We start from the raw sequence: 576716 nt of genomic DNA, 5'->3' as shown, positions 1-576716 counted from the left end.
AAGCCAATTATGTCCCACCAAAATCACAATTTTAAGAACAAAGAGAGGAGTTCACCCCTACAAATTTCATGTAATTAGGAAAAGGAAATGGATGCTAGGCAGCTAAAAATGACAAAAACAGAGGGTATATATATCATCTATTACATTACATTACATTACATTACATTACATTACATTAACTGGTTCCTCCTCCTATTATCCAAAGCAAAGCTTTCCTGTTTGGGATAGAACAATGTAGAGCTGGAATTCCACTGATGAAGAACAAATCTGTACTAAAGCATTCACTACCAAAAATGGCTATCTACATATAAAGATCATAACCATAGAGGAAAAAATGTTTCCGGCTTTGATGGGAAACTTGTTTATCTGAGATTCAAGTCAACAAGTATGTAGAGCGTAAGATATATGCCAGATGCCACTGGGAAATACAAGAATGAGTAAAACACAATCTTGCTTACAAAAAAAAAAAATCAGTGGAGATTATTGGAATTTCAGACAGGGATGTTGTGCAGTCTCATGGAAACAAGCACACGTTTCTGCCCTGCTGTCTCAAACGTTTGTTTTCTGAAGGTCTTAGGGTGTCAGCACTGCCTTCTTCCTTTGTTCTTCATGAAATTAAAAGCTAGACAGATCCCGACTAATGTTGCATATTAGCTTGTTGATCATAATTGCCTATTTAAATTAACACACATACTTACCAGGAAACATTTGAGGGGAAAAAATTCCTTCAGGGGTAAAGAGTTCAATGCAATTTAAAAAAAAAAAAGGAAGAGAAAAAATTATAGTCTGGTTTTCCAGACAAAAGACAAGGTAGGTAAAGTAAAAGAATTGACTGCCTGTAGACTGGGGTCTTCCTGACCCTCCTTGAGTCCACTCACTCCTAGAATCACTAATATCCCTATTTCTAATGTTCACACTACATACAGGAAGTCAGGTAGTAATTAGTAGCAAACTCTACCTGGCTTCCAGGGTTGTTCAAATCATCAGCAAATACACTGTGGACTTCTAACCAACTGGATAAAATATTGCAAAACATTTTTTATCGGACAGTTTTTAAATAAACAAACAAAAAATACTCCAGGTGACAGATACAAAAAGGGAATTCAGAGTCAGAAGCTGAGCAGTTGCAGAAGATTTATAGAAATACCTTAACCAATCAGAGCTCTTAATTGGGCTAGATCCTGGAGCTTCAAAGCCTATATCTGGCAGAGAATCCATGGTTTACGGTCATGCAAATGGAAGCTGGAATGAGATATCTACTGAAATCCAAGAAATAAAAACACACTTCTCTGTTCATGAAAGAAGAAACAGAAAATTTCTTTCTAATCACTATCTAGAGAAACAGTCAAGAAACTTGCTGTACACTAACAGCTAGGAGAGAAAAAAGATCCACTCTTGAGAAATTAGAATCCCAAGCTGCATCATACATATGTGTGAGGTTCTCGCTTATTTAACCCATGTATTATACATTTATACACCAAGAAATTTGCATAAAAACCAATCCAGAATCAGTGAAAGCCATTTGGCTCCGACAGAGGCAAATGCAAAGTAAAGATAATCCGCTAGTCAAGGAGATTATTTATATCCCCTAAAATATAATCACAGCGAAGATTTTGGCATGTGTTTTTCCAGGCCACATTTTTCTACGGATTAAAATACCCACATCATACAAATATAGAGTCTGTGTGTTGGTGGAAGAGGGTCATTCTTACTGCCATCTTGAATTTTGACATCGAAATTTTCTCTTTTGTTTTTACTTCAAGTTCTGGAGATACTGGATTGCCTTATCGTGTTGCTTTATATTGATTCCTTTCATGATCATGAGAGAATGTGTCTCTCATAATATAAATAATAACAATAAAAAGGCAAAGTCTAATTCATACAATGTAAAAAGTTAGCTAAAATTTTTTTCCTTGGGAATTCATAATCTGTCCCTTTATTCTCACATAAAATCCATTAGAAGTCAAAAAAATCTTCAAGCTTTTTTTCTCCATGTAGAACCTAATTTTGATCAAATATAAGAAAGTAGGTTTTATGATTAGCTGCTTCCTAAGCCTTGACTTTTACTTTAATCTTTACTTGTGTTTTGAGGATGCACACTTACAGCTGGTTCTAGATGCATCTCCCTTCCTCTCCATTGTAGAGGGATAAAATAAAATACCTCAATTTATAATCCATATTTTTAACATAATTTTTGTTTATACCACAATCACTGAATTTTCAGTCAAATTTTTTTCCAAGGAATCTCCCCCACCCCTCCCTTCTCTTTGCAAGGCCACTGTTTGATCTGGTTAAGTTTTTATATGGAAAATATTTTAAGCAGCTCCAGTTGCTGATTTTACAAAGAATAAAAACAGAAATGATAGGAGCATTTGGCAAGAACCCTTAGACCTGAGCAGCAACCCACTGATATATTCCTGCTGCAGAAGTGATTTGTTTTGTTTCATGAACTTGTACAAGCGACTCTTTCTTTTTCAGTGCAAACATAGTTACGAAAGGAAAAAAGACCAGCACACTGTGGAGAGCACATACTTGGTTCTTTAACCAACTTTTAAAAATATGTTTTATGTCAATATCTAAATTACATAGAGCAAGCTGACACGCTCTCTTTTCCTTTCGTTTATGAACTCTATTCTGAAAGTGGATGTGAAATAATCCTTTTGCTTGTGCTTCTGGATTGGCTTTGCTGAGTCAGGTATTAAATATGACTGGTTCAGATGTCACATATCGATGCAGGGCATAAATGTCGGTGTTTAGATGGAGAATAATTGGATTCATATCTGTGTTATGTTTTCAAATTGCTGGGTCAGTTCTGGGTCTCTTGCTGTAAATTCTTCATCACAGACCCAAGTAAAAGGAATGTGACAGATTTAATACCTTGAATAAGTTATTAACTGTAAGGATGCATAAAACAGTGGCACTGCTGAGCAGAGACCATTACACTGCTCATAATTCTGTAAATGAAAATTAAAGTTTTTTTCATTTTAGTGAAATATTTTTTTCATTAGCTCTCTTGCTTTACTCAAGTAAGTTCTTTATGTTTGATCTAATGTAATCACTTTTATTTGGCCATTGAATTTATGAATGTTTAAACTCTAACATCCAAGTGTAAGAGAATGAATTTGATAAGAGAAGGGAGTTGTTTATAATGTTTCACTTCCCAAAATGTCACGTGGCAGCCAGGTGGCTACTGTTGACTGCAACTGTGATTTTTCATGAGAACAATATCTAATGTAAATCCCATTATAGAGACTTCATGAAATATCACCATTTATCGTCATAGCGTATTTGCCTTTTTGTTATGGCCTAAAAGAAAGAGAACTGAAATCTAGCCACACCTATTAATTTTAAAATTATTTGAAAAAGAAAAAAAAAATAAGAAAGAAGCCAAGAAGTCAGGAGGAGGAGGATGGGTGTTTTTCATACCTCCCAGCATCAGCACTAGAATCTTTAATGGTGGCTGGTGCTGGAGAGCAGCTTGGGTTTTTCTGTGGTAGAATAACAGCAGTGGTTCTCTTATGCCTGTGTTACCAGGCCATCCCCACTCCAAGAAAATTCTTCATTTCTACAGCACCTTTTATCATGCAAGCTCAGAGTGGACAGGGTAATTCAACACAATTACATTCACTTGGCCATCCATTTTATTACTTAAACATTGAATACCTCCTATTGAAAAAGTCAGTTGCTGCCAATAAAGAGCTGTACTGTAAGTTATGCAAGAGTTTCTCAAACTTGGCTTATTCAACACCACCTTCTGTACTTATTTAGCACACACTTTTACAGGTACTCTTCCGAGTACTTTATGAATACTAGTCCATTTAATCCTCACAGCAATCCGATGTCCTCTTTTATTGCCACAAGAAATTGAGGTTCACAGAAATAGAGTAATTTGCCCAAGACCACACCTTCACAAATTTTGCAGTGTCCACATCTCATCTACACATTATTTATCTACTAATTTTCTTTAAGTGACTTTTTTCTCCTTAAGTAAAAGTGTACTTAAGGAGTCTTACTACTTCCATAAAGGGACAACAAATATTACCACGAGCTTGATATGGTAATTATATTTTCAAATATACATTAAAATAAATACATATATCACATCACACCCACTAGGATGGCTGCAGTCAATAAAATGGAAAATAACTAGTGTTGGTGAGGATATGGAGAAATTGGAACCCTCACACTCTGTCAGTGGTAATGTAAGATGCTGTAGTTACCATGGAAAACAGTTTGGTGGTTTCTAAAAAAGTTAAACAAAGAGTTATTATGTGAGCCAGCAATCTCACTCCTAGATATATTGCCCAAAAGTTTGAAAATAAGGACTCAAATACTTGTACATGGATGTTCATTGCAGCATGATTCATAATAGCCAAGAAGTGTAAACAACCCAAATGTCCACTAACTGCCGAATGGATAAACAAAATGTGATACATCCATACAAATAAATTTCCAAATAATGGAAAATTATTTGACCATAAAAGGGATTGAAATACTGATACATCATACAAAACTGATGAACCTTGAAAACATTATGCAAAGTGAAAGAAGCCAGACACAAAAGGCCACATATTGTACAATTCCGTTTATAAAAAATATTCAGAATAGGTAAATCCATAGAAACAGGAAGTAGATTCATGATTATCAGAAGATATCTGGAGAGAAGAATGAGGAGTGACTGCTGAATGCCTATGGGGTTTCTTTTTGAGGGGATAAAAATGTTCTGAAGTTAGACAGTAATAATCAATGGTCAGTTTTGTGAGTATACTAAAAACCACTAAAATCCACACCTTTAAAAGGGTGAACCTGATGATATGTGAATTGGATCTCAATAAAGCTGCTATTTTAAAAATAGAAAATAAAAGAGAAAGGTTTCAAAGGATGCTTCAGGGATACTGCAAATATCTTCTTTCATTTGTAAGGCAACCATTTCTTGTATGTGAATAAGGATTTTCCAGGTACCATAAGACAGAAACAAAATACAGAATTAAAAAATGGATGGAGAGCACGGTTTTTAAAAATACACACATATTACATTTTTAAAGATGTGTTTGTGTTCCACCTAAAATAATTTCATATGTACTGCCGGAGGTAAACGCACAAAGATTTGGCAAGCACTGTTGAATATCACAGTGGTCAGCAAGCTTGGGTTTGAAGCCCAATTCTAGCACTTACTATGTGAGCTGGGAAAGTTCTTTAATGTTTCTAAAACTTGATTTCTTCATTTGTAAAATAGAGATAATTCCTGGGAGTGCCAATATCAGGGAAGCCTGGCTCATTAACTTAATATGGTAACATGTCTTGTTTATAGCCTAGAAAGGCAACGTGCTAAAAACATTATGTGTAATGTCATTATATGCTCCTAAAAACTGTATGGTCCAATTTAAATATAATAACCAAGTGTATAGTCTTCACTGTGCACAATTCCTCTAGATACTATTGAAAATCTAATGTTTTCTAATGTCATACCCATTAAAAGGGTTATTGACACAGAATTATTGCCTTCTTCAAATTCCTTAAATTCAGACTCTGTTGTCTGACAGATCACATTTTGTTTTTAAAATTTTAATACATCAATTTATGGTAAAGTAAAAAGATTGTATCATTCTACACTCTAGTAAAGCTGTATCAAAAAATTATTTGTATTCTATTTATATTTATGTTCTAAATTTACAAGTTGTGGGGATCTTGTATGTACCCTCAAAAGGATTACATCTTAGAATGCTGAAAAAATTTGCTCAAAAATCTATAAACTTGCCAAAAAGAAAACATAAATAAAGTACAGAAACTATTACTCAACTCTTAATTGACACTGGGGTCTTGGTGTATCCTATTGGCTTCTGAGAGACCCACTCATGTACAACAGCATTCATTAACTAAAAATAAATTTCAAATGTGCAGATTCAGTGACAATAATAATAAACAAATGCCAAATTACTACGATATATTATACCCTTGCACCAGCAATTGAAATGAGCTTGGAGTCTTTGAAAGTCCATGTAGCAACAAAAGTATAGCCCCCAACTGGATCAGAAATGTGAGTGTGAAAACACTTTTTCTTTTAAAGAGTCTATGTAACAAGTCCTGAAGTAATAATTCAAGTATTAAGCATACTATTACTCCTATCTCTTAGTCTCATATTTGATTGAATGCTTAGGACTCTACCTCACAGGGAGATGCTATGTCAACCAGTCAACTTTGCAAAGCAATCAAGGTTACCAAAACAGATTATGTTTATAAGACAAGGTCAAAAAGAACTTCAGCAACTCTTAGCATCTGAGTTAATCCCTAGTTTAATTTTTTCAAGTGTTTCCAGTCGGTCCCTAATTATTTCTATTTAACTCACCCTTTACACATGCAGAGCCAAGTAGAGTGAATTGGGCCCATGGGTTTTACGTTTTTATTAAAAGACAGAGGTAACATTTAACCAAGTTGAATTGTGGGTGGCAGCTCACTGCATGATTTTTTTCAGAGGAAATTTGACTGAACACATGGAGCTGCGCTGTGCAACCAGGTCACTATTTGCTTTACAAGTAGGTTTATATAAAATGGTATTTGGCAAGTATTCACCAAAACCCCTCACACTGTCTCACAGCTGAATTATTGTCCTTTCTGCTACCTTTCAGTTAGCAAAATAAAAAGGTCAGACTCATGACACTTTTTTGAAAAACGCAAATGTGAGTTCTGTTAGCAGTAACTATTTGTAACAAACTTCCATTTCTATTAACCACATTAGGACAGTGATATTTTCCTACATACATTCTGTGAGCTCAATAAATGCTCTCTGACAAAGCTGAGCTCTAATATATGTGTGTATGTATGTGAGAATATGCAAATATACAAATTGCCAGGTTGTTAAATGTCTGTTTATATGTTTCCACAGAAGTGCTACTCTTCACAAGTGCCTAAAATGTAAAGGTATATAGAAATAGGTATAAAGATCCAGGTATAGAGACACTAAATTACAATCAAATTAGAAAAGTAAAAGAAGTATATGTGTCTTACAGTACACACACTAATGGGGAAAACATTCTAGTTCGAATTTTAATTAACAGCTTAAAATTTAGAAAGTATTATCTGCTTTCAGTTATAAAATACTGAGTATATTTATTATTCAACTTACAAGTATTCCCAGATTTTATTAATAGGCTTATATTAGATTTGTTTTCTGTAAATTAAATCAACAAAGAAAATTAGCAACAAGCAGGGACTCCTAGGAAAACTTTTATTTAAATTTTTAAAAATTATAAATTTAAAAGTTCTGTATAGAAAAAGAAGAACACATAAGTAAAGATACAAAATGTACTAGGAAAAAAAAAAGTATGACATGTATGACAAACAGAAAAGTAATATAATAAATACGTAAAGAATAAATTTAAATCTATAAGAAAAAGATAGCCAGGCGCAGTGGCTCAAGTCTGTAATCCCAGCACTTTGGGAGGCCAAGACGGGTGGATCACGAGGTCAGGGGATCAAAACCATCCTGGCTAACCCGGTGAAACCCTGTCTCTACTAAAACACACAAAAAACTAGCCGGGCAAGGTGGCGGGCGCCTGTAGTCCCAGCTACTCAGGAGGCTGAGGCAGGAGAATGGTGTAAACCCTGGAGGCGGAGCTTGCAGTGAGCTGAGATCCGGCCACTGCACTCCAGCCTGGGCGACAGAGCAAGACTCCATTGCAAAAAAAAAAGAAAGAAAGAAAGAAAAAGATTAATATCTAAATTAAAATGTGGGCAAAGGCCATGACTGGGCAAGTCACAAAAGAAAGAATTAAAATGTCCATTAAATATGTAAAAAGATATTCAACCTTACTTGTAAATGAATTGACAGAAAGCAAATTTTAAAAGAGGAGAGAAACTTTTTGCCTAGAAAAGTCCCAAGTGTTTTTAAACTGGTAATATGAAGAGAGTTCAAAAAACTCATGGAAAATGCATATTATAAAGAAACTATACGTGGATTTCAAATTTTTTGCACTCATACTAACTTGTAACATACCTGAACAGTATCTAGTTTAAAGCACTAAGAAAGATAAGATATCAGTTTGAAAAGATCCACTATCAGAACAACATGATTCTGCTAAAATTGAAGCATGAACAAACATCAAATTTATGGTGAAGCTTGGGAGGAAGAATGGGGAAATCACTGATGGGATGAAATGGTGTGAAGATGATGCCCACAGAAGCAGACAATCCACATCAATTTGAGAGAAAAAAATTAATCCTTTTGCTGCCCTAATTGAGGAGGACCAACAATTAACAGCAGGAACAATAGCACCACAGATATCTCAATTGGTTCAGCTTACACAATTCTGACTGAAAAATTAAAGTGGAGCAAATTTTCTACTGGATAGGTGCCAAAACTATTGCACCAGATCAGCTGCAGACAAGAGCAGAGCTTTCAATGACAATTTTAAATAAGTGGGATGAAGATCCTGAAGCATTTCTTCAAAGAATTGTAACAGAAGATGGAACGTGAGTTTACCAGTACAATCCTGAAGAGAAAGCACAATCAAAGCAATGGCTACCAAGAGGTGGAAGTGATCTGGTCAAAGCAAAAGTGGACCAGTCAAGAGCAAAGATCATGGCGTATTAGTCTGTTCTCACACTGCTATAAAGAACTACCTGAGACTGGGTAATTTATGCAGAAAAGAGGTTTAATTGACTTACAGTTCCACAGGCTGTACAGGCAGCATGACTGGGAGACCTCAGGAAACTTACAATCATGGTGGAAGGTGAAGGATAAGCAAGCATGTGTTATCATGGCAGAGCAGTAGAGAGAGAGAAGAGGGAGGTGCCACACACTTTCAAACAACCAGATCTCATGAGAACTCACTATCATAAGAACAGGAAGGGGAAAACTGCCCCCTTGATTCAGTCACCTCCCATCAGGCCCCTCTCCCAACACATGGGGATTACAATTCAACATGAGATTTGGGTGAGGATACAGAGCCAAACCGTATCACATGGCAACAGTTTTTTGGAAGGCTCAAAGCATTTTGCTTGTTGACTTTCTGGAGGGCCAAAGAACAATAACATCTGCCTATTATGAGAGTGTTTTGAGAAAGTTAGCCAAAGCTTTAGCAGAAAATCGCCCAAGAAAGCTTTACCAGAAGAGGTCTTCTCTGCTCTGCTCATTCCTCTCATCAAACAAAGACAATTTTGTAAGAATTTCAATGGAAAATCATTAGACATCTGCCTTACACTTCTACTTGGCTCCTCCTGACTTCTTTTTGTTTCCTAATCTTAAAATATCTGTAAAGGGCACCTTTTTTCTTCAGTTAATAATGTGAAAAAAAACTGCTTTGACATGATTAAATTCCAAGGTCACTCACTTCTTTAAGGATGGACTAAATGGTATCATTGCTTACAAAACTGTCTTGAACTTGATGGAGCTTATGTTGAGAACTACAGTTTATATATTTTTATTTTTATCTTTTAATTCCATCTTTCCATGAACTTTTTAAAATATAGAGATGGGAGTCTCACTATGTTGTCCAGGCTGGTCCTGAACTCCTGGGCTCAATCAGTGCTCCCACCTTGGCCTCCCAAAATCTTGATATTACAGATGTGAGCCACCACACTCAGCCTCCATGAAATTTTGGATCCCCTCATACATAGTATTGGTGATATTGGTCTCAATACAAGCACTCTCATTTTGTGAGTCAGGGTACAAACTGACTATACCTTTCTGGAGGGCAATTTGGCAATATTGTGTTAAGACGTAAATATGCCTACCCTTTGATACAACAATTCCAATTTGAGGAATTAATCCTAAGGAAATCATCAAATTAATGATCAAAAATACATACATATACATGTTATGTAAATATAACATAAGTGTGTGTGTGTGTGTGTGTGTGTGTGTGTGTGATGGTATTGTAAGATTCCATAAAACTTGAAAAATCTAAATCTCTAAAAAAAACAGGGTAAGTTAAATAATTTATTATGGCACTCTCAAACAATGAAATGAGCAACTATATTTAAAATGAAAATGTAGAATTACATTTATTAACAAAAATTGTAAGGTATATTATTGAGAAACTAAGTTTTAAAACAGTTTTGGTCTTTTTTTGCAAGAAATGTGTGTAACAAAAGTTTAGAGTTATGCTAAAATAAGAACATTAGTTGTCTCTGGGCAATGAGATTTTATCTAATTTTTTTCTTGCTACTATTCTGTGTAGTTTAACTTTTTGGCAGTGTATGTATTATGTTTATAATCAGAAAAAGATCTCAACTTTATCTTATTGATATTCTTTTCACCAATTCCCCAGTTTTAGGAGCAGCAAAAAACATGACCCTACAAGTCAAACTGTTGACTACTGAACCTTCAAATTATTAATTATTGCCCTAACAATTCCCTCCTCTCTATTGGAAATATTCAATTTCTAAATTGCAATGTCTAACTTTCCCTTAATCTGTTGAACACAAGAAATCAATGTGACTGACAGAAGTGACAGGTAATGTTTCTTTTCCTTTCCCAACACTTCTAGCACAGTTCTGCTGGAAATACATACGGTATTTATTCAACAAACACTGCTTCAATTGTAGTATTACAAGGATCCTGGAGACTTTCCAGTGCAGTCCATGGTAATCTGATTTCAGTTAAAAAACTAAATTGTTGGATTATCCAAAATAATAAAATAAATTATACTTCCCTGAGGTTTCTTCTACATCTCATTGATTAACACAAAACAAAGCTACACTATAATCTACAGGAGGATTTTTCTGATTCGCAAATGACATAATTTATAAAACAACAAAGCCATCAGACTGATGGGACTGTTGTTTTTCTACATTACTTAGCAATCATGAAGCATGGCAATGTGAATTTTTTTGAACTTTTATAAAAACTTCTTAGAAGAGTTGGACTTAAAGATTACCGTTCAGAATACTACCCTTCAAGACCTTTCCTCCTCATCCACTGAGAAGATACCAGCTAGAGTACTGGGAACTCACTAAGCAGACCAAGTGGAGGGCAGTGTTTTTAGGTATCCAGGTGGTGAGCAGCGCATGGGAATGTTCATCTAGTAGATTTGCACCCTAATATCTTTTAACATAATAAATGCAGCTGATTCTCCATATCAGTGGGTCCACATCCATGGATCAAACCAACTGCAGATCAAAAATATACAGACAGAAAAAAGTTGATGGCTGCATCTGTACTGAACATATACAGACTTGTTTTCTTGTCATTATTCCCTAAATAATACAGTATAGCAACTATTTACATAATATTTGCATTGCATTAGGTATTACAAGTAATCTGGATATGATTTAAAGTATTTGGGAGGATGTATGTAGGTTGTAAGAAAATAGTATACCATCTTATATGAGGGATTTGAGCATCCCTGGATTTTGATATCCAGGGGGGTCCTGGAACCAATCTCCCACAGATACCAAGATGCCACCATGCAAAAATTATGCTATCTATTCTGTATAGTTTATCCATTCTGTGTAGTTTAACTTTAACTAGTATTATCCGTTATGCACCATTCATTTTTAAAACTGGATATACTGGATTATAGGATCTGCAAGCCATTAATATACTGGATTACCTTGCCAATTCTTTGCCACTGACTCATCTTTCACTAGAGAACTCACTACATTGCAGAGTTTTTATATCCTTATCAGTAATGTTAAGAAAATATGTAATCCTTGAAGACTTTTGTTGAAATTGCTAGACTGATCGCTAAATAGCATGATGTCATTTGAGGCTCTGTTGCATTTATCACTGTGCTCTTTGGTGAGGGAAGAGTTCTTTGTTTTCATCCAAAATTTTGTTTTTCTAATTTGAAAGTCATATAGGCTGAAAAACACATTGTAGCAAACCATAAAGGTATAAAGAAATGAAAACAACTCATACTATACCATTCTCAAATAGGATGAGTATGTTTTACATGTCTTGTAGCCAAGTGGTTAAGAGGGCAGGCTGGTGAAACCATAGTGCCCAGGGTTCAAATCCCAGATTTGCCAGTTACTAGTTCTGTGCCCCTAAGCAAGCAGCTTTGTGATTCAGTTTCTCAAGAGAAGGGAGGAGGGAAATATTAGAGAAGAACTCTTAATGGGTGGTTATGAGACTTAAATAGGTTAATATATGTAAGTGCTTGGAACAGTGCCTGGCACATGGTCTCATGTTAACTATAGCTGTTATTTCCATTTTGAATTAATACATTAAATATATAGAATATACACATATGAAATCATACTGTTTGGCATCCTGCTTTTTCACTTAACAAATTATCTTGAGCATCTTTTTTTTCCTTTTCTAAAATTTTTTCATGTAAATTAATATAGAATTGTGCAATCATTTTTAATCACTACATAGCATTAAATTGCAAAGATGTATAAAATTCTGTAACCAATCAGAGGAAACCATTGTAAAGGCTCTATTCCATAATATAATCTCATCATGAAGATCAAATTGGGTTATTAAGCAAAAAAGGTGAAAGTATAGTCTGCTACTAAATCTTTGAAGTTTTTTACTAGCTTCACAAATTAGTGTCAAGAGGAAAAAGGGGAGTGGGGAAGAGGCAGAGGGGAAGAAGGAGGCACAAAGTGGTTTTTTAAAAAGACAGTTCTTTTGAAACAAAAAACTAATGTGCAATCCTTATAGTTCTCCTGATTGTTTATCCTCAGAAAATAACATCAAAGGCTCTTCAAAATCTCCTAAGTTAGTACCACTTGCTTTGGCTGATTTCATTACCTAAAAGATCTTACTTCAGATTGTTTCAGGGGAAAAACTGTCCCTCAATTAACCCTGATTGTCAGCAGTACATGAAAAATAACCATGAAACAGAGCTATTTTTAAACTGAATTTTATAAGAAGGGGACCAAACAAGACTGATCTCAGATATTTGGGGTATGAAATACAGAGACCTTTTCAGTATATATTTCTATTTCTATATAGAACTTTTTTTTGTCATGGGAGACTATAAAGTTTATAATCTTACAGGACTTTTTATTGCTGATGTATAGTATCTACAATGCTGATGTAGAAAAAAAAATAATCTTCTCTGCCTTGTCACCCAAGGTTTGAGTTCATGGTCATATCAAACTTCCATACTAAACTTCCAAGTTTTAAGGCCACCTTATTATACTCTGGGGAGGATTCATATGGCCAGGAATATCATTGCAACAATCTTAAAGACCAGTCCAAAAAACCCTCTCAGTTTCAGAAATATTTCAAATCTCTTCCACATTCCTCAAAATCACAGGTTTGTGCTAAATCTGAAAAAAAAAAATTATACTACTCTTTTTTCTATATGTGAAGATAACTTTATTGATCAACCTTCAGGCCCAGTGCTTTGGACTTGACCAGGCTCATTCACATCTGTGATGGATTACAAAGGACAAGTGTTTTCAAGGCTAGAATTTAGTTTGTGACCATGGAATAGAAAACCTTAGTTAAGGGAGATCAAATGTTAAGCTCTGGTCTTATTTTTATGTATATATACCAACCAGTGATTCTTAAACTAGCCATGATTAAGAATCCCCTGGGAGGCCGGGCGCGGTGGCTCAAGCCTGTAATCCCAGCACTTTGGGAGGCCGAGACGGGCGGATCACGAGGTCAGGAGATCGAGACCATCCTGGCTAACACGGTGAAACCCCGTCTCTACTAAAAATACAAAAACTAGCCGGGCGAGGTGGCGGGTGCCTGTAGTCCCAGCTACTCGGGAGGCTGAGGCAGGAGAATGGCGTGAACCCGGGAGGCGGAGCTTGCAGTGAGCTGAGATCTGGCCACGGCACTCCAGCCTGGGCGACAGAGCGAGACTCCGCCTCAAAAAAAAAAAAAAAGAATCCCCTGGGAAATTTTCAATGCAGATTCTCAGGTCCAACCCCAAACCTATAGAGTTGAAAACTACAGGATCAAAACCCAGGATGTATTTATAACAGTTTAACATATTTTAATATATATACTTATTATGTATATTATATATGTGTTATATATATACATATTTCCTCAAGAAATATTAATGCAAGACAGCACAAATCCATCTATGGACTGGAGTTTGGGAGGTACTGCTCTAACTACCTAGGTTAGACAGTATATTCATTTAGACAAATATTTCTAAGAACTTATTGTGGTTAGGTCTCTGGTGATACAAAGGAAATAAAGTGTGAAATCCCTGTAAACAAGCTACTGGGCCAGCATTCCAGCATTCTCCAAAATGTTTTCCATGAGACGTTTATAGGTATTACATTCAAAAAGGGATTATGATCAAATAAATTTGGTAAACTCTAGATTAAGCACATTTAACACATTTCTTTACTTCAGAATTTTTCAGGGCCTTTAATATGTTGTGTCTTTCCAAGAAGGAAGTCAGACTTCTCTCTACATGGAATTCTTTTTTTCACAGAGTATGTCTTAGAACAAATTTTCCAAAGAATATGGTTTTGGAAGTGTTGAACTAGATTATCAATTTCTTACGGACAATGATCATGACTTTCTACATTTTTAAACTCCTGTAGCACCTAAAGAAAGATTACCAGTACATGGAAAGTCAGTTGGTCAAATGAATTCTCACAATCTGAAAGGTAAATTTATTATCCAAGATGTTAAGGAAATGGAGGCTGAAAAAGTATTAAAGATTACCTGTGCCTACAGAGTAAAGCTGTCATTTATTCCATTACTTTTTTGAATTTCATTTCCTCTTTTGGAGTGTTGGCTCATATTTATGCCCCCAGTAAAGCAATGGCTTACTTGTGAACTGCCAGTTTGTCTCTTACTAACATTTAAAATTAGCCTTCATAGATGCTAATAGTTTTACTCAGAAGAAAGCTGGGTCTGTGGAATGATGTTGGAACTGTGACAGCAGAAACACCATAGGAGCTTAGCATGCCGCAAAAGGTGAGAATGGCACACATATGCACCAATTTTTCTTATCAAAACATATCAGCACTTGTACAGGAATACAAGAAGAATATGAGGAGAATAATCACAGCATCGGGGAAATAGCATGCTAGTCTTGTAGCTACTTCCAGCATAAGGACCTTGCTGGGCATTATCTGCCAGGCTGTGGTGCAGGAAACCATTATACAGCACGGAAAAGTGAACTTGGCAAATGAAGGATAAGAGGAAAATCAAAAGAACAGTTTCTGTCATCAGTTCTCCTTTTCCAGGACTGAAGCAAACTTGTTTGATATTTTTAGTTTGCTTGATTCTAAATGGCATGAAAATGCTTCCATTTCACTGGGGGAGGGCCAGCTGGAGTGAAAATCAAATGGCTGAGAACTGAGGTTTTATGTTTTATCTTTTAATATGAGAAAGAAAAGAAAAAACACTCTATCTCAGAGTGGTTAGAAACCAAATTGTTTTTTATGGTCTGCATCCTGCTTTGATGAAATGGGGGTGGTTTTCATGATGTCATCCACATGGTTTAAATAAACAGTATATTAAGGTTAACAAGCTACAATCATAACAGAACTAGTAGGGGATTATAGCTGGGCTAATTTGATCAATTACTTTCAGTTCCAGAGGTCTCTAGATGAGACAGAAGCCAGTATACACATTTTGGCAGATAAAAAATTAGTTTGGTCAACACATACCCTAATGGTAATGAACATTCTTTCAAACTTCATTTTTCATCCCCGAGAGAGTAGAATCCCACTAATGCCAGTCACTGCCACTCAAAACCAGCCAAAAAGATAACGGTATTTTAGGCGCCAGAAATTTGCATTCCATGGGGTAGGCTAGGACTAGTCTTTTGGCTGCTCCATTTTGTCTGTGTTATATTTTAAGTTTTCCTCTCATTATTTTTCTGTTCAAAATTAATTGAAACTAGGAATAACTATCTAAAGTTTGTTTTTTAGGGCTTTTTGTTTTGTTTGTTTTTGAGATGGAGTTTTGCTCTTGTCACCCAGGCTGGAGTACAATGAGGCAATCTCGGCTCACTGCAACTGCCACCTCCCAGGTTCAAGTGATTCTCCTGCTCAGCCTCCCAAGTAGCTGGGATTACAGGTGTACACCACGACACCTGGCTAATTTTTTGTATATTTAGTAGAGACAGGGTTTTGCCATGTTGGGAAGGCTGGTCTCGAACTCCTGACCTCAGGTGATCTGCCCGCCTCGGCCTCCCAAAGTGCTGGGATTACAGGCATGAGCCACTGCACCTGGCCAACTATCTAAAGTTTTTAGTCATTGTATGCTATGCCTTCGACAGTTGATATTTTCTTTCTTCTTCTTCTTTTTTTTTTTTCCATAGCATGTTTGTTTGTTTGTTTGTTTACTTTAAGTTCTGGGATACATGTGAAGAACCTACAGGTTCATTACATAGGTATACATGTGCCATAGTGGTTTGCTGCACCTATCAGCCCATCATCTAGGTTTTAAGCTCTACATGCATTAGGTATTTGTCTAAATGCTGTCCCTCCCCTGCCCCCAACCCCTGGACACGCCCTGGTGTGTGATATTCCCCTCCCTGTGTCCATGTGATCTCATTGTTCAGCTTCCACTTATGAGTGAGAACATGCAGTGTTTGCTTTTCTGTTCCTGTGTTAGTTTGCTGAGGATGACGGTTTCCAGCTTCATCCATGTCCTTTCAAAGGACATGAACTCATTCTTTTTAATGGCTGCATAGTACTCCATGGTATATATATGCCACATTTTCTTTATGCAGTCTATCATTGATGGGCATTTGGGTTGGTTCCAAGTCTTTGCTATTGTAAATAATGCTGCAGTAAACATACGTGTGCATATGTCTTTATAATAGAATGACTTGTAATCCTTTGGGTATATACCCACTAATGGGATTGCTGGGTCAAATGGTATTTCTGATTCTAGATCCTTGAGGAATTGCCACACTGTCTTCAACAATGGTTGAACCAATTTACACTCCCACCAACAGTGTAAAAGTGTTCCTATTTCTCTGCATCCTCGCCAGTATCTGTTGTTTCCAGATTTTTTAATGATCGCCATTCTAACTGGCATGAGATGACATCTCATTGTGGTTTTGATTTGCATTTCTCTAATGACCAGTGACGATGTGCTTTTTTTCATATGTTCCTTGGCTGCATAAAAGTAAACAGTTTTTTCTTAACTTTTTTTTTTTTTTTTGAGATGGAGTCTCGCTCTGTCACCCAGGTTGGAGTGCAGTGGCATGATCGCAGCTCACTGCAAGCTTGCCTCACAGGTTCACACCATTCTCCTGCCTCAGCCTCCCAAGTAGCTGGGACTACAGGCGCCTGCCTCCATGCCTGGCTAATTTTTTGTATTTTAGTAGAAACGGGGTTTCACTGTGTTAGCCAGGATGGTCTTGATCTCCTGACCTCGTGATCTGCCCATCTCAGCCTCCCAAAGTGCTGGGATTACAGGCGTGAGCCACCTCGCCCGGCCATCATCCAGGTATTAACCCTAGTACCCATTAGTTATTTTTCCTGATCCTCTCCCTCCTCTCACCTTCCACCCTCTGAAAGGCTGGAGTGTGTGTTGTTCCCCTCTGTGTGTACATGTGTTCTCATCATTTAGCTACCAGTTGTAAGTGAGAACATGTGGTGTTTGGTTTTCTGTTCCTGTGTTAGTTTGCTAAGGATAATGGCCTCCACCTCATCCATGTCCCTGCAAAGGACATAATCTCATTCTTTTTTATGGCTGCATAGTATTCTATGGTGTATAATGTACCACATTTTCTTTATCCAGTCTATCAATATGGGAATTTAGGTTGATTCCATGTCTTTTCTATTGTGAATAGTGCTGCAATGAACATAGGTATGCATGTGTCTTTATAATAGAATGATTTCTATTCCTTTGGGTTTATACCCAGTAATAGGATTGCTGGATCAAACGGTATTTCTGTCTTTAGGTCTCTGAGGAATTGCCACACTGTCTTCCACAATGGCTGAATGAATTTAAACTCCCACCAACAGTGTGCAAGCATTTGTTTTTCCTCCACAACCTCACCAGCATCCGTTATTTTTTTACTTTTCAGTAACAGTCATTCTGACTGATGTTAGATAGTATTTCATTGTGGTTTTGATTTGCATTTCTCTATTGATCAGTGATGTGGAGCTTTTTTTCATATGCTTGCTGGACACATGTATGTCTTCTTTAGAAAAGTGTCTGTTCATGTCCTTTGCCTACTTTTTAATGGAGTTATTTGTTTTTTTCTTGTAAATTTGTTTAAGTTCTTTATAGATGTTGGATATTAGACGTTTGTCAGATGCATGGATTGCAAAGCTTTTCCCCCATTCTGTATGTTGTCTGTTTATTAAACAGTTTTATGTCCATAGAGTATATGAAGGAACTGAGCAATGAGCTTTAGATACATGACTTATCAGCTTTGTAAGATGCTGAATACAAAGAAATGATTTTTAGTATGTAAATAGAAGAAATGAATGATAAAGAAAAACAAGCTATTTAAATTGCACAATTGCTATTTAAAAGGCACTAGCTTGGTGGTACGGGGTACAAAATTGTGTAAGTCATGGATCTGACTTGATTGTCTCCTAGGGCAGATACCATCCACACCATGAATTACAACACACAGCAGATATGACACAGAAGAGTGACAAAAATTTGACTTCTCATTCCAAAGTCAAAAGATGACAAGACCTCATTTGGGGGCAGGAATCAAGAAAAAATTCTGGGATGAGCTTTCATTTGCGATGTTCAGGCCATGATATAGACATTTTTGCATAAGGAATAAATCATAGGTAGCATGAAGTGGGGAATTAGGGAATGCCCAGGGAATGCTGAAAAGGACCTTTTGGTTTGCCCAGAGAATTGTGCTCCTAAAAGGCAGAGATCAAGTCAAAAAAGTAAGCTGTAATCACTTTTGAAGGACTTTGGATTCCATGGGATTTGAATTTGGACAAAATAGTATAGGGAGTTGTTGAAAGTTTTTGAGAAAAGCCTATCAGAGTGAGAAAAATTATTCCAGAAAAAATAACCATTCTCTAGCACATTTGAGAGAGCTCAGAGGTGGGGAAAATCAGAAGCTGTTATCACAGTAAGTCTAGTTGAAAGATAATGAGAGTCTAAATTGGGCTGGTAGCAGTGGAAAATGAAGAAAAACACAAAGGTTTTATACAAGCAGAATCTATAGGCCTCAACCACTTGTTGTGGAATAAAAAAGATTGAGGAATTTTAAAAAGTGGATTTCAACCTTGGGTGGATAAAAAATGGTGGCACCAACAGTAGTAACATGAAAAATGAGGGACTCTTTTGGTGGGTTTGGTTAGGTATCATTGGAATTTGGGTGCTCCAATCACATCTAAAAACTTATAAAAACTTAGAAAGAGTAGTTGAGGGGAGATATATTGAGGAGTTTGAGAATCTGTTGAAGCAGAAGAGAGTGTGAGTCCCCTCCAGAAAGAATTTTGGGTTCTATTTAAGAAATATTTAATGAGTTCCTAATAGTGCCAGGGACTGTGCCGGGCATGGTAAGGAAAACAAATACACAAAACAGATCCCTTAAAAAGCTCAGAATCTAGTAAGTTTCTCATTCTGGTTCTATCACTTATTTGCTGTATAACCTAGGGAAATGAACATTTCAGGATTGTTCAGCTTGCTTCTATTCTGGGAATATTGCCGTGTACATGCTTAACCACTTAGGTGGTGGCGTTAGATTTGCCAGGTGTAAAATTTTTTAGCATCATGGGGAGCTCATGGGAAATGCTATTATGAACAGTCATAAGTGCTAGTGGAGGCAAGGAATTAGGTGATAGCCAAAATCCCAGTCAGAGTGAAGGAGCACAACACATGGGAAACATTTAGAGAAGTCTCTGAGGTTAGAACCGAAGCCAAAGCCTTCCACTAGTGCGTCACTTTCCGACAGTGCAAGCCAGCAGTGGCCTTGAAGCACTCCCATGCTGAGCTTAAGCACTGGATCCAGAAGCCAGAGGAATAACATAGACATTTCTAAAAGGAACCTTGTATAGTAGGGGACAGTAGAGAAGTGTGAAAATGGCAGACATCTTCACACTGTGCTGGTGTTTAGTTATTCAATTGATACTTATTGAGTACTTACTGTGTGCTCAGGGCTACTTTCTGGGTGTACAAGAGTGAGCAAAGCAGACAGGTTCCTGCCTTAGTTCATTTGCATTGTGATAAAGGAATACCTGAGGCTAATTTATTCAAGAAGCATGGCGCCAGCATCTGCTTCCTGTAAGGACCTCAGACTGCTTCTACTCATGGAGGAAGGCAAAGGGGAACCCATGTATCGTATGATGAGAGAGGGAGAAAGAGGGAGGAGAGAAGGTGTCAGGCTCTTTTTTAACAATCAAATCTCCTGGTAACTGATAGACTGAGAACACACTCATTACAATGAGGACAGCACAAGGCTTTCCATGAAAGATCAGCCTGCATGACCCAAACACCTCCCACGAGGGCTCACCTTCAACATTGGAGCTCAAAATTTCAACATGAGATTTGGAGGCAACAAACATTCAAACTATATTGGTCCCTGATATCACGAAGTTTGTAGGCTAGTGAGGAAGACAGCTATTAATCAAATTTTTACTTGACTGTAATAGGTGCTATAAAAAAGAAGGATACGGTTCAAGGAGAACCTCTAAAAGGAGGGCTTTCATTTAGATTGAAGTATCCAAAGAGCTGTTCCAAGTGAATTATGTTTGAGCAAACAGGGGATGGAGTTGGCCTTCAACAAAGTCCTTTATTGAAGTGAGAGATGAGAAGTGGAATGCCAGACAGATCTTTCCCTATTCCTGGTCACTAGAGCATCCAATTATAGAATCCTGAAGGAATAAAATATCAAAAGGTCCAAAAACACCAAAGGTGAACCCAGTGACCCAAATATAGAGAGAACAGGAAATTATTCAAAGTCTAGTCATGCTTATTACAGATGCTCTAGCGCATAGTGGTAAAAACCCGAGTCTGGTATCAAACCAAAACTGAAGTCTGGCATTAAACCCCATGTGACGTAGACAAATTAGTAACTCTCTGTAAGCCTCAGTTTCTCCCTCTGTAAGGTAGAAATAATAAGAGTCACATACCCCTGTGACTGTTAAGAGAATTAAATAATTCATAAAACTTGTAGCACAATTTCTTACACTACCCTTCAATAAATGTTAGGTGTTATCACCATCTTGGATAAGGATTTTTTACTGAGATATACAGTGATCCAGATATCATAAAATTCACCCATTTAAAATGTGCAGTTTGGTGCTTTCAGTACATTCACAAAGTTGTACAACCATCACTATCTAATTCCAGAACATTTTTATCAGCTCAAAAATAAGCCTCATATCCATTAGTCACTCCCTTTCCCCTTCCCCTCCAGCCCCTGGCGATCACTAACCTACTTTCTGTCTCTATGGATTTGTCTATTTCAGACATGTCATATAAGTGGAATCATATAATATATGGCCTTTTGTGTCTACTGAGCATAATGTTTTCAAGGTTCATTCCTGTTTTATCAAGTATTCATACTTCTTTCCTTTTTATGGCTGAATGATATTCCATTGTATAGATATAATGTATACATTATTAGTATAGAAGTTTTTGTGTGAACATATGTTTCCAGTTCTCTTGGGTATATATCCAGAAGTGGGACTGCAGGATCCTAAAGTAACTCTGTTTAACTTTAGGAGGAAATGCCAAACTGTTTCCCAAAGCTGTTGCATCATTTTACATTCCCACAAGCAAAGCATGAGTATCCCAATTTTTCCACATCCTTACCAACACTTGTTATTGTCTGTCTTTTTTATTTTAGCCATCCTGGTGGGTGTGAAGTGGTATCTTGTTGTAGGTTTGATTTGCATTTCCCTAGTGACTAATGATATTTATTGAGCATCTTTTTCATGTGCTTATTGGCCATTTATGTATCTTCTTAGAAGAAATGTCTATTCACATCTTTGTCCATTGTTTAATTGGGTTATTTGTTCTTTTATTGTTGAGTTGGATATGACTGTTATTTTAAAACTTTTGGGCCGGGCGCGGTGGCTCAAGCCTGTAATCCCAGCACTTTGGGAGGCCGAGGCGGGTGGATCACGAGGTCAGGAGATCGAGACCCTCCTGGCTAACATGGTGAAACCCCGTCTCTACTAAAAATACAAAAAACTAGCCGGGCGCGGTGGCGGCGCCTGTAGTCCCAGCTACTCGGAGGCTGAGGCGGGAGAATGGCGGGAACCCGGGAGGCGGAGCTTGCAGTGAGCCGAGATCGCGCCGCTGCACTCCAGCCTGGGCGACACAGCGAGACTCCGCTCTCAAAAAAAAAATAAAATAAAATAAATAAAAAAATTTAAAAAAATAAAACTTTTGGATACACTAAGGAAACTGCATTTCCAGCGAGAGACACACCACGCAGGACTGAAAATGGTTAGTCTAAGGGGATTCATGACAGATTTGAGAAACCATGATGAACAGAATTTCCAGCCAGAGAATTTCCAGCCAGACCCTTTCATCAACAGGAATGATTCCAATATGAAGGTGAACCACTACAGGATCCAGTTGGCCCCAGTTTCACTCTGTCATCCAAGCTGGAGTGCAGTGGCATGGTCTCCACTCACTGCAGCCTCAACCTCCCAGGTTCAAGTGATCTTCCCACCTCAGCCTCCTGAGTAGCTGGGACTACAGCAATACGGAGAAGGCATCAAAAACGTACTTCGTTCATCCACCAACAGTATGAAGAGCTAGAAGCTCTGTTTAGCCAGACCATGTTCCCAGATAGAAATCTTCAGGAGAAACTAGCTTTGAAACTCAACCTACTGGAGTCAACAGTAAAGGCTTGGTTCAGGAACTGGCAATTCAGATTGAAGCAGCAGCAATCAGCAAAGCAAGCAAACCAGATCCTTCCATTCAAGAAGAATGTGCCCACCTCCCCCTGAACACCCCCCAGTCTTTATGCTTTTTCTCCTGTGGTTTCAGATTTCTACAGCTCCCTTCCACCTCAGCCCTTAGACCCTTCCAACTGGGCCTGGAACTCTACCTTCACTGAAAGTCCCACAAGTGACTTCCAAATGCAAGATACTCAATGGGAGAGGCTGGTGGCCCCAGTTCCTGCTTTGTACTCTGATGCCTATGACATATCCCAAATCATAGAACTGTACAATCTTCCTGATGAGAATGAAATATCCAGCTCTTCTTTCCACTGTCTGTATCAGTATCTCTCACCCACAAGGTACCAGGTAGCAGGACAGGATTTCTCTCTCAGCACTTTGCTGGTCCAGCTGTAGGCCTATCTCCCACACAAACCTGGCCCAGTATGACAAGCCAAAGCTTTGAAGCCTACAGTCTAACAGACAGCCTGGAATTCCAGAAAACCTCCAATATGGTAGACTTTGAATTTCTCTGACCAGAGTACTAATAAATATGGACCATTTAAAAAAGAGGTCTTCTTGCCTCTTGTACATGACTATTGTTTCCTTTGTCTCATTTTAACCCAAACATCTGCGTCTATGTCTCTGATTTCCATGGAAATGTTGTAAAAAGAGATTTCCAAGTAGAGCTGGGCACTATGCAATCAGCCCCACAATTCTCCCTGAGAAGCCTTCCTAATCCCTTACATGGCCAATGAGACTCCAAAATTCCCCTCCCAAAACTATCCTGGAGTTTCTAAAAGTAGGACAGTGGTTTTGGGGGTTATCCACTTTATTTTTTTAAAACTAGGACTCACTCTGTCACCCAGGCTGGAATGCAGTAGTACAATCATGGCTCACCAAACCCTTGACCTCCTGGGCTCAGGTGATCCTCCCACCTCAGCCTCCTGAGTAGCTGGGACTACAAATGCCCGCCACCACACTGGGCTAATTTTTTGTTTGTTTTTTGTTTTTTGAGACAGAGTCTCGCACTGTCACCCAGGCTGGAGTGCAGTGGCAGAATCTTGGCTCACTGCAACCTCCACCTCCCGAGGTTCAGGCGATTCTCCTGCCTCAGCCCCGTTAGTGGCTGGGATTACAGGTGCATGCCACCATGCCCAGATAATTTTTGTGTTTTTGGTGGAGACAGGGTTTCACCGTGTTGCCCAGGCTGGTCTCGAACTCCTAACCTCCAGTGATTCGCCTGCCTTGACCTCCCATGGTGAGGGACTGCAGGCATGAGTCACCGAGCCCAGCCAATTTTTTTATTTTTTGGGGACGTAAAGTTTTGCATGTTGCCCAGGCTGGTCTCGAACTCCTGGACTTAACATCATCCACCTGCCCCAGCCTCCCAAAGTGCTAGGAATACAGGAGTGAGCCGTCGCACCCAGCTGGGTTATCCAGTTTAAAAGAATTTTTTTTTTTCAAGGTAACCAGAGAAGCCATCATCCACTTTTCTCTCTGTATCATTCTGATTTTAGTATATATGTTGCGGAAGTGAGTATACACTATCATCCACTTTTAATGACAGAAAGTTATAAACTTACCTTTTGTTTCCAATTTTTAGGGGTTTTTTTGTTTGTTTTTTGTTTTTTGTTTTTGTTTTTGTTTTTTTGGAGACAGCACTCTGCCTCCAGGCTGGAGTGCAGCGGCACCATCTTGGCTCACTGCAGCCTCTGCCTCCTGAGCTCAAACAATCCTCCCACCTCAGCCTTCTGAGTGTCTGGGACTATAAATGCATGCCACCATGCCTGGCTAATTTTTGTATTTTTAGTGGAGAAGTGGTTTCGCCATGTTGCCCAGGCTGAATTTGGGGTTTTTTTAAAAGGGGGCTTTCAGTCCAAATTTGAGGGGAAATTACCATCACCACTAGTTTTAATATAGTATAATGAAAATATATATATATAGTAAAATGGTCCAGACATAATAAGAGGTGTAAAAACTAGCACAGGAAGAAATAAAAACAGATTTTTGAAGGTGAGATGATAAACTCGCAAAATTAACAAAATAAATAGTCAAACTTTTAGAATGACATTTTAGCACATTTTCCAGCCACATGATCATTCTACAAAATTAATATCATTTCTGAACACCAGTAATAAAGAAACATAAGGTAAGTACCTCTCAATAAAAAATGTAAAAGTACCTAGGAATTCACGAAGAAAATTAATACCTCTGTGGAGAAAACTTCAAAACTTAAAAAAGACATAGAAAATGTTTTGAATAGGCCGGGCACGGTGGCTTACGCCTGTGGTCCTGGCACTTTGTGAGACCAAGGCGGGTAGATCATGGGGTCAGGAGATCAAGACCATCCTGGCCAGCATAGTGAAGCCTCGTCTCTACTAAAAGTACCAAATAAATTGGCGGGGCATGGTGGCGCATGCCTGTGGTCCCAGCTACTCGGAAGGCTGAGGCAGGAGAATTTCAAGGATTGAAATCACGCAGTGTGTTCTCCAAACACGATGGAATGAAATTAGAAATCAATAGTGGAAGAAAATTTGGGAAATTCACAAATATGTGGATATTAAACAATACATTCCTAAACAACCAATGGTTAAATGGGAAATCACAGTCTGAGCAACATGGCAAAACTCTGTCTCTGCAGAAAATGGAAAATTAGCTGGGCATGGCAGCCAGAGCCCATGCTCCCAGCTTCTCAGGAGGCTGAGGTGAGAGGATCCATCCCCCGAGCCACAGAGGTCGAGGCTGCAGTGAGTAGTGACTGTGCCACTGCACTCCAGCTTGAGCAACACAGTGATACCATCTCAATAAATAAATAAATAAATAAATAGAAGAAATCGTAAGTAAAATTGGAAAACACTTTTAACTGAAAAAAAAAAAAAAAACGAAGCACAACAAACCAAAACATGGGATGAAGCTAAATCAATGCTAAGAAGGAAATTTATAGCTTCAAATACTTATATATATATTTTTTAAAGGTCTCAGATCAATAAGTTTTATACAGGAAGGAAGCTGGCATAGTTTTACTAATATTTGTCAAATTAAACTTTAAGGCAAAACTTTTTTATTGAGATAGAGCCTTGCTCTGTCGCCCAGGTTGGAGTGCAGCAGTGTGATCTCGGCTCACTGCAACCTTCACCTCCAGAGTTCAAACGATTCTGCTGCTTTAGCCTCCCAAGTGGCTGGGACTACAGGTGTACACCACCATGCCAGGCTAGTTTTTGTATTTTTAGTAGAGATGGGGTTTTGCCATGTTGCTCAGGCTGGCCTCAAACTCCTAAGCTAAAGTGATCCTCCCACCTCAGCCTCCCAAAGGGCTGAGATTGCAGGTGTGAGCCACTTCACCTGGCCAAAACAGTTTTTTAGAAATAAAGTATATTAGATAACAACAAAAGGAACAATTAACCTGAAATATATGATAACTCCGAACTTGTATATACTTAACATATACCCAAAATATATGAGGCAAATTTTAACAGAAATGAAAGTTCTTAAGAAAATTTCACCAATACATAATCATAAGGTGGTATATTCATACAACACTCTAAATAATTGATAATAACAGTCCAAAGAAAGCAGAAAGAAGGAAAGCCTAGAGCAGAAATAAATGAAATAGAGAATAGAAAAGAAATAGAGAAAAAAATTATGAAATCAAAAGCTGGTTCTTTGAAAAGCTCAACAGGCTGGGCGCGGTGGCTCACGCCTGTAATCCCAGCACTTTGGGAGGCCGAGGCGGGCGGATCACAAGGTCAGGAGATCGAGACCACGGTGAAACCCCATCTCTACTAAAAATTCAAAAAATTAGCCGGGCGCGGTGGCAGGCGCCTGTAGTCCCAGCTACTCAGGAGGCTGAGACAGGAGAATGGCCTGAACCCGGGAGGCAGAGCTTGCAGTGAGCCGAGATCGCGCCACTGCACTCCAGCCTGGGCCACAGAGCGAGACTCCATCTCAAAAAAAAAAAAAAAAAAAAAGAAAAGCTCAACAAAATGGCAAACATTTAGCTAGATTGACCAACCCCCAAAAAGACTCAAATTACTAGAATCAGAAACAAAAGTCAAGATTTTATTACCAACCTTATAGAAATAAAAATTATTAGAAAGAAATAATATGAAGAATTGAACACCAACAAATTAGATAAATGAAATGGACAAATTCCTAGGAAGATACAGAATACCTCATTGACACCACAAGAAATAGATGTTGCGAATAGACTTTGCTATGGTATGAATGTGTCCCCCACAGCTTAATCCCCCAAGCAACAGCACAGAGAGGTGGGGCCTTTAAGAGGTACTAGGCAGAGCCCCCATGAATGGATTAATGCCATTGTTGTGTGAGTGGGTTAGTTATTTCAGAAGTGGGTTCTCTGTGTGTGCGTGTGTGTGTGTCTCTCTCTCTCTCTCTCTTCCCTCCTCCTCTCCCTTCCTTCTGCCATGGGAGGATGAAACATGAAGGCCCTGGCCAGATGTGGCCCCTCCATCTTCCATTTGAGGCTGGAAGACTTCCCAGCCTACAGAACTGTAAGAAATAAATCTCTCTTCTTAAAAAAAAAAAAAAAAATTGTTTACTTCCACTGATCCTCGAAAAAATCAGCTCTCCAAGAAGGAGTAGATCATTGTTACTTGCTATCTGCCTTAGCAAATAGCAGATGCCTCAGAATTGGGAGGCATGGAGGTTCTTTCATGACTAGAAAGAGCACTACAGACATGGTCTCCCTACTCTCATCTCCCCTTCTCCAAAGCCTCGTCCTCTTCCTTCCTCGTGTTGGAAACTCTATCTAGCCCCCTCTTTCTCACCTCTGAGCACTCATGTGTCAGTCTCATGGTGCCATCCTGAGACATTTCCCTATATAGGTAGAGTCCTGAGGAACAGGAAACTAGAGACAGTGAGAAGGAGCATGCCAGAGGTGTTTGGCCCACGACCTTTTACAAATATAGAGCCTGGCAGATGGCAGCAAAAAGTACAAACACCTTCCCTTCTCTGATCTCTTGTCTCAACTCTGAACCTTGTCATTACTGAGGCTGGCAGAGAGGCACTATGAGGGGGGAGATCCCAGAACCAGTGATGGAAAGGGAGTTCTTACCCTGTCAGAAATTCTGTGGCCTTTAAGCAAGTTACTTTCCTTCTCCAAACTCGGTTTTCTCCCCTTGCAAAGTAAGGGTAATAACACATGTTCTGCCTGTCTTGCAAGATTTTTGTGAAGATAAAATGTGCTAAGGTATGTAAAAGGGCCTTGTAAAATGCTATATAAATGAAAGTACTATTACCCAGGAGTAAGAACTCAACTTGTGTATAGCATCACAGTTGTAGTTGAATAAGTTCCAGGATATTAAATATCTTTATACATCACTTCTGGGTAACTTGTGCAATATATACTTTATATATGGAGTGTAATTTTTCACTTGGGGTATTGTTTTACTGTGTAAGTCCTAGTTATTTACAGAGGCTTTATTTGAAAATGAGCTAACACGTTCAAATTCCCCACATTCAATTTATTCACACATAGACATGTTAAATAAGAACTTCTTATTTTTCTGCTCTGATATTTCATCAAACTAAAATAAATGTTTAATATTATATATTTTAAGTATTTCAATATCTGGACTAGAATTGTTGTATAATTTATTCTGAGCACTTATATAGTGCCAAGTAGTATGGTAAACATTATGTCATATAATACTTACCACATCCAAATGAGAGTGTAATCATTATTCCCACCATTTCTGAGAGGGGAAAACTGAGACTAAACAAAATCACATCACCACCTGGTAAGAGACTAAGCTAGGATTGGAAATATAGTGTGCTTGACCCCAGATCTCACCCTCTTAAACTCCATGTTTGTAATATGCCAAGGAGAAAAAGAACACTGAAGAACTGGAGGGTGATTCTTCTGTGTGCATTTGGACTATTTATTTCCACATTTCATTATAGGATTACCCTGGGCAGAACCCACAAAAGAAAACAAACCAAAACAATTGGAGAAGACAATTAATATATGAACAGGGTTGATTCTCATATGAGATTTACTTAAGAAATACAAAGAATTTACTGAGAGTAAGAATTGTTAAACAAAGATATAAATTATTAAAGGAAGCTACAATATCTACTTTTCTGAAGGGTGCTAAGCAGAGTAAATCTCATCTTTTATAGCCTCTGCTACATTCAATTAGGAAACTAGAGTCAAAGCAGTGAATAACAGTTAAATTATAGCCAACATTAGCATAGTATAGCATATGAATGTTTATAAATTAAAAAATAAGATACTAAGGAGAAAAAAGGGAAAAACTAAAAATCCCGTTAACGCCAATAATGTTACTAAGAAAAAAAGAACAAAAAAGACACTTTAAAAGTTACTAAAATTAAAAATAACTGAGGTTACCCAATGTTTTTTATACCTCTAAATACAGTGTACAAATAAGTCAATGAGTCTTTAAAACCACACCAAACACACACACACACACACAGACACACACACACACCAACTTTTAATCAGGTCATACAGAAAGCACCATGGGTATTTGTTTTGTATAATGATATGCATTAACGTTAATAAAGGAGTTAAGTATGTACCTTATATGATAAATATGCAAATATATGATTTTAAATGGTTTTCAGCAGTAAGGGTGGATATTTGTTGTAGAAACAATAAAATCAATTCAAACTAAGTTCTATAAATATACTTAGTGTCACAGTCACCCTACACACACTACACTAACTCCTGCATATCAGACATCTTACATCTTTTATAGTCTTGATTTTGCTCTTTTTATTTTATCTTTATCATCTTGCCAATTACAAACTTTGCTGTTTTTAAATTATCCACTTGGGTACGTGTACACCATGGAATACTATGCAGCCATAAAAAGGAACAAGATCATGTCCTTTCCAGGGACATGGATGGAGCCATTATCCTCAGCAAATGAACGCATGAACAGAAAACCAAACACCGCCTGTTCTCACTGTAAGTGGGAGCTGAACGATGAGAGCACATGGACACATGGGGGAAACAACACACACTGGAGCCTGTTGAGGGTAGGGGAGGGAGAGTATCAGAAAGAATAGCTAATGGATGCTGGACTTAACACCCAGGTGATTTGGAGGTTCTGTGTAGCGATCCACCATGGCACATGTTTACCTATGTAACAAAACTGCATGTACTGCACATGTACCCTGGAACTTAAAATTTGAAGGGGGAAAAGAAAGGAAACAGCACACTGAAAAATCTTTTAAAAATTAAAAAAATAAGTTATCCACTCGATTCAGCCTTTAAAAGAGAGGAAATGAACTGACTTTTATAAAGTAAAAGTTAAAATATTTATTGCTTTCAAGACACCAGTTTAAAATAAAAACAGGCAGTGGGAATTTTTTTTTAATTGAATGCTTTGTTCTATTCATTTTACCTGTTTCATGTTCAATGCTGGATGCAGCAAAAGTGAACAATGAGTGTAGAACTGAACCTCTAATGAGTTACCTAATTCTTTTCCCAGAAAGTTAGACTACTTGTTTGCCCAGCAAGCCATAAAGAAGATTTTTCTGAAATCTTTCCAATTCAATACTTTCTTTGTGTCAACTGTAGTTTCTTATTTCCATTCCAGATGGAGAATTAAGTTTGAAAGACTGTACAGAGTATTCTTTCTCAAAGTGTGATATGCTATGTTGTTTGATGAATGTCAGGAGCATATTAAACATAATCACACAGTAATGCATTTACCGTGGAAGCAGTTGAATCATTCAAATAGTTCCAACAAACCCATTGCCTCTGTGAATAAGAATTGGTTCTATCAGCACTTCAAACAGGCCTAGACTTAATTGGCATACGAAAATGCAGGTGACTCATAACTAATTATCAATAGGTAGGAAACATTTTCACAGATGGTTTTCAGTCTACTAAAACATGCACTTTGGGGGACACACACACACACACACACACCCCTTAAGAATTTGAATCAGGGATAAATCCATTCTAACATTTTCCAGTTTAATGACCCTTCCAGATATATTTAGGTGTAGAAAGAAAAATCTAATGCTACATTTTGCATGTACATAGCCTTCCCAAATATATTTTAGTAAAATAAAATTGACACTAATGAAAGAACAGATTTCAAATGTAGTCATTGGAGACAGAAAAAAATAAGACATAAATTATCTTAAGAAAATAGTTACGTTACCTATGTCTTCTCTACAATTTGGTTTACTCTTCAGTTGGGGAGTTGGGAGAGTGTGTTCCATCGAAAGTGTTCATTAAGCACATGTTCTCACATGAACTCCTAAAACAAGAATTTAAGTGCCTTTCAGTGGGAAAATATTATTCTCGTTGCTCATTTCCCTTCCCTATCCAAGCCATACCTCATAGGTATTATAGTTCCTGGTTTCCAATTTGCTTGTTTGAGACAAATGATGCCAGAATTCAGAAAATCATTTGGGGCCACTCAAAACATTTATAAAAAGGGCTTATAGTTAACAAAACAAACTTTGTCATCACAAACTTTAATCGGAATAAATGAAACAACAAATCTCTTTGAGCAAACGGGAAGACAGATAGACTTAGAACACTTGGCTTTGCTGCTTTGCTCTGACGCTTCATGAGGGAGTGGGAAGAGAACTGGGCTAGAAATCAGATGACCTAGATTTTTGTCCTGGCTTCACTGCCTCTTGGCTCAGTAGACTTGAGAAATCATTTATTCTTTCCAAGCCTCTGTTTCTTCATCTGTTAAAAGAGAAAATAATAGAGACAACGGTACCTATTCTGCTTTCTTCTCAATGAATGACACTTCAGAACCAGTCAACACTCCCAAATCCTAAATCTCTTCTCCCAGTGCCCTTTACCACTGGCTCTAAATAAAGTCTGGATCTCAGGTAAGAACACTTCACTCAGACTAGTGTTCCTCCAGTCTTATTTTAGAAAAAAAAATCCTGAGGCTGGTGGTGTTTGGCTCATTAATTGTCTACTTCTGTCTTTGCTATTCTCATCAACCTCCCTTGTCATTCTTCCTCCATCACCAAAGCCTTGGCTCTGGTTCACCACCTGGTTCTGCAATGCAAGTCTTCCTGTCATCCTGATGACTTTAGCTGTAATGTTCAAGAATTCATTCAACATGTTGAATCAGGGCTGCTCTGTCTATAGAGTAGTCATTCTTTTATTCCTTTACTTTCTTAATAAAGTTACTTTCACTTTGAAAAAAAGGTGTTGAATCAGGAACAAGAAAAGGGTGCCCATTCTCACCACTTCCATTCAACATAGTACTAGGCATAGTAGTGTAGTCCTAGCCAGAGCAATTAGGCAAGAAAAAGAAAGAAAAGCCATCCAAAATTGGAAAGGAAAAAGTTAAGTTGTCTCTGCTTACAGATGACATAATCTAATATATAGAAAACCCCAAAGAGTTCATAAAAACGGTTAGAACTAATAAATAAATTCGGTACAGTTACAGGATGTGAAATCCACATTCAAAAATCAGTAGCCTTTCTATACACTAGCAATGAACCATCCAAAAAAGAAATCAAGAAAACAATCCCATTTACAATAGCATCCCCACAATAAAATAGGAATAAATTTAACCAAGGAGGTGAAAGATCTATACATTGAAAACTATAAAACTATGAAAGAAATTGAAGAAGGCACCTCAATGAACAGATATCCCATGTTCATAGACTGAAAGAGTTAATATTGTTAAAATATCCATACCACCCAAAGCAATCTACAAATTTAATGCAATCCCTATCAAAAGTCCAATGGCATTTTTCACAGTAAAGTCTGGATCATACAGAATGATGGATCATAGGGATCATAAATTCATATGGAATCACAAATTTATTTTAACAGTCTAGAAATCTGCCCAGGTCACATCATTTCTTAAGTATCCCCATGTTATTTCCAATTCTACATGTTTGAAATTCAACTCATGATCCTCTCCAACCAAACTAGGTACTCGACAGTATTCCTTTTTTTCTCTCTCTCTTTTTTTTTTTTTTTTAAATAAGAGACAGGGTCCAGCTCTTCTACCCAGGCTGGAGTGCAGTGATATTATAGCTTACTTTAGCCTCAAACCCCTGGGCTCAACGGATCCTCCCATCTCAGCCTCCCTGGTATCTGGGACCAAAGGCACATGCCACCACACCTGGCTAATTTCTTTGTAGAGACAGGGTTTTGCTATGTTGCCTAGGCTGGCTTCAAACTCCTGGCCTCAAGCAATCCTCTCACCTTGGCCTCCCAAAGTGCTGAGATTACAGGCATGAGCCACCACACCTGGCCCCAGTATTTCTTTTCTTTTTTTTTTTAATTAAAAAAAAGTACCATCTTTCTCTTTGTCCTGCCTGAATTGGTTTTCTTTTCTCCTTCACCAAATTAACTCACCCTTCCTTCAAATTTCAATTCAAACATCTCTTCTTTAAAGAAAACTTCCTGAACCAGCCTGACACTCATCACGTTAAAACTGTATTTATGGCCGGGCGCGGTGGCTCAAGCCTGTAATCCCAGCACTTCGGGAGGCCGAGACGGGCGGATCACGAGGTCAGGAGATCGAGACCATCCTGGCTAACACGGTGAAACCCCGTCTCTACTAAAAAAATACAAAAATCTAGCCGGGCGAGGTGGCGGGCGCCTGTAGTCCCAGCTACTCGGGAGGCTGAGGCAGAAGAATGGCATAAACCCGGGAGGCGGAGCTTGCAGTGAGCTGAGATCCGGCCACTGCACTCCAGCCTGGGCGACAGAGCCAGACTCCGTCTCAAACAAACAAACAAACAAAAACTGTATTTATTTGTATGATCATTTGATTAATGCCCATCTCTCCCATTATAATCTAAGTTACATAGAAACAAAGACCATATCTGATTTGCTAAGCATGATATCCCCAGTACTTAGCACTGTTCCTGGTATATAGTATGTACACAATAAACCCATTGAATGTATGGTTATAAGATAATTTAGTGTTTATGTGGCAGATTCTGCTTCCTTTGTCTCAGAAGTAATCATCCTAAATGTTTTTAATTAACCTAAATCACTCTAAAGACTTAGATAAGGCCAGGCGCGGTGACTTACACCTGTAATCCCAGCACTTTCGGAGGCTGAGGCGGGTGGATCACCTGAGGTCCTGACCAGGCTGACCAACATGGAGAAACCTCATCTCTACTAAAAATACAAAATTAGCTGGGTGTGGTGGCACATGCCTGTAATCCCAGCTACTTTGGAGGCTGAGGCAGGAGAATCGCTTGAACCTGGGAGGCAGAGGTTGTGGTAAGCCGAGATTGCACCATTGCACTCCAGCCTGGGCAACAAGAGTGAAACTCCGTCTCAAAAACAAAAAAGACTTAGATAAGACCTACATGTTCATTCCTGAAAACAGAAAATTGCTGAAAATAGACTGATTACATATGGATCACAGCCTTAACATGAGGCCAACTTCAACTTCACAAGGAAAAGAAGTAGTAATTAGTTAAGTACAAGAAGGTAGTGAGGCCGGGTGCGTGGCTCACATCTGTAATTCCAGCATTTTTGGAGGCCAAGGCTCGCAGATCACTTGAGGTCAGGAGTTTGAGATCAGCCTGGCCAACATGGTGAAACCCAATCTCTACTAAAAATACAAAAAAAATGGCTGGGCACCACTGTGCATGCCTGTAATCCTAGCTACTCGGGAGGCTGAGGCAAGAGAATCACTTGAACCTGGGAGGCAGAGGTTGCAGTGAGCCGAGATCATGCCACTGCACCCCAGCCTGTGCAACAGAGTGAGACTCTGTCTCAAAAAAAAAAAAAAAGGTAGAGAAGTGAAACAAGAACAGAGCATATAGCCATGCTGATATTCCACGTTGCCACAGAAATATTGTCCAAAAAAAAAAGTTACGTTCACACAAAACCTCAAAGCTTGGTTGTCACTAGCTATGTCTTGCTTCAAAACTAAACTCTCTGGGCCGTGTCTAGTCAAGGCTCTCAACCATGAAGAGATTACAGCATCACACTTGTATCTTTCCCCTCTCACCCTGAAAATGCTTTTGTATATTTTATATACTAGAGAGATCACAAGGCATACGAGAAAACACAGGATGCAGACAGGGTAAAATGCTTAAATTTAGAAGTGGAAATCATGATTTGTCATTTACTTATTTCTGCAGTATTTCAAAATATGAACCACAAGGTGTATGCCACTACTGTTAAAAATTGCAATACCTCTCCAGGCACAGCTGCATTTTCCTAAACAAAACAAAAAAAATTGCAATATTTGCTTGCTATTATAAAAATAATTTAACTCTATGGATTTAGATAGAAACTAGATGTGGGACAGGGCCACTAACCTAAAGAAAGATTTGTTTAGTCTGCATAAGTAACAAGTCAGAAATCTTTCTAACACTGACAGGTAATCAGTATGTCACAGCTTTCCCCCATGAGGGGAGACAAAACTTAATGATCATTGACTCTACCTGAAAACAGCCAAAATCACATCAACAGATGGGTGACTGTCAATTAGCCATTTGTTAACCAGTGTGGATTTCTTGGCAGCTCTCCCACAACCTCAACAAAATGAAGAGAGGAAGTCATGAGCAAAAACGAAGCGATGAGTTCTCCTGAATCTCATTTTCAATTTTTTATAATATTTATATTTTGATAGAAAAATAATTGGGTGGGAAAATAATAACATGAGAAAACGAGGATAGTGTCCAACGTAAGTTAGGACCCTTTCTCTAAAATTTTTATGGGCTTCAGAAAAGTTATCTTTCTGGTTTTAGATCTGCTAATATCAGAAATATCAAAAGAAGAGACTACATCCCTAAGTAACTCTATCCAGTAATTAAACTTAAAAACATACTATTAATTTATAGTAAAGCTTATTCATTGTTTTTCTTCTGATAGCATTAATTTTCACTCCAGTTTTTTCATTAGAACATTAACAGATGTTAATGGTCAAGGACAAATCCAAAGATTTAAAATAGAGAAAAACTATCTTCAAGACAAACATTCTTCATCTTTAGGCTAAAATGTATGAGAATCACCAAGATGCTTGTTAAAAATGCAGAATCCAGGACATGCCTTCTATTTCGTAAAACTAAAGTATGGTTGAAGAATATGAATTTTAATTAATACTCCAGAAGATTCATCTGCTGAGGCCACTTTAAGAAAAATTGTCACAGTAAAAAAGAAATTGATTATTCTTATTATTAAGATATGTAAGATTAAGAAAAGGAAAACCTGAGCTTTTAAAAATTCAAGATACAATATTTCAATATCCTCTGTTTTCTCCTATAACCGATTAACAAGACATGACCATCTATATAGATTCTAGATCAAGTGTTTCTCAGGCTTTAATTTTTATAATTGTCCCCTGGGGATCTTGTTAAAAATGTTGATTCTGATTCAATAGGTCTGGAGTGGGGCCCTTGGTTCTGCAGTTCTAATAAGCTCCCAGGTGATGCTGATGCTGTTGGACTTCAGATTATGTATGGGGTACCATGGTTCTAGACTTGAATACTCAAACTTCAGCACACATCAGAACTACCAGAAGTACTGGTTAAAACATGAAGTGCTATCTCCACCCAAGTTTCTGATTCACATGGCCACGGAGGCAGAGACTGGACAAATGTAGATGCAAGTCAAGAAACACTGGCAGCCACCAGAACCTTGAAGAGGGGGGGAAAAAAGTAAAAGAGAGAAAAAAAAAACCTCCCCAGAGGGTAGTCCAGCCTTCCTAACACCTTGAGTTTAGGGTAATGCCTGAGAACTGGCATTTCTAACAAATCCACAAGTGGTACTGATACTGCTAGTTCCCAAACGACACTTTGTAAATTCCTGTTCTAGGCCATATTCTTGGGGAAGTCCTATCATTAAATAAATAAATATATATATATATATATCTTTCAGAACCCAGGTTTTCTGTCTTCTCAAACTCATTGGAATATACTGGCAGATGGCAAAACCTTAATATCACCACAAATCATAGAAAAGTTCACAATCTCTATCTTCTATTATTTCCTCTTCTTTGGTCTTCTTGGAAACAGGAAAGACATGAAAGGTAAAGAACGATGCAAGTCTTCAATTGAAAACAGATGGATAAGGACTCATTTGGGGTACAGACAAGCAGAGGTCATGTACCTGGAATTGATATTTCAGTTTGCTTTAATACAAAGCCTCAAAATGACATGTCACTTTCCTCTAAACTATGTAACCTAGTGAGAGGGAGCCCTTGTCAGATAGATGTCTCTCTAGGGAGATGCTCATAGGCTAGGGAATGGTGAATATGGGCTGATAAGCCCTTCCCACTTCCTTCATGAGACCCTAATTAGCCCTTTTGGCTGGAAAGTTATTTCTGTAATGGGGCATCCCAGGATCTGAACAGAGTTCACACTAGTCACCTCCATGACACAGCTGAGCAGTGCATGGAATGGTACAAACATGCTAGGAGCTTCCCCAAAGAATTTGAAATTCTGACATTTTCCATTCCTATGAGTTAGAGAACTAAGGGTCAAAGGACAAAATGTATTTTGTCCTATAGGGTTAACCCATAAGACATTATCAATGTTTACCTTGGCTTGAATTCATTCACGTAGTCAGTACATATTTCTGACCCCGTTATATGTCAAGCACAGGTGTAGGCACTGGAGAGAAGGCAGCGAACAAAAGTAACAAGATCTCGGCGTACATGGAGCTTATACTGAAGGAGGGCTGGGAACTTGTAAACAAGTGAACAAGCCCATTTCAAAGAGTAGTAAATGATGTGGAGAAAATAAACAAGAGTGAGATGATAAAGGAACAGCTGTTTCTTTAGATTAGATGGTAAGAAGTTTCTCCGAAAAGATAATCAGTGAGCTAAGATGTGAAAGATAAGAAAATGCCAACTGTGAGGCTGGGCATGGTGGCTCAGGCCTGTGATCCCAGCACTATGGGAGACCACCGCAGGCAGATCACTTGAGGTCAGCAGTTTGAGACCACCCTGGCCAACCTGAGGAAACCCCACCTCTACTAAAAATACAAAAATTAGCCAGGCATGGTGGTATACACCTGTAATCCCAGCTACTCAGGAGGCTGAGGTGGGAGAATCACCTGAACCCAGGAGGCTGAGATTGCAGTGAGCCGAGATCAAGCCACTACATACCAGCCTGGGCGACAGAGTGAGACTCCTCCGTCTCAAAAAAAAAAAAAAGAAAGAAAGAAAATACCAACTGTAGTGTTCATCAAATGACTTAGTCACAGTCACTTATTATTTTCGTGTATGGTTAGGGCATAGGAGGCAATTTTTTGATAGAGGAGGAGCAGGGAGAAATTAGGAGTCTAAAGAATTGGGTGCTGCTTGGGAAACAGGACTGGACGTGTTAGAGCTGCCATAGAGGCCTTGGGTTGCCAGAAACTGCAGGAGGGCAATCATTTTTCTGGCCACATTCTGAGCCACACTTCTCAACTATTTTTAAAACTCATACACTAGAAATAGTCAGGCCCCGGCTGGGCATGGTGGCTCACGCCTGTAATCCTAGCACTTTGGGAGGCCGAGTTGGGCAGATTGCCTGAGGTCAGGAGTTTGAGACCAGCCTAGGCAACATGGTGCTATCCTGTCTCTACTAAAATACAAAAAATCAGCTGGGCATGGTGGTGGGTACCTGCAATCCCAGCTACTCAGGAGACTGAGGCATGAGAATTGCTTGAACCCAGGAGGTGGAGGTTGCAGTCAGCTGTGATTGTGCCACTGCACTCCAGCCTGGGCTAACAAAGCGAAACTCTGTCTCAAAACAAAAAAAAAGAAAGAAAAGAAAGAAAAAAGAAATAGGACCCAATCTGGTGACTTCTAACCCCAGCTAAGTCATTGCAGTGGTGAAATAATTATTCTCAGCTGTCAGCAGCTCTGAGGCTCAGCTCCACTGGTACACAATTCAAAGACTTGGCAGGTGTTCTCAATCTTCTCATTTCTGAAGCAGCGAAGAGCATCCCTGAACTTTTGTCAGTCTGGACAACATGGTCAAAGGTTACTGAGGACCCTTGCTAGGAAGATCCATGCCTAAGGTTGTTCAAGGAATTCAAAGGAACAGTATATAGTATCTCAAGCTCTCAGCCAACCACACCCAGCCTCCAATTTCTCCCACCTCCACATCCCTCCTCCCCAATTTCTTTCTATTATGCATTTCAATAGATTCCACATTAAAGGCAAGTAGAGTTTCTTAGTCATTCAAAAACAATACCTTACTTGACTCCTATATTGCTTATTAGTTTGCCAATCTTAAAGTCTATATTTATAGTCAAAGGTTATGATGCACAATGTTCTGAAAGGCTTCCATTCGTAAGTGGAGGGTACACGAGGGTTATGGGTGATGCTTGTGAGTCCCAGGGCTGTCCTTAGTTAAATGTGTGAAAGCAGGACATTTTGATAAGGTCCTCATCTTTCTGCCTTCCTCTATAATTCTTTCTTCACCCATGGGCTTTCCAGAGCTCTCTTCTGGGGAACCTGCAACCGTATTTGTCCTCTACACACTATTCCCACTCTGAAATTTTTTTCATTATTCTTTCTGCATCACAGTGTACCATTCTCTTTCCCATTCTCTCAAATTCCCATTTAATAACTGGTTAATCTGAAAATCTAATTCTAGAACAGTGCTATTCAACATGTGGTTCCCCTCCCAGCAGCATCAGTATAAGGTGGGAATTCATAACAATGCAAATTCTCTGCCTGTAACTGACCTAATGAATTGGGAAGTGGGGGCTCATAGTCAGGGCCTTTACATGCTCTTCAGGTGTCAGGTGATTCTTGGGCATACTAAAGATGATGACTGTCACTTTAAAGTGTTGTGTATTTGCTTTTTTTTTTATTTATTTTTTATTTATTTATTTTTTTTTTTTTGAGAAGGAGTCTTGCTCTGTCGCCCAGGCTGGAGTGCAGTGGCCGATCTCAGCTCACTGCAAGCTCTACCCCCTGGGTTTAAGCCATTCTCCTGCCTCAGCCTCCCAAGTAGCTGGGACTACAGGTGCCCGCCACCTCGCCTGGCTAGTTTTTTGTATTTTTTAGTAGAGACGGGGTTTCACCGTGTTCGCCAGGATAGTCTCGATCTCCTGACTTTGTGATCTGCCCGTCTCGGCCTCCCAAAGTGCTGGGATTACAGGCTTGAGCCACCGCGCCCGGCCTTGTGTATTTGCTTTTTAAAGGGGTCTTTTACGTCTTTTTCTCAAAACATGACAGTGTGAAAATTGTGGGAACCTCTGTGTGGGAATAGGGTGGTCCATTGTGTACTGCAAAGCATATTGTTAAATTCACAGTGGCTACCGGGAATGGTGGCAGGGAAGCTAGTTTCAGACAAAGACCTCTGAATGTACATTCAGAAGCCATCAGAACATTCCACTTGAAATGAGATGACAGGTAGATTAGAATACTGCGGCGCTCAGCTACAGCCCCAATGTTCAGCAGACAGAGAAAAAGAGCTCCTAAAACATCCTCCCTCGGGATGTTAATGGCCCACCTCTAATCACACATCATTTATTGAATGTGAAAGGAGGTCTGATATGGGCAAGGTGCGATGACCTGGTAATTTATTTTACTTCTTGGTGTCACAGACATGTTTCTGTGGGCTCAGCAGGTCAAAGAGCTTAAAATGTTATCTAGAATAAGACAAACATGAAATTTTCCTCTGGCTTTATTCCATTTTTTTACTTAATGATTAATTAAGAGACATTCCTTTACTTAAAAAATTTGAGATGAGGTTGTACCAACCCTTAAGGTAATTCATAAAATCTAGTGTCTGCACAATTAAGCTTGCTTGGGAACCCATGGGCCAAAATTTCCAGCTGAGGAGAAATTTTTCCTAAAACGTATGCATCCCCCAAATCTTTCCTGGGCAGTAACGTCCTCCTGGGCTTAAATTTCCCATCAGGACTCAGCCTTCCCTGTAAAACCTGTTAGAGTGATGTGTCTCCTGGCTGGCAGCGTTTGAAAGTCAAGCAAACAAGCCTTCCAGGGCTCACATTGAGTTAAGAAAACATTTTCTGCATGACATTTAGGGCCAAATTAGGGACCAAAGTCCTCATTCTTTTACTCAAGACTAAGTTTATGTCTCCGCAGGCAGTGTGAAATGAAGTGTGGAGAAATGATCTCATGAAATAAATTAATTTAGACAGGATGCCTGGTTTGTTAGTACCCCACGGAGTGTATGTGTAAGTGTGTGTGCATGTGCATGTGTGTTTAACAGCAGGTTAGGGAAACAGTAACACTAAAGAGATTAATGGAAAGCGCTCTGCACCAGCAGTAGAATCCAGCTTTTCCTCTGGGCCCTACCACTTACCAATCATGCGAGCTTAGGCATAACTCCCTACGTCTCTGTTTCCTCGTCTGTTAGATGATCTTGTAAGACCCGTTCAGCTACCACCCAGGGTCATGATAAGCAGAAGGATAATTAACAAGAGTAGTCTGTATTGATATATCAAAGTTCAATATTACTGCCACTAAGTATCCCCTCTAATATTTGCACCAGGTTCTGTAGAGACACATGGTCATTATTCTTGGGTACACACTGACACACCACAGCTTTGACCTTTCAATCTCTCCCACCAGGACCTTCGAGCCACACATTTACCAGCACTAGATGAACTCACTATCTCTGTAATGATCCCAACTATAGCTGCCTCCAGAACAAGATATCAGAATAGGAAATTGAATCTGAGCTTCTCCCATGGAAGGCCAGGGCATTAATCATGGTGAGCACACTGGGGGTTTTTCATCTGAGCTGACTGGTTGGGTTCATAAAATCTCTTTCATTTTTCATCAGGAGATTCCAAGTTTTATATATTTATTATCCCTCTCATTATTTCACAGCCAGCAGCATATTTTACTTGTAGCAGTGCCTAACTTGAAATAATTTTGGAAACCACAATGCTTATGAGGCATGGCTTACTGGGGCACCAGCAAGCAAACCTTGCTCTTTATTAACAGACTGGGTGAAAGATTGCTTACATCTGCACCCTGATGTGCGCTGCCATTTCAGCTTTTTCCCCCTAACAACAACTACTGAACATGGGGATAATTTAACCTGGGTTTCCCCACCACCCCCCATCTCCACCTTGTCAGTTTCAAGGAAGCTGGTATAAACATAATTTATGTAACTCCCCCTCTTCATACTGTAAGGCATTGACCATTGAGTGGCAACAGCAATAACACTTATTTTCATGGCAAATGTGTTTCAGTGAAATATAGTACATGGTTGCCTCCACCTCTTTCAAGCCACAGTCTACCCTTAAGAAATTAGTGTCCATGGGTGGCTGTCAATATAGATCAACGTAAGGGGAAAAATATGTTCACTGAGAAGTTCTTTGGCCTGTGACTATAACACACAAGGAACATGGTGATTACAGATGGATTTTTGCCTCTTTAAATGTTTCCATTCTTTTCCTACACTGCCTCCTCTGTGAGTTCATTTGGCTCATATCTGACTTACTTGACTATTAAAAAAGTGAGTTTAGGTCATTCAAATTGTATAAAATACAATTGGAGTCTCTACCTTTAGAAGTAAAATGTTTCTATATCTCATTTAGCATTGTTGTTTATAAATTTAATGAGATGATTGAGTTAATACATTTCTCTAATAGGGAAGATATGGGTTATTCTTCTGAGTTCCCATTCAGGCAACAAGACGAAAATACATGGGTACAGAGAGATGGGAGAAGGAGAAGGAGAGAGAGACACTGTTAGAAGAGAAGGAGGAGGAAGACATGGACAAGGAATAAGGTAAGAGTCCTGCTTTTCCACTTTGGAATCCAGGACTGTAAGAGTCTTACAGCGAGGGACATTTAGTGTTTCATGAATCATATCCCAGCATAACTCCTGTGGCTCAGAAGGACACTGACATTCAGCCAGACCATCTCTTTTCTTTAGGTCCTCTCAAAAATTAATGACAACATACTGTTTCAAAACCTCAGGAAAAGACAATCCTGCAATGTTCTTATTTTGGGCCCACAACTTGGTTGTTGAGCCATTTTACTCCAGCACCTAGCACAATGCCCTGAACAACTGAAGAATCATCTTGGAGTGATGAATAAGTGAAAGCAGAATGTTTCTTTGGGTCTGATCTAAGTAGTTTAGGGGCACTATGATGTGGTGGTTATGATCCCCAACTGAAACCAAATGTGGTCTCAAATCTCAGTTCTGCCACTTCTTTGACCCTGTACTTTGTTGCACCTCAGTTACCTTATTTGTAAAATGGGAATATTAGGATTATTGTAAAGTTTGTTGTTATTGTTGTTGCTTTGGTTTGTTTTGTTTTTTGACATGGAGTTTTGCTCTTGTTGCCTAGGCTGGAGTGCAATGGTACGATCGCAACTCACCACAACCTCTGCCCCCATTGTTCAAGTGATTCTCCTGCCTCAGCCTCCCGAGTAACTGGGATTACAGGCATGCACCACTATGCCCAGCTAATTTTTTAGTGTTAGTAGAGACAGGGTTTCTCCATGTTGGTCAGGCTGGTCTTGAACTCCTGATCTCAGGTGATCCGCCCACCTTGGCCTCCCAAAGTGCTGGCATTACAGGTGTGAGCCACTGCACCAGACCGGGTTGTGGTAAAGATTAATTAAGTACAATATTCTTTGTATAGTGCATAACATATAGTAAATGCTATTGAAGTGATTGCAGGGCCACTGGGTTGCATAGCTCTAAGGAACATTAGTCACAGGAAAACCTATGTGAATGCCCCACCCTAGAGTTATGCAGGGTACAACCTGCGAGCTCAAATAATAGCGCTGGTATTTTGCTAGCATTATTATTACACTCTGCTTAGGCTCATTTCTTCTTTTTCCTTTTTGTTCCAATATCCACAACTTATGTAGAAAAACACGAATATGTGTTGTCTGAAGTGCAAAATAAGAGAGAATTTTTATGCATGAGAAAGCCAAAGCATTTTCTGTACTGTGTCTTCTTAGACGTTTTCCTTAACCAAGACAAGCACAAGGAAAAGTCAGAGAATGAGAGCGTATTCATTCAAGTAGCTGACCACGCACTTGGTCCAGGACCAAATCAGTCTCTTGAGGTAAAGAGCCCGCATGCTTATTAGCCTGAACACTATTCTGTGATATCCTGGAGCAAATGCGCAGTGTAGAGAGAGGTACAAAAATGGCTGCCCAGAAGTATGTCTGGTGTAATGTCCAGATTCCATCTCCAGAAACCGAGAACCTCTAATCACATAAACCAAAGAAGAGAAACCAGGCACGGTGCCATTCCCTTCTGTTGGGGCATGGAGTTTTCCTCGTCAGAAACACATAAGGATAACTGCCTTGAAAGCATAGAGGAATCAGCTCCCATCCCCATGAGTTCTAGCTGCTTCTTTTCTCTCAATCCTTACCTCAGTGTCCTTACACGGCTTATGAGGACAGCTTCACACACACACACACACACACACACACAGACACACACACACACACACGAACCAAGTTAACTTTACAAACTCAAATGACTTCTTCTCATACAGAATTTCTGCCTCCAAGAAAGAAGCCTTTAGAACTCATCTGACAGAAACCCTCTCAGAAGGGGAGGTTGTTTTTCATGTTTACCACAAAGTAATCAAATAGCTGCTCACAAAATTCCAGTGAGGAAAGATGTACTACCAACCAGACGAAGGATTCTGTTCCTCTTTTTTTTTTTTCTTTTTTTTTGAAACAGGGTCTCACTCTGTCACCCAGGTTAGAATGCAATGGTGCGATCTCAGCTCACTGCAGCCTTGACCTCCCAGGCTCAAGTGATCCTCTGGTCTCAGCCTCCCAAGTAGCTGGGACTACAGACACGCACCATCATGCCAGCTAATTTTTATATTATTTGTAGAGACGGGGTTTTTGGCATGTTGTCCAGGCTGGTCTCAAAATCTTAAGCTCAAGGGCTCCATGCACCTCAGCCTCCCAGAAATGCTGGGATTCCAGCCATGAGCCACCACGCCTGGCCTAGAACTCATTTTTTAACTTCCATTCCTAGATCTTTAAAGAAAATAATTGGCCTTCCTGTTAAAATTTTTATACAAAGATGGCTGGATAGATAAGGATTATAATCCCTAGGGCCTGCAAAGAAAAAAAGGAGAACAGGAGCAGTTTCTTTCATCCCCTACCACATTACTATCCTTTGCCCCCTCCCTGCTGAAACACTTGCTGCACTTTAGCTGGGCACAGTGGCTCATACCTGTAATCCCAGCACTTTGGGAGGCTGAGGCAGGTGGATCACCTGAGGTCAGGAATTCAAGACCAGCCTGGCCAACATGGCGAAACCCTGTCTTTATTAAAAATACAAAAATTAGCCGGGCATGGTGGGGGCGCCTGTAATTCCAGCTCCTCGTGAGGCTGAGGCAGGAGAATCACTTGAACCCCAGGGGCAGAGGTTGCAGTGAGCCAAGATTTCGCCACTTCACTCCAGCCTGGGAGAAAGAGCAAGACCTGAGATTCCGTCTCAAAAAAAAAAAAAAAAGAAAAAAGAAAGAAATATTTGCTGCACTTTAAGCACAGAGTTAAAACCAAACACTAAGTCTTGAATTGATCTCAGGTTGCCATTGCCTTGCCTGAAGTCAAAAAAATAAGAATTTATTCTTATTTCACCAACATGGTGAAACCCTGACTCTACTAAAAATAAAAAATTAGCCAGGCACGGTGGCAAGTGCCTGTAATCCCAGCTACCCAGGAGGATGAGGCAAGAGAATCACTTGATCCCAGGAGGCGGAGGTTGCAGTGAGCCGAGATCGTGCCACTGCACTCCAGCCTGGGTGACAGAGTGAAACTGTATCTCAGATAAATAAATAAATAAATAAATAAATAAATAAATAAATAAATAAGAAAAAGAAGGAAGTAGGGGAAGAAGGAAGGAAGGGAGGGGAGGAGGAAGAGAAAAAAGGGGAAGTAAGACATTCAGTATACATGGATTACTTTCTGTAGCAAATAATAGAAAATACCACAAAAAAATCAGCTTTTCAGGGTGGATGTACCAAGGTCCACTAGAAATTTCTTCTTCTTTTTTTTTTTTTGTAACAGAGTCTCGTTCTGTTGCCCAGGTTGGAGCCACCAAGTCCAGCCTCACCAGAAACTTTCTCCCTACTCTGCATCCTTGGCATACCTTCATGAACAAGGCCCTGCAGTAGCTGGTGCACCTCCAGAAATCACATCCATGTTCCAGGCAAAAATGAGGCAATTAGGCCTAAAGACTTGTCCTTGAAGGGCTTTGTCTTTTTGTTGGTGAAAGGAAGCCAGTCTCAGTAGACTTCTCTCTATATCTCATCGGCAGAACTCTATAAAACCATCAGATCTCATGAGACTTATTCACTGCCTCGAAAACAGTATGGGGAAATTGCTCTTATGAGTCAATTATCTCCCACCGAATCCCTCTCGCAACACGTGGGAATTATGGGAGACACAATTTAAGATGAGATGTGGGTGGCGACACAGCCAAACTATATCATTAAGGAACTTAGAATTGGCTGGTGTCAAAGCTACACAGAAGAATGCAAAACCATTTAGGATGCTGCTCACATCCTAAGACTTCACAGTTGTAAAGAGACATACAACAATTCATTGCAGAATTCCTCGTCATTGTAAAAAATAAAAGCAGCCCAAATGCCTACCAAAATTAGAATGAAAAATAAATTTTGTAATAGCTGTATCACAAAGTACCAAGCAACAGGTTAAAATAATTAAGTTTATTATATGTACTAACAGGGAAAACTCCTCAAGACATATTATTAAGTGAAAAACAAGCTATAGAATAACAGCCATTTCATACCAGCTATATTAAAGATATCTCAAAATACTCTATATTTTATCAGGAATTATATATGTACAGACAATGATCTGGGAGGATGCACACTAAGCAAATAGTAGTATAAACATCATCTAGGAAGGAGATCTAGTTTCTAGGTGCTAGTCAAAAAGATTGTATCTATATCGTCAGAGTTTTAATTTTTACTTTAAGAATGTATTCATTCACTGCTTGTATAATCAAAATTAACTGTAAATATTTCAATACCTTTAAAGTAAAATATGAAGTACATTGACATACTAGTTGAACTTTTATACCTATAATAGAATGAACAAGAATATTAAATAAGTGACTGTTAAAAGAGTTATGCAATATTCTTAAATTATCCTAAAATACAGTTTCATAAAAATTACTACCATAGGTTTCACTTTCATATTTTATCAATTTATTAATATTTTCTAAAAGAATATTTTAGAATATATTAAGTAGAATATATTCGAAATATTTAGGTATTTAGAAGTATCTAAAATGTCTCTGACCACAGGAAAGCATTAGTACTGTGGTCACATTTTTGTAGTAGCATGAAATAAGTAGGGCATTTCTAGCTTTAAGAAATAGCAATGGGGCCAGGCACTGTGGCTCATGCCTATAATCCCAGCACTTTAGGAAGCTGATGCAGGCGGATCATGAGGTCAAGAATTTGAGACCAGCCTGACCAACATGGTGAAACCCTAGCTCTACTAAGAATACAAAAATTAGCCAGGCGCAGTGGCATGTGCCTGTAATCCCAGCTACTCAGGAGGCTGAGGCAGGAGAATTGCTTGAACCTGGAAGGCAGAAGTTGCAATGAGCCGAGATTGTGCTACTGCACTCCAGCCTGGCAACAAAGTGTGACTGTCTCAAAAAAAAAAAAAAGAAAGAAAAGAAAAGAAATAGCAATGAACACAGGAAGATGATACAATACGCAACTCAGTGTGAGTCATGAAATTTTACTTAGTTTACACAGGTCCTTATGTTGTGGCAAAAAATATTAAAATAAGGTTTTAATGGAACATTTCAAAGCTATTTGATTTCCTTTCTTTTTTCTTGATTTCTTAATCAAGAGCACAACTGCAAGTCCCTTTTTCCCCATAACAAAAATATTTCTGACTCAAAAATTCTGTGAGAATTTCTGCTCACTCTACCATTTCTTAAATATGAGTTTTACCTACACTGTTTCCTATATGAGATGATCTTGATTTCAGCATAAAGGAGGTTTATTTAAAATACTGAGACAGTAACTTCCATGAATTACCTGTCACTATGGGGAACATGGAGATGGAAGACTAGATCAAGCCTGCTGAGATTCAAACTTGTTCTTCCAGGAAAATCAGATCTGAACTTAACAATTATACACATGAATAGATGGGAGCAGCCAAAAGTCATTTCTATTTAATGCAGAAGGCGTTAGAAAACGTATGAAGTAAATTTGCCTACTTAATTATATTTGTTTACACTGACTCTGAAATGAGTGTGGTTTGCATTCCTGAGCATATATGGATTGATTTCAGAGAAGGTGCTCAGAAGTGAGACAGGGATACACATGGTTTTAATAATGACTATGGATATCCTATAAAGTACGTAATCCACATAAGGATAATAAAAGACCTTTTAGTTCACTCAGTTATCTAGTTAGACAAATATAAATTCTAGCCAGGCTTCCTTTGTCCACTTAGCACACTTCTCGGGGGCCCCCTTCTAGGTCAGTGAGTTTAGGATCCAGGAATACACACTCATTGTTATCCCAGGTAAAACATCTTTTATAATCAATGAATCATCAAACACAGTGAAGATCACTCGCGTTGTTGATATTTTTCTGCGGGATGTTCTTTTTTTTTTTTTTTTTTTTTTTTGAGAGGGAGTCTCGCTCTGTGGCCCAGGCTGGAGCACAGTGGCCGGATCTCAGCTCACTGCAAGCTCCGCCTCCCGGGTTTACGCCATTCTCCTGCCTCAGCCTCCCGAGTAGCTGGGACCACAGGCGCCCGCCACCTCGCCCGGCTAGTTTTTGTATTTTTAGTAGAGACGGGGTTTCACCGTGTTAGTCAGGATGGTCTCGATCTCCTGACCTCGTGATCCGCCCGTCTCGGCCTCCCACAGTGCTGGGATTACAGGCTTGAGCCACCGCGCCCGGCCGGGATGTTCTTAATACAAGCCCCAGGAAGACAGGCAAGCAAGAGTTCAGTCCGCGTGAGTTAAGGACAATGATGAATCCTCAGAACCAAACATTCCGGCCATCTTGTCCCTCCTGGCTTCATTTTGGTCCTTTCTCCCTCTGCTTCCATCCATCACTGAAGTATTTCCCACAAGGAGCCAGGTCAATTCCAGCTCTCCTAGGACATGACACAATGGTATCTTAAGGGAACGGTCTTCTCCTAAAGATTTTTTAAAGCTAAAAAAGAACATAACTAAACACATCAAGAAACTATATTTTCCTTTCAACTTTAACTTAACTTCAGATTATTCACCAAGGCTCAAACTCAAATCAAGTTATATGTGGTTAGAGTTGGAAAAGAACCTGACAATCATCTAGTTCAAAACATTCAGGCCGGGCGCGGTGGCTCAAGCCTGTAATCCCAGCACTTTGGGAGGCCGAGGCGGGTGGATCACAAAGTCAGGAGATAAGACCATCCTGGCTAACACGGTGAAACCCCATCTCTACTAAAAATACAAAAAACTAGCCAGGCGAGGTGGCGGGCGCCTGTAGTCCCAGCTACTCGGGAGGCTGAGGCAGGAGAATGGCGTGAACCCGGGAGGCGGAGCTTGCAGTGAGCTGAGATCCGGCCACTGCACTCCAGCCTGGGCGAGAGGGCGAGAGTCCGTCTCAAAAAAAAAAAAAAAAAAAAAAAATCATTTTCAGGTGGGGAATGGAGTCCAGAGAGAACAAGCGATTTACCTAAGTGCACTCTGTGAGTTGATGGCCCAGTTTAGACCAGAATCTTGGTCACCTTGAGCCAAGGCCTCAAGAATTCCATGAACACCCTGACAAAAAAAATAAAATTAGGAAGTTAAACCTTCTTCAGCAAATATTATATATTACAATATAAACCCTAAGACAATTAGTTTGAGAACTATGTCTGTTTGGGATTTTTCTTTAGTTCAACTCTTTGCCCACCTCTCATATCCCTTTAGTGAAGATATTTGTGAATGATAATATTTCAAACTTTCTTTCCTAATCATAAACATCTATTTATCTGGATAACCTAGTCTCTTATTTTTACATTATATTTGGATTGAGTGTATGAATATTTGCAAAAGTAATATTTCTTGGACTATTTTTTGGGCCTCTTTAGATGTCCTGCTGTGTGAACTATTTGAACTAGAATATGATCATAAGTAATGGGACTCTTTCCACTGATAATATGGTTTCCATTAGAGCACAGTCTCCAGTTAAAGTTGAAAACTTTATTAGTTGAGTTACTATTGAATGATAAAAAATACTTTGCATTTACACAAAGAAAAACATATTGGAGTCCAGTTAGTTTGACAAAAGTATGATATTTGCAGAGAGAGCCAAGGATTATCCACGCAAAAGGCCAAGTTAAATAAGACACAATTAGATCTCATTTGGCCTCCTACCTCTCAGGATTCATAAACTCACATTTTTGCAAACGTGGGGGAATAAATTTCATCCTAATTGTATCTTATTTCTCTTGGCCCATCTACATTACTCACACTCTTCTGACAGGAGCTTTCAGCAAATATCACATTTTTCTGCGTCTTGCTGACCTTTTTTTCAAACTGGCTTTTCCTTTTCCTTATTAAATGTTTTTGAACAGATATCATATTTTATTTTGTTTAGAAAGGTAAAATAAAGGGTGAGAATGTATTCATCTACATGGCTGTGAGAAGAAAATAGACATCAACAACAGAATTTTTAGAAAAACATACTCCCAACCGGTTCTGAAGATTTAGACTTTGCCACTAAGAATGTACACGGCTACTAAACCTATGCTGTTCCACTCTGTGGTGTGCTATCAAAGGAGGCTGAAAAAATTCAGAGAAAGGAATTAAAACCATCAAGACTTTTCTTTACACAATGAAAAAATTTAGACCAAAGGTTAAAAGTTCAAAGGTGCTATATTAGTCCGTTTTTACACTGCTATAAAAAACTTCCAGAGACTGGGTAATTTATAAAGGAAAGAGGCGTAATCGACTCACAGTTCAGCATGGCTGGGAAGGCCTGAGGAAACTTACAATCATGGCAGAAGGCAAAGGGGAAGCAAGCACCTTCCTCACAAGGTGGCAGGAAAGAGAATGAATGCAGAAGGAACTAACTACCAGTTATAAAAAACATCGGATCTCATGAGAACTCACTATCATGAGAACAGCAAGGGGGAAACTGCTCCCATGATTCAGTTACCTCCACCTGTTTCCCCCTTGACACGCGGGAATTGTGGGGATTATAGGGATTATAATTCAGGATGAGATTTTGGATGGGGACACAGTCAAATCACATCAGGTGCTGAATGTCAACTGACCCGAAGTGATAAAACACATTACTACACTTCAAGACGACTTGAAGTTGCCAGGACTCCCCTCCAGGATGCCTTACCCTCCTAGCCATTGTCTCCACATCAGTCCCCAGCTCTGCTGCCTCTTATCTAGTTTTTCTGTTCTCAAGTTGCCAAGATGCTCATGAGAAAGACACAAAGTGTGTTGATGGGGCCTACTGCAGGCTCATTCACTCTGCTGTTGGGTAGGAGACACTCCTGGGCTTTGGCGACACGCAGGCCCTCATCTCCAGGCTCTTACAGGCTGCCCCTGGCCATCTCATCCATCCTCACAGCCTCATGTGTCTTCTCTTGGTGCCTTATGCCACAGCTGCCTGTACTGAGCTGGAAAGTCCCCTGAGTGTCATAATCTCTAAATCTGAGTATAAGTTCCACCACTTACCAGCTGAATAACCACGAGCAAATTATTAAATTCTCTGCTTGTCACTTTCCTCCTCAGTTAAATCAGGGTAATAATCTTTATTATGCAAGGCTAATAGGAAACAATTATATATAGTATACATAGTATAGTGTCTAGGACGTCATAGAGTAAGAAGAAGAAAAACTTCAACATGACTTGGCCAATTTTTCCCCTGCTTTCTGTTTGACTCCTTAATGCATTTCTCACAGCAGCTACTCCAGAGCTGGGTGTGGTGGCACGTACCTATAGTCCCAGCTCTCCAGAAGGCTGAGACCAGAGGATCACATAAGCCCAGGAGTTCAAATCCAGCCTGGGCAACATAGTGACACACCTTTTCTAGAAAAAAAAATATTATTAAAAAATTTTAAAGAAGCTACTGCAGAAAGCTTTCATAGCCTTAAGATTCTCAGTTTTCGTACTCTCAACTGATTTAATCAGTACACATTGAGATCAGCCATCTCATGCGTGGTTCCTAGCCTCCTCCTTCTGCTGTCCCAACACCCTCCTCAAAGCCCAGAGCTGCCCAGCACCTTCGCTCAGATGTGTCCCTGTAGCTGTCTCAGAGGGAGAGGCATCTTTACACTGTACCCAGGCTTCCTTCCTTCCTTGGTCTTGTCTCACACCTGTTGTTTCTATCATATCTTATTTTCTTTATCTCTTGTATGTTAGTAAGTTAATGAATATTTATTAATGTAGGTTTTCTTCCCATTCCACCAGTTCCTTCTCCACTCTACAGTTCTTCAAGTATTCTTATTCTAAAATACATCTCTGGGTTCTTCTCTCCTCTTGAGCTAGTACTCTGATCTTTTGCCACCAGGTCCCCACACACTGCAGCAGCAGATAGGGATTGGGAATCAGGCTTCCCCTTCCCTTTACCAGCTGTGTGTCCTTAGACAAATCACTGAATCTGTCTGTGCCTCAGCTTTTTCATCTGTAACATAGGCGGGAGGGAATAGGTTTGTTTTCATGACTAAATGAGTTAATTCATCCAAGCACCTAAAACAATGCTTACTTCCTTCATAATAAGTGCTCAATAAATGTGGGTCTCCTTGCCCATTGCTTATACCCCCCACCTTCTTGCCACTCCTCCTCCATCCCCAGAGGCTGGAGATTTATTTCTTAAGGATTCTAATGGCTTCATAATCTCAAAATGGAACATCATTTCCCACTTTCCCTCTCATTCTTCTTAACCATTCTTGCAGCTTTGACAAAGCTAACATCCCTCCTACTGGAACATCCATTGTCTTGGGACAAGAAAGGAAATGACTGATACGTTGTTCCTATGACCCTCTCCTACTCAGGCCGTGAGACTTGACACTAGCACTGCTCCAAGGGGGCAAGAGGGAAGTTTCAGGAAGGAACTAGCAACAGACGCTAATTTGGGTCTTTTAGTCAAAAGCCTTTTTTTTTTTTTTTTTTTTTTGAGACAGAGTCTCGCTCTGTCGCCCAGGCTGGAGTGCAGTAGCGCGATCTCTGCTCACTACAAGCTCTGCCTCCTGAATTCACACCATTCTCCTGCCTCAGCCTCCCCAGAAGCTGGGACTACAGGCGCCCGCCACCACGCCCGGGTAATTTTTTGTATTTTCAGTAAAGACGGGGTTTTACTGTGTTAGTCACACAGTGATCCACCTGCCACACAGTGATCCGCCTGCCTTGGCCTCCCAAAGTGCTGGGATTACAGGCGTGAGCCACCACGCCAAGCCTAGTCAAAAGTCTTGGCAGAAAGTTTGTGTGATTCTTCACCCCTTGCCTCAATTTGGTCCTCCGAGTTGAGGAGGGAAGGAAATCCAGAGGGAAATACAAGACAGTTAAGTATGGGAGCCCTTTGGAAGGAGATATGGAACATATCCCCGACCTACACCCATCAAGGCTGAATCTGCAAAGAGCAGTAAACTGGAAATAAAACCATCACAGGATGACACAGGCCTCCAACAAAATTTTTTATGGCCCCAGAGTGTCACAGTAAAGCAACAGGAAGTTTCCCAGGCTCCTCATTCCCGTTTCCCCAGAGGGATAAGGAAATACTGAGTGTAAGGCCAGAAAATCCCTAGGGGTCTCATGGGCGTGCTGAAAAGACTCCTCTGTGGAGGGCAGCATAAACCACGGGACTAGAAACTCTCGGGGACCACAAATATCTCAGAGGATGCTAGTGAGGAGAGAAGCCAGCTACCAAAACCCATGACCATGGTGCCAGTGTGAAACCCTACCAGGGCAGCCCCACATCTCTTCCAATGGCCCACAAACTACATACCACACAGAAGAAAAAACGATAGGCAAAACAAAGCCCTACCTATACTGTCAGCTCCCTGAGGACAGAGACCATCCTACTGTTCTTTGTCTAGCTTAGTGCTTTACAGATACAGATAAATAAATTTCAGCTGAATTCACTGATTACCTTCTTTCCTTTTCTGTCACCCTGAAATGGCACAAAAATCATCCCCCCCATCTTTTTTTCCTTATCTCTTCTTAAATAATGTATTTAAAAGTATTATTGGTTCTGGATAGATGAGGAAAGGCTATGAGAGAACAAATTTAAGCATCAGAACAGGACAGCTAGAAACTAACTGACTCTGGAATCTTCAATAAATAAGTAGCTTGAACCACTAGAGGGAGTGTGTACAGGAATGAATGAAATAGGATACAAATTGTGCTATAATATTAATTGAGAACCATAAATATATGACCAGGCAAGAGTCTTCTTTAAAAAAAAAAAAAAGTAAATACTTTTAAAAGATAGGCTGTATGGAATATGTCAAATCAAGCTATTTCTCACCAAACAAAAGCAAAATTTAAACACTAGTTTATGCTGTGAACTTTTAAAAATATTAAATGTAGGCATTTTCAGTTCTGTGCCATTCAGTCCTAAATGGCAACTTAGTACGTGCTAACCAAGTCAACAGCTCAATCTTACGGTTGTATTTTAGAACTTTTCAATAAAAAACCATACATTAAATGTATCGCGTTCCTCATTTCACAAAATTTCAAGAGAAACTTCAGTGAGTCATCATTTTACACTTGAAGAAAAACAGACCCAGAGTAGTTCATCAAATTATCCAAGGTCTTATATCTAGCTAGCAGATGAACTTATATCAAAAACTTTAGGCCTATATGGATAGAAAAGTGTTTTAACAATCCAGAAAGGGAGTCACTCAGCAGATTCCCTTTGTAAGACTTCTACCTTTGTTGTGTTTGTTCTTGAGAAGAAATACTCATTCTTTAGTGATTTTTCAGATCAAAATGGCTCCACACCAATCTGGCCAGGGTTCTCAAGGTTACAGAAATTTTGATGCATTTACACAGCTATTTCCCCAGGTATGCATGAGCTCCCAGGAGGACTGGGAAGGTCAGGTTCTAGGGTCTATCACCATCCCCCTTTGTTTTCTTCTTAATTCTGGCCCTAGGCATTCCTTCTGTCAATTTTAAGCATCTGGTCATTTTACTCCACTGGCTTTGTTACCTTTCCTTACAACTGGGCTTTGGTCTGAGCTACTTCAGTCTATCCCAACAGATTTCCCTAACTTGAGTCTCAGGAAAAAAAATTTGGGGCCTTGATACCTTCCCTGTCAGAGAAGCTCTGGAATTCTTAGGCAAAGTAGTACACTCACTCTACATGCTCTATATTCTGGAATTGTCAGGATGGAGAGACATCCTAAGAGAGAAAAAAATGTGTGGTTACAAACTTTGGGTAGAGCAATGTAAATATCCTGCCTTACTTATAATAAAAAAGGAAGATTACTCAAATGATTCTGACCTTATGACAAAATTACTTCATATTGACTTGCTTTCTCCACTTACAACATAGCAGTGCCAGATACAGTATTAAAAGTCTCAGCTCCCCAGCTGCCCACTGCATGTCGATATGGGATGAACCTAATTTTACATACCATGATACATACAGAAAAATTCGGGAGTAAAGGCATCAATATTAATAGCTGCTCTATTTAGACAATTGGGCAAGTATTTTCCTCCTAAATAATTGGTAAACTTATGTATTTGTTAAAAAAAGGGTTTTGGCTGCAAGTAATAAATACTCAATAAGGCTGGCTTAAACAAAGAGTGGTTTATTTTTCTCATAAAAAAGCAGTTCTTCCAGAGGTTGTTCTGGGGCTTGGTTCAGTGGCTCAGAGGTATTATCAAGAATGGAGACTCTATATCTTTCTTCTATTATCCTTAGTACATTAGCTTTTCATCCTTAGGCTTTCCCAGAGGCCCCAAATACCTCAGCCTATATCTCATTGCCAGAACAGTGTCACATGACCACCGCTATCTGCAAGCAAAGGGGAATGGAATTACTATCATTATCTTAGATCCAGGACCAGGGCAAATGGTTAGGATAATTTTGTTGTATACAATCTGTGTGTGTCGTTCCACCTCCAACAGTTGCTATGCACTTCTTGGGGCTGCCCTGATCAAACGATGTCTCTATAAGTGAGAGGAAAGGAAAGAATAACTATTGGATAGGCAATTAACAGCACTGGCCACAGCTTTCTTCTATAATCTACCCTTTTCAAGTTCCGTCATAGAGGTTCAACATGATTTTTAAATATGCCTACTAATATGTTATTGATTTCTGTCTCTGATGAGTACAGAAAGTCATCAGTCCCTAGGAAAGAGTCAAATCCTTTTTTAAAATGTGTGTGAGCATCTTTCCCCAGAAAGGCAGACTTTTCCTTCCTACTCATTTCTCTATATATTTCTGAAAGTATGCAATTTCAGTGGTCGTCATTTAGTTATATTTGCAATTTTTTTCAATTTTCCTGAACATTAAATCAACCACCTACTCTTTTCTGTGACAGAATCAATGTGTGGATTCTCTGATTAACTTTAAGATGCCCTTCCCTGCTACACATAAAATTCTGTGGGTACTAAACCAATGAGCCTTTTCCATTCTCCATGATAAAATTTAGTCATTGTCATGTCAATGGAAAAAACTTTCTCTGAAGCTTGGTATTTCAGTATAAACAAAACAAGCAACCTCATACACTTCTCCCTTCTTTTATGTCCCTCACATATACTGAAAGAAATCTCACTCAACCATAAAGTGAAATATCTGCTAGCACTCTCCAGACAGTAATCATTCTTCCATATTATATGCTGCTGATATAATATCCAACCTTATCAGTTGACGAAGGGATTTTTTTTTGTCTGAGACAGAGTCTTATTCTGTTGCCCAGGCTGGAGTGCAGTGGCATAATCTCGGCTCCCTGCAACCTCCACCTCCTGGATTCAAGCGATTCTCCTGCCTCAGCCTCCTGAGTAGCTGGGGTTACAGGTATGTGCCACCACGCCCAGCTAATTTTTGAATTTTTAGTAGAGACGGGGTTCCACCTTGTTGGTCAGGCTGGTTTTGAACTCCTGATCCACCTGCTTCGGCCTCCCAAAGTGCTGGAATTACAGGCGTGAGCCACCGTGCCCAGCCGACAAAGGGATTCTGTTAATTGTTCTTTCTGCTTTACTTCTGATCATAATAATTATCTTTACTATCATAAGTACATTTAAAACTTTAATAGTAGTATAATTTATACTTACTTTTTCTATAAGGATCAAAGCTTTCAATAAAGCATCTGTATATCTGTCCTGCCTTAAACTAGCAATTTTGTCCTGGAAACATTATTTTACCATTGTTCTTGGCATTTTCTATTGGTATACCAACAAAATTGCTATTTTTCTTGAAATACATCAATGGCTTTATGCCACTATATAAAAGTTTCATAAGTGATAATGTGCCAGGAATTAGGAGCAAATGGACTGCCAGTCTGATTAAATCTAATATTCAAATATTTAAATTATTTATTTATTCATTTATTTTGAGACAGGGTCTCACTCTGTCACCCAGGCTCAGGTTGGAGTGTAGTAGCATAATCATAACTAACTCTAACCTCAAACTCCTGGGCTCAAGTATTCCTCCTTCCTCAACCTCTGGAGTAGCTGGGAGTACAGGCATACACCACCATACCCAGTTAATTTTTTTTTTATTTTTTGTAGATATGAGGTCTCACTATGTTGCCCAGGCTGGTCTCAAACTTCTGGCCTCCAGCAATCCTCCCAGCTTGGCCTCCCAAAGTGCTGGGATTACAGGCATGAGCCACTGCATCTGGCCTTTTTATACTTCTGGTTCCCACCCTCTTTTATTCCAACTGCCTGTGTGAAATCATCACAGTTACTAATTTATTTGTCTCAGACCATAGTCACATTTTATAGTGACACGGATCTGGAGCTGTGTTTGTCACTTTTGATCCATTTATTCATTTTTATGAATTGAACATATGACAATATACAATAATGACTATAAAAAGACAAACTTAGCACATGGATAACAAGCACATTGTATGTAAATATGCCTCACTTGATGAACTGACTAGCACAATTCTTGTCATACACGCACATTTTTAAGAATGTCATACTTGAGATACAAAAGATTCCTGCGAAAATGTTAAATTTCAAAATTTACAAAATGTATATGAACAAAATTGTTCCATTTTTCCCCCTGAAGTCTTCACACTGTCTGTGGAAAATTTCATAGGCCACTGAGACCCCCCAGTAGTCTATGGACACTTAGGGAACATTAAAAAATATTTGGGCTCCAGTTGTTCCAACCATAGAAAGAGGAATTTGAACTCCAAATTTATGGTCATTTCTGACTTGAAAGTTCTATACCTCTCATTTGGTTACATTTAAAGGAAAACTATTCCTATAGCAAACAGCAAAGGATGTTATTAGATTCATGAGCTTGACTTTATAGTTTATCCCTCTTAACTTCTTTCATTTTGACTTACTCATTAACCATAGGCACAATTCCAATTTCCCACCTGCCTAGAATCTCTGAAAATTCAAAAAGATGTCAAAGCACTTTCAAAATCTGTCAAAGTTTAGGCTGTGTTAGTATTGAGTTGAGTTCATCACAAATGCTCTAGACTAGAAGACAGAAAGAAGACCAACATGTAGAAGCTACAAAGTAGTGTTTTGTTTGTGTGTTTGTGGAGAGGGGGAGAAAAGGAGATGTGGAGGACCCACAAAAGCTAGTGCTCTCTAGGAGTGGCAAGGAGCTTCTAGAAAAAGCAGAGAGCTTTTTGGAGGTATTCAGCGAAACCATCAGTGGTAATCTACCTAGGACTCTATAGAAGGATTCAACACTAAGAAGGAAGGTAGGGTGATCTCTAAAGTCCTTTTAAACTCTAAGATTCTACTACAAGTAGAAAACAAAACAAGACCTTTGTTGTAGCACTGGACTCTATAAAGTTTCCATAAATAACAGTATTATCACAATAGAATTGATTGTAATCAAAAGAGTGAAGCACTCATTTCTACATAATGGATCATAAAAATAGTACTGATTAAAAATATTAACACTGTATATATTAAAATCCTGTTTATAACAGCACAATATTGTTCTTAATTTCCTAAAACAAACCCCAAGGGCTGTGGCACCTAAATAATCTCTAACAATGAACATATTCCCTTAATTATTAACACTAGCAATTAAAATACAGGAGAGGCAAATTGATCTTTTTTCTCTAAGAGTTTTATCTATTTCTCTAAAGGACAGCTAAAATTATCTAAGCACCATAAAAACTGGTGAAATCCTAAAAGGAAATTAGCAATTTCCAAGGTAAATATAAATTACTTTCTTTTGGACTCAATCTTTTTTTTGTTGTTTTGTTTTAGACATTTTATTTCTATTTTCTAGTTTAAGCTGTAGCTGTAAATACAAAATAAAGCACAGGAAAAATGTTCCACAGTATTTTTCTCCAAAAAAGACCTAAGATATTTCAGTACTTTAACTCCAGCTCCTAATGTCCTAGTCAAATGTTATTACAGAATTTTTGCTTTTAACAGATATTGGAAAACAAGCCAAGGCAGAAAATATCAGATACAGTGAATACAATGGTAGTAATAGTCAACAAAATGTTCCTTTTGGTAACAGATTACCAACCAATAAAAGCAAATTTACCGAGATAAAAACAAAATATCTGAATTTTTTTTTTCTTTTTTTTTGAGACGGAGTTTCGCTCTTGTTGCCCAGGCTGGAGTGCAATGGTGTGATCTAGGCTCACTGCAACCTCCGCCTACTGGGTTCAAGCAATTCTACTGCCTCAGCCTCCCGAGTAGCTTGGGTTACAGGCACGCACCACCACGCCTGGCTGATTTTTTGTATTTTTAGTAGAAATGGAGTTTCACCATGGCCAGGCTGGTCTTGAACTTCTGACCTTAGGTGATCTGCCCGCCTCGGCCTTCCAGAGTGCTGGGATTACAGGCGTGAGCCACCGCGCCCAGCCCTGAATTGTTAATTGTTAGAGTCTGGTGCTATAGATTTGAGATGTCATGAATTTGCTTATATATATATATATATACACACACACACACACACAATATATACTATAGATATAGTATATACTGTATATATGTGATATATACACTATATATAGTGTACTATATGGTATATATGCTATATACCATATAGTATACTATATATAGTATATATACTATATAATTTATATCGTATATAATGCATATATAGTATATATAGTAATAGTGTATAATACACTATTAGTATAGTATATATAGTTTATAATAGTATATATTATATATATGCACTATATGTAGTATATAGTATACAATAGTATAGTATATATAGTAACAGTATATATCATATACTATTAGTATAGTATATATTACATATATCATTTAATAGTGTGTATAGTAATATATACTATTACTCTGTATATACTATTGTGTGTGTGTGTGTGTGTGTGTGTATATACTATTTACTTCTCACATGACTCTAAGCAGTGTTTAGGAAAGTGGGTTAGAAACCACATGCTGAGCTCCCAAAGATCTGGTGACACCCATGTCTTGCCAAATTAATGGAAATAATTTCTATTTTTTGCAGAGATCTACACAGGGATTGCTCCCTTAAAGAAACTATATAACTTGGGGCCAGGCGCAGTGGTTCATGCCTGTAATCCCAACACTTTGGGAGGCCGAGGCAGGCAGACCACGAAGTCAGGAGATTGAGACCATCCTGACCAAAATGGTGAAACCCTGTCTCTACTAAAAATACAAAAATTAGCCGGGTGTGTTAGTGCACACCTGTAGTCCCAGCTACTTAGGAGACTGAGGCAGGAGAATCGCTTGAACCTAGGAGGCAGAGGTTGCAGTGAGCCGAGATCGCACCACTGCATTTCAGCCTGGCGAAATACACATATATATGTATTTCTAGCTTGCTACCATGGGTAAGAAAATAAAAACAGAGAAAATTGGACATTTTAAAAGAAAAAAGTATGCTACGCCCTGTATATAATGATCATATTGCATTGTTTGAAAGGTGAAACAATGATTATGTTGCTAATAACTGAAAACTTCTAGATAAGAATTTCTGCCCCAAATTATCTTAAGATCCCTCTTTACCTTAAATGCGATGAATATTTCTCTTCTAGATGCACAGAGATTGAATAAAACAGAAAGATACTATATGAATATTGGAAAATATTATTTAACAAAATTAAATTCCATAAATACCTATGCTCCATGTGGCTCAGTAACTCCTAATACATGAATGAAAAGCACTATTTCCTGATAGGAAATGCTTTCCCCCGCTACGGATACAATTACTTAAGTCCATAATACCTTACATTACCAAGCTACCTGAATAGAAGCCAAAGCTGCTGCTATAAAGATTACATTGTAAAATAAGCAAAATTTGTTGATTTGTAACTATTTTGAAGTTTAGTCTAATCGCTTAAATTTTCCCAATTCCCAGGCAGTATGCAAAGATTCAAAAAGTACTATTTATTGGATGTCAAAGAGGATGTAGTTTTTTATTTTATTTATTTATTTATTTAGAGACAGGGTCTCACTTCATCACTCAGACTGGAGTGCAGTGGCACAGTCTCAGCTCACCGTATCCTTCACCTCCCGGGTTCAAGTGATTCTCCCACCTCAGCCTCTGAGTGCCTGGTACTACAGGCACATGCCACCATGCCTGGCTAACTTTTGTATTTTTTGGTAGAGACTGGGTTTCACCATGTTGGCCAGGTTGGTCTCAAACTCCTGACCTCAAGTGATCTGCCCACCTTGACCTCTCAAAGCGCTGGGATTACAGGTGTGAGCCACTGCACCTGGTCAGGATGTAGCTTCTTAAACTGAGATCTAGAAGTGGCTCCTTAGAACTTTTTTAAAAACATGAAAATGAGCCAGGCACAATGGCACATGCCTGCAACCCTAGCTACTCAGGAGGCTGAGATGGGAGGATCACTTGAGCTCAGGAGTTCAAGATCAGCCTGGGCAATATGCAAGAGCTCATCTCAAAAAATAAATAAAAAATAAAGCATTAAAATAAGCATATGCTCAAGCCTAAAGTAATTCCAAAAGGCCTGACTCCAAATTAGGCCAGAGATCTATAGAAAATTAATCAATTATCAAAAAAAAATTAAAGCTACTGCATATACTTTCTTCTCACTTTGCTCCTTTGGGATTGACGTTCAAAGAAATCTGATTCTAGAGGGAATGGGACTCCTATTCAATTTGCTAGAAGTCACTTATATGCATTAGAGAGCAAAAGCCAGCTAGAATCTGTTGGAGATTTTCTGGGATTACCTGAAGATTTAAGAATCATGGCATACGGGAAAAACTACAAACTCTGAAGTTTGTACACAAAGTTCAAAGTTGCAGTTTTCTAGGTTTATGTGATCTCTTTGGGTCTCAGTATTTTTTGTTCTCATTTAAAAAAATGGATATACTAATGCCTCAAAAAATTAAAGATAATATATTTAAATGTATAGAATATGAGGGTCACTCTCACTTATTATATTAAAAAGAGATAACAGAAAGCCACTTAAGGAGCCTTAAGCAAAATTATATTCACAAACTGTTTTGAAGTCAGAGATATTAGATCAAATTGTAAAGTACATGAGGTTCTAATCCTATTTAATTAATTACATTAGTATGTTTTAGAGATGACATGTACCCGTAAATCTTGAAAAACTTTAAGAAAAATGTTTGTTAATGGCAGAAATAACTATTATAGGCAGTAAATGGTAAAGAAAGGTAATATATTAAAAAGTAAAAGTCTTATTGGTTCACTTTTAAACTTCTAATAAGGACCGCAGAGAAGACATACTATGAAATTTAACATCCAAACTAAACAATCTAATAAAATTACTGAACGCATACTTGACTGAAGGAAAATAAACATTATTTGTAATCAAGAACCGTATCTGAGTATGGTAATAGAGATGCTGAAGAGAAAAGCAACATGGAAAAAGATGCATTTTATTATCCTCAAATATACAATGTTCTCCTGGGTGTCATGATCTTCCTCCTTCCTGGACCAGATTCTGTAATTCTACCCTAGTGACCCTCTAGCCCTTAGCTTTCAAACTGCAGAAGAGTGGCTCCCTATATTTTTGTGTAACATTATTGCAAGGACTCCAATGTCATGGTGTTAAATATATATGACATAATTCAGTAGGGCAGCTCTTAGTAATTTTACTCAAAATCTTCTTGCTCTGCTAAAGAGGCTTTGCTGAAAGACAAATCCTGATGACTGACAGCATATGGCACTCAGATTTGTCTATCCTCCTCCCTACGTAAACTAGAACTTGTATCCTGAGTCATGCTCACATGTCTGGAACTTCACCCACAGAAACTCTCTTCTGGAAGAACTTTCATTAAATTTTGCCAACAGCCTTCTGTAAGATTGCTCCACTCTAAGGTCAGAAATGCTGATTTATCTGAGCATCAAGCAAGGACTCACAGGAGTACTTTTCCAGGAAGCTCTTCAACCCTTATGCAAGTAAGCTTCCAGTCCATTATTAAATAGATAGTTCCAACCACGTCTGAGATGCCAGATTCAACCACTTCCTGCACTGCAGAGAAATCACTGTTAGTGAACAAAAAAGTGAAAAACAAAAAATCATGTTCTATCTTATAAGAGGCAGCTATACACGGACATGTAGAGAGAAACAATAGACATGGGGAACTCCAAGAGGAGAAAGGGTGGGAAACAAGTGACGTTTAAAAAATTATCTATTGGGTACAATGGTCACTATTCAGGTGATGGATACAGTGGAAGCCCAAACTCCACCATTACACAATATATTCAGGTAACATACCTGCACATGTACCCCCTACATCTATAAAAATTTCTTAAGATTAAAAAAAAAAATTAAGGCAGAATTCATGTACTTTGGGATTATCCATTGGGTGTTGGTGAGGCACAGATAATCCAAGCCCTCCCTAACAAAATTTTAATGCTCTTCTTTTGTCATAATCAGGAGACTGATTTTTTTTGTTTTTAATTTTTTTTTGTGGAGACAGGGTCTTGCTTATGTTGATCGGGCTAGTCTCCAACAGCTGACCTCAAGCTATCCTCCTGCCTCAACCTCTCAAAGTATTGGGATTACAGGAATGAGTCACTGTGCCTGACTGAAGCTGGATCTTAAAAACACTGTAGTTCTCTAAAAGTATAGAGCCAGTATAGTGCTGTAGCCAAAAGGTAAAGCTGTGCTTTGTCAGAATAAGGTATTGAACACAAAACAGTAGCTCATTCCAGTATTGTCAGATATGGAATACTGTATACAGTTCTGGTTGCTAAACTACAACACAGAGTCAAGGAAAATAAAATTCCAGGGAAGGGTGAGTAAGAAGTTAGCAATATATAAGTTTGGCCAATAAAGCATATGAATGCAATCAGAATGCTTTCAAAATCCAACTCAGTTACGTATGAGGGGAGGAAGAATCTACTCAATACCTGTGATTACCTCCCAAGCCTTATCAGCATTTTATTTGTTTTGAGAAAAATGCTTATTTTGGGAGGAGTGCAGTGGCTCACGCCTGTAATCCGAGCACTTCGGGAGGCCAAGGAGGGTGGATCACCAAAGGTCAGGAGTTCAAGACCAACCTGGCCAACATGGTGAAACCCCATCTCTACTAAAAATACAAAAATTAGCCGGGTGAGATGGTGGGCACCTGTAATCCCAGCTACTCAGGAGGCTGAGGCAGGAGACTCACTTGAACCTGGGACGGGGAGGTTGCAGTGAGCCAAGTTCATGCCACTGCACTCTAGCCTGGGCTACAGAGTGAGACTCAATCAAGGAAGGAAAGGAAAGGAGTGGGGAGGGTAGGGGAGGGGAGGGAAGCTTATTTTGAGACGGTTTTAGACTTAAAATAGAAAAAATGTATATAAGTAGTACAAAGACTTCACATATACCCTCCACCCAGTTTTCCTAAATGTTAATATCTCTCCTAACCACAGTAAAATTATCAAACCCAGAAAATTAACAGTGATAGTACACTATTAACTAGTGTACAGTATTTATTCAAATTTCACCAATTGTCACACTAATATCCTTTTTCCTGGTCCAGGATCTGACACTGCACATAGTTGTCCTATCTCCTTTGTCTCCTCAGTCTGGAGACTTCTGTAGCCTTTATCTTTCTTGACCTTTACATTTTTTAAGAGTATTGGTGGCCGGGCGCGGTGGCTCAAGCCTGTAATCCCAGCACTTTGGGAGGCCGAGACGGGCGGATCACGAGGTCAGGAGATCAAGACCATCCTGGCGAACACGGTGAAACCCCGTCTCTACTAAAAATACAAAAACTAGCCGGGCGACGTGGTGGGCGCCTGTAGCCCCAGCTACTCGGGAGGCTGAGGCAGGAGAATGGCGTAAACCCGGGAGGCGGAGCTTGCAGTGAGCTGAGATCTGGCCACTGCACTCCAGCCCGGCGACAGAGCGAGACTCCGCCTCAAAAAAAAAAAAAAAAAGAGTAAAGGCTAGTGTTTTTTTGTTTTTTGTTTTTGCTTGTTTGTTTGTTTTTGTAAAAAATCTCTTAACCTTAGTTTGTCTGACATTCCCTCATGATTAAATGCAGTTTATACATTTTTGGCAAGAATGCCTGGCTGCAAGGTAGAAATATATATATAGAAAAATTACAAAAAACAATGCCCACAGAAGTTCTGTTGAGCCCTTCTCAGTGCATCTTATCTAAAAGAACATGATGCCAATGTGTCTCATTACTGATGATAACTTTGATTTCTTGTTTAAAGTCAAGGTCTACCAAGTTTCCCCTCTGTAATACTTACTGTAACTAATGAGTATTTCATGGAAAGATACCTTGAGCTTCTGTGAATATCCTTTTTCTCATCACTTTCACTCATTCATTTCAAGCATCCATTAATAAGTCTTACCTATGCTATCTATTACTGAGGTGTTTGTCAAACGATGATTTTCTATTTTCTCATTGTTTCTACTTTTTTTGGCAGGATCTCACTCCATCACCCAGGCTGGAGTGCACAATCACAGCTTACTGCAACCTTGACTTCCCAGGCTCAGGTTGTCCTCTCACCTCAGCCTCCCAAGTAGCTGTGATTACAAGTGCATGCCACCACACACAGATAATTTTTGTATTTTTCATAGAGATGAGAGTTTGCCATGTTGCCCAGGCTGGTCTCAAACTTAGGAGCTGAAGCAATCCACCCACTTCAGTCTCCCAAAGTGCTGGGATTACAAGCATGAACCACCATACCAGGCCTGCTTCAACGTTTATTAATTGGGATTTTGAAGTAAGAAAAAACTGTGGATTGGGCACAGTGGCTCACGTCTGAAATCCCAGCAACACTTTGGGAGGCTGAAGCAGGCAGATCATCAGATATCAGGAGTTTAAGACCAGCCTGGCTAACATGGTGAAACCCTGTCTCTACTAAAAATACAAAAATTAGCAGAGCATGATTGTAGCAGGACGAGCTGCAGACAAAACTCCTCAGACACTGAATTAAAGAAGGAAGAGGTTTTTTATTCAGCCGGGAGCATTGGCAGACTCCCGTCTTAAAAGCCGAGCTCCCCGAAAAAGAAATAGTTGGCCTTTTTAAAGGCTTACAACTTTAAAGGGTCCACGTGAAAGGGTCGTGATAAATTGAGCAAGCGTGGGAAACATGACTGGGGCCTACATGCATCAGCTAACAGAACAAAAAGTTTTACAATGCTTTTTTTCATACAGTGTCTGGAATTTACAGATAACACAAGTAGTTTAGGTCAGGGGTTGATGTTATTATTACTACTTTTTTTTTTAACTCCTAGGGCCGGGTGGTGGTGCCAAGTTTGTCTGGCTATTTATGTTACTTTTGTTTCTTTCTCTCTTTCCTCCTGTCTTGTGAACTAGGCAAGGTGGAGGGAGGAGGGCAGCAGGAGTAGTAGTGGTCTCCTTCCTTATGATGGCGGGCTGTAATCCCAGTTACTCAGGAGGCTGAGGCAGGGATTATTGCTTGATCCTGAGAGGTGGAGGTTGCAGTGAGCTGAGATCATGTCACCTCACTCCAGCCTGGGTGACAGAGTAAGACTCTGTCTCAAAAACGAAAAAAAAAAAGAGAAAGAAAAAAGAACTGTCTACTTATTTGTTTATTTAGTATTTATTTATATCAATATAGACTCATGAATGTTTATTTTATTTTACGGTTTATAATCAATTACCTAAAGAAATTTTTTTTTGCTCATTTGTTCCAGATTTGGCCATTGAGTATTTTTCCCAGTTAGCTCCTATATCCTTTTGGTAAGACTCCACATCACCTTTTGAATACTTCTTACTTTCTGGCTGTGGAGATGTTTCAAATTCTTATTGTGCTTTTCTTGCTCTTGCCCTGGAGTCAATCACTTCTTCAAATGACCATTTTCTGTTTGTGCAGAAAGGGAGAGAGTTAAGCAGAATATTTTTAACTCTAGAGTCAGTCCTGGGCTTTTTCAAGTCTCTTTCTGATTCTACTACTTGGATATACTTGCCAGAAAGTAAGTTATTTGAAAAAAAATTAAAAGGCTTACAGGACCATTTTTAAACTTTGGCTGAGGCAAACTCGGATGTAATTTCCACATCTAACTTCTGGTCTCCTTGTTATTATAGTTCCACATACATCAGAAATAAAGTTCCCTTGGAGACTGGAGAACTCCATCTACCATTTTAACAAAATATTGAATTATGTGATTCTTGGTAGAGAGTAACAAAAGTCTTCTTTTTAAGGGAGTTTTTTCAATATTCAGAGAGTTCCAAAAGGCTAGCTAGATCTCTAGTCTGAGTATTTGGGGGGATAAAATATTTCAGACCCACTGAAGAAAACTGAGGAGCCAACATAACTCATTATTGTAGGGTTCCAGACATCAGACTTTTTAGAGAAATATGATTTAGATTCAGGTTTAATGTGACAAAGATTGCTGGCTCTTTCCAATATTCATTCTCCTTTTTATTTATTTATTATTTTTTTTTTTTTTTTTTTTTGAGACAGAGTTTCACTCTTGTTGCCCAGGCTGGAGTGCAATGGCGTGATGTCGACTCACTGCAACCTCTGCCTCCTGGGTTCAAGCGATTCTCCTTCCTCAGCCTCCCAAATAGCTGGAATTACAGGCACCTGCCATCATGCCTGGCTAATTGTTATATTTTTAGTAGAGACAGGGTTTCACCATGTTGGCCAGGCTGGTCGCGAACTCCTGACCTCAGGTGATCCACCCACCTCAGCCTCCCAAAGTGCTGGGATTACAGGCATGAGCCACCGTGCCTGCTCCTCTTCTTTCTTAATTAGTAAAGCCGCAAAATTTGTCAGAAGTATGTGAACCAGAGCAACTGCATCTTAAATAGGAGCTGGGTAAAATGAGGCTGAAACCTACTGGGCTGCATTCCCAGACGGTTAAGTCATTCTCAGTCACAGGATGAGATGAAGTCAGCACAAAATACAGATCATAAAGACCTTGCTGATAAAACAGGTTGCAGTGAAGGAGATGGCCAAAACCCACCAAAACCAAAATGGTGACGAGAGTGACCTCTGGTCGTCCTCACTGCTACCTTCCTACTAGCACCATGACAGTTTACAAATGCCATGGCAATGTCAAGAAGTTATCCTATAACACTAAAAAGGGGAGGCATAAATAATCAACCCCCTGTTTAATATATCATCAAGAAATAACCATAAAAATGGGCAAACAGCAGCCCTCAGGGCTCCTCTGTCTATGGAGCAGCCAATCTTTTATTTCTTTACTTTCTTAATAAACTTGCTTTCACTTTGCACTGCCAACTCACCCTGAATTCTTTCATGAGTGGGATCCAAGAGCCCTCTCTTGGGGTCTGGATCAGAACCCCTTTCCTGTACCATAGCCACCCAGAGTAGTAGAGCTATACTTTCCAAGCTTCTTTAAAGCCAGGTGTGACAGTGTCACCATGGTCTGGTCAATGAGATGAGTAAGTGACATTTATAACTCCCCAGTGATATTCTTAAAAAAATGGGTCATGTCCACCACTTTCCTTTTTTCTTCTTCCTCGTGACTGAGACATGGACATTCTAGCAAAAGCTAGAGAAGTCATCTTAGGCAAAAACATGGAAGTCACATGCTAAAGAGGTCACACATTAAAGACGACAAGCTACAGCCTTGACATCATGCGCTGCCATGTTAGGTATGGTCAGCTTACACTTAGATTGAAACATGAGAAAGAAATTGACTTCTGTTTCTCTTAAGTCACTGTTATTTGGGGATCTTTGTTACAACAGTCAAACCTATATCTAACTAAAATAGAAGGGGGACTTCTGTAACAAAAGACATGCGTAATATTAATATAGCAATGAACAGGAAACAGCAAATATTCAGATAAGCCAGGGTGGAAAGCTGGTGACTCTTGCTATGTCATAACAAAACCTTGGCTAAACTGTTACCTGCCACACATTGGACAGTAAGCAATAAACTGTCAGAGTCTGTGACTCTAAGGCAACTAGTTGGAAAAATTCAGAATCTTGATGTGTGTTGGCTGCTTCCTGCCACTTGAAGCAAAATCTTACAAAAGAGATAAAGTCTGAAATAGCTTCCCCTAAGGAAGGATAATTCTATTTTATGAAAAGAGGCATTGTCTGTCTTGCCTGAAATATAAACTGAGTGAAAGTGCAGTAATTTGGATGCTCAAAGTTTTAAAAAATGTCTTTTTGGTTTTTTGTTTGTTTTTTGGAAATAGGGTCTTGCTCTGTCACCCAGGCTGGAGTGCAGTGGTGCAAACACAGCTCACTACAGCCCCAGCCTCCTGGGCTCAAGCGACCCTTCTACCTCAGCCTTGTGCCACCACACCTCGCTAATATTTGGGGTAGAGACATATTCTTACCATATTGCTCAGGCTGGTCTCGAGCTCCTGGCTTCAAGCAATCCTCCTGCCTCAGCCTCCTAAAGTACTGGGGTTACGGGTGTGAGCCATTGTGCCCAGCCAAAAAAGCCAATTCTTCTTTACCGAACACTGAAGCAAGAATAAGAGGTAGCTCTCAAGAACAGCTGTAAGTGGAAATTAGAATGTGGCCTCCCAATAAAATGGAGAAGGAAGGAAGGAAGAGGAAGGGAGGGAGGGGAGGGAGGGAGGAAGGAAGGAAGGGAAGGAAGGAAGGAAGGAAGGAAGGAAGGAAGGAAGGAAGGAGAGAGAGAGAAAGAGAGACGGAGAGAGAGAGAGAAAGAGAGAGAGAGAGAAAGAAAGAAAGAGAAAGAAAAAAGAAAGAGCCGGGCGCGGTGGCTCAAGCCTGTAATCCCAGCACTTTGGGAGGCCGAGACGGGCGGATCACGAGGTCAGGAGATCGAGACCATCCTGGCTAACACGGTGAGACCCCGTCTCTACTAAAAAAAAATACAAAAACCTAGCCGGGCGAGGTGGCGGGCGCCTGTAGTCCCAGCAACTCAGGAGGCTGAGGCAGGAGAATGGTGTAAACCTGGGACGCGGAGCTTGCAGTGAGCTGAGATCCGGCCACTGCACTCCAGCCTGGGCTACAAAGCGATACTCGAAAGGAACAGAAGGGAAGGGGAAGGAAGGGGAAGGAAGAGGAAGGGAGGGGAGGGGAGGGGAGGGGATCTTGGGCCCCTTCAAGCTGGGAGCCGCTCAGGGCAAATGTGCCTCTCATTCTATTCAAAGTCATCCCTCCGCTCACAGAGATAGGTACATATTCTGATTGCCTCCTTTGGAAAGACTTATCACAAACTCCAAAGAATGCAACCATCCCTTACCTGTGACCTGGGAGCACCCAGTCGGCGGGGACGCGGGGCGGGACTTGCTTTGAGGTATCTCTGCCTTCTGGATGAAACTAATGTACTTCTTACGTACATTAATTGGTGTCTCATGTCTCCCTAAAATGTATAAAACCAAGCTGTGCCCTGACTACCTCGGGCACATGTTGTCAGGACTTCCTGAGGCTGTGTAATGGGCGTGCCCTCAACCTTGGCAAAATAAACTTCCTAAATTAACAGACGTGTCTCTGATTTTCTGGGAGAAAAGGGGAGGGGAGAGGAGGGGAGGGGAGGGGAGGGAAGGGGAAGGGGAAGGGAGGGAGGGGAGGGGAGAGGAGCAGGGAGGGAGGGAGGGAGGGAGGGAGGGAGGAAGGAAGGAAGGAAGGAAGGAAGGAGAAAGAGAGAGAAAGAGAAAAAGGAGGGAGGGAGGGAAGGAAGGAAGGAAAGAAAGAAAAAGAGAAAGAAAGAGAGAGGAAAAAAAGAAAGAAAGAAAGAAAGGAAGGAAGGAAGGAAGGAAGGAAGGAAGGAAGGAAGGAAGGAAGGAAGGAAAGGAAAGAAAACAAAAGAAAGAAAGCGGGGAGAGAGGGAGAGAGGGAGGAGGGGGAGGAGAATGTGGCCTGCAAATCTTTTTCAAGCACCTTTGATAAAGTCCCTGACAGTGGGTGAGTGGCAACTCAGTCCAAATATCAGATGATGGCTGTGGCCTCCCACTCAGTCCATTGTTTGTTGTTGTTGTTGTTGTTGTTGTTGAGACAGAGTCTTGCTCTGTCAGCCAGGCTACAGTGCATTGGCACGATCTCGGCTCACTGCAACCTCCACCTCCTGGGCTCAAGCAATTCTCCTGCCTCAGTCTCCCCAGTAGCTGGAATTACAGGTGTGTGCCACCACGCCCAGCTAATTTTTGTATTTTTAGTAGAGACCGGGTTTCACCATGTTGGCCAGGTTTGTCTCGAACTCCTGACCTCAGATGATCTGCCCGCCTCAGCCTCCCAAAGTGCTGGGATTACAGGCGTGAGCCACCGGGCCAGTCCATTGTTTTAAATGACCTGAAGATAGCAACATTAAAATTGAGAGGGCAAATGGACAGAGCACAGAGGGCAATAAATAGGTCAGATACTTTAGTTTCAAAACTGTATTAGGGTCAGATCTATGTTTGTGGTTACTTGTACCTGAAATCAATGATGCAAGTAAACCAGAAAATTTAACTGGGTGGTCAGGGAGTAGGATATATTATTTCCAAGGAAATAATAGGCCTGTTGTTTTTTGGCTTCTGCTCCTGTATTAGTCAGAGTCCCATTAGGAAGGACTCAAATTCTGTAATTTGAGGAGAGTTTAAGGAATTATTTGTGGCCGGGCGAGGTGGCTCAAGCCTGTAATCCCAGCACTTTGGGAGGCCGAGACGGGCGGATCACAAGGTCAGGAGATCAAGACCATCCTGGCTAACACGGTGAGACCCCGTCTCTACTAAAAAAAATACAAAAAACTAGCCGGGCAAGGTGGCGGGCGCCTGTAGTCCCAGCAACTCAGGAGGCTGAGGCAGGAGAATGGCATGAACAGGGAGGCAGAGCTTGCAGTGAGCTGAGATCCGGCCAATGCACTCCAGCCTGGGAGATAGAGCAAGACTCCGTCTCAAAAAAAAAAAAAAAAAAAAAAAAAGGAATTATTTGTACATGGTAAGAAGAAGTAGCAGACAGAAAGGGAGCGTAGGTCGCCCCTTCAGCTTGGAACAGTGGGGTGCTATTACCACCCTTTAGTGAGGAGAGAAAACAGTTACTGAAACTAGCAGACAAAAAGAGATGCCTGACAGGCAACAAGACCTTTGCTTGAGGGACACCACAAGCCTAGGGCAACCCTGTGAAGGAGAGAACCAGGGGAAGAAATACCCGAACCTTTCTCATTCTTCCCTTCCTCTGATATTCCTCCAGGGCTCCCCGTTGGGGGAACCCGACTGAGAACAGAACAAGGAAGTTCTATTGAGGTAATCCTGTCAGTCTCCCAGAAAAAAGATTAGGGTAGAGAAGGAGAAAAATAAATAATCTAGAGCAGTAAATAAATAATATTCCACATATCCCCACCTCTACACCAGCAGGAAAATGGGGTACAATGCTATGCAGCCTTTAAGAAAGGTTTATTCTCCAATATCCACCACAGATGAGGCCATGGGAGATGATGAACAGAGAGTTCCTCCTAGAAAACAGAACAAGATGTTGCCGTGTGAAGATCCATTCCCAGGGAAGGGGTCCTAGCAGTTTCTGTTCATCTGGACCAGTAGCAGCCTCTTTCCTTTTCCAAAGGGGAGTCTTAACTGTGGTTATTTTGTTGTGAAGGAGACATAACTTATTTTTCAGTTCATAAGTTGCTAGGCCATGAGGAAACATACCCAGACAAAATGAGAGCATTACACATAGACTTTGCTCAAGATGTGGTAGTTAGATAGGACTTTTGAGTTATCTCATCTTTGATAGGAAATGAAATAAATATGCTTCGTTTGTGAGAAAAAGCATGTGCACAGATATTTATGTAGTTAAAGGCACTGATGTGGCAGAGATTGTTAATTATCCTTCAATATCTGTTCTCTCCATCTTTCTTTAGAAATAGAATCCCAAGATTATATCTGGGCACATGGCCATCAGTCTCCTTTGCAACCAAATTTGGTCTTTTGACTAAGTCTTGGCCAATAACATCTAAGCAGTAGTAATGTTGAAATTCATTCTTATGTCCTTAAAGTAAAGGAAATGCTCTCTGCTTCCCTCTTTTCTTCCTTCCTACTGACTATGATGCGGACGGACACGTGCAATAGTGAGAGCAGTCATATCGGGCTATAGATAGAAGCCGCATGTTGGACATGGCAGAGCAATGAAATTGATGAAACACGGGTCCCAACATTATGAAACCACAATTATTCCCAGACTACTTATTCTTGGATGTTATTTAAGAATAAGGCCGGGCGCGGTGGCTCACGCCTGTAATCCCAGCACTTTGGGAGGCCGAGGCGGGTGGATCACAAGGTCAGGAGATCGAGACCACCCTGGCTAACACGGTGAAACCCCATCTCTATTAAACAAAATACAAAAAATTAGCTGGGCATGGTGGCAGGCACCTGTAGTCCCAGCTACTCAGGAGGCTGAGGCAGGAGAATGGCATGAACCTGGGAGGAGGAGCTTGCAGTGAGCCAAGATGGCGCCACTGCACTCCAGCCTTGACGACAGGGCTAGACTCCGTCTCAAAAAAAAAAAAAAAAGGAATGAAAGACAAAGTCTCAATTATTTTGAGTATACATTACAGAGGCTGAAACCTCTACCTTAACTAATACTTAAACCAGGATGTAACTAAAGAGAACAGGAAATGCAGTCACCCTGGAGGAGGCCAAGAAAAAGGAACCTACTCAAGATTTAGAGATGACTATGCCTTCTCTCATACCCAGAACACTCTCCAGGACCATGACCATTTGGGAGCATATTGCAAATATATGTTGATATGAAAACCCTAGACATTTCCTCATTGGAATTGAATGTGAAAGAACCTATCAGCTACTCAATCCAGGTACTTACCAGATACTTACTTTCTGCTTCTAAACTGAGGTGGTCTCGTATACAAAAAGGGCCCAGCATGGCCCTAAAACTAAGAATTACTTGGGCAAACAGCAAATTCTCCCTTCTTTGAGGGGACAAAGAGTGATTTTCTTTTTCTTTCTGGCATACAAAGAGCATAGAGGGAGGAAAAAATACATTTGGAAATGACAAAGAGTACTTTATTGAGATTGGAGAAAATAGTGTGAAACCCAGGGCAAGGAAAGAGTCTCTACAATGACCAGTGATTAAGTGAAGGGGGAAAGGAGGAAGAGGTAAGCAGGACTATTACCAAGAGAGGCATGGTAGAAGCTGATTCAGAGAGCTGAGCCAACTGTGTAATTGAAACCAGAACTGGTTAGGATGAAAGTACAAGTTTAAAAGTGAGATCACAAAACCAATTCCAAGTAGCCACAGTGTTTATATGTAGAGATGGAATAGATCCTAAGAGCCTTAGGAGATCTCTTGCCTGTTTTTTAAGCAAGACTCATTCTAATGCCCAGCAGGGACACTTGAGGGCAATGAGTAAGTACAAACCCATTTGATCTTCCTATCAGATGGGAAATTCCCATATGCTTTATATAGTTTGAAGTTTTCTTTTGAAATGCAACTATGGAAATGAAATTAAGAAGCAACTGTTAAAGTCTTGCACTAGAAACAATGAGTTTTATTTGACTAGGGAGTTTGTTTAACTAAGGTAATTTGGATTACCTTAAATACCCAGAAAGGAAGACGATCCCCTCAGGGACTCAGGGCCTGTTAGTTGTTCACCAACAGAACTAAAACTAGAGAGGCGCAGTTTGGTAAATGTCTTTTTCTTCTTATTTCCTTGACAAATGTTTGCCTGTTTGACAGAGTCCGTTACTCATTTTAAAGGATGCTCGTTGCCAGTTTCCTAAGTATACTATTGTTAAAAGATGAGTGCATTTTTGGAAAACGTCAATAAAATTGTAAGTGAATTTTAAGACTGTAAGATGGAAATAGTCTATGCAGATGTTGTATATTGATTTCTAAAAATATTTTCTTCCTAATGACTGTTTCTCAATTCTGGGTTTCGGGATCTTTTCCCTCATCTATATTAACTGGAAAATTAGCACAGGGAATTTAAGTAATGCTATATGAATTCTCAATGGTCAGTTGAACTGAATCAGAAGGCCCAATTTGCTATCTGCTAATGAAGAAATTAATTATCTCTAATACTACGTCCTATCTATATGGTCTTGTACAAGTTTCTCAACCTCTCTGTTTTATTATATTTAAAATGAGAATAAACAGGGCACGGTGGCTCATGCCTGTAATCCCAGCACTTCAGGAGGCTAAGGCGGCGGGATAGCCTGAGGTCAGGAATTTGAGACCAGCCTGGCCAACAAAGAGAAATCCCTTATCAACTAAAAATACAAAAATTAGCTGGGCTAGGTGGCAGGTACCTGTAATTCCAGCTACTTGGGAGGCTGAGGCAGGAGAATCACTTGAACCCAGGAGGTGGAGGCTGCAGTGAGCCGAGACTGCACCATGCACTCCAGCGTGGATAACAAGAGCGAAACTCCCTCTCAAAAAAATAAAATAAAATAAAAAATAAATAAAATGGGAATAAAGGCCGAGTGCGGTGGCTCATGCCTGTAATCCCAGCACTTTCAGAGGCCTAGACGGGTGGATCACATGAGGCCAGGAGTTTGAGACTAGCCTGGCCAACATGGTGAAACCCTGTCTCTACTAAAAATAAAAAAATTAGCTGGGTGTGGTGGCACATGCCTGTAATCCCATCTACTCCAGAGGCTGAGGCAAGAGAATCACTTGAGGCCGGGCGCGGTGGCTCAAGCCTGTAATCCCAGCACTTTGGGAGGCCGAGACGGGCGGATCACGAGGTCAGGAGATCGAGACCATCCTGGCGAACACGGTGAAACCCCGTCTCTACTAAAAATACAAAAACTAGCCGGGCGACGTGGCGGGCGCCTGTAGCCCCAGCTACTCGGGAGGCTGAGGCAGGAGAATGGCGTGAACCCGGGAGGCGGAGCTTGCAGTGAGCTGAGATCCGGCCACTGCACTCCAGCCTGGGCGACAGAGCGAGACTCCGCCTCAAAAAAAAAAAAAAAAGAGAGAATCACTTGAACCCCAGAGACAGAGGCTGTAGTGAGCCGAAGTCGCACCACTGCACTTCAGCCCGGGGAAACAGTAAGACTCTGTCTCAAAAAATAATAATAATAATAATAATTACATTAAATAAATTTTAAAAATAAGGCAGGGCACAGTGGCTCACGCCTGTAATCCCAGCACTTTGGAAGGCCGAGGCAGATGGACAACGAGGTCAGGAGATCAAGACCATCCTGGCTAACATGGTGAAACCCCATCTCTACTAAAAATACAAAAAATTAGCCAGATGTGGTGGCACACGCCTGTAGTCCCAGCTACTCAGGAGGCTGAAGCAGGAGACTTGCTTGAACCTGGGAGGCGGAGGTTGCAGTGAGCCAAGATCGCGCCACTGCACTCCAGCCTGGGTGACAGAACGAGACTCCATCTCAAAAAAATAAATAAATAAAAATAAAAAAATAAAATGTCTTTTCTCATCTACATGGGGAAGCGCAATTGAAAGAATACCATAAACTCTCAAATGCTGGTGGAATCTAAGCCTTCAGCTTAGGTAGAGCTGCCTCCAGAACTCAGCCTCTCCAACTCTTTCTCTTATTCAACCCCATTCTAATGCCAGCTTCTCTTCTTGCCTTCTGAGTTCTTACATTCTCCTTGCCTTCATTCTCCCTGTGTAAGAAATGGGGATTGTATTATCTACCTAATGCAATTGGTATAAGGGCAACCTGGAAAGCTCCTGGTGCAATGCTTAGCATATGATCAACTCAATAAATCCAACTAGAGATGAGCAAAAGCAATCGGAGGCCATCTAATCCACTTCTCTTATGCAGTTGAGGAACCAGTGCTGAGAAGTGAGGAAACTGTGCAGTTAACGCATGGAACAGCAGATTTAGATCCCAGGTCTCTTGGCTGTCAGGACTCTTTCCACTGCAGATTGCGGCAGTATCGAAAAAAATAAATGATCAAGGGGGAAATCATCAAGCTGTGTTTGCCACTAGAGTCTTTCAGTGAAACCAGTATGAGAATGAAGTGAGGGGCAAGGGAGGGAAGGAAAAACAAAATAAGCTCTTTTCCTCATGGTTCAGTGGGCTATTATAGCTATATACATCACACAAATCTTCTAATGAAGGTTTTATTACCTGATAAATACATTCTGATATATCACATAATGGAAGATTATCCAGCCACCAAAAAGTCTGAAGCAGACCAATGAGCACTAGCATAGAAAGGTGTGTCCAATATATTTAGGTGCTGCGTGTTATCTACAACACGGTCCCATTTTTGTTTCATGTATATAAGTCTTATGGTAATAAGTCTGGAAGGACATCATCCAGATCATTAGCATTGGTTATCCTTCCACATAATAAAGACCTTTCCTTTTCTATGTTATTTCTGTATCATTTAAATTCTCAGATTTTGATCATTAGGAAAAAAAAATCTTTTTTAAGTAAAAAAAAAAAAACTTTTAAAATAAAGATCAATTGCATGAAAGTACAATTATTCAGCATTACGAAAGACTAAGAGCTTTGGCAAGAATAATGAAAATATTCAGCCCCTTTCTTTCTTAAAGATTATTGCTGTCTGATAGCATTTCCTTTATGTGAGCAATATGAGCAAAAATAAAAAATAAAAATAAAACAACAGAGGCAAGCAGTTATAATGGAATATCTTTTCCCAACATCCCTAACTAAATAAAAAAATGCAAAGCAGGCTATCTTGGAAGCAAGTATAAAAATGCTTCCCAGTCCCATATCTAAAAAGGAAATAAATCCAAATTGTGTCTCACAGCACATACACAATAGCCCTGTAGTGTTTTAATCCACTGTTACTTGGTATCTTAGTCCTGAGTATCTTAACCTTGTCTGGGAATGCCCTGAAATATACCAAAAGGTATATATAAGTGCATATGTGCAGTTTTCTGGGGAAAGGAACTATAATCTTAGTCCAAACCCATAAATATTAAGAACCACAGTATTCATGTATTCACACACATTCATTCTATAGACACTTGAGAATTGTTTTCCTCTGTGCATTGTTATACATGCAGTGGGAATGTTATTAGTCACTCTACACACATCATTTCTAATTCTGCCAGCAAAACTGCAAGTAAAGATTATCCCTTTTTTACTAATGGAGAATATGGAGAATTAAAGGTGTCTACAAATTCTATTTTTTCTTTTTTTTTGTGAGTCGGAGTCTCACTCTGTTTCCAGGCTGGAGTGCAACGGCGTGATCTCAGCTCACTGCAACCTCCGCCTCCCAGGTTCAAGTGATTCTCCTGCCTCAGTCTCCCGAGTAGCTGGGAGTATAGGCATGTGCCACCACACCCAGCTAATTTTTGTATTTTTAGTAGAGACGGAGTTTCACCATGTTGGCCAGGATGGTCTCAATCTCTTGACTTTGTGACCTGCCCGCCTCGGCCTCCCAAAGTGCTGGGATTACAGGTGTGAGCTACCATGCCCAGCAAAAGTGTCTGCAAATTCTTTGACACTCCTTCCATTGAGAGTTGGGGCGCGATGCTCCTTCCCCTTAAGTCTAGATGGGCTCTGTGACTACGTTAACTAACTGAATATGTTGGAAGTGATACTGTGTCAATTTCCAGACCCAGGACTTAAGACACAGGCATTTTCCAGTTAATGTCCTTTGGAATAATAGTTCTTCAAAGCCAGCCATCACGTTGTGAAAAAGTCAAAGCAGCCCCCTGGAGATGCCCACACAGAGATGAACTGAGCTCACCAACCTGCCAGCCACATAGATGGGCTGTCATGGAAGTCGATGTTCCAGTCCCACTCCAGCTGCCCCAGATGATGCTGTGTGGCATAGAGAAGAGCCATTATCCCCAATGAGCCTGTGGTTGGCAGAATAATGGGAAGATGTACATATCCTAATTCCCAGAACCTATGAATATGTTACATTACATGGCAAGGGTGAATTCAAGTTGCAGAGAAAATTGCTAATCAGCTTACCTTGAAGTAGGGAGATTATCCTGGGATATCCCAGATGGACCCAATGAAATAAAAAGGTGCTTAAAAGAGGAAAAGAGAAGTAGGAGAGAAGGTCAGAGTGATTCAGTGGGAAAACGTCTTGACCAGCTGTTGCTGGCTTTGAACATGGAGGAAGAGGCTGTGAGCCACGAAATACAGGCATCCTCTAGAAGCTGGAAAAGGCAAGAAAACAGATTGTCCCCCTGGATCTTCCAGAAAGATACACACCTCTGCTGACACCTTGAGTTTAGCTCAGTGAGAACTGCGTTGGATTGCTTGCCCACAGAACTGTAAGATAACAAATTTGTGTTGTTTTAAGCCATGAAATTTGTGGTAATTTGTCACACAGCAATAGAAAACGAACACAGAGCCCTTTTCAAATTGCACATTTGTAAGCAAAATGAATTATAGTTCAAAAACCACTGTGTTTTGGGTTGATTTGTTCCTCTGTGATTGATAACTAGAACAATAAAATTAAGCTTGAGATAATCAATCTTTCCAAGTGACCCAAAAAGTTCAATTACTTGGCTCTGGTATGACATTTTTCACGGTGAAAACCTTCATGGTCAAAATTTCACTAGCCGGCCGGGCGCGGTGGCTCAAGCCTGTAATCCCAGCACTTTGGGAGGCCGAGACGAGCGGATCACGAGGTCAGGAGATCGAGACCATCCTGGCTAACACTGTGAAACCCCGTCTCTACTAAAAAAAAAAAATACAAAAAAACTAGCCGGGCGAGGTGGCGGGCGCCTGTAGTCCCAGCTACTCGGGAGGCTGAGGCAGGAGAATGGTGTAAACCCGGGAGGCGGAGCTTGCAGTGCTCTGAGATCCGGCCACTGCACTCCAGCCCGGGCCACAGAGCGAGACTCTGTCTCAAAAAAAAAAAAAAAAAAAAAATTCACTAGCCATTCCCTCTCCCAGGCTTCCTGGACACCACTTATCTCCTTGCCACCCTCTGAATCTGCTCTCCCAGGGGTTTCAAGTGCTCTCTTTGCACCAAACCCCACGTGGTCTTTTCTCTGTCCTCATTCTCAGTGGTGATGTTGTTGACCACCACTTCTCTTTCTTTCTCCAAGAAGAGGTTCTTACTTCAAGGTCAGCACCTTAAAATCCAAACATATCATTCTTGAAAATAATGACTACTTGAAAAGTTAATACTACATAACAGCAAAATTAACGACTTTTTAGTAGGCTATCAAACATTTTTATGAATGCCTAAGCCTCTTGTTTTAACTTACTTGAAGATGTTTTACAGATTTAATTTTCTATGTTTAAGTATCTCTTTTTCAGTGGAATCATAAATGCCCTGTTAAATTAGTGGCAGTGAAAGTAGTTATCCTGGAAATAATTATATTCAGCAATTAAGTTTTACAACAAAGCTATTTTAATCAGCTGAAATAACACTATTCACTGGTCGTTATACTACTAGATAAGGAGAGTTACATTTTCAGGCAAGAATAAGATCACTTCAGTTCTTCAAAAGGAACTTTCAGAGTAAGTCTTCCACAAAGTCTCCAAAGTAAAGTGATAATTGACTGGAAAATAGGATCATTCTCCTTCATTCCTCCTCATTTGTTGAAGACCACCATCTCTTGATGTTTTTAAAGATTAACGATTTAAAGAAAGCCCATTTCTCCTGGGTGAAACCAGTGAGAGATGTTTCAAATCCCAGAGAAACTCCCTCTGGCCTACCAATCCAAACGCAGATTAGGTGCGAGCATGTTTAACTTTCGAATATAATGAACCAAGTAGCCTTTTGAGTCAAATCTCTGTGATAATCCCAGAAGTGTAGCTGTGAGTCAGAAGAGATAGCAGGGAAAATATATCACAAGGTGCTATTTGTTAAAAAGATAAACATAACTATCGAGTGTTTATAAATATTGCTCAAATATGAAGCAAACATGAATGTATTTCCCTGTAAACCAAGTCTCCATTGAATTTTTGTGTTCTTATTGCAATACCAGATAAGGAGAATTGATACAGTGTGAATCAAAAATCAAACAAAAAGAGGATTTGAAACTAGGCTTTCGGCTGGGCACGGTGGCTCAAGCCTGTAATCCCAGAACTTTGGGAGGCCGAGATGGGCGGATCACGAGGTGAGGAGATCGAGACCATCCTGGCTAACACGGTGAAACCCCGTCTCTACTAAAAAAATACAAAAAAAACTAGCCGGGCAAGGTGGCGGGCGCCTGTAGTCCCACCTACTCGAGAGGCTGAGGCAGGAGAATGGCGTAAACCCGGGAGGCGGAGCTTGCAGTGCTCTGAGATCCGGCCACTGCACTCCAGCCCGGGCCACAGAGCGAGACTCTGTCTCAAAAAAAAAAAAAAAAAAAAATTTCACTAGCCATTCCCTCTCCCAGGCTTCTGGACACCACTTATCTCCTTGCCACCCTCTGAATCTGCTCTCCCAGGGGTTTCAAGTGCTCTCTTTGCACCAAACCCCACGTGGTCTTTTCTCTGTCCTCATTCTCAGTGGTGATGTTGTTGACCACCACTTCTCTTTCTTTCTCCAAGAAGAGGTTCTTACTTCAAGGTCAGCACCTTAAAATCCAAACATATCATTCTTGAAAATAATGACTACTTGAAAAGTTAATACTACATAACAGCAAAATTAACGACTTTTTAGTAGGCTATCAAACATTTTTATGAATGCCTAAGCCTCTTGTTTTAACTTACTTGAAGATGTTTTACAGATTTAATTTTCTATGTTTAAGTATCTCTTTTTCAGTGGAATCATAAATGCCCTGTTAAATTAGTGGCAGTGAAAGTAGTTATCCTGGAAATAATTATATTCAGCAATTAAGTTTTACAACAAAGCTATTTTAATCAGCTGAAATAACACTATTCACTGGTCGTTATACTACTAGATAAGGAGAGTTACATTTTCAGGCAAGAATAAGATCACTTCAGTTCTTCAAAAGGAACTTTCAGAGTAAGTCTTTCCACAAAGTCTCCAAAGTAAAGTGATAATTGACTGGAAAATAGGATCATTCTCCTTCATTCCTCCTCATTTGTTGAAGACCACCATCTCTTGATGTTTTTAAAGATTAACGATTTAAAGAAAGCCCATTTCTCCTGGGTGAAACCAGTGAGAGATGTTTCAAATCCCAGAGAAACTCCCTCTGGCCTACCAATCCAAACGCAGATTAGGTGCGAGCATGTTTAACTTTCGAATATAATGAACCAAGTAGCCTTTTGAGTCAAATCTCTGTGATAATCCCAGAAGTGTAGCTGTGAGTCAGAAGAGATAGCAGGGAAAATATATCACAAGGTGCTATTTGTTAAAAAGATAAACATAACTATCGAGTGTTTATAAATATTGCTCAAATATGAAGCAAACATGAATGTATTTCCCTGTAAACCAAGTCTCCATTGAATTTTTGTGTTCTTATTGCAATACCAGATAAGGAGAATTGATACAGTGTGAATCAAAAATCAAACAAAAAGAGGATTTGAAACTAGGCTTTCGGCTGGGCACGGTGGCTCAAGCCTGTAATCCCAGAACTTTGGGAGGCCGAGATGGGCGGATCACGAGGTGAGGAGATCGAGACCATCCTGGCTAACACGGTGAAACCCCGTCTCTACTAAAAAAATACAAAAAAAACTAGCCGGGCAAGGTGGCGGGCGCCTGTAGTCCCACCTACTCGAGAGGCTGAGGCAGGAGAATGGCGTAAACCCGGGAGGCGGAGCTTGCAGTGAGCTGAGATTCGGCCACTGCACTCCAGCCTGGGCGACAGAGCGAGACTCTGTCTCAAAAAAAAAAAAAAAAAAAAAAGAAACTAGGCTTTCATTATTAGGAAAGTAAAAAGGACTTCCAAGAACACTTGGGGAAATCTATCAATATACAAAGATGTAAAAGTCACTGGGTGACAGAGTAACTGGTCTGTTTCCCTACAGGCTGCACATCAAATGTAATTCCAGGAGTGAGCTAATAAGGATACAAACAAATTATTTTGTTGGGTTCCCCCCCCAAAAAAAATGAAAACTGTGAAGATGTAAAATAACTGTACCAGTTAGCACTCTGTAGTAAATGATGGAAAATTCAACTCAAACTTGCCTAATTAATTAGAGAAATGTATCGGTTCATGTAGCTGAAGGCTCAAGGACTAAACTTCAGGCGTAACTTGATTCAGGGGCTTATGCAAAGTTATATAAGGTCAGTTAATCTCCAAATTTTGATTTTGTCATTCTCTGAGTGTTGGCTTCATCCTGAGGCTATCTCCCATTGTGACAGTAGCAGTGTCAAGCCTCATGTCCTTACATCACTGGATTCTGTGGAAATGTGAATGCTCTTCTTTCTCAGGAGCCCAGCCAAGGTCTCCCCAAGTCTCCCTGTCTCTGACAGGGTTAGATGCCCATCATCAACCCCATTACTTGACCAGAAGAATGGGATATGCTCATTGGTTTTCCCAGTTTCTGCCCGGAACCGAGGAAACAGTCACACCCACACAAATATGGCAGAACATAGCAGGGTAGTTTCCCAAGGGAAATTTAACATACTCAAAAGTGTGAATGTTTGTTAGGCAATAGTGTCCACTATAATATACTGGTATCAGATGTTAGTACGAGACATTTTTTATTGATACATGATATGTGTACAAATTTATGGGGTACATGTGCTATTTCATTATAAGCATAGAAAGTGTAATAATCGGCCGGGCGCGGTGGCTCAAGCCTGTAATCCCAGCACTTTGGGAGGCCGAGACGGGCGGATCACGAGGTCAGGAGATCGAGACCATCCTGGCTAACACGGTGAAACCCCGTCTCTACTAAAAATACAAAAAACTAGCCGGGCGAGGTGGCGGGCGCCTGTGGTCCCAGCTACTCGGGAGGCTGAGGCAGGAGAATGGCGTAAACCCGGGAGGCGGAGCTTGCAGTGAGCTGAGATCCGGCCACTGCACTCCAGACCGGGCGACAGAGCAAGACTCCGTCTCAAAAAAAAAAAAAAAGAAAGTGTAATAATCAAGTTAGAATATTTAGGATATCCATCACTTCAAGCATTTATGATTTCTATGTGTTGAGAACATTTCAAGACCTCTCTTCTAGCTATTTTGAGATATGCAATACATTGTTGATAACTAGTCACCCTACTCTGCTATCTAGCATTAGAAATTGTTCCTTCTAACTGTAGGTTTGTATCCATTAACCAACTTCTCTTCATCTCCCCTTGCCACACACGCACACCTTTCCCAGCCTCTGATCATTATCATTCTCTCTCCCTCCACAAGATCAACTTTTTTAGCTCCCACATGTGAGTGAGAATGTGGGATTTGTCTTTCTGTGCCTGGTTTATTTCACTTAACGTAATGACTTCCAGTGCTATCCATATTGCTGCAAATGACAGGATTTTATTCTTTTTATGGCAGAATAGTATTCCATGGTATATATATCATCACATATATCATATATATATATATGTATCATCACATATATATCATATATATATATATGTATCATCACATATATATCATATATATATATATGTATCATCACATCTTCTTTATCCATTTGTCCATCTCTGGACACTTAGGCTGATTCCACATTTTTGCTATTGTGAACTGTGGCTGCAATAAACATGGAAGTGCAGGCATCTCTTTAATATACCGATTTTATTTCCTTCAGATAAATACCCAGTAGTGGGATTGCTGAGATCATATGGATAGTTCTATTTTTAGTTATTTGAGAAAACCTCATACTGTCTTCCATAATGGCTATACTAATTTACATTCCAATCATGTGTAAGAGTAGTAAAAGACATTTTGAGTATTGTCTGTATATGTTTAAATGAGAAGTAAAGTCATTTAGATTTATAAGATGGTCTGATATGCAAGTATAAAAAATATTCAGCTCAGCCACTTTGATACCTAATGAGATAATGATTTTGTTGCTCTTTCATTCTCTGTGTGTTTTTTTCAACTTTGTCTCCCACAACATCCATCCATGCAAACTTTGCTCTAGTCTCATCCATTGGCTGATCTGGATTGCTTACTTCCATACCTTGATCTTCCCATTTCTAGTGCCTGAAATGTTCTTTCCCCTCTTCATTCTCTAATATCCAAATTATCCTTTTCCAAAGCCTGATTCATAGCTACTTTATGAAGCAGTTTAGAAATAATGACCTTTTCTCCTACATTTTCTCATAATTTTTAGGTTAAAATTTGCAATTTGCTACCAATTCCCACTCTCTAGATCATGGACGATATTCTTTTCATGGTAGAAGTCATGCCAGCTGACCTTAATATGATCCTAAATTTCTTCTCCATAGAGCACTCCTGGAAGTCCCTATCAATCAATCAAAGTTTGCTCATAAAATGAAACTTATTGGCCGCTTTGCATGAACACTGGGTATTACATTCTTATTCTTTTCATTTATAACTCTAACAGCTTGTATGTTATGAGTATATAAAGCTTTGTCCCTAGAAAATGCTCAATAAATGGGCCGGGCGCGGTGGCTCACAGCTGTAATCCCAGCACTTTGGGAGGCCAAGGCAGGTGGATCATGACATCAGGAGTTCAAGACCAGCCTGGTCAAGATGATGAAACCCCATCTCTACTAAAAAAAAAAAAAATATATATATATATATATATATACAAAAAAATTAGCCAGGCATGGTAGGGGCACTCATAATCCCAGCTACTCGGGAGGCTGTGGCAGAGAATTGCTTGAACCTGTAAGGCAGAGGTTGCAGTGAGCCGAGATCATGCCACTGCACTCTAGCCTCGGTGACAGAGCAGACTCTGTGAAAGAAAGAAAGAAAGAAAGAAAGAAAGAAAGAAAGAAAGAGAGAGAGAAAGAAAGAGAGAAAGAGAAAGAAACGAAGGAAGGAAGGAAGGAAGGAAGGAAGGAAGGAAGGAAGGAAGGAAGGAAGGAAGGAAGGAAGGAAAATGGAACAGAGGGCAAAATCTAACAGTAAACTAAATGATAGTAGTAATAGGTACAAAAGCTAATTATGTGTTAAGGATATACACGTCTGTGATGAACATTTAAAATGTGAGAACTCCAAGTTTCCTTTCCCCAAACAATGTTTTCACAAAATGGGAAATAAAATCTAATGTACATAAAAGCTTTCCCTGAGGAAATGGTTTAAAGCAAAATACTGACATTTAACTATTCTTGATCCTAAGAAATAAAATATTTTAGCAGACTCATTTATTTAGAAAACACAATCTGCGGTAGGTGATGTATTTGAGGAGAGGGGAAAAAAGAAAAAAAATCCACCCTCACAACCAGATCTCGTTGGGGAATGATTTCTGGAATTGTGAACAATTGTGTATATTTTTAGCTACGGTTTCAGATGGCCTTATTTAGTGTTGGGAATTATAGCATTTTATAGCCCAGAAGTGATTACATAAAATCATGTTAAAGTGATTATAATAAGAACTACGTAGGCAGTAATGTTTGCTGCTCTGCAGAACACTTTGCCCAGGAGACTCTTTAAAGCTGAATGGAACAAAAATGTTGGTAGTCATATGAGACCTGTTCCTCCAATAAAAGTCCACACTCACTAGCAACCACAACCTGGCAACATTTTCGTTGAATCTCACATCTCATCTACTACTGAACATCAAAACAGCCAGTTACATCCTTGTAAAACAGGACAGATTAACAATTTAGCAGCCTAAGTGTCTCTTCCTTTATCCCCCTATCATTTTAAAAAATTTTTATTATGTTTGTTCGTTTGTTTGTTTGTTTTTGAGACGAAGTCTCGTTCTGTCGCTCAGGCTGGAGTGCAGTGGTATGATCTCGGCTCACTGCAATCTCCATCTCCTAGGTTCAAGTGATTCTCCCGCCTCAGCCTCCAGAGTAGCTGGGATTATAGGCACCTGCCATTACGCCCGGCTAATTTTTGTATTTTTGTAGGGACGGGGTTTCACCATGTTGGCCAGGCTGGTCTTGAATTTCTGACCTCAGGTGATCCACCCACCTCGGCCTCCCAAAGTGCTCGGTTTACAGGCGTGAGCCATCGCGCCCGACTGCCCCTCACCCCCTCTCCCGCCATTTTTAATTTAAAATGGTCTGATTTGAAAACACTGGTTTTTAACTCATCTAGGACAGTCAGTGAAGGGAATATAAAAACATAAAAATTACAGATTTCAAAACGTCTTTTTTTTTTTTTTTTTGAGACTAAGTCTCCCTTTGTCACCCAGGCTGGAGTGCAACGGCGCGATATTGGCTCACCACAACCTCCACCTCCAGAGTTCGAGCGATTTTCCTGCCTCAGCCTCTCGAGTAGCTGAGACAACAGGCGTGTGCGCCACCACGCCCAGCTACTTTTTTGTATTGTAGTTGAGACGGGGTTTCACCATGTTGACCAGGCTGGTCTCGAACTCCTGACCTCAGGTGATCCACTCACCTCGGCCTCCCAAAACGTTGGGATTACAGGTGTGAGCCACTGTGCCCGGCCTTCAAAACGTCTTTCAAGTCAAGCTACATAAAACTTCCAAGTTTTAAGCAGTTTTTAATATCAAATAATTAGTTCCTTGTCATTTTTCTACATTTATTATTAAGAAACTTCTAAGTAGGACATTCATCATGGTTTTCCTACACAAACAGCATTTCAGTGTATCCATGTAGTTGATTAGAGACCTTTTATTTTTTTTCAGATGGAGTCTCTCTCTGTTGCCCAGGCTGGAGTGCAGTGGTGTGATCTCAGCTTACTGCAAGCTCCGCCTCCTGGGTTCAAGCCATTCTCCTGCCTCGGCCTCCCGAGTAGCAGGGACTACAGGCGTCCATCACCCCGCCCAGCTAATTTTTTGCATTTTTAGTAGAGACGGGGTTTCACCACATTAGCCAGGATGGCCTCAATCTTCTGACCTCGTGATCCGCCCGCCTGGGCCTCCCAAAGTGCTTTGCAGAAGAATCTCAACTAATAAAGGCAGAAGGAATGATAACACAATCCCCAACGAAATAATAAATCTAGTCATTGAAACATCAATGTGTACTAACACCACTAGGTGAAATGTTCATGGCGAACTTTATAATGGATAGATCAGATTGATAATACCTGAACATATTGATTGATCTCAGCATTATTAAAAGTATGTTAAGCAAACTGTATGTGATAAACTGGTAAATGTTTTATCTATTGCTGCATAATAAACTACTCCAAAACTGAGTGGTTTGAAACAACAGTAAACATTTATCATCACCCACAATTTCTCTGTGTTAAGAATTCTGGAGCAGTTTAACTGGTGGTTCCAGCTCAAGGAATCTCATGAGGTTGCAGTTTAGGTGTCAGCTAAGGTTACTGTCATTTGTGGACTTTGACTAGGGCTAGAGGATCCATTTCCAAGATGTCTCACCCATATGGCTGTCAGCAGGGGGCCTCAGTTCTTCACCACATGGTCTTCTCCATAAGGCTGCTTGAGTCTGCAGCTGTCCTGATTGCCTTCCCCCAGACTGAGTGATCCAATAGGGAGAGAGGAAGAAGTCACATGCCTTTTATGACTCGGCCTCCTGAGTCCCATGTCATTATTTCTGCTATGTCCTATTGGTTCACAAGTCCTTCCTCCTAGTCATTGTGGTAAGGGACTACACAAGGACATGAATATGAGAAAGTGAAGATTACTGGGGCCATCTTGGAGGCTGGCTACCACAGATAGGAAGTAATCCTATGAAGTATTCTTGCCCCATCCTCTGTAAAACAATTCTGAGATCTAATCCAACCTGTAGGTCTAACTACCCATTAGTTATAGCAAATGGGAGGCAAGAGGAATGGGTAGAGGAACAAATTAAACCACACCACGGGGAAGCAATCAGTCTCTTCCACAATGTGGGACTATTTAAAGAGCAAGATCTAGCCGGGCGCGGTGGCTCAAGCCTGTAATCCCAGCACTTTGGGAGGCCGAGACGGACGGATCACGAGGTCAGGAGATCGAGACCATCCTGGCTAACACGGTGAACCCCGTCTCTACTAAAAAATACAAAAAACTAGCCGGGCGAGGTGGCGGGCGCCTGTAGTCCCAGCTACTCGGGAGGCTGAGGCGGGAGAATGGCGTGAACCCGGGAGGCGGAGCTTGCAGTGAGCTGAGATCCGGCCACTGCACTCCAGCCTGGGCGACAGAGCCAGACTCCATCTCAAAAAAATAAAATAAAATAAAATAAAATAAAATCTCCACAATTTTAAGCCACAGAAAGTTTGGGATAAGTCACAGCAGTTAGCATTACGCAGAAGTTCCTGGAGGAACTGCAAGGTGGTTAGCTGTGTTTCGGGATGAGGCGGGTTTGCAACTGTGGTTCTAAACTTTCATGAACTTAGAGTCTGTGGCAGGAGAGAAGATGAACTGCGATGCAAGGGAATGGTGGGGGAGGTAGGGCAGTCAAGTGGGAGCAAATTGCAAAAGTCTGCACAAATTGGTGATAATGGTCTCTTCTGGGGAAGTGGCAGCAAAACTAGAAAGGAAGGAAAAATCCTGAACTGGTGAGTGGCCACAGCCTACAGTAATCTGCAGTTGCTTCCTGTCAGATCCCCCCTACTTCCTGTGTAACTTCCCTTCCCGGAGCAACACTTTATTTTTGCCTTTTAGTAAATCTGTTACTATTCCAACTCCAATTTCCTTAACTTTGTAAAAGTTTTTTGTTCTGTTGAAGAGTTTAAGTTTTGCTTGTGAGGGTGCTGAAGAGGCCAGGGCAGGGAAAGAGGATACAAGTTGTTTTTGCTCTTCTTTTTAATCTATCTTTGCAGTAGGAATATTTCGACAGTCTTTTAAAGCATATGATACATGTTGGGAAAGTTGGAGAAAGTCACTGTATAAATATGAAGTGATAATTATGCGGCTAGAGCAGGGATTACAAAAGAAGACAAAGAAAGACTTTGATTTTTATAACTCAAAGTTATAACTTTTTAATCCTCACATTTTAAAAGTACTTGTATTTCAGTTGAACAAAAGGACTCACAGCCAATTTTAGAAGGTTGTTTAAAATGTTTACATCTTCTCAGGCTTTCCTGGATGGAAACATTAGCAATTTTTAAAAACCTCCAAATTATTCATGGAGAAGAATAAAGTATTGTCTAAGGAATTGGAAAGCCTCAGAAGAAATCATCACAGAAATTGTTTTATCAAATTCTTGCTACTAAAAGATTGTATTTTATCCCAAAATAGAATGGAGTTTCCTAGCTATTCATGGCTCAGAAAAAACAAATCATCTTGTTGGTTGGCCTCAGATATAATTTGTCATTAAATATGGGAGTGAAGGAAGAGGAAAAGTTATCAAGTTTCAGTGCTCGTAACTGAAATAAAGTTAATTATATGACTGTTCAGAACATATAAAAATACCTTATTGTATATGTAACGCTTTTGTTTGGGGAATTTGTTTTAATTTCTTTCTGTACCTTCTACAACAAGGATGTCACAATGATTTCAAATAAAGAAGTTAAAAATCTGAACCCCTATGAAAATCAAAGCACAAGTTGTAAAATTCAAAATGATGTCAAACTGATCACTTGGGGCTATATAGAACCATAAAACCTGATTTAATTATACCTGGGTGCTCAATAAAGAACAGTTTCTTTTTTAAAGAACCCGTATTTTCTTACCAAAGGCCCCTGTTTCCTTACCCCACAGTGAGCCAGATTATGTGTGGCCATGAAGGATCTGTGCTGTCTCTGGGCTGAAGGGTGGAGGCACCCAGTAAAATAAGTATTACTGCTGCTTTCTAACTTCTTGCCACTTTTAGTGTGGCCCCTGGACCAGCAGCTACCATGCTACCTGGTAGGTATTTTCTTTAAGAAATTCAGGTTCGGCCGGCAGGGTGGCTCACTCCTATAATCCCAGCACTTTGGGAGGCCAAGGTGGGCGGATCATGAGGTCAGGAGTTCAAGACCAGCCTGGCCAACATGATGAAACCCCATCTCTACCACAAATACAAAAATTTGCTAGGTGTGGGGCACGCGCCTGTAATCCCAGCTACTCAGGAGGCTGAGACAGGAGAATCGCTGGAACCTGAGACGTGGAGGTTGCAGTGAGCTGAGATCATGCCACTGCACTCCAGCCTGGGTGACAGAGTGAGACTCTGTCTGAAAGAAAAAAAAGAAATGCAGACTCTCAGGGTCTACTCAAAACCTACTGAATCAGAAACTATACTTTAACCAGATCTCCAGGTGATTCATATGCACACTATATTGTGAGAAGTATTGTTCTAGAACACACAAGAATATTTCAGATTCTAATGCTCACCTTTCACTTCAAATCTCACCTATTTGATGTTTCCATCTGGTTCTCTGCGATGTTTCCTCCTTGGCCATGCCCTCTAGCCCTGAGGTAGGTGCTACCACTACACCTGGCCTAGGCTTTCAGGATAATGAATCTTGGCTCAGATCCTAGAACCTAAGGTTGTGAGCCCCTTGAGGGCAGGGAACAATTTGAAAGAATGTCTACATCCATTTCAGGACCTGCCACATAGCAGAGACTCAAGTATTTTTTGAAGAATTAATAAATGATAAATAAGAACATGGCCTTTGATATCAAATTAAGGTAAGTAGAAAACCTGACTCTTCCACTTACTAGCTGCATAACCTTGAATAAATTACTTAATTTATCTAAACTTCACTAAAATGGGAATCATAATCCTATCTCAATGAATTCTACTGAGGATTAAAGAAAACTGAATGTACCTAGCATTATGTGCATATTTCATCCTAAGGGGTCTAGGTTTTTTCATGTATTAATAAAATAGTACTATGTTTTTCCATTTTTAACTGTTGTCTCCTTCCTGTCTTAGTTTACGTAGGCTACCATAACAAAATACCTTAGACTATCAAAATTTTTACCTTGGATTTTCCAGCCTCCGGAACTGGGAGAAAATTAATTTGCTTAAGTCTGCAGTCTATGGTATTTTGTTATGAGAGAGCCTTAGCTAGAAACTGAACCTGCCAAAATTTTTACCTTGGACTTTTCAGCCTCCAGAATTGGGAGAAAATTAATTTGCTTAAGTCATGCAGAGTTCAGGTTCTAGCTAGGGTTCTCTCCCTGGCTTACAGTCAACCTTCTTGCCTTCTCCTCACATGGCAGAGAGAGAGAGAGCTCTTTTCCTCCCCTTATAAAGACACCAAACCATTAGGATTAGGGCTCCACCTTCATGAACTCACCTACTCATAACTACCTCTTAAAGGCTCTATATCCAAATACAGTCACATTGGGGCTTCAACATTTGAATTTTGAGGAGACACAATTCAGTCCATTGTATCTGCAATATGTAGCATTGCAGTGTTAACAGTTGTAACAAAAAATGTCTATGTTAGATTTACATTCCTTATAGCAATGCTATTATTTCTTTGACCGTATAATGTCCTGATATTCCCTTTATTTCAGTTTTTCTGTTTTCTTGGCATTCTTTATCCATCTTAATATAGAGTCTATTTGGGTCTCTCCTCTAATAATTATTACCATTTTTTTCTAGAAAGCTGTTTATTCTTCTAGAAAACTGTTTTTTTCTAGAAAACTGTTTTTATGCTTCTTAAAATCCTTAAACCTTTGATTAAGTCAATAAACTGCCAGAAATGCAAGCGACACTCATAAGCATTTTCTTACGGTGCATCAAGATAAAAATAGGTTAAATATATGATTAGAAAAATTCTTTTTTTTTTTTTTTTTTTTGGTTTTTTTTTTGTTTTCTTGAGACAGTTTTGCTCTTGTCTCTTGTTGCCCAGGCTGGAGTGCAATGGCATGGTCTCGGCTCACTGCAACCTCTGCCTCCTGGGTTCAAGCGATTCTCCTGCCTCAGCCTCCCAAGTAGCTGGAATTAGAGGCATGCACCACCACGTCTGGCTAATTTTTGTATTTTTAGTAGAGACGGGGTTTCACCATGTTGGCCAGTCTGGTCTAGAACTCCTGACCTCAGGTGATCCACCCACCTCGACCTCCTAAAGTGCTGGGATTACAGGCATGAGCCACTGCACCCAGCAATTTACTTTCAAAAGGATTATGCAATCTAGCATCCTCTCCTTTACTTTCTGAATTCATATCTGACTTTCCTTCTGCTTCTTTATTCCAATGCAAAACTACATAGTTCTTTAAAAAGAGCCATTACCGGCTGGGTGCAGTGGCTCACTGCACTCCAGCCTAGGCGACAGAGTGAGACTCCGTCTCGGGAAAAAACAAAACAAAACAAAACAAAACAAAAAAGAGCTATTACCAACTGGGTGCCGTGGCTCATGCCTGTAATCCCAGCACTGTGAGAGGCTGAAGCAGGCGGATCACTTAAGGTCAGGAGACCAACCTGGCCAACATGGTAAAACCCTGTCTCTACTAAAAATACAAAAATTAGCTGGGCATGGTGGTGGGTGCCTGTAATCCCAGCTACTTGGGAGGATGAGGCCGGAAAATTGTTTGAATTCAGGAGGCAGGGGTTGCTGTGAGCTGAGATCAAGCCACTGCACCCTGGCTTGGGCGAGAGAGAGAGACTTTGTCTCAAAAAAAAAAAAAAAAAAAAGCCATTACTATTTTCAATCTGCGACTAACAACAATTATGAAGAATATGAACAGCCTTTCCCCTTAGTCCTTAGATGCTAGTGTATTTTTTGACTGCCATGATCATTTGAAAGCCATGCCCAGCTGAACTCTTAAATATTTCTAAGAACCTCATAGAGATAGACAAAGCATTTAACTCAGAGAAGCACTTAATTAAAGGTGTTTATTATTCAATAAATATCTAGCTCATGCATTGTGTTTGGTAAGAATAGAAAGATGAGAAAAACACAGATTCTTCCCTCTGGGTGTTGGTTGGCTAGTGGGAAAGACATACATATGAACAAAAATAAAATATCATTCATTCCTCATGAATGCATCTGTAAGATACAAATGACTGGTGGTATTTCAAATATGCTTGGACTGGGGATATAAATTCACACTGATGGCAGGAGAACTCCTCAGTAGTATTGTCTAGGTTTGCTACCTTCATTTCCTCTTCTCCCATTTTGTCTTGAATACATGCCAAGCAAGCTTTAATCCTCACAACTCTACTGAGACAGCTCTTGTCAGGGTCACCAGGTGCCTAGGTAATCTCAGAGTGCACGTGGTTTAAATTTCACTGTGACATCTCACAAGTGTGTTTCTCCACCCTGAATCTTTCCTCATCTGAACTCTAGACCATTCATTGGAGTGTAAAATAAATGTTTCAAAATTATATATAAAACTGAATCCTCAATTTTCTTTCACAAATCTTCCTCCATGGCCATTCTTCCATCCTACTATTCACCTCATTGCTCAGGCCAAAAATCAAGAATCATCCTTCAGTCTTCTCTTGACCTTACATTCTTCAAAATGTTCATCAGCAAATTCTGTCGACTCTACCTTGGAATAATATTCCAAACCCAACACCTGTCACCACCAATGCTCCCACTGCTCCAAACCATCACTATCTTTGCCTGAATCCTGCAATAGCCTCTCAACTGTTCCCTCAGCTTCCATTCTTTCCCCTTTGCAGTTGATTCTCCACACAGCTGCCATAGGCATTCTGCTATTATGTCAGCCAAATCGTTCACTCCTCTGCTCCAAAATCCTCTAATAGCGCCCCATCTTACTCACAGTAAAAGTCAATGCACTCAGTGGCCAAAGATCCATGCAGTCTAGAGTTGCTACCCCCACCCCTTGAACTCATCACCAGCTCGTCTCCCCACCCTGATTGTGATCTCACCTCACTGGATTCCTTGCTATTCTTCAACCACACTAGGCATGCTCCCGCTTTAGGGCCTCTGGCTTTGCTGTTCTCTGCCAGATCTCTATCTGCATAGCTTGCTCCTTTAGATATGCATAGCTTGCTCCTTTAGATATGCATAGCTCACCTCCTTTAGATCTTTGTTCAGATATCACCTTTTCAGACAGGACTTCTGTTGTAGACATGTTTCAATAAAAGAATCAGAATTAGTTGAAGAGAGAAGTAGAGAGAGAAAATGAATTTGTTACATGGATTTGACTTAACCAATTGTAGGAGCTTATTAACCAGACTCTGTAAGGCTGTTTTCTTTGCATTTGATGCTGGAGTTTGAAGTCCATAGATTAGAGAGTAGGAAGGAGAGATGGACATAAACTTGAGGAGAGCCTGCTCAGTGGGCTGGAATCCAATAGGGCACGCTGGACCCCCTATCAGTTCTCATTGCCTCCAACCTGTTGATGGGGCTATCCTACATAAGAAGCCAGCCCACTTCATCACAGAACTAAACACACACCCGGCCCAGGAGTCAGAGAATCTGAAGGAGGATGCCGGGGAAGGTGAGCAGTTGCAGGCCCTGCTACTGTGCGATATTAATGAAGTGAGCCAGTAGAAGGGCCACAGCATTACCTGTTCTGACTTTCTAATCATGAAAACAAAATGGTGGCTGTTCCACGTCTTCCCTCCAAATATTGCACAAAAAAACACACAAGAGAGACATAGTTCAGCCTAGTCAAGTTACACATTACAAAGCCACCACTCCTTTTATGATTGCTCATTCTAAAATTGCAGCCCTGCCTCCAGCACTCAGTATCCTTCTCCTCTGCATTATTTCTTCTCCATGCCGCTAGCATTGCATATATTTTACTTGTTTGTTTTATTTAGCATCAGTCTTGCCCCACTTAAATGTGAGCTTCATGAGGATAGGGATTTTTTTTTCATGTTTATTCACTGTTTGGTGTCTGGTTCCCAGAAAACTGTCTAACACACAGTACATATCCGCAAATATTTGTTGAATAGAAGAATAAAGAAATTATGTAAGCATTTAGATGAAAATTTTAATAGCTCTATAATTATGATTATTTGTCAATAAAACATTTACATACAGATTTTCTAAACAAAGAAAGTGAGCATTACAGATATAGGAAATAAATTCACAACCTGTACAATAATAAAGGAGCTAAAGAACTAGTGGCCTATCACTTATTTTCACTCCGTGTTCCTTGGGAACAGGGAACAAGTTTATAGACAACAGCAGAAGAGCAAAAAGATTTTGTAAGATCTGTCATGTAATATATGGAATAGTGAAGATAAGACTTTGTTAAATAAAAAGGGCTGCCTATCACCAGACTTCTCGCATTAAATAATTAGGCACTTAGTAAATTTACTTGGCTGCTGCTTTTCTTTCTTTTCGTCTTTTTTTTTTTTTTGAGACAGGGTCTGGTTCTGTCACCCAGGCTGGAGTAGAGTGGTGCAATATCAGCTCACTGCAACCTCCACGTCCCAGGCTGAAGCCATCCTCCCACTCCAGCCTTCTGAGCAGCTGAGACCTTTGTAATAGCCAGCTTAAGGTGTAGCTGCAACCCTTGCAACAGCCAGCTTAAGGTGACCTCTCAGGGCAGTTAATCTGTCATCTCTGTGGAAGTGATCAGTTTTACTGTAATTACTACAATGAGTCTTGAGTCTAACGAATCAAGAATCAGCCTGGAAGGCAAGAATCTTCCACTAAGTCATGTGGGAGATCGGAGGTACGGTCGAAGGGTGAAAGACCTCTGAAATATCCATTGGTCGGTTTGTATGCTGACCAGAAGGTGCCAACACAGTCCTCCTCATGGGAGACATAGGTGAGAGGCATGGGAATGGTGCACTGAACTCTCAGAGCAATAAAACTGTTCCTACAGCAACAGGCCTTGTGGTGAAATACTACAGGGTATGAATTCTTAGACTGGGCTTCACAGTATGGCACAGGTTACTGGCAAACTCTTCCCTCAAAGAGGGCTTTGACCAGGGTCTCACAGGTTTATTTTATTTTTATTTTTATTTTTTGAGGTGGAGTCTTGCTCTGTTGCACAGGCTAGAGTGCAGTGGCATAATCTCAGCTCACTGCAACCTCTGCCTCCCGGGTTCAAGCGATTTTCCTGCCTCAGCCGCCTGAGTAGCTGGGATTACAGGACCGTGCCGCCATGCCCGGCTAATTTTTGTATTTTTAGTAGAGACAGGGTTTTACCATGTTGGTCAGGCTGGTCTCAAACTCTCGACCTCATGATCCCAAACTCCACCTCGGCCTCCCAAAGTCCTGGAATTATAGGCATGAGCCACTGCACCCAGCTGACAGGTTTATCTTATTACTTATTATATTACTCTTGCAACCTTATAACTTTACATGTACGATTTATGTGTTCTCTTTAAATGTTGGTCAGTGATAGATTTAAAGGAAGATCAATAAAGGAAGGAGAATGATGCCTGAGAACTTTGGAACTTAATTTTTTAAATGTCAAGCTAAGGAAATCAGACAGGGCACCTAGGAAATATATCTTAAAGACCAATTTGCATCCTACATGCCTGTTATCAAATGGATACCTCCTTTACCTAGCTATATTGCTCTTACTCAACAGCCTAATAAACTGGAAAGTAGTAAAACTAAATGTGTACCTTATTGATAAGCCATCAAAAGTATTATAATATTTCACCTTTCTCATAAAATACGTGCAAAAAAATGTATTAGGATATTAACATATAAGCTTACCTCTCTAGTGGGATGAGCTATGAATCCAACACAAGACGATTCCTTTGGTCTTTTCTAAGTAGCATTCTAGCATAGAACTACAGAAACACACACACACACATATATATATATATGGCAGTTTTCATAAACAAGGATTTATCCTTGAGCCTTTCACACGTCTTTAGTTCTCTTTCTAGGGTTTTAAAGTAGCATAATTTATTTATAATCCCTTAAAGATCTTAAAGAAAGAAAGAAACAGCATAACAGCATCAACATTCTTTAAACAAAGCTCATTTTTTCATTCCTGGAAACGTGATAAAAATTAAAATTACTATGAAATAATCATGTTTTTCTCCCAGAATTGGGGCAGTATTTTATTTAGCTTTGAGTTCTGAAAGTTAAGGCTAGTGCCTGGCGTATCACAAGTGTTTTATAAATGTTTTTAACCTGTGTTGTGCCATGAGGCCCAGTCCAGGAATTCATACCTTGTAGTAATTTACTGTTTGGATGAACGGAGGCAAGATGGTGCACTTCTGGGTTCTTCATCCCTCCAACTTTTCCCGCGCGCGCGAAAATGCAGCCGGCGACCCGGGAAGGTGCAGACGAACTAGGCATGCGCCAGGTGATGTCAATCCGAAGAGACCAAGATTTACCTGGTTGCACCTGCGGAACGCCCCCTGACACGCCCGTGCCCCGCCTATTGCCCTCCCACTCCTAGAAAAGCCGCTCCGGAGGGACGCCACGCGCAGCCTTCCTCAGTCCTCCACTCCTGTGGGATGTCAGGACTGGAGGAACTCCCTCCGAGAGCCCCAGCGGGGGGCTCTGTCGGCCTTCTTTGCCGGAGGCCGACAGACCTCTTCCCCACACCTTAGGTGACCAAAATAAACTTGCAGTTTTGCTCCTACACTTGCCTACTCGCTGGTTCTTTTGTGCCCGCTCTGGTGGTCTTAGAAAAACAAATCATTTACCACAAGGCATATTGCTGGAGGAACTGTTTTATTGCTCTGAGAGTTCAGTGTTCAGCCATTTCCATGCCTCCCACCTACGTTTCCCAAGTAGAGGACTGTGTTCGCAACTTTTGGTCAGCATACCAACTGACCAACATGGCGTATGACTATATGGCATATACACGAAATATGTAGCTATATGCCTTTGTTGTTATTTAAAGGCATACTCTAACAATTATCAAATGACTGTAAATGTACTACACACATGGCTTACACCAAAATATCTGAGATAGTGTCAGCAGCACATTGTGTTGATTAGAATGCTTTCAGCTGCAAGGAACAGAAAGGTTTGTCTTACTTTGTTAAAACAATAAGAAGAAATATTTTCACATGGTAAGAAGTCACGAGGTAGGGTGGGTTCAGGGCTGGTAAATTCAGCAGCCAAATGATATTTCCAAGGATGCTGATTCTTTTCATGCTTCTGCTCTGCCTCTTCAGCATATCAGTCTCGTCCTCAGACTAACTCCCCAACCCCTGCCAATGGATAATTCCAGGAATTAATAGAACATTCAGAGACAGAAGGGAAAGTCCGAGTTTCCTTTTAAGATCACGGAAAACTTTCCCAGAATCCACCATGCACACATCCATCAAACTTCTCCGCAAGTCTCATTGGCCAGAAGTGTGTCACATGCTTTTCCTGAACCAATCATTGTCAATGGTGATGATTGGTTCAGAGCAATCAGGATTATCACATTCCCACACCTGCCAAGATGCAGAATATGTGGCCAGGTGGAAGAGAAGGACACTTGAACAAAATGAGGATTTTATAAAGATGGAGAAAGGGGAATGGCCGTTGGGCAGGCATTCAATGCATCTACTACAGGAGTAAAAATACAGCTTTCCTAAATCTTTAATTATAATGAATATATTAGTCACAATTAAATTTTTAGCAATATTCTTTTTTGGCAGAATTTTATCTTTTTATTATATAGGGAGAGTTGGGGTCAACATCTAGGCACGGATGGAGGTGAGACTGTGGAGATCAGCTCATTCATTATAATATTAGCAGCAGGAGAAAATGAGAAGGCAAATAGGGGGTCAGAAAACGGAGGCAGAAGGGCCTGTGGCACTTAGAGGAGACTCTTCTGCCATCTGCAAGTGTGAGTGGGCTTTTGCTGGACAAAAGACATGATCTGGGATGAACTGTTTGCCCAACCTTGGGAGTCTGCTGATTATTGGCTGTATATGTAACCTGGAAGTTTCTGGTTCTGTGAATTGAGCAAAAAATCTACCCACAACATTTGGAAGTACAAATGGGAAATACAAATGGTGTCTCCTCAGAGAATAATGGTAGGAGCAGAGATCTCAGAGCAACCCTGCTCTGAACTGACTTCCAGTGGGCTGGGGTTGGTAAAATGGAATGTTGTCAAAAAGTTGTTCTCAAGAGTCTTGATCTCAATGGTGGCATATAAGGATATTATATTGTATGGTATTATCTCTTATTATGTTATACTGTGTTGTGTGGTGGAATTTTATATACTATATATCTACGTTTGCACCTACACCCACATATGCACCCACACACACCTGTATGTGTAAGAAAAAGGCAAGGAAAGAGGGAATTGGGAATGCGTTGTGTCACTTGAGCAGTTTTGGCCAAAGGCAAGAGCTTCAGGGAACTCCTCTCCTGGTTCAGCTGTTCCAGCACAAGGAGTGCCTCTGCAGTGCTCTGCAATCCTTCAGGAACCCATTGTGCTTTCTCTCTCCAGTTCTTCTTTCTCGGGGTCTAAAGTGGCTTCCTTGGTGTGACTGTGGGATCCCTGCCCTCCACACAGTCCTCCTCTCTCTGAGCAGTGTGGCCCATTTAGGTCTCCTGTAAGTTTCCTGTGAAGTCCCGGACAAGCTACTTTTCTCCTCAGTATGCTTTGTCCTGCCAGCCAAGTCATGTCCCATTGAGGTCATGGGAGATGCAGTCTTTTACACAGACATTTGCAAATGAGGGCTCAAACTTGAATCCACAAGTAGGTGCTGGTGGCAGAAACTTGCAGGCGTCTGTTCCCATCTTCTGGCACTCCCCACCGCAGCATCCGTTCCACACCTTTCTGGCTTGCAGAAACTCTCTGGTCTCCTTTGAGTTTCTGTCTTCCCTGGGGTTCAATGGGAGGCACGACATGTGTGGACCCTGGAGCTAGGGGTGGCTAGGAGCCTCAGATCACCCTGGATGTTGCATAAATGGTCAGGGGTCAATGGCACTGGCAGGAACCTCCAAAATGTGTCTCAAATCCATCAACTTCTCTCCACATCCTGGGGAAGGGTCCATCCTTTCTTCCTGGACTATTGCTGGTATCTCTTAACTAATCTCCTTGCTATTGCTCCACAATCTGCTCTTCATATTATAGCCAGAGTGACAGCTCCACATGGCTGGGGAGGCCTCACAATCATGGCGGAAGGCAAGGAGGAGCAAGTCGCATCTTACGTGGATGGCAACAGGCAAAGAGATGTTAGCAATATTCTTTTTTTTTCTTCTTTTTATTTTTTTTTGAGATGAAATCTCGCTCTGCTACTCAGGCTGGAGTGTCGTGGCACAATCTCGGCTCACTGCAACCTCTGCCTCTCGAGTTCAAGTGATTTTACTGCCTCAGCCTCCCAAGTAGCTGGGATTACAGGCCCGTTACACCAAGCCCGACTAATTTTTGTATTTTTAGTAGAGACGGGGTTTCACCATACTGGTCAGGCTGGTCTAGAACTCCTGACCTCTGATGATCCACCCACTTTGGCCTCCCAAAGTGCTAGGATTACAGTCATGAGCCATTGTGCCCAGCCAGCAATATTCTTAATTGCCCTATTATAATGTAGGAAGACATTTCTGAAACAATTAAGATGTTGTTTTCCAAAAAAAAGTTTTAAAAATGCTTATTCACTCTTTTCTCTTTTTGTATTGTTAGCAGAAGTCTTCAAAATTATCTCACTCATTTTAGTTCATATTATTATGTACTCACAATATTTTGTTTGTTTTCTTCACTGAAAAGCATTTTTTAATCCACACTTTTCTATGTACTTAGAATACAATTGTGAACAAAATAGACCAAAATTCCTGCCCTTATGGGGTTTACCTGGTGTTACCAGTAAGATATGCCTCATATGAAAGGCATTTTAATAACGGATAATAATTTTAAAATACAAAACATCAATTTTATAGCCTGAAAGAACAACCCAGTTTTTTGAAAGTTATCCTGAAAAAAGAAAAAAATAGGTAAACATGGATGCAAAGGATGCAAAAGTATTCATTAAGTAGCTGCTCACCACAATAGTCTATAACAGGGAAAAACTGAATACAGTCTAAATGTTCAAAATCAGAGACCTAGCTAGGAGAGAAAATTGAGTGTCTGTATAGATAATCATTAAAAATAATTATGCTAGGCCAGGCACAGTGGCTCATACCTGTAATCCCAAGTTTGGGAAGCAAAGGTGGTAGGATCCCTTGAGCCCAGGAGTTCAAGACCAGCCTGGGCAACATAGTGAGACCTTGTCTCTACAAAAAAAAAAAATTTAAACATCAGCCGGGCATGATGGCACAGACCTGTAATCCCAGTTACTTGGGTGGATCGCTTGAGCCTGGGAGGTCAAGGCTGCAGTGAGCAGTGATTGTGCCTCTGCACTCCAGCCTGGACAACAGAGCAAGAACCTGTTCCCCATCCCCCCCAAAATTATGCTGTTTAGTTATTATTTAGAATATTGAATAGTCATTAAACTTAATTGTGTGAACTAATATTTATTTGTAAAACTGTTCATGATGTGATGATACTAAACTTAAAAGTAGTATGGAAACAAAGCAGCATGGAAACTCTCTAATAACTTCTTTTTTTTTTAATTGAGATGGAGTCTCACTCTGTCGCCCAGGCTGGAGTGCAGTGGTGTGATCTCAGCTCACTGCAGCTTCCACCTCCAGGGTTCAAGCGATGCTCCTGCCTCAGCCTCCCGAGTAGCTGGGATTATAGGCACACGCCACCACGGCCTGCTAATTTTTGTATCTTTAGTAGAAATGGGGGTTTAACCTTGTTGGCCAGGGTAGTCTCAAACTCCTGACCTCAAGTGATCCACCCGCCTAAGCCTCCCAAAGTGCTGGGATTACAGGCAGGTGTGGGCCACTGTCCCCAGCCTCTAATAACTTTTTGTTACATATGAATAACACCAAACTGTTTTGTTGTTTGTTTTTCAGACAGGGTCTCACTCTGTTACCCAGGTTAGAATGCAGTGGCATGATCACAATTCACTGCTTCCTCAACCTTCTGAACTCAAGAAATTCTCCCACCTTACCCTAAGTAGCTGGGACTATAGGCACACACCACCATGCCCAGATATAAAAATTTTATTTTTTGTAAAAACTGGGTCTCACTATGTTGCCCAAGCTGGTCTCCAACTCCTGGGCTCAAGCAATCCTCCCACTTTGGCCTTCCAAATGTTGGGATTACGAGCATAAGGCACTGCACACTAAACTATTAACAGTAATTTTTCCCAGATGTTATGATTTGGAGTGAGGTTTTTACCCCGTTTGCTTTCCAGATTTTTTTTTTTTTCTTTCTGAAATGGAGTTTAGCTCTTGTTACCCAGGCTGGAGTGCAATGACATGATCTGGGCTCACCGCAACCTCCACCTCCCGGGTTCAAGGGATTCTCCTGCCTTAGCCTCCCGAGTAGCTGGGATTACAGGCATGCGCCACCACACCTGCCTAATATTTTTGTATTTTTAGTAGAGATGGGGTTTCTCCATGTTAGTCAGGCTGGCCTCAAACTCTCAACATGAGATAATCTGCCCACCTCGATTTCCCAAAGTGCTGGGATTACAGGTGTGAGCCACCATGCCTGGCATGTTTTCCAGATTTTTATTTTCAAACATGTATTGACATGATAAATTAAAAGGGAGCAAATTAAAGTCATCAATGATGACTTGAAAGTCTCATTATAATAGCATCAACCATTTATTGAGTGCTTACCATGTGCCAGTCAATGTGCTGAGCACTTAACATTTGTTAGTTCACTTAATCCTTTCAACATCCTTATAGGGTAGGCAAGCCATGTTCTCCATTTTCTCCTCAGGCTGTAAATGATAAATTTAACCATTTATTATGTTAAATATCTTGCCCAAGATACAGACTAGGAAGTGGTTCCCCCTGAATTCAGTCCAAAGTAGCCTGACTCAGAGACTGTTTCTGTTTGTTTGTTTGTTTGTTTTAAGATGGAGTCTCGCTCTGCCGCCCAGGCTGGAGTGCAGTGCTGCAATCTCAACTCACTGCAAGCTCCGCCTCCCAGGTTCACGCCATTCTCCTGCCTCAGCCTCCCAAGTAGCTGGGACTACAGGCACCTGCCACCACGCCCAGCTATTTTTGTTGTATTTTTAGTAGAGACGGAGTTTCACTGTGTTAGCCAGGATGGTCTGAATCTCCTGATCTTGTGATCCATCTGCCTTTGCCTCCCAAAGTGCTGGGATTACAAGTGTGAGCCACCGCCGCTGGCCAGAGTCTGGTATTTTAACCATTGATGCTTTTCTGCCTACAAATACAGAATGTTAAAAGCAGGTTGGATATGGCAGAAAATCAATGAATTAGATCACAAAACTTAGGGAAAAATATAAAGAGATAAGCAGAACTCTATCAAGAAAGCAAAATGACTAGAAGCTTCCCCAAGGTAAAATAAAATGATCTTTTTTTAAAAACCTAAAAGCTGCTTCATAAACATTTATTGAATTAATAAATATGTAAAACACTACTGCTTTAAATTATTGGCTAAAAATTATTTAAAGAATAACTTTCTTTTTTTTTTTTTTTTTTTTTTTTTTGAGACGGAGTCTTGCTCTGTCGCCGGGGCTGGAGTGCAGTGGCCGGATCTCAGCTCACTGCAAGCTCCGCCTTCCGGGTTCACGCCATTCTCCTGCCTCAGCCTCCCGAGTAGCTGGGACTACAGACTCCCGCCACCTCGCCTGGCTAGTTTTTTGTATTTTTTTAGTAGAGACGGGGTTTCACAGTGTTCGCCAGGATGGTCTCGATCTCCTGACCTCGTGATCCGCCCGTCTCGGCCTCCCAAAGTGCTGGGATTACAGGCTTGAGCCACCGCGCCCGGCCTAAAGAATAACTTTCAACTTTTCAGTTCATTAATCAGTTGTGGAAATATCCTGTCCATTGCGTCTTTTATTTCCCCCTTCCTTTCTGTTGCTGAGGTTAACTCTTTAATAACCAGAGAGACAACAAATGTGTACTACCTGCTAATTGACTACTATTCTACTAAGAATGATTTTATGGTGAAAAGGTTAAGACTATTCTAATAGAAAATAATTTTTTTAAGGTTTTTGTTTTTTTGTTTTGTTTTTTTTTTTGTAGTTTTCACCCAGTGCAAGAAATCATCAAAAGACAAATGGGATATACACTAATAAACAAAACAAACAGGATCTCTCTACTAACACAATTTATAGTCACCTAGTTGGAAAGAAAGACCATATATGGCTCATGATTAGAGAGAGCTGTTAGAGAATTGTATGAGACACCTCCTGTGTACCACTTCTTAGCCTCTTTGCCTTGCCTCTTAATCCTGTCACAGCTTTGGTGACCAGTAGCAATTTCTACCAGCCTTCATGCTCAGCCTGTCAGCAACAGCACCTCACCTCAGCCTGTTTTAAGTACCTCTTACTCCCTATCCTGGTGTCTCTCTTACACCATCGCAGAGGACATTCACAGAACTCACTTAGCACTCAGACGAATACAACTGAATACAACCGCACATGTGTGAGTCTTCTGCTCCCCAGGGGAGCTGCCCTGTAGACACGGAATCACCCACCCCCTCTTGCCCTCTGGCTAATTGTGTTCACCCAATGAGAGGCATTGGCAGGAGATCAGTGAACCAAAAAAAAAAAAAAAAAAAAAAGGATCATTTCTTCTTTCATTCCTGTCCTGTTTCAGCAGAAAGTTCCTGTGGAGACTCTGTCCCTTTATAACTACAGCTCCTGTGGGCAATCCCTCTTGCTTGCCTCAGCACCTAGCAGGCCTTTTCCTCCCCTGGTCCCTTCAGGCAGGGCAGTGATAACATTCCATTGCTGCTAGTCCCTGGATGGCTCAACAATCCTTGCTGGTTCCCTTAGCTCTACGTACATCTCTGTAAATAGCCCTTTTACTAAATTATCTTCAAAATCTCAATTTAGCATTCCTTCTGTTACAATTACAGACAGTCTTTTAAGAGCTAATCAGCTACCTCCTTTGTAAGAAAAGTACAGGCAAAAAGAATACAAGTAATAAATTAGCATAGTTTAATCAATGAACTCTATTCTAGAAAGCTGAAAGAAAGAATCAGGTTGAAGAAAGTGTATCATAAGAAAAAGATATTGGGTCTGGGCATGGTGGCTCATGCCTATAATCCCAGCACTTTGGGAGGCCAAGGTGGGTGGATCACCTGTGGTCAGGAGTTCGAGGCCACCCTGGCCAACATGGTGAAACCCTGTCTCTACCAAAAATTACCAAAATTAGCTGGGGGTGGTGACGGGAGCCTGTAATCCCAGCTACTCGGGAGGCTGAGGCAGGAGAAATGCTTGAACCTGGGAGGCTGAGGACGCAGTGAGCCAAGATTGTGCCATTGCACTCCAGTCTGGGTGACAGAGCTTGACTCCATTTCAAAAAAAAAAAAGAAAGAAAGAAAGAAAAAAGAAAAAGATATTGGTTGGGCCAAACATGGTGGTGCATGCCTGTAATCCCAGCACTTTGGGAGGTCAAGGGGGTAGGATTTCTCTAGTTCAGGAGTTCAAGACCAAGCTGGACAACATGGTGAAACTCTGTCTCCATAAAAAGTACAAAAATTACTCAAGCATGGTTGCATGTACTTGTAGTCCCAGCTACTTGGGAGGCTGAGGTGGGAGGATTGCTTGACCTTAGGAGGTCGAGGCTGCAGTGAGAGGAAATTGTGCCACTGTACTTCATCCTAGGGGAGAGAGTGAGACTCTGTCAAGGAGGAAAAGAAAAGAAAGAGAGGAAGGGAGGAAGGAAGAAGGAAGGAAAAGAAAAGAAAGAAAGAAAGAAAGAAAGAAAGAAAGAAAAGAAGAGAGAGAGAGAGAAGAAAGAAGAAAGAAGAAGAAGAAAGAAAAGAAGAGAAGAAAGAAAGAAAAGAAAGAAAGAAAGAAAAAGAAAGAAAAGAAAGGAAGGAAGGAAGGAAGGAGAGAAAGAGGGAAGAAGGGAAGGAAGGAAGGAGGGAAGGAAAGAAGGAAGGAGGGAAGGAAAGAAGGAAGGAAGGAAAGAAAAAGAAAGAAAGAAAGAGAAAGAAAGAAAGAAAGGAAGAAAGAAAGAAAGAAAGAAAGAAAGAAAGAAAGAAAGAAAGAAAGAAAGAAAGAAAGAAAGGAAGGAAGGAAGGAAGGAAGGAAGGAAGGAAGGAAGACAGAAAGAGAAAGAAAGAGGAAAAGAAAGAAATTGAGCTAATAAATACAAGACAAAAGTTTGATAGGGAAATGAGATAAAGATCATTCTTATTTCTAAAGCTGAAGGTACAATTACAAGGCTAGTCAAAAGAAATCTAAATACAAGAAATGGACTTGTATTTATTGTTTTTGATGTTTAACCTAATTAACTGTTATTGTATCCACATAAACAGTTTCTAAACATGTTCCTGGGAAAAGATACAGTGAACTAGCAATATTATTCATTCTAACAATATGTGTGTCAGCAATTCACATGTTTGAAATGGTCATAAACAATGACTTCAAATCTAAATACTATTAGCGTAGGTCACTTAATTTACGAACACTATGATAAATAAGTGAGCTTTTAGTAGACACTAACGATAGGCCAGGCCCTGTGCTGATGTGTTCATGTATATCGTCTCCATTTATTTTCTTTAAAACTGCTGGAATGTGCAGTTGTCAACTTATTGGATGCTCTCTTTCTCAGAATCCCCTTCTCTGTGTTGTTCCAAATTAGGGTCGGACAAAGCACTTGTTTAAGATTTGGAAGGCAGAGCAAGCAACAACAGTGACTCTTGGGAGATTGTCAGACACAATAAGAAACAGGTGGCCGGGCGCGGTGGCTCAAGCCTGTAATCCCAGCACTTTGGGAGGCCGAGACGGGCGGATCACGAGGTCAGGAGATCGAGACCATCCTGGCTAACACGGTGAAACCCCGTCTCTAGTAAAAACATACAAAAAACTAGCCGGGCGAGGTGGCGGGCGCCTATGGTCCCAGCTACTCGGGAGGCTGAGGCAGGAGAATGGCGTAAACCCGGGAGGCGGAGCTTGCAGTGAGCTGAGATGGGGCCACTGCACTCCAGCCTGGGCGACAGAGCAAGACTCCGTCTCAAAAAACAAAAAAAAAAAAAAAGAAAGAAACAGGTGCAGAGGTGCCTAGCAGATCCCAACTTGTCCTCTCTGTCCCGCATGCCTCGTCCTGCTCATCTGCCCAACTGTTGGCACTGCTGACCAGCTGTGGTCCCAGGCTCACCATGCAATGCTTGCCTGTGGACTAACACAGCTTATATCTTGGATGAGAAAATATTTTCTCCTGTACCACCTTACTCAAGAATCAAATCCTTGAGGTAGGGGGTGGGAATTCAGTCAGTCTAGCTTGGCTTACTTGCCTTCCCGTGAGGACAAGCACTTATACAAGAGATTGCATATTGAGAAATAGGTAACTCTTGGGAAAGGAAACTAAGGCCAGAGAAAGGGGAATAGATGCTAACGGGCCAAAAATAACAAGAACATCAAGTGTCCAGCCTATGCATTTACCCACTATGTTCTGTGTCACTGGCTAGCTAATAATAATAGACAACATTTATCCAGCACCTTCTCTGTGCCAGTAACTCAGCAATTTATATGTACTATAATATTTAATCCACACAATGATCATAGGAGGTAGGTACTTTTCTTTCTCTATTTTACAGTGAAGATAGATAAAGTTGGCATTTTGCTGACTAGAGGTGGATCTGGTTAGAGGTTTCACTCTAATATCAGAACTACTAGATTTTCAACATCAATTTTGCTAATTTAGGGGAAATTTTGCTGGAATTTTTATTAATCCATCAAGCAATAATCCCAGTACTGCTAATTTATATTGTAGTGACTAACTATATAGCATAAATCTCATCCTTCATTCCATAGGAGAGTTCTAAGCTGCATGAGATATTTTATTTTATATTATTTGTTAAAGTTAAAATTTTAAAAGCTACTTTTTCCTTAAGCTTTTAATTATAATTTATAAATTCTATATTCTATCTCGTGAATCCTAACTCTCACTTTTAAGGGAGCTTTTTTATGTTAGTTAATCTAATGCTTTAAAATATTTTTTAACTGAACTTAAAAGTATATCACTTTTTTTAACTTTTAGTATTATAATTGACTCACAAATCTCTAGAAATCAGTAATTATTTTTTAACAGCTTCATTAAGATGATTCACATGCCATACAATTCATTCATTTAAAGTATAAAATTAAAGTGTGCAACTCAAAAGTATACAATTAAGTGACTTTACTATATTTCTAGAGATATGTAACCATCATCACAGTCAATTTTAGGACATTTTCATCACCTCACAAAGAAATTCCTCACTCCTTAGTCAAGTGATTCTTATAAATTAGTTAAGTTAAATTTATAAATAAGGTTAATCTTAAATTCTGTTAATTGTTCTAATACTCCATGAACTTAGTGAGATTTTAACTTAAAATCACAGTTATAAAACCATTACCCAATTACTCATTTTATTTATTTATTTATTTAGAGATGGAGTCTCGCTCTGTCGCCCAGGCTGGAATGCAATGGGGTGATCTTGGCTCACTGCAACCGCTGCCTCCCAGGTTCAAGTGATTTTCCTGCCTTAGCCTCCTGAGTAGCTGGGATTACAGGTATGTGCCACCACACTCAGCTAATTTTGTATTTTTAGTAGAGACAGGATTTCACTATGTTGATCAGGCTGGTCTTAAACTCCTGACCCATGATCCACCTGCCTCAGCTTCCCAAAGTGCTGGGATTACAGGTGTGAGCCACCGCACCCGGCTACTCATTTTAAATTGGAATCATGGGCCCCTTCTAATAGGCCAAAATACCTAAAACATTATAAACATCTAAGGACAGATTATTCCTTAATAAAAAAATTTAATAACATGGTTTTGATTTACTTCATCATTTTTGCATTTAATTCCAAATCTTCCCTGAGCTAAAAATATACCTACCCACTAAAGAAAAATTATGTCAAACAAACATAATTTGAGATTTGCTTTCTAGAGCAAGTTTGGGGAAATATTTTCTTCACTAGATGAAAATGCATACCAATAAGAGATTTTGGCCAGGGTTGGAGATCTAGAACTAGAAACACACTCAGAACAACTTATCTCATAATGGTGAGTGACAAGTCATGCCCAATTTGACAGACACTATATCAAGAGAATTGGCCTTTGGTGCCTTAGTGGCAGCTGAAGGAAGCATGTATGGAATAACATAGAAGAGAGAGAGGCCCAAGTAATATAGTGGCAGGCAGAGCCCAGAACCTTGTACAAAAATAAATTTTATATGGTTAAAGAAGCTGAGGAATTTTAGGACAGGAATGTGTGATCTTTTGTATTGTAATTACTCTGTATTGTTGTCATCCGTCCTTCAGCAGAAGTATAATATGGTTATGTTTGAAACATAAAAGGAGGACAACTGGATAGCCAAGAGTGATGTAAGGGATGTAAGGAAGCATCAGCAATGTAAGCATTGATGCAGGCAGCAATGTAAGTCGATGCAGATGCAGAGAGCACTCCCCTCTCCAAAATATCCTTGGTTTATTAGAGAGGGCTCTGACTGCCTTGAGTGGGATGGAGGCTTGGGCCATGTTATTTGCATATTGTAGGAAAGGGTAACGAAAGGACGAAGGACTTCAGAACCCCCAGGCAGCAGAGGCTTGAGTTAAAGGAGAATGTAACCACATGCTTCTTAAGGAAAGTCTGTTCCTTAAAAGTAAATGAAATAGAGAAAAAATATGGAGAAGAGATGATGAGCTATTTCCTATCATTGTTTCTAAGAAGTCATTGAATATCAAATTTATGCTGAGTTACAGAATTCTACACAGTTACATTCAGCTACTCAGCAGCTCGGCAACCAAAGAAAAGGATTCCTACATCCTCTTTTTTGACCCATGCTGATGAAAGAAGGTTTCAGCCCCTCATGTCATGAGGGAGGAAATGAATCATTTGGCTGCTCCAGCACCTACTTAGTTCCCTTGAATTGCATCAACAGCCTCAAGAATGTTGAATTTGGGTCTTTGTAACTAAATGAAATGTTTTGTCAATTTTTCGTAAGAATTGTTTATCTTCATAACCCTCTGATTTGGCTTTATAAAAAGACTTTTAAACAGCGTTTTATGTGGGGCTCATGTAGCCCCAAACGTCTGATCTGTTTGGTGAAGGCAGTCAAATCACTGGCTAAAAAATAATAGAAACAGGTAAACTGGCTACTTGTCATCATGAAGACTCAAAAATTGGGCCTTATTTCCCACTTTTAATAAAGATACTTTTAATATTAATTACATAAATAGCCCTTTGTATGTAAACCAGGCTATTTGGGTTTGGCACCTTGAGCCCCTAACTATAAGACAGATTTTTGAGAAGTGGTGTCACTAACCTTTATTTTCCTCTCTGCCTAGGTGTTTTGTTAGTAAACGGATGCAAAAGAAGAAGAGTGAGCTGTGCTGCATGCCAGTGTGCCCTAGCTGCTGGGAGCTCTTTCACTCGAACCACCATGGTTGTCCTGGCCATGCCTGGCATTTGTCCCACCTAGAAAGCCACCAACTCCTCCACAGAGAAGTCTGTGAATGCCTAGAGGGAGAAGTTGAAAAAATGTGAATCGCAATTAGTAACTCTTCACACAACCTCGGTAAGCCATTAAATTTACCACAACTTAAATTTTGGTGGCATTTTATACCTAGCTCTGCAGAACAATTCTTGCTATTAACAGACTTGACAGTCCACTGAATATCTGTGTGGCTTCTCAACTGCTTTGGGGATAGGCGGTGTAGATGGACAATTACATTAATTTCTGCGTGGGAAAGAAGAAATATTCATGCAAGATTGAGCAGAACTATCGTAATGAGTTTGCTTTGTTCTTTTGCTGAGGAACACAGCATCCTCTGCATTGCCCTTCTTCATATGAAAAAGTGTTTCTCCACAGAGTGGAGAAGTTGTTTTGGGCCTCGGTATAGGCCACGTCAGCTACACAGTGAAAACCAAGAAGGTGGCATTCCTTGCAAAGAAAGGAGATTCATTTTCAAATTGCTTCTCGACTTTCATGTAAATTATGCTCAATATTTTTTTTTTTCTTTTTTCTTTTTGAGACGGAGTCTTGCTCTGTCGCCCAGGCTGGAGTGCAGTGGCGCAATCTCCGCTCACTGCAAGCTCCGCCTCCCGGGTTTACGCCATTCTCCTGCCTCAGCCTCCTGGGTAGCTGGGACTACAGGCGCCGCCACCACGCCCGGCTAGTTTTTTGTATTTTTAGTAGAGACGGGGTTTCACCGTGTTAGCCAGGACGGGCTCGATCTCCTGACCTCGTGATCCACCCGCCTCGGCCTCCCAGAGTGCTGGAATTACAGGCGTGAGCCACCGTGCCTGGCCTTTTATGCCCAATATTTTATCACAATGACAATATGATCAGCTTTCTGCTTCAGAATGTGTTGAGTTTTTTCCCTATCTTTATGCAACTGTGAAGTACATATGAAACCAAGTGGGTAAATGTAGTGTTATGGGCTGAATTATATTCCTCCCAAAGTTCATGTGTTGAAGTCCTAACCCCAGTTCCTCACAATGTGACATTATTTGGAGATAGGGTCTTTACAGAGGTAATAAAGTTAAAATGAGCTAATTAGGGTGGCCCCTAATTCAACATGACTGGTTTCCTTATAAAAAGGGAAAATTTGGGCAGAGCACAGTGGCATATGCCTGTAATCCTAGCACTTGGGGAAGCAGAGGTGGGAGAATGACTCGAGCCAGGAAGTTTGAGATCAGCCTGGGTAACATAGCAAGACCTCTTCTCTACTAAAAAAAAAAAAAAAAAAATTAGCCAGGTGTCGTTGCACACACCTATGGTCCCGGCTACTCAGGAGGCTGAATTGAGACAATACTTGAACCCAGGAGTTAGAGGTTGCAGTGCACTGTGATCACGCCACTGCACTCAGCCAGGGTGACAGAGCAAGACCTTATGTCAAAAAAAAAAAACTTTTTTTTATTAGTTGGGCATGGTGGCGCCTGCCTGTGGTGGCAGCTACTTGAGAGGCTGAGGCATGAGAATCGCTTGAATGCGGGAGGAAGAGGTTGCAGTGAGCTGAGATAGTGCTGCTGCACTCCAGCCTGGGTGACAGAGCAAGACTCTGTCAAAAAAAAAAAAAAGAAAGAAAGAAAGAAAGAAAGAGCGAGCCAGGTGCGGTAGCACTTTGGGAGGCTGAGACGGGTGGATCACGAGGTCAAGAGATTGAGACCATCCTGGTCAACATGGTGAAACTCCGTCTCTACTAAAAATACAAAAAAAGTTAGCTGGGCGTGGTGGCCCGTGCGTGTAGTCCCAGCTACTTGGTAGACTGAGGCAGAAGAATCGCTTGAACCCGGGAGGCAGAGGTTGCAGTGAGCCAAGATTGCGCCACTGCACTCCAACCTGGTGACACAGCAAGACTCTGTCTCAAAAAAAAAAAAAATTAAATATTTTAAAAATAAAATTATGTCACCAACATATTCATTATAAAATTCTGATTAAACAATCTCATCAGTCATAGCTGTTCTTTTGGACTCTCATTACAGACCTTAATGAGGCAGTGACATTATTAGAAATGTAACATTTTCTGGATATCAGCAAATACCACAGAAAGGCTGTCCCTCTTCTTTGGTCTTGTAACTTGACCTTCAAGCTCTATAAATTCCTATTCTTGAAACCTCTGGGCCTTGTGACTCTTAGATGACTACATATTAACTTGCTTTTGCCTGCTTATCTAGTATCTTTTACTGCTAACATGAATTTATGTTCATCTTTTCTCTCTGTCACCCTTAAGTCCTTTGCTGGCTAATCCTTCGACTCTCACCATCATTTCTTTTTCTAAAACGTCTCTGGACAAGCCTTTAGCTCATTAAGCTGACTTTCCAGCACTTTCAACATTGTTATACTTCTGTTTAAGTTTTCACATATCATAAATTTCATATTGTAAATTCTTTGAGGGCAAGAACCATACATTTTATTTATTGGTTTATCCTAGGCACCCACTGTGAGGTAGGTAGCCTTTTCCATTTAATTGATTACATCTATATCATTTTACATTAGTGGTATGTAATTATTGTGATTTATGGTGCTTTCTACATTTCTACAGATCGAATACAAATCTTTTGTTAAGAAATAAACACATTTACTTATGGAGTAATATTCATAAACATAAAAACTGGTTTTGGTTTTTGTGTGAATATCTGTTGGTTGATTTTTATTTTTGATTGCTACATTTGACAAACCTATGTCATTAAAGAATTACGTTATCATTTAAGACCTTTAACCATGTGACTGCTTATCTCACATGTTTACACTTGAAACTATTCACTGTGCAGTCAAATAAGCAAGTAATGTAGATATTATCTACAGAAAGAATTCACCTGGGATACAGGATGTGACAAAAACAGAGGGTGAGGACGTTTTATTGTTGTAGACTTTCCTCATTGAGCTGGAGATTTTCCCTTTTCATTTAACACTAACTTGAATAGACTGAATTTTGCATAAATACAGACACTTTAATCTTCATTTCTGATGCAACTCAAGCACATACATCACTCTTGTGTCCCATACATCTGTCCACAATGTTCACAATGTTTCTGTTCACAATGTTTCTGGATAGATCTCCTGGTCATGGTGCATGTGATTCTGTTTGCTGTGTGATGCTTCACTGTTCTGATGAGTCCTGTGTCTTTGTTCTTTATGCGTTTGCATCTCTGCAATTATGCTCTTGAAGATATTTCCTAATGGGCATTTGGCCTGAAATATAGAAGCAGCCTCATGATCCATTTAGCGAAATGTCCTGGGATGATTTGAGAGAGGTTGGAGAGATTTCAAGGCAGGTAGGTAATTGGGAATCTAATGAAAGAGTGGTGAGTAGGAGGGCCTGATCTAGGATCCGATAAGAGGTACAGTTTCAGGGATTTGCCCTGGAGATAGTGGAAGGTCCCTACAGAGCCAAGAAAATAGGTGGAAAAAAAAATAAAACAACATGTGGAAGAGATAAATGAGAGCCCATTTCTCTGGAAATGGCTGCAAGAATGACACAGAAAACTGGCTAGTGGGGATGAAGGTGAGTTTCTCTTTTTAGGAATGGTGAAGGAGAACACAGGTGCCCGAGAGTCCTGAGCATAAGGAGGCCAGCAATCCTGCCATCTCCTCAGACGTGTTGTGGGGCCCAACAACATGGCTGACAGCCAACAGCACAGCCAGAATGCTCAGAGCTTCACATCTCGATTAAGTAGCAATTGCAGCAATATTTCAAATTCCTTATTATCAGGGAGCGATCTAATGCCTGATCACCTTTCTTTACTGGGGAGAGACAGCAAACTACAAACATTGGGTGATGAAGGGGTGGCCTGCCCCTCCACACCTGTGGGCGTTTCTCGTTAGGTAGAACGAGAGACTTGAGAAAAGAAATGAGACACGGAGACAAAGTGAGACAAAGTATAGAGAAAGAAAAAGTGGGCCCAGGGGACCGGCGCTCAGCATACAGAGGACCCACGCCGGCACCCGTCTCTGAGTTCCCTCAGTATTTATTGATCATTATCTTTACCATCTTAGAAAAAGGGAAGTGGCAGGATAATAGGATCATCGTAGGGAGAAGGTCAGCAGTAAGACATATGAATAAAGATCTCTGTAACATAAGTTTAAGGAAAAGTGCTGTGCCTTGATATGCATATGTAAACATGTCCATAAACCTTTTTAGTGCATAAAGACAGCATTGCACTAGCAAGTCCCACCTTCAGCCCTAAAGCGGTTTTCTCCTTTCTCAGTAAACAGAACATACAATCGGGTTTTACACCGAGATGTTCCATTGCCCAGGGATGGGCAGGAGACTGATGCTTTTCTCTATCTCACCTGCCAAGAGGCCTTCTTTCCTCTTATACTAGTCCTCCTCAGCACAGACGCTTCACGGGTGTCAGGCTGGGGGACGATCAGGTCTTTCCCTTCCCACGAGGCTGTATTTCAGACTATCACATGGGGAGAAACCTTGGACAATACCTAGCTTTCCTAGGCAGAGGTCCCTGCGACCTTTGGCAGTGTACGTGTCCCTGGGTACTTGAGATTAAGAGAATGGTGATGACTTTTCACAAGCATACTACCTTCAGGCACTTGTTTAACAAAGCACACCCTGCACAGCCCAAAATCGGTTAAACCTTGAGTCACCACAGCACATGTCTCTGGCGAGGACAAGGTTGGGGGTAGGGTCACAGATTAACAGCATCTCAAATACAGAACAAAATGGAGTCTCTTATGTCTACTTCTTTCTATATAGACACAGTAACAGTCTGATCTTTCTTTTCCCCACAAATGGAGTTAGAGCTAGAATAGAGAACTGGCATTTCTCATACAAGTGCTAATCTGAGTAAAATTATATAGAACGCTTTTCTACTCTGCAGGATTTTACACAAATTTATTAAATTTATGAAGCTTATTTTAAAATAGGGTTATTTCTAAATACTATATAAGAATACAGCAAAATGCAAATTCCTAGACACCATTACATGGTATCACTCACTATAATATCCTAAATAAATGCTAACTTTTGTTAAATAGAAACTGTAGGAGCCCATTTTTTGGACTGAGCTCCTATACCAGGCTCCATCAGATGAAACTAAAAACCAAAAGAGTCACTCATGTCAAAGTTCCATGTCACCAAACTGAAACTGATGTATCTGGCCTTCTGAGAAATTGGTAGAGAAAGATCAGGCCAAATTTCCCAAACAGGCCAGTTTCAATGGGCATAAAAATGAAATTCCCTCTGCTTTAATCCTTACCAAAATAAATAAATAAATAAATAACCAGAAGTAACCAGTGTTAGTCAGTCAGCTATTTTTCGATTGTTCTGTCTTCCTGTTCCTGCCTTACAAGGGATATAATTTGGAAACAACCAATCTGCTGTTTGTTCTTTGTTTTTGCTTTCAGCCCCTTTCTGTCCATAAAACCAAGCTCCTCTACTCACAGCTCATGGGGAAACTTCTTCTATTTTCTAGAATGAGTGTTGCCCATTTCTAGAATGATGACTAAAGCCAATTAAGACCTTTAAGCTAAGTTGTTGTAATTTCATATTTTGACATATAAAAAATCTACATATATATATATATATATATATTTTAAGACAGAGTCTTGCTCTGCCACCCAGTCTGGAGTGCAGTGGCACAATCATGGTTCACGGCAGCCTCAACCTCCTAGACTCAAGTGATCCTCTCACCTCAGCTTCCTGAGTATCTGGGACCACAGGCATAAGCCACCATGCCTGGCTAATTTTTTAAACTTTTTTATAGAGACAGGGTTTCACTATGTTACCCAGGTTGATCTCAAACTCCTGGGCTCAAGCCGTTGCCCTGCTTTGGTCTCCCAAATTGCTAGAATTACAAGTGTGAGCCACCATGCGTGGCCTATTTTGACATTTCTTTTTTTTTTTTTTTTTTTTTTTTTTGAGACGGAGTCTCGCTCTGTCACCCAGGCTGGAGTGCTGTGGCCGGATCTCAGCTCACTGCAAGCTCCGCCTCCCGGGCTCACGCCATTCTCCTGCCTCAGCCTCCCGAGTAGCTGGGACTACAGGCGCCGCCACCTCGCCCAGCTAGTGTTTTTTGTAGTTTTTAGTAGAGACGGGGTTTCACTGTGTTAGCCAGGATGGTCTCGATCTCCTGACCTTGTGATCCGCCCGTCTCGGCCTCCCAAAGTGCTGGGATTAACAGGCTTGAGCCACCGCGCCCGGCCTTATTTTGACATTTCAAATCAAGTTGAATTTCCAGTCTTGAGTAGGCCTTCCCTTTTTTGTTTTGTTTTGTAAGATGACTCCTAGGCTCTTGATTAGGTTTATCCACAAAATTCCATTCAAGCTGCTACCATATTTTCCTCTGAATGTGCCTGTAGAAAAGGAGATTTGACTGCTTTTTGCTTTCAAACCTCCAGAGAAAAATCTCTTTTGCTATCCTCTTGCTTCTTTTAACTTGTGGTCAAAGCAAAAGAACAACAACAACAAAACAAAACAAAACACAAACACATACAACACACACACACATGCAGAGGTATGTCTTTACAATCTACTTTTATCTGCACACATCCTTTCTTCTTGTTACAGTGGAAAGTGGGAAAAATGTTTCTCCAGCAACCTAAAGCCAATCCCTCACCTGTGTGCTGAATTCCATCCCCTTTCACCCTTTCAGATTTAAATAATCATGGTGGAGCCTTAGGAAGGAAAACTCCACAGCTGATAAATATTCACCTGTAGAAAACTATTGACACAAGAGGATGTTAACAATGTATTCTTTTTTTTTTTTTTTTTTTTGAGACGGAGTCTCGCTCTGTCTCCCAGGCTGGAGTGCAGTGGCGGGATCTCAGCTCACCGCAAGCTCCGCCTCCCGGGTTTACGCCATTCTCCTGCCTCAGCCTCCGAGTAGCTGGGACTACAGGCGCCCGCCACCTCGCCCGGCTAGTTTTTTGTATTTTTTAGTAGAGACGGGGTTTCACCATGTTAGCCAGGATGGTCTCGATCTCCTGACCTCGTGATCCGCCCGTCTCGGCCTCCCAAAGTGCTGGGATTACAGGCTTGAGCCACCGCGCCCGGCCAACAATGTATTCTTAAATGAAAAAAGTCAGGTTGTACAACAATATGTATATTAGAATAGCATTTGAAATAGATAATACAGATACATAGATAGATAGAAAAGACTGAGATAATGTATATATGAGTAGTGATTATTCCTTAATAGCAAGATTATGGGTGGGGATATGTGGGTCTGGAGGAGTGTCTGCATTTTCTAATTTGTATGCACATAGTTTAATTGTGTTTGGAAATTAAAATTAAATACTCAAAGAGGCAAATCATGAGGGTAGCTGTTCACTCCCACTATGAATAAAGTCAAGTCTCCGTCTGGAGCTTTAGGCTTTGAGTCTTATCCAAGAGTACCTATTTGAATAACATCCATACAATGTACATTATAAAAACAAACAAAATTATACTTACACATCCAAGGATCTGGAAGACATAAGATTACATATCAGCTGATTTTAAAATGGACTTTTCTAGTTCCAGCGGCAGAGTAAAAAATGGGCTTGTTTTTCCTCTTGATCAGTGGTTCTCAAAGTGTGATACCCCAACCAATAGCATCACTCTTATGTAGACCTTTTAAGAAAAGTACATTCTTGGCCCTATCCTCCCCCAGATAATTTGAACTAGAAATGCTGAGGATAGAGCCCAGAAATCTGTGTTTTCTCAAGTCCTGCAGGGGATTCTGATGCCCACTGAAGTTTGAGAATCATTGCTCACCGTAAGTTGACTTCTACACAAAGACATAGTCCCATAGAGTGTGGAAAAAGCATAAACAAATTGTCATCTCCCCGTGCTGTCATGAACAAATGGGACAGAAACAAAATAATCCTTAACTAAGAGAAGGCTAAGGGTTAGTTTCTCTCACCACTCTGGGCAAATGGAAAAGATGGATGGGTGGAAGCATTCCTACAGCCAACAAGTCTTCAGGAAAATTGAGCTTGACCATGCCATAACAAAAAGGTCAACATGGGCCGGGTACAGTGGCTCACGCCTGTAATCCCAGCACTTTGGGAGGCTGAGGTGGGTGGATCATCTGAGGTCAGTAGTTCAAGACCAGCCTGGCCAACATAGTGAAGCCTCATCTCTACTAAAAATACAATAATAACAATAATAATAATTAGCTGGCATTGTGGCATGTGCCTATAACCCCAGCTATGTGGGAGGCTGAGGCAGGAGAATTGCTTGAACTTAGGAGGTGGAGGTTGCAGTGAGCTGAGATCATGCCACTGCACTCCAGCCTGAGCAACAGAGTGAGACTGTCTCAAAAAAAAGAAAAAAAAAAGGTCAACATGAATTAACTGGTAGCCAACTGGGTATGTGCTCTACTGTGTGATGCTGTCCCAGAGAGGCGATTATTAGACACTCCTCCCATTGGGCTGGCTAGATATAGTCCTCTTATTGACAGGGACAGGAAACTAGAGGCACTGCCCAGTCACATCAAGAGAAATCAGGCATCAGGGAAAGGCTGCCAGGCAAAGGGGACTCTCCCTTTTAAAAATATATCACACCCTAACATTTTAAACAGAACACTGGTACTTAAAATGCTGCATTTAATTGAGTTCCATTTGCCTGTTTTCTATCTAAAGGATATGGTTTAAAACATTTTAAGGGAGAGTCATTACAATTAGTATTTGTCTGGAGGGGCATGTCCCAGCCCCATCCAAAATGGCTATCCTAGGAAATCCTTATAAAAGCAAATTGGTAACTGTAGTAAAAGAATATGCCCATAATTGCACCTTAATAGAGTTTTAAAATTTGGGAAAAAAATTGTTAGTATAATCTCTACCAATGACAATATAATTTATCAGATCATTTTAGGCTTATTTTGTGTAATGTATTCATTAAACATTATGTCATAATTAAATATAAAGATTATTTAATTAGAATATGCCCTTAAATATGGAGGGCAGCTAGGGAACATGTCAAGGCTATTTCTTCATTGGTAAAATGACAACTTTAATACAAAAACATACTAAAGAATAAGATGTTCTCACTACGAACACTTTAAATAATAGTGAACAAAAATGTCACAGTCTAGGCCAGTCGTGGTGGCTCACACCTATAATCTCAGCATTTTTGGGAAGCCAAGGCAGGAGGATCACTTGAGGCCAAAATTTCAAGACCAGCCTAGGTGGTAGAGCAAGACTTCATCTCTATGAAAAATAAAAAGTCACAGTCTAAATCTATGTAAATAACATACTGACTCTATGTATAACATTCATTTTCCATTCATGCAAATATTTTCCATTTACTCCATATTTGCAAAAATAAAACTATTTTTAAAATACTTCCTTAAAATTATACCACCTCCTTAAAATTATACCTTCTTCTTTATTTCCTCGAATGCCTATATTTACTTTCAAGTAATAATTTCTTTTTAAGTTTTAGGCTTTGCTGGAGATTATTTTATGAAAGGATTAGATATTGCCTTAGGAAACTTTAAAAAATAATTTTATGAAAATTCTTTCCAATGGATACAATTTTTCTCTGTTTCTAATTTGCTAGTGCAATGGCTTTTTTTAAGGTATGCAAATATATGAAAATGATTCTTTTAATAGAAGGAGAAATATCTATGTTCATTATTCTTGTTTCATGAACCCTGTTCTGACAAGGAGCTCACTCCAATACCAGAAATTGAGTTTCTTGGTAAACTCAGAGCTATTTTGAAATTTTACTTGTCTAATAATGATGCCTTGAAAGAAACATAATTCCCATTCAAATGCCATCAGGCTCACTGATTTTTGAGATGATTTCAGTGTGATATAAAAACAGTAAGATCTGAGATTCCTTTGTTAGTTTTAGCCTTCCAATAGATCTTATACATGCTGGCTTGAAATAACAATACTGAAATACTGAGCTCTTTCATGATCACATAAAAACATACCACTGTTATTTCCACCCATTTTAATAGTTCTTGGTGGGGCTGGGTGCAGTGGCTCACGCCTGTAATCCCAACACTCTGCCAGGCCGAGGTGGGTGGATCACTTGAGGTCAGGAGTTCAAGACCAGTCTGGCCAACATGATGAAACTCTACTAAAAATACAAAAATTAGTCGGGCATGGGTGGCACATGCCTGTAATCCCAGCTACTCGGGAAGCTGAGACAGGAGAATCGCTTGAAACTGGGAGGCAGAGTTTGCAGTGGTGAGCCAAGATCCCGCCACTGCATCCAGCCTGGGCAACAGAGTGAGATTTTGTCTCAAAAAAAAAAAAAAAAAATACTTTATGGTGTAGGAAGAGCAGATTAAGCAGAAAGTAACAATGAACCTCTAGCTCCATATGCCTTACCACCTCCAGGCCACCATTCTGTCTCATCTGTCCAGAATTTAAGGATTGAGATTTTCATATTGGTTATGAACATTATGTTGTCAATTTTTTCAATAATCCATTAAGAAAGTTACTATTTTTATTATCCTCACTTTATAGATGATGAGACTGAGTCACAAAAATTCCAAAGCCTGCATGATTCTCCACCAGACAATATTACCAGAGATAGAGGAATCCCAACCCATTTACGTTCATGGAATGCACAACTACCAGTTTTAAACTATGGAATGGCCTGCATACACTCTTCTTTCCAGACTTTGATTTTTTAAAATAGTATTTACATTTCAATAATAGCAACCGTGATAAAGAAGAATTCTGCTTCTCAGCAGTGATTTGTAGTTGTATTATTTAGGATTAGATTTGGCTGAATGTGACAGAAGTTCTCAAATGATGGCTTAAGAAGATCGGAGTTTGTTTCTATCTCATGTAATAGCCTAAGGCAGGCATCTCTGGGCTGCTGCAGCAGATTCTCAGAACCAGGGACTCAGGCCCTGCCTACTTTGTTGCTATACCAGGACCAGGTTTACTTTATGGTCCAAGATAGCTGCTGGAGCTCTAGCAATTACATTTGAATTCTAGCCTGCAGAAGGAGAAAGTGTGGGAAAGGGAAGCCTTCTTTTTTTAAAGACATTTTCCAGGAGTTACACGTATAACTCTGTTTGTATTAAATAGGCAGGCCATACTTATTCACATGGCCACCCCTGGCTGTAAGAAAGGAGGAAAAGTTCCCTTTGTTCTGGGTTGCCATGATGCCTGCCAAAACCTGGGTGAAGTAAGGATGGGGTAGGAATGGATTCGGGGAATCAACCCAGTCTTTGCCACAGGAGAGGAAAATGCATTCACGTTGGATGGACACAGGGTGAACTGGGGGTCATGGAATACTGGAGAGCATGTGCTCACAGAGATATGGGTTACATGCAGCCAGATTTAAAGAGAAGCCAGAAATCTAAATTTTTATGTGAGATTTCTTGATTCTTAAATATTGCCAGTTGAATAAAATATATAAAAAAGTGCAGACCAAATAAAACCCATCTGTGTCAAGCCTGCAGGCTAACAGTGTGCTTCCTTTGATCTAAAAGAATGGACTCTGTTTCTCTTTGCGATTTACTATTTTCAATCAAACAACAAATGTTGATTGAGGACTACAGTGTACAAGGTACCATGTCAAGGGTGACGAAGGACAGAAAGATATAACCTTTCATTGGAACAAGAAACTCTCTGATGTCTCCTGTCTCCTACAGGGTTCATGACTAGAATTGAAAAAAAGAGGTTGCAGTAAACGACTTTTTAGTTTCGCTTCATTTTGTTTTGGTTTGGGTCCAGTTTCTTTACCTAGCCCCTAACACTGTGTCTTATTTCCTTAGGTCTTTTCTCAATGTTTAACAGTTTCCATTCTCATTTTAACTCACTCAAGTAAATGAATCTGTTCCTGGAATTCCGTACTTCTAAAATATATCTCTTGGAAATACTGAGTCTTCTCTTCCTTATTTTGTTGCTAATGTTTGGGTTGACAGAAAAATTGTTTTAAGCCTTTCTTTACACGTGCGAGTCCTTGTAAAGTTAACCATATATACACACATATCGTAATTCATGTCAGAACTTGACTTATTGTCCTCAAACGGATGTGTGATGGGACAAAAATTATTAATATGTAAATGTCTGTAACATTCATTCCTGCTCCTCCCAGAAGTAGAGAGTGAGAGGTATTGGTGGCAAAGACCAAAGTCACCCCATCAATTCTCTTGGGAAAAGCAGTGAGTGGAACACCAGCTAGTCTTCCCCTGCCCTAAGGTGATGAGTCACTCGACATTCCTGGTGTCCTCTGGTGCTGTCATGACTGGGAGATGGGAGTCAGGACCAGCTCCATAATTTGCAACGCCCAGTGCAAAAGGAAAATGTGGGTCCCCTTGTTCATAATTATTAAGAATTTCAAGTCGGTTACAGCAGAGCGTTAAGCTAAGCATGAAGCGCTTCTAAGTGTGGGTCCTGTGTTGCTGCACAGTTGGCGGTGACTGTAGTGGTGCACTACTGGACACTTCTGGCCAGGGGAGTGGGGAGCAGGTGGGCAGCAGGAAAACACAGGCTCAGAGATGTAGGGTGAAGTTTTTGTTTCCAGGGAATTTTGGGGTGACAGAAGCACAGCGGCAGTTTACAGTATGTTTTTTGTTTTTGTTTTTTTTTAACAGAGGGGGAATCAGGGTTTTCTTGTTTCCTTGTTTGTTGAAGTGTTCCTATGATGTGCATGTCCCCCTTTACGGTGTTCAAGAAATGCAGCTGGGGCGCGGTGGCTCACGCCTGTAATCCCAACACTTTGGGAGGCTGAGATGGGTGGATCACCTGAGGTCAGGAGTTCGAGGCCAGCCTGGCCAACATGGGGAAACCCTGTCTCTATTAAAAATACAAAAATCAGCTGGGTGTGGTGGTGGGCGCCTGTAATCGCAGCTACTCAGGAGGCTGAAACGGGAGAATCAGCTTGAACCCAGGAAGCGGAGGTTGTAGTGAGCTGAGATCCCGCCACCACTGCACTCCAGCCCTCCAGCCTGGGCGACAGAGCAAGACTCCCTCTCAAAGAAAAAAAAAAAGGAAATGCAAAAGAAGAAACAATTATTATATTATTATAGCAGGGCGCAGTGGCTCACGCCTGTAATCCCAGCACTTTGGGAGGCCGAGGCAGGTGGATCACGAGGTCAGGAGTCTGAGACTGGCCTAGCCAACATGGTGAAATCCTGTCTCTACTAAAAATACAAAAATTAGCAGAGCGTGGTGGCGGGCACCTGTAACCCCAGCTACTCTGGAGACTGAGGCAGGAGAATCAATTGAACCTGGGAGGCGGAGGTTGCAGTGAGCCAAGATTGTGCCATTGCACTAAAAAGAAAAAGAAGAAGAAACAGTCATTATGAAAAGATGCTTTAGTCTGCAGCACTCCGCTGCCATTCAGGCACTGAGGCATAGGAGTCGCACTATACAATGGACCCTTGGACAGTGCAGGGATTAGAAGCCCTGACCTTCCTCCTCCACAATACAAAATTGGCATATAAGTTGCGACTCCCAAAAACTTAACTAATTGCCTCCTGCTGACCAGAAACCTTATCAATAACATAACAGGTGATTAACACAAATTTTGTATGTTATATGTATTATGTGCTGTATTTTTTTTTTTTTTTTTTTTTTTGAGACGGAGTCTCACTCTGTCGCCCAGGCTGGAGTGCAGTGGCCGGATCTCAGCTCACTGCAAGCTCCGCCTCCCGGGTTTACGCCATTCTCTCGCCTCAGCCTCCCGAGTAGCTGGGACTACAGGCGCCCGCCATCTCGCCCGGCTAATTTTTTGTATATTTTAGTAGAGACGGGGTTTCACCGTGTTAGCCAGGATGGTCTCGATCTCCTGACCTCGTGATCCGCCCGTCTCGGCCTCCCAAAGTGCTGGGATTACAGGCTTGAGCCACCGCGCCCGGCCTATATGCTGTATTCTTACAATCAAGTAAGCTAGAGAAAAGGAAATGTTATTAAGAAAATTGTAAATAAAAGAAAATATATTTACTATTTATTAAGTGCAAGTAGACTGTCACAACGTTCTTCATCCTCATCATCTTCTTGTTGGATAGGTAGAGGAGGAGGAGGAAGAAGAGGAGTTGATCTTGCTGTCTCGGGGTAGCAGAGGCAGAAGAAAATCCAAGATTAAGTGGATCCACAAAGTTCAAACCCATGCTGTTGAAGGGTCAAATGTATAACCATTTCACAGTTCTTAGTAATGTCACTGATTAAGGGTTGGCCCACACTTTTATAGTAATAGGAATTTATTTGTTTGCATTTATGGCCTGTGAGGAAAACAACAACAACATTATACTTGGCCATCTATATCCCTTCTTCCCTCTCCGCATCCTTTCCTTCCTTCATCCAGCCCTCTTTTCTTCCTGCCCTCTCTTCCTCCCTTCCTTTCACCTTTCCTTCCTTCCTTTGCTTTCTTTCAAACAATTGTGAAGCCTTTCATTATTTTCCAGTAAGAATCTTAAAATATATTCACTTAATGATAACCAATCATACTTATTTAAGCAATCAAATGATTATTTTTCCCAATACCATTGCAAAGAAGATCATAATAAATTCTAATTTGTTCAAGGCTGCCGTCCTATATGTAACCTCCCTCATCAGGAGCTGTGTTCAAAGATAAGGTCCCTCCCTTCACTTTCTATATATTCTCTAATTTTTCACAGAAAGTTCCCTCAACCCTCCTGTCTTGAATAATAGGTCACTCTACCCCCTAAATACAGCTTGTGATGGGTTCCAAATACCACTTTTATACTGTCACTTTTTTTTCTTAAGAGATGGAGTCTTGCTCTTTTGCCTAGACTGAAGTGCAGTGGCACAATCATAGCTCATTGCAGACTCAATCTCCTGGGCTCAAGGGATCCTCCTGCCTTAGCCTCCCAAGTAGCTGGAATTAGAGGTGCGTGCTACCACACCTGGCTAATCCATCAATAGTCTTGGAAAAAAAATCCTCCTTCTTTGAAATATATGACACCTGCTATCTCTCCTTGTCATTGGAAACCACACATTTCTGCTCACTCCTACTGAGAGGCTTTAAAATCCTTAGTTCCCTTGTTCTCCACCAAGATCATCCTTAAAAAGCCTAACATTGAATCAATCCAACTATCCACCTCCACTCCTACACCAACACTGCTAGGCTACTGGAGAAAATCTCATAAATGTAGAGATTATTGGCCGGGCGCGGTGGCTCAAGCCTGTAATCCCAGCACTTTGGGAGGCCGAGACGGGCGGATCACAAGGTCAGGAGATCGAGACCATCCTGGCTAACACGGTGAAACCCCATCTCTACTAAAAATACAAAAACTAGCTGGGCGAGGTGGCGGGCGCCTGTAGTCCCAGCTACTCCAGAGGCTGAGGCAGGAGAATGGCGTAAACTCGGGAGGCGGAGCTTGCAGTGAGCTGAGATCCGGCCACTGCACTCCAGCCTGGGCGACAGAGCAAGACTCCGTCTCAAAAAAAAAAAAAATGTAGAGATTATTTCGATCATATTGTCTCCACCTCATGTAGGCTTTCAATACTACTTGTCAATCCTTTATATGTTCCTAGTGAATGTTCTCTCCAATTCTACACACAATCTACTGAAAATGCTCTTCCTTATACCACCTATACTGACACTAATTTCTTTTCTCTTAGTAATTAACTTTCCACCTATCCCCAAAAAATATTGCTTTTGGGTATTGACTTTTTCCATTTCTTGCCCCTATATTTACAAACAAGTCTATAAATACATCCACTGAGTTACACTGATTGCATTCATCGCCCCAGTTAATGACCTCCCTTTTCCACACCCTTTGCCCTACAGTATTGTAGTCCCTTCTCATTCTGATCCTGTGCTTGCCCATGTAACTTCCTTTTGTGGAGGCTTGAAGAAGTGCTTGCATATTTCTGCCTTCTGTTTGGAGCTCAGTTAGGACCTTGAACAGAAGCCCAAGCTAACCTGCTGGAGAATGAGAGCACATGGAGCGCAGCTGAATTGTCCTAGCCAAGACCTTCCTAGTCTAGCCAGTCTCAGCCAATCTATCAGCTGACACAGAGCATGAACAAGCCTGAAGACAAGATCTGCCAAATCTGGTCCAGTAGAACTGCCTACTTAATCTGCAGACTCATGAGAAATAATAAGCAGTGGTTGTTTTCAACCACTACATTTTGGGATGGATAGTTATGTAACAATGGCTGACTAATACAAACTCTCACCTTCAACTCTCCACTCTCAGAGGAAGAATCCTTTCTCCTTTTTAAGACAAATTTATTTATCTACTTGCCCTTTATCCCATTCCTGCGTTTCAGATCTCATCCTTTTGATTATCTCTCTATATATTGCATTTTCATCCTCTTTCTCCCTTTTGACCTCTTTCCCTTATATATTAATATAAGCATGTTCAAATCTTTCCCATTAAAATAAAACAAACACACAAAAATAAACCTGTGTCTTCCACAAGTTATTGACCTATTCTGTCATTCTTTTCATTTATATTCCTTGAAAGGATAATAATTTATACTAGTGCATTAGTTAGGGTTCTCCAGAGAAACAGCACCAACAGGATGTATATATTTATAGAAAGAGATTTATTTTAAGCAATCAGTTTATGCAATTGTGGAGGCTCAGTGAATTTAAAATCTGATGATGAAGGCTAGCAGGCTAGAGACTTAGGGTTGTGCTTCCCAGACTATCTGGGCCTTCTCATGTAACAGTAGCTCCAGCTACCAAATTTTTATCTTCCACTTAGCTCGCTCTTCTGAGCTTCATTTCATTCATTCTTTCACTGAGGGTGTTAATAGGGTATCTATCTTAATGAATGCAAAGCACTATGGGACCTCGTGGCAACTTTTAAAATGTCCCCCCAAAACCCTGCCTCCTGTTATTCACACCCTTGTTTTACTCTTCCCTTTGAGTGTGGGCTTCCAATGAATAGAATACAGCAAAAGTGATGAGGTGTTACTTATGAGATTAGGTTACAAAAACACTCTGGCTTCTTTTCTTATTAATTCCATCTTACACTGTCTTAGAACTGTCTCCTTGTGTCTTTCTCAAAAGTCTTTGCTCTGGGAGCAGCAAGCAGACATGTCGTGTGGGAAGCCTTACGAAGAGGCTTATATGGAAAGGAACTCAAGTTTCAGGCCAATAGTCAGAAATAACGTGAGGCCTGCCACCAGCTATGCTAGTGAGTTTGGAAGCATGTCCTCTCCAGTTGAGTCTTGAGGTGACTGCTTACCTGGTCAACACCTTGATTGCAGCCTTCTGAGAGACTCTGAGTCAGGGGCACCCAGTTAAGTTGTGTAACTAATGAGCTGGTCAAAGGGATGTGGACAAAAGTGGTGTGTGCAACATCTGGAATGTGCCCTTAAAAGGAAGGTAACATCATTGTTTCCCTTTGACTCCTTTTCTGCTGGCTGGAATGCAGTGTAATTGTTGTGGTGAGTTGACTTGAACCGTGAGGATTCTTGATCCACAAAAACCATGAGAAAATAAATATTTATGGTTACAAGCTGCTATGTGTTTATGTAGTTTGTTTTATAGCAATAAATAACCTATACAGGGCTGGCTACTCATCCTCAAATAATGAATGCTCCCTGACATCAATGATCCCTCATCCATTAGGGGTGATAGAACAGTGTCTGTGACCACAGCACAACATGGTAGGTGTTACAACATACACAACAACTGGTGGGAGCATAAAGAGAAGAGAATTTCAATTGTACTTGAAGGTGAAGTGATTCACGCAGTGGATTTTATTTTGTCATTGAATGAGGAGGCTAAATCATTTGATGAATATGAAGAGAAAAAGATGGTGGGATACTTGAGGAGAAAATGACTTTTTAGCACCTATGCTGGGAAGAATAGTTGAAGGAATTGGAAACGAAACAACTAACGGTATTTAGGCAGTGTAGAAGTAGGGACTGGAAATAATGGACTTATATGATCTTCAATCGGAGGTTGGGATTTATTATGCTAAATACTTTAGCAATCTGGATATAAGATTAGAGAAATTGATGGCTGAATTTGGGATTTCAGAGAAGGTGAAACAGAAAAGCAAGGAACCAAGGAAGATGAGCTGAGAAAAACAGCAAGACAATTATTGCAGTTCTGGCTCATAGAGTTTAGACTGACTAGGGAAAGAAAGATAATCAAAGCTTCTGAGAGTTTAGGGAAAAGGCACCTGATTCTGATCCCCCACAAATAACTGAGACTAAAGAGCCAACGCTGTGTTTGGTTTAAGCCTAGGTGATGTATTCCCTCCCTGAGATGGAGAAAACTCACAGCTGAGAATAAAGTTCAGGTATGCTACCATGAAAACCATGAATGCACTAGCAGAGACCACTAGTTCTCTACTTTCTTCTAGGGTAAGTGAACCCCTAATTTTTGGGGGGAGAAATAACAACTGCACTTCCTAATGTTTCCTGTAACTAGAGACAGCCATGTAGCTAATGAGCTGGTCAAAGGAATGTGGACAAAAGTAGTGTGTGCAACTTCTGAACTGTGCCCTTAAAAGGAAGGTGACGTTATTGTTTTCCTTTCACTCTTTTTCTGCTGGCTGGAACGTGGTGTAACTGTGGTGGTGAGTTGACTTGAACCACGAGGAAGAGACTACATCCCAGGGAGAGCAGAACAACGGAAGGGGCCCATATCCCTGAATGATCTCATAGAACCTTCACACCAGCCCTAGTCCTACATGAGGGACAATTAAACTTGTTCATTTTTCAAACCACTTTTAATGTGGGTCTCTGTAACAAGCATCAGGACCTATATTCACCTATTTCAGATGTCCACTAAAAAAGATAAGCTGGGAATATATATGACCATAGCATAAGACAGAAAGCAGTAAGCAATAAATAGAGGCACACGTAAAACTTAAGGATGTGTATACTAATCACCTCAAGTCAGGCTGGGAGCTTTCATAAGAGGTTGACGTTTCTGACCCATGACAGACTCCAGACTTTCCATAAGGTGGTAGAGTGCAGGACAGGGAATGTGACTATGTGCTCTTAAGAATCATCCATTGATTTTCCTATCATTTTTCTAGACCTTTTGACTTATTGTGAAAAAAATTATGTGGCTCATGATAAAATTGGAGTGAATAGCAGACCATAAATTATTCAGGGCCCTTTCGTTATCTAGAGCTGCAGTCACTAAGTAGGTAACCACTGGCCACATGTGGCTAATTATATTTAAATTAATTAAAATTAAATAAAATTTTAAAAGTTCCACACACTGGCCACATTTCAAGTGTTCAGGGGTCACAGGTGGCCAGTAGCTACTGTATTGGACAGCACAGATAGGGAACATTTCCATCATGTCACAAAGTTCTATTGGACAGTTCTAGAGAGCTCTAAGAGACAGTATGTGTCTCTCGCCCACCAATACTCCATCTCGCCCTCGGCCTGTGTGCAATCCAAGCCTAGAGACTGGTCCCCAGGCTCTACCACTTCCTACAGAAGATTTAAAAACTGGTAGTGCCAACAGAAATCATTTAGCCTGGTCCCGCCAACAAGGTGTTGTGGTAATAAAGTCCAAGATTCTGTCACATAAGTCGGGTCAGCAAGTCGGCGGCGAAAAGAGGGCTACGTCCCGAACTTGCTGGGAGGAGGCGGGACAAAAAGGCGGGGCGAGAGCCTCGCGCTCCGGGTGGGCGCTGTCAAGAGGCCGGGGGCGGGGCCGAGCGCGGCTGGGCGGGGCGTTGAGGGGCCGGCCGGGGGCGGGGCAGCTGGCGGGTCGGCGCGGGCCCAGCCGTGCGTGCTCACGTGACGGGTCCGCGAGGCCCAGCTCGCGCAGTAGTCCGGGCGAGCGAAAATGGCGGCCGAGAGGGAGCCTCCTCCGCTGGGGGACGGGAAGCCCACCGACTTTGAGGATCTAGAGGACGGAGAGGACCTGTTCACCAGCACTGTCTCCACCCTAGAGGTGAGACCGCGTCGCTGTGGGTGCTGCGCTGCGTCGCTGTCGCTCGTCTCACCTTTCCCCTGCCCCGACTTTTCCCTCCCCACCCCCCGGGTTTGCAAGGACTGTCTAGGGGTGACACCTGTGACGCGAGCCCCACCTCCAGTGCCTGTCAGAGGTCTGTGTCTTGGGCTAAGCGCAAGGCCTTCTCAGGAGAGCAGCCTGCGACCCGAGGGTGCCGACCTAATCCTCTGAGGGGCCGGGACCGAACCGAGAATGGCAGCGGCCCTTTCCCAGCTCAGCTGGCCTTCCTCGGTGTCACTTGCACCTCCTCCTCTTCAAGCCAGGGAAGGGCTTGCTCTGCATCCCAGTAAACCTCCACCGAGCTCTCCGGGGGCTTCAGTAGCCGTTTTGGAGAGGTGCTCGCTTTTCCTTTCCCGAGGAAGGGTGTGCCGCTGCCAGGGGAGTGCAATGAAGTGAGCGCTGAGGGGCAGCCGAGGGGCTGTGGGAAACGATTGGGTGCCCTTTCCCGGGAATGGCTCTTCACGAACTGAGGGTTCCTCTTGAGGGAGCTGTTTTCCATTTGGACTGTTAATTAGGTAAATACGTTTGCCTGTTGTTGTTGGTCTTTAGTTCCTAGACTTTTAAAAGGTCACAGTGTTTATAAAATGTAAAAGTGAAGGCAGGATTAGTCCAGGAAACTACTGTTGTGTATGTGTGTGTGTGATTTTTTTTTTCTAAGTTACCTAGGGAGAAATAGAAACAGATGTCCACTCCTTTTTCCTCTTTTCTCGCTTGATCAGCGATCTCTGAAGCTGTGTGTTCCTGTTTTTGTCAAAGGAAACACCCTCTGTAAACTTTATTGGGCCCTCCTGTATCCAGTTCACATTTGAATTGCTTTGCGTTTGTTGAGAGCACCCACACTTCACAGCCTAATTTTAAGTGTGTGTATGTGAATTAAAAATGTACGAAATTTCCCAGAGGATTGTTTACCATGGGCTGTACTTGCTTATGAAGTACTTTTAATAAGCTTTCTTGGCTTATTCAACTCTGCACCCAATCCATTGGAAATTACTGTAAAAATTCCATTATCTGAAATTCAGTTACCTGAAACTGGAAACCCGGAAACCGTTTTCAGCACTGATCACATTCTGCTAATTGCATGTGCAGTGTCCCAGCCAAACCCCACGTTCCCTCAGGTTATAGGCTTCCTGCAGCTAGTGTTAGTTTCCTGATCCATCTTTGTGTCTCTCACAAAATCTTGAACATGTGTATTTATTAGGTTGGGACAAAGTAATTGCGTTTTTTGCCATCCCTTTTAATAGCCAAAAGCCGCAATTACTTTTGCACAAGCCTAATAGTAAATGTTTGCCTGAGTTAAAACCAGCACCTCCTAAATTAATAAAAATTACTTTGCAAAATATATTTTTGGGGATTAGTATCCTTTTAGCCCTTTATACTTACTATACAGCTACTTTAACATGTACGTGTGTTGAAAGTGTCTGCAGGATCCTAAGACCTGTATTCCTTTTGGAGGATACAGTTTTTCTACCAGCGAGAATCAGAACAAACTTGATTGACCCTAGTGTGAACTAGAATACTGTGAAGGCTAAGCATTCTGTTGGAGGTCTTTTAGAGTTGAGTAAAAAGAACTATAATCTGTATTTCCCATGTGAATGGAACTTTTTAAAAACCAGAGCGTTATAACCTTTCTTCCGTAAGTCTGCGAAGTTTGTTTATGAATAATTTATCTTGGTTAACGCACGTGAAAGTTGTAAACACATTTGTTTTTGATTGTTCATCTCAGCCCCTTATTTAATATACTCATTTAGGTTACTAATTTTCAGAAGGTGGTGTGGCTATGAGATTTGTAAAGTCAGATTTTTTTTTTCTTTTCAAATTTGGGAAGAATATATAGCAGTATTTCCTAGTATACCAAAACTGCTTTAAAGGAACGTTCTTTCAGTACTTCACTTTTCTTTTAAACAGTGCTTCTCAAACTGTGGTGTGCCAGAGTATCCACAGTATTCATCTTTAAAATGCAGATGGCTGTGCCTCACTGGAAACAGCATGTTTAATAAAGTGTTCCAGATCCGTGTTTTGCAATCTTTATAAATAGGGATCTTGTTGAAGTGCAGATTCTGATTCTGTAGGACTGAGTAGAGCCCGATATTCGGCATTTTTAACAAGCTTTCCTGATATCAGTGCCTCTCGTCCATAGACAACATTAAGTTGCAAGGCCCTAGGTAATTCTGATATAGATCATCAGTTCTAGAACACTAGAATTTATTCCTCCTATTTGGCTGTAATTTTGTATGTTAACCCATTTTTGACTATTGGCCCCTTCCCAGACTCTACTAATCACTTACTTTCTACTTCTATAAGATCGACTTTTTAAACTTTTACATAAGTTTAATCATTTGAAGAGTTGCCAGACTGGTTTCCCAAAATGGGATGAGTTGGAGGCACTTTTTAAAAAAATTATTTTATTTTTTCAAGTTCTGGGGTACTTGTGTAGGATTTGCAGGTTTCTTAATAGGTAAATGTGTGCCATGGTGATTTGCTGCTCCTATCAACCCATCACCTAGGTGTTAAGCCCAGCATGCATTAGGTCTTTTCCCTAATGCTCTCCCACCCTCCTCTGACAGGCCCCAGTTTGTGTTGTTCCGAGTTGGAGGCACTTTAAACAGTCTGAGGTTAAAGGCCTGAAGAACAAAAGTGCAAATAATAAAGGAGAAAAGAGAACTGATGTAATAACAGATTAAAAGATAATATTCAGAAGACTTATAATGCCTCCCTTCAGATGATTCTTAGAGGAGGGAATAATAAGTTTATTTCACTTGAGGGTATGTTATATCAGTGAAGATAGCATTAGGCAGCTAGGGATGCTGGATGGACTAGAGATGTAGCTTTGGGAGTCTATCTTTTTTTTTTTTTTTTTTTTTTTTTGAGACGGAGTCTCGCTCTGTCGCCCGGGCTGGAGTGCAGTGGCCGGATCTCAGCTCACTGCAAGCTCCGCGGGAGTCTATCTTAAATTTATGGAAAACACTAAACCGGGATCTTTGTGGAAATCTAGTCCTCTTCTAGTGGAGTGTATGAACCAACAGAAGTCAATATAATAAATACAACCATGTGAATAAATACCTGCTATACCAGGTGATATATGTGTAATTAAATATCTGCACAAGGTACAGAAACAGGTGATATATGTGTAATTAAAATATGCACAAGGTACAGAAACAGTGTAGAAGACTGGAGTGACTTGATTGTGTGGAGATGATCTTTGAGGCCCTAAAAGTGGTTGAGAATTATCAAGAGAAAGTAGAATACGACGAGACACTTTTGATAAAGAGGAACTGAGAACAAGTTTAATATCTGCTGTTCTAACACAACAGGTAGTAAAAGTGTATGTAACTTGTTTTCTTTTCTTTTCTTTTTTTTTTTTTTTTTGAGATGGAGTGTTGCTGTATCCCAGGCTGGAGCGCAGTGGCTCAATCTGGGCTCGCTGCATCCTCTGCTTCAGCCTTCCAAGTAGCTGGGATTACAGGTGCACACCACCACACCCGGCTACATTTTGTATTTTTAGTAGAGATGAGGTTTCACCATGTTGACCAAGCAGGTCTTGAACTCCTGATCTTGTGATGTGTCCACCTCGGCCTCCCAAAGTCCTGGGATTACAGGCCTGAGCCACCGTGCCCGGCCTTGTTTTCTTAATTCTGTTTTCTAATCCTTGGGCCTCCAACTTTAAATGTATGAATTTTTTGAAAATTTCATTATGAATTATCTATGTTTCAGAGGGAAAAATTTGTGAACAGGTATTTAAATGCATTAAGCATGGAAAATTACTATAAAGAGATTTGTGAAGAAGCATGATTCTAGTTGACCACTTTCTCTTGAAACCATTAAATTTAAGAAGTTTTGAATGAATTATTTTTAGATCCTATAAAAATATGTTATTCTATGAAGTTGCTTGAGAGAGGGATGCTCAACTTTTCTTGAAGAGATTTTCTTAGCCTCTTTCCAGCCTCTGGCAACCACTGATCTGTTTTCTGCCTAAAGTTTTGTCTTTTCTAGAATGTCATATAGGTGGAATCATACATTATGAAACTTTTAGAGTTTGGCTTTCTTTAACTTAACATAAAGCATTTGAGAGTCATTAAGTTTGTTCTATGTATCAGTTGTTAATGACAGTTTGTCTGTTGATCAGCCGAAGGACATTTCAGTTGTTTCCAGTTTGGGGTATTTATGAATAAAGCAATATAAACGTGTACTTACAGGCTTTTGTGTGAGCATGAGTTTTCAGTTTTGCAGCGTACATACAAAGTAAGGTGGCTGGGTTGTGTGGTAAATATAAGCTTAACTTTAAATAAACTGCCAAACTATTTTCCAAAGTGGCTGTACCATTTTTCATTGCATCAATGACTAAGAATGACAGCTTTTCCATATCCTTGTCAGCACATGTTATTATCAGTTTTAATTTTAGGCAATGGTGAGCTTAAGGCTGGTCTTGCTAACAAGAACTGCATGTGACATTTTTAGGAATTTTATGAACTAGTTAATAAACCGCCGTTATTACAAGTTAAATACAATGAATTTAAAATTAAATATATACATATGTAAAGTTTATAAATGTATAAAATTTTTATTAATGTTATAAACATGTAAAAATAATAAATATACAAAACTCCTCACTAATTTCTTTACTACATTTCCCTATTACCTATGCTCTTGAGATTAATTATGTCTGTATGGTGGAAAGTATGTGTCTTCCCAACTCTACCACAGAAATCAGCAAAAGCTAAAAATCTGGATGTTCTCCTCTGCAGATCTGATTGCTAAACATTTGCCAACACACCACTGACTTTTAGCCATTCTAAGAGGTGTTTAGTGTTACCTCGTGCCTTTAATATATATTCCCTAACGACTAATGTTGCTGAGTATCTTTTTATGTACATAACATCTGAATATTATCTTTTTTGGTTATATGTTCTTTTACATATTTTGCTTATTATTTTATTTTAATTTTATTTGAGACAGAGTCTTGCTCTGTCGCCCAGGCTTGGAGTGCCGTGGTGTGATGTTGGTTCACTGCAACCTCTACCTCCTGGGTTCAAGAGTTTCTACTGCCTCAGCATCCTGAATAGCTGGGATTACAGGCCCCACGCCCAGCTAATTTTTGTGTTTTTAGTAGAAACAGGGTTACACCATGTTATCCAGGTGGGTCTCGAACTCCTAACCTCAGGCAGTCCACCCGCCTTAGCCTCCCAAAGTGCTGGGATTACAGGTGTGAGCCACCATGCCCGGCCTATTCCATACCCGGCTTATTTTATTTTATTTTATTTGAGATATTTTATTTTATTTGAGATTTTATTTTATTTTATCTGTTGCCCAGGCTAGAGTGCAGTTGGTACAATCTCTGCTCACTGCAACCTCTACCTCCCGGGTTCAAGAGATTTGCCTTCCTCAGCCTCGCTAGTAGCTGGGATTACAGGCGCCCACCACCACGCCCAGCTAATTTTTGTATTTTTAGTAGAGACGGGATTTTGCCATGTTGGCCAGGCTGGTCTTGAACTCCTGACCTCAAGTGATCTACCTGCCTCAGCCTCCCAAAGTGTTGGGATTACAGGCATGAGCCACTGCACCTGACCTGTTTTGCTCGTTTAAAATACTGAATTTTGAGAATTATTTATTCTGAAGTTCTGAATTTTTTTTTTTTCCAGTCAGTGACTTGTGTTTTTTGTTTTTTTGTTTTTGTTTTTTGTTTTTGTTGAGATGGAGTCTCGCTCTGTCGCTAGGTTGGAGTGCAGTGGTGTGATCTCAGCTCACTGCAACCTCCGCCTCCCCAGTTCAAGCGATTCTCCTGCCTCAACCTCCCGAGTAGCTGGGACTACAAGCACGTGCTAGCGTGTCCAGCTATTTTTTTGTTGTTGTTTTTAGGAGAGACAAGGTTTCACCATGTTAGCCAGGATTGTCTCGATCTCTTGACCTCGTGATCCACCCATCTTGGCCTCCCAAACTGCTGGGATTACAGGTGTGAGCCACCGCGCCTGCCTAGTGACGTGTGTTTTTGTTCGATTAACAGTATCTTTGTCAGAGCGGATGTTTAACATTTTGGTAAAGGAAAGCTGTCTTTTCTTTTTTTATTGATAGTATTTTAGATGTCACATATATGAAATCCTTTGCTAACTTTAACCCGCAGTCACAAAGGTTTTGCTTTTAGTTTCTTCCAAACGTTTTATAATTTTACATTGTACATTTAGGATTCATGTTGAGTTAATTTTTGTATAAGATATGGGTTGACATTCTTTTTTTAAAATACAGATATTTAATTATTCCAGCACCATTTGTTGAAAGTCTAGCCTTTCTTTATTGGGCTTTTTCAGAAATGAACAGACCATGTATGTGTTGTGGGTTGACCTATTTCTGTATTGTTTCATTGATCTATTGAGAATCCTTTCCCAGTCTGCACTGTCTTGATTACTTAATCTGAATCTTGAAATCAAGTCAAGTGACTCCTCTGACTTTGTTATTTTAAAACTTGCCTTGGCTATTCTAGTTCTTTTGCTTTTTCTTACAATTTTAGAATCAACTTGTCGATTTCTACTGAAAAATCCTGCTGAGATTTTAATTGGGATTGTGTTGAATTAATAAATTAGTTTCAGGAGAATTAACCCATTAACAGTATTGAGCCTTCAAGCTAAAAGCATAATCTGTCTATTTATTTAGTTAGATCTTACTTGATTTTCTTTCACTAATGTTTGTAGCTTTTAGCACACAGATCTAGCACATATTTTGTTATGTGCTAGATCTGTACGCTGAGTATTTCGTATAAGTTTTTAGTGCTTTTGTTTCTTTACTTTCTGTATTTCCCCTTTGGTTGCATATTGACCCTGTATGATAGCAACTGTTCTAAACACTTACTAGGTTTAGTATGTTTTTGTAGTGTCCGATGATTTTCTATGTAGATAATCATATTGTTTGTGATTGGAGTTTTATTTCCTTCTCTCAGTCTTTATACCATTTTTTTTTCTCTTGTCCTAATGGCTGGGTAGGACCACCAGTGTAATATTGAATAAAAGTGGTGATAGTGAATATTCTTTCCTTTTTCTGAGAGTTTTTATCCATGAATGGATGTTAATTTTGACAAATGCTTTTTCTGCATTCATTATGATAATCATATAGCTTTCTTCTTTAGTTTATTCATAAAGGTAGATTATATTGATTTTTTTCTTTTTTTTTTTTAAGCCCCACCCTCAGAATGATTTTCAAACTGATTCAAAAAGGTTGAATCAGCATTGCATTCCTGGGATAAACCCCACACAATCATAATGTATTTATCCTTTTTATATATTGCTGGATGCAATTTGCTAGATTTTGTTTAGGCTTTTATGTCTATGTTCATGACAGATATTTGTGTTTTCTTTTTCATATGTCTTTGGTTTTCATATCGGAAATGCTATCTTCATTAAGTGATTGGGCAAGTGTTTCTTCTTATTCCATATTCTTGAAGAGGTTGTATGGAATTAGTCTTACATCTTCCCTACATGTTGATAGAATTTACTAATGAAGTCATCTGAATTGTAGTTTTGTGTGTTGGAAGGCTTTTTTTTTTCTTTTTTGAGATGGAGTCTTGCTTTGTCACCCAGGCTGGAGTGCAGTGGCGCCATCTCGGCTCACTGCAAGCTCCGCCTCCTGGGTTCACGCCATTCTCCTGCCTCAGCCTCCTGAGTAGCTGGGACCCACCACCACGCCCGGCTAATTTTTTGTATTTTTAGTAGAGACGGGGTATCATCATGTTAGCCAGGATGGTCTCGATCTCCTGACCTCGTGATCCACCTGCCTCGGCCTCCCAAAGTGCTGGGATTACAGGTGTGAGCCACCGTGCCTGTGGGAAGGGATTACAGGCGTGAGCCACCACGACTGGCCTGTGAGAAGGCTTTTAATGACAAATTCAATTTTTAAAATACAGGACTACTTCATGGTGAACTTTGGAAGTATGTATCTTTTAGGGAATTTATCCATTCAGTCTCAGTTGTGAAATTTATGGGCATACTGTTTTTCATAGTACTTATCCTATTATCATGTCTGTGGAGTTTGTGGAGGGTAAACTTTTCTTTTTATTGATGATACTGGTAATTTACATCTTCTGTTTGTTTATGTATTTTGATTTGGTAGAGGTTTGATATCCTCTTAGGATCTTTTCAAACAATTAACTGTTGCTTTCATTGATTTTTCCCCCTATTGTTTCTGTTGTGAATTTCATTGATTTCTGCTCTTTGTTTTCTTTCTTCTGCTTGCTTTGTGTTTAATTTGCTCTTCTAATTTTTTTTATTAATTTTTTTTTTTTTGTAGAGATGGAGTGTCACGCTATGTTGCCCAGGCTGCTCTTGAACTTCTGGCCCCAAGTGAGCCACTTATCTTGGCCTCCTAAAATGCTGGAATTATAAGTGTGAGCCACTGCACCGAGCCTGGTTTTTTAGTTTCTTATTAAAGTAGAAGTTTAGATCATTGTTTTGAGACTTTTTTCTCTACTCTTGCTGTTTAGCTATGTATTTCCCTCTAAGCACAACTTTGGCTACATTCCACAAATTTTGATACTGTGTTTTTGCTTTCATTCAGTTTAAAATAATTTCTAGTTTCCCTCGTGACCTCTTATTTGATCTGTGAGTTATTTAGAAGTATATTATTTAATTTCCAAAATTTGAGGATTTTCCAGATAGCTATTACTGATTTCTGGTTTCATTTGGTGATGGTAAGAGAATGTTTTATGCCTTTCATTTTTTTAACTTGTTAAACTTTGCTTTATGGCCCCAGAACATGTTCTATTATGATAAATGTTCTGTCTGCACTTTTGAAAAGAATATGTAGTCTGTTTGTTGGGTGGAGTGTCCTATAAATGTTAGGTCAAGTTGGTTGATACTTTTCTGTCTTTCCCTGTTACCTATTTACTTGTTTTATCAATTACTGAGAGAAGAGTGTCGAAGTCTCCAAGTATAATTGTTTATTTTTAATTTTTATTTCTTGTTTTAGTTCACTTAGTTTTTCCTTTATGTATTTTGAAGCTCTTTTGTTACATAGATGCTTAGGATTGTTTTGTCTTCTTGGTAAATTGACCCTTTTATCCTATAATGTCCCTTTTTATTGATGATAATATTTCTTATTCTGAAGTGTACACACTCTGATGTTTAGCACAACAGCTTTCTTGTAGATTGTCTGCATGACGTATCTTTTTTATTGTTTTACTTTTAACTTATTTAATATGTCTTTAAAGCAGGTTTTTTTTAGGCAACATATGTGTAGTTATTTTTATATCCAGTCTAGCCATCTGTGTTTCCTAATGGGTATGTTTAGGCTATTTATTTAATTACTGATGTGGCTAGATTAGATCTACCATTTTATTTGCTTACTGTTTTTCTCAGTTTTTTTCCTTTTCTCCTTTCCTGTGTATTACTTTATGTTTATTAGTATTTCATTTTATCTACTGGATATTTGTTTAATATCATTATATTTAAATATATTTTTTGGTGGTCACCCTGCAGCTTAAAATATACATACCTGAGTTAGTATTATATACTTCACGTAAAATGCTAAGCTTTACAACCACATAGGTTCATTTACCTTCCCTCCTTTATGCTTGTAAGTCATTGCTGCCCACACCAATAGCATAGTTTTGCAGTTGGCGCCATCCTCAGGAAAAGTCAAGACAGAATACAGGAAAAAAATGGCAAAACGGATGGATCCTTGTAAGGATGGGCTATTTTTTACATTTTGGCTCCCTCCTTAGTCTGCCTGCTATTTTTTTACTTTTATATTGTTGCTTTTTGTATTCTATCCAGAATTTTTAGTGTCAGTCTGTGGGGGAGGGAGGCTTTAGTGGTCCTTGTTGATCTTGTTTGGAATCCAAAGTGCCACTTTTTAATTGAAGAGATACTAGCAAAAAATCTTAAAGTTTTTTATCCTGCTACTACCAGGTGATGGTGTGGGGGAATAAAGGAATATTCATTTAGTAAGAATACAGATGTCTACTCAGTTGTATATCTTGGACAACTGTAGTTCTGATCATGCAGAACCTGTGCCACAGGCAGAGAAGCCATCAGTATTCTTTTCCACCATCACTTTCTCGTTTGGCAGTCACTCTCCATACTCCTTTCCATCCACTAGAAAGCAGCTCTTTTCCTATTCAGTAGGAACCTGGAAGAGGCATGGAGAGGCACAACAAAGATAAGTAGGTTTTTACAACCTTTAAAAAGTGACAGCTCTCTTGGCTGGGTATGGTGGCTCACGCCTGTAATCCCAGCACTTTGGGAGGTCAAAGCAGGTGGATCACTTGAGGTCAGGAGTTTGAGATCAGCCTAGCCAACATGGTGAAACCGCGTCTCTACAAAAAATACAAAAATTAACTAGGCATGGTGGTGCGCGCCTGTAGTTCCAGCTATTTGGGAGGCTGAGGTAGGAGAATTGCTTGATCCTGAGAGGCAGAGGTTGCAGTGAACCAAGATTGCACGACTGCACACCAGCCTGGGGGACAGAGCAAGACTGTCTCAGAAAAAAAGAAAGAAAAAAAGTGACAGCTCCCTGGCAGTTGAGCAGGGCACTCCAAGCTGCTGATTGTTGGACACTCGAAGGAAGTAGATTCCTCATAGTCTCTCTGTAGTGATAGGACTGCTCCCCAGCAGCCTCTACTTGAGTTGCCCACTGCCCACATCATTCCCATTGTGCAGTCTGCTCTTGGGCTCTGGACTATGAGGTGAAAAGGTTGTTCTTGTTATATAAACATGTTTGTTTTTCTTTCTTTGTTTCTGGTGTCAAAACTATGAGTACCCAAGGTATTAGCAATATGAGCATTCAGTTATGATAAGAATACATTATACATTGCGAATAGTTTATGTGTATTATAGCTGTATACTGTATTATAATCTTTACTTCAACGGTCATGTCTATTTTAAAGAACTTAAGAGGAAAAATAATCTGCTTTATTTATTCAGATATTTGCCATTTTTGTTGCTTTTCCTTTACCCAAAGTTTGCTCTTGTAGTTTTTCTTTTTAGCATAAAGAATTTCCTTCAGCATTTCTTTTTGAGCAGATCTGTTGGTGATGAATATTCTTAATTTGTACTTCATCTGAAAACTTTGTTTCACCTTCAGTCCTGAAGGATGTTTTCACTGCTTATAGGTTTCTGGGTCAATAAGTCTTTCAACACTTTGAAAGTGTTCTTCCACCGCGTTGTAGCCTTTGTGATTTCTGATGAGAAATCCACAGTTGTTTGAATTGGTATTCCCCTGTGAAAACATGTTGTTTTTTCCAGCTGCTTATATTTTTTCCCCTATAGCTTCTGTTTTCAGCAGTTTGAATCTAACATGTGTAGGCATAGTATTCTTTGATTTTAGCCTCATTGAGGTTTGCCGAGCTTCTTGAATCTGTACATTTATATCTTTCACCAAATTCGGGAAATTCAGCTGCTGTTTCTTTAAATATTTCTGCAGCAATCTTTCATCCTTCCTTCTGGAACATTTTGGTATTGTCCCATAGGTCTTCGAGGCTTTGTTCATTTTTTCAACTTCTTTTCTCAGGAGAAGTTATCTTTGTTATTCAGATTGGATATTTTCTATAGATTTATTTTCAATTGCACTAACTCTGCTCTGTCAATAACAGTAACAGCCCATTATTCTCTTCAGTAACAGCTCATTCTGTTATTGCACTTATGTGGACTTTTTGTTTTAGGTAATTTTTTTTTTTTCAATTCTGACATTTTCTTTTCTTTCTTTTTTTTTTTTTGTAGCAGCTTTCTTCTTTTGCAGCAGCTTCTGTTTCTTTGCTGATAGCTGTCATTTCATTCACTTCAGATATGTTTACCTTTACTTCATACAACATAGTTAGAAATGCTTTTAAAAGTTTTAAAAATAATACATTCAACATCTGGGTTATTTCTAGGTTGACATCTGTTGATTGTAAGATTTGGTCATATTTTTTGGACTCTTTATGACAAATAATTTTGGACTATATCTTAAACATCCAAAATGTTATGTTGTGTAAACTCTGCATCCTGTTATAATCCTTTGGAGACTATTGGGATTTTTTGTTTATTTTTTTGTTTTGTCAGGCAATCAACTTGCTTAGGTTCAGATTACAAATTCTGTTTTGCCTTCTGTAGGCAGTGGTTCTAATCTCAGTTCAGTTTTCAAAGCTTTTGCTTCTTCGGGTCTGTCTCATGCAGGCACCACTCAGGTCTTAGTCTGGGACGTTGACAGTGACCCAAGTATCAATTGAGTTTTCCAGTCTGTGAAAATTGCTGTGCTGTTTGGCTACACGTGTGCTGCTCAGGGTTGACCCTGAGATTTGCACACATTCAGTCTCAGAATTAGGGGATCCCCTTTTCTAGGTTTTTCTCTGGGATTTTCCCCACATTCTTCAGTTTACAAGACTGCCCCCTGCCCCTGCCCCCCTTCCCCCCCTACACATACAAAAATTAGCTGGATGTGGTGGCGCATGCCTGTAATCCCAGCTACTCAGGAGGCTGAGGCAGGAGAATCGCTTGAACCTGGGAGGTGGAGGTGGAGGTTGCCGTGAGCCAAGATTGCATCATTGCACTCTAGCCTGGGCAATAGAGTGAGACTCTGTCTCCAAAAAAAAAAAAAAAAAAAAAAAGCACAAGAATAGTCATTAGCTTATATGAAATATAAATGTCTTGAGAAGTCACATTTTCAGTTTGATGCGATAGAAATTTTAGAATAATTGGTCTTAATTCAACTAGTAGTAAATTCTCTTATAGTAAAGCAGTGCTTTGAACTTCTTGGACATGCAGCATGTTTTCAGGATCTATTGAGTCATGTGGAATTTTGGTATTTGGGTATATCTGCCTCCACCAGGATAAAAAACAAACATGTCAATAACAAAAACAAAATTAGGGATTTTTGAAAATCAAGGGGGCTGGGCGCGGTGGCTCAAGCCTGTAATCCCAGCACTTTGGGAGGCCGAGACGGGCGGATCACGAGGTCAGGAGATCGAGACCATCCTGGCTAACACCGTGAAACCCCGTCTCTACTAAAAATACAAAAAATTAGCCGGGCGTGGTGGCGGCGCCTGTAGTCCCAGCTACCCGGGAGGCTGAGGCAGGAGAATGGCGTGAACCCGGGAGGCGGAGCTTGCAATGAGCCAACATTACGCCACTGCACTGCAGCTTGGGCGACAGAGCGAGACTCCATCTCAAAAAAAAAAAAAAAAAAAAAATCAAGGGACATGATATGGTTTTGGTTCTGCTGTATATGATTGTAAAATATTAAATTTGGTTTTTGTTAATTATGACTTAGTATGACAAACTAGTACCTCTAAAAGGGATGACTAGAAAAGGTTTTCTGGCCAGTGGCGTTGGCACACACCTGTAATCCCAGCACTTTGGGAGGCTGAGGTGGGAGGATCACTTGAGCTCAGGAGTTCAAGCTGGGCAACATGGTGAAACCCCATCTCTACAAACAAACAAAAAACAAAAATTAACCAGGTTTGATGACGTACACTTTTAGTCCCAGCTACCCTGGAGGCTGAGGTGGAAGGATCGTTTGAGCCTGGGAGGTCAAGGCTGCAGTGAACCAAGCTCACATCACTACACTCCAGCCTGGGCCTAGAGTGAGACCCTTTCTCAAAAATAGGAAAAAAAAGATTTTCTTTTTTAAATCTTAAGTGACTTTTTGTTAAGAAAGATGATGAGTTAAAAGTGTGTTATTAGTTCATTCTTACTCTCAGAGGAGGAAATATAAATAGCTGTTCTTGTTCTTTCCTCCATTCTTACCAAGAGAATGTTCTATTTCTGTAGTACATGGTGACAGAGTTACAACAGCTAAACATGCCAGTCCTTTACCTATTATTGTTCTTTTGTAACAGTCAAGTCCATCATCTCCAGAACCAGCTAGTCTTCCTGCAGAAGATATTAGTGCAAACTCCAATGGCCCCAAACCCACAGAAGTTGGATTAGATGATGACAGAGAAGATCTTTTTGCAGGTAATTGTCATGTCTTTATTTTTTAATAATGGTCAATTGCAGTATATTTTCTATTAGATAGAAAATATCTAAAACAAAACTGAAATTCTGTGTAAAGTGTTAGTGGCAGCTCGTGTAACAACTTAGAAGGATGGGGAATTTCCAATCACATCACTGTATGAAAAATGTGCACTGTCCAGAGAAGCAAAAACGTGGTTCTTTCTGGCTGTAAGCATTTGAGAATAAATTGTATATTATAATTTGATTGGGGGCAGTACTTAGATGCAAAAGACTAATGATTGTGATACTCATACTTTGGGAAATAGCAATGATTGTACCTTTTTATTGCTTACAAGTTGTCACAAAGCAAAATTAAACTATGAATTTAAAAATTATCCTATATTTATGTTTGAAAGCTGTTTTAATAAATTGCTGTACCATTTACCATCTGTTCTATTTGACCCACTTTTAGGTGAATAAATTGATGCTTAAGGGATTTGTTTTTGATACAGGGGCAGGATTTGGTGTAGTTCATCCTAACTTAAGAAAAAAAGGACTCTTTTTAACAATTTTCTGCTTTAAAATTAAAATTAATGTTTTAATATTAAAAAGCAACATCTTCCTTAAAATTAATGACACAAAAATGAAAATGGTAAATTTTATTTTGTGTGTTTATTATTTTTTTTTTATTTTTTATTTTTTTTGAGACGGAGTCTCTCTCTGTGGCCCAGGCTGGAGTGCAGTGGCCGGATCTCGGCTCACTGCAAGCTCCGCCTCCCGGGTTCACGCCATTCTCCTGCCTCAGCCTCCCGAGTAGCTGGGACTACAGGCGCCCGCCACCTCGCCCGGCTAGTTTTTTGTATTTTTTAGTAGAGACGCGGTTTCACTGTGTTAGCCAGGATGGTCTCGATCTCCTGACCTCGTGATCCGCCCGTCTCGGCCTCCCAAAGTGCTGGGATTACAGGCTTGAGCCACCCCGCCCGGCCTATTTTGTGTGTTTAATGGCCTGATTTACCTGAACTGGCTTTCACTGAGTTAAAACTTAATATGAATGGATTCTTTTGTGGCTCATAAGCTTGGGATTTTCACACTAAACATTTTAACTCGTAAGATTGGGACTTCACACTAATCTGTGAGATGTGCTTCCCTCAAACCTTGCTGTAGTATTGGCACATTACCCATCTCACATGAAAAAGGAAAAAGAAAAAAAGATTAAAAAATGAATAATTATATTCTCAACTTTCATGGTGGTTCAATATCTGTGTTTTTGTGCAAACATGCTTGAAGATACAATCCTCCATCACAAAAATCCATATAATTTACACCTTGATTCAATCCATGAGAAGTTGTCACTGCAGATGAATTCACGTATTTTATTATATCACAACATTAAAAGTATGATACCACATACCATCATGTTCTCTCTTTAAAATTTTAAGCCACCTAACAACTTAGAGTTAAAATCACAGTTAACCAAAGTTGTAATATTACAGTATTTGTTATTATGTCCTTTCATGGACTTTTTTCCAGGCAATCTTTCAAAGTTGTTTCATGGTATTTGTATCTTATGCTAAAATATGACACAAATTCTTTCTCTATTTATCAAGTACTAATCTAAAATTCTGTGTATTCCTTTAATAGTATAGGGTCATACAAAGAGGTTTTAAATTATCCATTTTCTTAAAGACTCCTTCACCCTATAATCTCAGATTTCTATGTAGATGAGTATGTTTAAACCTTACTGTAACAACAGAACTGTGTCTGTGTGTGTTTGTGTACATGCGAGGTTTTTTTTTTTTTTTTTGACAGTATGCACAGCTGATCAAAGAGTTAGCCAAGTGAGGGCTATACAATGATATTTGCCCACTTAGCTTGGTTAGAATAAAAATTAAAAACAATTTTTAGGTAGGTTCTCACTCTGTCACCTAAGCTGGAGTGTGTAGTGGTCCATGATAGCTCACAGCAGCTTTGAACTCCTGGGCACAAACAATTCTCCCACCCTTGCTTCTCAAGTAGCTAAGTCTACAGTCATGTGCCACCATACCTGGATAATTTATTCATGTTTTGTAGAGATAGGATCTTGCTATGTTGCCCAGGCTGGTCTTGAACTCCTGGCCTCAAACAGTCCTCCTACCTGGGCCTCCCAAATTATTGGGATTACAGGTGTGAGCCACTGAGCCCAGCCAGAAAAATCTTTATAGTGTTTTATTCTACCTAGCAGTCTATACTAAATGCTGTGAATCAAATATGGTGAATATCAGTGTTTGTTTTTAAAAAAGAGAGAGATGGGAACTAAAGAACAATAAACATAGTCATCTGTCTCCTTTGTTAACCTAAAAATAGAAACTTTTTCTGTGATTTAGCTTTCATCTTAAACTCAGCTGTATTTGATAATGACATCATTAAGTGACTGAAGACCTAATCTGATCATTTTTATATGAACGAACGAATATTATGCTTGATTCTTATTTATAATACATTTTAGCAGGTGTAGCATTCCTCCTTCTATGGAGGACTATGGTTCTAGGAAACTGTAATAGGAAGCAGCATATGTTACTGGGATGGTGAAAACTATTGTTCAGTAATGAGAAAACTATACTTGATTTGTTCCTCCTATACTAGAGGAAAGAATATAGATATTACTGTAGTGACATTGACATAATCAGTTTATACATATCTCAAAGCATGTCTCCAAGGAACATTTAATCTTTATAGTTAGCACCTATGAAGCATCTTCCTGAACCTTTAGGTCTGCTTTAAATTAAACCTTGTGAATTTGTAATATATTGGTTTAATTAAGCTAAAAGGTGTCATGAAGAAAATTTAAGACAGATTATATATTAGTATGTTGAATCTAAATCCTACAGTTTTTGAATGAAGCAGCCTGTTAGTGTAAATAACACAAAACTCAGTATCAGTAAAGTAAAATGTGATTAAAAAGTTTAAATGACTTCATCTCTACTGATTTCTCAGTAAAGTTACTATCTCTCACAATATTTTGCCTGTGAGTCTGTTGCCAAATAACAGTGTCTCTTTCAGATTCTGGGGTTTTTGTTTTCTTTGGTGCTTGTTGTTTTGCTTATTGTTGTAAAGATCTCACACTTGTAGCTTTGATATACTGCTTTTTTACTTTATCATATTACTCATTGGTTTCATTTCTTTACAAAAAGAGTAATAAATACCAGCAATCATCACAGCCTGAAGTAGCGTATAAGCTTTATTTTGTTTTGGTAGGCTTATCTGTATCCTGTTTCAACATCTATAGTCCATTTTCCTTCTTCTGGTTACAGTAGTTTGAAAGATTTTCAGTTATTGATCATTTTCGCTTTTAATATGAAAAAATAAAGAGATCATTTATACTAAGTAAGGATCTCATCAATATGAGATTACCAGTAAGCATAGCTTGATAAAATGTTGACATATATAACCTTATTTCAGGTAAATATGCTATTACTGCTATACCTTGAGGTATTAAGATTAAAATGGTTCACTGACTATCATTACCACCATCTTGAACCTCTAAGAATCTAAGAACCTCAGGTTAGAAACCACTGGCCTGGTCCTGTGTTTTCCTTGAGGTCCTGCCTGCCTTTCCTAGTATCAATTCTACAAACCAGCAAAGTTGTGGTTTACATTATGGCCATCAATTGTAATTTTCCCTTTCCTGGCTCTGCTTTTTGCATATGCTATTATTCCATTTTCATTGAATTCTTCCTTCATTTTTTCTCTACCCATTTCAGTCTTCTCAGATCTATTTTGTAAACTGTTCCTGATTTTTGTCTCCTGTCTCAACTCAAATTGTAGTGGTTGTTCTGTGGCTTATGTAGCAATTACATGTTCTATAACCTTCTTTTCATTGTTTGCCTGGCTATTATTTACGTCTTTTATTATTATTTAACATCCCACATGCTTATGTCTTGTTTTCCCCAACTAGATTATAAACTCTCTGAGGGCAGGTATGATATTTTACATTTTTGTGTGTTTTTCTGTTGCACTTAGCAGAATGTTATGTAGCCTGTAGACATTCAGTTTATTGATTTGGTTTGATTTTTTAAAATTATTAGTATTAGATTTTTCAAGTGAGTGGGCATTTTAATTTAAAACCTGAACACCTGTTTGTTTTGTGTCATATTTGTGTATCCAGTTAATATCCAGTAATCTTTAGCAATTAATTGCTTTAGATTACTAACTTTGTAGCTTTTCCTAACCAGTTTTTTTTTTTTTGAGACGGAGTCTCACTCAGTCGTCCAGGCTGGAGTGCAGTGGCGCGATCTCGGCTCACTGCATCCTCCACCTCCTGGGTTCACGCCATTCTCCTGCCTCAGCCTCCCCAGTAGCTGGGGCTACAGGTGCCCACCATCACACCCGGCTAATTTTTTTGTGTTTTTAGTAGAGACAGGGTTTCACCATGTTAGCCGGGATGGTCTCGATCTCCTGACCTTGTGATCTGCCCGCCTCGGCCTCCCAAAGTGCTGGGATTACAGGCGTGAGCCACTGCGCCCGGCCTCCTAACCAGTTTTTAATCCAAATTAAAATAGTTGTGGGCGGACTTCCACCATCAAATTTGTGTTTATATGTATAAAATAATCATAATATTAGTGTAAATAAATATTTGAAAGCTAAGTTACCACAAGTATAAGATGTTACAAATCCAAACACAAATGTGGCATCATCTACATCATTGCTTTTCTTTCAGCCTTATCCCTACCACTAGTATAATTAAGCTAACTTAATAGGATTCTTTCTAAAACCAACAAAGTTACAGTTGATTTTAAAGTTGTGATAAATAACTAAGGAAGGATGCATAAAATTCCTTTATCACAATTATTTTTAAATGACATTATTTTTTATTTGTGGGTAATATAAAAATATTTGTTATAATCCATTAACTGCTATGTAGAATATTGGGGGTTTGCTTGCCAGTGTTCTTAACTAACTTGTTTAATCTATGTCTAGAAGCCACAGAAGAAGTTTCTTTGGACAGCCCTGAAAGGGAACCTATCCTATCCTCGGAACCTTCTCCTGCAGTCACACCTGTCACTCCTACGACACTAATTGCTCCTAGAATTGAATCAAAGAGTATGTCTGCTCCCGTGATCTTTGATAGATCCAGGGAAGAGGTACAGGAAAATGTATTCTAAATTAATATGTAAATATATACCTTTTTTTTTCCCAACCCAGCATCACTCTGCTGTTAGTCAGTTCTAATCAAAGCCTTTCAGACATTTTGGGAAAAGAATTTTGGACTAAATAAGTTATGGGATCTGGCTTCCATCTCCCCCACTCTACCCAGTGACCTGGGCATATCATTTACCTTGTTAAGTGAAGGAGTTTGTCATTTCTGATTTTATGATAATAGTGTGTGTTTCTCTGGGTTTCTCTGTTGGTCAGATGATATATAAAAGTGCTTTGAAAACTGTTAATCACAATAAAGTGATATTTTGTGTAAATTTATTTGATAAAATTTGTAATAAATACTACTAATACTTAAAGGTTGCTATTGAAAAAGACGGGAGAGGCCGGGCGCGGTGGCTCAAGCCTGTAATCCCAGCACTTTGGGAGGCCGAGACGGGCGGATCACGAGGTCAGGAGTTCGAGATCATCCTGGCTAACACGGTGAAACCCCGTCTCTACTAAAAAATACAAAAAGTTAGCTGGGCGAGGTGGCTGGCGCCTGTAGTCCCAGCTACTCCGGAGGCTGAGGCAGGAGAATGGCGTAAACCCAGGAGGCGGAGCTTGCAGTGAGCTGAGATCCGGCCACTGCACTCCAGCCTGGGTGACAGAGCAAGACTCGGTCTCAAAAAAAAAAAAAAAGAAGGGAGGATGTATATCAGTTAAACGTACATTCTTATGATTTGGCAGTAATTTCTGACAAGATGAATTGGGAAAATAAAAATATGGAGGTTATTTTAATGGCAAAATTATATATTTAAAAGTCATTCATGGAAATAGTGTCATTAAAATGACCATGATTAAATAACCACATACAAAAATATGAATAATCTCGCAAACATAATATTAAGGGAAATAAGGCATAAAAGAACACTGATGTAATTCTAATATATGAACTTTAAAAACAGGTAAAACTAAGGTGCAGTGTTAGATGTCAGGGTAGTGGTTATTTTGGCAGGTAAAGAATGGGTTGTAACTGGAGGGGAAGCATTAGAGGGCCTCCTGAGCTGTAGTGATGATGCTTATTTATGATCTAGGTTCTGGTTACAAAGATGTGTTCACTTTGTGAAGATTTATTGAACTGCACACTGAAAATTTATATACTTTTATGTAATGATTTTTTAAAGTTTTATTTTAAAAATATCTGTACAAGAAGACAACATTGAAATAAAACAATTATGGTTCAAAACACTTTTCATTTAGATACTGTTAGACTATTAATAATTGCCTTGAAAAATTTGCAAAGTTGAATAATCTCTGAACTTTGTGCTTGAGAATAACAAAGCTTTCCTGCAGAGCTAATGTGTGAATTGCTTATTTTTAATGGCATTTACAAGGGCCTCTCTGAAGTCTCGACATAGGGTTATCATTTTTCCCACTTACTGCTTTTTCATTGAGGTTTATAATGCTTTCCTTGGCCTCCAGAAGAACATGTGTTTATTAGATAATTCGAGAAATCTTGATACTAAAGTTGCTTTTCAGTATAATCACTTCTGCTGGTATGTAAGGTTCTACTGATAAAAGTAATGAGTACCTACCTCCTTGGTATTAAGGGGTAGAGATAGAACTTTGAAAAATGCTAGTATTAAAATTAATTAAGGAGATAATTTTTTAGTAATCTGAATCTGAAGATTCAGTATATAGAACAAAAAATCCCACAATATTTGTACAAAAAGACTAAAACATTTTTTTCTGCATCTGAGGAATTAACACAAGATTTTGGGCTGGGCGTAGTGGTTCACACCTGTAATCCCAGCACTTTGGGAGGCCGAGGTGGGCAGATCACCTGAGGTCAGCAGTTCGAAACCAGCCTGGCCAGCATGGTGAAACCCTGTCTCTACTAAAAATACAAAAATCACCTGGGTGTGGTGGCAGACACCTGTAATCCCAGCTACTTGAGAGGCCGAGGCATGAGAATTGCTTGAACCCAGCAGGCAGAGGTTGCAGTGAGCTGAGATTGAGCCAGTGCACTCCCACCTGGGCAACAGAGTAAGACTCTGTCTTTAAAAAAAAAAGAAAAACTTGTTACTTCTCCAGATGGTCTTTTTCGTGTGTGTGTGTGTGTGTGTGTGTGTGTGTATTTTATTTATAAAGTCAGGAAATGTGAAAGTTTTTATTGTTTTTCAAAAATGGAGTGCTGAGTGGCTAAATTATTTGTTGTGACAGTGACTGTTACAGAAAATAGATGATAAAAATTAGTGTAATGACAATAATTTAAATTATAATTTTTAATGCCAAAAAATAAATTATACTTTCTAGATTGAAGAAGAAGCAAATGGGGATATTTTTGACATAGAAATTGGTGTATCAGATCCAGAGAAAGTTGGTGAGTCAATATTTATTATATTTTGTATTTGCTTTATATTAGTTTGTTGGTTTTGTATTGTTTTTCTTCATACATCAGTATAGTATTAAATGAGTTTTATTTTTATGCATGTGATTTTAATAGTAGTGTTTGACTTTTTTTGTAGGTGATGGCATGAATGCCTATATGGCATATAGAGTAACAACAAAGGTGAGCTTTTTGTGCTTTTAAAAAAACTATTGAGCCCTCATTATGTGTAGTATAAGGATATGGCTATGATTAAGGTAGAAGTGATCCCTGTCTTTATAAAGGTTATCACCTAATAAAGATTGCCAAGAAGTAGGTACAATGAGTTGTGAGTGGTTTGATTTGTAGTGTTCAGTGAGAGTATGCAGGATGGGACCTAATTCAGACCTCAGGATGCCTAAGCCAAGACATAGATGTGGGAAATGATGAGGAGGAGTGGGGAAAGAAGAAGAATGCTTGTTCCAGGTGAGGAATGTGCTTGTGCAAAAGCCAAAAGTCAAGAAAGCATTGTGCTTTCTAGAATCTCTTAGAAGTGATGCATAATTGAATTGTTTAGCAGTAAGACTTCGTGTATTATGAGCAGCCACATTTTAAGGAGTTTAGCTTCATCCTAAGTATAATGAAGAGCCATTAAAGAAGTTCAGAGAAGAGTGGCACAATTAGGTTTTTGTTTTAGGAATATTTCTTTGGCCTCAGTATGAATTGGGAGGGTCAAAGTAGAGGTCAGGATTTCCAGTTACAGGGACACTGCAATGATTAAAGGATTGTATGCCTTCAAATCTTAAAAGGAGTGTCTGTCACAGCAATTCTAGCTGTGAGCAGTAATACTTTATACTAAGAAAATGGTTCTGGAGATGAGTGAAGTGTCTTCTTGAGTTACCTAGGAGGTAGAATTGACAGGACTTGGATATAAGTGATGAGGAAGGAGAGGGATGCCTAGGTTATTGACTAGAGGGACTTTGCAGCTGAGTGATCCATGGAGAAAGGCAACACGGGCAGGAACACAGTGAGGATGGGGATGACAGTTGTTAATTAATTGGGTAAATATTCATTAAGCACCTACCATAGTGTCAAACTTTGTTGCAAGCACTGGGGTAGAGTAGTAAACAATGCAGACAAGGGTGGCATCTTATAGAACTTTTGTTCCAGCAGGGGGAAATAGGGTAAGTTTGAAGTGCCAGTGAGATTTAAGTGGAGGGGTATTTGGATATATTGGACTGAAGCTTTGAAAGATACCTGGGCCAAATGTAAAGATTTAAGAATTGTTAGCATACATAGAGTGAATAAGATCAGTTAAGATAGAATAATGCAAATACTTTTTTGTCCTATTAAGGTTCTGTAAAATCTATGGTTTAGGTTTTTTTTAGTTAGATACTCTGCATTCTTTTGCAAAGTAGATATATGTGTGTGTTCACAATTATGTATAACTTTAATTTGTGGAATAATTGCTTACTATTCAAAATTTGAAATACCTCTTCTTCACTTATAGACATCTCTTTCCATGTTCAGTAAGAGTGAATTTTCAGTGAAAAGAAGATTCAGTGACTTTCTTGGTTTGCACAGCAAATTAGCAAGCAAATATTTACATGTTGGTTATATTGTGCCACCAGCTCCAGAAAAGAGTATAGTAGGTAAGCACAAATGTTTCAAAAATTAATTTTTGTTACTGTTACTAGTTCAGTTTTAACTGGATAGATTTGTGGATTTCTTAATCATTCACTGTCAACATTTTATAATATGTAGAGATAACTGAATTTAAATATTTCATTTATACTAATCATGCATGGATTGAAGAATGTATTGGTAATAGTTTTATTTTCTAACACTTGAGGATTTTTGTTTATGTAATACAATAATGTTAAATACTGGGTTGAGGCCAGGTGTGGTGGCTCACACCTGTAATCCCAGCACTTAGGGAGGCCAAGGTGGGAAGATACTTGAGGTTAGGAGTTCAAGACCAGCCTGGCCAACTTGGTGAAACCCCTGTCTCTAGTAAAATACAAAAATTAGCCAGGCATGGTGGCATGTGCCTGTAATTCCAGCTAATTGGTGGGCAGAGTCAGGAGAATCACTTGAACTCAGAAGGCAGAGGTTGCAGTGAGCTGAGATCACGCCTGGGCAACAGAGTGAGACTCCGTCTCAAAAAAAATTGGGGTTAAAATTTACCAAGTTAAAAGCAGTTGGAAACCCTAACCTTTTAGGGTCATTAGATTACCATTTTACTGAGTCACAATCAGAGAATACTTATTCTTAATATGTTAACATTTTTCTAAGGGATGGAGGTGTTAGACCCTCAGCTATACACTAGCCTTGGCTCATACAAGAGCTGTTTAAACTCATCTTAGTTCATTTCGTACCTCAATTTAGAGTTTAAAAACACTTCTACTTTTTTGGGGGGTGGGGTGGTGGATGGAGTCTCACTCTGTCATCCAGGCTGAGTGCAGTGGGGGTGTGATCTTGGCTCACTGCAACCTCTACCTCCTGGGTTCAAGTGATTCCCCTGCCCCAGCCTCATGAGTAGCTGGGACTTTAGGCACACACCACCACACCTGGCTAATGTTTTTTGTTTCTTTAGTATAGATGGGGTTTCACCATATTGGCCTTGCTGATCTTGAATTCCTGACCTTGTGATCCACTTGCCTTGACCTCCCAAAGTGCTGGGATTACAGGCGTGAGCCACTGTGCCCGGCCACATTTGTACTTCTATAAGCAATAAAGACTTAGTTAAGAAACTGCAGAAAATTACAAAAGAGGAGGAAACCTCCATAGGCCCACCATTAAAAGACACCTGTCATCTCAAAATTTTGTAGTATTTTATTCAATGCTTTTTCAGTCATAGGTTTTTATTTACCTTTTTCTTTTTTTTTCCTTTAAAGTAATTATCTTCTCTGTATTGTTCACAGTTTTAGTACATGTGCTACCAAAGTGAGCACTACCATTACTTTTCTTTATACTTAGATTAATCTGAAAGTGTTTTTTTTTTTTGAGGCAGAGTCTCGCTTTGCTGCCCAGGCTGGGGTGCAGTGGTGTGATCTTGGCTTGGTCATGGTGGCTCACGCCTGTAATCCCAGCACTTTGGGAGGCCAAGACGGGTGGATCACCTGAGGTCAGGAGTTCGAGACCAGCCTGGCCAACACAGTGAAATCCTATCTCTACAAAAATACAAAAATTAGCGGCCGGGCGCGGTGGCTCAAGCCTGTAATCCCAGCACTTTGGGAGGCCGAGACGGGTGGATCACGAGGTCAGGAGATCGAGACCATCCTGGCTAATACGGTGAAACCCTGTCTCTACTAAAAAATACAAAAAACTAGCCGGGCAAGGTGGCAGGCGCCTGTAGTCCCAGCGACTTGGGAGGCTGAGGCAGGAGAATGGCGTAAACCCGGGAGGCGGAGCTTGCAGTGAGCTGAGATGCAGCCACTGCACTCCAGCCTGGGCGACAGAGCGAGACTCCGTCTCAAAAAAAAAAAAAAATTAGCTGGGCATGGTGGCTCCCGCCTGTAAATCCGAGCTACTCAGGAGGCTGAGGTGGGAGAATCGCTTGAACCAGGGAGGCCGAGGTTGCAGTGAGCCAAGATTGCTCCATTGCACTCTAGGCTGGGCAACTGAGCGAGACTCCATCTCAAAAAAAAAAAAAAAAAGATTTTTGCTGATTTTTTTTTTTTTTCCCCCAAGCTGGTCTCAAACTCCTGGCCCCAAGCAGTCCTCCTGTCTGGCCTCCCAAAGTGGTGGGATTACAGACCGGAGCCACCATGCTCAGCCAAAATTTACTGATTTTTAAATTATTGTTTTTACTTTTTTAAACATTAGGTTTATAAAGCAATGTTATTAGTACCTGTTATGGTTTCAAAACCTAACGTATTTAGATGAATTTGTTATATTCTTTTCTTTTTTTAATTCAAAAATTGAGTTTAGTGGTTCTTTAACTTTTTGGTCTTTCAAGACCCCTTTGTATTCTTAAAATTTGTTCAGGACCCTAAGGAACTTTTGTTTATGTGGGCTATATTTATGGACATTTCCTTTGAAAACATTTTAAAATTTTTATTTATTGTTTTAAAAATAACAATAAACTCATCATATGTGAAACCTTTGTGAAATAAATTCTGCAAGACAAATTTAATAAGGGTGGCTTACTTTTTTTTCCTTGTACATTTTTGCAAATCTCTTTAATTTCTGGCTTAATAGAGGATAATTGTATTCTTATATCTGATTCTGCACTCAATTTGTTTTGAAATAACACATCATATTACCTTTGTAAAACTACACTGAACGCTCATGAAATAATGAGAGTAAAAAAACCGAAATAATAGTTTAGTATTATGAAAATAGACTTTGTACCCACCCACCTGTCCCCCTTAAGGGTCTCTGAAACCCTCCAGGTATTTGAACCATATTTTAGAACTGCTAATCTTTAATAATCTTATTTCTTCTACTTTAGAACTGCTAATAATTTAATAATCTTATTTCTTCTACTCTAAACTATTGTAGTGGTATTTTTGGCATCCTGTTATCTCTGTAGAGAACTTGTTTTATTTATCATAGTTGTTTTTATTAATGTCTTTTTTTGACTTCATCATGCAACATTTTTACATACCAAAAGAGGTAAAACAACATATTATTTTATCTCATTTTGGTAGCTGTATATGCTTAGTTAATCCTTACATGTTGACAAAAATATTTTAAAAACTAAATTTTCATGCCTAAGGTTATTATGTTTCCAACTGATTTTCTGCCTTAATAATCTTCAGCGTTCTATGAATTATTACAGTATAATAAATACCTCATGTAAATTCAAAGTAGAAGTTAGAAACTAAATCCTAAGAGCATCCTTTTCTGTTACTGATTCTGACTGGCTCCAAATGTTAATAGGGGACAGTGACACAGATATATTTATGTTATCCACGTATATGACCAGCCTAGCCTATATAGCAGTGGTCCTGACCAGGTGCAGTGGCTCATGCCTGTAATCCCAGCACTCTGGGTGGCTGAGGCGGGTGGATCACAAGGTCAGGAGATTGAGACCATCCTGCCTAACACGGGGAAACCCCCGTCTCCACTAAAAATGCAAAAAAAAAAAAAAAAAAAGTAGCCGGACGTGATGGCACGCACCGGTAGTCCCAGCTACTTGGGAGGCTGAGGCAGGAGAATGACTCGAACCTGGGAGGCAGAGGTTGCAGTGAACCAAGATTGCGCCTCTACTCTGCAGCCTGGGCGACAGAGTGAGACTCCCGTCTCAAAAAAAGAAAAAAAAAAGGCAGTGGTCCCCAACCTTTTTGGCACCAGGAACAGTTTTCATGAAAGACAATTTTTCCACGGATGGGGTTGGGGTGGGGCATGGTTTCAGGATGAAACTGTTCCACCTCAGATCATCGGCACTAGATTCTCACGAGGAGCACACAACCTAGATCCCTTGCACGCTCAGTTCATAGGGTTCACACTCCTTTGAGAATCCAGTGCCACTGCGGATGTGACAGGAAGCAGAGCTCATCTGCTGTGTGGCCCACTTCCTAACAGGCCATGGACCAGTACTGGTGCATGACCTAAGGTTGGGGACCCCTGGATTAAAGCATAGGAATAACTACCATTCACGGAATGCTTACTGTGCTGATGTACTGTGGTAAGTACTTCAGGTACATTCTGTCAGTTGATCCTCTCAGCAACTTTATGAGGTTAACTTACTGTCTTTATTTTACAGGCAAGGAAACAAAGGTTAGTCAAGGTTAGGTAACATGGTCCAAGTCAGTGACAGAGCTGAGCTTTGAATGTAGGCTTTCTAACTCCAGACCCTCTATTCTTGATCACGATTCTATTCTGAATCCTAATTTCAATATGGTTATTTTACCACAATTATAGTTAGCTTGAATTTTTTACCTAAAATAGAAAACTTGCCAATTTTTAAAAATAACATAATGCTTGTGTTATTGTAGAATCATCTAAAGTACATTTAAGCCTGATCAACATAGTAAGACCCCCATTTCTACAAAAAAAAAAATTGAAAAATTAGCTGGTCATGGTGATGTGCACCTGTGGTCCTAGCTACTCAGGAGGCAGGCAGGAGAATCATTTGAGCCCAGGAGTTTGAGGCTGCAGTAAGCGACGATCAAGCCACTGCACTCCAGCCTAGGTATCAGAGCAAGAATACAATTTATTTTATTCTTATAGTAGCTGGGACTACAGGTGTGCCACCATGCCCAGCTGATTTTTTGTTTTCTTTTTTTTGGTAGATAGGATCTCACTATGTTGCCCAGGCTACTCTCAAATTCCTGGGCTTAAACCATCCCCCCCTACAGGGATGGTTCAATCCCAAAGTGTTGAAATTACAGACATGAGTCACCACACCCAACTGAAATACATTTAACGTGGATTAAGTTGTTTAAAACTTCTTTTTTTTTTTTTTTTCTTTGAGACGGAGTCTCGCTCTTGTTGCCCAGGCTGGAGTGCAGTGGCGCCATCTTGGCTCACGGCAAGCTCCGTCTTCTGGGTTCACGCCATTCTCCTGCCTCAGCCTCCTGAGTAGCTGGGACTACAGGTGCCTGCCAGTGTGCCCAGCTAATTTTTTGTATTTTTAGTAGAGACGGGGTTTTGCCGTGTTAGCCAGGATGGTCTCCATCTCCTGACCTCATGGTCTGCCAGCCTTGACCTACCAAAGTGCTGGGATTACAGGCGTGAGCCACAGCGCCTGGCCTGTTTAAAACTTTATACACACACACACACACACACACACAGACACACACACACCACCCCACCATTCCAAAAAGGATTTCAGGCAACTACATGTAATACAGTTTATATAGAGAGAAATTATCAGGAAAAAATTAAATGTAGTCAAATAGTAATATGAAGCCAAGCAAAACAATTTCTTCAAAGTATGGTAAAGTCTTGAACAATTATTAAAGGTGGGTGACAAATTGATCTTTGAACTTCTCATTACATAGCTGGTGGTTTTCAAGTAACGTACACTTATAGCGGGGGCGTGGAAAAAGAGTCATAACTTCTCTTTGCTGGGAAGCTTTGTAACTGCCACTGAAGGGAGAAGAGTCTTCATTAGCACATAACTTACTACTTTGGTAGGACCTTCATTGGCTTAAGAACACTATTCCGGCCGGGCGCGGTGGCTCAAGCCTGTAATCCCAGCACTTTGGGAGGCCGAGGCGGGCGGATCACGAGGTCAGGAGATCGAGACCATCCTGGCTAACACGGTGAAACCCCGTCTCTACTAAAAATACAAAAAACTAGCCGGGCGAGGTGGCGGCGCCTGTAGTCCCAGCTACTCGGGAGGCTGAGGCAGGAGAATGGCGTGAACCCGGGAGGCGGAGCTTGCAGTGAGCTGAGATCCGGCCATTGCACTCCAGCCTGGGCGGCAGAGCGAGACTCCACCTCAAAAAAAAAAAAAAAAAAAAAAAAAAGAACACTATTCCATTTAAACTATTAGAAAAGGACAACAAAGTTGAAAAGTATTAAAAGTTAACTGGTTAAGGTAGGTTGTTTGGGGTTTTATTTATTTGTTTATTTATTGGTCACAACGTCCCTTAATGATTACCTCTAAAAAGTAGAATGGATGGAAGGTCTTTAACTTCAGTGAAGAACTACCTAGTGGTGAGATTTTTTTTCAGGGAAATAGAGTTTGTGAAACAATTCACATCCCATATCCAGTAGTCCAGTCAGAGGGAGCTTTAGGTGTCTTAAGTTTTCCTTTTCAAGCCATTGCATTCCATTGGAATTTTAAACAAAACATTAATAGGTGATTAATAATTAATGTGCCAAACTGAAGATGTACCAAACTGAAGAATTGTATGGTTTTACATAATCCATTTTTAAAAGACTTTATTGGAATATAATTTACATACCATATAATTTATCCATTAAAAGTGTCTAGGTCGGGTGTGGTAACACATGCCTGTAATTCTAGCACTTTGGGAAGCTGAGGCAGTTGGATTGCTTGAGCCCAGGAGTTTGAGACCAGCCTGGGCAACATAGCAAAACCTTGTCTCTACAGAAAATGAGCTGGGTATGGTGGTGCGTGCTGGTGGTCCCAGCTACTCAGGATTGCTTGAGCCTGGAATATAGAGAGGCTGCAGTGAACGTTGATCATGCCACTGCACTCCAGCCTAGGTGACAGAATGAGACCGTGTTTCGAAAAAGAAAAAAAAAGGGTATCCAATTCACTGGCTTTTAATATATTAAGAGTTGTGCATACATTACCACAGTCAATTTTAGAATATTTTTATTACCCGAAAATGGAATCTGGGATCCCCTAGCCATCATCCCCTAATGTCCTCATTCTCCCCAGCCCTAGGCAGGCACTAATTTACTTTCTTTTTCTAAATATTTACCTATTCTGGACATTTCTTGTAGAGGGGATCATGCAGTAGATGATTTTTTTGTGTGTGTGACAAATTCCTTCCACTTTGAGTCATATTTTCAAGGTTCTTTCATGGTGTAGCATATATTCAATACTTTGTTTCCACAGAATACATTTTTGAAAGGAAAAAGAACAGGAGAATAAAAGAGAAAAATCTGCAGTCTAAAATTTCCCATACAGAAATAATTAACATGACTTATTTTTTAAATCTGAAGTTATAAATGACTCTGTGAAAGAGCTTTTTCTTTCAACCGTTATAAAACTAGCTATGATAAGTAAATAAGAACATGCTCTTAGAATCTGCAGGAGAGAAAACGTAACAAATTCATGGATTACATTTATTTTTGTCATCCCAAAGTAAAGAATTTTAATTATTGCTCATGATAAATTAAAATGTTAATTGAGCTTAAATTTATGCATTAGAAATTCCATTATGCATATTGGGTTAGAAACACATTTTAATTTACCAGGAGTATAAAATACAACAGATAAGGGTTCTTTTTGATATAAGCTTTTCTGTAAATAAAAGCAGTATGGATCAGAAAACTACAAACATTTTATCCGTTCTCTTTATCTGTCATTTTATCTGTTCTTAAAATATGTTTTAAGTATTTACCAAGTAAATATGTTAACATATGAGATTTAATTCCTCAAAACGTTTTTGCTTTTTAAATAAGATACTAGTTACAAGTTTAGGGCTGCTAAGTTCAAATTTTGAGTGTATTTTAAATTATGAAGAAATGATTATAAAAGACTTTCACAACAATATAAAGTCATCATGAATCTCATTCAACTTCTTCAAAGGGATGACCAAGGTCAAAGTGGGTAAAGAAGACTCATCATCCACTGAGTTTGTAGAAAAACGGAGAGCAGCTCTTGAAAGGTAATTCTAGACAGCTGTATGTTATTACTCTCATGTTTGTACTTTAAATGTAATTCCATTATATGGCACAATTGTGTTTTAATGATTAAATTTTTTCCAAGGTACCACTTGATGGCCCTTAAGACTGCTTTAAACTTTTTTAAGAAAATTACTTCTTTCAACAAAATACTATGTAATTATTCTGTATAATTTTTAATCCTCATCAGTAGTCTAACAAAATAACACCCATATTTCTATTACATGCTACAAGCGGGAGCATATAATAGAAAACATAAAAAGACATGAGTTAGCTGGGGATAGAATTATATCATAGGTAGTCACCAAGAGTGCTAAGAAACTGCCAAACTTGGAAAACATGGAAGTTGTGAATGGGGGGAAAAATAAAAATTTTTTGATAAAAATAATCCCACTTTGGTCTTATTTAGGTTTCTAGGAAGTTATACCACATTCATGTACTGTGTTGGATAGTATAGCTAATTATAGTTCATCTAAATTAATTTTTCTGATGAGTTTTTACTTAGAACATTATTAAATACAGTGAGAAGTACAGTTTGTGCCCCTTTGTTTTTGTATAATTGATTTTTACTTGAATATACAAAAGTATTAGTCTTTGCTTGAGTTGACTGTATACAATTGGCCCTCCATATCTGTGGGTGCCTCATTTATGGATTCAACTAACCATGAATGGAAAATATTTGAAAAAAAAAAATTACATCTATACTAAACATGTACAGACGTTTTTGGTCATTATTGTCTAAACAATACAGCTTAACAACTGTTTTCATAGTCTTTCCATTATATTAGGTATTATAAGTCTAGAGGTGACTTAAAGTATATGAGAGGATGTCCATAGATTATTATGCAAACACTACGCCATTTTCTATCAGGGAGTTCAACATTTGCAGATTTTGGTATCCGTAGGATGTCCTGGAACCAGTCCCCCACTGATACTGAGGGACAGCTATACTTAAAGGCTAATATATATGCTGTGTTTTCCTTTAGAGTACTTGACTCTACACATTTCCTATAGCTTTGAAGACTTGTCTTCATTGAAGCAGACTAAAACAGGGAGGGATGGGAAGATGGGAAGAACCCCACCTCCATAGTCTTAAAATTATTCCTTCCTTGCTGTGCTGACAAAGTGAGAAAACAAATATAAATTATCTTAAAGCCCAGCATTTAAGACGCAAGTTGGTAATTACCTAGGCTTGAAACTTTCTAATTTCATTTTTTTTTTGGTTTGCTTGCTCTTTATTTTTCTCTGGCTTAAAAACAGTGGTTAAGGTGAATAGGACAGGTCTTGGGGGGTGGTATCTATTTCTCTAGGTCGCAAATTATTTTTTAAAACTATTTCAAGGCAACTTATTTCTAGTTTTCAGTAGTAAATTGTTTAAATTTTAAGAAAAATGGCACAGTGAAGTTAGATTTGAACAATTTGCATTAAGAAAAGCTAAAGAATATGTAGTTTAAAATCTTATACTAGAGAAGACTTAAAGATGGGATTATGTCTGTGAGAATCAGCAGTTACCCAGAAAAAGGATTTAAATTGCATCAAGAGAAGTTTAGGTTAGGCATTTGAATTGATTCTATTGTAGGAGAGGTCATAGACTGAATATTTTTAAGAATCAAGGTAGATAATGGTCTACCTTGATTTCACTTAGTCTTTCCTGAAAATGTAACCATGACCCTTTGAGAGACCTTTCAAGTCTTATTTTTCTAAGAGTAAATCTGAAGTATTTCAGATGGCATGCTTGATAAGGAACTTAATGAAGATTTATTGTACCAAGGACATATAATTTGATTCTACGTTTACCTTTCTTCTAACTTGACTGCATTGCATAGTACTTACCGTACCTTCATGTAGTATGAAATGTTGAGGAGAGTTCTAAGGGATATTGAAACTTGACCCAGTGTGTGTATGAAGACACTTTCTTTACTGATAAATTCTACTTGTTAAATGCTACCATAGTGGAATTTACAATAGTGAAAAAAAGAAAGAAACAGTATAGTATGAGGGAAAAGTTCATTTTCAATTAGAAAAAAATCACTGAAGAAAATGTAGGCATAGAGGTATAGAAGCAAAGGAACTGGAATGGTTCTTTTAATCTAATCATAATTCTTCTATCCAAGTTAATTTTCCTGTACACGTTTATTTTTTAATCTGTACAGGATTTTAAAACTGCATTTTTCTTGCCCTTTCATATAATCAGCTCTTCTAAAGTGATTTTTCTGTGGTATTTCTTAAACTTTAAACATCAAGCAGGTACATCTGTGGGATACCCAACCTAGTTGGATCTGGTGGGTTAGGGAAGTATTTTTCTTTGTATTACTTTATTTAATAGCATGATATTTATGTATTTGTTCAAACTTAGATAATCCAGATTACTATCTTGAATGAAAGGATAAATATCTGGTATTAAAGGTTAGGAAGAGAAAAGGAGTGGTTAAATACCCAAGTATTCCCCTGTGCCACACTCACTAAAGTAAGCAGAGACTACTTCTATTAAGAGTAGCCCTGTGGCCGGGCGCGGTGGCTCAAGCCTGTAATCCCAGCACTTTGGGAGGCCGAGACGGGCGGATCACGAGGTCAGGAGATCGAGACCATCCTGGCTAACACGGTGAAACCCCGTCTCTACTAAAATATACAAAAAACTAGCCGGGCGAGGTGGCAGGCGCCTGTAGTCCCAGCTACTCGGGAGGCTGAGGCAGGAGAATGGCGTAAACCCAGGAAGCGGAGCTTGCAGTGAGCTGAGATCCGGCCACTGCACTCCAGCCTGGGCGACAGAGCGAGACTCCGTCTCAAAAAAAAAAAAGAGTAGCCCTAACATCCCTTGCCTGGTTTTCTTGAGAGTACTTCAAATCTTTAGATCATATTGAGTGTATTTTATAGGTAAGGATACACATCTGCAAATACAAAAGGAGAAATTTAGAGCCTGATAATAAGTGTATAAGATTTATAATTCCTTTTCAGTTGAAACCTGTACTAACACTACATACTTTTTGTGTGACCTTAGGTAGATTACTTAGATGCATTCCTCTTTAAAGTGTAAGTGTGAGGCTGGGCGCGGTGGCTCACGCCTGTAATCCCAGCACTTTGTGGGGCTGAGGTGGGTGGATCACGAGGTCAAGAGATCGAGACCATCCTGGCCAACATGGTAAAACACTGTCCCTACTAAAAATACAAAAAATTGGCTGGGTGTGGTGGCGTGTGCCTCTAGTCACAGCTACTTGGGAGGCTGAGGCAGGAGAATTGCTTGAACCCAGGAGGCAGAGGTTGCAGTGAGCCGAGATTGTGCCACTGCATTCCAGCCTGTCGACAGAGTGAGACTCCATCTCCAAATAAATAAATAAATAAATAAATAAATAAAATGTAAGTGTGTCAGGATTGTGTTCATTTCAAGCATCTAAAAATCCGACTGGCCTAAACAGTTAATGTAGATTAATTAATCCACTCTTTCAAATCAAAGAGTTTGGGGTAGGCAGCTGTTCAGGGTTATCTAATTCACCAGGAAATTCTGTTGCTTCTTTCTGATAACTGATAATACAACCTTTTCTCACCAGTCTACTGGCTTTGAGTCCAAAGGTGTTAATTAACTGCGGTAGCCTCCTAATTGGTGTCCCTGATTCCATTCTTGGCACTTCTACTTTAATATAGAACTTACAGTAGTTTTATATATATTTATATTCTAAAATATAAATCAGATCATTTTTAACCCCTCCCCACCCTGGCCCCATGCCCCCATTTTACTCAGTAAAAGCCAGAGTCCTTTTAATGGACTACAAGACTCTATATATTACCTGCACGCCTCACTGTGTTACCATTTGATCTCATATCCTTCGTGATCACTCACTCTGCTTTAGGCCAGACTAACCTTTTTGCTGCTTCTCAAACACCCTCGGCATTTTCCTATCTTAGAGTCTTTCAACTGCCTGCTCCCTCTGCCTAGAATTCTTTGTTCCTGGGTATCTGAATAGCTAACTCATTCCTTGTTCAAATTCGTATGTTCAGGTAACACCTTTCAAGTGAAGCCTGTTTCAGTCATTGGCTTTCTTCTGACCTATTCTATTTATATTGCCACCAACCATGTCTTAAATACTTGGTGATATTTACCCCATTGTTCTGTCTTTTTTTCCCATAGCTTTTGCCACTTTGTCACATACTTTATCATTTGTATGTTTATTATGTTTATAGTTTATTGTCTATCTTGTACTAAAATGTAAGCTTCACCAGGGAAGGAATCTTAGTCTCTTGCTCACTGATGTCTTCCAAGTACTCAAAACCGTACTTAATAGGTAGTAAGAGCTCAGTAAGTATTTGTTGAATGAAGAAGTGAATGTCATCCAAGACCCAGGCTCTTTCTACTTTTTATTCTCCCATTATGTGCACTTGTGTTTTAGTTTCAAGCAAGATAAATATTTGTAACTCTGTTGCTCTCAAGCATTTTATATAACCTACTTTATTTTGTTTTGTTTCTGGTAAGTAAGTAAGAATTTGAAAGCCTTGAGTGATTTTTTCATCAGTAACGTGAAGTAAACTTGAAGAACAATTCCTGAGCCCCTCTTACTGGATGTGGTATTGATCAGTTCCATTTCTGTCTCTTTTCAGTGTTTCAGTTTCTCCCCATACCTCTTTTCCTGTCTTCTTCCTACATTCATTTACCCTTTTTGTCCTGTGTCTTTCTTTTATATTACAACCATCTCTGGTCTTAATTCCGAGTTGGCGTATGTTTATAAATATTTATTGTTTTAAAATCCATTTTATAGTTCTGTTCTTAATTTCAACATTATATAAGCTTATATATATATAAAAGCATATTTATGTATACTTTTTTAGTTTTTAGTTTATATTTTTAGTTTATATATGTTTAGTTTATATATGTTTTTAGTTAACATTTTTAGTTTATGTTATATATATAAACTAAAAAATATGTATAAACTAAATATAAACTATAAACTAAAAAACTAAAAAATACTAAACTAAAAAAATATATAAACTAAAAAAATACGTACATGTATTTTTTAGTATATGTATTTAGTGTATGTATTTAGCTTTATTTTATGTTGCCCTTGAGAAGGAAGGTTTTACTCCCTTTTTCTGGAATATTGTTTTTCAAAATTGATTCTTCAGAATGCTAATACGTGGTAGAATGAAAAAGATCTATAGTCAATTGAGTTTTGTTAACATAGGTTTAACATACTTCAACTAGGGTTATTTTCTGTAGGAGTTCTCACAACACTTAATAAAATGCTGTTTGATACTAATTTTAAAAGACAGGAATACATATATGTTTCAAACTTTCTTGATATGGAATCAGTCTTTTCATGGAATAGTACATGAGACTAGTATTCTACAGAACTCACTTTGGAAAGCTGTTTTAGAATATAAATGATACAAAGTATTTCCACTTAGGTTTGAAATACTAGAATCTTTCTCTTTCTTTCTTTCGTTCTTTCGTTCTTTCTTTCTTTTCTTTCCTGTCTTTCTTTCTTTCTTTCTTGTCTTTCTTTCTTTCTGTCTTGTCTTTCTCTTTCTTTCTGTCTGTCTGTCTGTCTGTCTTGTCTTTCTGTCTTTCTTTCTTTCTGTCTGTCTGTCTGTCTTGTCTTCCTTTTCTTTCTTTTCTTTCTTTCTTTCTTTCTTTCTGTCTTGTCTTTCTTTCTTTCTGTCTGTCTGTCTGTCTGTCTTGTCTTTCTGTCTTTCTTTCTTTCTGTCTGTCTGTCTGTCTTGTCTTCCTTTTCTTTTCTTTTCTTTTCTTTCTTTTCTTTTCTTTCTTTCTTTCTTTCTTTGATGGAGTCTCTCTCTCTCACCCAGGCTGGAGTGCAGTGGTGCCTCGGCCTCCTGAGTAGCTGGGACTATAGGTGTATGCCACCACCCCCGGCTAATTTTTGTATTTTTACTAGGGATAGGGTTTCAGGCTGGTCTCAAACTCCCTACCTGTGATGCACCTGCCAAAGTGCAGGGATTACAGGCATGAGCCACCTCACCCAGCCGGAATATTTCTTAGAGGTTAAGTACTAGATGTTTTGTCTTTCTTGGGTTTTTGTTTGTTTTTTACAAGTATCTGAGTTCCTGCTATTACCTAGCTGTTGTATGCACTGAAATGAGCAACTTAATGCAAACTGCCTCCAAGTAGTACTCAGTCTAAACAACTAAATCACTTATCTGATATATTGTGACAGAACTTCAGTGTTAAAATTGTAAGTCAAATTCAAGTGGGGAAATACCAACATTTCTCAAACCTGCAGGATTAATGTTCTTGCTGAATCCATTTTTTGGCTTCATAACATAGGCAGCAAAAACTTCTAAACCATAGCATAGGTTGTATTGCAGATATCTGTTAAATGCTCTGGATCTAGTATAGTGACTTCTTATGTGGACTACTGACGAAATAAAGTTTAGTATGCTGTATATTTTATTTAAATATATAAAAACAGAAGTTAACATTTTGATACTGATAAAATAGTCATTTTAATCAATGTATAGAATTTGACTTTAGAGAAGATTATCCTTTTTTGGAAACATTAATTTTAGGCATATTTTATAATTTTATAAAAAGGTAGAAGAAATTACTGACTACATTTATTCTAAAGAAATAAATGTGTTATTGTGAGTAAAAATATTATAACTGAAATATTACTGCATATAGTTAATAACTTGGGGAAAGATAGCAGTTGTTTTTAATGGGATTAGATGAATAATTGAGAATCTTCAATTAGTTGACCTTAATTCCTTTTATGAAGTCATGATTGGTAATTTATTATGGGTGACAGGCACATGTGAGCTTTTCTAATAAAGGGAAGTTGATTTCATAGTGGTGTCTCTCACTTTTTCATTTTTATTTTACGTGGTATTCATTTATTTGATTTTATATGGTATCATATTTAGATAAGTTATTTACCAAAAACAGCAAAACCTTAAAAAATAGAAATATTGAATAAATACCTTTGAAGAGGTATGGGGAAATTTTTTCTTCTTTTTTTATTATACTTTAAGTTCTGGGGTACTTGTGCACAATGTGCAGGTTTGTTACATATGTATACATGTGCCATGTTGGTGTGCTGCACCCATTAACTCGTCATTTACATTAGGTATATCTCCTAATGCTATCCCTCCCCCCCACCCCCCAGCAGGCCCCAGTGTGTGATGTTCCCCTTCCTGTGTCCAAGTGTCCTCATTGTTCCCACCTATGAGTGAGAACATGCGGTGTTTGGTTTTCTGTTCTTGCGATAGTTTGCTGAGAATGATGGTTTCCAGCTGCATCCATGTCCCTACAAAGGACATGAACTCATCCTTTTTTTTTGGCTGCATAGTATTCCATGGTGTATATGTGCCACATTTTCTTAATCCAGTCTGTCATTGATGGACATTTGGGTTGGTTCCAAGTCTTTGCTATTGTGAATAGTGCTGCAATAAACATACGTGTGCATGTGTCTTTATAGCAACATGATTTATAATCCTTTGGGTATATACCCAGTAATGGGATGGCTGGGTCATATGGTACTTCTAGATCCTTGAGAAATTGCCACACTGTCTTCCACAATGGTTGAACTAGTTGACAGTCCCACCAACAGTGTAAAAGTCTTCCTATTTCTTCACATCCTCTTCAACACCTGTTGTTTCCTGACTTTTTAATGATCGCCATTCTAACTGGTGTGAGATGGTATCTCATTGTGGTCTTGATTTGCATTTCTCTGATGGCTAGTGATGATGAGCATTTTTTCATGTGTGTGTTGACTGCATAAATGTCTTCTTTTGAAAAGTGTCTGTTCATATCCTTTGCCCACTTTTTGATGGGATTGTTTGTTTTTTTCTTATAAGTTTGTTTTGAGTTCTTTGTAGGTTCTGGATATTGGCCCTTTGTCAGATGAGTAGATTGCAAAAATTTTCTCCCATTCGGTAGATTGCCTGTTCACTCTGATGGTAGTTTCTTTTGCTGTACAGAAGCTCTTTAGTTTAATTAGATCCCATTTGTCAATTTTGGCTTTTGTTGCCATTACTTTTGGTGTTTTAGACATGAAGTTCTTGCCCATGCCTATGTCCTGAATGGTATTCCCTAGGTTTTCTTCTAGGGTTTTTATGGTTTTAGGTCTAACATTTAAGTCTCTAATCCATCTTGAATTATTTTTTGTATAAGGTGTAAGGAAGGGATCCAGTTTCAGCTTTTTACTTATGGCTAGCCAATTTTCCCAGCACCATTTATTAAATAGGGAATCCTTTCCCCTTTTCTTTTTTGAGGTATGGGGAAAATATTGAAGAAAATTTAGTTCTTGTGAAGTGAGGACTCAAGCTAATTGTGATCATTTAAATATGCTGATATGCAAAAAAAATTGGTATACTCTTCCCCATTTTGGTGATAATAGCAATTTAAAACTTGGTTGAGTGGAATATATATAGTAATAATAATATGTTTCTTAGAACTCTAAAATTATAGTTGAGAATGTAATGACTCCATCTAAAGATAAAATTATTCAACAAACTCACATGCCCCTTTACAACATTAATACTTTGCAATGAGAAGTTTGGTAAGTTACTTAACCTCTCCCCACTCCGACCCCTTGCCATTTCTCTTTTTACATAATTATGAAAACTGGATAGTATATCCGTTTTCAAAAGATGAACAAAAACCTTTTTAATTATTAAATTACTGTAAGATTCTAAGTAATTACAGTGAGAGCAGACTAATAGGAAGTAGTGAGGACATCTTTTTTCCTAGTATTTCTATTTTTTATCATTTTGTTGAAATATAATCCAAGATGCTACTGATACAGGAGCAATTTTACTCTTAAATCTAGGTATCTTCAAAGAACAGTAAAACATCCAACTTTACTACAGGATCCTGATTTAAGGCAGTTCTTGGAAAGTTCAGAGGTATTATTTCTGTATTAAATTTTTGTATATGAATGTTCTCATTATTTGTCATTGTAATTTATATGACTATATATAGTAAATAATTGGGTCAATAGATGGAATAAAGTAATTATTATTATTATTTTTTGCTTAGTGCTTTGATTACCCTGCTAAATTAGTAGCAAAATATCTTTGCTTTGATACTTGTAGGATGATTAGTCCCTTTCATGAACACTTAAAACAAGATTTAAGAGAGTGGTTTATAAGTAGTCTAACTCTGAATGTCCTAAGTTGTTCCTCAGGCATCATGTTGAAATAAGTTTATTCAGACTTCATTTTAGAGAAAGAGAAAGTTGAATGTGTGTTTGCTTGTCTACATTTTGGTATCCTTATTAAGGTTTTGAAATGCAAATTTGTGACTTGAAAGAGCCTAAATTATAACCATGATGCTCTTTATGTTTGAAATGTTTGGTATAATTTTGGCTCTTAGGAACAATTTGAGTTCTAGTTTGAGTTTTTTTCTTTAATTTACTTGAGTTGCAGAATTTTTTAAAAACTCAAAATCACACAATGCTAACTGAGCATAAGGAGATTTTTCTCAAGACTTTCTTCTTTCCTTATAAACAGTTTATTTCTGTTAGCAAACAGGTGGCCAGTGTTAGGGTACTTGGCAATTTCTTAATATATTTTGACAAACAGGGTGTTTGTTCCATCTAAATGTAAACGTGCAGAAGAAAAGCAAATGGAAAGTCTATTTTTTAAGTTTTCCTTTGAGAATGTACAAGTAGTATATTTGAGAAATTAGATCTCACTACTGAAATGTATGAGAGTGAAGAAAATACAACCTCCTTTTTAAATTTGTTGGGGGCGGGTAGGAAGGAGGGGGGATCACTTTTGTGCCCAGTTAAACCTCCAGGCTTTTAACCGGTTTGTTTGCCCTTATTTGTCATTCAATTCCAGCTGCCTAGAGCAGTTAATACACAGGCTCTGAGTGGAGCAGGAATATTGAGGATGGTGAACAAGGCTGCCGACGCTGTCAACAAAATGACAATCAAGATGAATGAATCGGATGCAGTAAGAGCTGATTTTTCGACTTGAATAATGAGATGAATTAATGAGCCCAACAATTGCATTTTAAAGCTGTACAAGTGGAAAATAGGATATTAATTTGCTTATTGAGTTTAGTTCTCAGCCACATCAGTTGGCCACCATGGTTATACATGGTTAATTTGTTGCTTTAAAACAAGGAATGTAGCTTGGTATTGGTAACCTAATTTACAATGGTTTGTTCTTCCTAAATTAGCTCCATTTTTCATTTTTTTCTTAGTGGTTTGAAGAAAAGCAGCAGCAATTTGAGAATCTGGATCAGCAACTTAGGAAACTTCATGCCAGTGTTGAAGCCTTGGTCTGTCATAGAAAAGGTTTGTTTGCCTTATTACTTACGTGGTTAGCACCATAAAACTAGTGAAAATATTTTATTTAAATTTTATGAAAATAAATATGCTGAAGTCATTGCAGAAGAGAGAAAATAATCGTTTTAAGACAATATTTTCTAGTTCTACTTTATTATTTAAAATTTTTTGTTCTATTTTGATTTAGTATCTAGTTTGGAAGTAGAAAAATAATGAGCTTAGAAAACTATTTGTTAACTGGTACAGATATGAGCTGAAAAAAGAACAAAGAAAACTATATTTGAATTTTGGATGAAAACTTGGTCACTTGATTAACTTTTTGTTAAGTATAGTTACAGTTAAATGGATGAAGATGTCTTATCAATTAGTAACTTTGATTGTAATAAAAAATTTGAGATTTGAAAATTGCTTTTTGAAAATTTTTTGGGAAGTATTTGTTTTGTGGCTCTCTTTCCTGTTATGCCCTTTGAAGTATTTTCTTCATTTTTGAACTACAATATTGACAAATCTGGGGGTTTTGCTGAAAATTCCTAGAAAATTTGAGTTGTAATATTTTAATTCACAGTGAAATTATAGTTTTTTTTGGTTTATTTTTAAAGAATCCAACAATGTAAATATCAATTGTCCAAGATATTTAATAAGCGAATAATATGTAACATTACCAGCGATACATTTTATTAAAATAATTATAGAAACTTACTAATAAATTTATTATTGAAAGTAGTTTGTAATAGCTTTTGCCATTTGAATTATATATCTCTTAGGGAATGGGCTCTTTTGGAGAGCAACAGAGCAGTTTCCAGGCAATGTAATTATTAGTCATTGACAGTGTTCAGTCTGTAAACATCTACTTTTCTTTATTTGAAATATCTGAAATGATCACATTCTGAATCTTTTTAGAAATTCTAATATTTTACTGAGATTGTTGTACAACAAAGGAAAAAAACAATAAAATTTATGTTAATTGTGTATATAATTTTACCTTTGCTCCTGTTAGCTAAATAATATTCTCATTAAAAATTATAAACGTTATTTTCAATGACAAATGTTTAAAGACCAGAAATGTGGTATAAATCAATTGTGAGTATTGCCAGTTCTTCACATATTAAAAATATATTTCATTTTTAGGAATGGACAGAGAAACAGTGAACATTGTGGGAGAAAAAACAGGAGGCAGTTTTTTTTTTTTTTTTTTTTGAGACGGGGTCTCGCTCTGTCGCCCAGGCTGGAGTGCAGTGGGTGGATCTCAGCTCACTGCAAGCTCCGCCTCCGGGGTTCACGCCATTCTCCTGCCTCAGCCTCCCGAGTAGCTGGGACTACAGGCGCCTGCCACCTTGCCCGGCTAGTTTTTTTTTTTTGTATTTTTAGTAGAGACGGGGTCTCACCGTGTTAGCCAGGATGGTCTCGATCTCCTGACGTCGTGATCCGCCCGTCTCGGACTCCCAAAGTGCTGGGATTAGAGGCTTGAGCCACCGCACCCGGCCCAGATTTTTTTATTAAATAATTTAAACATAGTTCATGCCTTTGGAATATAAGCAGTGATTTGTCCGTGTTTTCAGTAGATCTCCGAGCACTTGGCATTTATGCCTGAGGCATTTTAATGACTAATTGTTTCATGTTAATTAATTTAAAATATTATTTGAGCAACTTGTGAATAAGTAAAATTTAGAGAAAAGTGGAAAAATCAATACAATATTTTAAAATTTTGCTAGCGAACACTAAAAGTGCATACTGTTTTTTAAATTTCAGAACTTTCAGCCAACACAGCTGCCTTTGCTAAAAGTGCTGCCATGTTAGGTAATTCTGAGGATCATACTGCTTTATCTAGAGCTTTGTCTCAGCTTGCAGAGGTTGAGGAGAAGATAGACCAGTTACATCAAGAACAAGCTTTTGCTGATTTTTATATGTTTTCAGAACTACTTAGTGACTACATTCGTCTTATTGCTGCAGTGAAAGTAAGCCCTTTCTTGCATTCTTCTCACTTGTGTGCTTTAAAAAGTATTTTGTTTCCTATTATGTGTTTAAATGTCTAAATTCCTCCTATACTAGCAAGAATAAAGTGGTTTCAAGGTAATTATACATAACTTAATACTTTCTTCCCTATAACTTGCACAGTACAATAGATAGAATTAATGTTTTTAACAGGTCTAAGGAATGACAGATAAGATAGAAAACATACATTTACTTATGTATTTGCTTATACAAGTTTGGAACCAACTAATAGCATTTATTTGCTCATTCTAGCACTAACTGAAACTACTCACTGGACTCTATTGTCATTAGTAAAGCTGACTGTGTAATAAATAGGATAGAACCAGGAACCATTATTGCAGTGAATATGTTTAATGGGGGCTTTTTCATGAATTTGGATGTAATCAGACTTTGTATCCTCAAATATGTAGTCACCGTGTGTTTATAGATGAGATGGGACTAGATTAGATCATAAATTGTGTTACTGAATGGTAATACTTAAATATAATAGTGCAATTTCTGAATAGTTGAGAAAGTGATCCAGTTAGCAAAAATTACTATTCTACAGATATCTGCAGTATTCAGATAGTTAAACTGAACTCAACGTTACTCAGTGTATCATGTTTCAGAAGATACTTTAAGAATCTTTGAATTTTTGTTATGGATATTAACAACATGGGGTTTGGGGGGTACTGGGTGTTTACCTTTTACCTTGAATTTAAACATCTAGAAAGTTGGCCGAGGCAGGTGGATCACGAGGTCGGGAGATCGAGACCATCCTGGCTAACACGGTGAAACCCCATCTGTATTAAAAATACAAAAAATTAGCCAGGCGAGGTGGCGGCACCTGTAGTCCCAGCTACTCGGGAGGCTGAGGCAGGAGAATGGCATGAACCCCGGAGGCAGAGCTTGCAGTGAGCTGAGATTGTGTCACTGCACTCCAGCCTGGGTGACAAAGCGAGACTGCGTCTCAAAAAAAAAAAAAAAAAAAAATCTAGAAAGTTAATGAGATCTTGTTCCTTATGCAAAATTTTTTCAGCTAAAGTCTGTGATCAAGTTAGTACTCATCTAGAGTGAGTATATTTATTGATGGTTCTGTTCTCAAGCTACTGGTGACATTTATTACTAGAGCATTCTTAGCACTTCAGAATGGTGCTTTCTTTTATTTGATAAAATTACCAATTTTACTGTTTTAAATGTTTTAAATGTTGTTCCTTATGCTGTTGGCGATTAATTTTTCAGTATTTAGAAATGTTAATATAGATAGCAGTTGAGTATATATACTTCATTATATACAGGCAGCTTGTGATATACAGAGATCCAGTTTACAGATTTGTGCCACCTACTCTCACTTCTTACCAGAGCGCCCAATAGCATGAGAGCTGTTGTAAAAAAGTGTGACACTTCCAACAAACCTGTGGGTCAAAAAAGGGGAGTTGGGCAGTGTCTGTAAGAATATATACCTGGGCCGGGCGCGGTGGCTCACACCTGTAATCCCAGCACTTTGGGAGGCTGAGGCAGGCGGATCATGAGGTTAGGAGATCGAGACCACCCTGGCCAACGTGGTGAAACCCCAGCTCTACTAAAAATACAAAAATTAGCTGGACATGGTGGCGTAGGCCTGTAATCGTAGCTACTCAGGAGGTTGAGGCAGGAGAATCACTTGAACCGGGGAGTCAGAGGTTGCAGTGAGCCAGGAGCGCGCCACTGCACTGTAGCCTGGTGACAGAGAGAGACTCCATCTCAAAAAAAAAAAAAGAATACATATCTGCTAATAAGAGCTAGCCTGGAAAAAGACCCCCTGGCAGTGATGGCCTGCCTGTATAATGGATATTGATCCCTCAAAAACAGCTTTCCTCATACCCTAAGTCTTTTTGCTGTGTTGTTATATTTCCTGAAATTACAGTTATATTCATGTTTTCCAAAATGCTTTCTATAGAACACTGGCACCAAAAGATGGATTACAGTTAGCTAAGTTTTGTATATAGTATCCCTGTTTGCAAGATTCAGAATGCATTTTTAAAGCTCAGAACTGATTAGGAGTGAAAAAGAAAACAAATTTTAATCTAGAGGCTTCTAAATTCATTTGAACAAGAATTATTTTCCAACAAATGTCTATTTACATATATGGAACACATTTGTGGAAATACTGAATTAATGATTCATTGACTGAAAGAGTTAAAGAGTTGTGGTCAATTTGCCTTCAGGTAAATTAAGCTCTTTAAGATTGGTTTCTACTGAAACCTAGCCCAGATCAACTGCACAAAGGAATTGAGATATTATGGAATGAGGTGACAGGTAATTTTTACAGTTTTTGTTTTTGTCATATTCTTTGTTTTGAACTAATTCACTTGTATTTGAAGAAATAATGCACATACATGATAGTTTTAATAGCCCAGCAAGTTAAGTTTCCCTGCAGATCTACGACCTGTAGTCTCTGACCTCAGTCATAAACTGTTAGGTTCTTTTGTGTCTTTACAGAATTAGCTATGCATGTACATGAAGCTAATTCTCTCCCCTCTGTCCATTTATTCCTTCCATCCCCTTCTCTCCCTCCCTTCCTCTCTCAAAAAGGAATATACTGTGTTTAGTGTTCTTTGTCTGCTTTTTACACCCACTCCACTTAATAGAGCAGTCTCCCTATCAACATAGGTAGATGTCTTTTTAATGGTTGTATAGCATTCCATCATAAAACATTTAGATACACCTTGAATTATAGTCTAGTCTTTTAAAAAATCAAGTATTTTGATAAGTCTTTGGACATAAAGATTCTGTAAGTAGCATTGCTGACCAAAGGGTATATGCATTTTAAATTTCAATAAGTATTGCCAAATTACTGTTCAAAATTTTTAGATTTTGCCTTGTACCCTAACCTACCTAAACCTACATGTTTCTTTTTACTACCACCCAAGAATGAAGGTTTTTTTTTATAAGTTGTCATTTACTTAGTGTGAATCAAGACATCTTCACAAATGGTAAGCCATTTTACATTTCTTTTTCTTTCTTTTCTCTTTTTTTGAGATGGAGTCTTGCTTTGTCGCCAGGCTAGAGTGCAGTGGCACGATCTTGGCTCACTACAACCTCCGCCTCCTAGGTTCAAGCAGTTCTGCCTCAGCCTCCTGAGTAGCTGGGACTATAGGTGTGTGCCACCGCAGCCAGCTAATTTTTGTAGTTTTTGTAGAGACGGGGATTCACCTTGCCAGGATGGTTTCCATCTCTTGACCTTGTGATCCACTCACCTCGGCCTCCCAAAGCGCTGGGATTGTAGGCATGAGCCACCGCACCTGGCCCTACGTTGCTTTTTCTATGAATGAACTGTTCGTGTCCTTTGCCCAGTTTTTGTTTGCTTATTATCTATTTTGAATAGCTGCTTAATATTAATTAACCTTTGGTTTTATCCATATCGAGTATACTTTTCTGATGACAATTCTTCAAATTAGGAATACTTTGGGGATTAATATAGAGCCATTGTTGGGATCAAAGAACATCAGAAATTGGAACACCAAAGAAAAAGCTAAATTTTACACATTTCGAAATATTGCCTAAGCCTGGCATTGTGTCAGGAAACTCCTGTTTTCCTCTTTTGTATAGTACGTGGTCTCTGAAATTTAGAACTATAAGTTTTGTCTGTATCCTTACAAGCATTGTCATGTATTGGGCTTCTTTGAACCACTAGAGTAGGGTCAGAGATTGAGGGCAATGGTTCCTAATGTTTTTAGCACTAGAACTCTTCATAAATAATTTTTGTAGGGGATCCCAATTTATAAAACATATTAAAAAAATTTTAACTAAAAGATGGGTTCCCCAAGGGGTTTAAACGCTTTATTGTTTGTCTATAGATACTCAGCACCTCTTCAGAACTCCATGAAGCTGGGCAGCATATTTTTAGATTAACTGAATTATAATATAATGAAAATTGTAGCTTCAGATTTCCTGATGGGCCAAAAAAACTGTTAGACATCTGGAATCTTGTCTAATTGAGAGCAGCTTGCATACAAATGTATGCCATAAATTAGCAGAGGAACGGAGGTCCTAAATGGATGATCCCTGTAAACTTATCCCTCTTATAATGGTTCTACTAGAGTGGATTAGTATCTTGACATGCAAAGGGAAACATTGTTATGATTTAATTGGTTTAATATAGCATTGTTAGAAATTTGACTGGTGCTGGTTCTTTTTTTCTTTTATTTTCTGTTATTTTGTTACAAAGGTAAGAAAACAAATGAAGAAAAGGTTAATTTGTATATTTAAGATCAATTTTTTTTCCCTGAAATAACCTGACTTTAGTAGTCTTACTTTTATCATAGCTCCTACATCTGTACCACAATAAACATGTACTGTTCTGAAATACTATAAGATAATAAATTGGACAGGACCAAATTAGTTTAGATTTAGCATATCAATGGAAAGCCAGTTGATATACATTGAGAACTTAAGCCAATATTTTTTTTTTTTTTTTTTTTTGAGACGGAGTCTTGCTCTGTCGCCCGGGCTGGAGTGCAGTGGCCGGATCTCAGCTCACTGCAAGCTCCACCTCCCGGGTTCCCGCCATTCTCCTGCCTCCGCCTCCCGAGTAGCTGGCACTATAGGCGCCCGCCACCTCGCCCGGCTAGTTTTTTGTATTTTTTAGTAGAGACGGGGTTTCACCGTGTTAGCCAGGATGGTCTCGATCTCCTGACCTCGTGATTCGCCCATCGCGGCCTCCCACAGTGCTGGGATTACAGGCTTGAGCCACCGCGCCCGGCCCCTTAAGCCAATATTGAATTAAAGGGCATGTACATTAACTTTTTCTTTGTATTGGTACATATTTTAAGGAATCAAATTGTTACTGAACAGAGGAATTTATAAATGAAGAAAAGACATGACCCTGTTCCCCTGAAGCAAGACTAGGCCTAAAATCTTACATTACTTTTTGGTTGGTCGTGTGTGTGTGTGTGTGTGTGTGTGTGTGTGTGGTGAGAGAGATTGTCTTAAATCAAGCCTTTCCAACATGCAGCCGAGGACAGCTTTGAATGCGGCCCAACACAAATTCACAAACTGTCATGCATGGCCAAGCGCAGAGGCTCACGCCTGTAATCCCAGCACTTTGGGAGGCTGAGGCGGGTGGATCACAAGGTCAAGAGATCGAGACCATCCTGATTAACACGGTGAAACCCCATCTCTACTAAAAATAAAAATAAAAAATAAATTAGCTGGGCATAGTGGCGGGTGTCTGTAGTCCCAGCTACTCTGGAGGCTGAGGCAGGAGAATGGTGTGATCTTGCAGTGGGCTGAGGTGGAGTTCCCAGTGAGCTGAGATCGCGCCTCTGCACTCCAGCCTGGGCGACAGAGCGAGACTCCATCTCAAAAAAAAAGTAAAAAAAAAAAACTCATGACTTTTTTTTTTTTTTTTTAAGCTCATCCCTTAGTGATAGTATATTGCATGTGTGGCCAAAGATAATTATTCTTCCAGTGTGGCCCAGGAAAGCCAAAGAATTGAACACTTGTTTTAAATGGTAGTAACTTTTTCTGAATCTATTCGTGTTAGATGTGTTACTTTTGGATTTTAGCCTAACTGAATTTGACTAAAGCGAAGTTAATTTATAATAAGGGATGTTTTAGGGAAAATGTGGTACTTTAAATATAAGCAAAGCAGACAAAGGGGACAGTAAGATTCACTTAATGTAAGAAAAAGTATCCGAGAAGACAAATACAGCAAAGTGGATTTAAATATCCATAGATAAGGTGCTTTGATTGCTAGTTTGCCGTGGATATCTGTTGTCCTAGTTAATTTAAAATGTTCACGATCTTTAAGAATTCTTTTGGAAAAATACTTTGGTTTCTGGTTGACTGGTTTTTAAATGCTATTATCACATTTTAAAAAATTGCCATATGATATAAATGCTGCCTAATTATACATTTTTTCCATAATACTAAGCTATTCTTTGCACTTTTAATAGAAAGCTTAACAGTTAACTACATTTCCATGTGTATGTTATTTAGAAGTAATCCATAATGGCTGTGCCTACTGATTATTAAGCATCCACTAGGTTAAGACACTATGCAATAATATACTCCTCATGTTATTTCTAATCCATAAATGTAAACATCACTTCCCACCTTTTATATTTGGGAGCATTACAGCTTGGAGAAGTTCAGTGAATTTACCCATGGTCATACAGTGACAAAACTAATATTAGAACCAAATTTGATTTTCTCCAAAGCCTGCTTTTTAAAAATACACTAACTACATATTTTTCTCTTCAGCAGATCCCTATAGGAACATGTATTTTTATTACTTCGTGGTTCAAAAAGTTTTTTATTTGTAATAAATTAAAATAACTTGGGTTTAGTGCTTCCTGGTTCACCCAATTTATTAATGTTTACTTCATGAATGTTTGATTAGTAATTACTAAAATAATTTTAATATTTCTCTAACATCAAGCCAGAAAGGGGATTCTTAGTGGGTTTTCCCATCCTATCCATCATTTTTCTCATGAGACTTCTAATTACTCTAATTTGTCCATATTTCATTTATTTTCTCTATTCACTTGCTCTTGCTCTTGCTCTGCCAGACTCCTTGAGAGAAGTCATGGATTTGGTTGACTTATTATATTAGGATCTTTTTGTCTATTTCTTTAGTTCTGCAGTGTATGTATAAAAAAATATATATAGTCCTTTTTTCATTTTTTGCCCTTTTCATCTTGTATAAGACTGTCTTTTTTTTTTTTTTTTTTGAGACGGAGTCTCGCTCTGTCACCCAGGCTGGAGTGCTGTGGCCGGATCTCAGCTCACTGCAAGCTCCGCCTCCCGGGTTCACGCCATTCTCCTGTCTCAGCCTCCCGGGTAGCTGGGACTACAGGTGCCGCCACGTCACCCGGCTAGTTTTTTGTAGTTTTTAGTAGAGACGGGGTTTCACCGTGTTAGCCAGGATGGAAGACTGTCTTTTTATTCATTTTATATATTTTACTTTTTGATTGCTTTGCCTTTTTTAATTTGCTATGGCAATTTCTTCTACCACATATGAGTTTTTCACATTTTGTCTTTTCAATTTCAGACATGTTTCTAATACTTAATATGCTTCTGATATTATTTAATGGGAAAATTTCCAGTGTAGGTATGACACTAGCATTTTCCTATTAAAGACATCTTTCTTCGAAGCGTAAAATGCTGTTATAAATCTTATAAACCACACTAGCCTAAAGGCTAGTGATGAAATGGCTTTGAATGTAGTTTTTATTCTGAACATGTTTCATTCAGTGACAGGGTTTTTTTTTGTTTTAAGCAAATGAATATGGAGATTATTTTCTTTGATATTGGCATACTTACTTTCAGTATCTTAGTATATTAGAATAGGACTTAAATACTTGGTTTTATTGCTTTCGGTATGATAACACTTCTAGTGTTAATGAAAGTATTTTAAATGTTACTCTTACTTAATAGCATTATGTTATTCACTTATAGGGTGTGTTTGACCATCGAATGAAGTGCTGGCAGAAATGGGAAGATGCTCAAATTACTTTGCTCAAAAAACGTGAAGCTGAAGCAAAAATGATGGTTGCTAACAAACCAGATAAAATACAGCAAGCTAAAAATGAAATAAGAGAGGTGATTACTAAGTGCTTTATCTCTTAAGTTTTTCATGAGTCATTCATATATACATAATTTTTCATAATTTTTTTCTAAACCATTCAACACGCAGCTATTTTTGCATATTTTTATGAACTGTGTGAGAGTTACTTCAACATTTTGATCATTATTAAAATCTCCAGAGCCCTTTGTTACTTATGGAATAAAGAAGCATACAAGGGAAACAGCTAAAATTAACCTTTACATTAATAATTACACATTTATTATTAGATGGTTAATTTTATTTCAGATTATTATTTTCTGTCTAAAAATGGTTTTGGAGCTAGATCTCTCCCACATTTAACTGTCCAGGCAACATTATCCCCCATATATATGTATTATATATGGTATTTTAGTGAATTTGTATAAGTTTATTATAATTTATACACTTTTCTTACCATGCTTCAATAAGGAAATTGAAGAGGTAGGACAACCTTTATATTACTAAAAATAAATGTACCTGCCCTTTGAAGAGTATGTACCAGTGTTTTGGTTACACAGTGGGAAAAATATCATTTCATTGCTTAAATCTTCAGTTATTTTAGTTGTTTCATTGTTCACTAATCACAACATTTTGTTGTTTCTGTACTGAATTTAATATTTATTGATGGTCTTCAGTAGAACATAATTCTACATTTTTTTCCAATCTGATCATTTTACCATTACAAAAATGTTTTTAAAATGTTTATCATATAATTTTCCTAATTTAAAGTATTTTCATCAGCATATAATTTTGATGAACACATATCCTTGGATTTAACAGTATTGATATATTCTGAAATAATTACTGATATAAAAAAGTAATTAAGAAAATTACACTGTAACACTGATAATTTATTTTGTGGTGAATTTTATGCCCAAAATCTTTCCTCTTAGTTGTATTTAATTAAGCTTTGGATATTGTAGTTTGTTAAGTACAGTGTTGAAATATCTTAATATTGAGCAAATCTGTGGAATATTAATGGAAATTAAGCTAACATGCATTTCTATTGGTTGATAGTTAAATACAATTTCTGTTGATGCTAAATTGTGCTTTACCAATATTGAGCTTTCTCAGGATTTTCAGGTATTGTGATTAAGTGAGCGGTCATGACAGTACTATACTTTTTTTTGAGATAAGCGTAAAATATTTCTTTGTTTGTTTTTATTAGTGGGAGGCGAAAGTGCAACAAGGGGAAAGAGATTTTGAACAGATATCTAAAACGATTCGAAAAGAAGTGGGAAGATTTGAGGCATGTATAATAATTTTGCATTTATCTTAACAACATGGTCACATTTTGCTGCAATTTTGTGATAAAGTTGAATTTAGCTTTCTACTAACAGACTTTTAAAAATGTACTTCAACAGAAAGAACGAGTGAAGGATTTTAAAACCGTTATCATCAAGTACTTAGAATCACTAGTTCAAACACAACAACAGGTAAGCCATTTTTGTTTATAACTTAAACTTATAGAATTTATTTTTGGTATACTTCCTTATTTTAAAAAGATGATTAATGAACTAGGCTTTTAAACTCAAGAATAAGAATGGAAGACAGAAAGCCAGTGATGGTAAAGGATAAAAGGGTAAACTCATTGGAAACTATCTCGGGGTTTTTTTTTTTTTTTTTTTTTTTTTTTTGCCTCTGCTTAACACTAAGGCAGTGATCGACTTTTCCCAATTTTAGGCCATCAGAAACCTCATGGGCAAGTTTCCCCTTTCACTGTCTTTCTAGTTTGTTTTCTTTGTTGGTCAGACCTGTTTGAGTAAATTCTCATAGTAAGTTCCTCTCTTCCATAACAAATAGAACTTAAACTAAACAGTTTTTCAGAATTAAAAAAAAACTGTACTGTTTTCTTTTTGCTCTATTTTGTTTGGGGTTGGTGGTGGTTGAATGCTGCAAGTGGCATTTGTCTTCTTTACCATGGATTTTAATGGTATATTAAATAAAAAGATAATCGTAGAAAATTTTCCTGTATATTTTAATGTAAATTAGAGTAACAGGTCACGTAATTCAATATCTTGAATAGAAGGATTTTTTTTCCAGTTTTAAAACATGTGGATCTAGAATGTCATTTGTGTAAAATAGGTTGTTTTTGAATTAAGTGGTATATCTTCAAATTGTCTTTAACTTTTATTTAAATAGTTCATAAAGTTAAATTTTTAAAAATGTGAAAATAAGTCATATAACCTTGTTTTTAAAGGAATTGTTTTAAACATGACTTCAGTTTATATTTCAGTCTGTTCTCTGGACTATTCAAGGAAGACTGACAGCTAATTCTATCCAGTCCTTTTTTTTTTCTTGTTCAATATTTTCTTTTCTTCCTCCTTATATTCCATTTTTCTTGTCTAGCAATAACGTAAACTATCAGTATGCTCTGCATTGGGAAATCTTATCACTTTATGCTGGAAAAGGTCATTGTAGTTGTATTATTCAATATATGGTAACACTGTTCTATGTAAAATTTTGCATAAAATAAAAAATTGTGTGTTAAAATAACTCTATTATTTTACATCAAAAATAAAAGTAGCCAGGAGTAATTAATGTTTTAAATAATTTATATATGAACTATATTGACAGACTTTAGATAAGGAAATTATAAAATGATTCCTTTAAGAATTGGACATTGGCTGGGCGCGGCTCATGCCTGTAATCTCAGCACTTTGGGAGGCTGAGGCGGGTGGATCACCTGAGGTCAGGAGTTTGAGACCAACCTGGCCAACATGGAGAAACCCCGTCTTTACTAAAAATACAAAAAAATTAGCTGGGCGTGGTGGCGCGTCTGTAATCCCAGCTACTCAGGAGGCTGAGGCAGGGAATCGCTTGAACTGGGAGGTGGAGGTTGCAGTGAGCCGAGGTCATGCCATTGCACTCCAGTCTGGGCAACAAGAGCGAAACTCCGCCTCAAGAAAACAGTAAAAAAAACCCCAGACATTAGTAAGTATTAGTCATTGTTAGCTATTTGTATAGTTTTTTTATGTTGTGTTTGCTTTTTTTCCTTTTTTTTTTTTTTTTTTTTTTTTGAGACGGAGTCTCGCTCTGGTGTCGAGGTTGGAGTGCAATGGTGTGATCTTGGCTCACTGCAACCTCTGCCTCCTGGGTTCAAGTGATTCTCGTACCTCAGCCTCCCGAGTAGCTGGGATTACAAGTGCGCGCCACATTGCCAGGCTAATTTTTGTATTTTTAGTAGAGACAGGGTTTCACCATGTTGGCCAGGCTGGTCTCAAACTCCTGAACTTGGGTAATCCACTCACCTCAGCCTCCCAAAGTGCTGGGATTACAGGTGTGAGCCACCCCACCCAACCTATGTAGATTTTTGTTAATGCTGTACAGGATATATGCATATAAATGACAAAAAGGTAAAGAGAATAACTTTTATTTTAATTTTCATTCACAGCTGATAAAATACTGGGAAGCATTCCTACCTGAAGCCAAAGCCATTGCCTAGCAATAAGATTATTGCTGTTAAGAAGACTGTCGATGTTGTTCCAGTTATGTTGAATTCCACAGTGAAATCATTTAAAACCATCTAAATAAACCACTATATATTTTATGAATTACATGTGGTTTTATATATACACACACACACACACACAACACACACACACACACTTCCGACATTTTATTACAAGCTGCATGTCCTGACCCTCTTTGAATTAGGTGGACTGTGGCATGACATTCTGCAATACTTTGCTGAATTGAACACTATTGTGTCTTAAATACTTGCACTAAATAGTGCACTGCAAGACCAGAAAATTTTACAATATTTTTTCTTTACAATATGTTCTGTAGTATGTTTACCCTCATTATGAAGTGAATTATCAATGCTTTGAATAATGTTCACTTATACATTCCTGTACAGAAATTATGATTTTGTGATTACAGTAATAAAATGATATTCCTTGTGATATATTAGTAACAAATTATTTGGGTATTTAAACATATTAGTAACCTTTTCAAAGCATTTTTAATAGGAAGAAACTTTTTCTTCTAGATGTATATAGGTGATGCTATGATTCCTTAATTATTTTAATTGACAAAGCTGAACTCAGTAAATGACTAAATGAAGCTTAAGTTTTCTTATGAAACCATCATAAATCAAAGAACATTTGTCTCTTGATTGTCTTGGGTAAAGAACAGAATAATTGTCTTTGCTTGTTTTTAACTATTTCTATTACAAGTGCCCAATTTAAGAATTAGGAAAAAAATGTATTTATATACTTTTACAAGTCCCATGGATTTTGTTCATCTTCTCGTTATCTTCAGAATCTAGTACTTTGCATATATTTAATTTATTCTTGTCTTTTGTTTTATTTCTTTTAAACTAAAAGTCTATCATCTGTGCTCACAGTTGACAAGGAATGGTACCATGTTAAAATATACCATGACTTGATGAATAAGCAAGCACAACACAAAGCAAATTTGAAGTAAAGTGAAATTAGTTTGCCTTGGGCAATGTTTTTACCCATTCTTTATGCTACTTAGACAGCTGTTATCTAATCCTTAATGCTGATGAAAATTTAAGTTATGGCTGGGTGTGGTGGCTCACGCCTGTAATCCCAGCACTTTGGGAGGCTGAGGTGGGTGGATCACCTGAAGTCAGGAGTTCAAGACCAGCCTGGCCAACATGGTGAAACCCTGTCTCTACTAAAAATACAAAAATTCACCAGGTGTGGTGGGGCGTGCTTGTAGTCCCAGCTACTTGGGAGGCTGAGGCAGGAGAATCACTTGAACCAGGAAGGCAGAGGTTGCAGTGAGCCAAGATCATGCCATTGCACTCCAGGCTGGGCAACAAGAGTGGGCAACAAGAGTGAAACTCCATCTCAAAAAAAAAAAAAAAATTATGACTGGTGTCAGAGCTATTTTTGTTTTTTAAAAAATATTCTTACAAACACCTCTCTTCTTGAGCGTTTTAACCACCACATCTCCCTTCCATAGGAACAAGATACGGTATGTGTAACTAAATCCTCTCTAGCGAGTCACTGGATACAATTTATATATCAAAGTATTCTTAGCATGTGTTTGCTTCTACTTTAGTTGAAGTGTTAAACCTTCTATAGGTGTTGTTCATATTTATACTCCCAGACCCCAGAAGAGTGGCTGATACATTATAGGTTAATAATAAAGGCTTGATGGGCCAGGCACATTGGCTCACATGCCTGTAGTCCCAGCTTCTTGGGAGACTGAGGCAGGAGGATCTCTTGAGCCCAGGAGTTTGAGGCTGTAGTACACTATGATCATGTCTGTGAATACCCACTGCCCTACAGCCAGCCTGGACAACATAGTAAGACCTGTCTCTTAAAAAAAAATTTAAGACTTGATAAGTTGAACAGGGAAAACAAAAGTTTGCTCTTCTAAAAAGAAACTGAAGCAGAAATAGTACAATCGTCTTTTGTTGCTTCTGGGAATACTTTGGAGAAATGAATAATTCATAGTAATATATATCAGATGCTATCTTGTTGCTCCATTAATATTGAGCAAAAGATAGGCTTACCAGAAGTAGTTTCACTAGAATGATGTCCTAGTGTTTTATCCACAGTTATATTACTACAAAGGTATAATTTACACATGGGATAGTTATTCAAGTTACTAAAATCTTCCATTCAGATGTGGTACGGTAGAATATTCAGTACCTCCATGTAAAATAATAAATATTTTCAGCCTTGATTAAACTCTATATTCCATTCCAGACTTCTATTTCCCTTGCCCACATTTACTAAAAGATGAGTGTGCTGGAAATTTCAAGTATTATATGAGCCTCTGATACCAGTATTTAAACAGGATATAATTATTTCAACACTGTACCCATCAATCTTCATTTCTCCTTTTCAGATATCTAAAATGCTTTCATCCCAAATAAATAAAACAAGAACATTAATAGTGCTGATAATATCTTTTCATTGGATAGATCTGAATTTAATTGTTTTGCTTTTTAATGAGATCAAAAGTTAAGGATGAAGGCAGGATAATATTGTGAAACAGGCTGAACTTGGGATCAACATACATTTGTTCAGTCTTAGTAGCTGTATGACTTTGGGCATATCACTAAAATAAAACAAGTACAGAAAACTCTTGATTCCTGAAGTGCCTTTCTACTTCAAAATATTTTGTTTAAAATATCAAACTTCAGTATAAATACTATGTTGGAAAACAATTCTAATCAAAGAACTTCTATTAAGTAAAGACAAAATGTGTGTAAAAATATGACTTCTAACACATAGATTTCCTTGATTGTATTTTCTACTGAACTATTTTCAAGTATTCAGCTTGTTTTATACAGATATATTAATCTCAAAATACCTTTGTTTCATTGTTGCTACTTTTTTTCTTTATTTAGATCTAGTAAAGTTTTCCACGTTCATTGTATTAATGTTGGTGCAAAAGTAATTGCGTCCTTTGTCGTATAATTTGTTTTATAAATGGCTTTATGAAATAAGCCTTTTAACATAATCAGCTTTCTTTAAAGGAGGAAGTCAGATGAACAGAGAAGGAAAGTTATATTCCTTTACAAATGCTCTTAATTTTAATGTCTAAGGGAATTATAGAGACTTCCATTATTCTGCCTTAAATAAGGGATGTTACTTCAGTTTTCTTGTCATGGCTCCCTGCATAGGCAGTCATGTTAACAAGAGTCGGGGAGATAGCAGATATTCCATAATAGTGACTGCAGATAGGCCAAAGTCATTTTGTTTTAAAGGAAGGGATGTCGCTGGTAGTTAGGTGGGAAAATAACACCTGTAAAAAGGAAGTCCAAGTCACTGGCTCAGGGACTTTGGAGGCATTTTCATATCATATTCACTAGTCAAGAAGCATGTAGATTATATGCATGAGTGACATAGTCTGTTTCAAACTATTAGAAAAGAGACAATAGAATCACCCACCCTCCTCCTGACACACACTTCCTTATGTAAAATCAGAATCAAATAATTATCATTCCTAACCCTCACAGTGAAGGATTTGGTTTCATGTAACAATGAAAGTAGATCATGGGTCAGACATAGAAATAGCAATAAAAGGGAATTACAAGATAAATGTGAGTAATAGTTCATTTTCCTGCATTTGTGATCAGGGCCATGAAGAGAGGTCATAGTAATCTGTGGAGAAGGTCCTCAAGAGCATAGAACAATATAAATATAATATGAGCCATATATATAATTTTAAAATTTTCTACAGCCAAAATTTAAAAAGTAAAAAGAATTTTAATAATCCAGTAGCTCCAAAGTGTTATTTTAATATATAATATATTGAAGTTATAAGATATTTTACATTCTTTTTTTGATTATCTGATGTATATTTTACACTTACATCACATCTCCATTCAGACCGGCTACAATTTGATCAATTGTCACATGTGGCTGACTAGTGGCTATGATAGTGGACAGCATAAGTTTAGACAATGCATATTCAACTATTCAACTTGTTTTATATTGATAAATCTCAGAATGCCTTTCTTTCATTGTTGGTACTCTTTTTTATTATCCAGATAAAGTGTTTTCCAAGTTTCATTGTACAAATGAAATGAGTTTACTGTGGAAATGAAAATGGAGAGTAAGTCCAACAGCTAGTTTATTTATCATCCTGAACCCAGTGAAGAAATCAAAGCTGAATAAAAGGGACTCCTAGTTGTTGCTCTTCAAGGACAGGTATAATTTAGGTGCAAGACTTTGTAACATAATGTTTTGCAAGTAGTGGATGTTCAATATCTACAATAAATGAATTGTAGTACTGTATTGCTTGACGGAAGTTTATAACCTGTCTAGAACAACTTTCTCAATTTTACAACTAAACTAGGAGATCCAGGGCTTAAATCATGATTGAACTGATTATTCTTGTTAAATCTGTGTGTGAACCATATATGAATATTCTTTGAAAATGTATGATAAGCATTTCAAGATTTCTGTTTTCATTATTAACATTTAGAAATCTAGGAAATCTTTTGGGATACAGAGAACTTATTTCTTCCAACTGTTGCTTCAGACGCTGAGAAGATTATAGAAGATAGGGAAGTTGTAGTTTACTGTCTAGTTTTTTAATGCATATGAAGTAATTTAAAATGCTCTTCTTCCTTTCTTGTCACATACTTTTAAAAAATTCTCTGAAGATTGAATAATTTTAAGTATTTCTTAACTGGGCAAAATGGAAACTTTGTAATTGAAGCCAATCGAGGTGAAGCTGCCCACCTGTTAATACACAGAAAATTATTTTCTTATTAAGGTCAGTTAATGGGATAAACCGTTTTAAGACAGTACTTTGAGAAAAAATAAATTTCTATTTTAAATTTATATATGTAACTGTTTAATAAAAACTAAGTCAGACAAAATTTAACAAAACTAAATTGCCTTCTTACTGCTTCCATAGTCAGTCTCGAGTTATCTTGATTTTAACCTATAATTTTCTAGATCTTCATTTCAAACATTCTCACTATATATGTGTATACAGTGTGTTTGTATATTTGTGTGTAGAAGTGTGTGTGTGAATGCAACAGGCTTTTAAACCAAACTTAATTTCTAAATTGTAGTTTTAAATATGTCCCAGCCTTCTGTAACTGAGACATAAAGCCAAATGCTGTTTTTAGAGTTATATTGCTTAGGTGTCATAATTTTACTAAGACCAACTTGAACTGATTCCACTTTTGAAATATCTGCCCTTATTTTATTTCCATTGTCTGTCTCCTGAGGGTCAAGATCTTGTGGCTGGGACTATCCTGAGTCTTCTATAAAAAACTATTCTTGTCAGGCATGGTGACTCATGCCTGTAATCCCAGCACTTTGGGAGGCCAAGGAAGGCAGATCACGAGGTCAGGAGATTGAGACCATCTTGGCCAACATGGTGAAACCCCGTCTCTACTAAAAACACAAAAATTAGCTGGGTGTGTGGTACGTGCCTGTAATCGCAGCTACTCAGGAGGCTGAGGCAGGAGAATCGCTTGAACCTGGGAGGCAGAAGTTGCAGTCAGCCAAGCTTGTGCCACTGCACTCCAGCCTGGCAAGAGCTAGACTCTGTCTCAAAAAAAAAAAAAAAAACCCTCTGTCAGTCCTACAACCTGCTCCCAAATTGATTTTTCTAAGTAACTCTTGTCATGGTACTATGCCCAGAAATCTTCACAGACTCCTTACAGTCTGCAGATGAAGTTCAGATGCTTGCTCCATAATTTGGTCTCAAACTATTTTTTCCTGTCTTCTTATCCCTTAACTTCACCCACCTTTTGCTTTAATGAAATTAGGCTCCTGTCTCATGAGCATGCTCTGTTCCTTCCTGGTTCATGTTTTTGTTAGTGACACCCCTTGTCTGACCTTTCCCTTTTAACAGCAGTTGTTTAAATCTTGTCCATCCCTTAAACTTTAAAGCCAAATTTAAAGTCCACATCCTTTTAAGTACCCTAGCTAGAAGGAATGTCTCTTGATCTCTCAGTAGGACTCCAATAACACTTTGTTCTTTTTAGATTGCAGTTACGGAGATCTGTCTTGCATTATAGTTGTGTGGCATTACTGCTTTGACTAGTTTGTATGTCTCTTGAGGAATGACTATGCCCATGTTATTTCTTGTAGAAACTAGTGTTTTACAGCCAAGACAGTGTAATCGAGTGATTAATAATGCAGTTACACATTCAGCCCACCAGTATAGTCCTGGCTCAAGAGCCTACAATATTGACTTTAAGCAAGTTATTTATCTCTAAAAGTTACTTTCCTTATCTGTATAATGGAAAGTATCCCTTCAGATGCTCCTTAAGGACACTAAGATAATGTGAATTTCTTAGCAATAGCAAGTGCTTTATAAAATATTGGCTATCATATATCCAATAAATGTTTACTGAACACTTAACATCTCAGCCTGAACAAAGCACTCACATTTTGATTATTTCACCAGTCTTTAGGGCTTCTTCAAAACAATGAGTTTATGCTTGACTATGGTCTAAATAGGCTTGCCAAAAGGAGTCCTTCCCAGAATAGTATGCCCTAGGAGATCCACACTGGGAGCCTTGGGACTGAGCGTCAGAGGTGGAGGGGGAAAAAAGCAAGCAGTCAAAATCAGTTTGTATTCAGCCAACAAAAGTTTAGAACTTCACCCACTACAGAGATACTCTACTATAGATAAATGAATGTTATAAGTAAATGTGAGAAACCTTTAAAGAAGCTTGGAGAGAAAGGATGAAATAGAAATATAAGGGAAAGAAAAGTTCATTTCCACCCAAACACATGTAAGAACCTTGAATATGTTGTAAGCCAGAGGAAATAGTAAATCATGGAAGGAAGATGGTGAGTGAAAAAGAACATTCGATGGGGTGGCAGTCAACCAGCCAAGTGATGGTAAGGGCCTGAACCACTGTAGTGGAAGTAGGAAAGGAGGTAATTTAGGGAAATGGTAATTAAGATGGCAAGTTTCATTTATTCTTTCATTTATCCATCTATTTTGAAATCAGCACGCTAATTTCAAAATCCTGGGTAAAACTAACATCTAAGGGAAGAAAGAAGTCAGGTAGATGGAAAGAGCCTCAGAAAGAAGTGGGGATATTTCTTACTCTGAAGAAAAGGAAAGTTCTTACTCTGCACAAAAGGAAAGGGAAGAATGAGTATATTTGGAGATGAAAAAAAGGCAGGACATTTTTTGTTTTGGCAAAGTAAGAAAGCCATCAGGGAGTAATGTCAACAGAAAGGCCAAAGAAGACTGAATACCAAAAAAGAATGGCACATGTTTAGGAAAAAAAAAGGAGTGGGGATGAGTAAAAGGAATATTGATTAGTGCTAATTTTCAAATGAGTGAAAATCGTGAGTTTACAGTGAGGCCAACTGAAGAAAATATCCATTTCTTAAGCCATCAGAAAGTAGGACCTAAAACTGATGGATTTTTCTCAGTATTGGGGATTGTTAGTGGGTTTGAGAGAACATTTAGGGAGAAAGTTGTATTGAAAGAAATGAAGGCAAGAGAAAGGTGACAAGCATAAATTAGAGGATTTCAACGCGGTGATAAAATGAAAGCAGATTTTCTACCAGAAAATAGGAGAGAAGAATTGAGAAAGTAGTCAAAGGAGGGAACTTAAGTTTCAGAAATGAAGACGTTAATTTTTAGTATATTGGCACGTTTTGAAAAAGAATAACTTTGATATGGCAACCAACCTGTATTTAGTAATGTCATCAGTGTTATTTCTGTGGCATTCGTAGAATTTGCTTTTTATTTATCTATTTTATTTTTTATTTTGAGATGGAGCCTCGCTCTGTCGCCCAGGCTAGAGTGCAGTGGCATGATCTCGGCTTACTACAACCTGTGCCTCCTGGGTTCAAGCAATTCTCCTGCCTCAGCCTCCGGAGTAGCTGGGACTACAGGCACGTGCCACCACGGCTGTCTAATTTATGTATTTTTAGTAGAGATGGGGTTTCACCATATTGGCCAGGCTGGTCTCAAACTCCTGACCTCAGGTGATCTCCCGCGTTGACCTCCAAAAGTGCTGGGATTACAGGTGTGAGCCACTGTGCCTGGCCTAGAATTTGCTTTTTGATTTGTCAGTATTTTGGCAGTTTTCTTGTCAATTCATTGCAATCTACTTCATTCTTCTGATTTTTTTAATTGATGTTTATCAAATTAATATGTGCACATAATCTGAAAACTAGCATTGAAAATGCTAAATAGCCAGGCGCGGTGGTTCATGCCTGTAATCCCAGCACTTTGGAAGGCCAAATTGGGTGGATGGCTTGAGCTCAAGAGTTCGAGACTAGCCTGAGCCATATGGTAAAACCCTGTCTCTACAAAAAAATACAAAATATTAGCTGGGCATGGTGGCTTACATCTGTAATCCCAACTACTAGGGAGGTTGAGGTTGGGAGGATTGCTTTAGCCCAGGAATTTGAGGCTGCAGTGAGCTGTGTTCATGCTACTGCACTCCAGCCTGGATGACAAAGCAAGACCCTGTCTGGAAAGAAAAAAAAAAAAGGCTAAATAAAAAACAGTGGTTCTCTGTCCCACATGTCTTGTTTTCCTAATTCTTTTCCTCAGAGACAACCTCTTTCTAGTCTTAGCTGTTTCTCCTGCCATGATATACCTTCACATTTCTAAATAATAGGCATATACTGCTATCAATCATCAATTTTAGGCATTATCTACTTCTCTTTTTTATGGTAAATAAGAGTTTGGTTCTCTCACTCTGCCATCTCTCTGCTTTACACATTTCTTCCCCACCCTTTCAATGTAGTTACATTGCAATCTTTTTGTTAAATCAGTGTTTGCATTATTATGCCTATGCAAATATTATTCAAAGCTAAAAGTTGAAGTGTATTGTGATTTTTTCCTTTTTTTAAAAAAAAACTAATTTTTAGGAGTTTCAGATTTACAGAAAAAATGTGAAGATAATACATATAGAGTTCTCATATACCCTGAACCATTTCTTCTATAACATGTTAGTATAGTACATCGGTTACTACTAATAAATAAATGAGACATTATTATTAGCTAAAGTCTGTTGTTTACTCAGATTTCATTTGTTTTTGCTTAATGTGTTTTTTCTGTTCCAGGATACCACATCCAGGATACACTGAGTTGTCATGACTCCTTCTGCTCCTCTTGGTTGTGACAGTTTCTTAGGCTCTCCTTGTTTTCTATTACCTTGCTCTTTTTTCCCTCAGGTAGACATGCCTTGATTTTTTTGATGTGGTTGCTGCTTTTTTAAATTATTATTATTATTGCTGATTTTTCCCATGTCTTCCCATAGTGTCTCAGTACATTTTCCCATAGACCACCCACACTGGGTAATCTAGCCATTCTGTTTTCCTTTGAGCCCTCTCTCCTGGGGACTTCTCTATGGGGCTGGTGCTCTCTGGACTTGCTGTAGTGTTATCCTTGGACTACTCTTGCTCTCAAATTTGGAATTGCCTTTACCATTCTCTTGCAATGTATTCCCTATATCCTGAGACTCAGGCCTTCCTCTTTCTTGGTTTATTTTCTTGTGTTGGTGAAGCATATTTTCTGGTAGTTCCTTTAGGTTAAAAGGAAGACACAGCAGAAAACATTGTGAAGACAGACCTCAAAATGCCTGCTTCTTGAGTCATGTTGCTTTAGTCTGTACTAGTTACCGTTTTAAACTCACTGCACAGTGGTAATCCTAAAGATTTCCTTTGCTTCTCCCTTGGGTTGTATCTTTTGCTTTCTATACCCCACAGTTTCCTCTTTCTTGATTTATTCCCTCATTTTGGTGAATATACAGAGTAGGTTCTTAAAAACAAATACATCAAAAGTCATTTTTTTTTTTTTTTTTTGAGGAGTCTTGATCTGTCACCTAGGCTGGAGTGCAGTGGCATGATCTCGGCTCACTGCAGCCTCCACCTCCTGGGTTCAAGCGATTCTCCTGCCTCAGCCTCCTGAGTAGCTGGGATTACAGGCGCAAGCCACCATGGCCAGCTAAATTTGTATTTTTAGTTGAGATTTCGGGGTTTCAACTGAAGGGGTGGCCTGCCCCTCCACACTCGTGGGTGTTTCTCGTTAGGTGGAAACGAAAGACTTGAGAAAAGGAATAAAACACAGAGACAAAGTGTAGAGAAAGAAAAGCGGGGCCCAGGGGACCAGCGCTCAGCTTACAGAGGACCCACGCCAGCCCCGGTCTCTGAGTTCCCTTAGTATTTATTGACAATTATCTTTACCATCAAAAAGATAAGGGAGTGACTGGACAATAGGACTATGGTAGGGAGGAAATCAGCAGTAAGACATATGAACAAAAATCCCTGTGACATGAATAAGTTTAAAGGAAAATGCTGTGCCTTGAGATGCATATGCGAACATCTCCATAAACCTTTTAGCAGTATTGCTCCAGCAAGCCCCACCTTATTCCTAAAGGTGGTTTTCTCCTTGCTCAGTAAACAGAACGCACAATGGGTGTTACCCGGAGATGTTCCATTTCCCAGGGAGGGGCAGGAGACAAATGTTTTTCTCTTTCTTGAGATTTAAGAGAATGTTGATGACCTTTAACCATAAGCAGCCTTTAGGCACTTGTTTAACAAGGCACATTCTGCACCGCCCAAAATCCTTTTAACCTAAGTCACCTTTGCACATGTCTCTTGCAAGGACAAAGTTGAAGGTAAGGTCACAGATTAACAGCATCTCAAATACAGAACTAAATGGAGTTTTTTATGTCTACTTCCTTCTATATAGACATGGTAACCAACTGATCTCGTTCTTTTCCCTACATTCAACCTGTTGGCCAGGCTGATCTTAAATTCCTGACCTCAGGTGATCCACTTGCGTCAGCCTCCTAAAGTGCTATTACAGGTGTGGGCCACCGTGCCTAAACTATTTTTAAGACTTTCTTTTACCCCAATTTTTATGGATAATTTGAGTATAGATTAGAAAAATCTTCTCTTGGAATTTTGAAGACATTGCTTCATTATCTTCTAGTTTCCAGTGTTGCTGTGGAGAATTCCAAAGCCACGCTGGTTTGTCTAATCTTTTGTATATGAATGAGCTGTTTTCCTCCTCTCCTTGGAGACTATAGGATCTTCTCTTATCTCCAGTGTTCTGAAATCTCCTAACGATTTGTAATAGTGGCCAGGTGCCATGGCTCATGCCTGTAATTACCAACACTTTGGGAGGCCAAGGTGGGCGGATCATTTGAGATCAGGAGTTCAAGACTAGCCTGGCCAACATGGTGAAGCCCCGTCTTGACTAAAAAGACAAAAAAATGAGCCAGGCATGGTGGTGTGTGTCTACAATTCCAGCTACTCAAGAGGCTGAAGCACAAGAATCGCTTGAACCCAGGAGGTGGAGGTTGCGGGTGAGCCTGTCTCAAACAAACAAACAAAAGATTTGTAAGAGCGTGTGTTTGTTTTCATCCTGTGTGGGGACTTTCAATCTGGAAACATGACATTCTTGTGTGGAAATTTTCTTATTTCATCCATGATTTCTTTTCTTCTGTATTCTCTGTCTTCTCTTTCTAGAATTTTCATTGTTTGAATATTGGATGACCTGGATTTGATTTTGGCTCTTATTTTCCATCTCTGTCATTTTGCTCTACTTTCTAGGAGTTCTTTTTCTGTTTTCTGATTGTTTCTGTTTTTAACAGCTTCCTGTTCTTGTTTCATAGATGCAATGTCTTCCCGTATCTCTCTGAAAATATTAGTGATGGTTTACTTTTTTTTTTTTTTTTTTGGAGGCGGAGTCTCGCTCTGTCGCCCGGACTGGAGTGCAGTGGCCAGATCTCAGCTCACTGCAAGCTCCGCCTCCCGGGTTTACGCCATTCTCCTGCCTCAGCCTCCCGAGTAGCTGGGATTACAGGCGCCCGCCACCTCGCCCAGCTAGTTTTTGTATTTTTAGTAGAGACGGGGTTTCACTGTGTTAGCCAGGATGGTCTCGATCTCCTGACCTCGTGATCCGCCCGTCTCGGCCTCCCAAAGTGCTGGGATTACAGGCTTGAGCCACCGCGCCCGGCCGATGGTTTACTTTTTAAGTTTTTTCCCCCCTCCTGGTTTTTGTTTCTTCCACATTTTCTATTTTGGTATCTCTTCCATGTTAGATGCTTTCTTCAGATATTTTACTTCATAGATGTCTCTTCGTGATTAGCAGTGGGATTTGGAAGCTGACTGGAAGCACTGAATGTAGTTATGGGGCCTGTTAATTTAGAGCATTACTGAAGAGTGATCACACTGGACTATTGGTAGGGAACTTTCATTGTTGGTATCTCTGAAGTTTTTCCCCTTGAGCTATTCGATTCCCCCAGAGAATACATTTCTGTTGCCTGCCTAGCAGGTAAAGGTGTGGCTGCCGGCCTTTATAAGAGTGTCAGCATTCATTATTCAGTATGTGTATGGTCACTCACCCTCAGACTCCAATTATTTTTGATAAAAGTATCCCTGCCCTGGCCGGGCGCGGTGGCTCAAGCCTGTAATCCCAGCACTTTGGGAGGCCGAGACGGGAGGATCACAAGGTCAGGAGATCGAGACCACCCTGGCTAATACGGTGAAACCCCGTCTCTAATAAAGAATACAAAAAACTAGCCGGGCGACGAGGCGGGCGCCTGTAGTCCCAGCTACTTGGGAGGCTGAGGCAGGAGAATGGCGTGAACCCGGGAGGCGGAGCTTGCAGTGAGCTGAGATCCGGCCACCGCACTCCAGCCTGGGCGACAGAGCCAGACTCCGTCTCAAAAAAAAAAAAAAAAGTATCCCTGCCCTCAGCCGGGCCAGTCAACTTCTTTGGAGTTTCACTCATTTTGCCCAGGTTAGAGTACAATGGCACGATTTTGGCTCACTGCAACCTCCGCCTCCCGGGTTCAAGTAACTCTCCTGCCTCAGCCTCCCGAGTAGCTGGGATTACAGGCATGCACCACCACACCCAGCTAATTTTGCATTTTTAGTAGAGATGGGGTTTCTCCATGTTGGTCAGGCTGGTCTCGAACTCCCGACCTCAGGTGATCCAACCGCCTCCGCCTCCCAAAATGCTGATTACACGTGTGAGCCACTGCACTCAGCGGGCCAGTCAACTTCTAATGCAAAGAGTGTTTCTTTTTCCCTCTCTAGAGGAAACATTTTCCAGACGTAGAGGGAACAATGGATCTTCCCGATTCTCAGCTTTTACCAAGACTCCTTATTTTAGCCAATTACCTTCCATTCTACAGGTACCTATTGTTCCTTTTGTGGCACCTTTTGAGTATTGTGCTGTGTAAATCAGGTTGGTTCTGTTTTTCCTGCTGTTGGTTTAAGATTGAGATTTCTCCTTTGCTAAAAATGTTTCTTCCCTTCTATCTGCTTTTCAGCCAACAAATGTCTTGCTCTCTCCTCTCCTGTTTTTTCTATCTCTGTGGGTTTAAAAAAATAAAAGGGAAAAATACTTGCATTTTTACTGGGGCTAGAAGGTTGAAATTAGTTATGTATTTTCAATTTGCTATCTTAACTCAGAAACCTGTGCAATAGGCCTGGTGCAGGTGCAGTGGCTCACGGCTATAATCTCAGCCCTTTGGGAGGCCAAGCGGGGGTGGATCACTTGAGGTCAGGAGTTCAAGACCAGCCTGGCCAACATAGTGAAACCCTATCTCTAAAATACAAAAATTAGCCAGATGAGGTGGCACGCGCCTGTAGTCCCAGCTACTCAGGAGGCTGAGGCAGAAGAATCGCTTGAACCCAGGAGGCGGAGGTTGCAGTGAGCTGAGATCACGCCACTGCATCCAGCCTGGGCATTTCAGCGACACCCTGTCTCAAAAAAAAAAAAAATCTGTACAAGTCTTTTTAAATGCAGCTTGTATTCATAGTGTAGGTATACAATATGTTTTTATTCAATCCTCATTGATAGCGTTTCTTTCCAAATTTCTGCTCATATTGAAGTAATTCTTTTTTAAAAACTGCCAATACACTAAAAATTAATGTCATCATTTCTGAAACCTAACTTTCTTCCTTTCACTACTTTATCATTTCTTCTCTCCTTCATTACCAGAAAATCTTTTACCTCATCACATCTAAATCCTGCAATTTATGCCTGTCCCCTCTCTCTAGCCTTCATTTCTCTCAATGTAACCTTCCCCCTTGATGTTCTCTCAAAGCAGGTTGTTAAAGAAGTGAGCCCAGCCCCTTATTCTTTCTCTCATATGCCTTTTTGCCCTTCTGCTATGAGATGACCTTCACAGATGCCAGGCCCATGTTCTTCGACTTCCCAGGTTCTGAGCCAAATAAGCTTCTATTCTTTATAAATTACCCAGTCTGTGATATCCTGTTCTATCAGCAGAAGAGGGACTAATACATTAATCTATCAAATTAAAGGTATTTCTTGCTACTTCTGGTCTAAGAATTTGTATGAATAGTTGTACTGTTTCATTAATTTTTGTCAGAATCTATTGGGTTTTTTTTTTTTTTTTTTTTTTTTGAGCCGGAGTCTCGCTCTGTGGCCCAGGCTGGAGTGCAGTGGCTGGATCTCAGCTCACTGCAAGCTCCGCCTGCCAGGTTCACGCCATTCTCCCGTCTCAGCCTCCCGAGTAGCTGGGACTACAGGCACCCGCCACCTCGCCTGGCTAGTTTTTTGTATTTTTAGTAGAGACGGGGTTTCACCGTGTTAGCCAGGATGGTCTCGATCTCCTGACCTCGTGATCCGCCCGTCTCGGCCTCCCAAAGTGCTAGGATTACAGGCTTGAGCCACCGCGCCCGGCTATTGGGATATTTTTTAATCTGACAATATTGTAAAATACATCAAAAGATGTCCTAATGTTTAGCCATCTTTACATTTCTGGGATAAATCTTACTTTGTCATGATGTATTAATCTTATAATTGAATGCTGAATGTATAATAAATTTGATTTACATTATAGTCAAAACTTCCAATATGTTAGTATTTAAGGCAGTTTATCTCAATTTGCTGAAGTATATTTCTACCCAATACTAAGTAAATGTACTTTTAGTGTAAGAATTTTATACCCAGATTCCAGCAGAATTTTATTATTTTGCTCATGAAAATTGTTTGCTTCTATTAATAGATACTAACTGTTCAATGTTTTATATTTGTATTTAGCATGCATTTTTATTAATGTTTTGAGGAAAAGATCGTTAGCTGGCCTGTTGCAGATTGTAGAGTTGGATTAAAAGATAATGTAGGAACAACAGAAAAATACATTTGCCATGTTCTTTTACTTTGGTGCTCTATTCTCCCCTTCCTTGGTGGCTGGAAGACTCACAGAATTTGGTTAGAAATTTAGTTCTTCTTGGGCGGGCGCGGTGGCTCACGCCTGTAATCCCAGCACTTTGGGAGGCCGAGGCGGGTGGATCACGAGGTCAGGAGATCGAGACCATCCTGGCTAACACGGTGAAACCCCGTCTCTACTAAAAAATACAAAAAAATTAGCCGGGCGCGGTGGCGGCACCTGTAGTCCCAGCTACTCGGGAGGCTGAGGCAGGAGAATGGCGTGAACCTGGGAGGCAGAGCTTGCAGTGAGCTGAGATCCGGCCACTGCACTCCAGCCTGGGTGACAGAGCGAGACTCCATCTCAAAAAAAAAAAAAAAAAAGAAATTTAGTTCTTCTTATTATAGCTAGTAATTTCATAGTTACTCATTCTCTGTGAGCCTGAATTATGCCATCTATAATAACTGAAATCGTAACAATTACCATTTAGGGCTGGGCTAATAGACCCTCAAGAACACACCCACACATTGATAGTTTGTATACATTTTCAGCAAGGGAAAAGTAAATTATACACAGCTATTAGTGGAATACAGCAAATGGGTATCATTTGAACCATTTATCAGACCTGCACGGACATTTCTGCCTCTTAAGTCTAACAGGTAAATGGGTGAGCCATGCCATTACCAAAATATATATTCTAGGCTACTAACAGGTTGTAGGATAGGAGGCCCTTGAAACTCATGTTGCCTCTTATTGTACATAACATTTCCTCATGTGATTGGTTTTTTGTTCTGTTTTTGTTGTTGTTGTTGTTTGTTTGTTTTTGAGACAGGGTCTTGCTCTGTCACCCAGGCTGGAGTGCAGTGGCATGATCTCGGCTCACCGCAGCCTCCGTCTCACGGGTTCAAGCAATTTTGCCACCTCAGCCTCTCGAGTAGCTGGGATTACAGGGGTGAGTAACCACCCTGTAATCCTGCTAATTTTTGCATTTTTAGTAAAGGCAGGGTTTCATCATGTTGGCCAGGCTGATCTCTAACTCTTGACTTCAGGTGATCCACCCGCCTCGGCCTCCCAAAGTGCTGGGATGACAGGCGTGAGCCACCGCGCCCGGCCATGTGATTGTTATAGAGATGAAATGAGACAACAATATGTGATATCGAGCATAGTACCTGCTGCATTCCACTAGTTTTGTAAAGATGAGTACTTATATAAGTTATGTGTTGGGTACTATGCCAACCACGAGATGACGAGTTTTTAAAAGCATACTTGCCATAAAACCTAGTAGGTAGGGTAGATAAATAAATCACACATACAATGTATAGTCACCAGAGGCTTAAGGTAACCTACAAGCTGGGCTCTGAACTCAGATATCTTATCGTCCACAGAGCTGGTTAGTTACCACAGAGCTGGTTAGTTACCTCAGGAGGTGCTCGCCAGAAGTAAAAGAAAGGTGTGTAGTCACAGGGCACAGCTAAGGCACGGAGTTTTGAGAGAAGGGCACATCCTGGAGCTGCAAACGTATGAGTGCTGGGTTAGGAGGACGGATCTTCAGATGAGACTAATGTACAGGGGTTCCTAAAACGAGAAGTTGCCTTATCCCTGTTGCACGGCTCACGGTCCCATCATAAACTAGAGTTTGCCAAGTTGAAATGTCCTCTGCACTAAAGCACAAACTGAGTTAAGTGCAATTGTTTACGGTCCAAGAAAGCTCGCTGACTGGTTACTTTTTTTCCTGGATGGCTGAGGTCACTTCTCAGTAATCTACAAGTCACATCCACGTTTCTCTTCTCCTCGGTGCGCTGACCTAAAAAAGAAACTCGACGTTTACTTGACTAACTTGGTAATCAAGCTTCCCCGCTGGGACACTTAATATTTTAGGTACTTTCAGGCTACTAGGCCCTGGTCCGAGGCGCAGGTTCAGTCCCTTTTTTTTCTTTTTTTGTCTTCCATTTTTTCCCTCATAGTTAAAAGGCACTTCACAGTTAGACGCGGCATTTTAGAACTGCAGCGTGAAGCCAGAGCGTTTGTCCTATTGACCGGCCAACTTTTGGGCTCACTTTCGAACCCTGTGGCACACAATTCTCAGATTCGACGGCTAACTCAGGAGACGCTAACCCTCGAATCGAAGGGAAATCGGAGTCTTGGTAAAAGCTGGATGGTTCACCGCTGTTAATGACAGCCGAGGGGAAAAAAAAAATTCAACCAACCAAAACAAAAGTTAAAAGCGCCACGCTTTCTACTCTTTGCTGTCTGGCAATCTGTTAATGGTGGCGTCCAGCAAACTGCAAATCAAGCTCCAGCCAGAGTCCGCAGGGAAGGGAGCGCAGGGGTGCGGCCCAGTCCCGGCGCCCAGCGCGTTGGCGCGCACACCCGGTTTCTGCAGACTCAGGTTTTCTGGCCCCGCCTCCTTCGGGCCCAGCTGATCTCCACCGCCCGTTAGGCCCGAAACCCAGGCGCCTGGAGCCCTGCGTCCTCCGCTTCCGGCCCCCGGAACGCCCAAGGCGCGGGAGCGGCCGGGTCAGCGCTTGGACCTGGGTCCGGCCCGCAGCCTCAGGGCCCCGCGGGCGCAGCAGGGCGGGAGGCGGGGCGGCCCGGCCGTGGGCGGAGCGGCGGCCGCGGCCGTGAGCCCGCCCCCAACTCACCCTCAGCCGGCTGGCCGGCGCGGCCATGGAGGTCTACATCCCGTCCTTTCGCTATGAGGAGAGTGACCTGGAGCGGGGATACACGGTAGGCGCGGGCCGCGGGCGGACAGGGCCCCGCGAGCCAGGCCTGCGGCTGCTGCGCCCAGGAGACACTCTCGGCCGCCGCCGCTTTAGCGCAGGGGGTCCCCTCGTTTTCTCTCCCCTCCCCCGGCCCAGAGGAAGGGCTGCGCCCTAGCGCGGTTGTCAAGGAAACGGGCGCCCCTCCCGGGCGCGGCGGCTGCGGGCACCCCTAGCCCCTCGGGGTCCAACCCTTCTCCTCCCGGCCGAGCTCCAGTCCTCGGACGGGGCTCTCGCCATTCTCCCCGCCGCCCGCCTTCAGGAGCCCAGGATGGGCTGCGTTCCTTTCTGGCACAGCTGCCTCTTCAGTCCAGACAGTAGTAGCTTCGCGGCAGGTTCACGCTGGCTTCCAAGTTCTGTACAATTCGTTCAGCTGGAAAACCTTTTTTTAAAATCATAATTTACAGCTGTTTACTAGCCAAACTAAACACATGTATTGATTTTAGATGGTTTCCAAAGATTTTGCTTTTTGAGTTGTGCAGTTCCATGAAATGGCAAAATCACTTGCAGAGCACCTGTTTCATGCCTAGGACTGTGGTCACTGAGAAATGTGAAACAGGACCCCTGCTCTCAAGAGTGAAGGGGAGGGCAGAGACCAGGGCATGGGCCCTTTGAGTAACACGTTTACTAAGTGAATGGTTGGTGGAGATTTCCCAGTGAATTCAGAACGTTCTTTCCTGAACAGTCATTGCTAGTGGGAGAAATGTCTGAGTGTGTGTACACCTTGGAAGAATTTACTTCCAGTTGTTAAAGAACCGATGGGGTTGAAGAAAGATTGCAGGGCAGTCTGAAAGGACTGTTATTTTATTTACATCAATCGCACACTTGCTAAACACCAAGTACATTACTTTGTTGGAGAATATTTTAACCCCTCTCCCTCCTCTAAATATTACTGGTATTTGGTGACAGTCTGTTTGGGCCCTTGTGTTTTCTTAGTTGGGACTAAAGTACCCTCTCAAAGGAAGATTTAGAATGAAAAACAGTGATTGAAAAAATAGTCCAGGAAGTCGGTGGGTGTTTAGAATTGAGTAGACTGCTGGATCCAAGTGTTCTGAAAGAAGTTGTTAAAGTGCTTTCCTTGGGAAGGAAAATGCAGGGAGAGGGAGCTGTGTTCCATAGTGGCAGTTACTTATTTAAATAATTCTTTCCAGTGCATTCACATTTTGTTACGTAGTCTGTATCTTCCTTAAAAACAAACAAACACAAATTTTAAAAAAACTCTCGAGTTTGTTCAAGCCTTTTTTTTTGTCTTGGAGATTTTATCCAAGTCTCTTAAGCCTAAAACCTTGCTTGTTGTTCCTTCTCCCAGGTATCTCACTTCTCCCATCAGCACTGTCAACAGTCATGGAGGGCTTACCATCTTTGGGACGTTCATTTAGGATCTGAAGATAAAAAGGCTGCTTGTTAGAGGCGTTGGCTTTCAAAGAAAAGATGAAGTTGGCCGGGCGCGGTGGCTCAAGCCTGTAATCCCAGCACTTTGGGAGGCCGAGACGGGCGGATCACGAGGTCAGGAGATCGAGACCCTCCTGGCTAACACGGTGAAACCCCGTCTCTACTAAAAATACAAAAAACTAGCCAGGCGAGGTGGCGGGCGCCTGTAGTCCCAGCTACTCGGGAGGCTGAGGCAGGAGAATGGCGTAAACTCGGGAGGCGGAGCTTGCAGTGAGCTGAGATCCAGCCACTGCACTCCAGCCCGGGCGAAAGAGCAAGACTCCGTCTCAAAAAAAAAAAAAAAAAAAGAAAAGATGAAGTTGATCTCATTGGTTCAAGCTAAAAGTTAGTTACCTGCAGAAATAAGCACTTTGAAATAGACCATAATTAAGGCTCATTGCCCATTATTGATTTTCTTCTAGTAGACGAGCTGTGTTTTTCTCCCAAAGCTTTATGTATCTTTTTATTATTTGTATTTATGACCAGGCATGTGCCACACTCCAGGTTGTGAATTAAACTGATGTAGAAGGAGCTCTTTTTTGGACAAATTCGGGAGAGTCTGAAGATTGCTTATGTGATAAGAGTTCGCTCTTTAAATATTTGCTTAAAAAATGCTAACTCATCCAGATTGGGAGCTAAACTGTTAAAATCTCTCTCTCTCTCTCTTTTTCCTTTGAGACAGTCTTGCTCTGTCACCCAGGTTGGAGTGCAGTGGGGTGATCTCAGCTCACTGCCACCTCTGCCTCCTGGGCTCAAGTAATCCTCCCACCTCAGCCTCTGGAGTAGCTGGGACTACAGGCACATGCCACCACTCCTGGATAATTTTTAAATTTTTTCTTTTTTTTTTTTTTTTTTTTTTTGAGACGGAGTCTCGCTCTGTCACCCAAGCTGGAGTGCACTGGCCAGATCTCAGCTCACTGCAAGCTCCGCCTCCCGGGTTCACGCCATTCTCCTGCCTCAGCCTCCCGAGTAGCTGGGACTACAGGCGCCCACCACCTCGCCCGGCTAGTTTTTTGTAGTTTTTAATAGAGACGGGGTTTCACCGTGTTAGCCAGGATGGTCTCGATCTCCCGACCTTGTGATCCGCCTGCCTCGGCCTCCCAAAGTGCTGGGATTACAGGCTTGAGCCACCGCGCCCGGCTACCTAAATTTTTTCTAGAGACAAAGTTTCTCCATGTTGCCCAGGCTAGTCTGGAACTCCTGTGCTCAAGCAATCCACCTGCCTAGGCCTCCCAAAGCGCTGGGATTACAGGCATTAGCCACCACGCCCAGCCCTAAAATACCTTCTGAAGGGATTTATTTTGCGTCTGTGAGTTTGTGAAGCAGTTATTAGATACTTTTCCCATCTGAACAACTGATTTCATGATTGTACAGCAGTTTTTCATTCAACAAATACTTACTGAGTGCCTGCTCTATGTATTCTGGGTGTAGGGAATATAGCAGTGAATAAGCTATGAATATAGCAGCTTAAAAAAAAAAAAACCCCCAATTTAAAAAATATTTCAGTTTCCTAAATAAGAAGCTGGTAAAATAATGTACACTTTCGTGTAAAAAAATACCTTTTTACTTTAGTGATTATGTTTGTGTGAATGTGTGTGTTTTTAAGAGCTAGAGTCTTGCTCTGTCACCCAGGCTGGAGTGCAGTGGCGCAATCCTAGGTCACAGCAGCCTTGGACTCTTGGGCTCAAGTGATCCTACCCCCTTGTCCTCTTGAGTAGCACAGGCATAAATCACCACACCTGGCTAATTTTTGTGTTTTTTGTAGAGATAGGATCTCAATATGTTGCACTGACTGGTCTCAAATTCCTAGGTGTAAGGGATCCTCCCACCTTGACCTTCCAAAGTGCTGGGATTATAGGCATGAGCCACTGAGCCTGGCCGGTGTTTGTGTTTAAAATTTAAAACGGCCGGGCGTGGTGGCTTATGGCTGTAATCCCAGCACTTTGGGAGGCCGAGGTGGGTGGATCACTTGAGGTCAGGAGGCCGAGACCAGCCTAGCCAACATGGTGAAACTCCATCTCTACTTAAAAAAAAAAAAAATTAGCCAGGCATGGTGGCGGGCACGGGTAATCCCAGCTACTTGGGAGGCTGAGACAGGCGAATCGCTTGAGCCTGGGAAGCGGAGGTTGCAGAGAGCCAAGATCATGCCACTGCACTCCAGCCTAGGTGACAGAGTAAGACTCCATCTCAAAATAAATAAATAAATAAATAAAAATAAAATTTAAAACACATTACATCACATTCTAACAAAGTCAGTAATAGGAAGTTTAAGGTAGAAATGGGTGGTTTCTCCTCTTTGCTTCTAGTCTCATTCCCCCAGAAATAAAGTGTCTGGGTGTATCTTAGAATTTTTTCCCTGGGCTGTGAGCACATACTTTTTTTTTTCTTTTAAAAAAATGATTGGCAAGATTTTAGCTGTCATCCTACAATTTATAGACATCTTTCAATATTGGTATGGAGAGGTCTGTCTCCTCCTTCTAACTACCGGAGATGGGCTCTACCATGGTATGATGTGCCATAATTTTTTTCCCCAGGTTTCTGCTGATGGCCAAGACATCCTTGGACATGCTTTTTTATGCCCACTACTAGGATTTCTGTAGAACCTTAACTAGAAATGGTACTTCCAGCCCTTTACAGTTTTTACAGATATTGCACAATTGTTATTCAAGAAGTTTATACAAATTTATGCTTAGTGTACTAAATAATTGACCTTTAAAGAATGAATTTTTGCACTTTAAACATGTAAGGCTTTACTGTGTGCCTGTACTGTGTTGGTGGCCATTTAAAGATGGAAGGGTGATGTTCCTGCCCTTAGAGATTCTCAGCCCATACAGAAGCTGCTCAGAGCTAGGCTGGGAAAGGTTAGGGTGCCCCAATGTCAACTGGAGCCTTGTATCCAGGGACCTGAGGGAGGGAGAGGTCAGTTCGGCCTGGCAGGGTGGCTGTGCTGAGGTGGGGGTGCTTAGGAAATGCTGACTTTGAAATCTGATTAGGTTTTTGCTAGGACTGTGAATTTTAGAAAGAGGAAATACAGGACAAAATCTTACCTCATAAGCCATTTTAAAACTCAGATATGCCCCCCAAAAAGGGGGGGGAGGGACACTTCTAAATAAGTTTGTGAAGAAGTAGGAGATGGAGTGTAAGAAAATGCAGATGTACCCAAATGTTACTTCCTGGGGAGATTATTCTGTCCCATTCCCTACCCTATAGCTTACTTGTTTAATATCCTCTGCCCCAAGCTATAAACTCCTTGAGGCTAGGTAGTGTCCATCTCCACTGTTGTATCCTAATACAGAGTTCAGTACATGTCTGTTGAATAAATAATGAGTGATGTAATCTTCATAGGAGGAGGAAAACCAGAAGAGCCAGTGATCTTGAGGCGTGTAGCAGCTCAGAGAGTTAGGTGGAGGGTTATGCTGCAGACTGGCATTTCAGGATTGTGCAAAGCGATTGCAGTAAGAGTGGTGGGGAGAGATCAGCTGACTACCCTTGAGAGCTATAAGGGAGTATAGACCTTAACTTCAGACAGGGAAGTCAGAGGGTAATTTTGAGGAAGGAAGTAACATGTAATCATTTTGTATTTAGAAAGATGACTGTCAGTTCAGGCTATTTTAACAAAATACGATCAACTAGGTAGTTTATAAATCACAGAAATTTATGTCTCACAGTTCTGGAGGCTGGGAAGTCCAAGATGAAGGTGCTGGCAGATTCAGTGTCTAGTGAGGGCCCATTTCCAGGTTTATAGGTGATCCCTGCTTGTTGTGTAGAAGTGGTAAAGATCTCACTGGGACCTATTTTATAAGGTTACTAATCCCAGTTATGAGGGCTCTGCCCATGACCTCATCACTTCCCAAAGACCTTGCCATCGAATACCATCACATTGGGTTTAGAATTTCAGCATAAGAATTTGGGGGAGACAATCAGACCGAAGCAATGATTCTGAAGTACTCATCATTTAAGAGACTCTTGCAAATGATCAGAAAGGAGAGGATGAAGGCTAGAACTAAGACTTTAGCTTTGAACATGGAAAGGAAGTGATGACTGCAAGAGTCTCCAGTACCTGGGGACCAGATGTACAGCAGCAGGGTGACTCCTTGTGGGCGCAGGTACCAGTAAGCAAATAAGAACTGAAGTGGGGCAGGCATTTCATCTGGGCACCCGCTAAGTTTTTGGTGATGGGTATAGCTATTTGATTTTGGAGTCTAGGGTGGATTGAAGTATGACTTAGAAATATGGCTCTAAGGGGACATTCAGCATAAAAGTTAAAAAAAAAAAAAAAAAACCCAGAGAGAAAGAGTGAGGAAAGAGAGAGGGCCAAGGATAAAGCCTTAGAACTTGAATAAGCAAAGAAGTCCCATCCGAGAAGCCAGAGGGAGAAAGAAACCCAGGAGCATGAGGCTGGAAGAGAGAGCGTGGAAGATGCTTTAAAGAAAGAAAGTGCCAGATGCTCCTGAGTGGCCTTGCAATTTGAGGACGGAGAGCAATCCATTCTAAGAACTGAGAATAATAGGTCTTGGATGCCACTTTAGGCTGGTATTTTCAATTTTAAGATACATTGTTGACAAAAATAACAAAACTAGAATTACTACTTAGGTCACAATACAAAGGTATAAATGTATTAGACTTGAATTTTTTGTTTTTGTTTTTGATTTTTTGAGACAAAAATCTCCCTGCATCACCCAGGCTGGAGTGCAGTGGTGTGATCTCGGCTTACTTCAGCCTCCACCTCCTGGATTCAAGCTATTCTCCTGCCTCAACCTCACAAGTAGCTGGGCCTACAGGCGCGTGCCACCTTGTCTGGCTAATTTTTTGTAGAGATGGAGTTTCACCATGTTGGCCAGGCTGGTCTTTGAACTCCTGACCTCAAGTGATCCACATGCCTCAGCCTCCCAAAGTGCTGGGATTACAGGCGAGAGCCACCACACCCAGCCTTAGACTTCAGTTTTTATAGCTGTAAAAATCAAAGAGTTGAATTAGATTCAAGTCCATTTTAAGTACGTGCTTGACTGCATGTGTTATGTGTAGACAAATATATCTTCTTGGGATCTGGATACTATCATGGATTTACTTGATAAACACTTAGAAACATATCATGCTCTTCAGTACACAAGGCAGCTTCTTATATATAGGATCATAATGTGATATATTATTATGATCATTATTATTATTATTATTTTTTTTGTTGTTGTTGTTGTTGAGACGGAGTCTTGCTCTGTCGCCCAGGCTGGAGTGCAGTGGCCGGATCTCAGCTCACTGCAAGCTCCGCCTCCCGGGTTTACGCCATTCTCCTGCCTCAGCCTCCCGAGTAGCTGGGACTACAGGCGCCCGCCACCTCGCCCGGCTAGTTTTTTGTATTTTTAGTAGAGACGGGGTTTCACTGTGTTCGCCAGGATGGTCTCGATCTCCTGACCTCGTGATCCGCCCGTCTCGGCCTCCCAAAGTGCTGGGATTACAGGCTTGAGCCACCGCGCCCGGCCATGATCATTATTATTTTAAAGCTTTTATGGCTTAAACTGCAAAAGTTGAACAATTTAATAAACCATCATTTACCCATTGCTTACCTTCAATAGTTTACAATTCTTTCATTCACTACCCCTCAGTCCCTGTCTTTAAAAAAAAATTCTGGAGTATTTTCCAGCAAATTCAAAACATAATTTTATCTGCATATATTTTACTATGTATACCTGACAGATAAAGACTTTTAAAAAGCATAACCGGCCGGGCGCGGTGGCTCAAGCCTGTAATCCCAGCACTTTGGGAGGCTGAGACGGGCGGATCACGAGGTCAGGAGATCGAGACCATCCTGGCTAACACGGTGAAACCCCGTCTCTACTAAAAATACAAAAAACTAGCCGGGCGACGTGGCGGGCGCCTGTAGTCCCAGCTACTCGGGAGGCTGAGGCAGGAGAATGGCGTGAACCCGGGAGGCGGAGTTTGCAGTGAGCTGAGATGCAGCCACTGTACTCCAGCCTGGGCGACAGAGCAAGACTCCTTCTCAAAATAAAAAAAGCATAACCAACATGTAAATATTACCACAAAAATTAGCAATACCTTAATAGCATCCAGTTTCTAGTTGTTTTTGTTGGTTTTAAAATATGCACAATGTAAACCCTGCCTTGGAATTAACAGTGATTTATGTGTACTTTATTGTTACTGTAGTGCTATTTAATATATGTATACACACACACACACATGTATTTTTCTTTTCGTTTTTTAAAAAATTTTATTTTCGAGTTCTGGGATACATGTGAAGGATGTGCAGCTTTGTTACATAGGTAAACATGTGCCATGGTGGTTTGCTGCGCTACTATTTTGTATTTTTGAGAACAAGGCCGAGATGCTGAGTGAGGAAGCCTGGCTACCTGAGAATGACTCTTCTGTTTCAGAATAGCTTTTTTTTTTTTTGACAAAGGGTTTCACTCTGTCACCCAGGCTGGAGTTCAGTGGTAGAATCAGAGTTCACTGCAGCCTTGACCTCCCCAGGCTCAGGTGATTCCCCCACCTCAACCTCCCAAGTAGCTGGGACTACAGGTGCATGCCATCACATCCAGCAAATTTTGTATTTTTGCTAGAGACAGAATTTCACCATGTTGCCCAGGCTGGTCTTGAACTTCTGCATTCAAGTGATCCACCCACCTCAGCCTCTGAAAGTACTGAGATTGTAGGCATGAGCCACCACGCCCAGCCGCATTTAATAGTAAGGGCACTTTCCTCCCCAGAACCCCTGAGCAAATAAGTCACCCTTCAGTTTCTTTCTCATTATCCCTAGTTGATTTCTCAACACAGAATTCCAGAGGAATTCCAGTGCCAATTTGCTGAGGCCAGGGTTATCTTAACCAACCATCATGGCAAGGAGGGTAGGTTAACCGGACAGAGTTAAAATAGGAGGCATCTCTGGAGCTGGGAATGGATTAGTCCATTCCTGCCACCAAACCCCTCAGGCATCACAGTGGGAGAAGGGCAGCAGGATGTCAGGAAGACCACAATTCCACGCCACGTCCTTCAGTCATCCATTACCAACATGTATGATGAAGGAGGCCTTTGTTTAACAAGGACGTAGCTGGCACAGTGCCTCATTCGTGGTAGGCTCGTAGCAGAAGCCCACATTAAATATTTGTTGAGTGATTAAATCAAGCATGTGTAAAATATGTTCCTTACCCTTTTTTTTTTTTTTTTTGAGACAGAGTCTTCGCTCTGTTGCCCAGCCTGGAATGCAGTGGCGCGATCTTGGCTCACTGCAAGCTCTGCCTCCCGGGTTCACGCTATTCTCCTGCCTTAGCCTCCCAAGTAGCTGGGACTACAGGCACCTGCCACCAAGACCAGCTAAATTTTTGTATTTTTTAGTAGAGACGGAGTTTCACCTTGTTAGCCAGGATAGTCTCGATCTCCTGACCTCATGATCTGCCCGCTTCAGCCTCCCAAAGTGCTGGCATTACAGGCGTGAGCCACCACGCCCGGCAGTATGTTCCTTACCCTTAAGGACAAGAAATACAGTTTGAAAACATTCTTCTTGAACATTAACAAACTTAGAATGGTACGTTCATTTAAGAATCAAAATAGGCACAAGAGGATTGAATTTTGTAAATATGGTGCTTAGAAATTTGGGAGCACAAGCAAGCTTGTTTTCATTGAGCTAGAAACATATTTTAACTTTTTTTTAGATGTTATTTTCAAATTTATGTATTCTTTAAAAATTTTTTTCATACAGGTGGGGGTCTTGCAGTGTTGCCCAGGCAGGCCTTGAACTCCTAGCCTGAAGCAGTCCTACCGCCTCAGCCTCCCAAAATGCTGGAATTACAGGCTTGAGCCACTGCACCTGCCTTAAGAACTTGGAAATAAACCAAATAAGTTATTTTGTTCTTCAGCCTGTTCCTTTACGAGTGTACAATCAAATGACTGGTTTTAAAATCACTTGGATTGGTTCTGTACTTAAAACACAAACTAGGTACCCAGTCTTGTATTTTGTATTTTTAGGAATTTTAAAAAAACTAATTTTGTTTTGTATTTGTGTGAAGCTTAGTCATAATTCTAAATCAAATACGCTGCATTGAGTTTATCTGCTGAAATTCAGCATGTTTTTGTCCTCACTCTGTTACCTTATGCTCTCATTGATTACTATTTTTAAAAAAAAGTGATATGAGGCTGTCCCCAGCACTACACTGATGAAAGGGAATTATTTTTTCTTCTGTATATAGAAGCTGTTACTGCTAGCAGATTTCTGGGATCAAAAGATGCCTGTAAAAATAATCATAGTGTTATCTATATAAAAAAAAATCTTTTTTTTTTTTTTTTTTTTGAGACGGAGTCTCGCTCTGTCACCCAGGCTGGAGTGCAGTGGCCAGATCTCAGCTCACTGCAAGCTCCGCCTCCCGGGTTCACGCCATTCTCCTGCCTCAGCCTCCCGAGTAGCTGGGACTACAGGCGCCGCCACCTCGCCCGGCTAGTTTTTTGTATTTTTAGTAGAGACGGGGTTTCACCGTGTTAGCCAGGATGGTCTCGATCTCCTGACCTCGCGATCCACCCGTCTCGGCCTCCCAAAGTGCTGGGATTACAGGCTTGAGCCACCACGCCCAGCCAAAAAAAAAATCTTATGGCTTATCCTTCCATTGAAAAAAATATAAACACATACTAATATATTTGTGTCCCCACTCCTTTTATTAAACAGTAGTATACTAAAACATTTGATTTCAACTTGCTGTTTTTACTTAAAGATATATCCTGGAGATCGCTGCACAGGGACATATATGCAGATGTATCATTCTTTTCCATACAGATATACCTCAGAGATATTGTGAGTTTGGTTCCAGACCACTGCAGTAAAGTGATTATCTCAATAAAGCAAGTCACACTAATTTTTTGGTTTCTTAGTGCATATAAATGTTTACACCACACTATAGTTTATTAAGTGTGCAAAAGCATTATGTCTTTAAAAATGTACATACCTTAATTAAAAAGTATTTTATTGCTGAAAACCCTAATGATCATCTCAGCCTTCATTGAGCTGGAATCTTTGTTTGCCTTGATGTTGATGGCTGCTGATTGATCAGGGTGGTGGTTGCTAAAGGTTATGACTGTGCCAATTTCTTTTCCTTTTTTGGGGAGGGGGCGCGCAGGCGCAGAGTCTCGCTCTGTTGCTCAGGCTGGAGTGCAGTGGTGCAATCTCGGCTCACCACAACCTCTGCCTCCTGGGTTCAAGCGATTTCTCCTGCCTCAGCCTCCCGAGTAGCTGGGACTACAGGTGCACGCCACTATGCTTGGCTAATTTTTGTATTTTTAGTAGAGACAGGGTTTCACCATGTTGGCCAGGCTGGTCTCGAACTCCTGACCTCGTGATCTGCCCACCTCAGCCTCCCAAAGTGCTGGAATTACAGACGTGAGCCACCACGCCCAGCTGACTGTGCCAATTTCCTAAGACAGTTAAGTTTGCCCTATCAATTGACTTTCTTTCGTGAAAGATTTCTCTGTAGCATGTGATGCTGTTTGATAGTATTTTACCCTCAGAAATTCTTTCAAAATTGGTTTCAGGTATCTGGGCATGGTAGCTCTAACTTGTAACCCTAGCACTTAGGGAGGCCAAGGCAGGAGGGTTGCTTGAGTCCAGGAGTTTGAGACCAGCCTGGGCAACCTCACGAGACCCAGTCTCTATTAAAAAATAATTGGAATCAGCCCTGTCAAATGTTGCTGCTGCTTTATCAGCTAAGTCTGCATAATGTTCTATATCCTTTGTTGTCATTTCAACAGTGTTCACACATCTTTATTAGGAGTAGTTTCCATCTCGAGAAACCACTTTCTTTGCCCTTCCTTAAGAAGCAACTTCTCACCCATTTAAGTTTGATTATGAGTCCATTATAGGGTTATTAATTTACCTAATTTCAATATTGTTTGTCCTAAGGAGTAGTGAGGCCTAAGGAGAGGGAGAGAGACAGGGAATTGCTGGTCTGTGGAACAGTCCAACACACAACATTTGTCAGTTGAATTTGCCATCTTTATTTATTTACTTATTTTAGGTTCAGGGGTACATGTGCAGGTTTGTTATATGGGTAAACTGCATGTTATGGGAATTTGCTGTACAGATTATTTCATCACCCAAGGAATGGGCATAGTACCCAGGTAGGTTTTTGATCTTCTCCCTTCTCCCTCCCTTCACCCGCAAGTAATTCCTGGTGTCTGTTGTTCCCTTCTGTATCCATGTGCTCTTGTTGTTTAGCTCCCTTAAAAGCTCACTTCTAAGTGAGAATGTACAGTATTTGGTTTTCTGTTTCTGTATGTGTTTGCTTAGGTTAATGGCCCCCAGCTCCATCCAAGTTGCGACAAAGGACATGATCTTGTAATTCTTTATGGCTGCACAGTATTCCTATTCCATGGTGTATATGTACCAAGATTTCTTTATCCAGTCTACTGCTGATGGGCATTTAGGTTGATTTCATGTTTTTGCTACTGTGAATAGTGCTGCGATGAACATACATGTGCATGTGCCTTTATGGTAGAATGATTTATTTTCTTAGGGTATATACCCAGTAATTGGAATGCTGGGTCAAATGGTAGTTCTTTGTCCTTTTTTTTTTTGAGACAGAGTCACCCACGCTGGAGTGCAGTGGTGCCATCTCGGCGCACTGCAACCTCTGCCTCCCAGGTTCAAATAATTCTCATGCCTCAGCCTCCTCAGTAGCTGGGATTACAGGTGCCCACCCCCATGCATGGCTAATTTTTGCATTTTTAGTAGAGACGAGATTTCACCATGTTGGCCAGGCTGGTTTTGAACTCCTGACCTCAGGTGATCTGCCCACCTCGGCCTCCCAAAGTGCTGGGAATACAGGCATGAGCCACTGCACCTGGTCTGTTACTTATTAAAAGCTGTAAATAGCTCAAAAGAAAAGTTTCCTTGACTCCAATGTCTTCCAGTCGGTGCTGCAGTCTATTTCCTTTGGGTCAAGGGTCTCCTCAGTATCTTTCCTTCATGGTTGTCACAAAGATGTTACCAGAAAGGGGTCCTGATCCAGACTCCCAAGAGAGGGTTCTTGAATCTCACACAAGAAATAGTAAGAAGCGAATCCATAGAGGAAAGTAAAACCAAGTTTATTAAGAAAGTAAAGGAATAAAGAATGGCTCCTCCATAGGCAGAACAGCCTGCATATGTTATTTTTTGACTTTTTAATAATAGCCGTTCTGAAAGATGTGAGATGATATGTCGTTGTTTTGATTTGCATTTTCTACTGATCAGTGATGTTAAGCATCTGCTCATATGCTTGTTGGCTGCTTGTTTATCTTTTGCTTGTTTGTTTGTTTTTTCTGGGACAGAGTCTCGCTCTGTTGCCCAGGCTGGAGTGCAGTGGTGCCATCTTGGCTCACTGCAGTCTCCACTTCCCAAGAGCGATTCATCTGCCTCAACCTCCCGAGTACCTGGGACTACAGGTGCCCACCACCACACCCAGCTAATTTTTGCATTTTTAGTAGGGATGAGGTTTCACCATGTTGGCCAGGCTGGCCTCGAACTCCTGACCTCAGGTGATCCACCGACCTCAGCCTCCCAAAGTGTTGGGATTATAGGCATGAGCCACCAGGTTTGGCCTGCTTGTCTTCTTTTGAAAAGTGTTGGTCCAGACGTGGTGGCTCACGCCTGTAATCCCAGCACTTTGGGAAGCCAAGGTGGGTTGATCACGAGGTCAGGAGTTCAAGACCAGCCTGACCAAGATGATGAAACCCCGTCTCTACTAAAAGTATAAAAATTAGCCTGGTGTGTTGGTGGGCACCTGTAATCCCAGCTACTCGGGAGGTTGAGGCAGAGAATTGCTTGAACCCAGGAGGCGGAGGTTTCAGTGAGCTGAGATGGCACCACTGCACTCCAGCCTGGGCAACAGCTTTGTCTCAAAACAAAAACAAAAACAAAAACATGGGTGGCACCACAGTTCCAAGAAATCTTCACCTTTTGGCCAGATGCAGTGGCTCATGCCTGTAATCCCAGCACTTTGGGAGGCCGAGGTTGGCGGATCACCTGAGGTCGGGAGTTCGAGACCAGCCTGACCAAGGTGGTGAAACCCCATCTCTACTAAAAATACAAAATTAGCTAGGTGTGATGGTGCATGCCTGTAATCCCAGTATCTTTCCTTCATGGATACTCCAGCTACTCTGGAGGCTGAGGCAGGAGAATCTCTTGGAGCTGGGAGGTGGAGGGTGTGGTGAGCAGAGACTGTACCATTGCACTCCAGCCTGGGCAATAAGAGCGAAACTCTGTCTCAAAAAAAAAAAAAGAAAAGTGTTTGTTCATGTCCTTTGGCCACGTTTTAATGGGGTTGTTTGGTCTTTGCTTGTAAATTCGTTTTAAATTCCTTATAGATTCTGGATGTTAGACCTTTGTCACATGCATAATTTGCAAATATTTTCTCCCATTCTGTAGGTTGTCTGTTTACTCTGATAGTTTCTTTTGCAGTGCAGAAGCTCTTTAGTTTAATTAGGTCCCATTTGTCAATTTTTGTTTTTGTTGCAATTGCTTTTGACTTTTTTGTCATGAAATCTTTGCAGGGGCCTACGTCCAGAATGGTATTTCTTAGGGTTATCATTAGGGGTTTTATAATTTTAGGTTTTACATTTAAATCTTTAATCCGTATTGAGTTTAATTTTTTTTTATTTAACAATTTTTTTTTTTTTTGAAAAGGAATTTCACTCTTCTTTCCCAGGCTGGAGTGCAATGGCGCTATCTCAGCTCACTGCAACCTCCACTTCCCAGGTTCAAGTGATTCCCCTGTCTCAGCCTCCCAAGTAGCTGGGATTATAGGCATGCGCCACCACACCTGGCTAATTTTTGTATTTTTATTAGAGACAGGGTTTCACCATATTGGTCAGGCTGGTCTCGAACTCCTGACCTCAGGTGATCTGCCCGCCTCAGCCTCCCAAAGTGCTGGGATTACAGGCATGAGTCACTGCACCCGACCTGCGTTTGTTTTTGTGTATGGTGTAAGGAAGGGGTTCAGTTTCAGTCTTCTACATATGGCTACCATTTATCCCTTCACCATTTACTTATTTATTTTTTAACCTTTTTTTTTAGGTTCAGAGGTACATATGCCTGTTTGTTATGTAGGTCAACTCATATCACAGTGGTTTGGTGTACAGATTATCTCCTCATCATCGCTTCTTGGCCTTTTGGCTAAGATTAAGTGCAGATTATCTCATCATCCAGGTACTAAACCTAGTACCTGATAGTTATTTTTTGTGATCCTCTTTCTCCTCTCATCCTCCACCCTCCATTAGGCCCCAGTGTCTGTTGTTCCCTTCCTTGTGTCCATGTGTTCTCATCATGTAGCTCCCACTTAGAAGTGAGAACATGTGTTATTTAGTTTCTTTTCCTGCGTTAGTTTGCTAATGATAATGGCCTCCAGCTCCATCCATGTTCCCGCAAAGGACAGGCTCTCATTCTTTTTCATGGCTGCATAGTATTCCATGGTGTGTATGTACCACCTTTTCTTTATTCAGTCTTCCTTTGATGGGTATTTTTTTTTTTTAATTTTGAGATGGAGTCTCGCTCTGTTGCCCCAGCTGGAGTGCAGTGGCACGATCTCAGCTCACCGCAATGTCCACCTCCCGGGTTCTAGTGATTCTCCTGCCTCAGCCTCTCAAGTAGCTGGGACTACAGGTGTGTGCCACCACACCCAGCTAATTTTTTGTATTTTTAGTAGAGACGAGGTGTCACCATGTTGGCCAGGATGGTCTCGATCTCTTGATCTCGTGATCCACCTGCCTCAGCCTCCCAAAGTGCTGGGATTACAGGCGTGGGCCACCACTCCCAGCCCCTTTGATAGGTATTTAGATTGATTCCATGTCTTTGCTCTTGTGGATAGCCAGCACCATTTATTGAGTTTGCCATCTTTTAATAGGTGTGGCTTGTGGAACTCCAAAACAATTACTGTAGTAACATGTAAGATCACTGATCACAAGTCACCATAACAGATAAAATAATAATGGAAAAATTTTTGAAATACTGGGAGAATTACAAAACTGTGACACAGAGACACGAAGTGAGCACATGCAGTTGGAAAAATGCCGCCGATAGGCTTGCTCGATGCAGGATCACGGCAAAACTTTAATTTGTAATAAATGCAGTATCTGCAAAACATGTTAAAGCAAAGTATACTCAAACAAGGTAAAGCCTGTATCTGAATTGTTCTCCGTTGTCTTCAATCAATAGCCTGTGTGTATGTCTTTTTGTATTTTTGTCAGTGAGTCTTTAGAATAAATTTCTAGCAGTGGTTACTGGACCAAAAATTAAATGCATGTTTAATGTTAGCTGATGTCGTCAAATTCCCATCCATAGGAACTGTGGCATTATGCATTACTGTAGCAGTTTATGAGTGTATATCCTTCCTCATAAGCTTGCCAACGGAGTGTTCTCAGGCTCTTGGATTTGTGCCAATCTGATAGGTGAACAGTAGTATCACAATGTAATTCTTAATGTCATTCATGATTTTTTGAATTAGGAATGAAGTCGAACATCTTTTTATATGATTAAGAATCATTTTCATTTCTTTCTGTGAATAAGACAGTTTATAAAATTATATTTATTATTTTAAATGTCTCACTATTTCAGTAGCTGGGACTACAGGTGCCTACCACCACGCCTGGCTAATTATTGTATTTTTGGTACAGATAGGGTTTCACCATGTTGTCCAGGCTAGTCTTGAACTCTCGGACTTAAGTTATCCACCCGCCTCTGCCTCCCCAAATGCTAGAATTACAGGAGTGAGCTACCAGGCCCAGCCTGACTTGTCTGTTTTAATGCCATTGATTTCTAGGTATCATGCCTGGATATTGTAATCATTTACCTGGATATTGTAATCATTTGCCTGAATATTGTAATCATTTGCATTTGAATAAATGAATGAATGAGACCTGCTTATGTCAGTCTTACCTTAAGAGATTTAGGGAAGGGAAAAAGTTAATGGCTCATGCCTTCAGTCTCAGGTACTCAGGAGGCCAAAGCAGACTTGAGCCCAGGAGTTGGAGACCAGACTGCACAACATATGGAGACCTTGTTTCCTCAACAAAAAAAATTTGGCTGGGTACAGTAGCTCATGCCTGTGATCCCGGCACTTTGGAACGCCAAGGTGGGAAGATCCCTTGAGCCCAGGAATTTGAGGAGTAGCCTGGGCAATGTAGTGAGAACTCGCCTCTACAAATAATTTTAAAAATTAGCTAGGCCTAGTGGTATGTACCTGTGGTCCCTACTGGAGAGGCTGAGGTGGGAGGATTGCTTGACCCTAGGAGCTTAAGGCTACAGTGAGCCATGATCACTCTACTGCACCCTAACCTGGGTGGCAGAGCAAGACACTGTCTCAAATAATAAGTAATAATAATTGTCAATGAAAAGAGTCGAACTGTGTAAAATATTTGAGGATATTTATTCTGAGCCAAATATGAGTGACCATGGCCCGTGACAGCCCTTGGGAGGTCCTGAGAACATGTGCCCAAGGTGGTCAGGGCGCAGCTTGGTTTTATACATTTTAGAGAGGCATGAGACATCAAATACATTTTAGAAATACATTGGTTTGTCCAGAAAGGTGGAACAACTCAAAGCCAGGAGCTTCCAGGCTATAGGTGAATTTAAACGTTTTCTGGTTGAGTTTGCCCAAAAACCTGGGATAGATAGAAAAGGAATGTTCAGGTTAAGACAAAGACAGTTGTTAAGTTCAGGTTAAGACAAAGACTTCAAAGTTCTTTTGAAGTCTAATAGTGGCTGCCCTTAGAGACAATAGGTGACAAATGCTTCCTATTCAGTTCTTTGTTAATCTCTTTAGGATTGGGAGGTTCTGGAAGAAAAAGGTCTTCTAGCTATGTTAATATTCTTTACAGATGTAAATTTTCCCCCACAAAGAACAGCTTTGCAGGGCCATTTCAAAGTATGGCAAAGAAACAAATTTCAGGGTAAAATATTTTGATGTTCTTTTGTCTCCTAATGTTATGCTGGAGTCAAGTTGGAAAGTAAATCATGCTATATAGGATTAAATAAAACCCATCTGTGGGCATGACTCCCCAGACCGCTTAGATAGGAATTTGGGCAAGATAAAAAAAATCAGAGTTTAGTCCTCATAATTAACATAAGACATAGACTAACCATTGATGTACTTTACGTGTGTAAGTTCCCCAAAGCTCCTGGCTCATGGTCCTAGCTCATAGGCTGTGTTTGTTATCTTTGGGCCACTCTAAACATTTAAAGAAGTCTTCCTCTATCTTTTATTCCATTTGTGGAATCAGATTAGCTCTGTAGGAGGTGAAGGGGCACTACCAGTGAGAGGTACATACTACATTTCTAACAATTTTTAAAGAGTGAAATAATTTTTTTTTTTTGGAGACTGTCTCACTGTGTTGCCCAGGCTGGAGTGCAGTGGCGTGATCTCAGCTCACTGCAAGCTCCGTCTCCCAGGTTCACACCATTCTCCTGCCTCAGCCTCCCAAGTAACTGGGACTACAGGAGCCCGCCACCATGCCCGGCTAATTTTTTGTATTTTTAGTAGAGATGGGGTTTCACTGTGTTAGCCAGGATGGTCTTGATCTCCTGACCTTGTGATCCACCTGCCTCTGCCTCCCAAAGTGCTGGGATTACAGGCATGAGACACTGTGCCCAGCCAAGAAAATTTTTAAAAGCTGAATTATTTAATCATCTGTCTAGTAGGAAAATGTCATCTCATAGTAACTGAGAATTAATTTTAGTTTCACTCAGGTGGGATCTTTTTATCACTTACTTTATGTTCCCAATCTAATAAATAAATGCAAGAGAAAGAAACTTGAGGCCTGGTGAGGTGGCTCATGCCTATAATCCCAGCACTTTGGGAGGCCAAGGTGGTTAGATCACTTAAGGTCAGGAGTTTGAGACCAGCCTGGCCAACATGGTGAAACCCTGTCTCTACTAAAAATACAAAAACTAGCCGGCATGGTGGTGCGCCCCTGTAATCCCAGCTACTGGGGAGGCTGAGGCATGAGAATTGCTTGAATCTGGTAGGTGGAGTTGGCAGTGAGCCGAGATCCTGCCACTGTACTTCAGCCTGGGTGACAGAGGGAGACTTTGTCCACCACCCCTCCCAAAAAAAGAAACTTGACCCAGCCCTGTGAAGCATTACAACTCAGCACTGTAACTGAGTCTTCAAAAGGCCATTCCATCATTCTACCACACCAGCTGTTTCAGGATGATGGGGAATATGGTAAGCAGTGAATTCCATGAGTACGGGACCATTGCCTCACTTCATTTGCTATTGCGTTTGATTTGGGAAAACTCTCAGAGGATTTTTTTTTAACCTTCCTGAAAACTTTAGAAGGAGCAGAAAACCTTCCACAAAGCTAAAAGCCCTCTCAGATCCCATGTAATTTGCTGGTTAAATTCTGATGATTAGATTGGGCATATTTGAAACGCCCAATGTGGTGTCCCTTTTCAGTTGCTTTTTTTCTTCTTTTCTGAGGAGAGTGAGTTGGTATTTGAAATATGCTATTCCCCTCTTCTCGTTGATTTTATAATTCTCATTCTAAGGAAGAGCCAGTATGTGAATTGAGTCTCACCAGCTGTCTTTTCTTAGTAGGGATTGTTTCATAAACTGTAAGCTCTTTTCTCTACATCCTCACCCTTTTCTCCATTTCTTGCTAATGGAAATTCATCTGATTATTGAGGTTACATAGATAGAGCAAAAATTCATTTCTGTGGTTACTTATTCTGTGCCTCCCATTCTCAGTGGTTGCATTGGTGTTGCAGGGCAGGGACTGCTGACATGAAAGCTCACTCTGGAAGGCTGAGTGGAAGTTTGCCAGTTTGAGAAAGGGAGGGGAATCATTTTAGGCTCAGGGAATTGTATGGGGGAAGTGTAAGAAGTGTGGATAGTTGGTAAGGAGGGACGCATACTGGGGTTGGAGCTTGAAGAGTTGGGTTGAGTGGTTGCGGTGGGACTGAAGATCCCAGCTAAAAGTATGGTCTGGAAGTAGCCACAAGTAGAGAGTGGTTTTTTGTTTGGTTTTGTTAAGAGGAGAGAAACATCAGGGGTACAAGTGACAAAAGAAAGAGGCCGGGCTAAGTGGCTCATGCCTGTAACCCCAACACTTTGGGAGGCCGAGGTGGGCAGATCACAAGATCAGGAGATCGAGACTATCCTGGCTAACAAGGTGAAACCCTGTCTCTACTAAACCCCACTCTACTAAAGTACATGGTGGTAGGTGCCTGTAGTCCCAGCTACTGGGGAGGCTGAGGCAGGAGAATGGTGTGAACCCAGGAAGCGGAGCTTGCAGTGAGCTGAGATCCGGCCACTGCACTCCAGCCTGGGCAACAGAGCAAGACTCCGTCTCAAAAAAAAAAAAAGGGGGAAAGAAAGGAAGAAAAGATAGTTTCACCAGCAATTAAAGAAACCCAGTATAAAACAAGGCATGTGTTTTTTTTTTTTTTAAATTCAATAGGCAAAATGGAACAGATTGATAAAAACCAGTCCTTTTGAGGATGGAGGTAAGAGGAGACAGGTTCTCTAACACACTATTGGTGAGACTGAAAGTTGGAAGCTGTATTTTGGAGGTCAATTTGGCAGTATATATTTGATAAGATATTTATATACCCTTTGAAACAACCTTCCCACTTTTTAGTCTATATCCATAAATTCATAAAGATATACATATAAAGTTGTTCATTGTAGCATGGTTTACAATATCAAGAGAAAATGAAAACAAGTCATCTACTTAACAAATATTTATCTACCTATTAAGTGGCAGGCACACTTATCTCCCTCTGGGGATACAGTAATGAAAAAAAGAATCAAAATTCTCTACCTTCAAGGAGCTTGCATTGTAGTTGGGGGAGAGTAAGAGTAAACATGATAATTAAATTAAATATAGTATCTTAGATAGTCGTAAGCACTATGGAGAAAAAGAAACAAAGGAAGATAGATAAAGAGTGCCCGGGGATCATCAGAGAAGCCTTCCCTGGAAAGGCAACATTGGAACCGAGACCTGAAGGAGGTGAGGGGGTGAGTCATGAGGTTATCCAAGGGAAGTGTCTTTTAGGCAGAAGGAACAGTATGTGCAAAGAACATGAGGTGGAAGTGTGCATAATGTGTTTTAAGAGTAGAAAGGAACCAGTGGATTTGGAATGGAGTAGGAAAATAGAGAGTGATAAGAGATAAGGTCATATATAGTGTGGTGGGGGAAATAATGGGAAATGGAATGGTGGGGTGCGAGGGCAGAGCGTAGGTCTGGTAGGCAGTGATAAGGACGTTGGCTTTTCTTTTTTCTTTTTTCTTTTTTTTTTTTGAAGGGGAAGGAGACAAGGTCTCACTTTGTGACTCAAGCTGGAGTGTAGTGGTGCAGTACACTTTTGTAGAGGAGGGGTCTCACTTTGTTGCCAAGGCTGGTCTCAAAGTCCTGTGCTCAAGAGATCATCCCACCTTGGCCTCCCAAAGTTTTGGAATTACAAGCATGAGGCACTGTACCCAGCCCATGTTGGCTTTTACTTTGAGAAGTAGGAGGCAGAGGAGCGACGTGATTCAGTAAGTATTTATTGATCACCAACCATGTGCCAGGAACTCTTCTAGATGCCAAGGACACAGTAGCAAAAAATATAAATGAAAATCCCTGCCTTTGTGGAGCTTACCTACTGGTTACATGAGTCATGTCTTAAAAGAATTACTCCCATTTTAATGTGGAGAATAAACTATAGGAAGAGTGGTACAGATAGGAAGCTCAGGAAGCTACTGTAGTATCCCAAGTGAAAGATGATGATGGCTTAGAACAGTTAGTTCTGTGGAAGGAAGTGTTGGAAGATGGTTGGATTCTGGATAGCTCTTGGTGATTGAGGCAATAGGATCCACTGATGGATTAGATTTGGGGCATGAGAAAAAGTGAGGAACAAGGGTGACTCCCAAGGTTTTTAACCTGAAAAAAGGGAAGAATTTTAACCACCCAGTGGGTTCACCCTGCCTCAGGCTGCCTAGGCTGAGCCGATTTATCAAGACAGGGGGACTTCAATAGAGAAAGAGTAATTCACAAAGAGCCTGCTGTGCAGGAAACTAGAGTTTTAGTATTTCTCAAATCAGTCTCCCCAAACATTCAGTGATGAGTTTTAAGGACAGCTTAGTGGGTGGGGAGGAGCCAGTGAGCCAGGAGTGCTGATTGGTCAGGTCAGAGATGAAATCATAGGGAGTCAGAACTGTCTTCTTGCCCTGAATCAGTTCCTGGGTGGGAGCCACAAGATCAGATGAGCCAGTTTATCAATGTGGGTGGTGCCAGCTGATCTATCAAGTGCAGGGTCTGCAGAATATCTTAAGCACTGATCTTAGGAGCAGCTTAGGGAGGGCAGATTCTTGTAGCCTCCAGCTGCATGACTCCTAAACCATAATTTCTAATCTTGTGGCTAATTTCTTAGTCCTACAAAGGCAGTATAGTCCGCAGGCAAGAAGGAGGTTTGCTTTGGGAAAGGGCTGTTATCCTCTTTGTCCTCCCAAGGTTAGTTCAGCCTACACTCAGGAATAAACAAGGACAGCTTGGAGGTTGGAAGCAAGATGGAGTCAATTAGGTTAGATCTCTTTCACTGTCTCAGTCATAATTTTGCAAAGGCAGTTGCAGAATGATGGCATTGTTTACTAAGTAGAAGACTGTGGGTAGAGCAGGTTCTGAAGTACCATTTCACAGGTGCTTAGTTTGAAATGTTTGACCAAATTATCGGGGCACCCTATGGCCTACTGAAGTTGTCGCATAAAATTAGCCATGAGAAGCCTATTTCCTGTCAACTTGGTATTCATACACATTTCCTGAAACCATACTTAATTAAAGAAAGGCAAAGTAAAATAAGGTTTGTTTGCTTGCTTTGTATTTATTTTTATTTATTTATTTTTTGAGACTGAATCTTGCTCTGTCGCCCAGGCTAGAGCACAATGGCACGATCTCTACTCACTTGCAACCTCCACCTCCTGGGTTCAAGTGATTCTCGTGCCTCAGCCTCCTGAGTAGCTGGGATTACAGGTGGACACCACCACGCCTGGCTAATTTTTGTATTTTTAGTAGAGTAGTAGAGATGAGGTTTCACCATGTTGGCCAGGCTGGTCTTGAACTCCAGACCTCAGGTGATCCACCCACCTTGGCCTCCCAAAGTACTGGAATTACAGGCATGAGCCACTGTGCCCGGCCACTTGCTTGCTTTTTAATTCAATAGGAAAAATGGTAAAGATTGATAAAAACCAGTCATGATGAGGATGGAGGTGAGAGGAGGCAGGTTCTCTAACACACTATTGGTGAGACTGCAAGTTGGAGGTCTAATTTGGAGGTCAAATACTGTCTTTATTCTCCAAATAAAGATACAACAATTTCATAATTCCACCTTACATGATACATCCATCCTATAATCCCAAATACACTAACTCCTTCCTCAGAAGAGAAGGTAGAATCCTTGAGTGATGTTTATTCTTCTTGATATCTTATAATTTAAATACGATGATATAAAGTTGACACTTAAATATTATGACATAAAGTCAGCACATCATATGTTACATGATAAGGGGTTAAGAGAGAAGAAAACAAAGATAGTTGTTTACTACATATACATACATATTTTTGTAACAAAGTAAGGAGGAAATATTCATGACAATTCGGTCTTAATTTCTGTAACTGGTTGTGTGGTCATAGCTGGCATTATTTATTTATGAATGAATGAATAACAAGAGTCTCGCTCTGCCGCCTAGGCTGGAGTGCAGTGGCGGGATGTCAATTCACTGCAACCTCGTCCCAGGTTCAAGCAGTTCTCCTGCTTCAGCCTCCCCAGTAGCTGTTATTATAGGTGAGTGCCACCATGCTGGCTAATTTTTGTATTTTTAGTAGAGTTGGGGTTTCACCATATTGACCAAGCTGGTCTGGAACTCCTGAACTCAAGCGATCTGCTCACCTCAGCCTGCCAAAGTGCTGGGATTACAGGTGTGAGCCACCACGCCCTGCCATAGCTGGTATTTATAAATACCTCTACCCATTCCATATTCCCTTTGCCTCCAGCAAGCACCTCAGCTGGCTGTGTTTCTTTACCTGGTAGGTCACTCAAACTTTCATTCCTGAAGGGTCTGGGCTATTAGTAGTCCTGCCTGAATTGGGTTGCTGCAGTTTTTTTCACTGACTTTAATTATAGGGTACAGTAATATTAATACTATGCTTGAAGGGATCTCCTGTATTCCAGACAGGAGGTCCTTACCTCTATTGTGGAGTAGTAGTCCAGTTTCCCTTTGGTAGGCAGGATCAATCACCCCAGCCAGTACATAGCAGAGCAATACATGGCACAGTAATTCCCATCTTTGCCTGTAAATTTAAAGACATGAGCATAAAGTGGCTAGGCAGCAGCCTTAGCTTTCATTTCATCAGAATCGTTGTATCTCCTGGTGGAAGCATTCCTCACTATGGAACTATGACCTCTAGGCCAGCAGAGCATAAAGTCCTGGGGATAGGAAGCAAACATTTTGCTCGTGGGTCACTAGGGGTAAAGGTGAGTGGTGGTATTCCCATTTCTACCTCTTGATTCCTGGACCTGTCACTCCTGGTTATGGGAGAAGCAGCACTATGTATTATATGTTGATTCAGAGCATGTATAGCCTTGGGAAGAAACTTGACCCAGCCCTGCGAAGTGTTGCAACTTAGCTAGCACAGTGACTGAGTCTTCAAAAGGCCATTCCATCATTCTACCACGCCAGCTGTTCAGGATGATGGGGAATGTGGTAAGCCCAGTGAATTCCACGAGCATGGGACCATTGCCTCACTTATTTGCTCTGAAGTCAGCTCCATGACAGTGGATACAGTATCCTGTAAGTCCACGGATGATAGTTTTGGCAGAAGCACTGTGTGCAGGGAAGGCAAATCTGTATCCAGAGGAAGTGTATTCCTGTAAGGACAAATTCTGCCAGGTTCATGATGGAAGCAATCCATTGTAACCAACCTGCTGTCAGGTGTCTGGCTGATCATTCCCAATGTGGAATGATGCCATATTGGGGCCTCAGTGTTGATCTCTGCTCCTGGCAGATTTGGTGCTCCGCAGTGGTTGTAGCCAGGTTGGCTTTGGTGAGTGGAAGTCCATATTTCTAAGCCCGTGCATAAACTCTATTCTTGCCACCATGGCTACTTTATGAGCCCATTGCGTTATGCCAGTGGTGACTGGGGAAGAGGCTGACTCGTATGCACAGAAGGAGTCATTTTATTCAAATCCTCATGATTATTAAAATCCTCCTCTGCCGAGATCACCCTTTGGTGGGCATTCACATGAGACAAAAATATCTTCACAGTTTTTTGCCTGTTTAGAGAGGTCTTCCACGTAGGTCTTCTTGGAAGACCTGGTCTTCCAAGTCGTATTCCTTCCAAGTCCGTGACCATCCTTTCAGACCATTGGCCACAGCCCCTGAATTGTTGTGTAATCACATGTCTGGCCATTTCTCCTTCCAAGGATAGTTTATAATCAAATGTACTGCTTGAAGTTCTGCCTAGGGGAAGGATTTCTCTTCACCACTTTCCTTCAAAGATATCCCAGAGAGGGACAGTGGTACTGCAGCTGTCCACTTCCAGGTAGTACCTGTATATCATGTAGAACCATCTGTAAACCTCTGTCAGAATGATCATAGGGAACTCCCCATGGGGCCATAGGTGCAGGCTGGGAGAGAGAAGGCAGTGTAGCTGGATTAGGGACCATGGCGTCTGGGCCACCTCTTCCTGTAACTTACTTGTGCCTTCAGGGCCTGCTTGGGTCCATCTCATATCTACTACTTCCATTTGATGATGGAGTGCTGCTGATCATGCCCAACTTTATAGCTTGATGGGCCAGATAACACACTGTTCATGATGGCCAGCTCAGGTCACATGGTAACTTGGTGGCCCATGGTTAAGCATTCAGTCTCTACTAAGACCCAGTAGCAGGGTAAGTGCTGTTTCTCACAAATAAAGTAGTTATCCACAGAGGTTGGCAGGGCTTTGCTCCACAATTCTAAGAACCAGCATTGCAGTTCACCTGTAGCCACCTGCCAGAGACTCCAAACAACATCCGTATCTGCCACGGATACTTCAGGCACCATTGGATCTGCTGGATCATATGGCCGAAGTGACAGAGCAGTTTGCATGGCAGCTTGGACCTATTGCAGAGCCTATCCATATTCTGGGACCCACTCAAAACTAGAATCTTTTCAAGTCACTTGATAAATGGACAGGAGTAACACACCCAAATGAGGAATATGTTGCCTTTGGGATTCAAAGAGGTCCACTCACATTATGAATCATAATGTTCTTCACTCAGCCTACATAATTAAATATACATCTCATCTAAAAACACTCTCACAGAAATACCCACAATAATGTTTGACTGAATATCTGGGCACCCAATGGCTCAGTCAAGTAGACACATAAAATTAATTATTGTACCACCTTTCAGAAGTGAAACGTACTCTTCCTTCATAAACATCGTAATGTTTTTCTTCTTTTTGTTCAGATCAATATAAAATGAGAAACGTTTTTACATTTTATTATCTGATATTTATTTGCAGTTGGAAATAATGAATGCATACATGTGGAAAGTGTGCAACCAAATTTTTAAAATGTGAATATAGTGCAGGATAAAAGTTTGTAGAAAAGTTCTGTTTTCCTTGTTTATTACTGGTGAACAATTAGATCTCATTGTCAGTAGAAATTGATGACTGTGGCTTCCAAACTATTGAGCCTGTGCTAATAAATGCAACAGTTGTTCATAATTTGGTGGTAAATGACCTTTAAATGTAGCTGTTTATGGAGGCTGTCCTTGGGGAACAATTTAACTTCCAAATGACACCCATGAGTACTTGTTATTTAAATATGCTTCCTTTTGTCAATAACAGAATAACAAATACTGGTTAGATTTCTGATGTTGATTCAGATACCAGGAAACCTGGTGAATAAATTAGTGTACATTTGATTTATATTGACCAAAATTTTTTACATTGCTGTGTTACAGGTCAAGGTGACATGCATTTAAATGTGTTGTAGAGCAGAGGTCATGCTTGACTGACATAAATGCTTATGCTGCTTTTAATTAACTTTTAAATATTATCCTGAAATTTCTTCTTAAATACCAATGATTATGAACAGGATTGAAATTAACTTAGGACATTAGTGGTGATCTTATTTAAAATATCAGTAATCTTGATCTTTTTCATAAAAATTATTGGAATATATCATTGCTACGCTTTATCTCATAATTTGTATGGAAATGAAACCTGCTTTTTCCATCATAGACTCTGAATTCATTGTCAGTGTTTTTTCCATTGATAGTTTTGCAGAAATAATCTGAGATAGCATTGAAAAAAGCAAAGTAATGGACTAAGTCTTACCTAGTACAGAACTACTTTATCAGGCAAATGCATTTCTTAGTGCTATGAGTTTTTTTTTTTTTACTGATGGTGTTTGTACCTGGTTGGAGAATTGTTTGCAGGGTTATGCCATGGATTAACTTTGTCAGCCATTCATTAGTATTTCAAAGTGTATAGCTTTTAGGGAAGCTTTAATCAACACCTGATTTGCCCTTTGAGAGAATGTCTTCACCCTGAATGCTGCTTCTTTTGGATTTAAATATTGTTGGTTAAAAAGCATTTTGCTTGTAGTGTAGAATATTTTTCATTTAGGCCTCATGTGAGAATTTTCATATAATTCAGAACTTTAGAATGGAGATGTACAAAGCTTTTTAGTTTCTATCAACCATAAAGATCTTTGTTGTTATTCAAAATGTGTGCCTTGGAAATTTAGGATAACCTTTTGAGCTTTGCATGTAATCAAAGAGCTGCCCTCTAGAACAAAGAGGACCTCAACCCTGCCCACATCTAGTGAATAGCAGTGGGCCTGAGATGTCAGCTTAGTTTCAGCCAACGACACTTAGTTTCAGTGTTGTTCCTTAGCCTGCAGTTTTGTACCAAATTTAATGTACTTAGAACAGCGTTAACCCCATATTGTCCATGATGGCAAAAGTAGTGACAGTTAAAAATGCTAATAAGAGAGAAACGGAAGTGGAGATAATAAAATGGAAAGTGGTGGAAGAATGACAAACGCTTGCGCATGTGGAATGAATCATCCAGTCATAGGAACGATTCTTTAGGACAGAGGGGAGACTCATGCAGCATTTCTCCTAAGCGGGCATGCACATGTGTGGGGAGGTGGGGGAAGTGCCTGAGACTTGGAAAACCTTTGGGTATTAGCACCACTTCAGGTGCCTGACCCTAAGGGAGAAGGCAGGGAGTTTGAGAAAAAGGCTGTTGATGTGGTGGTGTTGCTTGTGGATGGCACATTGGAACACCGTCAAAGGAGGGTTTGGGCTTCTGGTGCACGTCGCTGGCTGCTAAAGCCATGGTGCTCATCCCTTGCTGCATACTAGCATCACCAGGAGAGCTTTACAGACTGCTTATGCCTGGGACCCACCCTCGGAGAATCTCATGGTCTTGGGGTATGGACTGAGCATCAGAATTTTCTAAAGGTCCCTGGGTGATTGTTATTTTATTTTATTTTTTTTGAGACGGAGTCTCGCTTTGTAACCCAGGCTGGAGTGCAGTGGCCAGATCTCAGCTCACTGCAAGCTCCGCCTCCCGGGTTCACGCCATTCTCCTGCCTCAGCCTCCTGAGTAGCTGGAACTACAGGCGCCCGCCACCTCGCCTGGCTAGTTTTTTGTATTTTTTTAGTAGAGACGGGGTTTCACTGTGTTAGCCAGGATGGTCTCGATCTCCTGACTTTGTGATCCACCCGTCTCGGCCTCTGAAAGTGCTGGGATTACAGGCTTGAGCCACCGCACCCGGCCGGGTGATTGTTATTAACAGTGGAATGTGAGAACTACTACACTGAAGATGTCCCCAGGATGCTTGTGGAGTTCATTAAGGCATATTACTTGCCCCAGCACATATTAGTAATAAGTTAGTTCAGTAGTTCTCAGGGAACACTTAAAAACACAAAATTTCAAGCTTTGTCCCCAGAGATTCTCATGCAATAGGGGCTCAGGCTCTAGTACGGTTTAAAAACTCTCCAGGTGATTTTAATTTGTAGCTAAGCCTGCAGACTGTGGCGTAGGTAGCTTCCCTGTTGTAGAAAAGATGCCCTGTAGAGTGTATATTTAGCATAAAGGAGAAGCATCAGCTTTGTTTTAAAGCTTTAAAGGGCTGGTTCACATTTTGATTCCACAAAAGTACATCTAGGACTGGCTTATAAACAAATGAACTTAAGAAAAGCTTTTCTGGCTGGGTGCAGTGGCTCACGCCTGTAATCCCAACACTTTGGGAGGCTGAGGTGGGTGGATCACCTGAGGTCAGGAGTTCGAGACTGGCCTGGCTAACATGGTGAAACCGTGTCTCTACTAAAAATACAAAAAATTAGCCAGGCATGGTGACATTTGCCTGTAATCCCAGCTACTCGGGAGGCTGAGGCCAGGAGAATCACTTGAACCTGGGAGGCGGAGGTTGCAGTGAGCGGAGATCACGCCCTTGCACTCCAGCCTGGGCAACAAAAGTGAAACTCCGTCTCAAAAAATGAACAAACAAAAATGTTTTTCTGACCTCAGTCTGCTCGAGGAAGTTCTAAGGAGTGTCATTATTAAGCTTTGGAGCCACATAGACTTGGTTCCACATTTTGGCATCGTGACTAGTCAGGGAACTTGTGCAAGTCATTTAACTTCCCTGAGCTGCATTCCCTAAAATAATTATTCCCTTTTCTCATAAGGATCACCTGTAAGTACTGAGCACAAATAACTCACAATGTGGAGCAGCTATTGTTATTTCTGATACTTCTAAATATATTTTTGCCAGTTGGAGTTAATATATCATCATATATTTTACCTTCCTTTCATCTAGTATGAGAATTTTTCTTTTTTTTCTCACTTTTGAATGAGTGCATATTTAATTCACTGCTTTAAGTTTTTATAAAAGCAATATATCAAAAGATCCCTGCAGTGCTTTTAAATTGGAGAATAACATCTGTAGTGTCCCAGCCACTTCATATTTAAGAACAAATGAATAATGGTGATTCTGTGGTTAAACCAATTATTAACAGCTATTTATCATAGAATATTCCAACTACCTTTCTGTGCTGTTGGCTACTAGTGGTATTCTCTGGGAAAACCTTGTATTGTTTTCCTACTTTCTCCATTTATAAAAAGTTCTATTTAGGATAGGCCAAAGAACCAATCCTGAATTTGTAAGTACGGCCATCCCTTATTATCCGTGGGGGATTGGTTCCAGGACTCCACATGGATACTAAAATCCGTGAATGCTCAAGTCCCTGATATAAAATGGTGTAGTATTTGCATATAAACTATGCATATTCTCCTGTGTACTTTAAATCATCTCTAGACTACTTAAATACCTAATACAATGTAAATGCTATGTAAAGAGTTGTTATATATTATTTGGGGGAATAATGAACAAAAAAAAGTTTGTATACATTCAGATTCTTTTTTTCTCTTATGTTTTCCATTCACAGTTGGTTGAATCTGTGGATGCAGAACCCACAGATACTGAGGGCTGACTGTATCACAGTATACAGCTCTAGCAGGCGGTGGAATGGGGCCAGTTCCCACCCAGACCCATTGACTGTTCAGTGCTTTGCTCTGAGCAGAAGTATAACTTTTGACTCCTATCAGTGTTCGTTCAGGTTCAGATGAGGCCAGTTTTAATGAACATCATTTTAACCCAGAGGTTAGTTTTTTGTTTTTTAGTTTTTGAGACAGAGTTTTGTTCTGTCACCCTGGCTGGGGTGCAGTGGTGCGATAATAGCTCACTGCAACCTCAACCTTCCAGGCTTAATAGATCCACCTGCCTCAGCCTCCTGAATAGCTGGGACTAAAGGCTCCACACCACCATGCCTGACTAATTTTATTTTTTGTATTTTTCTTTTTGTAGAGACGGGGTTTTGCCATGTTGACCCGAGTGGTCTCAAACTCCTGGGCTTGAGTGATCTGCCTACCTCAGCCTACCAAAGTGTTGGGATTTCAGGCATGAGACCACACCAGCTGTTTTTGCAATCAGGGTTTGCTTCTTTTGTGAGTTCTTGGTCTAGAAAAGTTCTGTGAAGCTGATCTTTCTGTGGCCTAGATAATTCTAAATGCCTGGGTGGAGAGGTAGGCAGTCTGTTTAATTGGAAGTTTAGCTCAGAGTTTATGAGATTTGCTGTGAGTATGTTTGCATACTGGGTCCTTGGTAGGGCCTGAAGAGAGGGCTGGCAGGGACAGTCAGGCAGAAGTGCCAGGCGGGAGCTGTAGGAGGTGGCAGTAGATGAGGGCTGGGTGAAGGCACAGAGGTGTGGAGTGTGAGGCACAATTTCATCAACTCCAATATTTACTTAGATTCATTTATTGAACTAATGGTTCTTGAAGGCCTGAATTTTATCAGGCACTGTACTGAGCCCTGGAGGTGCCATCACTTTCAGTAGTTCTCTTTTGAAGAAATTCCAGCACTCCCTTTCAAAGGGATTCTTTCTTGAGATGGAGTTTTGCTCTTGTCACCCAGGCTGGATTGCAATGGTGCAATTTCGCCTTACTGCAACCTCCACCTCCCGGGTTCAAGTGATTCTCCTGCCTCAGCCTCCTGAGTAGCTGGGATTACAGGCACCTGCCACCACACATGGCTATTTTTTTTTGTTTGTTTGTTTTTTAGGTGGAGTCTTGTTCTGTCGCCCAGGCTGGAGTGCAGTGGCGTGATCTCGGCTCACTGCAAGCTCCACCTCCTGGGTTCACGCCATTCTCCTGCCTCAGCCTCCTGAGTAGCTGGGACTACAGGCGGCCGCGACCTCGCCCGGCTAGTTTTTTGTGTTTTTAGTAGAGACGGGGTTTCACCATGCTAGCCAGGATGGTCTCGATCTCCTGACCTTGTAATCCTCCCACCTCGGCCTCTCAAAGTGCTGGGATTACAGGTGTGATCCACTGTGCCCAGCCTACGCCTGGCTAATTTTTTTGTGTATTTTTAGTAGAGATGGGATTTCACCATGTTAGCTAAGCTGGTCTCGAACTCCTGACCTCATGTGATCCACCTGCCCTGGCGTCCCAAAGTGTTGGGATTATTGGCTTGAGCCACCGTGCCCAGCCAGGCTTCTTTTTATTTGTGAACACAGTGTACAGTGGAGCTGTAGTTAAATCAGCTCATCCTGTATTGCTCCAAGGAGATATGAATATATAAATACAGTTATGTTAGCAAGATTAAATATGAACAAATTATTAGCCTCAGTTTCCTTATCTTTAAAAAGGGTTAACATTAGTATGCAACCCATAGAGTCATTGCCAGGATTAAATGAAATAATGCATGTGAAATGCCTACCTCAGATTACGTTTAGCTAAGTGAGGATCAGCTGATGTTACTGGGCCTGCTTGCACAACCTTGGGTTGGTCCCTGCTCAGAAGGACAGGTACTATTACAATCAAGAAAACTGTGTGAAAGATAGGAAAGCATCTGGGCGAGATATCCTGGCAGAGCAGACTCTAAGCATGCTTCCTTGTTGGCTAACATATTGGCGAACCAAGGTGGGAGCATTAAATAGGTGGGATTGTTCAAGTAGGGAGGAACATTGATACGTATTCCTTGAGTGCTTACCGGTGTGCAGCATATTTTACCTGTTCTGGTACTGAGCTACACAGCAGTAGGGCCAGCTGTTATGAATCAGAAAGAAGCTAGGGTTATGTTTATTCTGCAAGTTGACCTTTTTAGAAGGAGGTTCTTGAGCTTTTTGGGAGGAAGGAAGTAGCAATGTGGTTGAAAAGTGAACTCTGGAGTTGAGGAAACCTGGACAGGCCCCTGGCCCTACCATGTGCTAACCATGTGTTGAATGGTAACCAGTTGCATAAATGGTCTGAGTCTTGGCTTCCTTCAATGGAGATAATGGTAACTGCTTCATAACCAATAGAAATTGTTTTAATCAAATGAAATAATAGGTGCCAAGCCCTTAACACATAATTGGTTCTGTAGTAGCCAGTATTAGTATTTGTTTCTAAAAATTAAAATCTTTATATTGAATTTCTATAAAGAGGTGCCTGAGTTAGGCTTATATGGGATATGATTTATGATGTGAATACAGTTTATACCTTAAGCCCCTCTCCTGGTCTTATACCACTAAAGCAAACAAAAATAAAACTAATGCTTTCGAGTAAACATTTGATAGAAATTTCAATATGGCAAAGGGATTTTGGGTTTATAGAGGTCAATTAGAATTTGACCTAAGTTATTTTATCCATGAACTGTTTAGAATTATTTCTGATGTATGTCCAGTAGAGACACTGTATTAAAACTGATTAATGATATAGTTTCAACAAATGGAAAATATGATGCCATAAAAAAGGTTACCCAAAATTCCACAGTGCTCAAATATTAAGATTTCATACTTATGGGGAAAAGTATGTGCCTATGGATAGGCCATACAAATATTCACTTTTAAAGAAATCTTCCTTTAATATTTTACCATAATTTGCTTGGGGCTTATGCAGTCTAGGAGTGCAGCAGAACAGAAGTAAGCCAGACTTGGGTTCTTACCATGACTTGCCTCCACATGCTTCAGTGTCCTACTTTGTACAGGGGAGTAGTATCACCAGACATTTTCAGGAGAAATACATAATAGATATAATAAATGAAAAGTACCTAGCACAGTGCAAGGCACATATCAGGTTGGTGCAAAAGTAAAGCCATTACTTTCAATAGCAGAAACTGCAGTTACTTTTGTACCAACCTAATACTAACAAATAGTTGTTATCATCCTGGGTCTGAAAAGCAGGAGGAGAATGGTAGTCCTCTTTATGGCAAGCAAGACATGAGGAAAACTGTTTTTTTTTGTTTTTTTTTTTTTTTTGAGACAGAGTCTCGCTCTTGTCGCCCAGGCTGGAGTGCAGTGGTGCAGTCTTGGCTCACTGTGACCTCTGCCTCCCGGATTCAAGCATTACTCCTGCCTCAGCCACTCAGGTAGCCTTATTAGCCCTACATGGTGGGGGGTGCCTGTAATCCCGGTTGCTGTAGCTACAGCTGGCATTACAGGCGCCCGCCACCAAACCCGGCTAATTTTTGTATTTTTAATAGAGATGGGGTTTCGCCGTGTTGGCCAGGCTGGTCTCAAACTCCTGACCTCAAGTGACCCACCTGCATTGGCCTCCCAAAGTGCTAGGATTACAGGTATGAGCCACAGTGCCTGGTCCCCTTGCTTTTCTTCAAGTGATTTTCTTAGATGATTATGAGTAGGCAGTAGGTTTTTGAGCTGGCCACAGTACTGACATTTTGAAAGTGTATATATTTTACAATTTTTTATATTTGGAAGGGTTTTTAAAAGCAGCCTTTGCTTTATGTTAGAGATATATTCATTTTCATTGGCCATTAATGTCAGTGTATAAAAATGGAAAATACTAGTTTTTGAAGGCATCTTAACATATTTTGAACTGATTAATTGCTTAATTAATATATTGGTAATGTTGAAAGATAGGTCAAATTTTTTTTTTTTTTTTTTTTTTTTGAGATGGAGTTTTGCTGTTTTTACCTAGGCTGGAGTACAATGGCATAATCTCAGCTCACTGCAACCTCTGCCTCCCAGGTTCAAGAGATTCTCCTGCCTCAGCCTCCCGAGTACCTGGGATTACAGGCACCCACCACTATGCCCAGCTAATTTTTGTATTTTTAGTAGAGACAGGGTTTCACCATGTTGTCAAGGCTGGTCTCAAACTCCCGACCTCAGGTGATCCACTCACCTAAGCCTCCCAAAGTGCTGGGATTACAGGTGTGAGCCACCGCGCCCAGCCAAAATAGTTCATTTTAAGGAATAGTTTCATGAAAAGATAGCTGGAGATTATTAAAAAGTGCCATTTAACCTCTAGTCCTCTAGTGATCTTACTCTCAACAAAGCCTCAACATTGAAGCAAAACATTTATGTTTATGTTATAAAGTAGTATAATTAATATAATCCAATAAATGAAGTGTTTTGAGTGTCTGCTTTGCACCTGCTACAGGCCTTTGACAACTATCAAGTATGATTCTAGACCTCTAGCTCTGCGCAAAATCACACGATACCTGTGAATCAGTAATGAATGCTCTATGGTTATAGCTTGTTTTGAATGGAGATTTTGAAAATGAGATCAATGAGGAGCGTAGTGCAGTACCCGGAAGACCTCCTGCAAGCAATGGTGCTTAAGCTGCATTTTGAAGGCTAGGTAGGATTTAAATAAGTGTGTGGAAAGGATAGGGCTTTTCCAAGGAACCCACCCTCAGTAAAGTTAGAAAGATATAAAGGAACGTTATATCATGGAGGATAGAAAGGGAGCAGTGTCCCGTGTGCAGGAGGCCAGTGGTGGTTAAAGAGTGGAAATATTTGGGATACATGGGGCAGAGCCACATTGAGGAGGCCCCTGAGGAGGACTACCTTTGTTCTTTGTGCTCCTGGAGGGTGGGCATCTGCCATTGTTGAAGCTGTTAAAGTCAACCCTTAGACTTTTGATGGGCATTGGGGAGAGGAGGGCGCATTCTGGTAGGGAGAATGTATAAGTTGCTTTCCGGGGAGGGGTGGAGACAAGAGAATGCCCCATCACTGACATTACTCAAGCAGTGTCAGAGGGGCTGCCAAGGGAATTTCTCTGAGATCTGCATTAGGTGGGGCTGGGACCAGAAACTCTGAAACTCAGTAACTGTGAAGAAATAAACAAGGCTGTACAGAATGTTTCTCAACAGCAAAGTGATATGAAAATGAGGAGACCATGCTGATTAAACTTACCTTGGTATACAGAATGTTGCCAAAGAGGTTGATTGAAATCAGGTGTGGGACTGTGGCTGTGGTCCAGGATGAAGGTGTGAACTGGGGCAGTAGCATGGGATGGATGGACATGAGAGATTCTGAAAAGAATATATGGGCTTTAGAAACTGTAGTTGGTAGCTGAAAGAAAAAGATAAATAAAAAATAAAATTTAGTATCCGCTATCTCATCTCTGTCCAACTCTCTACTCAGCAACTTTGAACCACCCCACCCCCTCCCCAACTTCAGGAGGACCAGGGTGCCAATGCTCTGAGTCTCATGATCTTCTGCCTACAGGAAGCCTATTCCAGTCCCCACCCGAAGTTGGTTAACTTGTGTTTTTTTCTTTCCAAGCTAGTTCTAGTTTCGCTTCCTCCTGGTAGCCAATGGTGAGGGTTTTGATTCTGCCTGAGTTTGCTCCTTACTCCACTGGTGGTGTCTTCAAGCCAGTAGGCCAACAAATGATGATTCCTCACTAGACTCCTCTCTTGGTGGTCCTGCTACTATGGACAGGCGCCATCAGGCCATGCTCTGAAAGATGGCCACTACATATGGTGGATGTCCACTCTGTTCAGATGATGCTTGAGACTCAACCTGAATCTGGCTTTTCCTGGACAGGCAAGGTGTTGGGGGGAGCAAGGAGTTGAGGAATCCACACAAGGGAATGATGGCTGACCTGCGATGATCCAGTACAGCTGCAAAGAGCCACATCTGCCTTTAGTGAAATTATTCCTAGATAATGAGAGAACCTCCTTTTTGGGACCTGGGGTGGGAGAATGGAGTGGGAAGGTTGGTGCCACTTCCTTGTTTTGTTCACAGAACGTGGTAAGATTCTTTCCTCTCTTCCAAGTGTCTAGTTGGTGCTCAGCTCAGTTGAGGCCTGCTCTGTGGTTCTAGAGAGGGCAGAGAGGTCAGGAGAACGAGGTGGAGAAGGGGCCAGTGGGAAATGGAAGTCAGATTACAGTGGATTAAGGAAGCTGGGAGAGAGTGAGGACCCTGCCAGATGCTTTGACTATGAAAAGAGGGAGAGAAGTCATAAAAGCAAGAAGAAAAAAAGCAGGGTCAAGTCAACACTTTTTCTAAATCAGACCAAAGACAGTGAGTACTTCAAGGTCAAGGAAAGGAGTCAGTGGCATAAAAACCTGAACCTGAGAGTTTTTTTTTTTTTTTTGAGATGGAGTCTCGTTCTGTCACCCAGGCTGGAGTGAAGTGGCACAATCTCGGCTCACTACAATTTCCACCTCCCAGGTTCACGCCATTCTCCTGCCTCAGCCTCCCGAGTAGCTGGAACTACAAGGTGCCCTCCACCACGCCCGGCTAATTGTTTATGTTTTTTAGTAGAGATGGGGTTTCACCGTGTTAGCCAGGATGATCTCGATCTCCTGACCTCATGATCCACGTGCCTCGGCCTCCCAAAGTGCTGGGATTACAGGTATGAGCCACCGTGCCTGGCAAAACCTGAGAGTTTTGAAGGGAGAAGAGTGGAAGTGGAGGTGGGAATGAAGCTTCTTGGGAGGTGAACTGCTGTTCTTGGAGTTGTTTTCCCTGTCAGGATTATAGATTTGTGCTGATGATTCAGCCATACAAAGTTTGGCGCCATACAAAGTTTGGCATCAAAGGATGAGTTTAGAGCAGTTGCTCGCCGTGTATGGTGGTTTACGCCACCACAGTTTGGGATTGTAATCCCAAATGCTTTGGAAGCCAAGATGGGAGGATTACTTGAGGCCAGGAGTTTGAGACCAGCCTGGACAACATAAGCAAGACCCCATCTCTACAAAATAAAAATAAAAAATTAGCCCAGTGTGGTGGTGCATAGCTGTAGTCCCAACTACTCAAGAGACTGAAGAAGGAAGATCGTTTGAGCCCAAGAGGTCGAGACTGCAGTTAGCTATGATCCAAACAGAGCAAGACTCTGTGTCCGGAAAAAAAAAAAAAAAAAAAAAAAAGATAATGCAAACCACAAATGTGAGCTACAAAGAGATTTTAAAATTTTAGTGGCCCTATAAAAAAGTGAAATGAATTGTAATAATATATTTGATTTAATGCAATAAATCCAAAATATTATTCTAACATGTATTCTGTGTAAACAGTATTAGTGAGATAACTTGTTATTTTTGTGGAAATTTTTTGAAACTTGGCGTCTTTATACTTACAGGGTATCTCCATTTGGACCAGCCATGTTTCAAATGCTTGACAGCAGCATGTGGCAAGTGCTATACTATGTTGGGCAAGGCAGATTTAGAGAATAGGAAGGGGTCCAGCTTTCAGCAAAACATGTAGTGAGGCAAGAATAAAGGTATCCTGTTTCAGGAGCTGAAATCTCAAACTTTAGCCCCTGTTGAGAATACAGTCTCACTATTTTATTTGTCCACGCTGTCAACATGAGTTCTCTCCAGGCTCTTGGTTTCAGCTCAGGCGAGGAATATTGTTCTTGTGGTTGCCCTGTCCTTAAGTAAATGGAACTGTGGAATTAAGAAGCAGTATTGAAGGGGCCTGAGTCAAACTCTTCAGACTCAGTTTCCCTCTGTACCACTTACAAGGTGTGAGACATCGAATGAGTTACTTAACCCCTCTGTGCCCCAGTTTCCTTATCTGTGAAATGAGGATGTAATAAATTTAATCAATTTATGTATGTATTTAACAGAGACAGGGTTTCACTGTGTTGCCCAGGCTGGTCTTGAACTCCTGGGCTGAAGCGATCCTCCTGCCTTGGCCTCCCAAAGTGCTGAGATTACAGGCGTGAGCCACCAAGCTCAGCCAGTAATAACAAATTTTAATTAAATGACATTTATGTTATAGGGTTGTTGCGAAAAGTAAATGTAGATGACTTACAACAATACTTCACCCACCGTTAAGGCTTAACAAGTAAGTTAAATTTCAAAAGAAAATGTTTAGGCTACTTTGAGTCAGTGTTGATTACCATTGTAGATATTTTCAAAAAAATGTTTAAGGACCAGTACTTGTTTATGGAATGTTGAAGTCTGAGTTTAGGCAAAAAACTGCTTCCTCCAACCTTCTGTTTACTTTGGAGAAATACCACAACATAGATAAAGTTTCACATTTACCAAATTAAAATATATGAAGCAATAATAAATATATTATCCTTAGGAGTTGCCTTAGAATGGGAGATATACTCTTTAAAATCTTTCATAAATGAAATAGCCAACTTGAATCTGAGATACTGGTGTTTCAGAGATGTGTGCCAGTGACATAAGGCTGCTTTGTTCTAATTGCATCCCACATTTGAAAAACTTTTTCATTAAGAATATCTGAATGAAGAGGTGGTTAGAATGGGACTGAGGGTGGAGAAGAGGAGGCCAAGGAAGCAGAAACCTTGTAAAAGCTACTGCCCACATGCCCTTTATCTGTTAGTCAATGCCCCATTTTTCAAATGAGCTTTTACAATAACCAGATAGCTGGATCACATCACTGACTGAGGATGCATGAAACTGCCTGCCTGCTTATGTCCAGCTCAACCCCTCAACCCTTCTAACTGAGTGCAAAGTTGATTTTTGCCTATAAAAGTGGAAAATGGACCTGATAAAAATGTTCAGTCTGCAAGGCCTCATTTTATTTATCGTATCAGAAAAGAACAATGTTTTGTGTTGTGGTCAAAATAGAAGCCGACCTTGCTTGTTCACAAAAGCTCAAATCCTAGAGATAAGGGGGGCAAAATAATAGAGTACAATAGAAAGAGTAGGGTGTAATTATTTGTAGCTTGTCAAGTGAAGCCCTTTCAAGCCCCAAGTGATTCAAATCTGGGAACTCTGCACAATTCTGTAAACTAACCACAACCAGCATCAGAGAAATCTCCCCTGGCCCGCAGACAGCACTGAAATTGCATCCGTTTGTCATGCACTGAGCATGCCAGCCTCACACGATATCATTTGGTTGCAAATGGGCCTGCCCCCAAAGCCCTGAAACACATTCTGTGGTATCTGACTCTTGGCCTGTGATTTGTCATGTCCCTGCTGCTATCAGTGTGCAGTAATTTTAATAGATTCTGATGGTTTCCTTGTAGAAACAGGATGCATCTGGTTTGGACGTAGGACACAGGAAAGACTCTTCCGGCCAAAGACAACGGGAGTGTGTGCAGAAAAATTGGAGAATCATTTAATTTCATTAAAAATTTGTTTTAGGATATATAGAGTTATGTGTTCTGACTTTTTTAAAAAAGTATTTCACAGTTTAATATATAGAAATATATTGTTCATTTTATCTTTAAAATAGTTGCCTTTTTAGAGAATTATTATTGACAGTATACTTACTCAGCTTTCAGAAGTCATAGCTGTATGTATGGAGTTAGTCTAATATAATGGTTTATTTGGTCCCTTGCTGTTCAAAATGTGGTATGGATCAGCAGCATTGATGAGAGTATGTTAGAAATGCAGATTGTCAGGCCCTATCCCAGACCTATAGAATTGGACAGGGGATTCATATGCACATTTAAGTTTGAGAAACTCAGGATCTCAGCCTTAGAGCACAGGCTGTAGAGTCAGAGAGATCTGTGTTGATATTCTGTCTTTCTGACTTAGTGTGCTTGACTCTGGGCAGTTTGATCAATTCTGCTAAGCTTCAGATTCCTCATCTACTGAGTAGGGATTATAATTATATGGTTATTGTGAGAATTGAATAAAATTATATATAAAATATAATTAGGTATACTTATATAGTAATAAAACTATGTATATATAAAATTATGAATACATATAAGTATACATATAGAACCTGACATAGAAAAAGCATACAGTAAATAAAGATGTCATATAGTGTTGGTTCCATGGGCTTTGCCTTAAAAGCATTAACATTTGTCTAGTTGTGAAATAATTCACCTGCAGATAATTTCTGTGGTACAAGGATTGTGAATTTTGTTTGTTGGATTTTTTTTTTTTTTTTTTTTTGAGACAAAGTCCCACTCTGCACTCAGGCTGGACTGCAGCAATGTGACAAACTCCTGGGCTCAAGTGATCCTCTTATCTCGGCCTCTAGAGTAGCTAGGACTATAGGGGCATGCCACCATGCCCAGCCAATTTTTTATTTTTTTGTAGAGACAGAGTCTGACTCTGTTGCCCAGGCTGGTCTCCAACTCCTTGCCTCAAAAGATTTTCTTACCCCAGCCTCCCAAAGTGCTGGTATTATAGGCATGAGCCACCACACCACAGTGAATTGTGAATTTTATAGATGAACTTTAGCCAATGTGGCTGAATTTAGTGTTAGGATGCCTCTACTCCTTCCCACATATCTTGTTAGCCTTTTTTCCTACAGCATCTTTCTGTTGTGATTTAGAGTATATGGCAGAGCCATGGACAGTGCTGGCTACTTGGAGAGTTGTGTAAAATGTACCACCCATAACTCTTGGAGATTGGACTTGGTCGCATCTCAGTGTCAGCCAGATTCTGGACAGAGAGCCCTCTAGGCCTTCCGGCTTTGGCCCAGCACACAGCTCCTGCCCTCATCTCTTTGTTCTGTGTTCTAGACCCACTGTGAATACTTGAGGCTCTCTGTGTCCTGAAACATCCTGATTGTCACAGGCGGAGACAGTCATTTTTTCCTAGTAGGGACCTATAGGAAAATATACAGAGATAAAAATTAAGGGCCAGATATAAAATAACTATTTTTTTCCTTGAAAAACACTATTTTTTTCTCCTTTCCTTTTTTTTTTCTTACAATTAATCTCTCAACTCTGTCTGTAAATGTCAATTTTTCAGCTCACTGGCTTTGAAAATTATGAATAATAACATAAAAATTTAGTTAATTAGGTCATCCAAGTCTATGATTTATTTTCATATTGGACCAGTTAAGGACATGGGGGTGGGAGCATATATAGGGAAAAATGGGAGTAGGAGAGGAATTGAATTTGAGAAAGCTGAGCAGGTAGACAGAATGGCTTGGGTGGAGGAATGGGTGGAGCAGATCAAGGGCAAGAGCCACAGAGAAAGCAAAAGTGGAAAAAGAGCAAGGGACTGCAGTGAGCCAGAGGACGAATCAGCATGGCTAGGGAGGTTTGTTCAGAATCACTTAACTAGCTATTGTCAGTGGTTTAGAAGGAGGTAACTGTTCTTTAACAGGGGTTTCTAATCTTGAAATTACACGCAGAATCTTACAGTATGTGTGTGCATGTTTCCACAGAGGCCTTCAGATTTTCAGATCTGTGACTCCAAGAAAGGTTAAGAATCACTCTACATCACTGCTCCAAATGGCACTTCTACTAAAGCCAAAACTTTCCCCTATGAGTTGTATTTCTTGCATATTTAAGGACTTTCTTCTTTGTTTATACAATTATTAATATAATAGTATTTTTCTGTATTTGTTAATATATGATTATATTTAGTTAAATTTATTGAACAGAAATGAAATGAACAAATGGCATGTCTTCCTAGATATTATTACCATTACATTCTTTTCTTTTCAATTTGAAACTTCTTTCGTTGGTTGCTTTAGTGATGGTTAGCTTTGGCCATAACTCTATGAACTTCTATTAATGTCTGCATTACCTTAAGGTGTTAATGTTACTATCTTGGAACCAGTAAGCTTCTAAAACTGTCAGAAATGTAATACTCAGGATTGCCACATTATTGATTTTTTTTTTTTTTTTTCGAGACAGTGTCTTGATCTGTCACCCAGGCTGGAGTGCAGTGACACAAAATTATAGCTCACTGCAAGCTTGAACTCTTGGACTCAAGAGATCCTCCCACCTTACCTTCTGGAATAGCTGGGGCTGCAGGCACACATGTGCCACCATACCTGGCTAATTTTTAAAAATTTTTAGTGGAGATGGTTTCTCAATGTATTGCCCAGGCTGGTATTAAACTACTGGGCTCAAGCAGTCCTCTCACCTCGGTCTCTCAAAGTGTTGAGATTACAAGCATGAGCCCGTTCTCCAGGCCACATCATTGACTCTTACGTTAGAACTTTGCTTGAGTGGATTGGTGAATATTTTCTGTGATAATTCCATTGGTTCTGTAGAAGAAACAGATTTAGCGTCAGCTTTAACAAACAGTATTTGATTTATTCAATTAAATATATGAATGTCCAGGTTTACTTACAAATTTAGAATTTGGAAGTCTCAGATATGAAACACATTTTGTAACTTTTCCTTTGGTTCCTGTAGGAATCAGTTGGTCTGATTTGAATTCTGGATTTTTTTCCTCTACTTATTGCTGTCTTGAATAATTACCCTCAATTGTTTCTTTTTTTTTTTTCAGATGGAGACTTGCTGTTGCCCAGGCTGGAGTGCAGTGGTGCAATCTCGGCTCATGGCAACCTCCGCCTCCTGGGTTCAAGCGATTCTCCTGCCTCAGCCTCCCGAATAGCTGAGTGGAATGCGCCCCCACGTCTGGCTAATTTTTGTATTTTTAATAGAGACGGGGTTTCACCATGTTGACCAGGCTGGAGGCTCTTGAACTCCTGGTCTCAAGTGATCCACCTGCCTCGGCCTCCCAAAGTGCCGGGATTACAGATATGAGCCAGCACGCCCAGCCTGTTTCTTCATCACATCAAAAAAATGGATTTCTCTCAATAAAATCTGTCCTCTATAATTACAGTTCCAACTGCAGTTGACTCACCTTAAACTTTAATAATAGAGAATAAGCAATAGAGACTGTAAGGTGTGTCAGGTAGGGATTAGGAGAAAGGTTCTGACAGAAGAGCAGGGGTGTGGGGTGAAATAATGGGTGTCGAGGAATGGGGGTGCTCTGTGGTTGCCGAGAGTGGAGAGCATCTCAGCCTCTCTCTGTTGAGGGGCCTCTGTTCTAGCAGAAGGTATGTAGTCTCTGAATGGAGAGCTCAAGATTTATGCACAGCTGCTCAGAAAAATGCATCCATTGTGGAAAACAAAATTCATTTGTATGCACATTTCTACTTAGGACCATTGTACCAAATTGGCACATGTACTCTTAGAGACCCATTGGCCATTTCAGAAGCACGCTATTATGGAAAAGAACATGTTGAAATGAGAGTGGCGTAAACAGTTTAGAAGTAAACAAGTAAAATCTTGTTTTTTGTTTTTTTTTTTTTTGAGGCGGAGTCTCGCTTTGTCGCCCGGACTGGAGTGCAGTGGCCGGATCTCAGCTCACTGCAAGCTCCGCCTCCCGGGTTTACGCCATTCTCCTGCCTCAGCCTCCCAAGTAGCTGGGACTATAGGCGCCCGCCACCTCGCCCGGCTAGTTTTTGTATTTTTAGTAGAGACGGGGTTTCACCATGCTAGCCAGGATGGTCTCGATCTCCTGACCTCGTGATCCGCCCGTCTCGGCCTCCCAAAGTGCTGGGATTACAGGCTTGAGCCACCGCGCCCGGCCAAATCTTGTTTTTTTAAAAGCACAGTCGGAGGGCTGGCCTTGAATGGGGTTAGGGAAGCTCCCTGCCTCTGTGAGAATGGAAGGAAGAAAGGAGGCTGAGTGTGTAGGTGGGGTGGGGGTGTTGGGGGCTTCCCGTTTTTCTTGAATGTTGCTTCCTTCCTGCTTGCCTCCCTGCCTCTCCTCCCCAAGCTCATTCTCTGTGTTCCCTCTAGAGTAGACACCTGTTGCCCACAGCCTAGCCAATGAGGTGGGGTGAGGTGGGGGTAGGGGGGCACACTGTTCAGTGCCCCAGGCCCCTCCTGTGTTCCAGGGTCTTCCATCTCTGGGTTTGGAATCTCCTGCAGCCCCTCCCCCCTTTTGTATCATCATCTTTTGTACATGCTCTGAGAATGGTGGTTTCCTCCTTCCCACCTTCTAATGCCTTACTATCTGTGACAGTTTTTGGTGTACTGAAAGCACCCATTCTAATATCTCTATGTCATTTCTAAGGAATTTGGGGTGGAAAGGCCTGCCGCCTATTATCAGTCTGCTAGCTTAACTCTGGACCAAGCAGCTCCTCCTTGCCTTTGGGCCCTGACTTTCCCAGATGAGCAACCAGTTAAGGTTAAAGAATCAGTGGATTTGGAATAAGGACAGAGGTTTGGAGAATTCTGGGCTTGGGAAAAATAAGAGCAAAGGTGCTGAAATAAAACCGAGTATAGTGTGTGCTAGAGCAGTGGTCCTCAACCACGGACAGGTGGTCAGGGGACGGGGGATGAGATGAAAGTGTTCCACCTCAGATCATCAGGCATTAGTTAGATTCTCATAAGGAGTGTGCACCCTAGATCCCTTGCATGCACAGTTCACAGTAGGGTTCACGCTCCTATGAGAATCTAATGCCCTCGCTGCTCCGACTTGCGATACGGCTGGGTTCCTAACAGGCCACGGACCATTTCCCTGCGGCCCGGGGGTTGAGGACCTCTGTGCTAGAGGACAGGCACAGGGTTCAGAGCAAGTGCTTGTACTCCAAAGTGCCAGGAGTTTGGTGGTAGGTGAGGGGAGTGCAAGGAGATGCTAAAGCTTTGTCATGACACTTTAGACGTGATTTAAGGTAGAAGACTAAAGACATATAATTGATTATTGACAGTGGGAAAGCATTCATTTTTAGTAATTGCTTTGCAAATACCTATGAAATACTTTATAGAAGAGAATGTGAATTTTAATAAAGTTGTCTATTTCCTTTGATTACCAGTACATTTCTATCATCTTAATTTGTGTGTGTGTGTTTTTTTAATCAAGCTTAATTCCTGCTTCTTTCTCTCCTCTCTTCTATTTAGGTGGATAGTTCTTTATCTCTCCTTTCCATGTACCTTGCCAGCCACTCTGGAAGCGATACATTTTAGAATATTTAATACTAAAATTTAACTTTTATTATTTGCTGTACATGTTTCTAATAACATTTAAAATTATTCGGGCTGGGCACAGTGGCTCATGCCTGTAATCCCAGCACTTTGGGAGGTCTAGGTGGGGGAATCAAGAGGTCAGGAGTTCGGGACCAGCCTGGCCAAGAGACCAGCCTGGCCAATATGGTGAAACCCCGTCTCTACTAAAAATACAAAAATTAGCCAGGCATGTTGGCAGGCACTTGTAATCCCAGATACTCAGGAGGCTGAGGCAGGAAAATTGCTTGAACCTGGGAGGCGGAGGTTGCAGTGAGCCAAGATCGCACCATTGCACTCCAGCCTGGGCAACAGAGTGAGACTCTGACTCAAAAAAAAAAAAAAAAATTATTCATTGTTTTTATATTTCTCCTGAGTAAGGCAAGAACCTTAGCACACCTTAGTTACTATACTCCCTCATCCCACTTTTTCTTTTATAGGGGAAGTCTAGAATTTTTATTCAGCTTTTTTAATTTAAAAAAAGTTATTTTAACAAATAATTTATTCATATCCGTACTTACTATTTTTTCCTGCATCCCGTTGTTTCCCTCTGGGCTTACATTTTATTTGCTGAAGTATAGTTTATTAATTTAAACAAGGATCTCTGGGCGATAATCATTAATAAAATAAATAAAAATAAATAGATAAGTCAGTAAGTTAGACAGTTATCCTAATTGAACCCACACTCTGGGTGGAGAGTTTAGAGTTCAATTCACAAGCCTGAGTTGACAGTCATCTTTTATCAACACTTTGAATATATTACTTGATTATTTTTGGCATCTGTTGTTGCCAGTAAGAAGTCTGCTGTCAGCCTAATTATCCTTTATCTATGAGTAATCTGATTTTTCTCTCTAACAGTTTAAAGACTTTTCTCTATCTTTACTGTTCTGTGTTTTCATGGCAGTATGTTCAGGAGAGAGTCTATTTTTATTTAGCTTTTCACCATTCTCTGTGCTTTTTAAATCCAAGGACTCAGGTCTTTATTGAATTCTGGGAAATTGTCAGCTCTTAGAACTACTTTTAGATGTATGTAGAGTCTTCTCAATCTAGCCTTCATGCCTTTTCATTACTCGATTTAATATTTTTTATGCCCTTGTCTCTCTTGCTGTGTTCTGGGTAATTTTATAAGATTCCTCTTCCACTTCACCAGTTTTTCTCTTCAGCTTTGTCTTATTTGTTGTTTAACTGAACCAGAGTTCTTGATTTCAGTCACTGTATTTTTTTCTTTGAGACGGAGTTTCGCTCTTGTTGCCCAGGCTGGAGTGCAATGGCGCGATCTTGGCTCACTGCAACCTCTGCCTCCCGGGTTCAAGTGATTCTCCTGCTTCAGCCTCTGGAGTATCTGGGATTACAAGCACCTGTCACTATGCCCAGTTAATTTTTATATTTTCAGTAAAGATGGGTTTTCACCATGTTGGTCAGGTTGGTCTCACTCAAATTCCTGACCTCAAGTGATCCACCGGCCTCAACCTCCCAAAGTGCTGGGATTATAGGCGTGAGCCTGCACTTGGCCTGTATTTTATAAATATATAGGATTTTTATTTGGTTCCTTTTCACATCTACCTATATAGCTTTCATTTGACTTGCTTTTGATTTATCCTATTCTAATAGATGTTATTCCTTTCTTTATCCTTTTGAGCAGATTAAGTGTTCTTTACATTTTTCAGTTCTATTATTTGTATTTTTTTGATTATTATTTGTTGACTGTTCTTCTATGGTTTATAATTTTAATCTGCAGGCTTACTTTGAATGTGAGTCTACCCTCCCTCCACACGATTTTGTTGCATCCTCCTGGTCTCTAGTTCAGGCCAGGTTCCTGTCAGCTGCGGAGGGAGAGAGTGTAGCACAGTTATTAAGAGTGCAGGCTCTGAAACCTGACAGCCTGAGTTCATCTTGGGCATATTATTTAACATTTCTGTGCCTCAGTTCCTCACCTATCAAATGAGGCTAATGATAGTATCTAACTTAAACTGTTTTGATGATTTCAATAAGTTATTGCTCAGAACTGTATCTGGATCATAGTAAGCACTTCATAAATTCTGACAAATATATTCAGAATATTGCAGATCCAGAATGACCTAACAGGATTTTTGCTCAGTGTCTGGTTTCTTGGCTCTATCAGCTACTTACTTTCTGCTGTCCCCAATATGCAGCTTTATTTAAGCCACAACTCTAGGTGGCCATAAGAATCCCCATATCAAGCAGTGGGTGATCCTGGCTCCCCTAACACTATTCCCTAGAAATGGACTTTTGATTTCCATTACACCACAGGAAACGAACTGTCAGCCCCCTCTGCCTGCTTCTGGTCTTGGAATTCTGTAAGTTACAGATGTAATGGGATAACTTTTTTTTTTTTTTTTTTTGAGACAGAGTCTCACTGTCGCTGAGAATGGAATGCAGTGGCACGATCTCAGCTCACTGCAGCCTCTGCCCCCCAGGTTCAAGCAATTCTCCTACCTCAGCCTCCTGAGTAGCTGGGATTACAGGCGTGCACCACCATGCCTGGCTAATTTTTGTATTTTTAGTAGAAACGGGGTTTTGCCATGTTGGCCCGACTAGTCTCAAAGTCCTGACCTCAATTGATCTGCCCGCCTTGGCCTCCCAAAGTTCTGGGATAACAGGCATTGAGCTACCGCTCTTGGCTGGGACAACTTTTTAAGTAACTTTATTTTGAAATAATTTTAAGTGTACCAAAAAGTTGCAAAAATAATACAAAGAATTCTCAACATTCCTCAATTTTTAAGATCTTGCCACTTTCACTTTATCTCCCCCTACTCCTCTCTGTTTTTTATAGATATATATCTATACACACTTATCTATCTATATAGATGTATACAGGCTGATTCCCTCTTTTTCTGTTGATTGGAATAGTTTCAGAAGGAATGGTACCAGCTCCTTGTACCTCTGGTAGAATTCAGCTGTGAATCCATCTGGTCCTGGACTTTTTTTGGTTGGTAGGCTATTAATTATTGCTTCAATTTCAGAGCCTGCTATTGGTCTATTCAGGGATTCAGCTTCTTCCTGGTTTAGTCTTGGAAGAGTGTAAGTGTCCAGGAAATGATCCATTTCTTCTAGATTTTCTAGTTGATTTGCATAGAGGTGTTTATAGTATTCTCTGATGGTAGTTTGTATTTCTGTGGGATCGGTGGTGATATCCCCTTTATCATTTTTTATTGCGTCTATTTGATTCTTCTCTCTTTTCTTCTTTATTAGTCTTGCTAGCGGTCTGTCAATTTTGTTGATCTTTTCAAAAAACCAGCTCCTGGATTCGTTGATTTTTTTGGAGGGTTTTTTGTGTCTCTGTCTCCTTCAGTTCTGCTCTGATCTTAGTTATTTCTTGCCTTCTGCTAGCTTTTGAATGTGTTTGCTCTTGCTTCTCCAGTTCTTTTAATTGTGATGTTAGAGTGTCCATTTTAGATCTTTCCAGCTTTCTCTTGTGGGCATTTAGTGCTATAAATTTACCTCTACACACTGCTTTAAATGTGTCCCAGAGATTCTGGTATGTTGTATCTTTGTTCTCATTGGTTTCAAAGAACATCTTTATTTCTGCCTTCATTTCGTTATGTACCCAGTAGTCATTCAGGAGCAGGTTGTTCAGTTTCCATGTAGTTGAGTGGTTTTGATTGAGTTTCTTAGTCCTGAGTTCTAGTTTGATTGCACTGTGGTCTGAGAGACAGTTTGTTGTAATTTCTGTTCTTTTACATTTGCTAAGGAGTGCTTTACTTCCAACTATGTGGTCAATTTTGGAATAAGTGCAATGTGGTGCTGAGAAGAATGTATATTCTGTTAATTTGGGGTGGAGAGTTCTGTAGATGTCTATTAGGTCCGCTTGGTGCAGAGAAGAGTTCAATTCCTGGATATCCTTGTTAAGTTTCTGTCTCGTTGATCTGTCTAATGTTGACAGTGGAGTGTTGAAGTCTCCCATTATTATTGTATGGGAGTCTAAGTCTCTTTGTAAGTCTCTAAGGACTTGCTTTATGAATTTGGGTGCTCCTGTATTGGGTGCATATATATTTAGGATAGTTAGCTCTTCTTGTTGAATTGATCCCTTTACCATTATGTAATGGCCTTCTTTGTCTCTTTTGATCTTTGATGGTTTAAAGTCTGTTTTATCAGAGACTAGGATTGCAACCCCTGCTTTTTTTTGTTCTCCATTTGCTTGGTAGATCTTCCTCCATCCCTTTATTTTGAGCCTATGTATGTCTCTGCATGTGAGATGGGTCTCCTGAATACAGCAGACTGATGGGTCTTGACTCTTTTTTTTTTTTGAGACGGAGTCTCGCTCTGTCGCCTGGGCTGGAGTGCAGTGGCCGGATCTCAGCTCACTGCAAGCTCCGCCTCCCGGGTTTACGCCATTCTCCTGCCTCAGCCTCCGGGGTAGCTGGGACTACAGGCGCCCGCCACCTCACCTGGCTAGTTCTTTGTATTTTTTTTTTTAGTGGAGACGGGGTTTCACCGCATTAGCCGGGATGGTCTCGATCTCCTGACCTCGTGATCCGCCCGTCTCGGCCTCCCAAAGTGCTGGGATTACAGGCTTGAGCCACTGCGCCCGGCCTGGGTCTTGACTCTTTATCCAGTTTGCCCGTCTGTGTCTTTTAATTGGAGCATTTAGTCCATTTACATTTAAGGTTAATATTGTTATGTGTGACCTTGATCCGGCCATTATGATATTAACTGGTTATGTTGCTCGTTAGTTGATGCAGTTTCTTCCTAGCCTTGATGGTCTTTACATTTTTGCATGTTTTTGCAATGGCTGGTACCGGTTGTTCCTTTCCATGTTTAGGGCTTCCTTCAGGGTCTCTTGTAAGGCAGGCCTGGTGGTGACAAAATCTCTAAGCATTTGCTTATCTGTAAAGGATTTTATTTCTCCTTCACTGATGAAACTTAGTTTGGCCGGATATGAAATTCTGGGTTGAAAATTCTTTTCTTTAAGAATGTTGAATATTGGCCCCCACTCTCTTCTGGCTTGTAGAGTTTCTGCCGAGAGGTCTGCTGTTAGTCTGATGGGCTTCCCTTTGTGGGTAACCCGACCTTTCTCTCTGGCTGCCCTTCAGATTCTTTCCTTCATTTCAACTTTGGTGAATCTGGCAATTATGTGTCTTGGAGTTGCTCTTCTCGAGGAGTATCTTTGTGGCATTCTCTGTATTTCCTGAATTTGAATGTCGGCCTGCCCTACTAGGTTGGGGAAGTTCTCCTGGATGATATCCTGAAGAGTGTTTTCCAACTTGGTTCCATTTTCCCCCTCACTTTCAGGCACCCCAATCAGACGTAGATTTGGTCTTTTTACATAATCCCATACTTCTTGCAGGCTTTGTTCATTTCTTTTTCTTCTTTTTTCTTTTGGTTTCTCTTCTCGCTTCATTTCATTCATTTGATCCTCAATCGCTGATTACTCTTTCTTCCAGTTGATCGAGTCGGTTACTGAAGCTTGTGGATTTGTCACGTATTTCTCGTGTCGTGGTTTTCATCTCTGTCATTTCGTTTATGACCTTCTCTGCATTAATTATTCTAGCTATCAATTCTTCCACTCTTTTTTCAAGATATTTAGTTTCTTTGTGCTGGGTACGTAATTCCTCCTTTAGCTCTGAGAAGTTTGATGGACTGAAGCCTTCTTCTCTCATCTCGTCAAAGTCATTCTCTGACCAGCTTTGATCCGTTGCTGGCGATGAGCTGCGCTCCTTTGCAGGGGGAGATGCGCTCTTATTTTTTGAATTTCCATCTTTTCTGCTGTGCTTTTTCCCCATCTTTGTGGTTTTATCTGCCTCTGGTCCTTGATGATAGTGACGTACTGCTGGGGTTTTGTTATAGGTGTCCTTCCTGTTTGATAGTTTTCCTTCTAACAGCCAGGACCCTCAGCTGTAGGTCTGTTGGAGATTGCCTGAGGTCCACTCCTGACCCTGTTTGCCTGGGTATCAGCAGCAGAGGTTGCAGAAGATAGAATATTGCTGAACAGCGAGTGTACCTGTCTGATTCTTACTTTGGAAGCTTCCTCTCAGGGGTGTACTCCACCCTGTGAGGTGTGGGGTGTCAGACTGCCCCTAGTGGGGGATGTCTCCCAGTTAGGGTACTCAGAGGTCAGGGACCCACTTGAGCAGGCAGTCTGTCCCTTCTCAGATCTCAACCTCCGTGTTGGGAGATCCACTGCTCTCTTCAAAGCTGTCAGGCAGAGTCGTTTGCATTTGCAGAGGTTTCTGCTGCTTTTTTTGTTGTTGTTGTTTAGCTGTGCCCTGTCCCCAGAGGTGCAGTCTACAGAGACAGGCAGGTTTCCTTGAGCTGCTGTGAGCTCCACCCAGTTCGAGCTTCCCAGCGGCTTTGTTTACCTACTTAAGCCTCAGCAATGGCAGGCGCCCCTCCCCCAACCTCGCTGCTGCCTTGCGGTTAGATCACAGACTGCTGTGCTAGCAATGAGGGAGGCTCCCTGGGCGTGGGACCCTCCCGGCCAGGTGTGGGATATATTCTCCTGGTGTGCCCGTTTGCTTAAAGCGCAGTATTGGGGTGGGAGTTACCCGATTTTCCAGGTGTTGTGTGTCTCAGTTCCCCTGGCTAGGAAAAGGGATTCCCTTCCCCCTTGTGCTTCCCAGGTGAGGTGATGCCTCGCCCTGCTTCAGCTCTCACTGGTTGGGCTGCAGCCGCTGACCAGCACCGATTGTCCGGCACTCCCGAGTGAGATGACCCCAGTACCTCCGTTGAAAATGCAGAAATCACCGGTCTTCTGTGTTGCTTGCGCTGGGAGTTGGAAACTGGAGCTGTTCCTATTCGGCCATCTTGCTCCGCCCCCCGCAAATAGTACATTATATTTACTTGCCATATCTTTTTAGTCTCCTTCAATCTGGAACTCCCTCTCAACCCTTCTTTTTCCTCTATGACATTGTCATTTTGTCAAGGGACAGGCCAGTTGAGACAGGCCATAGACTGTCCTTTAATTTGGCTTCATCTGATGGTTCCTTATAGTAGGTGGATTTAGCTGATGCATTTGGGGCTGGAAAACTCTATGAGGTGATACTATAACCTTCTTAGGGTATCATATTCAGAGGCACATGGTATCTGTTTGCCCCCAACTAGTGATGCTAATTTTGACCACTGGTTAGGTTTTGTTGTTTTCTCTGTTGTCTATGATTTTTTTTTCCCTTTTGTAATTATTAACTAACACTTAGGAAGACATTTTGAAATTATATAAGGATTCTGTTCCTCATCAAACGTTTCTATCCTGGTTCAGCAGACATTAGTTGTTTTTTGCCTAAGTTTTTACTCTTTTGTTGGCAAAATGATGATCATCTAACTCCCTCATTCCTTCTCTATAAGGAAAAGATTTCCATTTACAGGTTTTGTTTTCTTTTTTTTTTTTTTTTTTTTTGACACGGAGTCTCACTCTGTGGCCCAGGCTGGAATACAGTGGTGTGATCTCGACTCACTACAACCTCCGCCTCTTAGGTTCAAGCTATTCTCCCACTTCTGCCTCCCGAATAGCTGGAATTACAGGCACCTGCCACCACACCCAGCTAATTTTTTGTATTTTTAGTAGAGACAGTGTTTCACCCTGTTGGCCAGGCTGGTCTCGAACTCCTGACCTCAAGTGATTCGCCTGCCTCAGCCTCCCAAAGGGCTGGGAGTACAAGCGTGAGCCACCGCGCCTGGCCTACAGGGAACTTTTAAAGCATGGATTTATAGCCCTATCTTGACAATGAAGTACCCAATATATCTTTCAGGAAATGAGCTGTAGTTGAGCAGTAACTTTAACTGTAATCCTTTTTTGTACCTTTCCAGAAACAGGAATTGTTAATTAAAATTTTTGTCCTTTCAAGATTTTTCTGCAAGGATTTAAAAGTAAAATTTAAATAATATGTAAGAGTATGAAGTGAAAACCCAAAGCCTCTTTTCTTTTATGTCTTACCTCTCAGGTGGTAATCGTTTGGCATAGAGCCTTCCAGACAAAAATGGAATCATACGAAATTCTTGTTCTGGAAATTGCTTTTTCAAATTGAAGACTTACATATCAGATATTGTTGACTTTATAAAACTTTACCTAGTGTTTTGTTTTGTTTTGTTTTGTTTGTTTTTTACCTAAGTAGTTTATTTTTTCTGGTTGAAATTGTTTAGGAATGTTGATTTTAAAGTGTCAATTTATTCTAATCTCAATGTATTCTATTTTAAAAATACTGATTGGGAGGTAATTTTAAGAATTCTTTAAAGCAAAGTGTTAAATTAAAAAAGCAAGTTACCCACTTTTACACTGTTGGTGGGATTGTAAACTAGTTCAACCATTGTGGAAAACAGTATGGCGATTCCTCAAGGATCTAGAACTAGAAATACCATATGACTCAGCCATCCCGTTACTGGGGATATACCCAAAGGATTATGAATCATGCTGCTATAAAGACACATGCACACGTATGTTTATTGAGGCACTATTCACAATAGCAAAGACTTGGAATCAACCCAAATGTCCATCTGTGACAGACTGGATTAAGAAAACGTGGCACATATACACCATGGAATACTATGCAGCCATAAAAAAGGATGAGTTTGTGTCCTTTGTAGGGACATGGATGCAGCTAGAAACCATCATTCTCAGCAAACTATCGCAAGAACAGAAAACCAAACACCACATGTTCTCACTCATAGGTGGGAATTTAACAATGAGATCACTTGGACACAGGAAGGGGAACATCACACACTGGGGCCTATCATGGGGAGAGGGGAGGGGGGAGGGATTGTATTGGGAGTTATACCTGATATAAATGACGAATTGATGGGTGCTGACGAGTTGATGGGTGTAGCACACCAACATGGCTCAAGTATACATATGTAACAAACCTGCACGTTATGCACATGTACCCTAGAACTTAAAGTATAATAATAAAATAAAAAAATAAAAAAATAAAATCCGTATATATATGGATTGAGTATCCCTTATCCGAAATGCTTGAGACAAAAAAGGTTTTGGTCTTTTTCCATTTTGGAATATCTGCATTATATGTATTGGTTGAATATCTCTAATCTGAAAATCTGAAGTCTGAAATGTTCCAATGAGCATTTCCTTTGAGCCTCATATTGGTACACAAAAAAGTTTTGAATTTTGGAGCACTTCAGATTGCAGATTTTCGAAGGAGGGGTACTCAGCCTGTATACATCTATATAGATAGATGAGTGTGTATAGATATATAGATATCTATAAAAAACAGAGAGGAGTAGGGGGAGATAAAGTGAAAGTGGCAAGATCTTAAAAATTGAGGAATGTTGAGAATTCTTTGTATTATTTTTGCAACTTTTTGGTACACTTAAAATTATTTCAAAATAAAGTTACTTAAAAAGTTGTCCAGCCAAGCGCGGTAGCTCAATGCCTGTTATCCCAGAACTTGGGAGGCCAAGGCGGGCAGTTCAATTGAGGTCAGGACTTTGAGACTAGTCGGGCCAACATGGCAAAACCCCGTTTCTACTAAAAATACAAAAATTAGCCAGGCATGGTGGTGCACGCCTGTAATCCCAGCTACTCAGGAAGCTGAGGTAGGAGAATTGCTTGAACCTGGGGGGCAGAGGCTGCAGTGAGCTGAGATCGTGCCACTGCATTCCATTCTCAGTGACAGAGTGAGACTCTGTCTCAAAAAAAAAAAAAAAAAGTTATCCCATTACATCTATAACTTACAGAATTCCAAGACCAGAAGCAGGCAGAGGGGGCTGACAGTTCGTTTCCTGTGGTGTAATGGAAATCAAAAGTCCATTTCTAGGGAATAGTGTTAGGGGAGCCAGGATCACCCACTGCTTGATATGGGGATTCTTATGGCCACCTAGAGTTGTGGCTTAAATAAAGCTGCAGCTGGAAACCATCGTTCTTTTTTTTTTTTTTTTTTTTTGAGACCGAGTCTTGCTCTTTCGCCCGGGGTGGAGTGCAGTGGCCGGATCTCAGCTCACTGCAAGCTCCGCCTCCCGGGTTTTACGCCATTCTCCTGCCTCAGCCTCCGGAGTAGCTGGGACTACAGGCGCCCGCCACCGCGCCCGGCAATTTTTTTTTTTGTATTTTTAATAGAGACGGGGTTTCACCATGTTAGCCAGGATGGTCTCGATCTCCTGACCTCGTGATCCGCCCGTCTCGGCCTCCCAAAGTGCTGGGATTACAGGCTTGAGCCACCGGGCCCGGCGAAACCATCGTTCTTAGCAAACTATCACAAGAACAGAAAACCAAACACCGCATGTTCTCACTCATAGGTGGGAACTGAACAATGAGATCACTTGGACTCTGGAAGGGGAACATCACACACCGGGGCCTATCATGGGGAGGGGGGAGGGGGGAGGGATTGCATTGGGAGTTATACCTGATATAAATGACGAATTGAGGGGTGCTGACGAGTTGATGAGTGCAGCACACCAACATGGCACATGTATACATATGTAACAAACCTGCACGTTATGCACATGTACCCTAGAACTTAAAGTATAAAAAAAAAAGGTTACCAAATGATTTGTACAGTATGAGACTATTTGTGGGAAAAATGCCAGATCTGTTTTATTTTGATTGGCACATACACATTAAGTAATCATGGTTATTTAGGGAAAATGCTGTTTTATTGAGGTAAAATGGGAGAATTTTTACTTTGTTTTATTGAATTTTTTTCAGCGATGATGTATTCATTTTTTAAAGTAAAATGCAATTTTTTATAAGTATTATAAGTCTTACATATTACCTCACATAGTTTTCAGTTGTCTCTTCGCACACTTCCTGCTCTTTAAGCAGTAATACATACTCCCAAAGAAGGCCTCATGATTCTAGAGAAGTATCACTGGATCTTCCAGATTTATTAAAAATTACATTGAACTCTGGTCTGATTTACTTATGTAGAGAGTTACTTTTTTCAAACCCTTGTTATGTTCAGCTGTATTATTCTTTGAACAGAATTTTTGGGCTGGCCAGGAAAATTAATGTTTCTGTGAAGAAATGTGTTGTGAATGTTATTGACTTGTGAGCGAACATGTGAGAATAAAATGTGTGTATAAGTTGGAGACTGTTGAGTGAATAAAAGGTTGCTTCTGTCATTGGAATAGGAATGGTAAGGGTAAGAATATGGGGGTGTAGGGTCAAAGGCATGAATTCATAACATCGTGAGGACCTTCAGAAATGGGCAGGTCCATGCAGCAGACTTAATTCTTTTGTTTTTTCCACCAGTTATTAATTTTGAGAAATTAAAATTTAAACCTAAAGGAATATTGAAAGCACAGTAAAAGGAACTCTTATATTCATTCAGATTCCCCAGTTAACCTTTTGCTGTGTTTGCTTTATATTCTTTTTCTCTCCCTTAGTCTTTCTCTTTCTCTATACACACCCACACCCACACACACAACACACACACACACACAGTGCACAAATTTTACACATTTTATTTATTTATATTTTTTAGATGAAGACTCAGAAAGTTAGTTATTATCTTACTTTCACTTTCAAGTTACATTTCACCCTTTTGACCCAGTGGTTAACTAGAGTAGTGATCTTTGCCTGAATAAGCTATTATATTGATAGTTGCAAAATGCTGCATTTTCTTTTCTTCTTTTTTCTTTTTTTTTTTTGTGAGATGGAGTCTCGTTCTGTTGCCCAGGCTGGAGTGCAGTGGTGTGACCTTGGCTCACCGCAACCTCCGCCTCCTATGTTCATGCCATTCTCCTGCCTCAGCCTCCCGAGTAGCTGGGACTACAGGCGCCCACCACCATGCCCGGCTTTTTTTTTTTTTTTTCGTATTTTTAGTAGCGATGGGGTTTCACCGTGTTAGCCAGGATGATCTCGATCTCCTAACCTCATGATCTGCCCACCTCGGCCTCTCAAAGTGCTTGGATTACAGGCATGAGCCACCGCGCCTGGCCAAAATGCTGCATTTTCTAACTGTCATTTCCTTTAAATACATTTATTTATTTTTATTTTATTTATTTAATTTTTTTATTGAGACAGTCTCGCTCTGGAGTGCAGTGGCGTGATCCTGGCTTACTGCAACCTCTGCCTCCCCAGTTCAAGCAGTTCTTGTTCCTTAGCCTCCCGAATAGCTGGGACTACAGGCACCCACCACCACGCCCCGCTAATTTTTGTGTTTTTAGTAGAGACTGGGTTTCACCGTGTTGGCCAGGCTGCTCTTGAACTCCTGGCCTCAAGTGATCTGTCCACCTTGGCCTCCCAAAGTGCTGGGATTACAGGTGTGAGCCACTGCGCCCAGCCCATTTCCTTTATTTATTTATTTATATTTTTTTCTGAGATAGAGTCTCGCTCTGTCACCCAGGAATGCAGTGGCTCAGTGTCGGCTCACTGCAACCTCTGCCTCCCAGATTCAAGCTATTCTGCGTCAGTCTCCCGAGTAGCTGGGATTACAGACATGTGCCACCACGCCAAGCTAATTTTTGTATTTTTAGTAGAGATAGGGTTTCGCCAGTTGGCCAGGCTGGTCTTGAACTCCTGACCTCAAGTAATCTACCCACCCCGGCCTCCCAAAGTGCTGGGATTACAGGCATGAGCTGCTGCACTCGGCTCCATTTCCTTTAAATTTACTAGCTGGCATTTTTTCTGCAAAGAGGAACTTCTCCCTTTCCTCCTTACCTTCTTGTATCTCTGTAGACCCATGGCTTTAAAAAAAATGCAGTGTTTTCTACTACTGTCATCATTCTTTTAATGCCCAGTTGTTTCCGGTTTGTCACAAGGCGTCTCCTTCAGGTCGGCTCTTGTGTCCTTTTGACGTGACCCCATTTTTTTTTGATGACCATTTCTTATGTTTTGTCCAACAAGATATGCAGGTTCAACTTGCACTTTCACAGTTCTACATTTTTCCAAGGACTCCTGCTTCCTTTTAGTGGGTAATGGTATGTAGAAACCAAGATCTTCGTGGTAGGTGTGCTGTGGTTAATCATTGCTTTTTTTTTTTTTTTTTTTTGAGGCGGGGTCTTGCTCTGTCGCCCAGACTGGAGTGCAGTGGCCGGATCTCAGCTCACTGCAAGCTCCGCCTCCCGGGTTTCCGCCATTCTCCTGCCTCAGCCTCCCGAGTAGCTGGGACTACAGGCGCCCGCCACCTCGCCCGGCTACTTTTTGTATTTTTAGTAGAGACGGGGTTTCACCGTATTAGCCAGGATGGTCTCAATCTCCTGACCTCGTGATCCGCCCGTCTCGGCCTCCCAAAGTGCTGGGATTACAGGCTTGAGCCACCGTGCCCGGCCATCATTGCTTTTATATATCATTATATATCATTGCTTTTATATATCTATACACACATATACATATATACACATAGTTATATATATATAAAGTGTGAACATATACACATTTGAAATTATGACATTTCATTTTGTATCTCCTTTTCTCTCATACGTAATAATTCCAGTATTTCAGCCCAAAACTGTTTTAACAATAAACTCACTAAATAGAGTTTAAGATTTTGATGCAGCTCATTTTGTCTTAGAATATATTTCATTAGGTTTGTACGGTCAGAGTTCTGCATTCAAAAGTTACTTGAAGCCAGGCGTGGTGGCTCACCCCTGTGATCCCAGCACTTTGTGAGGCTGAGGCAGGTGATCACTTGAGGTTAGGTTAGACCAGCCTGGCCAAACATGTTGAAACCCTGTCTCTACTAAAAATACAAAAAAAGTTAGCTGGGCTTGGTGACAGGTGCTTGTAATCCCAGCTACTTGGGAAGCTGAGGCAGGAGAATTGCTTGAACCCAGGAGGCGGAGGTTGCCATGAGCCAAGATTTCACCATTGCACTCCAGCCTGGGCAACAGAGCAAGACTCCATATCAAAAAAAAAAGAAAAGTAACTTGGATTATTTGTTCTGTATTGTTATGTAATCAATTTAATATGCAGTTAGGCTATTTTTATGAGATTTTTCAAAACCTCTTTTGATTTAAATGTAAATTTATAAATAAATAGAACATTTGTTTGGTTTAAAACTATATAAAGATATTTGTGGGAAAGTCTTAGTCCCCTTCCATTCTATACCCATGTCTGTAGGTAATCATTTTGATTAGGTTCTGGTTTGGACTTCTTGTGTTTCTCCTTTGTGCATGCACACACACACATACACACTTATTTCATCCCTAACACACACACATACATACACACTTATTTCATCCCTAACACACACACATACATACACACTTATTTCATCCCTAACACACACACATACATACACACTTATTTCATCCCTAACACACACACATACATACACACTTATTTCATCCCTAACACACACACATACATACACACTTATTTCATCCCTAACACACACACATACATACACACTTATTTCATCCCTAACACACACACATACATACACACTTATTTCATCCCTAACGTATCTCCATCTCTTGTTATATATGTCCCTTGTTTTTTCCTTTCATAAATAATATCATATATAATATTTTTTCCCCAATTATTTTTTTCAGTCAGTATATCCTAAAAATCACTCCATATGAGTTCACAAGAGTCCTCCTCATTCGTAGTGGCACCATGGAACTTCTTTGTGTGACTGAACCATCATCCAGTCAGTCTCCTTTGGATAGGCATTGGGGTTGGTTTTCAGCATTTTTCTCTTATAAATAATGCTTTCTCTGCCAGTTTTAAAAATGAACATTTGCTACAGAAAAGGCATTGTCTTAGGACTGCTGGGTCATATAGTGAAGAATCAGATACATTTTCTGACCCTGAAATGCTTACTGCTTCTGGTAGGGGAAGGTTTTAGAAGGAAGAGGGCTAGGAAGAAAAGTGGCCCAGTACCTAGTGGGTAAGTATAATCTGGATGCTCCCAGTAATTCTGAGTGTTAACTGTGCATTCTCATAGAAGTGGGGTGAGACAAATATGTGGGAGTTACTATTTTGCTGTAGTCTAGTTTCCAAGTAAAAATAAAAAGAAACGTTTTAAATTAAATACTCCTCAGTAAATAAATACTTAATAAATTGATTGAGCTACAAATGCTAGATTTCGGTAGATCATTTTAGTTTAACAGCACTGTTTTTTCTTTCTTTTTTTTTTTTTTAAACAGAGCACTTTCTTTTTTTTTTTTTTTTTTTGAGACGGAGTCTCACTCTGTCGCCGGGGCTGGAGTGCAGTGGCCGGATCTCAGCTCACTGCACGCTCCGCCTCCCGGGTTCACGCCATGCTCCTGCCTCAGCCTCCCGAGTAGCTGGGACTACAGGCGCCCGCCACCTCGCCCGGCTAGTTTTTGTGTATTTTTTTAGTAGAGACGGGGTTTCACAGTGTTAGCCAGGATGGTCTCGATCTCTTGACCTCGTGATCCACCCGTCTCGGCCTCCCAAAGTGCTGGGATTACAGGCTTGAGCCACCGCGCCCGGCCTAAACAGAGCACTTTCTAAAGGTAAAATATAGGTTGGGGAAATCTTTTTCTTATTAGTATTATTCAGCCAAAACAGTAAATCTTTTTAAAAAGCTTCATATTTAATGTTCACTCCTACACATTTGAAAAATTGAATATATATTTGGATTAATAATAGAAAAGTTATAAAACGGAAAAGTATAATGGAAAAAATAAACTTAGGGGATAGGTGTAAGCATTAGGTTTTCCATGGTTAACTTATGCATTTTCATTAATTTTAGGTAAAACGTGTCTCGATTTTAACATGCTGTCATCTGTAATGGAATACATCAGAGCTGGGTTCAAAAGTAATTCACCAGTGGAGAGCTCAGTGCTGTTCAGATTTAGAAGTCAGCCCCCCGAGATAATCCACACCATTTTGTATCCCATATCTTGGACCAAGGGTGTAAGCAACCTTGGGTCCTGGTGATTGGAAGCAGAGGCACATTGGCACTGTGTTCTTTTCTGGTGGAAGGATGAGATTGCGTGAGAGGCCCCTAGGCTGGGGTTTGGGGGGGTGATGAACGATCACCCTCCGCAGGGGACACGTCTGCAAAGTGTGTCCACGCGTGCCAGCAGCTGCTGCTTCTCCAGGCCGGCGTGCCCTGTGTCAGCAGTCGTCCCTGCCACCCTCACCACGTCTCTCAACTAGCCTAAGAAAATCCCCAGTTCTGCATATTTGAGCCATAATAGAACTGTTTTCAAAAGATTTCACTTGGAAACAAAGGAAAAGACTAAATACACAAACGCAAAAATGCAGCAATACAGAAATGATACCAAAATATAGCAGCAAGGCCGGGCACAGTGGCTCATGCTTGTAATCCCAGCAGTTTGGGCAGCCAAGGTGGGCAAATCACTTGAGGCCAGGAGTTGAAGATCAACCTGGCCAACATGGTGAAACCCCATCTCTACTAAAAATACAAAAATTATCTGGGTGTGGTGGCGTGCACCTGTAATCCCAGTTACTCAAGAGACTGAGGCGGGAGAATCACTTGAACGCTTGAACGGGGTGGGGCAGAGGTTGCAGTGAGCTGAGATCACGTCACTGCACTCCAGCCTGGGCAATAGAGCAAGACTCCGTCCCAAACAAACAAACAAACAAAAAAAACCATGTAGAAGCAGAGTTTTATTTGTTTGTTTTTATTCTTAGGTTGGTGAGGTCACAGATCTTTGGCACACATATTCCCTTTCCCCATTCCTATGGCAGACATTGCTGATTGATCCCATATACTTTCCTGTTGGCTCCACCTTGGAAATCATAGCAGTAGTGGATCAGATTTGGCATGTGAGTTGCATATCCTGTTCTTAAGGTAATTGAGTTTTGCCAACAGACAGGATTTATCACGCACATGTTCATGTCATTCTCTCTGGTCCAGCTGGACTCAGCTGCAGCTGGCGAAGGCTCTCCTACCATTTTGCCTTTGGTGGCAGCCACCATTCCTGTCATCTCTGGAGCCTCCTGTCCTGTCGAGCTACAGACCCTTTTATTTCTGTTTTAAAGTTACATTACCTATAGTTACCAGTCGACTGATGGATGCTCTACTCGCTTGCTCATATTTTTTCCAGCTGCTTCATCCTGAATTTATTTCTCTCTTTGGCCAAATTCAACAATACCATATGTACTGTCAGGAAAAAAAGTCTTATAAGTCTTGTCTTGTTTCTGTGATAGACCACAGCTTATTTATAATAGGCCACAGCTTGTTTAAAAAGCAGCTAACTCCTCCCAACTACTACTTGTTAGTTTATATGATTTTTAAAAATTATCACATTATGTGACTGCCCTCAGCCAAACATTGATCTTAGTAAGGTCTGAGGTTACTAAACCAAACATGAATGCTTAGGGCTTTTGGAAAATGTGAACTGAACGCTGAAGTCAAGCCTCTAAACCTTGTATGTGTCAGTCTCACAGTCTCAGTAACCTAGAACTGAAAAGCAGACATGAGCTTTCCTCTTGCTTCTTTCTAGTATTAAATCAATATAGTGTTTTAGAATATTGTATTTAAGTGTCATTTCACAGGAGACACATGAACGTATCTACTTCAGGGGCCTCTCCCTGTGCATGAATTTTCGCATTTTGTCTTCACTGCCTCATCAGTATGCCAGTAGGTGTCACTGTGTACATTAAATGGAAATCAAAGATGTCATTAGGGGAATTTCCAAAATTATCATGGCAGTTTTTTTCTTTTTTGAAAACAGAGTTCCCAACAGTAAGCCAGAATGTTTATACCACTTCTTTTTTTTATTTTTAAAATTTTTCTTAGGCTATCTTAAGAAAACGTGACATCGATTCTTCTCTCCCCATTTCTGCTACCTTACTACCTTAAATGAGCCCTTATGTATATATGAAAATATTTATTTTGGGTGCATTCATAAGAATTAGAAGACAGTATATAGACTAACATGTTAAAGGAAAGAATGGATCATTTTGAACTTATGTATGTCACTCTCCTAGTATAGAACTATATTGCCAGAAACCTTTTTCAGGGGATGGAGTGGGGATTTGATCACTCCAAATACTTATTTGTGACAATACAAGAATATTGTAAAAAACAAAAAAAAGTAACGTGTAATGAATATGTGTGTGTGCACTCACATGCACGTTTGCCAGCTGAGGACTTTTTTAACAAGTATTTTTAGGTCCTGTATACATTTATGAGGCTACTCTTCAGAATTTTTAGTTTTCCTGTAACAGAAGAAACTGTTTCCTATCTTATTGCATAATCCTGCAGTTTCAAGTTTACAGTAATATTAGTGGAACTTAATTGTTTAAATGTCTGAGACTTTTTTTTTTGTGGGCTCCCTGTCCTGTTCACCCCTTCAAAAAAGTAAAAGTATTTGACTTGATGTCTTCTGTTGCTTCTTGGGGGAAAATAGCGTGATGCTTGCTTAACTCATTTTCAGGTCTTTGATACTAAGATCAACAGTATTGTAGAATGCTTTCTTCAGTTGAGCAATACAAATTGAGGTTATACCAAGGTTCTGGAAGGTTGTTTGTGTGCATGTATGTGTGTTGGGGGTGGTGCTGGAATTGTGATCTGTTGTCTGAAATACTTACATGGGGTTTTTCCATTCAGAAGAATGTTTGTTTTGTGAAGAATGACTTAGGGAAGATTCATGATGACTGAGTGTACCTGTGTGGAACTTTAGGACATAGATGCACTCCTACAGAGTCAGCCTTAAATCATCTTCAACCCTATTTTCCCTGATACGTGTAATAAAAATGAAGACGTGTTCTATGTGGTGGCAAGGGGAAAATTGTCTGCAAGACATAATACAGATAGCAATTAAAATGCACTGGGGATTACTCAAAATTCCTTTTCATTTGTAACTTTTAAAATTAAGAATACTTAAAGTAAAAACCCTTTCCCAGATCTGAGGCCCTGCAGGCAGTGTGGGACGGTGCAGTGAGCCATGTGCCTTTGGGTCAGAGGGTCTGAGCTACAGCTGCTATGGCAGCACTCTGAGTTTCTGTCTAGGCAGAACTCAGATTTTCTCCAGCTTTGAGTTCTTTGATCTGGGAAAGGAGAAGTGTTGTTGTATAGGTTAAGTGTAGGGCTTTAGCTGAGTCAATAACATTTTGTTTCTTAAAAAAAGAAAATGAAATCAAAATAAATGTGGAAAAATATCCATTAAGTCTTGAGGATGGGTAGATGCTTCTGTTGATACTGCTTTCTACCCCGAGTTTCTCAGTGGTTGAGTTGAAGGCATGAGCATTCATATTTTCAAAGCATTCTGCAGGGCATTAATATGCAGCCAGCACTGAGAATCAATGGTCTGCATGGCTTCTTATTCCTCAGCTGGCAGGCCAAATGTAGTTGATGGGGCACTTCACCAATCAGTTTAGGAACTGGAGTCAGAGAACCTTGAAAGTGTCCCCATCCCTGGGTGCACACGGGAGAGTGTCTAGAATCTTACAGGGTATATGCGTTAGTGGTGGTGGGCTGTCCTGGCCATTTCTGAGAGCTTCTTTTTTTTTTTTTTTTTTTTTTTTTTTGAGGCAGTGTCTCGCTCTGTCGCCCAGGCTGGAGTGCAGTGGCGCGATCTCGGCTCACTGCAAGCTCCGCCTCCCGGGTTCACGCCATTCTCCTGCCTCAGCCTCCTGAGTAGCTGGGACTACAGGCGCCCGCCACCGCGCCCGGCTAATTTTTTGTATTTTTAGTAGAGACGGGGTTTCACCATGGTCTCTATCTCCTGACCTTGTGATCCGCCCGTCTCGGCCTCCCAAAGTGCTGGGATTACAGGCGTGAGCCACCGCGCCCGGCCGAGAGCTTCTTTTCCTTGATTCTTGAAGCTTTCTCTTTACCATTCCTGCTGGAATAACTTTCCCCACCTCCTGCCAGCTTCCACTGTGAGATCTGTGCCCCACCTGAAGAACACAGTTTCTTCTGCTCTTTTCATTCCTATAGTCTTCAACATACACCTGACTGGGAGTCATGGTGACTTTGGAGCTAGACTAGTAAATCCCTTGCTGTTGGTAGGGTTCTGGCAGTAGATGTTCTAAGGGGAGGGTTGGCATAGGTAGTAGCCGCAATAGCTTGAGTGAACATGTCTTCAGCTATTATGGAGTCCATAGAAATATACCATTTGCACCAGAAAAAATTAGTTTAACACACAGTCTATCAGTAATGCTTCTGTTGAATATTTTTATTTTTATTTATTTTTTGAGACAGGTTAGTTTCTGTTGCCCAGATTAGAGTGTAATGTCACAATTACAGCTCACTGAAGCCTTGAACTCGCAGGCTCCATCTATCCTCCCATCTTAGCCTCCCAAATAGCTGGGACTACAGGCACACACCACCACACCTGGCTAATTTTTGTATTTTTTGTAGAGATGGGGTTTTTCCACGTTGTCCAGGCTGGACTCAAAATCCCGGGCTTAAGCAATCCACCTGCCTCGGCCTCCCAAAGTGCTGAAATTATAGGCCTGAGGCACTGTGCCTGGCCCCTTCCGTTGAATAGTAAAAAGTTTCTTCAACACTTTACTTGACTTTTTGCAAGGTGCTTATCCGACAATGATGAAGGAATGCAGCGAGCTCTTAACCTCCCAAGGCGGGGATAATCCTTAAAGGAGAGTCGGGGAAAGTTTTTCTTATTAGGACTGATTAACTCACAGGTGGAAAACCAAGGTCTTTAGTAGAACCAATTTTAAAAATCTTGATCTCTCCCTTTTTTCCAGCTTTATTGAGGTATAAATGACAAATAAATATCGTGTGTATTTAAGATGTGCAGTGTGGTCTGGGTTTTTTTTTGTTTATTTTTTGAGACAGCGTCTCGCTCTGTTGCACAGGCTGGAGTGCAGTGGCGTGGTCAGGGATGACTGCTGCCTTGAACTCCCAGGCTTAAGCAATACTCCTGCCTCAGACTCCTGAGTAGCTGGGACCACAGGTGTGTGCTGCCATACCCAGCTACTTTTTTTTTTTTTTTTTTGAGATGAGGTCTCACTATGTTGCCCAGGCTGTGATGTTTTTGATAATACATATACAGTGTGAAATGATTACCACAATCAAGCTAATTAACATAACCATCACCTCACATGGTTACAATTTTGAGAGTGTGTGTAGCAGCAATTTTTAAAATGTGAACTATTAAACCTTTTTTTGTCACATCAAATTTTATTTTATTTTATTTTACTTTATGTTCTAGGGTACATGTGCACAACATGCAGGTTTGTTACATATGTATACATGTGCCATGTTGGTGTGCTGCACCCATTAACTGGTGATTTACATTAGGTATATCTCCTAATGCTATCCCTCCCCCATCCCCCCACCCCCCAGCAGGCCCCGGTGTGTGATGTTCCCGTTCCTGTGTCCAAGTGATCTCATTGTTAAATTCCCACCTATGAGTGAGAACATGCGGTGTTTGGTTGTCTGTTCTTGCGATGGTTTGCTGAGAATGATGGTTTCCAGCTGCATCCATGTCCCTACAAAGGACATGAACTCATCTTTTTTATGGCTGCATAGTATTCCATGGTGTATATGTGCCACATTTCCTTAATCCAGTCTGTCATTGATGGTCATTTGGGTTGGTTCCAAGTGTTTGCTATTGTGAATAGTGCCGCAATAAACATATGTGTGCATGTGTCTTTATAGCAGCATGATTTATAATCCTTTGGGTATATACCCCATAATAGGATGGCTGGGTCAAATGGTATTTCTAGTTCTAGATCCTTGAGAAATCACCACACTGTCTTCCACAGTGGTTGAACTAGTTGACAGTCCCACCAACAGTGTAAAAGTGTTCTTATTTCTCCACATCTTCTCTAGCACCTGTTGTTTCCTGACTTTTTAATGATTGCCATTCTAACTGGTGTGAGATGGTATCTTATTGTGGTTTTGTTCTTTGTTCTTTGTAGGTTCTGGATATTAGCCTTTTGTCAGATGAGTAGATTGCAAAAATTTTCTCCCATTCTATAGGTTGCCTGTTCACTCTGACGGTAGTTTCTTTTTTTTTTTTTTTTTTTTGAGACGGAGTCTTGCTCTATTGCCCGGGCTGGAGTGCAGTGGCCCAATCTCAGCTCACTGCAAGCTCCGCCTCCCGGGTTCACGCAATTCTCCTGCCTCAGCCTCCGGAGTAGCTGGGACTACAAGTGCCCACCACCTCACCCGGCTAGTTTTTTGTATTTTTAGTAGAGACGGGGTTTCACCGGGTTAGCCAGGATGGTCTCGATCTCCTGACCTTGTGATCCGCCGGTCTCGGCCTCCCAAAGTGCTGGGATTACAGGCTTGAGCCACCGCGCCTGGCCTTCTGATGGTAGTTTCTTTTGCTGTGCAGAAGCTCTTTACTTTAATTAGATCCCATTTGTCAATTTTGGCTTTTGTTGCCATTGCTTTTGGTGTTTTAGACATGAAGTCTTTGCCCATGCCTATGTCCTGAATGGTATTGCCTAGGTTTTCTTCTAGAGTTTTTATGGTTTTAGGTCTAACATTTAAGTCACTAATCGATCTTGAATTAAGTTTTGTATAAGAAATAAGGAAGGGATCCAGTTTCAGCTTTCTACATATGGCTAGCCAGTTTTCCCAGCACCACTTATTAAATAGGGAATCCTTTCCCAATTTCCTGTTTTTGTCAGGTTTGTCAAAGATCAGATGGTTGTAGAGGTGTGGTATTATTTCTGAGGGCTCTGTTCTGCTCCATTGGTCCATATCTCTGTTTTGGTACCAGTACCATGCTGTCTTGGTTACTGTAGCCTTGTAGTATAGTTTGAAGTCAGGTAGCATGATGTCTCCAGCTTTGTTCTTTTGGCTTAGGATTGTCTTGGCAATGCGGGCTCTTTTTTGGTTCCATATGAACTTTAAAGTAATTTTTTCCAATTCTGTGAAGAAAGTCATTGGTAGCTTAATGGGGATGGCATTGAATCTATAAATAACCTTGGGCAGTATGGCCATTTTCACGATATTGATTCTTCCTATCCATGAGCATGGAATGTTCTTCCATTTGTTTGTGTCCTCTTTTATTTCATTGAGCAGTGGTTTGTAGTTCTCCTTGAAGAGGTCCTTGACATCCCTTGTAAGTTGGATTCCTAGGTATTTTATTCTCTTTGAAGCAATTGTGAATGGGAGTTCATTTGTGATTTGGCTCTCTGTTTGTCTATTATTGGTGTATAAGAATGCTTGTGATTTTTGCACATTGATTTTGTATCCTGAGACTTTGCTGAAGTTGCTTATCAGCTTAAGGAGAATTTGAGCTGAGACAATGGGGTTTTCTAAATATACAATCATGTTATCTGCAAAAAGGGACAATGTGACTTCTTTTCCTAGTTGAATACCCTTTATTTCTTTCTCCTGCCTGATTCCCCTAGCCAGAACTTCCAACACTATGTTGAATAGGAGAGGTGAGAGAGGGCATCCCTGTCTTGTGCCAGTTTTTAAGGGGAATGCTTCCCGTTTTTGCCCATTCAGTATGATATTGGCTGTTGGTTTGTAATAAATAGCTCTTATTATTTTGAGATACGTTCCATCAATACCGAATTTGTTGAGAATTTTTAGCATGAAGGGCTGTTGAATTTTGTCCTAGGCCTTTTCTGCATCTATTGAGATAATCATGTGGTTTTTGTCTTTGGCTCTGTTTATATGCTGGATTACGTTTATTGATTTGCGTGTGTTGAACCAGGCTTGCATCCCAGGGATGAAGCCCACTTGATTATGGTAGATAAGCTTTTTGATGTGCTTCTGGATTCGGTTTGCCAGTATTTTATTGAGGATTTTTGCATTGATATTCATCAGAGATATTGGTCTAAAATTTTCTTTTTTTGTTGTGTCTCTGCCAGGCTTTGGTATCAGGATGATGTTGGCCTCATAAAATGAGTTAGGGAGGATTCCCTCTTTTTCTGTTGATTGGAATAGTTTCAGAAGGAATGGTACCAGCTCCTCCTTGTACCTCTGGTAGAATTCGCCTGTGAATCTGTCTGGTCCCGGACTTTTTTTGGTTGGTAGGCTATTAATTATTGCCTCAATTTCAGAGCCTGCTATTGGTCTAGTCAGGGATTCAGCTTCTTCCTGGTTTAGTCTTGGGAGAGTGTATGTGTCCAGGAAATTATCCATTTCTTCTAGGTTTTCTAGTTTATTTGCATAGAGGTGTTTATAGTATTCTCTGATGGTAGTTTGTATTTCTGTGGGGTCGGTGGTGATATCCCCTTTATCATTTTTTATTGCGTCTATTTGATTCTTCTCTCTTTTCTTCTTTATTAGTCTTGCTAGCGGTCTATCAATTTTGTTGATCTTTTCAAAAAACCAGCTCCTGGATTCATTGATTTTTTGGAGGTTTTTTTGTGTCTGTCTCTCCTTCAGTTCTGCTCTGATCTTAGTTATTTCTTGCCTTCTGCTAGCTTTTGAATGTGTTTGCTCTTGCTTCTCTAATTCTTTTAATTGTGATGTTAGGGTGTCAATTTTAGATCGTTTCAGCTTTCTCTTGTGGGCATTTAGTGCTATAAATTTCCCTCTACACACTGCTTTAAATGTGTCCCAGAGGTTCTGGTATGTTGTATCTTTGTTCTCATTGGTTTCAAAGAACATCTTTATTTCTGCCTTCATTTTGTTATGTACCCAGTAGTCATTCAGGAGCAGGTTGTTCAGTTTTCATGTAGTTGAGCGGTTTTGATTGCGTTTCTTAGTCCTGAGTTCTAGTTTGATTGCACTGTGGTCTGAGAGACAGTTTGTTATAATTTCTGTTCTTTTACATTTGCTGAGGAGTGTTTTACTTCCAACTATGCGGTCAGTTTTGGAATAAGTGTGATGTGGTGCTGAGAAGAATGTATATTCTGTTAATTTGGGGTGGAGAGTTCTGTAGATGTCTATTAGGTCCACTTGGTGCAGAGTTGAGTTCAATTCCTGGATATCCTTGTTAACTTTCTGTCTCGTTGATTTGTCTAATGTTAACAGTGGGGTGTTAAAGTCTCCCATTATTATTATGTGGGAATCTAAGTCTCTTTGTAAGTCTCTAAGGACTTGCTTTATGAATCTGGGTGCTCCTGTATTGGGTGCGTATATATTTAGGATAGTTAGCTCTTCCTGTTGAATTGATCCCTTTACCATTATATAATGGCCTTCTTTGTCTCTTTTGATCTTTGTTGGTTGAAAGTCTGTTTTATCAGAGACTAGGATTGCAACCCCGGCCTTTTTTTGTTTTCCATTTGCTTGGTAGATCTTCCTCCATCCCTTTATTTTGAGCCTATGTGTGTCTCTGCACGTGAGATGGATCTCCTGAATAGAGCAAACTGATGGGTCTTGACTCTTTATCCAATTTGCCAGTCTGTGTCTTTTAATTGGAGCATTTAGTCCATTTACATTTAAGGTTAATATTGTTATGTGTGAACTTGATCCTGTCATTATGATGTTAACTGGCTATTTTGCTCGTTAGTTGCAGTTTCTTCCTAGCATCGATGGTCTTGTTTGGCATGTTTTTGCAATGGCTGGTACCAGTTGTTCCTTTCTATGTTTAGTGCTTCCTTCTTTTAAATTTTTTTTAACAAAATTTAGAATGGAGAACTTGCAGGTCTGTGCATTGGATATTAAATTCAAATTTTGGCTCTATATGGCCATGTAAAAATGGTGTGGTATAGAAAACATAACTGAAGGCCTAGTGTAGTGGCTCACACCTGTAATCCCAGTGCTTTGGGAGGCCAAGACAGGAGGATCTGCTTAAGGCTAGGAGTTTGAGACCAGCCTGGGCAATGTAGTAAGACCCTATCTCTACAAACAATATAAAAAATTGGCCAGGTATGATGGCACACACCTATAGTCCCAGCTGCTTGGGAGGCTGAGGTGGGAGGATTGCTTGAGGCCGCGAGGTCGAGGCTACAGTGAGCTGAGATCACACTACTATACTCCAGCCTGGGCGACAGAGTGAAACTTCAGTTTCCAAAAATAAAAAAAAGAAAGAAAACAACTAGGGAGAGGATAAAATGTTTTTAAAGAACTAAGAGCCAGAAATTTATTCAGTTATCATTATAAGTAATGTTCCTTTTTCAGAGGCAAAAATGATTTATATGTCTTGAAAAGGCAAAATATGGCCAGGTGCGGTGACTTGCGCCTGTAATCCCAGCACTTTGGGAGGCCGAGGCAGGTCGATCACATGAGGTCAGGAATTCAAGACCAACCTGGTCAACATGGTGAAACCCTGTCTCTAGTAAAAATACAAAAATTAGCCGGGTGTGGTGGCGCATGCCTGTAATCCCAGCTACTCAGGAGGCTGAGGCAGGAGAATTGCTTGAATCTGAAAGGCGGAGGTGGCAGTGAGTCAAGATTGCACCATCGTACTCCAGCCTGGGTGACAAGAGCAAAACTCCATCTCAAAAAAAAAAAAAAAGCAAAATATTGCTAGTATTTATGATGAAGAACTATTGCATCATACCTAGATTTTGGATGTCTTGAAATATAGCTTGTTTTCTTTTTATTAAGTATTTATTTGTTTCTACTTTATGCGTTGATGGTGGGGGACAATAAGGAGAATGTAGAAGATTTATAAAATGCAGTATCTTTCTTGAAATTTATAGGCTACATAAAGAGATTGCAGTTAAACAACAATGAAAACAAGGGTATGGTTAGGGACAAAACACAAGGATATAATAAATATTCTAGGAATTTAGGAATGATGAGCCAGGCCCAGCGGGACTGGTATGCAGGAGGTATTTGGGCATCCCATTTATTGCCTAAGTCCTGGACACTGTTGCCCTGCTGCTCCCTTTGTTCCATACACCTGCTCCCATTGAAGGTTTACTTGGCCCCTCACTCTTTTGACTTTTGTCTCCTGTCATTGCCCCCTTAGACTTTACAGATTCATCTTATAGGATCTTGACCCTCCTTTCTCTCCTTTGGATGTATCATACACACATGATCTACCTGACCTTGGCCTTGAGGTAATACCAGAGGTGCCCGGTAGATGCCTGGTCCTAGGGTCCTCCTCCACAGCTGCCCATTTGGAATCACTCTGCTCTGACTTGCTTCTTTTTGGGTGTCTGCCCCTGGACATCCTGTAGTAGAACATCCTAATTTTGGGATGTCCCAAAACTGATTGCATTATCTCCATTCCATCTTTCTCTCTTCCATAAACAAACAATATTCTTTTGTCTTCTATATCTTTATGAGTCTGAGCCTGAGCTTCACTCTCTGCCCAGTTTCCCAACATAAAACAGGAGAATAGTCATTGTCTGTCCCTCATCTGGGCATACGGCTCTTCGCCTGTAATCTCTGTGGCCTCTGGCCCCTGCTCACACTCCTCCTTGTTCACCCACTTTCCCTGTGTACTCATGGTGGAAGTACCACTCACTCTTCTCATAGGCTCTCCCCTGCTGTGTCTCTCCATACCTCTTTTAAGTTTGCCTTTCTGAATATTTCTGCTGCCTCTTGGCTCTCTATAGCCTGAAGGTCAGACTTGTAGGTGTAGTGTAGTGCTGAACCCCTTTTGATTCCAGTGGGGATGGCACCAGGTTCAAGAGGCTGAAGAAGAGATGCAGAGCCAACAAAGGAGACATGGGGTTTTATTGTTTACATACAGGGGAAATGAAAGAGGACCAGGGAAGATAACCACACAGCCCAGTGGCAGGGAGCTGGGCAGGAAAACCACAACCACTTGCAAAAAGCATGCAGTTTATATAGCATTTCCACTTAACACCTCCCCTCTAACAACCTCCACCTGGCAATCTTCATTCCACATGAAACTCAGGGCCTCAATTCTCTGTACACCTTATGTTCTATGGGAGGGGATGGGGGCTCAGATATTCTTTACAGACAAGGAACAGAATCTTCGTATTGGCCACTACTGGATTTCCTAGCCCAGTACACACATTCAAGTGTGTCTGCTACACAGGGTCATCCTCAGGGTGACCCTGTCATGCTTAAGTTGTTGCTATCAGGTGTATTTACCATGCATATGGTTAAAAAGAGCCCTTTCCCCGTCTTGTCCTAGCTTACCTCTTTAACCTTCGTTTAGCCAGTTCAATTCCCCTCCTTTTGATGACTGTCTTCCCCCAGACTCAACCAAATTTCAGCTCATATTAGTCTGCCATTGTTGCACAGGTATATCATTGCAATTCTGGAACTGTATCTTTCTATTTATTGTTCCCTAGACTTGAGGCATCCCCAGCCTCTTCAGTCTCATTTTCACCCTGTACGCAGAGAACCCAATACTCCACTCAGACACGTGCATTTCTGTGAATCATTGCCTAAATGTCCCAGACAGAGGTGGTTGCACTCTCCTTTGCACTTTTTTTTTTTTTGGATACAGGGTCTTAGTCTGTCACCCAGGCTGGAGTGCAGTGGCATGATTATGGCTCACTGCAGCCTTGACCTCCCCAGGCTCAGATGATCCTCCCACCTCAGACTCCCTAGTCACTGGGACTACAGGCATGCGCCACCACACCTGGCTAATTTTTGTATTTTTTATTTTTTTAATAGAGACAGGGTTTCTCCATGTTGCCCAAGCTAGTCTTGAACTCCTGGGCTCAAGTGATCCACTTGCCTCAGCCTTCCAAGGTATTAGGATTACATGCCTGAGCCACAGTACCTGGCCTCCTCTACACTTTTAATGTACCATGTTTATGTTTCTTTTATATGAACTTTTGCACTGTGTTTTGGCCAGTGAACAGGTCTTTCCCTCCACTGGTCTGTGAAGTCTGACTGACCTGCAAATCATGCTTTATGCATCTAATTATCTCCTGTGGACTGGGCACCTGCACACTGCTCAGCTCATCTTTGTTGCATGAATGAAGGCCCATGTTGACTGGAGTTTTAAAACCTGGAAAGTTTTTGGCCATGTGCTTAATGTTGAGTTTTGTTTCCTAATTAACCTGAAGTTTTGGTTTACTGTGGTATATCTATTCCATGCTTCTGTAATTTAAAGCATAATTGCTGTGTGAATCTGTTTGAGACGGGTATGTTTGAAGCTTTGATACATTTTTATACTTTTGATAAGCTTTTGATACATTTATGATGTAACAAAGCCCTTCTATTGGTGGACTACTTTCTTTTTTTTTTTTTTTTTTTTGAGACGGAGTCTCGCTCTGTCGCCCAGGCTGGAGTGCAGTGGCCGGATCTCAGCTCACTGCAAGCTCCGCCTCCCGGGTTTACGCCATTCTCTCGCCTCAGCCTCCCGAGTAGCTGGGACTACAGGCGCCCGCCACCTCGCCCGGCTAGTTTTTGTATTTTTTAGTAGAGACGGGGTTTCACCGTATTCACCAGGATGGTCTCGAACTCCTGACCTCGTGATCCGCCCGTCTCGGCCTCCCAAAGTGCTGGGATTACAGGCTTGAGCCACCGCGCCCGGCCGGTGGACTACTTTCTAATTAAAATACTCTATTTACAGATTTGTTCTAAGTCTCTTCCTAGGTATACAATATGTTCCAATAATTACATTAAACGATACATAAATATAATACATATTAATATTAAAAACATAAATGTATGTTATGTCTAATTGGTCCTATGGTTAAATGGCACAGTAGGGACAGGAGACCTTATTTTTTTTGCAGCTTTATAAATTCTTGGGTTCTGTGGGTTAAGTTTAACGTAGTTTTAGACCCTAGAACAAGAGAAGCTTGAGAATGATAGATTGTTGAAGTAAAGCAGTTACGCAGTGGAATATCTAGTCTTTTTTTTTTTTTTTTTTTTTTGAGACAGAGTTTCACTCTTATTGCCCAGCCTGGAGTGCAATGGCGCAATCTCAGCTCGCCACAACCTCCGCCTGCTGAGTTCAAGAGATTCTCCTGCCTCAGCCTCTCAAGTAACTGGGATTACAGGCGTGCGCCACCACACCCTGCTAATTTTTGTATTTCTAGTAGAGACGGGGTTTCTCCATGTTGACCAGGTTGGTCTCAAACTCCCAACCTCAGGTGATCCGCCAGCCTCGGCCTCCCAAGGTGCTGGGATTACAGGTGTGAGCTACCGCTTCCAGCCTTTTTATCTTTTTTTTTAATTATTATTTTCTTTGTTTATATCTAGTCTTTTAAAAATTGTTTTTTAATTATTTTAAGTTCTTTAAATGTCTAGCCTTTTCTACAAATCTATAATTACATGATCCCAGTATTTAAAAATGTTTCTTATAGTTACAGCTTTTTCTGTATTTTATAGACTCATTAATAATTTACATGATCATCAGATAATTTAGCTTAATACGTCTTATGCTATTCAGTATGCTGTTAAAGTTAACTCTGGCCAAAGGAACATGTCAACTAAGAAAACTAAACATTTCACATTAATAATAAATCTGAGATTAATTGTTCTTTTGGCTTTCACTTAAACTCCATGGAGTTTAACTGGGAAAAAAAATGCCACCACTTTAGACCCATGTGAAAGGAAGACAGCCTGATGCTCCAGACCTGTTTGGAGCAGCCGTCTGGCATTTCCCCACTCATGAGCCACCACACAGTCAGCTTCTAGCAGGCCTGGTGTGGGTGTTCTTTCCCAGGAGACATTTTAAGTAAATGTGTAAGAACATAGATGTGTCCATTCAGAAAAGTTCTTCCAAGTTTTTAATGTCCTCAGTGAAAGTATGTTAGAATGTATTGTGTTTTTATAACCCACACTCCAGCTGTGTAGATGTGAAAGAAGACTAAATAGACATATTTGACTTTACAGGTTTTGTGGGTGGGGTGCGGGGGGTAGGTAAGTATCCTGATTCCATCCTGAGGTTATCAGCTACGGGTAGAGAATGGAGTGAAGTGGGAGACTGGGTGGTGGGAGGTGGGAAGGGGTATGTGGGACGATTAGTATCTGACAGTTGGGTTCATTCTATCAGCCATTCTATCAGCGCACCCTGAGAGGTCCCACCACCCCTGAGCAGAAGCCTGTGATTTTGCATCTTCACTATATTGATCGTAGGTGACCTGCCTCAGCCACTCATTCAGGAGGCTTAGGAAATACAGGCACTACTGCTTAACTACATCCAAAAAATTTATACAAGTTGAGCATCCAAAATTCAAAACTTGTTGAGTGCTAACATGATGCTCAAAGGAAATGCTCACTGGAGTATTTTGGATTTCAGATTTTCAAATTTGGGATGCTCAACCAGTAAGTATGATACAAATACTAAATCTGGAACACTTCTGGTCCCAAGCAATTCGGATAAAGGATTTTCAGCCTGTAATAACCCTAGGAACACCTGATTGGAGATCTGTCCACACTTCCTAAGCACTAGTTCAAGATCCTCTCTTTCCAACTCAGGTATAACTTCCATCTGTAAGAGCAGGTTTATAATCATAGATTGCAGATTTAGAGATACTACTTGGGAACTCAAATTTAAATGATTTTCACCTGACCCTGACCATTTACTACCTTCCTGGTTGAACTCAGTCTACCAGGTTTATAGTAATCCATTGAGTTGTGGATGTCTCAGGATTAATCGTTCAGCCACAGTTAAGTACCTACTATCTAGTAAAGTCTTAAATAGACACTGGAGACAGAATAAAAGCTAAGAGTCAGGTGGAGGATGTGTATATCAATAAATACATATAAAACAACCACAGGCACTTCAGGTATATACAGAGGCCTCTAAGACCACAGAACCTGCAGGTAGTGAAGTGTTCCTCTGCATTCTTAGGGTGACCATACAACTTAGCATCCAAACTGAAATGTTTTTGAAAGTACAAAGTGGTAGTATTGAGAGTTGTAGACTTGGGCTGTCTGGGAACAGCCAGGGCGGTGGTCACCTCTCCACTTAGCACCCCATACGTGGCTCACTCTGGGTTCCACCATGCTGCCCTCCTGTCTGTCATTGTACAAACACCTTACAAGATTGTATTTAATGGTTGTCATGTGCCTTATTGTGAGTACAGCATAGTGGGTCTGATTTGAATTAATTTTTTTGTTTCCAGATAGGCCTACAACAGAAAGTGTACGAAGTGAAAGTATTTGGAACTTGACATGCATAATCTCATTTACTTCTCAGAGCAGTTCTTTAGGGTTTATGTGCTGTTGGTATTTCCTTTTTGAGTGAAGTTTTGCCCTTTTTTGCCCAGGCTGGAGTGCAGTGGCACAATTTCGGCTCACTGCAACCTCTGCCTCCCAGTTCAAGTGATTCTTGTGCCTCAGCCTCCTGAGTAGCTAGGGTTACATGCGCACACCACCATTCCCGGTTAATTTTGTATATTTAGTAGAGATGGGGTTTTACCATGTTGGCCAGGCTGGTCTTGAACTCCTGACCTCAGGTGATCCACCCACCTCGGCCTCCCAAAGTGCTGGGATTATAGGCATGAGCCACTGCGCCTGGCCTACGGTATTTCTTTTTACAGTTGAGAGGACAGTGAGGCACACAGAGGTGAAGTAACTTGCTGGGGGCTACACAGTAAGCAGCAGGGGTGGGATTCGAGCAGAGCCCCAGCTGGGTGACTCTAGCCCCTGCTCATGCAGCTTCCTCTGCTTGTGTTCTCTGGGTTTGGCTACAGGCCACCAGTGCTACAGGAGATGATTTAAGTGGTGCCTAGACACTGAATAACACTGACTCAAAAAGGAGAACGTTATTCCCTTTTCACTTATCTTTTAATCCTATGTCATTTTCTCCACCACCCTAAACAATTCTCTAAGAACTTTAACTTGGCTTTACTTTGCTAATCTCTCTAAGGAAGAAGGAGTAACTTCAGGCTCCAAACCTTAAACAAGAAATGTAATTTTAAAATGAGTATTTCATTTTTATACTCACTTTCTATTTATAGCAAGTGATACCGGCTTCTCATATCTATTTGTGACATAAAGTTTTCTTTAAATTGTATTGAAGTAAAAAGTCTATTAAAAAAAAATTAAGTCCAGATAGGTTGCAGATGTGGCCAAGTTGTGTGGGAATTTGTAATTTGGGAGAACACTCCCTCCTCAAGGGAGGAATTAAAGAGTAGAGATAAAAGCCAGACAGCCCTCAGGGTAAAGTTTTAGCATTCTTTCACCTAGGAATCAGGGGGCTGGTAATTCTGTCCCATTTGCTGCCTTTTCCTTTTCTTCTGTTTGAGAAGTCACATGGCAAAATATTAAGAGTCTGTCTGACTTAATGATCTCTATTCCAGACATGTACTAATTTATAACTTTGCGGTCATTTATCTACACTGGCAATGGAAATGGGAAGTAGTTGAAATTGTTATCTTTGTAACTGAAGGGAACAATTTGTATGCACAGGGGCTTAATCTGGTATCTTAGTTCTTAGAAACACCTAAATTCTCCTGTTTATAAGTAAAATTCAACTGTATCTCAAGTTATCAATTTTTATTTTCCTGACAATGGCACAAGAATTAAAAATCTATTGAAACTTCTTAACACCGTGGTATAAAATTTTAACTTAAAAGTATAACTGGGCAGTTATAACTCACTGAATGGTAATTTTTTTTTTTTTTTTCATTTTAAGGACAGTACAATTAGATTTTGGTAAGATTGAGACTTCAGTGTTTTCTAGTATATTTCTCAGGACAGATTCACAAGTAGTTTGCAAGTGTTCATGAACAAATCAGGTTAGTAATACATTGAAACCAGCACAAATAGATTGTCCTCATCACTGCATAGACAAAACAGTCAGGAGATGGGTTTGGTGCTGTAAGCACAAGTGGCATGATATAATGAAGTTGTATTCCATTAAGCTCTTGTGTACGGGGAGCAAAATGTCATCATCTGAATGTGGCTGCATTTCTGTGATACAACCTCATCTGTTCCGTCAACTAGTTTTGCTCTGATCAATAAGCAGTTTTCTGTGGCCTTTCACTGCTGTCAGATGTCATTGAGTGATGTAAATGCACGTCAGAAACTAGAAACTTGACAGCTCACCCAGAGAGGGAAGGGAGAGAGGAGAGGGAAATCACTACAATAGACATGGTTGACAGCTGACAGCTCCTCAGGGTAACTGATTGGATACTGTAGCAGCCGGCACTTTTCCCATATAAACTCGAAGAAAAATGATCCTGTTATGTGTAAAAATACAGTGCAGATGTTTTAAAATAACTTAAGGGAAAAATTATTCTTGTAAACTGTAGCATAGTGACTATATAGATTGTATAAAATATAAAAAATAATTAGTTGCTGTTAGTTTTTGAGTAAGAACAGTTAAGGCAGATGAAAATATTGTATTTCTACCCATTTTTTCCAACACCTACTGCCAGAACTATAATTAGGAAAGTTTGTCAGTGAAGAAAGAAATGTAGCCTTAAAGACACTTATTATAACAGTATTCATGCAATAGAATATTATGTAGCAGTAAAAGGAAGAAGAGGACTGTTTTTATGTCCTGATATGGGAAGATTGTCAGGGTCTACTGCTGAGCGAAAAAGCAAGAGGTGGAACAGAATGTCCTGTGCTGCCTTTTGTGTTGAAGGGAAAGACTTAAGACTGACTCTGTTCAAATGTGCGTGTAGCAAGGCTGAAAGGATCTTACGGTGAGCACTTGAGTGGGGAGTGAAGCATTGGGACTTGCCCTAGGAAAGGTTATGATTGCGAGACCGACTTCACTGTGTATCTTTTTTGTTTTTCTTTTTAAACCATATGACTGTATTACCTATTCAAAATACTGTTATAAAAAGGCATGCATTTATTCCACATGTGATAACTTGATGAAAAATATAGCATTGTTACATTAACAAGGGACTCACAGTCTCAGAGTACTCTGGTTAGACTCTTCATTACCAAAGCTAAAAAGGCATTCAGATATGTTAGAATGAGGAGTTTTGAAATCTCATTAAATGCTAGTTTAAATGATTTTATTGTCATTGATTAAGATTCAGGGACACTTAGACATAGTACCTATTGCTTAATCTATGTCAGATACCATACTCTGCTTTATAAATGTTAACTTATTTAAGTCCTCATGGAGTAAGTGTTCCTGTCTTTATTTAACAGGTGGAAAAACAGATGCTCAAAGAGTTTAAAAACTTACTGTAGGTCATACAGCCAGTATGTGGGAAAGCTGGAATTTGAATCTAGGTTTTCAGTCTCCAAAGATAAGTCGAGGGTCTGAGTATTAGAGTGGAAAGAGCTGTAACTGACAGGAACAAGCACCCAAGCATGTGCATACCCGTGAGGATAGCTGCCTTAACCTGGCCATGTCGTGAAGAGTGGAGGGCAGTGTTAAATCCCTGGAGTGGTTCATCACTGCCAGTCTTACCTATTAAGATGACTTCTTGGCACCATCTGCGTTTCGTTGTAGCTCCCATTTTAGTCAGTTATGTGCTTACCATTGACCAATCTGTCTGTCCCTGAGGTTTTCATGGAACAGAAACCATGTCTCTTTTGCTGCCCACTCAGCCCCAGCTCAGAGTCTGACGCAGGGAAGGTGCTTAATAAATACTTGCTGAAGGAATGCACCATTACTACAGGCAGATCTTGTAGTAATGACAAGATTACATTTCACTGGTGTGGTTGTCTTTCACAAACTACCTAATGGAATAATTCTTTCTAGTGCCTGCTTTTCACTAATGAGGAATGCAACTTTGAAGCCAGAGTAGATTGAGAGCTTGTAGATTCAAGGCAGAAAGACATCAGTTTATTCTATAAATAGTGAACCATCACGTTACTATTAGGAGTAAAGTGGTAAAAGAAGAAGATTAGGAAGTTAAGACAATCACCAGAGATAAAGTTTACTTGGGGAAACATCATTGAAAAAAATCCAGTAGAACAAAGTTGCATTAGGACTTTAATCCTACCACTGTGGTGTTCAGGGTTTGTACGCTTTGCTGTGTGTCAGGACGTCTTGAGACCTCAGCTCTCCAAGGCTAATCCGTTGGTCTACAGTCCAAGCTATTCTCTGTTCACATCCACCCCCTTCTCTATTGCCTTTTGTTTTCATTTTTACTTTCGAAATTCTTTTCCTCTTCATTTCAGGACCAATGTTATTAGAATATAGGGAATAGTTCAAAATTAGGGTCATCCCTACTGCTCCTCCAAAGGCCCCGCCTGAGGAAAGACAGGCTTTCATGAGTGAGTTGAGAGAAGGAATTTAGGTGCGGATGTGGCTCTTTTAAAAATGAAGGCTCTGGGTTGGATGATGTCTGACCACTTTTCCTTTGGTCCAGTTGAGGTGGAGGTGGGAGGAAATGCTACTAACAGATGCAAGTTGAGTGTCCCTTATCCAAAATGCCTGGGACCAGAAATGTTTCAGATTTCAGGTTTTTTTTAGACTTTGGAATATTTGCATTATATTTAGTGGCTGAGTGCCCCAAATCTGAAAATATGAAATCTGAAATGGTCTCAACTGTAATACCAAGTGCTGTTAACTCTACCACCTAATCATCTTTTAAAATTTGCCCGCTTTCATCTTCTCCATCTCCATCATCACTCTCCCTCCCATTGTCCTGTCATCTCACCCTGGACTGCTATAATAACTTTCTACTCCATCTTCCCTATTCACCCTGAGCTCTCTAGAATTCATCATTTTGCAATCAGAAAGATTTTTCATGGCCAGGTACTGTGGTTCATTCCTGTAAGCCCAGCAACTTGGGAGGCTGAGATAGGGTGATTGCTTTAGCCCAGGAGTTTGAGACCAGCCTGGGTAACATAGCAAGTCCCCATCTCTACAAAAGAGAAAACAAATTAGCCAGGCCTGGTGATGTGTACCTGTAATCCCAGCTACTCAGGAGGCTGAGGTGGGAGGATTGCTTGAGCTCACGAGTTGGAGGCTGCAGTGAGCTATGATTATGTCACCATACGCTGCTATGTTGCCCGGGCAACAAAACAGTTGTCTCTTAAAATTAAAATTTTTTTTTTGTTTTCATCATGTTAGCTCCCACTTAAAAATCATTGAGTGGCTTCTCCTTTCTTGTAAGGTAAAGGCTGGTCTTTAGTGTGGCCTGTGAGGCCCTCAGTGTGGTCTGCCCTCTGCCTACCTTAGCTGCTCTGGAGCCCTCCTGTGCCCTGAGCTCCAGTCCCACAGTCTCAGTTACTCAGGTAATCTGTTTCTTTTGTTAAACTAACCTTTCCTCTTTGTCTTGTCCTCATATCCACCATCAACTTCCCCCAGGCTTCAGGCCTGTTTCATCGTGGTCTCCTCAGAGATTTAGCCCTGACTGGGCTCTCCTGTTTCATACCCTCTCAGTAGTCTGTCTTCCCCTCATAGCATGGTGAAGTTGATTCATTGTGCCCTTAGTTCACTGTATTCCCATCCTGTAGCACATGTTTACACATAAAAGTGATCAATAATTTTTCAGTGAATACATAAAGTAACCTGAGCCAGAAGTGAGAGTAAATGATCTATCCAAGATAGCATGGCCACTTAATATCAGAATTAAGACAAAACACACAGACTTTCCACTGTATCTGGTTTTTGTTTCATTATTAGCAGTCTGGGTCTGCATAGGAGGACTTGTTCATTCTGATTGCATGAGGAAAATGTGCTTTTGACTCTGTTTCCAGGGAGACCCGGATCTCTGCTTTTTGTTTCTAGCCCTTCTGTGGACTTGGTTCCTTCTGGTACATTTCCTTGGCCCCCTCTTAAGGTTTATCCTGGGGGGCCTGCTTTGTTCCATTGGCATCATAAAGCTAGAAGTTGAATGTTTCTCACTTTTCTTAATTCTTTAAAGTGACTCTTTCGGATTTTGTGTTTATAATATTTTGTGCTTTTTTATCTTAGATGCTTTTATTCTGAGCCTTGATCCTGATGCTTCCTTACCAAATACTTTAAGCTTGAACAGTCCATTTGGGACCTTTATTTTTAACATTCTGCATCCCAAATTCTGTGTTTGTTATTTCCATGGCTGATGACACCCCTGCCCTTACTGACTCACTTTAAAGGAAGAGGCTGTTTACTTAACAGTGGTATGTTGTCTGTTTTCCCAAAATACAATCTCTGACCAGAGTCTGGGTTGAATGGTAATCTTCCTTTACATAAGCTGCTTGGAAACTGTCAATTCAGCCTTATCTGGGGGGTGATTTGGGATGTGGGCTCATTATGCTTGCATGGCATACTCCGTCATGGTCTTTCTGAGCTCTAGACTATTCAGAAAACTTCCTAGCTGGCTTTAATTCTGTTGTTGAGATCTGGAAAACCTCACTACATTCCTTCTACTCATTTTTGCTGAAAGTGTTTGAAGACTGGACTGGGCGTGGTGGCTCATGCCTGTAATCCCAGCACTTTGGAGGTGGATCACGAGGTCAAGAGATCGAGACCATCCTGGTCCACATGGTGAAACCCCATCTCTACTAAAATTACAAAAATTAGCTGGGTGTGGTGGTGTGCACCTGTAGTCGAGAGGCTGAGGCAGGAGAATAGTTTGAACCTGGGAGGTGGAGGTTGCAGTGAGCCGAGATTGTGCCACAGCACTCCAGTCTGGTGACAGAGTGAGACTTCATCTCAAAAAAAAAAAAAAAAAAAAAGACTGCTCCTCAGCATCTCTCCTTGCTTCTCAGATGCCAAAGGGGAAGCCCTATGGCCCTGCTCTGGCTTCTCCATGGAAAAGACTCTATCTCTTTTGACAATGAACTTCTTGAAACATGGCATCCAAACATGATTCAGTGTGGACCTGGTATACAGGTTTTTCACTTCTTTATGGAACCAAAGGAATAAACATGTTGTTTGCTTGCCTGGTTCTGTACCCCACTTCTCCCCTTTTTCAGATTCAGTTGTCAGACATTCAAGAACGAGGACCTGAAGAAAGCCACTGTGGTTTGGTTTTAAGTTTGCAGCTATATCTTCAAATTGTGGTGGTGATGATATGCATCATAAAATTTTAGGCCTTTGTGTAAGGACCCTGCCCAAAATCTGTTAGCACAGAAATCATAAAGCTGCATTCTTCACCTGTCAACTAAGTAAATATAAGATAGAATTATAAGTGGGTGCTCTAGCTTCACGGTGTTCGAGGTAAATAGTAGGCACTATTTAAAATAATGCTGGCCAGGCGCAGTGGCTCACGCCTGTAATCCCAGCATTTTGGGAGGCTGAGGTGGGTGGATCACGAGGTTAGGAGATCTAGACCATCCTGGCTAACACGGTGAAACCCCATCTCTACTAAAAATACAAAAAATTAGCCAGGCATGGTGGTGGGCGCCTGTAGTCCCAGCTACTCAGGAGGCTGAGGCAGGAGAATGACATGAACCCAGGAGGCAGAGCTTGCAGTGAGCTGAGATCGTGCCACTGCACTCCAGCCTGGGCAACAGAGTGAGACTCCGTCTCAAAAAATAATAAATAAATAAAGCCTGGGCAACAGAGTGAGACTCCATCTCAAAAAATAATAAATAAATAAAGCCTGGGCAACAGAGTGAGACTCCGTCTCAAAAAATAATAAATAAATAAATAAACAAACAAACAAAACAAAATAAAATAATGCCAACAGTCTGGGCCTGGTGGTTCCCACCTGTAATCCTAGAAATTTGGGAGGCCGAGGTGAGCAGATCACCTGAGGTCAGGTGTCATATTGGGGTTAGAGCTTCACCATATGAATTGGGAGGTGGTGGTGATGGGGTGCATGGTTCAGTTTATAACAGGGCAGTGGACCCCATACACAGAATTTGTTCTTTGCCCAAGACCATTGTTAAGTGATCATATAATGAATACTCTCCTATTTGCCTGTAGTTTGAAGGCCAAATTATATAATTTGGATGACTACCAAGGGAGTTGTACCCCCCGTTTACATGTACAGCTATTCCTTAGGACTTTTGGAAAGATAATTTACTTTATAACATTGGGTAATACGATTACCCAATGTTATTTCTTCATAAGTAATCCATTTACTTGTCTTTTCTTCTTTAGTAAGTTTTAAGCCTATTGAAGCCTATTGAAGCTATGGATTAGAATTTGTATAATACCTTACTCTGTCCTGTGTCTAGTACAGAGCCTAGCGTAGATTAGGAATTTAATAAATAATTTATAGACTTTTAGAGCTCAAAGAGTATGTGGTGGCGATCTAATTTAACATTCTCGTATTTATTGATGGAAAGAACAAAAAAAGAGATGCAGAGAAGTTAGGTGGTTTACCAAAGTCACAGAGTCCTGAGAAAGAACAGAATGCGGCCTTTATGAAATGTAGCTTTCTACTCTTTACGACATACTGCACTACCTTTGAATAAAGTTTAAATGAGGGCTAAAATGTGATTTAAGAGGGGATTCCCTATATACTGTCTCTTAAACATGTCTCCCCATATACAAATTTAAGCGTGTATATGTCTAATCTATACGAAAATTTATTTTATGCTCTTAGTGCAATTACAACTTTTTGTCGCTTATTAAGACTTCAGAGATACAAACCAGTAGCTCAGTAATTGCTTTCTTGAATCTGCCTTTAATAATTACATTTAGTAAAGCTGTATCGAAAATTAGAAAGGCAGAGACTAATGGAAAACTAGATTTTTCACTGAATTAGAAAGCAAGACAATCCATATATTGACAACACTTCAAGTTGAAACAGATCAGGAAAACTGTTTTGGACTGTTTGTGCAAAGAGGCAAACCTGGGCCTGATGGGCAGTGGCGTCCGCATTTTATGGAAGCAGAGAAACTCTAAGAGATTTCATGTAAATCGGCATATTGGGAAGAGAGAGTCCAGGTCTGGTTTAGATAAAGTCATTTGAATCTTTTAAAGCCTGGAATTTCTCCTTGGTACTAGCAAAGAAGTAGAATATAAAGAATTGTTAATGAAGTGGAAATACCTTTGAATAAAAAAAAAGTACAAAACTCATTTAGGGGTCATATCTTGCAGTCAGAAAGAAATGTGTGCAGGAAAATTGTTGTAGTTTCTGTAGTAGTTGATGTGGTGTTTTAACTTTATAGCCAGAAAAATTAGTCATTTTGGTTTGTTTTTTGCATTTCAGAAAGCATATTAAAAAGATCCCAATGGTGGATTAACTCAGGATTTTTTACATGTTAGGAAAATAATTAAAACTAAAATATAATTACATTCATTGAAATGAACAAACAACACTGATGCTTCTTATTTACCTGTCAGAGACAGTGTGTTTTTGCACAGTAAGCCAGGAGACAGGCCAGGTAGCCAGCTGATACACCAGCTACCCTCCCAAACCAGATGCTGGCTACACAGTTCACATGCATCAGGGCCCAACAAACTTCCCATACTGTGGAGGCACAGGGTTATAACAACTTTAGAAAAATGCCTTTAAAAGGGCGCAATGTATTTGTCACATTATCATGGATAGCTGAATTGTTCTAATAGTGTCCTGTTGAGCAAGTTCATCCTTTCCTGAGAATGAGGGCAGGTGTTTGCTTACAACATTTTTTTTTTTCTTTCTTTTTTGAGACGGAGTCTTGCTCTGTCGCCCAGGCTGGAGTGCGGTGGCCAGATCTCAGCTCACTGCAAGCTCCGCCTCCCGGGTTCATGCTATTCTCCTGCCTCAGCCACCCGAGTAGCTGGGACTACAGGCGCCCGCCACCTCGCCCGGCTAGTTTTTTGTATTTTTAGTAGAGACGGGGTTTCACCGTGTTAGCCAGGATGGTCTCGATCTCCTGACCTCGTGATCCGCCCGTCTCGGCCTCCCAAAGTGCTGGGATTACAGGCTTGAGCCACCGCGCCCGGCCGCTTACAACATTTAGAAGTGGGATAGTTTATGTGTCTCTCCAAGGCAAGAGAAAACATCTAGAAAGTAGAAAATTCAGACAGACAGTCATGTACAGACTTGATTGTTTTCTTTTTCAGGGCAAGGGAGCGAGAGGTGTGAAAAGTTTGGAAAAGCCAGTAGGATGAGAAGGCATGTGAAATGAGCAGAGGGCATGTGGGCAAGCCTTTTTGAGAACTGTTGTCTGGCTAGATTAACTTGGAGTTTAAATTTGTTAGAGCTCTCTGATTTCACCATCAGAAATTACACAAAGGATAGAGAAGTAGGGTAGCATAAGTCAGGTAGAGGATGGGGTTATCCTGCCTTGAGAAGTGAGTTTGCTGTTTGGTAACAAAGATACGGACTAAGACAACAGAATCTGATCCTGAAAATATTATTTTGAATGGTACAGTAAGCATGCATGGTTCATTATGAATGAGTTAGCATTTGTTTATCCTGCACAGTATATAAAGTGTGGCACAGAGTATGTGTATATGGCACCATCTCTACCTTACAGTGGAGTTGCAGAGCCATATACATGACAAAACAATACAGAGGTGTTATATACAAGTAGAATGCTAAGACTCTAGAAAACAATCTGGTCAACCCCCTCAAGTCCCCGAATGTTCTACATGATGAACAGCCATAGATCTGAGAAGTGATTTTCCTGTCTACGTGGCTAATAAGTGTCAAAGAGGGATCTGGAACTCAGGTTTCTGCTTCACAGATATTTTTTCTAATTATAGAATGTTTTCACTCAAAAATTTAAAAAATGAGATATGCATGTTCAATGCAGAAAAGTTGAGGGGAAAACATGAAATGTGCAAATAGGAAAAATTATGCATAATCCCTCTTAAATATTAACATTTTTTTCTTTTTAGTAGAGACAGTATCTCACTGTGCTTCTCAGTCTCAAACTCCTAACCTCAAGTGATTTTCCTGCCTCAGCCTCCCAAAATGCTAGGATTACAGGCATGAGCCACCATGCCCAGTCAACATTGGCATTTTTTTTCTCCCAGCATTTTTGGTAAAGAATATATATACACATACACACACATACATCACTATTATGCACATATATTTACTAAATAAAACAAAAATGTACTCTCTGTAGGCTGCTTTTTTTTTTTTTTTTAATTTTAACAAAAGCATATCTTTCCTACTGTCTCCTGTGTTTCAATCGGATGTACTGTTTATCCCTGAGGGCCCAGCAGCTTGCCTCTCTGAAATGTTCTTACGTGTCCATATTTGACACTGAGAATTTTAGTTTGTAAAAGGATAGCTTTGGCAAAGCCATGGTAAGGGATAAAGGAGTTGGTCACCTAGAGAGCAAATATTTGGAAAATAAAGGCACTAATCGTGGTTGGAGGTGTTAGTTCCTTATCTTGTGAACCATTTTTAGAAGCCCAGGAAAGGTCTTACTCAAAAGTTTCTTTTAAGTCTATGTGTCCTGACTTGTGGAAGAATGCTTGGCAGAAGATCCACAGCTGTACTGTCTCTGTAAAGAAACACTATGGAGGGAAAGAAAAACAAATCACATCCAGGTGATGTAGGGGATTTAGTTTTGAAAGTCTAATACGTGAAACCTAGATGTAAGACTTGAAAAAAAGATTTCTTCCTACATTGGTAGCGATATAAGAGTTTTCAGATGTTGGATGCTTTAGATTTAGCTCAGGCTCTTGGGAATGGCATGAATTAGAGCTTTGCTTTTTCAGTTTTTCTATAGAGACCACATATGTCATATTACTAAGGGAAAGCAACCCATAGTAACAACAACAAAAAACTTGCAGAATGGTTGTATTTTTGCAAGTCAACACCTTTTCTTGAATCCATTGTTCTTTCTTTAAAGCAGTCAAACAAATTACCTGATTATGATATATCATGTAACTAGGAGAGTCTCTTTGTTTGGAGTAAAATAAATCAATACAAGAAGCTCTTGGAATGGCCTTTTTCTCTCTCTCTCTTTAGTGGCTCCTTATGTATGGCTTTAGAAATGCTGATTCTACATGAAGAATGACAGTGATTCATGCTGAGGCCCAGCCTTGTTAGACTCCTAACTGCTCTCTGAAAATCTTTGACAGTGTTGGTTATATGTATCTAGAAGAGGTAGTAGCTGGTTTAATACAGAAACATAGTTGTAAATTTTTCATCAGATAAATTTAGTATTTAAAGCATAGTATTTAAAGTATCGGGCAGTTTTTTTGTGGGTTATTTTATTTATTTATTTATTTATTTATTTATTTATTTATTTTTGAGACAGGGTCTCACTCTGTCACCCAGGCTAGAGTGCAGTGGTGCAATCTCAGCTCACTGCAACTTCTGCCTCCGGATTCAAGCAATTTTCCTGCCTCAGCCTCCCGAGTAGCTGGGATTACAGGCGCATGCCACATTGCCAGGCTGATTTTTATATTTTTAGTATAGACAGGGTTTCACCATGTTGGCCACACTGGTCTTGAACTCCTGACATCAGGTGATCCGCCCACCTCAGCCTCCCAAAGTGCTGGGATTACAGGCGTGAGCCACCTCGCCCGGCATCGGGCATTTTTTTTTTTTTTTAAGTAGGTTAACTTAAATTTAAAATAGCAGTAAAAGCTATTCTTGGGTTCTTTGGTATAATTTCATATTTTGCAGTTGTCATTCTCTCAATGCTGCCTTCTCTGAGCAGTTTATTGAAAATTACAACCTTTCCCCCAGCGATCCTACTTTCTTTTACCTGGCTTTATTCTCCCCCTTCCTCATGCCAGGTAATCACTTTCTAAAACTTACTTTGTAAGTTTAGTTTTTGTATTCATTATTTGTTTTCTGTCTCCCCTGCTGGAATGCAAATTTCATGAGGACAGAACTCTTTGTCATTTTACTTCAATGATAGACTTCAGACACCTTGAATAAGGTCTAGCACATGGCAGGTCTAGACATCTATCTGTCTATCTGTATTTTTTTTTTTAGAAGAATTAAGCCAGGCACCATAGCTCAGTACCTATAATCCCAGCATTTTCAGAGGCTACGGCAAGCAGATCGCTTGAAGCCAAGAGTTCTAGACCAGCCTGGGCAACAAATCAAGACCTCATCTCTACCAAAATATAAAAACAAAAACAATTAGCCAGGCACAGTGGTATGTGCCTGTAGTCCCAGCTAATTGGGAAGCTGAGGTGGGAGTATAGCTTGAGCCCAGGAGCTCAGGGCTGCAGTGAGGTGTGATTACACCACTGCACTCCAGCCTCGGCGACAGAGTGAGACCCCCTCTCTAAAACAAGTAAAAACTAAAAAAAAGAAGAATTAAAATTCTGAGTTTTGAAAGAAGGCTGAGTATTCTGTGACCTTTAACAGCTTACTTTCTTCTTGTAAGTGGGGATTTTAAAACCGTGAATTGATGCTCTCTGACACCTGTTCATAGAACAGAAAAAGTTTCTTTCTGTGAGGAGGGGCCTTAACTGTAGTAGACTTCACAAAATGGCCTGCGTTCTTTCACAGGCACAGAGGTTGGCCCTCTCCCCTTCTTCTTTTCCCATCTTTCAGAGCCCAGCTGCAGAGCTTTGAACCTGGCAGAGGCTGTTCCCAAGCTACCTTCCCTTCCTGGAGTCTAAAAAGGACCATAAGTTCAGCCTTGAAAGAACACAGGTGAATCTTGGATCTCATCTTCCTGATGCCCATAGAAAGGAGCCCGCGTCTCATCAGGAATGAAACAAGAAATTTGCAGCCACCCGAGCTTACGCTTTACACTTCTTTTGGTTAAAAAAAAATAATTATTCATCCATTCATCCATCATGTGTGTGTGAGAGAGACAGAAAACACTTCCAAAGTTTTTGATCTTTTGAATTACATAGGTTTTTAATGAGAATGTGGTATTTTTAGAAATAAGCATAGCGTATCATAGTACTTCATGGTGTGTTGAAGAAAAGATGGCTATTAATTGCTTTGGATTCCATTTTGATTTCTGAGAAAGCAAATAATACAGTCGTCCCCCCTTATCCTCAGGTGTTATGTTCAAAGACCTCCAGTGGATGGCTGAAACTATGGTTAGTACTAAACCTTATATGTGTTATGTTTTTTCCTATATATACACACCTGTGATAAAGTTTAATTTATAAATTAGGCACAGTAAGAGATTAACAAGAATATTATAATAACAATAAAATAAAAAATTATAACAATACACCAACATCACTTCTCCTGTGACTTGGACCATTATTAAGTCAAATAAAAGTTCCTTGAGCACAAGCACTGCAGCACTGCAACAGTTGATCTGATAACTGAGCTCCTACAGCTAGTTAAGTGACTAATGGGTGAGGGTGCAGACGGTGTAAAGCTGCCAGAAAAGGGAGGGTTAATGTGCCAGCTGCGACTAGGCAAGACACCACCATGGGACAGTGTGAGATTTCACCACTCTACTCAGTGCAGTGTGCAATTTAAAACCTACAAATTGTTTGTTTCTGGAATTTTTCATTTCATATTTTCAGACCATAGTTAACCATGAATAACTGAGATCACTACTATATTCAGGAGGATAATAGAATGCATTGAGCACCAGTTATGTGCCAGGCTAGGTGCTAAGGGTTTTATATATCTTGTCTTGACTCCATCACCAGACCTAAGAAAGTAGGCATTATCATCTCTATTTTATATATGAGGAAACTAAGGCTCAAAGTTGATAAGCAACATCTGTAAGGAAATATAGCCAGGAAGTAGCAGATCTGGGTGTCGGGTGTGTCTAAGTCCAGACTGGTGCTCTTTCTACCATATCATGTAGCTTCTCAGAATAGCACTAATTATTAAGCCTGGTAGTTTCTTATTGATAAAAGGCCTGGCCTTCCTTCCCCCTTCTCTTCTCTTCCTCCCTTCCCTTTCCCTTCCCTCCCCCTTCTCCCCTCTTTCCCTTTCATTTCCTCTCCCCTTCTCCTTTTCTCCCCTCCTCCTTCCACCCCCCTCCCCCCTCCCTTTTCCTCCCCTTCTCTCTCCTCCTTCCCTCCTTCTTCCCTTCCCTTTCCCTTCCCTCCCCCTTCTCCCCTCTTTCCCTTTCATTTCCTCTCCCCTTCTCCTTTTCTCCCCTCCTCCTTCCACCCCACTCCCCCCTCCCTTTTCCTCCCCTTCTCTCTCCTCCTTCCCTCCTTCTTCCCTTCCCTTTCCCTTCCCTCCCCCTTCTCCCCTCTTTCCCTTTCATTTCCTCTCCCCTTCTCCTTTCCTTCTGAGTGAAGTGGCATAATCATGGCTCACTGCAGCCTCAACCCCCTGGGCTCAAGTGATGAACCCCCTGGACTCAAGCTCCCTGGGCTCCCTTGAACTCCAAAGTAGCTGGGACCTCAGGCATGTGCCAGTATACCCAGCTAATTTTTAAAAATTATTATTTGTAGAAATGAGGCCTCCCTATATTGCCCATCTGGTCTTGAAACCCTGGGCTCAAGTGATCCTCCTGCTTTGTCCTCCCAAACTGCTGGGATTAGAGATGTGAGCCACTGTGCCAGACCTTGGTCTTTATTTTCATAGCTTTCGGGCTCTCGTGTACAGTCTTCTTTGACTATTTACAACTGCCTTTCTGTAAGAAACCCTATCTTATATTGCACAGTCTGCCTCTATTATGTCTAACTTATTGGTTGTTCTAACAAAAATAACTCATTTTACCCTTTCCACTATTAGATTACTGAACTGGGCTGAAGTTTATACATATTCTTCCCAATTTGTTGTCCAGCTGTCAATTACCTGCTCACCTTTTCTTCTCCTCCTTCCTTATTTTTCATGGATTCAACCTGCTGTGTTGCAAGGTAATGTTTAAGGCAGTAAGGATGTTAACAGTGAACAAAACAGATGAAGTTCCTATCATTATGGAGCTTATAATTTATTAGACAGACAGACAGCCAACCAACAAGCAAACATTGTATGTGCGTGGTGTGTTTATGTGTGTGTGTGTATGTTTGTGTGTTTATGTGCACACACACCAGATCATGGTAAATGCACAGAAGAAAAATAAAGCCAGGTCTGGGGATAGAGAGTGATGGGAGCTAGTTGCTGTTTTAGATCAGGTGGGTAGATAACACCTCTCTGAAAAGGTGACCTGGAACAACAATTGAACAGAATGAGGGAGAAGCTTTCTAGGTAGAGGAAAAAGCATTCAAAAGCCTGTTATAGGTGGCAGTGAGGAAATGTGCCTATTATGGTTATGGGTGAGGAGACTGGTGTGGCTGGACCAGGGTGAGTGAGAGGGAAGTAGGAAGTGAGGAAGGATCTGCTAGAGGGTTGAAAAGGGCCACTTTGGCTGCTGTGAAATACAGATTGCTGCAGGGCAGGAGTGAAGCAGGGAGACCAGCAGGGAGGTTGTAGAGTGAGAACTCAGGCCTCGGAGAAGACACAGAGGGCAGGCACTTCAGATTTACACATGACACAAAGCTTGGCAAAACACTGGCTCATGTTTTGGAAGACAGAATCGATTTCCAGAAAAGTTTCAACAGCCTTGTCTAATATTAGAGTCAAAATTAACTTGACAATATTTAACAGGTCATTATAAAGCCTAACCTCAGATCTGAAAATTGCCTGTTTAAGAACTGTTGGGGAAGACTTGGGGGTTTTGTTTGATTCCAAAGGCATCATTAGCCAACAGTGAGATACGTTTTCCAAAACATTTAGGTGAATGCAGGTTGCAGATACAGAAGCTTAAGCTAGAATCATGGGAGGTCAGGGTTCCACTGGACCTTGTGCTCATCAAGCCTCATCAGGAATCCAGGCCTCTGAATGAGCATTGACAGAGGTGAGTGCAGCAGCCCACTGTATGCATGTATTATAGGGTCAATCCCCTCTAGTAATGGAGAGAGAAGTACCTTCTCTCCTATAGAGATGTATGAATGTGGCCATTGTTACTTCATGATCATTTTCCCCATCTATCAACAGCTTCCCCCGCACTGATAAAGGAACAGTTGTAGCAATGGTTTTAATAATATGAATAGGTAGCATTGTTTGGATTCTTGCTAAATACTAGATAGTGTTTTAATGATTTGCATGGATAATTACATTTGATCCTTGCCACAAATCTATGTGATAGGTGTCATTATAAGCTCCATGCTATAGGTGAGGAAACTGAGGCTTGTCCAGGTTAAACAACTTGCTCCAAATCATAGAGTATTAGCAGAGCCCAGAGAGAGCAGTGGAAGACACAATATTCAAATCCAGGCAGTTTGACTCGAGAACTAGAACTCCTGACCACTGCGTTATACTGCAAATCTTACAGGTTAAATTAATGATATCGGTATTGTAATTTGTGCATATTTGGGACTAAATAAGTTTTTAGTAGGCTGACATTAAACCTATCTTTTATCATTTATACTGATTCTGTGGGAATTTTTTTTTTTTTTTCCAGGAGAATGACTCAGTTTATTTTTCTCAATTTGACACCCTATCTATCCCACTTTAGGCTCAAACACTGCACAGAGCTGCCACCTAACCTCATAACAATCGCATCCCTGGAAGGTGAAGGGGGTAAACCACAAAGTCAGAAACATTGGGAAAAGCCACGGTCACACGCACACCTCTCAAGGAAACAAACTACAAGAAAGGACTCAGTCATTGTACACAGCAAGTGTGCAGTGGGCAAAGTTCTGTTCTTCTGACAGTGGCCAAATGCTTAAGTCCCTGGTTTCTTGGGATCAATCCTGGCCCAAGGTTAGTAAGAAGGCCAACAATGTTGTGAGCAGGATTCAATTTCTACAGGGTCATGGGTCATCATCCACCATGTGAAGGGGCTCCAGCAGGTTGGACATGATCAATAACCATGCGGATTAGGATCCTGACGCCCTTGCCAGAGCTCAGGCTGGGGCAGCTTTGGCCTCGTCTTCTAGCTCATCTAGGAAACGCTCCTGGGAAATCGAGTAGAAGGTGTAACCATAAATAGCTGACACCAGGGCCCCGATGCCTAGGCAGGTCACGATGTTCCGGGTCTGCCGCCGCGGTAGGACCTTCTACCACTGGGCAAGCTGCTCCCGCCGCATGGAATACAGTTGCTCGGGTGTCTGCTTCTCCCGGGTCATGTCGATACGCTGAGCGAACGGGGCCTCTCCACGCTTAGCATCCAGAGGGTCACCAGCTCCCGAAGCCACCATATTGCCGCTCCTCCCTTCGCGGTGCCCTCTGTGGGAAAATTTGTGCTGAGTTTTAAACCATATGAAAAAGAGATTTTGGGGACACAATCCATTTATTAATTGGGGAATACCAGTATTTCCTTAAATCCTGGATTCAACATCTTAGGGAGAACATTGACAGACTGTGTTTTATTCTAGAAGGTATAGTGCAAGACCTGAAAACCGTGTCATCTGAAAGACAGGTATAGGAGTTAGAAAAGTTTAATTTGGAAGAGAAAGGCATTTAAAATGAAACAAAATCTTCTCGTTGCTGAAATGATAAAACCGTAAACTCTATATGATCTAAAGGCCCCTATTTGACTTCTATTTCTAGGGAATCAGATCCAGTCTTCATTCACACTCTAATGACACCCACATTTATATGTCTAGTTAAGACCAGACTTGTCAACTCAGTCCTCTGAAGCATCTCCACACCCCGTCTAATGTGCATGTCAAACTTAGTGTGGCCAGTGCTGAGCTCTTACTTGCCACCACAAACTAGTTGATGCAGACGTCCCCAGCCAGGTGATGGTGGCATCACATCCTTGCAGTTGCTCAGACCAAAAACCTCACCATTACATTTCATTCCTCTCTCACTTTCTCCCTTTTGTTTTTATGTACTTTTACGTAATATTTTCGTGTATTTTTACATTTTTCCACATCCAGTCATCAGCTTATCCTGTTGGTTCTACTTTCACTCATCTCTTCCCACTGCCACTCAGACCTTCCCTCTAACTGTTCTCTCTCTGGATCACTCTTGGCACACAATGGTAATGCTGAAAGTTAAATTAGAATCTGTGACTATTCACTCTTCCATCTGCCTGGTCCAACCTCCTCCCGTCCCAGGTAGACTCAGGACTCCTGCCCTCCTGCCATTCAGGTCTGTAGTGAATGAAATAATGGATCTTCAACAATGTTCACACCATAATCCCCAGAACCTCTGAAACTGTTACCTTACATGCAGAAGGGACTTTGTGGAACAGTTTAAAGTTAAGGACCTTGAGATAAGGGAGATCTTCCTGGCTTCTCCGGGTGGGCCCAGTGGAATCACATGAGTCCTTATAAGTGGAAGGGGAAAGCAGAAGAGTAGGTTAGAGAAATGTGACAAGGGAGGGGCATGAGCAACTGTTACTGGCCTTGAAGATGGAGAAAGGGGCTTATGGTTCCAGGAATGTAGGCGGCTTGTAGGAGCTGGAAACAGCCAGCAAAAAAAGTGGGGGCCTCAGTCTCACAACTGCAGGGATCTTATTGCAGGAATCTGTTATCACCTAGAACCTCTGCAGTCACCCAGCCCTGCCAGTACCTTGATTTTAGCCCATGAGACTTGAACAGAGAAACCAACCAAGCCCATTGGACTTCTGATCTGTAGTACTGTGAGATAAGTGGGTATTGTGTTTATTACAGCAAGAATAGAAAACCATACAAGGTCTCTGCTCAAGTATTGTTTTACCATCAAGACCTCCCCCAAAATTATAGCCATACACTCATCCAGGCCCTCTCTGTCCCTATTACCCTGGTTTATTTTTCTCTATAGCGCCAATATGCGTTAATTTGTGTGATTGTCTTTGTTCTACCCTCCACCTTCATTAAAATGTAAGTAAGCTCTGTTAGGGGTTTTTATCTGTGTTCATTGTTGTATCTCCAGTACTAGCTCTGAACCTGGCATGTGGTAGACCGTTAATACTTATAGAGAAGGGGAGGGGAGTTAGCCTTTTGCTCCCTTTCCAGCCTCCTTCAGAGGTGTCCCTTCACTGCCTGGTTGTACCACAGTTAGCTGCTTCCAGCCTCTCACCTGCTGCTTCAGGGCTTTTGCACATGCTCTGTCCACTGTGCTTGTCTCTCTTCTTTGCCTGCTTTCCCTGTAGTCTATTCTGAAGCGTTAACTCTTTAGGAAAAACTTCCCAGGTCCCTGAGAGCAAATCTTGTCCTCTCTTATTAAAAACTGTTTCCAAGGCATATTCATTTGAGGGGGAAAAGCAGCATTTTATATTCAGTATAGCTCCAATAGCCTTTTTTTTTTTTTTTTGCTCTAGAGACGGGTTCTCATTTTGTCGTCCAGGCTGGAGTGCAATGGCACCAATCATAGCTCACCACAGCCTCGAGCACTTGGGCTCAAGCAATCCTTCTGCCTTGCTGCCCAGGTAGCTGGGACTACAGGCACTCACCATCATGCCTGTTTCATAGTTTTTTTCCTTTGGTAAAGACAGGGTCTCACTATGTTGCCCAGGCTGTTCTCAAAACTCCTGGGTTCAAGCGATCCTCCTGCATTCAAGCGATCCTCCCACTTTGGCCTTCCAAAGCACTAGGATTATAGATGTGAGGCACCACATCTGGCCCAGATAGCTTTTTAGACATCTGCTTTACAGCACACGTATAGTCCATTATAGCAAAGCCATAGTCTTAGCCTTCATGGTGCTTACAGAGAAGGGATTAAGTGATATAGTAATCAAAACAATTCATAATTATATCATGGTAGCTGCTACTTCTTTTGCTATTAATGCAGAGAATAGCAAAGTGCCTGGCACAAAGCTCAGTAAATATCTGTGGAAATACATCAGTGAATTTCATAAGAATTTGATAGCTGTATTTAAAAAAGTCATCATTTATTACATTTATTCTAGTATAACTTTAGAAGACAGAAATTTGATTAAATATTTTTTCCTGATTGTAAGAATAGTATATACTCTAATGAAAATTTTAGATTACAGAGAAAATTATAATAATTCGTAACCCTTCCATTCAGGCATCATTTTGACTTTGTTGTATTTGTTATCTTTCGATGCATATTTTATGTAGTCAATAGCACAGTGTGAATAAGTTATTTTATCCTGCTTTTTCATTAATACTGTATTACAAATACTTTCTTTTTTTTTTTTTTTTTTTTTGAGGCGGAGTCTCGCTCTGTCGCCCAGGCTGGAGTGCAGTGGCGCAATCTCGGCTCACTGCAAGCTCCGCCTCCCGGGTCACGCCATTCTCCTGCCTCAGCCTCCCGAGTAGTGGGACTACAGGCGCCCGCCACCTCGCCCGGCTAGTTTTTTTGTATTTTTAGTAGAGACGGGGTTTCACCATGTTAGCCAGGATGGTCTCGATCTCCTGACTCGTGATCCGCCCGTCTCGGCCTCCCAAAGTGCTGGGATTACAGGCTTGAGCCACCGCGCCGGCACAAATACTTCTTTTTTATTTTTTTTTAATTTTTCTTTTTTTTTTTTTTTTTTTTTTGAGACGGAGTCTTGCTCTGTCACCCAGGCTGGAGTGCAGTGGCGGATCTCAGCTCACTGCAAGCTCCGCCTCCCGGGTTCACGCCATTCTCCTGCCTCAGCCTCCCGAGTAGTGGGACTACAGGCGCCCGCCACCTCGCCGGCTAGTTTTTTGTATTTTTAGTAGAGACGGGGTTTCACCGTGTAGCCAGGATGGTCTCGATCTCCTGACCTCGTGATCCGCCCGTCTCGGCCTCCCAAAGTGCTGGGATTACAGGCTTGAGCCACCGCGCCCGGCACAAATACTTTCTTTTTATTTTTTTTTTAATATTTTCTTTTTTTTTTTTTTTTTTTTGAGACGGAGTCTTGCTCTGTCACCCAGGCTGGAGTGCAGTGGCGGATCTCAGCTCACTGCAAGCTCCGCCTCCGGGTTCACGCCATTCTCCTGCCTCAGCCTCCGAGTAGCTGGGACTACAGGCGCCCGCCACCTCGCCCAGCTAATTTTTGTATTTTTAGTAGAGACGGGGTTTCACCGTGTAGCCAGGATGGTCTCGATCTCCTGACTCGTGATCCGCCGTCTCGGCTCCCAAAGTGCTGGGATTACAGGCTTGAGCCACCGCGCCCGGCCACAAATACTTTCTTAAAACAGCATTGTAGGCTCCTCTTTTCCCTAAAAAGTACAGGTTATTTGGGGCGTATAGTACATATCTGTGTGAAATAGTCAACAGGATTATATTTGGTAATACTGAAAGTTAAATTAGAATCTGTGACTATACTTTATGTAATATGATTATGCCATTTAGATGCTGTCTTTAAGTAGAGGTATGGGAGACAGTGATGTCTGAAGTTTCAGCAGGCCCTGAAATGGAGGTGAGATTTTACTGAAAGGCGGATAGGACAGGAGTCCTGGGCCTGGGAAGGCTCACCTGTAAGCAGAGGTGAGCCAGCTCTGTGCAGGTGGTGCCCAGAGTGGAGAATTCAAGAAGAAATTGCTTCTGATTTGCTCTTCCGGGACAGCTATGGAAACAAGGGTGTGTTGATGGATTGGAACAGATACTGGAGGATTTTGGAAGTAGGTGCAAGAGTTAGTATGATTTGTAGAAGGTACGGGCTTGTGATAAGGAGGTGCAATCTATAGCTAAGAAGTTTTGAGAGAATAAAGATGGATTCTTTTGCTTCTCTATGTGACAAGCTATTTCAACCACAAATCCCTTCTTTGACTAGCCTGTAAAGAAGGCTGTCCTGAAATGCCCATGAAAACCATTGTCTGCTTTCTGCTGGAGACTTTGTCAACTTCTTCATAATTTACAATAATTATTTCTATTTCAAAATATCTTACAAAGCACCAAGACATTTATTATCCAACAAACTAGTACAGTAGACATGGTTTTTGTCATTCTTATTTTATTGATGAAGATGCTATGACTCAAAGATATTTTGAGATTTGCCCAAATTTATATACCTTTCTTATTCTTCCTCACAACTTGCTTTGCAATAGTGGAGATAAAATTTATTTTTATTATTGCAAAGCAAGTTATGAGGAAGAATAAGAAAGGTATATAAAAGCTATATGATAGCAGCTATCTTCTAGAATGTTTCATTGAGTAACACAATGTGTGATTTTTATTGTCACAACTCAGGTAAGCAAAGAACCAGCAGTGTTCATATTTTATAGAAAATCTTAAGTCAAAGTTATATGATATTGAAACTAATGAAAAACTATACAGCCAGTCAGCACGTATGACCTGATGTATTTGAGTGCATTTTTTCCCTCACACGGATTTAATTGGGTTTGTGTCATATTGATGTAGCTTAAGAGGAGAAGAAAAATGAAGACTTTTCATACTCAAATCATCACTCAAGGAGATGCAGGTAAAATTAGTACTAAGGTTTAGACTGAAAACCTGGAATCCTATAAATATCTGGAATCCTGTAAATATCGTGAACTCAAGAAAATTTTTTCTTTATGACCAGAAGGATTCAAAACATTTAGCAAGTATCATTCTAGGATGTCTGAAAGTAATATAGTGTGTGGGAAAAGTCCCAGCACTACGTAAACATGTAAAAGGAAAAGATAAAATGTGTCTAGAACCTTCCAGAATCAGAAGTTATTTTAAAAGTTGCTGGTTTGTTTAAAGCACCATGATTCTAAATAACATATCTGTATCTCCATTTCTTGATGTCGGTATCTTCGAAAACGTCCACTGTCCCTCCATTTTAAAAGCTGGATTTAGCTTCCTCTACCCATGTATTTGTCTCCTTTCACTATGCATATGATTTTAATTTCATCAATTTTTTAAACTAATATTACAATTTTTTCTATTGGTTACTTTGCAATTTGAACTTTTTTCTTTATTCACCAACTTTTAGCAGTATTCTCGGACTACCAATTATGCAAGAGGGGAAAATCTGCACCCCGTTCACTTTCTTTCACCCAGTCCCTCCGCAGTTCATCTTTTATCTTCTGCTTTGTATGCCATTATATACTGACAGGGTTTTAGGATATTTACAATATGTTCTATAAAAATAATTGCCTTCTATGCTGTATAGATTGATTCCAAAACCTTAGCACCATAATTAATGTTTCCAGTATTATAATTATATACATGTGTGTGTACGTATATTTATTTATATTTTCACGGAATAATCAAGAAGTGTATTTGGAACTGCAGGAAGAAAACGTTGCCTTATAAATTACTAAGTCTGTACTGCTCAGTGGGAAATATTTCAAGTGTTATGCCAAATGGACACTCTTTTCTTATTATTCTGTAAGTGCACCAAATCATATTACATTTAGTCTGCTTCATATTTGGACCTTTACATTGTATATAGTTTTGTTTGTTTTTCTTGAAATTTTTAAGTACCTTTTTTTCTTGACACAGAAAGATAAATGTGAAAAAATAGATGTGATTAATACCAATTATAAGGTTTTAGTGATAGTTATGTCACTAAAACCTTATAATTGGTATTAATCACATCTTTTTTTTTTTTTTTCCACAAAGGCATTCTTCTTGGAGCTCTCTGGCTCTTATTCTAATTTGAACACTTTTAAGACTGCAAAGCTACATTTTAGGATTTTTTTTCTCCACTTGGTTTCTAGGTTAGGTCCACAGTCTTGGCTTCTTCTGTGAATTCCTTTTTTTTTTTTTTCTTTTTTTTAATATCGAAAGAAGGTTCCTGGATGTGTACATAATAAACCATTTGTGCTCCTGCATGTCTGAAAATAACATTTTCCCTTACCCTTGTTGGAAGATTTAACTAGACATGGAATTCTACATTAAAGCTCATGCACTATCAAACTTTGAAGACATTTGGATCTAAAATTTTGAAGAGGTTTTCTATGGATTTCTTTTGTTTCTCTGCGTGCCAAGCACCTTTGACTACAAGTCTTTCTAGAGAGGAGAACAACAGAACAGCCTGTGAGAAGCTGTCTCCAAGTGGTCTAGAATCCCTTGTGTGCTTCCTACTGGGCACTTCATCAGCCTTTTCTTTTTTTTGAGACGGAGTCTTGCTCTGTCGCCCAGGCAGGAGTGCCGTGGCCAGATCTCACCTCACTGCAAGCTCCGCCTCCCGGGTTCACACCATTCTCCTGCCTCAGCCTCCCGACTAGCTGGGACCACAGGCGCCCGCCACCTCGCCCAGCTAATTTTTTGTATTTTTAGTAGAGACAGGGTTTCACCGTGTTAGCCAGGATGGTCTCGATCTCCTGACCTCGTGATCCGCCCGTCTCGGCCTCCCAAAGTGCTGGGATTACAGGCTTGAGCCACCACGCCCGGCCAGCCTTTTTCTTGACTAGCAGTCTCTTGCTTTGGATTTATCTTTCCATTGGCAGTTCTACACCTTCAGTAAATTTTTCAAAAAAGATGTTTGGGTTATGTGTTTTTTGAGTTTTCCTGCAAACTGAGATTGACTTTTTGTTGTCTTTATACATGAATAATAATTTAGATGACTGTTAAATAATATTCTCATAAAACTCCACAGGCATTGCTCTACTTTCTCTGGCAATTAGCGTGTCAGAGAAAAAGTTTGGGGTCATCCTGATCTTTGTTTCTGCTTTTTGCACCTGTATATTACCTGTATATTTTGGTTATGCTGGTAATTAAAAACAAATTCTAGGGTGAGTAGGTGTGAACATCCTTGTCTTGTTTTTCCCTGGGATATATAAACCCTTTTGATCTTTCCAGCTTAAGAAAGTTGAATTTCTTTTTTCTTTGATTTTTGCTCTTACTCTAATTTTTTTGTTCTTTCATCAGGGATTCTTCTCATTATAGTGTGGATATTTATTCTGTCTTTCATCCATGATCTTCCTGATGTTCTTTTTGGTATAATGAATTTTCTTTCAAAAGCGGAATCATATCAATACACACACACACTTACATTTAATCATGTTCAACTCTTACACAGGTATTCTGTTGTGGCAATTATGGTGAGTTCTTACCTAATATCAGTAGGTTCTTGGAAACTGCAACTTGAAGTGAAATGACATACAGCAGATCCTTGAATCATGTCGTTTTGTTAAGAAGTTGATGAGGAAAAAATTGATTTTGTTATATGTGCTTCAAGTCCCAGTTTCCAAAAACCTCTATCAGCAACATTAAGTGAGGGCTTACTATATAGAGGGAATTATTTTTTGAAATAGTGGTTTATTTGTAGCAGCATGTCTTTTTCTTAAAAACTTTTTAAAATTTCTGAAATTTAGATATTTTTGAAATAGGAGGAAAAAGCTTCTTCCCCCCTACCCAAAATAGTATGATTAAATTAGTAATTTCTGGGGCGGAGCAAGATGGCCGAATAGGAACAGCTCCAGTCTCCAACTCCCAGCGCAAGCGACACAGAAGACCGGTGATTTCTGCATTTTCAACTGAGGTACTGGGGTCATCTCACTGGGGAGTGCCGGACAATCGGTGCTGGTCAGCTGCTGCAGCCCGACCAGCAAGAGCTGAAGCAGGGCGAGGCATTGCCTCACCTGGGAAGCGCAAGGGGGAAGGGAATCCCTTTTCCTAGCCAGGGGAACTGAGACACACAACAACTGGAAAATCAGGTAATTCCCACCCTAATACTGCGCTTTAAGCAAATAGGCACACCAGGAGATTATACCCACACCTGGCCAGGAGGGTCCCACGGCCACGGAGCCTCCCTCATTGCTAGCAAAGCAGTCTGCGATCTAACTGCAAGGCAGCAGCGAGGCTGGGGGAGGGGCGCCTGCCATTGCTGAGGCTTAAGTAGGTAAACAAAGCCGCTGGGAAGCTCGAACTGGGTGGAGCTCACAGCAGCTCAAGGAAACCTGCCTGTCTCTGTAGACTGCACCTCTGGGGACAGGGCACAGCTAAACAACAAAAGGGGAAGCAGCAGACGCCTGTGCAGACGCGAACGACTCTGTCTGACAGCTTTGAAGAGAGCAGTGGATCTCCCAACACGGAGGTTGAGATCTGAGAACAGACAGACTGCCTGCTCAAGTGGGTCCCTGACCCCTGAGTAGCCTAACTGGGAGACATCCCCCACTAGGGGCAGTCTGACACCCCACACCTCACAGGGTGGAGTACACCCCTGAGAGGAAGCTTCCAAAGTAAGAATCAGACAGGTACACTCGCTGTTCAGCAATATTCTATCTTCTGCAACCTCTGCTGCTGATACCTAGGCAAACAGGGTCTGGAGTGGACCTCAAGCAATCTCCAACAGACCTACAGCTGAGGGTCCTGACTATTAGAAGGAAAACTATCAAACAGGAAGAACACCGATACCAAAACCCCATCAGTACGTCACCATCATCAAAGACCAGAGGCAGATAAAACCACAAAGATGGGGAAGAAGCAGGGCAGAAAAGCTGGAAATTCAAAAAATAAGAGCACATCTCCCCCTGCAAAAGAGCGCAGCCCATTGCCAGCAGTGGATCAAAGCTGGTCAGAGAATGACTTTGACGAGATGAGAGAAGAAGGCTTCAGTCCATCAAACTTCTCAGAGCTAAAGGAGGAATTACGTACCCAGCGCAAAGAAACTAAAAATCTTGAAAAAAGAGTGGAAGAATTGATAGCTAGAATAATTAATGCAGAGAAGGTCATAAACGAAATGACAGAGATGAAAACCATGACACGAGAAATACGTGACAAATGCACAAGCTTCAGTAACCGACTCGATCAACTGGAAGAAAGAGTATCAGCGATTGAGGATCAAATGAATGAAATGAAGCGAGAAGAGAAACCAAAAGAAAAAAGAAGAAAAAGAAATGAACAAAGCCTGCAAGAAGTATGGGATTACGTAAAAAGACCAAATCTACGTCTGATTGGGGTGCCTGAAAGTGAGGGGGAAAATGGAACCAAGTTGGAAAACACTCTTCAGGATATCATCCAGGAGAACTTCCCTAACCTAGTAGGGCAGGCCAACATTCAAATTCAGGAAACACAGAGAACACCACAAAGATACTCCTCGAGAAGAGCAACTCCAAGACATGTAATTGCCAGATTCACCAAAGTTGAAATGAAGGAAAAAATCTTAAGGGCAGCCAGAGAGAAAGGTCGGGTTACCCACAAAGGGAAGCCCATCAGACTAACAGCAGACCTCTCGGCAGAAACTCTACAATCCAGAAGAGAGTGGGGGCCAATATTCAACGTTCTTAAAGAAAAGAATTTTCAACCCAGAATTTCATATCCAGCCAAACTAAGTTTCATCAGTGAAGGAGAAATAAAATCCTTTACAGATAAGCAAATGCTTAGAGATTTTGTCACCACCAGGCCTGCCTTACAAGAGACCCTGAAGGAAGCCCTAAACATGGAAAGGAACAACCGGTACCAGCCATTGCAAAAACATGCCAAAATGTAAAGACCATCGAGGCTAGGAAGAATTGCATCAACTAACGAGCAAAATAACCAGTTAATATCATAATGACAGGATCAAGTTCACACATAACAATATTAACCTTAAATGTTAATGGACTAAATGCTCCAATTAAAAGACACAGACTGGCAAACTGGATAAAGAGTCAAGACCCATCAGTCTGCTGTATTCAGGAGACCCATCTCACATGCAGAGACATACATAGGCTCAAAATAAAGGGATGGAGGAAGATTTACCAAGCAAATGGAGAACAAAAAAAAGCAGGGGTTGCAATCCTAGTCTCTGATAAAATAGACTTTAAACCATCAAAGATCAAAAGAGACAAAGAAGGCCATTATATAATGGTAAAGGGATCAATTCAACAGGAAGAGCTAACTCTCCTAAATATCTATGCACCCAATACAGGAGCACCCAAATTCATAAAGCAAGTCCTTAGAGACTTACAAAGAGACTTAGACTCCCATACAATAATAATGGGAGACTTCAACACTCCACTGTCAACATTAGACAGATCAATGAGACAGAAAGTTAGCAAGGATATTCAGGAATTGAACTCACCTCTGCACTAAGCAGACCTAATAGACATCTATAGAACTCTCCACCCCAAATCAACAGAATATACATTCTTCTCAGCACCACATCGCACTTATTCCAAAATTCACCACATAATTGGAAGTAAAGCACTCCCTAGCAAATGTAAAAGAACAGAAATTATAACAAACTGTCTCTCAGACCACAGTGCAATCAAACTAGAACTCAGGACTAAGAAACTCAGTCAAAACCGCTCAACTACATGGAAACTGAACAACCTGCTCCTGAATGACTACTGGGTACATAACGAAATAAAGATGTTCTTTGAAACCAATGAGAACAAAGATACAACATACCAGAACCTCTGGGACACATTTAAAGCAGTGTGTAGAGGGAAATTTATGGCACTAAATGCCCACAAGAGAAAGCAGGAAAGATCTAAAATTGACACTCTAACATCACAATTAAAAGAACTGGAGAAGCAAGAGCAAACACATTCAAAAGCTAGCAGAAGGCAAGAAATAGAACTAAGATCAGAGCAGAACTGAAGGAGACAGAGACACAAAAAACCCTCCAAAAAAATCAACGAATCCAGGAGTTGGTTTTTTGAAAAGATCAACAAAATTGACAGACCGCTAGCAAGACTAATAAAGAAGAAAAGAGAGAAGAATCAAATAGACGCAATAAAAAATGATAAAGGGGATATCACCACGGACCCCACAGAAATACAAACTACCATCAGAGAGTACTATAAACACCTCTACGCAAATCAACTAGAAAATCTAAAAGAAATGGATAATTTCCTGGACACTTACACTCTCCCAAGACTAAACCAGGAAGAAGCTGAATCCCTGAATAGACCAATAGCAGGCTCTGAAATTGAGGCAATAATTAATAGCCTACCAACCAAAAAAAGTGCAGGACCAGGTGGATTCACAGCTGAATTCTACCAGAGGTACAAGGAGGAGCTGGTACCATTCCTTCTGAAACTATTCCAATCAATTGAAAAAGAGGGAATCCTCCCTAACTCATTTTATGAGGCCAGCATCATCCTGATACCAAAGCCTGGCAGAGACACAACAAAAAAAGAAAATTTTAGACCAATATCCCTGATGAACATTGATGCAAAAATCCTCAATAAAATACTGGCAAACCGGATTCAGCAGCACATCAAAAAGCTTATCCACCATGATCAAGTGGGCTTCATCCCTGGGATGCAAGGCTGGTTCAACATTCGCAAATCAATAAACGTAATCCAGCATATAAACAGAACCAAAGACAAGAACCACATGATTACCTCAATAGATGCAGAAAAGGCTTTTGACAAAATTCAACAGCCCTTCATGCTCTAAACGCTCAATAAATTCGGTATTCATGGAACGTACCTCAAAATAATAAGAGCTATTTATGACAAACCCACAGCCAATATCATAGTGAATGGGCAAAAACTGGAAAAATTCCCTTTGAAAAGTGGCACAAGACAGGGATGTCCTCTCTCACCACTCCTATTCAACATAGTGTTGGAAGTTCTGGCTAGGGCAATCAGGCAAGAGAAAGAAATCAAGGGTATCCAGTTAGGAAAAGAAGAAGTCAAATTGTCCCTGTTTGCAGATGACATGATTGTATATTTAGAAAACCCCATTGTCTCAGCCCAAAATCTCCTTAAGCTGATAAGCAACTTCAGCAAAGTCTCAGGATACAAAATTAATGTGCAAAAATCACAAGCATTCTTATACATCAGTAACAGACAACAGAGCCAAATCAGGAATGAACTTCCATTCACAATTGCTTCAAAGAGAATAAAATACCTAGGAATCCAACTTACAAGGGATGTCAAGGACCTCTTCAAGGAGAACTAGAAACCACTGCTCAGTGAAATAAAAGAGGACACTAACAAATGGAAGAACATGCCATGCTCATGGATAGGAAGAATCAATATTGTGAAAATGGCCATACTGCCCAAGGTTATTTATAGATTCATTGCCATCCCCATCAAGCTACCAATCAGTTTCTTCACAGAATTGGAAAAAACAGCTTTAAAGTTCATATGGAACCAAAAAAGAGCCCGCATTGCCAAGACAATCCTAAGTCAAAAGAACAAAGCTGGAGGCATCACGCTACCTGACTTCAAACTATACTACAAGGCTACAGTAACCAAAACAGCATGGTACTGGTACCAAAACAGAGATATAGACCAATGGAACGGAACAGAGTCCTCAGAAATAATACCACACATCTACAGCCATCTGATCTTTGACAAACCTGAGAGAAACAAGAAATGGGGAAAGGATTCCCTATTTAATAAATGGTGCTGGGAAAATTGGCTAGCCATAAGTAGAAAGCTGAAACTGGATCCTTTCCTTACTCCTTATACGAAAATTAATTCAAGATGGATTAGAGACTTAAATGTTAGACCTAATACCATAAAAACCCTAGGAGAAAACCTAGGCAATACCATTCAGGACATAGGCATGGGCAAGGACTTCATGTCTAAAACACCAAAAGCAACGGCAGCAAAAGCCAAAATTGACAAATGGGATCTAATTAAACTAAAGAGCTTCTGCACAGCAAAAGAAACTACCATCAGAGAAATGCAAATCAAAACCACAATGAATACCATCTCACACCAGTTAGAACGGCAATTATTAAAAAGTCAGGAAACAACAGGTGTTAGAGAGGATGTGGAGAAATAGGAACACTTTTACACTGTTGGTGGGATTGTAAACTAGTTCAGCCATTATGGAAAACAGTATGGCAATTCCTCAAGGATCTAGAACTAGATGTACCATATGACCCAGCCATCCCACTACTGGGTATATACCCAAAGGATTATAAATCATGCTGCTATAAAGACACATGCACACGTATGTTTATTGTGGCACTATTCACAATAGCAAAGACTTGGAATCAACCCAAATGTCCATCAGTGACAGACTGGAATTAGAAAATGTGGCACATATACACCATGGAATACTATGCAGCCATAAAAAAGCATGAGTCTGTGTCCTTTGTAGGGACATGGATGCAGCTGGAAACCATCATTCTTAGCAAACTATCACAAGAACAGAAAACCAAACACCGCATTTTCTCTCTCATAGGTGGGAACTGAGCAATGAGATCACTTGGACTCGGGAAGGGGAACATCACACATCGGGGCCTATCATGGGGAGGGGGGAAGGGGGAGGGATTGCATTGGGAGTTATACCTGATATAAATGATGAATTGAGGGGTGCTGACGAGTTGATGGGTGCAGCACACCAACATGGCACAAGTATACATATGTAACAAACCTGCACGTTATGCACATGTACCCTAGAACTTAAAGTATAAAAAAAAAAAAATACAGAGTATAGAAATAGAAAAAAAGAAAAAATAAAAGCAGATTAACAAAAGAGCAGTATACACATTTATTTAATATGAGTTTCATGTGACACTGGAGCCTTCAGAAATAAAGACCCAAAGAAACAGAGGAAACTATATTTTTATGAACAGTCATGCAGAAGTATGATTGGAGGACAGAAGGGTGTGATTTACCGGTACTAAACTGGGGAGAACTTACAAAAAAAAAAAGCATTTCTTTTGCTTTATCAATGTGGCATCTTAAAATAGAGGAAACATGACTTAAGGCTCAGAATAGGAACAAATCAAATTTTTGTGCTAGTTTTTAAAAATGTAAATGTACTTAGAAATCAAATACCATAATAATTCTTTACATTTAGAGGTTTTCTTATTTTTGTACCCTCATAAAAACTGTGTGTGTTGTGAATTAATACCTTGCTAAGTATCTGAATTAATATCCTGCTCAGCACGTGACAATAGGCACACAAGAAGTGGCACTTTTAGAGATTCAACTTTTATAGTAGAATAACTACCTTCTTTATTTTATTATCTTGACCGTTTATTCCTACTAAAGAAGGAGAATGTTGATTTCAAGCTTTGCTTTGATATTTGGTGCATCTTGTTCTGATGAACAAGTATTAAATATACATATATATGTATGTATATATATATATTTATGAAAAGTCATATTCTAAGCAGATAGTTGTCCTTCATGTATATTTCAGATTCCCAGCGTAACAATACACTGGCCTAAACTATTTGGAACCTTGGGCTTAAATCTTTATTTGTATATAGAACCCCATCTGTATTTGGCAGGCAGTTGAATTATTTATTAGATATCTTCAATCTGTTATAGAGAATACTTTTCCTTTTTTCTTTTTCTTTTTTTTTTTGCTTTAGAAGTGATCAACTTTGTAATGTATAAGCTTCTGAAAGAGAGAGACCATTCAACCTAGAATATAAGTTAAGTCCTTCCTTAGCTTAAGTTTATTTTATTTATTAGATATATTCCTGAAAATTAGGGTATAAATCCATATTTTGAACTATTTTATCCTTGACTTCTAGTATAATTTCAGAGATGTTACCACAAAAGAAAAAAAGTTGGCTCTGACATGTAATAAAAACCACACTTGGGGATCAGATTCTTCCCTTTAAAGTAATGGCATTTGTTTTCATTTTCAATTTGAATTCTATTGACTTAATAATGTCTCTAGAACTGTGGCAAAAATTTAGTCAAATGAACAGAATGATTTTTGTTTTGTTAAGCATACCTAAATGGAATCCTTAATACATTTATTTAATTACATGCAGCTTCCCTTACTGTATACAGAGGGGATTTCTGGAAAACTCTGAGGAAAGATGTCTGTAGGAATAGAAAACCAAACAGGCAAGTCAGAGCCAGACGCAGTGGCATGGGCCTCTAATCCCACCTACTCGGGAAGCTGAGATGGGAAGATCACTTGAGCCCAGGAGTTTGAGTCCAGCTTGAGCAACATAACTAAGTAAATGAATACAATAAAAATAAACAGGTAGGTCAGGCTTATATATTATTTTATGTGAGATAGTTGGAATGGAAACTTATGCCACCATACATGCTTGTCAAATATGCCCAATTCTCATTTTAGCTGGGCACAGTGGCTCACGCCTATAATCCCAGCACTTTGGGAAGCCAAGGCGGGCGGATCACGAGGTCAGGAGATTGAGACCATCCTGGCTAACACGCTGAAACCCCGTCTGTGCTAAAAATACAAAAAATTAGCTGAGTGTGGTGGTGGGCGCCTGTAGTCCCAGCTACTCAGGAGGCTGAGGCAGGAGAATGGCGAGAACCCGGGAGGCGGAGCTTGCAGTGAGCCGAGATCGCACCACTGCGCTCCAGCCTGGGCGACAGAGCAAGACTCCGTCTCAAAAAACAAAAAGAAAAAATTCTCATTTTATGCACCAGATTGGCCAAAGTAGGACTATGTTGACAAGGATGGACCAGACAGTCCTATTTGTAACAGTGTAACTTAGTACATTGGAGGGGTGAAATCTGGCAACATTTTTGGTAATCTACATTTTGTTAATTTTACCTTGTTGGGTTCTAGATATTTTTATAGTCCTAAAAATATTCTTGAGCTTTGTTCTGGCGTGTGGTTAAGTTACCCAGTAACAATTTGATCTCTTCAGACCTGGCTTTGAAGTGTTAAACTGGACTGAAACAACTCATTTTCCCTGCTTCTGAGTCAAGAACCTTCAGGGTACTGTAACTAACGCCTGGTGAATTAGGAGGTTTTCTGCCCCGGCTTTTGGACACAGGCACCATTGCCTGTTGCATGTGAGCTCTGAGCCCTGCTCACTCTAATCCTTTTTGTATCCTTGGGTAGTTTACCCAATCTCACCTGCCGATCGGTTTTCACCTGGATACTTGAGGGAGGCCTCCTCAGCTGCAGGCATTCTCCCGGGGTGCAGCTCCCTGTTCTCCATACTCCCAGCTCCCTTTCCTTAACTCAGGGGACCGCAGGGCTCTGCTGGGCGGAGTCCCCTTCCCTGGGCAGAGGCCTGCATAGCTTCTCTCTGGGCAGCAAGCTGAAGTTAATAGTAGGGCTCTCCTTGTTTGTTTCCTGTCTCTCACTGTCCTTCATTTCCCGATGTCCAATGTCCTGAGAGCCATTTTTCCCACATATTTTGTACACTTATTTAATTTGCCCAGTTTCAAGTGGGAGGCTACGTCTCCTTCCTGTTACTCCATCTTGGCCAGAAGTGCCCTTGGTTTTCACCTTAAAGTGTGTGGGAGTTTTTTGTTGTTTGTTGTTGTTGTTGTTTTTTCAATAGGAGTGAAAACAGTCCTTGTCCACCCACAGCCAATCTGAAATTCCAGAGGCAGCACACTCAACTTTTTTTTCTTTTCTCTCTTTTTTTTTTGTGATCTCTGCTCACCACAACGTCCACCTCCTCTTGCCTCAAGCAATTCTCCTGCCTCAGCCTCCCAAGTAGCTGGGATTACAGGCGTGCACCACCACACCGAGCTAATTTTTGTATTTTTAGTAGAGACAGGGTTTCATCATGTTGGCCAGGCTTGTCTTGAACTCCTGACCTCAGGTGATCTGCCCTCCTCAGCCCGCATAAAGGCTGACCTCTTGTCAGTCTTGTTCAGTGCTGAATTCCAGAGTCTAGAACAACTCCTGGGCTCCGCAGCTTGCAGGCCCTCAGTAAATATCTGTTGAATAAATAAACAGATGAATGGTGGATTCTGTGCTGAGTGCCTTTCCCGCACCATCTTGGAAGCTGTCACCTCACGAGGTGCATAATCACTACTAGGAGTTTGCCAGCAGAGTGAAGCAAGGAAAGGGATTTCCAGGCAGCAGGGACAACATATGTAGGAAAGTTGGAAAGCCTTTACAAAAATGACCTGGCATGGTATTCAGGAAAATAGGATTTATTAAATTTTTTTTTTTTTTTTTTTTGGAGACAGAGTCTCGCTCTATTGCCTAGTCTGGAGTTCAGTGGTGCGATCTTGGCTCACTGCAACCTCTGCCTCCCAGGTTCAAGCAATTCTCCTGCCTTAGCCTCCCAAGCAGCTGGGTCTACAGGCGCACGCCACCACGCCCAGCTAATTTTTGTATTTTTAGTAGAAATGGGGTTTCACCATATTGGCCGGGCGGGTCTCGAACTCCTGACCTCATGATCCACCTGCCTCAGCCTCCCAAAGTGCTGAGATTACAGGCGTGAGCCATCGTGCCTGGCCGGATTTATTAAATTGACTCCGTTTCTTGCTTCACTTTGTCATGAATATCCTGATGAACAACTTCCTTTCCAAGATGTTTTCCCAGAATTTAGAAGAAGAAAGCCTTGATAGTATTAGGCATATTGTGTTTTCTTTCAATTGTAATGTTATAAAATATAAGAATTAAAGTTTATCACAGACTTTCCTGTGGATGTCTGTACATCCACCCTCCCCCACTGCTCACTGTGAATTTAGTGCTTGTTAAGAGTAACTGTGGAATTTGGTAATGGAACCATCTGGTCAGTAGAAGAGATGACATTCCATGAAGCAGCCATTGTGTAATTTGTCTTACCCTGGCCTTCAAGGAGGGGCACTGTGAGGGGTGGGCGAGTAGGTAGAGGCTTGCCGAATTTTCAGCCTTCTCCCTGTTTTACAGATTCTGTAGCTAATGTGCCAATTAAGGTGGTGGTTTTGTGATAAAGCCTCAAGCAATAAGACCCGGAACATAACCTCATTTATTTCATAAAGCTCAGCAGATGGAAACTACTTTCATTGCTACCTATTGTCCTGATTTCAATCTGGGGCCTGATAGTAACAAGGGGCTCTGTAGCCTGTTAACCAAGCCTCCACGTTAAAGCTGTGCTTCTCTTGTTTGTTTTCTCGAGGTGTTTTCCTGATTCTATTTCTGGCAAGACCTTTGAAGAAGAATAATTTTCTCTGGTGAATTAATAAACAGATTTTTTTCCTAAAAAATAATCTAAGAATATCTGAGAGTTTGAAGCATATGCATATGGTTTCAGAAGAAAATATTTCTATTTGTTCACCAAAGGAAAGTCTTTATTCAGGGGTATTTCTTGAAAAACAAAATGTTAATATAAAATATTGATTAAATTGTTAAAAATGTAACACTTAATAAAAAGAGATTTCTTAAACTGAGTCATGCAGCAGAAGATTTTGTTTCTGATTCAAAGAAGCACAAAAATGCAAACAGATTTTATGTTTGATGACATAATTTCTGGATTTCTAAAATAGTCATACTTACATATAAGACAAATATAGAGCCATAGCAATCTATTTTCATAATGAAGATGTGCAACCTTGTATCTCACATGCCAAATTTAAGTAGTTCTTATTTTTAGACTAAAAGTAAGAATGCTTTTAATGCTTTTTAGTGTCATGTGATCTCTACAGTTTTGTATTTTTTTCAGAAGGGCGATTGAAATAGAAAATTAGGCTTATTAAGTAATTAAACAATATTCCTTCATCTTAGTGTTTCTAAACTCTCACTTAGCAAAACAGGAGTCAAATACAAACTTTTGCAATGACAGCTTCTCTTTAGAACCTGCCAACCATCCCTCCCCATCCGACCTTAACATTGTATTTTCATGACCATTTCACAATATTTCTCATCCCTTGTTTCCAGTCTTGACCCACTGACCCAAGAATCAAGAAAATGTCATGTTAGTGCCTACTAATTAGTGCACCCAGAGAGCCTTTTCATCTGGCCTTTCAACCTTCTGGAGCTAGGAGAACAAGCTGTCACTTGTATCATGCAGGGAAAATGAGCCTTTACTACATTTTCCCTGTTTTGCAAACAGCAGAATAAGCCCAGCTGAGACTAGAGATGAATATTCAGGTTAGAAAGACATTAACCTAAAATGCTCTGCTGTTTGCATGATTGTCTTATAAAGACACAGTACTGCCTACATTGAAATGCCCATAGTGGAATGCCACATGCCTGAGCTTTTTACCAGAATACTCCTCTTGCAATACTCTGGTAAAGAGTATTTTTTCAGTGCTATCATGTTCACTTGGTGAAATCATTTTAGGCAAAAAATGTTATTTTATTAAAAAATTAGGTAGTTTTTTAATGCATGTAAGTTTCCCTTGTTTTTAGACAGGTTTTTGGAGAATGTCGCACTTTGTTAGTGAGCCTTTGGTTCGAGTGCTCATTAATCAATGCTGTTGGGCCAGGGTCTCCTGAGCCTTCTGGGTTTTGGGGGATCAGCTACTGTAATTAAAGGGATGAAATATATCATGGTCACAAACTTACCACATCAGACAATTGAAGGTTTTGAACTAATATAATTACTCTTTTAAATTTTTTCCTCAGGTGTTTAAGATAGAAGTGCTAATGAATGGAAGAAAACATTTTGTTGAAAAGAGATACAGCGAATTTCATGCTTTGCACAAAAAGGTAACTTGTTTTTTGTTTTTTTTCTCTTTTCTCTATGAGGCAGATGGTATAATGTTAATACTCCTTTCTGTGATTCCAAGAGCATTGATATTTCTTGTGTTTGTATATGCATTTTCTTTTATCATGAAATAAATTTCTTTTTAGAATAAATTATTCAGTTCCTTAAAGGTATGCTTTCTGAATAGGTAGATTTTCTGTTAAGATTGTTTACATGTAAAAATCTGAGGCAGCCAGCTGTTTGCTGTATGCTGTATGTTGCATTCGATGTTACAGGTTCAGAAAGAATAAGACCCAGACCCTGTTTTATCCATGAAATGCACTTAATGTTCTTTACAGAATGGGGAGAAAAAGCAAATGATTATCTTACAGGAAGAAATTTATTAAACTCAACTTATACTTACATGTACCTGGAAAAGATCATATACATGTACTTGTGTATTCAAAGACTGGGGAACACAAGTTAAAAGAGGCTCTTAGCCTTTTTTTGAATTGTAAAGGGCCACTTTACAAAACTGATGTTTCAGCACTAGGAGACACTTCTTTAAAAATCTTAGATGAACAAAACAGAAAAGCAAAAGGAAGAGCTTGGAGAAACGGTTATTAAAGCATAGAAGAGTAAATGCTTCTTTATTTTCTACCTAAATTTAATTTTTTCTAGGTTATAAATTATTATTGGTGTGCTGAAATTATTTTGATCTCTACAAATACCTCATGAAATTGCCCAGAAAAATCCCGTTAACAGGATAAACGTATAAACGTTAACAGGATATTAGTGAGAGATTAGTGAGACTGTTTCCTTCTCTTTTCTTTTAAAGGGGAGCTCTAAGTTATCGGTATACTTTTCTGTTAGGACGGCAGGGGATAATCCACATCTAGTTCTACAGTTAGCACTTTGTTCAATCCAGGTTGACTTGGAAAAGAAACAGTACAGGTGAACACAGAATTAGACCAGGTGTTGCCAGTGACTTTACAAAAGCACCAACCCCAGGGTGCTCCAAAGAGAAACAAATCTGGAGTCTGGGACTCACTTCCTTCCCAGGGAATTCTGTTTTTGTGTGTGTGTTTTGGGAGGAAACAGATCCTAGTGAGGTTTCTTCTGGGTACCTGATGAAATAAGTCCCTGCTGTGGGATTAAAACCAGCACCCCCTGCCTTGCCAAGCCTCTGTTGACCAGTCTAGAGGAGGCAGCCTGTCACATACAGGCCCCTTGCTAACCTTCCAAGTCAGCACCTAGGACTCCATGACCCTAGCACAGCCCAGCTGTACTCTCCAGATACTCAGGGACCAGCTCCACACCAGGCACAGCTGGGTGACTGCCAATTAGGCCTGCCCGGAGCACGAGGCTGCCCATGCTTCTGGAAGAGAGCCTTGTTCACCCTGTTCTCTGCTCTAATAGAGTTTATTTTCTTCTGCAGAGGAGGACCCTCTCCCCAGTGAGTATAAATAGTTCTTAGCTATTCATGGTCAAAAAAATTCCTAGATTTTCCAGGATTCTCTCTCCTCTCAGTTTCTGCAGTTCTATTAATAATTTTATCTATTCTTATATAATTAGGTCTACTAGCATTAATAGAATAGAAATTCTCAAATCTCTCAATTTTGAATATTGTTGACAGCCTTGTTAAAATATTTGAGACAACTTTACAGAGACATAGAGATAAAAATAGCTTTGTGGAGCAGAGTTTTAGTTGGGATACACTGTCTAATGTGTATTATTAAGGGGATAGCAGCTGCTAAAAGTCTCCTTTACTTGGCCCCTTGTGATTGTATTAGATTGGGCAAAAAGGTAACTCTAAAAAGCAATGAAATACAAATAACGATGGGGTATGAAAATAAACATAAATCTGTAATTTTGACTGTAAGATTGTGTGCTAAGAAGGGTTGAATGAGTAAAACATTTCATCAGAGTACTCGGGCTTGACTGACTGCTGCTGCCACGTCGTGCAACCTTGCCCTTTTATTGCAGTTTTGGTGCCCTCAATTTCCATATTTGAATGCTAGAGTTTAACATAAAGTATTTTCCCTTTAAAGGTAGTTGAATCTGTTGTTACTTAATTCTCTTGAAATATTTAACTATATTACACCTCCAAAAATTAGATTTGTTTATTAGCAAGCATGTATGTTGCCTTGTTTTCATAAGTGTTTCTTAGGTTTGCTTAGGAGTTGTAGTCCCTCTTTCAATAGAGTTGTCTATGTATGTGCTTTCTCTTTATCTGCTAGTGTCTCGGTTGTTTTTGCTTATTAGTTTGTGTGGCCTATTAATACAATGTTAGCCATTTACTGAAAGCATTTTTTCACAAGGGCCTTTTAATTTTGGTTATGACATTTATTTTAAATGTATGCAAGTTTTAAATTTTTATGTTTACTAATATGTCTGTCTTCACCCTTTCAGATTCTATCTTAAAATTAGTCATTTCTTCTTGTGCTATGATGAGTATTTTATTCCATTTTCTTTTAGTTGGTATTTTTCAAAATGTGAACTTTGAATTATCTAAGGGAAAATTGCTGGGCAACACCCTAGATATACTGAATTAGAATTTTTATGATGGAGCCCAATAATCTGCAATACCCCAGATGATTAATGCCTGTTGAAGTTTGAGAATTCCTATAGTGTGATTGTCACTTAGACACAACCCTTCCTAACCTACCTCCATCACATACACTGAAGTCACAAAGCTTAGAACCACACATCTCAAGGTTTTTTTATTTTTTTATTTTTATTATACTTCAAGTTCTAGGGTACATGTGCATAACGTGCAGGTTTGTTACATATGTATACTTATGCCATGTTGGTGTGCTGCACCCATCAACTCGTCAGCACCCGTCAACTCATCATTTACATCAGGTACAACTCCCAATGCAATCCCTCCCTCCCCTCCCCATGATAGGCCCCGGTGTGTGATGTTCCCCTTCCCGAGTCCAAGTGATCTCATTGTTCAGTTCCCATCTATGAGTGAGAACATGCGGTGTTTGGTTTTCTGTTCTTGTGATAGTTTGCTAAGAATGATGGTTTCCAGCTGCATCCATGTCCCTACAAAGGACGCAAACTCATCCTTTTTTATGGCTGCATAGTATTCCATGGTGTATATGTGCCACATTTTCTAATTCCAGTCTGTCACAGATGGACATTTGGGTTGATTCCAAGTCTTTGCTATTGTGAATAGTGCCGCAATAAACATACGTGTGCATGTGTCTTTGTAGTAGAATAATTTATAATCTTTTGGGTATATACCCAGTAGTGGGATGGCTGGGTCATATGGTACATCTAGTTCTAGATCCTTGAGGAATCGCCATACTGTTTTCCATAATGGTTGAACTAGTTTACAATCCCACCAACAGTGTAAAAGTGTTCCTATTTCTCCACATCCTCTCTAACACCTGTTGTTTCCTGACTTTTTAATAATTGCCGTTCTAACTGGTGTGAGATGGTATCTCATTGTGGTTTTGATTTGCATTTCTCTGATGGTAGTTTCTTTTGCTGTGCAGAAGCTCTTTAGTTTAATTAGATCCCATTTGTCAATTTTGGCTTTTGCTGCCGTTGCTTTTGGTGTTTTAGACATGAAGTCCTTGCCCATGCCTATGTCCTGAATGGTACTACCTAGATTATCTTCTAGGGTTTTTATGGTATTAGGTCTAACATTTAAGTCTCTAATCCATCTTGAATTAATTTTCGTATAAGGAGTAAGGAAAGGATCCAGTTTCAGCTTTCTACTTATGGCTAGCCAATTTTCCCAGCACCATTTATTAAATAGGGAATCCTTTCCCCATTTCTTGTTTCTCTCAGGTTTGTCAAAGATCAGATGGCTGTAGATGTGTGGTATTATTTCTGAGGACTCTGTTCCGTTCCATTGGTCTATATCTCTGTTTTGGTACCAGTACCATGCTGTTTTGGTTACTGTAGCCTTGTAGTATAGTTTGAAGTCAGGTAGCGTGATGCCTCCAGCTTTGTCCTTCTGACTTAGGATTGTCTTGGCAATGCGGGCTCTTTTTTGGTTCCATATGAACTTTAAAGCCGTTTTTTCCAATTCTGTGAAGAAAGTCATTGGTAGCTTGATGGGGATGGCATTGAATCTATAAATAACCTTGGGCAGTATGGCCATTTTCACGATATTGATTCTTCCTATCCATGACATCTCAAGGTTTTAAAGCTTCAAGTGTGTTCCTACTTTTCTGTTACCTTGCATTATCTTCCAAATTCTTATAATACACACTACTTAACTTTTCATTTTATTTTTCTTTTTTTTGAGATGGAGTCTCGCTCTTTTGCCCAGGCTGGAATAAAGTCGCTCAATCTCAACTCACCACAACCTCCACCTCCCAGGTTCGAGCAATTCTCCTGCCTCAGCCTCCCGAGTAGCTGGGATTACAGGTGCCTGCCACCACGCCTGGCTAATTTTTGTATTTTTAGTAGAGACAGTGTTTCACCATGTTGGCCAGGCTGGTTTCGAACTCCTGACCTCAGGTGATCCACCTACCTCTGCCTCCCAAAGTGCTAGAGTTACAGGCATGAGCCACTGCGCCCAGACTAATTTTTCATTTTCTATTCCTACCATCCCAGTCCAGAGTCTTACTACTTTATATCAGTATTACTTTAACCATTTCAGATCCTTATCCATTCTCTGCTGCAGACCAGTTTTCCTAAAACACCATTTTTATCTTCATTCTCTTACTCGAATGCACTGAAATGGGTCTCTGTTGCCCACCACATCATAGACATTGACCCTCAAGGCCAATAATCTTAAACCTTGTATGAGTTTCCTATTGCTGCTGTTAACGAATCACCAAAAATGCAGTGGTTTAAAATTTATTTTTTATTATTATTTGAGACAGAGTTTCACTTTGTCACCCAGGCTGGAGTGCAGTGGCACGATCTAAGGTCACTGCAACCTCCGTTTCCCAGGTTCAAACGATTCTTCTGCCCCAGCCTCCTGAGTAGCTAAGACTACAGGCATGCACCACCACGCTCGGCTACTTTTTTGTATTTTTAGTAGAGACAGGGTTTCACCATGTTGGCCAGGCTGGTCTCAACTGACCTCAGGTGATCCGCCCGCCTTGGCCTCCCAAAGTATTGGGATTACAGGTGTAAGCCACCACATCCAGCCTTCAAATTTATTACCTGACTGTAGCTGAGCCTTCTATGGGTTCTAGAACAGAATCTGTTTCCTTGCCTCTTCCAACATTCCTTGTCTCGTGGCCTCTTTCATCTTCAAAGCCAGCAGTCACTCCACTTCAGCTTCTGTGTCCATCATAACGTCTCCTGTCATCACCTCTCTTCTGACTTGACACCTTGTGTAAACAAACTTTCTGATTCATCCTGATAAGTACCAGCTTCTGTGACACCACAGACTCAATCCCCTTTTCCTTGTGCTTCCCTCTTATGATAATATTGAGCCCACACAGATAATCCCCCCTTTTCAAAATCCTTAATTTAATTACATCTGCAAAGCCCCCTTTCCCATGTATGCGAATACATTCACAGATTCTGAGGATTAGGACTTGGACATCTTTGAGGGAACCATTATTCTGTCTACTACTAACCCCTTTACTGGCCGACTTTATTTTTCACTCCTCCTAAGAGCCCTTCAGGGACAGCTGAGCCAGTATCTCCCATTACCTCATTATGTGAGGTAAAAATGGCTACCCACCTGTCTTTGCCATGCTGAATGTCTTTTCCTCTGTGTTCTGATCTATTCAAACCAAGACATTTCAGGTTCTCCTTTTTCCATGTTAGCTCCCTTTCTTCCCTAATCTCTTTGTTCTTAGAACTCCTGTCCATTTAGAATAGAGATTTCTGCTTAAATTTTGGAAACATATGAGATAAAACTGTTATCCCTAAATTTTGTCTAATTAGAAGGTACTTTTTTAAAAGTAGGGACCATGTCCTATCTTTCATATCTTTCACACTGTTAGAGTGTCTAGTAGAGTCTCAGGCACTTATTAGGTGTTAAATAAGTATTTGGCAAATGGTATATTCGGATAGCATCATGTATATTTATGAATTACTAGAGGATCAGTTTCTACTGCGGGAGTTTGCGTTCTCTGTTAACCCCAGGCTCTGCTTGCCCTGATGCCTTTGTAGCTCCTCTGCTAGTACTAGGTGGGAAGAACAGGACCACACCAAAACAAAAACAAAACCCCATCCTAGCCTTCTTTGTTATGGCCCAGGCACAGGCTCCTGTGACAGGGTGAGCCTTCAAGCTTATGAGTGCTTTCGCGTGTGCCTCGGCTACACCTGTCCACATCCCACTACAGCTAAATACTTTACTATTTTAAATGGTGGTTCCTGAAAAGAGCTTTACCTCCCTAGGCCAAAAATTGCATGTATGGGCAGAAAAACCTTTTCAGCATGGCAAACTGTTAAGCACATTTTATTTTCATGCCTTCCCAGCTGTTTTCTGTCAGTCGCAGCCCATCCTTTTATTCACAGTGGTTTCAGTGAAATATGGTGCTGGTTCATTTTTAAATTAACTATCTTCATTTTTTATTATTGACTACTTTTGGCTTGAGTAAAAGACTTCATTCTCCTGTGTGTAATTCCATGAAGTAGATGATAAAGAACCAAAAACCTGCCATGTAGGGTCAAACCAGTAGCACAGCACCCTGTGCATTCTCTCCAAAGGGAACCCTGAGGAAGTAGCGGTGGCAATACAGGGGGAAAGATGGGATTTTATCCCCAAATGTTTCTCGCTTCTTTAACTTTTCTTTTCCTTTTCATTCTTTTTATTCATGTACTTGGGAAAAGTATTTCTGCTTCTTTGTGGAAAATGGTTACTATAACCAATGTATGCAGTGGTAGGTCTGTGTGGAGTAAGTTCTGTGTAAATTCTTCTAGCAGTATAAAAAAGGAAAAGGGAGTGGTCACACCAGGAAAAGGGGATTGTGTCTGTGGTATCACAGAACCTGGGACTTATCTGCTTGAATCAGAAAGGCAGTTTGCCTGGACACAGCAGGGCCAGGACCACTCATCATCAGGTGAAGTGGCAGAGGAGTATTTATCTTATAAGCAGCTGAGCCCTACTGGAAACATGCTGTCTCGGGTTTGTCTCTCATCTAAAGCAATTCATTACTCACCTACGAATGCTGTCACGGATCCCAGCAGCTATGATGATCCGCTTCCTCAGTACTCTTGACATAAATAAAAAAGGAAAAATATTTTCAGTGCTAGATCTTCAACTTTTTTTTTAAAAGGAGAGACATATAATGGAGTTGATTTTCTATTCTGAAATATATGTTGTGATTCAATCGTTTTAAAGGAAGTTTCTTTATGTTTAAAGTGAAACTTAAGCTTATTACCACAGAATAATTTAGCATTTTGGCCTTGTTCTTGTGGAGAAATACCTCAGACAGTATAGAGTTTAAATATGTATTTATTCCCCTGCAAGCAATTATAAATCCCCCTCCTCCTCTCTCCCTTGCATTATCAGTTTCCCCCTCAATACTGAATCAGTCTCATCACTATATGAACCTATCGTAGTAGTTTCTGTTTCACAAAATAAAGCCTGCCTTTGGCCCCATGCTTCCCTCGTGTGCTCATCCCATTGTACTCCTTCCTTCTCTTTTAGTAGAACTCCTTAGAAGAGGAGCTGCTACTTCCCCACTGCCCTTCTCTCTGTACCCGGCATTACTGACTTCCCATCATCTGGCACAGCCTGATCATGCGTCTCCTCTTGAAACACTTTCCTGATGGAACCTACTGCCCGTCTTCCCCCAGTGATTGTCCTGCTTCTCCTCCCTGCTTCTCCATCTCACCTGAGGCTTGGGGCCCTCTTCCAAGCTCATTCAGACAGAATTCAGTGGCTTGCAGTTGCAGAACTGAGGTCCCTTTTTTTTTTCTTGCTGGCTGAACACCAGAGGCAGCTCTCAGCTCCTAAAGACCACCCTCAGGTCCTAGCCATGTGGCTCTCTCATCACATGATACCTTACTTGAAAGCCAGCAGTCTGCTAGGACCATCATATAATACACAATGTAATCATGGAGTGACTGCCCTGACATGTTCACAGGTCCCACTCATGCTCAAGAGGGGATCATACAAGGCGTTTACACCAGGGGACCATTTTAGGATGCTGTCCACCACAGCCCTTTTTCTCCATCTGTACCTAACTCTTAATATCATCTCCTCTAGTTCCATGGCTCTAAATACCTATATATTCTGACCCCCACATTTACAGACTTGTACCCAGCTACCTACCCAGCATCTCTACTTGGATGCCTATTGAGCATCTCTGACTTAAAATAGAACAAGTGATTCCTTTATATTAGGAATGTCTTTGACTGCATATAATAAAAACTTGATTAGATTTCTTAAGTAAGAGATTTATTATTCTCACATTACAGGAAAACTAAAAACAGGCAGCCCAGGTGATGCAGGCATCTCACAACATTCATGTTCCAGGCTCCTCATGTCTCCCTGCTTCAATGTCGTCATCTTAGCATGTGACTTTCACACTTCTGGTGACAACATAGCTCCTACCCTTCCAGGCATGGCTTCTGCATTTTCTGGCAAGAAAGCCTGTTGCTTTTTGTTAGGGAAACACGAACCCTACCCCAGTAGACATGTACATATATTGGTAACTCTGCCACATGGTCACCCTAATTAAAAGGGAATTTGGAAAATCAATTTATAACTCAGCGTGCTAGCCCTCTGAATGACGTTGACTTTTTTCCCCCCAAAAAAGAAGGAGGGAATGAATATTTGCTAAGCAGCTAGCAGTGCTAGACACATCCTTATTCATGTGGGATTAGATTTGACTGTACGTGACTCTAAAACCAAAATAATGGTGACATTAACAGATACAACTTGATCCCTCCCTTCATAAATGTCTGGTGCTGGTGTGGCGATTTCATGATCATCAGGGACCCAGGCTCTTGCTGCTTTACCATTCTCAGTACAAGACTTCTACCTCAGAGACAAAGGTGGCCGCTCTGCTCTAGCCAGTACATGGGCCCCTTCTTCATGATGTACAACAAATTTCAGCCTAGACTGGTTAAGGGTGAATATACTCTTATGTATGGAAAGAATTTTTTACTATAGTTTAGCCGCCCAGGTTTAATCTATGAATTTTCTTATTCATTACTATGCTGTTTCTGTGCATGTGTAGTAAAGAAGCAACGTTGGTAGGTTTTTTCAAATTTTTAATTAGCAATTAAGCACATTCCACTTATGGAGGCAGTGTATTAGTTTCCTATTGCTGCTGTAACAAATTACCATAAATGCAGTGGCTTAAAACAATATATATTTGTTGTCTTACACTTCCTGATGTGAGGAGTCCAAAGTGGTTTTCACTGGGCTAAAATCAAGGTGTCAGCAGGATGACATTTCTTCTGGAGGCTCTAGGGCAGAATCCATTCTTTCTAGCTTCTAGAGGTCACCTTGGCTTGTGGCCTCTTTCTCCATCGTCAGAGCCAGAGACATTGTTTCTCCCAGTCTCTTTCCACCTCATTCTGCTGCCTCCCTTTTATAAGGATCCTTGTGATTACATTGAGCTCACCCCGGTAATCCGGGAGGATCTTCTCATTTTAAGACCATGAATTTAACCAAATCTTCAAAGTCCCTTTTGGCAGATAGGGTAACATCTGCAGGATTAGGATTTGGTTATTTTGGGGAAGGAGGATTATTCTGCCTACCACAGACAGCTCTAATGCAACTTCCAACAGAATTTTTATTTATTTATATTATCTCCTAAAACTGCTGTCCCAAAAGGCTTAGCCGAGAACTGTCATTCAGTTTTCATGAATGGAGTTGGAAAGTAATTGTTGGGAACATTGAAAAGATTAGGGCTTTATGTTTTTAAGTTCTCTCTCCAAATGATGTGGTCTAGTTAATGGCATTTCTAGGGATAATACTTACATACAGTTGCATTTTGTTTTGATTTCTTTATATGAAAAATATGTAGAAAGACTTTTTATCAGGAAAGTCCTTCATCCAAGCAGAATTTTGTTGTATTAATTGATTTTTGTAACTAAATTTCTTCACTTTCTTTTTTATTCATTTACTAGGTTTTTAATTTTTCAGGAAAAAAGGATTTCAATCTGAAGTGTCTACAATAATGCCTACCAATACAGAAAACCATTATTTTGAAAACTGAACAGTCAAGATACCTAAATAAAGAATCATTTGACAAAATTGCAGTGTAATTATATTTTCCTCTATCTTTTATTGCAGATAGCAGTAGTTCACTTTCTTTTATTGGCCTTTTTTCCGCAACTAATGTCACTATAATTAACAGACATCTCGTTTTTTTTTTTTCTTTTTCTTTTTCTATTCTGTGTTTATAGCTTAAGAAATGTATAAAAACTCCAGAAATCCCTTCTAAACACGTTAGGAACTGGGTCCCCAAAGTCTTGGAACAGCGACGACAAGGCTTGGAAACATACTTACAGGTAAGATATGTTTAGATCCTCATTTTATATAACATAAATAATCATATGTCTCACCATTTTTTCTCAGGACATGTGGGTGCAATGCGAAATATATTAAGCAGCCAAAGAGTCTAAATTAAAGGAAGTTCAAAGTTACAGATACGTTGTTGGTTGGTTCTTGTAACTTTAATTAGGGTTCTATTTAAAATTGGTTCTATGCATTGGGGAAGTGAAATTTTAATAAAAAGGTGAAAACTGTTGAGGAGAGGATCTGTTTTTTAATTCAACTCTACAAATTATTTTGTTGTTTGCTTTTTGCTTTTCCTCCAAGAATTTTTTTTTGCTTCTTTATAGCAATCCCAGCCTTTATGTTTTGAGTTTTGTGGGGCTGATTGGGGTAGTGAGAGAAACTGAACTCACAGCGGGCCTGGCTAGTATATCTTTGGAATCAAATTGAAAAGGAATGTATAAAAATTGTCAATGATGAAGTGCCAACCTCTTTGAAAATTGGAATGTCCATTTAGAAAGAATGCACTGGGACACTCTTTTCTGCAGCTGAGAGGAGCAAGCAGAGCTCCCTAAGTGAGATAAGACAAAGACCATCTCTCTACCAAGTGACAGAAGAAGCAAAAGGAGAAGGTAGAGCAGTATCAGCTTCTCTGAGTTTTAAAACAAAAAGAAATAGCGGCCCCAGGTGAGTACTCAGTGTAGTCATCATTAAGTCCAAAGAACACTGTGCAGGGCAGGAGCTGGGGTGGGCACGCCCTGAGGTCAGCTGGTACCATCCTGCCACTAACCCATCTTGGTAAGGTGGTAGGTACCATCCTGCCACTAACCCATCTTGGTAAGGGCCAGTGGTATGGTCCTTCCCTGGCACCAGTCCACTGGAGAAGCAACACATGAGAATGACGGAGTGAACATGACTGCGGGCAGGGGAATCTTGGCTCTTGAAACAAAAGAGCTGTACTCCCACCTAAGAGCTACGAATTAATGATTGACCCATCTAAGACATGTTACATCAAACAAATGAGCAGCCCTGACTGTGTTCTCCCTTTGATATCTTCATGGCCCTTTAAGCATTAACCCTAGGGTGGATTCTGTTGAGGAGGGAAACTGAGGACTGTAGAGCTAGTATGCCGTTTCTTCTACAGAGCTCTATGAATGGCTGTCCCTGAATCACTGGTGATGAGAAGCTGAGGGGAGGCCGACTCCTCAGGCTTGTGCTTAGTGAGAAATTCAGAGGACTATCTCTAAGTAGAAAGATGCCAGAATTCCGTTCCTGGCCCTTGTAGTTTTCCTGGTCTTTACAGTGCTCTAATAGGAAAGCTGACATGCAGAAGGCCCCTGAGGACATCTAAGGAGGGCTGTCTTTATTCTTTTTGCTCTTTTGCTTTTGGACTTGGTAGAAGAATCCTTCACTGTCTCTCTCTGGGGGTGAGAGCTTAAAGGAAATGGGGATTACAAATCACAAGAATGTGTGTGGCCATGGTTTTTGAGACTGTGTATGAGGAGCAAAAAACTGCAGAGCAAAAAACAAACCAAAAAAAAAAATATATATATATATATATCAGACTTCAGAAAATTGTATGCAAAGAGTAAAAATGCATGTTCTCTATAATTAAATGGAATAGGTAAACAATGCATTCTTATTTGTAAGCCAGATTTTCCATGATGCTGTATATCTTCAAACTTTAGTTCTGAAGAAAGTTCTACTCTGTTCCCCTCATTGTATTTGACACATGATTTCCATTACTACTCAGTATAAACATTTTAGGTTGTTTGTACTTCGGATGTAAGTATGTGCATAAAATCATCTGGCACGGAGAGGAGTTTATAGTGACACTCAAGTTGAGCTTAGAATTTTCTGTTCTCAGAAATAAGGTTTGAAAGATGTGGTCAAAGGGCTCAGAGGGCCTTTGCTTCCTGTCGTGCATTTAATAGTCAATTTGTTGTCACTTAATTCCTCCAGGAGTTCAAGGGAGCTTTCTTTTCCACTTGATTCTACTTGCAGGCAATGGGAGCTAGATGGAAGTTGCAAAGATAAGCCCGAACACTTTATTAATCTTAAATGAAGTGCAAATCTTAGCCTAGCTGTCATTTCTTGATCATTTCACGTCTCTTTAGAAGTAAGACAGTATTACTGTTTCTTCTGCTTGCTTACATTACACCAGCTAGAATCCATGCATGCTCAGGACCAGTCTGAAACCCAGGGAGTGGGTGCCACCAGCACTTTCTCATCAGGTACCATCCGACCACTAACCCATCTTGGGAAGGGCCAGTAGTATGGTCCTGATCTGGCCCATGAACCTAAAAATGTATTCATACCTCCAAGCCATAGCATCTTAAGTGCACAGGAAACTTAGACATTACATAGTCCAGCTCTTCAGCTATTTCACAGTCATCCCTCTGGCCTCAATTTCCCACCCATTGAACAGTCAGATCAGCTCTTGAGAGGGTCAGAGAAAACAACTCTTCCTGCCATCCAAGGGGCAGCTAGTACATTCTGGACCATGGTTGAGTCCAACCCCACACATTTCCTAAGGTGGTTCCACACTGCTCTTTTATTTTAAAGATGGACAAACTGAGGTCCAGTGGAATTAAAAATCTTGCCCCAATTCCTGCAATATATTAAAGAGTTGGGACTGGAATTTTAGTTTCCTAACATCCAGTATGGGCTCCTTTCTTCATGTGTTGTGGATTTTTCTAAGTCAGGAGAAATTTTTCAACTTTGACATACAGCTTTACATAAGGCTCTAATAGATAAAGGAAAAGACCTTATAATCATAAACTATTACAGCCTAATTGACTATCATCCCCCAACTCCCTGGATAAATAGATAGATGATTTTTTTTAAATCAATAACTTGAATAGCAAAAACTATGCATATGCTTTCATTTTCTGTGCTATATTTAAGTAAGAGGCTAACTTAAAAACAAGAAAGGTCAAATTACCTATTTTCAAAATTAATTTTGTTCTGAGATTTTAAACAAAGGAAACCCAACCTGTTTTGGCATCTGTACTTTTAAAACTCTTTTTTATTCCTTTGCTGGTCACCAATGAAATGAAATTAATGAAACAAATAAAACTAATGAAAATGAGAGGCAAAAAAGCCTACAGTTAGCATTTATTTGGCTGTTTCTTCAATTTGAAAATAAACATATCATATTAGTCTTCAAGATACAATTTATAAATAAATATTTTCTTTTACATTTTAGCATCTCTATTCAATTTAAGTAATTTTAGTTTAAAAGAACTATTTTGGCAGAGAAGTAGCAAGCATATTATTCAAAGTAATGTGGAATTGCCACAGTATAAATAATTTGTGGATAGGTTCTAATCAGTGAATTTACCTTCAAAAACTTCTGCCAGTCTAGAGATTTCCATATGATCATTTTTGCAGAGTCTAACAGTTGAGCAATTACAGCAAAGTCTATTTAGTGTTACTTGCCTAGAGATTAAAAACAATAGTATGAAGGTTACATAAGTGAGTTTTAATTTTTTAAGTACATTTCTGAACCATTATTATTTTCCTACTTAAATTTTCAAATGATTTGATTAGAAACAAATTCTAAAACAAAAATGAAAAACCCTAGCTGAATATCCAAGTACATATAGCATCTTAGAATCAAAATCTAGAATTAATCAGGGAGACATTAGAAGTTATATTTGGCATTTGAGTAATTTGAAGTTGAGTAATTTGAGTAATTTTAAGTATGAAAATTAAGGTTCACTGATGAACAGTGAACCTTAATTTTATTTCCTAGAATCATTTTCTGTTTATTGAATAAGAAATCAAGTAGCTATTATTATGTTTTCTTACCTCTTTCCCCTTAAATAATATACTCCAGGAAAACTCCCTGAGGTTTAATGAATGAGGAAATCGATCCCCTCTAAAAGTAGAATTAAGTATAACAGTATCTTTCTATATGAGTGGAAGAAAATTAGTTGGTTTTCATCTCAATAAAACGTCTATGCCAAATAAAGAGTTTTCTATTAAACTTTTATTTTTCCAAATTATATAAACTAGAAATTCATCTACTTTGGAGGATGTTGTAACTTGAAAATAAAAGCAAGTTAATATTTGATATTAATTTACCAATAAATGTTGTATGTGTGTGTGTTTGTATAGTTTTGCTTAATGATAAGCACTCAGCAAGCACCTATGATGTTTGAGGCAGAAGGGTAGATCTAGCTTCAGAGGTACCTTGAACCATAGCCCAAATTAATCTTCTGTAGTTATTTTCTCTGTCGCTTCTCTCTGCTTTCCATGGTGCAGGCTTCATCTGGACCACCTAGTGGTACAAAAGGGCTGCAGCAGTTCCAGACCTCACCTACTCTTAGCACATAGCCTCGTACAGGGGAAAAGAAGGTTTTCTTTCAGTAAGATTTCACAGAATAAAGAAGCAGTGTCCTTCACTAGGAGTCCTGCAGATGTTTTTCCTGATCTCATTGGCTTATATTTGTGTGCATGCCCACTTTGGAACCGCAGCATGGCCAGCCATCCCACTGAGTTAAGTGAATCAAAGCCTCCTCCTGAGGCTGAGGGAGAAGAAGGGGTGATTTCCCTAATGAATAACCAGGGTATTCTTGGTAAAAGAAAAGGGAGTATTCTCAGCATGGGTTGGGGAATGGAGGGCAACCAGCAAATTCCCATCACAGAAAATGATGCTTAGAAATTATGAGTAAATTGCCCAGGGTTATGAAAAAGTGGGGGCTTTCCTGAGACTGCAATTCAAGGCTCTTTCATAGATAGATAAAGCTTCTAGAAAATTTAAAGTCATAAATATCCTTGACTTTTGACTTAAAGACCAGAAATATTTCTTACCTTTATTTTTATTTTAAAAATGTAAAATAATATTTGCTCATTAACACAATCACTTTTACATTTAAAATTTTTAATTACCAATGAAGTTATGAGCTAGAACATTAATGAATTTAGCATCTCATAGTGTTTACCAGTTTCTGGAAAGCAAAAATCTTAAGAATAAATTAATTTCAGTTTCCCAAATTGACTTGACCATCAAACACAGTTTATGTGATAGTTTTGCCTCCTGATTTGAGATGACTTCCTGTTTTCCCTGAGACTCCACTGAAATGAAAGTACGGAAACTTAAGAATGAATAAACTCCAAGAGTTAAGTAGTAGATGGGCAAGGAAAAGAGAGGATCATCAAAGGAAGAACAATGTTAACAACTTTCTGGAAGATAGGATGTGGTGGGAGCATGTGAGTGGATAGAGCACAAAAAGCAGCAGCCCAAACTCAGTCATGTGGGGTCTGTTGTGGAGATGGGAGGCAGCCTGTGTAGGCAGTGCAGGAGAGCTTCTAGGCACAGAGTCTGCAGGTAAGGCAGAGCATAGAGGGGGTGCAGGGAAGCTGAAAACAAGTAGATCCATTCAGGGCACAGGTTGAGTGAGTGTTCCTCATCCTGAATGCCCCAAAATCTGAAACTTTTGAGTGCTGACAAGATGCCACAAAAGGAAAATTCTACACATAAGTACTTAATATAAACTGTTTCATGCATAAAATTATTGAAAATATTGACTAAAACTACCTTTAAGCTATGTGTATAAGATATATAAGAAACATAAATGAATTTCTTATGAAGACTTTTGTCCCATTCCCAAGATATCTCATTATGTATATGCAGATATTCTAAAATTGAACACATCTGAAATCCAAAACACTTGTGGTCCCAAGCATTTCAAATAAGGGCTATCCAAGCAATGTCTGCATGAAACAGATGCCTAGGCTACTCATTCTGTGCAGAACACATGCAGCCTGATGTTTGTGACCAGAGTGACCAGACAAATTTAAAAAAAAAATTTTCTTTAAAAACAACAATAAACAACAAAAAAGTAAACAGAATGCTGGGAAGAGCTAAATCTTCTAATGTGGATAGTAGGACCCCCAAGTTGACAACCCCCTTCCCACCCACTTACCCCAAGGAAAAGCCCACCTGACTGCGTGCTCCACTCATACGGTTTGCACTCAGGCAAGGGGCCTGTGCAAGCACTCCTGCTGACATACTAGCAGAGGAATCCTACCCAAGCCACCCAGGCTACTTCTTCAGCGTGATCTGATGATAACCAGGCATTTGAAGAAAACGAGTAGCATGAACAAAAAGACCAAGATGAACTAAAATTCTGACTCTTCAGGAAAGAGATAATTCAGGACATAAAATATATCTTAAAAATTGATGTAATAAATCCAGAGAGCTTCACAGTGGTATTACATCCCAAAGATTACAATAGGATGCTGTGTAAAAGGAACAATCTGAGAACACATGAGAGTTCTTAGAATTAAATGTGTTATCCAATTGAAAACATTCAGTAGATGCTCTCTCTAGTTGGAAAACCGTTCCATAAAGTACAGACACAGAAACATCAAACAAAGGACGTAGAGGAATCCAGGTCTAACATCCTACTTCTTTCTGGAGTCCCAGAAGGAAAGGGTGTGGGGAGTATAATATACAAGTAGGGAAAGGAATAATAGAAGGAAAAATAGTTGAAAACTTCCTCAGGTTACACACTATAAGAGTTTTTTTTTTTCTTTTCCTTTCTTTCTTTTTTTTTTTATTTTGGAAACAGAGTCTTGCTTTGTCACCCAGGCTGGAGTGCAGTGGCGCAATCTTAGCTCACTGCAACCTCCACCTCGCGGGTTCAAGCGATTCTCCTGCCTCAGCCTCCCAACTGGCTGGGATTACAGGCATCTGCCACTACGCCCTGCTAATTGTTGTATTTTTAATAGAGACAGGGTTTTGCCATGTTGGCCAGGCTGGTCTCAACTCCTGACCTCAAATGATCCTCCCAGGTCAGCCTCCCAGAGTGCTAGGATTACAGCCATGAGCTACTTTGCCTACCCATCAGCATTTAAATAGGAAAGGTGCTCCAAGGATAGAGAACAAAGAGTGACAGAATCCTTGTAATGCCTAGACATAGCCAGTGATATTTCAGTACACTGGAGACAAGATCCATAATCTTCCAGAAAAAAAACCAAACGATGGGCAAGATTGAGGTTCAGTCATGGCTTCACTTCTTCATTTGAGGGTGGATTAATGGGCACATCCCTCCATTCTTCAGTAGAAACATTAACCTGTAAACTGGCATAATATTTAGAGAAAGGTTTTTCATGGAATTGTGCATACATTACTTGTTCCATTTATTACAATAAAGTGGAATTTATCTTTCTGAGAAAGGTACATCTTACATCACTTTGAGAATAATAGTTCTTGTTTATGTTTTTTTCTTTTTGTAGAGTAAACATTAATTAAATGTACAGTTAGTATCGAGAGCTAAAGAGAAACAGCTCACAGAAATCAGGACTAAGGATAATCTAAGCTAATAATACAAATCCTTTTTTAAACGGTTTATTTGTAGAGTACACTTCCGAAGCAAGAGTGAGGCTGGCTTGTTAATCAATAGTAGATGCCCCTGAGTTACTGTCTTCACAGGACGCTATTACTTGACTAGCCTGCCCTTCATTCATTCTTTAAATTATACAATATGATATGTACCACTGGGTCAGTAGTCCACAGTGGGTCAAAGAGTATTGTATTTTTGACTTTTCCAGTTGTCCATGAAACATTTACTAAAATTGACCATATGTGCTTGAAAATGTGTATTCTTAAATTCTCAAATGCAGTGAACTCCCTCTATATATATAAAATCAGATCAGTGTTGTTAAGTATTCTGTTTATTAATGTTTTTATTTTTAGTTTTTGTGGGTACATAGTAGGTGTATGTATTTATGAGGTACATGAAAGCATTCTGTTTAAATGTCTTAGTTTAACTTGGCCACTCAATCTATAAGAACAAAGATGTGTTAAAATTTCCCACTTAAATTTATTATCATTATTGATGTAATTGGGGTTAGTTCAGCCATCTGTGCTATCACTCCATCTTTTTCTATGATTTGTTTTTCTTGTCTGCTTTTGGATTGGTTTTTTTTTTTTTTTTTTTATTCTTTCTATTGTTCCCCCATTCATTTATATTTGTTCTTTTAATAGTTACCTGTTATCTTTACTTTCCTCTTGAACATTACAAGGGCCTTACAATATTTTAACTCTGTTTACCCTGGATATAGGAATCTGGGTTGACAGTTCTTGTCTTTCAGCATTTCAAAATATTGTGACACTTCTTTCTTGTCTTCGTGGTTTCTGATTTTTAAAAAAATAACTGTCATATTGTTTTTTCCCTGTATTTAAGATGTTTTAAAAAGGCTGCTTTCAATATTTTATTCTCGTCATTAGTTTTCAGAAGTTTAATTTTGATGTGTCTTGGTGTGTATTTAAGTTTTTCCCCTTTTGAATTATCCTGGTTTCTTGAATCTATAGATTAATGTCTCTTGTCTGATTCAAAAGTTTTAGCCATTATTTCACTGAGTACACTTTCAGCTGGTTCCTCTTTCTCCTCTTATTCCAGGACTCTGATAACAGGAATGCTAGATTTTTTATTATAGACCCACAGGGACCTGAGACCTTACTCATTTTTCTTAGCCTATTTTTTTTTTTTTTCTCCATGGTCAGAGTGGGTAAATTCTATTGTTCTATCTTCCAGTTCACTGATTCTTTCCTTGGTTCCTTGCATTCCACTGTTGAACCCTTACCTTAAGGTTTTTCTATCAGTTATTATATTTTTTAGTTCTAAAATTCTCATTTGTTCTTCTTTATATCTTTTATTTCTTTGCTGAGATTTTATATGTCTTCATTGAGTCTTTCTCTTTTGTTTTGTTTCAAATGTATTTATAATTAATCATTGAAAAATTTTTATTGTGGCTGCTTTAAAATCATTGTCCAATAATCTTTACATCTCTGTCATCCTAATGTTGGAATCTATTGATTATCTTTTTCATTCAGTTTGAGATCTTCCTGGTTCTTGGTACAATGAATAATTCTAGTTGAGTCTTAGACATTTTTTTAATTATGAGACTCTGGCTCTTATTTATACCTTCTATTTTAGCTGACTTTCTCTAACAGTCCCATCAGGGGAAGATGGGATGTGGAGGACATCACCTTGTTTTTCCCAGGTGAAGGTAGAAGATGAGGCTCCTCACTTGGCCCTCATTGATACCTGGAAAGTAAGCCATGCTCCTCTTTACCATTAAGATGTAGAAAGTTCTTATTCTTTGCTACATTTCATCTGATGCCACCATAGAAGAGAAAGGGAGGAGCACCTTGTTACTGCCATTGGCCCTGGAAGTCTAAGCTGCTCACATGGTTTCCACTGACACCATAAGAGAGGGCACATTGCCGAGTGGTGAAAGCCCTGGCCCCTTACGCGGCTGTCTGTTACCATCCTATCATCGACACCTCATTACAGCCTATAAGGGTGGAAGTCTAGGCTTCCCACTATGCCTCTGCTGCCGTGAGTGAGGTGGGGGCCACAGCTTCTTCCATGGTGTTTGGCTGGAATAGAGTGCTTAGTGTCTACAAGGTTTCTGTCTTGCTAGGCTGCCCCTCTCTGGGTTGTGTGGCTAGACAGAAAAGGCTTTGGGTGTGGCTTTTTTTTTTTTGTCTAGTCTCTGAGCATTTCCTGGTTCCCACCTTTTCAGCTCCAAGTCTGCGATATATAAGGCAAAACAAAAATCCAAGAAAGATAAAATTCATCACTGTGTATCTTGGTTTATTTTCTGCAGCTATAATAGAATGCCACAGACATTCTATTATATGTGGTGCCAGCCCCTTCCTGGGAGCAGTGAACAGTGTCCCAGGCCCGAGTTGGAACACAGTCTCTGCAGGGAAGGCTTAATTGTCCATCTGCTGTGATTTGTAAAGATAAAACCTTTAAAGCTCTTGGGAAAAAATGTGTGTGTGTGTGTGTGTGGTGTGTGTGTGTGTGGTGTGTGTGTGTGTGTATATATATATATATATAGCTTAGCTATTCATCAGTGGACACATGAATTGCTTCCAGGTTTTAGTTTTTGTGAATAATGCTGCTGTGAATGTGGGTGTACAAATATCTCTTAGAGATCCTGCTTTTGATTCTTTAAGGTATACACCCAGAAGTGGAATTGCTTGATCATGCAATTCTATTCTTAATTTTTTGAGGAACCACCATGCTGTTATCTACAGTAGCTGTACCATTTTATTTCCCACCAACAGTCCACAAGGGTTCCAATGTCTCCTCATCCTCACCAGCACCTGTTTTCCCTGGGTTTTTTGTATTAGTCATACTGATGGATGTGAGGTGGTATCTCACTGTAGTTTTGATTTGCATTTTTCTTTTTTTTTTGAGACGAAGTCTCGCTCTGTCGCCCAGGCTGGAGTGCAGTGGCCGGATCACTGCAAGCTCCGCCTCCCGAGTTGACGCCATTCTCCTGCCTCAGCCTCCCCAGTAGCTGGTACTACAGGCGCCCGTCACCACGCCTGGCTAGTTTTTTGTATTTTTTTAGTAGAGATGGGGTTTCATCGTGTTAGCCAGTATGGTCTCGATCTCCTGACCTCGGGATCCGCCCACCTCAGCCTCCCAAAGTGCTGGGATTACAGGCTTGAGCCACCGCGCCCGGCTGATTTGCATTTTTCTAATGAGTGCTGATGTTGAGCATCTTTTCATGTGCTTATTGGCCATTTGTGTGTCTTTTTTGGAGAAATATCTGTTCACGTCCTTTGCCATTGTTTAATTGGGTGTTTTTTTTTTTTTTTCATTGTTGAGTTTTAAGAGTTCTCTATATCTTCTGGATATTCTTCCCTTATTATGTAATATAATTTGTAAATATATTCTCCCATTTTATATATTGCCTTTTTTGATAGCAGAAAAGTTTAAATTTTCATAAAGTACCATTTGTCTGTTTTTTCTTTTGTTGCCTTTGTGCCTTTGATGTCATACCCAAGAAATCATTGCCAAATCCAGTGTCACAGAGCTTTTTCTTTGTACTGTCTTCTAAGAGTTTAATAGTTTAGGTCTTACAGTTAGGCCCTGGATCCATTTTGAGTTAATTTTTGTGTGTGATGTTAGGTAAGGATCCAGTTTCATTCTTTTGCATTCTTTTGATATCCAGTTTTCCTAGCACAATTTGTTGAAAAGACTATCTTTACCCCTTTGAATGATCTTGACACTTTTCAAAAAACCGTTGGATCATATATGTGAGGATTTATTTCTGGACTGTTTATGCCATTGTGTTGTTCTATATGTCTATCATATGCCAGTACCACCTGTTTTCATTTACTATAGCTTTAGAGAAAGTTTTGACATCAGAAAATGTGAGTCTTCCAGCTATGTTTTTCTTTTTCAAGATTATTTTGGGTATTTGAGGGCCCCTTGAGGTTTCATATGATTTTTTGAATGAATTTTTCTATTTCTGCAAAAATAAAAAAATTTCTTTGAAATTTTAATAGGGATTGCCTTAAATCTGTAGATCACTTTGGGTAATAGTGACATCTTAACAATTTCAGGTCTCCTAATCCATGAACGTGGGATATCTTTACATTTATTTGTATCTTCTTTAATTTCTTTCAGACATGTTTTGTAGTTTTCATTGTGTAAGTCTTTCACCTCCTTGGTTAAGTTAATTCCTAAGTATTTTATTCTCTCTGATGCTATTGTGAATGGAAATAGTTTCTTAATTTTCTTTTTGAATTGTTCATTGTTAGTGTATCAAAATGCAATAGATTTTTATGTACTGATTTTGCATCATGCTACTTTGCTCAGTTTGCCTGTTATAACAGGTTTTTTTGTAGAGTCTTGAGGATTTTCTACATGTAAGGTCATATCACATGCAAACAAAGATAATTTTACTTCTTTCATTCCAATTAGGATGCCTTTATTTCTTTTTTTTTTTTTTGCCTAATTGCTCTGGCTTCAATTTTGAGTACTATGTTCAATAGAAATGGGGAAAACAGGCATCATAGTTTTGTTCATGGTTGTAGAAGAAAAGCTTTCAGTCTTTCACTCTTAATTATGATGTTTATTTTGGTTTTAAATATATCACATTTGTTATATTGAGGTAATTTTGTCTATTCCAATTTTGTTGAATATTTTTGTCATGAAAGGGTGTTGAATTTTGCCAGAAGTGTTTTTTTTTTTTTTTTTTTTTTTGGCATGGTCTCAGCTCACTGCAACCTCCATCTCCCAGATTCAAGCTATTCTCCTGCCTCAGCCTCTTGAGTAGCTGGAATTACAGGTGTCTGTTGCCACGCCTGGCTAATTTTTGTATTTTTAGTAGAGACGGGGTTTCACTATGTTGGCCAGGCTGGTCTCAAACTCCTGACCTCTGGTGATCCACCCACCTCGGCCTCCCAAAGTGCTGGGATTACAGGTGTGAGCCCCCACACCTGACCATCAAAGGTTTTTTTTTCACATCAATTAGATGATCATGTGGTTTGTTTCTCGTTTCTCTTCTGTTAGTGTGGTATATTACATTGATTGATGTTTATATGTAGAACCATCCTTGTATTCCAGGAATAAACCCCTACTTGGTCATACTTTATATATAGTCTTTTTATTTTTTAATTATTTATTATTTATTTATTTATTTATTTTGTGTATTTTTAGTAGAGACATGGTCTTGCTATGTTTCCCAGACTGGTCTCAAACTCCTGAGCTCAAACAGTCTGCCCGCCTCAGCCTCCCAAAGTGCTGGGATTACAGGCATGAGCCACCCTGCCCAGCCAATATAGTCTTTTTAATGTGCTGCTGAATTAGATTTCCAGTATTTTGTTGAAGACTTTTGCATCAGTGCTTGTTAGGAATTTTGGTCTGTAGTTTTCTTTCTGGGGGTGTCTTTGTCTGGCTTTGGTATCAGGGTAATGCTGGCTACCTAGAATGAGTTAGGGTATATTTCCTCCTGTTAATTTTTTGGAAAAGTTTGAAAAGGATTGGTGTCAGTTCTTTAAATATTTGATAGAATTTAATGAAGCTATCAGGTCCAGAGCTTTTCTGTGTCAGGAGATTTTTGATTATAGATTAAACATCCTACCAAAGACCTGTTCAGATTTTCTAGTTCTTCATGGTTTAGTCTTGGTATATTCTGTGTTTCTTTCTAGAATGGGCAAATTCTCTTTTGTCCATTTCATTTAGGTTATACAATTTTTCTTTTTTTTCCGTATATTCTATTTATCTCTGTTCTAATCTTTATTTCCTTCCTTCTGCTAGCTTTGGGGTTTCAAAATATTTTATTATATATATAATTTAAAAATACACACACACACACACACACACATATATATTAGAGACAAGACGAGGTCTTGCTCTGTTGCCCAGGCTGGTCTAGAACTCCTGGGCTGAAGCGATCCGCCCACCTCGGCCTCCCAAAGTTCTTCGGATTACAGGTGTGAGCCACCATACCCAACCTAATTTCCTGGGATCTTTATCTTCATGCAGCTTTTGGGGCTAGAATTGAACTGAATTTACCGAGAGAATTTTTATTTACTTTTGCTTGTCATTTGGGAAGACTATCAATTGAGATTACTTAAGGCATTGTTTTTGTTTTTTTACATTTTTTTGATCACACTGATGGCATTAATTTAGGTTACGCACCCGTAAAGGAACTGAAGCAGCTGTGTTGTCTGGGGTAAATACTCGGGGTTCGTCATCTCACGCCAGGAAAATTTAGGACACGGACACACGAGGAGTTAGGAGCAGAGGTTTAATAGGCAAAAGAAAGAAAGAAAGGAAAATAGCTCACTCTACATAGAGGCTTAATGACATGGGGTTTACAGAATAACAGAATCTCTGAATGATAGAGTCTCTATGTCTGCCTTTGACCCTTTTCAAACACCCCCAGTGTTTAAGAAAACATTTTCCTCCAAAGTAGGCTGCCTTCCCCTCCCGACACTGGCTGCGTTTTCCACTTGTTATCTTTTCCGTGAGCTTCTCCACTTTCCTAAAGATTCTGCAGTAACTTGATTTCCTTCCCCATGATGCAGTAAAAACTGGTATTTTATTTTGAAAATTGTTGAGTCAGTAGCTGTTTTGCTGCCTTTATCACTATTGCTTCATGAAAATGTTTAAACAACATCCTGTCTGGCTCCCGAGACAAATGGTCATTAAGTGTCAGGCAGGGGGTGTTTTTTATCACCATGTGATGTTTTCTCTGGTGTTCTTTCTCAGTTGATAAGCAGTGATGTGCTAGTTGGAATACTAGTACAAAACTACTAGTTTGTAGCACTAAACTACAAAATTTTTAGTCCTTAAACTATTTTGTGAACCACATTTTCATCCATACTAGAGTGTACTCATGGACTTATTTTTCATGACTGTAAACTACTTATAAATTTGACATTTTATTATTAAATTTCCTAAAATTTCTATTTTATGGCCACAAGCCATTTTTAGGTACATATTGTCACCTTTTTCTCATTTCTTTAGATAGTGCTAGCAGTTAATATTCTTTTAGCCTTTAAGTCCTGTGCAGACCCCCAAGTTCTTGCTTATTTGTTTAAATCACTCATGAGAATTGTAGAGAAGCCATAATTGAGCTGAGAGCAACAGATTAAACTGAACTGAGACTCAGGTCTTCAACGCTTTCCAGGTTCACTTTCCAGAGAAGGGGTTCCCTCTTGCTCATCTCATCAAAATCACTACATTTCAAAGGCTGCTAGTATTTTGAGTCATGAAAACTACAATGGTTAAGTTTAGAGCAGTTTCTAATTACTATCTTAGAATTATTATTATTTCTAAGTTAGTTTTACTTCTTAATGGTGTTTTCTCATCATTCATGTAATTGTGAATGTCTATGTAAGTAAAAAAAATTCTTATGTAAAATATGTTTATCTTTCTTTTTCTCTACCTTCCATTTTTGTGGTCTTAAGTCAAACATGGTCAGACATGAACATATCTGTTTCTAACCATCCAACTCTGGCTGAGGATTCGTTGAAAATTTCTCCTTTAATCCACATCTGACAAGGTTAAGGCACTGATGAAGCTGAGTAAAGTCAGAATGCAGCAGGGAAGCCCCATGCTATCTATGCTTATTGACACCCTGACCCTGACAACTCAGGTTCTTAGAAGTTTTAGATTAAGAAGTGATTTGTCATGGCAGTCTTGGTTCTTACCAAGGATTTCCTTTAAACTGCATCTGAAGGAAAGAACAAGACTTATGTATTTGGGAGGTGGTGGGGGTTGATGAAAGAGGGATGTATAATTTCAACTTTATAAAATCACCATAGAAGCCTGTAGAATGCAATTTCTATGAAGGTCCTGCTTATAACATGAGACAAACTGTTATTTGTTCTTGTTAAAGATTGTGAACAGTGTGTTAAATAATATTAATGGCTGGGATTGTCAGTACTTAACAGTACCGTCCTTCTACAAGTGATTTTATTGATCGATACAGACTCAATGTAACGGGGGCAGATTATTTTTACTGATTTTATCGAAACCTTAACCAAGTTTGTTAGTGTGCCACATATCTTTAAATAGATCTAGATGATGATGTAGATTAAGAAAAGCAAACCACCATCCATCTCTTTGTGATCTGTTAATAACTTAAATCCATCATTGCTAGCAAGTGTTTTCAGATTCTGTTGTACATACATGTTTCTGTTGTGCCTGGTTAGAAATCCTATAACCTAGTTTCAGTGGTTGGTTTTTTCATACAGAAAAACTCTAACTACTTATTTAGGATTTAGCAGACAAGTTTGTCATCATAATTGGTGAAAATATTGACAAAATGTGAAAATGAAAAAAACTTTAGAAGGCTTTGTTTTGTAAATTTAGTTTTTGTAGACAGTGACCTATAGATTTGTAGATTTTATGGTAGTTCTATAAGACCTTTTTTGTGCTAAGCTGAAAACTCTTTATGAAGGCTACAGATAATTTCTTAGAACAATGTATGACATTTCCTTTCATAGTTTTTTAAGGCCTGCATTATAACTATGGATACTTGTTCTACTTAATTTCAAATATATTTTATCCCTCCCAGTGATTTACATGCTTTCCATTTATCTCAAAATGGTATGTACTTCATTTAAAATAATCTTAGTGCTACAAATAATTTCTTAGAACAATGCGTGATATTTCTTTTCATATTTTTAAGTCTTGCATTATAACCACGGAGAATTGTACTACTTCATTTCAAATACATTTTATTTTTCCCAGTGATTTACATGCTTTCCATTGATCTCAAAATATGGTATGTACTTTAAATATGATATGATATCGCCTTTAAATGATATGTATTTCACTTAAAATAATTTTTAGTGCAGAGCAGTGTTTTAAATTTCTGAAACCATCTATACATATTATTTCTTTAAAGGAAAACAGTACACTCTCTTTTCTAGGAAATAAACCAGTATTTTAAAAATTCAAATAATGCATTCTTGCGCACCTTGGGTAGACAAGCCTGATGAAAGCCAAGCCTACCAAGCTATGGGTAACGAGCCTTCAAAGGTGACATAGGCCAGTGGACAGAAAGACCACATCAGTAATGGCAATTAGAAATATCAAAAATAGGTATTTCATAGAGAGGGATTTATGTGAGAGAAGGGAAATGAATAAAAATATTAACTCTAGTGGATTGTGGCCCCAGAGCTTTGACTGGGCTTAAAACATTAAACTTTGGGAGTTTTAAACCTATGCATTATAAAATATTGATCACCTGGTTTGACAGTGCATACTGATTTTTAAAAATACCTTCAGCTGTCATTAAGTTCAGTGACCTCGCCTAGAGCCCCCTTTTAATAAGGTGAATGTTTTGGATTAAATTCTCCTCTAGGTGGGGCATGGTGGCTTATGCCTGTAATCCCAGCACTTTGGGAGGCCAAAGTGGGTGGATCACTTGAAGTCAGGAGTTTGAGATCAGCCTGGCTAACATGGTGAAACCTCATCTCTACTAAAAATACAATAATCAGCCAGACTTGGTGGCACGCGCCTGTAGTTCCAGCTACTCAGGAGGCTGAGGCAGGATCGTTGCTTGAACCTGAGAGGTGCAAGTTGCAATGAGCCAAGATTGTGCCACTGCACTCCACCCTGGGTGACAGAGTGAGACTCTGTCTGAAAAATTAATTAATTAATTATCCTCTAGAGCTGGCCTTGCTGCTTGGTGGCTCACAGCTGCATGCTGCTTCTAGAAAGAAGGCTGTTGGGATGTGGGGTGACGACATTGCACAGACCTGTACTAATTTCCAGAAAGCCAGCTCAAAGCCCCTTTAAGAAACAGGTGGTGTCATTTCGTGTATATGGACAGAAAGACCACATATTACCTTTTTTTCGCATTCAGACTTCTCTTAAAGTAGATGGTTTTATCTGATGAAAACATAAACCCTGAGTTGGCATTATATTTCTGTGAATATTAGTCCTTTTAAGGTGGCTGCGGGCTCTACTGTCTTTCAATACTGCAATCGTCCATTCAGAGAAGATTCTAGGAAGGCAGACATTATTCTTTAGATATTTTTTGATTAGTATTTTTTCAGATTTGTGTGTGATGGAATCATGGGTTTTGAAAGAACTAGCTTTTGTAGTGAGTTTCACTTTTAGCTTGATGATTCCAGTTTAATCCAAGGAAGATCATTATAAGTCTATTTCGTAGTCATTTACTTTCTAATGTAAGTAGTCTATTTCTTCACAGACGTTAAATTTCTCTCCTTGCACATTAATATGTTTTAATAACAGTATTTTTGTTATTGTTCTCACTATATAATACGTATGTATATGCACATATCCAACATCTTTGGAAAACAAACAACAAAAATAATTTTCTGTGATGCATCCATTTAGAATAATAGCTCTGGGCCGGGCGCGGTGACTCTGGCCTGTAATCCCAGGACTTTGGGAGGCCAAGGTGGGCAGATCACGAAGTCAGGAGTTCAAGACTAGCCTGACCAACATGGCGAAACCCCGTCTCTCCTTTAAAAATACAAAAATTACCTGGACGTGGTGGCAGCCCCCTGTGATCCCAGCTACTTGGAAGGCTGAGGCAGGAGAATCACTTGAACCCAGGAGGTGGAGGTTGCAGTGAGCTGAGATTCTGCCATTGTACTCCCTCTAGCCTGGGCAACAAGAACAAGACTCTGTCTCAAAAAAAAAAGCACAATAGTTCTGAACCAGGGACAGTTTTTGCCTCACAAGGAACATTTGGCAACATCTAGAGACACTTTTGGTTGTCACAGCTGAGGATGTACTAGCATCTAGTAAGTAGAGGTATGCTGTTAAACACCCCACAATGCATAGGCCAGCTCCTAACTAATAAATATTAATAGTGGCCCATAATGTCAAAATTATAGTATGCCTTCTTTGTCTTTTTCTTGTGCATATTTATAACAATATATTTTCAAATATTGTATCATCTATAATGCTTTGTAAATTCCTCTTTCAACTTAAAAATGTACCATATGCATTTACTATGTATTACATGTTTTTGTAAGATAAGATTTTTAAATACTAACTTTTTTATGATGGAAATTTTCAATATATAAAAAGTATAAAATAATAAAATCTCAGATTCCTATCATCCAGCTTCAACAATGATGAACTCAGGGGAAATCTTTTCTGTATTCCTCAGTTACTCCCACCATGTTATGTTGAAAAAACTGCCAAATATCATATTTTCGTCCATGAATACTTTAGCATGTATTCCTAATAGATTTTTTTGGTAATAGGATTCTTTTGTAAAACAATTCTAACAAAGGCTCCATAATATTCTATACTATGGATGCATTATATTTTATGTAACAGTCTGCTATTGAATTTTTTAGGTTGTTTCTAGTTCTCCTTCTAGAATTTTTTTCTTTTGTTTGGTTGGAGGTTTTGGTTTTTTTGTTTTAATCTTCATGTAGCATATTCTCCTTGTTCTACAGGTGAAGTAGAAAGTGTGCAAACTAAGCAAGTCAAGAATGAGCACAGGACCCTTAATTTCATTAAACACTGTGTAACTGGTAAAGATTAATGTACATATCTCTTGCTAATTCTTTCCAATTACTTAGTTCATATAAATTCCCAAGCCTGGTTAATTATGCTGAAGTCAGGTAGTAATTTTGAACAGTGTTCCAACAACAAGGGAATTTTCCTCGTGTAACCTTGCCCTCTCACACAGCCTCTCAGCAGATTAGGCCCTCAGCCTGGAGTGCATTCATTTTCCACTCAGGCCTAATTGCTGCCGACTGGCTGCCACAGGTACCTGGATAGCCTGAGTTTAAAGAAGCAGGGACTTCTGAGAACAAATAAGGAAAGATTAATTGTTTGTTTTGTTCCCTCCCAAGAGAAATGTGGGTGCTTAATCAAGAAAAATAATTTCTTCTGTTGATTTGGCTTATTTGGAGAAAAGATAATTGTGTAAAGGTAGGTATAAAATGATGCCTTTTATAAGAGATATTGCTGCTAACCTACACAAGAGACAAGGATATGGGGAAATAAATGTAAGACACTGAAGAAATGGATGGGGATGGCTCACATTTCTCATAGTAAGTAATTTGGCTGTTGGGCTTTTATTTGTACCGATAGTGCTAGCTAGTGTTGTCATTTGTTTTGTCTGGACCTTCGGAAATCTAATCAAGGAGACAATAGTGTAAAAAAAATCAACAACACTTTTCCAAATTGTTCTTAATTGCTAGAGTACAAAGTGAGCTAAATGCTGTGATGTTTCCAATTAAAGAACCTGTTTCAAGCAGGCACTATTAAATCTATCTTTCCCAATCTGATAAATAAGCTATCAAAGAGTGGGACCAGATTAATTGAGAGCAATTAGTTCTAGATTTCTTATAATAGGGAATGTGAACCAACATTATTAATGAATCTGGTGGTTTATGGCATGGTAACTGTGTCATTTGTACCTCTGGCATATCAAAAAGGAAAATTGATTAAATGTTACCATATTTCCTATGATTTTTAGTGCCAAAAACTATTTACTTTCCAAAATCTCCAGTTATATAAGAAGAACATTTGCCATATTCTAAATTGAAGTTGACCCTTGTATTTGGAAAAGAGGAAATGATTAAATTAAAAAGAAGTATGCATTGTCCCTCTAATAGGAAGGGATAGACTTGCAAACACAAGAATGTCTAGACTAGGCAGAAGTTAGCAAACTTTTTCTTTTATTATTGTTATACTTTAAGTTCTAGGGTACATGTGCACAACCTGCAGGTTTGATACATGGGTATACATGTGCCATGTTGGTTGAAGTTAGCAAACTTTTTCTGTGAAAGATTAGATAGTAAATATTTTAGGCCATGTGAACCATATGGCTGTGTTGCAATTACTCCACTCTGTCATTGTAGTGCAAAAGCTACCATAGATGATACATAAAGAAAAGAGATGGACTGTGCTGAAACCAAACTTTATTTACAAAGGCAGCAGAAGACCTAATTTGGCTCTTAGGCTGTAATTGACTCCTAGACTAGAGGCTGGTGGCAGGTTGGGCAGATAGGCAACAGTAAGGACTTGAATGGAAGAGCAGGGGCTGGCATAAGGAAGATGTGGATTCAGAGCCCTGAGTCTCCACTCTGCTGTATAAACTAGGGTAGTTATTTAAGCTTTCTGAGCACCAGTCTCCTTTTCTTACTAGAGAGAAAAACAGATATACCACATAGAGTTGTTAATGATGACTAAATTAGCTAAAATACATGAAGCATCATCTAATTCCTAAAATATAACAGGCATACGATAAAGAGTAGCTACCATTTTTTCCTCAGATCTGGGCTGTATTTAGCTTGTATGTTTTTTCCTCATTTTCCTCAAACCCCAGAATACCCCCAGGAATTCAAGGAGTCTGGAGGTTAATGCCCAGTCTTAAGTATTTAGTCATGAAAATTGAATTTGAAAATATTCTTTCAGGAGCCATCTCACTGACTAAAACCATGACTGATTTAAAATGCTACTTAGGACTATACAAGGCAGAAATTTTAAAGATGATGCAAAATGTTATGACTAGAAAGTTCTGATGGAATCTTTTACCCACTCAACGCATTCATTAATTCATAAAATAAACGTCTTTTAAGAACCTGTGCTGGGCCAGACTCTCTGCAGGTGCTTTACACTTACTATCTCATAGTCCTCACCTAGCTCAGCAGCATCATCTGGTATTGGAAGTCAGTCTGCCTAAATATGAGCTATTTTGTTTAAAACCACGGGTGTAAGCCTATCTGTAAAGTACGTCAGTTTTCCTCAGTAGACAACGGGGTAGCAACCACACTGAAATTGCCTTGAACCTCTTTCAGACCCTGGTGTTCAAAGGAGCCAATCTGAAGATTGCCAGTGGGAAGCTGGTACCTGAGGGGCAGCGTCTGCTGCCCTCTCACTAGTGCGTCTCCAAGGTGGACCATGTACCATGATCCCCTGGGGAGCAGAAAGCAGCCAGTAAACTTGCCATTCTATTTATTTTTCTCTGATAAAAAAGTGGATTAAGCTTTATTAATATGCCATTTAGACCGATACCAGTACTTTCACAAGTTGAAATGTCAGACTGGCTGGGGTCACATTTGATACGGGCATCCCCACAACCAGAGGCCTGACTTGTTCATTACAGCCCACTGCAATTTGTGGGGCCTGATTAGGTGGACTTGTGAGCTATGTTATCTGCATTCAGCTGAGCCTCACAAAAGGCACACATGGCTTACCAGGAGTCCTGCCAGGAAACCACCGGTTGAAGATTAAACCACGGGCTCACGTGTTTTAATGTTTTAAATGCAACATTTTCCCATTGTTCTATAAAGAACAACTGTGTGAGGTCAAGAAGGGCAATTTCCTGACCAAATCTCATCAGAAAATCTTTGTATTTTAGGTGGACAGAATTGAAAGAATGAGTATTGTGATTTAGCAAATGCAGTTGTTGGGTCTACTAGTCTTCATAAGATGTTTTGACAATGGCAGTCATTAAAACCAGGTATTTATGAGATAAGCTGAATTTTCAATCACTCTTAAACACAAGGAACAGCAATCACTGTGTTGCAGTCTAATAGAGCATATGCATTCACAGTACTCACAAATTAAAATATTATCACTACTCATATTAGAATAAGAACAGCAAGGTTTTTTGTACCAGTAATAAATACAATAAAATAAAATGTGTTTATTACTTCATCTTCATATTATTTTAAAGTATCTTTTTGCATGTGTTTTATATGGTACCTAATTGGCACAGTAGTATCTTGATATCAGGTATAATTAAATATGCACTAAATATGTTAAATATAAATAACCTAAGTATGCTAGGGTTCTTTTACATTCGAGAAGTATATGATAAAAAACGTTTGGAAAACACTGATGTAACACTGTTCCATCCTGAATGGAACCTGCTACTCCAGGTTTTAAGTAAAATAGTGTAGTGACAGAGTGTGGAACGTTTTTATTTAAATATATTCTTTTTGTTTATAATTTATTTATAACGTGTTTATAATTTATTACATAAGGTGCTCTATTTTAATAAATCTGTATTTTAAAAGTTCTTTCCCATTCAGAATATGGCCAGCTGTTGCTTGTGGGGTACAAATGGTGGGTTATTTTCAGGCTAGATGAAGGACCTTACTTCCGCATAGCTGAATCCAGAGTGAATTCTAGTTGTGGCAATGGAGTTGAGGTCTTAAGAAAGTCTAATACTTTCTAAAATATTTCCTGATTTTGCCTTCTCTACTTTTTCTTGTCTCCATTTAGAGAATGGGTATTGGTTTTCAAAAAAACACTTTTTGCACAGAGGATGGTGGTGTTCTGAGAGGGAATTGTGGCCTGTATTCCATTTTCACTATTTCCCGACCCTTGCAGCAATTCAGGAAGACATCGTAACATCTTTTGTCCCAGAGTGCCTTTCATGTAGCTGATACACAAATAAATTGACATTTCTTTTTTTATCGCTCGTACACCTGGAATATCAGAGGATATTCCACAGTATTATTCCAGAAAGACATCAGAGCAGTGTGGATATGATGTTGGAACTCTGATCATCTGTTTCTGTTATTATTTTAAATCATTCATGATAGGAGACTAATCCTGGATCCCTCTTGCTCCAGTGAGACCTTCTTTATATTCCATATCCATTATCGAATTTAGCACCATCACACCCAGGATGCCGCTCGTGGGCTTGCTTATTTCAGGCATTACTATTCTTTGTCTCTACACCGCCCACCCACCTACCCCTATTCAAGACTTTCTCCACCGGCCTCTCTTGTACTATTTTGGAAAAATCTGGGCCCTTCTTAGTTCTTTTATAAAAACTACTGTCTTCACTAAAATCAGGCCCATGACTGTGCCCTGGAAGCTATTTGTGATTAGTCAGAATAGTGCCTTCCTTGTTTGTCCTCGCTGCTGCCACTGCCGTTTTCGTTGTTTACTGCTTTGTTCCTTTCCTCTAAGATCATCATGGCAGTTTTCTCATTTGCTGTGGCTCCTCTGGCTCACTCTCAGAGTTTCTGGGTAGATATTCCTTTTCGTGATATCTACCTGCCTACCTACCAAACTACCTTCTGAACTTTTTCATTTGAAGATATTCCTCCTGGACTACTTGTTTATAGTTTATTAAATGAGGTGCTCTATTTCTAAAAACTTTATTTTCAAAGTCCTTTCCCATTTAGAATGCGGCATACTCTTGCTTGTGGGGTATATATCTCTGATGGTGATAACTACCTACCGAAAACCTCCTTGCCAACTACAAAATTGTGATATAAGAATATCTTAGACCAGGTATTCGGAATTCCAGCCTTATTCTGCACAAATCTGTTTCTTTTTTTTTTTTTTTTTGAGACGGAGTCTCGCTCTGTCACCCAGCCTAAAGTGCAATGGCGCAATCTCTGCTCACTGCAAGCACCGCCTCCAGGGTTCACGCCATTCTCCTGCCTCAGCCTCCCGAGTAGCTGGGACTACAGGCGCCCTCCACCAGATCCGGCTAATTTTTTGTATTTTTAGTAGAGACAGGGTTTTACCGTGTCAGCCAGGATGGGCTTGATCTTCTGACCTCGTGATCCGCCTGCCTTGGCCTCTCAAAGTGCTGGGATTACAGGTGTGAGTCACCGCGCCCGGCCATATTCTGCACAAATCTTATGTGTCAGCCACACTAGTATACTAACCTCTTGGCCCCCTGTGATTATAGACCCTGTACCTGCTACCCTCCCCTTTTCTCATCTCTGCTTACCAAGCCATCCCATAGGCTTACTTCCAGTACACCCTTGTGTTAGGGTTCTCTAGAGGGACAGAACTAATAGGAGAGATGTGTATATGAAGGGGAGTTTATTAAGATGAATTGACTCACACAATCCCAAGGTGAAGTCTCACTATAGGCTCTTTGCAAGCTAAGGAGCAAGGAAGCCAATCCAAGTCCCAAAACCTCAAAAGTAGAGAAGCTGACAGTGCAGCCTTCAGTCTCTGGCCAAAGGCCTGAGAACCCCTGACAAACCACTGGTGTCACTTTAAGAGTCCAGAAGCTGAAGAACTTGGAGTCTGATGTTGGAGGGTAGGAATCATCCAGCATGGGAGAAAGATGAAGGCTGAAAGATTCAGCAAGTCACCTTCTTCTACCTTCTTCTGCCTGCTTTGTCCTGGTTGCGCTGGCAGCTGATCACATGGTGCCCACCCAGACTGAGGGTGGGTCGGCATCTCCGAGTCCACTGAGTCAAATGTTGATCTCCTTTGGCAGCACCCTCACAGTCACACCCAGGAACAATACTTTGCATCCTTGAATCCAATCAAATTGACACTCAGTATTAACCATCACAAGTGTACCCCTTATCAACTTGAACCCATACGCATCTCCTGAAATCATACTTAATCTTCAAGTAAAGACAATAATAAGGTCATAATTATGTGTAACATAATACAGCTATTCTTCATGCAACCGGAAGCTCACTAATCCTTAACCTAAATGTTATTACATGAAGTAAACAACATTTAAATGATGATAAGAAATCCATTTATCTTATATCACATGATAAAGGAAAAAGAAAGGAAATAAAATGAAGATATTTTCTTAAGTGTATCCTTGCACAAGCATGTTCTGTTAAAAATAAGGAGGAAATATGACAATTACAGTCCCATTTATGCAACTGGTCACGTGATCATAGCTGGTATTGATGACTACCTTCTTCTGCTGTCTATTCTGTATTCCCTTTGCCCTCAGCCAGCACCTCAGTGGGTCATGGTTTTTTAACCTGGTGGAGTGACCCAAACCTTCATTCCTGAAGGGTCTGGGCCATTTGTAGTCCTGCCTGGATTGAGCTGTTGTAGTTTCCCTTTCACCTTAATCACAGGGCATGGTAATATTAAGAACCATCCTAAAGGATCTCTTGTATTCCACACATACTCTTCCTTTCTCCATTGTGGAGTAGTAGACTGATTTCATCTTGATAGTCTTGGTCAGTCACCCCAGCCAACACTGTAACTCCCTGCTTAGCCTGTTGACTTAGTGGTAGGAAGAGCTCATAGTGTCCAGGTGGCAATCTTAACTTCCAGTTTAATGGAATCATTGTTGTATGTCCTGGTGGCAGCATTCCTCCCTCTGGAACTAATACCTTTAGGTCAGCAGAATGTAATGTTGAGGGAACAGAAAGCAAACATTTTGCTAGTGGGTCACTAGGGGTGATGGTAAATGGTGCCACTTCTGCTTCCACCTCTTGATTCCTAGACCCGTGAAGAGAAGCAGTACCATATATTGGATGCTGGTTCAGAGCATACAAAGCCTCTAGAGAACTACCCCAGCCCTCCAAAGTATTGTCACCTAGTTGGCATTGTAATTGTGACTTCAAAAGGCCATTACATCATTCTGTCAATCCAATTGCTTCAGGATGATGGGAAAAATGGTAAGGCCAGTGAATTTCAGGAGCATGATCCCACTACTGCTCTTCTTTAGCTGTAAAGTGAGTGCCTTGATCAGAGGCAATGCTGTGTGAAATACCATGACTATGGATAAGGCATTCTGTGAGTCCACAGATGGTAGTCTTGACAGAAGCATTGTGTGCAGGATAGGCAAACCCATGTCCAGAGTAAGTGTCTATTCTGGAAGGACAAACCTCTGCCTTTTCCATGATGGAAGAGGTCCAGTATAATCAACCTGCCACCAAGTAGCTGGCTGATCACCGCAAGGAATTGTGTCATATTGTGGGCTCAGTGATAGTCTCTCCTGCTGGCAAATTGGGCACTCAGTGGTGGCCATAGCTAGGTCAGCCTTGCTGAGTGAAAGTCCATGTTGCCGAGCCCATGCATGATCGCCATCCCTGATACCATGGCCACTTTGTTCATGGGCCCATTGGGCAATGACAAGGATAGCTGAGGAAAGAGACTGAGTGGTTTACACAGAACGAGTCATCCTATCCACTTGATTATTAAAATACTCCTCTGCTGAGGTCATCCTTTTTGTGAACGCTCATATGGGATATAAATATCTTCACAGTTTTAGACCACTCAGAGGCGTCCATCCACATAACTCTTCCCCAGATTTCTTTGTCACCAATTTTCTAATCATGCTTCTTCCAAGTCCCTGACCATCCAGCCAAACCATTGAATCAGCATATAATCACACATCAGACCATTTCTCCTCCCATGCAAAGTGCACAGCCAGGTGCACTGCTCAAAGTTCTGCCCACTGGGAAGATTTCCCTTCACCGCTGTCCTTCAGGGATGTCCTAGAAAGGGGCTATAGTGCTGCATAATGTCACCACAAATTCAAATCCAAGGACAAAAAGACTGAAAAAATATATTCAAGACATATGACAAAGGTCTAATTCCTATGATATGCAAAGAGCTTTTACAAATCATTAGGAGGAAGGCAATCTAATAAGAAAATTGGCAGAATTCTTTCATTTAAAAATCATTATAAATGATCAGTAAACAGGGGAAAAGATACTTGATTAATCAAGAAATGTGATAACGTATTAACTTTTGGATCTACAAAGATTAAAACAAAACATTTGTACCCATCATTGGTAAGAGTACAAAGGAATAATCATTCCCATATACCTTTAAGGGAACTGAAATTGTAGCAACCTTTTGAGAAACTAACTTGGCAATTTCTTCTCTATGAATCTATCCTACAAGTATTCTTACATAATTTGGCTGTGCTGTATGTAAGGCATTTTCATTGCAATATAATTTTAAAATTGCCCAATAAGAGGGGATTTGGTTAAAAATGTATTGGAATATTCATATAGTGGAAAGATTTACAAAATGCTCCCTGGAAGTTCAAAAGAATGCTTTAAATGTATGTATTCTTATAAGGAAAGAAGTCCAACACCTATGGCTGATATAGGAAGAAATACAGGAAATTCTCCAGAGACCCTTTTTTTTAATAGTTTGTCTTCTGATCAGTAACATTCACAATTTGGAGGTCTGTGAAGACCAAAATGTGGGAAATCTTATAATCATTCAGTCATAAAACAAAAACAAAAAACAGGCAAAAAGATCTTATCTTTTTATGATTGGAGTTGTTTAAAGTGCTATTTAAGTATAATAAATCTGTGGTATTTTTTCTCATAGCCACAACTTCCTGTTGTTGTTATTCTTATTAGCAAGACAAATAACATGAGTTTAGTCATTGTGCTGTATTATCACTAGCCAAATAAGAGAATTTGCTGTAGAAGTACAAGGATGAAAGTCACTCTTCCAGATTGATGCTATTTATTTTTCATTGGCACACAAAAGGTTGCTGGCATCCCCTGGTCGGGTTCTGCCAGCCCTTTACACCAGTAATTGTATTGTTCCATGTCTTTATCAAGGAATCCCTTGCCAGTGAGTTTTCAGGAGGGACAAGTGTCAAGGAAGAGAAGCCACAATGAAGTGCCTGTGATTGAGCAAAGATAACACTGCTGAGGTCATTCTACAAAAACTTGTCAGTTTGCTGCCCAAATAAATGCCTAGAGTGCGTAAAACACAGAGCACAGTGACCCCAGGAAGAAAAATCAATTGCAATTCATATTTCATATGTCTATAATTGCTTGTGAGAGCATGGCAGCGGTTTGTTTGCAGGACAGCTTTTCCTCTCCTGTTGTTTCCTTTCTTTTCCCTTTTGTAATGGTATGTCTTTCACATGCTCTGATTTACAGTGGAGCAAAATTTGGGTTTTTTTTTTCTTATCCACATTACCATTCTTATTACTGATGCCCTGTACTGGATTTGGTAGTGCGTTGCACTGTAGACAGGCATAGACCATACAGTAGGAATGGTTATTTTGCTTTGAGATTCTTGAAGGTGTGGGTTGGTGTACTTTGTTTTGCTTTGAAGTAAAGAAATGGGGTTGTGGAAGAAATCATCTTTTATTCATAGAGTTATTCATTTATTAGGGTTTTAAACATTAAAAGTGAATTTTTACTTGTGGCTGTGGTCTTAAATGCTTTTTCATCAGAACAGGGGACCCATAATGCCTGCTAATTTTTAAAATTACCCAATCTATCAACTTTCTCTTGCTCCAACCCACCCCCACCCCTTCCCAATACACACACTTTCTCATACGAAGCTACTTTTGGATTCGTAGTCCTTCTGTGGACTGAGATGTCATAGGGATAGAGAAAATGCTGCTCACTTTATGGATTACTGTTAGGTCAACAAAACTTTGGCAGCATTGATTAACTTGACAGTGAGTACAGCAGTACATTTATCACTTATGGCTGTGCTGTAGAAAATCTAATAAGAGGCAAACAATTCCCTTTAGAGCAGTAACAGGTTCACTGTGGCTAACGGTGCATGCACTGGAAATTTCTGCCTTTAAATTATACCCTTGCTGCTGGTTGACTCAAAGCTACTGCACTTCTATAGTCACGCTGTTGCTGCTAATATCATCACAATTTTTTGACTTAAATAAGTATTTAAGTTGTTAAGAATATATAGTATGTAAACATCAGAGTAGAGGAATTAGTTATACTTCTAAGATTATGATTTTAAAGTAATAGCTGGAAATAGAGAGTTCTATTGTTTGAGTTCTTATGACGATAGGAATATCACAAGGAAATTACTTCCCACAATCACCATAAAATTTAGCCTGTTTCATAATGAAGAACTTTGGGGAAAATTTTAGTCTCAGCTAAATATTTTGTAAAGTATTTGTAATAGTCTTTGATGTGAAATGATATACAAACATTGATAAGAATTTGGTGGAATATGTCATTGGTTTTTTCCCTCATATTAAAGATATCCTGGTAAGACTTTTCATACTTATTTTCCTTTCTCCTATATAACAAATAGCATTACTCATTTTTCCCATGTATTATTTAGATCTTTAACAATGCACTTTGGTATACATTTGAAAAACTAGGACAAAATATGTTCATTGAATAACACAAATTATGTCTAATGATTAGAGAAGTGTTTACAAGTGTGATAAATTTAGCAGACCAGGGTAAAGAATAACAAGATTAGGTTTGGAACTGTTTTGTAATAGTTATCTGGAAAAGTAAAGAGTATTTGATTAATAGGTGACTTGTCACTTTATAGCATGCGGAAAATCTAAAAACATGCTAAAACAGAAGGCATCTTCTCAGGGGCAGTTCTAACTTCACATGGCACTATATTTTTTTTCTATCAAACTGCTTGTTAGACTTTGTAGAAAGATAGCTAATTTATCTTATTTTTATTCCTGTGCTACCCTAGAATTCACAATTCAGCTGGAGATATCCAGTTAAAATGGAAAAGTTCCCCAGATTTTTAGTGTTTTCAGTTTTGCTAGGAAACAGTCTTCAATTGAGGGCTTTTATACGGTAGCATCTGTGAGATGATATAGTTTTCTTTGTTGGGAGAAAGTATTCTGCTTGAATCAATTGTCAAGAGGTTTAATATAATAAGGCAGCTTGTGGTATGACTGAAAGAAACACTGTGCACAAGAAATTCCCACAGCAGTTTGTTTTTAGAAGAAAAACTGAGTTCACCTGAAACATGAATACATTGAAAACCAAGACTTAATAAGGCTGAGCTGAGAAAGAGCTGAAAAGGTTGCTGTCCAAAGGCCCATGTCAGTGATCTCATCCAATATTTGTCTTTGAAATTCTAAAAGGCATATAAACCAAAATTACTTTTTCTCAGGCTTTAGGAAGTACTGGCTTGAATCAGTAACATTCAAGCCTGTTGATGTTAGTGTTTTGATTTAATTCAATGAGAATGTATTCTATGTAATCTACACGATAAATGTAATGTATCCCTTCTAAAACAGTCTTTTCTGAAAGAGCTACGTCTACCACTCTGGATTTCACAGGTTACAATAGTAGTACCCCCACCACTTGCCCTCATGAACAGAGGCCAGGTATTGATTAACTATCACGCTGGCATCAGAACTACTCTTAGGATTCAATTTTTTTGTTGTTTTGCATATTTTATTGATCAAAGTGGTAAATGAGCATCAAGCGTGCAAGAAGACGATGAATTGTTTACTTGCATAAAATAACCTTTCAATAAGGGAAGATGCATGGCTTACACTTTGGTTCTGTTCTGCGGCCCGAAGCAGATGGCATTCAGCTGCTATTGATTTGCTTCCATAGTTAAGGAGCAGCCTGCAACCCAGCATGCCCACTGCATTGTGAAAAGGGGTGTAGATCTGGGGACCAGGGTAGAAGCCAAGAAGGGCTGATGAGCCCACCCCCAAATCCTAAAGAAAAAAAATTTTGTTTGGAAACCATGCATACCTACTTAAATGAAAACTTGAATTAATATAATTAGATGTGATAGGGACACTTTATGCACTGGTGCTTTTAATGAAAGAACCTTTTGGTCATCATTTATGCAGAAGTCTCCAGTGAATAACAAATACAGTAATAATCACAGAATACTAATTTTAAGCATGTGATATTTGAAGAAAACTAAATAAAAGCTCTCCTCCTGCCTTCGGGGTAAAATTAGGTCATCTTTAAATACACCACATAATGCCCACCGTTGAGCTTTCTGGCCTTAAATGAAAATGAACATGCAAGTTGTGCTGACAGCCCACCTCTCCATGTTTACCAGTTGTGCCGTCTCCATTTATTCAGCAGTCCCCCGGAATCCTTTGTCAGCAGCCACATTTGGTTTTAAAATGTCTTTCCTTAATAGGTAGTTGCAGATGTTGAATTTATAAACATTTTCCTTGAAGCTGTGTCCAACAATGACTTTATATCTCAAAAACTAGGATAGGTAGGCTAACCTACCGATAGTGGGGTTTTTTTCTTCCTTTTCCAGACTTGTTAAATATCAAAAATCCTTTTGTCAAAAACAATATGAAGAAATAGTAAGTATATTACATCATAAAACATACATTTTATTCAATAATACATTAGTCATGTTTAGCCAGCTTTAATTTTTTGCAATTTTTTTTACAAATTATAAATTTAAATGTAAGTAACAAAAAAATTATAATGAAGTTGTTTGCCCATAATAGCAGAACTCTGCAGATCCACTTTACTGGGTTCTTCTCACAAACAACCTGTTACATCAAATAATTGTTTTAAAAGCGTTTCAGTAACTGTTATTCCTTATAATGGAAATGTTTTATTGTATGCTATTTTTCTTATTTGGAGAGGAGAGAGGCAAGTTCACTTTGCTTGATCCCAAGTAAATGTTAGCTTGGTCTCTTCCCAATATCCGCTCCTACTCTGGCAATAAAGAGTTTGGGATTGAAATTTAATTTACTTTCTTCTGTAACAAAATGAAGTTGCATTTCATATTTTTGACCTTCTCTCCTTCCAGTACTAGAAAACTCAAGCTTTTCACATAAGAGACAATCCTGACAAGCAGATGGAGTTTAAGGTGCAAGAGGCACACTTGAAATGCCGGTGTGCTGAGTCGGGATGTGTGCCTTGACTAATTTACTTATTCTGTGCCCCTTCCAGTATCTAGTGTGACAGAGAATACCTACAGCATGCTTTGCCCCTGAAATAAGCGCTTTCATTTCCAAGGTGGGAAAAGACTAGTTGGCATCAGGCTTGTCAGACTCAAAAGGAAGTTGAAAAGAAAGAAGACCTTCCCTCTATAGGTTGCTGTTGGTGGGAGACCAGTTCAAATGTGGGAACAGAGAACCATTGCCTCTGAAATTGCCGGTGCTCCTGCCTTGTCCCATACAAATGAGAGCTGTGTCCCTGAGGTCAAAGGGAATCTATAAGCTTAAAGTGCAGATGATATTGTAGGGTAGGGAAGATACTTGAATACTTCTAAACCAAGCTCCCAGCACTCCATTTGCATGCCAGAGTGTTGATTGTGAAAAAATTAAAGCAAAATTATTAAGTTTAGAACTTGTCTTAATTCATGCAAAACATATGTTATGTGTGCCAGTTTAGTATGTTTTCAGTAGATAAGTAGTATTTCTGCCTTGACATACAATTAGATATATTGAAAGTGGTATGCTTAATTAGCTTTTCATCAGAAAAATTCCTCCCCATTCTCTTGACAACACCCTACACTGAGTATTAGCCATATTTAACAGTCTTTTTGCTGACCCAGGAAAAAGTTGGTCAGCATCTTCTAGTATTTATTTAGCCAAATCCTCTGACAACTTGACTCTTAAATATCAGCTATAGGAGAGTGAGAAGATGAAAAAGATATACTTTTAAAAAGTTTTACTGAGGTATAATTTACATAGCATAAAATGTACATATTGTAAGTATACCATTAAATCATTTATAGGAAATTTATAGAGTTGTCTGACCATCAGCACAATATAGTTTTAAAATATTTATAACAACCTCAATATTTGCATCATGCCCATAGAATGTACTTTTTTTGTCTGTACAGTTTAAGAAATTTTCATTATAAACTTGAGATTTTAAAAATCAAATACATGTTTTGTTTTGGGGTTTTTGTTTGTTTGTTTGTTTGCTTTTTTGAGACGGAGTCTCACTCTGTCTCCCAGACTAGAGTGCAGTGGCACGATCTCTGCTAACTGCAACCTCTGCCTCCCAGGCTCAAGTGATTCTCCTGCCTCAGCCTCCCAAGTAGCTGGGATTAAAAGTGGTGACGCCTTCCTTTTCTTATCCATTAGTCTTTGACTCTACTCACTTGTCCGTTTCAGGTTTGGAAGGTGGCTTGTCCTTGGAATGTAAACCACCTTGGAAGGTTATGGCTGTATCTTAAAACGTGGGTTTTGGAACCTGCGCTTCCAGATAGTCAGGAGAAGAAGGCAGGAAGTGGACGAACGTTACGTAACATTCATTCTGTTTGTGTCTTTGTCATTTCCTTTCCCACGTGCATTTGTTTTCCAGGGAAGAATGACTGGTAGATCATAGAAGCCTTTTCTGTATTAATTTTGTTCCTGATTCCCTGTAGTAGTGAATGCCACGGGGGAAGGGAAGGAGAACCTCAATGTCTTGAGCATCTCCTGTGTTTCAAGGGCATGCCAGTGCTTCCTGTGTGGACTTGAGTTAAACTGAAGAAACTGTTGTATCATATTCCACTGCTATTTATTCAACCTCTGTTTTGAGCAGTTCTTTGAACACATGTTTAATCATATTCCATTTAGCATGTAAAATGTATTTTGTGGCAAATTAAACTTCTTTTTATATTACACAATTTAGAATTATAATCAACTTATTTGTTCTACTAGAAAAAAATGGGACCTATGGGTAATCTAAAATGAAAACTGGTATCAAAAGCATTTTTTATGAAATGAAATTTTGTAGTTATCAGAATATAGGGCATGCTGTCAACAAATTAGGAGAAAGATGCCAATGTTCAGTAGATATTGAGAAATCTACTGTGGCAGCTGCCCAGCACAGAACAAGTTGTTAACACATAATGCCTTTGAGGAATTTAGGTTGGCCATTTAGATACCTAAACAGATTATTACAATGTAATATGTGTGTTTGAAAGAAATATGTACAGTGATATACAGTTACTAAATGGGGAGAGGTTTGGTTTGTTTAGTAGGTGGCTCAAAGAAGTTACTTCACTTTCAGCAAAGTCCTTTAGTAGAATAAAAACTGACATTAAATTTAAAAGAATAATAAAGATTAAGTCTGTCCATAGGAGATTTTATTGTATTATCTATGATGGATAATACATTAAATATTGCGTAGGCATTGGATATTTTATTTCAAAAAATATTAACTCTTTTAATAAAAGCATTTGGATAGTAATAATAGTACTGGTAATAATAATGCAGGCTTTCAGTAGTTATTGATCTGCTTCTCCAAATAGAATTTTGAATAACTACTTCTAAAACACACCTAATCAGCAAGAAATTGAGGAAGGAAGACCACTGGTGCTATTTTTCAGTAAGTAATATTTTATTCTCAATAGTTAAGTGAATAATTATATAATTAGTCCCAAAGATGGAAGTAAATGAGACATATTCTCAAGTGAGCTTTTTCAGCCTTTTTTTTGCAAGTGCAACAATTTAGATTGTATTTTGATCATTCTTTCCTTCTATTCCTTCCTTTTTTTCTCTTAAATGGAATATAATTTAAATTTTGCATATTCTCATTTACTTTTGCATAACTAAAGGGTACCTTATAATTTCTCTTCTCTTTTGTTCTTTCTCTGTCTTGAGACACTTAGAACCTGTGATTTTTAAGCATTTTTGAATATTTACTTATACCATATGCCATCTGCATAAAATATAAACCATTTACCTTAGACTATATTTATCTCAAAATCAACTCCATTGGAGTCACTGATGAGAGCAGACTTTTACTCCAGGACTCAGAGTTAGCTTACAGTGTTAGAATGCCTGGCTATTCAGACTTTATCAAAATCCTTCAAATATAACCAACAAAGTAATGAACACTTTTTGTTGCTGTTGTTGAAACATGGTCTCACCTTGTTGCCCTGGCTGGAGTGCAGTGGCAAGATCATAGCTCACTGCAGCCTCGACCTCCTGGGCTCAAGCAATCCTCCTGCCTTAGCTGCCTGAGTAGGTAGGACTATAGGTGTGTGCAACCATGCCCTGTTAATTTTTTAAAAATTTTGTAGAGATAAGGTCTCACTGTGTTTCCCAGTGAGCAAATATTCTTAAACTATGACTGTATTGCTTCTGTTTATATTTAGAGTGAAGTTGGTATGTTTGAAAAGGTATGCTTTTAGGTTTGCTAAATATTCATATTATTGTGATAGTCATCAGATTACTAACAGAAGGCCACTAAAGAATAATGGATATCTGTTGGTTTACTGTAACATCAGCATCAATGTTTTTTTCCCAGAGTAATCCTTATTTGTATCAATTAGTGAAGAAATGCCTATTCTGTCAAAACTGGGTTTACTGATAGAGAGTTCAGTCACAGGCACAGATCCATCACTCTTCTCTCTGTAGCTTGCTCCCCTTTTATGTGCCATATGATCATCACAACAATCTGTTGGAATCTGTAACTTGAATAGCAGATTTTTCCCTGAAAATATGATTAGCTAATGCATTATGTACTTAAAGGTATGTAGGCATTTCAGAGTATATTCTTAGGGTAGCTAAAATACAGCAAAAACAAAAACAAACAAACAAACAAACAAAAAAAACCCACTGCATTTTATACTTTTAAACTTCAATCTCTCAGATTGATCCTTCTTTTTTCTTTAAATAAATGACACAGTTAATGGAGCAGAGGATATCTAAGCTTAAAGAAGCTCCTGAAAAATGAGAGCATTAACCCCAACTGCACTGAATTCCCTGAACGTCTTGCATTCTCCTGCTCAAACTTGAAGTGGGCACCTGCTGTTTAATGTAATTAGTTTCAAAGGGAATGTCAGATCAGTCCTCAGGAGTTTACTCTGACCCAAACACCCTCATAAGGAAATATCAGTGAGACAAAACAAGAAAAGGTATCACAGTTGGGAGGCTTCTTCTCACTGCATTATTCAAAGTTATGCTTTAACAGAGTTCAGGTTGCTCTCTGACTCAGTTATATTCCATGCAAAATTGTACTCAAGACAGATTGCTTTAGTGAGTAGCTATTTTCCTCTTCTAGAAATGAAGACATAGTGGGCTGTGTAAAAAAACTTAGGAAATGTTTGCAATTTTGACATGAGTTTTTAGCACTTATTAGGATAATAGTATTTAAAAATTAAAGACAACTTAACCTAATTTTCAGCCTGCATTTTTCCTTATGCATTAAAAAGTATAGTGAACAAATGAAAAAACAAAGAAAGAAAAAAAGTGTAGTGAACAGGCTGTTTTTAATTTCTCTTTTTTGTCCTTATTGAAGTTGAGATTGTTGTAAGCCATAATAAAGTGGTCAAAGAGGGACTTCTTTGGGTAGCAGAATCCATTTGACACAAAGTGAGAGCATTACTGTTCTGTTTGGATTATTTTTCCCAAGATTTAGATGAACAATGGCTTATTTTGTTGGTAACTTGTACCCATGTCATCTCATGTCATGACCATATTTGTTTATTTCCCTGTGGCATCCTCCTTGGTTGAGTCTTATGTACATAGCCACAGCATGGCCTTTCACCAGAGCTTGAGAGAGGCACTGTGGGTCCTGCTCTGGACCAGAGGATGAAGGGGAGCAGCTGACCACTGAAGGACCAGAAGGTGGTGAGAGAAGGTCTCTTAGGAGCACTTCAGGGAGAGGGCAAGACCTGGGTTCTCAGCTCTCCTGCCCAAAGACACAGCGATTGTTCACTTGGTGGATCTGGACTTGGTTTATTAGGAAGAAATGCAAGTCATTTAACATCTCAGAGTCAGTTTTTCCATCTTTAAAGTGCTCTTGAGCTTATCTGCCTCAAAGGTAGTTGAGAGGATTAAGCGACCTATTCTATGTGAGGCCACTTAGCAAGCCATAAAACGTTTTAAAGATATTAGATGTTATTATTGTTTCCTCAGTAAATCCCTTGCTTAATTTCCTATCAGTCTCTAAGTTCTTGCTTCAGCATTCATGTGAACTGGGCCTCCAGCTGCTTTGGGTCAGACACTTACTGCAGTGGCACCTATTGCCTTCCAAAGCAGAGCATTCCATGAGGAGACTTCAGCTTTGACCTTTCTCTTTAAACTAGCCAGAGTTTGCTTTCTCAGTATTTAACCTTTCTTGGCCCTGATTCTGCCTCTGGAATAACCCTCATGCATTCAGAGCCCTTTCTTGGCTGCAGAGATACAGTGATGATTCGGCAGACTCAGCCCTGCCCTCTTGGAGCTGGAGTTGAGTGGACAAAAGCCAAGTAAACCCATCAAGGAAATAATTGTTAGCACTCTGAAGGAAACAAAAAAGGGAGCAAGAAAGAGGTTATCAGAGAGTGAGAATGAGTGGGAGAGGAGCTCCAGAGGATGCTGTGATAGCCTGGTTGTCAGAGGTGAGAGAAAGGAAGCAGCTGGGTGGATGCGGCCATCTTTGGCAGAGATGAGAAAAGTGGACAGTGATGGGTCATGGAGTGGCAGGTTTTTTTATTTTTGTTCAAAGAAATACTGAGTTCTGCTTTGAACATTTTGAATAGCAGATGTCTGTAAGAAATTCAAGTGGAGATTTTAAATAGATACTTAGTTTTGATGAGTCTGGATCCCAGACAAGAAGTCTAGCCTGAAGATGTGAATTTCTACCTCATCAGCCTTATGGTTGTAAAATCCATGGCAGTTGGTGGACTTAGGGAGAGGGTGCTGGCTAAGCCTTGAAGAGTCCCAACATTCTGAGGTCAGATAGAAAAGGAAGAGGCTACAAAGGAGAGTGAGAATGTGATCTGAAACAAACCCGAAGAGTCACAGAAAAAAAAAAAAAAGAGAGAAGTGGGAGGGTGGCTGTCAGGGTGAGTGGTGACTGCTCAGAAGCTGAATAAGGTGAAGTTAGCAGTGATTTAGCAACCCAAAAGAGACCTGTGGCCACGGCAAGCTGAGGATGGTGGAAGCCGAAGCCAATTTGCAGAGCATGAAAGAGTGAATGAACTGGAGATAAGAAAGGGAAACAGCATCTGTAGAACACTCTTGGAAACTTCTGCCATGAAGAGCAGAGAAATAGGCTGTAGCCTCTGAGGGATTTTTTTCCTGTTGTTTTACAGTGAGAGTGCATGTTTATGTGCTGATAGGAATGGTTCAGCAGAGATGGAAGGGTGAATAGGTAGATAGGTAAATGCATGGATGGGAGGTGGATGGGTGGGTGGGTGGGTGGATGGATGGATGGAATTAGTGAATAGCTAGGAGAAAGAAGAGCAAAATAACTAAAGAAATGAATACTTGAGGAAGTCAAGGGGTGGGCTGAGAGCCAGAGCAGAGATATAGGAGTTGGCTTCTGATGGAAGGAAGGACGTTTTCTCCGCTATAGCAGAAGAAGGAGAAGATGGATGGAAGTGCAGTATAGGTAGAGTTGTTGGGATGAAGATGAGGAGGATCAAGCCAGGTGGCTTCTGCATTCTCTTTGAAGTGTGAAGAGTGGTTATCAGCTGGGAGAGAGGGTGGAGGAAGGGATGAGGGAGATAAAAGGAGAAGAGGATAAGTTTTGAAATGAGTAAAGGCTGATTATTCTAGCGAAGTAGTTTTCGAGTGTGGTTCCTGGACCACTAGCAAAACTTGGTAACTTATTTGAAATGCAAATTCTTAGGCCCCACCAAAGACCAGCTAGATCAAAAACTCTCTCAGTTGGACCAAGCAAACTGTTTTAACAAGACCTCTAAGTGATTCTGATGCTGGCTACAGTTTGAGAACTACTGTTCTAGAGAAAAGTAACAAGATTTCTGGACCATATTTTGAGGATAAGAGCTTAAATTTAAAGTGAAACCAGTCTTTTTTGTATTCTGTAATTTTTCTCAGTGTTTAGCAGCTTAGGTTAAGGCATGAATGAGAGATTGCTGGGATTCAGCCAGAACTGAGCTGTTTCGAGTACAGCAGAGGAAGAGGAGTTGATGGGTTTGAGGGTGGTTCAGGGAACTTATTCTGATGGTAGATCACAGCTCCTTAAGCTGGACAAGAGGGCAGAAAATTTAGAGGGGGCTAATGGGAGTCAGAAAGTACTGGGTCAGTGGATTGGAAGGCTCACTAATAGTAGGGGGGCAACACCATTGCACAGAAGGCCTTTGTCGGAACTTATTGGCCCACAGAGATAGTACTTTTAAGATCTGAATAAATGAGTTTGCATACCAAGTCTATGGAACAAATACTTTCTTTGGCCTGTGTGCATGCATTAAGGGGCTAGGAAGTTATAACACAAGTGGATTATGTATAAAACACAAGCTTTTTAAAGAGAAATTAATCATAATGTAAATAAAACCATGTAAGAAAATGTTCTCTTTCTTTAATGAGCTATTTAAATTATTCAGGAAAAAGGAGCATGCCTGTCAGGTGTTCCCAGTTACTTCCCTGCCCTGCTTTCCAGGACACAGTTGGAACAGACTGAGGTGAGGGTGGTTGAGCAGGCCACTGCCTGGTACAGTTTGGCCAACTAGAGTGGTTAATATATAGGCCTGACAAGCTATCTAGGTTGTTGGTTTCTCCATTGTTTTTAGGAGTACCTTTGTGTCTCCTGAACCTCTGCCCAGCCCCAGTGATGTCTGGCTCCTTAGTCGGGGTATACTAGGGATAACCATAGGCAGGGAGGAGAAATGAATTCACAAGTTTTATCCTGAGACACCAGAGGCACGTCTTCCAGCTTTTTATTTTTTTGATAAATTAGTATATCTCCCTCAAACTTAGCTAAGAACTTCAAGATAGAAAACGTTTACTCGTATGTATGAAGTCATTTTAACTTGCTAGAATATTAGTGTAAATCCTTGCTATCTCCCTTTAATTGCTCTTCATGGAAGGCTGTTAAATCATCATAAAATTTGTGATTAAAAAGACCTATTAAAGTAGAATTGTATTTTTTTTTCCACCAGCCAATGCTAAATTATTCCCTGTGGCTCATTCTATAGTGGTTTGGCCATTCTTTTGTAAAGTAAGTTTAACAAAACACTCCATTTCCATGGGGATACAGTCTATGATTTGTTTAAAAGACCCAATTTGGGAGGATATTTTTCTAGATAATCAGCTTACATTTTTCTTTGTTTAGGTTCATCTCATTACCTATATTCTTGATTTCTTTACTGTCCTATAATGGGTGTTCTTGGCACCTGCTGGGTTAGGTTTACAAATTTTTCATGTATTAGGCCTTTTCTTTTTATAGACTGTGCATGAACCTAATTGCATTTTTATTTTTCATATGCTATTCTTTGTGTTATGGACTTTTTAAAAGTAGTAAATTAAAAATAGCATATCAGCATTATGTTTTCTTTTTTCCCCTAAGTATTCTACCCAGTACTAAAGCAGTAAATTAAAAATAGAATATCAGAATTCCTTTTTCTTTGCTCTTTCTCTCTCTTTTTGTATCAATCATGCTACTTAGTATTCTGTCCTATGGGCTAAAAACAGGACATTACAATCTGCAGAGGCATGAGGGCTCTATCAGGGGTTTATGTGTTCTACCATAGGTAACAAGCCATATCCAAGGGCTTAACTAAAAGTGAGTTTTAACCTTAAGCACTGAGAAGGAAAGTGGTAGGTAATTGTGGGTTTTGGCTCACTGGCTCAAGATTATCAAGGATTGCATCTCCTTGGTTCTTTTGGCCTTTTCCTCATAATTACAAGATGGCAACTAAGCTCAAAGACCATGCCCATATTCTAGCCAAGAGGAAGGAGGAAAGGGGAGAGACATGAGCAAAAAGATGGGGGCCACTGCAGCCTGACCAGTCACTTTAAGGAAGCTTTTTGACTTTTCCCATCCAGTCACTTCTTGTGACATTTTTGTTGGTTAGATCTGTGTCACATGCTAAGGGACGAGGTGCGGGCAGGGGTTGGGGCATTAGGGGCGGCAGGGGGGTTGTTGATGGGAAATGTTGGGGGAAGAGTGAGGCAGGATATATTATTTTCATCAGTTTTTGATATTGTTCTTTGTTATTTTTAGCTTGGCAGCTTGCCACACACCCCAAGAAAGTTGGTATTCCATTAGTAAAGAAGAAGGGAAGACTGGATCTTGCATAGGTGCAAAAAGACTGGTGTAATCTGGAAAACTCCCCGAAAGGGGCATATTCATTCTTGTGTATAGGTCCCTGAATAAATGTCTGTAATTCAGCTCCCAAGTGATAGAAGGATTCATTTCAGTGTTAGATTTGGGAGAAGGGCTAGGGTACATATGTTCCTCTTTCCCTGAACTCAGAGAACAGGTTCCAGCGTGGACCCCCTGTGTAGTCCTTACCAGCCATGTATAGATAGCCCTAATTTCTCATCTTTCTTGCTATTATGTTCTGTCCCAGTAGGCTACTATTCCTCCCTGTGTATTTTAGTGAACAGTTTCATTGACTGTATTTTTTGTTGCAGCCAAGAGGCCAAGCACCTCCTCCTAACTTTCTTTACAGATGTTTTTTATTTTATAGCCTATGAGCCATCTCCACAAGGGCCACTTTTCATACATTGTTTCTCTGAGGACTAGCTACACATCTTATAATAAGTCTGTTGTCACACTCTAACCATTTCCCACTATTTTCCCACTAACGACTGTGTACTTTGAAGTTTGCTCATTGAGGGTTCCTAAATCCATGTAAAACATCAATTATATTACTGTAGCATTTAAACAGGTGACTAAATGTAGTGTTATAACTGAATAAATATAAAATGGTGTTGGAAGTCTTCATTTAAAAAAATGATGTTAGCATAGTATACTATGTCTGAACTATAGTACAGTAAGAATGTATATCCCTAGAGAGGCCTCATCTAGCTAGACTATACCACTTGAAACCCAGCTGTCCTGGAGCTGGGTAAATGTGTACAGTATGTAAAAAAAGAGAATGCTGAATAAACTAGGTATTTGGGGGAATGTTTAAGGGCCCTGAGAGAGCAAATTGTTTTAAAGCACCTTAAACACTTTAAAAAACATCAGTTCATCAACACATATGGGCTGTGCTAATTGTAAATCTTTTATTAAAAACCAGTCTCCTAAGGCTATCTATAGGGATCATTTTATAAGCCTAGTTCTGATTACTGTTTCTTCTATAAAGTAGTAAAGCAGCACTCCCATTCTATAACTTGTATTTAACTAAATGTCTTACCACATTATTTGAATTATTAAATCTGTTTTGGTTCGCTTGTTGTAAAACAGTAATATTAAATACCGTAGTCTCCTGATCTTAGGTTTCACTTACAGGTACGTAGCTAGTTTGTAATTGTATGTATGTACATATTTACTTATTTATTTTTGAGACAGAGTCTCATTCTGTTGTCTGGAGTGCAGTGGCCTGATCTTGGCTTACTGCAGCCTCTGCCTCTTGAGTTCAAGCAATTCACCTGTCTTGGCCTCCCATGTAGTTAGGATTATAGGTGCCCACCACCACACCCAACTAATTTTTGTATTTTTGGTAGAGACAGAGTTTCACCATGTTGACTAGGCTGGTCTTGAGCTCCTGACCTCAAGTGATCCACCCACCTCAGCCTCCCAAAGTGCTGGGATTACAGGTGTGAGCCACAGTGCCCAGCCTATGATTGTTTTTAAAATTTGTTTGGATTTTTTTTCTATCAAATCATCAAGAAAATGCCCCATAAATCCTGGCATTATCTATTATGTGTAATTGAAGTGCATTGTTATTCAATACACAGGTAATTTAAATGGATCAAATATGTATAATATGTGACTTTCAAGTAATTGTACCCAGTCATTTGCTGAAAAGAATTGAGCTAGTCAGGAGTTGTCAAACAGGTTTTGAAATGTTATGAGGCCAGATCCTTTGGTTTTTGTTTTGTTTTGTTTTGATTTTTTTGAGACAGAGTCTCGCTCTGTCGCCCAGGCTGGAGTGCATTGGTGCCATCTTGGCTTACTGCAACCTCTGCCTCCCGGGTTCAAGTGATTCTTGTGCCTCAGCCACCCAAGTAGTTGGGATCACAGACACGTGCCACCTCACTCAGCTAATTTTTTATATTTTTAGTAGACACAGGGCTTCTCCATGTTGGCCAGGCTGATCTGGAACTCCTGACCTCAAGTGATCCACCCGCCTTGGCCTCCCAAAGTTCTGGGATAACAGGTGTGAGCCTCTGCACCCAGTCATTTTGTTGTTGTTGTTGTTTTAATAGAAAGATTAATGGAATGTGTTGCCTTCTTAATCTGAAAGTCTTTATATATTTGTAAGGATTAGTTGAGATGTTAAGATAAATTTAAAATCCAAGGAAAACCAAGAATGTATTTTAATTGAGCCAATTTCAATGGCTCCCTTAAATATATCTGTGGAATAAATTAAGTTTGTAAATAGAATAGAAAAATATTAGGAAAGATGAAATATTCCAATAAAATTAAATAAGAAAAAAACTATATAGCATAGTGCTATTGTGCATACAGTAAATGTCAGGAAATATTTGAGAAATGAATGAATGAATGAATGAATGAATGACTGAACCGATACATAATTTGAACAGTAGTTTTGAAGCTAGAGACACCTGGCTTCTAATCCCAACTGTTCCCTTACCTTCTAAGAAACTGTCACAAATGATTTAGCCTTTCTCAGCCCCAAATTCCTCATATGTAGAATTTGGATAATGAAAACATCTCATGGTATTGTGAGAATTAAATAAGATAAGGAGCCTGGCACAGAATAGACATTAAATGAACTTTATTGTTGTTATTGTTGTTCTAACCCACATGAAAATTACCATATTTGGTAGATTAAAATTGTTGAAAGTTAATATGACAACCCAGTATTAATACTACATCAAATGAAATGATTGTTTTGTCACCAAAAAAGATAACAGCCCAACCTGAGGGTCTGGGAAAGTTTCCTAAGGGAAATGACACTGGAGCTGAAACTTGAAAAATAAGTTAGAGTTGGCCAGTTAAAAAGAAGTGGGAAGGGCATTTCCAGGAACAGAGCTGTGCCCTCACATAGTTTACTTTAGGGTAAACATGGATAAAAGAGACTATTTCAAGTACTGTGGTAGGGATATAGTGGGCCTTATTGGCTTGGCTATTATAAACTCTTGAGTACATTATATTCAGAGGCCAAGTCTACTGGCGTAGGACCATACATCCTTATCAATAAAAAATGCTTCAGCATAACACTTCAAAATGTGCGTATTTAATAATAAATCTTACACATGTGCTGTGAGTCTACATACTAAAAATTAGAAAAGATAGGTTTTTTATTTTTTAATTAAAAGTAAGTAAAAATAGAAGTTCTGATATTTTTTCCTGAATCACAATTCATGATCTTGCTTAACTCTCCACATGTCTATAATATACTTTGGAGACCCCTGGCCTGTGAAAAATCCATGAGCCTAGACAGAGGTTTTCCTAATGCTTCCTAACCATGTTTCCTGAGAGTTCAGAGTTATATATATTTATATTTTTATATATTTTATATATATATATATATATATATATATATATATATATATAATATTTGCAGTACCTGCATAGTCTCAGAAGCCCCAATCTAGAAAATTAATGTTACCATAGTCTCAAAGCTGATTTTATCCCTAGGATCCATAGATAGATAGATAGATAGATAGATAGATAGATAGATAGATAGATAGATAGTATTTGCAGTACCTGCATAATCTCAGAAGCCCCAATCTAGAAAATTAATGTTATCATTGGGTTAAAGCTGATTATATCTCTAGGATCCCAGTCAGGGATCTGCTTCCTAGGAGCAGAAGCAAAACCACTCAAGGAAGACGTACCTAGAACTTGGCCTGCAGTAGATTCCCACAGATAAAGCCTTTCTGAATATGAGCTTATGAATCAAAACTACAAAACATAGAAAACTACAGGAATAAACAGCTATGAGTGAGAACCAACAGACACACAAAACAGCAGGATTAGATCCAAAGAACTGCAAGTAAAATAGCAATCTAACAGAAACAAATTAATAAACGTTTAATCTGGGCATAAGAAAAGATTAAGACTCTAAGAAAAATAGAGCTTCCAGGTTTGAAAAGGAACCAAATATGAAATGAAAAATATATAGTCATTAAAATTAGCTCAATGGGTTTAGTTAAGACGCAGTTTAGAGATAGCCAAAGAGAGGATTTAATGCATGGTCCCTGGATCTGATGAACCTACTACTGTTCTAGATGTAGTCACAATACAAATCAGACGGTGTCATGTACAGTGAGATACCCCATCTACCTACCACCCACCCACATAAGATCATTCAGTGACTCCCAAGTCTACAGAGAAAAGAAAAGAAAACCCTTCACATGATCCAGAAGCCCTGCCTAACCTCTCCAGCTTAGGTGACCCCATTTTATTGCTTACCTTTATTTTTTTCTGTGGCATTCTTTAAGGGTTTTTTTAATGTCATGCTTCTACCTTCCACAGGCCTTTGAACAAACTGGAATATCCTACTCACATTATTCTCATTAGCTCATTCAACTCCCAGCTCAAGGGTCACTTCCCCAGGGAAGCTCTCCTTCACCCCACAGGTTAATAGGGGTGCTTTGTTACTAATGATCAAGGAAACTAGCTACTCCCCTTTAAGGTACTAATTCAGTTTGTAATTTCACATTCATTGCTGTGAATCAGCATTTATCTTCCCTACCCAATGACAAACCCTGGGAGGACAGGACTATATTTGTTGGGCTAACCATTGTATCCCCAACACAATGCTTGTAGTTAGTAAGTGCTAAACGAATACTTTTATATGAATACATTCCAGAAAAACACAGAATGTAAGTTTTGATATTAAAATAGCTCCAAAGACTATTGATTTTCCACTTTCTTTTATCCATGGTTAGTTTTTTCCTTTTAGCCACATTATCAGAAATGATATTCCTTTTTTTCCAAATCTTCTTAGGCAAATTATATTATTTCTTTGTACAGATTCATTATTATTTTAAATAGGCCCCTTTCCGCATTCAGCATTTAGTGTAGGTCCTCAGATTTCTTGCAAGATAGTATATAAAGCCCTGTGAAACCATAGCAGGTGTCTATTTGAATTCCTTGAGTAGTGCAGTTTTTACCAAGGTACAGGCTAGACACTCTTGCAAATGGTGTCACACACAAAAAGGGGGATGCATCGTACAGTGGGTTCTTTAGAGCACATCTGATTTTTATTTTTCAGGTGGTCACGATCCTTCTTAAATCTGTCTACTGGCTGACTTTTTAAAAGTGTTCCTTTGCTAACCTGATTATGACTCATGTTGTGAAATTTTGACCAGGTGCAGGGAAGTGGTAAGTAGAAGACTGAGGACTACAGAGCCTCTGTGAGTTCGTAGGTTTTGGGTCCCAGAGGACAGTGACACTGAGCCCAGTTACTGCAGTGAGGAGGTATTGATTTTTCTCCCTCCCTGTTTTTAGCCATATCTCTGAAGTAGATATGGTATGAAGCATCTTTCCTGGTGAAGAGAGGAAAAGCTGCGGTGGTGAACTTTGTCACCCCAACAGCCAGACATTTCAAATCAAACTAGATGGAATGGAGGAAGGGCTTAAAGTGCTCTTGTAAACCTCTTGACTTAGTTCAATACCTTAGCTTTTGTGACAAAGAGGTTCCCTACAGTTTATAACAACCCTGATAGACAATGGGAAGAAGCGTGTGTGTGTGTGTGTGTGTGTGTAAAAGGGAATAAAAGGATCAAATCAGTGAAAACAACACAGCCCTGTGCTATGATCTTAGAAGGTTAGCAAAGTGGTCTTGTCCAAGTTTTCAACAAGATGTTCCATCCCTGTTATAATTGGCTGCTGGGTAGGTTTGGACCTAACTAGAATGCCAGCGTTCGATTTCACCGTGTTCTCAGTGGAGATGTGTCACCGTTTATGCTCGCCTTAGTGACAATTTTCTAAAATGGAAACTCGTGGGAAATCATTACAGTGTTTATATGTCTCCCTTGTCGGACGGCGTTATCCTGTGATATTTTACCAGTGTTTTCCAGTGCATGATGGCATCTCGTGAAGGTTAAGGCAAAACAAGTCCCTCTGTAATTTTGTGACTACATTTTACTTACTGAAGAAGAAAAGATAACTGACAATTAAGTATTTGGGATGTCACAGAAAGAACATGTGCAACTAATCAATGGTATCCTTTGGGAACATGATTTTATAAAGCTGATAAGGTAGAAAAATTGGGATTTTGTGATTTGTGTTACATGGTGATAATTGCACCTTTTCAATAAAAAGAACATTTCTTCTGGAGTAAACATTGAGCTTGCAGGGGCTGTTGGTGGTAATGGTGTTGTTTTTCTGCCCCATGCAGTAAGTTTTTTATAAATGCTTTCATAGAGTTTAACTTTTTTTAAATTCTTCATTTAAAGTGATATTTCTGAGGAAATATCTGGTCTGCTTTAGAGAAAGTCATTTATTCTTACAAGAGTGAGTAGCATTGTGTAAAGAAAAATTGTTTCGTTTGTTTTTTACAAAATACACTCTTTGCCCAGTTTTACTATTTATCAGGGTTGGATGTAGTAATATCGAAGTAAGTCAAGTAGCCTATCACACACCTTTAACAGTTCTTTCATTTAACCCCATTTCCTATGGGCACCATCATAATAACCTGATTTTTGGTCTTCTTGTATTCCTAAGTGACAAATTGGATGGAAATTTCTTTAGTGCATTTCTCTGTTAATTCTATGCCATCTCCAATCTGCAAGTCTATTAAAGAGTCCAGGATATTTTGATGCTCTTCAGTGCCTATTCTTTTCATACTGTGTCACTTTTACTACTTTTATTGCACATGCTTCAATTAGAAAATGACTCCTTCCTTGCTGGTTTTGACAGTACTTTCTTCTTGTTCCAGCAGCTTTGAAAATGCTGGATAACCAGTGGCCACCTTCTTTAACAGAACAGTTAGTTAACTTAAAGATCATTATCCCTTTGACTTTCCACTGCCTGGTTCCATTCTTCATACCTAATATTGGATGACTTGTTTTTATGGAAACTATTTTGAAATCTTTTAGTTATTTTCATTACTTGCCTCTAGCTCTTCCTAGGTTTATTCTTATTTCTCTTTTGTGGTGGCAGGGGGTGCTTGATAATATCACCTTAAGTGGAGTGAGAGAACTGTTCAGTTCATTTGACAACATGTGGAAGGAGCAGTTCTTGTAGACCTACCATTTGAGACCCATGACTCTCGCACATAAACAGCTACTCTCTGTCTTGCATCTGGATAATTCTGTTTCTCACAGTATTTCACTGTGTGTATACCTGTAAAATTTATTGGGATTTATTTCTAGCTTTTTCTCCAAACTTGTCACATTCATTTTGAATTCTTGATGTTTTACTGCATAAATTAGTTGACAGGCCATGTGTGCCAACTTGCCTCCAGGAATGGGATGAGCACCACTAGAGTCATTGGGTAATTAAGCAAATAGCACTGGGCCTGATACCATCACTACCCTGCAGTTCAGAATGCCCCTCTTATAACACGGGCAGCATGGTAGTGCTTCATCAGCTGTACTCTAACCCAGCAATGATAGAATAGAAAATCAGACTTTCCTTAATGTTTTGTTAATTTTGGGAACCCTCCACACCACTGACTGCTGCATTTTAGGATAATATATAGAAGACATGGAAATCATGAATATGAATTATTCTCTAGAATCGGTGCAGCAATAGATTTTGGTGTATTAGAAAGAATCCTTTACCACAGTAGCCTCAATGCCAGACAAATGTTTTCAACTCAGCCCAGAGCTGAAGGCATTAATGAATTCTAATAGCAAGGCAGCATACCCTCCAGTGGGGTTCTAATTGACAAAGAGATAGAAAACTGAAACAAGAAGGCCAACGTGTCCTTTGGGGAGCTGGCACAGCATCGGCCGACAGTGCCTCAGCCTCCAGGCCAAAGAAAAGTGAGCCCGGCAGTGAGTGCTGTTGCCCTGTCTAAGCTAAAAGCTGGTGTTCTTGGCTGGGCTGTCAGGGGTCTGCAAACCCCCTGCCACCGAAAGCACAATTATAGATGTATGTGTGTTTTCCAGCAAGCAGGATACTCGGCTTTTATCTGATACTCAAAAAGATCCCTGAAATATAGAGGGCCAAGAAGCTCTGTTTGCTCGATGAACAATAATCCAAACTTCAAAATTGATAAAATGGGTTGTTGGGGATTCACACAACAACAATACTCAATGAAAAGAGAGTTAGCATCTATCCATCGCTAACTGTGTATCAGAGATTCTTGATACACAATTAAAGGTTATCCTCACAATAACCTTTTAAGATAGAAAGAGAAAGGATTCAAACTCAAGTCTTCCCTGAAAGCCCACGTACTTCCTACACCACACTGCCTCTCTAAAGAATGAAAGTGATTAATCATTGGATGGATATTAATCAAAAATAAAGATAAGCAGTCTAAAACAATAGAGAGAGAGAATTTGATATTCAAAAATTTAATTTTTTAAAACTTAGGAGCTTATTGTTGAGCAAAGTTGAGAGATTTAAACCGAACTGACATCTTTATTCTATAGGATGATCCAGGGTACAGCTTCAAGAAGGGGTGGTTCCTTCAGAGCCAAAGCCTTTCAAGAAACTGAAGAAGTTGTAAATGGAACAGTTGTGAGGTCCAGCCTTACTGTTCAGTTTCTCATGAATAAGGTCATGTGGGTATGAACAAAAAGATTTAATTCCTCTTTTTCATCTCTGTACCAACTGATGACAGTCATTTGTACATAATATATTACATTAGGTAAATTCTTCTACATTTTACTTTATCTCTGAAGTATTAGTTCTTTTCTCCCAAGCTTTTGAAACAGAACTTAGGAAATATGCCTGCCCACATAACTGAATGCGTAACTAACCCTCCATGCTGCCTTCTCTAAAACTATAAATCCCAAAGTACATATTGGTCATTGTTTTATGGAAAATGTTATTTGAGAATATTCAGTGAAAATTTAGCAAAGTAAATTACACACAGATTTCTGGAGTTTTCTGTATTGCTTTTGCCAGTATATCTTACGTAAAGCAATGTGATCATCTGTTTGGAGAACTCTGGGGAGGCTGAGCAGGATTAATTCCCGTCCCTATGTTGCAGTGTAAACAGCTTTTTGCCTGTCTTTTGTCATTAATGATCATGCTGTAGATGTAGTCAGTGCATTGTAAGCCAATCTGTCAAGGCAAATAAACAATTCACCTTGTTAAAATTCCCTAAATCTTGCATTAATAAAACCTAAGTAACCCCCTGAACACTCAAGAGATGTCTTCCTCCATGCTGCAGTGATGGATGACATGTCTAAAGATCCTGGAAATTAAGTAGTTCAGGTCATTAAAAGTGTCCCACACTTGTTATTGATTTAATTTATTTTAAGAAGGTGGGGGTGGAGATAAGAATGTTATACTCTTCCGTCTTTTTTTAAATCTGAAAGCTACCACTTGTACAGATAATTAAAACTATTGCCTGGGGGAACAGGTCTGCATGTGTTACAACATTAAGCTTTATTATTCAAATACGTATTGTATCATCCTCTTAAACAGATATCTAGGAAAAAAAACAACCATTGAAACATGTGTCACAGCCAAAATACCTTGGAGTTTTATATGTGTGATGATTCCCAGAACTTTTTGAGTTATAGGCACTGAAATAATGACCTCTGGGCACCCAAAAGTGTCCTCGAATAGGTAAAAACTGAGGTAAAAGTGAAATGATTTAAGGAAATTTAATTGAAATAGTAATGAAATTATGCCTCTGAACAGAGGGGGTTTTTTTTCTCTTTATTTTCTGAACTTTTTATTTTTCTATTTTTATAACCAGGAGAAAGTAAACACATACACACACATGGATGGAGAGAGGGACAGAGGGATGGACGGATGAATGCATTGGTAGATGGGAAAACGCTTAGAGAGTGATACGCTATTTCGATTCTATCTCACTATATTCTAAGGCAAGTTTAAGTTGTTGTTTAGTGTGTGTGTTTACTTGTTCATTGCTAGCTTTCTTCACCAGCCCATGCTCCACTGGACCTGTAAGATTTATCATCATGTCCCAGTGTCTAACATAATAGATGCCCAGTAAATTATTATTTAATGAATAAAGTATAACACCCTAATTTTTTCTTCTATCTTTTATTCCTTAAGCTTCCGTGGGAACAGTGAGCTGTGTAAAGAACAGTAGCAGCCCCCGATGGAGGTGGCTCTTTAGATGACCCCTCTCTAGGGACTGAACACCAGGAGGGCTATGCTCTAGTGTGGGACAGAGGGCAGCCTAGGAGGACTGGCAACCTGTGTAGTCACCCACCCCATTTGTATGACCTGAACTGGGTAACAGTATTACAAAACCTGATAAGAAATTGGGGCAACTCAGTATGTGAACCCTGGCTAAAAACAAGATGTGATATAGAACTGTGTATCTACAAGGTACATAATTTCACCTCACTTTTGTTTCTTGTTATGTATCTTATGCACCACCCTACACAGTATTCCTGATCAATTGTGTGAATGATATTTCACCACCAATTCTCATAGTTCTTTAAACAACATGTACTTACTGGACAAAATTTACCCATGGTAAGTTATGAAAAATGACCCCTTAAGAATAGTTGTATTGAAGTCAGAGATTAAAATACAACCTTTGATGCTTTTCTCCTGTGGTCTTTTGGAAAAGAGGGAGGGGGAGGTGGCAAACTTCTGTTCAGTTCACACACTCTGGTAGACTTTAAAAATACATAGATAAGAAGATACATACTTTGTCAGATTTCTTCTTGACGTTGCATAATCTGGATCTCTGAGTAGTGACATGGTTATGCCATTATGCCGGCTATGTAGCAGAGCTCACTAAATGGAAGAACTCTATAGATTTTTTTTCATCATGTATGCTGATTTACACTTAGCAGTAAAGTTGTTACTGACCCTTTGAGTGGAGCTGTCCAAATGGCAATAAATGTCAGTTGATTCTAATGCCAAAACAGGTGATAGCTGAGGGTTCTTGACTAAACCTTCCAGTTAAAAAATAACTTACACCGTATTTCCTAAATAGTAGTGGTTTCCTGTGGGGAGATACACACACACACACACACACCACACACACACACACACACACGTATAGATAAGGTATATCAGACCACTTTGTCATTCAGTAAGGACAATTTGATATACATATCTTAACAGTATTATTGATGTTCCCAGGTTTTGAAATATTCACTCTGGATTAGAATCTCCATGAAGGCAGGAACCATTTCTACCTGGCTCCCCACTGTCTTGTCCCCTAGTCAGCATCTAGTGTATAGTAGGTGCTCTATAAATGCCAGTTGAATGAAAGAACAGATAAACTGCAGTATTTGCCAGCACTCCCTAGCGTGTGTGTCAGCCTGAATTCCTGGTGGGCAAAACAGAGACCACTCCTCATCTTGACTGTGAGGAATGTTGCTGGTAAGAACTTTGATGGACGGTTATGACTTTTTGAAATAGTTCATTTGATTGATTGCCTAGCAAACTTCACTTCAGTTTCTAATTCTGTTTTCTGCTTTCACAGGCTGTCATTTTAGAAAATGAAGAACTTCCCAAACTGTTTCTTGATTTCCTAAATGTGCGACACTTGCCCTCTCTACCAAAGGCAGAAAGTTGTGGGTAAGAATCATGTTTGCATATTGGATGTGTATTTTAAATTACTCTTCAATGACCGATTGATCTAACAAATAGCCCAGAGTGATGCCTGAGTAGCCTGCCGGCCACGCCCACTCTTTTGGCTTGCTACAGCACTCGCTCGCCGCCTGCTTTTGGTCAAAAGAATTCCTCTGAAGTCCTCATACCCATCCTGTAGCCAAATGGCCATGGCTCAGTAACCCATGTTTAGACTCAAGGAATCAATCTTTTCAATTATGCTGTTACATAGAATGATGTTACTTGATAGGAATTATGAATCTAGATAACATGTTACGGACTCATTAGTGGAAACTCAAGCAAAGTTCATATCCTGGTGGTACACATATTCATATAATTTCAAAGTTATGAATGACCTTAGAGATGATTTGATCCAACTCCTCTCATTTTGTAGTTGAGCAAACAGAGACACAGGAATTTAGTGTCTTTCCCAAGATCTCTTGCCTTGTAGCTTGCAGAACCGAGGCCTTCCAAGGCGAGCCCTCTTCCTCTACTGTCCAGCTGCCTCTCTCAGGAACTTCCAGTGGCAGAACTACAAATCCTAATCCCTATCTGTTGGTCTAAACCCATTGGTCCTAAACCCAAGGACCCAGAGGTTTGATATCATTAGCAATTGGGAAAAGCTCTCCCGAAGAATTAACTCTGAAACAAGCCACTTGCCCAGCAACAGGCACATGATGTGGGCTGAGCTAGCCTCAGAAGACCTTCAGAAACATCCATGGCATACTATATCCATTTACAGGGAAACAAATCATCACAAACTCTCAAAATCCATGCAGGAGAGAGGTTTACCCATTTTCTCGCTGCTTCCAGACCTGCCTAAAGGAACCACACTTAACTACAAGAAGATCAAGCAGACCACACCCAAAGTCATGTTAAACCCCAGCCATCCACTGGATGACAGGGCTGCAAACACCTGTCACAGCTCTTCATGAGCACTGTTTACTCAGGGCCACTTTCCACTTATTGCAGAGCAAAAATTATACACTATACTTGGCAAATAATGAAATAATGTGCTGTCTGTGTGTTCTGTTCCAACTTGTGTGTGTTTACAGGGAAGTTGGACTTCGTATATGTTTATGTATTTTTTAGAATAGACATTAGCAATGGTATTGAGTGAAATGTTTTCTCCATTATACAAGCCCAAAAGTAGTAATAAAATCTGAGGATTTTTAAGTAATCTTCCGGAAAATTGAAATCAAAGAATATTCCAGTCTTCAGATTCCTTAGGATGGGGCATAGCCAGGCTGTGGCTCAGTGGAAACTCACAACTCTTTTTAAAAATATCTCCCAATTCAGTCATCTAAAAATATTGGATATTTTTTCCTTTGTTGGCATAAATATTGACTCAACGTATGTGGTTTTTTTTGTTTGTTTTTTTCCTTTCTCAAAACTTTTAGATCTTTTGATGAAACAGAGTCTGAAGAGTCAAGGTAAGGACTAATCCTCATCAGCCAGGAATAGGATTATGGTTTTGCTAAATGTTTAATCACCCACGATGTGTTTCAAGTTATATTTTTCTTAAAAACCTTTGTTTGGAAATTGGTTTTAAGATTATAAATATTTGATAGGGAATTACAGGAGTAACCAGTTAGAATTAAGAGTGGAGGAATAAGAGCCCTACATTGTTTCATGCAAGTAATCAGAATGTTTTATCAACAGTCGTATTACAAGATTTTTAGGAAAGCATGTTTCAGCAATGACTTATTGTATAGATTGTATATCTGCTTCAAATTCCACAAAGAAATGTTTAGAAGATGAGAGCAGTGCCCATTTGTTTGCTCTCACTCTGTGTGCTATTATTCACCCACACTGTTAGAACATAAACCTTGAGACGTCCCCACACAGCAGTTTGATCCCCTCAAAGCTAGTTTGTAGTGTTTTCTGTTTACCATCGTCCCCTGATGCTGACATGCCTGTTCTTGACCTTTCCAGCAAACTGTCCCACCAGCCTGTGCTGCTGTTCCTCAGGGATCCATACGTCTTGCCTGCAGCCAGCGGTAATCAAACCTGTCATCTGCTAACAGCTCTTTACTGATCTGACCCTGCACCACATAAACCACGTTTTTAATACAGGTCTAACAGAGTGACATTGGTCCAGGGCTTAATAATCTGCCAATAAACCAGTGCTCTTGGTGTAAGAGACATTTAGAATTTTAATTGAGGCCAGCCTTTCAGGAGGAAATGTAATTTTTCTTTCTCTCTTACCAGACTATTTTGAATTAGAGTAATAAGGCAGAAAGGTATTTATGGTCCTTAATTTTTCCGATCATGTCATTTTGGCCTCTGCTTGTTTTTGTCCAGATGCCAGGGTTCAAATTCAAGGCTCTAGTCCTTTTTAAAAGTGCCTCTTCCGAAAATCTATGTATATATACATTGCAGGCATATCTCCATTTCTATTTAGATTACAGCATCTTTGATGGCCAACTGTATATTTTTGAAAGTTGCATATTTTAAATACAATTAATTGATTTAAGTATAATTGTAATCAATATTTTCGACTGAGTCTTTTCTCTGCGCAAAGAAATTTAAATTAATCAGAGTCCCTCTCAAAGTGTTCTGTTATGCATCTCTTTATGAGTTCATTTGCATACATTATCTCACTTAATTCCTTAACCTTGTGAACTAAGCAGGACAGATATTATCATTGGCTGAATGAGAAAACTGGGGTCCAGGGAAGTCCCTGACTTGTCCACTCTCAGATGGTTGATGGGTGGACCTCTTGTCGCCTACGTATTCCTTCTGTGCTCTTTGCACATAGTGAATCTTGTTTCTGGGAGTCACTAAATAGTAATAGATAAATGATCCATTGAAACCCTTCCTATTTCTGACAATAAAACCTTATGAGCAGGAGAAAGGGAACTGCTCTCTATAGCAAGGATGCACCTACTCAGATCACCCACTTAGCTGTCAGTTTGAAGAAAAGTGGCCAGGACGCAGTCCTGCTCCTCCCTAGCAAGGGTTGAGGGACCCTTCCTAGTAGCACCCTGATCAGAGTGAGCTGCCTTTGCTGTATAGGAATATGACCTCATATTCTTTTTCCTTGCAGTGAAGAATAACTTCCTCTCTATAACATTTGCTTATGTTTAACAAATGCACATGTTAGTTGATGTCGTGTTAAAATATCATATTTAACAAATATTAATAATGCAACCTAATATAGATTAAATGTTTTATAAATTATATTATCTTTGAAAAATGGCTCCACAAGCACTTTTTCCATGTATTGTTTATGCTCAGATATGTCATGCATCTGACTGAAATTCCTGCAGAAGTGTAGACAGTAAAATAGTTACTATAGACTAGAATAGCCAGGATACTTGATAGAAGAGGGAACATATTTTATGACCTTTAAATCCAACTCATCCAGCTTATTGAGCAGTGCCTACCATGTGCTCTATGCCTGGTTTGACAGTGAAGAACAGGAGGAACTTTCTTGGAAGGAACCGCAGGGGTAAATGTCTTGAGCTGGAAAGAGTAAAACATATGTGTCATTGGTAGCATGGTAATATGGATGAAGACTTGCAAAATAAGGGAACTCCTGTTTGAGAATAAGTGAATCACAGGTTTGATGGATGGGATGGGAGGTATGGGAGGACCAGTCACCAGATCTGTTTTCTTGGAATTTTGACCAATCCAGTTTCATGAATCAGATTCTTGTTATCTTAGAAGTGTTATACTAATGATACATATTCTTGCAAATCTTCAGCATTTAATTTAAAGAGAAAGTTTACTTGTATCACATTTTTGTTATGATGCCTCTTAGCAAGATATTAAGGTTATTATTCCAGAGGATATTGCATATGGAAGTTTCTTCACAGATGTACTGACCCCCACCCCCCTACAAAGTCAGAGGAGTGTCTGTCTTCAAAGATCTGACATTTAAGCATTATCCTCTTATAAAATACTGATAATCAAGTATCTCTTAGCTTTTAACATCAGAAATCAGGAGATAACTCTCTTAACAGATTGAAAAGCATTTGCTTTAGGGTCTTTGATTTGATTTTTCCAGGAAACTCAAAACAACTCTTGCCAAAGTCCCCAGTGATTTCAGTGTGGCTAAAGCCCATAGATATTTTTCAGTCCTCATCTTCCTTGGCCTCTCATGTACTTTAGACATGTTGATCGGTTTCTACTCCTTCAAACAGTGTCTCCTCTTGGCTCTCCCACTTCCTTCCACTCTCTAGTAGCTGACCAGAATGCTGTCATAGACCTTCTCTTCTTCTCACTACACTTTCTTTCAGATAATCTCCTTGTGTGTGGCCTGCCTACTGTGTGTGTACACCTGAGTCACAATATTGTATTTCCATCTCAACTCTCTCCTGGGAGCTCCAGACTCTTACCTGTGATTTGTTTGCAAGGCCCTCTGTGAGCTGCTCCAGGCTCATGTTCCTACTGGACCTCATACACTCTGCCCTGGCCACCCTGGAATTCTTTTGCGGCCTCAGGTGTGCTGTTTCCTCCACCTTGAGCCTTCTTTTCTCCATCCCGTAGCCGGCTGCCTCTCACCCTCCAGGGCTCACATTGAATGCCACAGCTTCAGAGAGCCTGTGCTGATTCTCCCTCTCCACAAGCCCCTCCACCCATTCACAATACATGTTCATTAAATAAGCAAAACCCAACAAAAATAACAACAAAACCTGCCCTAAATCACCTTCCTTCTCATCACCTCTCAATGGGAATCAAAGGCAAGAACAGTTTACTGAGTAATGCTGGCAATAATGGACATTGTAGTAAATCATACATATGATGAAGCCAAAATCCACAGTTTAAAGTAGAGTGGAACAGATGAGAAAACAAACCAAAACGCTGATTATGTTATTTCTGATCGCTAGTTGGTGGACCTTGCTTTAAAACACCTCCATCCCATTCACGTTTTGTCAGAGAACCCTATTTGCTTCTTTTATAGTAATGGTCACTATCTTATCTTTGTTCTTTGTCCTCTAAATCCCCAGCATCTAGCATATGTTCAGCTCTCGGTGGACATACATACAGAGCCTTAGCACTTGCTGTTCCCTCTGCCGGGAAGGCCCTTCTCCCAGACACCCTCCCAGAGGGCTACTTGGTCCCTTCCTGCAAGTCGTCACCCAAATGGCACCATCACTCAGGTTCTTCCCTCACTTCCCTGTCTCTGGGCCCTCTCCAGCCCATGCCCTGCTGTATTTTTCTCCTTGCCCTGTTCTTGTCACTGCTTGACATATTACCATCGTGCTAGAGTTACCCACAGTATGTAATGTTATTTTCCTTTATGTCTTTTTTGCTTAACTTATTTAGTTGAATCCTTTTAAGCTAAATATACTTACGATGTAATTTCACTGACCTTCAAATCAACTTCTATATTGTGAGTGGCAAAGAATAAAGGCATGTCTGCCACCTTCATGTAATATGCCCTTTTTGGGCATCTTTTAGAAAATTAACCAACAGCTCTATTTGTGGCAATTGATTTTAATACCCTTCTATGTGGGAGGAATACAATTAGAATTAAAATTAGCTTAGCTAAATTATTGTTTTTTATTGGGCTCTAAATATACATGTGTAAGGCCTATCACAAGCTTTCAAAGATATATTTCATGAAAAACCATTACTTCATGTTGGAGAAAGGCATGCCCTGAAAAATCAAGTGTCATCAACCAAAAATAACTGGATACTCATGTGTTGGAGATTTTCTAAGACATTATTTTGTGTGCTCATTTGCTTGTCTCCCCAGTTTTTAAAACAGCCTATAAGTTAGATACTATTATGAAATCCATTTCACAGTTGAGGAAAGAGAGGCACAGAGATGTTCAATAACTCACCTAAGGTCACACAGCTATTACATGGCCAATCCAGGACACAGAGGCCTCTCAATAAATACTTGTTGAGGTAAACTGGTCACCATATTCTGTCACTTCTTGACTTCCCCTTTGGCAAGTCTCACGGATGCCTGAAACATAAGTTCCAGACCAAGGCGATGATCTTCTGTTTTACTCCTATTCTGGGTCTTCTCCCACCACCCTGTGATTATGCAAGCCAGAAACCCAAGAGGCGTCCTTGATTTCACCCCTTCCCTCCCTAACCACATCTAACCCATCACTTGGTCCCGCCCTTCATTTCTCTAGAATTCCTCCATGGTTCTCCATCCTCAACCTCGTTTGGGCTGCCACATTGCCCTCTCGAACTACTGCAGTAGTCTCCAAACTGATCTCCTTGTGTCTGCTTTGAACTTGCTCCAGTCCATTCTCCAGTTGGCAGCCAGAATCATGTTTTTCAAAACACAGTTCTACTCTGTCCCACTCCGCTTAAACTCCCTCAATAGCTTCCCATTGAGTTTTAGATAAAGCCAGAATTCCTATCTGTTCTTCCCAGGTATGATTGGGCACCCCGGGCCCTCCAGCCTCCTCATTCCCACTTCTCTCGCTACGTTGGCCTTCATTTAGGTCTCTGAACCCTCCAGGCTCCCTCTGGCCACAGACTTTCCACCTGGCTAGCTCCCTCTGCCTACCCCTAGCCTCTGAGCGCCTTTCTGCCTCCTCTGATGAGGCAGTAATCCCCTAGTAAATGATTTTATTTACACAGTTGACAATAGAGGTTTGATGTACATTTTTTTTTCTTAAAATATTGGACCACTTTTATTTTCTTAGGTAATAACTGTATTTCTTTAAAGTGTTCAACTTTAGGATAGTTCCTGGATGTCATTATGTACAGAATAAAGTTTAAAAATTAAACTTCTGAACCATGAGATAGATTGGTTCCCATTCAAGTAATCCATTCACATTTTACCTACTCTAATGACTGGAATGTAGTACAACATCCTCTGCGCCCCTGGCCTCCCTTCCTATCTCCTATAATAATGTAACTATGTTTTCAAGTTTGGCAGGATGGCTTCTGTTGGAAATTTGCCCTTTTAAGTTAGGAAGACAGACCCCCATCTTACTGCTCTCTTTCGAAGCTAGTCTAATAGAACAAGTAGACTCAAGACAACTTGGACGAAATGCATTGTAAACCACAATGGAAAAACTGCAGTGAAGTATTCCCAGTAGAAATCTTGGAATTCCTTCAAGTATATTGAGATTTTGTTAGAAATTGAATTGCCAGTGTAATCCATCTTCCTCGTGAGAAAACATTCAGATAAAGAGCTGAGGCCCAGCAGCATTAACCATGAGAACATCCCTTAAATCAATAAGCTACAAATCTGACTGCACGTTCCTGCCGCGCCTGGTGGTGCGCTCAAGTGGCTTTAGGCTGAAGCAGCATGACTGATAGCACATCCTCAACCAGGCAAACGCCTGGCGATGCAGATTCCTGTGTTTACCGTAAGCCTTGCCTTGTTCCATTCTACAAAATGCAATTATTGTTTCACATAAGAAAAGCAGTTTTTCTTTCTTTTTTTTTTTTCCAGATTTTCCAAATGTGGTTATTGAAGGAGTCCTCCATGGGATATTTTACCCTCATCTACACCCCAGGTAGAAATCCTACATGGCTAAAAGAAGCAGAAGCAGGTTTCGAAGTCACAGTCAAGGAAATCAATACTTACCAAATTAATCTAAATGCGATGATATATAATAGCTCTAGCTAGTGGTAAAGTGTACAGTCCCAGCTTAATTCAGGGCAGGGACATTTCCATTAGAATGGTGCTCTTAAAAATAGAAACTGAACCAGGGCAGTGGTCAGTCTAAGGCCAAGTGTTTAAGAAGTAAAATGTAGCTGCCAGCATAGAAACCCACGAAAAGGAGGCCACGGGAGATTCCTGGAAGCACTGAGTGTAGCAAAACAAAGCTACTCTCTGCTTCAGTCGCACCATTTGCTAATTGAAAATCATATCCTGAATCATACTGAGACTGATCAACTTTGGTAGCTTTTTTATTCAGATCTTATGACACACTACTCTTCTCACCATGAGATTTTCTCAGCCAGTGATAGTACAATTCTGAAATGCTGGCACCAGGAGACGGTCACAGACACACACTGCTAAATGTGAAGATGGAACTAAACTGGAAGTTAAATTATACTGACAATATTATGGCATTTTTAAAGATCATGGCATTTTAATTTATATTAGAGTGGAGTTGCATCATACTCAGGGGTTAGCTTCCAAGGTCAGTACATAGGTAAAATGGGCTATTAGGATGATCCTTGAAAGCCCTTTAGAAGGGTGCCATGTTGGAAACCTGTACATCCACTACAAGTAGCTTTTCCCCCCCATGTTGGAAAAAAAGACTGTTTCTTTGTTTGAAAACCAAGTGAAGTTGTTGGTGTTTGTTTAGGGGTCATTTTGTTAAAAAAAAAAAAAAAAGCGCATACCTTTTAACACTAGAATCATAGCCTTGCAAGATGCTTGCCCCACTAGTGGCAGATGTGCACTGACAAGGAGCGAAGCGTCCACCCGGCGGATGGACAGCGCCCACCTGGGTTTCCTCGAGGGTGTGCATTCATCATAGGTGGGATCACCACAGGATTTCATGTTATTTTCCTTATGGCTTCCTTTTCACTGACCTCATGTGTTGAGTTAATGTAAGTTAAAGGTGTTTATGATATAATTCCTCTGTACATCATACTTTGAGTAGTAAAGGATAAAAGCATATGTACTACCTATATGTATGTGCTGTATGTGGGCATTTCATTGAGATCTAATTAATAGCTAGCCTATTTATGGTTATTCATTTTAATAAGTTCTGTGGGGGGCAAGTATTTAAAATCAAAACTAATAACTACATCATGGTTTTTGATTAGGATCTAAATATTCAGGTTTTAAGCCTGCTGCAAACTTTTAAAGTTATTATAGATTCTGTTACTACATGTTGGAAACAAGCAAGAACTAAATAATAAGTGTTGTCAACCAAAAATAATAGTTGGGTATTGGAGATTTTTTTTAATGTTTTTATGTTATTAGCTATTTGGAGTTAAATAAAAACAAAGAACAAGGAAATATTTGAGTTTGTCTTCTGCTCCTAAGATTTCATTGGAAACATGGTTTGTATCTGTCTATTTACACACACACACACACACATGCACACACAAAACCTCTCACACATTCACATAGATGTTTATTTCTAATATGAAAAGAGGAGGAGGAGAAATTAGAACCCTTGTAACTGTACATTGCTTGTGGAAGTGTGAAATGGTTGCAGCCTCTGTGGGAAATGGTATAACTTCTTCAAAAAATTAAGCATTGAATTGCTATGTGATTCAGCACTTCCACTTCTGGATATATACCTAAAAGAAGAAAGCAGGGATTCAAACAGCTATTTGTATAATAGTTTGGCTGTGTCCCCCACCAAATCTCATCTTGAATTGATCGTAGTTCCCATAATGACCGCAGGTCGTCAGAGGGACCTGCCGGGAGGTAATTGACTCATGGGGGCAGTTACTCCCATGCTGCTGTTCTTATGATAGTGAGTGAGTTCTCATGAGATCTGATGGTTTTATAAGGGGCTTTTCCCCCTTTTGCTTGGCACCTCTCCTTCCTGCCATCATGTGAAGAAGGATGTGTTTGCTTCCCCTTCTGCCATGATTGTAAGTTTCCTGAGGCCTCCCCAGCCATGTGGAACTGTAAGTCAATTAAACTTCTTTCCTTTATAAATTACTCAGTCTTGGGCAGTCCTTTATAGAAATGTGAGAACGGACTAATACATTTATCCATGTTCATAGCATATATTCATAGTAGCCAAAACATGGAAACAATCCAAGTGTCCAGTGATGGATAAATGTATAAAAAGGAAATTCTGACACATGCTACAACATAGATGAACCTTGAAGACATTCAGAGACATAAGCCAGTCAAAAAAAAAAAAGCAAATACTGTATGATTCCATTTCTATGAAGTATCTAGAATAGTCAAATTTATAGAGACAGAAAGTGGAACTTTGGTTGACAGAGGCTGGGGGAAAAGAGGAAATGGGGAATTAGTGTTTAATAGGTTTCAGCTGGAGAAGATGAAAACGTTCTGGAGCTGGACAGTGGTGATTGTTGCTTAACAAGGTAATGTACTTAACGCCATAGTATTGTACACTAAAAATGGTTAAAATAAATTTTATGTCATGTATATTTTACCACAATAAAAACAATAAAGGCTTTTGAATGAGTGCAGGCTCAGAGAGTAAGGGTGTAGTGATCAAGTAACACTGTCTGTCATGGGTGCAGGAGAGCTTTTGGCACACATACCAGTTAGTAGTCTTACATCCCTGGCAACCTCTACAATCCTAAAACAGTAGTTCTAAACCAGAGATTGCATCAGAATCAGTTGGGATTCTGAATCAATAAATCTGGCCAGAGACCTGTCCTTGGGTAGTTAGAAACACCACTGAGTTGACTCTAATACACACCTGTATTAGTGACCACCAATTGAGGGAGATGGTTTATGACCTACCCTTTAGCCATCTCCTTGAATTATTTATTGACTTTTGTAAGTCCTTCAGAATCCAGTACCAAGAGAACATCTGTTCAACACTTGGGGGTGTTTGTTATATGAGGCCACAGAAAGAGACTCTGAAGAAGCAGGAAGGACAAATTTGGGTAGTGGTCTCAACAGATGCCCTATACATAATTGGGAAGTTGTATATTCATTCATTCACTCGTTTGTTCAATGAAATGCATTTGGGTTCCCCCACTGGATTAAGGCACTGTGTTAATTACCTAAAGAATACAGATGTAATCCTTGCTTTCTGGAATTGTTGGTCATTTACTAGGAAGGGTTTTTCCATCTTAATGAATTGGACATAAAGTTCAGTGATTAAGGCTATTTTCCTCCAGTCTCTCTGCTCCTTGCAAGTAATCATTTTCATTTTGGCTTTGTTTTGGTTTTTATCCTTGATGATAATTACAGATTTTTGAATTCAGCAGTGGAAACCAGGGAAGTAGCAGGCACTAACTCAAAACCAAAATGTCTGCAATGTTTGTTTTCTGTCTGTGCAGATACATAGTGACAGACTGGATTCTGATGAGGGCGAAGGGGCATCTATTTTTGTGTGATGGGAAGGAGGGCATATTATCTATGTTAAGTCATTGGAATATACCTAATTTACTAGAAAAAAAATTTGTGTCCTAAGAGTGTGATTGTAAATCTGGTCTATAGAACGTGAACCATTTTCTGTCTTCATTACACTTAACAGTAGTTACAGCAACATCATTGGTGTCCCTAGCTACAATATTCTACGTCATTTAGATACTCCTATGTACTCCTATATACTGAGTTTCTACTGTATGTCATACGTTGTTGGACTAGGGTTTCGCATATTTTATCACGTTAAGTTCTTTGCAGAGTAGTTTTTAGTGCCCCATTTTATTGAAGAAGAAATTGAAGATCAGAGACATTAATAAAAATAGTAGCTAACATGAGTGAATACTAATTTAGGGGCCAAGAGGCACTGGGCTAAATCGTGTTCATGGACTATCTCACTGAAGCGTCACAACATCTTTAAAGATGTGTGTATTCTTATTCCACTTTCTAGTGAGAAAAAGGAAGCCTAGAGAAGTGAAATAACTTGACCAAAGATACCAGTTAATAAGGGATCTGGATTTGAATCTTTCATCTACAGAGCTTGGGCGAATCCACTCCCTAATCAACCTCACAGTAGAATTGTATTTATATGCTTTTTTGGAGATGGGGTCTCCCACTGTCACCCAGGCCGGAGTACAGTGTCATGATCTCGGCTCACTACAGTCTCCACCTCCTGGAAACAAGCAATCATCCCACCTCAGCATACAAAGTAGCTGGGACTACAGGCACATGCCACTACGCCCAGCTAAGAGAGAGAGAGAGAGAGAGAGATATTATATATATATATATTATATATATCTTGATTATGATATATATATTATATATATCTTGATTATGATATATATATATATATATATTATATATCTTGATTATGATTATATATTATATATCTTGATTATGATTATATATTATATATATATATATCTTGATTATGATATATATATTATATATATATATATCTTGATTATGATTATATATTATATATATATCTTGATTATGATATATATATTATATATATCTTGATTATGATATATATATATATATATATATATATATATAGTATTTTCTGTAGAGACAGGGTTTCACCACGTTGCCCAGGCTAGTCTTGAACTCCTGGGCTCAAGCAATCCTCCCATCTCAGCCTACTAAAGTGCTGGGATTATAGTTGTGTGGCCTATGTGCAATTCTGAACCAGACATGAATGCTTAAGTCAGAAAGAACTAGTATTGCAATAGCTGCTAATATTTCCACAGTGTTATAAGTTGCAAAGTGCTTTCCCATCTCACTTGATTAAACCAAGCTCTGTGCTAACAGCAGCCTCCTCCCAGGGCTCTCTGATTTCATTTTTACTGCAGTCCATTCTCGACACAATAACCAAGGTGATCTTTTTAAAATGTTGATCAGATCACATCACTTTCTTGCTCAAAGTACTCCAGTAGATCCCATTCGCACTAAGAAAAACATTTAAATTTTTGCTGCCCTCTCTAAATTCTTCCTACATTCTTCCTACAGGTGCTCACTGGCAACAGTGGCCTTTCAGTTCCTAGAACATGCCAACCTTGGTCTCCACAAGACCTTTGGACCTACCAGTCTCTGCCTGAAACCCTTTTCATCCCTCTTCAAAAGCTGACTCATTCTTACCCATTAGCTATCAGCTTAAATGTCACCTTTTCAAAGAGTTCCTCTTCAGTCACCCCATCTAAAGTAGCACCCTAGGCCCCACTCCAAACCATTATTCTATTGTTACTTCCTTCAGAGCTGCTATTACCATCTGAAGTTATCCTGTTTATTTGTGTACTTGTTACTGCCTTTCTCCTTCAAAGAATGTGAACTCCATCAGAGCAGGGGTAGCATCTGACTTGTGGACGGTTTCTCCAGTGCGAGACCCAGAGCCAGTGTTAAGAACAACTGTTGAATGGGAGAGTGGATGGCAGCCTATGTTCTGGCCCCCAGTTCAGTGCTGGCTGCACATTCTGTAGCAGGGGTTTCAGAACTGTGCTTTGAGTAAATAACCTTGAAATCAGGACCGGCTAACATCTTCCTAGATTCCAGTTGTGATTTTTTACGTCCTCCTTGTTCTGAAAACAGTGACTGTCTATAGTTTGCTCACCAGTCTGACACAGAGTGGTTAATGGATTATGTAACTACATATATGGATGATCTCTTAAATGTTTATTCTTTTTACAAATACCTAAGCTAATTCAGTGATTACAAATCATAGCTTTGTGACACCCCAGGGCAGTGGTTTTCAAAGTGTGGACTCTGGGGCCGGGCGCGGTGGCTCAAGCCTGTAATCCCAGCACTTTGGGAGGCCGAGACAGGCGGATCACGAGGTCAGGAGATTGAGACCTCCTGGCTAACACGGTGAAACCCCGTCTACTAAAAATATAAAAAACTAGCCGGGCGAGGTGGCGGGCGCCTGTAGTCCCAGCTACTCAGGAGGCTGAGGCAGGAGAATGGCGTGAACCCGGGAGGCGGAGCTTGCAGTGAGCCGAGATCGCGCCACTGCACTCCAGCCTGGGCGACACAGCGAGACTCCGTCTTAAAAAACAAACAAACAAAAAAAGTGTGGACTCTGAACCAGTAGCATCAGCATCACCCAAGAACTTTGTACAGCTTTTCATGCCCTATCCCAGACTTGCTGAATCAGGCAGTCTGGAAATCTGACTAGCCCTCCGGGTGATTCTGATGCACCATAAAGTTTGAGAACCACAGTCCTGGGGCGCTTCAAATTATTTTCATGTTGTGCATTTTAAAATGTTCAATTTCTTTTTAATTAGAAAAACAAACAAAAAAACACCTCAATACTTCTAGAAGGAGCAGGCACAAAATCAAACAGAATGCCAGCATGGCTACTGCAAGAGGCCGGTGACTTTGCAGTGGGGGTTTCAGGCATGAGCCACCCTTTAAAGCAACAGTCCAGTGCTCAGCAACTCAAGCAAATATCAGGATGATTGGACAAAATAAGTAAGTTATTTTAAATGTAATAAAAAATAAAAGATACCATTCACTTAGAAATTGCCATCTTTTACAGGAACTTTCCTACCTATAGTAACCTTTCTTCATCACAGCAGGCAACACGGTGATTTTCTAAAACCTTGGTATATTTCCAAATTCGACCTTGGTAAACTAGAATCCTTGCCGTTATGAAACTTCCAGAATAATGTGATATTGGCTGGATAAATACTTGAACAATTGTAATTATAAAGTATGTGTTAAGTGTGATTAAGGAAATACAGAGGTTTACTTGTACATAGGTAAGATACCTAGATTTGGGCAGGCCAGGGCCCTTCTCTGAGATAGTGACATCGAAGTTGAGACCTAAAGAATATAGGAGTAATTAGCCAGGAAAAGCAAAGGGGAAAGGGAAGGGTGTTGCAGGGACATCAGCAAGTTACAAAGCCCCAAATCAGAATACAGCTTCAGTCAGGGTCCTGAAGGAAAGTCAGTGAGCCTGGAGGATAACGAAGAGCTGGGGCTAGCAGAGAGCACCTCGCACAAGGCTTGGAGCCAATTCAGGAGTTCTGAAGTCTTTTTAAGAGAGGCTATGCTTCAAGCAGACATAGTTAAATCAAGTCTGGAGTTTCTCTGCTCCAGGCTGACCAGTTCTTCCTCCTTTACCCTGGACATTTTGTCAGAGTGCAGCTCCTGGTGTCCAGAAAAGGCACCAGAAGCAGGCTTGTCTTTTAAGACCAGAGAAGAAAAAGGGTCATTTTCATATAGAGATATCTGGGTCCTGGAAATAGATGCAGGATATCTATAACAGGACATAATGTTACCACCTCAGACAGATGGCGACTGTAGTTTTAACAGCGCTTTGAAGGCCCACCGTGCTCCAGGAAGAAAGTCCTTCACATGCTCTGAAAAGTTAATGGGGGTGGAAAGGTACCTGACTGCTAATAAAACTTTAAAAGTGGGTAATAGAAGGGGTTTTGGTAAGTTGGGTCCTCCAAATCCTCCAAATCTGTGAATCCTCTGCATCCTAATCTAACTAGGGTGGGAATTTTTTGTTTGTTTGTTTTGTTTTTTTGAGACTGAGTCTCACTCTGTTGCCCAGGCTGGAGTGCAGTGGCACAATCTCGGCTCACTGCAACCTCCACCTCCTGGGTTCAAGTGATTATCCTGCCTCAGCCTCTCGAGTACCTGGGACTACAGGTGCCCGCCACCATGCCCAGCTAATTTTTGTATTTTTAGTAGAGATGGGGTTTCACCATATTGGCCAGGCTGGTCTCGAACTCCTGACCTTGTGATCCATCCGCCTCGGCCTCCCAAAGTGCTGGGACTACAGGCATGAGCCACAGCACCCAGCCTAGGGTGGGATTTTAAAATTAATTTTGTATTAACTCTTAGTATTTGTCAGATGGTCTTTTTTTCTGAATTGATTCCTGGTACTAGTCACTCCAATTCTGCATCAATACTAGTTGTTTTTCCACCACTCTAGAATGTCAGTAACACTAGCAAACCTTGGAGGAACTTATGTTATATCACACCTAAAACTTACTCTCGGCCAAAATCTTAAATCCACAAGATGAATTACAGACTTTAGTAAAAGCCGTTATGTACTTAATGGCACCACAATTTTCCATTACAAATACTGTTTTTAATTCTTCCTTAATTTGAAAAAAAAAAAAAGTGCCTTGAAGGGGCTTTGAATTTCTAAGGTTTCTAGATCAAAGATTTCTTCAGCTCTCTGGATTATAGGAATGTTGAAAAACAAAAACAAATCATTTTCCTGCTGTAAAATCCTTGCCATGTTTTTGTCTTTCTGTAATTCAAAACGGCTGAACTGAGAAATGAGGTTGGTGAGTCCTGTTCAAAACCTAAAAATTCATCAGAAATAAAGTAATTGATAATTCCAAGTGTCATTCCAACTAATTGACCCAAAAGTAAATTGTACTGAACTCTTATTTGATGATCCAGAAAATTGCTAAAGAGCACTTGTAAGAGAACAAAATAAATTATGGCTAAGAATATCAAAATATTTTAAAGTGTTGATTAAAGTGATTCAAGACTAAATTATAATAATTTGGGCTTGGTGGCGGTGTCCAGTGTAAATTTTCCTCTGATTCCACATCCGCCCACAACTATAAATGTTTCTTTTTAGTAACGTGATCTGCAAAACAGTGAACTATTTATTTCAAAAGCTTTTGCAGAAAACATTAGACTATAAAAAGTAACAGTTCCTATTTTCATAGTCATCAGTTTGCTCATGGTTTCTGTATGAGGCCTGACTCTTGGTGTACAAGAAATAAACTGTTTTTAGCAGGGGTATGTCCTTAGCTCTTGGTCATCTGGCGTGATAGATAACATGATAATTTACCACTGGTGCACTAGTGGGCTCAGAATTTCAGCACTTCCCAAATGAAGCACTTTTTGCCTTGTCACTAGAGAGAAGTCATGTATGCTCACAGTAGTGGCAAACCTAGATGGCATGTGTGGTGTAAAGCACATGTCCTTCTGCATGGGGGAGAGTGGGGCTATGTGCTCTTGGACATTGAGATGTAAAGCACTTTTGCATGTACAAGAGGTCATTTGTTTCCAATTTTCCCTCCATGTTATCTTTATTTAAAATTAAAAAGAATTATTTTCTTTTTCTAATTATTAAAAAGAAATGCACGCTAGAGAAAAATTAAAAACCGAAAAAAGTAAAAATATAGTTTTAAAATCCCACCATTTGCATTTACTTATGTGAATTTGCATTTTGTTGTATTTGCTTTATGAGAATGTGTTTACATAATTGAGATCATGCTGCATACAGAATTTCTTTTTCTTTAAAACAATCATTTTCTCATGTTACTCTGAGTTCTCTAACATCAGTCTTAATGAATGCATACTATTCTATTATGAGATGTGTGCTTTACAACCATTTTGGGACATCGAAGTTGCTCCCAGTATTTTGCTATCATAAATATTCTGTAATTCACATCTTTACACATAAAAAATTTTCAATATTGCTATATTTGGTAAAGACTTTAGGTTGCAAGTCAAAGGAAATCAGTTTGCCTTGGCTTAAGAAAAAGGAAAATGTATTAGTTTACAGAGCGAAAAGCTAAGTGTGGATTAGCTTTGGGCACAGCTGGACACAGCAGCTACATGATGTTTTCGGAACCTTTCTGTCTTCTGGGCCACTTCCTTCTGTGCTGACTGCGCTCTTAGGCCTGTTCCTTTATATTCTCTTTCAGAAAGACGGCAGCTCTTTCCCAATCATTCCGGAAGTCCAATGATGGCTCATTCACATGACTGAGGTCCAGCACCTAGGCCTGAGCCAGTCACTGGAGCCAGGGCAAGGGAATGTTCTGGATGGCCAACAGGACAGCCCTGCTCCCTCTCCCACCTCCCTTGCTCTGTTCATCTGGCCCCTTTGCTGTTTCCTGAACCCACCCAGCCTGCCCATCACTGATGACCACTGTTCTTGTCCCCTCTGCCTTCACACAGTTCCCCCACTGTCCCCACGGCTTGGTGCTCCCTCACTTCCTTCAGTCCCCACTGACCACCCCCTCACTGTCTATTCGCTTTCCCTGACTTCACTGACTTATTGCTCCCTGATGTTGTGTTATATATTCATGTAGTATAATTTGTCACTTTCACAGGAACCACAAGGGGTGACACTATTTGTCTGCAGCTCTATCCCAGCCTATGATATTGATAATATTTATCAAGTGAGTTAATTAATGAGTCTGCCAGGCCAGGTGTGTACCCATCTGTAGGGTCAGCCCACCCTAAGGACTAGAGATGGGTGAGGGAAGGATGTGATTTCTCAAAAGAAAAACAAGAAATTGGGCAGCCATCACCAGAGCAAGCAGACTAAATGCCAGGCTGACCGAAACACTCATGTCCCTTACAATTTTGGATCACTTTCTAAAGCCAATCCCAGGAGTGAGAAATTCCAGGGTTATGAATGTTTGGGTTTCCTGATAAGGACTGCTTCCACTTTTAGCCCCGCTATAAAAATTCTCCTTATAGCAGATAAAATAATAATTCTTAGACACAGATCGTCACATCATGCCCCTCCCCATCTTCAAACAGATAACCTTTCCGTGTACCATGACCAAAGACACACCTTGGCACCCAGGCCCAAACTGGTCCAGTTTCAGCCTCACCTCTGACCGCGCCCCCCCATCCCGCTCCCCTTTTCGCACCAGGCCCTAACACACTGGTTTTCTCTTCTGCCCTGGAATTCCCTCATCCTTATCTTGAGACCTTCATATTTGCTCTTCCTTCCTCCTGGAAGGCCCTTCTTGCTGCTTCCTACCTTTCCTTCAGACCTTAGCACAAATGCCATCCCTCAAGAGGCCGAAGAGAACCAAGAGCGGCCCAAGAGGCCTCACGCTCCGAAGATGCTTCTCTCCCAGCCTCTGCAGCAGACATGGATATATATATATTTTTTTTCACAGCACTCATCACCCTTTATGTTTGTTTCCTTGTTTATTCTCTGTCTTCCCCCACTAGACTGTAAGCCCCATGAGGCCCTGTTCTGTCCATTGTTGTATCCCCAAAAGTCAAACTGGTACCTGGCAGATCAAAGACCCTCAAAAAGTATTTGTTGGAAAAAAATTAACAAATTGCTCTCCAAGAGTGTTGTAGCAATTTGCGAATCAGCAGTGGGAATACTCAATTCATCTCTCATTGAGGCAATTTTCTTACTATACAACTCGAGATGGATCCTCACAGCATGAATCCTGGATGAGAAGCAATGGCACTGTTTTCTAACAGACAACACTTCCCATCTGAACAGAGATCAAGCACACTCTATTATAGCCAGGTATGTTATGACAAGGCCCCAGCAGAATGTCACTTTCCCATTAGTTATTTTTTTTAAAAAAGATAGGGTCTTGCTATGTTGCCCAGGCTGGAGTGCAGTGGCAATTCGCAGGTATGATCCCACTACTGACCAGCACAGAAGTTTTGACCTGCTGATTCCAACCTGGGCCAGTTCACCCCTCCTTAGGCAACCTGGTGGTCCCATGCTCCCCGGTGGCCACCATATTGATGCCAAACAGTACAGATACCCAATCAGTATAGCTCACTATAGCCCCAAATTCCTGGGCTTAAGCAGTCATCCCACCTCAGCCTCTTCAGTAGCTGGGACTGCAGACATGTGCCACCACACCTGGCCTCATCTAGTTTAAATAAAGCCTGAGTGGGTGTTGTTGTTGTTGTTGTTTGAGACAGGGTCTCACCCTGTTGCCTGGGGCAATCACAGCTCACTGCAGCCTTGACCTCCTGGACTCAAGTGATCCTCCCACCTCAGCCTCCTGAGTAACTGGAACTATAGATGTGCACCAACATGACCAGCTAATTTTAGTTTTTGTAGAGACAGGGTCTCACTGTTGTTGCCCAGGCTGGTCTCAAACTCCTGGGCTCGAGCAATTCTCCTGTCTCAGCCTCCCAAAGTGCTGGGATTACAGGCATGAGCCACCATCCCCAGACCTTATAGCCTGAGTCTTAATCCCCTTATGTAAGTAACAAAAAATATTCCTATTGCAACTGAGCTCAAGATAACTTTCTAAAAATGTTACACTGAATAACAATAAGTAAATAATCAGGTTAAGTATATGAGATGTGGATGGGCATAATTTCTGAGTTATCTAATTGTGTTTGTAGTTTGATTTATAAAATCTTTCTAATCTGTTCATTGTTAATGCTAGAGTGTGTGTATTTTTGTATATTTTTTAAAGAACTTTACATTTTTTAAAAGTCTTGCAAAAAGAATTAATCTATGTAAAAAAGTATTTAATATAAAGAATAGCTGAGCACCTTTTTGTTAGGAAGAAATCCCTATGACATATCTCAGATTACACTAGTCAAATTTCCCTTTACCTGAATTTCTGTTTGGATACAAAATAATAAACTCAATATCCTCATCTGTTTCAGACAAATCTTCAGCATTACCCAATATGGGGATCATAATGAATTCAGAAGAAAACATTATTGCATTAAAAAAATAGCCAATTCAAATTTTTTTTACTTTAAAAATAGCACCACTTGAGGAAGGGTATATATTTAAGTTGAAAGTCCCTAAGCAGTTGGTTTACTAAAGTTCAAGCAAACTAAAGGCTGATGGTTTGATTTTTATAACTTTCCTGTGATCTGGGATAGAAAATAAAAAGAAAGTAAAAAAGTAAAAAAACAAAACAAAGCAAATAATTGAAAGACAACACCACACACACACACACACCCCGCCAAAGCATATCCTTGTTTTCTGCCAGTTGTGTCACCAGTCAGCAACCTCAACCACAAAAGGTGTTTTCACATCTATCTTGCCACTGTTGACGATTGAGCAGTTGGTGAGTGGACGGTCGTGCCCATCAGTTGCTTGGAGCTCTATGGAGTGCACCACTGTCTGGTGAGGGAAAAGTAGACACGTGGTTTAATTCTGACCAGCAGCTATAGCAATCCAAAGGTTAAACCAAAGCCAACTCCAAAAGCCCAAGTGGGAAGGAAATAAGGTTTTTTTTTTTTTTTTTATGACTACTAAGATCACGCACGCTAACTGTAGAAAACTTAGAATATTTAGAAAATATACACATCACATAATAAAATTCACCCATGACCTTCTTACTCAGAGACCACACTGGTATATTTCCTCACTTCTTTTTAAATACGCATTTTATATTCTAAAAAAGTAGATATTTTGTAAACACCCAGCTCTAGTAAAAGGCATTTCCATTCACCTGGTATAAGCCAGCGTAACAGTTAACATGAAGTCTGAGTCAGTTTCAGCTTCATCCTATAATAGGTCTTCACATGTATGGGCCAGAAAGCAGATTCAGAAATGGACCTAGTTCTAGGTTTGTCCATTTAAAGGCGACCCAAGTCATTAACGTATAAGTTGAGCCCAATACTAATGTAACCAGCCCCCTACACTGCTGTGAACGCACCTTTCTCTACCCTGGAAGGCTTCACAAGCCCAGTAGTACCGTAGTTCACACTGAAGGAAGTTAGGACTGGTCGAGGACCAAGAAAGTAGCTTTTTGGTGGGTTTCCCAAACAGCATTGAGGCTACTAGCTCAGTTCCCAAACTTGTGTTGGATAGAATCAGAAGAGCAGGTAGTTGTGAAGGAACTGCGGCGAGCAAGGCTGGTTTATTTACATTTGGATGAGGGAGGCAGAATAAGTCACATGGAAACAACATAAAATGAAACTTAGAAGAGGGCAAGGGAGACAAGGATGGTCCAGGCCTGGGGTGGGCAGACTTTAAAGTAACCAGTTTAGGAGCTGAGAGAGCTACTTTAGGCATCCGTGAGGCAGCAATGTTGAGAAACAGAGGGAAGGAGGGTGTTACGAAGTGTTCCTATGGGTTGTGAATTGGACTGCTTTGACATTCTCTGAGACGCAACAGTATAGATTCAAATGCTCTTCGATAGTTTTTGGTTGCTGTACTGTGTCTCTGTGAATGTGACTGGGGTGTCTGAGCTGAACCAGATGGGATTCTGGGGTTGTTTTGTTTTGCTTTGTTTTTAACTATTTTATTTTTAACTCTGGTAAGAAACACATAACATAAAATGTGCCATCTTACTCATTTGTAAGTGCACAGTGCAGTGGTGTTGAGTATATTTACACTGTTGTGCAACAAATATCCAGAATTTTTCATCTTGCAAAACTGAAAGCCTATACCTATTAAATACAACATCCCATTTACCCCTATCCCCAGCCCCTGGCAACTACCATTCTACTTTTTGTTTCTATCAATGTGACCACTTTATATATTTTATATAAATGAAATCATACAGTATTTGTCTTCCTATGACTGGTTTATTTCACTTAGCATAATGTCCTCAGAATATCTTTCCTTTGGAAGACTGAATAATATCCCATTGTGTGTATATATGGGGTCCTGGTATATATTGGTTCCATTAAAAAGGGCTTTACATTTATATCGAGTAGTAAAATAAATCAACTTAAGTCCTTAATTTCTCCTTGTCAAGTCCCTAGCTGCTGCACCAATGACCCTAATAATTAAAATGCCATACCATATATAATTTATTCACCTTTGAAGAGGCCAGTCAGCTATATAATGGATCTCTAACAAGCATATTTTAAGATTAAAATAAATCATTGAAAGTACTCTCAATAAAAATATGAAGCTTTGAAAGGAAAAAAATGTATCAATTTACCATCCCATCGATGACTTTTCCAAATACCACATGTTTGCCGTCCAACCAGGTGGGCTTGGTCAAGGTGATAAAGAACTGAGAGCCATTGGTGTCAGGCCCAGCGTTGGCCATACTGACCCACCCAATGCCATAGTGCTTCAGCTTGAAGTTCTCATCTGGAAATGTCTCACCATAGATGCTCACACCTGAGACAAAACAAGGAAGAGAGTCAACAGATGTCTTCCAAAAGTCAACTCTTCAAAGGGAAACATAAGGCCTTAGAGGAATCAGTTATTAGAACCCCATAGGAGGTAGGGATGGGGAATACATGTTCAAACATAAGGAGAAGTGAAGGAGGGAATAAAATTAACTCCTTAAGGAAGCAGGGCACTAGGGCCTAAAATGACCAAAGAAAGCCTTAAATATGGCACAGGATGGCAGGATGCTCTCTGGCCTCAAACCAAGGGCCAAACCTTGATCAAGCAGGACCATGATTTCGTTCTGAAGTGAGAAGGAACTGAAGGTCAGGAAAACATCCTAAAGCCAGATGACAAGGTGTGTGAGCCATCCTAGTGGCTGTGTATCTGTTTCCTGAGGCTGAAAGCTCAGGACAGTCCTGTGACTTATCCAGGATTGGGTATTACTCAGCACCCAACCAGGATGCACCAAGCATTCAATATACACCCACAGTGAATTCTCATAACAGCCCTGAAGAGTAGGTATTCTCTGTCCTATTTTACAGTGGGAAACAGAGGTTACAAAACTTGAAAATAGCAGAGCAGAATTTGAACATTTGACTTTCTGACTCCAAAGGTGGTGTTTTTTCTTGCCTCAGCACCAAGAACAATAGCAGCTGATCTGGAAGTTGTTGGTCACAGCAACTTCAGGACCCATCAGGACCCAGAGGATGATGGCAATTGGGAGCACCCAGTGGTCATCCTTGAACAGGAGAACCAAAGCAAGGCAGGAGGTCTGGAGTTCTAGCAAAGCAGCAGGCAGAGTGGAAGACCTTTATCCACAAACCATGAGAAGGATCTGACCATCCTCCAACACCTCAAGGGTCTGCCAGGCCCATCTCCCCTTCTGTAGGGCCCCTTATCTGTCAGTTGCCAACTTCAAAATTCTGATTCAGTTAGAAAACCCAGAAATAGGCTGGGAGCAGTGGCTCATGACTGTAATCCCAGCACTTTGGGAGGCCGAGGCAGGCGGATCACAACATCAGGAGACCGAGACATCCTGGCTAACATGGTGAAACCCCGTCTCTACTAAAAATACAAAAAAAATCAGCCAGGCTTGGTGGTGGGTGCCTGCAATCCCAGCTACTTGGGAGGCTGGGGCAGGAGAATCGCTTGAACCTGGGAGGCAGAGGTTGTAATGAGCCAAGATCATGCCATTGCACTTCAGCCTGGGTGACAGAGTGAGACTCTGTCTCAAAAGAAGAAGAAGAAAAAAAAAAAAAAAAGCCCAGAAGTGGATATAAGCCAAGCAATTTATAACTGGTTGGTAAGTGACACTTGAAGTGGCCTTGTAGGAGAGTGCTCCTACAGAAGGATCTAGGCTATAATTAAATTGCCCAAAACATTGTCTCCAAAATTCAGAGAATTTTAACGCAAGACGCACACTGGGCAGAGAAAGTAGTGAGAAAAAAAAAGGTAGCAGAGAAGAGGACAGAGTGAAGCTCAGTCACCATTCCTGGCGGCACCATTCCTATGACAGGAAAGTGGGATGCCAGCACCGAGGGCACGGGCACCAGCGCTGCAGGATTTTCCAGTGAGATCCACAAGCATCCTCAGAAAATCCCATTGCCTAGGGTAACCTAAATGCCTTCCTCCACTCCAGTCTACATTCCCATACCTCTCAGCATTTTTGCAAGAACTAAAAGTAATCCTCACAAAGTGCCTGGCAAATCAAAGCACCTAATAGCAGTCATTTTTTGTTATAAATGAACCATTGCAATAAACATAAAATTAGAAATAGTGCTTGAAAATGGCCTGTTGCTTTAAAAATAGACAACAAATATCCACTCAAACCAGTATTTGTTGAATTAAAAATCTTAAATCTAAAGTAAATTTAAACTCTTTGGAGTTACACATATAGTGTATGTTCAAGAAAAGAACTCACTATACTTTTAAGAGAAAACAGTGTATGGAGCTGGATACCTATAATCCTCATTATAGGTATCCCCTGGATACCTATAATGAGAAACAATAAGCTGAAGGAGATCTGAAACTCTCTAAATTTAACCATTTCTACTTTATTGAACTCCAACTTTGTTTATAAGAGTCAGTTTGCATTACAATTCTGACAACTCAGCTATTGCTTTAACTTTAAAAATTTATTGGTTCCCAGCTTTGTTCAAAGGACAGCAAATAGTAAGCTTGGGTCCTGACAAAGCCACCACCCTGTAAACTCAGACACTGGATTCAGTCCTCCTGTTCCCAAGTTACCTAAGTAGAATTTGCTTTCTCCAACCCATCATTTTAGAACAGAAAAAAGAAAACACATAGCCAGGAGTGTGAGTCACTTTTTTGCAGGTTAAACCTTAAAAGTTCTCTTGGACTTTTTTTTTTTTTTTTCAATATGATGAAAGATTTTGAAAGAAGGAAGAAAGTGCACTGTGACCCTGCTGCTAACTCTAGTCTCACCCTCCTGGTGTGAGGCCCGTCTTCCACCTGCAATGCCCACCACTGTAGCGCGCTGCCATCCCAGGGGAATGCAGCTTCACGTTCCACACCTTTTCCTTCCTACAGAAGATATTTTTCTGTATGGCTACTGACTAGTAGTCTGGTATTTTAATAACTGCAAAATGAATACATCTCGATTATGGAAAGACTATAAACACCAAAACAATCCTGCTTAAAATGAGGACGCCTCCCTCATACCTGTCGAGATGCTGCCAGATGAGTCCCCCAAACTCCATCCTTCTTAAAGAAGTAGAGTCGTCTTTACAACTGTGTTCCTTAGCTCTGGATTTCAGCGGACTGGGTTCATATACTGGCTTAATCTTAGGTTTCGGTTTGGTAAACGGGCAAGGAAAAAATGCAAAGACATTACCCCCAGTGCCATCTCCAGCGGTGATGTCACCTCCTTGAATCATGAAATCCTTGATGACACGATGAAACTTGCTTCCTTTATATCCATATCCTTTCTAAAGAGATTATTTCAGTTGAATAACAAGTAACAGAGGCCATACTAAAAGATAAACTCAGTGTTGGTCTAGAAAGGACAAACTGAGAAAATTAAATAAAATGTCTACAGAAATTGATTATATCCCAGCTATGGTTTACTGAGAGAAATTTATCATTAGCTGACCAAAAAATAAATATGTAAGTAAAGTATTAATGTGAATAAGTTAAAAGAGAGCAAACCATATTTTCTTTTCTTTTCTTTTTTTTGAGAAGGAGTCTCTCTGTGTCGCCCAGGCTGGAGTGCAGTGGCGCAGTCTCGGCTCACTGCAAGCTCTGCCTCTAGGGTTCAAGCCATTCTCCTGCCTCAGGCTCCCTTGTAGCTGGGACTACAGGCACCTGCCACCACGCCCGGCTAATTTTTTTTTATTTTTTATTTTTAGTAGAGATGAGGTTTCACCGTGTTAGCCAGGATGGTCTCGATCTCCTGACCTCGTGATCTGCCCGCCTCGGCCTCCCAAAGTGCTGGGATTACAGGTGTGAGCCACTGCGCCCGGCCCCATATTTTCTCTTGATGATTATTTTCTCCCAATTTCCAGAAGCCTAAGGGCACTGAGTGCCCAAATAATACATATTTTATTGGAAAATAAAGTCAAATGTGGTAAGGTTCATCTGACATACTAATTTAATACTTATTTTCTCAGAAGACATCTTTATATTTAGCTTAAAAGAAAGAAGATCCAGTTGAAAGGAAATAAAACTGAGACATACCTCTCCTGTTGCTAGAGCAACAAAATTTTCTACTGTCTTGGGCACAACTTTTCCAAAGAGGCCAATCACAATTCTGCCAACATCTTTGTCTCCAATCCTCACATCAAAGAAAACCTGTGTGCAGTGGAAAGGCAAAGTGTAAGGTTATAAGGTGGAAAAGCACAAATATAAGGTAAGCCAAAATTAAAATCTGAGAATTGATCCACATACAAAAGCCCTGCCCATCAGTATGTTATAAAGGAGCATGACATCAATTAAAGGTACTTTAAAACTATTGTGTGGGTGCATCTCACTCACAAATATTCATTCAACAAACATTTATTAAACACCACCCATGGGCCTGGCACTGTACCAGGTATTGAGTTTAAAGGCTGACTCAATTCTGTTAGGGTTGGCCAATAAAGTCTTCAGTAATTCTTCTCTTCCCATACCCCAGAGAAACACTGCTGCTACTTCCCATTTCCTGGCTTTATGGATGAAGATTAGAATAGAAAATGTTGCTCTCTTAGAAAGTAATGCTCTCTAATCTTGGCAGGACCAAAAAAAAAAAAAAAAAAAGATTGTGAGGAAACAGACTAACCATCCAAATTTATTTTTTTGTAATTTCAAACAGTCCTAAATTTGCAGTGAATTCTCAACAGATGTCTGCCATCCAGGAGATGATGAAAATGATGAAACACAGCAGTCCTTCAAAAGGCCTGTCACTCATGTCCAAGCACAGCAAAGCACCAGGGCCCCAGCTTTCCAAAGGACAGCAGACATTAAGCTTGGGTCCTGACAAAGCCATCATCCTGTAAACTCAGACACTGAATTCAGTCCTCTTGTTCCCAAGTTACCCAAGTAGAATTTGCTTTCCCTAACCCAACATTTCAGAACAGAAAAAAGAAAACACATAGCCAGAAGTGAATGTGGGTCCTCTTTTTGCAGGTAAAACCATACAGGTGCTCTTGGACTTGTTTTTAACTGTCTCATCTGAAACAACATTATAAGCATTTTGCTTCACAAATCACTGTGCTAAGATGATTCTGACATAGAACGCTTGAAAAGGCCACAGAGTCGAAGGGCATTCTATTAGCGCGTTTAGATTATATGAACCAATTTACTGTTTGAATGGATAAAAAAAGACATTCAAGAGATGGCTTTAAAAAATATAAGAAGGGTTGTCAAGGAAAAAAGATGTCTTACAGTTTAGAAAAATTACTAAGTAAAGACTGTCAAGCTTCTGCTCAAGACAAGAGCTTCTGCCAATACATCAGTGCGTCTGTCACAGGGTGATGTGATATTTAGTGTTCCATGTGGCATTTTACAATTTTTACATGGCCAAAGCAGCTAAACTTTTATTATTACTTATATAGAAGAGCTGTAGAGAATGCATGAAGGGCCCTGCCCTTGAGATGGGGCAGTGGATTAAAGGAGTGCAATTCAGCATGGCTTGGGATAGGAGGCAGCTCCAACACACCCACTAGCCTGGTCAGTGCAGAGCTGGCTTCTGACAGAAGCAGTTTCTCCAAAGGGATTTGCAAGCCAAGGTGTAAATTCAATAACCAGCAATAACGAAGCAACACCAGGAAGCCAGAGATGAAACCTTAAAGAAACATTGTACAACACACTAGAAGAACCTTCCAGACTTTTTTCATTTTTTTTTTAACTATAGTTTATGTTCTAGGGTACATGTGCACAACGTGCAGGTTTGTTACATATGTATACATGTGCCGTGTTGGTGTGCTCCACCCATTAACTCGTCATTTACATTAGGTATATCTCCTAATGTTATCCCTCCCTCGTCCTCACCCCACAACAGGCCCCGCGGTGTGATGTTCCCCTTCCTGTGTCCAGGTGTTCTCATTGTCACTTCCCACCTATGAGTGAGAACATGCAGTGTTTGGTTTTCTGTTCTTGCAATAGTTTGCTGAGAATGATGGTTTCCAGCTGCATCCATGTCCCTGCAAAGGACATGAACTTATCCTTTTTTATGGCTGCATAGTATTCCATGGTGGATATGTGCCACATTTTCTTCATCCAGTCTATCATTGATGGACATGTGGGTTGGTTCCAAGTCTTTCCTAATGTGAATAATGCTAATAATGCTGCAATAAACATACATGTGCATGTGTCTTTATAGTAGCATGATTTATAATTGGGTATATACCCAGTAATGGGATGGCTGGGTCAAATGGTATTTCTAGTTCTAGATCCTTGAGGAATTGCCACACTGTCTTCCACAATGGTTGACCTAATTTACACTCCCACCAACAGTGTAAAAGCATTCCTATTTCTCCACATCCTCTCCAGCATCTGTTGTTTCCTAACTTTTTAATGATCACCATTCTAACTGGTGTGGAGATGGTGTCTCCTTGTGGTTTTGATTTGCATTTCTCTGATGACCAGTGATGATTAACATTTTTTTCATGTGTCTGTTGGCTGCATAAATGTCTTATTTTGAGAAGTGTCTGTTCATATCCTTTGCCCACTCTTTGATGGGATTGTTTTTTTCTTGTAAATTTGTTTAAGTTCTTTGTAGATTCTGGGTATTAGCCCTTTGTCAGATGGGTAGATTGCAAAAATTTTCTCCCATTCTGCAGGCTGCCTGTTCACTCTGATGGTAGTTTCTTTTGCTGTGCAGAAACTCTTTAGTTTAATTAGATCCCATTTGTCAATTTTGGCTTTTGTTGCCATTGCTTTTGGTATTTTAGTCATAAAGTCCTTGCCCATGCCTATATCCTGAATGGTACTACCTAGGTTTTCTTCTAGGGTTTTTGTGGTTTTAGGTCTAACATTTAAGTCGTTAATCCATCTTGAATTAATTTTTTATAAGGTGTAAGGAAGGGATCCAGTTTCAGCTTTCTACATACGGCTAGCTAGTTTTTCCAGCACCTATTTATTAAATAGGAAATCCTTTCCCCATTTCTTGTTTTTGTCTGGTTTGTCAAAGATCAGATGGCTGTAGATGTGTGGTATTATTTCTCAGGGCTCTGTTCTGTTCCATTGGTCTATATCTCTGTTTTGGTACCAGTATCATGCTGTTTTGGTTACTGTAGCCTTGTAATATAGTTTGAAGTTAGGTAGCATGATGCCTCCAGCTTTGTTCTTTTGGCTTAGGATTGTCTTGGCAATGCGGGCTCTTTTTTGGTTCCATATGAACTTTAAAGTAGTTTTTTCCAACTCTGTGAAGAAAATCATTGGTAGCTTAATGGGGATGGCATTGAATCTACAAGTTACCTTGGGCCAGTATGGCCATTTCCACGATATTGATTCTTCCTATCCATGAGCATGGAATGTTCTTCCATTTGTTTGTGTCCTCTTTTATTTCGTTGAGCAGTGGTTTGTAGTTCTCCTTGAAGAGGTCCTTCACATCCCTTGTAAGTTGGATTCCTAGGTATTTTATTCTCTTTGAAGCAACTGTGAATGGGAGTTCACTCATGATTTGGCTCTCTGTTTGTCTGTTATTGGTGTATAAGAATGCTTGTGATTTTTGCACATTGATTTTGTATCCTGAGACTTTGCTGAAGTTGCTTATCAGCTTAAGGAGATTCTGGGCTGAGATGCTGGAGTTTTCCAAATATACAATCATGTCATCTGCAAACAGGGACAATTTGACTTGATCTTTTCCTAATCGAATATCCTTTATTTCTTTCTCCTGCCTGATTGCCCTGGCTAGAACTTCCAACACTATGTTGAATAGGACTTTTAAAATAAAGAAGAGAAAACAAAACCTGTGAATGTTTAGGAAGGAAGGGAGTAAGATCTGGGAGAGCAGCACGAGCAGATGAAGAAAAAGTACCTGTCACCCAACATAACTCTTCAGCAAAAATCACATTTTTTTACACATAGCCTAGCACACGTATTATTATAATTTTTTCCCCAAATCGAAATATCCTTCAGCTTCATCAGTGAGCATGAGAACACATAGCAGGTTTTCCCAACTCTAATGGAAAGGATAAAATCAAATCTTATTTTGTCAACAAGTATTTATGCAAGGTTACGTAAAAGGCAATGTGAAGGCACAAACTGTATAAGAGAGTCCCTGTCCTAAGGCAGTTTAAAATAAAGAGATAGGATAGGCAAGCCCATAACCACAGTACAGGGCAGTGTGTGACAAATGCCCCCCAAACACTGTACGCCCAGGCCTGCAGGAACAGTGAGGCTAAGGAGGAAGGCTTGAAGGGAGGCAGGCCTGGGAGGAGGGGAGCCATCTCCCCAAACAAGGATGGGGGTGAGCCCTGTCTGGCAGACTTCTTTCTGGAACCAATGCATCTAGGCAGGAAATGTAGCCTGTGTGCAGAGAAGCAAAGCTGCCCTTCTGACCACAACTAGGGGTTAGAGTGGGTGGGGGGCCAGGAAAGAAGCTGCCCACCAGTTCCAGAAGGCAGAGGAGAGATGCCGGCCTAAGCATGAGTTTTGTTAGGCAACAGAGAGAATAGAAAGAATAGGATCCAGCGAGGCTCTGTGAATGTTACTCAAATGGAAAGAGAAAGAGAATCTGCAGGCTCTTACACCAGTTCAAGAATAAGGTCATAATGGTCTGCACTGGGGTGGTGAAGGAAGGAATGTATGAGGGAGACGGAAAAGGCATTTATTTATTTACTTATTTACTCAGACCGATTCTCATTCTGCCACCCAGGCTGGAGTGCAGTGGCACAATCTTGGCTCACTGCAACCCCTGCCTCCCAGGTTCAAGTGACTCTTGTGCCTCAGCCTCCTGAGTAGCTGGGATTACAGGTGTGCACCACCACACCCGGCTACTTTTTGTATTTTTAGTAGAGACGGGGTTTCACCATATTGGCCAGGCTGGTCTTGAACTCCTGACCTTAAGTGATCTGCCCACCTTGGCCTCCCAAAGTGCTGGGATTACAGGCATGAGCCACAGCACCCAGCCAGGAGAGGCGTTTAAACAAAGGGGCAGAAACTGGAGGAGGAGCAGGAAGGAAGAGGCAAGGAAACAAACAGGACTTAGTGGTGGTCTCAGTGTGGGTAACCCACGTCATCTTATATAATTCATCCTCACCTGGGAAAGGTGGGACAGGAACTATTATCACTAATTTACAAATGAGAAAAGTGGGAATGAGGGAGGTTACGTGATTTATCAAGGTTTCCCGACTATGAGTGTGAGAGCCCGAGTTTCAAGGCTGCCTCTCGCTGAACGGGTTTTTGTTAATAGGGCTCTCCCGGTTTAGCCAGGGAAACCCTAAGGAGCAGCAACAGTGTTTTTAGCTCCCCGGGGGCCAGCTAAAGGTCAGCAGAAGGAGGCAGTCAAATGTTAAATGGTTCAATGTCAAATGATACTCAAGGAGAACCTGGGCACACACATTCCTAGACAAGAGGTGAGACAGCTGCCAGCAAACGCTCTCACTCTAAACCCTCTCACCACTGGATTCATCTCCGATGTTGCTGAGTGCCTCTGGGAACAAGGCCCAGTGCTGGGCCAGGGGTGGGCTGGGGCTACAAAGCTCCCACCCTCAAGGAGCTTCAGTCCAACAGAAAACACATACATGAATGCTATAATATAATGAGAAGTCGGATTTTATAAGGTAAGTACAGATAAGGTGTCATGATAAGGGGTGGTGATTATCTGTGGAGATCAGTGTGGGCTTCCTGGGAAAGGTGATATTGGATTCCATGCTAGACTTTGGGGGTGGGCACCTCAGTCACTTGTTTTTTCCCTCAAGGCTGCCCTTGAAAGTCATTTGGAAATTATGCAGCATTGGAGGTGGGAGGAGGTAGAGGAAGAGGGAGGAGGCACTCACACAGCCTGACCCAAACCCCTGTGGAATTAATCCTGATTCCATTTCCAAAGTCACTAGGACACACACCCAGTACATGAGCTGTGATGTGGAAGAAACTGTTCTCAAATGTAGCTCCACTACTCAATGGCCATGGAACCTTCAGCAAATTAAACTCTGAACTTCCTTTCTTCATCTGTAAAATAAGTGATTCCTTTCAGGTCTGTGCTGTCACAGTAGGATTAAGAAGATAAAACACAAATAACACTAACAAGTGACTTCTGCAATCAGGGACTATGGACTATGTGCTTTACCTGCTGCTATGGTTTAGATGTTTGATCCCAGTGTTGGAGGTGGGGCCTAATGTGAGATGTTTGAGTCATGGGCGTAGATCCCTCACGAATGGCTTGGTGCCATCTCAAAAGTGAGTGGGTTCTCATTTTGTTAGTTCCCATGAGAACTGGTTTTAAAAGGAAGCTGACACCACCCCCCTCAGCTTCCTCTCTCACCACATGATCTGCACATGCCTGTTCCCTACCATCTTCTGCCATGAGTGGAAGCAGTCTGAGGCTGTCACCTGATGCCCAATCTTGAATCTTCCAGCCAACAGAATCGTGAGCTAAATAAACCTTTTTTCTTCATAAATTGCCCAGCCTCAAGTATTCTTTTATAGCAACACAAATGGACTAAGACATCTGCTTTACCTCATCTAATAGGCAAAGCCCTCCCAGGTAGGGATGATTTCTATCTCCATTTGACAGAGGAGGAAACGGAGCTGTGGACATTAGATAACTTATCCAAGGCCATCTAGCCGCAGCCTCCTGGCCACTACATGCTAATGTGCTTGCAAGCTGTAATATGTGTACAGCTGGAAGGATGGTGGCATTATTTTACACACTCCTGATGCCGGATCCTGCACAGATCCCATGGCATTGGTTCAAAAATATAGGTCAGCAAATGTAATTCTGTGGATTTGGAGCCCAATGAGCCAGAGGCCCCACCTGAGCCTCTATGGCTGGGGCAGGAAGCTGCCGGGCTGGCCAAGCAGCAGGATGTGTGGACGAAGTTAGTGCCACTAATGGGCTATGTGGGCAGAACAGCACCTCACACCTCTTATTTACAGATTCCTATTTTTAAATGAAATCAGAGGTAAACAAAAACACTGCTGGGGAAAACAATACACTAGAGCAATGGCCAATTAATGTACTTGTCTGCACTCAGAGAAATTATTTTGAACGTCATTTCCCAGTAGATTCAGTTGTCTTTAGAAGTTCAGGAAAACGTAATTTAACAGAGCAGATTTGTTTAAGACGCACCTACACAATTAGCTTTCAGAACTTAATGACAAATTTGGTAGGGGGAAAAAAGACATGTTAAGTAACAATTCTGAGAGTAGGGTACATGCAAACAAACTCTCCCTCAGTGACAGTGTCACAGACAAGTGTTTAAGATGCTCAAACCCTTCCCCTTCTGCAGCCACCAGCTTCCTCCTCTCTTGGCTCCATCTTCCAGTGGTTCCCAGCCCACGCTGCCTGCACATCAGAATCACCAAAAGCTTCTAAAAGACAGGATACTGAGCCCCACCCATACAGATTGTGATTGACTTGCTCTGAGGTGGGTCTCTGCACCAGCAGGTTTAAAAAGTTTCCCAGGTGAAACTTGTTCCCAAATATTACAGGGGATGTACTTACACTAAAAACATTTATTCATTGTTAATCTGAAATTCACATCTAAATGGGCTTCCTGTATCTTATTTGGCAAACCTATTCCTCCTATTCCCTCTCCCTCACCCCACTTTCTAAACTATCAGCAACTCCTGTTAGTTATCCCTCCAAAATCTGTTTCAAGTCCTTCCCTTGCTCCCCATTTCAATGATTACCACCCTAATCCAAGCCACCATCTGGACTCTGGCATGGTGCCCTGAATGACCTCCCAGTTAACTCTCCACTGAGTTACCACATAAATTTCTCAACAATATATACTGAGATCATGCCATTCTTGAACTCCTGACATCGTGATCCACCCACCTCGGCCTCCCAAAGTGCTGGTGTAGATTACAGGCGTGAGCCACCGCGCCCGGTCGAAATCATGCCATTCTTATGCTTAAAACTCTTAAGTGGCTCTGACTGCAGAATAAGACTTCAAATTTTAAGACAAATTGCCTCAATACCCGCACGCCTACCTGCAGCCTCTAAGGCCCTGTGTGATCTCGCTGCTGCTCACGCCTCCAACCTCATCTCAAGTCACCTCTCATTCTGTGCTGAAGCCACACCATCCTCTCCACATCCTCTGAATGCAGGGAGGGCTTTCCTGTTTGAGGACCTACGCACATGCAGTTCCCTTTGCCTCCTGAATCTTCCCTGCGCTGGTTTTTCTCATTTTTCAGATATTTTTAAATGTCACCCAACGTATACTGAAGTTTATTTCCTCTAACATTTCATAATTGTGCGAATTTTATGTTTATGGCTTTATCTCCAGAGACCCTATTCAGCTCTGTGGCCTTGCACAAACCATTTCCCAAAGTTAGATACGCCTACAAGATCAAGAGGCTGGGAGTATGATCAGAGCTTCTCAAAACCATCAGGCTATTTATCAACCCCGCCCACAGCGTGGCATGGCCTTTCTGCGACGTCAGATGCTGAGCTGGACCTCCTCCTCCCCACCCCAGTATTCCCCGTCCTCAGGTGGCGCCTGCTGTAGAGGATGTAAGCATTCTAGTCGCTGATTAGTATCATTTCCACTGACAAACCCCAGACTGATGAAGACCACTTTCAGCTGCAGCCCGCCCCCTCCGGCTTCAGTTTCCAAGACACTATTGCCAGTGGGTTTTCTAGAAGTGGTGATCACGGGCACCAAATTATCCCTTCCCTCTTCCTGCACTCTCCCATTATCGTCTACCCTTGGTTAAATATGCTGAAAAAGAACTGAAGCGGAGTTAAGTACGAGGAAGCCTTAAAGATGCACTTTGTGGGAGCCCCCCACCCCCGTCCACCGCCGTGGAGGCTGCCCCAGGTCTACAGGTGCCGCCTTCGCCCGGCCTGGCGCAGCCCACAGCCGGGGCCGCCCGCCCGCCGAAGTTGAAGGCGCACCTCCCCTTCACGGGAGAGGACGACGGTTCCCCAAAAGAGGCGGAGGGTAGTTTCTCATCTGAACAAGTCGCTTTAATGCCTGCTGGAAGCCACCGCGGCCACAGTGGAGACCACGCGGCGGGCGGGCGGCTGCAAGCCCTGGACTCCGAGTGCCTCTCCTGTGCGGGTCCCGTCCCCACCGCATTCCTCTCGCTCCGCTCCCGAGCCCAGGCCACGCCGAAGGAAGTACTTGCGCAGTCTCCTTCCTGGAGAACTGGCCAGCCGGTTCCGGAAGCCTCTCCTACCCACAAGCTGATCACCTCTGACCACCGACCCGGGACAAGAAGTCCAAGCAGCCTGCGGCGGGGCAGGCTGGCCTCAGCCTAGCTCCCCCAGGGTCTCCCTGGGAGCGCCGGCCACCCCGCACGCAAGCAGCCCCCTCCCACCCAGCCCCGCGGCCGCCTGCAGTCCCCCTGCGCCCGGGAAGCCTCCTCCTCGCCCGCCCTGACACCGAGGTCCCAGTATCCAAAGCGCCCCCAGGGCCCCGCCCGCAGCAGGGGAAGTTGCTGCCCGCCGCTCTCTGTCACCTTGGCCGTCACAGAGGGGCCTCGCTTGCGGAAGCCCTCGGCCCCCGAAGAAGACACAGGCGCGCCGAGCCCCACGCAAAGCAAGAGAGGTAGCAGCAGCCGAGGACCCGGGCCCATGGTGAGCGGTGGCAGCGACGCTACCGGCACGGGCGCGGCCACTGGCTCCGGGACCGCTGACGGGACTCGCGGCCGGCTGCGCCTGCGCTTTCCCAGTTGCGGGGGATGGGGATGGGGCAGTCCGGGAAGGGCGGGGACCCGGGGCGCGTTCCTCCCAAGTTCAGACTCGCTACCCGAACTTGGGACTCGGAGGAGCGCGCCCAGAGGGCGCAGCCAGGGCTCGGCCGCCGCGCCTAAGGCGGGTGCAGAGGGCGCCAGGGCCGGGAGGGAGCCCGGGTTGGCCAGGCGCGGAGCCGGGCGCGGCGGGCTAAGCTGGGAGCACCTCCTGGAATTTACCGCGTAGGTGCGGATAAAACCTGGACAGGAGGACTAGGACTCTCGGGCCTCCGCGTCCGCCCGGCAGCTAGCGCTCCGCGGGACTGGGAACTCTGCGGCCGGTCCCGGTCTGACTGCTGCCGCCCTGGGAGCAGCCTCCGCTGGGGCCGCTGAGTTCCAATGGCCCATCGGAACCTTTTGCTAGGCTTCGGACGCTTAGCAGAACTTTGAAACCGCTGGACGCGTGAAGCCCTGTTGCACTCGAATAATGACCTCTCATTGAGATGATTCACATCTGGGGAACATTGGAAATTGCTGGATTCACAATCCAGCTTTGCCTTGGAAAAACTTTTACATTGGCTTTAAGTACTTGGAGGATGATTCTGTGATCTTGTCTACACTGCTCACAAGGCAGCACTTACACGGGCCCAGAACCATGGTCATGTAGGATTCTTTCCTAGGGAAACAAAGTAAATAAACTGACTTTTAGGTATATCTGTAGGATGGAATTTTTACAAACTTAAGAATTATGTTTAGGAAGATTAATGACTGGGGAAATAAGTTATTATATTTTTTAGATGGAAAACTCGGGTTACAAAACCACAGAAATTCTGATCTCAACCGTGAAAATAAATATTTCAAGGTATTTAAATATTGAAAGAGATGTACCACAACGTTTACAGTAGCTATAGATAGAATTGATACCTATTGATAGAATTATGGATTTTTGAGGGTTTACAAAAAATTTTTTTGGCAGTTTTCTGATTTCCCAGCTCTTCTACAATAAGCCTAAAAGTATTTTATAACATGGAAAGGGTTATTTTAAAACTCATTGCTTTTTGAATTAGAATTTCAAAAGAACTTTTTTATTTTAGAGTAACAGCCCTAAAATTAACTAAAAATTAGTGGTATTCGCACATAGGTGCCATTTTAAGGGACTGGTGCCATTACTTTCAAGCCAAGATGATTAACAGATGGAATTTCTAAGTGTCAGATGGGATTCCTAGATATAACTAAGTGTAGATCTAAAATGACATTGGAACCATTAGAGATAAAAGGAGTAACCACTACTTTTTTGGGGTAAGGAAAAGGAGAAATGCAATTCTGAGCTATTTTTATGATTCAGTCCAGTGAAAGACCTAATGGCTTTCCTCTTCATCCCCACCCCCAATAAGGAAAGAGTCCCCCTTGTGCAGCAAGACAAGGGTATCTCTCAGAGCACTTACCCTATGAGGTGACTGTGAGGCGATTGTGTATATTTATCTATGTTCATTAATTGTTTTTGTCTGTCTGCTATCAGAGGTAAGCATGGCCAGAGCAGGGATCAGGCCTATATTTATTCCCCTTTGATGACCCAGATCTAGTGCAATACCTGATATATAGTGATTTCTCAATAACTATTTGTTGAATGAATGAATGTATCCAACTACTTTTTATGCTACCACCATCTTACCTTCTAGGCAAAGAAATGAAATCTTTCCTAGCTCCCTAGAAACTCGTCTTGTACCCTCTGCCAGTTACGAACACTTTATTTTTGCCCAAATTAACTGCAATCCTGACTTTTCTTGCACTATAGTTTAATTTTGTTTTAACTTTATTTAAATAGAATATTACCATATGTATTTCTTTTTGCTTAAATGTTTGTGAAATTCATCTATATTTTTGCATATAACTATTTTGGTGGCTAATACAAGGTAGGGAGAAAATTCATTTTTTTCGTAAGAATATTCATTTATTTCAGCATAGTTTATTGAAAAGTCTCCCCTTTAACTCACCACTCCACAGTGTTCTTCTGTCATTGAGCAAGTGCCCATGTATGCATAGGTGTGTTTGTCAGCACCCTATCTGTCCCATTGGCCTGTTTGTCTGTCTTTGTGCCAATACTACATTGTCTTCATTAAAACAGCTTTATGATAACTCTTCATATTCAGTAACATACCCTTTTAGCTTTATTCAACAAATTCTTGGCTGTTCTTGAGCTTTTCCATGTCCATACAACTTGAGAATCAGCCTGTCAGTTTCCACACACTGAGATTTTGATGGGGATTGCACTGCATCTGTAGACCATTTAAGACTTGGCAAATTTACAATATTGAGTCTTCTAATTCATGAACATAGCATATTTAAGTCTTCTTTAGTTTCTCCCAATAAGATTTTATAGCTTTCTGCCCAGAGATCTTACACGTATTTTATTAGTTTGATTTCTAAGTGTATGGTTTTTTATGCTATTGTCATGTATTGTAGTGAGATTAATTTTATGTATTAACCTTGTATATACCAACCTTTTAAAACATATTCTAATAATTTATCTGTGAATTGTTTAGGATTTTCTCCATAGACAATTATGTCATCCATGAATAATGACAGTTTTATTTCTTCTTTTCTAATCTTTACATTTTGTATTTCTTATTTTGGCCTTTTTACACTGGCTGGGACCTGCAGTACAAAAGGAAGTGGCAACAGTGGGAGTCCTTGTATTGTAGGCTGAATTATCCTCCAAAACGATATATTGAAGTCCTAAACCCCAGTATCTGTGAATGTGACTTTATTTGGACTGCCTTTGCAGGCGTAATCAAGTTAAGATGAGATCATACTGGAGTAGGGTTTGCCCTACTCTAATATGACTTGTCCCCTCATAAAAAGAGAACAGATACAGATGCACGCACAGAGAAGAACACCGTATGAGGATGGAGGCAGAGATGGGAGTGCTGTATCTACAAGACAAGGGATGCCAAAGATTGCTGGCAACCCCCAGAAACTAAGAAGAGGCAAGGAAGGATTCGCTCCTAGAGCCTTCAAAGAGAGCATGGCCTTGCCAACACCTTGACCTCAGCTGGTAGCTTCCAGAACTGTGAGACAACGCGTTTCTCTTGTTTGAAGTAACCCAGTTTGTGGTAGTTTGTTACAGCAGCCCTAGGAGGCTCATACACCTTGTCTTGGTCCCAGTGTCGGGGGAAAGCTTTCAATGTTTCACCATTAAGTATGATATTTGCTGAAGGTCCTTTTGGGGGATATCTTTTTTCAGATTCAGAAAATTCCTTTCTAATCCTAGTTTGCTGAGAGTTTTTAGCATACATTTGATTAAAATTTTATTAACATCATCTATTGAAATCAACTGAAATAATTATGTGATTCTCTTACTCTATTAATGTGATGAATTGCATTGATTTTCAAATCGTAACCCAGGCTTACATTCTGGAATGTGCCCAACATGGATTATCCTTTTTATATATTACTAGATGTGGTTTGGTAATATCGGTTTATTAACAAAGTTACCAAAAACTGAATATAGACTCTCTTCTGAAGTTCAGGAAAAAAAGAGTAGGTAAAATGTGGCTCTGGCTGTCCAGTTGAGACTGAGGTGGTCACCCACATGTCATTTCAGTGTTAGTGGGTAAATCTGCTAATCTTATTTTCAGGATATTTGCATCTAAATTCTTGAATGAGACTAGCCTGCAATTTTCCTTTATTGGAATTTCATCTCAGTTTTTATATTAGAGTTATTCTGGCCTCTTAATATGAGTTGGCAAATGTGTAGCTGTTTTTCCCCTACTCTTAAAGGGTTTGTGTAAGATTACCATGTCTTCCTTGAATGTTTGTTAGAAACCATCTGGGCCTGGAATTTTCTTTATTGTAACATTCTAAATTATATATTTAATTTTTTAAATAGTTGAAGGATTATTCAAATTCTCTATTCTGTCCAACCTTGAAGTATTTTTCAAGGAATATATTCATTTTATATATATATATATATATATATATATATATATTTTTTTTTTTTTTTTTTTTTTTTTTTTTTTGAGACGGAGTCTCGCTCTGTCGCCCGGGCTGGAGTGCAGTGGCCGGATCTCAGCTCACTGCAAGCTCCGCCTCCCGGGTTTACGCCATTCTCCTGCCTCAGCCTCCCGAGTAGCTGGGACTACAGGCGCCGCCACCTCGCCCGGCTAGTTTTTTGTATTTTTTAGTAGAGACGGGGTTTCACCATGTTAGCCAGGATGGTCTCGATCTCCTGACCTCGTGATCCGCCCGTCTCGGCCTCCCAAAGTGCTGGGATTACAGGCTTGAGCCACCGCGCCCGGCCCATTTTATTTATATTTTAAAATATAGTTTTATAAAGTTGTTTAAAACATTTTTGATGACTTTGTAGGTCTGCAGGACCTGTAGTAATGTCTTCTTTTTCATTCCTGACATTGCTTGTTTCTTTTCTTGTTTTCCTTGAACAGTTTCACCAAGGAAATGGATGAATCCAATATATTTTATCTTATTAATGTTCTAACTGTATTATTTCCTTCCTTCTGCTTTCTTTGAGTTTAATTTACTGTTGTTTTTCTATCTTCTTGGATAGACTCTTATCTATTTTTAAAGCCCTTCTTTTTTTATATAGTACTCTATGTACAGTTAAAATGATAAAGTTCTCCTTGCACTTCTTGAAAGTTTTGATATGTCATATTTTCATTATTCTTTGAAAGTATTTTCTAACTTACATTTTTATTTCTTTTTTGACCCATGTGTTATATAAAGGTATAGTACTTTATGGCCAAACATGATTTTTAAAAAATCCTTTTGTCAGTGATTTCTAACTTAGTTGTATTGTGGTCAGAGAACATATTCTGTGTTATTTCATTTTTTAAAATATGTAGAGACTTGCATTATCACATAGGATCTGAACAATTTATTTGATTCTGCCCTCCTTATAGTATTCTGCATATGTGTTCATTAGACCAATTCATCTCTCTCTCCTTACTTTTATCTGCTTGTTATAAGAGTTACTGAGAGAAGTGTGTTAAAAATCAATTTCATTGTGACTCTAGTTTGTCTATTTCTCCTTGTAGTTCTATAAATTTTTTCTTTATATGTTTCTTTATATATTTTTTGAGACTCTATTGAATGAAAACACATCTAAAATTATCTTTTGATTAATTATCATTATGTAGTATCATTCTTCATTTCTAATAATGTGTTTTGCCTTAAAGTCTGATATTAATACAACATCTTGGTTACTGAATGCATGGATTTTTTTTTATAAGATTCTATCCAGATCACGAGGTCAGGAGATCGAGACCATCCTGGCTAACATGGTGAAACCCCGTCTCTACTAAAAAATACAAAAAACTAGCTGGGCGAGGTGGCAGGCACCTGTAGTCCCAGCTACTCGGGAGACTGAGGCAGGAGAATGGCATAAACCCCGGAAGCGGAGCTTGCAGTGAGCGGAGATCCGGCCACTGCACTCCAGCCTGGGCTACAGAGCGAGACTCCATCTCAAAAAAAAAAAAAAAAAAAAGGCCCGCATGGTGGCTCAAGCCTGTAATCCCAGCACTTTGGGAGGCCGAGACGGGCAGATCACCAGGTCAGGAGATCGAGACCATCCTGGCTAACACGGTGAAACCCCGTCTCTACTAAAAAATACAAAAAAAAAAAACTAGCCGGGCGAGGTGGCGGGCGCCTGTAGTCCCAGCTACTCGGGAGGCTGAGGCAGGAGAATGGCGTGAACCCGGGAGGCGGAGCTTGCAGTGAGCTGAGATCCGGCCACTGCACTCCAGCCTGGGCGACAGAGCAAGACTCCGTCTCAATAAAAAAAAAAAAAAAAGATTCTATTTCCACTCTTTCTGTTCTTATGTTTTAATATATCTTTTGTAAATAGCATAAATTGGTTTTTAAATGGAGTTTGATAAACTTCATCTTGAATATGTAGCCTGTTGACATGTTTGGGTTTAAATCTAAAGTCTGAATAATATTTTCTTCCTATTAGTACCCTATATTATGTTCCCCTTTCCCTCCTTTTTTGCATTATTCTAACTCAATGGGACAGATTTTAATATCCTGTGTTCTCCCTCCACTGGATTGGTCCATTATACATTCTTTTATTATTCTTTCAGTAGTTATACTAGAGATTACAGTATATATTCTTGATTCCTTAAAGCCTACTGCTACTTGTTACCTTTACCCTCTTTCTGGGTAATGTAAAAAGCTTGGGACACTTACCTCCTTTTCCCTTCTCAAGAATATTATGCCTTTGTTGTCATGTATTTTATTTTACCCCCATGACACACAATTATTATTGTTTAATACAGTTATATACACTTAGATTTATCCACATATTTACATTTTCATTGCACTTCATTACTTCTTGCATTTCAGATTTATTTATGTGGTCATTTTCTTTCTGCCTGAAGAAGTACATTTGGTATTTCCTTAGCTGCTAGTCTGCTGGTGACAAATTATTTTATTTTTATTTGCCTGAAAATGTCTTTACTTGACTTTGTCCCTAAAGGATATTTTTGCCCAGTATAAAATTATTTTATTTCAGTAGTATCAATATGTTACTTCCTTTGACTTTTAGCTTCCATTATTTCTATTGGAAAATCCACTATTAATCTAATTGTTGCTAGTGATTTGTTTTTTAAAATCTTTTGAAAGTGATTTGTTTTTTAAAATCTGAGGCCGGGCACGGTGGCTCACGCCTGTAATCCCAGCACTTTGGGAGGCCGAGACGGGCGGATCACAAGGTCAGGAAATCGAGACCATCCTGGCTAACATGGTGAAACCCCGTCTCTACTAAAAATACAAAAAATTAGCCGGGCGCGGTGGCGGGCACCTGTAGTCCCAGCTACTCAGGAGGCTGAGGCAGGAGAATGGCGTGAACCTGGGAGGCGGAGCTTGCAGTGAGCCGAGATTGCGCCACTGCACTCCAGCCTGGGCGACAGAGCGAGACTCCGTCTCAAAAAAAATAAAAAATAAAAATAAAAAAATAAAATAAAATCTGAATGATTTTAACATTTATCTTTCTATATTTTGATTTTAAAGCAGTTTTATTAGAATTTTTATTAGAATTTGCCTAAATGTAGATTTCTTTTTACTTATCCTACTTGGGACTCAGGATTTCTGACTCTTTACCAAGTTTGGGAAATTCCCAGTCATTAGTTCTTGAAAAGTCAGTTATAATCAATCTCACTACCCTCGTACAATTACTCTCTTTCTTTTTTTTGGAGATGGAGTCTCACTCTGTCACCCTATGCCTGGCGTGCAGTGGCAGATCTCGGCTCACTTCAATCTCCGCCTCCCAGGTTCAAGTGATTCTCCTGCCTCAGCCTCCCAAGTAGCTGCAATTACAGGTACCTCCCACCACACTGGGCTAATTTTTGTATTTTTAGTAGAGACGGGGTTTCGCCATGTTGGCCAGGCTGGTCTTGAATGCCTGACCTCAGGTGATTCACCTGCTTCAGCCTCCCGAAGTGCTGGGATTACAGGCGTGAGCCACCGTGTCCAGCCCAATTACTTTCATTTACGCATATTTCTGTATACTGTGTTTTACATGCAGAAGACATTTGAAGCAATATACTGTAAAATTGTACAATTAAAATTATAAATAAAATGTGAGACTATGACATGAAATCCAAACAGTATATGGATGAATTATAAGAAGATTAGCTAATCTGCTGGCAGTTATCTTTTGTAATACTAAAATAAACAATGGCAGTATAACATTTTTGTAGATTGCTTCTTTTGTTGTAGTTTTGATTCATCACAGACTGTTTATGTTTCATTTATTAATCATTTATGAGTACCAAAGGGTACAGTTTTGTCATATTTAGTGTTTTCCCCTAGCTTATTAGAGGCAAGTTTTAGATTTCTGATACTTGTAAAATAAATGTGGCTCTTGAAGCTGTATGTCAATGTCTTTTATAAAACCCTTTATTTATTTTTTGTCTACTATATTAATTTCTTCCCTCATTTATGTAAATAATATCTTAGTTAAGTCAAATATTACCTTCCTCTCAAACTAAGATGGAACTGGCACAAATGCCTTTGTTAAATTACATTCACTTTTAGCAAGTAAATGCCTAAACCCTTGTTAATTACAAGCTATTTGAATGATGAGTTTTGCTTGGGAAATTTCGTTTAAGTGTTAGAATGAGGGAAGTATACAGTCACCTGGGATCACCCAGGAGGCAATAGGGTCTCCTAGCTAGAACCTGAGATGAGGGCTGAAGTTACTGGGGCTCTCATACTGTTCTTCTCTTTAATGTGCCTAGCATCTTTTTCTGGAGCTAATCATTTAGGCAAATGTTCTGCTCCTTTATGACCTGCCTCTGCCAAACTTTCAGTGACAAAATCTTCAAGGGATTAAAAACGAATCTTGCTTTTATTTGCCAACCTGTACAAAACCAACCAGCACTCTTAATGACAGGTATCATTAAGACACCCTGTTCTCACCCTCCCTGAGCTCCTTCAGCCATCAGCCAGAAGAGAAGCGGCAGCGCTGATACTTACCCAGGCTGGGCACTAGGGTACAAAAACGAAGATGGCCTGAAGGAATTTCAAAGGTAGGATGTGTACATGAGAAGGGTTTAAAACCATGTAAAGGAATGGGTGCAGCCCACAGAGAAAGATTGCAGAAGGGAAATACTAAGCAAGGCATCTTGCATACAATATCCTCTACAGTCCTGAGAGGGAGGTATTGTTAGAAACTGAGAAAACTGAGGAACTGAAGTTCATCGAAAACCTCAATGTGTCTGCATCTGTAAAGTTCGGTTGTGATGGAGATTTTGCAAATAGCTAACTTCACTGGTCAAAAATGGTTCATTTAGAGAACATGGAAGCACAGTTGCACTGGAGCATGATAATTAGGAAGTGATGAGAATTAGAGAGAAAGTAAATATGGCTCTTGCAACTGGTGAAATAAGAGATTGATTATATTCCAAAAATTAAGGTAAATTTATGTATGCAAAAGAACAAAAATCTCATGCTGTAAAACCCTGATGATTCCTACTTCATGCAGCATTGATCTGAGTGCTAGATGTGTCTTCCTTGACAGTTCAGACAACCCTGTTTCTAATCCTTTGGAGACAATCTGTTATTAAATTGATCTGTGTATTTATGTTCTGTCCTATTCACTGTTATTTACTATTCACTAAGGCTGCCAACTTTTAAACAGTCTTGATATAAATGTTTGTTCCTAAACCTTTGCTGATAGATGTGTTTTATGTAACAGTTACGGAGTCCATTAACATGAAGCACTAAAACACAAAAAGAAACTGAAGAGATTTATAAGCATATGAAATGCCCTCACCAGAGACAGTTGAAATAATAAATTGAAAGTCACAGGAACATTTGTGAAGTTACTATGAGCAGATTTATCTACTTCAGAACATGTTTCTGGGACTGAATCGTGCTGTATATTACGTTTAACTTAAAAGGTAAAACACAAATTGATTCTTTTATATTGGTAATGACTTACTGTGTTGAGAAAACCCTACTATTGTAGAGGAGAGGAATTTTACTTTAAACACTCCTATGTCATTTGTTAAAAGAAATTATCTGAATGATTTTTCTTTACAAGTTGGAAATTTAGAAAAACTCAAATTATTAATTTTTGATGTGATAGTAAAATACTTCCAGTATTATTGTTTTACAAAAATATCCAATTCTGAGTCCAATTGCGATAGCAACAGTATTCTAGGAAATAATTTTTCTTGACTGCAACTTGAGATACAATTAGTGTCCTCAGAAACAAATATCCCTGCCCCTAGAAAAGAAAAAGTCTGGCAAAGCAAAATGGTGGCATCTATCTCCTCGTTAAAACATCACATTGATAAAGTCCATATACTTCTCTGTTTCAAAAAGTCCCAGCCCTTTTAAACATTGACATTCTTATCATTTTGTGTGTTCTGTGCTGGCCACTGGCTGACAGTGTCTGTGTGGATTTCTCCTTGAATATCTTTCCTCCATCAGCTGATAAGCTAGTCACTCCTAGGATTTCTGGTAAAGAGCATGGCTCAAGAAAGCAAGCTGATAAAGTACATATTTGAAATTGCAACAAAACATTCCTTCTCTTCTAGTTCTGTGTTTTGTTGTTGCTTGCTTGTTTGTTTTTTTTCATATTTGAGGGTAGATCTAAAGGCTACTGAGCTTTCAGATTGAGGTTGCCCGGGCACTAAAGTGGCCATTTAATATGCTTTCCTAGGAGAGAAAAGACACTGGTTTTGTAAATCTAGCCTGTATTCACTATCACAGGGCTAATCCATGGCCATAAAATTAGAGTCAAATATAAGATGAACTGCCAGCCACTCTTTTCACATCAATCTATACACACAAGCTAATGTGTTATTTTAGGAGTGAAAACAAAATTCTTTATTGCTCCTTAAAGATGTAGCTCAAGGTATAGGATGATCATAACAAATATTTTTGATCACATTTATTTTTCCTATATGTAACCTTTTTTTAAGAAATAAAAATATTAAAATTCAGGAAACTAAAAGGAGAAACTTTTCAAAGTCCCAATCCCCCAAGGTAAATACTGTTAATGTTTTGGTGTTTTTCCTTTCAGTGTTTTGGTTATTCTGTTCATCCAATTTTGTATTTTTTAATTGAATTCAATTAACATAATGCTCTGGGATGTCTTTCATGATGATGTGTGAATTATGAGTTTGAAGGTTTGGGTGTATTTTTTTCAGAAATGGGGTCTCACTCTGTCACCCAAACTGGAATGCTGTGGTGTGATCACGGCTCACACCATTGTGAGTTGGGACTACAGGCGAGTGCCACCATGCCTGGCTTTTTGTTTTGTTTTGTTTTTAAATTGTAGAGAGAGGGGTCTTACTGTGTTGACTAGGCTGGTCTTGAACTGCTGGCCTCAAGTGATCCTCTCACCTTGATTTTCCAAAGTGCTGGGATTACAGACATGAGCCACCACACCCAGCCTAAAACATGTTTTTGAACCAGGTGCAGTGGCACACACCTGTAATCCCAGGGACAGTGGGGGCTGAGTTGGGAGAATTGCTTGAGGCCAGGAGTTTGAGACCAGCCTAGACAAAATACTGAGGCCCTATCTCTTAAAAAATATTTTTAATTAACAAATTAAAAGGAAATTAAAACAGGCTTTTGAAAAACATAAGAAAATTTACAGAACTGAAAACAATTTAAGTATCATCTCTCCTGTAACAACAAAATTGTTCCAAAGAAAAGGTTTCCAAATCTTGTAGACACTAAACAGTAGCTTTCATGGGCAGGAACTACAAATTGAGTTTGAAAATGTAGCAGGGAGAAGTGGAAAGAATCTCAGCCTTGGTGGAGAAGGGTTGGAGATTCACTCACCTATGTCCCCCACCTGCTCTCAGGCAACACCTGCCCTTGGTAAACCGTGGAGGGTCTCCTCTGCGCTGCTTTGCACAGGGCAGCTGCTGCCACCAGCCAGGCCCAGGGAGGAATGTGGCAGTGATGCCCCATCCACCCTCCTTCTAAGGATATCAGAACAGGAAGAACTTTAGTCCAGTGCCTCTCACTTAACAGATAAGAATGCTGAGGTCCAGGGAAGTGAAATAACTCAATGCAGAGCTGGCTCTGTCACTAGGCAGCAGTCCTCCTTCCCTGGGAGTCTGAAGGGGTACCAGGCCGCTTCTCCACTTCTCTTCGCAGGTGGCTCTGCTGCCTCCAGCTGCCTGCAGAGAACTGCCCAGCAGTGGTGGACCAAAGTCAGCCTGTTTTCAAGCATAAGCCCAAATGAAAGTTTTTAAATAGCAGAGGAGGATTTCGACCTCCCTTTCTACCAAGGGCACATCATAAATCCATTTGAATGATTCTGAAAAGCCTCTACGTTTTCCATTCAATGAGGAAACATGCCAGAGAAACTCAAAAACTGTAAAGGTTTCAATAACAGAACCCAATAAAGCCCTATTATTCCTTCAGGCTTCACAGAAATCCTGGAATTCTAGACCCTTGGGGCTGGAAAGAGCTTAATAAAGGTGATATTTTATTATGACTTTTAAGCCACAGTTTAAAAAAAAAGAAGGAAGTTATTACTTCTGTCACCAAGAGGGTACTAAACATTCCTGCCTTCAACTAAAACTATTGCAGAAATAGTTTTTCAATTTTTCTGAACTGAATTCTAAAGTAGCAGTGTAAAATTGATTTCATGGAATTAAAGCATAGAATGGTGATTACCAGAGGCTGGAAAGGGTGGGAGGTGGGTAAGGGGAGATGGAAAGGGGTAGGTTAATGAGTAGAAATATACAGTTAGATAGAAGGAGTAAGTCCTAATGTCCAAGAGAACACATGACTAGCTGACAATAATTTATTGTATATTTCAAAATAGCTAGAAGAGAAGATTTGGAATGTTCCCAATACAAAGAAATGACAAATATTTCAGGTGATAGGTATCCCATTTGCTCTAATTGGATCATTACACATTGTATGTATGTACCCTGTAAATCTGTACAACTATTATGAGATCAATTTTTTTAGTTCGTGCATATGAGTCAGAACATGCGATGATACTTATCTTTCTGTGCCCAGGTTATTTCCATTAACAATGTCCTCCAAAAAAAAAAAAAATGTCCTCCAGTTCCATCTATGTTCCTGCAAATGACAGGATTTCATTCTTTTTATGGCTGAATAATATTCCATTGTGTATATGTATACATTTTTAACCATTTGTCCATTGATGAACACTTAGGTTTTTCCATCTTTGCTATTATGAATAGTGCTATTATAAATACAGGAGTGCAAATATCTATTTGATATACTGATTTCCTTTCTTTTGGATGTATACCCAGCAGTGGGATTGCTGGATCATATGGTAGCTCTGTTTTCAGTTTTTTTGAGGAATCTCCATACTATTTTCCATAGAGGCTGTACTAGTTTACATTCCCACCAGGAGTGTATGAGCATTCCCTTCTCTCTGCATCCTCACCAGCATCTATTCTTTTCCTCTGGGTAATGGCCATTTTAACTGAGGTGAGATTATATATCATTGTGGTTTTGATTTGCATCACCCTGATGACTAGTGATGCTGAGCATTTTTTCATATGTTTGTTGGTCATTTGTATATTTTCTTTTGAGAAATGTCTGTTCAGATCTTTTGCCCATTTTAAAATTAGATTACTTGGGTTTGTTTTTTGCCATTCAGTTGTTTGGGTTCCTTAAATATTCAGGTTATTAATCCCTTGTCATATGGATAGTTTGCAAATATTTTCTCTCATTCTATAGATTGTCTCTTCACTTTGTTGTGTCCTTTGATGTACAGAAGCTTTTTAGCTTGATGTGATCCCATTTGTCTATTTTTGCTTTCATTGCCTGTGTGTGCTTTTTGAGGTCTTATCCAAAACTTCTTTGCCCAGGTTAATGTCTTAAAGCATTTCTCCAATGTTTTCTTCTATAGTTTTATGGTTTGGGGTCTTACATTTAAGTCTTTAATCCATTTTGATTTGATTTTTGTAGAAGGTGAGAGATAAGAGTCTAGTGTCATTCTTCTGCATTTGTTTTTCCAATTTCCCAGCACTATTTATTAAATAACCAGTTCTTTCCCTAACATATGTTCTTTGTCAAAAATTAGTTGGCTGTTAATGTGTAAATTTGTTTCTGGGCTCTCTATTCTGTTCCTGACGGTCTATATTTCTGCTTTTATGCCAGAACCATGCTGTTTGATTACTGTATTAGGGTTCTCTAGAGGGACAGAACTAATAGGATATAAGTATATATGAAAGGGAGTTTATTAAGGAGAATTGACCACACGATCACAAAGTAAAGTCTCATGATAAGCTGTCTGCAAGTTGAGGAGCAAGGAAGCCTGTGGTGGCCCAGTCCAAGTCCCAAAACCTCAAAAGAAGGGAAACTGACAGTGCAACCTTCAGTCTGTGGCCAAAGGCCGGAGAGCCCCTGACAAACCAGACTTGGTATAAGTCCAAGAGTCTAAAAGCTGAAGAAGTTAGAGTCTGATATTTGGGGGCAGGAAGCATCCAGCACAGGAGAAAGATGAAGCCTGGAAGACTCAGCAAGTCTGCTTTATTCTAGCCACGCTGGCTGTTGATTAGATGGTGCCTGCCCAGATTGAAGGTGGGTCTGCCTCTCCCAGTCCACTGACTCAAATGTGAATCTCCTTTGGCAGCACCCTCACAGACACACCCAGGAACAATACTTTGCATCCTTCAGTCCAATCAAGTTGACATTTAATATTAACCATCACAATTACTATGGTGGTATATTTTGAAGTCAGGTAGTGTGATGCCTCCAGCTTTGTTCTCTTTGCTTATGGTTGCTCTGGCTATTTGAGGTCTTTTGTGGTTCTATATGAATTTTAGAATTTTTTTTCTATTTCTGTGAAGAATGTCATTGATATTTTGATATGGATTGCATTGAATGTGTAGATTGCTTTGGGTAGCATAGACATTTTAACAATATTAATTCTTCCAACCCATGAGCATGGAATATCTTTCTGTTTTATTGTGTTCTTTTCAATTTTTTCATCAGTATTTTATAGTTTTCCTTACAGATATCTTTCACTTCTTTGGTTTAATTTATTCATAGGTATTTTTTGTAGCTATTGTAAATGGGGCTGCTTTCTTCATTGCTTTCTTTTGACTTACATACACTGTTGGCGTACATAAATGCTACTGATTTTTGTATGTTGATTTTGTATCCTGAAACTTTACTGAGTTTCTTTTTTGTTGTTGTTTTTGTGAGACGGAGTCTCACTCTGCCACCCAGATGGGAGTGCAGTGGTACAGTACTGGCTAACTGCAACCTCCACCTCCTGGGTTCAAGCGATTCTCCTGCCTCAGCTTCCAGAGAAGCTGGGATTGACAGAGTCTCACTCTGTCACCCAGCCTGGAGTGCAGTGGTGAGACCTTGGCTCACTACAACCTCCACCTCCCAGGTTCAAGCAATTCTCCAGAGAAGCTGGGATTACAGGCACCCACCACCATGCCCAGCTAATTTTTGTATTTTTAGTAGAGACGGGGTTTCCTTTGGCCAGGCTGGTCTCGAACTACTGATCTCAAGTGATCCCCCTACCTTGGCCTCCCAAAGTGCTGGGATTACAGGCATGAGCCACTGTGCCTGGCCTGAATTTTTTTTACCAGCTCTAAAACTTGCTGGGTGGAGTCTTTAGATTTTTCCAAATATAAGATCATGTCATCTGCAAACAAAGATAATTTGAATTTTTCTTTTCCAATCTGGATACCCTTTATTTCTCTTGCATAATTGCTCTGTCTAGGACTTATAGCAATATGTTGAATAAAAGTGGTGAAAGTGGGAATGCTTACCTAGGAAGGGCTTTCACTTTTTCCCCATTCAGTATGCTGTTAGCTGGGAGGTTTTCTGTAATGGCCTTCATTGTTTTGAGGTATGTTCCTTCCATACCCAGTTTGTTGAGAATTTTTATCATGAAGTAACGTTGAATTATATTGAATGCGTTTTCTGCATCTATTGAAGTGATCATATGGTTTTGTCCTTGATTCTGTAACTGTATTACATTTATTGATTTACATACGTTGAACCATTCTTGCATCCCTGGGATGAATCCCACTTGATCACAGTGAATGATCTTTTAAATGTCTTGTTGAATTTGGTTTGCTAGTATCTGGTCGATCATTTTTCCATCTCTGTTCATGAGGAATATTGGCCCTCATTTCCTTTTTCTGTTATGTCTTTGTCTGGTTTTCATATCAGGATAATGATGGCCTTATAGAATGAGTTTGGAAGTATTCTCCACTATTCAATTCTTTGGAATAGCTTAAGTAGAATTGATATTAGCTATTCTTTAAACATTTGGTGGAATTCAGCCATGAAGCCATCAGGTATTGGGCTTCTCTTTGATAGGAGACTATTTATTACTGCTTCTGTTGTTACTCATTATTGGTCTGTTCAGGTTTTCCATTCCTTCACTATTCAGTCTTGGTAGGTCATAGATGTCCAAGAATTTATCCATTTCTTCTAAGTTTTCCAACTTGTTGGCATATAGTTGTTCGTAATAGTCTGTTGAATTCTTTGTATTCCTTTATATCAGTTGTAATTTCTCCTTTTTAATTTCTGATGTTATTTGGGTCTTCTCCTTTTTTTCTTTTCTTTTTTTTTTTTTAAGTCTAATTAAATGTTTGTCAATTTTATCTTTTCAAAAAACCAACTTCTGGGTTTGGTTTGTTCTTGCTTTTCTAGTTCTTTAAGATGCATTATTAGGTTGTTTATTTGAGCCTTTCTACTTTCTACTAGGCATTTATTGATAAAAATTTAAAAAAAAACTTCCCTCTTAGCGCCGCTTTTGCTATATCCTATAGGTTTTGGTATGTTGTGTTTCCATTTCATTTGTTTCAAGACATTTTTAAATTTCCTTCTTAATTTCTTCATCGACCCATTGATTGTTCAGGAGCACGTTGTTTAATTTCCATGTGTTTTTATAGTTTCCAAAGTTTGTCTTGTTACTGATTTCCAGTTTTTTTCCATTGTGGTCAAAAGAGATTCATGATATGATCTCAAGTTTTTTGAATTTGTTGAGATTTGTTTTGTGACCTAACATATGATCTATCCTGGAGAATGTTCCACATGCTCATGAGAAGATTGTGTATTCTGCAGCACTTGGATGAAATGTTCTGTAAACATCACTTAGGTCCATTTGGTCTAGAGTGTAGTTTAACTCTGATGTTTCTTTGCTAATTTTCTGTCTGGATGATCTCTTCATTACTAAAAGTGAGATGTTGAAGTCCTCTACTATTATTGTATTACAGTCTATCTCTCCCTTTAGATCCATTAATATTTGCCTTATGTATTTAGCTATTCCAGTATTGTATGTGTGTGTGTATAAAATTGTTAAGCCCACTTACTGAATTGACCCATATATCATTATACAGTGGCCTTCTTTGCCTCTTTTTATGGCTTTTGACTTGAAGTCTGCTTTATCTGCTATGAGTTTAGCCACTCCTGCTCTTTTTTGGTTTCCATTTTCATGGAATATCTTTTTCCATCCCTTCACTTTCAATCTATGTGTGTCTTTATAGGCAAAGTAAGTTTCTTTTAGGCAGCATATAATTAGGTCTTATTTCTTTATCCATTCAGCCACTCTATGTCTTTTTATTGGAGAAATTTATTTATTTACATTTAGTGCTATTATTGATAGGTAAGGATTTACTACTGCCATTTTGTTACTTGTATTTTGGCTGATTTGTAACTCCTTTCCTCATTTCTTCTCTTGTGGTTAGGTGATTTTCCTGGTAGTGTGTTTTCATTTCTTCCCTTTTATTTTCAGGCATCAATTATAGGTTTTTACTTTGTGGTTACCATGAGGCTTACAAAAAATATCTTATAACAAGTTATATTAAATAGATGACAAATTTGATCACAAGGAAAAGAAACAAACAGAAAAAGCTATAAAACTCTACACCTTAACTCCGTCTTCCCCTTGTACTCCCTGCACCTCTTTGATAAGGTCAGTACTCCCTGTACTTCTTTGATAAGGTCAGTACTCCCTGCACCTCTTTTATAAGGTCATTGATCCTACTCAGGAGACAGTTGTCCTCATGACTTATCACATCTTAAGGGCCCCACCGCTTAATATTATCACATTGGTGATTAAGTTTCAATATATGAATTTTTGGGGGACACATTCAGACCATAGCAATCATTGAATGTTTAATGTTTTAGCTCTGAATTTACCCATGTGGTAGATTGTTTAATGACCCCAAATTCCCTCCCTTACCTCCCAATCCCAGTATTCACTCCTCTTTATAATATGTCTTTGCTTCACATCCCATATAGAGGTGGTGTCCATTTCTCCATCCCCTTGAATTCTGGCTGACTTTGTTTGCTTTTATCAATAGAATGTGATGGAAGTGAGGTTGTTTGAGTTCCTGAGCCTCGGTATCAAGTAGCCTTGAAAGTACTGCTTTCACCTCTTGGAACACTGCTCAGAACTGCCATGTAAGGAAACTAATCTAGTCTACAGGAGACTGGAAAGCCACATGTAGAAAAATCGAGGCACCCCAGCCAGCACCAACTGCCAGACATGTAAGTAAGGCCATCTGAGCCCTCCAGCCAAATAATCATCCATCTGCATGGAACTACTTGAGAAAGCACGGGCAAAACCAGCAGATAAATTGCCCGACCAATTCACAGAAGTATGAGAAATGATAAACTGTTGCTGTTTTAAGACACTAAGTTTTGGCATGATTTGTTACATAGTAATAGATAGCTGACACAACCTGTCATAATCTTTTAACCTGTAATTATATTACAGGAGCTTATTTGCATAAGGGAAACTTTTACAACTCCTCTGCATTCTTGCATTGTTCCTCATGCAGAGAAATTCTCTCTGTAATGAATGTTATTATTCGCCTGCCTAATAAAAGAACACCCTGAACTTCCAAGGTTAGTAGAGGAGGGAGAATCTCATATGGGGAGTGCTATTTCTCCCTTTCTTCTCATCATCATCACTACCCTGGCATGGATATAGACCCAGCTCCAGGTGAAGTTGGACCTACCAAAGACTTGGGAGGAAGTGAAAGGAGAAAATACACACACACGCACACACACACATGCACACACACATAAACACACACACACAATACCATATTAGTATTCTCCAGAGAAACAGAACCAATGGGAGGGGTGTGTGTGTGTGTATGTGTGTTGTGTGTGTGTGTGTAGAGAAAGAGAGAGGGGGAGAGATTATGAGGAATTGGCTCACCTGATTATGGAGACTGAGAATTTCCATAATCTGCCATCTGTAAGCTGGAAACCCAGGAAAGCAGGTGGTGTAATTAAGTCCAAGTCTGAAGACAAGGAGACAATGACATGAGTCCCAGTCTGAGGGCAAGAGATGAGATGTTCTAGCTCAAGTAATGAGGTAGGAAAAAGGGGTTAACTTCCTCCTTACTCCACCTTTTATTTTCTTCAGGCCCTCAATAGATGGGGTGACACCCACCCACACTGGGAATGGCAATCATCTTTACTAAGTTCACCAATTCAAATGCTGCTGTCATCTGCAACACCCTCACAGAGCCACCCTGAAAAAATGTTTACTATGGATACCATGGCTCACTCAAATTGACACTTAAATTAACACATGTATCATTATACACTATAGTAACCATTATATATCATTATACTATAATGTAATATATAAAAGTATGTCATACACACATATATAAAACCCAAGATCACGTGGCCGGGCGCGGTGGCTCAAGCCTGTAATCCCAGCACTTTGGGAGGCCGAGACGGGCGGATCACGAGGTCAGGAGATCCAGACCATCCTGGCTAACACGGTGAAACCCCGTCTCTACTAAAAAAATACAAAAAATTAGCCGGGCGAGATGGCGGGCGCCTGTAGTCCCAGCTACTCGGGAGGCTGAGGCGAGAGAATGGCGTAAACCCGGGAGGCGGAGCTTGCAGTGAGCTGAGATCCGGCCACTGCACTCCAGCCTGGGCGACAGAGCGAGACTCCGTCTCAACAAAAAAAAAAATAAAAAAATAAAAAAATAAAAAATAAAAAAAAAAACCCAAGATCACATAACTAGTAAAGAGAGGAACTAGGATTCAAACCCAGCAGTCTGACTTCAGAGTCTGTGCTATTAACAATTGCACTCCACTGCCACAAAGAGTCATATGTGTGACTTCTAGGTGTGGCTATTCTAGGAGCCCCCAGGTACCAATCCATTGTAATGGGATTTTCTGCTGCACTGGCTCCTTATCTAACTGCAGCCTGTCTCCTTGGGCCAGACACTGTTCTTCCTCCATTACCTAGGGACACCCTCTTGTCTAAAAGTTTAGAGTCCAGGCCCAAGGGTGCGAGCTCCTTCATCCCAGATACGTAATATGGGGATTCCCCTTCCTTTTAGGGTGTGGCAGATACTGTAACTTACCTTTCTAATTTCATTTAGATTTTAGCACCTTTTCTAATTTCATTTCAATTTTCCTTCTTGTACTGTGCAGGCTGGAATACTACAACTACATTCTTTAAGACTCCCTTGTAGCTAGTTTCTGCATGTAACCTAGCTATTACCAAGAAGACACATTGCTTGAGACTAGGAGGCGGAGATGCTAAATGTGAATGATAGCTCCACAGAGAGACAGAGATCAGATCTTGCAAGTGCAGTGAACAAGGCACTTGGATTTCCTGGGACAGCTGCTCTGGGGATTTTGGATTCCAAAGCCCAGTTCTCTGGTCTTTCCAGAAATTCTTACAAGGTACGTACTACTGTTTAATGAATTATTCTCTGCTTAAGCTAGATAACATGGATTCGGCTGTCTACAGTCAAAAATCCTGACAAATACAGGATGATACTGCACCCCCAACCACAGGAGTGGCCCCTACAAATGAAGCACATTGGAATACAGTAGTAGCCTGACTTCCATATGAGTAATCTCAAGGTTTCCCTTTGTTTCCAATTTCACTTGTAGGCTCCAATGTAAGAGTGGAAAAGCAGAGGTCATGATGGAGAGAATAGGAGTGAGCCCATAAAATCTGGTTTGGCTGGGTGCGGTGGCTCACACCTGTAATCCCGGCACTTTGGGAGGCTGAGGCAGGCAGATTACGAGGTCAGGAGATCAAGACCATCCTGGCTAACACAGCGAAACCCTGTCTTTACTAAAAATACAAAAAATTAGCCGGGCATGGTGGCACATCCCTGTAATCCCAGCTACTTGGGAAGCTGAGGCAGGAGAATCTCTTGAACCCAGGAGGTGGAGGTTGCAGTGAGCTGAGATCACACCACTACACTCCAGCCTGGTGACAGAGCAAGACTCCATCTCAAAAACAAACAAACAAACAAACAAACAAACAAAAAACCTGGTTCAATTATCAAATATTGAGTCAGGGATAGGCTGAGCCAGCAACAAAATCTACCCACAGGGACTTCAGGCCTCAGCAGAATGAACAAGGGAATCTACATTTGAAGATCAAGATCAAGTTGGTTGGAGAAGTAAAGCCAGGACACCAGGTCTAAATTGAGTTCCATGAACAGTATATGGCCAAGTCAGAAACCCTTTATGAAGACCCCTAGCCACAACCACAGGTGTGCGTGTTCTCATCTTAGTGGAACAACATATAGGACACGAGGACATTTCTTCACATTTAATTGGTGACCTTTGCCCCTGTGGTATGAGAAAATGGTATCTCCTACTCAAATATGGGAGAGATATTTTGGTTTAAAATGTAAACTGAGTCAGAGTTAATTTGTCTCAGTCAGCCAACATGTCATAAAAATATTTTAATTCCAAGTATTTTCATAGTTTATCTTATATGTAAGATAAAGTAGAGCCAAAAGAAAGATGCAAAATCAAACCAAAGTTAAATTATTGCTTCTGATGGGACAAACCCTGTCCAGGAGAACTGTGGGGTCTTTCTTTGATTGACAGGTAGATTTGGGAATTTTTAGAGGAGACCAATCCTTTTGGGGCAAGGGAAGATGCAGTTGCAAAATACCGCTTGCTGGTTCTTTGGAAAAAAATAATAATAATAACAAAATCGATAGACCACTAGCTAGATTAACCAAGAAAAGAGGAAAGAAGATCCAACTAAGTTAAATTAGAAATGAAACTGGAAACATTACAACCAACACCATAGAAATGCAAAAGATCATTTGAGACTACTATGACACCTTTATGCACACAAACTAGAAAACGCAGAGGAAACTGATAAATTCCTAGGGCAATACAACCCTCCTAGATTAAATCAGGAAGAAATAGAAACTTTGAACAGACCAACAACAAGCAGTGAGATTGAATTAGTAATTTTAAAATTGCCAACAAAAGAAAGCCTAGGACCAGATGGAATCACAGCTGAATTCTACTGGACTTTCAAAGAAGATTTGGTCCCAATCCTACTGAAACTATTCCAAAGGATTGAGAGAGAGGAAATCCTCCTTAAATCATTCAATAAAAGTCAGGAAAGTACACAACAAAAACGGAAAACTACAGACCAATTTTCCTGATGAACATAGATGCAAAAATCCTCAACAAAATACTAGCCAGCTGAATCCAGCAGCACATCAAAGAGAATTCATCATGATTGAGTTTCAGCACAGGGATGCAGGGATAGTTTAATATATGCAAGTCAATAAATAAGATTTATCACATAAACAGAATTAAGACAAAAAACCATATGATCACCTCAATAGATGCAGAAAACGCATTTGAAAAAAAATCAGTATCCCTTTAGATAAAAACTCTCAACAACCTAAGCATAGAAGGGGCCTACCTCAAAATAGTAGAAGCCATATATGATAAACCCACAGCCAACATCATACTGAATGGGAAAAAGTTGAAAGCATTCCTCCTGAGAACAGTAACGAGGCAAGGATGCCCACTCTCACCCCTCCTATTCAACATAGTTCTGGAAGTTCCAGCCAGAGCAATTAGGCAAGAGAAAGAAATAAAGGGCCTCCAAATTGGAAAAGAGGAAGTCAAACTACCATTGTTTGCAGATGACATGATTATATAACTATAAAATCCTAAAGACTCCTCAGAAAAGACTCTTAGATTTGGTAAATGAGTTCAGTAAAGTCTCAGGTTACAAAATTGATGTATACAAATCAGCAGCACTGCTATTCACCAACAACAACCAAGCTGAGAATCAAAATAAAAACTAAATCCCTTTTACAATAGCTGCAATAAAATAAAATAAAATACTTAGGAATATACCTAACCAAAGAGGTGAAGTATCTCTACAGGGAGAACTATGAAACACTGCTGAAAGAAACCATAGATTACACAAACAAATGGAAATGCATCCCATGTTCATGGATTGAAAGATTCAATGTTGTGAAAATGACCATACTACCCATATTCAGTGAAATTATCATCAAAATATCAACGTTTTCATGAAGTTAGAAAAAACAACCCTAAAATTCATATGGAACCAACAAAGAGCCCACATAGCCAAAGCAATCCTAAGCAAAAAGAACAAATCTGGAGGCATCACATTGCTGGACTTCAAATTCTACTACAAGGCTGTAGTTACCAAAGTTATACCAGCATGATCTTCCACAAAGCATACAAAAATATACACTGGGGAATGAACACCCTATTTAATAAATAGTGCTGGGAAAACTGGCAAGTCACATAGAGAAGAATTGAAACTGAATCTGTATGTCTTGCCTTATGCAAAAATCAACTCAAGATGGATCAAAGACTAAAATAAGAGCTGAAACTATAAAAACTCTAGAAGACAACATTGAAAAAAACTTCTAGACATTGGCCTAAGCAAAGAATTCATGCCTAAGATCCCAAAAGCAAATGCAATAAACACAAAAATAAATAAATGGGACCTAATTAAACTAAAAAACTTCTGCAGAGCAAAAGAAATAATCACCAGAATAAACAGACAACCCACAGAATGGGAGAAAATATTTGCAAACTATGTGTCTGACTGATATCCAGAACCTACAAGAAACTCAAATCAGCATGAAAAAAAACCAATAATCTCATTAAAAAGTGGACAAAGGACATAGACATTTCTCAAAATAAGATATACAAATGGCCAAAAAACATGAAAAAATGCTCAATGTCACTAATCATCAGAGAAATGCAAATTAAAACCATAATGAGGTACCACCTTACTCCTGTAAGAATGGCTATTATTAGGCCAGGTGCGGTGGCTCATGTATCTAATCCCAGCACTTTGGGAGGCTGAGGCGGGTGGATCACTTAAGGTCAGGAGTTCAAGACTAGCCTGGCCAACATGGGGAAACCCTGTCTCTCCTAAAAATACACACATTAGCCAGGCATGGTGGCAGATGCCTGAAATCCCAGCTACTTGGGAGAGGCAGGAGAATCACTTGAACCTGGGAGGCAGAGGTTGCAGTGACCCAAGATTCCACCATTGCACTCCAGCCTGGGTGACAGAGTGAGGCTCTGTCTCGAAAAAAAAAAAAAAAAAGATTGGCTATTATTAAAAAGTCAGAAAACAATAGATGGCGTGGATGTGGGGAAAGGGGAACACTTGTACACTGCTGGTGGGAATGTAAATTAGTGCAACCTCTATGGAAAACAGTATGGAGATTCTAAAGAGCGAAAAGTAGATCTACCATTCAATCCAGGATTCCCATGTCTGGGTATCTACCAAAGGAAAAGAAGTCATATGAGAAAGACACTTGCACACATGTGTATAGCAGCACAATTCACAAATGTAAAGATGTGAAACCAACCTAAGTGCCTATCAACAAATGAGTGGATAAAGAAAATGTGGTATATATACACCATGGAATACTACTCAGCCATTAAAAGGAACAAAATAATTTATTTGGAGCAACTTGGATGGAGCTGGAGGTCATTATTCTAAATGAAGTAACACAGGAGTGGAAAAGCAAAAACCATATGCTGTCACTTATAAGTGAGAGCTAAACTTTGAGCTCACAAAGGCATACAGAGTGATATAACGGACTTTAAAGACTCAGAAGAGGGAGGGTGGGATGGGAGATAGGGATAAAAAAACAAGTCCAGGCAGTTCACCATTGAAGAAGGGTCTCTTCATGTCATGACTGTTATTAGCTGCATATCCCTAAAGGCAGAGTGCCCAAACTTGGAGAATTTTATTCCCTGGAGTTTCCTCTTTTTCCTCTTTGTCCATACCATGAATCAATAATAAGCTTCTTAAGACTGCTCTTGTATTAGATAATCATTTTTATTCTACAAAATTGTTGGAACTTACATCATCCACAACAAATTAAAATTCTTTTTCTTCCCTCCCCTGTTTTTCAACCCTTTCTTCCTTTTAAAATTCATAACCTCTGGTCATTACTTTGTGGTTTTATCTGACATAAAACCACTTTAGCTGATTAAGGTGATTACTTGTGAAAGTACCATAATTATCTTTATTACATATTCCTGAGTTACATGCTTTACATAATTAGCACAAATATCTATAATAGAGTAGAAAAAACACAATAGAGCATCCTAGATAACATGGCAGATTGAACCTATTTGTCTAATTTTGCTCCCTCCTGAAACCATACAAAAACTATAGCAGAGAGATTTAAAGTGAAAGGTAAACTCATCAGGGCAGAGTGGACAAAACAAGAGATAAGAACAACATTTTGTAAATGAGAAAGCAGATGGACAGGAGGCATCTTAGCAAATGCAGGAAACGAAAATCTAAGCCTGCAGTGGAAAAAGCTGAGAACTAACCTGATTTTGAAGCACAGTCCTCAAAAGGCGTGAGCAGTGGCAGCACCACTTGGTTTGAGCGTAAAGGCTTCGTTTGAGGAGGAGGAGGAGGGCTGGACCAGAAGGAAGAAGTTGGGTAGTGAAGAGCAAAACACAGAGGCTCAAATGACAGCTGTTGAGGGAGTGAGCAGGCCCTTCTGCCGGCTGCCCACTCCACCCTGGGAACTGGCCCCTCAGCCCAGGAGCTTTATTTCCTGCAGAGGGTGAACTGATTATATCCGGACTGGGAAATGCCAGGCAGGGCTTTTTGGGGCTACCATATTAAAACAAGGAAGTTAGGCAAATGTTTGTGCACTGGATGCTGAATCCTTTCTGTTTTTCCTCCCACTTGACTCTCAGAATACAGAAAGTTATTTTTTTTTCCTTCTAGGCAGGAAGAGAGAACAGTATCCCAGCTGGAAATTGATCAGCCCTAGAAAAAAGACCTTAAGATACTGACTGATGCCAAAAGGTGCCCTAAAATAACCCAGCCAGATAATTCTTCAATTAAGTTCATCATGGATAAACTCAAAGCAAATGTCTCAAAACTTCCAATCAGCTTTCCAGTTCCCCATATTAAACATAAGCAGACAGCCAAAGATTGTCAGGCATAAGGGGTGTCACTAACCAAGAAGAGAGAGGTGAAAATGAACCAACAGAAAGAAAAGCAATTTGAAGAAATCAGAAGAAATGCAGAAAGAAGAAAACTAAATGAAACAATCCCCAAAAAGGTCATTAATATTTACAGAACGTTAAGAGAAGATACTACATTTAGGTAACAAATGTTATTAACCAAAAAACAAAACAAAAACATAAGAAGCTTCAAAGAACAAAAATTAATTTTTAGAAATTGAAAGCATAATAGCAAAAATGTTGTGGTTGGAATGTGAAATACTGAAAAAGAAAGTTGAATAAATCTTTCAGAAAATAGAGAAAAAAGGCAAATGGAAACTACAAGATAAAAGATAATAAAATTATATAACTAGTACTGAAGTTCCAGTAATAGCAGTTTTTCTTTCTTTTTTTCTTTTTTACAAAGAGAACATAGAAAACGGAGTGGAAGAAGAAAGTATAAGAAAGTACTTTTTAAAAAATCTCAGAACTGAAGAACATGACTTGACGTAATTGGCCCATGAAGTGTCAAGCATCATGAATTAAAGTGACCTACACCAAAACATATCAATTTAAAATTTTGAAATAAGGAGAAGATTCTCTGAGTTACAAAAAAGGATACACAAAACAGGTCACATACAAAGGATCAAGGGTCAGAATGGTTTCAGACTTCTCAACTGCATCACCAGAAGCTAAGAGACAGTGGTGGAATCACACCAAATTCTGAAGGAATTATTCCCAGCCTACAATTCATTACCAGTCACGATATTTAGTATAGAAAAAAAGACATTTTTCAGACTTGAAAGTTCTAAAAACTATTACCTCCCCTGCACCTTTTCTTAGGAAGCTTCTGAAGGCTGTACCTTGCCAAAGCAAGGGAGTAAATAAACCAAGAAAGAGTAAAACACAGTATATGGCACCAGGAAGCTTGAACATGGGAGTATGGTAACAGGAATCCTTGGGATAATTGGGAACAGGATATCAGGGTAACAGTTACACAGCAGGAGAGGAGGGAAATCAGTCCTGACTGGAGCAGTGTGACTCAAGAGATAGACTAGTGCTATTGTGCTTCCCTTTCCACTTCATAATGCTGTTAGAAGCTGTGTCCCACCAACACAAGAGAGTGCACCAAGCAAGAGGAAGACATGAGTCCCACGAGACAGAGAATCTAAACCCAGAGATGGGCAAAGGCAGTTCAGGGATGACAGCCAAAGGAGGTCTCAAGATGGCAGCTGCCAGTAGGTGTGGTAGTAATAAGCTTAGACAGAAGGATAGAAGGAGAGTGGAGTCCTCTAGAAGGGCATTTAAAAAAAAAATTATATGTATCTATACATATAGAAATATATCTGATAGATTAGCTGGATGAGATTGGTCTGTGAGTGAAATGTTTTAAAAGGTTTTTGGGAGATATAAGAACAATTGATAAGAAACTAGCAAAGAAAGTAAGCAAATGAAAAATCAAGGCAATTATTAACTTCAGGAAAAACAAAGGGTGTATGATGTTGAATATATTTAATCTAAAACTGTACCATGTACTGGGAGGATGAAGGAGGTGAAGCAGATGGATGGTGGTGGAAGAAAATGAAATCCTCAGGCCAGGCACCATGGCTTACTTCTGTAATTCTAGCACTTTGGGAGCCTGAGGCCGGCGGATCACCTGAGGTCAGGAGTTCAAGACCAGCCTGGCCAACATGGTGAAGCTTATGTCTCCAAGCTATCTCTACTAAAATAAAAAATTAGCCAGGCATTGTGGCACACACCTGTAATCTCAGCTACTAGAGAGGCTGAAGGAGGAGAATCTCTTAAACCCAGGAGGTGGAGGTTGCAGTGAGCTGAGATCACGCCACTGCACTCCAGCCTGGGCGACAGAGCAAAACTGTCTCAAAAAGAAAAAGAAAATGAAATCCTCAACTCTCATACTAGAAAGTCAAGTGATATTGTCTAAAACAGAGGACAAAAAGACAGCACAATTTTATATTTGGTATAACTATATAGTGTTTAGGAGTGAAGTATGATGTTTGCAGCTTACTTTTAAAGGATATACTGAATGCATGTGTGTATATAATTGTCTATATATATAAGTTAAAAAAATTTTTATAACAAAAGTTATGGATAAGAGCATACGACTTAGAAAAATTAACATGTGTAAATCCTACAAACAATACCTCAAAAGTGGTACTCTCTGAAGACAGAGACCAGGAGTGTAGTGAAAGGTGAGTCAGGGATTAGTGTTTTTGTGAGAAGCCTTGTAGCTGTTACTGTTTTACTTTCTAAACTATGAACATGCCTCACTTAGACTGAAAACAAAATTTTATTTAAAGATGTAAAGAAAGGGGAAAAAAGGACTCATGGTCCAGTTACATTCTACCAGTAACTACTTACATGACCCTGGGCAAATCCTTAACCATAGAGGATAACAGAGTTCTGGACTATTGTATGAAGAAAGTTCAATGATTTCAAGTTAAAATCATTGATTCTCTGATAAGACACAGGCTTATTTATTTTTTCAAACTTTGTCTTTTTTATTACTTTAAATTTATGTGTCTAAAAGTCCAAAACTATTTCCAGATTATCAAATTGTACTGACTAGAAAGGTAATTTTCAGTGAGGATAACTTTGCTGTTTATTTCACAAAAATTTGCACGTGTACTCAGATTTATCTTCCTCACCACTCAACAAGAAAACCTGGTCTTCTATATTCCTAGTCTCTAACATGGAAAAAAATATGGAGCACGTGGAACAAAAATAGCTTGAATGTAGGATCACTTGGGGAATAATTTGGACTTACACAGTTACACGAAAAATCTCCAAAGTCATATTTGCCAGAATTACATCCAAGAACAACGTTTTATTTAGCAACTAACTGAGATGAATAGCAGCTTCAGTAGCTCTAAGCAAAGGCTGTATTCATCAAATTTAAGGACACAGGCAAAGGAAATTGATTCATTTCTGGACCTGATTGAGTTTCCATAGTTAGATGCATTGGAGGGAGACACGACCTGAATGCTCCAATTCTGTGGTTATTGCCTGCGTGTAATCTGGTCTGGAGCACCCCGCCCCTGTGTCCTCAAGTCCAGCCAGGCTCACCACATGGAAGACACTCTTATCTCCATACTATTTTTGGGATAACCAATGAAATCTTTAACAACACGTGTGATCTTTCAGCGAAAATACAGCTTTCCCTAGGAGACGCCCGTACATATGAAATAGGAGATGCATGAAATATTGGAACGTCTTATGAAGAGCAGGGCTCAGCTTGGTATCTTGCACTTTGCTGGTGCCCTGTCATGCTTGTTGACTCAAAGGCCTCTTGTTAAATGTATTGTTTGCCACTGTTACAGGATTTATTTTCACCTTCCTCCCCATAATCTTGAGAATCTAATTGGGAGCCAGAAGATTTTTCTCCTGTGGCATGTTCTCACCACCACTTTCATAGGTCTTTAGACCACTTGATCACTGGTTCAATGTCTTAACCAAACTGTTAGAGTCTAAGCTCTGTGAAGGCAGGGGCCAAGTCTGTCTCATTCACACTCCATAAGGCAAGGCCGATAGCAGGTGCTTAGAAAATACTTGTTAGAGGAGCATTCATCCACCCAGCAATCCGGGCTTGGTTCTGGTTTTCTATTCTCAACATTCAGGAGGCTTGTTTGATGTTGGGATGCTAGGTTCCTTAGTTAAGTCATTAACTTGGGTGTTTAAGCCTTACCCTTAAATTAACTTGGGTGTTTAAGCCTCGCCCTTAAGGGCACTGGGATTGAGCCTCAATTTGACCAATTAGCAATGGGACCTCAGACAATTTACTTAAACTCTGTGAGCCTTAGTATCTTCATCTCTAAAAAGGAGGTGATAATGACACCTTCTTCACAAAATTTTGGTGATAATTAAATAAGGTTTTTATATTTATATATGTGCCAGAACCATATACATAGTGTCTAGGACAGAATCTAGCACATCGTAAGTACTCAATAATGTTAGATCTTTTCTGTTTACTACCCAAGCTACTGATGCATATAATTTCTTGCACATAGTAATAAAGGGCTGAAAACTATTTTTAATAGTCCAAAAATAGAATTATTGTATTTACTTACGATAATATTAACTAAAATGCTAAGTTCTTTTGGGAAATGTATTAACACATCCCATGCTGGCAAGCAATCTTTCTTGGTGCATACACATCTTAGATTAATTAAAAATAGGAAAATGAACTAGTTATATATGTAACTTGGTATATAAAAACCCTGATATGGAGTTCATGAAGTGTCCTTGGTTACTTAGGATTCCAAGAAGTCCTTTTTTAAATTTTTTATTTTATTTAGATTTGGAGGTACATATGCATGTTTGTTACATGGATGTGTTACATACTGGTGGTGACTGGGCTTCTAGGGGGCCCATTACCCAAATAGTGAACATTGTACCTAACAGATAATTTTTCAACCCTCACCCTCCTTGGTTATTTCCAACCATCTGTTTTGATCCTGGCTTCCAACTCCAGAATCGTGATGGGTTTACAGAATTTTGGGGACTGATGTGTTTGCTGCTGAACAATTGTAGTGTGTTTAGTAATAAAACAGAACCAGTATCATAACAATAACATTACATATTCTGAATGGACTGACCTATTATAATTTTGCCTGAAACTCATGACAATTGCATGTGTTTAGTCTGTGTTAGAGAATTTTATTGCTAATTACCAAATAGTACAAAATGAATAATTTTTACCAAAAAAAAAAGACTTGCTGGGTGCAGTAAGGCTTTGATTATTAGATGGCAAGAATGTTACAGTGGCGTGAAATGACTATGACATTATCAAGAAAAATTGATTTATATTTAAATAGTCTAGACTATTTGTAAAATCCTATAAAACTCTCAACTGTCTTGTATTTTACCCTAAAAAATATTTCAAGAAATTATCAGCTAGCATACTTTGGAGAGATAGTATAGAGATATAAAGTCAGAAAAGAGTAACTACTTACCAGTCTCATAAATATGCTATAAAACCCTATTTCATCAGACTTTACTTCTTTACAATCAAATTTCTTTGAGACTGATTATGTTATTCAAGAAACAGAGAGAGAAAGAGAAACTTGATCTTTTGTTAGTATTTCCTAACTAAACATTAAACCATTGCAACCATGGAGTAAGCCCTATTTATGTTTTCTTAAATTAAAGATATTTTAATATCCACCCATATTTTTATCATTACTTTGTTGAAAATATCGTGAAAACCTGCTGTATTAGTCCATTTTCATGCTGCTGATAAAGACATACCTGAGACTGGGGAATTTACAAAAGAAAGAGCTTTATTGGACTTATAGTTTCACATGGCTGAGGGGGTGCCTCACAATCATGGCAGAAGGCAAGAAGGAGCAAGTCAAATCTTCCATGGATGGCAGCAGGCAAAGAGAGCTTGTACAGGGGAACTCCTCTTTTTAAAACCATCAGATCTCACGAGACCCAGTCACCATCACAAGAACAGCATGAGAAAGACCCACCCCCATAATTCAATCACCTCCTACTGGGTCCCACCCACAATACATGGGAATTGTGGGAGTTACATTTCAGGATGAGATTTGGGTGGGGACACAGCCAAACCATATCACCTGCTTCAAGGAGAACTTATACACCACAAATACTCATGTGTCACTTGGGCCTGTTTGGCATGTAAAATGACTCACATTTCTGTCACCTATATGTAAAGAATTTATGATGTATGTTTTATCTTCCTTGCCTAAGGTCACTTCTACAATGAGGCTTGACATTCTAGAGTAAATTTTTTAAATGCTGCCTTCTTGTCTGAATAAAAGTGATCTATTGTAATCCTTTTATTACAATGTATAAATTAAAAATAGAAAGTTGTGGCTGGGTATAGTGGCTCATGCCTGTAATCCCAGCATTTGGGATCTGAGGCAGGAGGATTGCTTGAGTTTAGAAGTTTAAAACTAGCCTGGGCAACATAGCAAGACCCTGTTTCTACAAATATATATAAAACTAGACAGGTGTGGTGGTGCACATCTGTAGTCCCATCTACTTGGGAGGCTGAGGCAGGAAGATCGCTTGAGCTCAGGTGTTTGAGGCTGCAGTAAGCCATGATTGGGCCACTTCACTCCAGCCTGGGTGACAGAGTGAGATCATGTTTCAAGAAAAAATGAACAAAATAGACAGTTGTGGGTACACTTATCACAACTTGGATCTTGTAAAAGTACGAAAGGGAGCTTTCAGTTTTCTTACTGAGTATACATTTTAATGACTCAATAATGATAATATCTAGCATTTTATATCACTTTTACATGACATAAATATACAAAATATACATAAATATACCAAACAATATCTCATCTTGTTCCTACAATAATTATATGAAGCAGGTGGTACAAATATTATTAGTCTTGCTTTGCAGATGAGGAAACTGAGACTTGGAATTTAAATTTCTTGCCTATAGTGAAGTGGCTAATAAGCACTAAAGTCAGGACTCAATCTCTGGTCCTCTTATTCCTAGTTCTGTAATTTTCCCCCTTTTTAAAAAGACTGAGATGACATTCACATAACATAAAATTAACCACTGTAGTGTACAATCCAGTGACATTTAGTATATTCACAATATTGTGCATTCACGACCTCTATCTAGCTCCAAAACATTTTCATCATCCCTAAAGAAAACTCCATACTCATTAAATAGTCATCTCCCCATCCCTTTTCTCTGGCCCCTGGTAATCACAAATCTGCTTTCTGTTTCTATGGTTTTGTCTTTTCTGGATATTTCATAAAAATGGAATTATACAATATGTGACCTTTTGCATCCGGATTCCTTTACTTAGCATAAGGTTTTCAAGGCTCATCTTCACGGTGGCATGTATCAGTACTTCATTTCTTTTTATGAGTGAGTAATATTCTATTTTATACATATGTACATATCACACTTTCTTTGTCCAGTGATGAACATTTGGATTGTTTCTAGTTTTTGGTTATTGTCAAGAGTGCTGCTATGAGCATTCATATACAAATATTTGAGTGCCTGTTTTTTGTTCTTTTGGGTATAGTCCTGGGGTGGAGTTTCTGAGTCATATGGTAATTCTATCTTTAAATTTTTGAGGGACCACCAGCCTATATTCCATAGTAGCGACACCATTTTACATTCCCACCAGAAACGGATGAGGGTTCCAATTTCTCTAATGCTCACCAACTTGTTACTTTGCATTTTGTGTGTTTAAAAAATTATAGCCATCATAGTGTTTGTGAAGTTCTACCTCATTGCACTGTAGTTTTGATTTGTATTTCCCTGGTGACTAATATTGATCATCTTCTCATGTGCTTGTTGGCCATGTGTATGTCTTCTTTGGGGAAAAATGTCTATTTAAGCCCTTTGCTCATTTTTTAGTTGGGTTGCTGTATTTTTGTTTTCTTAAAAAGAAATTATATTTTCTCCTCCTAAAATTCCACAGTGTGCCTTTGGAAAATTTACCTTCTTGCTCCAGAACTGTGGTTATGTAAGAAAAATGTAGTTATCACATTCTTGAGATTCTTTGATATTGTAGAGCTGTATTTGTGTGTGTGTGCGTGTGTGTGTATGTCTGTGTGTGGTGTGATGGGGAGTTATCCTTACCTATGAGTACATATAGAAATTACCACGGGAAGTGAGTTCCACAGGCAGAGTTGATAACCTAAGATGCAAAGGGTGAGATTATCCATTTGTCCATCATGGTGGTGCTGTCCTTAGACTGGGGAAGTCGCTCAGATGAAAAGCCAGGCTGAATGGCAGGGACAATGGCAGGTGTGAGAATGTGGGCTCTGTTTTACTGGGCCAGGAGGAAGAGGCGTTGTCTGGTGTGCTGCCCTGTGTCAGAGAATACCATGGCACCTGCTTTGGAGTAAAAGGTAAGATGCAGGTGTCAGTGCGGGTGAGAGTAAGGGAGAAAGCCAGACACACTACTAGCTGGAACAGCCTCCTTGGCCAGAGAGTATGATCTTGGGCCAGACAATTCTCTAAGGAAGTCTTAATAATTTGTATGGTGTTTGTATTTTGAGTAACAATTTCCTTTTTGTCTGTCTTGGCACTGAGTACTGCTCTTTGTGAAAACACCAGTCTGTCTCAGGTATGCTAGGGAGAATACAGCAAAGGGTTCTGGGCAATATTTGGTCGTGAGGAGTCAGGATGCTCCCAGAGCCAAGTGAGGGGGTGGCTACAGTGGAAATAAGGATGAGAAGACACCAGAGGAAGGAAGAGATTTCCTCTGAGATCCTCCCTGACATCCTTTATGTTTGGCCCTCAAAAGGTTGGATGTTCTTTTGCAAATGTGACTGGACAATACTTTGAGATGCTAATTTACAGACTTTTCTCTTCCTGTATTTCCCCTTTTGCCTCCTTCCTTTCAATCAGATAGTTGGCAGTCATCCATAATCTCAGGGGAAGACGGCAAACTGGCTAAAAATCAAAAGCAGATGGTAAGTTACTTGTTTTGTGCTCTAAATGACTAAATCTTTAGGGACACAATAGATTCTGGGTTTGAACAAAATGTTTGGGAGAGCGAAGAGCTTTCCTCTAAATGTGAAAAATATTTTCCTGGGTCAGGGTGGGGGAGAATTAAGGAGGTAAATGGGTATGAATGCATACAGAAGTGGGGGTCCAAAAGGGGCCTTCACCATGCTTTCCAGTACAGCCTGGATGCAGCGAGGCCCCAGGGAGTGGGAGGTGCAAGGACAAATGGTCCCCTCAAAATGTTCACGTTCTAATTCTCAGAACTATGTTACCTTGTGTGGCAAAAAGAGACTTTATAGGTGTGATTATGTGAAAGGTCTGAGGTGGGGAAGTATCCTGGAATACCCAGATGGACCTGATGTGATCCCAAAGTCCCTTATAAGAGGGAGGCAGGAGAGCAGAATCAGCGAAGGAGTTGTGATGATGCTGCGCTGCTGGCTTGAGGGGTTCCAGCCAAGGAGTGCAGGTGGCCTATAGAGAGTGGGAAAAGCAAGTTAAACAGATTCTCCTCTAGAGCTTCTAGAAGGAACCAGCCCTGCTGACACCTTAATTTTAGCCCATCGGACCCATAAAGGAAGTAATCGTTCTTGCGCACTGAGCTTGGGGGGCTGAAATTCCTACTCTCTACACACCAATGTTTTCACTTCTGCTTCAGGGGAGGGCATCCACTGTAGGCCACATGCTTTATACATGCTTGTTCTAGTTCATCTTCACAACCCCACAATCTACACAATCAACGATGTAAATATCCCCATTATCAATTTAATTTATTCCTGAAAATGTGCCAGATAGAGGATTATTGGAATGGGCTTATTCAAAAATAAACTGCAATCAGTTTGTTCCAATTACCACCAAACATCTATCTTTTTTTTTTTTTTTGACGGAGTCTCACTCTGTGGCCCAGGCTGGAGTGCAGTGGAATGATCTTGGCTCACTGCAACCTCCACCTCCTGGGTTCAAGTGATTCTCCTGTCTAAGCTTCCTGAGTAGCTGGGATTACAGGTGCTCACCACCATGCCTGGCTAATTTTTTTGTATTTTAGTAGTGATGGGGTTTCACCATGTTTGTCAGGCTGGTCTTAACTCCTGACCTCAAATGATCCACCCACCTCAGCCTCCCAAAGTGCTGGGATTACAGGTGTGAGCTGTTATGCCCAGCCACCACCAAACATCTTAAACATCTATGTAACAATCCGCCAAGGATTTCCACATCCCATTAAAGTATTCAGAACACCCATCATCTAATTATTAAACATATCAGTGGGCATTTTGTGGGTATTATACTATATAGTATTAATACCAATTACATTTTTCTTCTACACTGTAGAGAATTGTAATGCAGACTAACAACACGCATGTATGTTAAAGATACACAACATATGCAAATGACACAAACAAAATGCAGTTCTCTAGGGAGAATGGCTGAGCTACAACTATGTTTTCTACATCCTCTAGCTTAGGTTCCTGTGTGCAGCATACACTTTTTCTCTGTTGTGTCCATGAGAATTCCTTCAAACTTGGGTGACCATATAATTCATGGTCAAGTTGGAACAGTTTTTGTGAGTGAAAGGAGAGCTGTTAATAATTACATTGCGGCTGAGTACAGAGGCTCACCTGGGTAATCCTAGTGCTTGGGAGGCTGAGGTGAAAGGGTAGGATAGCTTGAGGCCAGAAGTCTGAGACCAGCCTGAGCAACATAGCAAGACCCTTGTCTCTACAAGAAAAAAACAAAACAAAGAATCTCACCGGGTGTGGTAGAGCGTGCTTGTAATTCAGCTACTCGGGAGGCTGAGGTGAGAGGATTGCTTGAGCCCAGGAGTTCTGGGCTGTAGTGCGCTTTGTTGATCGGGTATCCACACTAAGTTCGGCATCAATATGGTGACCTCCAAGGAGCAGGGGACCCCCAAGTTGTCTAAGGAGGGGAGAAGCAGCCCAGTTTGGAAACAGAACAGGCCAAAACTCCCATGCTGATCAATAGTGGGATTGTGCCTGTGAATAACCATTTCTTTCACTCCAGCCTGGGCACCATAGTAAGAATGCATCTCTAAAAAATAAAACTACTTAGCCAGGTGTGGTGACATATGCTTGTTGTCCTAGCTACTGTGGAGGCTGAGGTGGGAGGACGGCTTGAGCCCAGGTTATGAGGTTATGGTAAGCTACGGTCATGTCATTGCACTCTAGCCTGGGTGACAGAACGAGACCCTGTCTCTAAAAATTAATAATTAATTGATTAATTAATAATTACCTTGGTATAATAGCTCAAACTGGAATTGTCTGGGGCAAAATGGGATGTTACGGAATTTGAAAGATTAATATGTCTTTATGCATTTTGCTCTCACCTTGTTTTTGCCAGATCCTAAACTGCGAAGTCTTCTCTTTCCTTTTTCTTAACTTTAAAACATTTTACATTTTCTAAAATGAGATATATTCTTGTCATTTTAAAAAGCCACATTTTGTTTTCACCACACACAAGAAAGGTTACCTGTGAGACAATGAAAGTGTTAATTAGCTTGATTGTGGTAATCACTTGATAAGGTATACATATATCTGATCATCACATTGTATACCTTAAATATATACAAGTTTTATTTGTCAGTTATACCTCAATGAAACTAGGGGAAAAACCCCACATCTACCATGAACCAGATACCTTGTACATTACTTAATTTTCCTGACTTGGTGAAGGACCCTTCCAGATACTGTTGTGCAGTTTACCCTTGACACTCACTAGACTGTGCATACCTTTGAGCAAGTGCTGCTCCTAGTCATGTTGGTGCCCCTGTATCTCAGAGTGCCGGGCACAGAGATGGTACTCAACCACATGTTTGTTGAATGAGGGAACACCATATGTGAGAAAGAGACAAATTTCACCTCCTTTACTAATTGGATGTGCTAATCTACTTTAGAATGTTTCCTTCTTCTCTCTAGATTGTCACATGGAATTACATATTTTTTCCTACTATTGCCTTGGTAGCCTCTGCTGGTACCTGTTCTAATATGTTAGCATGTGGCTCATCCTTCTATCTAAAGCTGTGGCTACTCTGTGGACCTTATAACAGAGAGTGTGAACTTCACATTAAATGTGATTCGAAGCTTCTAGATTCCACGTACATATTCAGCTATAGAAGCACCTCCTAAACATGGATGGAAATGCCTTAACACATGTCAGATGAGATTACAGCTCAGACTCCATTCAGGATCAACACACTGCCCAGCTGTCTGGTGAAACTGTGCTAGTTTTTATAGTAAGAAAATAGTCTAATGAAGCTCTTGATCCATGAAGAGTACAAATGTGCTACATGAGAAATTGTGAGTAATTCATGACCCAAGTCTAGGATAAAATATGCATCATTAAAACCAGCATGCCTCAATCTGAGCTTTCAATACTTAGAACTTTGGAATCACAAATATTGGATTGTTATCATTTTCGAGCAAGCACACTTCAAGCATTTCAAATCCTAGTTTTTCAGAGGGATTGCTATAGAAAACCCCCTCTTAACTTTGATAGGTAATTGGATGTGCTAACCTACTTTAGAATGCTTCCCTCTTCTGTTTAGGCTACCACATGGAATTCTAAAGACACATATTCTCCTTTCTCAAATCTCTCTCATTTTGCCCACTACTAATTTAATTTTGATGGTAGAGGTCTACCCTCAATGTTATATAACATGTATTGCATTTCAATTCAGACAAAGAAGTGAGGATGAAGAATTTCAGCTCATTTTTTTTTTTTAATCTGAGGCTAAAATACAAACAAGAAAATGTCAGAAGGACCATTAAAGACTTTCTTTCTGTCAAGCTCATAGATGCTTGAATAGCCTCGATCCATCTCAAAGACCCTAGGTGGGGAACAGTTATGCAGCATGTTTATTGTTACTTGGAATGGAAAAGAAGGACACTCATTTAGGATGCCTTAGTTAAAGAGCCCTGCCCACCGAGGCTAAAATGTCTTTTAAGAAACAACTCTAGAGAATGGGCCACCTTATTGTTTCTTCAAGGGCTGGCATCTTTCTGTTCCTTACTTTTCTACTGTGCTACTATGAGGTATGTCAACTTGCTTTCTTCTTCCAAAGAACCCGCTCTTATAGACCCAGAGACTCTACCCCCAAATCGCATTACCCAAGAAAAAAAAATCTGATTGGTCAGTCAATCCCCGCCAGCACAGAGTTAGCCTCTTGGCAGAGATCTTAACAAGGTCACCTAGTCATGTGTAGATAGCTGTGATTGGGTTAAGCTGCCATTCTTGGTCAGCTTCGCTATGGCCAGTGTACTGGTTTTAAATGATACACTTATATGTTACATCTGCTGGTAACAAACTCCTTACAAGGGAGGCCATGGAAATGGCAGGCACGATGAAATTTCCCAGCCCCTGACATTCTGTTCCTTTGGATAAGTGAGAGGAGTTCTTTGATTTTTGTCACTACCCATTTCTTTCTTCATTAAACTTCCATCTGCCCTGGTCTACCATATTCCCCACTCCACTCCAATCCCATAACATCCAGTGGTGAAGCTTTTCCTTCTGAGTGTGTATATTTGTTCATATTTGACTAAGAAATCTGGAAATTGAATGTATTAAATAAATAAAAGTTTCCTCCATTCTTCCAGGAGCTGATGTAGCTTATGTTATTTCCAAACTCTGTATTCCATGTAGAATTCATGAAAGCCATGTAGTTAAACATTAATTAGATTACTGTCTCAGGTTATCTGGGGCTTTGCTAGGACCAGCCAAGTTTCCATTTCTTTCTTTTGTGTCGATCAGATCACATAATGTTTTATGCTTTCATTTCTTGGCCCCATGATTACACACCATGGAGCTCATTTAGAATGTCCCAGCATTGCTCCTGTGTGAGATATGAATGCAGTCTGCCAGTCCACAGACGTGTGCTGGCATTTCCTATTAAAGAGAAAATGGACCACACACTTCTGACTTATTCTTACAAGGTCTTAATGGAAATTATTAGACCTTAGGGAAGACTTGCAAGAGATAATGGTAATGTAGTAATTTTATCAGGTCATTCCATCTGAGAGGAAGAATCTCTTAATTTCCCTTCCTTCATTGGAAGAACTGTTTATGAAGGTGTAGTTCGACAACTCCAAAGAGCTGTGTGAAGGCTCCATGGGGGTCTCAGGGGCAGAAACCCTTAGCTTCAGAAAGGACTTAGGAGTATAAACAGACACTAATGCAGAAATAATTCAATGTGTAGCTATTTATGACTGGCATCATGAAAGACAGTGAGCCCTGTATACATAGGCAGAGTGCAAGAATGCACTCTCCTAAAACACAGAGGGCAGGTGGATTCAAACTCTCTCATTTGCCAGCCCCACCCTCTAGCCCTGCCATAGTCTCTGAACTACAAGCCTCCTGTTGGCTTTGACTCTCTGGGTTTTGTCTGTGACAAACCTCCATGTGGTAGGAATTTGGGGTAAATGCATTAATTCATTTGTTCATTTATTTATGTGTACCCTTGTTCATTCATTCATTCACTAATGCACTCACTCATTCATTTAATGATGACTTAACAAGTATTTGATGACAGCCTCCATGCACCTAGTGGCATGTCAGGAACTGATGGTGTATGAGGGGTATGTGAAAATAAGGGTAGGTAACAATCCCTGTATCCCTGTCCTCCAGAACTTTATGGGTTTTTGTTTTTGTTTTTGTTTTGAGACAGAGTCTCGCTTGTTGCCCAGGCTAGAGTGCAGTGGTGCCATCTCAGCTCCCTGCAACCTCCACCTCCCGTGTTCAAGTGATTCTCCTACCTCAGCCTCCCAAGTAACTACTATTACAGGCGTGCACTGCCATGCCCAGCTAATTTTTGTATTTTTAGTAGAGATGGGTTTTCACCATGTTGGCCAGGCTGGTCTCAAACTCCTGACCTCAAGTGATCTGCCCACCGTGGCTTCCCAAAGTGCTGGGATTACAGGTGTGAACCACTGCACCTGGCCCTTTATGGTTTTATTTGAGAGACAAATCTAGCACATATTTTAGAGTTTAGTATAACACGTGACAGTTCAGAATGTCAGTGCCAAAAAAGTGACCCAGATAATATGAACTATAGGAGTTCCCAGAAAGGTGAACATAAGCAGGGGAGGTTACCAGGAGAAAATGGGACTTGAGCAGGATCCTGAAAGATAGGGGCTTTTAGCAGGAATGGAACAGAGAGAAGGGACCTCAAAACAAAAAAACACAGAATAAGCAAAGGCACAAAGTCATACACGATAATACAGTTTATAGAAGAGAGTAAGGAGATTATTCTGGCAACAGGAAAGGTACCATATTTGGAGTTACAAGGGATAAATGTCAAATTAGATGAGGGCCAGATAGTGAAGCAATTTGAATGAGAGAAACAATGTGTTTTGACTTTATTCAATATAGGTTTGAGAACTTTTAGCACATGTCTGGAATAGAAATGTGATGCTGTTGCAAAGAGCTTACAGTAGCTCAGGGGTTCCACTATTACCCAAATAATCAGATGGTGTTCCTGGAAGTACAGTAGGGAGGGGAGCTCTGACACAGGCAACCCCCTAGTAAGTAGTGAGAAGAGGAAAGGGAAATGGATCAAAGAGGGAGGATAATGTCTGATTTTTCTAACCTTATGTGAAATGTTAAAAGACTTTCTTTCTTTCTTTTTCTTTTTCTTTTTTTTTTTTTTTTTTGAGACAGAGTCTCATCCTGTTGCCCAGGCTGCAGTACAGTGGCACCACCTCGGCTCACTGCAACCTCTACCTTCCAGGCTCAAGGGATTCTCATGCCTCCGCCTCCCAAGTAGCTGGGATTACAGATGTGTACCACCACATTCAGCTGTTTTTGTTTCTTTGTTTGTTTTTAGTAGAGACAGGGTTTTGCAATATTGGGCAGGCTGGTCTTGAGCTTCTGGCCTTAAGTGACCTACTCATCTTGGCCTCCCAAAGTGCTGGGATTAATTACAGGTGTAAGTCACTGTGCCTGGCCAACTTTCTGACATATGTGTGCATGTGTAAACTTGAATTAAACAGGAGTTGCCAGTGAGACAGATCCTTTTGTGCAGTGGCTTATTTCAAAAGGGGAATGTATTGGCTCACATAGCTCGGGGCAAGAGGGGGGATTTAATGTACAACTTTAGTAATTTCATATAAAGTTTAAGACAATCACTTTTTCTTGCTGTATGACTAAGGTTCAAATAACTCACATATTTAACATACTACATAATCCTTAAATATTTAGCACCACTTACATTGTCCAAATTCCCATAGATGATTTTGGAAAAGAACAAACTACATATAGATATAATAATGCAATAATAACACTTACATAGTACTATATGCTGGGCACTCTCATAAGCACGTTATGTTATTCATATAATCCTCACAATAACCTTATCAGATAGGTACTAGTATTCTCAACTCAAGTTTTAAAAATGAGAAAAAGGCCTAGAATGTCTTAATCCATTTTGTGTTGCAATAAGGGAATACTTGAGGCTGGGCAATTTATAAAGAAAAGAGGTTTATTTGGCTCACAATTCTTCAGGCTGTACAAGAAGCATGGTACCAACATTTGCTCAGCTACTGGTAGAGAACTCAAGCTGTTTCCACTCAAGGCAGAAGGTGAAGGGGAGCTGGCTGTGTAGAGATCACATGGCCAGAGAGGAGGCAAAGGGGTGGGAGGGAGATGCCAGGCTCTTTTTAACAACCCACTCTTTCAGGAACACCCACCCTCCAGACAGGGCATTAATCTATTCATGAGTAGTCTACCTCCATGACCCAAACACCTCCTATTAGGCCCTACCTCCAACATTGGGGATCAGATTTCAACACAAGGTTTTTGAGGACAAACATCCAAACTGTAGGAGGGAGAATTTTATACATCTAATAAGTTGTACAACTTGGATTCAAACCCAGTCATTCAGACTCGAGTTCATCCTCTTAACCACTATACTTCTACTGATAGTAAAACTTTACAGATGTCTGAAGAAAATTACAAATTAACATCCCTCAAGAGTATAGATGAAAAATTTCTCAAAATACTTCAAACCAAATTCAGGATGAATTATTTGATACATAATTCAGGACTGTTCATCATGACCAAATGGATTTATCCTAGGAATGCAAGGGTGGCTTAACATTTGAGACTTGATCAATACAATACAATATGTTATAGAATAAAGGACAAAATCACATGATCATTCCAATAGACCAGAATATACATTTGACAAAATCCAACATCCTTTCATGGTAAACAAAATAAAATAAAATAACTGGGAAAAAAGAAAACTGCATCAAACTGATAAAAGCTATGTTTGAAAAATTCACAGCTAACCTTGTAGAAGACTGATTGCTTTTTTCCCTAAGGTTAGGAAAATGACAAGAATGTCTACTCTTGCTACTTCAATATTATACTGGCTTTAGCCAGGGAAATTAGGCAATAAAAAGAAACAAAAGGCATCCAAATCAGAAAACAAATAATAAAATTACTTTTATTCACAAATGACATGATCTTTTTTGGAAATCCTAATGAATCCACAAAATAAACTGTTAAAATAAATAACAAATTTTAAATGATAAAGTTCAGCAAGGTTGCAGGATACAAGATCAACACACAAAAATCAATTATATTTATATATGTAACGATGAACAATGCAAAAATGAAATTAAGAAAACAACTCCATATACTGTAGTATCAAAAGAATAAAATACTTAGGAATAAATTTAACAAAAAGTGCAATACTCATAACTGAAAACTACAAAACGTTGTCAAAAGAAATTAAAGAAGACAAACGAAGACATCTCATGTTAATGTATCAGATGACTTAATATTATTAAGAATATAATACTCCTTGAATTGATCTACAGATTCAACGCATCCCTATAAAAATCTCGGCTAGTTTTTTTGCAGAATTTGACAAGCTGTTCCTAAAACTCATATGGAAATTAAAGAAATTCAGAATAGCAAAGAAAAAAAAATTGAAAAAGAGGAGCAAAACTGGAGAACTCCCACTTCATGATTTCAAAACTAACTACACAGCTGCAATAATCAAGGCGGTGTGGTGCCAGTACAAGAAGAGATATAAGTCAGTAGAATAAAATTGAGAGTGTAGAAATAAGCCCTTACATTTATAGTCGATTGATTTTTCAAAAGGATACCAAAACTACTTAATGGTGAAATAATAGTCATCTCAAGAAATAGTAGCGGCCGGGCGCGGTGGCTCAAGCCTGTAATCCCAGCACTTTGGGAGGCCGAGACGGGCGGATCACGAGGTCAGGAGATCGAGACCATCCTGGCTAATACAGTGAAACCCCGTCTCTGCTAAAAAAAAATACAAAAAACTAGCCGGGCGAGGTGGCGGGCGCCTGTAGTCCCAGCTACTTGGGAGGCTGAGGCAGGAGAATGGCATGAACCCGGGGGGCGGAGCTTGCAGTGAGCTGAGATCCGGCCACTGCACTCCAGCCTGGGCGACAGAGCGAGACTCCGTCTCAAAAAAAAAAAAAAAAAAAAAAAAAAAAAAAAAAAAAAAAGAAATAGTAGCTAGACAACTGAATATGCAAAAGGTTTAATTTGGACTCAAACCTCATATCATCTAAAAAAATTAACTCAAACTGCATCATAGACCTTAATATAAGAGTTAAAGCTATAAAACTCTAAGAATAAAATACAGGAGTAAATCTTAATGACCTTAGTCATAATATGACCCTAAAAGACCAGTGAGGAAAGAAAAAATAGGTAAATTGGACTGTGTGAAAATTTAAAACTTTTGTGCTTCAAAGAACACCATCAAGGAAATGAAAAGACAATGCACAGTTTGGGAAAAAATATTTGCGCATTATATATCTGATAGGAAACATATCCAGAATACACAAAGAATTCTTAGAACTCAACGACAAAAATACAAATAACCTAAGTTAAACATGGGGAAAGGAATTAAATAGACATTTCTCCAAAGAAAATGTACAAGTGCCCATGAGACACAAAAAGGACCAGGCACGGTGACCCACACCTGTCATCCCAGGATTTTGGGAGGTCAAGGCGGGAGGGTCCCTTCAGCCCAGGTGTTCGAGACCAGCCTGGGCAACACAGGGAGACCCTGTGCCTACCTACAAAAAAATTTAAAAATTAGCTGGATGTAGTGATGCGCACCCATGGTCCTAGCTACTGGGGAGGCTGAGGCAGGAGGATTGATTGAGCCCTAGGAGGTCAAGGTTGCAGTGAGCTGTGTTCATTCCACTGCACTCCAGCCTGGGTGACAGAGCAAGACCCTGACTCAAAAACAAAAACAAAAACAAAACAAAAAAAGAAAAAGAAAAAAAGGACACACAAAAAGATGCTTAGCATAATTAGCTATCAGAGAAATACAAATAAAAATCATGATGAGAAACCCATACCAAAAAGAATGGGTTTCTTTTTGAGGTGATGAAAATCTTCTGTAACTGGATAGTGCTAATTGTTGCACTACGCTGCAAATATAATACAAATCATTGAATTCATACAGCTAAAAGGAAAATTTTATAATATGTAACTTGTATTTCAATAAAGCTGTTATTTTTAAAAAGCATGACAGAAAATATTGATAAATGTAGTTATAACAAATTTAAATAGCAAACAAAATTCTGGAGAAAAAAAAAGGGCAACTCATAACCCAGAACCCAAAGAAGGTTAATTGTCTTAACAGAAAAGGAGCTTTTATAAAACACAAACACAAAAAAAAACCACACACAATCTAAAGGGAAAAATAGGCAAAGGATATAAATCGAGTTTTTTAATAAAAAGAAAACATATAAAAAGTTGCTAATTTCCAATAATAAGTGACGTAAGTATTACAACCTCACTGGGAAACCAGTTTCAACCATCAGATTAGCGCAAATCAACAATTTTGATAACACTGTGCTGGTGAGGATTCAGGAAAAACTTTATAAAAGTTTTTGCCTATATTATTTTTCTCCAGAATTTTGTTTTTTATTTAAATTTGTTATGGCTTTTGCAATGCAGATTATTCAAAGCTTTTTATGTAACTAAATAAATGAGAAGCAATTTGGAGATTCACATGCCCTTTGCACATTCACATACCCTTTGACCCAGCAATTCCACTACTGGGAAGGTATTCAGTGGGAACTGTAAATACTTAACAATCAACTCTCCCCACAAAAAAAAGGTAATGGAAGCCTTTTATTTGTAGACTTTGCCAATTTTAATGGTGTAAGTAGTTCCACCACCCCAGTTTCAAGCTACTGTCCTAACATCAACTGATATCAGAATTCCTGGACTTTTCACAAATGGCTGTCACAAACCCATCTTAGCACACCACTGGAATATTCATCAGGAAATGCAAAAGGATATATGTGCCAAATTGCAAAATTATGTGTAATAATAAGAGATTTGAAACAATCTAAATGGCTATCAATGAAGAACTGCTTCTTAAAATACAGATGGCGAGAAACAAACAAAATAGACAACTGCTTAAATTAATTAGAGCATAACATTATAAAAACACATTGAAAATCCTATTTATTTATAAGTATATAACAATCTCTAAGCTATATTTTTAAATGGAAACAACTAAGATGCAGAGCAGTGTGTATCATATAACACTTGAGAAAGAGGTGTAACTATATATGCACAGAATATCTCTGGAAGGATATTTAAGGTACTAGCATCATTTATTTCCTCAGGAGAGGAGAAATGGGTGACTCATCTACATACCTGATCAGCATGCTTCTGAACACTCTCTCGCACTCTGCGACTATCTGGACTATCCTCTTGAGTCCTCTGTTCTGCACTCTAGCCACCTTGGCCTCCCCAGAATCTTGACTCCATTTCCTAGACTCAAGAAGTTGCTGGTCTCCACCTAGTTTTCTCTTCGTTGTGCCATGTCCTGAAGGCTGTCTCAATATATGTGGCTTGGTTAGGGCTCAAGTCCAGACCTGGTCAGTCAGTGTACTCTATTTCCTTGGTCATAATGGCTAATTCAGGGATAGCAGGGTGACCATATTAGTCTAAGACTTAATTCTAGAATTTCTGTTGGAAGTTTTTCTTCTGGGATTGCTATCTTATTCTAGAAGAATAAGGTGGGGGCAACCACATGAAAGATTCTGCCTGAGATTAAATTCAGAACAGAGGAAGGCAGAACAAAGAGATAAAGAGATTGAGACTTCATGATGTTGTTTGAACCTCTGAATGCATCTATACCTGAAAACCATAACCTGTTTTGTTTTTTTTAAATATTTGAGCCACCAAATCCTTTTTTTCCCAGTAGATATCAGTTCAAATAATTTCTGCCACCTGCAGTTGAATGAGTCTACAGTAATATAGCTAAACTACATCAGCCCTGCTTCTCTTTAACACCCTTCTCAAATTTTGGGGATAAATTACAGTGGTCCTCTATCTTTTTTTTTTTTTTGAGACAGTCTCACTCTGTCACCTGGGCTGGAGTGCAGTGGCCTGATCTCAGCTCACTGCAAGCTCCGCCTCCCAGGTTTACACCATTCTCCTGCCTCAGCCTCCTGAGTAGCTGGGACTACAGGTGCCGGCCACTTCGCCGGGCTAGTTTTTTGTATTTTTTAGTAGAGACGGGGTTTCACCGTGTTAGCCAGGATGGTCTCGATCTCCTGACCTCGTGATCCGCCCGTCTCGGCCTCCCAAAGTGCTGGGATTACAGGCTTGAGCCACCGTGCCCGGCTTTTTTTTTTTTTTTTTTTTTGAGATGGTGTCTTGCTCTGTCACCCAGGCTGGAGTGCAGTGGCCGGATCTCAGCTCACTGCAAGCTCTGCCTCCCGGGTTTATGCCAGTCTCCTGCCTCAGCCTCCCGAGTAGCTGGGACTACAGGCATCCACCATTTCGCCCTGCTAGTTTTTTGTATTTTTTAGGAGAGACGGGGTTTCACCGTGTTAGCCAGGATGGTCTCGATCTCCTGACCTCGTGATACACCCGTCTCGGCCTCCCAAAGTGCTGGGATTACAGGCTTGAGCCACTGCGCCCGGCCCCTCTATCTTCACACACACACACACACACACACACACACACACACAGTCACTCACAGACTCACACCAACTTGATCCTCTCTCCTTTTTATCAAGGAGAATGGAACAGAGGGCTCATACCACCCATTCTCTATCTGGCAATGAAAAGACAAAGAGTGCCAATAATCATGCCACAAGCAAAATGGCATCTACACAAATGAAATACAACATTGCTAAAGGTGAATGTACTTCCAATTCATTTTTACCAAGAAAAAAATCATTTTAAAAATGCTTGCACTCACCTTAAAAAATCATTTTTTGGGGGACTAGCCCTGTAAAGAAACCCATGGAAGTCTGTAAGAGAATGAGACCAACAGAAGATCTTGAAGGTGACAGAATAGCAGTGACAGTCCTAAATGAGAAGCTTACTGGAATGTTTGACCTCTACTGGCTCCAAGACAAACATTTGTTTTGAGGAAACAATTGTGAAAAATGCCTCTGTTTGAAAACATTAGCTTACGGAGCAAACAGTTGACTTTAAAATCTATACTTAAACTATTAGGTTTCTGCCAAATAAAATACTTGTCCACTCAAACGTATGTTTCAATGAAAAATGCTTGCCATTGTAGACAGACCAGAAGGAAATGCCCAGAATATGGTCAAACTTTGCAACATTTTAAAAATCAAGTTGTTAACCACTGAATTGTCAAAATGGTAATTTTCCAATCAATGTTCCAGTATCACTTGTCAATTATTGTATTATAAAAATAGACTAATAATGTATTTTATGATTATTCATCTTTTAAAACATTCTATTTAAGAATCTAGCAGTCTTATCAATGCAAAAATAATTTTTTTTTCTTTGAGTGTGAGGAATCCTAAGTTGCATTTTTGCAATTTCTTCTTCTTCTTTTTTTTGAAGGGAGATTAACCATGTAACTTGGAGTCTTCCCAAAGATCTTTTCCTCACAGATTGGCACTCTTCGTCTTTGTTGTTTCATTCCAGAATGCAGAGTAGGAGCCCCTCCACTCCCTTCTCCCTTACAGAAAGGAGAGAAGACCAAGTTGGTGTAAGTCTGTGAGGGACTGTGTATGCATGTGCACCTGTGTGTATGTGAAGATAGAGGACCGTGGTCATTTGTCCCCAAAGTCTGAGAGATAAGCATGTTAAAAAGAAGTAGGGCTGATGCAGTCGAGCTATATAACTATGGTTAACCTGTAAGGATCTTTGGGGAGTGTATTTGCTTATTCTAAAACATTTTCCTACATGGTCTTTACCTCAGATGTATCTGGATCACTAGTCTTTTAAACTTCACTTCATTCTTTTTTTCATCATAGTTCTTCATAGTTTAAAAAGAGCAGCTCAGAAAATCATAGTTTGTGCCATCCAGAGCTAGGAAATGGCATTGCCAAGCTCACCAAATCACAGTCCAGGGCAATATGGGCTATACTGATGGCCTTATCCTGGAGCCTTCAACTGTTTTTCAGTTGCCCTAATTGTGAGTTGATTCTCTGACTTAAGCCTGAACATATTTTAGGTCACAGCATTCTCATAAAAGCGTCTTTCAGAATCTATGGAATATGGCTTCAGGACCCCCGGGAGATGAGGTCCTGGTTCTTGGGGAGGGCAGCCAGCCATCCAGTCATTTTTCTCATGAATGGAGGAGGAAAAGTCACCTGGACCTCTCAGATGTGTAGGGTCCAGTTCTCGGGTTTTTGCTCAGGCAGCCCCTGTCCTAGAACACCTTTCCTCAGTTCCTCCCTACCCACCTGAATGCACACAATCTTTATGGCCCATCTCGTTTGTGAGGCTTTGCTTGATTATCTCCTAAAGTGATGGCTTTCTCTTCTGAACTCTTATGCCACTTATCGGCTCTTCAACCTGGGCATCATAGAGAGAAACTAGGTCTCTGAAAGAATTCCACAGTATAAGATCGTGGAAGGCAGGGGTACCACAATTTACACACTTTTGGTTTTTCTCACAGTGACCTGCACGGTGTCTTTATTTTGGTTTAAAGACAAGTTTTCCAGTTTCAAAAGGAAACTAAGAATAGGTTACTTTTTTCTTTGAGAGGCTGTTACACAGAGAACGTAGACTCACTGGAAACAATTCAATGAAAACAAGCCTTAGTGTCACCCTCTGACACCCTAGCTCAGAGGAGGGTAAGGGCATGCAGCCAGACAGGAAAGTGTATGATGAGGGAGGCAGACAGGCTTCCTTGGGTTCCTCTAGGTATATGTAAGATCTGCTGTGAGAATATACATTTTCTTTCCTCAAGCGGCCCTGGGAAGGGGGAAGCCTCAGGAACCCCCTCATTTAGAGGGTAGCTGGAAGCCGCTCCTAGAGACTGTTGCTGGGCACTCAGGGGAACCTACCATGCCTAGGAACTGCCACCCCTCAGAATGTGAATCAACCATAGCATATGTTTCTAATTTCTAACAGATGCACTGTACCATGCTTACCTCATCCTGGTTATGACTGAAGTCCTATAGGCTTCAACTAATTTAAGCAACAATCTGGTGACCAACAGAAGACTGTGTTTGAACCAGGTAGCATTTGCTAGAAGACCTTCAAAGGAGATTGTCCCAGAGATCTCTACCAATAGTCTCGTGCACACAGTAGGTGTTCATTAGATATTCTGTATAGCTGTTAAATTGTAGGTAACGGTAATTGGGCTTGTCTATCTTTACAGATGCCTGGAAAAATATAAGATTAAATTCCTGGGGAAAGGGTGGGATGGGAAGGAGATATTGAAGGGAATGTGTGAGTTTCTGAAGGGATAGCTATTCTTGTCTAATTATTTCTCTTTTCCTTGACTTGTCAAGACAAAAAAAAAAAAGTTGTTTTTCACCCAGTGGCTATTCATTAAATCTTTATGGGACTGAACTGCCACCAATATGTTTCAAACTCATGAGACCTTTGCAAATTATAATAGCTGATTTCCCTGCAAACAGAAATGATATACTTAGAGGCTTTCAAGGAAGAATGAACTGACCCCAGGGATTCATAATGGACTGTAGAGCCTTTCACCTCAAGGTCAGTAGGTCAAATCCAAATCAGGCCTGAGGTGGCTGAGAGACATTGTTTGAGTGGCAGCTGTCGGGTGACCAGGGTGAAAGGAGCTGGAGGCTTCGGCTGCATTTCAAGTGACGTGAACAGGTGCTGTCTGCCAGGGTCCTGGCAGAGGATGAAAGACAGTGGTCACAAATCACCTGGGGTTGGTCTCCCAGATGCAGAGGCCATTTTTGACCTGGCAAAGTGAGGAGCTGAACTTCCAAGTACTTTTATTCGAGGAGGAAAGCTGAGGGAAGGACATGTCTAAACTGCCAAGGCCTCAGAAGAGGAGGGTGTGTCAGATGAATGGCGAGGCACCTGCTGCATCACCTGAGGCCAGAGCTGGCTTCTGCGTGCTAAGCATTTCACTGCCTTCTACTTTCTCTGCCTCACTCCTCGCTCGCTTTCTTTCCAATGGTGGCTGGCACTGTTTTCTGTCACTAAGTAAGGATGAACAAGTGAAGATGCAAAGGGATCAATGGGCAGACTGCAGTGATTAAAATAAATGGTGAGGGTTTTCCAGTTTTCAGTTGTGCAATACATTTTACACCATGCACATCTTAGACTCACAGCATGCAGGAGTGGGGTATAAAATATGTAATAGAGTGGGGGGTCAGAATTCGGTAGCTGCTTCATAAAAGCTTAGGACAGAACACTGCATTTGTCCTACCCCTTCTTTGGACTGTTGAAGAAATTGAGGTCCGGATAGTTGGAGGTGGGTCACTGTGTCAGGGTCTAAGTTACCAGCAACTTAGGTGACTCCAACTGATGAGAACAGTCAATGGAGGTATTGAAAGGATATCAAGTAGTACACAGCAGCTTAAGGGAAGCAAGTGTGGCCAGTAGCGAGGAGGCAAATCTTTGACAGTTCTTCAGGAGAGGTCCCTTTACTGCTTTAGCCACTGGCTATAGGTTAGGGCAGGGAATATCCTGCTCTGGACAGAAAGCTGGCATCTTCGGGCTTCAAGTCTCTATTTAAATTTCACTTTCTAAGAGAAGCTTTCCCTGGCCATTATATGTAAAACAGTATGTAACCCCTTCCACTATATGTAATCCCTTCCACCTACATGCACTCCCTTTCCCTCTATTCTTTATTGCTTTTCATGGCACTTATTCCCATCTGACCATTACTCATTTATTACTTACTATTTACTTTCAGTCTCTGCCTCCAACCCCCTTCTCCACGATCCCATTTCTGAGGGGTAGAGTGTCCTCCAGAAGTTTCCTGTACTCTTAGGAGAGGAGGTTCCCTTAGACTCCAAGTCTGGGCAAGTTTCAAAGCTCCTCCCTTGGGAATCTCATAGGGATGGGGGTGGGGTCCTGTTTTTTTTTTTTTTTTTTTTCCTCAGCACTTTCCCCTTTTGCCTGCAATCCAAGATCCTCAGTGAGAAGGCTCTTCCCTGGTCCCAAACCATGGAGGAAAGGAGCTTTTTAAACAAGGGAATGAACAGGTATGGAAGGAGAAATGGCCACCGCAGGCCAGAGTCTCTGTGCTGTTTGGATACCATTTTCAACCAAGTTTTTGCTGGCAGGCTCAAAGGACCTTTCTGCTAATATGGCTTAGCAAAGATTCCTCCTAGCTCTATCCAGCCGTTCTCTCTCCATTTTTCTTTTTCTCTTCCCACCCCCCTCCTTTCACCTGCAGCCCACCCCCAACCCCTATCCATTTCCTAGGAAAATAAATCTCTGGGAGGAGGCAGGAAGAGTGGATCTCAGCGAACCCTTCTGAATAAATGTCTATATTAATGAATTATTAACTCAGCCACCCGTGACCTTAAACCTAGAAGGAGGAGCACCCAGGGCAGAGCGGAGAGCTGTTGAATCCTTTATTGGAGTCCTGTCAAAGGCAACCGACCATTTGTTCCACTCCCCCATCAAGAAAACATAATTAATATGAAAGGCAAACTTTTGAATTGTATGTCAAATGAAATCAGATAGAGGGTCTCCTGGACAGAACCCCCTTCTCCCCTCCTACTCCTTCTGCTGCTCCCTCCCTATCCTGGCCTCCAGCTCCATCCTTCCCCTCCCAGCTCAGGGTACAATGGGCTTCCCAGGGATAGTTTTCGGGGCGAAAATGCTCGAGAAAATAATGAGTTTGGGTAATTTATCGATCCTGGCTCCTCTTCCCACTTGTTTTATTTTAGAGGTCGTTAATCAATGAAGAAAAACACCACCGTGTCCCCCCGTTTGCATTTAATACACTCAGGCTCCTTATTTATTCCTCTAGAACAAATTCCCAGCAAATATTCACCCATTGATTTGGGAGCCATGGATTTTTATAAAGGTTTGATCGCTTTCTAAGTGGGCGAAGTGATTTGTTTCCGCGGTCTTCTCAGTATTGAAGGGGGTGGGGGAAGCGGATTTGAGGGGGTGCATGTCCTTGCCGTCGGTGGGCTCACTTCCTAAAAACTACTGATATGCGCCAGGGTGTCCGTGACCAAGCGGGCCCAGGGTCAACTGTGTGACGGGGGAGCGCCCCTCAGAGCGCGCGTAGCGTCGGGGGTCCCGCCTACGCCGCTGCGCGCCCTTGTGCGCACCTGGGGAGGACCACGCCGACCCAGCCTCAGCCGAACTCCGCGGGCATCAGGGAAGCCGCTGTGGAGGCAGGGGCCCCGCCCGGCGCCGTGGGCCTGCTGGGGATAAGCGCGGGAGGTCCAGACTCCCGGTCTATTCCCTTCCAGACTTCTTCGTTCGCTCCTGGGCCTTCGGGGCTCTCCCTCAAGCTTTCTCCTGCCCCCTTCACTGGAGGTCCCTGTACCCTCTGAGCCTTAGGGTTCTCGGGATCGACTTGTGCCCAGGGTGGGTGGGGCGGAAGCTTGAATCGGATAACCCAGGTACGCCACCTGTAGATGTAGTGGGCGACGGGGACTTCGCTACCTTCTCAGCTTCTTCCCTGGCCCCCGCAGCGAGGAGAGCCAAATCTCTCCCATGGTACCCCCTCTGGCGTCAGTCTGGACCGAGTGGCTACAGGTTTGACTAGGGTGGGCAGTAGATGCACTTGGCACCTCACCGACCGGTGTTTGAATCCGCCTCCATTACTCATTAATGGCGTGACCTTAGGCAACCCATCTAAAAACTTTCCGAACCTCAGCGGTCCCCATCTACAATATGGGGGTTAACGATAATGCCTTCTCCGCATGGTTGCTAGGTGGATTAAATGGACGTAAAGCGCCTACCTGCGCTCGGCACGTCCAAAGCTCTCATTAACAGGTCAGCTAATCTTATTACGAGAGGAACCCTCCCTCCTCCGCTTCCCAGAGTGTGGGCGGCATCGGGCCACGGAAGCAGCTGCTCCAACTAGCATTTCAAAATCCTGAGACTTTCTAATGGTGGCAGGGGGAGAAGGGGTAGTGGGGAGGCGGGGTTGGGACTGGTAGAGGTTCTTTGGGACTTCCAGTTCTGGGGACCACGCGCTTGGAAGTAGCTGGGTTTGGGCAGAAACAAGAAGGCAGATGACAGGACCGTCGCCGGAGTCCGGACTTCCATCCCTGGAGCTCACTGTCTCTCCCAGAGAACAGAGGAGTGTCCTGGTTTCTCAGCAGTGAGCCAGGAGAGTGTGAGAAAGAGCATTTGTTTCTTCTCCCGTGGCCCGACAGACCACTCTTCGGCAGTTCTGCGAGCAGATTAATTGAAACGGGCCTGGAACTTCATCCTCGCCTCCCGATGGAGTTGCTGGAAGTCTGCGGAGACTGCCTGGTTAGCCTCCGGGGCCACAGCGCCGTGGGTTTTCCCTCGTGGCGTCTGCCTTAAACTTGGGTGCTATCAATCTATCCAACCATGATGGATGACCTTGTCATAACGACGCCAGTCAAAACATTTTCGTTCAACTCTGTTCCAACCAACATCGAAGCATCCTGAAGGAGACCCGGATGAATTCTAAACAGCACGTTTCTCAGGCTCAGACAACTTGAGTGGTAGGAAGAGAAAAAGAAACAAGCAGAAATCAGGAAAGAATGGCTATTAATTGTTCAGACTGGCAAGTGCTAAATAAGTTAGGTTGTGTGAAGAAAGATAAATGCCGTTTCTTCTCTTTGAGGTATGGCCAGAACCCCGGGGATGGGAAAGTACCTCCTGAATCGGTCAATTTCACACACCCTGCCTGTGCCCTCTACCATCTACTACCGAAAATGGCAGGAAGAGCTGGGTGGGGGGCAAGTGCCTAATTCGTGGGCGCCAGACTGCATCGAAGGGCTGCACTGGCACAAAGTCTGGGGAGAGGGCATGGTGGAGGTGGGGCTGCACTCCCACCCTGTCCCTCTAACGTCAGGTTTTGGGTAGAGAAACCTATGCATGACTTCCTGGGGCAGCCGCAGGCAGCTGACTGCAAACAGCCTCGCCTGTGTCCCATAGCAGTTGTGCCACCAGACATAACACTGGATACTTGCTTCCTGGCCCCAACAAGGAGAGGGAAAGAGCCCTCCAGAAGACAACCTGAGAGGGGGTCGGCAGAACGCTGGGTGGTGTCCAGACTCTATCGCAGCCACCTCGCAGCCCCACGACCAGGCTTGAGTCCCTCCAGGACCAGCTGCTCTCGGTCCCAGGACCCTCGGTCCCACGCCTCCCTGCACCTACAAGCCTGGCTCCTGGGCTGCAGACAGAGGGTTTCACTGCAGTGCGCAAAGCGTCCGGCTCCGACCCCAACTTTTCTCCCCGGAGGATTTATGTTAGACATTGAGTGGCGGGCGAGTGGACTCTGGCACTCCAGGAAAAACTGAGCCGGGCAAAAACGCAAACAAACCCGGTCTCGGCAGCGCGGGCTTGCTCCAGCGCCGACACTACAGCGTGTGCGGAGATGCATTCCGGTTGCCGCGTTTCCACTGCTTTTAAGATCAGGGCACTAAACTGGGACCCAGAAAAGACGTATCATGGGCAGAAAGAGACAACAGGCTACCGGGAGACGTCACGCCAAAAAAACTGGGGATGGAAGGGCGGAGGAGTTTGTGCGGGAAAGGCGCACTAGCAGTGTGGGTCGGGCCCAGTTAGAACTTCCTTCTTCCCTCTCCCCTCCCCTTCTTCTGGACTGCCTCCCCTCCCCTCTCCGTCCGTTCTCTCTCTCTCTCTCTCTCTCTCTCTCCTCTCTCTCTCTCTCTCTCTCTCTCACACACACACACACACACACACACACACACACACTTGTATTTTGTGCTGTCGTAAAACCCACGTGTCCAGCCGGGAGGCTGCCAGAGCGTGGAGCCAAGGAGCCAGGACGCGGCAGCGGCCCAGCGCAGCAGCCCACGGCTGTTGAGTCCCGCGCCCAGGTCCGCCTGCGCTCTCGCGCCCTCCGCGGGTCTCCAATTTTCTTGCTCGCACGTCGGGAGGGCTCCGGACCGCACAATCTCTAGGACTCTCCTCCCGCGCTGCCCAGGGGCATGTAGCGCAGCCAGGGCGCACACTCTCCTGCACCCGCACGCTCACCGAGACACACGCACGCACCCACCGGCAGCGCCGAATTTTCAGGTAAGGTGAGGCTCGTCTGGGACTTAGAGTTTAAGGCTTGGTAGCTAGGAAGGTTGGTGGTCCTAGGTTGGGGGCGGGGGGGCGAGACTGTTCCGCCTTCTGGCGTCTGAGGCCAGCGCGGCTCGGGCGCTGCGCCACCCCGGCTCAGGTCGGCTCCGGGCGCTGGCTGAGGGCGGGGGTTGCGTCCTGCGACCGAGTTCTACCGGGCAGCGCCCTCCTGTCGGGCCCCAGCATTGCTGGATGGGAGCTGGACGCTGCGATCGGGGAGGCAGAGTGGGGTGCACAGCTCCCTCTGTGCAGCGTCGCAGCTCCGGAGTAAACTTTGAGCCCCAGCCGAGTTGGGAAGAGGGAGCTGCGGAACCGGGCGGCCGCCAGCTGAACCACCGGCTCGGGCGCTTTCCCCAGGATCCCAGCGGCCCTCTTCCCGGTCCCATTCGCCCAGCTCACGCGCCTCCTCTTCCCTGCCCTCTGCCCCCAGTTCGAGGCGTTGGACATGCTGAAGCCCGGAGACCCCGGCGGTTCGGCCTTCCTCAAGGTGGACCCAGCCTACCTGCAGCACTGGCAGCAACTCTTCCCTCACGGCGGCGTCGGCCCGCTCAAGGGCAGCGGCGCCGCGGGTCCCCTGAGCGCGCCGCAGCCTCTTCAGCCGCCGCCGCCGCCGCCGCCCCGGAGCGCGCCGAGCCTCCGCCAGACAGCCTGCGCCCGCGGCCAGCCTCTCTCTCCTCCGCCTCGTCCACCCCGGCTTCCTCCTCCACCTCCGCCTCCTCCGCCTCCTCCTGCGCTGCTGCAGCCGCTGCCGCCGCGCTGGCTGGTCTCTCCGCCCTGCCGGTGTCGCAGCTGCCGGTGTTCGCTCCTCTAGCCGCCGCTGCCGTCGCCGCCGAGCCGCTGCCCCCCAAGGAACTGTGCCTCGGCGCCGCCTCCGGCCCGGGGCCCACCAAGTGCGGCGGCGGCGGCGGCGGGGATGGCCGGGGCGCCCCGCGCTTCCGCTGCAGCGCAGAGGAGCTGGACTATTACCTGTATGGCCAGCAGCGCATGGAGATCATCCCGCTCAACCAGCACACCAGCGACCCCAACAACCGTACGTAGCCCAGCCCGCGCGCTCTCTCCCTGGGCGCCGGCCCCGGCGGGCGCGGGCGCCTGTCAGGGAGGCGGGTCAGATAGGAGGGACACGGGGGCGGGGGGGAGCCGCTGGTCCTGGCCGCTGGCCCGCGCCTCCCCGATCTCTGACAAAAGTTGTCTGGCGTTGGAGAAGGAAAGAGAACGGATGGGACGGCCGGTGGCACTTTGGGGTTCCCTCTCCCTCCCTCCTTCTCCTCACTTGCTTCACAGTCCCAAGTGTTTGGGGCCAGAGTCTCCTGTGGACCCGGCCGAACAGACCTCTGCCCTCCCGCTGGACAGTGCCCGGGGCCAGGCGGGTAGTGGCAGCGTGTGACAGCGGGGGTCTGGGACCGGCCCTGCCTGGCCTTAGCCGGGACGAGGGAGGGACCCTCAGCGTTTCTGGGGAGTACGCAGACCAGGGCTTGTTTTTGCTACTCGCCACCCCACCTCTGGTGGTGACTGCGTCAGGTCATTTTCGGGCCGCGGGGTTGGGGGAACCGGCCGGAAGCTGTTCGCTGGCCAGGCCTCACTGGAGTAGGAAGTTTCGATGATAGAGTCCGTTTCTCCTTGAAGGCAGGCAGTATTCTTAGATCTACTGTTCATTTAAAAAGAAGGAAAAGGAAAAAAAATGACTGCTACTTACTGAGAAGAAAATTTCTGTTCTCCGCTGATTCCGCTGATCCCGCTTTATCCGCGCACCTTTGACCCCGCAAACATTCATAACCCATGTTGGTTTATTTATTTGTTTTTAGAAATTACGGTGACTGTAATTTAGTAAGAGACGCTTACTCCCCTCTTCCTCCAAGTTAATAGCAAATGCCTAACTAAACATCAGGATTCCTATAGCTTCGGTTCCTATATTCACAATTTGAAACGCTTATCTCAAGTACAGTTCCATTTGGCGATTTGGAAGCAAAACTCTAAATGACGATCAAGCAATATGTACTGCTTTATACCTGCTTCTTTTTGATAATTTCAGAAGTTATACTGTGTTTACACCTATACTGTGTTGGGAGTGTTAAACGTGCTTTCAGAGACTTCTGGAGATAACATTTAAAGTATATTAAGAGCGTCAGATTGAAAACAATACAGGATTTGAAAGATCAGCATTCATTCAGCTATTTTCTTCATCTCATTCCTTCGTCTGGCTTCTGTATGAGTAAAGTTAATTAAAAACATTTATTTTTATTCAATTTTGAATAAGTTGCTTCTTGCAAAATGTCTACCGCTCTGTGAACTTCTTAATTCGTTTTCAAGCAAAATAAGTTCAGTTATAGCTTTTTAAAGGATTCCCTAAGTCGTTGATTTGAGGAAAAAAACCACTGGGCAACTGCCTCGTGATTGAGCTCTATGAATATTTTCATTATGTTGGACATAGTTGTGACGGAGATAATAATTACCAACAAAAAGAGCAATCGTATTTACTTTTTCTTTATAAAGTTTGAGGGTAAAGCACTGGCTTAAAATAGTGGTTTCAACTCTAATTTTGCTGTGCAGTTGAGAAGACTTGTATTTCAGAGTTTCAGAAAGTTTTACAAAATTATACTCTCCCAACAGATTTCAAAAAATACTTATCTCCTACTGAATTTCTTGAATGTGTGTTTTTGAAGCAATTATTTTAAATTGTGAAATAGAGACTTTTAAAGTGCCTTGGAAAAGGCATGTCTTACTGCTAAGTGAAATATAGCCATTGCAGGCTGAGATTGCTTCATCAATCTTGCAGTTTCACTTCTGAATTAAATATATGTTAGAGAAGTCACCAGCAGTACACCCCAAATCCCTGGCTGTGTGCTGAGCTCCTGTACTGTTTACAATGCAGTCTGAAGATGTAATACATTTTCACCAGAGAAAACTTAGTCTAATCCGAGAAAGAATTAGGATAGATTCCTAATTAATATATGAGTATTGAACCAGTTTATTGCCTGGATAACTTTTTTCTCTGGTTGGAGAAAATAAATTACAATTTTATTTAAATGATTTATGTTGTATTAATCTTCTCGTATCTCCTGTTGAGCCAACTAGATTGTTTCAGTGTGTGAAGTGCAGGGGAAAAGACAAAAGAAAAAGAAAATTAGATTGTCCTGTTAGAGTTACACCCCACGTTGCTCACTAATTAAAGGGCAATTGAGAAAGAAAATAAAAAGCTGAGATACCGCGGTGTAATGCTGGGAGACCAGATCTCCCACTCTTCCAGGAGCTTCTCTGGACAAGTAAGCTTAGGCACTCATTTGAAGCCATGGGATACACTTTTACAAAGATAAAACGTGATTGAGTTTAATCTACATAGGGACGTAAAACAAGTCAGAAATACAAATACTGGGAAAGTCATTTCCTTTGTCAGGGGAAGTTGGCATCATGGTTATTGAAAGGCTGTGAAAAACAGAAGCTTCTCCTCATTCTTGAGTTGTATGTGAGTGGGGGTGGAGGCAGAGAGAAGCTCCTATTAATTTATCATGTATAGATTTCCCTAGTTTTTCTTTTAGTTTTTTTTTTTTTGTCATATCCCTCTAAAAGAATTCTGTGAAGTGACCACTTAGCATTGCTTCGTTTTCTCACTTCATGCTTAAAAGGATAGGTATTGAGTTGTTTTCTCGTTTTCTCACAAGGCGAAATAAAAAGGGCAGGGTGGGGCAGGGGATGCTTCCTTACTTCTCCCTTCCCTTATAGCCAAGTAACTTTTTGCCTAGGATAAGCAATACATATCATTGCTCTGTAAGAAAAGAACTAAGGAACACTAGTTTCACCTTGAAACTTTATTGGCATCTATGACAAATGTTACAGTGACGGGGCTTGTAGCTCTCTTTCGTTCTAAAAGATTTTAAAACAGCAGAAACTGCAAGCTAGCCCGGGTGAGCTTCTCCAATATATTACTAACTCCGTATCAGTTTACCCTGTGACTGAAGTATGCTTTCCACCAAAGCTCTGAATGCTTTGCTGCTGCTGCTGCCGCCTTCTCTTAAAAATCAAGTGGCGCCTCCTGCGATATAAATGGGGGATAGGGCCCTTCCTTCCCCCTCCAATATTTCTGCCCTCATTTGCTGCTGGGCTGCCTGAAGTCATTGATTTAGTCAGGCTTCATCGGAGTGGCCTCTTCCCCGGTTCTGGGAGCTGGTGTGTTGCCTGAAACATTGTCACTTACTCTTGAAAAGTACAGAGACTCAGTCACGGGTGCGCCTGGCATGTCTGAGGAGCATCTCGGTTGTTCTCTCAGCAGAGCCCATTAGTTTTTCATGCTTTTTTTGTGAAGATGTGCTTCCCTAGGACCTGGGCGGGAGGCGGGAACTGAGCCACTTTGGGTGTCTCAGGGGAGAGTTGGACCACCTTGCAACTTTCCCAGTTGGGGATTTACTGGAACCCTCCTGCGCAGGGAACAGTGCTGGAAACAGCGCCGTTGTGTGCATGGGTGTGGGAGCAGGGCTTGAGGCTCCCTTACTGGGAATGCCACGCTTTCCAACGGTTTAGGGAGAGGGGCTGGGGAGAGAAAATGAAGTCTGGGCCTAACACTGGTTTGTCCGGTTGCTTGCTAAGGGGTCAAGGAAAGAGATAAAGGAGGGCGAGTGTTTTCTTACCTTCCATAATCCCTCCCCACCCAGGTGGAAAACGCAGGTCCTGTTTGGGCAACTTCGAGCCCTGTGGCACACCAGCAGGCTTCTCGTGCTACCGGGAACGCCCGCTACGCCCCTTCTGCCCTGCGCCTCCTCTATCAAAGACCAGCGAGCACCTTAGATTTCAGACACGGTCCGGGTGGGAGGAAGCTTTGGCTTCAGTGCGTGGGCTTTTGTTTCTCTCTCTCTCTCTCTCTCTCTCTCTCTCTCTCTCTCTCTGTGTGTGTGTGTGTGTGTGTGTGTGTGTGTAAGCCCAGCCTCATCCCGTAACACACATGATTTAGCTATTTTACATCTTTCGTTATCTAGCGCCCTGAAACCGAACACAGAGCCATATATTAGATTGAGGTTAGAAGAGGTGGCGACTGTTTATTTAAGGTGATAAAATGGTCCATCAGCAGTAATCTCCATCGATATGTGCCACCAGGAGATGAAGGATGAGGGGACAAGCCACAATTAATTGCCCTATAGTTTTGTAGGAGAGAGTGGAGCCAGCCCAGACCCGCTTCGATCTCCTCTCGCGGCTCCTATTCATCATCTCCGCATTGTATATGGCAGCCTCGCAGGGGCAGGGGCCGGCGAGGTTTATCTCCGCGCAATATTCTCTCACCCTCACAAACTGGCGCTCCCATTTAATTTATTAATACAGTCATCGGAAGACAAATAAGACCCACATTTTCTCCCTCCCACCTTGCCCTCCTCCTTTTGTCTCTCCCTCTTGGTCCCAGGGCCAGGCCGGCAGCCAGGCAGGGCAAAGAACGCCTAGAGCTTTTGCGATTCGCCGGGAGCTTTAAACTCGCCTAGAGGGAGAGTTCCTGAGAGGATTCCCACGAGCTGGGCCGCTCCGCAGGGTGGAGACTGCAATCAATTGACTCCCCTTCCAGCGGCCAGGCAAACCTGCCTCGCCTCTGGATCTACTTCTAGACCCTCTCCCGGGGCTTGGAAGACCCCTGCCGAGTGGAGGAGGAGGGCCGGGTGGGTGGCGGGGTGCAGTGGGGACGTCGGATCGTGGGTGGTGTCGGCGGCCACGCCTCATGTTAGAAGAGAGCTTTTCGTGGGCAGGAGCGGGGTGGGACCTTCAAAACTCAGCCTTCGGCCCTGAGGCCTGGGCGCCCCACCCCGCCCATCGCTCCCCCTCAGCCATCCCATCTAGCCTATATCTCGAGAAGGCAGTGGGGGGAGCGCAGGCTGGAGCCCCAGGGGCGTGAACCCCACGCGGGAGGTTCGGGTCCGGGCACTCTGCCTGCCTACCCTCTGCCCGGCTGCCCAGCCCCCACGCCCCTCCCCGCCCAGGGCGCACGCGGCATTGCCAGCAGGCTGCACTCCCGGGTCCTCGTCGCTTGGCTGGGTTCGATGGGCGCCGGCCCCCCAGGTCTCGGCCTGTGGGATTGAGGGCCGCGACCTTGGCGGCGGTAGGGGAGGATTTACAGCCCGGGTGGGTAGTGCCGCCCAGGCGGGGAAGCAAGCTTTTCGCCTACTCCTTGATTTCCTAAGTACAGGGTGGGTGAGAGCCAGCGAAGGCCGCGGGCAGGTACTGGGGAGTGAAGATGTGGTGTAGCGCGCACTCCCCGCGCACCTACACGTGACTGTTGGCCTCTCCACACGCCAAAAGCCCGGAAGCGTTTTATATTTCGCCTTTCCTAGAACGAGAAATGAAATTCCAGAAAAGAAAACCATGGTCTGCTTTGCTGCTTTTACCTTAAAATAGATATATTGTAAAAATCTATTGCACTTTAAAGACATTGAAACAATACAGAAGGATAGGAAATTAAGAGTGAAAGTCTGCTCTTAGGCACTTGGCCTGGCCTTCTGATGCCAGTAGGTGAACAAGTCTGTAACCTAATGACAGCACCTTCCTTACCCTTAAACAGGAGCATTGACAGATTTATTCAAGATAGAAGAGAAACCATGGTCTCTTATATTACCTAATGCTAAAATGGCATTTCAAAGTGTGTTGCTTAGAGCATATGAAAGTATCTCTCAGAAATGTAAAAAAATTATTTATGAATAACAATTATGAACTTGTACAAAAACTCTTCCCCTGATTTTAAGAGAAAGTATGAACATTTACTTGCTTCCTTGTTAGGAACCTAAGTAGTTGTGTTATGTATTGCTTGCCCTGGAATGCTGTGTGTGTGTATATGTAATATAATGACATATATACATTTATACATAGTTGGGCATATAGCCTACTTCTCTTTCAAACCTTTTCATGTAGGTGTTTATACTCTGCTAGAATGTTTGTCTTGAGCATATTTGTCAACCCCAAGAAATGTTACTTGTTTTTAATATCCTCAAGCTACCCTGAGACTCAGACAAGTTAGAACCCAAATGTTTCAGGTGGGGAAATTTTGTGTATTAAAAAATAACATTGGAATGTAACATGTATCTTGATGGCAGTTGGTCAACTTTTCTGGCAGAATATTTTGATATAGCATGAAGTGGTTCACAAATTAAGAAGACTTTTGTTGGGTGAACTAATTAAAGTTGATTGACTTTGTCTAGCCTGCTGTGGACCTAACACACAGGTAGTCTTCTAGATATTGGGAGAGCCTCAGTTGTTCACTCTTAATAGTGGCATAATGCTACTATTAAGGTTTTCAACTTTTTATGGAGACAAATGAAGTAATAAGTTGAAGACAGCTTTAGAGGACTTCTTGGAGAAAGGCCTTAGCCACAGTTTTATTATCATGCATTACAAATATTAGAAGTGTGCTTTTTGTCTATGAGGGTAGTGGTACCTATGCTGATGTAGTTGATGGGATGACGTGTGGAGAACCATGTTGGAAGTTGACAATCTCTGGTACAAGCTGCTAGGGAATGAGTACTAAACACTCTTGCTTCTCACCATTTGCATCATTGAGTCGAGCAGAAAAAAAAATCAGTTAAGCAACTCCCTGGAGTGACTTATTTCTATTTCCACGGGCATATTGCCTTTGCTTATTGTCATTTGCTTTTAGCTATTTTTGCAAAGGTGCTGAAAGGCTGTCTCTGAGGTCAGACAGTAAAATTCAAAATTATAGACATTATCTATGTATTTTCCTATCCATTCTCTTACTTTAATGTCTGAAAACACAAGAGTGTGGGAAAGAGGGAAACCTCTATAACTCAATCATGCTACAGCAATTTTCAGGGCCCCCAAATAGTTACTTCAGTGAAATATTTCAATTCAATTGAGTCATGAGTTTGAATGTTAAATTCTCCCAGCTTTCATTCGTCTTTTAAAAATCTCTGGGTTTAGAGGCCTTGCAGTCAGGCAGCTTTGACTATGAATCCTTTCTCTGTCACTTTCTAGCTTCTGGTTCTTGGTGGAGTAACAGTGCTTGGAAATGGCTTTATCTGCAGAATGGGAATCATGATACTTAGATAATATGCTGGTTGTTGGTTCCAGACAGGTGTCTGACACATAGTGTGCACTGTAATTGTGTTTATTGTCTTTCGTAATTCCCAACATGTCTTGAAGTTTTTATTTTCACAATCAATAAGCTTGAGAGGGTGTGTGAAGTGTGTGTCTCAGAGAGGCTGACATATGGATAAGTGTGAGAATACTCCATCCAGGCCCTGGGGTCAAAAGCAGAGTCTGGAAGAATTTTAACAACAGTTGGTGTTGCTGGTAGAGGAGGGACAGAAGAGGGCATTTGTGTGAGGGAGACCCAGCAGCATGGACACTTCTCTACTTTGGGAAATAAGTTGTTGCTTTTCACCTCAGAGGTCTGGGGACATTTCTGAGAAGCTTGCGACCCTAATTCTTCAGCTCTCTTGGGAGGAGTGGAGGAGTAGCTGCTGACTGAAGGGAAGGCTTGACTGGCTAGAGCCCTCTCCAGTGAGACAGGATGCTTCCATAGTCAGCCCTCCTTTGCTGTGAAGCAAATGGCAAATCGAGGGTTCCCTTACCGTGCTGGGTTGCAATCAGGTGTTCCTTACACAAAAGTTCCATAGGGACTCACAAGTTTCTCGGGCGTTTCGGCCATTTCAGTGCAGATAGGGCACATCCAGGGTGATCCACCAGGCCTGGCTGCGGCCAAGGCCTACGGCAGGTGCCTCGATGCCCCGAGGGCCACCCGCCGCCCCGCGCTGGCACATCCACCGGTGGTCAGCTTTCACCGTGCCCGCCAGGCGGGACTCGCCAGGTGTCAGGCCCAGTGCCATAGGCCTGACACTTGCGCGGGGTCGCCGTGGCTCCTCAGGGAAGCTGGACCAAGGAGGCTGGGTCGCGCCGGCGGGCGCCGCGGCCACCTTCTCGGGGCAGGCCCTCAGCGCTGAGGCGCAGACACGGCGGCTCCTCCAGGCCCATTAATAACCCGGAGGGCGCTGCGATCCGACAGCGCAGTCGCCACAGGCTCTGTTTCCCGTGGCCGCCTGCCCCCTTCCCGCCCAGTTCGAGTGGAGGGATACTGGGCGCCCACTACCGCCCGACCCGGAGGGTGGGGGTCCCTCTCGCGCAGGCTGCTCTAGGGAGTGTCAGAGAGAGAGCGCTTCATCAACAGCTTCACCCATTGCATAGCAAGACAGAATCGCGTTTAGCCTGGAGAAGAACCGTCGGGGCAGGAGTTGGTGCCTTCTCTAACAATTACGCTGACCGTTAAATTTGCTATTCGTTTCTTTCCGGTGCCTAGGAAGAGCGTGCACACCAAACCCTCCAGAACAGCACCCCCGTCTCCCACCCTGCCCCACCTGTCCCCGCCCTGCTTCAGTGCCTGGGGGAGAACTGACTGGTCGCTTGAGGGACCCCAGTGTGGGCGCGCCCTTGGAGTCCTGGGGCTGCAGCTCCTGCTCTGCTGGGCTGCAGGCCTGCTCTGCTGGGCTGCAGGCCTGCTCTGCCCTGTCCCGTGGGCATTTGGGAGGCAGTCGAGGAAGATTCCGAGTCTCTGGGTCGAAGGAAGTGTGTATGGCACCCGCGATAGACTCCCCCCTCCTCGTCCGGTGATTTTAAATCGTCTCCTGTGTAATTGTAAAAAGAGGAAAGCTAAATACCCAGACGACCAGTATAGAATCTCTTCGAGATAACAGATGGGGCAAGAGACGGGCTTTTTTTTCCAGCAATACAAGGATAAACACATCCTGAAACTCCGGATAGAAACCTTAGGAATGGGCGAAAGGGTCAGAAGGAACGAGATACAGTGGGGAAGAGAGAGACAAAGAGAGACGGAGACAGAGGGAGAGATGCAGAGAGACTGAAACGGGAAGGAGAAGTCTGGAACTATCGGTTCCGGTTCCGTGGAGAGCGGACATGCTATCTGCACCCAGATCCGAAGGCTTTTTGGGGAGCCTAGAGTCCTGGCCCGGTACCAGGCAGATCTGGGCCCGGCGAATTCCAAGGGAGCGGCGCGGGTTCTCTTCTCCTCCTCCTCTGAGTTGCTTCGATGCCCCCAAGGCGTCACCTTCCTCGAAGGTGGCTTACCCAGGCGGGCGGTGATGCTGTTGTCTCGGGAGTTTCCTCAAAGATGGTCCGCTCCGGGCGGCCGGATTAACCCGCTCCCTTCCCTTCCTCCTTCTTGTCTCCCGCAGGTTGCGATATGTGCGCGGACAACCGCAACGGCGAGTGCCCTATGCACGGGCCACTGCACTCGCTGCGCCGGCTCGTGGGCACCAGCAGCGCTGCGGCCGCCGCACCCCCGCCGGAGCTGCCGGAGTGGCTGCGGGACCTGCCTCGCGAGGTGTGCCTCTGCACCAGTACAGTGCCCGGCCTGGCCTACGGCATCTGCGCGGCGCAGAGGATCCAGCAAGGCACCTGGATTGGACCTTTCCAAGGCGCGCTTCTGCCCCCAGAGAAGGTGCAGGCAGGCGCCGTGAGGAACACGCAGCATCTCTGGGAGGTAAGTGGCCCGCTGCACAGTGCCTCGCCACCCAGCAGGAGCCTTGGCCGGCAGGGAGCCTGGCCTTTGGCGATGGCAACTGCGAAGAGAGCCTCCCTTGGCCCCCGGAGGGGAGCGGAGAATAGATTTCTCTGATCCTGTATGTAGATGCCTGGTGTCTGAAGCACCTGCAGTAAGGAGGCTGACAGAGCTGGGGCTGACACGATAGCCAGGGAAACAGAGCCTACAGGTGTCTGAAGACAGAGTCACCTTAACCTGCCTCCATTCCAGCTAGAATGGATTTGACTGTTGGTCTCTCTGAACTTGGAGAAAAAGAGAAAACGGCTGAGGAGATGGAATAGAGGAGGGTGGGCATTAGAATGTTTGAGCTGGGTGACCTTTATGTCCCATTCCAAGCGCTTCCAGTGTGTTTCTGTGTAGTGAGCAGAAAGGAACAGAAGCATAGAGGGGAGGAAGGAGAGACTGGCCCCAATCTGAGAATTGTTTTATTCTCAGATAAAAACAATTTTGTCAGTGTTGAACGTGAGAGACCACGTGTTTCACAACTTTCAAAGGACCCAAAGTAGGCAAATTATATTGGGAATCAGAAATCACAAATTCTGCTGCTTCTCTGATGAACGGAAGTTATGTAATCTTCATCAAGATGGAAAATCAGAACGTGGGAACACTGAGCACTTTGGTGTAACCCAGTTGAGGATAATACTTTAATGGCACAATCTTACCTGAAGCAATTCTTTTAAAATAACCTATTTGAAAAATGTCAGCCTGAGGTTTCTCCCAAAACGTCATGGTGGATTATTGAGATTCACTTCTGAAGAGATAGATGCTTATCATTAGGTAATCCTCCTACCAATCTTAGACACCTCCATCCAAGGAAAGTTGCTTATGTAATACAAGATGCCAGAAGTCATACCCTCAAGCAATATGTAAATCTGACTAACTGGGCAATTGGTATAATAAAGTGGGAATAGCTAGAAAATCAAGTTTCTTAAATGCCAGGGGCCAAGTTGACATGAACCCCTGGGCTCCATTCATGGGTCATTTCTGCAAGAGATTGCTTCTCATACTTGGCTTGCTGGCCTGTCAAGATGATCTTTTTCACTGTGAGCTGCCTTATATTCACTAAATAAAACTCATGGGACTTATTAATCCACTCCAAGTTTTGATGAGTGTCCACTCTGACCAGCACTGTATTAGGCCGTGGAGATACAGTGTGAAAAACAGACCTGGTGTCCAGAACCCTCCTGTGACTATTGGGGATGGGTCCTGAGGCCTGTGTCTGCAAAGCCTGTTTTGATGGAGGAGGAGCTGAGTGTATGAGTCAACAGCCCAGCAGCCCAAAATAAGGACATGGAAGCCAATGAGCTACCTACCCTATAGTTATCTGCTGGAGTGCCCCGGCTTAAAGCATCTGGTTTGGAAACATTTTGGTTTTTGTTTCTGACTAATTAGTTGTAACCTCCAATGTGGTTTAAAGTTTATAAAACACTTTTAGGTACTTCTTATGTTCCAGTGGTGTTATTAGGAACTCTAATATCATATAGTTAAAGGTCTGCCAATATTTTTCTAAGAAAATCGTACAGCAATTGTTCAATAGTACACATTTACTCTACCTGAATATGTTAAAACTGAACACTATTATATTGCACTTTGATGCCTATCTATTTTTAGAGTGGCAGGGGACAAAGACATAAACATGAAAAAAAATCTCATAGTTCATTGTGGGTTCCCCCCCCCCAGAAGGCTTTGAATGATTGGGACGTTGGCAGGAGGCCACTAAACATATAGACTGTAATAATGTATATTAACACTGAAAGCTATGGAACCTTTCTTTTCTACCTTTACTTGTTCTTGATGAAGTTAAAATTTTGTTGTAGTGAACAGAGTGGGGAATTTAGCCAGTGTCTTTCTTTTTCTTGGTACTTCAGTAGATATAAAGTGAGTTTTATCTATTGTTCAGGGCATGTGAGTTGAGTGTGCTGGGATGGTTCTTGGAGTTGGTTCTCTGTTAGAAAAAAGACTTGCTGGGTGTATGCTTGGATGATCTACAGGATCCAACTCCTAAATTCAGGGCATAATCTATTTTTTTATTATCTGTAGCAACAGTTAGAATAAGATACATTTGGGAATTGAAGGGCTATTAAAACTTCAGCCATACAAAATGTGTCAGTCTCCTGGGAGATCACATGAAATGCGACTAACTGGGGCCAGTAACTTAGTGCCAATGTCCATTTGTAAAATAAAATACTTACTTTATAAAATAGGGTTTCAGATTTTTATTAGCATAATGATTTTTAAGATATAGAGTATGGGTTTAAAATTTTTAAGCATTATAATTTATTTTTATGAAACATGACTGTTTGAATTGTTACATTTATAATACAATATTCCAAATGTTACATTGTTCCTTCACTTTTAGTTCTTTCTGTAATACAATATTCCAAATGTTAGATTGTTCCTTAAATTTTAGTTCTTTTCTTTAATTCTTTCTAAATTTTATTCTGAAATTTAAAAAATCATCATATTGTTCATATTAGAATCAGTAAGTGGAATACATTGTAGGTATATAGGAGATGTTTGGCAATAATTGTTTAATGACTCATGTAATAATTATCCATTTCAAAAACTTATTCTTTTAGATGTCTTCCAGAATAGCAAGTCAACAAAGTGTATTAAAAAATTAAAAACAGGCCGGGCATGGTGGCTCAAGCCTGTAATCCCAGCACTTTGGGAGGCCGAGGCGGGTGGATCACGAGGTCAGGAGATCGAAACCATCCTGGCTAACATGGTGAAACCCCGTCTCTACTAAAAAATACAAAAAACTAGCCGGGCAAGGTAGCGGACGCCTGTAGTCCCAGCTACTTGGGAGACTGAGGCAGGAGAATGGTGTGAACCCGGGAGGCGGAGCTTGCAGTGAGCTGAGATCTGGCCACTGCACTCCCGCCCGGGCCACAGAGCGAGACTCTGTCTCAAAAAAAAAAAAGTTAAAAACAGTTGAATCATGATTATTTTATTTTAAAAGGCAACTGTAATCATTTGTCTTCCACACATTTTTTCAAGTCATTTACTAATGAAGAAATGTCTTTTTATTTCAAGTTCAATACTCAGGTCCTGATGGATCTTACCAGGGTTACTTATCTTTATTTCAGTACAATAAATGGATTGCTAATCTTTTCCCGTCACTGTTTCCAAGTAGATGATGGATTTTTGTTTCAGTTTACAGTTCATTGTTTTTAGTAAGGTTGTACTTTATTATACACATGAAGGCTTATTGCAGAAACAATCAGATTCACCTTAGTTACTCCTTTTATTTAATCATTAAAAGCTCTATTTTCCTTGTAGAAAAATGACTTTTTGTTATTTAATATACATCAGCCATGGAGAGCTTGTTTGCTTTGTAAGCATGTAATCATTTTTTTCGTTAATATTTTCTTTGTGTATAATCATAGTTCTTCAAAATACAACAATTTAAAGAAAGTTAAATATCATTTCATTACATTCAATATGTTTTGACTCTTCAGGTTGTTTATGGGAAATTCCAAGAGAGTTTTTTTTCTTTTTTTGCAATAAGCCAAGGTAATTTTTTATTTTTTATAGTTTAAGAAGATTACAAGCTAAAAGCCAAATCATTAGTCATTTATTTTTGCCAGTGTCTTTTAGAATCAGAATTTTAATGTGTTTTTTAAGCAATAATACATTCAGATACTTTAAAACAAAACATTACAGGATGCATCAGACAATGACTTGCCTTGGTTATATATATTTATTCCAAGACTTGGATGCATGATACATTTCTAGCTATTTGGACTTAATATGAAATAAAATCTTTCTCAATATTTTCCAAAGAAAACAATCTTTCTCAGCAATTAGGTCTTATTGATGAGAATGAGATAATTTTATCCTAATGTGTTTTCCAATAAAGAAGTGAAAAGGCACATTTGATTCCAACATTTATGAAAACATTATCTCAATTATTAATGTGCCCCCTTTCCCTTGAGATAAATTAATCTAGTTGCACATGGTTTCCTCCTTCTGCTTAACATCAGAATTTAATATGACTGGACCTGAGGAATGTACCCAGTGTATACTTAAAATTCTACTGGAATAAAATACGGAAGTTTAAAATAAGGTTACAGTTTAAGATAGGCTAGAATTACTCAGGCCTTTCAACTCAGTGTCTGACTTGACAAGAAATTTTAGCAAGAATGACAAAATAAATTGCACTTATTTTCACCCTAGAAAAATTATCCTGCTAATTGAAATAATGTAGTGACTTGTTAGTATTACAGTTAAGATACTAGAAAGGGCTTTAATTTTACAGAACCTGTCTTCTCTTTGCCTGAGTAAATTTGAGTGTCTCGTTTTCATTTGCACTATGTGGAAACCTTCATTATTTTTCTTTAGAAAATCAAGGGGGATAACATAATGTGAGCCTTTCTGTGATTTGTTTTGTGCCATAATATTTTAGATTTAATAAGAGTTTTGCTGTTAAGCAAATGGTCTATTTTTCATCATTACTGTTTAGCTTAAGTCAAGATATATTAATGAAAACCAATATTAAAAATATATTACATATTGCTAAATGTTTATTTTTCAAAACCATCATAGGTAGTTAGTTCTAGAAGAAAATGAATTGATTTCATATTTTAAATATATGTATGTTTCTATAAATGACTCAATTTCATATTTACACTACTGTACCCACTTATATGTATTTAGATGTTGAAAAAATTATTTTAAATTAATCATTTTCAATTAAATTAAAATCATTTAAAAATTGTCCCAGTGATAGTATTGTAATTATATATTCCATATTCTGTTTCATAGACTTTGGCTCATTTTGGCGTGATTCACCAAAACACTAGGGGATAGAATTATGTAGTTGTTGCAATTATATTGAAGTAAAAATCATGTTTTTCAGCAATTTATCATTTAATATAGTAGTCTGCCTGCCTGTTTGGTTTTGAGTAGGTCAAATTTGTGAAATTCAAATAATTTCTCCTTAAAAATAAACCATAGCAATGCTACTATTATGCTTTAAATTATGCAGAGTAACAGCTGGTGTATCTCTCTGGCTTTGCCTCATTTGATTTGAAGATGTCTTTTATAGTGGTGCCCATTTGATAGAGTGTGAGCATTTTGTAGTTTTACATAAACTGTAAAACCATCTGCCGCCTCTTGGAATGGTTTCCAGCATTGTGTTAAAAGTCAAAACTTAGTACTTTAAGTTGCTTTGAAAATGTCCATTTAAAGTTCTGGTCCTTTTGGTTTATGTATCATGCTGCACAGTGCCACCCTTGGTTTTCTAAGTCCAAAAATAATTCTACTTAAAAAAAATTATAACAGCCATTTGAACATTCTCACATCAGTGAGGTTTAATCCCAACATGCATGTGACACTACAGTGCTTTAGCTACAAATAGTTTATAAAGACTGATGAGTTCTGTATCCACAGGACTATTTTTCTCATTAGTTGAGTTTATCTATTTTTTACAAATTGCATCTTTTATCGATAGCATTTTGTCAATATGAAGAAAATAATTCACAAATATTTACTGGTCCATAACTGCATATTTTCTTACACCATGTAATTTTTTTTACTTTTTCCACACTGACTTAAAAGTAAGGTATAAAAAGAGAAAGAATCTCAGAGGTTAGTGGGTAAATGAAACCTGCCCTCCCCAGTAACTGCCTGGCAGCAAGTGATCTGATGGAAATGTCATACGATAACACTGGTCTCAAGAAGTCTGCAGGGGAACCTTCTTATTTCACTGTGTAAATTAAAGCAGTTTTAATTTGAGAATATCTAGTGTATTACCCAGAAATCACTTACAGTTGTAGTATAATATGGATTAAAAATTGTTGTGATCAAATATGAAAAACTACATATTACTCAGCTGGGGATTACGCCTACAATATCAAAGTCCCCTTGTCTCAGAAGTTGGATTTAATACACTGGTAGTATGGGAAAAACCATTTGCTATGCTAAAGAACCCTATGTGTAGAGCAACTACGAGCCTGCCTGCTTCGTTCTTTTTCTTTCATTCTTTTTAGGATCATGTATACCCCAAGATTTCATTAGTTCAGACATTCCTTGTATATTTACACAAGAAATACAGACTTCGGTATAAGTACTTAGCATAAAAGCCAGAGAAGCCAGAGCAGAATATATACTTTTCCTTGTAAGCATTTGCCACCTCACTCAGATAAGTTACAGAATTCCATTATCCAAATTGTTACACATGTGTGACAGAGGTTGACCTTTCGTCATGTCAATCCTTTTTGTGTAGGCCCCAGGCTCCAGCCTAATGGCTCAAACCCTGATTTACTCACTGTAATAAGGGCAGGAGGTCGAGCAATTGTCAGGCTGCCTGTTCGTACTCTTCTTGGAGCCTGGTTGAAGGCTGTTAACACAAAGCTTTTCAAAGTGAATTTACAACCAGCACCACTGACAGAGGCCAATCAGTGCACCATAAATGTCAGGTTAGTGAGATTGAGCAGTAAGTAAAGTACTGACAGCACACTATTGGCTGGAATCAATTCACCAAGGTTTAACTGAGAAGAGCAATCTATGTGTGGCGGGCTTAGGGATAGAGCTAAGTGTGCAGCCTGGATTTCCAGGTAGACTGCATAGATTTACCGGTTAGTGGGAGCATAAGGGTTGGGACATCACACATTTGCTTCAGCGCATCCAGCATCATCCATGCTGATGTGATGCACAATCTGGGAGTTCAGTGTTTCTGGGCCTGCTGACTCTGAGGCTTGGTGGTAAAAAATGGCACAGCATTAGATAAAAAGGAGAGAGAGAGGAAAACTATTACAGTATGAGGCTGTCAGAACTGGGGGACACATCCAGTGCATTACAATTCAATGACAGGTAATTTGTTCAAATTCCAAAACTATAACAGGGATTTCCACAAAGATGCAGATGCAAATAAGCTTGCTCTTTTGCTCTTCCAAAGGCTCAGCGGTGCAAAACTTTCATGGAAGTCACTAATGAGTGATTATGGGTTGAGGGTCTGAATATCCATGAGATGTGGTTTCCCCACCAGACGGAATGTTTTTATTATTTTGTGTAATGACAGCCTGGACAACAATTCATTTAGCTTTGAAGGCATCAGCATTAAAATAGAGGAATCCATTAAAATGCTGTATGCAAGGATTTATAAATTAGGCAATTTCCTTGATTATTGCAATCATTTACAAAATTGATTGTTCCAGTGTGGTATAGACAGATTTCAGCAATGATCATTGACAACAAGCACATTCTCTGATATCTATAGCTGTTGGTTACTAAACCAGGTTACTCTTCCCCCCACCCTGCTGTTCTTGGTCTCAAGGTCAGATGGACTTTTCAAGGAATCTTAGAATTATGAAATTTCATTTGTCTTCAGAGGAGACCCACCTAGGCTGTGAGAGCAGGTGCAGATTGTTTTAAAGGTTACATCATTGTTTTTGGACTTGAATGGTAATTTTAGGGGAGGGTTTTGATCATACTTATATGCTTCAAATCAGTTGCACAGACTTTGATATGATGCCAATTTAAAAGGAAATAATTTTTGCAAATTGCAGCTGTAAATATTTGATTGAAGATCTAAAGTTCAATAATGTGTTTTATTTGTTGGTCCTTAGAGTTCTAATTATCCAACAGATATATTGTGGAATCCCTGGATTTTAGGTCAATTAATTCTAGAAGGCCTAATACATTGTTACAAGTGTGAAATGCTCAAAATGCTGCAGGTTTTCCTATACAAGAACATACACACATCAAGTTCACTTGGTGCTTAATCACTAACCACAATCCACAGAGTTGCTTTTATTCCTGAAATGTCAGAAATGGACATGCCACATGTATCTGCAGGGTTCTTTCCAGTGAAAGCTAGCCATGTGGTTTATGCTTAGTACAAAATAACTGACTTTGAGACATTTGCTTTTAATCATCCTTTTGTTTTCAATCATCCTTTTCTCCCTTTAAAACTTTAACACAAACTGGGACTTGTAAAATAATAACTCTTTAGAAAATTGTTTAACACGGTGTTGGGAATACAAACAATTTTTGTTCTGATTTTTGTCCTGTTTGTGAATACATAGTAATTTGATCTTAAGGTAGTTCTTTGTTTAAAAGGGGAAATGTGTTTCAGGAAGTTCAGTGGTTTGGTGGTACCTTGTCTTTATTTGCTAATGTTGCCTAAGTCAGAAGTTCATTTTCATTTTTAGTTAGTGTAAAACTGACTACTTAGAAATTTAGTAAAAATGTAATATTTTCACTCAGTGTCTTGATATCATCTCCTCATTTTTAATTATTTTTTTTCACAGCATTTCTGGTTTCTGTTAAGACTTAAAAGCTGCGTGGTTAGCTCTGACTTGGGTGAACTGTGATGAGGCACTCAGTATAACATGCTTTTCCCAGTGCCTCTGTACATTTATTTAATAAACCAAAATCTACAGCATGCAATTGTGAAATAATGATATGGAATTTGGCCCATTTTATTAAAATGAACAGTATTTTTCACTCTCTGTGGTCATTTTAAATTAAAGCTGCCTCAGATAATGAAGTGTCTTCTATAGAAACATCCAGTGTAATCTAATTCAGTAGAAACTTCTTAAGTGCTTTTTAATTGAAATCAAATTAAATGTGATCAAGTCATGTTTTCAGTGTCTTGTAAAGCACCAAGAGCTAAATATTGTTAGCACACCTGGGAATATTAATGTTTATCACAAAAGAACAGCATTAAATTATGAGATATCCATGTGTAGTTAAATTAAAATATGAGATATCCATGTAAACTTCAAATAGTAGATAGCTCCTTAACAAATTCAAGGTTAGAATACAATGCTTTGGAACCTGTTGTGTTTGTCCCAAACTAATATTAACATTTATTTATGATATAAAAATACACAAATAGTTTCTGGGGGTGAGAGTCCTGAAAAATATTGGGCTACTAAGGAAAGCACTTAATTTCAATTTATTGCAATTAATTGCAGTATAAAATTTGACCCAGATAATCCACAAAGTGGAAAATCTCAAAATTAAGCTTAAAAATAGTGGAAATTAATTTTTATATTACAAATAATTAATGTGCTCATTAGAAATTCGAACTATATAAGGGTATAAAGCAGTGGTAACCATTGTTGATGGTTTTCATAGTGGGCTTTTGAGACATGATTATATACTATAATATAGATTTATTTCATTGAGTCACAGTTTTGGTAAAAGGTATTTGCACTATCTCTTTGATACTGCAAAACATCTTGGAAATCGCAACCAATGGCACTGTTTTCACAGGGTTCCAGCAAGTGTTTAAATTTGGCTCACCCATGAATAGATTTTCATTTTGTCTAGTCTTATCTTCTCCACTCTGTATTCTCCTGGTGGGAAATTTTATTAACAGCCTGCAGACCCTTCTGATATTATAAAAACACTTCTGCCAATATTTTCATGTATTTTATAGCACGTGTCTTTAATAAAAACAAAGCCTTTCTGGGGTCTACGAGGAGATTATAATGTTCCTCAGGAAAGGAAGGAGAAAATTTCTGTTTCCTTTTTATACATGAAGGTGTTAACAAAGAAAGGATCAAGTCTCTTTGAAATGCTTTTTAAAGTAGGGAGACATTAATTTATCTAGTTATGGTGAGACATTAGTGAAATAACTTAATTTCTTCATACCTCTTTTTTCCCCATATGTGAAGGAGGGTAACATTGATGGCTATGTAAATTACAGAGAAAATATTGATGACTTTTGTGTAACAATTGAGATTTTCCCCCATTTTTCAGTTCGATTTTAATGGTAATTTTTGTCTCTCGTGGACTCTGCACATAGATATAAAGAGTATCATTATTTATTTGATAAAACAAAAGATTGTATGTATTAATGGTAGACCACGATACATCATATGGATTTAATTACTAAAAAATCAAGTTTAAGTAATATTTCAATATAAATTTACTTAGCAAGGCTTACAAATAAAAAACAATTATGTACTAAAGGGATACCATGCAACATGGATGTTAAAAAACACCACTGGATGGCTCTCATTTTTAAAACTGTATTTTTAATGGAGGGCAACAAGGATGACTACAAATGTTGGCACATTTGTATTTCCCAAATGTACATGATTTCAGTAAGCAAAATGCTAACTGAAAATCCTCACAACAAAGAACGACTTGCAAAATGAAAATGTGAGAATTACTTAGTAACATCTGGAAAAATCATAAGGAAGCCCTAACATGTGAAGGCTTTTTGACCACGAACCTAAAATCAGGAGCAATTCATCAGGTAGGTTTGACACTGGATATTGAATTGTGAATAGAAGATCATCTCAGTGTCCAGCGTGTTGTGACCTATCCATAAATATTAAATGACAACAAATCAACATGGTGACATATTTGGCACCGTCTGTAAAAATGTGTGTGCAGCCATATATGTACCTGTGAATATAGACATAATAGTATATCATGCAAATTCTGAATATGTGTCACTGTTGACCCTGTGAAAAGCAAGAATTCCAAGTGACACTCTGCAGTTAGAAATTTTAGATGCAAAAAATAAACATAAATGCCAAAACATGTCATAAAGAACAAAAATTTTGACTAAAATTAATATTTTCCCTAATATATATTTATTTCATATTAATTATTTCTATTGTAGTCCCTGGAGTTTTTACTTTTTTTTTTTTTTGAGATGGAGTCTCACTGTTTCACCCAGGCTGGAGTGCAGTGGCACAATCCTGGCTCACTGCAACCTCCGCCTCCCGGGTTCAAGTGATTCTCCTTCCTCAACCTCCTGAGTAGCTGGGATTACAGGTGTCCGCCACCACATCTGGGTAATTTTTGTATAGTTAGTAGAGATGGGGTTTCACCATGTGGGCCAGGGTGGTTTCGAACTCCTGACCTCTAGTGATCCACCCACCTCAACCTTTCAAAGTGTGGGATTACAGGCGTGAGCCACTGTGCCCGGCCTACCTTTTTTTTTTTTTTTTTTTTTTTTGAGACAGAGTTTCATTCTTGTTGCCCAGGTTGGAGTGCAATGGCACAGTCTTGGCTCACCGCAACCTCCGCCTCCCGGGTTCAAGCAATTCTCCTGCCTCAGCCTTCTAAGTAGCTGGGATTACAGGCATGCGCCACTAGCTCCAGCTTATTTTGTATTTTTAGTAGAGATGGGGTTTCTCCATGTTGGTCAGGCTGGTCTTGAACTCCTGACCTCAGTGATTTGCCTGCCTTGGCCTCACAAAGTGTTGGGATTATAGGCATGAGCCACCGCGTCTGGCGGCTTTTACGTTTATGGCAACCTAAGCAGGGGTGATATTCAAAATATGTCACAACCAATCCAGCTTAGTCCCTGAGCCATAATCCTAGATTCCCACAGTAATATCTGTGCCCCATTATCTGCATATCAGCTGTGAAACTAGGATAGCTGGCTGAACTTCAGCAAAACTAGTCATCAAATTAACAGTAATAATAATATATATATATTATGGGTGGGGTTTCAGATTTGCAAGATAAAAAGTTCTGGAGATTGGTTGCATAACAATGTGAATAGACTTAACAGTACTAAACTGTACATTTAAAGATGGTTACAATGGTAAGTTTTGTGTTAGGTATATCTGTTTTGCCATAATTAAAAAAAATCTACGTTTTCAATGACTTTCCTATAGCTCAGTAGTCTCAGCCTCTAGCAGGGAGTCAAACGTAGTGCTATCTGGGGACCTGCCCTAAATGATTCGGACTCAGGGGTCCTGGATTGGGGGTCAGGAATCTACTTTGTTAACAAATGTACCCAGCAATCCTGAAACTATCCTTAAGAAACAAAATGCCAGTTTCCTCCTTTGTCTTCCTTGCCCCTTGCGGTTGTTTGCCTCCCTTCCTGCTTCTTCCCTTGTCTTTGTTACTCTTGAGCTAACCTGGCCTCTCTTCTGCTTCAGGTCCACAGTTGGTCTAGTTCTATTAATAATCCTGTGTTAATTCCAGTCTCTACCTTGCCTTCTTCCCTGCTACATCTTGGCTAATCTCCTGTGGACATTTCCAATCTCTTCCCTTATCACCTCTCCCCCGTCCCCAGATATAGGTAGATAGTAGATATACATATTAAAGAACTACTAGCAGACAGCAAAATGAACTTTCATGACTTCCATCTTTCTGTATTTCAGAACTCCGCCTGGCTAAGCATAAGGAGGCAGCCAAAACGGCAGAAAACCGTGTGTGTAAACTGCTGTGTGTAATTAGCTCCTAAGTAATCAAGGTGTGCTTTTGGAGGAGGTGGCCCACTGGAAGGTGTTTGGCAGTGTACAGAGGGCCTGGGTTCCAGTTCTCACTGGGTCTGAGCTGTGTGACCACCTGCAGCACACCTTAAGTCCCTAAGCTCTTAGCAGTGCTGCATCCAGCAACACTGTCCTTTCCACTTCTCCTGCCAGCCCCTTCAGTGCAGTCCTAGATCATATGGAGAACCCATATGTTCATTGCATGACATTTGTTATTTGCAGTCTGTAAATTTCCCATATGCCAACTTTATCTGCTAATTTGCTGATCTTTTTCCCTCCTCGGCTTCCCGTTGCTGCCATTGATAGAAGTCATTCGAGCATGTAGCCTGTTTTCTCTTCTTACTTTCTCACACCCAGAGAGCTCACCTGTTCTTGTTTCAGTTGCTCCCCAAAAGCGATGCTCTCAGATTCAGTATCCTGCAGTAATCTCTCTTAAATCTTATGTCCTTAGTTGTCTGTGAACATCTCCATTTGAAAATCCTGACATTGTTTCAAATTGAGTTCACTAACTGCTAGCACCCACATCTCTCCTAATCTTTATCCTTAACTTATGATGCTCTCTTAGTCCTTTTTAACCTATGAGCCCAACATTTTAGAGTTACCTAATGGCCTTTTTTTTTTTTTTTGCTATGCTGCATTCTTCTTATATTTCATGTGTGCAAATTTATATTTATGAAGTCAATCATTAGTGCCACAACTATAGCCTGACAATTTAAAATTTGGTTCACTTTTATAGTAAACAACATCTCAATCTAATGTTTAGACATTTAGCTGATTGTTAAACATTAGCTAAAATGGATCTTTTCCTGAAACAGTGTTGCCAGGTTTTAAAATATTAACAGACATTATGTTGTACACTTCTGAATTAACATAAAAATTGAAGACGTTAGTGCAGAAAGTTCTCATATCCCTTCTTCACTAGTTGTTTTTCTTTTAATCACATGTTCCATTAGTGTGGTTAGTCGTTACAATGACTGAACCAATACTGATGCATTACTATGAAGTAAATTCCAGCGTTTACATTATGGTTCACTCTGTGTTGTACAGTCTATGGATTTTGACAAACTCAATGTCATTTATCACGAAGTAAAAGCTTTGTTTTTTTTTTTTTTTTGAGAGAGCGTCTCGCACTGTCACCCAGGCTGGAGTGCAGTGGCATGATCTCGGCTCACTGCAAGCTCTGCCTCTCGAGTTTACGCCATTCTCCTGCCTCAGCCTCCCAAGTAGCTGGGACTACAGGCGCCCGCCACCATGCCCGGCTAGTTTTTTGTATTTTTTTTTAGTAGAGACGGGTTTTCACCATGTTAGCCAGGATGATCTTGATCTCCTGACCTCGTGATCCGCCCGTCTCAGCCTCCCAAAGTGCTGGGATTACAGGCGTGAGCTACTGCGCCCAGCCAGAAAAAGCTTATTTTAAATGTTTGTATTCCCAGCAGTTAAGAATGCCTAACATACATAGAGCATTTAATAAATACTTTTTATCTGATTGCAATAATGAGAGCTAACATACTTAAGGTGTGACTATCTGCCAGGCACTCTGCTAAGAGCTTGACAGGGGTTATTGTAATTTATTCTCACAATGAAACAATAAGATAAAGACTGCTATACTCATTTTTCAGATGAACAGCCTTTTTAGATGAAGGCAAGTAAGTAACTTGCCCAAGGTTGTGTGCAGTAAAGGTAGGTGTTGTGACTGCAGAGTTCTTGCTCTTCACCAGTCTGCTCTTTGCTTTCTGCCCCTTCTCACTATCTGGCCTGTACTCCCATTAAATTATGGGGCCTCAGCCTCTGCCACAGGCCTCTTTATTCAACTGACCCTGGCCTCTGGACCTGGAGGTGACCTTTCTCGTCTGGGTGGACACTGCACTGGTTTTTCAAACACAGAGCAGTTACAGCTTCACAGAGACCCCATGGCTCAGGCCCTTGACATGGTTAGCCTACCTTGTGTTCCAAGGCCATGGGCTTCATATTGATTATCCTAGAACGTTTAAGCTCAGCATTCAGGGAAACACATTTATGGAGAACCTACCATGCATGAAGCATTGTACAGGTCACAAGGATGGAAAAGACCAACTGTGGCCTTCACAGATGGTAAAATAGTAGAGGATCATGAGTAACTCCAGTTGGAAGCAGTGTGCAATAAGTGCTTTTGGGGTGCACAGAGGAGGCAGAGGTGACTTCCCGCGAGAAAGATTAGGGAAAGAGGGAGAGTTTGACCTGGAGAACATAGATGGCTAATTCACGAAGTCAAGGGTCTGAAGGAAAGATGCCCCTGGGAGAGGGTCAGCCGCTCGTTGGTGGGACTCCACTGTCTTTCCAAGCCCAGGTCTGCTTCCTCTGTCACCTCCTTCATGCCAACTAATAGAAGCACTTCTGTTTGTTTACCAATGTCTTGCTAATTCTCACTGCTGTGATTTTGCCTGTGCTATTTATTTACCCAGAAGACTCTCTTCTTATTCTGGTCAACCCATCTCTTTTACTATTTTAGAGTCACATCTCTCAAGAATTCCTTTCAGGCCAATCCCAGGTCTTCATGACCCTTTTTACATTCACTTTCCTTCCAGCATCCCTTTGAGACTTGTTGAGGTTTTGCTTTCTCTCCTGATATTACTTGTAGCCTCAGTCAGTTTGGTAAGCTTATTTGGGAAATAGTTATGCTAAAACATTTATTTTTTTAAATATAGAATTCAACATCGACTGGGTGTTCTGCATTTTTTGTATGCTAAATTTGATCGTTCAGGTTTAAGATTAAAATGACAGTTGAGGACAGATACCTGATAGAAAAATGAATGACTCTTGTGACTGGGGAGGCCAGGGTGCTGAAAGCCCAGTGTTTTCAGCGGAGCATGGTGGGAAATAAGGTCATGGTAGTTGGGGTCAGATAAATTAGACTGTGGGAAAGACTTCATTTTATTTCAAGTGAAATAGATTTTGAGGGGCAGTAGTAGCATGAGCTGACTTATGTTTTCAAAGGACCACTCTGGGTGCTTGGTGGAAAACAGTCTGTAGTGGAACATGGGTGGATGTTGTTAGGAGGCACTCAAGAGGATAGGACGTGGCTAGAGAAATAAATTAGTAGTTGCAAGTGCATAGCTGTTGTTTACATCCACAAGACTGCTTGACGTCTGCTTGAGTAACGGTATGCAGAGCTTTGACTAGAGGAGGTCTAAGACATCTGTAGTTCTATAAACCTGTGTGAATCAGATCTGCAGTCAAATGTGGGCTGATTACCATGTAGTGGGTGTAGTTGTGGATGCCTCGTCTCATTCCCCTCCCCTGACAATAAAGGGAAGAGCCTTGCTTTTGCCTTCATGGTTGCTGTGACTCAGTAGTGTAGTGCTGTTGGAGTGATACTGCCACTCCTAAATGTGTTGGATCTGTGAACCATGGGGCCTTTGTATGTCCCAACTGAGGCCTATACCAGAATCATTCTCCAAGGAAAAGGATGCCTAATCTGATACACCTAAATGTTGTACTGAAAATCTCATTTACCTCTTCTGCTCATAGTGAGCCATGCTAGCCACACATGGGTGCAGATACACATGGGCACACGTTCACACACACACACTGTTCCCATAATTTTTGCAGTATTTTTCGTCACTTTAATTATGGTTTATCATTACAAGGGCTGAAAATATTTATAAAATGCATTTTGAAAGTGCAGAAAAATATTTTAAAAAGAAAAGAAAAATGAGAAAAACAAATTTGGTGTAATTCTTATTGCAGTTAGTATTTTCTTTAAATTCATATATGAAAGCATGCTGCTTGTCCTCATCATAAAACCATGATAAGGTTTCCCCATATTGAAAATCTTTGTGAACATAATTTCTATTGACTCCATACTCTTAATATGATTGAATCCAATTGCTCAACATTTGTGTTGGTTCTTCCCTCCTCCCTCTTCTCTTCCCTTTCTCCCTTGCTTTCTTCTCTCCTCCTTTCCCTGATCCCTCTCTCCTCATTTTGAAAATATTACTAATCATTTGTTATCCTGAGCATATTGTATCATGCTTGCCAAAATACCTGCAGGAAAAGACACAGAGGAACTCCCTCTATACTAACGACAATAATACTGGGAATAACAGTGATCATTTTTGTTGATCACTTTTTAATTTACAAGAGATTTCATCACAACTGGCCGGCTGTTTTGTTGCTGTGCCCTCTCAAATGCAGGGAGTGCTCCGTGCTGCCTGGTGTGAGTGACATAGGGAAGCTGTGGATCCCGGAGGCTGCTTGCTCAGTTCCTCTGAAGGTCGGGTGGAGCTGGCTCTTTTGACCCACATGCTCCAGGGGAGCTTTCCATCTGTCCAAATGTTAGCCTGGAACTAAACGCCTCCACACAGTGATGAAATCCCTAACAAATGTAGTGACAACACTGAACATAAGGCCTTAATTTTTTTCAAATTGCTTGCATTTACAGTTAATTCAATTTGAATTATAAGTCACCTCCATGTGAATGACTCATGCACTCATTATTAGGAGCTTTGCATTCTAAAATGTACAAAACAGAGAGGAGCTGGTTTGCAAAATGGGCATCACCAAGGTAATATTAAACTAGTTTCAAACTAAGAAAGTGGTTTCCTATCATTGCAGATTTTGTATTCCAGATTCAGAGTTATCAAAGAAAACTGTCATATCTTTTTTTTTTTTTGAGACGGAGTCTCGCTCTGTCGCCCAGGCTGGAGTGCAGTGGCCGGATCTCAGCTCACTGCAAGCTCCGCCTCCCGGGTTTATGCCATTCTCCTGCCTCAGCCTCCCGAGTAGCTGGGACTACAGGCTCCCGCCACCTCGCCCGGCTAGCTTTTTGTATTTTTTAGTAGAGACGGGGTTTCACCGTGTTAGCCAGGATGGTCTCGATCTCCTGACCTCGTGATCCGCCCGTCTCGGCCTCCCAAAGTGCTGGGATTACAGGCTTGAGCCACCGCGCCCGGCCGAAAACTGTCATATCTTTTAAGAAGATATTTGGATAACTGTATAGAGTGGTTATTGGAGGGGATATGTATGGAAATCAAACTCAATTATGTAGCACAAGTGAAAAAAATTTTTTTTCTGTTACAGGGCATTTTGCTTTAAGCCAGTTCAAAACCTTTTCCTAGTCCAGACCTGTTGGGACCTAGAGGGACGGTCAGGCTAGGCTTTGTAAGTGGTGATGGAAGTGAAAAAATGACTTCAAAAGCAAATAATTTTAACACTACATAATAGACTGGGAAGAAATAGTAAGGAAATGCCCAGAAAACAACCATATAAATAGATAATTGCTGAAATATTTGGATAATTTCAAGAAAAAGTGCAGGCTAAATTTTTGGACAGTGAAATCAGCTTTCCATAATAACTCTGTCTCCCAGCCAGTAATTTCCTTGTTCTCCCTAATTTACTTCACTTCTCTGTAGCTGGAAAATTCCTGTGTTTTGTACCCTAATAAGCTGGCTCTCCAGCCACTAAGTTCTATTGTGAGATTTTGTCTTGCCTCCTGCTTTTATGCACATAACTGGTCCCCGCCAGGGAACTCTGGAGCCCCCAAAGAGCTTTAAGCTTTCTGATGACTTTTCCCAGGGGTCCTCCAGGGCTGCCCGGCAATCCAACAGTTCATTTAAATTTGGACCCAAGTCCAGAGTAACTCTAGGGTTATGTAATTTTAAAGTTTTAGAGCTCCTAGTAAGGAGGGGTGGGGCCTGGGGGAAAGGCAGTAAACATACCCATACCCCGGTTATCTCTGCGAGGGAGCTTATGGCTAAAGTAGTCACAATTTGGATTGGCCTGCCCTGGAAGGCAGTCGGTCATTTGAGGTATCTTTGGTTTTTGGCATTTTTGTCCTCTGGCCAAGGCAGTGGCTTCTACTTCTGAAAATTCTTTGGTGGCCTGGCATGATGGAAATTTTCGTAATCTTGACTGGATCACAGCAAGTTTGTGTCTGAAAAGTTTAAAAATGGGGACACATGAGAAAGGACTAGATAACCAGCAGGAGGGCAGGTGGGTTTCTTTTTGGTGTCCCCATCACCTTTCCTGTTTGGTGAGAGTCACTAATGGATTTTCCTCAGATTCGTCCTGCTGGTATAAGAACTCTAAAGATAAAAGTTCTATTTAATCTTGCTGAAGTTGCCAGAGCAAGGAGCAACCATGGGTTGTGTCACATTGGGATGAATGTGAAGTCCTAAACAGCATTTGCTCATTTGCTTTGCATGTGCAGTGACTATCATACCAAGAGCTGGACCAGAAATTGTGGATTATGTAAAGTGCTAATGGGCACAGTTCCGATTTTGGAGGAGCTTACGATATGATAGGGGTGAACCATTCTTTCAGTTATTCAACATATATTTGATAAGCTTCTCTATGTGCCAGGCACTTTATAGGGTTGTCTGGGGACAGTGTTGTCTTAGAAAGACACAGTCCATGACTAGATGGAGCTTACAGTCTAAGGGGGGTACCTGAGGAACATATTTAAGCGAACCTGGGCGCCTGATTGTGAAAATCCAGAGGGATAACTGAGGAGGTGAATGAAGAGCCAATTGGGGAGGTGAGTTAACTCAGGCCTCCTCTGGATGTTAGTTTGCAGTCAGGTTTTTCAGGATTTGTGTATGTAGAATAGTAATAATGAAGAGAGATGGAATTCAAGATGGGACCAATGGCAAATGCAAAAGCCCAGAGGAGGAATAAGCAAGTCATTTTGTTTAGAAGGTTGACTTGGAGTGTGGCTGTCTCTCAATCGGCTGATATTAAGAAATAAGTCTGATAAATTGGAGTCGCATCAGTGAACTTCTTGAAAACTAGGTAGAGAGTTGAGATTTGAGATGCAAATGGGAAACTACAACATAATCTTTAGGAGGAAAACTTAAGGAGGGCAGGTTGCAGATGAAGAGAACATGGGTTTGACTCAACAAGTAAAGTAAAACTGGGTTTTGCGAGTTTCACCACCATCCACGCTGTCCCTTTCGTTTGGACTGATAAAGATTATGACACATCTAGGGACATCCCTGAACCCCTGAAGGACATCCCTGTACCCCTGTGAATTTCACTGACCAAAGCACAGACTGTCTTACACATGAGCTGTCAGTCAGGGCGCACAGGGCACTTTAGTGTTGTAATGTCTTACATTTGGTAGCATTCTAAGTAGATGGACAAGAAGTAGAGAGGAAACAAGTATGGGCAGAATGGTGCTGGGGTGGGAAGAGGAGTCTAAGGCAGCAATTTTCTGCCCTAGAATTTTTTTCTTTTCTTTCCTTTTCTGATGGTGATTGCTGTAACATCATGCACAGGCACAGGTATATGACCTTCTGTTGGAACAAAGAGGAGTATCTTAGGTTTTGAGACAAATGAATGCATCTTGCTAGATCCGGGAGGTAAGTATCTTGGCTCTCATGCATCCTTCCACAAACAGCACTGAAGTTGTGCTCAAAATTGGAGGAAACAAACAGAAAACAAAGAAGACCGCACCTGTGTAGGAGCTTGGAGTTGAAAGATGGGGGTGACGGTGTTCATGTGATAGTAGCAGAAAAAGTCGGATAATGCACTGGAGTGACTGATGTGTAGTAGATAGCATTAACTGTTACTATCTCCTACCCACAAGTAAACAAACAAGAAAAAAACTAGCCTAAACCGACATCCAAACTAACAAGAAAACTAAGGAATGCAAATGTTTAAACGAGTAGAGATTAAAGTAGGGAAAAAACAAGATGAGAGATTTTAAAAAGTGAGGGAACAAGAACAAAATGAGTGATAAGGGTTAGGACTTGAGAAGAGGACATGGGCAAAAGGATGACAGTTTCTGAGAAGTGAGGAAAGAAGTGAAGAGAGAGGTCCTGAAAGCCGCTGGTGCTCAGGCGCCCACTGCAGGAAGGGCTTACAGTCCTGCCGCCTTCAGGGCCACTCTGCAGCTTCCTCAGCAGCAACATCTACACTCCTGCTACAGTGACCAGAAACTTCTGCCGGTGATGCCTGGCCCTGCCCCCTCTTGGAATTAGAGGAATGCATCTGTTTGTGGGCTGGAGATTAGAGCCCAGGGTTGGGGACTATGAGGAGGAAAGCTGTCTTTTTGGGTGGCCTCACAAGACATGCTTCAGACCCTAAGCTGATACATCTAAACTTCCTTCTCTGATAATCTATAATTTTCTGTTTTTAGAACTACATTGTCAGCGGTGTCAGAGAGACCCTTCTCAGATGATTCAGCCATTTAAAACCAGCAGTAATATCTTTTGTTCGGAAATTAAGCAACAGAAAGGAATTCAAACAGTCAAGCTAAGTATAGATATTTTTAAAATGAAAATACACCCATGGTTTTACTACCAAGTGAAGTCAAGCCAGTTTTATTCCAGAGCTTTAAGCAAGGTTAAAAAATTGTATTTTAATTCATATTGCATTTTTTAACTTAAAATTTTTACATTCCATTAAAAACTTTTAAGGTTTTTCCCTCATCCTCTCTCCTAGAATGCTTAATATACATTAGGTATCTTACAAAGAGTTATTGGTTGATTTTGAATATTTTTAATTCTATTAAGGGTGTTTATTTATCCTCAGTTCACTTCTTTCCAAAAAGATGTAAACTGGGTCTTAGAAAGCTGAAGTTTAGAGATGGATAAATGTTTTGAGAAGATGAAAATGGAAAATTTTTAAAAGAAACAAAAGTGCATAATTAAAAAATATTCTAGATGCTGTTTTGAAGCCATCCTGTGTTATGTCCAAATAGTGTTGTTTTGATGCAATTACCTGGTGTCGTTCTCCTCTAGGAATTCTGCTGTTTGTTTGTTGAGTGGAAATGGTGTGACCATGATGTGATGTTTGTCCCATCCTCTGGAGGCAGCGTCACACAGTGGACAGGGCGAGAGGTGTGGAGTTGGGCAGCTCAGTGGGGTGGTGGGGGTAGCTGGGATTTATTTTTTTAATATATAAAATTAAGCGCTTTTCTTTTATTAAACAAGTAAATGATGTTCATTACCAAAAATTCAAAAATTACAGGAAAAAAATGTAAATTCTCAGAGCCCACCATCTGGAGGCAAACTCTAAAATTTTAAATGTGTTTTTTCCTAGAAATTTTTACATATCCATATGGGCATGTATTATGCTGAATAGACTTTTAACTTTAAATTCTTATCTAAACATGCCCTAGTGTAATTAGTATTCTTTGTAATCATTATATTTAAAATATTGTCCATTAAATGGATGAGTCAGAATTTGCTTAACTGTCTCCTTACTGTTAAACCCTTAGCATCTAGGTTAATAGATTTTCATTATTTTAGTGAGCATATTTGGACATGTTAGTTAATCTTTTGGAGCCGTAGATTTGGCTTCTATATATTGGGAATTATCTCTCTTACAGGGTTTTTGGCAGAAATGAATAAGGTAATAAATGACAAATAGTGGGTACTTATTAAATGTGGGACCTGTTTTCCTTATGTTTGGGCTTGATACTGTTTTTTTAAAGATTTGTGAGTTGATGTTTATAAACGTTAACTCACTGATGTTTTTAAAATGATAATTACAAATATGAAAAATTTCTTACTTTGTACAAAAGAGAAGGGTCCTGAAAAGTTGTTCTAGGTCCAGTTTTGCAGACTGAAAACTGAGTATCTTTAAACCACTTGGTTCCCAAGCTACCGAGAAGCTTTTTTCCCCTGTGTTTTTATAGAAATTTCAAACGTGCCCCAAAGTAAAGAGAAACAAATAATGAATAAGTCCTCTTGCACCAAGAACTTATTTTGAATATTTTTTCTTTCTATTCTTGTTTTCTCTGTTTGTTCCAGTTTTTCTTTTTTACTTCATTTTTATTTTGTTTTGTATTGTTTTTTCTTTTTGTTTTGTTTTGCTGTTTTGAGAGAGTCTCACTCTGTCACCCAGACTGGAGTGCAGTGGTGCAGTCATAGCTCACCAAACTCCTGGGTTTGCAGCCTCAAACTCCTGGGTTCAAGTGATCCTCTCACCTCGGCCTCCCAAAATATTGGGATTACAGGTGTGAGCCACATGCCAAGTCTTTTTTCTTGTGGGACTATGTTAATGTAAATCCCGGTCACCTTAACATTTCACCTATAAATATTTTAATATCTGTCTTTAAAAGACACAGATTAAAAAACCACCACATAACCACAATCCCATCCTCATACCTGATAATATTTTTTATAGTTAGTTTGTTTCAGTAACAATCAAAACAAAGCCTTCACATATTGAAAAACCTCTTTCATCTCTTTTAATCTGTAACAGTTTAGTTGGGTAGTTTTTTTTTTTTTTTTCTTTTTTTTAAGAATTCCTGAGGCTGGGCACGGTGGCTCACGCCTATAATCCCAGCACTTTGGGAGGCCAAGGGGGGAGGATCATGAGGTCAGGAGTTTGAGACCAGCCTGGCCAACACAGTGAAACTAAAATAGAAAATAGAAAAAATTAACTGGGTGTGGTGGAGGGTGCCTGTAATCCCAGCTACTCTGGAGGCCGAGGCAGAAGAGGCAAAAGAATCACGTGAACCTGGAAGGCGGAGTTTGCAGTGAGCCGAGTTCATGCCACTGCGCTCCAGCCCGGGCAACAGTGCGAGACTCCATCTCACAAAAAAAAAAAAAAATAAATAAAAAGAATTCCTAAGTCTCACCTGTAACCTACTGAATCAGAATCATCAGGGGTATAGTCTGATGGCACACATTTTATAAATGTTCTAGTGGGGATTCTGATAGACAAACAGCCTTGAGAACCTCAGTACAAAGGAGTAAATTTAAGACATTTTTAAAATGAATTTTTTAGTAAAGGAATAAACCTTTTGAAATATAATTACCATCTAGTTCCCTAGTTTATTTCTCTTGTGAATGTAAACATTTTATTTATTGGATTTCCCTGAAGCGGGACTAACTTCTTCTATGGATGATGACTGAGATGATTTTTGACTTCTTTCTCTGATTGCTTCTTTTTTTCCTGATGATCATTTCTTGTTGTAGGTGTTTTTCTACTTTCTCTTGAGTACTCTTAAATCCCTCAATGTGTTTGCATCATATTTGTAGTTATCGATCTTTTCATTGCATTTTTTTATTACATAGGATAATTGCTATAGAAAACTGGGAATAGGTTAAGAGGTAAGAAGAAAATAAAAATTACCTATAATGTCTCTAGTTGGAGGTAATAACTTGGTATTTTCACTGTATTTAATTCTAGTTTTTTTTTTTTTCCTGTGGCAATAAACCTTTAAAAAAAGTTTCAAATCCTACTACAAGAATTTTGGTAATGTTTAAAACATCATATATTGTAAAATGTTTTAGATTATGAAACATTCTTTATTATGAGTTTAATGATTGCCTCGTATCCCAGCATATGGATGTGGCCTAATTGTGGATATTTGACTTGCTTACATTTTTCCCCTGGAGTGGAAATCTTTATTTGAATCCTTATAGATTCTTTTGGCATATCTATGACTATTTTATTGGTACAAATTTTTTATATTTCTGAGTTAAAATACTTATGTATTTTCAGAGCTTTTAATTTTGCCTAATTTATCCTCAGAAAGGTTGTTATCAGTTTACCCTCCCCTGATGGCGGGAGTATCTGTTTCCCTGATTCTTTGTCTATATTGGAGACTTTTTCTATTATAAACCATTTATATCTCTTTCCCTCTTTCATGTTAGTGGCTTTTAACAGATGACCTGATTATGTGCTTTCCAGGCACATCACACTTAAGGAGCCAGTGTTTGGCCCTTTTGACTCTTGAGTGTTAGGAAAACACCTTTTGGAGGTCTGGGAAGTCACCTGTAGTCAGTTCAAAGCATTTGGCTCTCATTTCAGAGATGAAGGATGCGTAGACCCATGTGGCTGGCTATTGAGATTTTTCATTTAGTCAGTTACTTTCACATACTGCATTGCCACAGAGATCATGAAATGCCCTGGTTCTGGAGGTGGCTGCATTTCATTGGTAGGCTTTAAAATAAATCCAAAACAAATAAATTTTCTCAATTGTCTTTGGGATCCTTGGAATCCATGTTTGCAGAAAAAATATTTTACAATTGGTTGTTTTATTTTCACTGCTATTGTGTTTTGTTCCCCTTCCACATTTATACTGATGCTTTAAATGGACACATTTTTTCCTTCCTCCCACGCACGCTCTCAACACCACTCTGATAACACTGGAAACTTTAGGCCCATTTGATACAAACCCTTAGATGTACCTCTTATTTCTTATCTGGCTTTTCTGGCTGCCTCAGTCCTGTCTCTTGTATCAGATGAGAGTTCTATGGGCTTTCGTTAGAGGGCAACTGAAAGAGAAATAACATGGAGAAGAAAAGGAGAGAGCTGAGATATGGGTGGAGAAAGGGAGGGCTGGGGTATTTGAATATTCTGAAAAACTAGAGAATCCATGGTTTAGAGTAGGTGACACTCCTTAAACGATACTCATTAGAGTGACATGAGCAAGAGCAGGGAAGACAGGGTTCCTGACAAACTTTGACCTGGTCCAGGGCAGGCCAACCTTGGAGACTGACTTGCCAGGTTGAATGGCTGCTCCTTCTGTGTTGAAGGCAAGTTGGGTTGGGCATCCTTATTTTGTGCTGCCGTTTTCCTGCAGCAGAGCACCCATACCATAATTCTCTGCATATATGACTGTTTATACAGCACAACAGGAAGAGCCAGTCTGGTGGTATTCTAAATAATTATTTCATCGTAGATGTCCAGCAGGATAATTCAGATGCCAATAGAAATTATATTATCTTAAATTGTCCACTTTAGCCACTCACATTGGTAGAATGAATGTTGCCAAATTTCAGTTGACTTTGTGCTGTTTAGACACACTTCATGTAGTGCTTTGTTTTAAAAGACCTCGAAGTAATTTTATGGGACAGACAGACACGGGAAGTTTGGTTCTAAAGGGTTAAGACAAAAATATTATTACTCCATTGGTAAATGTATTTACCCAAATCTGCTCTTTCAGACAATAGCCCAACTTAGCACTGGTATTAAATGGAATAATTCTGTTCTTTTACTGATACAGTGTCTAATTTAGAAACTTTGCTGTTTTTGGCAATCACACTGCCTTGATTTAGGTGGGACAGGGATCAGGAATTAAAATGGCTCTACCCAGGAGGAAAGTAGGCAAGTTTGACGGCAGTGAAAACTAAGACATTGTTGCATCCAGAAAATTTATGGTTAAGACTGGAGAAGTCTGGAAAGTTGGACAGCTCTGTCATTTATTAATTTATTGGCCTATGTAAGATGTTTTTACTTTAGAAGACTGATCTATGACCTCTGAAAGGATATGTCTTCAAACTCTGTATTTTTTTCTACATGTAAAATAAAGATATTCTACATACAATTTTCTAAAAGAAAAAAGAAAAGCAAAACAAAGCAGGAAAGAAGGTCCGTGATATTGCATCCAGATCTGTGAAAAACTTTTCCTTTTTCTCTATTCACGTTTTGTGTATTCTGAAGGTTTGATGCCAGAATTTCATCATTACCCTGGAGACTGACTGCAGGCAACTTACAACATTTTAATTTTTTTAATCTTGTGTTGCATTTTTCTGAAAACCCTCCTAGTACCTTGCTCAATTTGTGTAATTACACACACACACACAGACACACACACACACACGTGGCAAAAAAGCCACAGTGCATAGAGCCCAGGGACTTCAGCTGTGATTCCCTTTGCGTTGCTAACTCAGCTGGACTTATAGTACATTTTAAGTCTTAGTGCCTCATAGTCTGTTTGTTGTGTTGCCTCATTTAAATTGTGGCATCATAAATCATTTCATTTTTTTAATCATTTGAGTAGCAAACACCCCAAAGCATTAAAGTTAAACAATGTTAATGGAGGTTTACTTTGGATCCCATTGTTTTAATATGACAAATGGCCATGCATCAAGCTGCGTAGCACAGTTTATTTATGCAGACATAATTAGCCCTTTGAAATGAAATATACAGTGAGCCATTTGCCAGAAATTCAAAGTCTACTTGACATGGCCCATCCTCCAATCTTACTCCTCCTATGTGCTTGATAGGTTCAAGGCAGAATGTAAGCAAGGATACTCTTGGCTGGGGGAAATTGGAATTAGGATTAGGGAAGAAGTTACCTTGTATTCAGAATGGAACACTTTCTTCTCCATTTCTGTGGCCTTTGGGGGACTTCCAATAGGAGAGACTTGAAAAGATGGAAAAGAAATTATTTTTGGTTCTAAATATCTGAAGAAGGGGTAGTTTCCCGAAAGAGTCTCACTGAAGATAGGGAGTTTCGTGCACTGGAAGACACTGGGCTCTAGCATGCAGGTTCTGGGGAGAAACTGTAGAATATTCTTTCTCAGAGATCTTGGAGAACAACATATGTATGCTAATTTTCAGGATCTTATAAAAACTTTATAGGGTCTTTTTCCCCGTATGTGTTTGCTCTGTTGTGTTTATGTGTGTGTGTGGGCGGGTGGTGGGGGAGGGGAGCAGGACTAGAAGATGTAGTAGTTCATTCTTGGATGCACAGTTACTGTTTTAAGATCTCAATTACTTACATTTTAATAGCTAGCGAGTAGGGACCACGTTGACATAACAGACAAGTTCTGGGAATGATGAGTCATCCTTCACAAATTCATTTCAGCTTCCTACTCTTGTATATGCATAACTAGGCCCAATCTTCCTCATTAATCTGAGGGGTAGTATCAATGAAGGCAGACAGACGGGACAGGGGCTGCCTCCGGGGTTCATAAGTTATGCCACACCTATGGCAATCACTATATCTCTTTTGCTTAACATGAAATGTCAAAGGAGGTGAGTGACAGCTTGCAAGTCTGGGCTTTGATGGACCAGTTTTTTTTTTTTTTTTCTGTTGAAATTAATGTAGCATCTCCTTAGTAACAGAGGGCCAGGATTCCAACAGTGAGCAGTGGATCCGTACTATTTGGGATGAGCCTTTTCTCTGGGCTCAGCTAATTAGTTATGGAAATGGCCTCATGCCAGCCACCACCATACATACCTGGATTCTGACATGCTCTCAGAACCAGCCTGGTGCTTTTTAAGATGCCAATAGATTCTTGAATTCCATGTTGACCAAATTTTGTCTATTTAAGCAAGATATATCTTCTGGGCAAGAGATGACACATATTTCTACATTTTCTTAGAATATAGGAAATAGGATTTAATTTTAGGGAGGCTATTCCTAGTCAATAACAAGAATTTCCAGACGTTTTACACCTGTTTCTACCTTTGCTTCCAAGAAAAACCTTCTAGCTATGGACCTAATCCTAGCCCCTCAGGAGTTACTATCATAATCTCTGTCCCTATAGTTATTAATAAACCTTTTGTGTTTTATAATGTGACACAAAGTCTTCTTTTGGGTTAAGGACTGTTCAATGAATGTTGATCATTGTTGCCCTGGTGAAAATGACCTACCAGTAAGTTTACGGGAAAACCCTGGCTCCCAGAACTTAGACAGACCCTACCCCACTCCCAACACTTATTTTTTTTTTTTATTTTTTAGGTGGAGTCTTGCTCTGTTGCCCAAGCTGGAGTGCAGTGGTGTCATCTCAGCTCACTGCAACCTCCACCTCCTAGGTTCAAGTGATTCTCCTGCCTCAGCCTCCTGAATAGCTGGGATTACAGGCACACACCACCATGCCTGACTAATTTTTGTATGTTTGGTAGAGACAGGGTTTCAACATGTTGGCCAGGCTGGTCTCGAACTCTTCACTTCAGGTGATCCACCCACCATGGCTTCCCAAGGTGCTGGGTTTACAGGCATGAGCCACTGTGCCTGGCCCCAACACTTTCTTTTACTTGTATTTACTGGAAGCATTGGGAAAATATAATAGTTGGGGAGGAAGGAAAACATATCAAGAGGTTGAGAAGTTCTCATTTCTAATCTCTGGAACCGTAAATTCAGTCTCTGTGTGTAGCACCACTGAGAGAAGTAAATGGAGAATTGACTACTTACTTGGAGTTGAAAAAATTTAAGCATTGTTAGTTGTGAGACTTAATCCCATTTGAGTTTTATTAGCTTTTAACTCTATGCCTAGAAAGATCTATGGATGAAAATAAAGCAAAGGCTTTTGATTAGAAAACAATGCTTTTAGAGAATTGCTATTTTAAGGAATTTCTTCTTTTCTTTTCTCTTCTTTTCTTTTCCTTTCCTTTCCTTTTCTTTTCTTTTCTTTTCTTTTCTTCTTTCTTTCTTTCTTTCTTTATTATACTTTAAGTTCTAGGATACATGTGCACAATGTGCAGGTTTGGTACATAGGTATACATGTGCCATGTTGGTATGCTGCACCAATCAACTCGTCATTTACATTTGGTATTTCTCCTAATGCTATCCCTCCCCCAGCCCGCCACCCCCTGACAGACCCCGGTGTGTGGTGTTCCCCACCCTGTGTGCAAGTGTTCTCATTGTTCAATTCCCACCTATGAGTGAGAACAAGCGGTGTTTGGTTTTCTGTCCTTGTGATAGTTTGCTGAGAATGATGGTTCCCAGCTTCATCCATGTCCCTGCAAAGGACATGAACTCATCCTTTTTTGTGGCTGCGTAGTATTCCATGGTGTATATGGGCCACATTTTCTTCATCCAGTCTATCATTGATGGACATGTGGGTTGGTTCCAAGTCATTGCTAATGTGAACAATGCTGCAATAAACATACGTGTGCATGTGTCTTTATAGTAGCATGATTTATAATTGGGTATATACCCAGTAATGGGATCACTGGGTCAAACGGTATTTCTAGTTCTGGATCCTTGAGGAATTACCACACTGTCTTCCACAATGGTTGACCTAATTTACACTCCCACCAACAGTGTAAAAGCTTTCCTATTTCTCCACATCCTCTCCAGCATCTGTTGTTTCCTAACTTTTTAATGATCACTATTCTAACTGATGTGGAGATGGTATCTCATTGTGGTTTTGATTTGCATTTCTCTGATGACCAGTGATGATGAGCATTTTTTCATGTGTCTGTTGGCTGCATAAATGTCTTATTTTGAGAAGTGTCTGTTCATTCCTTTGCCCACTCTTTGATGGGATTGTTTGTTCTTTTCTTGTAAATTACTTTTCTTGTAAATTTGTTTACGTTCTTTGTAGATTCTGGGTATTAGCCCTTTGCAATGGGTAGATTGTAAAAATTTTCTTCCATTCTGTAGGTTCCCTGCTCACTTTGATGGTAGTCTCTTTTGCTGTGCAGAAGCTCTTTAGTTTAATTAGATCCCATTTGTCAATTTTGGCTTTTGTTGCCATTGCTTTCGATATTTTAGTGATGAAGTCCTTGCTCATGCCTATGTCCCGAATGGTATTACCTAGGTTTTCTTCTAGGGTTTTTGTGGTTTTAGGTCTAACATCTAAGTCTTTAATCCATCTTGAATTAATTTTTTATAAGGTGTAAGGAAGGGATCCAGTTTCAGCTTTCTACATATGGCTAGTCAGTTCTCCCAGCACCATTTAGTAAATCAGGAATTCTTTCCCCATTTCTTGTTTTTGTCTGGTTTGTCAAAGATCAGATGGTTGTAGATGTGTGGTGTTATTTCTGAGGCCTCTGTTATGTTCCATTGGTCTATATATTTGTTTTGGTACCAGTGCCATCCTGATTTGGTTACTGTAGCCTTGTAGTATAGTTTGAAGTCAGGTAACATGATCCCTCCAGCTTTGTTCTTTTGCTTAAGATGGTCTTGGCAATGCGGGCTCTTTTTTGGTTCCATATAAACTTTAAAGTACTTTTTCCAATTCTGTGAAGAAAGTCATTGGTAGCTTGATGGGGATGGCATTGAATCTATAAATTACCTTGGGCAGTATGGCCATTTTCACGATATTGATTCTTCCTATTCATGAGCATGGAATGTTCTTCCATTTGTTTGTGTCATTTTTTATTTCATTGAGCAGTGGTTTGTAGTTCTCCTTCATATCCTCTAAGGGATTTCTTATAGAGCAGGGTAAGAAGAAAGGGAAGGAGTGATATATTACCATGAAACCATATCAAATCATACCAAATTCAGGACTTGGTATATCATTATCTTCAACTATAATTATTATTAACAAATAACATCTTCAAATTCTAAATATGGTAAAAATCTCCTGGGGTATTTATTAAACCTGTAGGTCTATCCTAAATCTACTGAATTTAGGTGTGTGAGAAACACCTTGCATTGTAAATGAGCACAAAATTTGAGGATGTTAAATAAAGGTACACTGCTTATCATATCATCACATGTCTGTAAATATTTCATTGCCTTTATTTCATTAAAAAATATCTGGAGTAGGCCGGGCGCGGTGGCTCAAGCCTGTAATCCCAGCACTTTGGGAGGCCGAGACGGGCGGATCACGAGGTCAGGAGATCGAGACCATCCTGGCTAATACGGTGAAACCCCATCTCTATTAAAAAATACAAAAAACTAGCCGGGCGAGGTGGCGGGCACCTGTAGTCCCAGCTACTCGGGAGGCTGAGGCAGGAGAATGGCGTGAACCCAGGAGGCGGAGTTTGCAGTGAGCTGAGATCCGGCCACTGCACTCCAGCCTGGGTGACAGAGCAAGACTCCGTCTCAAAAAAAAAAAAAAAAAAAAAAATATCTGGAGTATTAAGATCTGTTCCACTTAGGGTCTAAGACAGGGAGTATCAGAAAATTTAATATTTCAAACCTAAGCAATTCCTGTTTATAAAAATAGCATCTGCACTGATTGGCAGCTTGCCTACCTGCCTGCCCCCTTTCCTTCCTCCTTCCCTTGCTTCCCCTTCCCCTTTCCCTTCCCCTTCCCCTTTCCCTTCCCTTCCTCTCCCCTTCTCTTTCTCTCCTCTTCCTCTCCCCTTCCCTTCCCTTCCTTTCCTCTTCCCTTCCCTTACTCACCCCTTCCCTTCCCTTCCTCTCCCCTTCCCTTCCATTTCCTTCCCTTGTCTTCCATTCCCTCCCCTTCCTTTCCCTCCCTCTCCCTCCCCTTTCTTTCCCCTTCCTCTACCCTTCCCTTCCTCTCCCATTCCCTTCCTCTCCTCTTCCTCTCCCCTTCTCCTTCCCTTCTCTCCCTTTCCCTTCCGTTCTTCTCACCTTCCTCTCCCCTTCCCCTTCCTTTCCCTTCCTCTTCCCTTCCTCTTCCCTTCTCTTCCTCTCCCCTTCCCTTCCCTTCCTCTCCCCTTCCCTTCCCTTCCTCTCCCCTTCCCTTCCCTTCCTCTCCCCTTCCCTTCCCTCCTCTCCCCTTCCTCTTCCCTTCCCTCCCCTTCCTCTCCGCTTTCCCTTCCCTCCCTTTCCTTCACCTCCCCTTCCTCTCCCCTTCTCCTTCCCTTCCCCTCCCCTTCCTCTCCCCTTCCCTTCCCTTCCTCTTCCTCTTCCCTTCCCTTCCCCTCCCCTTCCTTTCCCTTCCCTTCCCTTCCCTTCCTCTTCCTCTTCCCTTCCCTCCCCTTCTCTTCCTTCTCTCCCTCCCTCCCTCCTTTTCTTTTTCTCCCCCTCCTTTTTTTCTTTCCTCCACCTTTTTTCTCTCTTTATCTCTTTCTCAACTGCAGTTAGCCCTAAAACAAAACTTTATCTTAAAGAATCAGGAAATTTTCAAGCATGAAGAATAACTATTTTCTTAATATATTTAGCAGTATGCATTTTTTTTGGTTAGAATCAGTCACAGAGAATCTTTTTGTAGTGACTTTATTTAAATTCTGTCATTTATTTAGGAATTTTTTTTTTTTTTTTCTTTTGAGACAGAGTTTCTCTCTTGTTTCTCAGGCTGGAGTGCGATGGTGCGATCTTGGCTCGCTGTAACCTCCGCCTCCTGGGTTCAAGCGATTCTCCTGCATCAGCCTTCTAAGTATCTGGGATTATAGGCATGCATCACCACATCCGGCTAACTTTTTTGTATTTTTAGTAGAGACGAGGTTTTTCCATGTTGGTCAGGCTGGTCTCAAACTCCCGACCTCAGGTGATCCACACGCCTTGGCCTCCCAAAGTGCTGGGATTACAGGCCTGAGTCACCACGTCCAGCCCAGGAATATTTTTAAAATGATAAAGTCCATGTGTTCCATTAAAGTGTTTATGGCATTAAGTGATTAAAAATTGCTTTTGAGCCCAATGATAGCCAATAAACAATTACTAGTTCTCTCAAGAGATGGTCTGGGAATTCAGTACAACTGCATTCCTACTTATATTTCTTTATTCTCAATAGCACACAGTATTCTCTGCTAGTCTTTTCCTTATATTAAAAATTATGATGATGACACATGTTCTCACTCATATATAGGAGCTAAAAAATTGATCTAATGGAGGCAGTGAATAGGATGGTAGTTACTAGAAGCTGGGAAGGCTAGTAGGGAGGGGAGATAAGGAGGGTTTGGTAAATGGGCACAAAAATATAGTTAGGAGGAATAAGATCTAGTGTTCACTAGCACAATAGGGCAACCATAGTTAACAAGAATTTATTGTATATTTCAAAATAGCTAGAAGAGTAGGTTTGGAATGTTTCCAACACAAAGAAACAATAAATGTTTTGAGGTGATTTACCTCAAACATACAGCATTTACCATGTACCTGGCATTGTTCTGTGCACTTTGCACATATTATCCACCTTAATCCTTGAATCATCCTTTTGAGGGAGGTTTAATTATTCCCGTTTACTATGTCAGAAACCAAAGCCTCGAGTGGCTGTGCCTATAACACCATTATGCATCGGAGTCATAAATTTTAATATCTATCTCTCTCAGCAGATTGGATAAAAGTAACTTAAGGCCAAAGATCATGTCTGACTCAAATGTGTATTCTCAAGTTTTGATAAATATTTTCGAATGATCAATGATGATAAGAGTTATTTATTGAAACTGAATGCTGATTATATGTCTGGTACAGTGCCAGATGTTTTGTGTCTAGGACAACCTAGGGTTGCATCTCAGCTCTGTTCCTAGTTGTTGCATTGGTTGTTTAGCCTTTCTGTACCCTGGGTGCCTCAAAGGCAAAATGGAAATAGCAATACTATCTGTCCCATAAAGCAGTTAGAGAATGACGTGAGTTAACATGTAAAGCACTTAGAACAGTGCCTGGCACAGAGTGCCTGGCATATTAACTATCATTATTATTTCCAACTTATACATATCCCATTCTGAAGTATGTGCCCTTTTCATAACACCTATCCTACTTTATGTCATACTTAAAAATTTTTATGTAGAGAGTTCCAAACTTCCTTTGTCTATTACTTGAGCCAAACTTCTGTATTGTAGTATTTTCAGTGCTAAGAATCCCATTCATTACCAGATGGGGTGTATAAGTATAAATACAGAGAAACATCTTAGGCCTTTCAAAGTTAGAATTATTGCTAGTTCTAATTAAAGTAAAGTTATCAATTTTCATGTAAGTAGGATAAACAAATTCCTCTGTTAAAGTAACAACAAGTTATGTGTGTTGTTGTTGGTGTGTGTGTGTGTGTGTGTGTGTGTGTGTGTGTGTGTATTTGTTTCCTCTTTCTAACTTATCAAAAGAAGAGTTTTCAAAGCTTGGATTTTCTGTAAGTACTTTCTAATGGATTTCCTTGTTTAGTTTTTCACAAGAGCAGGTGTATCATCCCCATATCTCTGGTGAAGCACTCTCAAAGTGTGTTGACATTTCAGGAAGCTTTGAATTTGCTAAATGCATCTGTATTTTCTGCTGAGTGGTTAGCCTGGACTCAAAAAAGTGTGCGTACACAAGATCATTTACAAGTATGATTTCTAACATGATAGGATTGTAGCTGTACACACATATGTGTATATGCAGGTCAGTATCACTTAGAGACCCCTGCCTTTTTTATTAACAACTTATTTTAAAAGTTTTTAATTACTTTAAATTAAAAATTATTGTTTTAATTATTTAAAGAATTATGTCCCAGATATATTAGCTTTTTGATATTTCTTTCTTGTTTTGCCAGGATGTAGATATTATATCTTTACAGTTGTTGAAATTTGATTAACTCTTACATGTTATCTTTAACAAATATTATCGTGAAGACTATTCTCTGACAAAAAGTACATTTTGTCCATTCAATTCTCCTCGCTTGCAAAATGTATAGTATTCCAATAGTTATCTCTCTAGTAAAGGCTACGTAAGGAGAGAGGGCACTTCAATATTGATAACGCATTTTGTTTTGGAAAGAAGATATAAAGTCAGTGACGTACAGTGTCAGAGGCCTGTGAATATGAAAGTAAAAAGGGAATAATTACTTGATTGCAGAAATAGTGTTAGTCATCTCTGTCACAATTTCCTTTTCCATTTAAAAGAAAGTATTCTTACTATTATAGGTAATGCATTTTGCCAAACAAAGGGGACAGTAGCAGGAAACTTATATAAATCCTTCCTGTGCAAACACGTGTGTTTCTGCTACAACTGAAATAACTACCTTTGATAGTACTAGTAATCTTTTCCTTTTGAAACTGAGTTAGTTAAAGCTTCCATCATAGGAAGGAAGAAAAGTTCTAGTAGCTTATTACACATTCGTGAAAAAAAAAGACAAAAGAGCAAAACACAACCTAAATATCCTTTTTTATTAAAAGTCAGAATTAGCATTGCAAATACAATCCAGAACTTCAGAGCTGTCACTTAGCGTGAACCTTTTGATAAATTGGATGCTGATATTTACAAAATCTATTAAAATACAACCAATAGTGTGTTTGTTTATATGTTGACAAGATGATATACACCCTGAAGGTCAAGGGTGATGTGAACTGTTATGGTGTTCTTGTCAAAGTAGCTAAAAAAAGTGGGGTGAGGGTGGTTATTTAAAGAGTTTTGATGGAATAATGGCTTTACCACAAGTGTGACAGCAAATGCAAGGATCATCTTGAAAAAGCTCAGTTGATTTGAAACAAAACTCTGTGATGTTTATCAATCAAAAAAAAAAAAAGGAAAGTCTCTTCTTCCTTCTGTAGCATGTTAGAAAGTTGGCAGCTCAAATGGAAAAACAAATAGTGAAGTTAAACAGAAAGAAAAGCATTGATTTAACTTCTTGGGTGGTTTATCAAATGCCACACAAACTTTTCATTCTGTCTTGTCATTTATTAATTACCCTCTTTTAATCAAACCAGTTAAAGATCAGTTTACAAACTTCGGGTTACTTCTGTGTAAATAGTTCCAACAACTCAAAGTCACTTTGTCAAAAGGACTAAATAATAATTTAGTAAAAGACTAAATAATCTCTAATTGTTAGCCAAGTTGTACTTCTTTTTTTCTCATAAAAACTCACAATTTTTCTGAAAAATAAATGTGGGATTTAAGTAATGCTTTTCCCAGAATGATTTTATTAGTACATTTGAGTTCCTTGTTCTCTTTTTCTTAACGATGGTAATGGCCTTAGTTATTAGAGATGTTAGCTCAAAAATGTAACACTGAAAAGAATGTGAATGCGTTAAAAGTCAGTTAAGTTTTTCAGTATAGATCTTTATTTTAGTGTTTCAAACTAGCATCTAGAAAAAAACTGAGTAAAAACTGTATATGTTAATTTCAAAGTAATAAATTAAGTTTATTTTAATGAAGGGAATTGGTACAGTATGTTAACCAAATATGAATTGATATAAGAAGATAGATATGGATGTTAGATCCCTCCATCTATTTAGAAAGCATTTAAATTTTTATGTATTTTAAATTATAGTAGCACAACAGAAAGCTAATTTTATGGGCATTTTTGAATTTAATGTGAAAAGAAATTGAGCTTTTTCATGTGTTTGTCATAAAATGGTTCAATTAAAGGAAATTAAGCCAGAATAACTGTAAACAGACATAAAAATTATTAACCTCATATCGATACCAATCATTTTCAGTATAGGATTTCTGCTAAACAGTATGTGTTTTAGCTCCCAGGAATTAACTCTTTGAGTACATTTAAATTAATTGGATCATCTCAAGTTACTGCTCTGAAGGCAGAGATTTGCAATAGCATGTTACCTAAGACATCAGTGTTTTAAGAGGCTAATCACATCGCAATGCAGGGACATTTAGCCTACAGTGGTTGACATATTCAGCCTCCACAGGCAATAAGGACAACCAGATCTTATCAAAATAATGCATTAAAAAGAGCAAAAGTATTCTTTAAAAAAAAAAAAACCCAACTTACTGATCCCTGTAATCCTTAAATAATTAAAAACTTTTGCTGAACGCAAATGATCTCTGTGGTTTTCTTGACTTAAAGGTTCACGATCACCTCAGAATTAGCAATTATTAGATGGTTTATACAGGCCGGAAAGTGTAGTGAGGTAAACATATATCAAAGTATTGTGAAAACAATTAAGTGCTACACAAGTGCGAAGTGTTATATTAACATGAATGAAACTACCTTTGCCTGTGAGCATTTAAAACATTTTATTTATTCTATCAGATGAAGCTTTAGAAATCAGCAACTCAGACACAAGTAGTGGAAAATCTTTAAGGCAACATTCAGACTTCTGAAATTCACCATGCTGAAAAGCTACGGTTGTTGCCCAAAACAAAAATAAAACAGAACAGAAAGATATCACTAACCGTAAGAGTGAATGCAGAAATTTCTCCACTCGGGTGGCTTGTACATGTCCAAGGGCTGAGCTCAGCTTTGTATTAAAGACCCATGGATTTAATAAAACTTTAGGGTGAACCAATTAATGGTTGCTATAGATGGGAAGTTAGTAACACAACATTACAACAACCACCCTCCTCCCCACACCCCCCACAACTCCCTTGCCTAGAGCCCCAGGAACTGTATCTAAGCCATTAAACTAGTACTAAAGCTGATTAATCAACCCTGACTGCTTTGAAATAAAACAAATGATTTAAGAATTAAAGTTTCTGTATCCTATTATCAAACTCATTAAGTCATCTCAAACTGCTGAATTTTGGATGAATTTCTAAATTCCTAAGAATCTATTCATACACATTTATTCTCCCCTCCCCATATTTATCCATGATAAACAAATGTTAAAATAATCAGACCAATCCACTTGGACAGTGGAGATCAACATAATTACTTTAAAGTTTTGTTAGACTGTTTTGTTAACTGTCATACCGCCTTGGGATATTTTAAAATAATTTTTTATTACTTTTTCACTCTCACTAAAGTAAAGGAAATTAAAGTATTAAAATTTTATTTACCGACGGTCTAAGATCTTACGGTAGAAATGAAACTTTCTCGTTGGGCCAACTCTCACTGTACTGCTAGACGTGCATGGGTTTTGCAGAGGCCTCTTTGAAGTGAGAGTGACCAGATTTCTTGTGAGGTTCAGGGAAGATTTCAACTACAAGGTTTTATATTCAACCCCATCCCTCTCTAACGTCAGAACTTTATCTCCTTTTGGAAATCATTCCATTTATGAGTTTTAAGACTATGATCATATGACTACAATTTGAATGTATTCTTTGGCATGTTACATGGTGACCCACCACTTCTATTTTATTTCTGTCCTGGCCGTTTTAATGTATTTGTAGGGTTCATGTTGACCGAGAACTGCTGTGAGATAGGAGACGTTATTCACTGAACTGAACAGAGTAGACTCTTTTACAGAGTAGACACCCGAGAGGCTAAAGTGATTTTCATTGTTATTTTCTTTTATTTTGTAGAAAGAATGAAAATATAAAAAGAAAAAATAACTTAATTAGAAACTAAGTAGCCAGTACATCTAAGATATTACACATATATTTTAGCACATTTGTCTCTATTTTGGAGCCTTTTGACCAGATTTTTCTTCTTAATTTTAATTCTCTTATTTGGGAATAAGGGGCTGGAGATGTTATTTGGATTGCTTTTTTAATTTGCCGATGGTGGTAGAAAAAGGTTTAATAGAGGTGATTTTAAAGAGTACATGTTTCAGTGTATTTCTTCTCCATTTCTTTCTCATTTTCGGTCATTTACTTTCCATATTATTTTCAGCGTACTCTCTCTGTCTCACCCATTGCTCTCCTCAGTTCCCAGAGTCTGACTGGCAATGCGTGCATGGGAACCTTAGCAGCTGAGGGGCATCCCAAGTTTGCATTGTGGTTTGGTGACAACAACCCACACGCTGCAACCAAGCTCTTGGGGCTTTAATTCCCAGCTCCATCTAACTGTATAATCTTGTGCAAGACACCTCTTCTCTTCATGCCTCAGTTTCCAATATGTGAAATAGGTTAATGGATGGTTGTGAGGATGAAGTGAGATAATATATGGTACATCCTTGGAACTGTCCCTGACATGAGGTAAGCATCAGATATGCGTTTGCTGTCATTTCACAATATACCCATTTCTTTTTCCTTTTTTTTTTTTTATTATACTTTAAGTTCTAGGGTACATGTGCATAACGTGTAGGTTTGTTACATATGTATACTTGTGCCATGTTGGTGTGCTGTACCCATCAACTCGTCAGCAGCCCTCAATTCATCATTTATATCCGGTATAACTCCCAATGCAATCCCTCCCCCTTTCCCCCTCCCCATGATAGGCCCCGGTGTGTGATGTTCCACTTCCCGAGTCCAAGTGATCTCATTGCTCAGTTCCCACCTATGAGTGAGAACATGCGGTGTTTGGTTTTCTGTTCTTGTGATAGTTTGCTAAGAATGATGGTTTCCAGCTGCATCCATGTCCCTACAAAGGATGCAACTCATCCTTTTTTATGGCTGCATAATATTCCATGGTGTATATGTGCCACATTTTCTTAATCCAGTCTGTCACTGATGGACATTTGGGTTGATTCCAAGTCTTTGCTATTGTGAATAGTGCCGCAATAAACATACGTGTGCGTGTGTCTTTATAGCAGCATGATTTATAATCCTTTGGGTATATACCCAGTAGTGGGATGGCTGGGTCATATGGTACATCTAGTTCTAGATCCTTGAGGAATCGCCATACTGTTTTCCATAATGGTTGAACTAGTTTACAATCCCCCAACAGTGTAAAAGTGTTCTAATTCTCCACATCCTCTCCAGCACCTGTTGTTGCCTGACTTTTAATGATTGCCATTCTAACTGGTGTGAGATGGTATCTCATTGTGGTTTTGATTTGCATTTCTCTGATGGCGAGTGATGATGAGCATTTTTTCATGTGTCTGTTGGCTGTATGAATGTCTTCTTTTGAGAAATGTCTGTTCATATCCTTTGCCCACTTTTTGATGGGGTTGTTTGTTTTTTTCTTGTAATTTGTTTGAGTTCTTTGTAGATTCTGGATATTAGCCCTTTGTCAGATGAGTAGATTGCAAACATTTTGTCCCATTCTGTAGGTTGCCTGTTCACTCTGATGGTAGTTTCTTTTGCTATGCAGAAGCTCTTTAGTTTAATCAGATCCCATTTGTCAATTTTGGCTTTTGCTGCCGTTGCTTTTGGTGTTTTAGACATGAAGTCCTTGCCCATGCCTATGTCCTGAATGGTACTACCTAGGTTTTCTCCTAGGGTTTTTATGGTATTAGGTCTAACATTTAAGTTTCTAATCCATCTTGAATTAATCTTCATATAAGGAGTAAGGAAAGGATCCAGTTTCAGCTTTCTACTTATGGCTAGCAATTTTCCCCCAGCACCATTTATTAAATAGGGAGTCCTTTCCCCATTTCTTGTTTCTCTCAGGTTGTCAAAGATCAGATGGCTGTAGATGTGTGGTATTATTTCTGAGGACTCTGTTCTGTTCCATGGTCTATAGCTCTGTTGTGGTACCAGTACCATGCTGTTTTGGTTACTGTGGCCTTGTAGTATAGTTGAAGTCAGGTAGCATGATGCTCCAGCTTTGTTCTTTTGACTTAGGATTGTCTTGGCAATGCGGGCTCTTTTTTGGTTCCATATGAACTTTAAAGCCGTTTTTTCCAGTTCTGTGAAGAATTCATTGGTAGCTTGATGGGGATGACATTGAATCTATAAATAACCTTGGGCAGTATGGCCATTTTCACGATATTGATTCTTCCTATCCATGAGCATGGCATGTTCTTCCTTTGTTAGTGTCCTCTTTTATTTCACTGAGCAGTGGTTTGTAGTTCTCCTTGAAGAGGTCCTTTACATCCCTTGTAAGTTGGATTCCTAGGTATTTTTTCTCTTTGAAGCAATTGTGAATGAAAGTTCATTCCTGATTTGGCTCTCTGTTTGTCTGTTACTGGTGTATAAGAATGCTTGTGATTTTTGCACATTGATTTTGTATCCTGAGACTTTGCTGAAGTTGCTTATCAGCCTAAGGAGATTTTGGGCTGAGACAATGGGTTTTCTAAATATACAATCATGTCATCTGCAAACAGGGACAATTTGACTTCTCTTTTCCTAACTGGATACCCTTGATTTCTTTCTCTTGCCTGATTGCCCTAGCAGAACTTCCAACACTATGTTGAATAGGAGTGGTGAGAGAGGGCATCCCTGTCTTGTGCCAGTTTTCAAAGGGAATTTTTCCAGTTTTTGCCCATTCCGTATGATATTGGCTGTGGGTTTGTCATAAATAGCTCTTATTATTTTGGGGTACGTTCCATCAATACCGAATTTATTGAGCGTTTTTAGCATGAAGGGCTGTTGAATTTTGTCAAAAGCCTTTTCTGCATCTATTGAGATAATCATGTGGTTCTTGTCTTTGGTTCTGTTTATATGCTGGATTATTTTATTGATTTGCGAATGTTGAACCAGCCTTGCATCCCAGGGATGAAGCCCACTTGATCATGGTGGATAAGCTTTTTGATGTGCTGCTGAATCTGGTTTGCCAGTATTTTATTGAGGATTTTGCATCGATGTTCATCAGGGATATTGGTCTCAAATTCTCTTTTTTGTTGTGTCTCTGCCAGGCTTTGGTATCAGGATGATGTTGGCCTCATAAAATGAGTTAGGGAGGATTCCCTCTTTTTCTATTGATTGGAATAGTTTCAGAAGGACTGGTACCAGCTCCTCCTTGTACCTCTGGTAGAATTCAGCTGTGAATCCATCTGGTCCTGGACTTTTTTGGTTGGTAGTCTATTAATTATTGCCTCAATTTCAGAGCCTGCTATTGGTCTATTCAGGGATTCAACTTCTTCCTGGTTTAGTCTTGGGAGAGTGTAAGTGTCCAGGAAATGATCCATTTCTTCTAGATTTTCTAGTTGATTTGCATAGAGGTGTTTATAGTATTCTCTGATGGTAGTTTGTATTTCTGTGGGGTCCGTGGTGATATCCCCTTTATCATTTTTTATTGCATCTATTTGATTCTTCTCTCTTTTCTTCTTTATTAGTCTTGCTAGTGGTCTGTCAATTTTGTTGATTTTTTCAGAAAACCAACTCCTGGATTCATTGATTTTTTGGAGGGTTTTTTGTGTCTCTATCTCCTTCAGTTCTGCTCTGATCTTAGTTATTCTTGCCTTCTGCTAGCTTTTGAATGTGTTTGCTCTTGCTTCTCCAGTTCTTTTAATTGTGATGTTAGGGTGTCAATTTTAGATCTTTCCAGCTTTCTCTTGTGGGCATTTAGTGCTATAAATTCCCTCTACACACTGCTTTAAATGTGTCCCAGAGATTCTGGTATGTTGTATCTTTGTTCTCATTGGTTTCAAAGAACATCTTTATTTCTGCCTTCATTTCGTATGTACCCAGTAGTCATTCAGGCAGGTTGTTCAGTTTCCATGTAGTTGAGCGGTTTTGATTGAGTTTCTTAGTCCTGAGTTCTAGTTTGAATGCACTGTGGTCTGAGAGACAGTTTGTTATAATTTCTGTTCTTTTACATTTGCTAAGGAGTGCTTTACTTCCAATTATGTGGTGAATTTTGGAATAAGTGTGATGTGGTGCTGAGAAGAATGTATATTCTGTTGATTTGGGGTGGAGAGTTCTATAGATGTCTATTAGGTCCGCTTGGTGCAGAGATGAGTTCAATTCCTGGATATCCTTGTTAACTTTCTGTCTCGTTGATCTGTCTAATGTTGACAGTGGAGTGTTGAAGTCTCCCATTATTATTGTATGGGAGTCTAAGTCTCTTTGTAAGTCTCTAAGGACTTGCTTTATGAATTTGGGTGGTCCTGTATTGGGTGCATATATATTTAGGATAGTTAGCTCTTCCTGTTGAATTGATCCCTTTACCATTATGAATGGCCTTCTTTGTCTCTTTTGATCTTTGATGGTTTAAAGTCTATTTTATCAGAGACTAGGATTGCAACCCCTGCTTTTTTTTGTTCTCCATTTGCTTGGTATATCTTCCTGCATCCCTTTATTTTGAGCCTATGTATGTCTCTGCATGTGAGATGGGTCTCCTGAATACAGCAGACTGATGGGTCTTGACTCTTTATCCAGTTTGCCAGTCTGTGTCTTTTAATTGGAGCATTTAGTCCATTAACATTTAAGGTTAATATTGTTATGTGTGAACTTGATCCTGCCATTATGATATTAACTGGTTATTTTGCTCGTTAGTTGATGCAGTTTCTTCCTAGCCTCGATGGTCTTTACATTTTGGCATGTTTTTGCAATGGCTGGTACCGGTTGTTCCTTTCCATGTTTAGTGCTTCCTTCAGGGTCTCTTGTAAGGCAGGCCTGGTGGTGACAAAATCTCTAAGCATTTGCTTATCTGTAAGGATTTTATTTCTCCTTCACTTATGAAACTTAGTTTGGCTGTATATGAAATTCTGGGTTGAAAATTCTTTTCTTTAAGAATGTTGAATATTGGCCCCCACTCTCTTCTGGCTTGTAGAGTTTCTGCCGAGAGTCTGCTGTTAGTCTGATGGGCTTCCCTTTGTGGGTAACCCGACTTTTCTCTCTGGCTGCCCTTAGATTTTTTCCTTCATTTCAACTTTGGTGAATCTGGCAATTATGTGTCTTGGAGTGCTCTTCTCGAGGAGTATCTTTGTGGTGTTCTCTGTATTTCCTGAATTTGAATGTTGGCCTGCCCTACTAGGTTGGGGAAGTTCCCTGGATGATATCCTGAAGAGTGTTTTCCAACTTGGGTCCATTTGCCCCCTCACTTTCAGCACCCCAATCAGACGTAGATTTGGTCTTTTTACATAATCCCATACTTCTTGCAGGCTTTGTTCATTTCTTTTTCTTCTTTTTCTTTTGGTTTCTCTTCTCGCTTCATTTCATTCATTTGATCCTCAATCGCTGATACTCTTTCTTCCAGTTGATCGAGTCGGTTACTGAAGCTTGTGCATTTGTCACGTATTTCTCGTGTCATGGTTTTCATCTCTGTCATTTCGTTTATGACCTTCTCTGCCTTAATTATTCTAGTTATCAATTCTTCCACTCTTTTTTCAAGATTTTTAGTTTCTTTGCGCTGGGTACGTAATTCCTTCTTTAGCTCTGAGAAGTTTGATGGACTGAAGCCTTCTTCTCTCATCTCGTCAAAGTCATTCTCTGACCAGCTTTGATCTGTTGCTGGCGATGAGCTGCGCTCCTTTGCAGGGGGAGATGTGCTCTTATTTTTTTGAATTTCCAGCTTTTCTGCCCTGCTTCTTCCCCATCTTTGTGGTTTTATCTGCCTCTGGTCTTTGATGATGGTGACGTACTGATGGGGTTTTGGTATAGGTGTTCTTCCTCTTTGATAGTTTTCCTTCTAATAGTCAGGAACCTCAGCTGTAGGTCTGCTGGAGATTGCTTGAGGTCCACTCCAGACCCTGTTTGCGTGGGTATCAGCAGCAGAGGTTGCGGAAGATAGAATATTGCTGAACAGCGAGTGTGCCTGTCTGATTCTTACTTTGGGAGCTTCCTCTCAGGGGTGTACTCCACCCTGTGAGGTGTGGGGTGTCAGACTGCCCCTAGTGGTGCATGTCTCCCAGTTAGCTACTCAGGGTTCAGGGACCCACTTGAGCAGGCAGTCTGTCCGTTCTCAGCTCTCAACCTCCGTGTTGGGAGATCCACTGCTCTCTTCAAAGCTGTCAGACAGAGTCGTTTGGGTCTGCACAGGCCTCTGCTGCTTTCCCTCTTGTTTTTTTAGCTGTGCCCTGTCCCCAGAGGTGGAGTCTACAGAGACAGGCAGGTTTCCTTGAGCTGCTGTGAGCTCCACCCAGTTTGAGCTTCCCAGCGGCTTTGTTTACCTACTTAAGCCTCAGCAATGGCGGGCGCCCCTCCCCCAGTCTGGCTGCTGCCTTGCGGTTAGATTGCAGACTGCTGTGCTAGCAATGAGGGAGGCTCCGTGGCTGTGGGCCCCTCCCGGCCAGGTGTGGGTATAATCTCCTGGTGTGCCCATTTACTTAAAGCACAGTATTGGGGTGGGAATTACCCGATTTTCCAGGTGTTGTGTGTCTCAGTTCGCCTGGCTAGGAAAAGGGGTTCCCTTCCCCCTTGCGCTTCCCAGGTGAGGCAATGCCTCGCCCTGCTTCAGCTCTCGCTGGTTGGGCTGCACCAGCTGACCAGCACCGATTGTCCGGCACTCCCCAGTGAGATGACCCCAGTACCTCAGTTGAAAATGCAGAAATCACCGGTCTTCTGTGTCGCTCGCGCCGGGAGTTGGAGACTGGAGCTGTTCCTATTCGGCCATCTTGCTCCGCCCCTCTCGTGTTTTTTCAATATACCCATTTCTAAGTTACTTGCACATTTGTGTGGACAGTGGAATGTGGAAGAGTAAATTGAAACATTAAATTGGGAGTTGAGAATTCCAAGACCTGAATCTGAATCTGCTGTGAGTCAGTGTACAAGGTGACTGCAAAACACTATTGGTGTCTTGGGGTAATCAAATTTTGGGATTTAAAAATTTCGAGATTACCCTGGCATTTTACTTATGGATGAGCAAGCCAGGAAATCCTTAGAGCTTAAAATTACTCACCTCATGGCACACATTGCTAGGGCAGAGCTGGCCTTGGAAGCCAGTGCAGTGTCTTGCTTCTTAAGCCAGTGTTTCCTAAAGTATGGTATGTTGTTGTATTTAAAACCATCCTTCTCAGCAAACTAACACAAGAACAGAAAATGAAACACCGCATGTTCTCACTCATAAGTGGGAGGTGAACAATGAGAACACATGGACACAGGGAGGGGAACATCACACACCGGGGTCTATCGGGGGTTGGGGGGCTAGGGGAGGGATAGCATTAGGAGAAATACCTAATGTAGATGACGGGTTGATGGATGCAGCAAACCCCCATGGCACATGTATACCTATGTAACAGACCTGCACGTCCTGCACATGGATCTCAGAACTTAAAGTATAATAAAAAATAGAAAAAAATAATCTTAAGTGATGTACAGAAAAGTGTTCTTAATATACCTGGCACATCAAACCCACAGTTTTACAGATAATATTGCTTATGATGAGGTTAAGTACCAGGAACAAACTGATTTCAAGTCATTTTAAGAATATTAAGTACGTAATGGTACGGGTGGTATAAAGATACAGCAAAAACCACGAATGCTGATGCTGAAGTATGGGAAATCCTGCCTACTCTAGGTTCACCCCACCACCTTTCAAATACTGATATAGGCCAGAATTACATGACAGCCCACATAGTGTTCTATGATGTAAGAATTTTTCTTTTTCATTCATGATTTCTTGCTCAAAGAAAAGATACTTAGACCTGGGGAGTTTTTCCTGTTCTAATGACTTTTAAAAATAAGCACATGAGTGAATATTGGTAAATCATATGACATACTGTTCTGGAATCCCAAATGCAAAAGGAAGCAGTAGTTGTTGGCAATTGTACCAAGCTAAGAGAAGTATGAAACCTACTTTAGAGGGAAAAGGCAGATATGAAAACCAAAATGTCAGGAATGGTTCTGATAGCAGATTATCTTATCACATGCATATGAGCATTTACTCATTTGCTTTCAGCAGAGATTATTAAGCGCCTATACAATCTCTGCTCTTTATCACTATGTACACAAAGGTAAAACCTATTTTACACAGCAACTGTATTTTTGAAACATTATAATTTGAATTTGCTTTAGTCAAGTCATACTTCAGGGATTTGGGAAAGTTGAATGTTTTCAGGAAAACTAGTAAAATTTTTTTGTCAAACAAAATTATCCCTTTATCTCTTTGGTAAATTTGGATTTTTATATATCACATCTGTAAAAAGCAAAGGAAACATAATCATAGAATTTTCAATATTTGGACACATTCGATGACAAGAGTTTGGTTTTGTTTCAGTTGTTTGCTGTTTCTTTTTGAAGGCATGGAAAGAAGCTATTGGAAATGTCAGCTGGTCTAGAGGAGAGAAGCAGCAGGGCCCTTCCTAAGCCTTGTTAAGCACCATGCTTCCTGCGCCTCCCTTTAAAGTAGAAGATAATGGTTTGGCTCTGCGTCCTTGCCCAAATCTCATCTTGAATTGTAATCCTCACGTGTCGAGGGAGTGAGCTGATTGAATCATGGGGGTGGTTTCCCCCTTGCTGTTCTCCTGATAGTGAGTTCTCATGAGATCTAATGGTTTTATAAGCATCTGGCATTTCCCCTGCTGGCACTTTGCTTTCCTGCCTCCTTATGAAAAAAGTACTTGCTTCCCCTTTGCCTTCTGCCATGATTGTAAGTTTCCTAAGGCTTCTCCTGCCATGCGGAACTGTGAGTCAATCAAACCTCTTTCCTTTAGGAATGACCCAGTCTTTCGTATTTCTTTACAGCAGTGTGAGAACGGACTAATACAGTACACTAGTTCAGTTTTTAAATGAATGAAAATTCTGATATTAAATTAGCAGTTCTTTGACAAACAAGAAAAAGAATTTATTATTTCTCAAAGTAGAGGTCTAAACTGGCTGAAGTGAGCTTTAAAGTATACTACAGAATCTCTTGGTGGATTCCGTATTAGGGATATGTTCTTTTTTAGGTAGTCTGTGAAATGATCTCCTCATGGAAACATTCAGAAGAGATGCAGCTAATAGTTTATGGATGATATTCAGTGAAAATTAGATTTTGCATCTATTTTTTGGGGAGGGGTGTGTGTGTGTGTGTGTGGTGTGTGTGTGTGTGTGTGTGTGTATTTTGGCATGTGGATGGTGTGATCCATAGATTCTTTGCCATTCTTGAAAGGGTCTTTAGAGAATCATTACTGGTATATGTTGAACCAGTCCTCAGGGATGCAGGTGTCACTGTGTGGCCTGTGTTGGACCCTGGTGACTTTATTTCTATAGGATCACTGCATCTACTGTTTTGATTCCTTTGACTGATCTAACCAATTTTTAAAATGTGAAGATTTGGGGACCTTGGGTTTATTATGGGTACAGAATTGAAATAAAAGAGATCAGAGATTCTGGACCCAAGATGTGGTTGGAGAGGAGCATGAGGAATGGGGTGGGTGATGTGGGAGCAGGACCTGGAAGGAGGAAGGATGGGTGGCAAAAAGGATGGTGCAGGAAGGGCTTCTGTTTGATATGATTGTTTTTATGATTTGTTTGTAGAAAAGATGCTGACACATTTGTAACCCCTATTTCAAAGGGCAGCAAATCCTGCACTTGATTTTTCTGTGTAAATAAACTGTGTAATTGGTAATAGTTTATATCAAACCATTAAAAAATTTTCTAAGCACTATTGCAAGCTCGTAGACTTCCCAAATGATATCATAATAATATCATAATTACTGTGGCTTATGAAAAAATTGGGTTAAGTTCTAAGATGTAGTAACATCTTTAATCTGAAATTATCTGCGCTTGGCCAAATCAGCTTGCCTGTATTTTCTTTCACAAAACATTTGGTCCCAATTGTAGTTTTCTTTCTTTCAAAAAAAAAAAAAGGTCAGAAAAAGTTCAAAATGACATGATGGAATATATATTTGTTTGGAAAAATGATCTGGTTATTGCCATGGCAGCTATATTACATTTTTAGGGTTATGTGATATAGTTTTTATATTAATACCATCTTTGAAATTTATTTACATGATGTAACAGCTCTGATGGTTACATTACATCTTTGAAAGCAAAAATGTACAAACTAGCCAAGATTTATGCAGCTTCTCAGCAGGACAAAATTATTCACTTTAAAGGGAAAAAAAGATATTTGTTGGATTTTAATTATACCATTTAGATGTTGACATGTATTGAATTTATTGCAAAAGAAATGCAAAGATGACTTACAGAAAAAAAAATTCTTACCTAATAAAAAATGGTACATAACTTGATAGGGCTATGAATTTTTGCTTTCCGATGAAATTGTTACAAAGTAAACGCCTGAAAAACAGTTTTCATGAATAAGACAGAATCTTTACATTCTGTCTTTCTTCTGGTGCATAGTATTATTTTATGTGTTTATTCTTGCTGAGACTTAGGCTTGTAAATGGCTTACTAATAAACAGAAGGCAAATTGTTAATTCTTAAATTTTAATTATAAATTATTGTTTCTAAAGTTGTTTACAGGCTGTTCTTTCATCAAGCATGTCCCCCTTTTAAATTGAACCTCAGATTCTAAGTTAAAAAATTTTTTAATAAAGTCAATTATTTTTTAGAGTTAATTCTGGTAATTTTTACAAGGGTGATTATAGAAATTAAATATAGAAAATATAAACCATGTGCAATTTATCATGATTATACTTCTTTGGTTTTATAAACCCAGTTTTGAGAAATTATATCCCAACTCAACATTATTTTGTAAAATAAATATATCAAATTCTGATTGCTTTGAGGATAGGGGAATAATATTATTTCCTCCCTTTAAAATATTATTTTAACTTAAAAAGAAATATAATGTGATGCAATGAGATACATCTGAAATGATTTAGAAATTTTGAAGAAAATTTTCAAGTTTGAATTTGCCTGAATTAACATATTAAACATTATTTAATATCTTGACATTTATATAATTAATTCATTATATAATTAAAGCAATTGTATAGGAAATTTTCAGATTTTTATGATTTGTGAAAGGGGGTCACTGAACTACAGAAAAAAAAGATTTTTATTTTTCTAGAAATTCCCTTTGGTAATTGTATATCAGGCACTATTCGCAGCCCTTGATATGTCATATTTCTCTTGATCCTTGCTTGCTCTATAGAGTTATTATTCTCTTCTTACGCACAAGAACGAGCTTGGAGAAATTAAGTAACTTATCTGAAGTCACCCAACTAAGACGTGATTCCTGCTCTGTCCAGTTCCACTTAACACGCAATACCCAAAGGCCCAAAATTCTGTCATTTTTCTTCTGTATTTAGCTATGCTTAGTTTTTCAGAAATATTGAAGTAGAAGGAAATTTGTTTTGGAAAGGGAAATTAAAACACACCAATAGAAAACAATGAAAATGATGCTCTTTGAGCACTTACTGTGTGTCAGGCTCTTAATATGGACAATCTCATTTTATCCTCATAGAAACTCTGTAATATGTCATCTTACAAATGACTTAAGTGTTTTGGTGAATCCCAGATTCAGAACCAGGCTGTCAGATTCACTCCACGACCATGTGTCCTTTTCATTTAAATCTAAATACACAGCTTAAAAGTTTGTATAACTGAATTCACTTTTAATTGTGTGGAATTTTAAAAAATACAGCTTTTTATCAGTTTATTCTTGACTCAACGGCTTGGAAGGCATAAATTATGATTAAAATTGCATAGGTCTAATAAGAGATTGTGACTTATGTTATCCCACCTCCCTCTTATTGGGTACTGAAACTTTTTTATGTACTTGAAATGGTTGCATTATGACTCTCATCCTTCTGGGTTCCAACAGTCAAGTACTTATATTAAGACATATTTACATAGTCATCAATTCATGGGGTCATGGAAATGGGCTGGAGAATCCCAAAGATTATCTTATTTAATGCCTTTGAGCACATGGAGATTCAAGTTCGGTGACTTACTAGGTCATACAGTTGATACTGCCAGAGTAAGAACCAGAATGCAGGATTCCTTATCTGTAGCTCATCTAGCAACTAATTAACTAGGAAATATGAGGGGGTAAGTCAGAGGGAGATTAACAATGCCTAATTTATACAAAATTTACAGCTCACAAAGGAAATGAATCTATTGAATGAGCTAATTTAATGTGATTATATGTTTTCTTTTTAGTAGGAAAAATGGTGGCATCATAGGATTTGATCAAAGCTGAAAGGAAATGTTTTGGTGTCTTAATAACCACTGACTCACTAAATCCAGCAATAGGCAGTGCTAAATGTTCACAAAGCTGAAATATTGAGCAGCCCAGTGTAATCTGGCCCACACACATGATTTCTAACCTAAAAATATCTGTCTTATGAAATAAACCAACCAAAGGATTCTATTTCAGTTTGCTTTTCTAGCGGTCCTGAAAATGTGGTCAGAGATTTAGGTAAAACCAGAATATCACAACACAATTGCAATCGAATTCAAAATGAAAGCACAGTGAAAAGCAAACAACAACAACAACCAAAAACCTCAGTATTTCTAGTTCAGGAAAGGAGGAAATGAGAGTGAGATCAAGCACTTCAGAGACTGGAGACATCCAGCAACCTTTGAAGAGAACCTCCTCGAAAGTACATTAAACACCCCAAGAACTCTAACTCATTCACAGATGTTCTCATTTCCATTTCTCCAGTCAGTACTATCCTTTTATCTGAAAGTATGGGATTTGGCAGTAGTTTTTAAAGTGTGTGTGTGTGTGTTTGGGTGTGTGTACACACCTCTACACACCTCCTTTGAGAATCTAATACAAACTATGAACCTTCTTCCCAGAAGATTACTCATGTGCACCCACACGATTTTCTTGTGGTTTCAAGGTGTTTGTAGCCCTGCCTAAAACTTCTCTGTAGACCCCAATGTAAGAGATTCCATCCATTATTTCCTTTCAGCCCACAGATGCTTCCTGTGGAAAGAAGGGAATCCTACGTCCTGTCTAGAATTTAGGAAGCCTACAGGTTATAACACTGTGTAACTAGGTGCCTTCTTTTCTTTGGGGGCTGATGTGAGCCATAACCTCTACAAACCAAAGGATTGGCAAACCTTGTGTCCCAGACATTCAGGTTGACGGGATCTCTTGGTTAGATTTCCTGGGAACCAAACCTTACAACACAAAGGCCCATCCAGAAACACAGGGCATCTCTCTGGGAGCAGCGTGATGTCCCAGTGCTGGCTGCACACTTGCCAGCCTCCCGCCTAGCTGTGTGAAAGGAGCTTTATTAGCCAGCCCACACCAGGCCTGTTTGGAGGCCTGGGCCACTTCCATTTTCTGAGGCTCTTGGTATATTGAAAAATGAAAAAAATGCCAAAATAGGGTTACAAAAACAGTGGTATACTCTAAATGTTTACCTTTAACAACTTAATGCTTTTAATACCAGAAACATAGAACTGTGCTATTCATAAGTTAATTACAGGATTTATAAAAATGTTAATTTATGGTTTGCTACAGGCAGTGTGGTCCAGTCATGGGACTCAATTTAGAGTTGTGCAAAGAAGGCCTCCTTCTTTCAATCCCGTCAGTCTATCTCTGTGATTGTATGCATAACCTCATCTGGAAATGGCTTCAAAGGTCTACATTTGAGGCTCTTTATGAAAGTGGGGCTGAGTGGCCCAGCTAGCATCCCCTGGAGAGGACTGCAGAAAGCTCTTCTGAGGAGGGTCTGGGGTTGCCCTTGTCATCAGAATCCCTTGCCTTCTCCTTTGAGCCCCTCCCTCCTCATGGAGCCTGTGCTCCTGTATTAGGGCTGCAGCAGCATGATGGGCAGGTTCCCCTAGAGCTCTATGAGGACTGACACAGCCATCTCTGCAATGGGAAGGATCCTGGGAATGGCCATCTGCTCTCTCCCATGATGGATGGCTTCAGCCCTTACTACGCATTTTCGAATTCCTTTAAAAGGTCATTGCCCCCTTTCAAACTTCACTTAAGGATAAAACTCAGAATGCAAATATTCTTTTCAAGAGCAGCTCCTTGACCCACCTGCACAACTAGGTATACATTACAGCTACCAGGATCCTTATGAGAGGAGAACTGGGGCCTGAAGAGAAGCACTGAGGCATGAATGAGGGGTGGGGTGATTTGAGAAGGTGTCAGTGAAAGGGAAGACTAGGGATGGTAACAGTAGTCCTCAGCGTGTGACAGTTGTGGGGACTGGAATGGGAGGAGGACCAACACTTGGAGAGAGAGAGGTACATGCTAGGCCTCTCCCCTGGGTGAAGTCTTTATCCTGCTGCTTTGTAGCAGCCTCAACTCTGAAGACACTTTTGGACACTTTTAAAGGAAATGTTCATTTTAACCATTGAGGCAAGGCATACTTTTGAAGGCTACATTGTATCCCATAAAATTCTCCCAGTGCATACTCAACTCTGCCTTAGCTGTTTTGGCTCACTCACAGAGCAGAGAGACATGGCCTGGCCCTTCATGCTTGGGTACCTGGCAGGCGTCGTATCCTTTTATCTATATCTACCTGACTGTCCATCTCTTCATCCAGCTACCCATCCAAACAGCCATCCATCCAAACAACCAACCAACTGACAGACCTATTCCCAACACAAGGCGCTATACGCCAAGCACCATGCTAATGCCTATGGATACCATGGCAAGCAAAACAGATTTTATCCTTGCCCTCATTGAGGTTATATCCTTGCTTGTTTAATGCTGCCTTTTAAATCCAGCATTGGCTTAAATGATTAGCGTTGCCTCTCTTTAAGTCCTGATGTCCTTTTTGCAAAATTGTAATGGATTACTTTTTCCACATTTAGGAATCACATTCTAGACAACAAATATCCAAAGATTGCATGGGAAAAACTACAGATGTGGTGCCAGATTAGATGTCTTATGATTTGTTTTATATGTCTCTCACCTATGGCACTGTAAATTACTTGAGGGCAGGGAGTGGGTCTTAGGTTTTTAATGCTCTGCACCAAGCACAGTGGCTGGCACATAGTAGCTGCTTACTAAATTTTTGTTGAAAGACTGCTGTCTGGGAAGTCAGAGGTCTAAATTTGAGACTCACCATTACTGTCATCACCCTCTATCCTTGGTGCCTCATCTCTTGGATCTTGGTGGGGAGGAAATCTATGGCAAGTAAATGTGTTTGATCTAGGCCAGTAGTGGCTCTTACACACTGCCTTTCTTGAGCCCCCTGAGTCTGAGGGATGCCTTCCTCTCTTCCATTGTTGTCTGATCCAGGGCAGGACAGTGTAAACTGGGAACTGAGTGCATGCTCAGCACTGTCCCAAGTTGACATAAGGAATGTCTTCTCAATTATTTAAGATCTGAAAATATGTTTTCTATCCTTGACAGAGGGCCACTTTTCCCTTAATAAAGCATGTCTGACAATCACACTTTATTGGTGTGGTTAGGAAAAGAATGTCGTAGACTTAGGAAAACATAATAATTTAAAGAGTGACACATTTCAGCAAAGAAATAAAGCTGTTGCCTGCTCTGAAAAGAAGTAAAACTGTAGGAAACCATTACTTCATTGGGACAAACATTCTGTGTCTTTAGAAAGTTCTCACTGAAAAAAAGCGGGTGAGATCTAGGGCATAGTGTGTGTGTGTGTGTGTGTGTGTGTGTCTACACGTATATAGAAGTAGTCTCTCTGATTTTTTAGAGACGTTCCCTTTACAAACATTTCCCACTTAGTACTTTGTAAGTATTTAATACGATTGCTGTCTAACATAGCAGTTTGCACCTAGGCTTTGGTTCAAGCTGCTTCTTGGAAATCATATTTTTCAATAGCTACTAGGCTGAGGTGTAGTCAGTAACTGAGGTATAGTCAGGTTTCAGCAAAATCTATTCGGTATTGTACCCACTAGACCACATAAACCAAAATGTCCACTACAATAAAGAGTTAAATAGTACTCCATAAGATATGTTGCACGAGCTATATGGAGATTTCAGGTGTGCATCGCAGTGTGAGCATTAACTTGAATGTGTCATTTTATACTTCTCTAGTGAAGAACTATTTGGTATACTATTATATGTAATGTGCAAATTCCATCAATTCACACTACTATTATTTGTAGGATTATTTTAACAAAATAGTAGTTCCATTTCCTGTTTGATATAAAACTAAGGCTTTATTTTTAAAAGTGGAGGAAGATGTTAATACAAATTTCTCTGTGGTTTATTTTCCAAAATTGATACTTTCTAACATACAGCATGTTGTTGTTATTGTTGTTTCCAAAATCCATCTTTCACTGACACAAGAAAGGATGCTGAGTAGCTATTCACATTTGCTAGCCACGGTCTAAGATGATTTGCAAGGCAGGATTCTCTGATGCCAAGGACTGAGGTCTAGTTTAGTGATCCCCTTCCATCTCAGCAAAAGTGTATATGAGAGAGAAGAGAGAGAAAAGCCAGAATAGGAGGGAAGCTGGAAACTGTGGTGCTTTACTCGTTTATCTCAGGATATGGAGACAAACGTGGTAATAATGAAAGCTGCCCTTTGTTTACAGTACACAGAGTTTGTGGCAGCAATCTTTATAGGCCCCCAAATGGCACTTAATAAATAAAAGAAGATACAGGTTTTCTTGATTAGTTAGATATAAATGTTTACTCAAGCTTTCATGAGAGTTTTCTTTATTTTCACAGAGCTCTCTCTGCTCAAATGAACACATGAATGAATGTCTATTTTTTAATGTGAACTCAGTATATACAAAATAAGTTTTCACAGGATCCAAATTCATTTCATTTGTAAATATATTTAATAGATGTCAAGAATTCTTCTTGACTGCTTTAATTAAAGATAGATTTTTAAAGACTGGATTTAGGCAATGTTTAAATGGGTAGATTGTGTCAAAGAATTTTGCAGTCTGTGAAGTACATTAACACTGATACTAAAAAGAGAGAGAAAAAAAACAAACGAAAAAGAAACTGCTCCATGCAAATATTTCCAAGGTTGTTCTTAGCAATGTAGGGTTACTATTTTTTTCCTTTTTAGTGTTGATGTTGTGTGGACACTGGAGACAGTTGTGCACTGTGGATATTATTGCTGCAACAGAGAAAAGGGAAAAAGATAGGTTTGCAGCAGAGCCTGTGGATGGCACCAAGCCAGTGCCCTGAAAAATGGCAAACATGTCACAGCTAACAGCTGGATGCAGAAATATTTCTCTTTAATTTGGATGGATAAAATTTTTTTCACAGCAGGGCACTCTCAAAAGAGTACAACATCAAAGAGGGCGGGTCTCACCAGTCAGACATCAGCTGGCTCCAGGATGGAGCAAAATGAATGAACTGTCAGGACTTTTCCAGCATATATGCTTTTGCCAAGTGAAAAGTTAAAGGTTCAGTGGCTTGTTCAGATCACAGACAAAATCCTGATAATGGAAGCCTGATTCCCTAAAGTCTTCCTCTGATCAACAGACAGAGGATGCCTGAAGAAGACTCCGGATTGATGGATGGCAGGCTTCATATCGACGGCTGCCGCCTTCTTCAGAGATAAGTGGAATTCACCAAATGCTCAACAGTTCTCAGGAGTGCCTGAGTCTCCGTGTCATAATCCTCAGAGTCACCGACTCTCCTCTGCTAACTTGACACTTAGCAGCAGCTGACCCACAGTGTGACCAAAATACCCATTTCCATTTCTTCACATGGTCGGCTCTCTGATGAAGGCTTTGCAAACACCACCACGGGTGTTTTACAGTTTATTGACACTTTTCAACTGTTTTTCTGATTACCATATTTCAGTCTTGACTTATATGTTAGTATTACCTGCAAACTCAACATAAACCTCTAATGATTTTCTAATATTTCTGGAACTTGATGAATGTGAATTGACAAAGTACAGTATATAGCTTTAAATCAGCATTACTGAAAATACAGCAATGGTGTATATAACCATTACTCACTTATTTTATGGGGCATTTATTACTTGACCTTTGAAGCCACATTTTAGAATCTTGGCATTTGAGACATTCCAAAATATTCCAAACCAAAGTGAGAGGAAAGGATTTCCTTATTAGAAACAACAAAATAAGTTAATTATAATGGGCGGAGGAGGGAGAAACTATTAAAATGAAAAAACGTATAATATTATATATTTGAGAAATAAATTGAAAAGCTGAACACACATAATATGGGCACACTAGTCGGTGTTTAATGAGGAAACTTTATTGTAAAATATGCATATTCACAGTCTTATGCATTGTCTTTTTTTTTTTTTTTTTTTATGTTCCTAGTCATTATGACACATTGCAATAAGCAGAATTGGGGATTTGCATCTTTATCCATTGCATGGTTGCTGGTTGTTTACATTTTAATAACAGATTAATTCTCACTAAATTGACATTTGTTCTAAAAATAGAAATTTGTTTGATAAAGAACATTATTAATCATTATGAATGTTTTTATGACCCTCATGTGGAGAATTTCAGTTAGTTTTAAAGGAAGAGCTCTACATTTCTCTCTGATAGGGCAAATAGGATGTGATGAAAAAAGCAATAACATGGCGGCCTATGATTCACATTTCCCAACTATATAACTGCGAGCACATCATTTCATCTTTCTCAGCCCAAGGCGTATTCCCTGTAAAGCAGAATAATATTCTCAGCTTCCCTTGTAGGTCAGTTATACAGATAAATAAACCTGTAAAAGTATTTTATAAACTCAGATGCCACATGAATATGCATGACTTGGTCATTAACTGATGTTCTTTCCTTGTGTGAAGGTGGAGGCAGATGCTTTCACTTGTTCTGAAAGTTTTATTTTGTGATCTTTCTTCTCAAGCCTTGATTTAGCTTGATTTGAAAGTTTAAAACCAGAAAGGTTAGCAGGCCACACTGTTACGGTATTTGCTGTTTTCCTCTCTAGACTGGGGAGCAGTGCTGGATCTCTGTGGATCTGAGGCTCCAAGCTAAAATCCACAAATGTCCCCTGCTCTGCATCCAGGTATGTGTGACTGCACAGACAGCTCACCTACCTTGAACATATTGAGTGTTCATGCAGAAATATGGCATTGTAAGTTGGAGCTCCCTCTGATCAAAAATGTCAGTGACTTCAGAGGTCAAGCAATCCTATATAGTAGGTGATATTCAGTGAGAGACGTTGGGATATTGGGGTTCTGAAGCCACAGCTAATTAAAACATTTGTAATAAATACTTGTTAATTTCAAGCATGCTCCAGAAATGTTCTCAAAGGTATAGTGGGTGCCTATGTCTTTTACATGACAAGGGACACTGCAATAAACTAAAAACTGATTAACTTTAGGAAAGTGTAGAGTTGAAGAAATGCTTCCTTCCCGTTTTCTGGACAGTATTACATTCATATACCATTTCTTATTTTGACATAGTTTGCTTTATTTTAAAAATAGATTATCTGGGGGATAAAATATAAACTATTAATACATCAACTGTTTTACTCCTGTATTCCCTTGACATCATTCCAAATCTTTTTCTTCTTTCTCCTTTCTTTTTCAACAAAAGTTGATTTCCTGGTGTGTACAAAACCCTGTGTAAGGTACCTGTCAGTAAATTTAAAAATGATTAAAATATATTCCTGCCCTCAATGAGTTTATGCTCTGATAACCTTAGAAATAGTTTACTTGCATATGCTGCACATAATATATTGTGACCAGTGTCCATGAGCAAGTTAGTAGATTATGTCTAGGCTGACTTTTCTCATCTAATAATAGTGTTGGTCTAAGGCTGGCTATGTTCTTTGAGCTCTTACTGGATGTCCAGCATTGTTTTAAGTCCTTTACATATACTCATTCATTTGGTTTTTATATCAGCTCTTCGAGATAGGGGTTATTATTAGCACCATTTTTTTTTTTTCTCAGAAAAAGAAAGTCTCAGCTTCCTTAAGAGGTTAAATAACTGACCAAAATCACATCACCACAATTGTAACTTGCATGCATTGAAACTGACACCCACATGCATGCTCTTAACCTCTGTACTGTACACCCTACAGTCACCCGTAACCATAGTGGTTTATATTGTGTGTTTTCACTGAGAATACTTCAGAAGGTCTCCTTTAACAACCACTGTTCACCTTTTAAAAATCTTTTATTTAGTAATAAAAGTGTTCTGGTTACTAATTTTTCATAGTCAAAACAGCCAAGAATCATTCTTTTGAGTAAATGGTTGTAGAGTTAACTTATGGAATACAAAATATTGGGTCTCTACCTCCTGACACACAGAGGAATTGTGTAGTAAAACACATTTATCTTTGTTGGCAAACAGTATGCTTTCTTAAATTTCTAATATATTTGACTATTGGAACCCTAATTTTCTGAATTTTACAGAAAGATGGGGCTGTGTAAAGGCACTGTGTAAATAGGTAGAGGAGATCTGAGAAACTGTGTCTTTTTATCTGCTCTTCCCTGGATCCTCCATGAGCTGAGAAAGGATTTTAAACAGTGCTGGGCTCACAGATCTAAACTGGAAATCTCCAACGACCTCTTCTGGGCCCTTTCTGTGGTAATTGTTTATTCCATTTTAAATCATCATATGAAATTCACCTTTGTATTTCATAGAGTTGAAAGAGATTGGCTTAAAAAAGAATACAGTATTTTTTAATCCTAGTTGTTACTACTTAGAATCAAGGTTTAATTGCATTTAGTGGTAATTTCTTCTTAAGCTTTGAGTAAAATCCAAGATCTTTAAGAAGATATAGAATTATTGTGAGAATTCAGTTCACTTCGGCATGCATTGGATTCCTCCTGTGTGCTGAGCCCTGTGTTAGATGTGTGGTCATAAAATATGCTTCCTCACCTCAGCTGCTTGGTGAAAACTGAAGGAGGCTGGCACTTCAACACACAACCAAATGCTGATGTCTGGACCCTTGGCACAGGGATATGCCAGGGTTGGGAACATGGGAGAGGGCATCTGAAATGTCTCCTCACTCCCTGAAAACTGACTAATCCCATTTATATGAAACCTTCAGATCCCCCTTCCCCCTCCCCATGCTGAAATTCAGGGACCTGGGTTTGGGGAGGAACAGATTCACGATTACGTTGTAATTCAAGTTCCTTTTGTCTGAGGTCATTGGCTCTCTTCAGGATATTTACAGGACTGAATGAGGTGAGGAAGGCCTCAGCACACTCCCAGATGGGGAGACAGAGAAATGGAGAGCAGGTGAGAAGGCCTAGAGATGAGGTCTGGTTCTGTCATGGACTAGTTGCCTCACTTTGCTTAGACTACTAACTTTTGCAGACACCATTTCCTTCTGTATAAATGGATGGGGTTGGAGCAGATGGTCTTTGAGGTCCCTTCCAAATCTGATTTTCCTGGGCTCTAAATTTAGCCACAGCTCTCGGCATTCTAGCAGAAGAGTTGGTGACTGAGCTTCATGGAGGCCTTATCTACTGGAGGAAATGTGCTGCCTGTGCTTTTTCACACAGGGTCCCCCAGCTTACCTTGGGCCCCTAGAGGTGTCCTGGGAACTGTCTCAGAGAGTCATGGTGGGGTTAGTTGTGTTGGTGAGGTGCTCCCATCAACTCCTCATTCTTTAACCAGGGCAACTTTCATCTGTTTTTATACTAGAATTACATTTAAGACTTCCTTGAATTAAAGGGGATCCTTCACTTGAAACGATCTTTGAAATCCTGTCCTGGTAAAAATGAAGGGAAATTAAAAACAAAAACAAAACTCTGCACTCCCCTTCACTGGAAAACTGCAGGACAGAAAGCTTGGATCTTGGGTCAGATGATAGCATCTGGGAAGCACAGGAGTGATGAACGTTTGCAGTGTCTCTAGGCTGTCACTTCAGACAGTTTTCTTTGAAAGTGTCCCAGCTGTAATGGACTGATTTTCAGTGGTGCCAGGAATCCCCTTACTGCTGGGCTCACAAATGTAAATGTCTAATGAGGCCAAGCAGGTAAGTAAATTAGTGAAGTAAATAGCATGTAAGACAGTAAGGAGTGGTAGGGACTGCAGAACTGGAAAAGCTCAAGCCCAGTCTAAAGGGAGCCACCTTTTCTTATCTTAAGTGGATCACTGCCACCAGTGATCATTTGCCAGAAATTGAGGACCCATCTTCTGATTTTTCAGAAGTTAGAAATCTCAATTAGATAAAATTTAAAAAATATTTAAACATTGTGCAGGAAAAACACGGTTGGTCGGTTGTTTGATTTTAGCCCGAGAGCCACTAGTTTGCAAATTCTGCTTTGGAGAAACACTTTGCTCAGAGCCACCAATACACACAATTCCTATCATTTGGAAGATGGTATTATGCTTATGTTAAAACGAGCTTAGATCAGTCACTGGCTTCCACCATTTCAATGATTATTGTTGTTGTCATAGGCTGGCAGCCTTAGTAAATGACAAAGCAGTGGACAAGCCACTCACAGCCAGTTGTTGTAACACGCAACCCTGGTGCATATTTTACTCCTGTTGCTCCCATTTAAAGCTAGATTTTGTGCAAGGAAAATAAAAGCATGGGAGAGAGTGGCACTTCCTAATATGCAGGATCACAATACAACTCCTTTCTTGTGGTAGCTTTCAGTTAATGCCATGCATGATTTGTAATGAGTAAGAAATTGTGTGATTATTATCTCAGCCATATGTGTGATGTCCCAATAAATAGAATTAGATTCAATACTGTTAAAATCCCCTTAAAAAGGTAAGAAAGAGGTCTCCCTTTTTCTTATATTTCCACTCCTATTGATAAAAGAGAAAGAACAGACCAAAAGCAATGGTTTGAAAATAGCAGCAACAATAATCACAGAAGAAATCAGAGGCTGATAATACAGTGATATGTATTACAAATATTTTCCCAAAAGAATAACAGATAGTTTTTAACATTAGGTAACATAGCTTCTCTGTTTTAATAATGCATGCAAAAACCGAACAACAACAACAAAAGGGGGACTAGGTTTTCTTCTCATTTATTTTTCTCTCTAGTGTTTTTTGAAATCAGTTAAGAGGCTTTTGCTATACTTTATGTGAGGAAAAAAATCTCGTTTGGACTAAAATGGTTAACAGTGGAGAGGATGACATAAATGCACTTGAAAAGTATATAGAAGGAAAATTCAACTGAATTTGATGATGACTAGGCTCTGGGGGCTGAGAAAGAAAGCAGTATCAAGGTTGAATGAGTTTGTTCAACTCTGGGTATGTAGTTATGGGGGTTAAGTAGGTGCATGGGATTTGCACCACAGTTTCATGTGAAATATTATAATATTAGTATTAGCTAAAGCCAGGAAAGCCAAACCTCATGCCATGTGCTACATTGTGTGATACTCAGGAAGAGCCTGACAAATAGCCTTTTACTTTTCCTCAAGGCAAGTAGCAGTTTATATCAGGCAGGCAAAAATTGTAGGTTTTATTATAGTCACAATCTACTTAAGATTTTTGCTGAAACAAGAGTGTAGGGGGAAATACTTTTCATACCAATTTTAAGGTGGACTGGTTAGTGGCTGGTGATCAAATGAGCCAACAGTTAAGACAGTCCCCACTAGTTAGAAATGTTAGGGGATTTTACTTGTTGTTGAAGATAGTAGCTTGATGCACAAAGGAGGATTGTTGTGTGCAGTTCTCAAAATGCTTCATAATAATTTTTACCAGCAGTCCCTATGGAAGGTTTATTTTTGGGGGAAGGGAAGGCAGGGGGCTGGGTCATCAACATTTCTTACTCCATTAAAGATTAACAGTGGCATTAAGGGAACCAAATGGCTTTGGTCAATGTTGCAATTTTGAAGAAACTGGTTAAGATTCAAAATTTCAACTCTGAGGCTGTCAACAAGTTTCAGAGTTGCAATTTTGAATCTTAATCAGTTTCTTAAAATAAAACAAACAAAAAAACCCCACAACAACAAAAACAGAAACAACTACAGTATAATCAATCCTAAATATGTTGTCTATCATTTAATTGCTCATGTAGCAGATGTAGCCACCCCATGAAATGTTTCCATTCTTTGCCATTATCCAAAACCTAGAAATTTAAAGCAGTCATTAGTCTTAAATAAATATCCAAGAATCTCTTCACTCTTCTCAAACTAAATTGATTATCAGCTGTGATCACTCTGGTGCGTTTACCCAGTCATAACTTCTCAATTGTTTTTAACAGATTAATGTTTGTCTTTCATTGTGGGGTTAGTGGAAAGATTGGGGTTGGAGAGGAATGAGTTCAAGAAAAGCAAAAATAAATTAAAATGAAATAAAATAAAATTTAAAAACTTAGCTGTTTTTAAATGACTGGTGATAGTAAAAAGAAACTGTCATCACTAAGCCCGTTTGCACCCCCCTCCCCCAGAATAGAAATGCTGAGCTAAACTATGAATGACCATACTAATTTTGGAGTCTAAATGTAACCAGTGAGACTCTCTCTAACACGTATTCTCCATGCTTATTTGAAAAGGAAAAATGGAAGGGCTGACTAGCAAGAGTGAGAGATACGATTTGTCAGGATGCTCTGGGGAAGTAGCTACCAGAGGAGGGATCCCACTGCTGATTTGATCTGAAATGGTGCACTGTATTATGGTCCTTCTGAGAACCATACCCTTAGGAAACTCTTTTAACTGTCCCTGCTTCCTGAATGGCCCCAGGACTGGGAGTGACTTTCTAGAATTGCTGTGGATACATGACCTCCTCATCTCCCACTCCTCTAGATACCACGTCCCCCTAAGTGCCCTGGATCTGAAGTCGTTTCTGGAAAGGCAAGCTGTTGCCTCTGCTGTCAGCACTGACTCTGTGTTTGCTTGGCTCCCTAGTTGCTTTCACGAGACTTTTTGTCCCATGCTTATTGAGTGGTTTGAAGCGGATTTCATTTTCTCAAATGCTATCTTGAAAGGAAATCTGCTTGAATTGATGTGAGGCAGTAACAATTAGACAACTCAGTTAAGAAATGTAGGATCCATAGGAAACAGCTATTTTTTCTTTCCCTTTTTGAGGATCTCTCTCTATTTTTTAAATGACTCCTCTCCTAATAGTTTCAGGTCCTGAAAACTTTGTCTTGAAAAACATCTTCTTTGAGGTGAGAGTCCATTTGTTTCATCCAAATCAGAGTCTGTTTTGCCAGTTCTTTCCGGCTCCATAACTCTCCAACTCTCTTCTGCTAGGTGTCGCCCAGCCTGTTGAATGGACAGTTACTGCCTCCCGAATGCCTCTGGGCAGTTGTGTGTTTGAGCCTGGGGGGCTCGAATGTGGATGTTCCAACAATGTCAATGTGGTCTCTCCTTTCAACTTTCTTTGTTTATCCAGCAGCTCATTACTTAAGACTAGCCTGTCAAAATCAGTCAAATATTCTTTGGGAAATATGGTCACATCCGTGAGATACCACAAATATGTTTAATACAGAGAAGATTGGCTTGATAAGAAAAACATGATCGACTTGCATCACTAAAACATATTTTCCTGTTATTCCGGTTGAGTGTCCACAAGCATCAATAAGCACTAGCAAACCTAAGGGCAATAAATTTCTGCACCTGACACATAAAGACACCAAGGGAAGCAGGGAAAATGATTGCTGATGATTCGTTCTAACTACTTGACCTTCTGACCTCTTCTCCAGATATATGACCAGGATGGGACACTACAGCACTTTATTGATGGTGGGGAACCTAGTAAGTCGAGCTGGATGAGGTATATCCGATGTGCAAGGCACTGCGGAGAACAGAATCTAACAGTAGTTCAGTACAGGTAAAGTATATCTTGATTTACCACCTACAGAGCTGAAGCCTTTTGGCTTGCATATACAAATTCAGGCTTGCCACTGGTGGGAAAAAAAAAAAAAACCTGCAGAACTCTGCAAGGACTGGCAGACATATTTTTTTTTCTTTTTCTTTTTTTTTTTTTTGCTTGATTTCTGAAACCTCCTTAGTTCCTATGACAGTAAGAGCATTCATGAACACTTAGGATTAAAAGTGCTAGCAGATGGCCTCCTTCACTCCATGCACATGGTGAAGTTACTCCCACATCATTAGAACTTCCAGAATGGTCTGAATGAGCCCAGCAAACCCACTGACTTGGGGTGCTTTTCCCAAGCAGATGTATTCACAGAGATAAGTAGATGGTCAGAGATTCAGCCTCAGGTCTCTTGCTTTCGGTCTCCTTCATGCTGTCTCCTTTGAGGAATAGCTTTGTTTGCACAACAGCATGGGAAACCAAGAACTCTCTACCTTCCCACCGATCCCTTTCCAAAACCGTTAGACTTAGTGACAGTGACAGAGCCAGGGTAACTCTCCTGCTCCCTCTAAAGGTGGCAGTGGGTTTGGCCCTTTGATGATTCAGGATTCCTTTCAGTTCATGAGGCAGTTCCCAGGCATAGAGAAGCCCCTGGTTTCCTGAAAGGTATGGGCAAAACTCAGAGGATAACAAAGACAGGGTGCAGCCATCCCCATTTCCCGTAGGGGATCCACATAGGGAGGCCTCTGGGGAGCTGAGAAGCAGGGTGGAATCTCCCGACGCTCAGTCCGTTCTTCCCAGTGCACCTGCTGGTGAAGCATTTCCATTTAGTGCTAGGGAAGGCTGGAGTGGAGACGAGAGGGCAAAAATGAATCAAATAGGAAAAAAGCCCCACCACTAAGCCTTCTTTTCTCAAAATCCCTCGAAAACGTGTGCCATATAAATATATGACCTCAGTTATAAACAGCCGTGTTCCCTTTAGAATCAGAAGCAACTGTTTAGCTTTATTAGGCACCACAGACACATCAAAGCAGAGGGCTCTGTGCTCAGCAACTTGGAGTCCTGCCTATGGCTATTTATTTTCCTTTCCTTTTTTTTTTTTTAAACGAAGCTTAAGTTTTTCTTTTTAACTGTCTTCCCCTTGTTGGTTAAAGGCTGCACAAATTTGACTTACTCTCTGAGGTCTTCAATTAAAAAAAATTTGGGCAGTATGTGACTCACCGCCTTGGTTTGCAGTGCAGTTTTATTTCATTAAATAACGGTTTAAATGAAGTAGCACAAGACAGTATTTCATTACACTGCTGTATATGGACTTTATTCACCTTTATTACGGCTGCATTTCTGTTGTGAGGTTTTCTGTAAAACTCTGAGCTAGAAAATTAGTGAAGATTGTGCTTGTCCATTTAGTAAGAGAGAGTTTGGTTCTGTAATGGGTACCCAAGGAGCTACTGAGGCAAATTCTGAATTTGGGAAAACAAGAACCCCCTAAGAGGAAGGTGGGCATAGGCAAGTCATTGCCTATCTGTCAATATGAAGTGGGTTTTTTACAACTCCCCCTTTCATGATGGTGCTTACCCTAGGAGCTCTCTCTGCTGATCTGTTTTCGATTACTTCAGATCTTTACAAAATGAACTACAAAAACACAATTTTAAAAACTGGCATTCATCACCAGTGACCACGTCCAAGAGTAAGAAAATAGAAAAGTTGGACCCTGAAGAGCCAGCCTAATTTTTATTGTACATGAATGTCCGCTTCACAAAAAGTCAGCTGGTTTAAATTCATTCTGTTATGATTTGTAATATCTAAATGGAATTTTCTTCAAAGCGCCCTTGATTGATTGACCCTTAGCTGAACGTTTTGTTTTTATTTTGAGGCTGACAATAATGTTTGTTGGCATGTGTTCCACTTCAACTGCGTTGGGACGCCATGAAGCTATCTTTATGAGTCATCCAACCACAATACTAAATACATGTCAGCAAAGGAAATATTATCTGAAAAGGGAAAAATCCCTTTGATGTGCTTCAACATGCAGAGATTTCTGCGAGTTTTGGAAGCTCTGCCCGCTTGTAAGGAATGGTGTACACTTACACATTTTTTCCCCCTTTCGGCCTACTCGGTGCCTCAGAAGACCACCCATTGCTTGAAAACAGTTCTGTTCTTTCAGCAGCAAAGTGTGTCATTTGGTTTTAGCACATTCATTTGCCGGGCGCAGTGTTTATATTAAGGGAAGCCAAACCGAGAGATGAAATGTTGCAAGGGTGAAGTACAAAGTAGACTCAATTTTTCTCAAGTTAGGAGATGCCAGTGATTTATAGCTCAGCTCCAATTTTGATTTTTTTATGTAGCAGTGGAAAGAATTAATAAAATGCACAGCTCTTGGAGATGCAGAGGGAGGAAGGGTAGCAAGAGCTAGGCAACTGGCTGGAGTTTTTGTCAGATATTCATAGAATGTTGGGAAAAACATTCTGCTTAGCTAGCAGTGCCCTCGTGAGACAGAATGGCAGCAAGTAAGGAAAATAACAAGATAAATGAAATTTTTGCAGCTGCAAGTAAAATATTGAGAATCTGCACTTTTTTATTGATCTTTATGATCCTATTGCCAAGAGCCACTTTGTGGTGACAAAATATGTTGACAAGTGCATATCTCACTGCCATGAAAAATGTGGAGAAGCATTCGCCTTGTGTCTGCAGTGTTATACAAGGAACAAATTGCCCTGCTACAGCCAATTCCTTACAGAAAGGAGAAATTTAAGGCCCACCAACCCTACACACTTTTATCTTGAACTTGAGGTTCATATTTGTAGCAATTCTTCATTGAGAAAACCAGTCTCAGTCTCCTCATTTTTTTAATCTGTAGATTTTTTTAAAGTACCAAAGCTATTATAAAAAATGTTTATTTCTCATACCTTCACTGTATCATTTCAGAGTGTAATCTTTCAGCCAGAGTAAAGTGCTCCTCTTGTATTTATTGAATTTCCATCCATTTCACATAGGAGCGTTTTTCTCTTCTCCTGTATCAAACTTTAGAAAAAGAGCAATGGAGAGAATTTTTATTTCCCTGAGTCCTTATATCACAAAGCTGCTTAATTTTATTACAAATTTGGGAACTCCCAATGCCGAGTTGCAATAATACATTTAATGCTTTTCCTTCAAATAAGAAGTCAATAGTTTTTATATATGAGGTTGGGGCACCAGTGTCTTTGCAATTTTCCTGAGAGGAAATTTTCTCATTAGTGTGAGATGAAATTTTTTTTTAATGAATTCTTCCTTTCTGATGTCTCCTGGGCTAAATATCTGTCTCTTCAGCCAATTCATTCTAGGGAGGGTCATTGTGGAAATAAACTGAGTGCTGTTTATCATACTGAGTTACAGACTCTAATTGGTTGCTGGGGACAATCAGTTGGGTGTAGATTTATTACAAACAAACTGTTTAGATGGAGCTGAGCAGAACTTTTTCGGGGCAATAAAAATATGGATGGGGGCACATGAGTCCTATGTATTACTAAGCTGGGTTTTCTTTTGTTTTGAATAGGTCGAATATATTCTACCGAGCCTGTATAGATATCCCTAGGGGCACCGAGCTTCTGGTGTGGTACAATGACAGCTATACGTCTTTCTTTGGGATCCCCTTACAATGCATTGCCCAGGATGAAAACTGTAAGAATTTATTTTAGCTCTGAATTCACATTTCAATTTACCTATTTCAAAGCTAACTTTTTAAGAGCTTTTTTTGAAACTCATGGAACGTGGTTCACTGAAATAAGTAACACAAACATATACAAGTCTGTTCCATCGTTTTCTTTTCCCTGCATGTCATCTGCTTTATCGTAGGGCATCTTAACCTGTATGGACCAGTCCTTCACCTATTAACAACTTCAAAGCCTTTGCCAGAATTTTAAATAATAGTTGAAGCAAATTAAGTCAGCTGGTATTCACTGAGTACCTACTATGTGTCTGGTTCTATGCTTGCCACCTTAGGGATTACAAGAGCAGTGTAAGGTTCACCATCTGCTCTGAAGGGATGTATAGTCTTGTGGGAGCCACACTGTATGCAAAAATGAAATAATAAGAAAGCAATGACATTTAATCAGGGGTAGCACCCCTTTAGTTGATTGGGTGTGCTTCCTCCTGCTTCCTCCTACATAGTCATTTGCATGACAAATAATATTTAAAATGGTAGATATGTGACTAAGGAATTTGTGTCTTTCTAAATTTTTTGTCTAAAACCATGTCTGGAAACATGTAATTTTCTCCTATCTTTATTACTGTACCAACCATTATCTTTAAAAGAATTAACATCTAGGCAAATGTAAATTTGCAGCAACTTTCCTGTAAACTTTATATTTCTGCTCTATCAGTTATCTGAAAAGTATTTTAAAGTGATTTCCAGTATTTGGAACAGAATTAGCACTGATGTGCTTCAGTGAGAAACACTGATTTCAGTGATACTGTGTTTTCTTGTCACCAAATTGACTAATTTGTGAACTGATAATTTGATGTTATGCTACAAAAAGAAACAAAGATAACAGATGTCTTTTGATAATGGATAAGAAACTTCATTTTGAAAAAAGTGGTTTTTTTTTTTTCATTTTCTTCTCCTCTTTCTCACACATGCACTCACACACCAAAAACTACAATTTAAAAATGCTCATATTATGACTCATCAAAATGCTGATGGTCGGATATTTCTTTCCCATTTTGTCTTTAATTTCTTTGTAAAAAGAAAAATCATCAAAAAGCCTATTACTATCAACTTTCCTTTTCTATTTTACCCTAACCCCAAAACCAATATCAAATCAAAAAATGAATCTTTGGACATATAGTACATTCCTCTGACATTTCAAGCTTCCACTGGAAAGTTTATTTTCTGCTGTTATATTCCTGTTTGAGGGAGTTCCTGTTTTCATAGGAGAAAATCTCAGTGTTGGCCATGAGTATGCAGTGAGAGGCAAATGTAGATGTAGAAGCCACTGTGCTCTGCCTCAAACAGAATGGCTCCATGCCCCATGCCCCCAAAACTAGATCTTTATATATGCACAGAAAGGCATCAGTGTCAGCCAGCCTCCCCATCTGCTAACATGGACTTGTCTGTATGTTGGAACCTTGATGTAACCATCTAGAGTGTTTGATCCAAGAGGATTCTAGAAATCTCATGAGATCCTCTGTTTCTTCTTTTAATACAACCTGCTACAGACTGAAGCTCTTGTTGTGGTATGAGTGTTGAGGAATGTCTAGAGTAAACATATCAAGGCCAAATATTTATTCGTTCATTGTTCAGATGTGTAAGGAACACCTACCATGAGCCAGTGTCTTTGCTGGGTGATGTAAATATAGCAGTGAACAAAATGGACAAGAATCCCTGCCCTCATGGAGCTTACATTCTAATGGGGGGAGACAGATTATCAACAGATATATAAGTAAATAAATAGTTGGCCAGATGGTGATAAGTGTTGTGGGCTAATAAAGCAGAAAAGAGATAAAGAGGTGCCAGGAGTTAGGAGTTATAGTTTCAGAGAGTGAACGGGGTAAGCTCCACTGGGAAGGTGGACTTTGGGCAAAGACTTAAGATGGTGAAGGAACAAGCCATGTGTTAGTAGGTAGAAGAGCATTCCTGGCAGCCAGACAATTACAAGTCCCAAGATGGAAATGTTCCTGGCATGTTGGAAGAGCATCACAGAGGTCAGCATGGGTGAGGCAGAGTGAGTGAGGTGAAGAGGGATTAACTTAGATATGGGTGGGTGCTAGGGCAGGGAAGACCTTCTAGGGCCCTGGAGGCCATTGTCAGGACCCTGGCTCTGACTCTGTGTGAGCTGGGCAAAGGGGGCTGTTGTAGGGTTTTGAGAAAAAGAACGATTTGACTGAATTTTTTTCAGGAATACTCCCTGAGTGGAGACTGGACAGGAGACTGGACAGGGGGAAGAGCAGGGAATCCAGCTAGAGGCTCTTGCAGGAATCCAGGGGGAGAGATGATGGTGGTTTGGACGAGCATGGAAGTGGTGGAGGTGGTGAGAAGTAGTTGGATTCTGGATATGTTTTAAAAGTAAATTCAACAGCATTTTCTTATACATTAGATGCTGAGTGAGAAAGAGGAATCAGGGATGACTTTGAGGCTTTTGGCCTGAGGAGCTGGAAGGATGGCATGACCAGTTACTGAGCTCTGAGCCAGAAATGGAAACTGTGGAGTGACCACTTAGGAAATGCATTTCTTACCTTGACCTGGATCTGTGGAGTGCGAGACTCATATCTGCATGGTGCTTCCACCTGACAATGCCGTCACATGGACGGGAGGGATTGTGGGGTTGGAGTAGAGCATTTTTGGGTCTGTGTGCCATTCACAGCCACCTGACAATGGGTGTCTAAGAGCGTACCACTGGCCTTCAGATTTGGTGCCACCATGCCAAAAATGTACTTTCTGGAAAAAACATACCAGTTTGCTTTTCAATTCTTCTTTCTGCTAGTGTCTAACCTGAGTGAGGCATTCTTGAGATTGATGATTAGAGTATTGAACAAACTCTACCAGGATATATGATATATCATTTAGCACCTGAAGTCCTTGAAAGAAAATTTGCAAAGCTACAACAGCTTGAAGTATTGTACACTCAGTAGGAAAACCAAGTAGTTCTTTTGGGTTCTGTTCAGAGCTCTAAGTAACGGTTGAGCGAAGTTTAAAAGGAATTAAGCCATTGACTAAAGTGCTCAACAGTGACAATCCCCTTTTCCCCAAGGGTATTATAGGAATTTTATTTCAGTTTCTGTCTCAGAGTCATATATCTGTCATGTGATTGGCCACCCAAGAAACCAGCAGAAGGCTTCATCAGATAGTGTGGGGGAGATATATGACTTTGACTGCCTCTAAGATGGATTCTCATTCCATGTGATTCACTGGGAGACCTGGGAACACCTAAATGAGGGTTCTTTCTTCTGTGCTAAGAAAATGCTCTGTGATTTAAAAGCACAAATGTGTGAAAGGGCATGGACAGATCATTTAACAGATAGCCTTCCACAGCCCTGAGTAATTTAAATCATCTCTACTGGATTAGCAATTCTAAGACAATTTTTATCCCACTGAGCTAGCTACAAAATAAATCAGGTACCTAAAAAGAAGCTTCTTGAGATCAAATACTTTTTCGATAAAATACCTCCACAGAGCCTCTTTATAGTGCTATGCGCACAGTGAACAATGAAGAATGTGCGCTGAATAAATACTGAGAATTTCTATTACCATTATTAGAAGGGATTAAATATTTCAGGCAGATTTTTTGTTGTTGTTAATGAAACTGATACTTGGACCAAGGCATTCAAGGAAAATATGATTTTACTTACTGAGTAATATTAAGCACCTTCATTTATAAAAATATAACTTTCTTCCCATGGTTCTTTCAACATTGAAAGTACACATTTCCTATCGAGCGTGTGCGGTGGGTTTGGGTTCAGGACGTGCCCCCTCCACTGGCGGCCCCAAAGCAGGGTGGCTGTGGGTACACTCACTGCCCGGATAGGTCATTGAAAGCCGCCTTGACTCAGAGAAGACAGCAGTTCAACAGGCATTTGGGTTCTGGAAGCAATTCCTATGTTATTTTCTTTTTAAAAAAGTCGTATTATAAATGTAATAGAGCTCCAAAGAGAGCGCCTTTCCATCCACTGTGGGCCTTTCAAAAGAGCCTGAAGGAACGCCTGTGTCGACAGATCGCATCCGCAAGAAGGAATGAGGTTCCCCAAAGCTTCCAGTGGGGGATTAGCTCCTGCAGAGTGTAAAGACCTTAGTGTATTCATATTCATTTCAGAGGAAATTAAAAAAAATCCTGGGAATAAATGTTAAACAAGTCTTCCTGCTGCTTTTTCTGTCTCGGCATATGAAGCTGAGGTGGCAGAATGTGAACCTTCATGGCAACAGGGGAGTTGCTGCACCAGAGTAAACCCTGCCTCCTCGAGGACCCCTGCCTTTCTCTTTTGATTTTAAAGAGCAGAAAATAAAAAGGGGGACCTCTGCACGGTGCTGCTTACCCCCACTGTTCCACCAACAGCAAGAAACTAGGTCAGAGTCAGGAAGGCCCTACTCAAGCCCTTAGCGGTGACCTTTAGAAGATTATGTATAGTTCAGTCCACAAGACCATCTGTGCAGGGCCCCAGGGGAAACATTGTGATGGGTGCAAAAACCCAGGCCCTGTCCTAGAGGAGCTCAGTCTAGAAGAGAACACATAAGCACATAACTGCAATATCAAACACCGTGCAGATGCTGCATGAGGTGGCCACAACAGAGAGCATGAGCTTGCGGCTGTCAGGCCCTCTATGTCATTCAGCTGGGAGGAGTCCAGGTTCCAGGCCTCTTGTGTACAGTGCAAAGCTGGGGTTGGCTTAGAATCAGGAGCCAAAAGATACTATCCTGTCCCTGAATGGGGAATAGAAAAATCCTGCCCTCAAGCCAGTAAGCTAAGGGACTGTCCATCTTGGGGCATTGGTAAAAACAAAGTCATACTCTAAAAACTAGCCCTAGCCGTAGGATGTTATGAGGCTTGATTTTGCACTACTTGCCAGCTATGGAAACCCTGAGCCAACAAACTAATATAAACATTGGTCTAGAGCTGTTGAAACCTGTAGGTTCCTAGAAGAACAAAGAAGTCACTCACCAGGGATGCTTCTGACTCTTTTACAAGACTCCAACAAGAAGGCAGCACCCACTAAAAAAGGTGTTGACAGAGACAAATGACAAAGGTCTCAGGGAAAGTCACTGTTATGAGAGATTTGGCTTTTTGCATGCTGTAGGATATTGTGGTGTGCTGCCTCAAGCCCAACTTTGCTACTGGATGGAGGCGCTCATTCCCACTGTTTGTGGGATTGTAGCGGACTGACATCTTGGATGAGTTGTTTCCAGGAATTACCTTTAGTCCACTTGAACCACCTCACCCTTGGTCATACTTCCTCCCACAGTAGCCCATATCCAATGACTGGTCAATGTGGGATGTATAAAGGACTGGTTCCCTTACCTCAAACCAGGACAACCCTAAAGGACATTCATTCCATCCAACTCCAGAGCTGTTAAACTCCTCCCTCAGCCCAGTGCTGCTTACCTCACTTCCCAACAGGTGTTGATCCTGAGAGCAATCCCCAAACCCCAAATCCGCATTTCAGAGTCTGTTTCCTGGGTGACCTAATTTAAGACAGGTACTCCCAGGTTTCCATTTTCAATCCAGACCTCTTTACTGAGCCCCAGACTCCTCTCCAGCTGTCTTGGCAACATCTTCCCTTCCATGTTTCTCATGCATCTCCAACTAAACCTGCGTAAAACTAAAACTACTCTATTCACTCCCACTAACTGCCTCTCCCATCTTTCAGCAGCTCTCACTCCCAATCATCCAATTGCTCTGTCGAGAAACCTTGACACCTCACTCTTGCTCACCCTTCTATCCAGTCAGCCACGAAGTCCTGTTGATTGCATATTCTTAATGCATTTCTTCACTTCATTTCTGCTGCCACCTGACTAGTGTCACCATCCACTCTGGCTTGGACCCCTGCAGTAACCTTCTGCACAACTTCACACTTTCTTTCTTTAGTTCATGGTGGCCAGAGTGAAGTTTCAACCATTTGCTTATTTTATTGTTTCGGTTTATTCACTTGTTTTGTTAATAGGTAGCTCTGTCCCATAGAGCAAAATGCAGAAAGTACTGTGGACATGTAAGTCTCCTTCCAAGATGCCATCAGTAATGTTGGCAGGTTCTCAGGTATTCTTTCAGAGATAATTTTTGCCCATTCAAGCATCTAATATTCCCCCTTTTATTCTCTGGCTGTCATTCTCCCACATGTATATGTAGCACACTGTATACATTGTTCTGTACTTTGTTTATTTACCGATACAGAGCGATGATGCCTTTAAAGCATAAATCTGATCATCTCACACCCGAACTTAAAATCATTTTTTGGCTTGCCGTTACTCTTTGCTAAATCCCCAGTTCCTTAATATGATAGCCTATGGGTCACATTGAGTCTCCAGAAACATTTCCTGTGGCCCATATAGTATTTTACAATATTAGATTCCAAACATCTCTAGACTGGCCATACCCTGTTCAGAATGTTACCGCCCCCAGCATCCTCTGTTGTGTTAACCTGTCTACCATCACCCTGTCAGATATTTCTGTGGCCTGTCCAGCTCCCACAGGCATTGACAATAATGCTGCCTTCCTCTCCAGCCTCGGCTGCTGCAGCCCATCTCCTCTTCTCTCTCTGTCCACATTGCCTTTTTTTCCATTCTTTTAGTGCCCTGAGCTCCTTCCTACCTCAGCATGGCACAAGACTCTATGGCAAAGCTGCCGATATTCCATCTTTTGCATTGCCTTTTCCTCCCTTTGCACTTGTATGATGCCCGTATACCCCTCAGGACTCAGATTCTGTCATACCCCATGTTTAGCCACCCCGATTTGTCATTTCCTGACATCCTTTCTTTTCTCTAACAGCACTTACCACACTTGTCGTAACTGTACTTTGACAACTCCAAAATTTATGTATTTTTTTTTTAACATTTTAATCTTTCTGAAACTGGCAGGTGTTTTGCAATTAATGGTGACTTACAATTATAATGGTGAAATTAATGGAATGTTACATTTGGTGAAACTGAGTGAATATTTATCTGTAAAGACATCAGCTTAATATCTGCCTTTCGCATTAGAGTTTATGTGCCAGAGGGCAGTGACTATGGCTTTCCTGATCCCCCTATGTCCATGGTGCCTAGCACAGGGTCAGGCATGTAATAGATGCTCAGCAACTATTTGTGGACTGAATGAATGAACGAGGAAGGGGTAAACTGAACTCTATTTTATAGATCCTGAATTTGCCTCTCTCAATATTTTAACTGTCCAGATTTCATGAGTTCATGTTCTTGCTTGACGGTATCCTTTAAGGCTTTGGGAGTTTGCCCTCTTCCCCTTAATCTGCGTTTCCAGACTGAAGAGGTTGACTAGCTCAGTATTGCTTCATGCAGAAACCACGTCATCTTTTTGGTCATTTTAATAAACCATCTCTGCACCTTTTGCAGTTGTCTATGTTTTCTTTCTTGTGTTGGGATGAAATTTCTTGTCCTTTTTCTGAAAATTTCCTGTGTTTAGTTTATACCTTTAATGGCCATAGTCAGTGAGGCTGATATGTAAGAAGAATAATCTTGTCTTCTAAAAAGTGCTGCTTTAAATTGTTTTTAGGAGACAGGGTCTTGCTCTGTCACCCAGGCTGGAGTACAGTGGCATGATTATATATAATAGAGCATTGTAAACTATCATCACCCTACTGATCTATCAAACACTATATCTTATTTCTTCTACCAAACTATAAATTTCTACCCATTAATCAATCTCTCTTCATCCCTACTCCCCTGTCACCCACACATTCTTTTGTTTTAATATAAAGGTTATGTGACCTTAACAATTTTTTAGAATTAATCAATGAGGTTACTTTTTTTTTTTTTTTTTTTTTGAGATGGAGTTTCACTCTTGTTGCCCAGGCTGGAGTGCAGTGGCGTGGTCTTGGCTCACCGCAACCTCTGCCTCCCAGGTTCAAGTGATTCTCCCACCTCAGCCTCCCAAGTAGCTGGGATTACAGGCACGCGCCACCATACCTAACTAATTTTGTATTTAGTAGAGACAGGGTTTCTCCATGTTGGTCAGGCTGGTCTTGAACTCCCGACCTCAGGTGATCCACCCACCTCGGCCTCCCAAAGTGCTGGGATTACAGGCATGAGCCACCATGCCCGGCTCAATTAGGTTACTTTCTAGGAGTGTAAGTCAGAGCTCAGAATCTATCATCTACACTTAGAGTATTATTTGTATTATTTCCCCCAAAGGCATTTTATTCCATTTCCTACAGTGAAGCGGCTGGCCAGTGTTTCCCGCTCTCTTGCATGTTGATGACATCTTCATTCTATGGTTTTCTCACCATGCATTACTTCCTGTGAGTCTGAAATTGCCTGGGCTGTAAAGGCGTAGTGTCGCCTAAAACCTTGTGGGCTTGCCTATGCTTTGCCTCTTCTGGATTAGTAATGAAAAGGCCAAACAAGATGGTTCTACCCCAATCTCTGACAATGGTGCTGTTTTTATATTTTATTTTTTAAAATGCCAGAACATGGCAAAACATTCCTTCTTGTCTTTCAGTGCCTACTTAAAAAGTAACATTCTGTGTGCCATAAAATATTTTTTAAGTGTAAAAACGGTCCACAAATTCTATGTTGATTATATGCTTTTGCCCCAGAATTCAAATATACATAAATATTTGTATATAGAATAAAGACATACAAACATACATAGGTAGGTGTGTATAAGTATATGTATAACATAAGTATCTATAACATGTATATATATGTATAACGTAAGTATATATAACATGTGTATTTATATATATAGTACACACCAAACAATGTACTAGCTGTAAAAACATCCTTTAAATTTTGAAACACAGCTGTTGAGCAGAGATGCTATGAGCGTATGGTCAGAAAAAAAAATTCTGACTTACAAGTCTGAAAGCGAAAACTTGCCACCTAGATGTGTCCTTAAGTGAATGTGTGACCCAGGGCAAGTTACTGGACCTTCTTGGGACTTGGCTTTTGTCATTTGTAACAGGAGAAGGTAGGATTAGATCAGTGATTCTCAGCCCTGATTTCACTTTAGAAGCAGTTGGGGAACTTTAAAAAATGTAGATGCCCAGGCCCTGTGGAGAGATTATAATGTAGTTTTTAAAGATTCTCCTGTGTGAGTCTAATGTGCAGTAGCCAAGGTTAAGAACTGCCAACTAGACCAACTCTAGACTCTTTCCAGGTCTGCGAGTCTCTTGCTTTACTTTTCTTTCTTAAGACAGTATGGGCTATGCCGACAGAACCGTGCAGACAGAGCTAGTCCTCTGGTTGGATTTGCTTGACACATGTGATTCTGCAGAATGTTCTGAGTTGAAGAATGCTTAGGCAGCACACCTACCCCTTTCTGTGCCCACACATGGCATCTCCCTGTCCATTTGAGCACAGAGCTTCGTGGCAGTCACAGTCCCCTACCCTGGAGGATGCCTGCGTCTTCGTGCCAGGTAGCATTCTCAGTGATGGTCTGTGGCAGGGCATGAGGTGTGCTCCCAGGTCATGTGTTTCCTGCCACGCGGCCTTGAACCGGTGGCCAGTGGCCATAGTCTGCATTATTTTGTTACTTGCTATCACAATCTTTTTGCCAATCATCCTTTTCAAAATTTTTGGTCTCTAATTTCATTCTCTTGACCACCTGGTAACTTTAATCTCTCTGAGCCTTGAAATGACCCATAGATATAGTAGTTACTTAAAAAAAGAAAAATTTTTAAGCCTATTAGGTTCTAATCACTTCTGGACCTATGGAATGACCAGCATATAGTTTATAAATATTATTAACTCACTAACATCTTAATAAAAAGAACAACAAATTCTAGATATATTATTAGATTTATCTCCTCAGAAGTATTTCTTCTAGTTCTCTCCCCACTTCCACTGCCACCACCCCAGTTTAGGGCCATCTCCCTCACATCCATCACTTCTTCTATAATAAAAATGGTAGTTGCCATTCATGGTAGGCCCTGTAATAAGTACTTTCATTGATGTATTTAAACCTCATAAAAGGGGACTTTAAAGACGAGTATGCTAAGACTCACAGGGCCGAACATCTGTTGAGTGTCAACCATAGGTCAAGCTCTTTACTAAATGCTGCCTCTGCATTATGCCATTCAGTCCTGAGAGTGACTGTTTTACATTATATCAGGGACCAAATCATGGATTTAGATGTTCCATACTTGCCCAAGGCTAGTCAATAGTGGAGTTAAAACCTCAGCCATCTCAGCTACCACATCATGCTGCTATTATTTTTTAGAAGCGTTAGTACCACTGTCCTCATTTTGCAGATGGAATAACTGCGGCCCAGAGCTATTGAATAGTTTGCCTAAGACCACTAAGCTAATAAGAGGCAGAGGCAGGATTTGAACCTAGGTCTTTCGGATTCCAAAGCCTGCGTCACAAGCACCGCACTTGGTTGCCTCCTACCCCTTTCCTTATCCACTTGCATCGCGTCTGTAAATCAGGTCTCTCTCAAGCCCTTCCTGAACACTGGTTCTATTTTTCTTGCTATCCCTCTGCTCAGAAATGGTCTGTATCTGTTTCCTAGGTCTGAAGTCTCTTATTTATTTGGACTTTTAAGGCCCTCTGAGGTCTCCTTCTGACCCCCAATCATTATTCCTAGAGTGACCAGATCCCGTGCCTTGCTTAGTCAGTCCATCTCCCTTACTATCCCACCTGATGGTAGACGTCTCCTGCCTCCAGGTGTCTTTCATCTTGTTCATCTCTTCAAATAGCTTTTCCTGGATACCTATCCTGTGCTGCCAAGGTCTGGAGGAAAGCCTGAAATTCTCCACCAGTCAAGCTGAATCTATTTTCTCTGTGCTGCTCAGGGCTACCCTCTCTGGGCAACATCCCCTGCTCACTCCCTCTCCCTTGCTGTGCCTCCCATCTACACTCCCTCCAGGCATAGGTGCAGTGTGGTGCTCACTATGGACTCCTGTATTTCTCAAGTCGTAAGTGAACTCCATGAGGGCAAAGACCATGTAAAACAATCCTGAGCATATAGTAGTTGCTTAATAAATAGGCATCAGATGAGTTATTAATTTGTGATAATAGTTTTTTCCCCTCAAATCAGATGGTTATGTTAATTCTGAGTCCAGAAACACAAATTCTTAAAATGTTGATTTATTTGATTTTTTTAAAGTATGTGTTACTGTGGTTATTTTAAAGGCTAGTAAAACTGATCTTCTAAACTATTGCTGTTCTCCTAGTAAATGTCCCTTCAACGGTAATGGAAGCCATGTGCAGACAAGACGCCCTGCAGCCCTTCAACAAAGGCAGCAAACTCGCCCCTGCCAGCCAGCAGCGCTCCGTTGTTTTCCCCCAGACTCCGTGCAGCAGGAACTTCTCTCTTCTGGATAAATCTGGGCCCATTGAATCAGGATTTAATCAAATCAATGTGAAAAACCAGCGAGTCCTTGCGAGCCCAACTTCCACAAGCCAGCTCCACTCGGAGTTCAGTGACTGGCATCTTTGGAAATGTGGGCAGTGCTTTAAGACTTTCACCCAGCGGATCCTCTTACAGATGCACGTGTGCACACAGAACCCCGACAGGTAACCCTGACACTCACTGCTGACAGTGTGTTTGCTTAGTGAGACCCACTGCTTGCCTGCCCGCCAACTTCTGAGCACCTCCACAGGGGAAGCCTTGTGATAAGTGGTGTCTGCATTCTGGAAGGTCAGAGAGAAATGTGAGACCACTGCTTGACTTTCTTGCATATAAGGGCTGCACAGAAAGGTTGGTAGCTGCAGAGAGGAATCTGCACTTGCTTGCCAAACAGTTCTGCCCAAGCCTGAAAGGGAGAGAAATAGAAGGAATGTTTATGAATATCATAGATGGAAAAATGAGGTCAGGATAATTAGAATCTTCTCTGTCTTCCAAAGATAATATAGTTGGCTGCTGGGCTGCTGTCATAGTCATTTCAGGGTTCACCTCCAGTGTGCCGTGGGTATGAACTTAATTAAGTACTAAGAGGTAATGAATTGGAATTTTTTGCTTAGTGCTATTTTTCTTCAGAGCATGCAAACCCATAAATCCTGCAAAGCTGTCAAAAGGAAATACCTACTCTGCTAGTGATGTGGAGGAAAACAGATGCCACTTATTCAATAAACTAATATCCACACAGAAGAAAAATGTTGACTAGATACCTCAGAGTCAAAGTTGGTTTGAAAGTTTGTCAATAAAGAATTTTATGGCCATGAACTGAGGATGAAATTTAGCTGAACAAGTGAATTAAAATTTCAGGTACTCTGACGAGTGGCACAGTAGATATAATGGAACTATTATTTATGAATCAAAACCGGTTTATTTGACAGTTTTGATAGCTGGGAGCGCAAAAGACAAAAATCAAATTAATTCAATAAGAAAGGATTGCTTGTATTTTTATCTCTCCTTCATGTGCTATGAAAACTTGATTAAAACCCAAGTATCTAAGAATAGCATTCAAAATGCACTTTGAATATAAAAGCAGAAGATAATTTTTGAAGCTGGGGTAGGAAAGTTGGAAGCAGGGCTCTTGGGTTATTTTCTTAATTTTCCCACTAATTTAAGCAAGCCACTTGGCTTTCCTCGCCTAATAATGTACACCCAGCTCTTCCCTCCCAGCTCTGTAGGATACACAGTGTGCCTAGAAAACCCAAGCAGAGTCAGGGAGGATGGAGGTGTGGGGGAGAGGGAGTGGATATTTTGTAAAATAATACTAATCAGTTACAGGATACATATGCACATTACACATGCATAGATTTGTATTTGTGCTGTTGGAAAAACCACTTGCTTAGCATCAACATTGCTGTAGCTAATTAATGTTGAAACACTAATTAGGGTTGTTAAGGCAGCTGTGTCTTCACAATCTTTATTTTCAATAGGCGAGCCCCTGGTGAGAATATCAACAGACTTCTGCACATCTTAGTACTGTTGGTGTAGAGGTGATACAAAAGTTTGAAAATGTTTTCCTCATTTAGAAAGGATTTCTTTTTTTAAAATTTGCCTTCCTTGCAAGTATATGTAGAACCTCAAGATATGTCTCTTCTAAGTTTGCAAAGCGTTTTAGTAGTCTTTAAAATACAGAAGATGCATTAAAATCTGATTATAAGCTTGCTTTTTAAATAGAGTGAATTTAGGTGGTTGGATCTATTATTTGCAAAGTTTCATTATAGTCATAATAACTAATTATGCCAGGTAAAATAAAATAATAGTTGAAAATTTCTGGATAGTAGAACTTTCAAAGTTTAGCTTTGAGGATGAGATGAGATGAATTTATGCTGAATGCCATATAAAGCAGTGAAACCATTTCATGGTAAGTAGATACTGAAACAGACTGTTTTGTCTGACCTCAGTTACACTTAGAAAATCATATGTGTGGGGCCAGGTGCGGTGGCTCATGCCTATAATCCCAGCACTTTGGGAGGCTGAGGCAGGTGGATCATGAGGTCAGGAGATCCAGACCATCCTGGCTAACATGGTGAAACCTCGTCTCTACTAAAAACACAAAAAATTAGCCAAGTGTGGTGGCGGGCACCTGTAGTCCCAGCTACTCGGGACGCTGAGGCAGGAGAATGGCATGAATCCATGAGATGGAGCTTGCAGTGAGCCGAGATCGCGCCACTGCATGCCAGCCTGGGCAACAGAGAGAGACTCCATCTCAAAAACAACAACAACAACAAAAAAATATATATATGTATGTATGTGTTTTGATGTCTGTCCTGTAAAATAATAGTCATAATTCGTAATATACTTATGTCTATTATCAGAAAAAGTACCTGAAAAACTAGAATGCTTACATATTCAAAATACATTTCAGTGGGAGATTGTTAGGTCTGTACTGATTCCAAGCTAATTTAGAGTTATTGGCAAAAATCTAGGCGGCATGAGACTCCTGTCTTATCATGGACCCTGATGGGCCTATTTGATTCAGATGTCCAAGTGTGGAATTGCCAGCCTCTCCAGATGAGGTGAAGTAATGGGCTTGTTATCTGGGAGGGTGCCAGAGTAGGATTAAATTACTGAAGCAGTGGGTTCCTTCCCTGCACTTTGTTGGTAAAGACTTGAGAGGTGTTCACCATCATTCTTCAGTAAGTTAAAATAAAAAATTACTTCAAAAGATCAGTTCCTTTATAAGCAAAGTAATAAAGTACAATGTTTCTTAGTCATGATGAGGAGATGCTTGAATTACACCATCACATCTGTGTTGATTGTTGAAGATAAGGGGAAATAGAGGGAGATACCCCGTCACTTGGACCCCCTAGTTTCATTCTAGATCCATAATTTGCTTTTAGTATAAAGGGCTGGAATGGCTCATTTCCGTTCTGGAACCCAGGATGCTCTCTGTTTGTACCAGAAAGTTTGGAGGTAAAAGATACTCTCCATAATTTCTTAACCACATGGGTGAATTACTAAATGGAAAAATATACAGAACTATAATGGAACATCAAATTTGTTCCTGACAGTAGCTATGTTTGGAACCTGTTTATGGTTATTATCCACGTGGATTACAACTGCTGAATACAGGTTGAGTATCCCTTGTCCAAAATTCTTGGGACCAGAAGAGTTTTTTGATTTTGGGTTGTTTTGGATTTGGGATGTTTGCATTATATTCACTGGGTTAGCATGCCAAATCTGAAAATCTGAAATCTGAAATGCACCAGTGAGCATTTCCTTTGAGCATCATGTTGCTGTTCATAAAATTTTGGATTTTGGAGCATTTTGGATTTTCATATTTGGGATGCTCAACCCCATGCATATATTCTTTAGTGATTGATTCCATAGATCAGCTGGCCTTTAGTCTTTAGCCATATATGCCCATTCAGCCATTCACAGTGAAAAGGCTGAATAGTTAGAAAGCATTTCCCTTGTTCAAAAAACTCAAAAGCTTTTATTTTGATAGGAAAATCTTGCTAGAACCAGGTACAAGAAAGGCAAGAAAGGGGGACATAGGAGACAAAATCAGAAGGTAAAACAAGTTAGAGTTTCAAACGAGTCCAAATTTGAAACAGGCCCTTGAATCTGAGGTCCAAATGATTTTTTATTCAATGGACTGAATATTTGGCCATGAAACCCCAGATATTTGAACCTCCATCCAAACAGACTTTGTGTCTATATTCATGAGCTTTTTCATGTGAGGTACCATCAAAAGTCTATGCCTTGATAAAAAGGAAAGAAATCCGTAGATGCTCAGGGATCCCAGCCTCACTTTTTTTTTTTTTAACCGCTGCATTATTCACATTTAACACATTAAAAAAAAAAAAATCTGTCTGACCTGGCAAAGTAAAAATCAGCACTAAAGACAAAAAACACACCCATGAGGGTACAGGAGCCACGGAATTATTATTTCTTGATTTTGTTCTGTCAAACAAGCAAAACCGAAAATCTTCCTCCTTTTTGCCAGGCTACTGACTTTTTCTTTTCCTGAATAAATTCGAAGAGAAGAAGCTGCTGGAATCTAAATCAACCAGAATTTTGTTCAGGGACTTTATAAACATTTGGGGTTTTGCATAAGCTTATTGCCTAGGCCAAAGTAGCTTTTCTTGCTTTTGCTTGTACCAGGAGTTAGAAATCCCTTTTCTCTTCTGTTTTTCTGCTGCAGAAACTCTCAACACTTCCATTGGGGCGGTATGGTGGTGGGGGGTATGCTCCAAAAAGGGGTAAGCAAAGCCTTCAATCACAGTGGATTGTTTTCTGACAAGTATGTTCTCTTTTATTTTCTGCAGAAAGTGTCTTTATAATGCTTATTTTTATTTTGCATCCCTTTTCTTTTCCTTTCTCCTTTTTGACTGTTTATGCCACATGGGGCAAGACTGCCTTCAGCCTCCTGGGCACACCGTCACCTATTCACATTTGTGTTTTAAGTATCATTGTTTGTAAGAGATATGGTGGGACCAGAGGCTAAAATGACATTAGAAGGGGCTCTCTGATGGGGGGGGCCTGGAGAAAATTCATCGTCATAGTTTCTTAGAATGTATCAGTGTTCTTGTGTCCCACTTCTTCCCTGTCCACCAAGTGTGAAGGTTATCTTCTTTCTAGCTTTGATGTTCTTCAGGCTCTTTGGTCTTGCCCTTCTGTCACTGTCCTGAAATATTTTTCTCCTTACGTAGAACTAACTTCTTTTCTCACTCCACACAGCCAGCAGTGACCTAAGTAATCTCCCTTTGAAGTCTTGGGAGATTTGCACTTGGGCTGGCTGATGTTGAGCAAGGAGAGAATGTGGCCCCAACTGAACAAGTTTTGTCCTGGAGGCCATGAAAGAAAAATCAAAGCAGGATTAATATTTTTAAGCCAAACCATACTTAATTTTGTTGAATGTTTCATCCTTTTCCCATGTATACACCAAACCAATTACAGATTAAAAGCAAATTAATTGCACATTTTACCGGAGTTATCTTTGGCAAAGGAGCTGCCAGTGACCAGGAGTGCCAGGGGATGTACAGGATTGTCTCTCTGCCTTCTTTCCGCTTAAACATTTACCAGCATTGATATATACCAACTAAATCTACCCAGGTGTTTTCTGTTCTTCAGTTATTTCTTTCTTAAATAAGGAGCACTTTTCTGTTTTTTCATCAAGCTGGATATTTCTGTGTCAGAACTAGCCACACAAAGCTATTTACATTTAAATTAATCCAAATTAAGTAAAATAGTACTTCAGTTTCTCAGGCACACTAGCCACACATGAAGTGTGCAGCAGTTGCATGTGGCTTGTGGCTCCAGTATTGGGTAGCTCAGAAACAGAATTGCTCCATCATTAGACAACGCTACTAAAGATCTCAAATGGTAAAAAAAAAAAAAAAAGCCATAAATTACTTGTGATTGTGAGATACTGTCCCTTTGTGAGGCATGCTCATTGCCTTTGCTTTGAGAAGAATGAAGTGCTGTATGTCTGTGATGATTTGGAGAGAATAAAGTGCTTTAAAAAGGAGATTTTGGGGCTGGGCGCAGTGGCTCGCACCTGTAATCCCAGCACTTTGGGAGGCCAAGTCAGGCAGATCACTTGAGCCCAGGAGTTTGAGACCAGCCTGGGCAACCTGGTGAAACCCTGTCTCTACAAAAAATATAAAAAGTAGCTGGGCGTGGTGGCACATGCCTGTAGTCTCAGCTACGCAGGAGGCTGAGAGGTGGAAGGATCACTTGAGCACGGCAGTTTGAGGCTGCAGTGAGCCTAGATTACACCATTGTACTCCAGCCTGGGCAACAGAGTGAGAACCCTGTCTCAAAAAATTAAAAAAATTAAAGAAGATTTCCATTTAGTTGTGCAATGTCATGAGATCCTGGAAAGAGTAAAGCTAAACCCAGCACTCATGAACGTCAGTCCTTATGAGTGTCTCCGAGTATGAAACATCAAGGGAGGCAGAACTTCAGAATTGATTATATCCAGAAGTTTAATAAGTCTTACCTTTTGACCAGACCTTGGAAAATTAATGGGAATGTTGATTTGTCAGAATAAAAAGCTGAGTAATGACAATTAATTGTGTGCCCCAAAGGCCCTTCGGCTGTATATTGAGAGATGTGGAGTTAGGGTGGGCTAATTGAAACGTGCAAACATAGTCTTAACTCATGTGACCAGTTGTCCCAAAAGAAGTTGTGATGCCTGGGTTGTGATAATAATGTTTCCTAAGTTCTGCTATTGGTCCTGAAGATTTAATTTTTGAATGTATTCCTGTGTCCCTGGATGAAACCCTAGGCACATAATCAATTTTAAAATTACTTTTTGATCATTTTCTTTTATTCATATTTTAAGGAAATATTGAAAATACAAGACAGTTTAGAGGAACCTTGTCTACTTACAGTGTAACTTCTGTACTTTCTAAGGGCTAAATTTCTATAAATTTTGAGGCTGAAAGAGACACTGTTATTACAGTGACAGGTGAGGTACATCCTTCAGCTCTAAATTCTATACAGAATCGGTCTCTGCAAAGGTGAATGTGACCAGGTAGTCTAAAATCTTATTTTTCAATGTACTTAAGAATGAAGGAATATTGCTTAACTTTTAGAGATTAACTAAAACAAGGTTTGGTCCTATATTTTGGTACTTGATTTTCTTACTCTGAATTTTCAACTTTTTACCAATGCATTTAGATTTTCCATATTCCAATGAGCATGCACACACACACACAACCATAGAAAGCTCCATGTATAGGGAGCTGGCTTGTAGACGTGATGGAGGATAGAGATCATATTGGTGATGCTGTATCATGGGAGGCAGTGTATTGTACAGATTTCCTGGGTGCTGCATATTTGTCAATTACCTGAAAGCAAGAATAAGCATGGTGAGATGCAAGAGATCATCATCTTCAGTCCATTCCCCTTAACAGGTAGATGAGAAAACAGGTCAGGGAAGTTGAGTGGCTTGTCCAAATGCCACAGCTGATCAGAGTCAGGGGCCCTATCTCTCCCGTTCTAGCCCCTTCCATTCAGTTAAACTGAGTTCTACGAAGTTTTAACAACTGCCATAGGTCACTGCATCCCTAGCATATGCCTCTCAAGCCGGTGCCAGGCAAAGGTGATGTTTTAGAATCCGATTTGCCTTCCATTGGTGTTACTTTGATATAAGAATTCAACATAAGCCTCTCTGTGGTCGTTTCTGCTCTCCTGTGTGTAAATCTTTACCACCATGAACTATTAACATAAAAAGGATGGATTGACTTCTGACTGAAAAATAAATCACCCCAACTTTTGACAGCAGAGTTAGAAAAAAAAGAAAAGATTAATTGGTTTTATTTAGTGGCTTATTGTTTATTGCAGTAGCTATTAAAAATAGATAACCAGAGGCTAATAAATGTTAATAGTCCCTTCACTATTAGAAAAATCAATTGTCAGTGGATATAGCATATATTAATATATTATTTTGTTTATCATCTTCAATAACACTTAAGAAAATTCAACCCTGAGAGAACTGTTTTTTCAGGAACCCTTTAAGGTTAATATTTACCACAAAGAAGAGATTTGGCAGGAGGACATTTTCATCTATGTATAATTTTAATGGCTTTCAAAGGATTATTTTATAATTATAATAAAATGCATGTGTAATTTGGCAAGATTGATAAACTCCTTAACAAAGGCTTTTTATATATTTCTTTGAAACTTTTTTGAGAGCAGTTAGATAGATTTCTAAATGTATGTAATTAAAATTGTATAGTATTGAGTTATTGACCAATCCTGGGCTATTAATCAAGCTAAAAAATTCTACAATCAGGGCTCAGTGTGCTGAAGCCTGGTAAAATAATAGTATTTGTGTTCAGTGAGGCAAGTAGCCACAATTAAGCAGTTCACTTGACAAATGAGAGGGTACACTTTATTTTGCACTTAATTGAATTGTTGTACATGCTCGGTCACCATTGTCTCCTAGCCCTTCATTTTGGTTTCTGGTCGTTGGAGCTTATGCATTTGTTAAAGGTTGAGCAATTAAGTCTGCTTTCACCATTGGTTTCTAAATGCAGCCAGAAATGTCTGGCTCACAAGCCAGGGCTTAGTGAATGCTGTTAATATCCCTCACGACAGATTATTAATTATCTGAACAAAAATTTTGATAAACAAGTTAGAACCCTGTCAAGGAATGATATGAAATAGCTTCAAATAGGGAAAACTCCCCGGGTTTTATATCACTCACCAGATTCTGCTTAAGTAAGCAGAAGAACTTCTGTAGAGAAGACAGAATTTTAATCTATTTTATGAAAACCAAAAATTGATTTACTTCTCGTGAACTGGGAAGAATGTGCTCTGATAATCTTGCTAATTATCAGGTATTTGTCACCACTTCCTTCCATTTGCTTTTGCATCAGAGTCATCCTTCTGCAAGCATAGTGACATCCCATCATTTCTGTGCTGCTGTAAATCATGCCTTGCTGCCAGATTCAAATGGGGAGGTGATGTTCAAGAGAAAGATCTGGTGGATAAGTATTTGGAGGAGGAAATAGTAGATAGAAGTCAGGATATCTTTGACAAAGAGACACATCTGGGTGTACATCTGTGTTCATCTGTGCAATACCAGTGATTATGCTGTAAGTCCACCACAGTTTAATATCTATTAAAACACGCATGTAACTTGCTGACTTGCCTGCGTGTTTACCTGGTACTTAGAGTAAGGTCCAAACATCCTAGCAAATGGCCTTAGTATCAAGAGCTTGTGTCCTGGGAGGACAGTTTATCCTCAGTTTTCTGAACTGACAGAGATAATAGCAACTGCTTTCTCTGTCCCAGGGGATTATTGTGAAGATTACATTGGATAACTGATTTTAAAGCACTTTGAAAAGATAAAAGTGCCATGGAAGCATAAGAGACAATTATATATTTTCTCTTGTAACAGTCTGCTTAATGAAGTCTGTACTTTCACTGCTTACAAAAGTACCCTAACATTTGCCTGGAGGAAGATAAAAATAAGAACTTAGGGGTTTCCAAAGTGGTATAATTAGTACTGGAAAGGGATATTCATTTGGGAATTGATGTGTCTCAGCAGCTCTGTGAATTTTGTTCCTGTGGCAACAAGTAAAGTAGTGGGAATCCAGTGGCCAAAACTCTATGCCCTGTCTTAGAAACTGAAAAGATGTCACCAAAAAGTTTTGGTCCCTTGTCATAGGATTCTGACTTCCACTGACCAATGCAGAAAATAATGACCAGGCAGTCTGTTTATTTGTTTCAGACCCTACCAATGCGGCCACTGCTCCCAGTCCTTTTCCCAACCTTCAGAACTGAGGAACCACGTGGTCACTCACTCTAGTGACCGGCCTTTCAAGTGCGGCTACTGTGGTCGTGCCTTTGCCGGGGCCACCACCCTCAACAACCACATCCGAACCCACACTGGAGAAAAGCCCTTCAAGTAAGTAGCGGCTAACCCTCCACCCTCTCTTTCTCTTAGCCTTTCCCAAGAGCCAGCAGATGCATCAGCACAGTGCTGCCCAGCTTAGCCAGCTGGCAAAGGCTGCTTGGAAGGCCAGTGTCCAGGCTGCAAACGAATCTGCTTGTTTAGTGGCTGACATTTGAAAAATGAAGTCAGGAAACCTACGCACTGGTCCTGGCTCAAGTTTCCAACCTTGGTCATGAGACGGATCTTCTGGGTCTGTTTTCTCCTCATTAAAATAAGGAGGTAGGAGTAAATAATTTTAATATATTTCGTTTCAGTTCCTGATGATCTGTGCTTCTGGAATTTTATCTAGGAGCCACACAGAGCTCCTGTGACCATCAGCAAGCCTTATGATCATCAGAAAGGTGACCACAAATGTAGAACATCAGAATAATCTCCTCTTGGAGAACTTGAACCCTTCAGGATTCTGATGAAATATATCCTCCTTTTCCCTATGTGTTAGAGTTTGAACCTATTATAGCAGCCAACTTGTGACTTTTCAGTGAATACTTCGGACTTTAGAATTACCATGTTGGTGAAAAAAGAAAAACAAAACCAAACCCAGAGTACATTGACTTATTGAGGATTCAGGGAATTTGGAAAGAGATGGAGTTGAATTCTAAGGGTTTTGGCATCTGAGCAAGGGAGTGTGCTTCTACACATGGCACACTCATCCAAATGGTGGGCATCGGAATCATGCAAGATGGTCTATTCATTCACTTGTTCACTCATTCATTCGTTTACTCATTCAGTTATATATGTGTTCATTCATTCAGCAAGCATTTACTGAGTATGTACTTTTGTGCTAGGCACCCTGCTAGGTACAGGAGATACAAAGGTGAATGAGATTTAGCCGTTCCTCCTTTTCTCCATCTTTGAAAACTTCATAGTCTAAGGGGAAGCCCAATTAGTAAATGTATGATAGGGTGAAAAGTGCAACAGTACAAAAGTAAGACATGTATGTATGATGTTTCACAGTAGCACAGAAATGGAGTCATCAATGCTGTCTGGTGGAGATGATGTTTCAGATGTGTTTTGAAGGATGAGTAGGAGCTTTCTAGACATACGGGGTGTGGGGGAAGGTATTTCTGGCAGTCCAAACAGCAGGTGGAAAGGCCTGAGAGTGTGATCCAGCATACGTGGTTGATTGGTGTTCTCAGAGCAGTTTTTATGGTCTGTGTAATGAACTCTTTTCAGTTCAACCCTCTTACAGCTCTCTTCACTCATTTGCTATACTGGCTTTTTCTGTTTGAGAAGCAGAATTAAAAGAGCATAGAGTTACCCCCTTATGTACCTTCTGTGGGACAAGATCAAGCAAGAGAGGAAATGACTCAGGCAGTAGGAGACTAATCCCCTTGCTCAGCCTCAGCCAAGAAGTCTTCGTGGAGCCTCATTACCCAGGATTTTCCATCCAGACCTGCTGTCGTGGCACACTTTGTGCTCAGCCTGAGGCCAGGCTCGGCTCGGGAAACAGAGTCCTGTGGTCTGGGTCCTGCCTTCCTCTCTGTCTGCCAGTGAAGGGAGAAGCTCATAAAAGATGGTGATTGTCCCTCTTCTCCTCAATAATTAGTTACTTTATTCAGCATTCTTAACTATTCTCCAACATAGTTTAATTTATGGTATTAATAATGAAAATAGTGATAATTTTTGTTGCAGTACATAGGTGCAGCTTGTTCACTGCATAAGAGCATCTGGCTAAGGGGGCAGGATGGGGCCTAAAATCCAGTCTGCACTATGCCAACCATGTTGTGCCCCCTGAGGCTGCAATAGCCCAAAGAGGGCATCTTTTTCTAATTCATCCTAAGGAGCTGCATGGGCTACCACAGTCCTAGGAGTTCCCTATCACCAGTGCTTGTATACTACCTAGTGGACGTTGTCATTGCTCTCAGGCCTGAGCCCCATAGGGTTCCTAGATTCTGGCTTCACCACTGCTCTGGAGGAGGGTGTTGACAATGAGTGGCATGTTGCCTGTGCCTTTGAGCAAGAGAGCTTTTCGAAAGCAGAGATACAGGAGGGTTCAGGACCCTTCTGGCCCCTTATATTAGAAAGGGCAGCCAGACAAATACAGTGCCAGGAATCAGATTGATTCTTATCTTGTTGCTGTGTAAATAGATTTTAGTAATTAATTGAAGAGGTTTCAGGGTCAAAATGGGAAATAGATTTCTATTAATGTTAAGGTGTTACTTATGTGTAACCTTGTTGACTCCACTCAGTTTTTTCCCCTTAACATCTGTTTTTGTCGTGTTTCCAATAGAATTACCATTTAACTTAATTTCAATTCATCAGATTAATATTTGAAGGGCTTTGATGATTGTAGTTTTCCTTTTCCAAAAGTATTTTTTGTAATCATACCTACTTTCATCTGGAAAAAAAAGGAAACAACCAAGGCTGTTGGCTTAAATTCTGTGTATATGTTTTAGTTCTTTCTGTTCCTACTCTTATCTAGACAGCCACATGCTGTAGTTTTTTTTTTTTTAATTTATCAAATAGATATTCCCAGGGGAGAGCTGAGTGCATGCTTATTTTGAAAGTGCAAGATTTAAACATCTTCTAGGAAATGGAAAGTTAAATCCTTTAGTGTATACAACCAGGTCTTTCAGAATTGATCTATCCCAAGGGAATTTTGGGAATCTTCCAACCATAGCTCATGGATATTCATCCCATGGACATTTGTAAATATTATGAAGATATCCTTTTACAAGCTTATAAAACAAACATTTTAAGAAATCTTTTTTTTTTCCAAATTAGTCAATAAAATGGGTTTCTTTACAACAGTTAATTTTACTACTTCAACTAATGGGTATTGGCTTAAACAATGTTACAAAGAGGAGAAGAATCTTGTAAAGGCACACAGCCCTCAATTGTATGTCTTGGGGAGCTTCCAAATAGATGCCCCAGATGGCTCAGTCCCCAAATTGTCCCACCCACTCAGGGCTCAGGAGCCTTTACAGAATTCTCAGGGTTGAGCTGAGATTGAGCTTGCCATGTCAGAGAAAGCCCTTTCCAACTTCTAAAATCTTCTGCTGAGAAGTGGTTTTTGAAGGCATATCAAGATTACTGCCATCCAAAAAAGGCTGCAGAAGATTTGGCATGAAGAGGTCAGAGTTTCATTCCAGGCTTTGCCTCATATCTGATTGGCTGAAATTCCACTGAACGATTCCATCTCCCAGGTTCTAGGTAGGTGATGGGCCTGTCAGCAGCTACCCTAGGCTGTAGACTTAGGATTTCTAAGATAAAGGAGCATGTACGAAAAATAAAAATCAGAAGATCACATTGAACGTCTTGGCTTTCAATCTGCTCTGTGATACTGGAAGTCGTGGAAAACAAGGAGCAAAACCAAGATCTCATTTAACAGCAATGGCCAAGCATTTTATTGCAGGCAGGCAGGAAGGAAGGAAATAAGGAAGTTAGTTGGCAGTCTAAAAATTATTCTTTGCAGCAAGGACTCTGTCCTCCTTCTTACTCAACAGAGTGTCTTGATATTTCAGTGGGCTGCTCTGCTCTGCCTGAGAGGATCTGTGTGAGCTGCCTGAAGCTTGGCTTTCTGAACCTGAGAAACTGAGAACAGGCCGGAATTTTCCTTAGGAGGGGTTCTTCATTATTGTTAGAAGCAGGGAGAATCATTCATCGCTATGTTCTTGCATCAAGAAAATGGAGTTTGGCTCAGTATGAAAAAAATCAAAGGAAATTCCAAAGGACATCTAATATTTGAACAAGATCTAGGCAAAATTAAAGCAAATCCAAGAAGCAAATCAGTAAATATGCATTGAACATGTCATACATGCAAAGCCCTGTGCAATTTGGTTCAATTCAAAAAGTATTTTGTGGCATATCATAGAGGCACAGAAAGCTTGTTGCAGATTTTCTGTGGTAACAGAACTTTACATCGCTTTGTTAAGCTCCTTGTACGTATAATCCAGTCAACCATCATAGCAAGTAAAGAATGATCTCAAACTTTAGAGGTAATCAAGTCTAATTAAAATGCTCACAATGTTGTAATAGAAAGAAACTCCTCACAATGAGGAATTTCTTTTTGCTGAAGTACTTGGTAGATTTTCCACTTCATTGTTCCTGAGTTACTCCCGTCAAGGCTGTGGCATCAGCACCTATGCTAAGGCAAGGCACAACGAAGGCCCTGAGTGCAAGGGCGCTTCTCCCTCCTGACGCATTACCTGCATCTTTTCTTCCTTCTCATTCTGTTACACTGCACGAAGTCCAGGCTTAGAGATGCCCCAGCCAGTCAGTCATCAGGGATTGTAATTCAGGGTTAGTTTAGATGCCAGCCGGGTGAAGTCTGGCTCTGACTTCTGTTGAGTCAGTTCTGTTGAGGTGAGTTTCATTAAACTATGAAAATATTTTGTAGAAGAGATTTCTCTAAAATGTAAGATAATGAACATAAAACTGAAGTCCTTCTCTTATTTTAAAAAAGTATTTTTATAGCTAGCTCCGACTTCCTCAAATATATGAATTGTATTCTTGTCATTCCCAAACAACATAGATATTATTTCTAGTAGCCTTCTTTCCTCAAGAAGGAGAAATCCCCGAGAAAAGGATCTAAATTAAGGTAATTTATACACATCTGCTTGTATTTTTACTCACACTTGGTGTGCAGATGGCTCTAGAAATGATTTTTCTGGAATACTTTTCTTATGTACCCTATATATTGGGCAAAGTTTCTGACTATTACAACAAATTGTTCCGTTTGTAAATATCTGCAGTGCATTTAGGCAAACACTTGAGAAAAATGTATTTTTCTCTTTAACATCCAATCTGGATGTTAAAATATTATTACATCATATATAGACATATAGTATGTCTAAAATAAAATATAGACATACACTTCTGCCTTATATGAAGCACTAAACTGCCGACTCATGTATTCCTCATATTCTAATACACAGGATTAGAAATGCAAAACCATGACCCAGGTACATTTTCATTCCTCATAATTGTTCAAGCTATTCTACTCTCTTTGAAATTGATTCTAGAGCTTCAAGATAAAAAAAAAAGGAATATAATAATTTGAAAGTTTGTCAAGCAGTGAAAGGTAGTATATTTTGACACACTAATCCAGTAACTAATCAGTTTTCTAATAAACAATCAGCAGTTCGCTAACGTGTCATCAGCGCTCCAGGAGCTCTGGAGAGGGGATGAGCTGCCCACGGACGTTAATGAATACACCAAAAATCATTAGGTGATCAATACTTCTGAGTTATTTTCATTGAGCTGATAGGTCTGATACATTAAAGCTGACATTATACATTTGTCAAGATCACAGTGCAGTTTTTAACAGTGGAAAAGGCTGCTAAAAATATTCCCCGAAAGACAATCAAAGAAACACAACTTCTTCCCCCTGACACACTCCGCTGGTGCAGGAGCCCTGAAAAATCCAAATGCGAAGTCAAGCTCCTGCCTCCCCATGTTCAAAAACATGCAAGAATTCCCAGAGTGGATGGATGTGTCCTATTTTATAGGTACTTATTTCCATGACAGGGCTCTTAATATAGTTTACTAAAGAGGAGAAAGAGAGGAATGCCTAACAGATAACAGGGCTTGTGGCTTTCTTGTCTGTGATAAGGCATGGAGACTATGTCATGGTGGCTTTCGCTGCAGCTTTCATAGTGCAGGGGCTCACAAACTGGGGGTTACATTATTTAAAAGTGGGACAATTGTCTGTAGCTCTTCTTGAATATCTTTTTCTTCAGAGGTTTGAGGAAAGGGCATTGAGGTGGCTGAGGTGGCCTCTGAGCTGTATTAGATGCTGGGTCAGTGCTCTAGGCAGCCCAGGTAAGTAAGGTGGTGATGGAGAAGTCACTATCGGTGCCCAGCCAGCTGCCACAGTTCATCTGTGGGTGTGTGTATTTACACACGCAATCACAGACAATCAGCCAGGGACAACACGCACAGAAAAACAACAGGCTCCCACTAAGTTTTGAGTGTGTGTTCTGCTTTTTGTAGATTGAGTAGCCACCAAGCTAATAAGTGAAGGTTGTTTGGAAGATATGGACATGGGAGATAGGGAGGAACTCAAGGTCTCTAGATTACAGTCTTTTTTTGTTGTTGTTTCTCCTTTAAGTTAAAAAGAAGAGATAAATCTTGCAGTGTGATGTTTTCTCCTCATCAGACATACTGCCCTTAATTCTAGCCCATATGTACATCCTTTCCACTGTGCCACTGCAAATTCTAGTTTTATAAATAGTTTTAACCCTAAGTTTGGTTGGGCCATGACACTGTAACCAGCTTTTGCAAAAAAGCAGTGACCATGCCTACTGCCCCTCATAGTCACTGCAATCTAACGCATTGCTTCCTCTAGTTTCCAAATTCTAAGATGTGCACTCTTTGGCTGCTGTTCTGAAGGGAGTAGAATTCCCTATTGTAAATTAGCAGTAGGTGAAATTCTATTTGTCATCAATTTCTCTTTGGGGTTACAGAGCAGAAAACTGCAGACAAGCTGCTTCTTTGATGGCTCACTCCTAAAAATCTCTTTTTGTTCTTTATCTATTTGAACTGACAGTGATCAGAGCTGCAGCAGGACAGGGCTCTCTGGAGAAATCACCTTCCCCCTGCCTATTGACAGATCCCTCTGTTCTGCATCAGACGGGCTTTGTCCCATCACAGGCATCCAGGCCTTGGAAGGAGCCACCAATTAAACCTCTTGAGCCGGTAAAATCTGAAGCCACTTTGGAGTGTCTGTTCTGATTAGGCAGGATGAGAGGAAGCCCATCACCCTGCAGTCCCCGCTCCCTGGTCTCAATTTTCTCTCTTGCCTCCACCAGGTGCGAGAGGTGTGAGAGGAGCTTCACGCAGGCCACCCAGCTGAGCCGACACCAACGGATGCCCAATGAGTGCAAGCCAATAACCGAGAGCCCAGAATCAATTGAAGTGGATTAACTGATTGACTGGTTGGAATTAAACTGCAAGGAAAGTCATGATTAAATGTCACGGACATTTAAGCAAAACCAAAGATTTCCTCTGAGCAACTTTCAATCAGTCCCAGAAAACCAAAAGCAGTAATAAAATAAGTAAGATGTTAAGAGATATTGATCCTGGCATGGAAGTCAGACCAGGAAAGAGATTATTTATTTATGACTAGGGATGAGACTTATTTCAGTGGACAACTAACCTGGGATGGTTAACATTTCCAGTCCCACCATGTATTTTGCTTTGTTTCTAAAAAGCTTTTTAAAAACTGTTATTTAATACCAAAGGGAGGAATTGTATGGGTTCTTCTGCCCACCATTGTGACTAAGAATGCACAGGGACTTGGTTCTCATTGCACCTTTTCTTAGTAGCATGTTTCATGAGGACCCACTGTACAGCCCTTCATTCTGCTGTGTCGGTTGGCCTGGCCTGACGCTGGCTGCCCCAGCAGGGACCACGGAAGCAAAGTGAGAGCCTTCGCTGAGTCAATGCTACCTTCAGCCCCAGACGCATCCTATTTCCGTGTCTTCCATGCTCACTTCTCATGCACTTTTTACACGGTTTCTTCCAAACCGCCTGGTCTTGATGCAGGAGTCTTGAAAAGGAAGAAAATGGTTTCAGTTTCAAAATTCAAAGGAAAAAGTTGAGGACTTACTTTGTCCTGTCAAGATTGCAAGAACGTGTAAAGTGTACGGAGCTTCATAATACGTTATATTGTTCTGAAGCAGCTCGTTGAGAAACGTTTGTTTTCAATAACATTTTAGCCTAAAAAAAAGAAAATGAAAATAAAGTTATTTGGGCTAAGGCTGGAGACAAGGTGTTAGGCTTCATGTAATTTTTTTTAGTTGTTAAGATCTTGAGAATGTTGAACATGTAAACAAAAATAGTGCCAAACTCCATCATCAAGGCCCTTTTAGCAGTTTTATCCCTCTTCCTCATACAGATGAACCCCAGGAGCCCCCTTTCCTCTCTCCTGAGTGTGGGAAGAGCATGTCTGCAAATGCAAGTAAAAATAGCCCAGACAAGGAGACTTTGAGAGGAGGAAACATGGAGAAGGTTGTGGTTAGAACAGA

General features: G+C 40.2%; 4 protein-coding genes, 1 long non-coding RNA gene and 3 pseudogenes across 7 annotated transcripts; 5 read left to right on the top strand and 3 right to left on the bottom strand.

Annotated features, from left to right (window-relative positions):
- Positions 1-22267: 22267 nt before the first annotated feature.
- On the top strand, positions 22268-23246 carry LOC117066131 (annotated as a pseudogene).
- A 107380-nt stretch (positions 23247-130626) lies between these two features.
- Positions 130627-189079, top strand: SNX2 (sorting nexin 2). The gene is made up of 15 exons (XM_033181433.1): positions 130627-130841; positions 144694-144811; positions 149747-149910; positions 152222-152288; positions 152434-152477; positions 153784-153925; positions 161458-161536; positions 170327-170402; positions 171342-171455; positions 171709-171802; positions 173543-173748; positions 181208-181351; positions 182524-182604; positions 182720-182791; positions 184750-189079. Exons 1-15 carry the CDS (start codon positions 130734-130736, stop codon positions 184798-184800), a joined length of 1560 nt encoding a protein of 519 aa, XP_033037324.1. The 5' UTR covers positions 130627-130733; the 3' UTR covers positions 184801-189079.
- On the top strand, positions 145846-145978 carry LOC117066294 (annotated as a pseudogene).
- Positions 189080-201785: 12706 nt separating the features above from the next.
- Positions 201786-388133, top strand: SNX24 (sorting nexin 24). 2 transcript variants are annotated; one of them, XM_033181431.1, is made up of 8 exons: positions 202582-202653; positions 315172-315226; positions 316620-316703; positions 326977-327081; positions 379102-379196; positions 380630-380662; positions 381165-381229; positions 386608-387796. In XM_033181431.1, exons 3-8 carry the CDS (start codon positions 316641-316643, stop codon positions 386673-386675), a joined length of 429 nt encoding a protein of 142 aa, XP_033037322.1. In that variant the 5' UTR covers positions 202582-202653; positions 315172-315226; positions 316620-316640; the 3' UTR covers positions 386676-387796. The 2 variants fall into 2 exon arrangements, with proteins under 2 accessions (XP_033037321.1, XP_033037322.1); XM_033181430.1 differs by lacking the exon at positions 315172-315226 and having other exon boundaries at positions 201786-202653; positions 386608-388133.
- On the bottom strand, positions 296144-297089 carry LOC117065958 (annotated as a pseudogene). Its single transcript, XR_004430114.1, has one exon. The product of XR_004430114.1 is annotated as a cytochrome c oxidase assembly factor 3 homolog, mitochondrial-like (transcript).
- Positions 388134-398922: 10789 nt separating the features above from the next.
- On the bottom strand, positions 398923-415015 carry PPIC (peptidylprolyl isomerase C). Its single transcript, XM_033181429.1, has 5 exons — positions 414572-415015; positions 405197-405310; positions 404355-404448; positions 401322-401506; positions 398923-399547 (listed from the first exon to the last, which is right to left on the bottom strand). Exons 1-5 carry the CDS (start codon positions 414686-414688, stop codon positions 399419-399421), a joined length of 639 nt encoding a protein of 212 aa, XP_033037320.1. The 5' UTR covers positions 414689-415015; the 3' UTR covers positions 398923-399418.
- Positions 415016-467161: 52146 nt separating this feature from the next.
- LOC117065955 lies at positions 467162-470397 on the bottom strand. The gene is made up of 2 exons (XR_004430113.1): positions 470137-470397; positions 467162-469817 (listed from the first exon to the last, which is right to left on the bottom strand). It is a non-coding gene; the product is annotated as an uncharacterized LOC117065955 (long non-coding RNA).
- Positions 470398-470828: 431 nt separating this feature from the next.
- Positions 470829-576454, top strand: PRDM6 (PR/SET domain 6). The gene is given in 8 exon segments (XM_033181428.1): positions 470829-471094; positions 471097-471510; positions 480644-480951; positions 544187-544314; positions 547832-547956; positions 559108-559450; positions 568522-568698; positions 575499-576454. Coding segments are annotated over 8 exon segments (1779 nt in total). The 5' UTR covers positions 470829-470925; the 3' UTR covers positions 575614-576454.
- Positions 576455-576716: the final 262 nt, after the last annotated feature.

This window comes from Trachypithecus francoisi, unplaced genomic scaffold (assembly GCF_009764315.1).
Source record: "Trachypithecus francoisi isolate TF-2019V2 unplaced genomic scaffold, Tfra_2.0 Lachesis_group2, whole genome shotgun sequence".
In the NCBI taxonomy this organism is placed as follows: Eukaryota; Metazoa; Chordata; class Mammalia; order Primates; family Cercopithecidae; genus Trachypithecus; species Trachypithecus francoisi.
This window is presented reverse-complemented; position numbering and strand designations above follow the sequence as displayed.

What these genes read in the sequence shown, in the direction of transcription:
- SNX24 (XM_033181430.1), top strand. Translation starts at nt 202,594, where the DNA reads ATGGAGGTCTACATCCCGTCCTTTCGCTATGAGGAGAGTGACCTGGAG. An exon ending in GCTTGGAAACATACTTACAG is followed by an intron (nt 327,082 to 379,101) that starts GTAAGATATGTT and finishes CTGCTTTCACAG; the next exon opens with GCTGTCATTTTAGAAAATGA. An exon ending in ACAGAGTCTGAAGAGTCAAG is followed by an intron (nt 380,663 to 381,164) that starts GTAAGGACTAAT and finishes TGACCTTTCCAG; the next exon opens with CAAACTGTCCCACCAGCCTG.
- SNX2 (XM_033181433.1), top strand. Translation starts at nt 130,734, where the DNA reads ATGGCGGCCGAGAGGGAGCCTCCTCCGCTGGGGGACGGGAAGCCCACC. An exon ending in CGGAGAGCAGCTCTTGAAAG is followed by an intron (nt 161,537 to 170,326) that starts GTAATTCTAGAC and finishes TCTTAAATCTAG; the next exon opens with GTATCTTCAAAGAACAGTAA. An exon ending in AAGAAGTGGGAAGATTTGAG is followed by an intron (nt 182,605 to 182,719) that starts GCATGTATAATA and finishes GTACTTCAACAG; the next exon opens with AAAGAACGAGTGAAGGATTT.
- PPIC (XM_033181429.1), bottom strand. Translation starts at nt 414,688, where the DNA reads ATGGGCCCGGGTCCTCGGCTGCTGCTACCTCTCTTGCTTTGCGTGGGG. An exon ending in GCCCCTCTGTGACGGCCAAG is followed by an intron (nt 405,311 to 414,571) that starts GTGACAGAGAGC and finishes CACTGCACACAG; the next exon opens with GTTTTCTTTGATGTGAGGAT. An exon ending in TTGCTCTAGCAACAGGAGAG is followed by an intron (nt 404,449 to 405,196) that starts GTATGTCTCAGT and finishes TAATCTCTTTAG; the next exon opens with AAAGGATATGGATATAAAGG.